Source organism: Homo sapiens, chromosome 11 (genome assembly GCF_000001405.40).
Source record: "Homo sapiens chromosome 11, GRCh38.p14 Primary Assembly".
NCBI lineage: Eukaryota > Metazoa > Chordata > Mammalia > Primates > Hominidae > Homo > Homo sapiens.
In genome coordinates, this window is record NC_000011.10 from 11231932 (window position 1) to 11806859 (window position 574928).

Consider the following 574928-nt stretch of genomic DNA (forward strand, 5'->3'; position numbering starts at 1 on the left):
GGAAGTTCCTGAACACTCCCAGGAAGCCTGCCCTTGCAAGATATCGCCCTTCATTCCTTAACTCAGATGCTCCACTGGGATTCTGAGAAGCTTCAATTCACTGATATACATCGGTGGGAGCTGCTGAGCCATTTAAGCTTTGACTATCTCTACTTGAAAGGCATGAGATAAAGTTTTCCACTGCTGGAGAGGAGAGCATTTAAGTGACTTAGGCTCTCAACCAATCACACTCCCCCAGCAACCCTGAGAGGGTCCTTGAATGTTAATTTCATGATTCAAAATAAATGGATCATCAACCTTTGGGAAATTCATTCATCAAACATACACTAAGTCCCTACTATGCACCAGGCACTAGGGAGGATAAATGAAGCTGCAGGAAATGCCAGAGGTTTCCTTTGCTTCTTTCACACATCACAAAGCACATCATCAGCTCACAGATGGGAGTGTGCTAGGCAAATCCAATGTCCCTATTCTATTTCCCCAATAGGCAAAGCACTCTGTGCACCTAGGCAGAGTTAGTGGCCAGAGCAGCTCAGGAGCTCCAGGAACCACCCCCTTCCTGGGTCTGCTTCCTCCATTTCCCTAAGGTAAATCTTCTTTGGCACCCAAAGTCTGTGGTTCCAAGAAGCCACAGGTCAAAACAAGCACTAGTGTGCCAGGTCACCTCTGTTATTCCCAGTGTCGGAGAACCATGCTCCCGCAAAGATCTTTAATATGGAACCCTCAGTGGCTTCTGCAGAACTTGGAAGTAGTAACTATGAGGGCTCAAATCAGCCACTCAGCCCAGACCAGACTTTGGCTTTGGGGATGGTATTGCAATTAATTATGCAATATGGTTCTTTGCTGATAATCCCCTTGCTGCTGCTGGGAGGCAGAGGCAAAGCTGCTTCTTACTAGAGAGCTTTCTTTTTAATTTAAAACTGGACTCTTAAAGGAGCAACTAACTCTTCTTGTATGTACTGAACATTTAGAAACTAACATTGTAAAGGACAGCTTTTCAACACAAAGGTCGAGTAGTTTCATCTTATAGAATCTTGGAATAGCCTGTCTGGCTAGGTGTGGATGTCGGGAGGGGGACTAGTGGGGAAGAATTGTTGAGAATCAAAGGGGAAATAGAGGGAGACTGAGGATGGGACAAGGAGGAGGCAAACTCAGGAAGGATTCTAATTGTCCTGAGGGCCAGCCTTGTCGATGGCAACTTCTCTGAAGGCACCCAGGGATGCTGAATGGCCTAATAAGAGGAATCTGCTGGCACCCTAGGTTAGAGTTAATGCTTGTAAGAGCTAATACTTAGGGTGCACTATTCTTAGTTCTTTGCCTGTTTTCATTAATTTAATCCTCATGACAACCCAGTGCGATTAATTTTATTATTAGTAGTACCATTTTCCAGATGAGGAAACAGAGGCAGAGAGAGGGTAAGTGATTTTCTCAAGTCTCGGAGCTGGTGAGTGCTGAAGCTGGGATTCAGAGTCAGGGAATCAGCTCAAAAGTCTGTGCTGATAACTATGGTACTAGGAAGAGGTCCAGGAATGGGTCCACCCAGATCCAGCTCGATGACCTGGGCCAGTTACTTGGACCCTGGATTTGTTTTCACCTATACACTGGGAGAGGGGTGGAGAAGAATGAGTTGTGGTGAAGGGTAAATGAGATAGTGTGAGGGAAGAGTGCCTTGTAGGCTGGAGGGCTCTGGACACGTGTTCATTGTGGTTATTTAGTTTTCTACTGGGAGAGGAGAGGAGGCAGAGAGATTAGCTTTTCCAAGGAGCACCCAGCTTGTACCCCAGAGACTCCAGGATCTTTGGAGAACCATTGAAGCTAGAGAGGAGATGAAGGAGGCGGGATAGAAGGACTCCAGGGAGGAGAGGGGAGCCTGGCATTCGACCCATTTCAGGGGTCTGTTTGGATGCAGAGATGGGGTTGATGTGCCCACTTCCATGCAAGGTCCCACCCATGGAGCTGTCTTGGGGCCTCTGGACATTGCACTGAAATCAGCCACAGGAGCTCCTATGCTGAGCTGGGCTCAGGCCTGCTATCCTCACCCCTGAGGTTTCCAGATACTGCCCTAGGGCCCTTTCTCTATCTCTGTTTGCTCCTCTCAACCCTCCTTCGCATTCATTTCCAAGACCAAAGGAAGCTCAGCCTGCAACAGGACTCACAGCACTGTGTGTTCCGCTGCGTCCTTCCCCTTGTCAGGCATATTTGCTGCATCGTCGCTCCCCCTCTGTCCTGAGAGCCCACCCAGCACAGGGAACTTGCTTATTCCCAGAATGAGGCCGGGCCTTTCCTTGAGCGAGCCCTGGACATGTGTTTGTTGAATGGAATTGAGGAGCAGTCTGGGAGGTGGCCAGAGCCCTCCTTCCAGCTCCACTGTGTGGCTGTGGGTAAGTCCAGGGATCTCTGTGAGCCACAGTCTCCTCCTGATACAGAGGGATGGATTGGACAACTCCGAGGGCCCCTTTAGCTCTGACTTTCCCAGGGTTCCAGGGATGGAAGGGCCCGAGGTGTCTAAGAGGCTGTACACGTCATTGCTGTGGCCTCAGTGGGCCAGACTGTGAGCCCAGCCCTTGTCGTTAATGCCTGTTGATTCCCACAGGTGGCTCTGAGGAGTCATTTAGGACCCCGAGTGGGCAGAATTAACACCAACTTTATTCATCTGGCAACAAGAGTTTGGTTGGCAATAAATTGCTTCTCCAATGAGAGCATAATCACTTCTCATCAGATTAGTCCTCGCCAGGAGCTGTTCTGAAATCCTTTCCGTGTCTGATGCATACAGCTCTGACTCCGAAGGAAAAAAATGAAAAACAAATGAGATGAAAGAATGATGAATTTGATAAAGGGCAATGATATCTGGGGGCTTTTCCTCCTGCAGAGAAGCTCGGAAGTGGGGGGCGGGTGACAGGTCATTCGAAGAAGTCTGAGGGGGTGCGATCAGCTGCTCCCCCATAGTCTCACTGCTAGGTTGCATGAAAGCGAGTCCCAGAGCCAGTTTCTCCACACACAGACATTTATGCCCTGGCAAAGCAGGCAGTCCAGCAGTTCCTACAGCCTGTTCTGTGAGTCCAGGGAAGTCCCAGCTGTCTGCCCTTTTACATCCAACCTCACCCTGCATGTGAGGATCACTTGAGGTAGACATAGCAAAATTCCAGACATGAGATTTCTGTGTTCTTGTCAACATCAGACAAGCAGAAAGCCTCCTAAACCAGTGGCCAGACCCAGAACCCTGCATCAGGGTCACAGGTACAGGCTTCCCTGAGTTCTTAGGTCCTACTCAAGCAAATGTCTCTGAAATATTTTCAGCCAGTCCCCAAATCCTGAGCGCCTTTTATTTCACCAATGAAAGCTTGCTGGGGTCTGAATGTTTGTGTCTCCACCAAATTCATGTGTCGAAATCCTAACCCCCAAGGTGATCATATTATGGGAAGTGGGGCCTTTGGGAGGTGATTAGGTCATGAGGGAAGAGCTTTCATCGATGGAATTAGCACCCTCATAAATAAGATATCAGAGAGCTCCCTTCCCCTTCTGTCATGTGAAGACACGGTGAGGAGAAGACCATCTCAGAACCAGGAAGCTGGACCTCACCAGGCACTGAACCTGCTGGTGCCTTGATCTTGGACTTCCCAGCCTCTAGGGTGTAAGAAATAAATTTCTGGGCCGGGCGCGGTGGCTCACGCCTGTAATCCCAGCACTTTGGGAGGCCGAGGCGGGCGGATCACGAGGTCAGGAGATCGAGACCATCCCGGCTAAAACGGTGAAACCCCGTCTCTACTAAAAATACAAAAAATTAGCCGGGCGTGGTGGCGGGCGCCTGTAGTCCCAGCTACTTGGGAGGCTGAGGCAGGAGAATGGCGTGAACCCGGGAGGCGGAGCTTGCAGTGAGCCGAGATCCCGCCACTGCACTCCAGCTTGGGCGACAGAGCGAGACTCCGTCTCAAAAAAAAAAAAAAAAAAAAAAAAAAAAAAAAGAAATAAATTTCTGTTGTTTGTTAGCTACTCTGGTTATGGTATTTTGTTACGGCAGCCCAAACAAAGACATCAGTGTCCACCTCCCTAGTCAATGGGGCCACTATTTTCACCAATAAAGCCCATTTTTGACATGCCTTACGCTAGCTTGTGGCCTTAGCTGTTGATTGAAAGACAAATAACAGTGAAGTACTTACAACTATTGCTTCTTGTGTGGGCTTCCTCCTGAGTGTGCACAAAAGCTGGTGGCCCTCGGACTGAGGATTCTTGATTAGGGCAACTGTCCCTAAAATTGAGTTCCTCTCTGTGCTGAAATATTTGAAAGTAAAAAAGAACATCATGATAAGACACCATAAATGGGAGACCTTGTGACCCTGCAAGTCGATGCCTTTGGAGAGAGAAAGTAACTTACTAAACCGTATCTCATACATAGCTTAGAGATTCTGTTACCAGCTGGATTCAAATCCCAACCATGGACCCTGACCTCATCACTAGCTAACCCTCTGACCCTGGCCACAGACAGAGCCACCAAACTCTCCAGAGACAGAACCCCAGGAACCAACCACTTCAGCCGCAGAGGAGCCCGGCACATATCTAAAACAGCGCGTGATCATAACTATTCAGCCACAAGACGAGCCTTCAAGCCAGCCTGAGCTCCCTTCATAAATTTACTTTGATTTGAATTTTATGTCAGTCATGTTCTTGAGAGAGAGGTGAATTTTCACCTCCTTAAAAGGCATACCACTAATTCAGGCCTCTGGGAGTTATCTGGTTAGAGGGTAGGAGGGGGGTGTTTACTTCCTGTAAATATACTGCCTAGATTTTTGGCACATTTGAGGATGCAGAGACAGTTTAGCATTTTAAAAAAGCTAAGCTAAAGAATATGTAAAGCATCCTAATAAAAATATAGTTAGAGCCCAGGCGGGAGGAATAATCATTATATTAATGCATTGGGCTTGAATTCCCACAGGCACTTTTTGCTTATGTAAAAATCCTTCCCTCTTGTTACTGGTCTCAGGAAACGGCAATGTATTTCCTTTTTTTTTTTTTTTTTCCGAGAACATTGGGATCTCTGAGTCTGGTTTTTGAAGTTCTATCACAGCTTTTATTTATGAAGCAAGGCATACTTGCTTCATAAATAAAACAAGGAACAATACTGAGTTTTGGAATCAGACACCCAGAGTTCCCATCACGGCTCTGCCACCAACTAACTATGTGACCTTGGGCTCTTTAACCTCTCTGAACCTCAGTTTCTAAATTTGTAAAGTTGGGCTGCTAAAATCTAACTTATAGGGGGTTATGGGATGATGACACCGATCAGTGTTTATAAAGTACTTGTCATTTGGCAAATGCTCAGTTAAGGGGCGTCACTAACAGTGCAAGGCCAACCCATCAGAGAGGCTGTATATGGAAAGAGCATTACGAATGCTTCCAGCTGGGTATCATTAGCAGTTCTATTCTGAAGAATAATTATTCGTGACCCTTGGTGGACCTAAGGCCTGGCTGAGTGTGGCTCAGATCTGGGGCACAGTGCTTATAATACTTGGTCATTTTGACCCCTCATTCTGGGTACTGTCACATAAATGCAGAGTTGCGGTCATGAAGTGGGAGCCAAAAGGAGAATGAAAGTAGCGCCCCTTGAGTGAAGGGATTGTTGCCTTTATTTCCCATGGTGCTTTCCAAACTTAAATATGCATGTGAATCACCTGGGGATCTTAAGCAGCTGATTCAGAGTCAATAGGTCTGGGATGGGGCCTCAGATTGTGCATTTCTAACAAGCTCTCAGGGGATATCAATGTTGTTGGCCCAATTGCAAAGTTCTAAAGCAGAAGTTCTCAGCCCAGGCTACCCATTATAATCACCTGAGGAGTGATTTTTGTTAAAAAGCACTTTAACAAAAATACTTATTCTCAGGGTCTATCTCAGAGAAATTAATTAGAACCTAGGGAAGGGGAATGGTAGGCAGGGTTTGGGTTGGTCAAAACAACTTTGAGTATTTTCCGTTTTAATTATTGACCAAGGACTGCTGATGGTCTGTGATATTGTTTGGCCATCTCCCCACCCGAATCTCATCTGGCAGTTCCCATAAATCCCCACGTGTCATGGGAGGCACCTGGTGAGAGGTAATTGGATCGTGGGGGCGGTTACCCCCATGCTGCTGTTCTCGTGATAGAGGGTGACTTCTCATGAGATCTGATGGTTTTATAAAAGGCTTTTCCCCCTTTTGCTCTGCACTTCTCCTTGCTGCTGCCCTGTGAAGAAAGATGTGTTTGCTTCTCCTTCCACCATGATTGTAAGTTTACTGAGACCTCCCCAGCCATGCTGAACTGTAAGTCAATTGAACCTCTTTCCTTTATAAGTTACCCAGTGTTAGGTACGTCTTTATTAGCAGCGTGAGAACAGACTAATACAGCCTGATTTTGCCCACATCTCTACATTCAGCCATAAGCATCTGGTATGGAGGCTTCCTTTGGCCCTGAAATGCCATGCTGCAGAGGGGACAGGTAATAGGGTGGCCATGGTCACAGCAGTAGTCACTCCAGCTCTACCCTGCAGCTGCTGCAGCCCCTTTCCCTTGGTCTGCAACCCCCTCCCATGTGCTGCTGCAGAGCCTGCAGAGCCAGATGGCCAACGATGGAGCTGGGCTTGGAGAATGACTTTACCACCTCACTGTCGTGGGGTGACTGCTCTCTCAAATCAAGAGTGCCTGGGCTTTCTGACCCCTAACCCAATGTGTGGAGCTCCTGGGACAACCAATGAGTCTCTTCTGTGCTGACTGTGCTCACTACAGCTGGGGCTGGTAGCAGCTATGCCTTCAAGGGTCCCAGCCCAGGGCTCAGTCAGGATGGGACAGGCCAGGCTAAGGGGTTGGAAGGCTACGATCTGAAACTAGATGAACTCACAAGCAAGCCAAGTGACTAGAAATGGGGTGGGCTGTAGACGGGTGGGGAGTCCAGGGTTAGCGGTGCCTGGGAGGAGGCAGCAGGACCCCAGTCACAGACTCTGGCAACCATGGCATGACTGTTGGAGGCTGCAAAAGGGGAGGCTGAGGAAAAATAATGCTGGACGGTAGTTCCAGCTCCTCTGGAACACTGGACAGGGAAGGAAAGCAGCAACTCCAGCGTGGGGGCCGGGAAAGAGACTCCATCCTTGGAACCAACTGCCTACCCTCTGCACAGGCACACGGCCAGGGTACAAGAGACAAGGGAGAAACTGGGTAAAGAAGAGGTGGCAGAAGGTCAGGAGGATGAGGTGCAAGCCTAGCGATGCTGAGTCCCACAGCCACCACCACCACCACCACTACTACTACTAATGGCCGGTGTACCTCCCTTCTGTGGGCTGAGCCAAAGGCAGTGGTGGTAGTGAGGCAGATGGTGCGGAGGAAATAAAGAGGCCCGTGTCTCATGCCTCCTTCCCTCAACCAGGGATCTTTGAATGACAATAATTTCTTGCCTGGGTCTATCACAAGCCACAGCCAACTTCAAAGCAGGACTCTTGATAGTATGTGGCTTCCTTGGCCTACAGGAGACCTTGTGAAGAAAGAGTGGGTCACACCTTCTGTATCAAGATTTCTCAGAGAAACAGAACTAATTTCTTCTCTAGTAAGCCTGTTTTTGCTCATAAGGCCTCCCAACTGATTAGATGGGGCCCACCCATATTGTCAAAGGCCCCTTTACTCAAAGCCAACTGATTTTGGATGCTAACCATATCCACAAAATTCCTTCACAGCAACATCTAATTTAGTGTTTGATGAAATGACTGGGTGATACAGCCTAGCCAAGCTGACACAGAACTAACCATCACATCCCCCACTAGGTCCACTCCTGTGGTTGCAGAATGCCAGTGCCTTCAAAGGGGTGTGTGTTTCCCTCTGTGTCTCTACACATAGATGTTCATTTGGTGTCCAGTGGGACCAGGAATAGACTCTCTCTCTCTTGCCTCTACCCTTGTTAAGGTCCTGATCAATCAATGACTGGACCATTGCCACAGTCTCCTAACTGTCCCTTCCAGCCTTTTTTTTTTTTTTTTTTTTAAACCACAGTTGTTTTTCTCTGCCACACCTACCCTTTAATAAAAAATAAGCTATCCAAACCTTTTATATTATGTTTAGGGGCCATTATCACCTTATTTACAGCAATCTCTGCTCTAACACAAAGTAAAACAGTCATAGCATTCTCCACCTCAAGCCAGCTGGGCCTTGTAATAGTCACAATTGGCATTAATCAACCACACCTGGCATTCCTTCACATCTGCACCCACGCCTTTTTTAAAGCTATACTATTAAAGCCAGAGAGCTTTGTAAAAGGCAAATCTAATAGATTACTCTCTGTCTCCCTGTTTAAAGTACTTTGGTTGCCTGTTTTAGCACAACTTCTACCTGTAGGAACTACTCATGCTTCCTGAAAGATCCAGGCTGTATGATGTGTCTGAGCCTTACTCATGCCTCAAATGCTTTCTGTTCATTCATGCCCACTATCCTATCTATCTTCTGTCCTGTTTGTCAACTACTGCCCACCCTACAAACATGCACATGTACACACACACACACTCAGTCCACATACAAGTGTGCCTGGCGTTAGATCTAGACTTCCTCTATGAAGTCCTTCCTTGCCCCTGTCTTTCCTTTTTTCTCTTTCCTCCCCTCTCCCCACTCACTTCTTCACTCTGGAGTCTGTACATCCTTTCACACAGTGCCTGGTACATTTACTACCTTCCTGATACTTTCCCTCTAATTCCCCTCAGACAATCTGAAACTTAAATTAGAATAGTGGATCACCCTTAGAATGGGTGGGTTCCCATTAGGGTTGATCAGCATCAGGGGATGAGAAAATCAAAGCAACTGCCTGCACTGATTGAGCACTTACTCCATGACAAGCTTTCTGTGACTATTTCGCTGAATCTTTGCAACTCTGAGAGGTCAGTACTTTTATTTTACCCATTTTGTAGGTGAGAAAACTGAGGCTCAGAAAGGGTAACACAGTGACACAGTAAGGGGTAGAGCCAGCACTTGAACTCAGGCCTCCTGACTCCTAGGCCCACTCTACCACCACAAGGTACACAGTGTGGTTGAACGGTTTGGCTGAAAGCACTTTGTTTAAATTAAATGGCTTCAAATCATAATTTGATTAAAAAGGAACATTTCCACTTTTATCATTTATATGTAATGTTGACACATGAGCTTTTCCTAATTTGTTTTTAACTGAGATATAATTTACATATCATAAATTCATCCTTTTAAAATGTACAACTCAGTGATTTTTAGTATATTCATAAAGCTGTGCAACTATCACTGTTATATAATTTTAGAACATTTCATCACCCCCAAAAGAAGCCTGTACACATTAGCAGTCATTCTCTCTTCTTTCCTTCCCTACTCCCTGGCAATCACCAATCTACTTTCTGTCTGTATGGATTTGCTTATTCTGGACATTTCATATAAATGGAATCATTCATTGTGTGGTCTTTTGTGTCACTTCTTTCACTCTGCATGATGTTTCAAGGTTTATCCAAGTTGTAGCATATATCAGCATGTCATTCCTTTTCATGGCTGAGTAATATTCCATTGTACACTATAGGCTGACTAACGGCCCTCAAAGATACCCACATCCTTATCCCTGGAACTTGTGACTGTTACCTTATAAGGCAAAAGGAACCTGTGACTGTTACCTTATAAGGCAAAAGGAACCTAACCTTGCATATGTGATCAAGTAAGAATTTTGAGACGGGTAGATTTGTCTGGAGTACTCAGGTGGGCCCTAATGTAATCACAAGTATAAGAAAAAGGCAGAAGATAATTTGACTACAGAAGAGAAGGCAATGTGATGATAGAAACAAAATTGGACTGATGTGCTTCAGAGATGAAGGAAGAGGCACCAGCCAAGAAATGCAGACAGTTACTAGAAGCTGAAAACGGCAAGGAAACAGAATCTCCCCTCTAAGCCTCCAGAAGGAACTAAGCCCTGCTGACACCTTGACTCGAGCCAGTGAAACCAATGAAGGACTTCCACCTTCAGAACTGTAAGAGAGTAAATGTGAGTTGTTTAAGCCACTATGTTTCTGGTAATTTGCTACAGTGTTAACAGGGAAGGAGTAATATGAACATCCCACATTTTGTTTATCCATTCATCCACTGATGGACATTTGAATTGCTTCCATTGTTTGGCTATAGTGAAGAATGCTGCTATGAACATTCATGTACAAGTTTTTGTGCAGATGTTTTCCATTCTCTTGGGTATAGATCTGTCTATACAGGAGTGGAATTACCAGGTAATACGGTAACTAACTTGATGAAGTTTTGTTCTGCAGACTTTTGTGGCATGAATTTCAAAGAGGGCGGGCTGATGCTTGGGCAGGATGAAGAGGTTTTTGTGCAGGAGCTCTGGGGATGGAAGGCAGCCTCAAAGTTCCAAAGAGCTTTTCGGGAATTTAAGCTGTCATTTTACACATATGCAGCACTTTCAGCGTGCCAAAGAAATTGGGGCTGCAATTACGTTTTTTTGTGTGTATTTGTTTGAAAATAGAAGCGGATGTGCTCTTTCCTAAAGCTGATACTGAAACAGTGTAGATATGAGTAATTAGGTAAAAATAAACTGATAGGAATTTCAAAGGACAGTCACAACAGAAACTGGTAACGGAAGTGTTCGTCAAACGGATTCAGACATAACAAATATGGCCTGAGTAATTTATGTGAGCTAGAGCCAGGCACTGGAATGGGCTCTTTCATGTAAGTTTTTAAATTTAATTCTTGCCAGAACCTTATTAGGGAAACATCGCTTTCCTGCATGTGTTAAAACCGAGGATGTCATGGTGGCTACAGAGTGTTTGCCGAAGTCACAGAGCTGTTATGAGATAGTCACAATTCTAACCAGATCTGTCTGAATGGGAATTACTTTTATTTCACTGAAAAAGAGAACATTTTCTTCAGGTTATTTGTTTGGGTTTAGTCATACATATACTGAGAGGTCTCTGGCAATTAACTTTGTCTAGAGCATCTCTGGTTCACTTTTTAGTGGGAAGTCCTTGTAAATGAAATGAGGTAGAGACAAAAGTCTTATACCTCTCCATAGAAACTAGGAGGACAGAGGCATGAAGTGTCTTGTGGTGGTTTTTGTTTTGTGGGCTTGTATTTTTGTTTCTTGAGTACCTGCCAGATGCCAGGCTTCTCACTTGGTCTTCGTAACATCCTGCTGAGGTAGTTATTATGATCTCCACTTTACAGATTAGGGGAAAGGTATTTGGAAAGGCTGTAACCCTAAAATGACATGACTGGTAAATATTAGAGCCAGGATCTGAGCCTGGGTTTTCTGATTTGAAGTCCCTTGTTATTTTCACCACACAATTATGTCCCTTTTTGGTTTGGAATCTAAAACACAGAAAGAAATAGGATTCTTCTCTCTGGAAAACATTAGGTAATGTTTGGGTAATGTCCATGGTGAGAGATTCAAGTGAACATCTCAGCAGCCTGCGTTGGGAGGCAGGATCTAGACGTGCCAGGCTGGGATGGATCCGAGAGGCTCATCTGGTCCAATAGTGAAGCTCAGGTCCAGGGAAGGAGCACAGCCCGGGGCCACTGTGGGGATGTGGAAACAGCATGAGGCTGGGACGAAATCCTGCTCCACCACTTACTGCCAGGAGACTTGGGCAAGCGGTTTAATCAGAGGCTTTTTCCCATTTCAAATGGGGATAAGCAGGGCCCTGTGGAAATGAGAAAGAAAAGAAAGTCACCCAGCAGTAGGGATTCTGCAGGCCCTGGCTTTCCCAGGCCACATATCTCTAGAGGGTGAAGCAGAGTGTCACCTCCTGGCCTGGGTACCCTCGGGCTGTTCTGAAGCTTATGAGGGTGTTCAGATGCTGGCACTCTCCTTCCAGTCACTGCTGAGGGCTGGGTCCCCACTGGTCAGGGTCACTCGCCCCTTAGGTCACTGACAGGGCCTTCAGGGGAGAGGACATTCGGTCAAAGAGCTTTGCAGAATCTGGAAATCCAGCTCAGCGTTTCCTCAGCCTGCAACCCCAGGAGACTCGAGCCACAACAATACTGCAGTCCCACTGGCGGCTGCTTCCTTGTTGCTAAGCAACCAAATATTTGCTATTAAGTTCCTGTTGATGAAGCTAATTGCAAAGGTTAATTGTCCTCTGAGATGAAAAACGCTCCAGGAATGTATTTAGGAGTTGTTCTCTGAACTTCTGAGAGGACATGATTTCTTGAAAAAGCCTATTTTTAAGATGGTGATGGCATCAGCACTGTTCTGCCTGCTTTGTTCATCCCTTAGTGTGGAAGTTTTTCAAATTTAGTTAGCAAAGGAAATTTTTGTTCAGAGGGATTCCTATATGGAACCTCACTCAGTGTATGGGCAGAGATGATGGATAGCTAACTTGGAGGGGTGGGTGGAGCCTGGAGCCCCGCCCACTCAGCCCTGCACACTCATAGTCCCGCCCACTGGGAGCCCCTTCATTCACTGGCTTAGGGATAGTGCTTGTTACTTCCTGTTATTAGACTGTGAGGTCCCTGAGAGGTAAAACTGCTTGGTCTACCCTGTGCATAGTATCCAGCATACAGCTGGATGCAGGGCAAGTAAACAGCTAATGCATTTCAAATAAGTGATACCTTATTTGTCATGAACCCAGCCAGGTCAGGTGGATACAGTTAAAATACTTTGATTCAAAGATCAAAAAATCAAGCTCCAACACTGTTCCAGTGACTGGTTTTGGGTCCCTGGTGAAGCAGGTCAGGGACGTGAGAAAAGAGGAAATAATGGGTTTCCATCTCACCTCCAGAATTTAACATGCTGTGTGACCTTGGGCAAGTGTCTACACCCCCAAGAGGCTCAGTTGCCTCATCTGTACATGGGAATGATAAAGCCTACCTTGCTTCTCAGAGTGAAGTACATGGCACAGTCCCTGGCACAGAGCAGGAGCTCCATTAATGGTAGCTATTTTCTTCATTGTTTTCCAACAAGAGGCTAAAGTGGTCATGGGACATCCTGCCTCAGGCAGAAAGGCAAATTCTGATTCAATGCATTGGAGATTCCAAGGAAAGCCATAGCAACAAGGCTGGGGTCAGGAAACGGCAAAAAAGGAGGTGGGAAAGGCCCTCTGAACCATCTCTAGCAACTTTTCCATTTCACAAGTGAGGATTTAAGAGGGGTTTTCTTATAAGATGATGATGGTCCTCTCTTTTAGGAGGCTGTGAGAGGTGCTAGGGTGATAATGTGGAGAGTTGATACTAGTTCTGTCTCAGAGTCACCTGTGGGGACCCCTACCCAATTGGCAGCATCATGGAGCTGAGGGGCTTCTAAGAATCTGGATGGAGCTCAAAACTCTGACACTTGGGCCCCTGAGGCAGTTGTTCCTTGAGAAGTGGCAACCATTCAAGTCTGCCACGTTTTCACTCATTTCTTTACTTGGGATTTATTTATTTATTTATTTTTGTGACAGGGTCTCACTCTTGTTGCCCAGGCTGGAGTGCAATGGCATGATCTCGGCTCATTGCAACCTCTGCCTCCAGGGTTCAACTGATTCTCCTGCCTCAGCCTCCCAAGTAGCTGGGATTACAGGTGCTTGCCACCATGCCTGGCTATTTTTTTTGTATTTTTAGTCTCAAAGTCTAATGCAGGGGTTGGCAGACTTTTTCTCTAAAGGGTCAGAGAGTCAGTATTTTTAGCTTTGTGAGCCATATAGTCTGTTGCAATTACTCGGCTCTGCCGCTGTAGCTTTAAATGGCCACGGCTGTGTTCCAATTTTTCTTTAAAAATCAAGTTTGGTCCAAAGGCTGTAGTTTGTCAACTACTAGTCTAATGGGAAGGAGAAAATAATAAAGTTCATTACAGTACAGTTCAGTAAGCATCATCATGGAGATGTTACACAGTGTGGCAGGGACCCAGATGAGGGAAAAAATATTTCTCACTTGAAAGAGTTCCTGGAGAAATCAGCTTGGGTGCCTTTGGTAGAGTCATTTTCTATATCTGTTTCTTTGTCTATAGAAAGAACATACTGTTACAGAGATCACAGCATAAATGTGAAGATGTATGCATTTAACATACTGTCTGGATTATAGTTACATCCATAAGCCAACACAAATGTTAGTAATAATGCGTGTTTCTAAGGGATTTTTATATGCAAGCACTCTCATGCACTGTATATATATTATCTCATTTAAAACTCATAATGATTCCATGAGAGATCTATACTCATTCTTTCCATTTTGTATATGAGGAAACTAAGGCACAAAGAGGTTGGATAGTTTGTCTAGTAAGGGCAGAGCCAGGATTCAAAGGCAAGCAATGACTTCAGAGCCAGAACTCCCTAACCACTATACGTATTGTAAGCACTAATGTTAAATATTTGGCCTCCATCAAATCAGGAAAGAAAATTGCAGGTCAGCAAGCCTGTTTCTGCAGGCAGCAGATCCTGGGCTCTACTGTTTACCCTCTGGTAGGAGAACCTAAGTTAGCTGGATCTGGCAGAGGATGAGTGATGCCCATACCCTGTTACTGTGACACCCAAGGGGTCATTTCAGGCCTGTCTGCCATGTCTTACAATCCTCTGTACCTTTCTGTAAAGGATGTCACTTTCTCTTTCTCTCTCTCTCTGTGTGTCTCTCTCTGTGTCTCTGTGTCTCTGTGTCTCTGTGTCTCTGTGTCTCTGTGTCTCTGTGTCTCTGTGTCTGTCTCTGTCTGTCTCTGTCTGTCTCTGTCTGTCTCTGTCTGTCTCTGTCTGTCTCTGTCTGTCTGTCTCTCTGTGTCTCTGTCTCTCTGTGTCTCTGTCTCTCTGTGTCTCTGTCTCTCTGTCTCTGTCTGTCTCTGTCTGTCTGTCTCTGTCTGTCTGTCTCTGTCTGTCTCTGTCTGTCTCTGTCTCTGTCTCTGTCTCTGTCTCTGTCTGTCTCTGTCTCTGTCTGTCTCTGACTGTCTCTCTGTGTCTCTCTGTGTCTCTGTGTCTCTCTGTCTCTGTCTCTCTGTCTCTCTGTCTGTCTCTCTGTCTGTCTCTCTGTCTGTCTCTCTGTCTGTCTCTCTGTCTCTCTCTGTCTGTCTCTCTCTGTCTGTCTCTCTCTGTCTCTCTCTCTCCGTGTCTCTCTCTCTCTCCGTGTGTCTCTCTCTCTCTCCGTGTGTCTCTCTCTCTCTCTCCGTGTGTCTCTCTCTCTCTCTCCGTGTGTCTCTCTCTCTCCGTGTGTCTCTCTCTCTCCGTGTGTCTCTCTCCCCGTGTGTCTCTCTCTCTCCCCGTGTGTCTCTCTCTCTCCCCGTGTGTCTCTCTCTCTCTCTCCGTGTGTCTCTCTCTCTCTCTCCGTGTGTGTGTGTCTCTCTCTCTCTCCTGTGTGCGTGTGTCTTTCTCTGTCTCTTTCTCTCACACATGCACACACATACACACACCCACCCTTGTCTTAACTGGAGCCAGAATGCCCCTGCAAAGTAGGTACTTAGTGTCAGGTGAAGTGCTGGGCTTTATAACTTATGTTTTCTCACAAACAGATGGCATTTCTGCTTTATTTTATAATTGAGGAAAGAATCCTCAGTGAGGTCAGGTAAGTAACTTGCCCATGGTCACAAAGCATGTAAAAGGCACAGCTGAAATTTCAATAAAAATGGTCTCATTTGAAGTCCAGTGTGCTTCTCATCACACCCAGCTTCACCATCCCCCATCCTTTCTCCTCTTAGCTCTCATTACCAGCTACCTGCAAGACACAATGAAAAAAAATACATGAAATCTTACAAGCGTGGGCACCAATATCCTTACCATTTTTGAGGCATCTTAGTTTTCATGCTGTGCCCACAATGGGGGCAAATGAGCCAACTGTTAAGGAACAAAGCCATTGGGGTGTGTTAGTCCAGGTAAGGCTATAAAAGACAGCTTTTACTCTGTCAGGTTATGTCTGGCATCAGAAATGTAAGTCCTCTGGAGAGTGCCTGAACTCTGGCCCAAGGTCAAACTTCAGAGCACCAGACTCCAGGGTAGAGGCCCATGTTCAAGAATATCTGTGCCTAGCTCATAATGATAATGAAAATAATAGCAATAGAAACCACTAAGTTTCTATGAATTAAACACCGCTTATGCACTACTTCTCAGTGTCACCTTTCTCTTATTGCAGCAACTGTTGCAATGACCAGTGCTGCATGGATGTCTTAGTCCGTTTCATACTGCTATAGCAGAATACCCAAGACTGGGTAATTTATAATAAACAGAATTTATTGGCTCATGGTTGTGGAGTCTGGAAAGCCCAAGATCAAAGTGCCAGCATCTGGTCAGGACCTTCTTGCTAGCATCACATGACAGGAAGTAAGGGGATGAGAGAGAGAAAGAGGGGGCTGAACTCACCCTTGTATAATGGTATAAACGACACCCCTGAGAGTGGAGCCTTTGTAGCCTAATCGCCTTTTAAGAATGTTACAATGACAATTAAATATCAACATGAGTTTTGGAAGGGACAAACATTCAGACCATAGCAATGGGCTTTAATCAATTTTACACAGGTACAACTTAACAGTTTCTCAACTGAGATATGTTCATGTACTGCTTGCCTTTTACCCTGGGACCTCTCCGTTGATGCCATTGTAAAACCCTACTCTGCATCACACAAGTGGAACATAGAAGTACAAGAATGTTAACATCCCGTAAAATAAAATACTGGCCAATGAAAGATAAAAGCCATTGAATACATCCTTCCCCCATTCTCTCCTCTGATAGTCCTGAGACACAGCTTGTGTGGTCCAAGAGCTCTCAGAGATGACACCATGATGAAGTATTATGGGATCACCTCAATTAGTTATAGCCGGAATTTGGTGACTACAGTGTGCTCAGGCTGGAGAGTGTCTGGGCATGGGTGAGGCTAGTCCCTGGATTAGGGTATCTATAGGACAAGAAGTCTCTACCAAAGTGTTGATGGCCTCAGTTTCAATAGTGATGATGAGCTGGATTATTAGGTTAAGCTGGGATCCAAGGTAAATTGCTTCAGTACCAAAAACATATTGGCCTACATTCTCTACTTTCTGAAGATATTGGACTATTAACTTTCATATATGTAAAACCAGCTGTGAACAGAACATGACCTAGGAATGCTACCTTCCTGCTCTGGGATATACTCCCTTTGGCTGGTCCCAGAGTTGAGCTGTTTAGCTAATCAAGAGCTTTCTAGTCCAATCAATGGCTAGTGGAATATCCGATCCAAAAGGTGTATTTTTGGATAATCTTATATCAGCACTTGAGCAAAAACTTCCACATAGCCTCTGAAATCCCAGGCAAAATCAAATCAGGATAGAACCTCACGTGTGATAACATTCATCCTCACCATGACTTTCATCCTGAGCCTGGACTTCATCGCTCGTGTTCAGAGGTGCTACATGCTAACATATGAATGACTGAGGAGTGGTCTAATCTAGGGTTTTTTTCTACCTGTGCTGACTGCAGGTCCTTCTCTCAACTTTAACTAGCAATGATTCTACCAAGTTGTTGCAAAGGGGCTGTGGCAGAGACAATGCTAGTGTGGGAACACAAGAATACTGAATGCTGCTTGGAGGTAGAGGAATCTGACCCATGTCAGGCTGTGAAGCACTGAGATCTGGGATTCTTTGTCACTTGAATTTAACTCACTAACACATGCATACATATACACATATGCACACATATACACCTATATGGTCGCTCTTCAGTATGGAGATTGGTTCCAGGAACTCCCAAGGGTATCAAAATCCACAGATGCTCAAGTTCCTGTACTAAGATGGCATAGTATTTGCATCCTCCTGTATATTTTACATCATCACAAGATTCTTAGAATACCCAATACAATGTAAATGCTATGTAAATAATTGTTATACTGTATTGTTTAGGGAATAATGACAAGAAAAAAGTCTTTACATGTTCAGTATAGATGCAACCATTGATTTCTTAAATATCTTTGGCCCAGCAGAGTGGCTCACACCAGTAATCTCAACACTTTGAGACGCCAAAGCAGGAGGGTCACTTGAGGCCAGGAATGTGGGACCAACCTGGGCAACATAGTGAGACCTCATCTCTGTTGAAGTATATATGTAATATATACATGATAAAGATATTTTTGACTCAAAGTTGGTTGAATCCACAGATGAGGACCCCACAGATATGGAGAGCTGACTGTACATACATCTATTTGTATGCATATATATACCTATATGTGTGTGTTTATCAACACTAGAGGGTAGATAACTTTATTCTCAAGCATGACACCCCAGGTACTTCCTCACCTTAGGGCCTTTGCACATGCTGCTTTGTCTGCGTGAACCCTCAGTCTGGCTTGCTACCTTTTTTCCTTCAGGTTGCTCAGAAGTCGTTCTCAGGAACATATCCCTTGAACACCCTATAAAATTGCTCGCCCCTGGCATCTCTATCCCCTTTCCCTACTTTATATAATTTCACAGCACTTCTAACATGCCATATGTATATAATACGTGTGTGTGTGTGTGTGTGTGTGTGTGTGTGTGTGTGTGTGTGTGTGTAACTTGTCTATTGTCTGTTTCCCCTAAACAACATGCAAGCCCCAAGAAAACAGGGGTGTTCATTTACGTAGTTCTGTCCTCCATCCCTGTACCATAAGCAATGCCTGGCACATGGTAGATGCTCAATACATATTTATTAAATGAATTCATGAACCCCTTTTACAGAGACAATCCCAGAGGGGGTAGTTAGACTCAGAGCTAGTGAGTGACAAGAAAGATTTCAATCCCAGGAATTTCTGCTTCAAAGCATTGCTATTTTCTGCTATTAGGCTTCAGGCATGTGCAGAGTAGCCACGGGGTTGTTGTAATGGATGATGCAACCCTGAGGAGAATATTTGCTGTCCGACACCAGGTACAAATGAGCTGACTCTGTCCCAGTGGCCATGCTCTGTTTGTGGTGTTTCTGTTCTGCCCTCAAAGGCATTTACATTGTCAGCAACATCTGTGGTCTTCAAAATTGCTTCACCTCTCTGTGGATCAAACACCTTCAGCTTCCTATCTGTAAATATTGCCTTTGAGGTTTTAAAGCTAAGCTTAAGTTCTGCCAGGCTGGAAGGGAGGTGGGTCAGGTGTTCCGTGACCTTGTTGGCAATAGTCACACACACTTCTCATTGGCCAGTTGATGGTGCCCCCTTTTCCCAGGTGGCTCCTGCCCCAAAGCAGAGAACCTGTGATGAGCTGCTAACATTTGGCCGATGGGGATCTCAACTGCCACATTCACCTTCACTTGGAGCCATAAAGCTTTCCACAGAAGGGATGGAGTCTTGCCTTTATTCAGTGGGGGCTTTAAATAATGTTGATGCCTGAATCCCATGCCTGAAAGTTCGGATTAAATTGGTGTGGGCGTCATGATTTTAAAAATATCCTCAGGAGACTGTAAGTGTGTAACCCAGGTTGAGAATGCTGCTTAGATCGTCTGTAGAATCTCTCAAAAAAAAGTCGCATCTTATTCCTGAATTTTCCTGCTTCCTCACCCTACGTCCTACTAGTACCTGAAGATGATATAGCCTTAGTTTTGTTGCAGAATTCCAGTAACTGTTTTCCAGCTGCCTTTCTTGCTGCAAACAATAGCAGTTCTGGGGAGAAGCAGGTTCTTTCCATTTACCGTGTGTGCCTCAGTTTTCTTATTACAAGTCCCAGGAGAGCCAAGTTGACATTGACTTTCTACTGGCAGCCACTTCCTTAGATGGTGGCTGAAGGCTTTCCCATGACAAACCTTTGTTTCACTACCCCATTCTGCACATGCAGAAACTGAGGACACCGTGTTTGTCACATGTTGAGCCTTGTGTGGCTGTCCTGGCCCGGTGCCTTTGAGGGCAGAAATTGTCATTTTGTTTACCTTGTAGTATCTCTAGGGCACAGTATGGCTTTAGTAGGTGCTCTAGAAGTACTTCTTGCATAAGTGAGTGAATGCATGAACTAATGAATGAATCCCAGTGTGGCACAATGGTGGGAATCCAGTAGGTGGTGCTCAAAAATCCACATGGCAGTTAGATGGCAGGTTGCAGGGGATAATGTTGCCAGCAAGGTATGCTGAGCCCTCAGCACTCGAAATTATTGGACTGTGAGTTTGCATTAGGGACCAATATAGGCACAGACACTGAGGCTAAAGAGGGTGTCTGGAATAGGGGCTTGCTGGAAGGAGCTGGGGTTCATGGTTCCAAGATATAGCTGCAGTCTGGCTATGGTCGGGAGCAACACATCCTGAGGGTGTCAGAGAAGGCTTCTTTTGGAGCCTTTAGTGGTTTGGGGCTGAGGCAGGGGAATTGATCAGGGACCTGGGGTAGTGCTGGCTTTAGAGTGAGAGATCCACGGGCCCAGCAGCTGGGAACTGCTGCCAACGGAGGCAGGGCAGATGCCGTAATGAAAAAGACATACAGTCCATTTAAGAGACAGCTAGTTAGTGAAGAAATTGCTCTGGAAGTAGAATATTTCTGAGGTGGATGCAGAATTTACAAGCTTTAACTATAGATCACATCATGTTTTCAAACACATTTTCCTGTGTTGACGATTTCACTTATTCTGCAGATTGTGCCTGATTCAAGAGCCATAATTCCTGCCATGGAGACTCAGGTGGTGTCATTTGGGTTCCCAAATTGGGTTTGTGTATTGCAGCTAAACGGCCATCTCTTAGTTTCAGAGAGATACCATTTGAAGATGTGCCATCAGCACTGCCACAGTGACAGATGAGAAGCCTCCCATCTGGTAAGGCCTTCCCCAGGCAGGGCTGGCTGCACACCTGGTAGGCCCCGTCTGCACCTGCTGGTGATGTCATCTTATGTGTGGTCTTCTGCTCTGGGGATGGCAGGCGAGTGCCTGCGGCAGCTGGTGTGCTGAGGACCCAGGCAGAAAGAGTCCAGAACGTGAGGGTCATATCTTATATCTAGGACAGCTGCCTCCAAGGTTCCCCTAACCAGAGCAAAGGGCAGAAGCACTGAGATACCCGCTGACACCCAGGCCGACCTCCCAGGGATCTTGGCTATCAGTGTGGGGCAGGGCACCCACAGGGATGGGGAGCCTGGATGGATCAGGCTTTGTGAGGTCACAAGAGGAGACAGGCACAAACAAGCTGCGGTGCAGGGTTATTATGAGTGTACATGTGAATATGGAGTAGCTTGGGATGTCTCTCCAACTGATACAACTTCCCTCTATCCCAGGGTTTCTGAGACTAGACTGAGCCACCAGATTCCTAGAGAACCCATAACTCAATGTCATTAGGCAGAGGACCTATTTTGGTTTTTTTGGTAATAATTTGTTAAATGGGACTCCACCCATTTTCTTGGAATTGGAAGAACCAAGGCTGAAATCTATAGGTGCTATATATCTGCATATTCCTAAATGGGACCGATGGATCCATTCTTTCAGGACATCACTCCAGCACTACCAGTCTGCAATAGCAGGAGATACAAGTTCTTTGGGGCTGTGAATTGCTAACATAGAGGCAGAGTACTGTGACTTCTCTTCCTTTTGGGAGAGGAGAGGAGGAGTGTTCTATACTCTTCCCCCAGTCAAATGAACGGGTCTCCAAGAAAACAGTGGGGCCCTAGGAAATGGGTGACTGCTGTCTCATGCCCTGAGTGGATTCCTACTAGGACACTGGGGCACCAGAGCCATCTATGTTGACAGGAGAAGGGGGGCGGGGAGTGGAGGGAGATGGTAGGCAGGGAGGAGGTAGAAGAGGTACAGCTCCTACTCCCCTGTTTGGTGTGGGAAAGAAGTGGACGTCCCGTGGGTCAAGAGGATCCTGAAAAGGCAGCTTGGCTGGTGCTACCTTCCCAACACCTCACCCAAGAGATTGTGGGGTGTGTCACTGCAGGCAGGAGAGGAAAGGGAGCAAACTTGGTCACATGCCTGCCTCTCAGAGGGTGCTGACTCCAGGAAGGTGCACAGCAGCACGAGTTGGCAAGAGACACTGGCCCCTTCCCCCAGTGTTTCTCCCAGCCCTGACTCAATGGGAAAGGAGGGTGGGGAGAAGGTGGAGGAGGAGTGGAAGAATGGCCACATACCCTTCTGCCTGCAGGTGTCCTGGGCCGGGGGCAGGTCTGAGCTAGGGAAGGGGAAGGATATGAGATGAATGCTTTAAACTAGACGCCCTAAGACTGGATTAAACAAAAATTATAACCCAAAGTGACCAGATGGCTCTAGTTTCTGCCCAAGATGTTGTTAAGAGATTGGAGAGGTAGATTCAAAAGGTTGAAGGCAGTGGTTGGAGAAAAACGAAACCCTTTCACTAAATTAAGAGCGTTTTCTGTATTGGTCTATGTGGGAGTTTTCCTACCGCGATCAGGAGGAAACTCTGAAACAAGAAAAGGGCCCTGCTTGCCTCTGGCCCAGGGGCCATTGCCCTCTGCTTGTGTACCCGTTGTCCCTTTCAATCCACTGTGGCCAGAGCTACAGGCTGACTTCACTGAAAACAGCCCCAACCCAGGGTCTCTTAGGAAGGAAAGCCCTGGTTCAGGCCCTTTATCTCAGAAGGGACACAGAGGCAGCCACAGGACTCCTCTGGCTGTCCATCCAGCATAGCACTCAGGTGGAGGCAGACAGGCATCTGCATAGATTCTAGTACAGGAAGGAGAGGTCAGTCAGACCCAGGGGAGACTGCGGAGGGAGGCTTGCCTTAGGAGTTCAGAGGGGCTTCCAGGTACCCTCTAGAAAAATGTATCCAGAACTGGAGACTAGGGGGCTGAGATGAGGCAAAATTGATGAGATTTTAGAGCCTTGGTCATGGCCCCAGCTTTTTCCCTGCCCCTTACCTCCTGCCAACTTCCTTCTAATCAGGAGCAATAATAGCCTTAAAGGGCAAGGACCTGTGGGCTTGTGTTTGGGGATGTAAGAAAGGAGGAGAGTACATGAACCCCTCTGCAGCTGGGCTTTCCAGGAGGGGCACCCAGCTTAGGGGTGGGTGGAGCCCCTCAGGCCTGAGATTTCTGGCCTGGGACTGGCCACGGATGGGAGTGGCACAGTCAGGTGCCCCTGGACTCTGGAATAACCACCATGACCTGATGATGACGATAACAAGTTTAACTATTGAGTGCCAGGTACGAATCATCACAGCTCTCTGCCGAGACTCCTACTGTTATCTCCATTTCATAGATGAAGAAAAACCTCAGAGAGGCTGCCACACGGTGCAAATCCAGAGTCCATGCTCTCTTCTTTTTCTTTTTGTTTACCTCTTTCTCACTCTCTCCTCCTCCTTACCCATATTACCCCACCCATCTTCCCCACAACCTTGATTAATGACCTGGGATAGATCCTTCTACATTTTTCTCCATACATATAGTCCACTCCATCAGAAATGGGTTGTACAGTATAGACATCTTTTCTTGCTCACAATATCTCACAGAAATTCTCCAACTGACCTCATAAAGTCCCTCCAAATCAATTAGATTGCTATTTTCAGAGGTCATCTGATATTTCACCGTAGGGGTATATCATAAATTCTTCCCCATCCCTCCATGATAGGTGGTCATTTTTTGTTTGTTTTTCTTTTACCACTACCAACAATGCAGCAATAAATATTGTTATATTTGTCTCAGTTGACCAGAATTTTTCTCTCTAGAGGATAGATTTCCAAATTTGAAGTTTTGGGTAGTTTTACTTGAAACAGATATTGCCAAATTGATTTCTAAAAAGGCTATGGCAATTCACACTTCCACCAGCAATGCATGAGTGCACCTCTTTCCCACATCTGCACCAGCCATTACACTTGCTTTCATTTTGTTAGTCTGGTGAGTGTGAAGTGGTATCTAATTGTTTATTTTGGTTTTCAATTTCTTGACCATGAAGGAGTTCTAACATCATTTTATATACTTGCCAGAATTTAGTTCATTTTCTGTTTTTTGCCTATTTATTTGCTTGTCCAGTTAATTTTGGGTTGCCTTTCTTCTTAAGAATATTTCTTTTATAGATGTTAATACTTTATGTGCTATTTGTATCACAAATACTTCCTTCCAAATCTGTTATTTTGTTTATGGGTTTCAATTATAATACTTTTTACCATATAAAAGTTACAAATTTTTGTATTTCAAAAATTTCTTTTTTGTATTAATGTCCTTTTTCTTAAGAAGGTCTACCCAACACCTCGATTCTATATGTAGTCTCTAAGAACTCTCTTCTATGGCTTTTATAATTATTGTTATTTTTTACATAAAAGTTTTCAACCAAGTATGAAATTTATTTTTGTACAGAGCATAAGGGCTCAACTTATTTATTTTCCAAATGGATAGACAGTTGTGCCAGTCTAAGTGCCAGGGAGAGCTGAGAAAGTCAACAAGAGCTGAGACCTGAATTCTCTTGCCGATGGTTCAAGAGAGAACTGGGGAGAACAGGTGAAAGGTGATTGAGACACACGAGAGCCCTTGCCTGTACCCCCACTGCCCTGCAAAGAGATGCTTGGTCCAGGACTCAGAGATGAGCGAGGCAAGGGATGTCTCTATTGGAGGAGAAGGGGACAATAAGTACATCCTACTAAAGTATCATCTTTGTCATATTTTTAAATTCTCATGGTAGGATCTGTTTCTGGATTCCCTATTCCGCTCCATTGGTTTATTAGTCCATTCCTACTCCACTGGCAGTGTGTGTATGTGTGTGTGTGTGTGTCACAAAAATTAGATCACTGTGGCTTTAAAGATTAATTCCAATGTCTTTAGTGTTTCCCAGTTAAGAAAAATGTTTCTCTTCCTCTTTCTCTTTCTTCTTTTTCTTTCTTTATGTCTTTATTGGGAATATCTCAAATTTTATTAAATGAGTTTTCAGCATCTACTTATATAATCCTATGGTTATCTTTTAATATTTTGGCATAGTGGACGACTTTAATAGATTTCCTCATATTGAAACAACTTTCCATTCCTCAAGTAATGCCGCCTTAGTCATTGTAACTTTTTTGGTTACATTGGTTTCTATTCATTAATATTTTATTGATAATTTCTGTATTTATATTCATCTGTAAGACTGGTCTCTAGTCTATCTTTTTGTGCTGTCATTATTAACTTTTAATACTAACCTTATATAAACTTCATGAGATAAATTGATTTTTTTCCCATTTTTAGTGTGGTTTGGAATATTTTTAACATCAGAAATTATCTGTTTTTCAAAGGTTAGATAGAATTCAGGTGTTAAACCACCTGGCCTTAGCTCTTTTTTAATGCAAGTTCTTCAAAGTCTTTCCAATTTTTTCTCATGGTCACCCAGGATTTTGATTTCTTCTTGGGTCAATTTAGGTAAATTTGTATTTTACTAAAAAATTGTGCACTTTCTCTAGGTTTTACAAAGTATTGTTATCTACTTGTACATGCTGTTCTCTTACAATTTTTTTTGATCCTTGCTCTTAACTACTGTCCAGACTGTTATCCTTCTGAAGCTTAAGAGAACCTAGCTATGCTCAGAGTGGTCAAATGTCTGAGATGAAACTGTTCAGACCCAGGGTTGAAACAAAGGGTCGACACAAGGAGTTTATACAAGGAATTATGGGGGGATGCTTTGGCTATTCATAGACGAAGGAATGTTTGATATCAGGGTAGCAGGGAGAGCTAACAAAGTCAAGAGCTGAGACCTGAATTCTCTTGCTGATGGTTCAAGAGAGAACTAGGGAGAAGAGGTGAAAGGTGATTCAGACAAATGAGAGCCCTTGCCTGTACCCCCACTGCCCTGCAAAGAGGTGCTTGGTCCAGGACTCAGAGATGAGCGAGGCAAGGGATGTCTCCATTGGAAGAGAAGGGGTCAATAGGTACATCTCCAACAAAGGCTTCTAAAACTTGAGTGGGTTTCATTACGGCCTTTGTTCCCATGAAGACCAACATGGGAGATAGAAAATGATACAAGTGTCAGCTCAAACACGTTTAGTTCTTTCTCAAATGGCAATTCTCAGCATGTCATAGAGGCACTGGTTAACTCAGTAGGGTAACAAAATGGGTCATAGGAGCTCAGTCATGCTTAAAATTTTATGAAGATCCATTAGCTCTAATATGAGGAAACCAGAGATGCTATTGGTATACTTTGGTGAGTTAAAAATAAATAAGACTTTTTATTCAGGTGATTAACCCTTGAGGCAGAACTTGGATTTTATACCTCTTCCTACCCCCGCAGGGCCTGCTCTATTAAGTACTTAGAACCAAGGCTATAAAGATATGAAACTTGTTTATTTTGGGGTATTGAACCCCTCAGTAAACTAGTTCTAATTGAACTTTCAGTGTGGGATGCCTCAAAGTAACAAAGGTTCATGGTGTGTTTTTGTTTGTTTGTGTGTTTTTCAAAATAATAGAGGCCTTCTCTCTCTCCTTCCTGGGCTCAGCTCCGTTAGCCGTCATCCTAAGCCCTTTGACCCAACATCTTCTAGGGTGGTGTCAGAAACTTCTGGCTTTACGTGCATTTGTCCCTGTTCTGTCTCACCCTACCCCTCCTCCGCAGAGCAGGCAACCTGTCCTTACCATGGAGCTGAGCTGAAGACCATTCTGACTGGCAAACACCAACTAAGGTTTTCTTACCGAACTAGCCTTGAGTGCTTGAATTTCTCTTCCCTTACCATCAGTTTTCTCCCAGGAAGCTTTTCAGCATTTTGTGTAAAAAGCCTTCTGTGTGGCTGGCCCCACTGTTCTAATAAATTGAATAAGAATATGAGCTGCTAACATTAATACATTAATCAAATACTTACTCTATTTCAGGTACAGTACTGTGTTAAGCACTTCATAGAATTTAATTGATTCAATTCTCAAAATAACTTCATCAGTCAGTGTTTTGTTTTTTTTTTTCTTTTTTTTTTTTTTTTTTTTTCTAGAAGGAGTCTCACTCTGTCACCCAGGCAGTCGCACTATCTTGGCACACTACAACATCTGCCTCCCGGGTTCAAGCAATTCTCCTGCTTCAGCCTCCAGAGTAGCTGGGACTATAGGCATGTGCCACCATGCCCGACTAATTTTTGCATTTTTAGTAGAGACGGGGTTTTGCCATGTTGGGCAGGGTGGTCTTGAACTCCTGACCTCAGGTGATCCGCCTGCCTCAGCCTCCCAAAGTGCTGGGATTACAGGTGTGAGCCACTGCAGCTGGCAAAGGTTCTTTTGATTGCAAATTACAGAAACTCCACCTAAAACCTGCTTAAGTATGCATTTGTCTGCACTAGACATTTACTATTTTCATAATCAGGAAAACATGACTTAAAAGGGGTTCATATAGCATTCACCACATTGTTTCTTATATTATAATCAGTGAAGACTCTTGTCCCATAGACTGATCTCCTTAAGGGCAGGGACTGTCTTATGTGCCTCCAAAGCCCCTTCCTTGCCTTTTCAATTTGTGCTTAAGGATATATGTAAAGTGGATTGAATTGACGTGTCTCGTAAGGGAGGCTTTTTGCAGTCCCAATTCTTCCAGAAGCAGATGATAATAAGAAAGTAGTTTACACTTGAGCCAATACATGATTTTTCAGGACAAGCCATGTAACCTCAAATGGATGTAATAATCCCAGGTTATTGTGAAGCTCAAATGAGTTAGAGCCCCTTGTGAGCTGTAAAACTCTGTACACCTGGTAGTTTGTAATGACTTGGGTTTATAGAGCCTTCTCATTTCCGAAGCCTCTATCCAAGGTGAGTCATGTCTATTTCTAAATTTTCTAAGAACCATCATTCTCTCTTGATGAAAAGAAATGGTGCAAGGGAGCAAGAAGCTGGGAACATCAATTTAGGACACGATTATTAATCGCCTGCCTTGTGCACACTCCAGACCCACATATCCTACTGTCAGATTCTTCTGACATTTCATCTGGACATCTCAAAGCGCTCCCAAACTCAATAGGTTTAAGACAATGAGTTCAGCCTCTTGCCTTCCAAACTGGTTCTCTTGAAGTGTTCTCTAGACCAGTGAATGTGCCTCTTTCTGTCCTCTACTCTTCTGTCTTGCTCAGGTTCCATATTCAAGCTCCTGCTATGATCTATCTACTCTACCTCCTAAATGCCTCTGAAATTTATTCTTCTCTCCATCTTCACTGCCATGAGCCTAGTCCAAGCTACCATCATTCCTACCTGCTATCTGGTCTACCCATGGATTGGGTTTGCCTTCATCCTATCAAATCTATTTAGCCATCAAATACAACTGATCCTGTCATCTGCCTGCTTACAACTTTTCAGTGGCTTCCCTCACTCGGAAGAGAAGGACTCTATATTTAACAAAGCATATAGAGGCCCTGCATGGGACAGTACCAGCCACCTTCCACCCCCATCTTTCCCATAGTGCCCCTTCACTCCTCTGGCTCCCCACAATGAGCTTTCCTACAGGTCCTCTCACTGCCACTCCATGGACTATTTATGCAGAATGGAAGGACATGCCTCTATCCTCCAGTCGTGCCTTCTCATGTGCACGTCAGCTTAAGTGTCATTTCCTCGGAATCCACCTCTCACTTCCCTGACTAGTTTAATCTGCCTTTTATACTCTGTCAGGATTCTGTGTGTCCCCCCCTTTTTTTGTGATGGGGTCTTGCTCTGTCACCAAGGCTGGAGTGCAGTGGTGCAATCTCAGGTCACTGCAGCCTCCGCCTCCCGGGTTCAAGCAATTCTCCCACCTCAGCCTCCTGAGTAGCTGAGATTACAGGCACATACCACCATGCCCAGCTAATTTTTGCATTTTTAGTCGAGGCAGGGTTTCACCATGTGGCCAGGCTGGTCTCGAACTCCTGACCTCAGGTGATCCACCCATCTTGGCCTCCGTATGTCCCTTTCTTAGTACTTTGTACAGTTGCACTTTTACATTATTTAATTATTTGATTAGTATTTGTCTTTTCCACTAGACTCTAAGCTCCATGAGGGCAGTGACTGTGTCTCTCTTCATGCATGGTTGTGTCCCCAACATACAGCACACAGTTAGAAGATGGATGCATATATGTTGAATGAAGGAATGAAAGAATGAACACATGCAGGCATGTCAGGCACTGTGCTAGAAGCTGCGGATACAAAGACAAATCACGTAATGTCTCTGCCTTCAGGGCTCTCATTGCCTAGCAGGAAGGACAGTATAGGTAAATAAATGGTTTCAAGAGATCTGTGGAGCCTCTGCAAAGAACAGTTGAATGCAGATAAAATAAACATAAAGGAAATAAAAACAAGCTCAATCATACCAATGTCAGAAAAACTACCTTGTGCATACACACATAAAAACCCCTGGCTGTATATACATGTATCACAGACAGAAACACTCATTCCACAGCACATTCTGAAATACCCGTAGGGATAACAACAGCACCCTTATGCACATATGCACATGTGCACAAGCCAGCATACCACCCTGCACTCACATGCTTCATGCCTGCCCTCCACACAGACACACACACACACGCACGCACACACACACTCTCACTCAGGGCAAAGCTGATATTGATCTTCTTTTATTTACAGAGGGGTGGGAGTCCCAAGATTTTAAGGATGGGTCGATGTGGGAGCAGAGTCCCAGGGAAGGATTATTCTGCAGCCAGACCAAGTGTTCAGTCCCAAGGGGAAGGGGCCTGGCAAGGCCAACAGGGATTCCAGGCCCAGGTCTAGCAAGGCTGTGGCCCCAGTAGAGATGCATTGTTAATCAGGAACTGCAGTGGATGATCCTCCCTATACTTACCTGGTTCCATGTCTGGAACTCTGCAAGTCAGGGTTACTCTGAAACTCAGAGGCTGAGTTTAGGGTAAGAAGAATTGGTCCAAATCCTCACGCGCTGGGAGGAAGGCAGCCAAGCATGGTCATGCCATTCCCTTCCTCCCTTCCTCCCTTCCTTTGGTTTACCTGCTCTCCTCTAGGTGCTGGAGTGGGTGCTAGAACACAGGAAGGAAGCAAAATCACTGCTGTCACAGAGCTCAGTCCGGCAGGGCAGATAACCAATTACAGAAGGGCACGGAGGGGGCCCCAGTCTCACCCTGGAGGCTCAGGGACACTTTCAGAGGAGGTATTTTAAGCTGAATCCCAAGGGACTAGAAAGCGTTAGCTGGGTGATCCTGATTGGGTAGATCTGCAGCAGGGGCTCCCAAATTTGCATCTTACAAACACCAGTGACCCCAGCTGCAGATGCAGGTAGGGGTGGATCACATGTTGAGAAACCCTGGAGTGGAGGGGATTAGGACCAGTCAGGGGAGACGGGAGGAGGCTGCATTGGTAACTGGGGTGTGTAGGAGGTGATCTTTTAAATTCTAGACATGTCGGTGGGAAGGAGAGCCACACCGTGTGTCTTCATACAGATTGCAGAAGGGGACACTCTCCCAGAGGGCAGGTCCGAGGACCAGAGACTCAGGCTCTGAGCTGAGCTTTGTCCATGAGGGGGTGGACACCCTGTGAAGGATTAACCTTCATATTTGTATATTTCCCCTTGAACTACGAGGAAGCTTTATAAAGCAAGCATGAATGGAAAACCTGGCCTGCTCCCACATCTGTGATTTGCCTTTGCTACCACTAACATGTCAGGGAGGTCTGGTCTACCTGACAGCCTTGTGTGGTGGAGGCATGGAGAATTAAAGTGAGGCAGCTGGCCTATTCTAGCCTCAGCTGGTGGATGAGGCAGCATCCTGGAGAGAGCTGAGGGAAGATCGGGGGCAGATGTGAGACAGATCCCCTCACTGCCAAGAGATACCAGGTGAAGGGAAGTGACCATGTTCTAAGTATATGCCTTTCTGTCTCTCACTCATCATAGCCAGTCATTCACCATGCTTGATAATTTATCTCCTCACCTTCCTTTACTATTACTTTAAGTCAGACCTAAGTCGTCTTTCTAACTGACATGTCATTCTCTTATCCTTTTCAGTTCAGAAAACTCCTATTCACCCATAAAAGCCCAGGTTATAATGACCACCCCTTCTCTGTGGCATTCTTGGACTATCCCAGCCCAGATTTCTCTCTCTCTCTCTCTGTCACTCACTCACTCACACACATACACGCACTCACACACACACAGAACATACCTATATTCTATATGAAAAACAACACTGGTCCTCGAGTCTGAAGACCTAGATACAAATTTGAATTATTTCACTTTCACTTAGTAGCTCTGAGAACTTGGGTAAGTTATTGATCTCATCTGAACCTCTTCCTTTCCTCATCTATAAAATGGGTAGTTAATATTTACCTCATGAGCTATATTGTAAGACTTGATAAACGTCAAAGCATGTAGAATATAAATGCACATCACAGACATTCAATTATGGAATTTCTTTTACTTCTCATCACATTGTACACTGAGGAGCTACCATTTTCCTAAGACATCCTTTCAGATAGTAAGCACCTTACAAGAGACACCCAGACTTCTGCTCTTTTCCTCTGTGCCCATACCCAGGGGTCTACAAAAGAACCAGTTGAATAAACAACTATGCAATTGCTGTGACCCCTGGAAAGAAGGTAAACACCTTTGTGAGTTTGGCCCATCCGGTGGATTTTGGTTGGAATCTTTGTGTGCAGCATCCCTGGTTGGCCAATTGGCCAAAGTTTCAAGTACAGGAAAGAGGAGTTTCTGCTCTTCCTCACGTGCTCATCACTCCTGGTGGTTTTCCTTGAACCATAAATCATGACACTGCATTCTGAGCCTCCCTGGCCACACTTCTTGGGTGTGGGCACTCAGGTCTCAGTGTGCATGGCATGCATCCAGAGCTCTGGGCATCCTGCCCTCTGCTCAGTCTTTCCTCAGACCTGCCTTTCCCCATCCTCATCCCCCAGCTCCCAGCCCTGGGTGTCTTGATGTTAACATCGAAGGACAAATGCAGTCCTATATTTCAAAGTCATCAGGCAGATGTGATTAATTTTGGAAATGAACAACAAGAAGATTAATCACAAACTTTCAGGTATGAGCAGCAATAAACAAAACCAGAGCATGGAGCGCTATTTATTAAAACAGTAAATTGAAGGGAAATGGGCTATTTATTTTGTACCATGTCTTCTACAGAAATAATTGGCTCATTAATCACCATGGTCACGTTTGGAAGGGCAGGCTCGCTAGGGAATTGAAGCAGGGGGCGGTGCTTACAGCTCTGGCAGCACATGGAGCTACAGGAAGTTGGTTCCCAGAGGGGTTTTCCTGTGGATTCTGCAGCGAGTGCATAGGCAGTGAGGTAGCTGGGAGGTAGCAGGTTATGGTGGTTAAGACCACAGATGATTGGCAGCAGGGGGCTTGAGTACAAGTTCTGGCTACTACTCCTCGCTAGCTGTGGGCAAACTATTTAACCTCTGTGTCTCAGTCTCTTCTTCTGTAAAATGATGTCAGTACTGGAACCATCTTGTAGGATAACATGCGTTTAAGTGAGTTGGTAGGGCACTGGTATATTACTGGGCCAGGTTTGGCACTTCTATAGGTGTTAGTTGTCATTGCTCCTTTGGTCCAGGTAGAACTTCAGGGTGGGACACTTTGGTATCAATGGCAGCTTCCAGCATAAAGTTATTGTGGAGTTCCCAGGGTCCAGAATGGAGGCAGAATAGTATAGAAGAGGATAAAAGGGAAGGCTCTACAGTCAGCCTCCCTGGGTTCAAATCCAGCCTTTGCTAGTTATATGTCCTTATCGAATGATTTGGCCTTTCTGTGCCTTAGTTTTCTCAACTGTAAAACAGGGTGCTAATAATAGCGCTACGTGATAAGGTTATATTGAATATTAAATGAGAAAATAGAAGTACTCACCTCAGTGCCTGGCCATCAAAGTCATCAATTAGTTGATGTTATTATCATTTTTAGGATCTTCTTACACACCACTCATAATCCAGTGAGCTCAGCAGGTGAGCAGATATACTGAGACTGGAGCCCCTTCCCTGATGGAAAGGGGAGGGAGCCAGAGTTCAAAGAGCGAGGGGCTGAGGAACCTGCATCCATAGCAAAGGCCAGCACCTCAAACGCATATGGAGGGTTCGCATGGTTTGGGCAGGTGACCATGACCAAGGGTTTGTGTCTTTGGAGCAGGGCATAGCACTTACGAGTAGGTGACCCCTTGGTGGTAGCACCCTAGCCAAGGTGGAGCTCCAGAGCACCAACCCAGTGGGCTGAGGTTTTTGGGGACATTCAGTTCCTGATGGGAGAAGGACCTCTTCAGCCAGCACAGCAGACGGGGTAGAAAGGGCAGGATGGAAAGGCCAAATATATAACACACACAGTTCACCCATCTCCTGCTCATCCTCTCTGATACTCCTGCCTATGGAAGCCAGACCCTCAGAATCCTCCCCAACACATCACTTCAGGCAGCCAGGACCAACTGAATGCCCTTAAACAGATGGAGTCTGTTTGCGATTCCAAGGCTACAAGATCAAAACTCACCCCAGACTCATCTAGGGCATCAAAACTGCAGGTCCCTGCATGCTGATGGGGCTGGGGCTGTTCATGACCACCTTCCTTAGAGATAAGGAGGAAGCAAGCCTATGAGAGGGGGTCTGGGTCTCAATGACCCCAGAGGAATTGGACAGAAGGATGCAGTGCCAATGATGTCTTCAGGTGGCTCATGCTGTAATTGGGGAGATCTCTCTCCTGTCTCCTCTCTCTTACCAATAAAAGGAATGGTTAAATGTCAAAGGAAGTGGTATGGTTAGTGTCCATGTAAGAGTATTCAGGGACTGGGAGAGGGATGCAAACTGGCAAGACAGGATGGGCAAGTGGCCTGTGACATCCAGACCAGGGCTAGGCTGAGGGTGGCATGTACTGGTGACTCATTCCCTGCTCTTCTTGGCCTGCTCTGTATTGACCCCTGTGGGCTGAATCAGTGGCTCCCCCGACCCCCACCCCCAGCTGGGTTTGGCCAGTGGGAGGCTTTGGTGGAATATCTGACAGCAGATGGAGAGGGGGGTTTCCCCCCCCTTCGTTTGGCTGTGGTTTTTCCCTCTTCGCTCAGCTGTGGTTTCTATAGTGGGGGTTCTTCTGCCTTTGGCTGTGGGGTCCTGCTGGCTGCAGCCTCCAGTGAGCCTGCTGGCACTCCTCCCTCTCCTTGCCCCTCTAGCTCTAAGGGTAGGAAGGGCTTCTGCTCTTGTCTCAGGGTTCGTCACCCTACCCTAGCCATGCTTTCGAAGAACTTCGGTTGTTAAACTCTCTTCATTTCATCTCCCCTTCCCCAGATCCGAGGCCCCGACTCATATCCTGAGTACAGAAGGGGCTTTTTTTCCCCTTGTTGGGGAAAGGGTCAGGTTCTACCAGGAGCATTTCCATGATTAGAAACCAAAGACAGACCAGGCCCGTGGAAAGGCGTGAGTAGAACAACTTAAGGGAACAGAAAGTACTGGGGAGAAATAACTCTCACGCCATCTCTTTGGTTTGAGGATCATTTCCTTGGAGTCCTCCTTTAGTAGTTCAGTTCCTTTTGGAAATCCTAGTGTACCTCACCTGGACTGTAAAGGAACCTGGGGGTGGGAGCACGAAGGGAGCACAGTGCCCCCTAGAGGCTGTGGCGAGGGTGGCAGCGGCAGGAGCCAGAAGGCAATGGGAGGGGCTCACGGGGAGGAAGAGATACTCAGAGGGTACAGATCTGGACAACTTGGCTCAATTGGACAGGGACATAGAGACATTATGTGGTGACAGTCTTTAAAACCTGGTTTCCACGATGTGGCTACACCATATAATTTTAAAAGACACCCACATTAGGGCTAATGTCTCTCCAGGCCCTTTCTGCCCAATCTTGTTTCCAAAACAACAAGGAAGGTTAAAATTCCTGACTGTGGGTAGAGAGGTTGGCTGAGGCAGAGGGCAGGGCAGTGGGACTTGAGGGTCTTATGGGGTCAGGTGCTAGATGTGGTCTAGGGTGTCTACCTCATTCCCCTCCCTCCTGTTTGGAGCTGAAGGCAGGAGAAGGAGCATGGCTGAGAGATGACACGTTTTTGGGTGACTATTCTGTTTGTTTTACTGGGTTTTAGAGAGTGGTGACCATGGCGATAAAATCTGAAGGGCAGAGAGTGAATGCTTCTGTCTTGCCTCAGAACCCCCTTACATCTCTTGCTTGTAATTAGAAATGGTAAGAATAAAAGAGCTCTGATTTCCAACAACCTTTGCTTCACAAGGGCCATGTCAAATGATGACAGCCCTATTCTTATAAAAGCAGATTCTGGGAGGAGCAGAAATCCCTTTTCTCTATGGAGTCAGTGTGTTTGCACTCATGCACGTTTGTGTATCTGAGTATGTACATGTATGTCTGCATGTGTCCAACCTGCTGCATGTGTGTGCATATGTGTATGTGTGTGGCTATGTTAACCTGTGCGTGGATGTGTACATAGATGGTGAAACATGTGTACCTCTGTTGCATGTGTGCACAGCCGTTGTAGGGATTGTGTGTGCATTCCCCCATGGGCGAGGGGCTGTGAGGGAGTAGGTCCTGGTATCTAAAATCTTTACATCCTGCTTCTATCAGTCTTGTTTGTTGTAAAGAGCAGGGAGCTGGTCAACCAGCTGAGGGAAAAGAAAAAACATCAGGGTGTGTATGGGTTGGGTCTGGGAGGAGGAAACCCAGGCAGCTCCAGGGCCAGTTTGCTGCCTTTTGCTCATCAGCTCCTTTCTTTTCTCTGCTTAGTTGTGGTTTTCCCCATGATCCCAGCCTGCACAGGGGTCTAGTTTCTTGGTCCTCTGAGGCTGGCTCTTCCCCAGGTACATCCTGTGCATGGCCATGGGTCCTGGCCTTCTTCAATTGGCTGAATATGGTGTGTCATGGTGCAAATTCACAGGCAAAATTTGATTGGCCCCAGCTGGTCATTTTTGTGCTTAGTCATTACCTACTCAGCAGCCAACAAAATACCTGTCCATGGGTCAGGCTGAATCAGCTATGGTCATGGCACAAACAGGGTCACACCTGGGACTGTGGTTGGGATAGTTTTCTTTAAAAGAGATGTGGACATGGAGGACAATGATGAATGCCTCAGATACTTATGCAAAAATTCCCTGTCACCTGTGAAGTGCCCACCCTTATCTCTGTGGAGGTCAGGACCATGGGGATGTCCCCCAACAAGGAAGGACTTGCCTGAGCAAGGCGGGATGAGCGTAGGCAGCCTCCTGGGGCCTGGCCTGGCCTGGCCCTCACCACCCCTCCCCTATGTCCCTGTTCCTTGAAGGAGGGAGCTTCGAGGCTGAATTGTGTCACCTGACCCCAAACTTGTCCTAACCCCCAGTACCTCAGAATGTGATCTTATTTGGAGATAGGGTCTTTACAGAGGGAATGAAGTTAGTATGAGGTCATTTGGGTAAGTCTTGATCCAATACGACTGGCGACCTTAGAAGAAGAAGAGATTTGGAAATAGAGACATGCATAGAAAGAAGAGGATGTGAAGAGACACAGGGAGAAGAGGCCAAGCACAAGCCAAGGAGAAGACCCAGAACTGATCCATGCCATCCTTCCCTCACAGCCCTCAGAAGGAGCTACCCCTGCCAACATCTTGATCTTGGCCTCCCAGCCTCCAGAGCAGTGAGCCAATACCTTTCTGTTGTTGAAGCTCCCCAGTTTGTCACACTTTGTAACAGCAGCCCTAGCAAACTAATATACCTCCCCCAAAACTTCCTCAAAATAGGGGAGAGGATGTGGGGCACTAACACCATGCCACCAGGTGTGTGTGGCAGCCAGGACACCGGGCTTCTGACACTCAGCCTCTGGATTCACCAAATGAGGAAGCTTCAAGGCTGGTGCCTGAGCTAGTCATTTAAAATTTTTGATGAGACCCACTGAAGATTTCAGGAAGGAAGGGATCTGATCATATTTGTATTTCAGGAAGACCCTTGTAGCTATCACAGTGTGGAGGATAGATGAGTTGGGGAGGCTGTCTGTGAGTGTTGAAGAGGCTTGGGGAAGATTTCAGAGCTGTTTCGGAGGCATCGCTGCCATAATATACTGAGGGCAAGAAGGGGTGGTGGAGGGTGAGGACAGGAAGAGCTCAGTCGCGAGGAGTGTCTGGTTCGAGCACCTGGTGGAGGTGGTGCTGGTCCTGGTCCCTGGGCCGGGCCTTATGGGGGCCCTCAGATCAGCATTGTCTGCATTATGGCCACACGCCTGCCCAGGGCCCATCAGCAGTGAGAGATCAAGCCTGGAACTTAGAGGAGAGCTCTGGGGTGCACACGTGGATCTGGGTATCACTGGTGTCCAGGTGCAGATGGGCCATGGGTGGGGACAATCCGAAGGAGTGGGCGTAAGCTGCTTCTCCCAGAAGCATACTCAGGGACAAGCATTTGGGAGGTGATTGGGGCAAGTGCAGAGGAGTGAGGGATATGAGACAGGAAAGGGAAGAAAGGCCAGGGGCATTCAGGAGCAACTGGGGCTGAGTCCCTCCAGGGCCTGTCTGAGACTACAGGATCAGGCCTCCAATTTGCACCCCTGAAGGGTGAGGAAGCCTATCCCTTATTGGCTGGGGGTTGTTCCTATGAACCAAGCTCTCTAATACTTCCTGTCTGCCCTGCATGGGCTAAGCAGGTGCCTATGGCCAGAGAAAGGCCTCAGGCAGTGATGCAGGCTGCTGGAGCTATATGGCTGTTGGCAGTGACTTTTTTTTTTTTTTTTTTTTGAGACAGAGTCTCACTCTGTTGCCCAGGCTGGAGTGTAGTGGCATGACCTTGGCTCACTGCAGCCTCAACCTCCTCAACTCCTGGGTTCAAGTGATTCTTGTGCCTCACCCTCCCAAGTAGCTCGGATTACAGGTGCCTGCCACCACACCCAGCTAATTTTTATATTTTTAGTAGAGACTGGGTTTCACCATGTTGGCCAGGCTGGTCTCAAACCCCTGACCTCAGGTGATCCACCCACCTCGGCCTCCCAAAGTGCTGGGATTACAGGCGTGAGCCACCGTGCTTGGCCAGCAGTGACTTGGAGTCTGGCCAGGATACAGTCAATGTACTCTGGCTTCTGCCATTGTTGCTGCTAACAATTGTGTCCATCTTCTTGGGGGGTGTGAGGAGCCCATTCTCTTCTTTCATTACTCATAACAGAGGGGACCATGGGCAGGAACTAGGCGAGGGCTGGGGGCTGAGTTAGGGAACTGGGTGGTGGGCCAGGCAGCAGGGCTGGCTGAATAGGAGGTCTTACAGCACAGGCTAAAAGAGTCCTTTCCAGTATCAGGGAAGGCAGTGGAAGCAGGAAACACAGGCGTTTAATGTGCAAATGTCCTGAGGCTGTCCCAGAGGGGCTGACCTGGAGCCCTGCGTGAGTGAGCCAGGTGCTAAGGGCTGAATTGAGTCCCCCAAAAGGATATGGTAAGGTCCTCACCCCCAGTACCTCAGAATGTGACCTTATTTGGAGATAATCTTTACAGAGGTAATCAAGTTAAATGAGGTTGTTAGGGTGGTCCATCATTCAACATGACTGCGGTCGTCCTAACGACAGGAAATTTGGGCCCCAGAGACAGACACATACAGAGGGAAGACAATGTAAAGACACAGGGGAGAAGATGGACATCGCCCCGCCAGGGAAGGCCTGAGACTACCAGGAGCCAGAAGAGAGGCCTGGAGCAGATTCCCCTCCCAGCCCACAGAAGGAACCAGCCCTGCCAACACCTTGATTTTGGACTCCTAGCCTCCCAGACTGTGAGACGATCATTTTCTGTTATGTGAGCCACGCAGTGTGTGGAGATCTGTTATGGCAGCTGAAGGAAACTGACAACCCCTGATTCATGGGAGGAGCCTGAGTGGTCTTGGCAAATGGACACAGGCAGTGTCCTGGCGAGGGGCTGGGCCGGGGGCAGCTCTAGGGGGTGAAGGTGGAGGTGAGTTGGCAACTTCAGGAGAGGGCAGGGTGGCCTGAAGCCCAGCAGATGACACTCCAGTGACCAGTGAGCAACTGTGGTCCCTCAGGAATGAAGGGCTGCAGGTATCTTCCAGAGGGGAACCTGCCATGGGAGAGGCAGAGGGGACCGTCCTCCTCTGGGTTGGAACCTGAGGTCACAGTGCCCTTCTTGCTGCCTTGGGTCTAATGAAGAGAGCTGGCAGCTTGTACAACAAGCTCCCACTGAGTGCTAGTCATTAAAGCCCCCTTTCTGAGGACGAGAAGCCAGAAAGGAGCACATAGGGACGCATCTTTGGCTACAGGAACTCCAAGTTCAAAGGAACCAGGCATGAATCTCCACAGAGCACCAAATGACTGCAAAACCCTTTTCTTAATAATATTTTATTGTCAGTTATAAATATTTTCCATCTGTCCCCTATTTACAACTGCAAAATAGTTTGATATCATACCATCACCTACCAATCAGCATCTTTCTATAAACTCCATGAAAATTGAATAGGAAATAAAAAGCTCTTCTTGGGGGCCCACTAACCTGGTTCCCCAGACTCCAAACAACCCCACGTGGACAGCAGGCAACGTTGCAGCAGGTGCTACACAGTAGCAAAGAGGCAGCCGGAAGTGGCCCCGGTGGGTCAGGACGCGAGGCTCCTCAGGACGTTGGTGATGCTCCAGTGCTGGCCCGAGCACTTCTGCAACACCAGCTGGAAGCCGAACTCCAGGTCGCTATTCTCCTGCAGCTCCAGACAGCGCTTAGACTTGCGGTTCTGGATGGGTCCTCCCTAGGGGCCAGGGCAGACAGTGGGGTCAGAGGGCATAGAGGCAACATGCAGAAATTCGGGAGCCTCAGGCCAAGTGGCTGGTGAGGGCTGACATTATCTGTGTGGCCAGATCCCAGGAGGTCAGCATTCCCATGAAACTGCAGGCTCCCCTATCACTCATATATTAGTCTCCTCTGGAAGACTGAATATGTGCCACAGCTGTCTTCACAGAGCCCTAGTTCTTCACTAGGAGAGAGGCCTCCCCACCCCTAGGTAGTTCTGTCTACCTAGCTGGGCTGTGGTACACCTGTTTGCACCTACAGCTCCTACCCCAGGGGCTGGGTCCTTTCTCTGAAAAGCCTAGTTTCTTGGGACGACCCATCATTGGCCTGCATTTGAGCATCACCAGAGGCCTGGGGCTTCCTGCTCCTAGGGTCCATGCCCCCAGTTGGACCTCTGGAGTCATCAATACTGGTTTCAACCAAAGTCAGCCTCCTGGTTACTGTCTCTTAGGCCACTGGGCCCCCTAAGTCCTGACATGCATGATTTTTCCCCATGCTACTGAGGTTCCAGAATGTTTGTAGCCATTCATACTCAGTTTATGACCCAAAGCCCCTTGATGTTCTGCTCCTCATATCAGCCCTATAGCAGCAAATAGGAAACCCCCAATTTTTGTAGTGAAATCTTTTCAGGGCTTGGACCCTTTGGGTTGCTGGCTGTGAGTCTGAGGTGGCAGCCTGGACTGTCTGAGCATCTCTGAGTTACCACCAAACTTGTGCTCAACTAGACTTTGGCCTCCCAAGCAGGCAGAATTGCTTTGGTGGGTGGAGGTTCTTATAATTGGACCCCTTGTAGCTTAATGGCACTTGAGTATATGGTCAAACTCACTTTTTCCCCCAGAACCTACTCCTGTATTTCTGTCTCAGGTATTTGTGTGAGAAACATGGACATTTTCATTTATCTATCCTTTCAGCATCCAAGTAAGCCTCAAGTCCTGGCAATTCTACCTCTCTTGTGTCATGTGACTGTCCCCTTATCCCTTTCCCATCACACTTGCCCTGGTTCAGGCCACCAACTTCTTTCTCTCACTGGGACAACTGTGTCAGCTCCCTAATGGATCTCCCTTCCAACCTCCAGAGGCAGGAGTAGTGATCTTTCTAAAATGCATGTTTGGCCTAAAGGACAAAGTCCAAGCTCCTCAGTGCAGCACTGAAGGCCTCCATGGCTCAGTGCTGCCTTTCTAGCCTCATCTCTGATCCTTCCCCAGCTCCATGACTTTTGCTGCAGCCACATCAAATCCCTTGTACTTTTCTGAACCCATTTACATTAACTCAGGGTTCCTGCACTTTAAGCAAGCTGTGCTCTCCGCTTGGGATTCTTCCCCATGCTCCCATGACAGGCTAAGCTGCAACCATGTATCAAAGCTCAACTCCTCCATTTCCTCCAGGAAGTCTCTACTGCCCACCCATGCCCCACCTCCACTTCCACCTCCTCAGTCTACAAGCTGGGCTGGTGCTCTTCACTTTGTGCCTTTTCCAGCTCACAGTGGGAAGTGCACTGAGAGAGGGAGAGGTGGCAAACTTCTTGAAGGATGTCATCCAAGTCTGCCATGACCATTCCCATAGCAACAACGGACATCTCAAGAGAGTGTTAAGACTTGGTTCTCTACACAATGGGGAAAGGACAGTCTTTTCAATAAATTGCCTGAGAAAATGCAAAAGAATGAAACTAGAGCCCTATCTCTCGCTATATATGAAAATCAAATCAAAATAGGTTAAAGACTTAAATCTAAGATTAGACTACAAAACTCCTAGAAGAAAACATTGGAGAAACACTCCAGAATGTGGGAAACACTCCAGGACATTGATCTGGGCAACAATTTCTTGAGACAGACCTCAAAAGCACAGGCAACCAAAGCAAAAATGGACAAATAGGATCACATCAAGTTAAAAAGCTTCTGCACAGCAAAGGAAACAATCAAAGTAAAGAGACAGCCCACAGAACTGGAGAAAATATTTGCAAACTACCCCTCTGACAAGGGATTAATAACCAAGATACATAAGAAGTTCAAATAACTCAATAGCAAGAAGGCAAAAAATCCAATTAAAAAATGGGCAAAAGATCTGAACAGACATTCCACAAAAGACTTATAAATGGCAAACAGGTTATGGAAAAATGCTCAACATCAGTAATTACCAGAGAAAAGTAAGCAAAAACTATAATGAATCATCTCACCCCAGTTAAAATGGCTTTAACCGAAAGACAGGCAATAATAAATGCTGGTGAGGATGTAGAGAAAAGGAAACCTTTGTACATTGTTGGTGGGAATGAAAATTATTACAGCTACTATGGAGAACAGTATGGAGGTTCCTCAAAAAACTGAAAATAAAACTACTGTATAATCTAGCAATCCCATTGTTGGGTATATACCCAAAAGAAAGGAAACCAGCATATTGAAGAGATATCTGCACTCCCATGTTTATTGCAGCACTATTCGCAATAGACAACATATGGAATCAACCTAAGTATCCATCAATAGGTTAATGAATAAGGAATATGTGGTATATACACAGGATGGAATAATATTTAACCATTAAAATAATGAGACTCTGGTTTCACTGTCAAGATGGCTGAATAGGAATAGCTCCGGTCTGCAGCTCTAAGAGAGATCCATGCAGAAGGCGGGTGATTTCTGCGTTTCCAACTGAGGGACCTGGTTCATCTCATTCGGACTGGTTGGACAGTGGGTGTAGCCCACGGAGGACAAGCTGAAGCAGGGTGGGTTATCGCCTCACCTGGGAAGTGCAAGGGGTTGGGGGATCTCCCTTCCCCAGCCAAGGAAAGCTGTGAGAGAGTGTACCGGGAGGAACAGTGCACTCCGGCTCAGATACTGTGCTTTTCCCACGGTCTTTGCAACTGGCAGACCAGGACCAGGTGTCTATACCACCATGGTTCTGGGTTTCAAGCACAAAACAGGGTGGCTGTTTGGGCAGACACTGAGCTAGCTGCAGGAGTTTTTGTTTTTGTTTTTTTCTCAATACCCCAGTGGCACCAGGAATGCCAGTGTGACAGAACCGTTCACTCTCCTGGAAAGGGGGCTGAAGCCAGGGAGCCAAGTGGTCTGGATCAGTGGGTCCCACTCCCACAGAGCCCAGCAAGCGAAAATCCACTGGCTTGAAATTCTCGCTGCTAGGACAGCAGTCTGAGGTTGACCTGGGATGCTCAAGCTTGGTTGGGTGAGGGACATCCGCCATTGCTGTGGCCTGAGTAGGTGGGTTTTTAAAATTTTTTATTATTGTACTTTAAGTTCTGAGGTACATGTGCAGAATGTGCAGTTTTGTTACATAGGTATATGCATGCCATGGTGGTTTGCTGCACCCATCAACCTGTCACCTACATTAGGTATTTCTCCTAATGTTATTCCTCCCCTAGCCCTCCACTCCCTGACAAGCCCCAGTGTGTGATGTTCCCCTCCCTGTGTCCATGTGTTCTCATTGTCCAACTCCCACTTATGAGTGAGAACACGTGGTGTTTGGTTTTCTGTTCTTTGCTGTTCTTATGATAGTTTGCTGAGGATGATGGTTTCCAGCTTCATCCATGGGACATGAACTCATTTTTTATGGCTGCATAGTGTTCCATGGTGTATATGTGACACATTTTGTTTATCCAGTCTAGTGTTGATGGATATTTGGGTTGGTTCCAAGTCTTTGCTATTGTGAATACTGCCACAATAAACATACATGTGCATGGGTCTTTATAGAATGATTTATGATACTTTGGGTACATACCCAGTGATGGGACCGCTAGGTCAAATAGTATTTCTAGTTCTAGATCCTTGAGAAATGGCCACACTGTCTTCCACAATGGTTGAACTAATTTACACTCCCACCAACAGTGTAAAAGTGTTCCTATTTCTCCACATCCTCTCTAGCATCTGTTGTTTCCTGACTTTTTAATGATCGCCATTCTAACTGGTGTGAGATGGTATCTCATTGCGGTTTTGATTTGCATTTCTCTAATGACCAGAGATAATGACCATTTTTTCATGTGTCTGTTGGCTGCATAAATGTCTTTTGAGAAGTGTCTGTTCATATCCTTTACCCACTTTTAGATGGGGTTGTTTGTTTCTTGTAAATTTGTTTGTTCTTTGTAGATTCTGGATATTAGCCCTTTGTCAGATGGACAGATTGCCAAAGTTTTCTCTCATTCTGTAGTTGCCTGTTCACTCTGATGATTTCTCTTGCTGTGCAGAAGCTCTTTAGTTTAATTAGATCCCATTTGTCAATTTTGGCTTTTGCTGCCATTGCTTTGTGTGTTTTAGTCATGAAGTCTTTGCCCATGCCGATGTCCCGAATGGTACTGCCCAGGTTTTCTTCTAGGATTTTTATGGTCCTAGGTCTTACATTTAAGTCTTTTATCCATCTTGAGTTGATTTTTGTAGAAGATGTAAGGAAGGGGTCCAGCTTCAGTTTTCTGCATATGGCTAGCCAGTTTCCCCAACACCATTTATTAAATAGGGAATCCTTTCCCCATTGCTTGTTTCAGTCAGGTTTGTCAAAGATCAGATTGTTGTAGATGTGTGGTGTTATTTCTGAGGGCTCTGTTCTGTTCCATTGGTCTATCTCTCTGTTTTGGTACCAGTACCATGCTGTTTTGGTTACTGTAGCCTTGTAGTATAGTTTGAAGTTAGGTAGCCTGATGCATCCAGCTTTGTTATTTTTCTTAAGATTGTCTTGGCTATGCAGGCTCTTTTTTGGTTCCATATGAACTTTAAAGTAGTTTTCTCTAACTCTGTGAAGAAAGTCAGTGGTAGCTTGATGGGGATAGCACTGAATCTACAAATTGCTTTGGGCAGTATGGCCATTTTCATGATATTGATTCTTCCCACCCATGAGCGTGGAATGTTTTTCCATTTGCTTGTGTCCTCTCTCATGTCCTTGAGCAGTGCTTTGTAGTTCTCCTTGAAGAGGTCCTTCACATCCCTTGTAAGTTGGATTCCTAGGTATTTTATTCTCTTTGTAGCAATTGTGAATGGGTGTTCACTCATGATTTGGCTGTTTGTCTTTTATTGGTGTATAGGAATGCTTGTGATTTTTGCACATTGATTTTGTATCCTGAGACTTTGCTGAAGTTGCTTATCAGCTTAAGGAGATTTGGGGCTGAGACAATGGGGTTTTCTAAATATACAATCATGTCATCTGCAAACAGAGGCAATTTGACTTCCTCTCTCTCTTCCTATTTGAATATCCTGTATTTCTTTCTCTTGCCTGACTTCCCTGGCCAGAACTTCCCATACTATGTTGAATAGGAGTGGTGAGAGAGGGCATCCCTGTCTTGTGCCAGTTTTCACCCATTCAGTATGATATTGGCTGTGGGTTTGTCATAAATAGCTCTTATTATTTTGAGATATGTTCCATCGATACCTAGTTTATTGAGAGTGTTTGGCATGAAGGGGTATTGAATTTTATGGAAGGCCTTTTCTGCATCTATTGAAATAATCATGTGGTTTTTGTCACTGGTTCTGTTTATGTGATGGATTATGTTGCTTGATTTGTGTATGTTGAACCAGCCTCGCAGCCCAGGGATGAAGCTGACTTGATCATGGTGGATAAGCTTTTTGATGTGCTGCTGGATTCAGTTTGCCAGTATTTCACTGATGATTTTCACATTGATGTTCATCAGGGATATTGGCCTGAAATTTTCTTTTTTTGTTGTGTCTCTGCCAGGTTTTGGTATCAGGATGCTGCTGGCCTCATAAAATGAGTTAGGGAGGATTCCCTCTTTTTCTATTGATTGGAATAGTTTCAGAAGGAATGGTACCAGCAACTCTTTGTGCCTCTGGTAGAATTTGGCTGTGAATCCGTCTGGTCCTGGACTTTTTTTGGTGGGTAGGCTAGTAATTATTGCCTCAATTTCAGAGCCTGTTATTGGTCTATTCAGAGATTCAACTTCTTCCTGGCTTAGTCTTGGGAGGGTGTATGTGTCCAGGAATTTATCCATTTCTTCTAGATTTTCTAGTTTTTTTGTGTAGAGGTGTTTACAGTATTCTGATGGTAGTTTGTATTTCTGTGGGATCAGTGGTAATATCCCCTTTATCATTTTTTATTGCATCTATTTGATTCTTCTCTTTTTTTTGTTAGTCTGGCTAGTGGTCTATTTTGTTGATCTTTTCAAAAAACCAGCCCCTGGATTCATTGATTGTTTGAAGGGTTTTTCATGTCTCTATCTCCTTCAGTTCTGCTCTGATCTTAGTTATTTCTTTCCTTCTGCCAGCTTTTGAATGTGTTTGCTGCTGCTTCTCTAGTTATTTTAATTTGATGTTAGGGTGTCAATTTTAGATCTTTCCTGCTTTCTCTTGTGGGCATTTAGTGCTATACATTTCCCTCTACAACACTGCTTTAAATGTGTCCCAGAGATTCTGGTATGTTGTGTCTTTGTTCTCATTGGTTTCAAAGAACATCTTTTATTCTGCCTTCATTTTGTTATTTACCCAGTAGTAACTTAGGAGCAAGTTGTTCAGTTTCCATGTAATTGTGCAGTTTTGAGGGAGTTTCTTAATCCTGAGTTCTAATTTGATTGCACTGTGGTCTGAGAGACTGTTTGCTATGATTTCCGTTCTTTTGCAATTGCTGAGGAGTGTTTTACTTCCAATTATGTGGTCAATTTTGGAATAAGTCCGATGAGGTGCTGAGAAGAATGTATATTCTGTTGATTTGGGTTGGAGAGTTCTGTAGATGTCTATTAAGTCCACTTGGTCCAGAGCTGAGTTCAAGTCCTGGATATCCCTGTTAACCTTTTGCCTCGTTGATCTGTCTAGTATTGACAGTAGGGTGTTAAAGTCTCCCACTATTATTGTGTGGGGGTCTAAGTCTCATTTTAGGTCTCTAAGAACTTGCTTTAATAATCTGGGTGCAGGACTTAGACTCCAACACCATAATGGTGGGAGACTTTAACACCCCACCTTTAATGTTAGACAGATCAATGAGACAGAAAATTAACAAGGATATCCAGGACTTGAACTCAGCTCTGGACCAAGTTGACCAACGAGAACACATGGACACGGCAGGGAAGGCATCACACAGTGGGGCCTGTTGGTGGGTGGGGGGCTGGGGGAGGGATAGCGTTAGGAGAAATACCTAATGTAGATGATGGGTTGATGGGTGCAGCAAACCACCATGGCACGTGTATACCTCTGTAAAAAACCTGCACATTCTGCACATGTACCCCAGAACTTATAGTATAAAAAAAAAAGGGAGATTGTTATTTGCAACAACATGGATAGAACGGGAGGTCATTATGTTAAGTGAAATAAACCAGGCACAGAAAGACAAATTTTAAGACAAATTTTGCATGTTCTTACTCACATATGGGAGTTAAAATTAAAAAAAAAATTGAATTCCTGGAGAGAGAATGATGGTTACCAGAGGCTAAGAAAGGTAGTAGGGAGGAGAGGAAAAAGCAGGGATGGTTAATAGGTACAAAAATACAGTTCGATAGAAGGAATAAGCTCTAATAGTAATGCAACAGGGTAACTATAATTAATAATAATTTATTGTATACTTTAAAATAACTAAAAGTAGAATTGGAATGTTTCTAACACAGAAATGATAAATGCTTGAGGTAAAAGATAACCCAATTATTCTGATTTGATCATTACACATTATATGCCTGTATGACAGCATTACATGTACCCCATAAATATATTCAACTATTATGTACCCATTGATGTAGTCTGGATATTTGTTGAATGTGATCCCCAGGGTTGCAGGTGGGGCCGGATCCCTCATGACGGGCTTGGGCCATCCCCTTGGTGAGAAGTGGGCTCTCTCCGCTCTGAGTCTACACGAGAGCTGGTCATTTAAAAGTGTGTGGCACCTCCTCTCACCACTCTCTCTCCTCCCTTCATCTTGTGACCTGCAAGCTCCCAATTCATCTTCTGCCATAAGCAAAAGCTTCCTGTACAGCCTGAAGAATCATGAGCCAATTATACCTCTTTTCTTTAATTTCTTTGTAGCAATGCAAGAATGGCCTAACACATCCATAATAATTAAAAATTTCTTAAAAAAATTTAAGACTAAAAAAAAACTTCAGTTCTTACAACTGTTGAAATGGGCAGTACCTACTATAGTTAACATATACAACCCTATGACCCAACACTTCTATCAGAAACGTTTATACCAAAAACATGCGCATGAATGCTTTCTAGAACACGATTTATAAAACTAACCTGGAGATAACTCAAACGTCCATCAATAGTACAGCAGACATATAACTCACGGTATATTCATATAATGGAAACCTATATAGCAACAAAAACTATAGCTATACTCGATAAATCTCACCAATACAATGTCGAGCAGAAGCAGCCAGACAAAATACAAACAAACATTATTCTATTTATATAAACCTCCCAAACAGGTAAAATAAAGCCATGATGTGAAAGTCAGGATGGTGGTCAGCTCTGGGAAGAAGGGACTGGGAAGGTGATGGGCAGGAAATCACAAGGGTGTTGCTAGCAGTCCTATTTCCTGAGCTGGGTGATGGAAACCTAGGGATTTGCTTTGTTTTAAACCATGGAGTTGAAAGTGTGTATTTTATACATGTTTCTGTATGTATCCATGTTCTTCAATTGAAAAATTGAAATAAAAAATCCAGCTCCCTGAGAAGGGACTTTGAGTCACAGATGAAGGAGGCAGGGACTGAGAAGCAGGGGGTGCGGGTGGAGGGGACTGTGTATGTGTGTGTTGGGAGGGGACATGGGATTACCGACTTCCTGTGTTGGGGAGATGGCCCAGCCGATCACACAAACCTATTCAGAAGCATTCACACAAATAAAGCAAGATTCCTCCTGCTGTGCCCCACACCCCAGGGCACCCCCCGCCCGGGGAGTGCAGTGATTCAGTGTACTCAACAGCACAGAGACCAAAGAATAAACAGGAAACTGAAACAGCAGCTGCTGGGGCCCACTGTTTGCCAGGGAGAAACCTGCAGGCTCGGCCTCTGAAAGGGGCCCTTGGACAAGCCTAGGAAGGGCCCTGGAATCCCCATGCTGAAAGAGACCTTGAAGGCCAGCCTCTCGCTCTCACATGCCTAATGGCCTCTGTGGCCATGGGACCCTTCAGCTCTGCTTGGCACCTCCAGGGAGAAGGATCTCACCCCCTCCCAAATATGCAGTCTTCCCCCAGCTGCCCACCCTTGGAGCATGCTCCTTCCACTGCGCTAAAATCCTTGTCTTGAGCTCCCCTGAGGCTTCCCCAGCGGCCTGCTGTTCCTCCACACCTTCCCTTCCGGCAGGAGAGGTGAGGCCTGCGTCTCCCAGTTTTTCCCAGCATTTCCAGGTTTAACTTTCCCAGTTCCTGGTGGGACAATTTTGTATAATTTTCCAAACTGGTTGCCCTCCTTTGAACAAGCTCTGGCTAATTTCTGCCCCTCAGGACTGACCACAGTGCCCAGGGTCACTGCCTCACTTATACTGGACAAGAGGCCCCTTCAATATAGCCAAGGAATTGGCACTTTGGGGCCACATGGTGCTCCTGATGGGTGTGAAGCACAGCCTCAAGTTGTCCTCTCAAACTGTGGTCCACCTTGGGTGCCCATCCTGTCCCTTAGAAGCTAGACTCTTAGGCCCAGAGGCATCCCCTGTGCCAGTTGCTCCAAACAAGGCCAGACCATTGCTCCATGGCCCACATTTCCTTAGCTTCTGTGTAAAACCCTGTGGCCTGGGCATATCTGCTGCCCACACCCAGGCTGGGCTGTGTTGCTGATGCTTCTTGAACAGATCTGTGGCCAGTTCCCTGGCCCCACCGCAGTCCTGCCAGCCCAGTGGTTTGTCTTCCCCACCATGCTGGGAGCAGCACGCAGGCAGGGGACCAAAACCAGCCCCGCTCTCTAATTTGCAAGATCTGTTGGCGTTTCCGGAGCCAGGTAGAAAGGGAAGAGTGCTGAGCTAGGATGCTGAGGACACAGCTGCTTTCCTGGCGGTTAGCTGTGTGGCCTGGGCAAGCCTCTCCCCACTTCTGGTTTCATTGTCTGCAGGCCCAAATGGTCATTTCTGTCCTGATTCCTGGAAGGATGAGCCAGAGGACTGATAGGAATCCGTTTATCAGCTATAAACCGTACGGATCGGAGGATCAGGGTGGGGGCTGTGACCAAAGCGCACAACAAACGGGCCCGGACCAAGTGCCGCTGCCCACTCAGCTGAAGATTCTGGCTGCTCAGCTCATCCTTGGGGCCGGCCCAGGCCTTGCCAACAGCGAGGTGCTGTGCAGACCCCAGACAACCAACTCTTGGAGAAACACGTCCCGCACAGAAGACACCACAGCCCTTTCTTTGCTTGCCTTTCAAGGGACACCTTGCCAAGGTCTAGAGAGGAAGGCAGGAGCAGAGGTTTCTGAGACATAAAGCATCCTTCAGAGACTCCCATCTGATGTTTCCCAAGCCCAGCCCAGCCACAGCCTCAGCACCCTAGAGACTAGAAGTGCGGTGACCCTGGGCATTGGCTGCCTGAAGGGATGTGGGAAGGATGGATCACGGCCAAGAGTGGGGTTGGGGGAGGCGGGTGGATGGGACACAACCTCCGTGAGAATATCTGAGCCTGTCAGGGAGGGTGGAGTATGAGGCCAGGAGAGCTCCCTCCCTGGAGGCTGGGAGGGGAGGGTGCTCTAGAACTGGTAGTAAGGCCATGGTGGGGCATCGCTGAGCAGAGCCCTGACCTGCTCCCTGGGAACACATCTGGGATATGGACAGAGGGACCAGGCCACCCTTTGATGCTGGAGCTCTTCAACAAAAATTATAAAAGGTTAAAGTTTAAAACTTGCTTAAACTTTTAAAACAGAGATAGCACTGGCCACCAGCACTGTCTTCCTCCTGTCCCCCTTCTTGACCTCAGCCTCTTTCACTGAACAGACTCTTTCTTCTTCTCTCGGAAAATTTCATTCACAAACATTGCAAAGAAGCCTTCCTTTCCCACACTCAGTGCCTTCCTGGGAAGCTCAGCACCGTGGGAGCAGCCTCCTGTTTTACCAACTGTACTTCTGCCTGCAGGTTCTGCAGCTGAGATGAGAGGAATAACAACTATCACTTATTTACCATTTGCCTAGTACTATGCCAAATACTTTACATGCCCAATTCCAGGTCTTCCTGACAAAAGCCCTGAGAGGTAGAGAGAATAATTATCCCCATTTTACAGGCTTGGAGACTGAGGCCCAGAGAGGCTGGGAGACTTGTCCAGGGTCACATGGTCAGTAAATGAGCAGTAAGTAGTGGCAGCCTGGGAACCCAGGGGGGTCTGCCCCCTTTATGTTCCTCGCTAGGATGGTGGCCAGCCCCAGCCCTTGCCTATCACAGTGGTGGTGAACTAGACTGAGGGAGCTGGTGGTGCCCCAATGCCTAGGGTGGAGAAGGATCACCTCAACGAGCTTCAAAATTAGGTCTGCTTCCTCTGAGGGCCCTCTGCAGAGACACTATTCATTAATCCTTCCATCCATTCAACACATATTTAATGAGCACCTACCATTCTAGGCCACTGAGATATATCAGTGACTAAACAGAAAAAGATCTTTGCTTTTGTAGAGACCATATTCTAGTAGGGAAAGCAGAAAAATAAATTCCAAAGCATGCGAGAAGGTGATAAGGTTGTATACAAAAATGTAGACAAGGAAAGAGGCTCGGGGTGGTGGAGAGCTGGAGGCAGACGGCAAGTGTAAGAGGTGGCCAGGGAAATCCTCAATCAAAATTGAGATCTCAGCAAGGGCAAGGAGGGGAGGAGGTGGCCCACGGCAGAAATGGCGGAGTCGTGGGCCCTGAGCTTGGGGTTAGTGGGAGGAGATGAGGTCCAAGAGGTGCGGGTAAGTGGATAGGGCCTTGTGGCCACTGAACAGACTTTGGCTTTTTATTTTTTTCTTGAGATGGAGTCTCACTCTGTCACACAGGCTGGAGTGCAGTAGCAGGATCTCGGCTCAATGCAATCCCAGGTTCAAGTGATTCTCCCGCCTCAGCTGCCCAAGTAGCTGGGATTACAGACATGCACCATCATGCCTGGCTAGTATTTGTATTTTTAGGAGAGATGGAGTTTTGCCATGTTGGCCAGGCTGGTCTCGAACTCCTGACCTCAGGTGATCTGCCTGCCTCAGCCTCCCAAAGTGCTGGAATTACAAGCAAGACTTTGACTTTTAATCTGAATGACAGGGCCAGCCATTGCAGAATCTGACTGACAGGCTAACCAGGTCACTCTGGGTGGTGCTGTGTTGGGCACAGAGCATTGGAGGAAGGAAGGAAGAAGGGACACATGTTAGCCGACTTCTGTCCTCACTCGCAGGGTCCAACCTGCAGCCTCCGGCCCAGTCTCATGGCTCTAGGCTGGGGCTTCGTGCAGAGACCTGGGCTGGCCCCTCCCTCTGTGGAGGGCACAGTCATTTGGTTCACCAGCCCTGTCATCTACATTATTTGTGTAATACTACAACTACATAATCTGGAAACACACAATACTTTTAATTAAAGAATTTAAGTAAGGGCAATTAAACCTGGCAGGAGAGAAGCCGTAGCACACAGAGAACTTAATTGGAATGAAAACCAAATTAAATATGGAAACATCAGCTAAAAGAAAAAAATCAAATTTGAATGTGTAGAATTTTGAAGGCTAATAATAATTCCTAGAGCCAGGTTCCCTTCTCCAAGCCTAATTCCTCCTCCTTCTGGGCCTTTCAGGAATAGGAACTGGAAAGGCATGAGCAGAAGCAAAGAACGTAGGACTCTGTGCCCCGCCTTGGCCACGTCACCTCAGGAAAATGGCTGAGCCACTCTGGGCTTCAGTCTTGTCACTTGCAAAAGGAGACAGAGCATGCTGAGGCACTCAATTTGTGTCTCAACATAGAGAACTGTGCGTAGACTGGGGCGTGTGGAAGCCACAGTCCATGAGTCTCTTGGGCACCGAGGAGCAGATCCCAGGTTATTACACAGCCAAGCATCTTTCTGCCTCAGTTTCCCAAGTGTGTCTGTGGTGCCTACGTGTGGTACAGACTGACTGGCCTGTTCCTCCTGGAATGTAAGAGTTAGAGTCACCTGTGGGCTTTTTAAACTATAGATCACTGCCCCTCTCACTTCTGATTCACTAGGTCTGAGATAAGGCCTGAAAATGTGCCTTTTAAAGTTCCCAGGTGCTGTTTCATTGGTGGTGGTGGTGGTCTGGGACCACACTTTGAGACCACAAGCTATGACCCCCTTTCAGGAAAGGGTTGGGCCCAGCTGGTCGCTTGCATCCTGAGGTGGAACGTCTGGAGTATTTGTGTTAAGCTCAGGCTGGTCTTACTTTTGCAATCAAGGAGTTCACAAGGACGCTGTGTGTGTACTAGCTCGTGTATTCCAAATACTTCTCTGCTTATTTTAGAATTCCCATTCCACTTTCTTTTTTAATTAATTTTCCATGGGCAAGCAGCCCAGTGGGTCTTTGGCTTTAAGCATGGTGAGCTCAGGAGTTTCTAGGTTAAGTAGTTAATGATTAGTAATCAAATACTTCAAAGCATGTGTGGGACATTACAGCTAGTTAAAGAAACCCTGAGATTAAGTCTTTTTTTGGTAGAGTTAAGTGGTCTTTTTGTATTATGAATACTCAACACCTGATTTACTAGTAAAGACTTTCGTGTTTTTTTTTTTTTTTTTTTTTTAACTACTTGGGCGTTCTCTTTCTTAGTCTCACCTTTGCCTGAGTGAGATTCTGCCCAGGGCTTGTTGTGTGAAGGGCCCCTTGGACTGAAGATGGGGTAACAGGAACATCAAGTGCAAAGCACAGGTAGAGAGGGGTTATGGAGACAGCAGGATGGCTGGAGGGAGTTTGCTGAGGAGGTAGGGATCCAGCCAGTCCACACATATTTGCGACAGGCTCAGCAGGGAGGCCCCAGCCCCAAACTCCCATTGCAGCGATCCACTGGTTTTCCAGAGGCAGGACAAGGGACCATGGTATGGTGGTTTAAAGCATGGACCCCAGAGGCAGGATTCCCAGATCTGATTTTTGACAAATGACTTAATCTCTCCATGCCTCAGTTTCCTCCTCTGTAAAACTGGGGATAATTATAGTAAGTACCTTATAGCGCTATCATAGGGATTAAGTAACATTTATAAAACAGAGTAGTGCAGGGCACATAGTAAACACCATATAAATGTTTGAGCAATACATTTTAAAATCTCACCCAGGTCTGGGTAGTGGGGAGCTGAGCCATCACACCTAGTCCCGGTCCCTGATATCTGTGGGATGAGGGAGAGGAGGGAAGTGCTGACTTCCATAAACCAAAAATAACTAATTGCACATCCAAGGCCTAAACGAAGCTTTGTCAGTCCCTCAAAACTGGACAGTTCTACACTTGTCCCTTCATATGACATGAAAGGCTGTTTTATTCTGGAGCCATCATTAAATACTCGATTATTGTCTTTTCAACACAAAAGGTTCTCAAAGTTGGACTTGCTGACAGCACTTGGGGATTGGAGCAGGAGAAAGTCAAGGACTCCTCCTCCTCCTCTAGCATGGGGAAATTCTTTGGCAGAATTAGTGGTGTTCCCTGGGAAATGTGCTCTGCAAATAGATTCGTCTTTGCGTGCGTTACTCATCTTGCATCAAATTATCAAATTAGACCTCACAAATCAGAGCCAATTGTCCCTTGACAGGCAACTTTGGCTAGGGGCTCAGTCTCTTCTGGGCAGTCTCATCTAGTCTTGAAAATTTCTCCTTTCCTGGCATTAACAGACATCTCTGTGGCTATCCGCAACGTTCCCCACTTGGAAAATGCATCAGCGCTGCTCTGAGAATGAAGCAAGCACAGGGGGCTGGGGTGTGGTGTCTGCCCTGCATACCCTTGAACTCTAAGCTCAGCCTTGCCAATGTTCCCGCCAAAGAACCCAGAGTCTGAGGGCAACATGAAATACAGTCTCAACACCCTGAGATTTCATCAGATCCTCCTGTTTTTAAAAATACTCATTTAAATTTGCACTCCATGCAATATGCATATCTGTTTTAGTATAAAATATTTCCACCTCTCTCCTCCAAATCTGAGGTGATCGGAAGAAGTGCGTGTTTATGCCGTAACTTTGAGTATCCTACATAATGAGTGTCTGTGTACCACAGGTGGGATGCGCTACCACCTAAAAGTGTTCACTGTAGGAACTGGGGATTTTCCAGCTAAGCAGGACCCTTGGACTATTAACATGAAATGTCTTTGAAATACTGTTAGATGACTTTTTTTTTTCTCCAGTGAGCATGCATGCATCCGAGGACGGTCATTGAGGTAGGATTTTGTTCATCTTTGGGGCTCCCACAAACCTAGCTCAAGACCTTGCACACAGGGGGGACTTTGGTTAAGATTTGTGAATTTTTTTAAAAAGACTCCTTCATTTGATCAACAGCATGCTGGGTGCTGCCTCTGTCTCTGGCTTTTCATTAGGTGCTGGAGATACTGAAGTGTGAGACACAGTCCTGCCCTCTAGTCTGTTGGCTGATGGAAGAAGAGAGGGACACGGGTTGAAATAAGGGGTAAATGATGCCATAAAGTGTGATTAAGAGTGTCATTCTCAAATTTGTGATGCTTTGTATTCAGGCTGGCCCAGTGAGAATTCTAGGTGGAAAAAACCCTTCTCAGGGTTTGCCATCTAACTTCGGGAGCTTAGAATTATAGAATTTCAGGGTCCATAAGCCCTTAAAATCACCCAGCCCAACTCCACTGACAGCTGTGGAGCCTTTGACAACCTGCTGATGGTCCCCTGAACTCACCACCTGCCCAAGCCATCAGCTTCATCACCAGCTCTATGAAGAAGCAGCTCAATAAATTGTTCCTAATTTCCCCCTGCTGGTCCTCCCTCAGGGCTACATAGGACAACCCTGCTGGGCCCTTGCACAAGGCAGCCCTTCAGAGATCTGCAGGTAGAACACTGACCTTTCTGAGCAATTTCTGGTCTTAAATAGTCCTCAATCCTTTAGCCATGAATTCAAACATATAGATGGACTTTCAGAAAGTGGGAGCTTGGAGGACCACATCATAACAACAGCCTTCCTAAAGCAAGAATCTCTTCAATAACATCTTTGAACAGAGGACTCCCTCTAACATTAGGCTATTACAAACCATTCAAAGGAATGATGGTAGTTGAAGGTGGAGAGGTGGCCTTGTTACTACCGAGAGTCAGTCCTCTGCTTTGCTTGACAAGTATCCTGCCACAAAGTTCTTCTCTGTAGTGACCTGATATTTGCCTCTTCCCTCTCCCTCCACTGGTCCAGGGGTCATTGACCAAATGCCTCTTTTTTCACAGAAATCCATCACTGAATCCCAGAATCCCCCAAATCTCAGTACGAAGGCTACTCTCAGAAGGTTGAAAGACATATACTTAATGCATATGAATTTATCATCCCAGTAGGTAGGTAGTTTTAGAAGTTCTTTAATCCTGGAGGAATCACAAACAGGAAAAAATCACTGAAGGCAACAACTGCCACTTCTAATATTATGAAGTTTTGTCATGTGCTGATGCGGGAGACATCAGCTGTTTAGGGAGGGTGTGTAGCTTGAGGGAGGCAATTCTGCCTGCCCACCAAATGTTCTCAAACACAGGGCTGGCAATGGTCCTGTATTGAGAACCACTCCACTGCCCGACTACCATCATCTAATCCATCATTGTGTAATAACCTGCTGAAATGTCTCTCAAAGTCCTCCCTGATAGCTGCATGTCCCCACACCCCTGTGGCAACCAAGTCCTCCTATCTCTTCCCGGGACAATGAAACAGTTTCCTCCTTAACTTGCTTCCCTGTTTCTAGCCTCTTTCCTTCTGATCCACCTGCTTTCAGCTGCCAGGGGGATTTTGCACACCCCACCATGGAAATCTACTACTTAAGAACCTTCCCCATTCCTTCCTTCTGCTTTTAATGTGAAGTCTACCTCCTTGGAATGGCTTTCAACAACCATCATTATCTGCTCTACATGACTCTAAGTCTTATCTCCTACTTGTCCCATCAAAAACTCTAAATTCTGCACACAACAGACAATGGATTCCTACTACTAAAATATGCTCAGCTATTTCATGCCTTTGCCCAAGTGAGCCTCTACTTGGGATGTTCTATGCTTGGAAACTGTCTCTACAACCTTTATGATATAAATCAAACAAGCCTCCTATGTGAAGCCATCTCTGAGTTCTGCAGACCAAGTCGGTCATCCCAGGCTCTCAGAACACAGCACACCCCTCGGTTTCTGTTCTCATCATTCGGTTCCATTGTGTTTACATGCCCATGAGCTCCTTGAGGGCAGAAGCTGTGTCTGATTTATATCTGCATTCCTCCTGTCCAACCCCCATGCTCAATAAATGTTTGATGAACGACTAAAGGAAAGACTGTTCATCATTGGAAAATTGCTCATCAGAGTCCTGCACATCAGCGTTGCCAAGAGATGTTTTCATCAAATGTGGTTTCTCAGTGTCAGTATCTAACGCTGTCCTGGTTCAGCCTGAAGTATTGGAAATTCAGAAGAGCTTGTGGGGGTTAGAGGAAATGTATTTTATTTGTTAAGCAGAAAATCAGGGTATGAGATGGAACACTAAGATATGCAAATGCCTATCTATCTTCTTGGTAGGAGAACCTGGGAAAACACACTAGATTATTTTAAAATTAATTCAGCCTGAGTGTCTGTGGAGCTTAAATGTGGTCCTCAGGAGAATAAATAGTGCATAATGTGAAACCAGAAAGGAGATTTGAAATGCACCCAGTAAAAGCTCCTTTCAGCCCAACTTGAGTACCAGAACGTTCTAGTTGGTAGGATCTGAATGCAATTTGCAAAGATTAAAACCTGTTGCAAGAAAATTAGCCCAAGCACAAGACTTTAATCATTTCAGAGGCTCCTGGCTTCTTCAGGCCTTGTCAACAGCGACTCCTCACCAATGAGGGCTCGAGGAGAGATTCCAGGTCACCTGATAAATATCGATCATTTTGCAGTAAGCAAAACTTCCACATATATTAATTATTAAATAGCAAGTGAGAGTGGCTGCTCTGGGTCTGAAAACTAGGAATTCAAAAATAGTATTTCCAAACAGTTCCCTTTTGTAGAAGGATCAAATATATGGTTGCCAAAGCACTCCGGGGAGTTTTAAGTAGACATATGCCAAAGTGGCTGAAAACTGCCCAGTCACCGAAGAGCCTTGTGCCACAGATGCCTGCTTTGTTGACTGCTATGTCTGTTTAAACAGGAATCGTGTGGGGCTGCCTTTTCAAGCCATGCCCTGGGATAAGGGAAGGAGGGAGCTGGAACTTGGGGTGACTTTGCCTCAAGGATGCCCATTTTACAACAGTGTTTCCTTCTCTGCCATAGCCAGGATGGACAGACAAGATGGGAGGAGTGGGGAGCGCTGGCCACAGCCCCAAGGCATCTAGGTGTGCACAGGAGATGAGACTGAGTTACTCCAGTGGGGACCTCAGAGCGTGGGTGGGAAGGATTCTGTGAGGGCTGGAAAGAGGGTAGAAGTGTCTGGGTGCAGGTCTTGGATGTCAAAGCAGCCTGGGCTTCAGATTCAGCCAGTGAATCTACCACTCTCAGGCCATGTGATCTTGGAGGGTGACTTCATCTCAATGTCTCATATTGGAGGTGGGCTTGCTGTGCTATTAACCTCAAACTGTATAAGGCTGAACACAGAAAGGCTGAGGCTCACAGGCAGAGGAGTCTGAAGAGGGCTGGAGGCTTACTTCAGTTCAGGAATACCCATGTCTGGATGACACCAAGTCCCCAGGGCTACAAGTGCCTGGCTGGGCTGTGGCCTCCAGGGGCTACTCCAAGACAGCCCAGAGGCCACTGCTCATCCTCCTCCTGCAGTAATCTGAAGCAGTACTCTTGTCGATTGAGGACTCCTGGTGATGCCTGTCAACATTTCCAGCCCACACCACCAAAGCTGAGTCCCTAGGATTGGCCTTAGAGCCTGTGCTAAGAGGAGACTTTGGGGGCTGACGCAGGCTATGAAGACCCCGGGGTCATGGAGGAGAGGGAGGAAGAAATGGCTAAATCTTCAAACTGCATCTCAATCTCCTGCTAACTCTTCATCCTGCTTCTTTCCTTTTCTAGAATCTCTCCTAATCTAGCTTCACAATCCCTGCCAGAGGGGGGCTTTCAAAATCCCAGACCTAAACATGACCTGGGGTTACATATCCTTATCTCCCACAGAATCAAATCCACCAGGCCCTGTGGCCTCCAGGCCTAGCCCAGTTGGCCTTCCAGACTCTTCAGCCGCTCCCCACTGTGCCCTCCAGGATCGGCCACCCCTGACTCCCGGCAGCTCCCTGAGCACAGCCTGCTTTCGATGTCACAACTTTCACACATGCTGTTTCCTCTCCCTGGAATGCCCTTCACTCCTTCCAAAGAGACCAGGCTCCCAGGTTCTTAACATTCATTCCCAATTAAGTACATTGTCTCCTGAGAAACCACCAGCCCTGCCCACCCCTAGCTGCACCACCACCAACTTCCTGCATGGTTCCATTCGTTCCATTCACAGACGGCAGGGCAAGCTGAACCCAGAGGCCCAGCAGGTCTGGCTGAGGGCAGTAGAAAATGGTCCCTTGTGACCTCCATAGACTCTGAAGACAGTCTGAGGCATGAAGACCATTTCGCCCCAGCAAAGTCAGCCCCACTCACCTCCACGGAGCCCGGAATATGCACTCAGGACCCTGTTGTCTTCAACCTACAAGCCTACTTTGCACCCAGCTCGACTTGAGAAACAACAGCCATCCTTCACTGGGCATATACCTAACTGTCCTTCCACACCACACACCCCAGGCCTCCCTCTGCCTCTCAACTTGAAGGAGGAAAGGAGGGAAATGTAGCCTCATCCTCTGGCCCCTGAGCTGGAAATCTGGCAGAGGAAAGTGATGAAGGCTTCTGCTAGGCACAGTGTCAAGTCAGCAGTAGCTCCCAGCTGGGGCATCTGGTGTTTCCACAGAGAGGGAGGTGGGAGGATGAACACCCTGTGTCTCAAGCCTCAGCCCTGACCTCTGGCCTTCTCCCACGTGGCCACTTCCGACATAGCTTCAGTGATGAGAAGTAAGAGAGAATTTGAACTATTTCATAAATAATGACCAACATGAGCACCTTGGGCATGTTCGTTAACTTCTCTGTGACTCAGTTTCCTCATCTATGAGGTCAGGTGGTACCTATCACATCTGGGTTTGGTGAGGATTAAATGAGTTAATATATGCCTGACACATAGTAAGTACTGTATGAATGTTAGCTGTTATTCCTATTGGGATAGAACTTCACAGTTTACAGCACATGTCAAAGGTTACATAGACAGGAAGGAGCAGGAGCCATGAGTCCTTTGCATGAGTTCCCTTTCATTGAACCCCCGACACTTTGCAGGGTGAGCTGGGACTCACAGAGCTGCCACCTGCATCCTCCACCTGCCCTCGGAAATGCTCCCATTTGGCTCCTGGGCTCCTCTCCACCATCTGCTTTCCTGTGTTCACAAAGCCCTGGTTTAGGCTCTTGGTTCTGCTTTCTAGCTAGCTCCTAAGTCCATGACCTTGTTTTGAACTTCCAGCTCAGTATTGACATTCACTGTTTATTTAGGACCTAAGAGTCTCTGTAAGTGCTCTAATTCTGCACACCCAGACCACAGTCAAAGGTGCCCTATGCCCATACAATATGATGTAGCTGGGACTCTCCTTACCATCACCCTTGCTACAGGGAGAGTAACTGGATGCCAGGATTGGAATCAAGGTATAGCCAGCTTCCAAAGCTCCTTGCAGTGCCCCCAGCAGCCTCCATCCTCACCAGGGGAGAAGCAGCTTGCCGGGAGGCTGGAGTCAGGGACTCCTGCCACTCAGTTCCATGAATACAGGTGTTCCCTCCCGAACTTCCCTGGGAGTGTCCACCATGTACAGCCCCCAGGCAGCCCTGAGGCTCCACAACCCCATGGGCTCCCTCACTTCCTGTTATTAACGCTTTACCTGCTCCACCTGGGAGGCAGGCATCCCTATCTGTGGCTGAAAATGGATCCTACCTTAGCAGATTCCCTGGTGACTAGGAGACCTCTGGGCAGAGGCAGAAGTTCTCCTCAAAGCTAGGCATCTAGATCCTTGGCAACATTCTATAATGGGAGCTACTAGGGGCCAGTGAAGAGCAGGAAGTCAAATATGGGCCCCTGAATTAACAGAGACTTAATAAAGGAATGTCCCACGGTCACTAGTGTGAGGACTGCCTTTCGCCAAATGGCCCCAAGATGCTGTCTGGCAAGGAAACCTCTTCTCCCAGAGTGACCCAATACTGCGTGGAAGGCAGAGGGGGTTGCAGATCAGAGACCCAGCACTGTCTACATCTGGGAGACTGGGGGCTCCATCTCGTGAGCAGAGGCTTGTATAGGAGAAACGTGAAGGTTTAAAGTCAGAAAGACCTGAGTTTATATCCCAGCCCTGCCCCAGCTGTGAGACTCTGGGCAGGGGACTCCCATCTCTGAGCCTCAGTTTCCTTATATCTAAAAAGTACAATAATAAAATCATTATAATAAAACAACAACAATAATAATAAACTCCCTCAGAGCCAATATCACAGGGGTCAATAGTCAACACATGAGACCCACAGCACATGGTAATTTGATCAGCAAATCCCTGAGAAGCAAAGCAGTCTGGAGCCACAGCCTCACTACTGCCAGTCTGTCTCTCCTTCCCCTTCCCCTCTCCTCCACCACCTCCCTGGCCCCTGAGGCCACTCTCCTGGTTTTCCACGATGGCTGCCACTGTGCCCGGGCTCTGGGGCTGTTACCTGAGAGAACTGCCAGTGAAGCTTCATCCTCTTGGCTTTGGCGTAGCTGCATTCGATGAGCCGGGGCCGGCTGTTGACGTCCACCAGGCATCGGTTGTCATCATCATCCACGGTGGGGCTCAGAATGCCCACATGGATCTGCTGACTGCTCGTGTAGTACACGTTCTGGGGGCGGAGGGAGGGAGAGAGTGTGGATAAATGCCAATGGCCACGGAGACAGGAGCATAGGTGGTGATTCTTCCAGGCAGCTGGCAGAGAGGCCACAGTTAGGGAAGACCCCGGAGTCTTCACATCCAGTGGCCTTCAGATTATTTTCTATTGCAATGGACAAGAAGAAACCCTTTTACATTATGATCCGGTATAGTGTCTGGTCCACCTGTATAACTACAAGAAATAAAACACCCTTACATATGTAATATACACTGATTTCTGTTCTAATCTTTCATTGGAAAACATTGGTCATAACCTTTTAAATTTATTTCTTCACCCAGTTTACAAACCCCTCTTTTTTTTTTTTTTTTTTTTTTTTGGAGACAGAGTCTTGCTCTGTTGCCCAGCCTGGAGTGCAGTGGCGCTATTTCGGCTCACTGCAACCTTCCACCTCCCAGGCTCAAGTGATTCTCCTGCCTCCGTCTCCTGAGTAGCTGGGATTACAGATGCGCACCACCATGCCCGGCTAATTTTTGTATTTTTAGTAGAAACGGGGTTTCACCATGTTGGTCAGGCTGGTTTCAAACTCCTGACCTCGTGATCTGCCTGCCTTGAATCCATTATTTACAGATTGCCTGATTTCCTCCCTTCATAAATATTTCATGTCAGATACTGTGCTTTGTCAGAGTAAAAAGCCTGGATTGCGCCTTCAGGGAGCGCAGAGTCTTGTGGGATGGGAGATGTATAACAATTTCCATGCACACTAAGACTGTGCAGAGCAGGAGGTGGCCAACTTTTTCTTAAAGGTCAGGATGACAAATGTTTGGTTTTCTGGGTGTGCTGGGGAGTCCCCAAGACCACCCTCAGCTAAATGATTTTCTATGGGGACTCATAGGACTCAGCACATAGCTGTACTCACTGCTATGATTTATGACAGCAAAAGGATACAAAACAAACCCAAAAGGAAAAAGGAGAAAGGCTCCTGGACAAATCCTGGGGAAACCAGGTCCAAGTTTCCAAGGGTTCCCTCCCAGGGGCGTTGCACAGGACATGCTCAATTCCTCTGAGCTGTGACAACACATGGGAAATGCTGTCTACCAGAGAATTACGTTAGAGACGCAGCACCAGGGTTTTTTACTGGGGGCTGTCACATAGGCAGCCTCTGCCTGGTATGCACCAAAATCCCAGGCTTCCAGAAGGAAAGTGGGTGGTAAACCTAGGCTGTTTTGTTTGTATAATCAGATTAAGCACAGAGAGCCACTCTTATCAGTTCTGCTGGGAATCCTGAGACCCAGGCTCTTAGATGCCAACCTCATAAGCAAGACTTTCAAAGGACAGCAGCCAGGCCAGCTCTGCAAACTCCTTTCTGCACAGAGGACCATACAGCCTCTGAAAACTCAACGCTCCTACTGTAGTGCAAACACATCCCAGAAAAAAAAAAAAAAAACATAAACAAATGGCTGTGTTTCATTAACACATCATTTACAAAAGTAGGAGTCTCCCATGGGCTGTAGTTTGGGTCTGGTCTAGGGGAAAGCCACGTGACTCTTGGCCTTCAATGTTTTCAGCAACTTCCCTCAGCCCTGAGCCATGGTTCCCAGTCAGGGCTCCGAGTGAAAAGTCTTAGGGTTCTGTGAACTCTTCTCCTCACATTGCCAAAGGCATTAACATGCTGCTACCCTCATCACTAGTGCTCCCCTGCCCCAGTGATTACGCCTCAGAAACAAACCAAGATACCACACTTTTCCACTTTAGGTTAGAATATTCAGGGTGTTCTCTCTGGTTATCTTGACATGTTCAAAAATTCTCATTGGCAAATATTTTTAATTCAAAATGGCAAAATTATGTATTTCTTGCTTTAGCAAAAGAGGGTGGTTGACAACTACTTTTTAAACCTGTGTGCTAGGCCATAAAAGGGACAGAAGTGGAAAGAAGGCAGTGCAGGTGAGGAGGGTGAGTAAGCGTGGTCCTTCACGGCAGATTCTTCCTGAAGCTCAGAAGTCTCTTTAGGCTCTTGGGAGGGGGTGAAGGGCAGGCAGGGTGTTCCCTTTCGCCAGTGTATCAGTCAATGCTTCAACAGGAAAGAGACGGCCCACTTTAGTAGGGGGAGACCCGAGGAGTATGTAATAAAGGCACCATTTTCAAAGGTGTGGGTAGGGTGTCAGGGAACCACAAGGGATAGGATGATTCCCTGAGGAAAGTAACATGAAGCAGTTAGTACCCCTACGCCCAGTGGAATGAGAGGACAGAGCTGTCACCAGAACGTGTAAGAGAAAAGTCATGGAGAGAAAGCTGAGAGGAGGGCTTTGGGGTCATGGCAAGTGATGCTGAATAAACACCCCAAGTTCACTCTTTCCTCCCCACTTCAATCTCATGCTAGGTCAGGCCACTGGCAGAACCCAACTGGAAACCAGAGATTTCCATTGAAATGTTCCATAACGTCAGCCTCTCAGGGTGGAGGGAGGTGGGTGGAGAGTGTGTCTGGAGGGAGGAGCAGAAGACGCTCATTACAGCTAAGATCTGCTCTCTGTGGTCACTTTACAAGTTATCAAGCTTGGCAAATCCATGGTAATTGATATCAAAATGACTAAAATGACTGAGTTTTTCTATAACAAAGGTGAAGGATTCACTGTGACCAAAGTTCTGAGCAGAGGCCAAATGTGGGATGTCCAGCTTTGATGTGGAAATGTAACCAGAACAAGAGGCAAGGGGAGCCTCTTCAAAGCTATCCTGGGCAAGAGGTGGTTTGCTCATCAGAATCCTGAGACTGTCCATTGTGTGGCCTGGATTTCCAGGTCACCACCGAAGAAAGCTGATGTCCTGTGGCTTCTAGTTTATTGGAGTTGAGGGAGAACTTGGCAACTGGTAGGATGGAGAAAATTAAACAGCCATAGAGTTAGACATCACACCCATACCTCTATTCAACTAACAAGTAATCTCTAAGTTGGGATCTAGGACTACAGAAATGAGAAAAGCCATGGTCCCTGTCCTGGAGAAGCCATGCCGCATTAGGGAAACCAACAACATATCAGGAAACAATGACCCCAATCACATGAATATGAGAAGTGCCCCTGCTTCTTGTACTCACCTACCCCAACTCTTACTACTTTGAAAATAGAAACGAGAACCCACCATATCCAGAAAGACTGCCCTGAATATTCAACTGTGTGGAGCCTCAGCCTGCCACCTGGGCCTCTCACCAAAAGGTGCACACCTGTTTATACCCCTGGGTTGAATGCACTGTGACCTCCTTAGGACACTGTAGCTCTTAATCTCCCTGCATGCCAGGACCCAGATTTCCTGAGGTTTGGGGATGTGGGCTGTGAGACAAGGACAGCCAGGGAGCCAGTCATTCCCATGTTTTTCTTCTTCTGTCATCAAAGCCTGGTTCTTGTCTCTGGAGCAGACTTGGCAGACACAAGTGGCTACTCAGGTAACAGCTGAAATCAGTTTTATCCACTTAGCTGCTCTGAAGAGTTTAGGGAGATGCTGGGAGAGACGTGTGCACTTACTATCTGGTACAGCTGTCATCAGAGCTGTTTATTGCTCCAGAGTCTGGGAAAATCATAATGGGGCAGACGATTGTTATTTAAAAACAAAACAACAAAGTGCCTCTTGACTGGCGTAATCACAAGGCTGGCAGATCACAGAGGGAGGTTCGGCAAAGAGGATTTTCTCAAGTCCTCACATGGACATCTCAGAAGCCCAGCCTAGCGGATTAAATAAACAAATTGCTCGAACACAAAAAAGGTGTTCAAGATGCCCTACCTTCAGTGCCTGCAGTCCCAGCAAGCATAGCTAAGCTTTCTGAGCAATGGGGACTCTGGAACGTTTAAGGCAAAAAGTGACTTAGAACGATGGTCCTCAGTGGAGGAATGTTATAAACCAGGGGCTATCTGGAATGCCTGGAGACATTTTTGGTTGTCATGATGGTGGGGGTGGTAGGAGGTGTCTAGTGGCTGGTCTGGGATCCCACTCAACATCCTAAGTGCACAGGACAGCCCCCCACAGCAAAGAATTATCTAGCCAAAATGTCAGTAGTGCCGCTGTTGAGATACCCCAACTTAAGGTATAATAAAAGCTAACATGTTTTTACCTCTTACACTGTGCCAGACATGAAATGACTTACATGCTTTATCTTGTTTAATCTTAGCAATAACTCATGAGGCAGGTACTAATATTATCCCTTACCTTACAGACGAGAAAGCTGAGGCACGGAGACCATAAGCAATGTTTCCAAAGTCGCACGGTTGGTGAGTAGCTGAGATTTACAGCGAGGCAGTTTAACTCCAGAGCCATATGTGCGACCACTCACCTCCCTTGCCCACCTCCCTGGGGTCACTCCAGCTCCAGCCTCCAGGCTGGGAGGGGCAGGGGGAGCCGGGAGAGGACTTCCACTGTGATCCCTTCCAACCATGATGGGGGCCTGGACTAAGACAGTACCAGAGAGCTGGAGGAGCCTAGAATAAAAGATGCTACAAAGTTCTGAGACAGCAGCATCCCTCCTGTAACTCTGGTCTGAGGCTGGGGTGAGCTGTTATCCTGCCTGTGGACGTCTTACAAACCCCCGGGGCAGAGAAACGTCATCCCCGCCCACTCAGCTCCTCCTCAGCTGCCAATGATTGATTTGGCTCATTCTCTACTCAGCTCTACACAGCTCAGCAGGGCTGCAAACCAGATCTCCAGCATTTCATTTTGATTCTTGCAGGAGGAAGAGCAAAATCACCTGCAAGGTAAAACAATCAACACATCCGTATCCTGGATCTTACGCTAGTGGCATTTTCCTCTCCTCCAGGCCAGGGGTAGGAGCCATGACTGAGAGCTAACAGCTGGCCAGGGAGACCACAGAACTCTGGTTGCACATTCCTGCCTTTAGAGCCACAGAGTCGAGGCTGGGTAACGTCCCCCAGGGCCGGAGGTTCTCCTGACTCTGTCCCTCACCTTGGGGCAAGGGCCCCCATCCTGCAGGATACCCTGGTCTCAGAGCCTGGCCTCTAGCCCTCCAAAGAAGCCACCCCTCACATGTGTCAAGCCTCACCTGGCTGATGGAAACTCTGCCACAGCTTCAGGAAGGGAAGGAAGAGAAGAAAACACACATAGTTTTGTGCGCCTAGCAGTCCTCTGCTAGGTGTTTTCCATGCCCGTGGCTACTGCCACTTTTAAGGATAAGGAAACTGAGGCTATGAGAGTTTTAAAAACTTGTGAAGACACTCAGGTAGGCAGTTGCTCTCTCCCCTCCTTGCCTAGGGAGAAGTCCTGAGCAAGGCTGAGTTCTGGCAGCTCAGGGCCTGTGGCCCCTTACCCATTCCTTGGAGGGGCTCTCCTCGGCTGCACTGATGGCCACTGCCTCCGCCCAGTCCCGAACCTCAGCTGCAGCTGCCCAGGCCCGGGAGCTTGGTCCCGAGGGCCACCATGAACTCACCCATGAACCAGCAATGGGACTACCAGGGCCGTTCCCACCAGGTTGTCACGCTGAGCTCTGGGGATTCCAAGAAGGGGTCTCAGGGGCCATTGTGGGTGGGGTTCTAGAGCCCCTCTCCCAGCCCCATCACAGCAGGTCTTCTTTTGTCTTTTGGATAACTGGCTTTCATATAACATTTTCTTTGAACAACAGGTTATGATGAATTTTAAGAAGTTTGAAAACCACTTCTCTGAAGCAGGAGGCTTCTGTCCAGGAGGAGGACGTTGCAGATGAGTAGGCCTTTGTTAGCTTCTACTCCACCAAAGAGCCTTTGCAAACATGCAGATGAGAATCTCAACCTCCTGCCTCCCGCCTCCAACCTCCACCAGGCCCCACTCCCTTGCATTCTTTGATATGGCCAATCTACGTATTTTTATTTTTAAATTATTATGTCAATAGTTTTTGGGGAACAAGTGGTGTTCGGTTGTATAAATTCTTTAGTAGTGCTTTCTGAGATTTTGGTGCACCCAGCACCCAAGCAGTGGATACTCTGCCTAATGTGTAGGGTTTTTATTTTTTAATTTTTTGACAGTCTCACTCTGTCGCTCAGTCTGGGGTGCAGTGGCATGATCTCAGCTCACTGCAACCTCCGCCTCCCAGGTTCAAGCAAGTCTCCTGACTCAGCCTCCCAAGTGGCTGGGATTACAGGCGTATACTACCACACCCAGCTAATTTTTTTTACTTTTAGTAGGGACAGGGTTTCAACATGTTGGCCAGGCTGGTCTCGAACTCCTGACCTCAGGTGAACTGCTCGCCTCGGCCTCTGAAAGTGCTGGGATTACAGGCACAGCCACTGTGCCTGGCCCCATTGTGTATCTTTTATCCCTCACTTCCCTCCCACCTCTTCCTCCAAGTCCCCAGAGTCCATTATATAATTTTTACACCTTTGCATCCTCATAGCATAGCTTGCACTTTAACTGAGAGCATAGGATGTTTGGTTTTCCATTCCTGAGTTACTTCATTTAGAATGGCCTGCAACTCCATCCAAGTTGCTGCAAATGCCATTATCTCATTCCTGTTCATGGCTGAGAAGTATTCTATGGTATATATACCACATTTTCTTTACTCATTGGTTAATGGGCATTTAGGCTGGTTCCATGTTTTTGCAATTGTGAATTGTGCTGCTATAAACACGCATGTGCCAGTGTCTTTTCCATAGAATGACTTCTTTTCCTTTCAGTAAACACCCAGGATTGGGATTGCTGGATCAAATGGTTTGGAGATTCCTTAAAGAACTAAAAGTGGAACTACAATTTATGTATTTTTCAATCATCCAATCCCCTCTTCTACCAACACCTCAATACCTATGTTATGCCTCTGCAGAAATTCTGGAGCCCTCACCAAGCTAAACAAAGACTGAGATGCAAAAATCATGGGATGGGCAGAGGGAGAGTCAAGGAGGGCCTCCCAGGCAAATCTAGAACATTGGGAAAATAGGGTTAGTTACATTACTTAATAATACACACATTTTCAAGGCACAACTGGAGTACGAGTTCTCTTCCAAATGATGGGCATGTAAATTTGGACTAGCTGTTTTTCCTCCATTAAATGAGCCTTCCTTGACAACTCTGCTGGCCTATCAAGTAGGTGCCCGTGAAAAATGAGGTATCTTTGGGGCATTTAGACTCTCCCTGCTGAGCCTCCTGCATGGGGCAGCAGTGATCGTCTTTGGCTGAAACTGTCCTGGGCCTAGAGAGTGGTGAGGGGTAGAAAGGGAGAGTTATATTGGGACACTGTTTACAAGAGGTTCTAGAACCCATCATAAGGGAGAAAACAACGGAATTGGCCAGGGACTTACATTGGAAAGGGATGAACCAGCATCCTTGCAGTCATTTCTTCAGATATTTATCCATATTTTTGTTGGTTGCAGCCCAACAAGGAATTAAGAGCCCAGCTCTCTGAGGGGCTGGGGGACATAACAGGGGAGTGTGACACTGTCTAGGGAGTTAAGAGTCACACATAATGGGGTGATTGCAAACTTTTACGATTGGACGGTTGGCAAAGGTCATTGAAGGCACAGTCAAGCTGTGGGCTGGATCTTGGAAGAGGAGGAATATCTGAGAGCAAATGAAATCACAAGAATCACAAGGACAAACTCCTGAATGCAATCAAGCTAAGGCAGGGGTCTCCACCTTGGCTGCAGAGCAGAATCACCTGGGGAGCTTTAAAACCTATAAACCACAGTCTCAGGGACTGGGGCCTGGGCACGGGGATTTATTCCAGGTGATTCTAATGTGCAACCAAGGTTGAAAACCAGCTGGGTTAAGGAGAGTTTGGGAAGCCTAGGAGTGAAATGTTGGCGCAACACACACCCTTCTGGATTCTAGCTTAAAAGCAATGCCCCTGCAGATCGGGATCTAGCTTGCCCCCACAATGAGAAGGGGGAACTTATCCCTATCTGCAGGGCAAGGACAAGGTAGGCAGGGACGAGGGTATCCATAGGAGGGCAAGAAAAGACCCAGGAGGGAGAGGGCTACCCGTCCAGCTGCAATGCCTCACCCTCTCATCTCTGTGCCCGTCTTGAGTCTGATCAATAGGTCTGCAGGTAGGAGTCATGGAAACAGGCAGGGTGCCAGACACAGAGGGCGGGAAGAAGGAAGGGAGCCTTGCTTTATTAAATTTCAATTTACAGAGTGCTGGCTTTGACATCCAGAATGTGTATTAGAAATGGGCTCTTTTCCCTCTTTTTCAAAGAACGAGCTGCAGGCCTCTCTGCAGACAGGCAGGCTGATTTAAGGGTTTGGTTATTGGTCATTAACCCCTTGACACAGAAGTTCGCTACAGTGCTGAGGGCCACAGTGCACTGATGCTAAATCAGAAATGAAGGAGAGTCATTTCCAGAATGATCTTATGTTCATCAACCACAGCACGAGGTCCACGTGAGGAATGGGAAGCATTTATAAGCACCATTCTCCATTAGTGTGACGACATACATGTGTAAGGCTGGGTTTCTAGCTCAGGGCTTCCTCTGTGAACCCATTTCCCTGGTGGAGCGGGAACAAGTGAGGCTGAGCACAGGCACACGAATCCCTCAGCTCTTTGGGGAGAAGTTTGTAGCTGGAACTCAGCCCATCAGTGAGGAGTCGATCCCATTCAATTCAACAAACACCCTCTTTGCCTCTCGGGTGCCAGGGCTGGCCTGGGCATTGGGAAAGCAGAGGGAAGAGCGGGAGCCCCTCCCTCAGGGACTATCAGCCTGGCGGAGAGACAGACATGCAGGAGGATGGGTAGAATATACTCATGGCCAGGCTTATAACAGATGAGTGGGCAGTGTGCTGGGGTGCCCCAGAGCTGGAGTAACAGTCTCTACCTGGGGCTGTCAGTGAGTAATGAGTCTAAAGACAACAGCCTAAAGAGAGAGTAGTTTGCCCAAATGTTTGTCAAGGACAAGGGACTTCTAGCAGAGGAAACAGGCAAACACAAGCCACAGACGCTTGACAGTACAATGCCATTTGAAAAATGATAGTGCCAATGGGATGAGGTGGGGAGGAGACTGGGTAGCACCCCGCTGGTCCCCAGGGAGCTGTGATTCAGATCAGTAAGTGCCCCCACTTGTTAGCACATCTGAGGGGCTCTAAGAGTCTTCTGACTCAAAAACGTCCAAGGAGCCTGGAAGCAAGCTTGGCCTGGAGGTGCCTTGGTGTGGTTGAGTACAAGACAAAGAATGGGTGCCCCATTTTACTGGGATTGCTGGTGAAGTCTCTCTTTTTCTGCAGCCTCTGGGTGTGTCTCTAGGGACCAGGGCTTGCAAACTCTCCTGATCTAGGCCTTAGCCCCTCATCCAGATTCTTCTGCCACTGCTCCTCCCTTTCCTCCTCCTGCCCTCTGCCTGCACCCCCCAGACCAGCCTGGCTGCCTGGGACAGGCTTCTGCATCAGTGGCTTTCTCCAGCAAAGTGCCTTGACACAGATGGGAGCTGCAAACAAAAGCCACATCAAGCAGAAACACGCTGCCATGGGACAGATCACAGAGGAGGCACAATCAATAGCAATGGCCAGGGTGGTAGGCCAGGCCTCAGCGGTTGAAGAATTGGGCTTGGCTCAGGGAAAGGATATGCGCAGGATGCGTGCTGCTGGCAGAACAAAATCAGAGACAGCAAAGAGCCGCAAAGGGCATGGGGAGCGACATCGCACTCGGATATCTCAAGTGCTCTGGAGACGCAGTCATTGCACTCAGCCTTAAAAGGCAGAGAGACTGACAGCCCTCAGTGGCTGTCCTTCAAAACACACCTGGCCCATCAGCAACCCTTGAGAAGACCATCATCAGATGTGGAACATAGCAAGGATGTGGTGACAATCCCCCTCGGGGCTCAGCCTCTCCTGGATATAGGACAAAGCTCGAGTGACTCCTGGAAAACCCATCCCATTCACTTTGACAGCATAACCTGGTGTCAGCCCTGTTTGTGGCTATAGCAGATACTGTTAGTGCCTCACCCATGCATCTGGGCACTCCCCAGCCCTGGCCATGTGAACAACCTCCTCTATTGGCCCCTGCTGCCCTCTGCCTGGGGGACTTTTCTGGCTGCAGGAGCTTGCCTTGCCTGTACCTAGCTCCAGGAGCAGCCCCCAACCAATGGTGGATGGAAGCTGGTGGACAAATAACACATCCTTCTTGCTTCTTGGGCTAATTTGGAGATATATTCCCTACAGGCCTCCAGAAATCCCCAGCAGCACTGGCACCAGCAGCCCCCCACTGCTAACCTGTGCATTCACATGACATGAATTGACCTTTCTTTCTCCCTTGGCTCATGTTTCCACTGCCTTACTAATGCTTCTAGAACTGCCTTTCAGATACATTACTTGTCACAAACCCTTGTCTCAGGATCTGCTTCTAGAGAAACCTGACTCAAGACAATGCTGGCCCATGGCTAGCTATACCTGTGGCCATTATGTCCAGGTCCTCAGCACTGATACTAGATAGAGGCTGAGCCCAAGCCTGTCACTGTACTTGGGCCCTAGCGCAACCTCAGTCAGCAGTGGGGCTCATACACACCAGACTTGGTGCTCCTGAGCCTTCTGGGGACTCCACATCTGACAGGCCACCTTTCAGTGCAGCAGCCATGATGACACCTGAGGTCCCTGCAAGGCAGACCTGGGGCTCTGAGGAACAGCTGCACCCTTCTGACCTGGGACTGTTTATGGGACACCATCACACAAACTTATCTTGCCAATCCTTCTCTGTAGGCCATGAGGTCATCCCGGAGACAAGGGACCTTTGGTGAAAAGCACATTTCATCCTCGCTTTGACCCTCAGGAAGTACCTGCCTCTGGTAATCTAGCACACACCCCTTGGAGGGGCTGCCTGGCTGACAGTGACCCATTTCCTCTGAAGATGGCTCTGTCCAGGGCTTGGCCCAAATGGTCTATGCTCTGGGACTCTGCCACCCTGACCATCAGTGAGAATGGAGCTGTTACAAAGAGCCAAGTAGACTTCTCCCAGGAATTTAAAACCTGAAAAGGAAAAGACACAGACAAAGTAGCCCTGAAGCTAAGACACATTTAGGGCAACTCTCTAGGGAAGACCCATAAACTTTTACTGCTGAGGCCCCTGGAGCTGTCCTAGTTCCTGCCTTTCCCGGTCAACCTTTCCTCTGAGTCTATAAAAAGGAATCACCCCAGGTTTTCTCTAATAACATTCACCCTTTGTCTTTACCTTAAGCTACCCAAATTTGTTTTATTTGTTGTTGATAATGACCCCCTCCCTTCAAATTAACAAATACAGTTAGCTTGTTCATTAGTAAGTTCTCTATGTTCAAGAAATCTCAAACACCAGATATCTGACTACTGGGCCCTATTTTGGAAGGTAATGCTCAAAACACTTCATAGCTGTGTCTGCTTGTCTGCTATAAGCTGTGCCTACTCAATCACAAACAGCAAAGAGGGTGCATATCCTATGCACTGAGGAATACTTCCCCTGACACTCTTCACAAACAACAGTCTGCCTACTCTGCATCAGCTTGTGACAGTCAATTCATACTTCTTAAATACAGATTGATTTGTTGTTCGAAATAGTCTCTGCCCTCTCCTATGATGCTTCTTCCTGTATTCCCCTCCCTACTGAGCTATCGTACATCACCAGATCATTAATGCCAGACATGGCCACGTTTCTAGCTGGAACGTGAGCGGGAGTGACAGACGTCATTCCCAATCAGAAGCTTCAGGAGCAATCATGTGATACACTGTCTTTTTGTTCTCTGCCACTGGACCTGCAGCATCCTGGAAAGGAGCTGCCCCTTTGGCCCTAGAAAAAGTTGAGATGACAGAGCTGAAGCTGAATGATGACAACCGAGGAGCATGAGTAAGAAATAAACACATCTTGTTGTAAGCCACTGAGATGTGCGGACATCAGCCTAAGATGACTGATAAAGAAACCGACACTAGAGGAGGGGTACTGCCAAGCCTTAAAATATGGGCACTGACTTTAAGGCCAGAGGTAGGTGATGAGTAAACCACCACTGGAGGCTGGAAAGATGGTGACCTCATCTATGCAACGAAGAGACGGTTGGTGAAATACCTTGGTAAGATACAAATATCTTAGTTGGCCTGCAATATCTTGGTAGACTGCTAATGTTGCAAGTGAGCCCATGCTTAGATGCAGAGTGTGCCTTTTTAGTATCAGCTGCTTTTGACAAGATTCTGCAAAAGAGAGATAAGGTCAGGGAAGAAACAGACACGCAGTAGGGCCCAGTAAGCCATTGAGATTTTGAGGTCATACATTACTGGAGCATAAGGAAGACTGAACTGATGGACAGGTTCCTCCCCAAATAATCACACCAAAATAGAACTTCTAAATGCAATGCATGCTCTTAAGGAAAAGTACAAGAAACTTTGAACATATATACCAATGAGACTTGATCCATTGTGGGTGGAGGGGAGGGGTGATTCAAGAAAGACTGAGTCGGGATCCAAACTGCCTCGACTCAAGTCTCTGCCCCCACTACCCACGAGCTATGTGACTAGAGACAGTTTACACAGCCATTCATCCCCTCAATTTACTCATCAGTGGAAACAGGCTAAAAATGCTGCCAACCTCCGAGGATGTTGGCAGAATTACATAGAAGGATTTGTGCTTGGTGTTAGCTGTCAGGGATGCGACTGTAACAGCAGTCACCCCCTTTAGATCCCAAGTTCCCTGAGGGCAGACACCATGTTTGTCTTACCCACCCTTATATCTCTATTAATGAACCTCTGCTTATTACATGATATACACTCAAAACATATTAATTGAATCAAGCAATGTGTTAATAAATTATTCCAGGGACATTTGGACTCCAGAAATTCATGCAGGTGCACTCCCTGGTGCCTGCCTCGTACCCCTTACTCCAAAACTCCTCTAAGCTGCTCTCTGGCCAGTTTTGGACCTTGGACATCACTCTCCATATAGCCCAGTGGATTAATGACTTGGATAGAATGGGGTCTCTCCCCAGGACATAGTCTATGCCATGTCTAGACCTTACCTGGTCCTCCTGAGAAATGAGGAGGCTCAATACCTTTTTAGCATACAACAGTTATTCTGCACAGCATTAAGCAGAGCTTAGAATATTCCCAGTGAGAGTGGTGGAATGTGTGTGTGTCTGTGTGTGCATGTGTGTGTGTATGTGTGTGTGTGTGCATGCATGTGCACGAGTATGCACAGATAACATATGGTCAATGTGGGATCTGGACTCACTAGCAATCTTGGTGATCAGAAGGATGTAGGAAAGAACACAGTAATAAAATATGCAGGTTAAGATCCAGTAGGAAGATGTTAGCCCAGAAAAAAAAATGGAGTTCATGTGGATAAAATAATGGTGGCTGATTTTAATCTGCAGATATAAGTCTCTCTATTTCACTTGCTCCAACACCATCTCCATCTCCATTTTCCTTGTCCCTGGGGAAAATATAACCTGCTTTCCTCCAGCTCATGTCTTTATTGGATGTTACAGACCTCAGATAGCAATGCCAGATGGATTGCACTATGACAGAGAAAGTGTTACAAAACTAAGGCCATTCATATTGGGGATCCCTTTTCTTGCCATACCACAGATGAGCACTCAATATTTTTGAATGAGTGAACAAATGAATAAAATAATACAAAGTGAACATGATGAGGCATTGTGACGTGTTATACAAATGGCCACAGATTTTTCCCATCCTCGCATACAAACTACTTTGCAATGTGACTGCGCAGCTCTTCCCTTCACTTCATTTCTCCCTTTATCCGAGTCTGGGCTGTGCTGTGTCTTACTTTGGGCCAATGAAATGTGCATCACCTATGTGACACAAGCATAGACCTGATGGGCACTCGTGCATTGGTGCTGGCCTTCTCTTGCTGCCCTGTGCCTGCCACCATGTGTAGAAGCCTGGCCTAGCCTGTGAGATGATAACACACACATGGCCCAGAAGCCTCTCACTCCAGCCGACTGTCAGCCAGTCTCCAGAAGCAGAGTCAACTAGCTGAGCAGCAGTTGACCACAGATGCCTGAGTCAGCCCAGCTGAGACTAGCAGAAGATAAGGCCAGTCTAGCCTAGCCCAAATTGCCTGCTCTCAGGAAAAAAAAATGGATGTGTCTCAGTCTACCAAATTTTGGGGTAGTTTGTTATATGGTAAATTGTTCTGATATGGGTACCTCATTTTTACAGGTGTTTGTAAAGTATATGGCACACAAGGGAGGTGTTCAGCAAATTACATTCATTTTATCCCCTCCTGATGGACAAAAATTATTATAATGATAATATTTCCAATTTAATGAGTTCACACTATATGTCAGGGATGCTAAATGCTTTATACATACTTATTTAAATAACCCTGGGGAAGAGATGAGGGCATGTCCATTTTTAGATGAGAAAAAAGAATGAAAGAGAGGTAAATTATTGGATAGCAACAATTTGCTATCAAACAGGAAAACTGGCAGAGCTGGGATCTGAACTCAAGTCATCTGGCCCTAAAGCCCACCTCAACCATCACAATGCCCTGCTTCTTCAAGAGGAAAGAAGGAAAGGTTCTGATGCTACCCCTTTCCACATGTGGCCTCCACTTTTGAAGTGTTCTTCTCTGCCTTTGCTGGTGCATATCCCACTCTTTCTTCCTTTAAGGTCCAGAAGCAGCTCTTCAGGAAGGCATCCTTGACCCCCCCAAGGTCACTACTCCCAGCCCTCTTTTCTTCATGGTAACTGGGATGCTGATTCCTTCCTTTGGCACAGTGGAAACTCCATACAGCCCTGATGGTCCTGGACGGAATGTAGCATGAAATACTGGAGCAATGTGATGGGAACGAAGTTCAGTTGCCACGAGGACAGACAGAGTTTTGGAAGTGGGCGCTTTGTCCTGAGCACAAAAGCTGGGGGCCAGGGGTGACCGCAGTGGCTGCAGCACAAGGAGATGTTGTTTCTCTCAGTCTGATTCTGATACCCACTTCCTCCAATCCTCCCAGTTCTCATGGAACTTCCTTATGGCTTTACCTTAGCCACAGGGAATTCCTTAGAGGAAACTCCAGTGGAAGATGGATCATGAAGACTCCCTGGAAGAAAAATCTTCAATGGTTCTATCTCCATATACGACTCTACTCACCACTTCCTGGCGTGGCAGGAAGAACCTCGCCGTGTAAGCGATGGTGGAAATCACATAGCACAGATTTCCTGGAGGAAACCAGTCTCAGATATTCATCTCATTGTCTATTTTCATGAAGATATGTTACTTTCAATAAAGGCAATTCACTAAATATGTCCCTACATGAGATTTAATTTTTGTCTTTGTGGGGGTTTCTTATCCTCACTCCACCCCTGATATGCTCTGTGCTTCGTCCCCAGTTGACCTTCCCTTCCTTGCCCTCCCTCCTAAGCCTTCTCTTGAGCCTTCTGAAGCCTCTTATCAAACCCCCAGTATCATTCCAGGATGGCCCTTTCCAACAAAACAAACCTTTCCTTTCCCACCAAACAAGGCTCTTCCTGGAGGATGCCTATTCATGTGTTTTTGAATCTGCTGAGTCTCTAATCAGGATTCAAGGTGGAGTTGACACTCTCCTCTCCCCTGGTGCCTCTTCTACACCTCCACTCTTCCACCCTAGTGTAAAAAACATCTCCTCTGTAAGAATCAGACATCAGACACCATTGCCCTCTGCCCATGTTGTTCTTCTCACTTAAGTGCCAGGCAGTCAGCTACATCCATCAAGGTCTTTGGCACCAGGCTCACAGCTTCCTCTACATCACACTGGGCAGCATTCACGTTGCACTGTGGCCTCAATTCTGGGGTGGTATGCTGTGTTCCACTTTAGCCCACCCACACCTAGACCCCAGCTCTTAGTGCCCCAAACTACTTTACCTCTGAAGTCTAATACTCCATTGCCCTACTTTTGCCCAATCACCTTGCTGTGGTTTGACTGTGTCCCCCAAAGTTCATGTGTTGAAAACTTGATCCTTAATGTGGTGGTGCTGGGAGGTAGGGCCTAATGGAAGGTGTTTGGATCACTGGAGCACTGCCCTCATGAATGGATTAGTGCCATCATCAAGGGAATGGGTTCCTTGTAAAAGGACAAGTTTAGTCCCCTCTCTAGCCCTTCTTTCTACACTTCCACCATGGGATGACACCACAAGAAGGCCCTCACCGGATGCTGGCCCCTTGATATTGGCCTTCCCAGCTTCCATAGCCATGAGCTGATGAATTTCTCTTCATTATAAATTTCTCAGCCTCAGGTTATAGCAACACAAAATGACACACCTATTAATCTTGATTACCCACTCTCTTACTTCCCAATGCCTGCTCATCAACCTAATTGAGGCCTTTGGAATAATAATTTTCTTTCTTTCCTTCTATACTTACCACTCTTTCCTGACCTCTCCCTAGAAATGCTGCGCCCAATTTTTAATAATGGCACTCTTGCTAGCAGCTTCAATTTTTAAATTCCTTACTTTTTCTGCCTTTTACACCCTGTAAACCCCACCTCTATAGCCTTGTTCACCTTCTCCACACCTGTTCCCTGGAGGCTAGCACCACCAGAGAAAATTCATGGAACTGGGTAAATTAAATCCACCACAAACTCATGATCTTTAACCTCAACCAGGTACTTCAACACAACCTAGTATTACTTCTTTGGGTACCTGCTCAGCAGCTGAGCCACTTTCACTCTGCAGGGTTTCTAAACCTTCTCCATTCTCTCACATACCCAGATCCCCTTATGCTTCAGTTGCAAGACAGCCTGCAAACTTGTTCCTCCTGGGCCTCAGCAGAAGTTCATTTCCTGTGCTCCAGGACCATCCCACCTCTCCTCACCCTGTCCCCACCCCCAGGGATATTGCTTTGTTAATTGCCCCCTTAAATAGATCTCTCTACTTATTTCTTCCCTTCAGTCTCAAAACATGTTCCCTTATTGCTTTCTTTAAAAAGCAAATCCAAATGCACACCTCCTTTCAACCCCACATCCCTTCTGATGGCCAGGGCCCCCATCCCTTCACAGAAAACTCTGAGCAAGAGAAGTCTACACTTGCTGACTCCACTTCCTCATTTGCTTCCTCAGATAGAGGTTTTCTCACTGCCATGTCCTCCCAGACATTCCACAACCAAGGCACGCATTATGAGGGATGAAATGCTCCCTTGGATTCAACTGTCCTCAGGTCCCAAGGACAGGGTGAACTTTGCCACCCAAGAAGCCCCCAGAGGGTGCGAGAAGGGGAACACTGGCTCATTCCATTTTGTAATCACCACTTAAAAAGCTTTAGTTAATTTTCCATTAATTTAGTTGTTCCTTTGTTCAACATGTATTTGTTAAACACCTGGAGTGCCCCAAGAAAATATGATTAGGTGACTTCTGAATGACCCAGCATATTCCAAGGATGCTAAAAATGCTGCGGAGATGTAAATCTATTCCGTAGCCCAGTTGTACAAGAAGCAAGACCAGCAAGTCCTTTTTCCTGCAGAAAAAATTGTTATAAAATTTTTCTTTTAAAAAGTGTCCTTCACCCAAGCCAACCTCCACTCCCATACGTGTTTCTGCATTTAATAGTGCACTTTTGAGCAAGAAAAAAACTAAAGCTGTTCTGGTGATTGATTTAGAGGGCCCAGCTCTGCTTAAATTCCCAGTATATTAAGACAGTGCTAACCTCAAGGACTCCACCAAAGCTCTACCCGGGCAGGGCTAATGCAGAGCAACAAACCGATTTCAGAAAAAGCATCTGGGACAAAGGCAATGTGGTAACAATTGGGTTACTTGGGAAAATCAAATATAAGAATCCATTTATGCCCGTGATATATTCTGAACACATCTCCTTAGGAACTGTCTTGCAATAGACAAGCATTTCCTTAAGTTGCCCTGATATAAACATTATTCAGATACCCACGCTCAATGCCGCCAGCCATTCCCAAATCCCAGAGCTTCTTTATTTACTCTCCCGTCTCAGATTCTCAGCCAGGAGTGGTACCACCTCCTCCAGAGGCCTTTTGGAGGTGTATGGGGATGTTTTGGTCTTGTAGGGACACTGCTGGTGTCAGGGTCAAAGAATGGTAAGCATCCTACATTGAATAGGACAGTCCCACGCAGTAAAGAACTGCCCCACCTAAAAAGTTGGTGATACCCTACTAAGAAACGGGACCAAAGAGCAGCAACTCAAGTACCCAACTTCTTGAAGGTCTACTTCTACACTTGGTGCAAGGGACATCATAGGAAAACCTCCCCACTTCCTGCTTCAAATGAAAGAGGAAGTGCCTTCGGGGAGGGCACGGTATACATGCCATTAGGGAGATGGAACTCTTGCAACTTATACTCTGTCACTGGCTTGCTGTTCATATCCTGGACTCTCCTGGGTGTGGTTTTGCAAGACCATTTTGAATGGGGGAATGAATTATAGAAAGCTGCAAGGGGAAGTGTTAGTGAAAGCAGCCCTGCCAAATCCTTGGGGTCTGAGGAGTTTACATGTTTCCTGCCTGGGGGTTGAGTCAAATGGAAAGGCAGGTCAGCTTCATGTGCTAGCATGACTTGGTGGCAGGAGAGACACTGATAGAAGGAGGTGTCCCCTGCTCCTTTCCAACCTATGCTCATAGCAACTGGCCCATCATTAAGAAAGATAACCAGGGGCTGGCTTCTATCCCAGTAGGGGAGGGCACATCTCTCAAGCTCCCATCCCAGGTCGCCATAAAAATATACTGAATGTGATAAACAGATACAGATTCTGCCAGCTCTTATCTTGACTAATAACAACTAATACTAATATTAGCAATAACAGTGATTACCTGGTTGATTGAGGGTTTCATGTTTGCCAGCCATGGTGCCAAGCATCCTATTTACTGCTGATCCTGAACAATGCAGGGGTTAGGGGTGCTGACTCCCCATGCCGTTGGAAATCCATGTGTAAGTTTCCTTTTTTTGAGACGGAGTCTCGCTCTGTTGCCCAGGCTGGAGTGCAGTGGCGCAATCTCGGCTCACTGCAAGCTCTACCTCCCGGGTTCACGCCGTTCTCCTGTCTCAGCCTCCTGAGTAGCTGGGACTACAGGTGCCTGCCACCATGCCTGGCTAATTTTTTGTATTTTTAGTAGAGACGGGGTCTCACTGTGTTAGCCAGAATGGTCTCCTGACTTCATGATCTGCCACCTCGGCCTCCCAAAGTGCTGGGATTACAGTCGTGAGCCACCACGCCCGGCCCATGTATAACTTTTGATTCCCCCAAAACTTAACTGCTAACAGCCTACTGTTGACCAGAAGCCTTATGGATAACATAAACAGTTAACACATATTTTGTGTTTTATGTGTATTATATACTGAATTCTTACAATAAAGTAAGCTAGAGAAAAGAAAATAGAAATAAGAAATCACAAAGATGAGAAAAATTTACTAAGCAGAAATGGACCATCATAAAGTTCTTCACTTTCCAAAGAATGGTGGGTGGAGGGCATCTTTGTGTTCAGCAGGCTGAGGAGGAGGAAGAGGAGGGGTTGTCTTGCTGTGGCAGAGGCAGAAGAAAATTTGTATCTAAGTGGATCCATGCAGTTCAAACCCATGTTGTTCAAGGGTCAATTGTATCCCTCCTCTTAATCTTCACAAAGCCTCTGTAAGGTAGATGGCCTTAACCCCATTTTACAGAAGAAAAAACAGGCTTCAGATTAAGGCTGGGAATTTTCAAAGGCTGCGTGTCTGCAGGCTGCTAGGAGGGCTCTGTGAGGAAGACTGGCTAAGCCTTCATTTACATAAAAAATCAACAACTTTCTTAACATTCATTTAGGAAACAGAGGTGCATTGAGTGGCTTCCCTGTGCCAGGCGGTGCACTAGGAACAAGGGGATACCTGGAGAATAAAACAAAGGCCTCTCCCTGGAGGAACTCACCATCTAGTGGTGGAGAAAGACCATCAGGTGTAACAATTCACAAAGAATCACCAAATCCAAGAGCTGTGAAAAAATCAGACAAGGTACAGAGATCTAAGAATAACAAGTAAGGACACCTTAGATAGGATGGTCAGGAAAGACTGCCCTAAAGAAGCAGGCTTTTGGCTGAGGCTTGAGGGATAAGAAAGGGGAGAAGGGAAGTGGGGGGCTTTGGCTCTAATGCTCGGGCCCTGGAATGCTGAGATTAGATATCTCCCAGTGGGGAGATGAGTACCCCAATTCCTCAGAGAAAGTGGAGAACCTTAAAGGCAGGAGGCATGTGCAGACAGCCCTCACAAGCCAGGAGGGAGCTGATGAGCCTGTGGCCTGTGTTCAAGCCCAGGGTGGATGGGGAAGGGTAGCGCTGATTGAGAGATATTTTCAAATCTCCTCCAACCATATCTTAGAAACCTGCCATCAGTACTGTCAGGGAGAAAACTGCAAATTAGATTCAGTTTTCCTTTAGATCCTAAGGAGAAGAGTATGCCTGGGTAGTTGACTAATCAGGAAGTCCATCCCATATTCTCATTGCAACCTTCACTCATGAGCAAGTGTGCACTGCATGTTGCCTGTGTGCCAAGCTGGCATTACACCACCCTGTGATGGCTTATTGTTCTGTCTCTGTCTAGAGAACTTCCTGAGAGCAGGGGCCACATGTTTAACTAAACTAGGGAGACAGTGCTGAGTCATGGCTCTGAGCATGGGGTCTGAAGTTAGGCAACCTGGGTTCCAAACCAGGTTCTACCACTCGGTAATTGTGTAACCTTGAGCAAGTTACATACCTGCCTTAAGCCCCAGTTTTCTCACCTGTAAAGAATAGCAGTGCCTACTTCAAAGGGCCATTGAGAGTTTTAACTGAGCTTAGATATACAAAGCACTTAGAAAGATGCCTAGAAACAGTAAGCAACAAATGCAAGCTACCTTTAATAATCATGAATGTTTGTTGAGAGATTACTCCAGTTTGAACGAGAGACCAATATTACTGAGCCCAGTTCTGTGCCCGATTTGGTGCTAGGCACATGCAGGTTTGTTACTTTATTTAATAGCACCCGCCCCCATTTTACTGATCAGGGAGGCTCAGTGAGGTAATGTGACTTGGCAGAGAGCACAGAGCCAAGGCGGGATCTAAAATTAGCTCCTCTGTCACTGGGTTTGGTGACCTGTCCCCAAGGCCAGAGAGGCCTGGGAAGCAAGACTGTCCAAAGAACGGTGGGTGGAGGGCAAGAGACTCAGCCCCTCTCTGGTTAGTGAGTCTGAACATTGGTCCACTGTGGAGCTGCTAATGACTGCTTCTCCCCAGCCTGCAGGAGTTTAATAAAAGTCATGCAAAACTCACTGTTTACAACTCTAATTGTGGAGTTTGGACATGAAGTGAAGAACATATCATGTGGAATGAATAACAAATCAAGCAGCTCCTTTTTTTTTTTTTAGCATGGAAGCTGCAGGAGCAGCCCAGAGTTCACCATCACTTGGTGCACAGAAGGTTAACACTGCAGCACTAACATCTGTGTGCCTATAACATCCGTTGGCTCCCTCCCTGTCTGCCTGCTCCCCTGACCCTGAGCTGATGTGTCCAGGCAGGAGATGGCTGGTCTGCCTCTCTTTTGCAACTACCAAAAGAGAAATGGAAATAAGGTTCTTTCTAAAAGCAGGGTGGGAAGCTGGCTGGGTGCTCACCTCACCCAGAGAATGGGCACCAGCTCTGGGTGGCCTGAGAATCAGGGATAACTGCAGGCAGGTTCCAGGGGGCAGCTGTGAAAGTCCTTTGGGCTATGCCCTGTGGAGGCTGTGGATTCTAAGGAGTCAGTGCTGGTAGAGAAAGCAGCGCTGCTGGGTGGTAGCCCTCCTCTTCCCAGCCTTCGCCGTGGGAGCAGTTGCTCCTGGCTGTGACATAGTAAAACCTACAATCATGTTCTAGGACTTATGGCCTACACACTCAACTATTGGTGGTGGGGCCTAGGGATATCTTTACATGTTTGAGCCAAATGAGGATAAGCTGGCAAGGTGGTTTTAAGATTACATCAACTGACATACTGAAAGTGTCTAGCAGAGATGGACACATACTAATTATATGTGTGTGTGTGTGTGTGTGTGTGTATGTGTGTATATATGTGTACATACAGAAGTAAATGCATAAACAGATATATAAATATTATATATTAAGACATAAAAACAATATAACCCACAGTTAAATGGTATTTCCTATGAACTAAGCTTTAAGTTACAGATACTTGAGGTCAAGAGAAATTATGTGTTCAGTTCCAGGTCACAAGCTAACCAGTGGTGGAGCTGAGATTCACAGCCAGGTGGACCTAGCAAGGTCCATTCACTTCCTTTCAGTGGTGCCATCAGGAAAGAGTGAGACTGCAGGCTGGATTAATGAAACAACTCACTCCATCATCACTTACCAATGAGGAGACAGACAGAATAGCACGTTCCTGAGCTCTGGAACACAGGCAAGGATACGTTAGGCATGGGTCTTCATGGATTCTCAAAGGGCTGCTGGAATGAAGGGAGCCACCCCAGCCCAGAGACTCTGGAGTGGGGATAACCGCAGGTTTTCAGCCCAACTCTTAGCCTCCGATGTCCCCTTTCTTCACCCGTGTAGAGTTTGCTCTTGGGTGAGGCATAGTAACACCTACCATCACCATCACATGTGGGGCACCGGGTCAGGCATCATGGCATACAGGCCATCACATCCCTCACAATCATTCAGTGATGTGCAAGTTACATCCCAACTTTACAGATTATGAACCTAACAGGTTAGAAAGATCAGATCACTTGCCCCCGTCATACATGTGGTACGGGCAGAACTGGGCCTGGACCCCCAGCCCTTATCTGACCTCATGTCCACACTCTTTCTACCACATTGCACATCCACCACTACCCTGCACCCCCTCAAACAACCATCCTGCACCGAGAAACTGAACGTGTGACAAACAGAAGCTGAGGGTGGCTGCCGAGAGTGAGCCTCACAGGGCCAGTCCCCGCATCACTCTGTACTGACATGAATGGTGGCCCCTGGAACCGTGCGAGGTGACAGCTCAGAGGACAATAAATACAGAGACCCAATTAACCCTAACTGGATTAGTCCCTAAATAATGCAGAGCTGGAGGTGACCAGAAAAAGCTGCAGGAGTGTACGAGGCTCCCCTGAACATTACCTGGTTGGGGTTCCCCAATACCATTCACTAGCAGACACCTGAGCAATGAAACCACACGCCACGGAGTCATGGAGGGCACAAGAAATCAACTCAGGGGTTTTTCCAAACTGCACAGCCACCCAGCGCCTGGTATTCTTATTTATTTATAGACAAAAATCATAGAAAACTGGAGAAATTTGCCAAAGGCCACAGAGAAGTGGCTAGACATTTAAATTCTTGGCACACAAAGGAAAACTTCTGCAATTGTCTCTGAGATGTGACGTGAAAGATATGGGGGTGCAAGCACGATCCATGAGAGGTCTTTAATGCCCCTGCGGACACTGGGGCCAATACCACACAGGGGAGAGGTGATGGCTTCGTGGAATTCATCTCCAGGTTAAAATAGAGTACTTCTTTCATCTCAACTCTAATCTTTAAACCTTGAGTCAAAGCACTTCCTGGAGCATAAATGTGGCAGCTTTAGTATTTCAAAAACGTCAGAAGGAATTAAAGTCGCTTTCATCTTTCTTCTCCTATAACCAACAATTTACCTTTCCATAGAAAAAGCACTCCCCCAAAAACCCTGTGTCTTTTACAGTCTAGTAAATTTAGGCAGAAAGAATGGGAGAAATCCCCAGACCTGGTTTTATTCCTGCTCTCTCTTTTTGTGGGCTAGTGGGAAAGGAGTGTGGAGCAGTAGGTTGTAAGATTTCATTGTATAAACTGTGATCATCTAAGTTCCTGCCTCCCTCTCCAGACAGGAAGTCCTCCAGGGCAGGGACTTGGGCAAAGCTGCCTTTTTGTCTTGTAATGCTTGACGTAAAATAATACTCAACGCATGTTTGTTGAATGAGCAAATGAATGAGTGATTGATTGAATAAAGACCTGGTGGGGAGACCCCACTATTGTATGTTTCCCACCAGAAGAAATTTTCCGGGCTGTTACACTAATCAGGGCTAATATTCTCAGTTATTTTGAGGATTGCTTGAAATTTGCTGCTAATTTAAACAAAATGGTTATGTTTATGCATTAATCAATTAGCATGGTTCTCAGCAGCTTCACCTCACTAATTTGATTAGTTACCCTCTGCTTTCTCCTATCCAAGGCCTTCTCTGAGACCTGGGAATATCACAACGACAACAGAGTGAACTTTTTAAATGGCACTGAAGCACAGTCTCTCAAAAGGTTTAAACACAGATGTGAAATGTGTCCCTTTGTCCAGCCCAAGCTGTCTTTGGGTCTCCAATATTTCTGGGCCCCACTGGGTCCCGTTATAAGTTGCTCTACAAAACTATTCCTATCGCTTTTTAATAACAGCCATTTTGACTGGTGTGAGATGGTATCTCATGGTGGTTTTGATTTGCATTTCTCTGATGATTAGTAATGATGAGCATTTTTTCATTGTTTGTTGGCTGCTTGTATGTCTTCCTTTGAGGAGTGTCTGTTCATGTCCTTTGCCCATTCTTAATGGGTTATTTGTTTTTGCTTGTTGAGTTGTTTAAGTTCCTTATAGATTCTGGATAGCAGATCTTTATCAGATGCATAGTTTGTGAATATTTTCTCCCATTCCGTAGGTTGTCTGTTTACTCTGTTAATAATTCCTTTTGCTATGCAGAAACTCTTTAGGTTCCACTTGTCAATTTTTGTTTTTTATTGCCAGACCAAGCTTCTTCTTCAAGGAAAATGAAACTTTCCAAAATATGAGGACTTCATAAAAGACAATCTATCATATGTTTGATGAATGAATGAAAGAAACAATGAAGGAGAAACTGGAAGTCAAAATACTGGCATCCTTCCTAGTCCCATCTTTGCCAGTAACTTGCAGTGTGACTTCAGGCAAGTCAATTCACATCCCAGATGCCATTTTCTTATTTTTTCTTATTTGTCAGAGATGACATTGACTTAGAAAATATCTAAGTTTTTGTGACAAAGACAAGATCTCCCGGACACACAGAAAACCACAACTTGCTACCCCTCTGAGTCAGGCAGGGCCATGTTACCATGTCTGGCCAGTGAAATGAGAGAGGAAGTGATGGGAGACCCTTTTTGGCCTAGAAAGTGAGAGTCAGGTTTCCATTTCCACTCTTCCCATTTGGAGGTGAACTGGGTTGGATTGTGTCACCCCAAAATTCATATGTTAAAGTCCTAACCCCCAGTACCTCATAATGTAATCTTATTTGGAAATAGAGTCATTGCAGATATAATTAAATTTGCATGAGGTCACACAGAAGTAGAATGGACCCTTAATCCAACATGAGTAGTGTCCTTATAAAAAGGGGCAATTTGGACACAGACGCACATACTGATAATGCCATGTGAAGGGTGATGTTAAGCTGCTACAAGCCAAGGGACCAGCAGAAGTTAGGAGAGTGCCTGGAGTAGAATCTTTCCTAGGCCTTCAGAGGGAGCTTGGCCCTGCTGAGACCGATCTCGAACTTCTAGGCTTCAGAATTGTGAGACAGTAATTTTCTGTCGTTTAAGTCTCGCAGCTTGTGGTACTTTGTTACGGAAGCCCTGGGAAACTTCTGCAGGGGAAAAGGTCAGATGGTCAGGCTGTGACCCATAAGAGTCACTGAGTCACTAGTGGCCTGGAGTGTCCCTCGACCTTCAACAAACTTTGTGAAAAGAGTAAGAAAAATACCTGAAACCTAGAAATAAGGCAAAAACAAAGAGGGGAAGTGGCCTGTCCTTTTAATATTATCCTGGGACATTAACGGGCCCATCCAAGAGTATGTAATTTTCCAAGAGAATGTACTCATGCTTGACTTTGCTATTTACCTTTTGATTCTCTCTCAGACACTATGAAGTTGTATGCTAACTCCTAGATTTCTGTCTGTGTAGAAAAGATCACATGAAAGGCTATAATTTTATTTCCCCATAGGACATGAACCACTTTTGCATTTAATCTCTCCATTTTATTTTGACGTTTTTCTTTAGAAAATGTCTACAGATACTCAGTTCCTCAAATGCACTCAGTACTTGCTTAACCGTCTTACTTAGAAAATGCCTACAGATACTCAGTTCCTCAAATGCACTCAGTACTTGCTTAACCGTCTTACAAAGTCAGCAAGATGAACGGGGCCAGCCTGCAGTCCTGCCTTCTTGCCCTTCTTACACCTTCACCATTCTTGGCCATTGCTGGCTGAAATCCAAGTCATGAAGCTCAAATGTTGCCCCATATGCAATGCTCAAGAGAGAAACAAGTTCAAATCTTGGCTGTGGTGAAGATTTGAAGATTAGAAAATAGAGAATAGTCTGTTGCTAGCACCAGAATATAGCTTCACAAGGACAGTCACTTTTTTTCTGGTTCATCCATTTCCCAGGGCCAAGAACAGTATCTGGCACATGAATGCTGTTCATAAAAAAGGAGCAATTTGGACACAGACACACACATGGAGAATGTCATGTGAAGGGTGGAGTTATGCTGCTACAAGCCGTTACCTTGATTTGGACAAGGTAATGAATTAAAAAGTCATAGAATTCCAGGGTGCAAGAGCCCTTAGGAATTTCTTAGCTTAAGAGCCTACATGGTATAAAAATCCTTCAGAATGTCCCTGGAGCCTGCCAAACATGGCTCAGTGCTGATGACGGAGATGTCAAAATAACCTGAGCCAATGATTGGGAAGAGTTTCCTCATGCTCAGCCAAAAATCTGCATCCTTATACTTTGGAAGGAGTTTTAACGTCCCCCTTAAATCTGTTCTCTTTTTAAGCTAAACAATTCCTACTCTATTAACTCAAGGACATGGTCTAGAGTGTCTTTACCAATCTGGTAATAGTAATAATAGCCAACATTTAGTAAGCGATGACTGTGTACCAGATTTTGTTCTCTAAACGCTTTATGTGCATTGATTTATTTAATCCTTATAACAACTCCACAAAGTTAGTACTACTATATTCTCTCTTATGCTGCTACAAGCCAAGGGACCACCAACCACCAGCCAATTTCATTACAGGCAATAAAATTGAGGCATGAGGAGACACTCACCTAAGAGACTCAGTTAGTAAGTGGCATGGCTGGGATTTGAACCCATATAGTCTGGTTCTTAATCACTATATATTGCCTCAGAAATTGTCTTTCAGCATTTTCAGGCTTCCTATCAAGTGTGATGCTTAGGGAGGAATATGTAAGTTTTCATAGAAGAGGTCAGAAATACCGTTACCCTGGCTTGGTCTATATTCCCTAGGCAACAATGTAAAGTGCCACCTCCATCTCCTGCAGTTGTACAGTGCACAACCTGCACAATGGCATGTGACAGTTCCATCCGTGCATACACGACCTTCCCAAAGCTCTCCTTGTCCTATGTGGCCATGGTAACAATAAAGATCTTGCTGAGAACTGCCAGTAGGAGGGGGTGACATCCCTGGAAATGCATGTTGAATGTTTGATTTGGACCAAGTCTGTAGGATTCAGAGGATCTTTGGGGTCCTCACCTGTCCACAGTCTCCTTCTGAGATGTACCCTGACTTCATTCTCAGGTAACACGTCCTAGAGTACCCCTTTTCTTACTCTTCCATGAGCAGTGAACTTCTTGCGGGCTGGAAGATGACTTTGGGAAGCCTTGCCAGACAGCAGCCCCTTACCTTTCACTCATCCCCTGCCCCTGCGTTCATCATGGGTGGATGTAGGAGCTCAGGCTGGGAATACCCAGCCCGTCCCCAGGATAACCTTGTCCTTTCCAGCTCTCCCAGCTCACTGGGCAGGCCACAGCCTCAACAGAGTCCTGCCACAGCAGCATCCCTACCCCTTCCTGGGAAATGTGTGTAATCTGAGGCTGGTCCCAAACCTCCCTACACAGCACTGCTAGTTGTGCATCTGAGCATGGCCTGGCGTGAAAGGTCACCAGGACACCAAGGGCTCCCTGTACAGCCCAGCTGCATGAGTGTTCTGTGGCTTTGGGGGATGAGGAAGGGAGACCCAACCCTTTGAGACTTGCTGCAGCTTCACATCAAGAAGCTTATTTACAAAGGCAGCTCCCAGCATTCCTGGCAAGCACAAATTCACAGTTTCCCACGCCAACTGAATTTCAAAACAAAGGAATTAGAGATAAGCAGATTGTCAGAGCTAGGAGTGTTGAGCCTAAAGAAGCCCAATCCAGCTTTATCATCTGCAGACAGAAATACAGGCTCAGATGAAACTCATCAATGGTGAGAGTGGTCAGAACCATCCTTACCTTTGGGTGGAGGTATGACCAAGAGGACAAATGAGGAAGCCTTCTGGAATGATGGGTTTGAACTTAATGGTGACTGTACAGTGTATACAAAGTTAAGAACTGTGCAGTTAAGATTCGTGTATTTTAGTATAAAATTCTACCTCAATAAAATAGTAAAACAAAATAAAGGCCCAGAGAAGATTAAGGTGATGTTGCAATTGTGTAGCAAGACAAACCCTTGAACTCAGGCATCCCAATGCCCACTTCACTGTCCTTTCCTAACTCCCTTACATTTTTGGTGCCATAGTAACTCAGTGATGCTCCAACAGTTTATGAGTAGGTTTTCTGTTTTGTTTTTTTGAGATGGAGTCTCACTCTGTCGCTCAGGCTGGAGGGCAGTGGCGCAGTCTCAGCTCACTGCAACCTCTGCCTCCCAGGTTCAAGTGATTCTCCAGCCTCAGCCTTCCGAGTAGCTGGAATTACAGGTGTGTGCCAACATGCCTGGCTAATTTTTTTATATTTTTAGTAGAGACAGGGTTTTGCCATGTTGGCTAGGCTGGTCTCGAACTCCTGACCTCAGGTGAACTGCCTGCCTCGGCCTCCCAAAGTGCTAGGATTACAGGCGTGAGCCACCACACCTGGCCTATGGGTAGGTTTTGACCAGGGCAGGCCCCCATGGCAGATGGCACCATGGGGTCAAGGAGAGTCAGTCCAGGGTTGGTTGCAGCTAGAACCTTGAGGGTATTTACACTGAACAGGAGTCAGGGTTAAAGTGGAGTAATAATGGTAACACCATCCTTATAGAAATACTAATAGATAACATTTATTGAGGACTTACTACATACCAGGTATGGTTTTAAATATTTTACATGTGTTAAATCCTCACAACAACCTTTTTGGTGTATCTACCATTGTTAGTCCACATTTTACAAACTAAAAAAATAGGCTTAGATTTTAAAACCTTGCCAAGATTTTACAACTAGAAAGGCTCAAAGCTGGTATTTAGATTCAGGCAATCTGGCTCCAGAATCCACACTGTAAGTATAACAGATACTGTCCCATATTGTATCATCTGCAGTTGGTAGAGAACTGGCAGCCTCTGCTCAGGCCAACATCTACCATCACACAGACAAAACATTCAACATTTGTCCAATGGTCCAGATAAGATCACAGGTGTCAGAAAGCAGAGCAAGAATTTACAGAAAGACCAACTACTTGTGACCTGGCTACCTTGGCCCACATTCAAGGATAACATGAAGACATTCTGTGCTGAAAACCCAGGTGCCCGACTTCATTAATAATCAGAGAACTGCAAATTAAAACCACAGAGTGATAGTACTATACACCCACTACAATGGCTATAATTAAAAATATGGGTAATACCAAATGTTGGCAAGGATGTAGAGCAACTAGAACTCTAATATAAAGCTGGGAGAAGTAAAAATTGGTACAACAATTTTGGAAAATTGTTTGGCAGTTTATTAGTTGGCTCAGGCTGTCACAAAGTGCCACAGACTAGGTGGCATAAATAACAAATTTATTTTCTCACAGTTCTGGAGGCTGGGAAGTCCAAGATCAAGATGCTGGTCAATTTAGTTTCTGCTTAGGAACTACTTCCTGGCTTGCAGACAGCTGCTGTATCACTGTGTCTTTCATGGCAGAGAGAAAAGAAAGCTAGTGATCAGGCTCTTTGATGTCTGCTCTTATAAGGACACTAATCCTATCAGATTAGGGCACCACCCTTATGACCTGACTTGACTTTAATTACTTCCTCACTTGAAATACTACCAGGGTCAGGGTTTCAACATATGATTTTCAAGGAGGGGCACAATGCAGTCCATAACATTCTGCCCCTGGCTTCCTCAAATGCATGTTTTTAAGGCATGCAAAATACATCATTCCATCCCAACAGCCCCAAAGGTCTTAACTCATTCTAACATCAACTCTAAAGTCCAAAGTCTCATCTAAATATCCTCTACAGCAGGTAAATGAGACTCCAAGTACAATTCATCCCAAGGCAAAATTTCTCTTCGAATGTGAGCCTGTGGAATTAGATAAGTCATGTGGTTCCAAAACACAACTGTGGGAAAGGCATAGAATAGATATTCTCATTCCAGAAGGAGAAATCAGAATGAAGGAGAGTGATGAGTCCCAAGCAAGTTCAAAATCTCAGCAAGTCAAATTCCATTAGCTCTTAAGGCTCAAGAATAACCCTCTTTGGCTCAATGCTCTGCCCTCCAGGTCCACTGGGGTGCCAGCATCACTACCGTGGCTGTGTGGGGTGGCCCTGGCCCTTAGGCTAGACAGGGCACCAGCCCTTCTCCTGGTCTTGTGGTGGGAGTGGCAGCCCTGATGATCCCTAAAAATGCCTTTTGCATCATTCTTCCTTTTCTTGAGGAATAGAGCACATTCACAGCCAAATAGCTCTATGGTCCCTATGGTCCTATGTACTCCAAGTCCAATAGCATTCTTTCATTCTATCCCACTTTCTCTGTCCCCTTTAGTTCAAACTGGCAGTCTCTCTACAGGTGTAATTTCATCTGTATTCCTGGCTTCTGTTGAAATGACTGGCAAAGTCCACCTAAGTCAAACTCATGTTCTCTTTATCATGAGCCACACCTTAGTGTTTTTTTCAGAAAGAGCTTTCTCAGTTTTTTGCAACATGGATAGGCTGATAATTCTTCAGATCTTTAAGTTAAGGTTAAGTGAGGTCACAGGGATACAGCCCTGACCTGATAGGATTAGCATCCTTATAAGAATAGACACCAGAGAGCTCATTGTTGTGTGCTGTCTGTCTTTCCCATGTGAGGACACAGCAAGAAGGTGGCCATCTTCAAGACAAGAAAGGAGCCCTCACCAGAAACTGAATAGGCCAGCACTCTGATCTTGGGCTTCCCAGCCTCCAGAACTGTGAGAAAATAAGTTTATGTGGTTTAAGGCCTGTGATATTTTGTTTTGGCAACCTGAGCAGACTAATGCAGGCAATGTCTACTAAACTGAACATATTTCAACCCTATGACTCAGGAATTCTGCTCCTGGGCATAAAACCAAAAGAAGTGAGCATATATGTACACCAAACGACATGATCAAGGTTGTTCATAGCAGCAGTATTCATGATACTTCCAAACTGGCCATAGTCCAAGTGTCCATCAGCAGTTGAATAGATCATGAATTATAGTATATTTGTAAAATGGAATACTACATAGTAGTAAAAATGAACAAATTACAACTACAGGTAATAGCAGGGATGTATCTCAGAAATGTAATGATGAAAGTGTTCCCTTTTCACCACATCCATGCCAACATCTATTGGTTTTTGACTTTTTAATTAGGCCATTCTTGAAGGAGTAAGGTGGTATCTCATTGTTGTTTTAATTTGCATTTCCCTGATGATTAGTGATGTAGAGCATTTTTTCATATGTTTGTTAGCTGTTTGTATATTTCTTTTGAGAATTGTCTATTCATGTCCTTTGGCTTTTTGATGAGAGTATGTGTTTTTTTTTTCTTGCTGATCTGTTGAGTTCCTTGTAGATTCTGGATATTTATCCTTTGTTGGATGCATAGTTTGTGAATATTTTCTCCCACACTGTGGGTTGTCTGTTTAATGATTTCTTTTGCTGTGTGGAACACTTTTACACTGCTGGTGGGAATATAAATTAGTACAACCACTATGGAAAACAGTATGGATATTCCTTCAAGAACTGAAAGTAGAACTACCATTTGATCCAGCAATCCCACTACTGGGTATCTACCCAAAGGAAAAGAAGTCATTATATGAAAAAGATGCATGCACATGCATGTTTATAGCAGCACAATTCACAATTGTAAAAATAGGGAACCAACCTGAGTGCCCATCAGCCAACGAGTGGATAAAGAAAATGTGGTATATATTCATCATGGAATACTAATCAGCCACAAAAAGAAATAAAATAATGTCTTTTGCAGTAACTTGGATGAAGCTGGAGGCCATTATTCTAAGTGAAGTAATCCAGGAATGAAAAACCAAATATCGTACGTTTTCACTTTCATATAAGTGGGAGCTAAGCTATGAGGATGCAAAGGCATAAGAATGACATAATGGATTTTGGGGACTTAGCAGGGAAGGTTGGGAGGAGGGGTGAGGAATAAAAGAGTACATACTGGGTACAGTGTACACGGCTTGGGTGACGGGTGTACTAAAATTTCAGCAATCACCACTAAAGAACTTATCCAAGTATCCATGTAACCAAAAACCACCTGAATCTCAAAAACCATTGAAATAAAAATAAAAATTAAAAAAATATAATTATGAAAGAAGTCAACATAAGAAAATATATATTATATAGTCCTATTTATGTAGAATTCAAAATCAGGCAGCAATACTCTTATTTTTGATCTGGGTGTATTCACTCTGGAAATTGATTAAGCTGTACACTTACAATTCATTTATTCCCTCTATATATGTTTTACTTCAATACAATGTTTAAAAAGATAGTCACTCATTAAAAATGCCACACCATTGTTAACAATGAGGAACGTGTTGCCATACTGGGTTGTGTGAGCACAACCTGATTTGCTGGCCTGCAATTAACCAGCCAGTAATGTCACAGCAACTCAGTCCCCAAAAAGGACAAGATGGTAGAGGTCGCAATGGACAATCCCTGGGAAGGCTCAGCATTCACACACAGAGTGACATACACGTCATGATGTCCTTCAGTTGTGTGTTTCGGTAGGCAATAGCTCTTTTAAACCCTCTTTTAATTGTAATTGCACACATAGGCATATCTTACATGCTAAATATCTTTTTTTTTTTTTTTTTTTTTGAGACGGAATCTCGCTCTGTCGCCCAGGCCGGACTGCAGTAGTGCGATCTCAGCTCACTGCAAGCTCTGCCTCCCGGGTTCACGCCATTCTCCTGCGTCAGCCTCCTGAGTAGCTGGGACTACAGGCGCCCGCCACCACACCTGGCTAATTTTTTGTATTTTTAGTAGAGATGGGGTTTCACCGTGTTAGCCAAGATGGTCTCGATCTCCTGAACTCGTGATCCACCCACCTTGGCCTCCCAAACTGCTGAGATTACAGGTGTGAGCCACCGTGCCTGGCCTAAAACATCTTTTTAAATCATTGTGTACTTCTGGAGATAAGTAAACTCTGGGAATGTTATCAATTCAGAACAGGTCAGCCTATGACATTCTTGGTCAAGGGTTGTCTGCTGTACTTTGTTCAACGAACCATTTATCTTGCCTGTGTCTTGGCATCCTCTTTGAGTATCTGAAGCTTAGACTATGAATGGGGAATTTGTAAGAATAACTTATTTTCCTGGTAGCTGCCCTTCATTCTCCACCAGAAGAAGGTCAGAAGAAGAGCTGGAAAGAAGGACCATGGCTATAAATTTTGGCCCCAGCTATGATCTACTAAAGGGCCGAGCTGAAGACCATGCCATGGTACTCTGAAGGGACTCTGACATTTCAGGGAGCTTGGGAGAACCTCCCACTCTTGCTAGGGAGCAGCTTGGTTGTCAGAGCCAGAACTGTGATGTACCCATAGTTTCCACAAAGGAAGCAGGTGTTTCTCTTTAGAAGTGTAACCCCTTTCCTCCTCATCATCCTGGAGGATCCTGGAGTCATAGCATCCACTCCCTCAGCTTCCTTCCAGGCAAGGCAGGTGTGACCCATCCTCTTCAGCTCATGAGGATGTGCCCTAATGAAAAGCCCCAGAGGCCCCTGGTCCCAGAGCTGCCATGACAGAGCCTAGCTCTCCTTCCCCATGACAGAGCCTAGCTCTCCTTCCCCATGCCAGGCACTCATATGCACACTCCTGGCACAGGAATCTCTTAGAGGACTCACCTGAGGCGTCATCCCATGGCAGATGTACATGATGGGGACATTCTCTGTATCTGGCCCCTGGTCAAGACACAAATCAGTCTTCAGAGAATTCTGCAGCTGAACATCAGAGAACAGATGGCCACACCAAAGAGAGAGGAACAGAGAGAGCAAATGAATTAACTCTGGAGAAACAAGTATTCTGCTGAGACAGATTTCATGTCCATAATCAGCCCAAGGCCCTTGAACACTATAGAACCAACAAGCACCAGCTTTTGCCTTGCGTAAAGGTGCTGAGGGGAGACCAGCCTCCTTTGCAGGAGAAACACTTACATGTCATTAAACAGTGAGCTGGGTTACAGGAGATGTGCATGCGTGTGCACACACAAGATGGTGCTTGTTCTTCAGCCCCTCCACTTCCTCAGGGGTGGGACAACAGCCTTCAAGTGTCCCTGAGAGAAATCTTTGCTCTTTAGTGTTGGGGGAAATGGGCAACATCTTAGCTATTTTCAGGCCTCAGAGGTCCCCTGGGACCAGACGCTCTCTGCCTCCTGCAGACCCAGCAGTGGCTTGGCCAGCCCCTTGGTGGCCCACTGCTTAGGGTCTTCCAGAGTGGGAGGTCGGATGGGAGAATAAGAGAGGAGGGGGCCAGGGTGGGAGCAGGAGAAGAGAGCAGCATCTCTTATCCTCACCTACAGGTGGATGGATCCAGTCTTGGCAATTAACACATGTCTGGGTAAGACAGCTTATATTCAATGTTACTTTCTTGCTTACAGCCACTCTCAGCCCTTGGAAGGGCAGCCCATAGACCTCATGGCCCTGCTCACCGGCCACAACTGAGTGGACCATGGTGGGCACCAACCCACGCTTCAGAATTAATCACTCTCTTTCTCTGCCTCTCTCTCCTCCCCATCTCATTACTCTCTTATCCTGTCTTAGGAACCTAAACAGAACCCAGAGACTGTGATCAGTGGGTGGTGGCCACTAGAATTGTAAGGCTGTTTAAACTGGGCATGGGGGGTTCTGTTGGCCATGGCCATGTGCAAGCAGAGAAAGTCAGTTGTGATCAAGGATATGATGATGCACGAGGCAGACAGAATGAGAGACAAAAGAGACCATCTTGCCCCTGCAGCGGCTTCAGTGGCTTCCCTGCTGGAGTACCCATGTCCAGCTGCATTTCACTTCCTACTCCTGTAAGAGTCTGTGGTACCTTTACCCCCCTCACCTTAACTTGAGCTGGCTTGACTAGGTTCTCTCCTTAGCAATCAAAACACTCTGCCTAGAACAGGGGACTGGAGATCAGAATCCAGGGAAGACAAGGAAAGAGGCCACAGGGAGGCTATCTATCTGCGGGGAGGCCAGAGACAGCAGCAGGGCCTTTGTACTCCTGATGGTTTGTGGCAGGAGCAAAATGAAGCCAATGAAGAGGCATGAGATGGAGCCGATAACCAGAGGCCCACGTGTGCTCCATGCATACCCTGTTCCTAACAGGGGACAAGGAACAGAGTTGAATTCTTTTCTTTTGAGCTTCCTTTCCTCTACTGGATGGTAGCACCTTAATCCCAAACTTGCAGTTCAGGGATTCTGAAGAAATATTGCATGAATGTGTGTCTCAGGCAGAGCCCCCAGTAGCATTTCTGCAGCAAATCCTCCATTATAAACCAATTCCTTGGTTTACCTTAGTGGGAAGAGCATATGTAAACACACTTTGTTCTTGTCCTACAGCCCATGAAGAGGTGGGTGTCATATCTAAAGCCAAGCACTGTAACCCACTAGGAAAATCTGCTAACTGCTGTTGCAAAGAGGAAGGCCTGGAGAGCCCTGATATTAGACTTGGCTTTCCCCTGGGTTCTTAATGCCAGTGCTTGGGTGAGAGGGTGGGTGTCTTTTGATAAAGTCCTCCCTGGCTCTGTGCCATTCCTTCCCCCACCCCCCACCATCCCTTAGGCAGGTAGTCCACTGAAGGAGCTAGAAGCAACAGGCTGGGATGGAAACCTGGCTCCAGCTGAGGGGTCTTGAATAAAGCAATGTAACTCCTTGTTTGTTTTCTTCCCTCTAAAATAGGAATAATAATAGTGCCTACCTCATAAGGCTGTTATGAGGATTAAGTGAAACAATGTCTACAAGTGCTTAGCATAAGGCCTGGCAAATAACAAATGTTGCAATAATTGTTGGCTGCTATTATTATTGCTGTAACCTTCCTCAAAGCCATTCAGGGAAACCAGCTTTTAGGAATGCATCTATGTGTCAGGTACCATGTGAAGTGCTTTCCACATATGTCTCACCTAATTCTCATAATGACTAGCCAGCCCAGAGATATTATCTCTTTTAAGGATGAAGGAACTGTGGTGTAGTAACAAGCTCCACTCTCCTCCCTGTCTATAGTGCTATTCAGCCTGTGTGGACACTTCCCCATATCGCCCTTGGTCTTGGCCTCCTCTTTGCCTCTTCCCTTGGCTCTCAGCTTATCTGCCACTCTGGAAGCCTTTCCCGACCCAAGTCTGGTATGAGACCACATTCCTGTGCTTCACTAGCACCCCATTTCTCAGGGTAGCACTTAGCAGGTTGCATTCTTGTTCCTTCTTCACTTGTCTGCCCTGTTAGTCATCAGACTGGGTCTCAGTCTCACTGTATATCATACAGGCCAGGCACAAAGGAGACAGTCAACACTCGTGGAGTGGGTGAGTGAGTGGGTACATGAAAAACATGCGTAAATGACTGGCATTCCCAAATGAATGGAATCATAGTCGGACAAGTGAAAGAGCTGGTCTGTCAGACTCCAAAACCCAAGCTCTTTCCGTAGTGCAAATGGCTATAATCCTGAGGCTGTAACATATGCCCTATGAAATGGCATTACTGTGACCACTAAGGTTTTGCACATTGTCAAGTTTACATAGCCTAGCCATTAAGGGGCAAAGCTAACATTCAGAAGCCAGGCATGTCTGTTTCCAGATGCCCCTCCATCTCTACTCTCAGCACCAGAGCTGTGATTAATCCAATGCTACCCCATCTCCTGGACATGAAGCTCAATGATCCAGGGGAAACTTATGCCCACACGATGGGGCCCACAGGTCCTTAGGCCTGCAGGAGTCATTAATGGGACCTATTAGTGGATTAATGGGCTGGGCTATAGACTTGATACTGGCTCGACTCAGAGTCCCAGAAGTCATTTGTCCTGAACAATGTCATTTGGGCATGAGTTGGAACAGAAAAAGGAAAAAGAAATTATGCCCCTGAAAAGACATCTGGTCTCTTCATTTTAGGATAAAAATAATTACCAGGAAGAATGATTCAGACCCAGCAAATACTCTTGCTATTGTGGCTGCATCCCACTTTGCCCATCTTCAGCCAGTTGCCCCCATTAAGAGTTCATTATGCTCTTTGACAAGCAGACGTGTCTCTGCTTATGTAGGGGCTTGTCCCGTGGAGAAGGCAGGAGGGAGGGGAGGCTGGCTGGGCCCTGAGCAGTGGTGGGCTGATGAATGTGTAGGGGGTCAGAGCCCTCTGCCAGCTGCAGGGATGGCTAACACAGCTCAGCCCTTTGGGATGGCAAGTGAATGGTTTTCAGTATGACAGTAAACACAGGCCCAGCTCTGGACTCAGACAGATCTAGATCACAACCCTGTATTTGCCACTTAGTATTTGACAAACCAAATGTTTCTGGGGATGGCATGGAGGGCCTACATGTTAAACCTGTTGCACACATGTATAAGATGAGATGCTTTTGCTTGGAGGATGAGAATGCCTTTGGCCAAGACCCAGAATTGCAGTGGCCACATGTACACACCTCTACTGTTACTGCTTCTCCTGCCTCTCTGGGTGAGTTTGGCTAATCCTGCTCAGCCACAGCTGACAGCCTGCTGAGAACATGAATCCAGAAGCTTGCCCTGGCTCACAGAGGCTTGGGGCCAATAGTTTCTCTGGAGCCACAGCAGCGTAACTCTCCTTTTAGGATTGGGTTCACCCATGGCCAAGCAGCATACATAGCTTGCTATGGGTGGAGTGTGGGGCATCAAAGGCAGCTGTGTCCTCAGGATGGTTCTGGGGAGGTGAATGGGACAGATAGGCACCTTACAGTGCAATGTGTTTCCATGGGGACAACAGGATCTGGAGACTCAGGTACTACCTGAGCAGCACTGGCTGAGGTGTTTGCAGAGATGTGAATTGCACCAGCCTGAGAGGTGGAGAGGTGAGAGGTCACTGCATGGTTCTCTTGGGATATGTCAACCATGCCATGGGGACACTCATGGGAGGATAACACTGTCTCCTACAATCTGGCCTTCTGGCTAACAGAGACCCTGGGGGTAGAGGGCATGGGTCTAGGATTCCAATTCTGTCTGCTTTGGAATCCTAGGATGTATATGATATAAGAGTTGGGGGGCACATAGGGAGCACTGAGCCCAATTTCTCAGCAGATTCTTCCCGCTTATAGGCAATTGTCCTGTTCACTACATTCCCATCTGGGGCAGGCTTTGAACTCAGCTTTAACCACAGCTAATCAAAAGAAGAGACTTCAGTTCTTCCTTCAAGTTTTCATCTTGAGATATCAAAAAAGGTCTGAGGGGACACTCTCCAAAGGGAGGAATCAGAGTGACACCAGAAGCTGGTTTTTTAGACTTGGTTTCACTGCTGATTATGTGAGCTTGTGAAAAATCACTCTTTGACTCTGTTTCCCCACCTGTGACATGGAGATAATATAGCTAATCCTACACAGAGTAGTCTTGGGGGTTTGTCATGGCAAAAGTTTATGTGTTTAGACTGTAAGTCAGCAAAAGCCAGGCGAGATAGCCAAAAATCAATCAAAATACCATTTAAAATACCTTACGGCATTTGACCTGTACGGTCCAGGGAATATTGAGAAAATGGGAGAGTTTATCATATTCGAAGTATTTTAACCTTAGACAGAAAATACATTTTCTGTCTAAGGTTACATATCTACAAATCTTAGATTTTCTTTTACTCTACGGGGATAGTATTGAATTACCCCCATTTAACAGGTGAAGAAACTGAGGCCCATGACATTAAGACACTTACCTGGGAAGCAGCCTGGTTAAGATTTGAACCAGGTCTGTCTAACTCCAAACCCTATGCTCTGCCCCCTCCATCTTTCTCCCTCCCATCAGGGAGAACTTCTCTGTGCCCATCAACAAGCAGTACTAAAAATACAGCAAATAAAATAAATTCAAGATGGCTCTGTCTCTAGAACTCTTCTCAGGGAGGCTCTGCATGCGAGTGGGAGGCATTAGCTCCTTGGTCAGGGAGGCACACAGGGTGACTCATAGACCCTCAGGCACCCCAGCTGGGAGAACAGCAGGTGTTTGTTACCTTACCTTTTAATCTTAAGCTAACTGCTTTATTATGTGTTTTATTAAGCGGAATATGCAGGTGTGGGGCCAGAGCTGAATTGCTTAGGACTATAAAGGAGAGACAAGTACCTCTCTCAAGGGACTGGAGGGGTTTGGGCTGTAAAAGTAAAGGCTGTCTTGCAGGTGCAGAACCCAGCGCCCGGTCCCCAGGCCTACTGCAGTTCTTCATGTGAGCAGCTGAGAGGCTCTTTCCCTCCTCTCCCTTTCTTCACTATGTTTCTTTCTGTCTGTGTCTGAATGAAACCCGGAGGAGGCCAGCTCCTTACCACTCCATAGGCAATGATGTCGGAGTACATCCTCATCTCTGGGTACACGCTGACCAGGTACCACCGGAAGGTCTTGCACTGCAGCTGTTTCCTGAGAGCCTTCCTTGCAGTGATGTCCCCAATGTCAATTCCTGAGTCCTGCACAGGGACGCAGAAGCAGAGATGAAGCCACTCCCAGGTTGCAGCTTCTCCCCAAACTCTACTTTGGCATGACCTTGTGCCCCCAACAAGATTCCTAGAGACTGGGGAAGGGACCATGTGGCACGTTAACTCTTGCATTTTCCCACGGGTACCTTAACCCCGTAACCATCCTCATTTAGACTACGAAACACGAGGTCAGCATTGCCGGGCCTTGTCATCAAGGGCCATTGAAAAAAAAGATGCCAAATCCTTAAAGAAAAAAAAAAAAAGCTATAGTCTGGGTGTAGATGAAAGAAATGGGAAGAATCCATCTGAATAAAGCTTTTCCCTACCTCAAGAGGCAAGATGAGAGATTCTGAGCTTTAAGGTGAGAGAGAGGGGGGAAGGAAAAAGCATTGAGATGAAATGATGCTAATTCTATAGTATTAATAATACTATTCCTAAGAATCGTAACAGCTAAGGTTTAAACATTTCCAAAGTGCTAGGCTGTATTCTGAATGAGACATGCAATATATATATTTATTTACTTCTATTTATACGTATGTATTTTGTCCCACTCATACTTATAAAGTAGCACTACATAATCCTCCTTTACGGATGATGAGTTGAGACAAAGAGAGGTTCAGTAACCTCCTTGGTAACTTGCCCAAGACTCCACAACTAATAAACGGTGGAGCTGAGATTTGAACCCAATTAACCTGGGTCTAGAGTTTCTGCTTTTAACGTTACTCTACGTGTTTGGAAGATCCCACCCTTCTGCCTCCTCGGACCAAGTCCTTGCAGGAGAAGCAGACTCTCTTTAAGCCTGGGAGTCTTGGCATCTAGAGTACTTGTTTCCCTCCTTTCTCAGGAGCATCAGAGAGGTGGCTCCTGAGCCACCACGGTGCAGCAGCCAGGGAGCAGAAGTGACACATGATTGTGTCCAGGAGTGAGAAGGCTAGAGAAGCCCCCTTCCTCATATTTCTTGTAGAGCAGAGTTGGGCAGCACTAAGAATTCCTTGGCCTGCATACCCGCTGTTGAATGGGGCACAGAATTGGCTGAGAAAAAGCTGATGCAAAAGCAGAGGCTGCCGAGGGGTCCATCCTCTGGGGATCTGAAGAAGACCCAGTGCATCTCAGAGGATGACACCATGGCAGGGATGAAGGCCAGCAAGCAGATGGGGCATGTGGCATCCCATAAGATGCCAGCCCAGAGTGGAGGGCAGATGAAGAAGTGGAACTCTCTCTCACCGACACTGTGGTCCATATGCTCTCTTTGTGAATCCCTGGTTCAAACATCAACTCCAGGGATTGAGTTACTGAGGTTGGGCAGATTTTGTCTAAAATATCTGAGAAAGATCACAAAAATGGCTGCATTTATCTGGACACAAACAGGGCAAATTTTTGACATCAGACAATGTGGGCTTGAGTGAAAACACAATTTAGGGGCCAGGCGCAGTGGCTCACACCTGTAATCCCAGCACTTTGGGAGGCCAAGTCAGGCGGATCACAAGGTCAGGAGTTTGAGACCATCCTGCCGAACATGGTGAAACCCCGTCTCTACTAAAAATACAAAAAAATTAGCCGGGCATGGTGGCGGGCGCCTGTAGTCCCAGCTACATGGGAGGCTGAGGCAGGAGAATGGTGTGAACCCAGGAGGTGGAGCTTGCAGTGAGCCGAGATCGCACCATTGCACTCCAGCCTGGGCGACAGAGCAAGACTCCGTCTCCAAAAAAAAAAAACCAAAAAACACAATTTAGATATAAAAGAGATAGATTCCTTTTTGCCCACAAGAGTTCAGGCAATATAAAAATTTGAACCTGCTACAGCCTGAAGGTTAAAGTTCTAGAACGACAAGGAGCTATTTCAGCTTCCTAGTACTTCTTAATGACCTCATCCGTGACTTGTCTGCTGCACACTCCTGCCCAGAGCCTTCTCTGCAACTGTTATCCTAGCCTTTCTCTGCTGGACTCCGGCTCCTTAAGGTCAGGAAACTTCCATCAGACTCACCTCTGTGCCCCCAGGCCTAGCACTGAGCATGAGCTACTCTGCTGGGTGAAGAAAATATTTATGAAGTGGTGAACACAGGAACTGGCAGTAGATGTAATCTACCTTCCACTCCGACCCTAAAGCATTCATTAAGTATTAACCCTTCACACTCCATGGTACTTTATCCTTATATCAGAAAACTGTGTCCCAGGACCCATTCATTCCTTCTCCCTTCATGTTATAATTGTCTTTATGTGACTAAATTTAACACTGTGTCTGTTTTATAGGGAGCCAGTAGAAGAACCTGTCTCACAAAGGCCTCTGTGTTTTCCTAAACTTCTGGGTTCCCACAGGAAAAGTTTCTTTCTGCACTTAGGAACAGGGCAAAGTTTGCCTCCCTCCATACGATCGAGTAAAAGATGAGAGAGGTACAATCCACCAGGTGGCCATCTCCTGCTAGGAAGCTCAAGAACTAGCCCTTTGTTCAGCTTATCTTTCTGAATATCAAGTCCCCTTCCCCTTCCTGTGTATTAATTGACTTTTGCCTTTCCATTTTAATAGTTCAGCATATCTGCCCTGTGTGTTTACTATAAATTTCATCAAACCCATCTTCAAAGCAGGAGGCATATATTGAGAAGAAAGTAAACCTTCTCTGAGAAGGTCACCTTGGCCCTTATTAGAAAACAATAAATGCATCTTCCTCTTTTGCCAAATACTTGGTGTAGTGAGTTGAATTGTGGCCTCCTCTAAAATTCATGTCTACCCAGAACCTCTAAATGGGACTTAATTTGGAACCAGGGTCTTTGCAGATATAATTAATTCAGGATCTCAAAATGAAATCATCCTGCGTTTGGGGCTTGCCTAAATTATGACTGTATGTGACTATATATGACTAAAATGACTGATATCTTTATAAGAGGAAAAAGAATGGTCTGGACACACATAGAGACAAAGAGGAGAAGGCCATGTGAAGACAGAGGCTGAGACTAAGGTGATACATCCACAACCAGGGACCCCCTCAGGGCCACCAGAAGCTGGCTGAGGCAAGGAAGGACTCTCCCCTCGAGATGCTGGAGGGAGCACAGCTCTGCTGGCACCTGAATGTTAGACTTCTGGCTTCCAGAACTGGGAGAGAATAAATTTCTGTTGTTTGAAGCCACCAAATTCATGGTAATTTGTTACCATAGCCCTAGGAAACAAATATATTAACTTAGCCACATAAAAAGTGCCCAGTATTGCAGCCACATAGTCACAAAATTCCTTGTAGCCAGACTTAAAGGAGGGCTATCACTGAAGCACATGACAAGCCATCCCTGGCACTCAGCCTGTCTTTGGGCAAGAGAAGCAGTCTAGAGCTCCTGAACCCTGCTTAAGAAAATATTGATGTTTTGCTGCAGACTGACTTTCTGTTTATTGATAAACAAACTGATTTTCAATTAAAGTAGCAGGATGCAAGAGGTGGAGGCTCTTCGACCTTTCAAAAGTTGGGGACTGGACCTGCTAAGGGAGCAGGTGAGAGGGCCAGTTCTGCTCAGTTCACAGTTCCGAGGAGGCCTCAGCTTAGAAGGCAACAAGCAGAGGATGTCTGTCCAGCATGAACATTTGAAAACTGTGGAAGGAAAGTACAGGGCATAAACGATCACATCACCGACAAGAGTTAACACTTACCTAGCGCTGTGTGCCAAGCACTGATCAAAGTCTTTACATGTATTAACTTATTTAATTCTCAAGGCAGCCACCTGGGAAGGGTTGAAGGGCTCCAGCTCCATATTTGCAGCTGGGATGCTGTAGACCAAAGGTTAAATTGGGAACAGATGTGCTTGCAGCTGAGGAAAAGGGATTGGGGCATAGCTATCTCAGAGGCAGGGGGTAAACCTCCTAGGGAAACTGTGTGAAGCATATAGCATCCATGCATCCTCCTTCTTTTCCAACTGACCTTTACCAAGCACCTGTTTATTATGTGTCAGACACTATCGTAAACACTGTGTATACAAATAGGAATATGTCACACTCTCGGCCTGAAACGAGAGTCTGGGAGTTTCAGACAAGTAAACATACTCTTTGTGAACAAGTGTGAGGCACGGAAAGAAGAGAAAGTGAAAGAGAGAATAGAAGAGGGGCCTCATTCTTCTTACATTGTGTGGAGGCCAGGATTGGGGGCAAAGGAGGAGGTAAACAGTCAAAGAGGGCTTCCTGGAGTAAGCAACACTTGTGGGTTTGAAAAAATGAGAAGGACTAGCTAAATGGGTGTTACACAAACCTGGCCACCCTAAACTCTCATCTGGAGGGCTTTTTGTAGATTCTGGCACCTACCGCTCAAAATCCTCTCTGAGGATGAGACCCAGATGAGTATTTTTTTAAAAGTTCTTCAAGCGATTCTGATGCAGTTGGTCTGAAGATCTGCTTTTAGGAGTCACTAACCAAGGGAGAGAGGGATTACTCACACTGCCAGCAAACTCACTCATTAATAAGCGTTAGCAAGGCGTCACCAAGCTCTTACCATGCGCCCTGCCTTGTGCTAGATATAATGACACAAAAATGAATAAAGCAGTCTGTCCTCAGAGAGCCCATGGTGTATTGTGGTGGTTCTCAGTGGTTCTGAAGAACTTTCCCAAAAAACAGATCCCAGAGGCCCCTTCCAAACCAGTTAAGTGGTAATCTGTGGGGGTGGAACCCAACTGATTTTGAAGTTCAGCCAGATTTGAAAGCCACTGTTCTAATGAGAGGGAGACTTTTAGATAACAGAACACTCTTTCACAGGCTGGTCATGCAATGACAGAGAGATATTTAGGAGGGGGAGCTCTTCCCCCAGTTGGAGCTGGCTTTCTAGAGGAGGGACCCCTGGAGCTGAGTCTCAAAGGATGGGGAAGATTTAGTAGGGGTGGTCATACAGGAAGAGGTAGAGGGTAGGGAATTCCAAGCAGGATGAACAAGCACCGAGGTGTGAGAAACAGCATGGCATGGACGGTATGTAATGGGCAGTTCCCATAGTCCACGCAACGTATGCAGACTTCAAAACAGGGAGTGGTAGGCAGTGGGATTAAAATACAGGCAGTGGGGTTAAAATACAGGCAGAGGAGAAAGCATGGGAACTTTTGATGCCATGCCAAACACTGGGCTTTGTGCTTGATTTTGTACATAGCAGGAGTCATTTAAAGATTTTTTTTTTTTTTTTTTTTTTGAGACAGTCTCGCTCTGTCACCCAGGCTGGAGTGAGTGCAGTGGCACGATCTCAGCTCACTGGGACCTCCGCCTCCCAGGTTAAAATGATTCTCTTGCCTCAGCCTCCTGAGTAGCTGGGATTACAGGCATGTGCCACCAAGCCTGGCTAATTTTTGTATTTTTAGTAGAGATGGGGTTTCACCATGTTGGCCAGGCTGTTCTTGAACTCCTGACCCCAAGTGATTCACCCACCTCAGCCTCCCAAAGTGCTGGCATTACAGGCATGAGCCACTGCGCCTGGCCTCATTTAAAGATTTTAAGCAGGGCGATGGCATGGTTGTTGTGAGTGTTTTAAAGATAACTTTGGGTATTGTAGAGGATAGATTTGAAGGAGATAAAGACTTGAGCCAGGAAAACCAGCTGAAGCTTGTGGCAGAGAAAAAAACAGGGCCTGAATGCAGACATGAGGGGAGGTCGGGGTGGGAAGGAGGGCTTGTGATTGACTGGGACAGGGCATTGAGAGAGAGGAAGATTGAAGGATGATGTCATTTTCAAACTCATATGTCTGGAAGATGGTGGCACCATGAACTGAGACAGGATGAGAACAGGAGCAGATCTGGAGGAAGAAGATGGGTTTGGCTGGTCAGAGTCATTCTGAGTGCCTGTGGGAATGGCCAAGAGGAGATGTCCAGCTGGCAGTTGGAGATGTGAGTCTGAAAGTGAAGGCAGAAATCAGGGGTAGAGATATTAATTAGGAAGGCAGCATATGGGTGGGAGTCCAATGCAAGAGTAGATGATATTACCCAGGGAGATGCGGAATAATGAGAGCAGTCTGCCAAGGATGGATCCCCCATGGAGCATGTAAGCACCCAGTGAAGGTAAGAGGAGCCCTTGAAGAGTTAGGAATAAATGGAGAGAGATAAGATTCCAGGGTGTGGAATCATGGACCCAAGGAGCTACAGAGATTCAAGGAAAAGGTGAAATCCTATAGGTTAAAGACCTTAAAATGTCCATTAAATTAAGCATTTGGGAGGCCTATGTTGACCTTGACAAAGCAGTCTTGATGAAGTATCAGGATATAGCTTGGGAGAAGGATTGGGAGATGAAGAAATATTGACTCTGTACAAGTTTGATAAGAGGAAGGAGAGGACATTTGGACACAGGGAACAGGAGAGGAAAGAGAATTATTTTCGGAAACACACTGATCCTTTCCTTCTCCACCTAAGGCTTTATCCTGGGCAATTCCACCTCTTACCTGTCTTGTGTTCACTTCCCCCTACCCATTTGATTTGAACTACCACCTTGAGGAGTCGCAGACAGACACTGAATTTCATCATTTTTCAATTATTTTCACTCACTCAGTTCTCTACCATTCATTGGGTTGCTGGGCATTTCAACACCTGTCAGCTGCAAGGGGGAGAGGGCTAGAAGTTTTGCAGCTCTGGGGTACAGAGAGAAGGCAGTAAGAGTATGCTCACTCACCAGTCCTAAGCAGAACCTGGGGACCTGCTATGCCTCACTGGTGAGCTCCTGGGGAGTTTCCAAGTGTTCTTAATATTTTGCCATCACAGGACACCTACCACAGGGCTTGGCACCCCGTGCAGAATACCGTGATTCAATCCTGACCATGAGTCCAGAAGGTAATGCAGTTCCCCAGAAACACTCTTACTGTCAGGAATGCAATCCCGGGCTGGTACATTAGAGTTGGCTGCACTCTGGCTGATATTTCTCCGCTCCTCATTCTTGCTCCCAACTGCTGAAACCTCACTGATTGTGGGAGTATGCAACCCAACTCAAGTTCCCCTCTCCTACGGTGGTGGTGTGGCTGGGAGGTGGGCTAAAAGCTCCCACCCATGAACCAGTCAACTTCCTCAATCATTTAACCAGAGCAACATTAGCTTGGTGTAGAGTTTAGGTAACAGGGCTTTCATATGATCACTTTGAGCGAAGATCAATCACTTCCCCATTAGAAGCTTCCTAAAGGACTCCAAAAGGGATTGCCATGGCCTTGGGAGGAAAGAATGAGGTCATGTAGTCAATAGCTCTGATAGCTCTGTCTCACACAGAATGCAACATAAGCAATGAACTCTAGGCAGACAGGCTGGTAAGTGGGTTGGAATCATGTGGCTGGCATCTCTCAGTAGTAGAGCTGGGTTCTCTCAACTCAGTAGTCCAAGGTCATTTCCACATGTTTCACCTTGACACATGGCAGGGCTAAACAAAACTACCAGAGAAGCATTGCTTTTCCTCTGGCATTTCTTAAGTACAGGTGACCAGAGGGATAGAGGACAGTGGCAGGCAATGATGAGGCTCTGTGAAGGTTAACTCCATCTCCTAGTGAAGGTCCCTGTAGGTGTGCCCCCATCCCCATACACGTGGCTCAAGAAACCTGAAAGGCATGTGGATCTTTATAACTCTGGTCAAAGGTTCAATGGAGAAGTTTGAACCTAATCTGTAGGAAGATTAAGATGCTTTTTGTAAATTTTTGTAGTTACTGGTATATTTGTAATCCAGGACCATGAAACATCTAATGTCAGAGAAGCTGAGGACCTGGGAGCATGAAGGAAACTTGAGCTACCTGTCCAACTTTCTCATTTAAAATTAGGACACTAAGATCCAGAGAGAAGTCCTCATCAAGCATGCTGACCAGGGATTAGGGTAGCAGGATAAGAAATGGCTTAGAGCCTCATGGCCCCTTTTCTTCAGCAAATAATATGTTTTGGGGTTGAGAGTCCATTCTTGCATGGCAAACAGGACTCTGGCTGACCCATAGGAAGAAGGGTTCGGTCCCATATCTTGTTTTGTTTGTTTTCCACCAATCCCCGAGAAACTCATCCCTACCGGAGATCCCTACCTCCTGCGGTATGTTCCATGCCATGTAGACGTGGCTTTTAAATTCATCCATCCAGACTTCAGCCACCCTGAGAGCGTTCCTGCGGACATGGGCGGTGAGGTCCTCTGTGTAGGGCTTGTGGGCTCGCTCAATGTGGGCAATCCGTGAGCAGGGCAGGACCTCCACACTCCCGCCACACTGCCACACCTGCAGAAGACATGGAGCCACTTGTCAGAGCCTGCCTGGCTCTGCCTTTCTACACCAGGCCTCAGGCAGCCACTTGACATGAGCAGGAAGAAAGTCAGCCCCTTCACCTTGACTCCCCAGATCACTCTCTGTGAAGGAGTAGGCCATACCTGATTTCTGCTCCTATAGCAGCAGGATGGCTATGGAGTCATTAATTCATATATTGGCTCTTATTGCTGTGGATTTACCAACAAAAAAAATGAATGCACTTTTTCCCTCCACCTGTGAGCCCTACCCCACCAAAAAAAGAGACCAGACATTTTGTTCCAAAGATCTGAATTCTCCTTGCACTTGGGGGAGAAGTTAACAAAACCCTTGATGATAGTCTGCAGCAGTGGTTGACATAAAGGAGAACCAGCAAGACTCCCAGCAGAGACTTCCTCTTCAAATGGACCACATGGGCCTGGACAAGAATTAGTGATCACCACAGAGAAGGGTGTCACCAGACACCCTTCTTCTAGTGCATCTTTCCGAGGCTCTGGGTTCTGACTGAATCTGAGGGAGAGCGCTGCAAAGAAGGAAATGATATTAAACTTCTTAGCAACCTTGGTGAATAGGAGATTGATCCGAATGCAATTAGATTTTGAAAGATAAACCTTTGCATTCTAAGTGTTAATGGGCAGCATCTCAAAGCTCTCGCTACAATCTTTCCAGCCATCCTGACCTTTCAATGTTCCTGAACTTGCACTCTTTTGTGCTTCTAGGCTTTGCTCCATTCTGCTGGTAATTTTAGAATGCCCCACTGCCCCCAACTCCTTCTTCAGCTGAAAAAATTCACCTCTCAAGACCTTGATCAGGCTGGGCACAGTGGCTCACACCTGTAATCTCAGCACTTTGGGAGGCTAAGGTGGGAGAATCGCTTGAGCCCAGGAGTGTGAGACAAGCCTGGGCAACATAGTGAGATCCTGTCTCTAAAACATTAAAATTTTTTTTTTTTTAAAAAGACCTTGACTATATGGCCCCAACATTGTGGAGTCTTTGCTCGATATTCAGAGTAGAGCCAATTTCTCCCTCCTCTGGCCCCCACAGCCCTTGATATCACAACTTACCTGCTTATAGGTCAGCCTCACTCACTGATCGTGTATTCCTGGAGGGCAAAACCTATATCTCACTCACTCACCTAACAAAAGGCCAAGTACGTAGAAGTACTTTATAAGTACTTGCTGAATAAATAAATGATAGATGCTTCATCAGTCAATCAATCAATGTATAAATGGCTGACATTTACTGAATTTCAGGTGAATCTGAAATACCTGGTTAGAGCTGATGAATGTGGCTTCTGAGGGAAAGTAATCAAGATCTCCTGGTGGACAGTAGATATTACTTGCCAGATACTGTCAACATCACCATGAACTTGGTAGATGAAGTTCAGATATATAACATGTACCCATCAACAACAATAAGTCTGGGATAAAGCCAGATTTGGATTTAGCTTGTTTTCCCTGTGTTAGTTAGGAAGGGAATGCCTTCCCTTTCACCCATCCATGTCACACCAGTTGGCCCCTATAGGCTCTAGGCTGTTGGAGTTGGAAGGTGGCTTACTGATTTATCACTCACTTAAGCTTGTTTTGCCTTGAGTTTATAACTTAGGACCAATAGAAAGGAAACTAACATCCTCATTGAGCGTCTCCTATGTGCCAGGCACTGGACTGTACATTCAGGAAGGCAGCAAAACATGGTGGGTGGGTTATGAACAGGGCTGGCCATGAGACTACTCAGGTTCACATCCTGGCTCTGCTCCATGCCTACTATGTGACCTTGGGCAAGCCACTTGATCTCACTGTGCTTCTGTTTCCTCCTCTCCATGGGGATCATGAGTACCTATCTATCTCAGAAGGTCACTGAGAAAATTAAAGCAATTACATGCAACGTGCTTAAAAAATGCCTGGTGCATAATAAGCATGTGGTCATTCTTAGCTATTACTATCAAGCTGAACAGCAGAATCTTTAGAATCACCCTGTGAGGCAGTTATTATGCCCAATTCCAAGTGAGGAAGTGGAAACTAAAGAACGTCCCTTGCCAGTTGCGGTGGCTCACGCATGTAATCCCAGCACTTTGGGAGGCTGAGGTGGGTGGATCACTTGAGCTTGGGAGTTTGAGACCAGCTTGGGTAACATGGTGAGACCTCATCTCTGCTGAAAATTTCAAAAAAAGTTACCCGGGCGTGGTGGCACGTGCCTGTAGTCCCAGCAACTTGGAGGGTTGAGGCAGGAGGATCGCTTGAGCCCAGGAGGTGGAAGCTGCAGTGAGCCCTGATGGTGTCACACTGCACTCCAGCCTAGGCAACAGAGTGAGACCCTGTCTCAAAAAATAAAAAAAATAAAAAATAATAATAAAAAAAAGGAAGGTCCCTTGCTCAAGAACACACAGCTGATACTTAAGACAAAAGGATCTGTCTGATCCCAAAGAAACTCAACGAAGAGCCAACACTTCCCCCACGATGATCAAGCTTTGAAAGGAGTTCCCACATCCAGGAATGGTTCTGAGGATCATGAGAAGGTGGCGGTGAAGGCCCCAGGCTGTGCACCTCCATTCCCAAGACCTGTACATTCTGGGGACAGTCCTGATTTCCAATTCACTTTGCTCAGGTTCTCTATGAAAGCCTGTGAATCCCATGAAGAAGTTATTGACAACACAAAGAGTCAGGGTAATGATTCTTTTTGCCACTGGAACAGTGGCTATTGCTTGACATATTTCAACAATACAACACAGAGCATGAGTCGTAGCAAAACTCTTTTATTACAAGACCTGCTTCTTAAAGAGTAGGTTCACCATTTCACCTTAGAGTGGGCACATCTGCCGTCATTCTAATCAGAATGGTGGTGCGGCTCCTCCCATCGTGCCTTTAGACACGGTACAAGGAGCGGCATGACTGTCCAGCACCTGAATTCACTCCCCTCTTCCCATCCCTGCAGCCACCTCCCTTGTCTAGGCCGTCGTCATCATCTCTCATTTGGACTCTGCCACAGACTCCAAACACCTGACCTCCCTCTTCCCATATTCCTTCTCCAAGCTCTTCTCCACTCAGCAACTGGAGTGATTGAAGGTGTAAGCTGGACCACTGCCTCTCCTGCACCATGCCCCTGGCACAGCCCCTGATCTGGGCTTGCCCCCCACCACCCCTCCAGCCCTGACCTTGTGCTCCCCAATACACTCTCTGCTACAGCCTCTATGCTGTAGCCACGCTATTTTTTTTACTTCCTCTCACATGGGTCTTTTTCCCCTCACCTCAGACTTCTGCACATGCAATGACGTACCCAACCCTGCCTGCCTCCCTGACTCATCCTCCAAGCCTCAGTTCACTGTCACTTTGCTGCACCCCCTTCCGCTAGGTTTACCTGGTGTGCTGTGTGGTCCTGCCTTGTTCCCTGAACTAACACCATTGCAATTGCTTGTTTAATCACCTCCTTCCCTCTTGCAAAATGTTCTCAAACTTGTCACCAAATTGTCCCTTAGACACGTGCTAAATGGTGCTCAAAAGAGATCCTGGGTTCCAGGGGAGGTGGGGCATCTGGGCCAGGTGGGAGTAGCATGTCGCACTTGAAAGCACAGCTTTGGAGTCTGTGGGAACTGGATTCACATTTGTCCTCTGTCACCTGCTGCTGTGTCACCTTTGGCAGGTTACTTCCCTCCCAAGCCTCATTTCCGCCCTGTGGGTGAGGGGATGCAGTGTGGGTAAGTGTTTAACACTGAGCCTACCTCAGTGTGAGCACTATGTGGATGGCGGTCAAGGAAGCAAAGACACCCTGAACATGGGGACAGGCCATCTGGGCCAGATCTGGCCTCACCGAGTGCTTGTGGAGTGGTGTCGGGCTATGTAACCTCTTGGCTAACAAACACCCATGACAATGGATACCACACCAGGCTGTGGGCTCAGGGAGCCCCTGCTGAAGTGCTCAGGATACTGGAAGCCCTCAGTCTGTGTGTGTGCCTATTATTATTTCATAATAATTTAATAATTATTACGTTGCTGCTATTTGGACGGTCCTGTACACCCACCTTTGGGGAGCAAACAGGCCACAGAAGACAGGGTTCTTCCCAAATGCCCAGCCCAGCAGAGGGGTACACAACGCTCCCTTCTCAGAGACAGGGAGCACTGGTCAACATTTCCAGTCTCCTCCCTTCTATGAAAGGGCACTCATCTATAGAGAAGGTAACAGCTTCTGCCTTGGCCATGGCATTTGGGTTCTTGGCAGCATCTGGGCTTTGCAGCCAGAAGATGTGGACTCAGCATGTTTACCCTGCCACTTCTGGACCCTGCCCAGTGGCACTGAAGCAAACAAGAGAAAGCCTGTGCTGGCTGACTCCTGGGAGATAAGTGGCTCCACTGACCAGTGGCTTGACCCAAGAGAGAATTTCAAAAGTCATACCCACAGCTCATCTCAGAGGCCCTCTGGGATGGTAGACAAAGGATAAGAAAGGAAGTCACTGGCATTTGGACCTCATGGTGAATGACATCATGGAGCTTCTGTGGAGGATTGGGAGGGGCAGGGGATAAGGAAGGGAGAGAAAGGGAGCTGGGCCTGGCACATTAAATGTCCAATTTGCAAATGGCACGATAGAGCAAGCCCCAAACCAGAGGGAGGATATACACAGGAAGGCCTGTGCTGGGGAAGCAGGGCAGCTGGACAGGGGATGAAGTGTGGGTACAGGGATGGCTTGGCATCCTGAGCTCTCGTAGACAGAGATGCCTAGGGAGAGACGGCAGGTAGCTGGGTACCAAAGGGGTGCCTGAGAAATGAACACCAAGGGTTGGAAACAGAGAAGGCAGGTGTGGTCGCAGGGAACAGGGCACAGGAAGAAACCACCAAGATGTAGACCCTAATTTACACATACGATGGTGAGGGCATGTGCTGAGTCCTGCAGGCACTGGGCATACTTGACGGCACATCAGCACAAGGCTGGGTCCTGAGGCTTCTGACGGGCACTGAGCAACACGTTCCTTGACTACACTAAGTTCTTTCTTCTCTCTGTGCCTTTGCACCTGCTATCGCACGTCCTGAATAATTTATCCCCCACTTACGACCCAGCTCAAATACGACCTCTTTTGATTTGCCCAGTGTAAATTAGATCCCCTCTGAATATCTTTAGTGCCCTGCCTTTTTCTTCATAACACTTACTCAAAATACTTTTACTTCTGTACTTATTCTTTAAATGTCTGTCTCCCTTCACTGGACTATAAGTGCCATGGAAACAGGATCGTGTCTGTGTGTTTACCACTGTATACATCAGCACCTGCCACTTAGTCTATATTCAATAACTATTATTTGAATGAGTGAATCTAGGAATCTGAGAGTCCTGGGCTTTCACTGACTATACAGGCATGGTTTTAACTAGCTCAGCGGGATGCCCTAATAAAGGTCATAAACATAAAATGTGGCTAGATTTTACTGAACACAATGACTTTCTTCAAACTCAAGTGGTTTTTCAGCAAAGCTCTGACATTTAAGCGCATACTGCTGCAATCAAAGAGAGTTACTTGGGCTGCAGAGCTTAAATTAATGTCGTAAAACCTAGGAAGTCATCAAATGAGCACAGGCGATAGCAGGCAGCTTCCTCTTGTGGAACCATGAACTCACTGGAGAGAAAGGCTCCAACCTCACAAAATGCTCAGATATGCCTACAGAGGAGCTGCTGGGACCACCTCCCACATGTGGCCAAGACCCTAAAGTGGATTGTAGAGAACAGTTACCTGGGGCAGAGCAAAATCACACTCACCACCGGCCCTTCCCAGAAAACCCTAGTACTGTTATCGCTTCTGAAGAGGCTTGAAACACCCACCCAGAAATACAAGAAAGCATGGAGGTCTTAGGGGCTGGTGGAAAGGGTTTAAATCCTGGCTCTGTCATATATTAGTCTTTGACTTGGACCTGTCTTTGGATGTCAGCTTTTTCTTGGGAATAATGATTCCCCAGGTTTAAAAGAGATGCTGTATATGACAAGCTCCCACGAGCAAAGGCGGGCATGTAGTGGGTTCTCAGGGAGGCTCAGATCACTTTCTTATCCCAGGCTGAGGAGCCACTGGTACAAGGTCAGGGTTACATCTTGTATTGGCCACTCACACAAACAAGCCTCCTGCTCCCAAGCCTCAATTTCCCCCAGCTGCCAAATGGGGGAGCTGGACTCAATGTTGTCTTAGGTCCCCTCTACTTTTTGTATTCTGTGATTTTGCATTTTCTAGCCAGTGCCTCAAATGATGCCCAGTACTTGAGACACAACTGAGAGTTGTAAATTGGGTTAAAATAGGGACACATAGTAGACAAAGCAATGGGATGTAGTTTGATAATCTCTTCTACTCCAAGACTCATGACTGCTCCATAGTCTATGACAGGGATGGCAAATGAGTTTACACTCCTGTGTGAAATCCATTTGCTTGTTAATATCCTTCTGAAGCACTGTGTTGGGAAGAATTCTGAGGCTCTGTCCAGTCTCAGTGGAGAAGTATGCCACAATTTATTCATTACGGTTACCATGGGTAAGGGACTGGGGTTGGTGGCACTTCAGCCTTGTACTTCATAGCCACATCCACAAGATCAGATCTCAGATACTGTGCAGCTTTCATCTTCTTATGACTTTTAATGAGCTCTTTGCTCTTGGCAAACTGTTCCCACTGTTCTCTTAGCCCAGAAAGCCTCCTTCCTGCTCTCCACATCCATCCAAAGCCGGCCTGGCCCAGCTCCTCCAAACTCTTGGAACTAATGACTTGTACGACTCATGTGGTCCTTATTTCTTGGCTCATGTGGTTAATTATCTTTTTACGTGTAACTGTCTCGCCTAACTTGGCTGCAAAAGCAGAGACAAGAGTGAAAAGCCAAAACCAGCAGGCTATGGGGAGGAAGACGAGGTGGATGCAGGCTGAGGCTGAGGGCTGGGGAGAGCTGGCAGAAGACCAGAAAGTCACTCGCAGAGTGGCTGAACGGTCAGAGATGTAGGCAAATAATAGGGGTGGGCAGGACACTGACACTCCAGGCATCCTCCAATTTTGTACCCTGGGCATTTCACTCACCTCATTCTATCCTGGCTCTGCATGGGAATAAGAAAGAGAAGAGAGGGCCGGGCATGGTGGCTAACGCCTGTAATCCCAGCACTTTGGGAGGCTGAGGCAGGTGGATTACCTGAGGTCAGGAGTTCGACACCAGCCTGGCCAACATGGTGAAACCCCATCTCTGCTAAAAATACAAAAATTAGCTGGGCATGGTGGCGGGTGCCTGTAATCCCAGCTACTCAGGAGGCTCAGGCAGGAGAATCGCTTGAACCCAGGAGGCGGAGATTGCAGTGAGCCAAGATCGCGCCATTGCACTCCAGCCTGGGTGGCAAGAGCAAGACTTCGTCTCAGGAAAAAAAAAAAAAAAAAAAAAAGGAAGAGAGGTCAAATCTGGACAAGGCCAACACAAAAGCCAGAGGCCATCAGCAAGTCAGGTTCAGGGCGTGCAACAGAGCAGCCAGGATGAAGACAATGTCAGTGTGGAGATAACCTCCCTCCAAAATATCTCACTCCCACACTGGTAACCTTTAGTCTCCAGATAACAGCACATTCCTTAACATGGTTTGCAAGACCTCTGAGAACTGGCCCTGTCTCTTTCCTGCAGCCTCATCTCTCATGCCATCTAGTTATGTCCAGTTATGCCATGGACATAGGTGGATCACATTCTTGGGTTTCTGTCCCCTCTTTCTGCCACTCTCTTTACTGGAAATTCCCATGCCCCTACCACGTATACACTTATTTCCCTTGCTAATTCCCACCTACCTTCCCTGGCTGCCCTAGTTTTGGCTCATGCCTTGGCTATGCATTCCTATATCACCTGTAAGTCCTCTTGCACAGTATGTGTGATAACTCTGTGTGTGTGTGCAGCTTAAAGACACATAGTACAAAGAACAACTGTTGATCTTCCACCCCCCTTAAGAAGCAATGCTTTGGCAGTACCTTAGAAACCTCTGAGTGCTTTTCCTTACCCCCAGAGGTAACCCATTATCCTGAATTTTTTTAATAATTTCCTTGCCATAAACCTACACTGCACATTGTTTAGTTTTGCCTGTTTGTGAACGCTATATAAATAGAACCAGATTGTACACATCCTGCAACTTGCTTCTTGCTTCATTTATTTTCATCACCATAGTGTTCCATTGTATAAATATGCAGTAATTTATTTATGCTCTCTTTAGTTGGTCGACAGTCTTGTTTCCGGTATTACGGATGGTGCTCCTCGGAACGCGCTTGTATGTGTCTCCTGGTGCACGAGAGTGGGCAGGCCTCCATGTATTTATCTCACTGAAATTTCTGGAGCATAGGTTATATACACATGTTCAACTTTCCTAGGAAAAGTGACACTGTTCCAAATAATGTGGATCACATTATACTCCCACCAGCATGGATGAGGCTCATATTGCTTCCTATCCTTGCCAACATTTGACATTGTCCAACTTTAAAATTTTTGCCAATCTGATGGGCAAGAAATTCTCCCTCACCGCAGTTTTAATTTGCAACCTCCCCTGATTACTAGTGAGAGAGAGGTTTTTTGTTGTTTATGTGCCCACAATACCGAACTCTGAGAGAAGGCTCATGTCAACTTTGTCCTCACCAAGACACTAAACAGGGCTGGCACATGAGCGGTGCTCAAAAAAATATAAATTGCACGAATGAAGGAACCAGAGCTAGGCTTTAGTTCTGCGTTATCCTCAGTGCACTTTACTTGGTGTTCTCCCAGGTTTCCTGGGGTACATATTTAGTTATTTTAATGTATTTTAGTGTAAGAGAACATTTAAAAAATCTGACAATGCTTATTCCTTTCATCAGAGCCTGCAGAAAAACACTCCCTGAGGATATGGTTTCCCAAGCCCTCTTCTTGCAATCAACACTTCCGAAGAGTCCTCTGTGTGGAATTGCTGCTTGGAAAAAAAAATGATGCTTTTTCTTGGAAGGTGTCCCTGAAGGGGTCTGAACATTTGGGTTAGCCCTAACAAACAGTTGAAGCAGTTCCTCTGTTTGAAAGGGATCCCTCATAACTATCAGAGGCAGCAGGATTCATTGGGCAGAATTCCAAGGAGAGACAAGCTGGGCTGGAATGTCTGGAAGCTTTCCATGAAGAAAAACTTAAAAGGCTGTTTTGCAGGAATCTGGGATTTGCTGAAACAGCTGCTTACCCACAGGAAACCCAGGGTCAAGTTAGAGGGGCAACAGTAATGTGTCATTCTCAGCAAACTGGCCCATCCCATACAGGGGGCCTGGCTTTTCCTTGGACCCAGTGCTCTGCCTATAATGACTGGGCCACAGGAGTTCAGGGAAGGACATTCCAGGAGGACTGCTTTGCAAATGTGTGGTCATTGAGACTAGAAGTTATCTTTAATGGTTCTGACCAAGAAGGGCTTATTCGTGGTTACCTCAAATCTCATATCAGCCAACAGGCCTGATTACTATTGTTCAAACTCAGGCCAGATGGGACTCAAGACAAGTTGGAAAAAGGAAGACGTCAGGCTCTGACATACAGGGGTTGGGAAACTGAGCCAGGAGTAGAGTGGTCTCCAAAGGTGTGGCAGAGACCCCTATTGCTCACTGACACCTGGGTGCTCCTCCATATTTCCCTGCACCCCTTGCAGTCAGGAGGGTGCAAATCGATGAGATGAGAGAGGACATGGCCTCTGCCACTTCCCGGGGAAGGCAGGTGACTATCCAGTGTGTCTCCTTAGGTGCACTTCTACTCCCCACCCCACCATCTGCTGGATGTTTAAGCCAGGGTGAACTTGAAGTTCAAAGATGCTGAACCCACAAGAGAAGCAATCAGAGTCCCCAAGTCACTACTTGGAGAAAAGCTGCACAGGAGAGCCTCCCAGCCAGCCTTCAGGGGACTGTGTGAGCAAAATAGGACATTTCCTGGGTAACCTCTATTTCCAGCAGTTCTGAGAGCTGCTGTTTCAGTCTGTGATGCTGCCAGTATGTAAAGAGGCAAGGTGACCAAAGAGGCATGGTCCCTGCAGGCACCAGTTTCCAGAGGTTCAATCTATTGTGTGGGGCTCATATGAGAAAGCTCCAGGTATAGGGACAGATGGAGTGTCTGGAAGGTGACCGCTTCCCAATTCCAGCTGATGAGTTCATTCAAAGCAGTACCCCACTAGAGGCTGAGGATGCAGGGAGCAGATCTAGCCCCAAGGGGTGAGAGAGGGAGCTGCAAGGGGCAGGCAGGACATTTGGACTCCTGCACATCGGGCTGCTGTGAGAGTTTGGTTCAAACTCAGAACCAGAGCAGAGGGCAGGAAACCAAGGGTGAAGCTAGCCAGGGTGGTAGAGGAAAGGTCCAGGTTTGAAGATGACATACAGCTCCAGGTTCCTTGGAAAGCCACAGACAGAAGCCCTGTGGCAACTCCACTTACGCAAGAGGGAGCCAGCTGGTGAGGCCAGGGCTGCAGCCAGACTCTTCCAACCCTTGTAAGGGGACACAAAATCTAGAAGGATCTGACCCTCACAGCTTCCCGATGCACAAGGCTGGGAAGGTAAGCTAGTTCAAGTCCAGGCATATCTATGGAACCAAAACCCTATAGAAGCCCCAAACTCAGAGACAGAAGTATTAGCAAGTTCCAAATCAGGGTCCCATTGACACCTGCGCTATCTACTGTAATCACTTCTTTGTTTTGAAATAGGATCTCTGGCCCCCATTACTGTCACTGGTGCTGCCAGAGAATGACAATGAGCTTAAATGTCATAGGGATTTGGGGAGCAATTTTCTTTTTTTTTTTTTTCAGCCTATTATAATTTTTTTTTATGACTGAACTACTATAAATCCACAAGCAACGGTTCAGACACGTTGCTTCTGAAGTGTTTCACCCCTCCCCGCCAGGCGCAAGCTGCATCAAGGAGGGGGTGGACTCCCCCACCTCTGCTCAGGCATCAGGAGACAGATAGGGCCGTTACTGCTGAGCGCCAGTGGCAGCTGGAACAGGCATCCCAAGGGGGTTGGCAGCAGCAATCACTGGTGAGCCTGCCAGAGGTCCAAGGGGTGAAGGAGTTGGCACTGAAGAAATCCCTGACATCACATTGGCGCTGCTGACGGGCGTACTGCCCCCTGGCATGCTAGATGAACCCATTCGAGCCTGGTCCTTCACAACAGTGTAGAAATAGGGGTGCTCCATGGCCTCTCTTGCAGTAAGCCGTGACTGGTGGTCATATCGCAGCAGTTTGTCCAGGAAATCCAAGGCCTCAGGGCTGACAAGGTGCTGATTTTCACTGTGGACAAAGCGTTCCCATCGCTTTCGAGAGTGTCTGCCCAAGATATCATTGAAACGTGGATCTAATTCAATGTTGTATTTGTCAATATAGCCATATAAATCTTCTGTCCCCAGAAACTTGGCTATCCTCACCAACTGATCATAATTGTCACGTCCATGGAAAAATGGCTCCTTCCGAAAGATCATACTTGCCAGCATACAACCCAATCTCCACATATCCAAACTATAATCGTACATCTGATAGTCTACAAGTAGCTCAGGACCTTTGAAGTATCGGGAAGCAACTCGGACATTATATTCTTGGCCAGGATGATAAAACTCAGCCAAACCCCAGTCTATTAGTCGTAGCTTTCTGTGCTCATGATCAATCATGACATTATGGGGCTTGACATCTCTGTGCATAATTCCCATGCTGTGACAATAATCCAGGGCCTTCAGAATCTCATACATGTAAAATCGAATATCATAGTCTGTTAACGTCTGGTACAATTGCTTGAAGTCTGTGTTGTTTACGTGTTCAAAAACCAAGGCGGGGGTTCGTGACACAGGGTCTTTTACAATGTCTGCCAGTGTGATGATGTTGGGACCTCCTCTCAAATTCTCCAAAATCTTTATTTCACGCTTAATTTTCTTCTTTTTTACTGGCTTGAGAATTTTAACAACAACTTTTTCATTATTTGTGATGTTGATGGCTTCAAATACTTCACTGTATTTACCTCGGCCTAATTTTCGAACCAGCTGGTAGTCATCTTGATTTCCCCATTCCACCACATGTGACTCGTAATCCCAGTATTCTCGAGGTCTGTGTGTATTAACATCTGTGTAAACTCTGGCCCTGCTTGGCACGGGTCCCGACATGTCAGACAGGTTGGCGGACAAAGCTGGACTTGATGTTTGGAGATCTGGCAGTCACTGTGTTCAGAAGCAGCTTGGGGGTAAGACCTTGTTTCAGACCTGTTTTCTTCACACTGTGGTGGAAGCGGCAGCGGCTGTGGCCGCTCTCCCTTCTGCTCACACAGACAATATGGCGGCGATGGAGTGGGGAGCAATTTTCTAAAATCCAAATAAAAACCTTCCCATCTCTAATCTGAGAGTCATTTTTATCAGCTAACTGGGCTCATCTATTTACTCAGCATATTCAGAGCCCTTTTTGGGGGTTAAGTCCCTTTCAATTGCTGTGAGGCACCGTCTCCTTGTGGACATGCTTGTGCTATCCAGCTGCTATTCAAAGCACATCTCCTGGACCATGTTTAATTTATACTTTCCTATATGAAGATGAACCACTTACTCACTTAAAGTATTTCTTTTTTTATGTCTCTAATCAGTGGCTGTTTCTTTCCTCTCTCTGAAGCTTAATCGAATCAGAAACAAATCCCACACATATGAATGGCTCATTAGCATGTCCCAGTCAGATTCAAATTGGCCGTCCATACCAGATGCCCCCAAAAGGATAACACTGGCCCAAAGAAGGACTCTTTAAACGAGTGTCCAAAGGGTGTTGCCATGATAAGCCAGGAGGGTTCTTTCTGAAATCCAGGGTAGATACACTCTGTCATTCCCAGCACCATAGAGCCAACTGATGGCAGGTAATGGATGTGTCATTGAGATGGGGTTGGTGGGAGGCAATGTGGCCAAGCCTGGGGAGCAGACATCAGAGGAATGTCTGGTGTCTATGTGTCTGGCTCAAGCATCATCCTCACACTTGGCTCAGTGGGGCCCTTTTATCAAATGATACAAATGAGGCTGAGATGCTGAACATTCTCTCGCTCAGAAATGATATTTGTTCTAAAGAGCTTCCCCTCTTAATCAAATGAAACTCAGATTATAAACACTGGTATGCTACATCTTCTCTTAAAGGATTTGCTCTTTTCATAGACATCAGAATGAATCGTCAGCATGGGCATCATCACTGGTGTCATCTCTGAAAGTCACCGATAGCAAACTCTCATTTAATACAGATTTACAAAAGAGATCAGCATACTGCAATAGAGTAGAACTGAAGGGAACCTAACCAGGACCTCCCTTCATTTCCCAGGTGAGCAAACTAAGGTTCAGGGTCACAGGATAATTTAGAAGCACAGTAAGATATGGATCCAAGAGCCTGCCTTTTGGAAGACAGGAAGTCATTATGGTTCAGAGCATAGCCTCTGGGGCCAAACAGTCTTGGTGTCAAGTCCTACATTTCCCATTTGCTGAACTGGTGACTTTAGGCAATTCACTTCACCTTCCAACACTCAGTTTCCTTGTCTATGAAATGGAGATAAAAGTGATAAATTCCAAAGATAGTTGCTGTGAGAATTAAATGAAGTAATACACAGAGACAGTTTATTTCATCACCTGGAAGAAGTTTAGAGGCCCCTAAGTATCAGCTATAATTATTATCACTATAATATTCCACTGATGATAAGATTCACTATTGCTATACCACAGCTTTTCGGGACAGGGGAAAACACACTACATTCCTCTGAGCTCAAGATTTATATACCCAAGTGCCTACGTCTCACCTTCACTCTCATGTGTCTCAGGCATCTCAACCTTACCATGTCCAAAACGAAGTTCCCGATTTTCTTCCCTGCCTCCCCATCTGTCCCTTAGTCTGCCCCTCATCCATCTAATAGCCGAAGCCTGTAACCTGTAATTCATCTGTAGCAATGTCTTCTTCCTCCCTCTCCACATCCAATACATCGGCAAAAGCAGACAGTTCTACCTCCTAAATATAGCTTGAATTTAATCACTTCTCTCCATCTGCACAGCCAACATCCTGGTCCAAGTCCCTATTATTTTTGTGTGGGCATCTCCATCCAGAGCCTCTTCCCTGGTCTTTCTGCGTTGTCGTGTTGCCCTTCAATCCGTATTGCCCTCCAATCCACTTTTTAAAATTATACATCAGAGCATGTCCCTCCTCTGCTTTAATGCAGTTCAGCAATTATTTACTGAGCACTTACTATGTGCCAGTCTTTGTTGTAGGAGATGGGAATCTTACCACAGAACAAAATATAAAAAATCCCTGACTTTCTGATACTTACACTGTGTTTTTTCTGTTACAGCACTCCCTATGGACTGAATTGTCTCCCCCTTCCTCAAATTCATATGCTGAGGCTGTAACTCCCCATGTGACTATATTGGAGATGGGGCATTTAAGGAGGTGATTAAACATGCACAAAAAATTCTCAGTAGAATGACCATATGTTCTGGTTTGCTGGGGACTATTCTGGTTTATACCTAGTGTTCCACTGTTATTAGTAGCACCCCCTTTCACTCGCAAAAGCTTCTAGTTTGGACAGTAAATTAAAATTTATTTACATATTTATTATTTATTTATATATGCCAAATGTATAAGGTCCAACCTGATTTTAGAAACACTGAAATCCCAAATAAGTATCTGTCTTAAAATCATGGTCTTACTAATCTTTTCCCTCCCCTAGTCCATGATTTCTCTATATTACTACAATCCTAGTGTGGTGAAAATTAAGCAAGTCATCAAGACCCTCACCTCCTGATGTGCAGCATTTGAAGCAGGCCTGAGGAATAAAACAGAGCACCCCACCATTCAGTGCTCCAGAGACCAGAGCCCTGTCTCTTGAACTTTCCCAAACTAGACAGACAGAAAGAGAGAGAGGCAAGACCTAAAGGAGTGAATGGTGTTCCTGGGCCATTTACACCAGGGGTTAACTCTTTATTTTCAGGACTGACTTTGTATACAGGTAGGCTTTGTTTTATAGAAAAACTTGTGTGCAGGGGTAATTTCTGGATACCAAACTTTATAGAAAAACTTGTGTGTAAGGGTAATTTCTGGATACCAGCACCTACAGCACTAGAAAAAAATGTGCTCACAGGTACCCTGCCCTTTGCATTGCTTTACAAAGCCAAGAACATTTGTATTTGGAGATGCCCCTGACCCCTCCTTCTGCAACTTCAGATTTATGAATATCGGATCTTGTCCAAGGAAAACCACAGCAGTGTCAGAGGAGGAGGAGAAGGAACCCTTGCTCAGTTTGTGGCAGTTCTTCTGAGGAAATGATTCTGGCCTTGCTTGGTGGTCTCTTCCAGGAAAACTAGAATAACAATGTAATGGTGGCCAAGAAGCTACCTTCCAGGGTCTGATACCGACCAGCATGCAGACTCAGCTAAAGAAGAACAAAGAACAAAAATGGAAACAAAAGGGAGACAGAAAATGACTCTGGGGAGCTTTAACATACATTGTGAGCTTCCAGGTTTCTTTGGCTTTTGTTTTTGCTTTTTTCCAAAATTCAGGAAATTAAACATTGATACATGACTATTATCAAATCCCCAGTCTATAATCAAAGTTCACCAATTGTCCCAATCAAAGCCTTTATAGCTATTTTTCCCCTTCATCCAAACTTTTTAAGAAGGTAAAAATTTCCTTCAGGTTGACTCCCCAAATCCTTCATCAATTGTTACCTCGTTTGTGCATGTTATTAATCTCTCTTTTATACAGCTCCCTCATTGAATGCAATTGAAAAAACCAAAGTGTGAAGACCATTCCTGAGTAAAATTGTTCTTGGGCACTCTCCTTCTGCTCCCCACCATTTCTAGCTAATCACTTCATTATGTACTTTTTAAATTGCTTTGTTCTGTAGGGATTAATTTTGCACTTATCTTCACTAACCATAAAACTTTTACAACGTACTTTTAAACTGCGTCTACTCAGCTGCTGGTTTGTAATTGCAAAGAGTCACTCCACGGCTGGCTGGTGTGCTAGGGGATAACACGCAATAGCCACGGAGCTTCCTGCTCCATGTTTTCAGATGCCTTCCTGGAGCCGCTGGGTATGGGGCAGACCAATTGGTTCTAGACTGGCTGCTTGGGGTACCGAAATGTCCTTGTATATGGAAATCACCAGCTAGGGAACACCCTCAAATCGCAGATGCTTTGGCCTCAGAGGCCTCAGGTTGCTCCGACCTCAAAGACCTTGGGAATTTCAGGCCCTACAGTTCCCAGGAGAAGGTCTGTCTACAGCTGACCACCTAGAAGGCAACAAAATTTCAACTACTCTCTCAAGGTCAAGTCTGTACTTTCTCAAGGCTCAGGCACTTGCCCTCTGCCTGCAAGCAGGCACTAGATTCCCAGTCTTCAAGGAGTCCCTCTGCCTCCCTTTCTGGTCAAATACAATCTCCAAGGAGTCCCTCTGCCTCCCTTTCTGGTCAAATACAATCTCTAAACTCTCCGCCTTCCATCAATCTCCACCCACTCCCTCCTTAGACCTTTGAAATCTGTCTTCTATCACTTCCCCTTGACTCCAACTATTCCCCCCAAAGCCTTCTTATGGCTGTGTCTAATGCCTTTTCTCCACTTGCTTTCTCAGAGCACAGGCTGTTGGTTCACAGGCTTTGGACAGAACTGTGTTTAAATCCAGGCTCCTCCACTTTTTCTCTTGGGACCAGGGCAAGTTCCTTAACTTCTCTGAGCCTCAGTGGCCTCATCTGTAAACCGGTGACAGTAATTCTGGTTTCCTGTGATTCTTGGGAGGGGTAAATGACATACAGCATAAAACTCACTAGAATATAAGTTCTATGAGGGCAAACCTAAGTTATCTCATTCATCACTGCATATCCAGTGCTTGGCCCAGCATCTAGAATGGTAGGTGCTTTATAAATATTTATTGAATAAATGCACTAAATACAAAATAAATGTTCAACAAATGGTAGCTATTATCATTAGTATTCATGTTTGCCTGCCTGTTTGAGTTCTGAAATGCTGCCTTTCCCTAACATCTGTGATTTTCCACCAATACAGCTCCTATCTTTCTGGCTGATTCTTCTCTGAGACTGTGGGATCACACTGTCCCTGCCTCCATCTCCTATGCCCATGTCCAATTTTAAAATCTCTTCTGTTTTCAGAAATGGTCACATAGAGGGCACCTGATCCCATTGTCTTACCTCAAAGTTTTTTCTTTCTTTTTACCTTAGTTTTATAGTTTTGGCTTTCTGTTGAATCCAGGTATTATATTTCTCTCTATCTTAACACCAACTACATGTTACAAGGAATATAATACATCTTCACTGTATGAATGAATAGACAGATGAATAATGCAAGCTTTTTGGTTATTTCCACTGTTATTTCTAATGCCAAACTTGCCACATTTTCCCCCTCAAACTATCTCAAATTCTTCTCTAGCCAATGGCACCCTGAAACCTTCCATCATCTGAGTTTGAAATATCAATGCCATCTTTGTTGGACATTTAATAACTCATTTATAAGAACTAGGAAAGACTAAGTCTTGACTTCTAATAATCATTGAAATTATTAAAATCCAAAACAATTCTAAGGGAACAGATGGACAATGACTCAGCTAAGGCTTTGGGTCATTGGGAAAATTCCCTTTGGAAGCACAAAGGCCTGCAAGCTTGAAATCTGTTTGGTGTCTTTTGAAATTCTTGGTCTCAGAAGACCACATAGAAAAACACTTACACCACCATACAACTGTCAGCCTTCTCTAGGTGTTACCCCACCACAGCAGCTGAAGGATAATGCTAAAGGGATTCCAATTCATGACACAATGATACAAAACAGTGGCAAAGCTAACAGCCCCAATCCACACAAAACACACACACACACACACACACACACACACACACACGCACAGACATGTTATCCCAAGCTCTCGGGTTATTCTGAACTCCAGCTGGCTTGAGCCAACCATAACATTTAGAAGCAACTAGAAACTACAATCCAATTTAAGGTGTTTAATTTTCTCTGTGTCCAGGGATGGGAAATAAAAGAATCTGCTTGCAGCTTTTCTGTGAGATGTTGCATCTGGTGGTTTTCTGAGACCTTTTCAGCAGAGGAAAAATGCTGGTCCCCAGACCCCCTTCTCCTCACATCTCTCTAACTGTGTGGGCAAAGACGAGGTTGCTTTACCCAAAACTGTGGTGTCCAATGTTTTTAATTAATTTCCTTATGGCTAGCTGAGAACGGCCATGATACTAACAGTGAGCTGAGATTACTCAGACCTCTAGGTCCAAGGCCTTTGGGGAGAACCACATACCCAGTCTATCATGTGCTTCAATAACACACATTAACCTGTACACATTAACCTGCCTGGACTGCCTTCACTGGTAATTTTAGCAAAGTTTCCAGCCCTTTAACCGTGGATACATATTTTTTAAAGTCTCAAATAGCAGTGATGCCTGTTCTAGGCAATTGCTAGGGACCCTTCCTTGCTTTCTCTTCCTCCTCTTTGTCTCTGCTCCCCTGAGCCCAGATTTCTGACTTCCTCTCTTTTCTGGCTCCTCTCATTTAGTAATCCCCCATCTGTCTCCTTCCTGACTCTGTGGACTCTGGCTCAGCCCTCCACTGTTACCCCTCCAGTTCTGAAGTCTCCTGCCATGTCCAGTGAGGACATTGTGTAGTATCATCTGATTTAGGCCCCAGCACTCCTGAGAGATGTGGCTGAATCACTGAGCACTGAAATGGTACGGTGGTCATTTTCCAAAGCAATGCTGGCTGGAGTTAACCCTTGAAATTAACCTTTATCCATCAGTGATTTTAAACCCCGAAGGTAGAGATGGAAAAACAACACAACCTAGTGATTAAGGCATTCATTTTAAAACCAGTCAGGCTGGTTCTAATCTTGAGTGGTCCTGGGTAAGGAGGGAGTTATTTATTCTAATTTCCTCCAGGTTTCTAATTTACAAAATGGGGATAACAGCATGGACCTCACAGGGATCGTACAACAATTAATAATACACACAAGTGATTGCCAAATAGCATACAATAAATGGAAGTTCCTTTTGGATGAAATTCTTGGCCTCAGAAGACCACCTAGATAAACATATATATTAAGACCACATAAACACTTACTCCACCGTACAACAATGGGTCTGCTTTATGGAATAAAGCACCTGCTTCTGTTGCCCAAGAGTGTACATCATTACACCAAATCTCAGACGTCCCAGACCTTGACAGGTCAATGTTGACAGGTCAAATCCCCATCTTCAGGATGCTCACTCCTTCCTCAGGAGTCTGCCTCAACGGCACCTCCTGTGTGAAGCCCCACCTAACTTCCGCAGGTGGAGTGGTTGCTCCCTTCTGCTGCTCTCGCAATGCATCAGGATCTTTCAGCCTTGCGTTTTGACCCTGAGCAGGTTGTGCCGTTTAGCACATTAACCTGAATTATGCTCAGTGATGAATTTTCACTCAGAAACTCTTTTTTGAGTAAATGTCACTAAGCCAATTTGATTCTCTTCATCGATTTTCTATAGACCAAATTAAAATATTTCCGTCTATACTAATTTTCTAGTTTTATTTTAGCAGAATTATTTTCACTGGGGTTAACACTTTTTTGCATTGATTTTACAACTAAGATAGGGTTCTTCTATCAGTATGCTTTTATCCATAACACATTTTATAATTATGGCCTCCATCACAGGGTTTTTCTTGGTGGTAATGATTTCCACCAAGTTTAGTTTTCCTGAATCAAATTTTGCAAATGTAAATCATGTTAATATTCATTTCTTCAGGAAACTTTTTAGCTTTTATAGTTTTTGCTATGCTCATTTTTATTTGTTGCTTTAGCTTGAGTTGATTGTCTTTACCATTACTCATTGATTGGAGAAAAAAAAGTAATTGTTTGCATTTTTTGATTTGTAAATAACAATTTCTAAAAAAATACCACATAAAAGGTGTAGCAGGTTGAGTTGTGTACTTGTTACTGTTGCCATTGGTAGATCAAAGAACACAGAAAGTCCTCAAAGTCAAAATGGAGGGAGGGGTCAAACATTCTGTTTAAGCTCATGACTTTTTCTACAATCTGAGATGAGTACTCAGAACATGGTAAGGTGGTTGTCTCTCCAGCTAGGCTGAGAGCCACTCAAAGGCAGGGGCTGTCATTCATCTCCAATTTCCCAGCAGGGGGAAAGTGAATGTTTGAAGGATGAATGAATGAATAAATAATGAACCCACCTGGAAGTGATGAGAAATTTTGTCAGATTTCTTACTGAAGACCACAACGCTATGCCTTCTTAGACCAGGCATAAATGGCTTCTGAAGCCACCTTTCTTGGGTTCAAATCGCATCTTTACCACTTACCAGTCATGTAACCTTGAGCAAGTTATATCACCTCTCTCTGTGCTTCAGTATATCCATCTGTAAGTGGAGATAGTAGTAGTACCTACATTTCAAGGTACTGCAAGGATTAAGTGAATTAATACATGTAAAGCACTTAGGACAGTATCTCACATATAATACCTGTCATATTACTATTAATCATTAGTATTACAGTCATAAAGTTTATCTATCTTTCTATCTATCTTTCTAGTGATATTTGAAGATGTCCTAACACAGGGAGCTCACTGTATCATTAGCATCTTTTTTATGGTTCTAATTTATGTTTCTGATATTGAGTAACTACATCTCTTACAGCTTATACTCACTGTTTATAGCTCTGACTTTCTGAGGCATACAGAATATATTTTCTTATATGTGACTGGTCTGTAAATTCAAAGCCTGCTCTTTCAGCACATACTAGGCTCCAAGCACATTATGAAAATTAAACAGCCATAAATCCTGACATCACGTGTTTTAAAGTCCAGCACGAAAGAAGAGGGAAAGATGATACTTGTGTCTTGCCTAGATCTTCCCCTCCTTTGAATCCAAGACCTTTATGCATTAGTTTGCTAGGCTAAATTCACCCTGTGGACTTACAAACATAAAGCCTATAAAAATGAAATTGTGTGATATTAGTACATAAATAGACCAACAGATCAATGAAACCAAAATAGAAAATCCAGAAACAGACCCAAAAGTATGTGGCAATTTATTGTACAATAAAGGTAGTTTTGCAAAACAGTGAGGAAAGATATTATTTTGAATAGAAGGTGTTACGATAACTGGTTGACCATATAGAAAAATAAGACATTGGATCCATTCCTCACACCAAACTGCAGGATCAATTCTGAATGAATCGGAGACTAAAATGTAAAAAATATAGTCATGTAAGTATTAGAAGAAAACATAAGTGAATTTCTTTATAACCTGAGAGTGGGTAAGATTTTCTATGATTAAAATCTGGAAGCAAGAAGAAAAAAAGTTTGCTTACATTAAACAGAAAAAACACGAAAAAAGCAGCCTTTGGATGGCAAAACAAACAAACAAACAAACACGAGAAGTAAAATCAAGACAAGTAATAAACTGGGAGAAAATACTTGCAATTTGTATGATGGGCAAAGTATTACCATCTCTAATGTGTAAAGATATTCTAAAAATAGAGAGAAGACTAACAACCCTATAGGAAAGTGGGCCAAAGATACGAACAGCTTACAGAAAAAAGAAATGCAAATAGCCTTAATCATATGAAAATCTCTTCAACCTAGTTCTTAATAAGAGAAATGCAAATTAAAACTACCCTGAAAGGCCTTTCTCATCGGTCAGATTGGTTAAAAAAAATATTCCACAACATACTTTGTTGGTATGGCTGTGAGAAGACAGGCACCTTCATCATTCCTGGTGGGAAAAATATTACCCCTCTGAAATACTACCCCTCTGGAGGGATATTTGATGATGTCTAGCAAAGTTACGTATGCATTTACCCTTTGACTTCGCAATTCCATTTCTAGGAATCTATCCAAAAGATAACCAATAAAAATATGAAAAAAGTATGCAAAAGACTATTAATTATAGCACTATGCTCTCAAAAGGAAATTGGTAGAACAAACTATAAAATGTTTACGCATTTGAGTAGTATGCAACCGTAAGAAAGGAATGAGGAATATCTCTATATACTGTTATAGAACAATCTTCAGAAAAAAGTGAGATAATAAAAATGTGCATAGTATACTACCATTTATCTAAGAAAGGGGACCTGCGAATATATATTCACATTTTCTTGCCTTTTTTCAAAGTATTAAGTAAAACAAACAAAAATAAATGTTTACATTGGAAATAGAAAACAGGATGAAGAGAACAACGCTGAAAGTTCCTTATTTTGTAGATTTGACTTTGGACTGTATATTTACCTCATTTTTATAAACTAAATAAAAATTTATATGACTATAAACATTTAAATATAAAAGTCAGAAGCAAAATGAAACAACTGATCATACTTCTTAGGTTGGTAGGACAACCGTACAGAGAGGAACACTTCTAGATAAGTGTGGATAATAGGAATTTGACTGTACATCCTAGTGGGATAAAATCTAAAGAAGAAATGCAAAATAAATTAAACCATTTATCATATCATTGGTGGTAGCATTGTCATTAATATGCTGAAACAGTCTTGAGCATTCTGGGGAATAAAATAAACAGGTACCTATGTTGTTGTCATTAAGAACCAGAAATTTTGTCATGAAAGAAAGGAAATATGGATGTAAAATTGATGAAGTAAAATTCTGTTGTCCTAAGTTTGAATGAGAAAGATCATCATGAATGCCTGAAATATTTTAGCTCTATAATAATAATAACAATAATAATTTCTAGCTCTGACTACTGAAAAGACCTAGAAACATGGACCAACCCAGTAGCAATGAGCATGCCCAGTGCCCAGATTGTGGTTTTAAATACCATTTCTCACTCACAGTAAGCTGGGTTCCTTAGGGAAGTAGCTAATTACAAGTCTGGAGCAGGAAATGTGTAAGATGAGCCTGGAACCCTCCTCATGGCAGGGAAGCCATTAAAGAGTCAAAAGGACCCATGGACAAATGTCAACAGGCTCCCAATGGACAAAGGTGGAAAATTTACAAGTCAATAAGGATATTAAATGTATGTAAGGATAATTAATTGAAATACATCAAATATGTTTAAACCCATAAGTTCACAGGGATAGTAAAAAACTAATTGGTCCCCTTTGGAGGGTGGTTGAGAATCAATTCATTATTTTGAAAGCTATTATAGAAAGAACTATTTATCCTGACTTTTCCAAATGAATTTATTTGTACTTCTGGGCAACCAAGGAATGGATTATTGTAAATGTCTCTACAAGAAGTATTTCAGTTAATAAATGAGGAAAGAGAAATAAAATTAAAATATTACTATTTGGTAACCCCTAAGGAATTACTGAATCTAGGCAATAATCAGCAATGATGGTTAGCATCACAAATGGGAACACAAGTAGACATCGTGTACCTCATGATGGAGGAACACACATACTGTCTATGAAATATTCTTGCTACAAAATTAAGCCTAAGTCTCTAGATTTAACTACCAATTTAGATGAAATGTATGGGACAGAAGGACCTGTTAAATGACATCAGGGGAATGTAATCAAGAAAATCTAGACTGTGAGAATCTCTGCAGGAAAAATGACCTGATCTCTTCAAAAACGAAATTACAAGAGGGGGGGAAAAAGAGATGGAGAAAGATATTCAGTAGATTATGGAGACTGGAAAGACAAATTAACCAACTGAATCTTGATTCAAGCAAAGAAATTGTATATCAAAACAAAAACTTATGAGAGAATTAGAAAAATGTGTATACTAGAATATTTGACAGTATTACAGTATTCTTTTCAACTCTTTTAGGACTGAAAATAGCATTGTGGCCATGGTTCTTTAAAAGTCCTTATCTATTTTGGATACATACTGAAATATTTTTGATGAAATGATATGATGTCTGGGATTTCCCTCAAAATAACTAGAGTTAGGTGGGGGATTAGGCAGAGGTAAAGATGAAACCAAATTGGCCATAAGTTGACAATACTGAAACAAGGTAACAACTGCAACGGGATTTATTTTACTATCTCACTGTTTTTGTATATATTCGATATTGTCCATAATAAAGAGTTTTTTCTCTTTTTTCCTTAATTTTTTTTTCATTATTTCTTCTAAAAATGGGATACGAGTGCAGAACATGCAGGTTTGTTCCATAGGTATACATGTGCCATGGTGGTTTGCTGCACCTATGGACCCATCCTTTAAGTTCCCTTCCCTCAACCCCCAACCCCCTACAGGCCTTCATGTGTGTTGTTCCCTTCTCTGTGTCCATGTGTTCTCAGTGTTCAACTTCCACTTATGGGTGAGAACATGTGGTGTTTGGTTTTCTGTTCCTGTGTTAGTTTGCTGAGGATGATGGCTTCCAGCTTCATCCATGTCCCCACAAAGGACGGGTTCTCATTCCTTTTTATGGCTGCATAGTATTCCATGGTGTATATGTACCACATTTTCTTTATCCAGGCTATCATTGACAGGCATTTGGGTTGGTTCCATGTCTTTGTTATTGTAAATAGTGCTGCAATAAACATACATGTACATGAGTCTTTATAGTAGAAAGATTTATATTCCTTTGGGTATATGCTCAGTAATGGGGTTGCTGGATCAAATGGTGTTTCTGGTTGTAAACCCTCAAGGAATCACCATACTGTCTTCCACAATGGTTGAACTAATTTACATTCCCAGTGTATAAGCATTCCTATTTCTCCACAGCCTCACAAGCATCTATTGTTTCCTGACTTTTTAATAATCACCATTCTGACTGGTGTGAGATGGTATCTCATTGTGGTTTTGATTTGCATTTCAATAGAGAGTTTTTTCAAGTCTCATTTATGATAAAGTATCTGGAATATGAAGAACAATACCTATATAGTATATTACTTGTTTTAGAGGACAGACAAACCCAGGTTCAAACTCCATTTCCCATAAGAGGAACTCTGTCATGTGTAATTCTTGGAACTGTAGAAACTGAAAAGAGCTATATGATCTGTCACTGTCCCCTCGAAGCAAAGGTATGTACATAAACCTAGATTTAGCTAATTGTGTGCTGTCACTCAGGACTTCCAATCTTTGTGAATGTCACCGAAACCCAAGCAACAGTGCCCAGTACCCAGTGGTAGGACCATCTAGTCATGGCAGTAGGGTCAGAGGTATTGTCCCAAATACGCTATTATGACCATGTGGCTCTGGCTGTAGTTTCTGCTGTTTAGCCTCTCTTGGCTTTTGCTTGTTTTCTGAATCAGCTTCTTTGAAAAGCAAATTAATTCTTTGAGATACCCATGTCCTTCCAATAAATTTCTTTTCTCTTTAAGTTAGGTTGAGTCAGTTTTCTTAGCTTGCAACACAGGTTCCTGAGTGTCATTTGAATAAAAAGTTAAGCACGACTATAATACATATAAATTAATGTGTGCCTTAAAAAATAAAGCACTACATAAAATGTGTGGTAGTATTTTTATGTACATATGCATCTACATGTATAATAGATATGATGATATGCTTGTATAGAGAACTGTATGAAGTAATTAATTTCTTCTTGTTATCTTTACTGTTAAAAATAATGATTAGAATAATGAGATAATAAGGCATAAGAATGAATTAACTCCTTGACCAACATAAACATTTTTAATCATATAACATCTATTAGGATAATACTATCTGGCTTGCCTTCAGCATTTGATTGCTGTGAGCAATAAATAGGATAATTGTAGGGAAAGAATTCGAAAATATAGATGAAAGGTACTGCCATTGTTATTTAGCTGATATAGAAGCAGCAGACAAAGCCAGTGTAGGGGGTAAGGGGATTTTTGATATCTAGTGACTTTGTAATTTGTGAAGTATACTCCTTCTATTGTGTCCACACCTTCTTTGCTTCTTTCATCCCTCATGCTCTGTAGAATAGCTATTGGTATTTTGCCAGGGCATGTATAGGTATTAGGTTCTCCATGATTGAGGAAAAAACCTAGGAGAGGGGATGAAAACTGGCAGACTAGGACAACAGAAAGATTTAATGAGTTTAGAATAAAGTCACTGTCCAAGGTACTGAGAAATCTCAGATCCATATTTCTGCTTTAATAAGCTATTCTCTAAGGCTAGCCAGATAAGGAAACCTTAAATGATCCTTGGTGCTCCCAAGGTCCAAAGTGGAGCCAGTCAGCTTCACTTCCTCCTGTCCTAGATGTAACTCAGCTACACAGGGAGAGGGACAGAATCACTCACAGCGAGGGATTCTACTCCCAATCAGATCTTGTGATGAGGCTTAGAAGAAGCAGTTAAAAGGGGCAAGCTGGCACTAGGGAATGAAGAATAACAACAATCATCCAGTCCTAGGAGCAGATAGTAAAAGGTCATCCTGGAGGATGAGATATCTGTGTAAGTGTCATTATAACAGTAGACCATATTCTAAAGAGGCAAATGATTACGAATATCCCAAGATATTCTAAAATGCCAGTAAGAAACCCCAAGTGGGTAAAGCTTAGATATTCAGAGAAGGAGTCAGTGACTTGCAGATATGTTCAAGTGGGTGTCTTTCCAACAGCAAGGCCTTTCTGGGAGACTCTCTTTTCTGTAATACATTTCTAACAGCTCAATCCAGTCAGGAGTGATTCACAGTTGGGGCAAGATGGAGAGGAGAGGGGTCTTTTCTCTGGTTGCCTGCTCTGGACACCACGGTGGGGCACTGGCTGTGGTTGTAGTGGCATTCTTCCTCACCACCCCCTACTTCTTTGGTTTCCATTCCAGAAAGGTGAAGACAGCCAAGATTCATATTAAAGAAGTGAATTGAATTTAAAGCATAATAAATAGGCTAGGCTTTCTAATCAGTTTCTCCATGTCCGTTCCATACAACTGAGAAGTTGCCTATTTCAGTATCAGAAATTTAACAAGTCTTACATTTTCCATAGAAATCTTTGCATACATGTATGTACTTTTTGTCTTATTGAATAAGCATACAGCATACAATGGAGGCCTTTTTTTATGACTTGGGACTGTTACTAAGATCATTAACAACTGTGCCATACTGTGTTGTGCTATAAACCTAGGATCTGCCTGAATGTTTAGCTCTAGAAGAAAGAGATACAAGCTGCTGTGCTGCTGGACACCTGTAACCTATTCCGTAGTCTTTAGGTTCAAATAGTTTTTGAAGGATGTTTTTATTGGGCATACACTTATAGGTTGACAATTATTTTCTCTCAGTGTATTGAAGACATTATATCATAATCTTCTGGGTCCCATTGTTACAGTTGAAAAGTCAGCTGTTATTCTAATTATTATTGACTTAGGTCATCTATCTTTTCTCTTTGACTGCTGTAAGATCTTTTATTTGTCTTTGATATTCTGTAGTTCCTCTATGGTATATCTAAATGGGGATATCTTTATATTTACCTCACTTTGGATGGCATGACTTCTTAAATCTGAGGATTGGTGTCTTTTATCAGTTTGGGAAAATTTTAAGCCATCATTTATTTAAATATGTTTTTTGCCTAACCCTCCATACTGTTTTCTCAGAAAATAGAAATCCTCTCTGGAGAAAGAGGATCATCTCCATTTGGAATTATAAGATACTAAATCCACAATCTCAATTCTACATGTCTTTCAACATTTTTTCACAATTTTTTCTGGGCCCTTTGGGCTGATTTTGAGTGATTTCTTTAGATCTATTTTCCAGTTTCTTAATTTTATTCCTTTAATAATGTTCATGTAGCCGTTCTGCCCATCTGTTGAGCTTTTGTCTTTCTTACATTTTTCATGTTTGAAATTCCATTTTTATCCTACTATGACTGATTATTTTTATAGTGTCTTGCTTCTTATTCATATTTTCAATCTCTTCTTTTTCTAAGTATATAATATAACCTACTTTATATTCCGTGTCTGATGGATTCAACAGCTGGAGACTTTGTGGGTCAGGTTTGCCTGTCCGCTGATTTTGCTGCTGTTTCCTCTTGTTGCTTTCTTTTTCCCTTGTCTGTTTTGTGATGTTTTTAAAACTGTGAATTCATATTCCTTAAAACTCTCCCTGTGGGAATTGTGTGGCCTGGGTTAAAAGGCTCTTTCTCCAGAGAGGATTTCTACTTTATACTGAGAAAACAGGCCTTTGGAGTCCCAGCTTTATGGGAAGTAAGGCAAGCCTTAGGCTTTCTGTTCTCTGTATTCTATGAAGTTGAGAAAACATAAACTTAAGTGTCACCAGATTCTCCATGTAGAATAGCCTCAACCTTTCTCCAGGTTCCAACTTTGGCTTACTTTTTTGGTCCCTGTGTAGGTTTCCCGGGCCTCTTATAACAAAGTATCACAATCTGGATCACCTAAAACAGCATAAATTTATTCTCTCACAGTTCTGGAGGCCAGAAGTCTGAAATCAACATATTGACTGGGCTATGTTCCCTCCCAACCCTCTAGGGAAGGATCCTTCTTTGCCTGTTCCAGCTTTCGATAGCCCCAGGTGTTCCTGAGCTTTTGACATCATAACTCCAATCTCTACCTCCACCTTCTCATGGCTGTCTTTCCTTTACGTCTTCCTGTGACCAAATTCTCCTCTTCTTATAAGGACATCAGTCTCGTTGGATTAGGGCCCACCCTAATCCAGCACAATTTTGTCTTAACTTGATTACATCTGCAAGGACCTCTGGTTTCAAATGAGATCACATTCACAAGAGGTTAGGACATATTGGGGCTGGGGGCACTCAATTCAAACCATAATAGTCTCCAACAATTTCAATCCCTTGCCAGCCCTTAAATGTTTTCTTATGCATTCTAGCACTTTCACAGTTATCATTTATATAATCTTTCTGTTTTCTATTCAGTGTCAGCTCTTATTTCTCACTCATTTCGTTGTGCTTGGCCATAGTAGCTCCTTCCTTTTTCTCATTGTGTTGCCGACTTACAAATCAGAAAAAAAAAAGAGCATGAAATAAGAAGAAGGCTTTAAATAGGGACTCAGTAGACATAATTGTGAATAAAGTAGAAGATAATTACTGCATGGCTGTTGCAATATCTTTTTTGAGACGGTGCTCAAAGTACTTTTATCCCTAGATCACTGTGATATATCTGTCTAGTCCTTGAATCATAAAGATCTGGGGCTGAATCCTTTCTCTACCTCTTACGAGGTACATGACCTTGAGATATATGTAAGCCCCTAATTTCACAGTATCTTATGGAAAAAAAAAACCACTATTACAATAATAGTCTTTTTAGGGTGTTTCGTGGATGGATGACATAAGTGCCAGTAAAACCCATGGCACAAAGCAGGCATTTAGTAATTGCGCAAACAACTTTCTTTCTGTGTTCCAGATAGGTAAGGACTTTGAATAATCTGCCTCTGCTTAAGAGAAGGGTGAAAAGTGATCTTTCATGTTGATACACAATCGTATGGTGTAATTAGGGCAAGTGTGCTGCTTTATAGAGGAAACTGAACCATTGAAAAGTTAACTCATCAAACACGAAAGAAAGACAAATACTAATAACCATACAAAAGGAGAAAATCTGTTTTGCTGACGATCAGTGGTTCCGTAACCCTTAAAGGGGGAACTGAAATTCAAATGAACTCATCCCTCCCATTTGTACTTAGTTTTGCAAGTTAACAGCTTGTTGGTTCTCTGTTTTAAATGCCACCCTTTCTTCAACTCCAATGACACTTCATTTCTGTCAACTGAGAGAGAAGAGATGGAGGAAAAAAAAAAAAACCAGATATCATTGCCAACTGTATTTCAAACTCTGTACACGAAACCACCCAGAGACATTTTAACTTGCATTTGAGAGCCTCACCCAGGCCCACACTCCAGAATAGCTTTATAACTTTATAATCTAAGGAAGGAAAAGCCAGAAATCTCCACTCTGTGACTGACTCACACACATGCTGGAAGCAGAGTTCACAAATCTAATTCCTTTCTCCATTCCTGCACATTTTTACCCAGAGAACACAAGCGAATGGAGGCGGTCCAACCCACTCAGACAATTCCTGACAGCAGCTCCTCGTGAAAAATATTATGTTTGGGGTGAGCATTTATCCAGGAGCAGTGCTGAAATGAGATGGTGAGGATACAAATGGGGAATAAATGGCCAATGTAGAGAGAGCTGCAGAAACGAGGGTGATTATGCAGGGGCTGTCCTCTATGAATACATTAGCTCCCCAATAAGCCCACGCATTTTGACTGCTTCCAAAGCAATTTCTCAGGGTTTCAATGAATACAGATGTCTGGAAGTGTTTTCTAAGCTCGGCTTCAGACAGACTGCTCATGTCGCCAGTCCTCAAAGCCCTAGCATTAAGTCTGGGTGGTGAGTCGGGCCCCACACAGTACCTGTCAGGTCATTGCAGGCATTGTGAGATGCTCACTGTGGGTGTCCAATCTCCCCTTTAGGTCAGGGGCAAGGGCCGTCCAGGGCCAGTTGCCTGCCTGGTGGGGTAGGAGATTGAAGGAGGTTAGAGGTGAGAGGAGGGTGCATCCAAGCTGCAATCCTTCAGTGGGAATTGAGTATCAGGAATTGGAGACATCAGATGCAGACACTAAGGCCAAAGATGCCAGAGTAGGGCCAGTAGGTGGGACCAGACAGATGAGGTCTGCATGGATGTGTGAATAGGCTGGCAGTGAGGTGGAGCATCTCAGATAATCCCTACGGACACCAGTAGGCACAGGGTTCTCTCCAAGCATCGGCAAGCCTGTAGAGTGTGGGGGTGGCTGGCTGCTGAGGGTTCCCCACGGAGAAGACAGTGGGGGCCATCGTGGGGAGGACATCCTGCAGCTCTAATACTGGGTCTGCCAAGGATACTCCCTGGTCCTAGAGGTGGGCAGGCTTCCTTCTAGGACAAGATCCTTTGTTGTATCCATCATCACATTCCTGCCTAACACCAGGGGACCTAACAGGAACCTCAGATAAGAAAGAGGGCTTCATCATAGATTTATGTTTTCACCGGCCAAGGGGGAAGAGCCAGAAAGCCTAGGAATTGTTCCTGTAGGATGAGAAATAACATAGAGCCTCTTGGGGATCCATGCCATGAGCTGATTGCTGGAAAAAACTCTGTACTTTGAGGCAGGAGAATGGCGTGAGGCAGGAATGGGCTGTGGGTCTGGCTAGCACCTGGGATCAGAAAGCAGCCTGCAGTGAGCCTGGCTGCATCTTGCTGTTTATACACCCTGAGTTTATTTCTCTGGGCTATCTCTTAACAAAGTCTTTGGGAATGTTCTATGGGCCACTGTGGAGAAGACAGAGACTGTCAAAGTGAGAAATCCCAAGGGGAGCTGACTCAGGGTCACTCTTGTCCAGCCACTCTCGATGCCTGTTATTGCTTCCTAGAGCACACCTTTGCTCACTCTGATGGGCCTCAGTTTGATTTTAAAAGAGGCTGTTCCCTTGAGTTGGCAGCTTAACCTCTCCCATGCTCCCTCCCCCAGCCAAGCTGGTTCTGAAGTCCTCTTCTTCCTGAAAAGTCAAGAGGCTCCACCCTGTGTCTTCCCAATCCCAATCACACACAGGATTCAGGACTGGACATTCAGAATCAGTCTGTGACCCTCAACCTTAAACCCCATTTCTCCACCCCCAGACTCATTCACCCTGGTGGGAGCTGAGCCGAGCAGTTTGAGTGAGAAACCCCACTCACCCTGATCCCAAGCTCCACATTCTCGCCCCCGTAGACTTCCATGCCTTCGTCCAGCAGGCCGATCTCCTGGAAGTACTGCCGGTCCACAATGAAGCAGCCAATGAGGGCAGGGCTCCTGCAGGGGCAGGGGAGAGCAGAAGGGCTGTCTGGTGCAGCTGTCCGAGGAGTAAGAGCAGTAAGGCCTTCCTATCAGGAGGGTCTGGTTCTCTTCCTTCCTTTGCTGCCAGAGCCAGTGTGAGCCTTGTTCTTGGAGTGGCCCCTGGGTCTGGCCTCACCCAACCACTCCAGAAAGGCTGTTTCATCCGGGCAGTGGGTAGACAGCTGCCATCCTGGGATCAGCTATTAGTGGGGTGGTGCTTGTGTGTGTGTTAGCTTTGAGAATTGGTGCTCAGCCTGCCAGTCTAGGTTGACTGTATCTCCCGCTGCCCTGACCCTGACCTCTGCACAGCCAGTCTCTGTTCCTGCTTGGGAATGCATACCAGCTTTCTTACCCTTCCCCAACTTGGAATCTGTATGTCATCCTTGGTCTACTTAGAAAGATTAGCTGGGACCAGGTTGCAAAGGGTTTTGGGTAGCAGGGTAAAAAATTTGAATTTTATCTTCAGGTAAATAGGTGTCCATGAGGAATTTTAAGCAGGACAGTGATGTCAGCAGATCTGTGTTTTTTTCAAAAGAATAGTTAGGCAGCTGTGGGTGAGTGACCAGAGGGTAAGGGGTGGGAATTGAGGGGCCCAGCTGGGAAGCTCATTGCTGTATCCAGGTGAAAAATGATGGAGAGCTGAGTCAGAGTATCAGGAACAGAGATAGGAATTTTTTAAAGACATATTTTGATGTAAAATCAGCCCAACTTCAAAATAGATGAACTACACAAGGGTGAGAAAGGGAGAGGAATCTGGATGCCATCTGGCTTTCTGGCTCAGGTGACAGTGGGTTGGAGACCACTCATCAATACAGGGGCACAGGAGAAGAAGCTGGTTTCAAAAGAAAGAAGCATTGGTGGTGGAAAAACTGACCTTAAGGTACCTGTGTGACACACGAGGAGATAGCCAACAGGCAGAGCTTAGGTACATGGCCTGGGTCTGGAATTCAACAGGGGTCTTAGGCTGGAACAACCTGCCAACAGCTATGGGGTCCAGGAGCTGGAAGGCTTTTCCTTCCTTGAGGGCTGTGAGCTTGGGTCTCACCAGCTCTGTGAAGACACCCAGTGCAGCACCTCACAGAGAATGATTCACATGAGGTGAGTTAGCGTGAGAGCACGGGGCTACTTCTCTGCTGAGAGCCCTGCTTATGCAGTGACGTTGAATTGTTCTACTGCTTATTGCTACCATTTCTAGCCCTTGCCTGGCTGGAGGACTTGGTGGCAGTGGGGGAATAAAAGGAGAAATGAAGGCTCCTCAGGGATGAGAAAACTGTCGGTCCATCACATGCAAATGAACCCATCTTTGAAAATGGAAACTTATCAAGGTGGAGAAAGGCGATTTTGCAGGTCATTTCCCTGGGGAATGCAGATACAGGAGACTTCTGGGGCAGAGACTGACACCCTGGAGCCACTGTTTCTCTTCCTTTCAAATCACTGCATTTTATTCTAAATGGCTTCACCCTCACAGACCTGCAGGCATCCTGGGAAGCTAATCCACCACTCCTAAAGCAGACTGAGACCCTGCTGTGGTGGAGGTAACTGAACCCAGGCCTTCGAGGTAGTCTCTCTGGGAAAAATCCCCCTTCCGGATGCATGTCTCTAAGAGAAGTTCCCTAGCCTCTCTGAGCCTCCGATTCCATATCTGTAACATAGGATCTATTCTAACCTCACACGGACTAAATTAAAGCACTTGAGAGCCTCTGGGACATAACTGGCACTCAAAAGGCCATTTAAAAAGGTAAAAAGATGCAATTGTGCACTAAGTCTAGAAGATCCTCTCTTTAAATACGTGATGATTCAGAAACATCAGGCTGGCAGAGTGGGGCCTTGGCATTTGCCTCTGCATTCCTAGTGTTGGACAGGGCAGGGCACGCTGGAAAAATGCTTTCAGGACACACAGGAAGGGACCTTCCTCAAACTGACAGTTCAAGCCAGGTAATGAACAGAATCTGAAACAGTTACTCTGAGATGAGCACAGGCCACCTCAGTGGTTTATTATTAACCGGCTAGGGTATTAAGTGGATTCTATCAGCATGAAAGAGTTATCGATTTACACCTTGCCTCATTCCTGAAAGGATTAGAAATAGCTTATGAGAAAATTTAAAATACATAGAGAACCATAAATAGATAAATGTCTGGACAGACCTAAAGATTGCAACAAATTGGAATGCATGTGCAGAACCAAGGTCCTCTCTCAATTGTTCTTAAAGCAGACATGAAAGCTTGCCTTTGAGTTTCCTGTTGGTCAAAGTGGAAATGAACACACATGGTCTTAGAAACAAAATGTACAGTTCTCATGTGAAAATGTCATATTAATTGATTCCCTGGGGATAGCAAGTCTTTCTTTGACTGGCAGTCAGTTTGAAAGAAATTTCTCACGTGGATTTTCTTAATGGGGTCACCTGGCGACTTAGGGAACAGCGATCACAAAGACATCCCTTTAGAATACACCAGAAGATATTGCTGGGCTCTTTTTATGACTTACACCATGTGTGGGCAAAGCACTCAAGTATAGCTTGAAAGAAAAGGGAGCTCGGATGGGCAAGATACATTTGTATAAATCACAGCTTTCTGTGGAGCTGTCTTCATCTGGGAATAAAACCAGGAATGTTCTTCCAAAAATCTTCCATAGAAGTTATTTCCCTCAACCAAGTTTTTGATAAAAATTGGGTGATAGAAAATTTGAGGTTGAGATGACATTGTCTGGCAAGGACCTGGAATGCAGGCTTGCTGATTGAGACTGGACCAGTACAGTTAGAGATGAGCAGAACAGAAACAGTTACTGTCAATGCAGTCTTCTGCAGGAATGCTCATTGCATGGGGGCATATTTCCTTCCAACAGCATTCATCAGGCCTGGGAGCAGAAAACAGCTACACCAGTTCTGAGCTCAACAGTGGACAATAAGAGGGGTGAAAACTAGCCACTGAGTCTAGCTTCTCTGGGTGGATCCTGGCTCTACCGCCCAGAGCCTTTGGCAGGGCCATTCACCTCTCTCAGTCTTGCTCTCCTCCTCTTGTAAAACAGGGATGAGACATGAGCGGTCAACAGGTTGCGATGATGATCAAATGAGCCAATGCGTGTAAAAGACCCTTGTACATAGCAGACTGTCAGCAAATGTTTAACAACACAAAATTGTGGCAGGGGCCGAGCAGAGTAGGTATCAGGTAACTTCAGGAAAGTTAGGTGGTTTTATCCCGTTTTAAGTATGAGTATACATTTTTTCTTCTGGCAAGGAAAAATGTGATCTTAAGTAATAATCCCTGACTTTCAATTAAATTTTTCATACCCTTTCTCCCTAATATAATATAAAACAACATGAGCTTCTAATCTCTTGCACTCCAAAAACTGTACCCTAGGCCACCTTCTGGTGCCTTCTGTTTTATAACGGGCAGGACTTCGCAGGGAACATAAAGACACCCACCGTATCATCAATATAGACAGAAATAGGCCAGGCGCAGTGGCTCATGCCTGTAATCCCAGCACTTTGGGAGGCCGAGGCGGGTAGATCACGAGGTCAGGAGTTCAAGACCAGCCTGGCCAACATGATGAAACCCTGTCCCTAGTAAAAAATACAAAAATCAGCCAGGTGCAGTGGCAGGTGCCTGTTATCCCACCTACTTGGGAGGCTGAGGCAGGAGAATCACTTGAACCCAGGGGCCAGAGGTTTCATTGAGCCGAGATCACGCCATTGCCCTCCAGCCTGGGTGACAGAGTGAGACTCCGTCTCAAAAACAAAAACAAACACAGACAGAAATAAAAACTAGTGGGGACAGCTTTTGGAGGAGTCCTGAACCTTAAAAGCCGAGACCACACAAGGGAGTCATTCATGAGTCTAGGAAGATGGCAGCAAAGGCAGGAAAGAACTTGGGACCTTTGAAATGCAGTATGAAGTCACTTTTGTCTGAGTCTTACAGAATAACACTCAAATATCATCAAGGTATACACTGTCCTGTGGGGTCCGATCTTGCCTCTCAGCCCCTCCACCCCTACTGCCGGGGGCTGCTGGCTCACTTCCCACTTCTAGTGACTTTGAACCTTCTCTGTGTTCATGAACTTTGCATATGGGTGTCCATTCCCCAACCTAGCCATCTTCTACTCGCCTTCAAAAACAAGTGAAAATGCTGCCCTCTGAAAAGCATTTCCCCGCTTTCAATGCAGTTTCTGCCTGCATGGTAGAATAATGTTCCTATTCCAATGATTTTGTCTGTCTTCACTAGACTCCAGGCTTTTGGCAGTGGGAACCAAATCTTCATCACTCCGGATCCCCAACCTGGAGCACAGTGGTTGGCGCCCAGCAGACGTCTCACAGTGATGTGTGAAAATGGGTCACTTTGAGGCTGTGAATGGATTCTGAGATCTTCAGAGCCTGTGGCAGTGACTGAAGATCAGACTGCAGTTCCTTTCGACCCTGCCCACCCCTGTCATCCCCACGATGGGGCTCAAGTTGGAGAATAAGCATTGGACCAGTAGGCGGTCCCTAGCCTGGAGGTCAAAGCGGAGAGACCCACAGGTAAAGGTTTGCTTTACCTGATTGGCGCTGTGGAGTTCTCCAGCTTCCACCAGGCCTTGGGGGGATTTAGGTAGCGGCACCACAGCTCCCAGTCAAAGCCCTGGGCAGCCAGCGGGTACTCTTCTATCTCAAAGTTGTCATATTTGATGTTATCAAAGGATGGCGAGATGATCCGCTTCCGGTTCTCCTTGATGCGGGTGAGTACAGGTTCAGCCCTGGGCAGAGAGGAGACAGCCAGAGAGGGTAACCATTTCCAAGGTGGAAAAATCCAGAGTAGCATCTCCTGAAGGTCCTTCCCCAGCAGAAAGAGGAAGGAAGGCCTGCCCATCTCCTCTGATGGAGAGGTGCACTGCCTTCTGGGAAGGAGCTCCTATTCAACTTCCCGCTCCCTGAGGATTGCCGGAATGGCAAGAGGCTGCACCACTCCATTGGCATATCCAGAGCTGAGCTGAGAGATTCTTATTCCAGCCAACCTTGTGCCTGCTCGCTTTCCCTTTCTCCATTAGAAAAAAAAAAAATCAAGACTCAAAAAAGAAGAAAAAGAAGAAAGAAACAGATCTGAGGCTCCAGAAAAAGCTTTCACCTTGGGCTTTGATTTTGCTAAAATTCTATGTGTCAACCTGGAGGAAAAGACAGATGAGGATGGCAGAGACTAGGAGCTGAGAACAAACCTACATCCACCAGCCATGCGATGTTGCCCTGGAATGCCAGCTGTGCCACATCCACCCCCCAAAGCGTTTCCCAACCACCCAAGGAGGGGTGGGGCATTTGGGCTTTCCCAGGGAGCTGGGAGACCCTTGAAGGCACCAGGCGAGTAAAGTGTTTGCAGGCAGGAATAAGCTTCTCATTAATAATACATTTGGTGCATAATTGTTTATTCAAATCAGCTTGAAATAGTAAGTGTCCCTCTCCTATCCTGGCCATAAATCCAAAGAAAATGCTGTTTAAATAGTCACAAGTGGCAAGCAGGGACTTCAACTATAAAAAATGGCTGTGTTGCAGCCTTCATTTGGGCCTGTTATGGCAGCATCCAGGCCAGGCTGTGTGCACGCCCTGCTGCTCCTTCCTGCTGAAGTGCCCTTGTCTCCCACTCCCCGGGGGCACAGGTTGGCACTGTGGAGTCTGGGGAGGAGAGCAGACCCCAGTGACAACAGGCATATTGATAAAAGGGTGGCCACCTACTTGCCCCAGCTACTTATGGTCATTGCCAGAGCCTGTGTCTCCCAGGCCCAGGCAAAGTTACACACAGCAGGTGGCCCTGTGCCCTCCAGCCCTGCAGGGAGGTCTGCATCCGCCACTCTATTCCTGGCTGGCTGCAGCCACTTGGGCCTTCTGTCTGGTCCCTTTCCCCCCAGCATCTGAGCAGCTCTGACCAGAGAAAGAAAGATGTTCTTAGACAGTTTCACCATAGGGAGAATCTGAGATTACGTGCTACCTCCAATCTGGCAGTGGGAAAGCCCAGGGCACCTGTGACAACATGGGGCAAGCTTCCCCCACCTTTGCCCACTTGCTGTTGGCCCTGGCTGTGAGGCTGGGCTTCTGCCTCACGTCTGGCCCAGCTCTCCTTTCCTAGGTGTGGGAACCCTGTCCTTAGCGGGACACTCTCTGCTTTGCCCTTGGCATGTACCCTTCTCCCTGATGACCCTGCCAGCCAGAGTCACATGTGATGTCACCATGCATATTAGGCACCGTGTGCTGACCTGTTGACCCCTGGCTACCCCCTCCCCTCTACCACACCTCGAACCCTAAAGGTCCAGCCTTGTTGCCTGGCTCACTCACACACCTACATCTCACCTATTCCCAGAATTACCTCTTTTCCCTTAGGCTATGACCAAGATCCTAGCATGCTTTGCACTATTGGAGCTGAAGCCCCAGATCCCACTGGGACTCCTCCTCCTCTCCCAAGGGGCACTTACCAGCCCACATTGAACTCCACGTGGGCATCAAAGAGTGCCACCACAGGGGCAGTGGCCGCCCTCCAGCCACTGACCCTGGAGCGGATGAGGCCTTCCTGCTTGCTGTGACGCACGACTTTGATGAAGCCTGGCTTCTGGCTGTTCACCTTGTCCACATATTCGGTCAGCTTCTCCTTCAGTTCCTCTGTCAGGGAGAAAATGCAGCCTTAGCATGGGAGGGAGGTCAGGAGGCAGAGGGGGCAATCACAACAGTCACTCTTTTAGTGATGACCCCCAGAGAAAGGCTGGGGGACCCATTCCCCTCCCTGGGTCTTCTTCAGTGGTCCCCACAGTGGCCAGCACAGGTCAGTTTTGAAGGGAAAAATAGAGGGGAATATTTCCTGTATTTTCAGTATTTTCTGAGGTCCAGCAATGCACAGGGTCATATACACCACAAACAAGGTCTATTTAATCTTCACAACAAGCCAATAGGAAAATGGTAGCTCAAAAGATTTTATCAAGTTCTCCAGCATCATGCAGCTTGTGAGTGGCACAGTCCACTTTCAAACCAGGCCTAGTGACCTGAAAAGCCATCATCAGCACGGCTACCTCCTTCCTATTGGTCTCCATCTCCATCGGTGCTCCTATAACCCCCAGGGGAAGATCCCTCTGCCAAGACCCCAGCCCAGGATCCGCTCTCTGCCTGGATCTCCATCTTTCCAGGAAGTGGATGGCCAGGAGCTGTGCCCATGTGAGTAGCTGGTGTTGGTTTGCTGCCTGTGGTCCTGGACCTGGCTAAGCATTTGATGCCTCTGCTTCTTCATAACTGTAAATGGGGCCTGCAGCAACAGAAACAGGCCTCAGCAGCAGCCCCCTGAACCCTCAGCAAGAGAGGGCACAGCCACTGCATTCATTACCTTTTTCATAGCAGCTAAGGCAAGAGCCCATGACAGCCCTCACAGTTGGTTGGACAGGATTCTAAAGTTCCTTTTGAACCAAGCATCCATCCCAAGGTGTGAATTCCCTCTGTCTGCCCTGATGAGTGATCATGCAGCCCCTGCAGTAAAAGGGAAATCCATGCAATCCATTCCTTAGAGGGCCTCTTCAACTATTAGATGTTCTTCCTTCTTCTGACCTCCAAATGCCAGGGTCCCTCAATCTTACATTCATGAGTCCAATGGGACCTATTTTGGAGCCATAGAAGACAGATCAAGTCCCACTTTCCACATAACAACTGAAGCCCATTCTTAAGTCCTTGCTAAGGACTTCTCTAGGTCAAATATCTTCAGTTCTTCCTTGTGTTTCCGCATATTTCATGATTTCAAATTCTCTAATCATGTTGAACTTCCCTCTAATTAAGTTAGTTTTTCTTGAACCCTTTCATATTATGCAGAAGTTGACCTAATACTTCTAAAGTAAACTGGGCTATACAGAATAGAAGAAATAAATCACCTCCCTTAATCTAGAATCTATGCTCCTATTAATATAATCTAAAGTCACAACAACTTTGATTGCTTTTGTCTCAAATTAAGCTTACTGCTAACATATACTTACAAATTATTTTTACATGGTGCTACTAAGTCAGGCCTCCTCCATCCCATCTCTGTGGATGCGGGTGCATGTGCAGGTGCTTGTGTGTGTGTGCACACATGGGTGCCTGCTCTGAGTCAAAACAAAGAATCTTATGTTTACTTTTATTTAATCAGCCTTTCTAAAGATTTCCACTATTTCTTTGGAGGTCAAAGTGTTTTTGTCCCCTGATTTCATTACCCAATGTCTTTCTTATCCAGCCCTTCTAGGTTTCCAGCTTCTGCAAAAGTGATGAGCATATGGCCTTTCTTGTCATTCAAGTGATCCTTTTAAACAGTGTGACCCCTGTCCTAAGCTAGGGCTGGTGGGGGCTGTCAGTGTCCTCATTCCAGCCTGGAGAAAACTCGACTGACTTCTGGGCTGCCACTGACATGCTGTATATCTCACTGCAGTCCATACGGAAATGACCTCAAGATCTCCAATTGCTGCAGCTGCCTGGGGAGGTCACTGTCCCACAAATGTCAGGACATTGGCCATGGAGCAGCATAACTCAATATGTCTCACACTTACAAGGTCTTCAAGCACCGTTGCCAGGAGGCTTCTTAAAACATTTACTGTTTTATCACTTCCAAGGTCCATTTCTCATATATCCTTTTTGAAAAATTTAAATAGAGCTCATAAAGTCTGATATCTGGGTTTTTGATGGTGGCAGTTAAGTGTTGAGTGCACAGAACTTGAAGTGAGAACTGGGCTAGTACCAAATGGCCTGATACAAATCCCCTCTCTTCCCCATGAAAGGGATACCTGTCCCCTTCTCTCCCTCCTCAACCCTCAGGTGAGACTCCTGCCAGTTGACTCCTGCCAATACCTACCATGACTAAGGTATTGATGGGAGGAGGCTGAGGATGATTGCTACCAAATGGTCTCCTATGAATTTCACCTCTCTGAATTCACATCTTTGTGTGGCTGCCTCACACACTGAGTCTGGGCTGGACCGTGACACAGCAGGACACAGCAAGAGGGACCCTGCGCAAGTTCCAGGCCTTTTGCATTTGCTGTCTTGCTGCCCTAACTAAGGAAGGTCTAGGCAGCCTCTTCCCCAGCCCAGTCATTAGGCCACCCCACAAAGGCCCCAGACAGGTGAGTGAGGCCCTCGTGGATCCTTCAGCCCCAGTCGGGCCACCAGCTGATTGCAAATGACAGGGAGAGCCATTGTGTAGAGCAGAGACAGGCTGCCCAGTGATCCCAGCCTTTATTGCAGGATTCTGGGCCAATGGATGGTTGCTGATTCACACCATAACTTCTGGAATGGTTTGTTATACACAATGGCTGTAATAAACATTTTCTATTGTTCTGGTCCGGTGCTGGGGTTAAAATAAGATTGTGAACTCCTGATGCACAGGAAATGCAATCAGAGGAAGAATGAGCTTTGAGGGGTGGCAGCAAGAGATGGAAAGCTTTGCTTCCTATAGGAGCTACTTGCCTCTTTGTACCTGCGAGCTCTGTTAACACTGAGCTAGAGTAAAGGCTTCTGGTGGACCAGATAGTAGAAAAATTCCATCCCCAGTTAGTTGCATCCCAAACATGTGCTGCTGATTAGAAGAGGGAATTCTCTTAGCCCCAACCAAACAACTGCTATCCAAAAAAGAAAATAAAGAAGAAACAAAATGCCTTGAAGTACCCTAGATGATACTGGCTCTGTCTTTGCAAAGTACCTTTACTTAATTAGGTTTTCATGTTTTCTTTCAATCTTTGTTAAGTGCCAAAGCAAGAAAGAACTATCCCAAAAATACTTCTGCGTTGGCTGGAAAATTGCTTTCCAAAACACTGTCCATTGTATATTATATATATTGACTATTAACTATTTTATATACACATAAACACACACACATACCTGTTCACATATAATATCTCTCAGAACTTCTTAGCTCCAAAGATTGTGTTTTTGGAGTTGAACTTGTGTTTTTTCTTACAGCCAAACACAAGTACCCAGCCCATCATATTTGCCTTCTTGCTAAGGCTGCCAGGAAGCTCAAAGACAAATATAATGACTAATCACAAAGATTTTATCAGGATTTTTGCTGCCCTATCTTTGCTAAACCTTTGATTTTCTGGTTCAAATTTAAAAGCTGATTGACTTTTACCTTTTATTCCCTATGCAAGCTATCTTTAATTAATTTTTTGAAATTTCTATAAATAACATTTAATAAAGTGTCTTGGTGGGTTAGGACAGTAGTATAATTGTGGAAGGAAAAGGGAAGGTATATTTTGTGCTTGTTTTAATGCGTTGGAGAAAGAGGAGGCAGGGAGTCTGCTTGCTGTGACTCTGCCAGATCTAGAGTCAATGTGCAGCTGTCGATAGCCCATGTTGACAGAGAAATACAATTTGCACCCTGCATGGGGCCAGGTGTCATCCTGCTTATGTTGCTACTTCAGCTCTCTCCTACTGTCCACAAATCCCTGATCTCCTGACATTGGAGGGACCTCTGTAAACCAGCACTACCAGAAGCAGTGATGAAACACCACTCACTCCTGGGAGGTCACAGGCCACTCTCCACATCCCCACGGGGAGCCTCCTCTCCGGGCCTGCTCAGGGCAGGCTGCTTGCCAGCTCTCATTTCTTCAGACTTAGACGCCAAGGAAACACAGGGGATTCACCAGCCTGGTCAAACAGAGCCCTTCTCCCTTCCTCATCTACCCCCTTCCACTGCTTCTATAAGAAGTTGTTGGCTCCACAACCACTAGCAGGCTGAGCCGGAAGGGTCTGGCATGGAGGCTGTTAATCTGATTTAAGTACTTAATGGGACACTCCAATCTCATGCATAAAGGAAACTAAAGGATCTGAAAGTTGATGCCTAATGGGGCTTTGCTCTTTGGAAGGCAGGTGCACAGGCATTTTGTAAAACTGCCTTCCTATAGGCTTGCTGTGGAGAACCGGGCAGAGTCCTCACCTCTCCCTCAAGGTTCAGATGAGCATTTCCCACATCTTCTCTAGGTTTTGGGGACATAGAAATGAAGTGAGAGTTCACCCATTCATTCATTCATTCATTCAACAAATATTGAACACTTACTGATATGATTTGACTCTGTGTCCCCACCCAAATCTCATCTTGAATTGTAATCCCCATGTGTTAAGGTGATTGCATCATGGGGGCAGTTTCCCACACGCTGTTCTCATGATAGTGAGTGAGTTCTCATGAGATCTGATGGTTTAAGTGTGGCACTTCCTCTCTCTCTCTCTCTCTCTCTCTGTCTCTCTCTCCCTCTCTCTCCTGCCACCTTGTGAAGAAGGTGACTGTTTCTCCTTCACCTTCTGCCATAATTGTAAGTTTCCTGAGGCCTCCGCAGCCATGTGGAACTGTGAGTCAATTAAACCTCTTTTCTTTATAAATTGCCCAGTCTCAGGTAGTTCTTTATAGCAGTGCGAGAATAGACTAATACACTTACTATTAGTCCATTCATGGAGTAATAATCTTTGGCATGACTTGATCATACCTCAACAAGGTACTAATCTAGTTGCTGTGATTATAACTGTAAACAAGACAGTCTGCAATGGACTGAGTGTTTATTTATTCCCCAAATTGATTATGTTGAAATCCTAACCCCCAGTGTGATGGTATTAGGAGGTAGGGCCTCTGGGAGATTAATTAGGTCATGAGGGTGGAGCTATTATATTAGCCTGTTTTTTACTGCTGCAACTAAGAATACCTGACACTGAGTACTTTGTAAAGAACAGAAATTTATTTCTTCACAGTTCTGGAGCCTGGGAAGCCCAAGAACAAGACGCTAGCATTTGGTGTCTGGTGAGGGCCTTCTTGCTATGTCCTCAAGTGGCAGCAGGGAGAAGGGCAAGGTAGCCTAAAGCTTCAAGAATCCTCTTTTTAAAGAGCCTTAATCTCATGAACAAGGAAGCAGCCCTCATGACTTACTCACCTCTGAAAAGGCCACACTTCTTAATGTTTTCACACTGGTAATACCTAAATTTTGCAGGGGAAATACTCAAACCACAGCAGCCCTCATAAATGGGATTAGTGCACTTATAAAAGGGGCTCCAGAGAGTGCTCTTTTCCTCTTTCTGCCATGTGAGGATGAGATGTGAGCAGTCTGTGACCTGGAAGAGGGCCCTCACCAGGACCCAACCATGCTGGCGCCCTGATCTCAGACCCCCAGCCTCTGGAACTGAGAGAAATAAACATCTGTTGTTTATAAGCCACTCAGTCCATGGGACTTTGTTATAGCAGCTCAAACTAAGACACAACCCTTATGGAATATCCATGCTACTGGATGTTTAAAAGGCGTGTGGTAGAAGAGACACAGGAAGAGCATATTGGTCCATTTGTGTAGCTGTAAACAAATACCTGAGGCTGGGTAATTTACAAAGAAAAGAGGTTTATTTGGCTCATGGTTCTGCAGGCTTTATAAGAAGTGCAGTGTCAGCAGTCGCTTCAGGTGAGGGCCTCAGGCTGCTTCCACTCATGGTGGAAGGGGAAGGGGAGCCAGGATGTACAGAGATCACATGGTGAGCAGGGAGGCAAGAGAGAGTGGGGAGGCACCAGGCTCTTTATATCAGCTGTCATGGGAACTAGTAGAGGGAAAACTCACTCATTCTCCCCACCACCCCAGGGAGGGCATTAATCTATTAATGAGGGATCCACTCCCATGACTCAAACGCCTCCCATTAGGCCCCACCTCCACTATTGGGGATCAAATTTTTTTTTTTTTTTGAGACAGAGTCTCGCTCTGTTGCCCAGGATGGAGTGCAGTGGTGCAATCTCGGCTCACTGCAAGCTCCGCCTCCCGGGTTCATGCCATTCTCCTGCCTCAGCCTCCCCAGCAGCTGGGACTACAGGCGCTCGCCACCACATCCGGCTAATTTTTTGTATTTTTAGTAGAGATGGGGTTTCACCATGTTAGCCAGGATGGTCTCGATCTCCTGACCTTGTGATCTGCCCGCCTCGGCCTCCCAAAGTGCTGGGATTACAGGTGTGAGCCACCATGCCCGGCCTATTGGGGATCAAATTTTAACATGAGATTTGGTGGGGACAAATATCCAAATTACAGCAGAGAGGGAGAGTAAGCAGGAAATGCTGTGGAGTTACCATCTACAGAAGTAGTTGTCAATTAGGGGGAGGAATTGGGGCATGAATACCCCATGGGTGAACTGAATTTTATCCCCTTAAATTCATATGCTGAAATCTGAAACCCTAATACCTCCGAATGAGACCTTATTTGGAAATAGGGTCATTGCAGATATAATTAGTTAAGATGAGATCATACTGGAGTGGGATAGGATCCTAATCCAGTATGACTGGTATTCTTAAAAAAAGAGTAGATCTGGATGCAGACTGAGGTAGGAAGTCATGTGAAGAGGAAGGCAGAGACTGGAGTGATGTATCTCTAAGCCAAGGCCTGTCAAAGATGGCCAGCAAAGCACCAGAAGCTAGGAGAGGGGCATGCAACAGATTCCCCCTCATAGTCCTGCTGGCACCTTGATTTCAGACTTCTAGCCTCCGGAAGTATGAAACAATGTCTGTTGGTTAAGCCACCCAGATGGTGGCACTTTCATTACAACAGACATAGGAAATGAGTATAACCCAGCTTCCTCACTTATCAGGTGGGATGACATTGCAGAGTCTCCAAGTCTCCTGGTGGTTCCCAGGATGATAGAGTCCAGGTCCCCACAGCAGTACCATGTTCATTGATGCCCATGGTATTAGCTTTCTTCTCTTCTGTCTCCCATCCCCACTCCCTCATCAGTTTTCTAGGATCATCTACCAGTTAAATTACTTGGCCCCAAATCTTGTCTCAGGATCTCCCTGGCTTCTGGGAAAGCTAAACTAAGACAGTTGTACATTCCAAGTCACCAAGGGCCCCACCAATTGCTTCACACTTGCCTGGTTCTTGAAAGCATTTAAATTTTCAACTCTTGACCTATACGCATAATGTGTATGGATGTGTGTTTGATGGCTTAAATTCAAAATATTGACCCTATTTCTCTCTTCTCTCAATCTCTGCATTAATTGGATAAAAGAAAAAATGGTAAATATAGTATACTATCCGTTATTCTAAGTATTTGGTATATGTTATCTCATTTAATCATTTCAACAACCCTAAGATATAGCTCCTATTATTATCGTTCTATTTTGAAGACAAGGAAATTAAGGCACAAAGTGATCCAGGTAGCAAGTGGTGAAGATAGGATTTAAGTCCAACTAGGCTGTCCCCAGAGTCCATACTGTCCACCTCTACACTCTATCCTGCCTCCCAAGAATAAGAAGCTGGCCTGCATAAGAATCAGCTTGTTGAAATCGCAGGCTCCAGAGTACCATCCCAGCAAAGAGTCTGATTCAATAGATCTGGGGTGGGACCAGAGAATCTGAATTTCAAACAAGACTCTCCAGGTGAGATTCTGACGGATGGGCCAAACTTGGTTACAACTGAAATACAAAGGTGGGCTTTATAACGGAGTACAAAAAGGCACCTCCTGCCAAATACGTGTGGTTCCAGCCCATAACACAAGGATGTAAATGCAGTCTGAAAACGGCTGCCTCACACCTGCCCAGGTAATTTTTCTCTTCATTCTTCCAAACCCACTGGCCCCATCTTGCTGCCCTCAGTTGCCGGTCCTTCCCTTTCCAGCTGCTTTTCGTTTCTCTACTTGGCCATCTTTGGGTCTGATGTTTTGGACTGTCCCCTGTCATTTCCCAGCTGCCTTCTGCAGAGGCCACGGCTTTTTGTCCCATTGTGGCCACACCCCTCCTTCCTGGCTCAATGCTGCTCCTCAAAGCCCGGCCTGGATTATACCTTTGCCACCCCATCCCTCCAGTTGCCCAGGAGGGGAGTGGGAACACCCCACCCACACCCCCACTAATCCACCTCCCACTGACAAGTGCAATTAATTGCTTGTCTCCAATGGTGCTAATTTAAAGATTAAAAGTGTGTTTATTCCTTTCCAAGTGAAAAGTGGCTTGTCTTCTTCAGATCAGAAGATTAACTGGCTTTTCTCTGAAGCCATTTAGGGCCATTGAAACACAAATGCTATGTCAACACATTTTAAAGGAGAGATTATTTATGAGGATGCAATGGTTGTCAAACCTAGCTGATCATCCACATCACATCACATGGGAAGCTAAAAATTAAATAAAGACAGATGTCACCGTCCGCACCTCCATGGAGAATCTGGAGTGGGGGCTCAGGACTCAGATGGTCCTGCTGATGAATGATGGTGAGCCTGGCTTGGGCAGCTGGGATCCCGGAGAGCTCCGGGCAGCATTGCTGCGTGTATTCCTCTGTCTTGAAGATCACTCCAGACAAGCTTTCAAACCCTGGGCAGTTTACAAATGCCTTCCCCGAGGTTCATTCTTATGTCTGCTACACTTAACAGCTGCACTTCTGTCCAGCTCATGTAATAGCTGCACTTCTTCAAAGTCGATTGATACTAAAGGAGATTTGGAATGGCCTTAAATAGTTCCCTTACTCAGGCTACAGGGTTCAGGCACACAGTGTTACAATCTTCCTGGGAAGCTGCAAACATTAATTCAGCCTTATCAAGTTACAGAAAGTCCCAGATTTACCACCTAATAGGCCCCACCCATCTGTTTTAAAGTCTACTCTTTGGTGTCACAGTAGGGCATTCGTGGCCACCAAAACCCACAAGGAATATGCACCCCATACTTAGCGGGGTCGCCAAAGCCAGGCTCTCAAAACCCACAAACACCTTCTTATCAGTGCCAAAATGGCTTATTCTCCCTAAGATGTTATATCTTGTAAAAAATGGTCAGAACTGGTTTCTGAAGATGACCGTGGCAGGTTATAGAAAAATGTTTACCTGACCAGTTAGGAATGTGTTGTGTTCTAACCAAAGTTTAACACAGTCTCCCTTTCTTCCTCTCTCTCTCAAATTAAGACAAAATAAAACAAACAAAAAACCTTGAGTTCTAATGTTTGCCACTGCCTGTGGTATAGATGCTTCCACCATTGCTGATTTCAGGCTACCAGCCTGACGCCACTGAGTCTGAGTTGGGAAGAGATGTGCAGAGTTGGGTGAGGATGTGCACGATGAGCTCGGCTAGTCCAGGTCAGCCCCAGCGCTGGTCTAACGCCCAGGGCTGGTCTAACGCTCTGTGACCCTTCCCCTACACCACATAATGTGCACTGTGCTCAGCACTTCAGATCAATCCATCCTTTATTCATTCACTCAACAATGATATATTATGCACATATGATGTGCACCACTTAAGAGCCTCACCTCGTTACCACCCTGCAAACAATATTTATAGCTAATGCTTATTTATTTATCAGGTGCTGGGGACTGTTCTAATCCTGCTTCATTTATTACTCATTCAGAACTCTCAGCAACCATAATGCTACTCAAGGTAGGTAGGTAGCATGACTATTTCTGTTCCATAGATGAGGAAACACAGCCCAGAGAGGCTAAAGGATTTGCCCAGTATCACAGAGCTAGAAGATGGCAGAGCTGAAAAGCAAACCCAGGCAACCTGAAGATAATAACCTCATTATTATCTTCAAACGGCAAATGGGAAAAATCAAGGATGAGAGACTTTAAAGAACATATTCCAAGTAACACAGAAGGTAAGGAAGGAGCAGGATTCGAACTCAGGCCTGCTTGCCTCTGAAGACTTGGCTCTTTTCCAGTCTGTCCAGCAGCCTTCCGAAGGAGTCAGCTTTGTAGGCTCAACAGAAGCTCTTCCCCTGGGACCATAACTCCGTGTCCTCTATTTGTCCACCTTGAGTAATTTAGCAAATGGGAATGAGAATAATGAACTAATAGAAGTCAGTGTCTTTGCTGACTAAATGACCTTGGCAAAGGGCCACCTCGCCTTTGTACTTCCTGGGGCTGTGTGAGGAGGAAAATCCTGTAAAGTAAAGGTGGGGCAATGGACCAAACACTGTGAAATTACTTACAGAGCAAGAACTACTCCTGCTACTCTGAGGAGGGTATGCAGCAGGAATCACAGGACTTACTAAAAATGCCATGATAGGTGACTGATGTCAGCTGTGTCCAGGCAGGAGTGGACGCTGCTCCAGCCCCAGCTCCTCCAGCTTAGGAGTACTGAGAAGAGTCCTCCCATGAGCTTCTAGGGAGGGCGTACCAAGAACTCAAAGCCTTGGGAATTGCTGGCAGATAGTGTTTAATAGCAGGTGATATCAGAGCTGAGAACAAGCTGTGTGGACGTCCCACTGTGCAAAGGGAATTCCAGGAGGCCCAGGTCCAGGTCCTCCTGCCCTATGTGTGAGCACTCAGGAAGGTCCAGTGCCCTTAGCAGTTAAGCCAGAGGCCAACTTGAATTTTGGTGCTGGCTTCTCCTTTTTTGCAAGGCTTAGAGTTTAGAGTGCTGCCGAACTCAAAAATTTGATGATCCTAAAATCTCATGACTGAGAGCCCAAGAGTTTATGATTCTGAATCCAAAATTTCAAAATTCTGAAATTTTTAGAGTCTCTGATTCTTAAATACTAACTCCCAGGATTCTGAGATCCCATGAGTCTAAGCTCCTGTAAATGCCAGAGTAATCACTCTAGGCTGTGCTCACCACCATCCTACCCCCAGTCCCCACCACCAGTTGTTCATGGCTTACAAGGTCAAACATCCTGGTCCAGCCTTCTCTGCAAGACTGTGTGCTCGTCATTTTCCCAAATGCACTAAGCTCGGTCATGCTAGAGTGCCCTTGCACTACCTGCTACCTCCACCTGGAACATTCTTCTCGCCTCCCCTGTCCCAGCTCAGCTTCTGTAGGAAGCTTTTCCTCACCTGCAGCTCTAGAAGGGGATGGGTTTTTCCTTGGGGCAAAGACACAGGGGACTAGAAAACATACACCAGGCAACCAGTGAGGGCCAACCTCAGGCCCTGAGCTCCATCTCCTTCCAGGGCAGCTCCGAGCATCCTCTGGGGGAAGAGTTAAGGCTCCCACAGGCTGTATGTCAGCTCCACACTCCTGCAAATCACTGCTGCTCAGGCTGTGTGACCAGGGGCCTCAGCCTGGCTGATTCATGACTCAGGAGACCCGGAGGGCTTCACACATGTACTTACACCTAGCCTGATCTTGTCAGTGGGGAGGTGGAAGGACCTTTTTCTCTGCTTCAGAACACCTTCCAGCAATGTATTCTCAAAGGGAGGGGTCCCATGAAGGACCAGTGAAAAAGCAGAACCCAAGTGTTCTCCTGGCCTTCCCGTTTTTCTTTCTTTATTGAAATATGTCAAGTAGAACAGTAGGAACAGAGGCTTAGGGAGAGACAGGCCTCAATTTAATCCCCAGCTCTGCCATTTACCTTGACTTTGGGCACAAGACTTAAACTCTCTGAGCCTCAGTTCTCTCTTCTACCTATTTGGGTCGCTGTGGAAATCCACAAGACAATGCCTGGCATGTTGTGAATGCTTCACAGCTGGTGCCATTACCTGCTCATCAGTCTGAACTCCTTTGCTCCCTTCCTCCTTTCCAAAGGAAGGTCCCTAGGCTGGGTGCAAGCTTTCACCCTCTGTCCTGCATTTCTGAGAAAGCCAGCCCTGCAGCAAACTGCCCTGGGACATCCCCAGGTGCAGGACACAGTTGCTGCTCTTCAAGGGCCACTTACCACCTAGCCACTCTGATTCAATTTCCAACCCCTTCCCATCTCAACCTGCATCTATTTATTTAACAACCCCTTAACAGTGATTTCTATGTGCAAGGTACTCCTAAGATCTTTATTTGTATTGCCACTTAGCCCTTATGATCACTCTATTAGGTAAGTACTACTAGTAACCCATTTTATAGATGAGAAAACTGAGGCATGGTTAAATAATTAGCAAGTGGTAGAGTCCACATTCTAAGTTCAGCACTTTGGCTCCAAATTCCATGCTCTTAATACATTTCCTGTCTATGGGACCAAGGGCAAGAGGGTGCATTTAATGGGCATCCACCCAGGCTTTGCACTAGGCCCTTTACAAATGTCCTGCCAGCCTCACTTTCTGATTTAAGGCAGATGAAAAAATAAAGGAAGGCTAATGCTATCTTTTTTTCTCATTCACTGCAATCTCCTGAGGCAGGAATCTTTATACTCTTAGGCCCGTCTTACAAATGCGCAAAATGAGGCTAGGAAGAGGGGGCCAGGGTATTTATATATCGATTCCAGCAGTCATTGGTTAAGGACTGCTCCAGGGGCAGGTTAAGTTCCAAAACATCCAGTCTGTCCTGTGCAAGGCACAGCAACCTTCCAGGGCTTTGAAGAAAGCCCCCAGATAAAGAGAAGCAGGCATCTGGGCAACTGGAAGCGCTGTGCACACCTAAGAGGTAAGGCCGGAGCCATACCCCAGCCCTGACAGATCTGCTACGCCGAGCCTGGCATGTGGCAGAGGTGCCACAGGCGTGTGTTTCGTTTTCATAAATATGCATTGCAAGAATGAATGAGTGCATGAGTCATGTCTTGGCTCAACGCTTTCTAATGACCAACATTTATACTCCTCCAGGAAGACTTTAGTACTGTTTTTCTTTGGTTTCCTCTGCCCTTTGGCCCTGTATCCCTCATTATGCATTGAATGTTCCACTGGACTGTGAGCTCCTTAAGGAGGGACCTATGGTTTTACCCTTCTCTGTATCCAGAGAGCCGGAGCCTGGCATTCAGTAGAGGTTTATTGACTACATGGATTCATGGCACATGGGACAGAAATCCTCATATAAAGGTTTTGAGGACCTCTCTGGAAAATACGCAGAAAAAAGCTGATGGGCCCACTGGTAAGCCTCAGAACTACCTTGGAGTTAAAAAGTCACCATTTAGCCTGTAATCCCAGCACTCTGGGAGGCCGAGGCAGGCAGATCACCCGAGGTCGGGAGTTCAAGACCAGCCTAACCAACACGGAGAAACCCTGTCTCTACTAAAAATACAAAACTAGCTGGGTGTGGTAGCGCATGCCTGTAATCCCAGCTACTCAGGAGGCTGAGGCAGGAGAATCGCTTGAACCCAGGAGGCGGAGGTCGTGGTGAGCAGAGATCGCGCCATCACACTCTAGCCTGGGCGACAAAAGCGAAACTCCTTCTCAAAAAGAAAAAAGAAAAAAAGTCACTGTTTATGTGGAACCTTCTTTCTGAAGTTTTTAGCACTTGGCACAGGTTCTGACACATGGTGAACATGGGCTCACCAAGTTTGTTTCACACACAATCCCCATTCAATCCTTTTGGGACTCTGCAAGTTCAACAGCATTACAGCCATCTTTTTAAATTTTATTTTTAATTATTATGGATACTATAGCCATTCTAACATAAGGAAATGGAGGCTCAGCAATGCTAAGATTTTTTCCTAAAGTCATATAGCTAAGGAACAGTAGGTTCCATCCCAGGGATCATGGGGCAGGTCAGTCAGACTTTGCCATCTTTCCTCCTAAAGGTCCATGCCGACCTTTCTTAGAACCTCTGCATGCTCAGTCTCCTGGAGGGGGTCACTGAAACCAACAGTAGAAAGTGTGGGAAGGCAGGGCAGGGCATGTCCAGACAATGGGAGCAGGCAGTCCAGCAGCGAAGTGGGTGGGGCTGACCCTCAGTTTGGGGATGCCCAGCCTCAGACTTGAAACAGCACCCATGGGGTCTGGGTGTGGGGTGGGCCAGCACTGCCCCCCAGGACAAAACCTTTCTTATCAGCCCTGGGGTTACTGATGGGACTGGAAGGGATTGGTATTGAGGGAGACTCTTAAATTCAGACTTTGGTCCCAGGTGGGCCACTGTCCATGTTCCCGGGCTCCTAAGTGGGCTGAGAGTTTACTAACTGCTTGAGTCTGGTTAGGCTGCTGCTAGATCCCAAATGTAGAAAAACAAATGACTTCTGGAAACCTTGTGTATTTTTCTGTTTGTTTGTTTGTTTGTTTGCTTTTAAGCACAGAGTCTAAGGCTAAAGGCATGCCCTTGTCAGCTTTCAGCATGAACTGCCAACATCAGCCTGTTTCTAGGCCCCGGCCCAGGCCATGTGGGCTTCCTTGCTCTCCTTGCATATGCTTTTCTCTTCCTTTAAAGCCACCAAAGGCAGAGACCCGTGTCCCTGAGATGCTATCAGAATGCCAGGCATGGGCTGCCAGTAGAGGAACATCAACAGCTAGCTCAGAGACATCAGGACAGGTGGGATGGACAACCTTGCCCAGGAGCTGCCCTCCAAAGACTGCCAAAGACTATCAGCCCATCTTCTCACTGCGCCTTTCAGCATTATTGATTTTTTCCAGATCCCTCTATTTCAGGAACATACATCGTCATAGTCCTCTCATGAGATTTACTTTAGAAAACTCAAGAAATATTACTTCCCTGGTAGACATGCCCCCAAATATCAAAAATATTGCTCCTTCTCACTTCATGTCCTGTTTGTGTTCCTTTCATTCATGTGTTCAACTGGCAGATATTTACTAAGCACTGGGTGTGCGGCAGCCCTGATGCCAAGCGGTGGAGACGGGGAGTAAGTCAGTATCCACCTCTTAAGAAACTCGCAGTTTAGTGGGAAGAAAGAATTAAACCAGTAACTTGAATGCACTGAAATATGTTCTAAAAGTGGTTGTCACAAGGTGCTATGAAAATACAGCGCAGGATGTGACAACCTCTGCAGGGGATTCAGGGCAAGTTTTACAGAATGTTATTTGCATTTGTCTCAATGGATGGATGAAGGGGCTTTCCTAGGAGGATAAAGGGGGCATTAAAAAACCATCACAGGTAGAAAAACAGAATGCATAAAGGCTAGAAGCATGAATGTGCATGGCATGCTTGAGAAGGAGTAACAGATGTGGGCTATGGCTGAGTGTAGGGATACAAATTCAATTTGGGAGAGGAGGTTGGATAAGTGAGTGGTAGAGAGATTGTGAGGGCCTTAGAAGATGAGCCAAAAAACATTAGGAAGTCATAAGGAAGCTTTGTTTGGATTCCTCCCACCTAAAGGTCTCCAAGAGATGAACTGAAATGTCAGGAAGAACTTTTCATCAATTTCTTAATTAAAAACTCTACTGTAGCAGCAGAAGGAACTGGCCCACTCTAGAAACCTAAGGAGGTGAGGTTTTTGTTTTATGTTGTTTCCCCCCAAATAACACAAGTCATGGGCTCCTCACTAAGCTCCACGCCTCAATCATGGCCTCACTAGGTCTCTAACAAGGGCCCTGGCCCATTGCTCGAGACAGCATCCAGGACAGGGATAGATATAATTAGAGGTGGTACCGACAGGCGGGGTCTGGTCCTCTGCCCTGATTCTTGATCCCTTCCTGACTACATCCTGGCTTTCCCTGGCACCGTAATGGGTTCCTCACTTCCCCTGAACATTCTGAGTTAGAGTAGCCAGGCCTGATGCTCTCACCATGGAAACGACTCATAGACCACCCAGGTGAGAGGCTGGGCTGGCCCAGCCAGGGAGCAGGGTCTGACATGCTGTTAGGGACCCAGTCTGAAGACAACTCAGCACACAGACTCAGCTCTGCGGTATAAGGCAAAGTTGATCTCCAGGTTCAGAACTGGGGTTATCATCTTTCCTGAATATTCATTCACTCATTCAGCAAAAATGTGGATGACACAGTGCCAGGCACCCATCTTTAAGTAAGGTTCAGGCCCTGTCAACCTGGGCCTTGTGAGGTCCCACAGTTGGAAGGTTGGGCATGGCTGGTGTCCCCATGCCTCTATGACAAGTTTACAATGCTGCTGGCCCAAGAGAGCCACAGAAGACAGCCTGGTGATTGGTAATGAAGTGATCGTGTCCAACCAGGAGCAGAGGAGCCAAGAGGAAACAGGAAGAAGGAAAGGGGACAGGTGGCCTTGGCCTGCTTCAGTGCCCACTGTGTGGCAGGGCCTGTGCTTCGTCTGCATCAGCTCATTTAATCTGCATATGTAGCAGGGCCTGTGCTAGGGGCTTCACCCACATTTGCTCATTTAGTCTTCACAATGATCCCATGAGATGGGGAAACTGAGACCCAGAGCCTATAAGGATGGTGAGGAGGCAACATCAGGGACCTCAGGGAGCTTTAGGTGTTCCTGCATGAGGCAAGGGCCAATTGATGTGTGGCAAATAGAAGTGGCCACTGCACTTGAAGGGGAGGTGAATGAACCTAAAAAACCACTTTCAACAAGGTATCTCCCTGCAGAGCGGAGGTAATGATGCAAAGAAAAGAGAGAAGGAAGGAGGCCCATTGGGAGAAAGACCAGCAGGACAGAAACAAGCAGCAGAGCCGAAATGAAGAAAGGGAACCTCACTCTGGATGAAGGAAGATGGCACGAAGGATGGAGAGCAGGCTCTGAAACGCTGGGGAAACAGGAGGGGAAAGCTAGACCTTCTGTAGGCAAAGCACACTGACCATGACCACGATGCAAATGTCAACTAATTAAAAAGAGACTCTCAGAACCAGTGGGCACAAGGACAGCTGTTCCTGGCTACTGCTAAGTGGTGGAGATGGGGAGGGGAGAGGGAGGGGGGACACAGCCAGGTGGGAGAGGTGCCATTTTCCTGGGGTACAGCTGAGCCTTACCCAGCAACAACCACTTCCCTCTGTTGCTGATCCCCATGGGGCTGAACAGTCCCAAAGAGTTAGAGAGAAAAGTCTTTAAAGTCTGGGCAGGAAACCGAGGAACTCGGATAGCTGTGTGATACATTCATTGCTTTTTTCTCACCGAATTTGAAAGAGCAAAGAACTGGCACGACAGCGGCTGGGTCTGTCAGTGGTGTTCGCAAACAGTGTTTGGCTTTCTCGATTCTGGCCTGGGATCCACAAGACATGGATCAAGAAGGGCAACATTTCGAGAGGTGAGGAAGAGAGAGTTTGCTTAGAGATTAAATGATGTCATCAGCAGTGGGGGGAGGAGAAACGCATGAAATGGGTTACTATGGAGAGCTGCAGGGATGATGGAGAAAGAATTCACGTGTGGGAGGTACCGATGAATCAGACGAGGAAACTATCCAGATGGGAGCTGAAAACAAAACTTCCCTCCTCAGAAGTCTACATAGCAACACGGACAGCTTGGTAACAAACAAAGAAAATGGAAGCCAAGCGTGGGGATGATCTCATGGCAATTGCAAAGATTTGCACGCGGGACTCCAGTCTGGGGCAATAGTGTGGTTGGGGGCAGTAGGGATTAACGCCACCTAATCTAAGGGTGAAAGTGTTTGGTGAGGTCAAAAGGGAAGAAGAACAGAGGTGAGAGCTCTGGATCTCTAATCTGCAGTTGATGCTCTGACCAGATGGAGGGAGAGAGAGGCTGTATTTCTGGCCCGCACTGCAGCATCAGTGGGGAGGAAAATAGGGAGGGTCTTGGCTGCCAAAGGAAAGGCTTTCATTCCAGTCAAAGCAGGGTGCTGGACAACTTGCTGAGCTAACAACTTCCTCTCCCAGTGGCTGGAGAGAATGATGCCATAGTTCTCTCCCCTGTGCATCTTGGGGGTCTCTGGGAGTCAGAGGAAACCTAGGAGTCTTTTCCTGTGAACAAATGCACCCCCATGGCAAATGTGTGCAGACACACACATATCTACATACACAGACCCCCTTTTGCCTTTTTCGGGGTATTTAGGAGGTCTCCAGAGACCACCCATGGTTCTCCTAGGACTCTGCAGGCAGGCTCTATTCAAAGCCTTTTGGTATTCTGGGCTTATCAACTCCTATCACCCACAAAGAATTGAGTGGTGAGGTGGAATGTTGGGAACTGTAAGGGAAATGCCCGTGTCTTTTCACAGTGCCTGCTTGAGAGAGAAGGGGAGGCCAGGTATTCACAGAGCCTGGGTTTTAGTAGACAGATATCAAAGAGTGTATGGGAAAGAAATCTGTGGATTGTAGGCTTTGGGAGGAGATTCTCAAAACCAAAATTCTGCTTGTATAACCAGTGATGATCCAAAGCAGGAAGAAAAAGGGAGGAAACCCAGAATAATTAGGACCTGGAGAACTCTTGAGGACTTTTATTTTTTGAGACAGGGTTCACTCTGTTGCCTAAGCTGGAGTGCAATGGCACCATCTCGGCTCACTGCAACTTCCACCTCCCCGGTTCAAGTGATTCTCATGCCTCAGCCTCCCAAGTAGCTGGGACTACAGCCGCCCACCTGCCACCATGCCCAGATAATTGTTTTTGTATTTTTAGTAGAGACAGGGTTTCACCATGTTGGCCAGGCTGTTCTTGAACTCCTGGGCTCAAGTGATCCACCTGCTTCAGCCTCCCAAAGTGCTGGGATCACAGGCATGAGGCACCACACCCGGCCCACAAGGGCTTATATTTTTAAAAGGGCATAGAAAGAAAATAGAAAGGAGATTCAAAATTGCAGTTGATTGGGCTCTGTTAGAACAGTTAAGAAGATGAGCAAGAAGGGGCCGCTGGCTGGGGCCAATGGCATACTGTATGAGATGCCGGAGAGAAAGTGCAGCCCCTCAGCTTCCATTCAGCCGCTTGCATCCATGCCTGGGAGACTAATGTGCAATTTGAAGGGAAGAGGAAGGAAATTAACATTTATTAAATAACTGCAATGTTCCCTCACTGAAGTGCTCCACACATTATAGGCATTATTTAATCTTCAAAACAACCCTGAGAGGAGCTTTTGGTATTTGCATTTTATAGATGAGAAAACTGGGATGTTAAGCAATGTGTTCAAGATTGCACACTTAATAAGTAGCAGAGGCTTGATTCAAATCTGTATATGTCTTTTTCCAAAGCGTGTTCCTTCTGTGTCCACTACCTCCCTGTCTAAATCTTAGAGGTCCTAGGATAAACCCATGCTCTGGGCATTACTACCTTGGCTAGCTCTGCCTGAGCTCACTGGGTAGCTGGTGAAATAGAGGAAAGGGCTAAATAGTCACCATAGGAAATATTGGCTGTGAGGCAGCAAGCACTTTCTAAGCACTTTTCACTAATTCATTTACTCCTCCCAACAAGCTTATAGGAAAGAGCCTTTAATCCCCACTCTTTTAAAGATGAGAAAACCAAATTCAGAGGCTTTATGGTAAGTCACCAGCTCATAAGTGGCAGAACCAGGATATGAACTCAGGCAGTCGGGCTTCAGCTCTGCGCAATTAACTACTCTGCTAAAAATGAACACATACACAGTGCCTGACTGATCCCAAGAAGCTCCAGTTTCCCAGCCCAGGTGACCACATCACAGGACATTGGGTTATCACTGAACTAATAGGAAGTTTTGATATGGAGAAGAAAAGGTTGGAAAACCAGATGGACGCATGGGATTTTAACCCAATGAGAGGAAAATGATTATTTATACTACAGACAATGGGACTTAACTCAAGCACAGGCAAGATTTCTTAAGAGTGGAAGAACAATGTCCCAGGCACATGAAAACAGCATGTACAAGTATCCTGAAAATGGACAGAGGGAGGTGCTTAAGAGAAGCTGAAGGAAGCCTCTGCAGCCAGGGCAGAGGATAGCAGGTGCACAGGAGTGAGAGGGAGCTGGAGCTGAAAGGAAGGTGGAGCCAACCCTAAAGAAAGGGCCTGATATGGACAAACATGCTTCCCCAAAATTCATCTGTTGAAAGTCTACTCTTGCAATGTGATAGTAATAGAAGGTGGGACCTTTGAGAGGTAGTTAGAATTCATGTGGTCATGAATGGGATTAGTGCCCTTATAAGAGTCATGAGAGAGCTTCTTCTCTCTCTCTTTCTCTCTCCATCATGTAAAGATATGAGAAGGGGCTTTCTGCAACAGGGAAGAGGACCCTCACCACACCCTGACTATGCTGGCACCCTGATCACAGAACCTCCAGTACTTTGAGAAACAGATGTCTGTTGTTAAGCCACCCAGTCTATTGAAGTTTGTTATAGTAGCCCAAAGTAAGGCCCTGAAAGCCATCTTTAAGAGGTTCACCTTTATTCAAAGAGCAAGGATCAAGATTGAAAAGGGGTGGGTTTTGAGTGCCTGTGTCAAAAAATGGCGATTCTTCAGCCCAGCATAGTTTTTTTTATCAGAACAAGTCAATAAATACATCACATTTCTTTAACAGGCTAGGGCTGCAGGTCAGGAACACATGTAAACAACAACAACAGCAAGAATGACTACAAACAGTAACGATATAAAACTTTGAGAGTCAGTGCAGTATAATGGTTAAATGGACAGATTTTGAGGGCTTCACTAACAGGGTTTAAATCCCAACCCCACTTACAACATATGCACTTGGGCAATTTGTTCTGCCTCACTGGGTGTATGATTTATGTTATAAATTAGGAACAATAACAGAACAACTCACAGAGTTGTTAAAGAGTTAATGCAGGTAAAGCTTTTAGAAGAGTGCCTGGCAGGTACTGAATACTCAATAGGTGCTAGCTCTTAGTATTGCAATTAACATTTATCGAGCACTTACTATGTGTTAAATATATAGCAATAAAGATTTTACATGCATTATCCAATTTAATGATTGTGGTGGTTATATACACAGGTTTTAAAAACATTTTTATCTTCAAAAATGAAGCTTTATTTCTATTTAATTGAGTGTGGGCTGGATTTAGTTGCCTGCTCCTAAAAAATAGAATATGGCAGCAGTGGAAGTGATGATGTGTCACTTCTGAGACTAAACCATAAAAACCATTCCAGCTTGGACACTCTCTCTTGGATCACTCACTATGGAGGAAGCCAACTGCCATGTCATGAGAAAAGATCCACACAGACCATCCAGGCCCAGTCAAACCTTCTGATGACTGCAGCCCTAACCAGCATCTTTACTACAACCTCATGATCCAAACCCACCCAGCTAAGACACTCCTGGATTCCTGACACTCAAAATTGTGTGCAGTAACATGCCTTTGTTGCTTTAACCTGTTAAGACTGGTATAATTTGTTACATGGCAATAGATAGTTAACGCAATGATCATTAGACAAAGTGTTCCTTCATATCCTTGAGGAAGGTTGCAAACTCAAAATGTGAGTAATCAAGGACTGCGGCAAACCAGAGAATGTATGCCCTGTCTAACGAAGGTGTCTTTCTTTGTTCTGGCTGCTACAACAGAATACCATGGACTGAGTGACTTAAGAACAACAGAAATTTATTTCTCACAGTTCTGAAGGCTGGGGAGTTCTAGATCAAGATGCCAGCAGATCCAGTGTCTGGTGAGGGCACTCTTCCTGGCTCATCAACCACTGTCTTCTTGCTGTGTCCTCACATGGCAAAAGGGGCAAAGGAGTTCTCTAGGATTCCTTTCACTTTGTTTCCATTCTTAAATATGCTTCTCACTCCCAGCTTTGATGTCACCAGGAAAATCTGTGCTGTCCCCAGGTTAATCTTGTCTCGACTCTAATTGGCTGGATGGTGATGGAGTAGGTGTCTAGCTCTTGTTCCATTTGCTGCCAATCTCTTTCTATTGGGACCGTGCCATGAGTATGCACCACTGAGTTACTGATCCAAAGAGTGTTAAATTTTCCCAACTGTGAAAATTGGTTCTAGTGCCAGGAGCGGGGCTAAGTGCCCACATCTTCAATGGCTGAGGGTCGGCCGGGGCAGGAACGTAGGCAGTGCTTGGATACGGGACACAGGAGGGCAGTAGTGAGACGAGATCAGGGGAAGACTGGATTCCAATCATGGAGGACACAAAACACCAGGCTAGAGTCTCTCAAAGGGTCTCCATCTGACCCACTGCAGGTCCCCAAACTCCATTCCGTCAGGAAAAAGGATGCTTCTGGATCCTTTGCAAACCCAGAAGAGAATCAGGAAATCATGATATGTTCAACCTCAGACATTCCAGATCTGAGAGCTCAGAGTACAGAAAATTTATCTCCTTTCCTAAATGGGGAATGAACAAATCAACACACAAACTCATGATCAACCTCCTGGAGGTAGCCAGTAAATGTGATCCTTCACAAGGACTTAGGCTATTGTGTGACTTCAGCTCTGATGAGCTCACTGCAAGGTTTGGTGCTGGGCAGCATGGTTGAGCTGGCCTGTTCCCAGCACTCGGTCCTAGAGGCTCAGGTCTTGGCCCCACTGCCCTGCCTCCTGTAACGCATGCAGATGCTGAGGGGGCCATTCCAAGTACCCCTTTGACATCCTGAGCATACACTCATCTTCTAGGAACAAGGATACTGGGATTCCTCTACTAGGGAATAGCCCCTTCTGTTGCTCTGATCAAACATTTCACTTTCGCATATTTAATATTATCATTCAAAGTCATAAATGAGAAGGGCCAGGTTGCTGTGTATACAGTACACAATGCACATTCAGCAAACTTTTACTTAGAACCTTAGATTGCCTGTGTGCCAGGCTCTGTTCTAAACATTAAAGAGACACAGTCCCTTGTCTCAAAGAGTTCCTAGCCAAAGGGAAGGCAGATACAACAATAGATCCATAAGCTCCGTTCTAAATGGTGAGTGCTACCATAGAGGTGTGTACAGATAGCTAAGGAAATTCCCAACAACTAACTCTTGTTGAGAGTAAGGAAGGGCTTTACAGAAGCACTGGCATTTTGGCTGGGCCTTAAGGAATAAAGAAAAGTTTGCCAAGTGGACAAAGGTGAGACAAATCCTTCTAGTTAGAGGAATAGTATGTACCAAAGCAAGAAGAGATGAAGTAGGCTTACATATTATTAGGTGAATTCAAGGTAATCACAGATGGCTGGCACAGAATTCTTCACATAAAGGCAGAAAGGCTAGAAAGCAAATAGGCACCAGAAGAATCATGCAATCATGGTTTATTTTCTGTCACCTTGGGAACGCTACCCTTCAGAGTGTTTATAGAACAGAGATTGTCTTAAACGATCCAGCCTGGTGGAATTAGATTTCTTTCCTCTTCATTTATGAAATGTAAGCAACTCATCCAATATTCTCAGAAAAAATAACTGTTGTCATTGTGGGCGTAGACATGTTTTAATCCATGATGACAGCTTGTCTTCAATCATAAACTGCTTTTATCTTATTGAACCAGGCTTTGATGGTGGGTGGCTTCCTCTGATCTGCTGCCATGCTGGGCAGAACTTTTCAGCAACAAAAAGCAAAATGATGAGCTTCTTTTGTCAAGGTGTCCATAGGCCTCTGCTCAGGGCATGGAGTTATGTGACACTGAGGACATCAGCCACAGCTCTTGGAGAGAAGGATTGCACATGGCATGGCTTTCTGTCCTCAAACTTCATTATCTCAAGGCATAAGTCCTCTTTTTCATGGATAGAGCCAGTGTCCCAAAAACTCTTTAAGGAACTATAAATCCCAGTCATTTTCCAAACCTAAAGTGTGGCATTTTAATGCACCTGCCTTGCAGCTGCGGGTAAGAACAGCGTCTGCAGGAGGGAAATAGGAAGATATAAAAATACAAATGGCTTCTTGTAGTGCTGTTGGCATCTGACAAGGAGCCTCAGGTGTCCCCACGGGCCCCGGAGATGGTGTAATGCTTGTTTCTCTTTGGAGTTAGCACAGCTCTAGAAAGTGGGTGCTTCTTTCTTCTCTGCCCCAGGCATTCCCCTGAGGAAAGTGAGCCTCAGAACTGGGAAAGAAAAGTGATCCTTTAGGAAGAATCATGCTCTCCCCAGGGCAGAAGGAATGACGCTCCAGCATGATGTGGAGGAGATGAGAGGACACAGACAGGGAACAAATCAGGGGTCTGTACAGCAGAGGGGTATGCAGAGAGCTAAGCAATGCCTGTAACCAAACACTTGACCTTGAACTTGCGGCATCCTTCTCAAAGCCTCCCACAGGAAGGGCCTTCCACAGTTAGTTTATCCAACCCTTCAGCACTGTGTGAATCCTCCACATCACATTTCCGATATGGGGTCCATGCCCTGCTTGATTATCTCCTGGCATGGGGAACTCACTACCTTATAAAGCAGCTAATTCTCCTGTTGAATGGCTGTGGGTGAGAGAAAAGTCTCTCTCAAGTATACAAGAAATCTACTCTGCAGTCACATCCACCCACTGGTTCCAAGTGTTTGCCCAGGGGAACTCTGCTACCAGCCAGTCCTGATTTGGGGAGCTGCTTTGGGCATCCCAAGTCTTCCCTTCTGGAAACTGAATACTGTACTTCTAGATCCTTTCACCATCCTCATGTGTCATTCTTTGTCTCTGAGAGGTCAGATCACATTTTCTTCCCTCTGGAACTTCTCCTTCTGAAAGTCCCCAAGGGGTCTTAGTCCAGGGCTATACTCTCTCCTCCCCTGTTATTCTGCCATGGGAGAGAGAGGCTTTGATCCAAGCCAGTGCCCACCACCTGGGGAGGACAGGTTGCTTGGTAGACAGTAGCCTTGCCTCACCCTCAACTGTGCTGTGAACTCTGCTAACTGCTGTGCCAACTCTCCCCCTGGCCAGGTACAGGAGAGAGTGCTGACGGTCTGTGGGCTGTAGGACACAGTGCTCCGTGATGCTGCAGAAGAGGGTGAGGTTGCTCCTTGTCCTTCAGTTTAATTGCTGTGGATGGTACAGAGGAAACCCAGCCCTGCTGCCAGCAGCTGTAACTGCTCCCCCTTAGATGGTCGGAGGATCCCTGTCCTCAATTCCTGGCCCCTATTCCAGAGGAGTCATGTGCAGTGGGCAGGATCCAGGCAGCCTGGCTCTTCTGAGGGAGCTGTGCCCAGAGATACCAGGCAAATGATGAGCGAATGCCCCGCCACTTGCTGGCAGCAGGAGGAGAGCATTCCCATGTCTCATGGGCTCCCCATGAAACGGGCTTTCTCTTCCGTAAAGGAGTGAGTGTCTAGGGGAGTTCATGCGTGCACGGCATGGAGCCAATTATCGCTGCTCCAGGAAATGGGGATGGCATTGATCACTGAATTCCCCAGGGGAGCCCTGGGCTTCAGTGCCAATGCCTCTGCCTCACCATCCATCTGTGAATAGGGGTAAGACAAGCGGGTATATTAGTTGGATTCAACTTCGGCTGCTTTTATTCTCTCACCCTCCCTAGGGAAAGCAAATGCCCATGAAATTTAGCAAGGCAAGAGGAGCAGGAGCAGGAGCTGAAGCACTCAAAGGCTGATGTAAGCCCTGGCCCGGAAGGAGTTAAGGATCAAACGGCGCCCAGGGAGTGAGCCAAACATTCCATGTTATAGAAGTAAGGAGAGTCACGTGGGAGGAAAATGTCTGAGTGTATCTGAACCACGGCTCCATCCAAACCTAAGCCCTCCGCCCCACCCTGCGTTCTGGAATTCCTCTCAAGCTTTACTGCCCGCAGCCATATTCTCATTCAAATGGGACTCTCTCTGTCTCAACTCTCATTTCAACCTAACTCTGACTTCATCTCAACCTTAACATCCTTTTGACCTCAACCTTCCTCCCGGCTCCAGCCCCGCACAGACCCTGACCATACCCTGGCGACTCCATCAGCTATGATTTCACCACCACCTGGCCTCAACTTGAACATGCCCCAGCCACACCTAACCCAGACCTCAGCAGACCCGGACTCCACTCCCAGCCCATGGCCACCCAGGCCAATCATGTTTCCTAGAGCAGAGCATGAAAGGGGTCCCGCCTGTCATGGGGGAACAGATGAAGCAACAGAGCTGCTTTGCTGTGCTCTGTGTTTCTCCTTCCTATTCTCCCACATAACTGTATGTCAGGTGGCCAGACACCTTCTTGTACCTTAGAGAAGTCAGACTCAGTTACCTGACACTTCTGTGCCTTGAGCCCCGGCCGTGGCAACCTGAGTCAATGGCCTCCACTCTTATTTCTCTCCACTCTGTGCTGGGTAATGGGAGGCAATGTGGGGTGTGGGTGGTCAGGGCAAGGTGGATACAGGAGACAGCTCCTCTTCCCTCCCTTAGTTTTAGATTTCTAGGCTGTGAAGGAGACTCATGAGAAAACCACGGCATCACTGTTAAAAATCATTTGGTTTTATTCCCACTACACTTATATTGTTTTTAAGACAAAATTAAGACCATGGTTATCTCCTCCACAGAGACGAGTTAAAATAATCCTTTTCAAAGTGAATTTGAAGTGGCTAGACTTTGGAAGGAATGAGATGGAGGTGGAAGGGTGTCGCAGATTTTCACTGACTTGGAGGAGGAGGGTACTTGTGCACATGAGTCTGGGGTTCAAGGTCTCTTCTTCCATGGGCTTTTGGATTTAGAGCAAAGAGAACCACATAGAAGCAAGAGGGCTCTTTGTCAGGGGCAAGTCTCAGAACACAGGAAAGGATCACATTTTCTCCTTAGGAAAGTTAGAGAGACGCGCCGAATGCAGACCACAAGTGGGGGCCCTCTGAGGGCGCCTTTTGTCCAATCTGCAAGCTGGGAGATATCTTTTCAATGCCTAGAAGCTATCAGATGGAAGAGAGCAAGTTCACGTTTCCTGAGAGTGAGAAAAGTCAAGATTACTCATGCAGCGATGGGTAAGAGTTCTATGTGGCAAGGAGGACATATGGGTGTGTGATCCTTCCATGCTATGCCTATATTCTGCATGTCTTTCTTGCTGCAGGCAGCCTTACTGCTGCACTAGTCCTAATTTGATTTTTAGCACCTTCAACATGGTCCTCTACAACAAGCAAGGTGTCGGCAGTCCTGCTGGACCAGAAGCCTCACATCTCATCTCACGGAGGTTCATAGCAGAGAGATCGGAGAGTCCCAAACAGCTACATGAGGATAAACATTCCCCCACAGTGTATCTCCCTATTGTGATTTTCTCCTTGTGAACTGTGTAACTTATATCATCATCTTAATAAAAATATATCTGTGAGAGCAATTGTATGTCATTGAATTTTAAAATAATAGCCATATTTTCCAAGCACCTACTATGGGCTAAGCATATAGCCTGGGTTAGTGGCTGCCAGGGCTGTTGTAGACAACCCTCCTTTGGTAGGTAGGAGGATAATCATCATAATGTCTGCAGTTTCTACAAGATAAGAGTCTGTTGTAATGACTCAGCTCAGCTGTTTATTGTACCTTTTCTGGTTTTCCACCTTGGTATCTGGTGACAACTATCAAATTACAGTTAAAGGTTGAAATATTCTGTCTCCATAGGGCTAACTTTTTATACTAAATGAACTGAAAGCTGGTAAGTATCACAAAACGCTGATATTTCCAGCCCCCTGTCCATCTCCAAAGTCGCTTGCAGAAATGGTTCGACATTTATGTACTATTTCAGCCATGTTGAAAGGAAGGGATGGTTCCCAGTTGCCATTGCAGTACAATAAAGGCAAAGTTGAACACCAGGGACCCAGAGGGTTAAAATGCCATACAAGTCGGGGCAGTATACCAAAATAATTTCAAAATGTGGCCAAAGCCATATTCTGGAATCACAGTCATCAAAACAAATATGATAATCAGAATACATGGGAGATGCCTGAGATAAAAGCCAGCAGAACAGAAAGGACATGGGAATTATCAAAGTCAAATATAGTCCAGGGTCATGTCCTTGGCCAGTGGATGTTCCCATCCCCGCCCTTTTGGAAGAAAGCCCAAGGCCTTGCCCCATAGGTGTGGGTCTTCAGGTTCTTTGCAAGAGGGTGAGGCCAGGAGGAATATTATCCCTGGAGGGTTTGCACTGAGGTGAGGGTCTCGGGGCCAGGTTGGACCAGGAGGAGGCCTTCCTTAGGACAGCTTAGAATAGCCTAAGTGGAGAAAGAACCTACTCAGTTCAGGGAGGAAGCAAGCTCATTGCCAAAGTACTGAGCCTAATGGATTTAAACCAGCAGATTGCCAAGCCCAGGACTTGGGAACAAGCTGGGATTTTACACGTCATAGGCAGAGACAATGTGTTCAGGCCAAGGCCGTAAAGGGGAGGAGTGCCTGAGGATGGCTGTGGATGGCAGGGGCTGGTTTTAAAGGTTGGCGTGTCCAGCTGACAGTCATCCTTCTTTGCAATCGTGTGGCTTTCTGACAGACCAGGCAAAAGGCTGGTGCTGAATCGCTGAAAGCACCCTCCAATCAGATTAGCAAACATTCCCTTGAGGAAACAGACCAGGCCACTTCTGCAATGAAGAGGCAATTAGGGAAGCTGCCTTCCCCTGAGAGAGCCACCACCGCTGAGACACAGCCTGTGCCACTTCAGCACACACGTCTCTGTTCTGCAGAGCCAGAGATAAATAGCAAAGGCCACTGGGCTTCAGCCCCATTTATTATTATTCAGAAACAGCACTGCGGAGTGTTCTCAAAGTCAGCTGCATGATGTAGCCAGCCAATGCTGCCAGATGATTTAGGGGACAGGAGAGGAGATATTCCCAGTAACCGTGTTATCCCAGACAGTCAGGAGGCACTGCAGGACAAGGGAGCTGCAAAACTTTATTTGGCCACTGAACTTAATAAACCTAAAAGGAGGGCAAAGGAGAAGAGGGAGCATGGCCAAACAAAGGTTTGGAAAGCTAAAGGAAAAGGGACCAGATCCCCTGGGATTACGAGCAGCAGGAGTAAAGAGCGGCAAGCCATGGCTGCTCCACAGAAGAGAGGGAGGGAGGCCAGGGCAGAGCTCCCAGCTGCCTGTTGGATGCACCGAGTGGAGGCCCCACCCGCAGTCATTCACTCCTTGAAGCAGTGTGTCCTGAGCGCCCTATAAGAAACATTGTGTCTAAGATGTAGCCCTCTCCCTGAGGAGTTTACAATAGAGCTGCCCAGAGAGAGAAATTATACAAAACAGTAATCAGAAAACCATACATTAAAAAGTATATACTACTGGCCAGGCGTGGTGGCTCACGCCTATAATCCAAGCACTTTGGAAGGCCAAGGCAGGCGGATCACTTGAGGTCAGGAGTTTGAACCAGCCTGGTCAACTCGGTGAAACTCCATTTCTACTAATAAATACAAAAATTAGCCGGGTTTGGGGTCGGGCGCCTGTACAATCCCAGCTACTTGGGAGGCTGAGGCCGGAAAATTGCTTGCCGGGAGGCAGAGGCTGCAGTGAGCCAAGATCGTGGCACAGCACTCCAGCCTGAGTGACAGAGCAAGACTTCATCTCAAAAAAAAAAAAAAAAAAAAAAAAAAGGAATATACCGCCATGTGGCCTAGGGGAATGTTCCTCTCAATGAACAGATCAGAGAGCACCCAAGATTTATGCAGAGAAGACTCTGGAAGAAGGTGAGTCGGGCAGAGGAGGCATATGCACACCAAGTCGCATTCCTGCCTTCCAAGAGTCGCCGTCTCTTTGGGGTCACCTGTTGTGACTCCTACTCTCCCACTTAAACAAATGTTTCTTATATAAAGGAAAAGAGGCTGCCCCCTCAGTCTCTGTGGGGAACTGGCAAGGCACCCACACCTGCATCGTAGGCAGGAGGGAAGGTCTATTTTTGCTAGGACCCAGTGCTGATCTGACATGCTAACAGCCCCTACTGGGCCCAAGTCAGTTTCCATGGCGTCTGGAGCCTCCACCCTCACCCCTGACCATAAGTTCCTTGAAGACACAGGATGAGTATATATGGCACAGGGCCAGGGTCAGAGCAGTGCTCTGCAAAGGAACCACTTGATTTGGGTCAGTGAAAAACTACATTCCTAGGCTGTTCTCAAGGCTGACACGTGAGCCCAGATGATCAGGCTCCAAAAGGCAAAACAGCAGCAACCCACAGACACATATGTGCGTCCTAATCACCAACTCCTCCAACTTTGACGTGGTGGTGAGGCATTGAGGTGTCACGATGTATTTTTCAAGGGAATGTGTCTTTAATTAAAAACAGCCCTGGTACCACAGGCTAGAGGTGAAACCAGCATTTCCTTCCAAATGCTACCAACAGATGCCACTCCCTGCTGAGGCGTGGGAGGCTGGTGGCTGGTGGCCTTCTGCCCACCTGCTTCTAGCTACTGGCTCATGGGGGCAGCCAGGATGCTCTTCTCCCCAGCTCCCTGCTCAGGGTCAGCAGCTCAAATCCTGGGAAGGAAACTCAGTCAGTGTCTGGGTTCCTAGTGCGTGAACTCCCTAAAGGCAGTCTGTATCCCTGTCCTCCCACAGGGCAGGCCCAGCAGGTCCCAGAATCAAAGCCGCCTCTGCTCTCTGCACAGTCTGGTCTGGCTAAAGGGCAAGGCCTGGAGAGAGTTTGGGACTCCACCCGGCCACAGTCCTGGGACTCGTCAGATCTCTATCTTCACCACAAGCCAGCCTTCCTGTGCTCAGCCAGGTCCTCTAGGGGACCCCGGTTCCCCAAAGTGAAGCCCCATGATACATCTGTACCCAGATAACTCCCCGTATCCTCTCTGCCCACCCCCACCCCAGCTCCATGCTCTCCCCAGTCACTAGAGGCAGCTCCATGCAGGAATCTCTGATCTCAGCCCTTTCTAAAGACAGTCATTGTGCCCTGCATTTTATTCAATGTTGTCCTTGGTTCTAGCTTTGTCCCCAAATTACTATGTGAGTTGGAACGGGGAACTAATAAGGGGACTGGACCAAGTCCTGAGTCCCCTCTGCTATGTGAGTCTCAGGTCTTCTTTCCTCTGTGGGCTGACTTCTGTCTGTCTTGTCTGAGGTCACCTCTATCCCTGCTATCTATGTAAACAAAGATTAATACACAGTGACAGGTCCATAGCTAAACCTTAAACTCCATTGGAGCAACTAGAAGTTAACTCAAAGCTCCCTGCACTACCAGGGTTACGCCCTGCAGCACTATCAGCCAAGACAACAGCATGGGCTGGGCACCCTCCGCCTCTCCCCACCCTTCTTTGTCTCTCTGGACGGGGCTCCCTGGCCCTCCCACAGGGGAGGATCAGAGACAGTGGGAAACTCAGAGAGAGGGTGTTTAATCTCCCAGCCTCTCCCTGTCAAGGACTCCCTGTGCTGGCTCCTGTTTCCCTGTGTCCTCTCTCCCTTCAGGCCTGGAGTAGGAGGGATTCCTGCTGTTTCTAGCCCCAGGGTCTTGTGCTGTCCCTCCTGGCAGCTTCCTTGCATCCTGCTCACACCTCTACACTCATCTCTTGATGAAACTGCTCAAATTACCCACTTTGAGAGTGCCACCTGCTCCTTGCCAGCACCCTGCCATCAGATCCTGCGGTCGGGGGATTGAAGATTGTGTGGAATATTGGGGGGAAGGGAAGTGAGTTCAGAAGCAAACCTAGGAAAAGCCCTAACACATTTTTATGTTCATTATACTCAAATAATAAAGACAGCAAATGAATTAAAGGGCACATCGGTGGTATTTTTACATGTCTTAAATGAGCAATCAGGGGCACTGTATAATTAATTTCCATTTACCATCCTTTGCTTGCTAAAACTTTCTCAAGATTTCTCACCCCTGCAGTTTTCAATGACACACCTGAAAGTCTGCTTTGCTTTGCTGCAGATAATATGCACACTAAGAGGCATTTTCCCCTGGGTCTGGAATTTTAGTTGAACGATGGCTGTCTAATTTTATGGCTCAGAACTGGTGGCTCCTGTCTCCTGTCTTACTGCGTCTCCAGAAATGCAGCAGCCCTTGGTGCTTCAAGTGAAAAGGCCTGGGTGACCCTTACTTAACCCAAGCTGTTAGCTGTCACTGAGACAACATCTCTCAAGCCCTCCCCAGTATACATAGGGAACTATACACTGGCACCCTCCAAGACAGCCTCCTGCTAGGACATGTTAGAGACAGTGGGGTCCTGGCTTGACTCTGTCAATGCCTCCTGGGTGCCACAGCCCTTGGCAGGTTCATAGAACTTAGTGGAGGCTGGGTGCAGTGGCTCATGCCTGTAATCCCAGCACTTTGGGAAGCTGAGGAGGGAGGATCACTTGAGCCCAGAAGTTAGAGATCATCCTGGGCAACACAGCAAGACCCTGTTTCTAAATAAACAAAAATAAATTAGCTGGGTGTGGTGGTGCATGCCTGCAATCCCAGCTACTCGGGAGGTTAAGGTGAGAGGACCACTTGAGCCCAGGAGATCTAGGTTGCAGTGAGCTGTGGTCACCACTGCCTTCCAGCCTGGACAACATTTTTTTCCCGCTGTCTACACACGAGGAGTGATCTGAATATACTAGAACTGAAATCCCCAGGACAGAGGGCAAGGTTTGCAGAAATAAGCCCTTGCTTATTATAAGCCTTGAATTTCATGAAAGACATGTTCTCCTGCTTCTTTTAGGCTCCCACAGAATCTAGTACAGCTCTGGGCTCCACGGGAGCTCAATGCATCCTGATTGAGATGCTGATACATAGGGTGACCCATCTTCTTGGTCTGCTCAGAACAGTGCCTGTTTTGGCACTGAAAGGCCAACTGGGGCAGACGGCCATCCTTCTACAGCAAATCTCTCACCTGCTCAGCCTGGAACTGCTCACATTATCTTGGCATGGGACAATATTAGAGATGCTCTCTCAAGGTGGAGCATGAGATGGAGATTCCTGATTCTTAAATAAACACTTTGCCGAGGAAGGGCCCTTGAGGAATCCTGGCCAGCAAGTGAGGGAAGCAAGTCAGGGCAGGGGAAGAGGCTGAGCAAACAGCTGCACCATTCAAGTCTAGCCTCGCTCTGACCCCACAGGGAGCCCTGGGGCATAAAGCGCATCTCAGAGTTGTCCCATCCGAGGCAAGGCTGGAATTTTTAGACACCCATATCGGTCAGCCACTGGTTCTGGGCCATATTGGGGAATGGGACCTCATATCCCGGGCATTTTGGGGTGAGGCATCCCTGGAAACAGAAATTTCAAAAAAGGTAGGGCTTGGAGCTTCTGGCCACCAACACTCATAGCACCTGGGGATAGGTGAACTGGCCAGCAAAACGGATCTGGATGGGACACCAAGAGCATCCACTATAGTAACGTGGCTCCAGCTGGTATGTGGGGTGCCAAGGGAGTGCCTTCAACACCGTTGCCAACCATGCTTCCATCCCACTTCCCCAAAGTGTACCTAGGCCTTATACGTGTGGCTCCACTGCAATTTAAGGTTTGCATTCTCTGGTCTGACCTGAAACCCTTGTTAGCTAGGGCCCTACTAGACCCCTACTAGAATTTGCCAAAGTGTTTCCCAGAGATGGAACCTTACCCTTGGTCCCCCAGACCTGGTTTGGACTATGCTTCAAAACTGCTGAAGCTTTGGATCCCCGATCCCTACCCCAGCCTGACTGAGTCTTATATAACCCAAGCCACCGCTTCACACAGGTGCTCTGTCCATCATCAGATGGCCCTACTCTGCACAGTCACAAAACTAAATGGAGCCCCAGGTTCTAAGCACTGTGGACAGGAGGTGCTCAAACCACAGTCTTGCTTAACAAGGTCTAACCCTGGTCTCTGCATGACCTGCAGAGGTTCCAGCATGCCTTGCAGTTGGCCTGTGTAGATTTGGACACAGTCAATATCCCAAGGCTTTTAGAAATGCAGTTTTTAAAAGTGTCAAAACATATGTGCATGGACCTTGTAGCAGATGCTGTTGATGCCCAACTGATATCCTTGGAGCCTCCTTTCTTCAAAGTGCTCCCTGCTAACCATCCTCCTTACTCCTATCTCACCACATTTAATTATCAGAACTTTTGTCCATGGGCTTCATTCAAATGCACAGAAGGCTGCTCTGCCCCAGCATGTGGAAGGCTGAAGTGCTAGAAATTAACACCCCCAGAAAGCAACTCTCAACCAATGATGGAAGGGAGCTAGTGGATAAATACCCCAGCTCCCTCCTCTCTCAAGGGGGATCATTCTAAGGCATGAATTTTACACCTATTTCCCAGAGTATCCCAAAAGGATTAAGATCTTCCCACAGTGGTGCCTGGCAGCTCTTATTGGTGGTCTCCCTTCCTTGTCTTATCTCCCTACCCCACTGGCATATCTTGAACTTCCTGAATAAACTGCATGCAGTTGAATCTGTGTCTCAGAGTCTGCTTCTGGGGGAACAGCCTCTCCAAGGAGAAGCTAGAGAAGCTGGGACAAGCCCTGCACCGTGTAGCTCAGGCCCTGTTTAGCTGGCTGCTGTGCATGCCTGAGGACCCCGGTGGGAAGCTCTTCTGCACTGAGTGGCCCTGGAGGGGAAGCAATAGTCTGGCCAAACATCCCTCTGGAGGTGCAGATGCCCCATTAGGACTCAGAGGCACTCTCTACTTTCTCTGGAGGCCATTTGATCTGGGGAGGTGATTTTAATCAGGGATTTGATCATCCTACGGACGATTCCTTATTCACGTTCATTCTTCTCCAGCTCCCTCAGGCCCCTTAACAACATTAGACTGCAATTTCAGGTTTATATAATTTGGTGCTTAATGCACCGTACCACTAGCCCAGAACAATTGAAGTAACTCACTGAGGTGTCAGCTTATATCAGAGCCACTCCTTCCCAGAAGCCTCCACTCTGGGTCTGTGGCTGCACCCGGGGCCCCAGCATGGAGCAGAGGGAGTCTGGGAAGTTGACTACTCCAGGGGTCCAGGCCCTGGTTCTTTGAAGCCTTGCTGTGTTATAACTAGGGTATTTCACCATTCTTCAAGAGGATGACTGTGGAGCTAGCTGTGCAGCCAAGCCAGGCTCAGCCTGTCCTGACCTCTTCCGAGAGCCTGGGTATCCGCTCTGTTCAGCAGTGCCCATCTATCCAAATGCCCCCTAAAGATCGTCCCTCAGCTGTTTCACAGGCAGGTCACATTTGGCACATTCAGGACTTCACACTGGATCTTACTCACCAAACCTGTTCTTCCTCTAATTCTGTCTGGCCCATCTTGCAAACTGCACTGTCCTTCACCCCGTCACTCAAGCTAGAAACCTGAGCTGCATCTTCCATTCCTTCCTTTCCTTCATCCCCTACATTCATCAGCAAGTCCAAATAGATCTCGGATGTACCCACTTTTCTCTCCCTACAGCCATTACAGCCTAGACAATTATCATGTCTTGCCTGAAGCATCGCAACAGCCTCCCAGATGATTTTCCTGTGGCTACTCTTACCCATTCCCAAATTATTCATTACACAGTAGCCAGAGAGAGCTTCAAAAATGCCCATTTGCATACTTTTGTTTGTTGAAAGCTCATCAGCATTGTGTATTGCACTGAAAGTAATATTCTAAAAAGTCCCACATGACAAGGCCACTGCCTAATTCTTCAATACCATCTCAAGCCATCCTCCCGCTTCCTTACCACCCTCCAGCCACACTGGACTTCTTGTGGCTCTGAGACCATGTTACCTCCTGCCTCAGGGCCTTTGCATGTGCTGTTCCCTCTGCCTGGAACACTTTTCCATGCTCTTCACATGGCTCTCTCCTTCCATCCTTTAAAGCTCAGAGGGGCCTTCTCCAATCATCTAACCTGAAGCATGCTCCCCACCCCACATTAGATTTATTTCATATCATTCTTTTTATGTCTTTTAAGGCATTTATTATGGCCTGTAATAATTTCATTTGTTTCTTGTCTGTCTCCCACACTACGCTGGGAGCTCTGTAAGAGCAGGGACTGGGTCAATCTCATATTCCCAGTGTACAGCACACTGGCCTTGCACACGGTTAGTGATGGATTCATTTTCTATTGATGCATAACAAAATACTGTAAACTGAGCAGCTTGAAACAACACAAATTTATTATCTCATAGTTTCTATAGGTCAGAAGTCCAGGTACAATGAGCCTGGATTCTCTGCTCAGGGTTTCATTGGGCTGAAATCAAGGTGTTGGCCAGCACTGTAGTTCTCAACTGGGGCTTAGGGTCCTCTTTGAGATTGACTCGTTGTTGGCACAATTCGTTTCCTCGCAGTTGTAGGACTGAGGTCCCTGCTTTCCTGCTGGCTGTCATCTGGGGAATGCTCTTGGCAACAAGAGGCTGCCCAATCTCCTTGCCGCATGGACAGTTCACAGCATGGGTCTCTTCTCAGGCCACCAGAGTACATCTCTGTGACTTCCCCTTCTGCCATCAGCTAGAGAACACTCTGCTTTCAGAAGGTTCATGTGATTATGTCAGGCCCAACCAACCGATTGGGGACCTTAATTACGTCAGCCAATTCCCCTCACAGCAGGACTCAGATTAGTATTTGCTTGAATAACTCGGCGAAGTGAATATACACCACTTCCCAGGAATCAGGGCTGGGAAGGGTGGGGGATGACTTAGAATTCTGCCCACACAGTGATCAATAAATAGTTGCCGAATGAGAAAATAACGTGTCCTTGTAGCCACCTACTTGTATAATAAGTAGGTCCTCCAAGTTCATGTGAGTCTGTCTCTAGGTACAAGGCAGTTAAAGAAATACATAAGTAAAAACAAAAAGAGTCTAGTGGGAAATATGAGAAAGGAGAGGAGAGCCATATTGAACCTGGAGCTGGGAAATGTGGGCACAAACCCTAGCTTGGCCACCATCTTGCAGTGAGAACTTTGGTGACTCAGCTCCTATGGTTCTCAATCCCTTCATCTAAAGTGGGCATAAAAACCCTAAAACATAGAACAGAAAAGACAGAATCTATCTCCCACCCACACCTATGCGTCTTCCCACCCATGCATCCATGCATCCATCCACCCATCTCATTTGCAAAGCAGGAGGGTGGGATTTGTTTTTCCTGCCACGTAGAATTCAGGAATTCAGCAAGCAGCAACGCTCTCCACTGTTGGACTCACATGTCATAGGAATATGGAGTACACAGGTCTAGAGGGCAGCAGCTGGGCACCTAAGACTGTGGGAACTCACTCCAGAAAGATTAAACAGCAACCTTGAATGTTCTTTTCGGAGAAAATAAAATCACTTCAGCCTCATGCTTGAGCAGCCCTGGTCAGGAACACTCAGCAAACAACTTTGTTTTCTTTGATTCTCTGCATTAGTTCTTATTTTTAAGCCAAATGAAATTTGACAACACAGACAAGCTCGCAGACACAGTCCAGAGGAAGTGGGCCTGTGAATTAGCCAGAGGCCTCGTCCAATGCAGACACATTCCTTTCTTCAATGTCTAAGCTCCTTAGGGAAATGTGGAGAGTCAGTGCTACCACTGGGTAGCCTGGCATTAAAATCGTCCCTGCATTGCTGGAATTTTCTGTTGTATCACTGAATGTCATTTGGTGACAAGTTAATTCCTTCCCACTGTCTGATGGAGAACCCGCTCTGCACCTCCTGATCTCATCAGCAGGATCCTTCAGTCAATTTCCTCCCGAGACCAGGGTCGGGACACCCTGCCAAGGATGCTGGGAACCTGACCTTCACCATTAACCCTGTTGGAGACACTCTTTTTAATTTCCATTTGGCATGGAGCTCATGTAAACTCTGAGCCCCTACTTAATTTCTAATTCATTTCTGTCACCCCATCAAATTCATCAGGTGAGGAAAGGTTTAAAGATTTGCTTTTGTAAAGCTCCAACTCACATTCCTTTCCCTGGATGAGAGAAGCACGGGGCCCAAGATCTATTCCTGAGTTTTGTTCAGCTCTGACGTGCTGTGGTTATTTACTCCCAGATGGCAGCCGCCACCACACCAACCACAGCCACCACAGACATACTCCACAACCATCCCCCAGGGTAGCAGGTCACAGGCAGTGCAGGAAGAGGAAGCCACACAGGGGAAGGGAATTAGGGAAGCTAGGGCAGCGTGGCGAGCCATGGCACCTCAAAATGATAGCAGCCCAAACCCTGAGCCAACCCATGAATAGGACTGAGCCCTGCCCCATCCCCTCCCCCAGCCCTTGCTCCTGGGCAGAGTCCTGCTGAGATGAGCCCCACCTGACTGACAAGCTGTCCTAAGTGACCCTTCCTCTATGTGACTCCTCTGCAGCCTGGTCGGCTTTCTCAGGCACTGGCCACATCTATTCCTACTCCTGACTTGGACCAGGGAACCTGATTCAAGTTCCTTCCAATGTCTCAAGATTCAGGGAAGTGACTCACCCAGGATGGCATCTGAGTCTACAACCCAGGGACAGAATCCACACCACCATTGCAAAACCATGCGCCTTTCTGAAACGGCTGCTCAGCTCAGAAGGGGCCTCCCTGAATCAGTGGAACTAAACCATATAGCCAACGATGATGCCCTCAAATTGTGCACACAGTGAAGGAAAGTTGCACAGAGGAGTGGCTAATTCAGCCTATCTGGAGTGGCTACTTTCTGAGAAGTGAAGAACAAGTAATTATGAGAGAGACGGAGAGAAAGGAGGAAAGAGTGCAAGAGGGGGTTTTCAACAGGGATGCCTGAGATAAAAAGCATTTCAAGAGAAGCTTCTGCTTCTCAAAGTGGGAGTCAATATGGCAGAAGCTGCAGACAGACAGACTAGGGCCATATCTGACCTGCCCATGTGTCTTGTTCAGCCCACCAAGCATAAAAGTGTGAATCTCCAACTTGAGAAAACTTGCCAGTCCTGCAGGCCAGCAATAGGCTGGAGACAGTGCTGGCTGCCCCTCTCAGGAGGGCTTGGGCTCATTCTTTTGTTCACCAGTTTCCACCACTCCTTATTGCCTTGCATCGGCCCACATCCCATATTCACACTGTCTAGCCTTGTTAGGCAACTGAGTTTAGGACCCCTGAGCATAGAACAAGGTTAAGGACTCAGTCTCTGCAGCTGGATCCAACTAGGGCTCAAATGCTGGGTCTGCCATTCCCAGCTGTGTAACCTGCAGCTTCTCTGAGCCTCAGCGTTCTCATCTGTGAAATGAACATGGTATTAATAATACTAAGATGTATCTCCTATGAATGTCCTTAGGGAAAAATGAGCTAACACATGAAAGATGCTTAGCTAAAACAAATAGCTCTTGTCTGTATTCACTTAGGTTAATATACCAGCCTGAAGGCGGGGTGTATATACCTGCGAGGAAGACATGTATTCTGATGATAGAACTACTAAATGGCTCTGTGCTCAGCCATGCATTGTTTAAGGAAGAGGAGTGCTGCCTTCCCCTATGACTTTGAAAACTCTTCTATCCCCATGTTTCTGTCTCTGTTTCCCTTCAGTCCTCAGAGTCATTCACTGAGCCCTCATGGGGCATACAGCATCGGGTGAGGCTTTGTAGGAAAGAGAGAAGAAGGAATCAAAGAAGTTGTCTCTATTTAGGATTAAGTTACTGCTGAATCTCAGTTTCCTCATCTATGAGATGGGGAGAAATACTGAAAAAATTAAAGAAGCCATGTGTAAATATGCCTGGCACAGTGCTTGGAACACAGCAGGTACCTAATAAATTATCATGTTGATTCCTTCCCTAATTAAGACGATTCAAAAACAAAGGCAGGTTCTGTCTTTTTCCATCATCATCTCCATTTACCCAAATCCATTCAATCACCAAGGCCCAGTTCAAATGCCAGCTTTTCCAGGAAGCCCTCCCAGAGTGACTGAGATCTCTCCTCTGGGCTTCTCCAGCACAGTTTCCCTTCACCTGTGGCTCATGGCACTCAGCACTTTGCTTTGTGTGCTTTGCTTATTTGAGTGTTATCATCTGCACTCGGCTGCCAGCTCGCTGGGGACAGAAACACTTTCTCATCGGTCTTTGGATTGGTGTGCTGAGCGTGATGGCTGACACTTGAGAATGCACTCTGTGAATGTCTGTTGAATGAATGAGTCCAGCTAGCAAAGCACTGGACCAGGGTTGGTCTCTAGGCATTGCCATGAATTAGGTGTGTGATGTTGGGAAACTCACTTAACTTCTCTGGATCGCAGTTTTCTCTCCAGTCAAATGAGGATGTTGGATTAGTTTTTAGGGCTGCCTGCCCCAAACTGCCCAATGCCCCTTAAGGGAAGCCCATTAGAGTGGGAGGGACCTACACAGTGAACCAGGTCACTACCCTAGTTGTAGGTCAGGTGCTCAGTGGAGAACCACCTGAGCCACTGGAGAAGGCCACTGGAAGTCACAGTATGGGCACCGGCGATGGAAAACACAAAGAGAATCACATATCTCTGCACGCAGGCCATGCCCTCTTTGGTTGGCTACAAATCAAGTCTCTACTCTAGCAGCACAGAAGGGGTCAGAGTCAGCCATGGGGCCATCCAGAAAAACTAGCCTTCTGTTAGTGGTTGCTGGTAAAAACCCTTCCTGCTCACTAGTCAGACATTTCTTTGTTTTGTGCTTTTTTTCTGTTTCAATCCTTTATTAGAAACCATGCAAAGTGGCCAGGCATGGTGGCTCACGCCTGTAATCTCAGCACTCTGGGAGGCCAAGGTGGGTGGATCACTTGAGGTCAGGAGTTCAAGACCAGCCTGGCCAACATGGCGAAACCTTGTCTCTACTAAAAATACAAAAATTAGCCAGGCATGGTAGCGCACGCCTGTAATCCCAGCTACTCAGGAGGCTGAGGCATGAGAATTGCTTGAACCCAGGAGGCAGAGGTTGCAGTGAGCTGAGATCATGCCACTGCACTCTAGCCTGGGCAACAAAGCAAGATCCTGTCTCAAAAAAAAAAAAAAAAAAAAAAAAAAGAAAGAAGGAAAAGAAACCATGCAAACTTTAACATAAAAAATACAAGTGCAGTAAGAATCTTTGTGTCAATATGATTATCAGGATTTCTCTCATGGCAGCCACCCCAAGACCAGGCCTAACTAGAACACCCTGCTGCAGGCTGCCTTTACGTCTCCTCCCTAAAATTCTACTTATGCCATAAGCTCTTGGGACATGAGCTCCTAAAATCAACCATAACCTGGGCACAGTCTGCATCTGTGCCAAATGAGGGCTGGAACACCTGTCTACTTGCCTGCTATCATTCTCTGACGGCAGGAACAACATCTGGTTCCCTGCTGCCTCCCTCTTGCAGAGCCTTGGGCCTGGTACTCAATTTGTTAAATGAATGCATGACTGTAAGAGCAGAAGGGGTGCAAGTCCCTGTGGGCTTGAGCAGAGAGGAGAGACAGTTCCTGAAAAAAATTGAATTGGTTTCCCAATTTAGGTCTCCTGAGAGTCGATTAGGACTCTCATTTTTGAAAGAAGAAAAAAAAAAACAGAACAAACAAACCTCCCTCACCAAAACTGGCTTCCCAGTCACCACGGGAGAGAGCAGATTTCTGTTGCTATGCAGCACAGGGGAGCCCATACCTGCTGTGGGACCCTCAGACCCAGTCATTTGCACCAGCTTCCCCAACTCCTAGTGCTGTCTCTAGCACCACCTCCCGCCCTCACCATCCAACAAGGAGGTGCTCATCTTCCGAAAGATAATTATGCAGGACAGATATGGGCAGCAGCTGGGGTGGCTACAGCACTTAACTCTCATCCGCATGCTCCACTTTTTGCCGAGCACTGAGACTCTGAAGCTACTGGAGGCCACTTGGGTCACTGCATGGTTTGGGGCAGCCTTTCAGGAAATCAATTCCACCAGAAGTTATTCCATACTCCAAAGATTTAATGTCAGTAGGGAGCATTTGATTTGTTGAGTTTTTAACTGTTTTAACTATTCAGGAAAGCAGAAGGAGGACCCTGGCATACAAGGAGTGCCCTGTGTTCAGCTGTAACTATTGTCTGCACCTGATTTTGTCTTTTCAAGCTGCTGAGAAAGATAGGCTGGGTGCCAAGAATGAACAAGGAGACCTTTCCTGCTGGCTGCACTGTGGCCCTAAGTAATGTTCCCTGGCCCTTTCTAGGGACAGCTTGATCCCAGTGGCTGGCAACAGGGCCCCTCAGAGGGCAGGAGAAACCCCTCCTGATTTACTCCCAACACTCAGCTCCAGTTTGGGGACTTTCCCTGTTGACAGATGATCACACAGCTGACCAGGGGAAGAAGGCCTTTTTTTTTTGTATTTGATTCCTGCCAGCTTCATTTATCAAAAACTGGTCACCTTGGCTAGTCCGTAAAGCAAAATGGTACAGAGCCCTCTTGCTGTAGATTGCTACAGGGAGCTCATGAGCAAAAAGAAGGAAGGTCCTTTGCCCTCCCAGGTGCTGTCCTTCGTCAGCAGGGTAGCATGCTGGGGAGTTCCTGATTCTCTAAGACAGTTTCCTGTATCGAGTAAAGGGGACAAGAGGAGTGATGAGCTACCCACACCACTGCCAGGCTCAGGCAGCTTCAGCGGTGCAGCATGTTGGGACCTCAGCAGAGAGGCCGGTGAGAGCAGAGAAGAGGCTGGCAACATGCAGGACTAGAGCTGGAGAAATGGATTGAGCCCTGGGGCTGGTCCACAAAGAGGCGGGTGACTCAAGAGCTGATATACTTAGGCATCACTAAGGATGCTCATTTCAGGAGGAGCTTATCGGTGGGAAGTCCCAGCCCCCATGATGTAGGAAGCCAGGTGGATCGAACCGTGGAAGCAGAGCCCCAGTTTGGTGTACAGGGAACAGAGTCTAGCCCCTCAAGGAAGAGGATTGACCAGGGCTAGCTGGGAAGCTGGGGCCCAGCTAAGGGGATGAGGCAGGCATCAGAGCAAGATTCCATTCCATCAGAGAACAGCAAGTTGACAGGAAACAGAGGCAGGCCAAACGCAGGACCAATGCAGAGAAGGTTGGGGAAAGCTGGGGTTGCTGGCCAGCAGGTACAGGGAAGTCATCCCAGGCTGCTGCACTGCTGTTAAGTCAAGGCCACCCACTGGGAAGAAACAATACTTCTCTGCAGAGTCTCTGCAGAGTCTCTGCAGAGGTCAGGACTGGCCACGCTGCTAGCACACAGCATCTTGATGTACTTGGCCAAAAGGTGCCTTCTCTGGACTATGCAGTTAGAAAAGGCACTTTGGAGACAGACTCACACCAGGATGCATAATTTAGCAAATAGACAGCACAGACTTTATTTTAGCCCCTACGTGCCCCTGGCCTGGGTGCCCTGGCATAGAATCATGCATGGCAGCTGAGAGGTAGGTTCAGAAATGGACACAGTTGAATCAGTTGAATCTGTCAGATATCTATATCATCTATATCTATATCATCTATATCTATATCTATATCTATGAGAGAAACTTTACTTCCATAGAAAGTGGCCAAAGCAGGGCCCAGGCCTGGGGTCAGGGCTTGAATCAACAGGGAGAGATGGGCATTCAATACTCAGAGTAGCCAGAAACTCAAGAGTCATATAAGTCATTACAGTAAGAGCTTGGGAAAGTGCTGCTGGACACCACCAGAGGAGATGTAGCAGTGGCCATGCCCAAGAGGAACTCTCAGGCCTGGTATAGGATGTGGCAGGCAGAGGCAACCTCAGGCAGCAAGGAGCAACAATAGGAGAACCCAGGACTCAGGTGGTACTGGGTGGTGTGCACCCCAAGGTTGCCAGGTATTTGCTGCCAGTCTTGAGGGTGAGCCAGCCTAGTTGCACTGGTCAAAGCCATAGAGGCAGGCAGTGGCAAAGAGCCTTTGGCTGAACGGGCTGACAGCCCATGTGCTTGGCTGTGTAAACACCTTTAAGCTGCCTGAGTCTTGGTTGTAATTTGATTAGCTACATGGGATTCTTTAAGCTCCATAAAGCACAATACTGTTGGACCATTCTTTTCCTCTGTTTTTTTTGTTGTTTTTTTTTTTTTAACTTTTGCAATTATTCCAGCTGCATGCAAAGCTGTTGGTAGTTTTACAGCCTGGAATGAGTATCTCTTGTGTAGGACAGAATCTTTGAAACATTAAACAATGATTAGGCAGACTCTGGGCCAAGGGATAATGGGGGTTCTGCAGGGGGTGGGGAAGGACCCAGCAGCTGGTGGCAAGCAATCTGGGGAGCTCTGTTTCTATTTCATCACTACATTGACTTTCTTACCAACAATTAAAAATAACAATGATTCACAGTTGTGCAATTATTTGTCATTCATCAGGATTTTGAAGGTGGCTCCAGGTAGCAGTGGGTGGTGAAAGAGGCTCAACCCATTGTTAGTGGGGACTGAAACACCACTGTTCACACAAGCACACACAAGCCCACGTGCCCATGTGCCTGTATATGCTGCTTATGCATGCACACTACTGCGTAAGTGCGCACACACAGGTCCGCATCCACCCACAAGCACACTCACACACAGACACACAATACACACACAAACACAGTGCTCACATGGATGCATTAACACATACATGTGTGCACACATGCACACACACACTTGTATGCATGAATATGAACACATGGATATGCATGCAAGGCATGCACACAAACACATGTGTTATATGTATGTAACACGATACACATGTACACAAACGTATGTGTGCATACATGAACAGAGTACTTGCATATACATGTATAAAGATGTGCAGACATACACATGCACATACATGCACACTCACACAGGCATGCCAATTTCTCCCTATTTCAGAGAGAATAGGAAGCTGCCTCCCTCTCACAAGGTGACCTAAAGCATGGCTGCCAACTGTTCAATTACCTCTCACCCAACAGAAGCCAGAAAGCCTCTATGCAACCCATCTCTCCTTCTTACTGAAACCCCAGGCAAAGCTCCAGGCAAAGCTTGAGGCTAGGACACAGACACACCCTTCTCTGAAGTTCCCTTTTTGTCTCCTACTTCACTGGTCCTGCTGCCCAACATCTCTCTCTCTCCAGAGGGAATGGAGAAAAGGGATAAGGACAAAATTCAAATAAGTTGTTTGGAATCAGAGACCCATGGTGTACCAGAGGCAAGCAGCCTGTTTAATGGTAAAGGGTGTAGACGCTGAAACCAAACAGTCAAATCGCACCTCTGTAACTCTGGACAAATTCCTTAACTTCGCTGGGTCTGCCTCCCTGTTACATCAGGTGACATTGGTAATGGTCCATACCACCATCATATGGCACTGATTAATTTATGGTGAAGTACTTAAAATAGCTCTGGCACATACTAAGCGCTCAATGAGCTGGGGGCGCCTGGTCAGGACTCTTTCTATCTAGGGGCACTGGGGGTCACTTGAGTCTCAGGCCCAGGCCTGGAGAAGTGGGGGTCAAACTCCAGCCCGGGCCAGTGGCAGCTAGCTGAGTGGTGCCCAGCTGGAAGCCTGAACACCAGCCTGGGAAACCCTTCCTGGCCAAGCCTGCCTGCTGCCCCCAACAAAGTAGATGCAGGACCCCAGCCATCACCTGCACCCAAGAAAGGACCAGGGAGGCTCACCTACGTTGGACCTGCCATTTTAGTGCATGTGGCGGCTGTCCTGGCTCTGGTCTGCCCTCCCTAAGAAGCAATGGGGTGGGCTGGCTGTCAGGAGAGAACCAGAGAGGAGGTGCCCAAGTTGATGCCTCCCAGGCTTCCAGGAGTGGGAGAGTAGAGGAGATACAAGGTCCAGGGCCAGCGGGCCTGGATTTGAATTCCTGTCCTAGCACTTCCTGGCTATGTGGCCTTGAGCCTGTCCCTTTTTTCTTTTTTAGACCCTCTGAGACTTAGCTGCCTCATCTATGAAGTGGAGATGGTGACCACATCTACCTCCCTGGGAGATCATGACTATTCTTTTGTCAACAAAATTGACAGAATGACTACGATGAGCGGCACACTGGGTTAGTTGTTGTTGGGGTCTGGAGATGACCAGGATCATGTTCCTGTCACACTGGTCACCTTGGCTAGTCTGACCTAAACTACTCACTGTAATTTAGTCAGTCAATAACCAGGTAAAACACAGCAGGATAAGGAGGAGCCAGGGTGCGTGGGAGCACTGAGGCCAACCTCCTAATCCAGCTGGGGCGGTGCTAGGGGCAGAACCATGGAGGAGTTTCTGGAAACAGTGGTAGTAACGCTGACTTTGGAAGTCTGGAGCTAAGCAAAGTGGGTGGGGTAGCGGAGGACATTCATTCCCAGCAAAGGAACAAACCAGGATGGTCTGGCTATGGGCCACCATGCCCACAGATAGTGCAGACAAGCAGGAAGAAGTGCATGCTGGACAAAGCGATGAGACTGCCTGTGCGGGAGGATGTGGTCTTCTGTGGGAGTCAGAAGACCCAGGGCCCTAGCTCAGCTCTGCCATGCAAAGAAGTGGCACACTGGCAGGTTTCTGCCCAATGTAGGTCCGCAGTTTCCTCCCAAGAGCCAGCTAGGATTAATTGGCTGACCTTGGGTTCTGCCCATCTGACACTGTTGTTGGGAGGGACAGTTTCCTTCTGCCCATCTCTTGAGGCCCGCTGAGTTGTATGCCTTCTCCTGGCAACAGATATGGGAGGTTTCTAGCAAACATGGCCAGCATGAAGACCGGGTCCGTGAGCAAAGGAGATCCCTGGTCTGGGAGAGACAGAAGATTCCATCCAGCCTTCAAGCACATGAAGGGCTGGGAACCAGCCATTGCCTTGCTTGAAAGCAGCAGCAGGAGACAAGTGATGGGCTGGATTCAGGTTGGGCAAGGCACTGCCAACCCAGAGCAGACAGACATCTCCAGGGTATGGGATTCTTAAAAGAATATTTGATATTACCATTGCTTTGATGTGCTTTTAATCACAAATTCAAATTAACTTTGAAATTTCAAGTGGCATGAAAGAAGGGTATGTGATTTTTATGTTTATCAAAAGAGGACAGGAGTTCAAAAAGGAAGCAGAAACTGACTACAGCAAAGAAAACTTTTTTTTTTTCCCCAGAAGTGGAAGTGGCTGAATTGTGGGATGGGGCGAGGGAACAGCTGGGACAGCTGGAGAGGGAACCTGAAAGAGTTCACGTTCACTGGGCACTTGCTCTGTGCCAGGTACTGGAATACCTGTGTCACATGAACAAGCCCCCAAAGTGCTTAGCCAGGCACTCAGCACAAAACACGTGGCCACCAAAAACCTGTTGAAGGACTGAAAGAACGAAGCAATGAATGCCAAGAGTCAAAGGCAGAGATGCCTCTATTGACTGAAAATCCTGTTGCTTCTCTCCCTCTGGAAGTCTGTAGAGGTTGAATCATGCAGTCCCAGCTAAAGACATTGGTCCATTGGGATTTGCTGAAAAGTCTGGTAACTGAAACCAGCAGGCTCAGAGCTGTGCTCCCACCATTTTCTTGATTTGACAAGGAAGATGAGGAGGGGAGGGGAAACATGGCCTTCGAGCTGCAGAGCAGGCAGAGCCTGGTCGCTACTGTCAGGAATGCTTGCAGAGGTTGGGTAACGTGGTCGCAGGGAGGCTCAGGGTTGATCATCTGACTCTGAGGATGGGAAGTGAGTTCAGGCCAGGAAAAGAAACTTACCTTCTCCTCTGCACTCCACCCCACATTCATGCCATATCCCTGGGATGCAACAGGGAAGCCCCAAGGACCCCGGCCCAGGAAGAAACACTCCACCCAGTGGTGCCTGCAGCCAGAGGCTAGCTCTGGGGGAGCTGAGGCGGAGGCAGCTGTCCCAGGCTCCTCAGCTGCAGCACAGATGGAGGACAACAATTAGAACAGTGACTCACAAAGAATCAGAGTGCCCTGGAGCCATGCTAAAATGCAGGTTTCAGGCCTTGCCCCAGATCTACAGATTCAAAATTCTTTCATTAAATCCATATTTATTGAACAACTACAAATACCAGGCACTATTCTAGGTGCTGGAGATGCTTCACGTGGCAAAATAAATGCCCCTGTCTTCATGGAGCTTACACACTGGGGGAGGGAAATGTGCAAATAATTAGGAGAGAGTAAATGAGTGAGCACAGTATGTCAGAAGGCAGTTGGAGATACAGAGGAAAAGAAACAAGGGGTGGGGTGAGGAGTGACAGGGAGGAGTGCTGCCCTTTAAACGGAGTGATTCACTGACCTCCCTAGTGGGAAGGAGGCATTTGAGTAAAGGCCTAAAGAGGAAAAGGAGCAAGCTGTGCAGATATGGAGCAGGGTAGAGGGGAGGGGGTAGAAAGAACATTCCAGGTGGAGAAAACAGCAAGGGCAAATGTCCTGAGGCAGTGGCATGCCTGGTATGAATCTCCATATTATTCAAAAAATAAAATTTTAATAATATACAGACGGGGTCTTGCTATGTTGTACAGGCTGGCCTTGAACTCCTGGGCTCAAGTGATCCTCCTGCCTTGGCCTACCAAAGTGCTGGGATTACAGGCATGAGCCACCACACACTGCCAAATGTCCATATTTTTAACCAAACTCAAATGCTAAAGTTTGAGACTGCTGCAGCAGAGTGACAGCATGATAGATCGGAGCCAGCCCCTGAAAAAGTGGAGCTTGTTGAGAAAGTTGCTAAGGAGACAGAGAACAGGGATTCAGGCTCCTACATAACGGCCACTTACAGAGCCTTCAGTCCCTGGCTTCTGAGCGAGAGCTAAAGGTCTAGAGAGGCTTGGAAGAAGAAAGCAGTGATTGACTGCCCTGTTCCTTTGCCCTGTTCCTCAGTTCCTGTGTTTGAGGAAGCACAGGCCTGACCCAAAGCAAAGGTGTGGCCAAAGAGAGCTTGGGGAGACACGAGGCGCCAGCATGCACGGAACCAGTAATAGAAGCCTGGGAAGGAAGGCTTAGTGAGGAAGACATTCCGACGGCTCTGCTCGGCTGAGTAATTTAGAGTTTTAAACACCAACATCCCTTCCATTGTGTTATCTCATTCAAGCCTCCCAACAACCCCTGAGGTGGGAATTATACATCTCAATTTTACAGATAAGGAAAATAGGGTTCGCAGAGGTTAAGAACACACAGGTAGCACAAAGTCAGAAAGAGCTGGAATGGAAAAGCTGGCCGAATGCCAAATTCTGCGCTCTTCCCACCAAAACAGCTGTCTTTCAACAGTGGCTACTTGTCAGCTGTTGTCATGATTATTGTTCCTGCTGTTATTTTTATCACTGTCATTTTAAGTCACCCTTGGCACCCAGAAGCTTACAGGGAACTTTCACTCCGATTCCCCCACCTCATCCCCAGTGCCTCTGTGAGGCAGACAGGGCAAGGCAGGGCCTGATGTCCCCATCGTGGCACATGAGAAAACCTAAGCCCAGAGACCCATGGCCAGAAAGCAGCAGAACCGAGCCTGGAAACCAAGTCCTAGAACATTTCATCCCCACTTTAGACTTATCTGCCAAACTCCCCATGGCAGGGACTAGGTCTGATCCATCACCCTCTTCCTTCCGTTAGCCCAGGCTGGTACTACAGAAATCTTAGTTGAACCGAGCTGAGTTGGCCTGATTTGAAAAACATGAAAGTCTTGCACTGAGAGGCCCAAGAGAAGCAGCTCCCCGCGTGGAGTCTGCACAGGGTCTGGCCATAGCCGCTTTCCTCCAAGTCAGGCTGAGATCCGAAGGGCCTTTAGCCATGTCCTAAGGCTAGAGAGGGGCCACGTCCTCCAGGAGCTCACTCTAGTGTCTCTTCTTCCCCTTTTGAGGGTTCAGCTCAGCCTGGGGTCAAGGAACCCCATTCCTGGTTACCTCCCTGTCCCATTCCACATGGGAACTCTAGCCAGGGCCAGGCCCCTTCCCACCATGTCTGGCCTCCGCTCTGGCCCTGTTGGCCATCAGGCCACTGAGCCTGCTGCTGCGCTTGACTCTGGGTACCCATCACCACAGCCACATTGCCTCCTGCTGCCTCCCTGTTCCCTCACAGGGCAGGAGAAAGACAAGTCCTTTATTTTCGGAGGCAACTCTTGCTTCTGTGCCCTGGATCCCATCTTCCTCCTCAGAGGCCCTGCTCCAAACTCTGGCCTCAGGTGCCCACCTCCCCAGACCCATTAAATCACTAGCAGTAAAACCTGGGCCCTGAATTTCTTTAAAGCCCTCCAAGTGATTCTAATATGCACTCAGGGTCTCAAGAACAACCTACCTTTAAGAAAAGAGAACTAGAACACAATAAAATACAATAGAATTGAATTGAACAGAATATAATAGAAAATAGCAGAGTGCTTTGCACATTGTGAGGGTAAGTATTGTTTCTTAAAAGTCGTGTTCCCATCGTGTGTGTATGGGTGTGAGTGGGTGTGTCATCCTGGGTCATGATGTAACTTTATTTCTTACTGTAGAGGATGGTAATTTTTAATTTTTATTTTTGGAAAACATTGCTCCAGTTCCTGCCTGAGCTTGTGATTCTCCTCTACAGTCAAGAATCCTCGAGGAAAAATCTCCCCTCACTGCCTGCTCTTTATCTTCATCTGGCTTCGACAGCCCCCATCTCCAACATTCCACTAAAGCTTCTCGCTGAGGTTTCCCAGGTCTGTCCCTTCCACACCCAGTGGCTTCTGCTCAGGTTCCTTGTCCTTCCACCTGTCTGTGGTTTCATGTGAATAGACAGTTCTCTTATTCCTGAAATTCTCTCTGCCCACGGAGACTGTGCTGTCTTCCAGATTCTCCCGAGCATTCCTCCTCTCTCACCTGCTAACGCTCTTCCTCCCGATGCCTACATATCTTACCCTCAGTATTCTCTCAAGCTTCTAACTTTCGGTTCTTTCCTCTGCCCTTTTGACCTCCTCTCCTTCCAGTCAATGGCTTTAATTACTCCACGCGTGAGACTCCAAATCCGTATTCCCACATTTCCCCTCTGGGGCTCCCGCCGTGCAGTTTGCTGGCTTATGTGCTTGCCTCCTGGAAATGGGGTAGAACTCAGGGAGGGTAATAGTGACAGGGATCAATTCACAGTCACACATGATGTGACCACTGCAGGCAGGTGAGGCAAGCAAAGGAGGATTTATCATCTCCATTTTCCAGAGAGAGAGAGAAAGAGACGCTGAGAGGCTGAGGGACTTTTCCGTGGTCAGTTATCATCCATGGTGGAGAGGGTTCCAGAATCTATGACTTCAGGCTTTAGTCCAGAGCTCTGGCCCTTCACACCATGCACTGGACACCAAATATGTTCAAAAGTGAAGCCACACGTTATTCCTGAAACTAAAGCTTCTCTAACAGAGCTGTGAATCATTAGGAATGCTTTTTAAGACCAGTCTCAGTGGCTCACACCTGTAATCCCAACAATTTGGGAGGGCGAGGCAGGAGGATTGCTTGAGTCCAGGAGTTTGAGACCTGGCTACCCAACGTAGTGAGACTCCATCTCTACAAAAATTACAAAACATTAGCCCGGCATGGTGGATGCACCTGTCGTCCCAGCTACTCGGGAGGCTAAGATGGGAGGATTGCTTGAGCCTGGGAGCCTGGGAGCTGTGATCGTGCCACTGCATTCCAGCCTGGGCAACAGAGCAAGACCCTGTCTCAAAAAAAACCAAAATAAAAAAAAGAATGCTTTTTAAAACAGCGATGTCTAGAACCCTCTTTGAACTCACTGAACCAGAATCTCCTAGGAGAGCTTTTTGTTTGTTTTAACTTAATATTTTGAAGTAATTATAGATTCACAAAAGTGTACAAGAAGGTTTCATATGCCCCTCACCCAGTATTCCCCAATGGTAACATTGTACACAACCACAGCACAATATCAAAACCAGGCCACTGACATGGCTACCATCCACAGAGCTTGTTCGGATCTCTCCTTACATAGGCAGGCACTGGTTTGGGTGTGCATATACAGCTCGATGCAGTTGTGATGACAAGTACAGCTTTGTGTAACCAACACCACAATCAAGATACTTTACTGAACCATCACCACAATGCTCTAGAGCTTTGGTTGTGAAAGGTCTAGGGTGCTGCTCGTCTGCATCCCTGATGACGGACTACTGCACCAGGGCATTGCTCCTGCTGCCTGCCTCTTCTGGGGCAATGCATTGCCATCCTCTGAATCACCCTGGCTTGAAACTCTGAGCCATCATTGACCTCCCCTCTGTTGGCCCGCCTGCCCATGGCTTCTCAGCCAAATGGTCCAACAGATTTTTCCTTCATAATACCTCTCAGGCCTATAACTTCTCCCTGACTCCAGGCCTCTTGACTTCTCTCTCTACTGCTGCAATAGCCTTCTCATCCATTTCCCTTCTTCAAGATGCCCTTTTCCCCCGCCAATATAATAAAGCATGACCAAATTCCTCCATTGCCCAACTCTGACCCCATCATTCCTCTGACCAAAAGCTTTAGATAGTTATTGCCATTTACAAAATAGAGTTCAAACTCTTTAAGTTCAAATAGGAAATCCTCTATATCTGATTCACTTTCCTTATCTAAATTTCTCAGACTCAATATCAGCTTTGTCCATATGACTTAGAGTCCAAATGGCATCCTTAAGGACATGAAAAGGTTCTCACTACAGGGAAGAAATGAAAGGCTCCGAGATTTCTTCCTCCTAGTGCTCCATACTCTTCTCTCTTATTATGTGAGGAGTTCAGCCTCTTGCTTGGGGAATGTTTTCATCCTTGAATGCTGGTTCTTCCATCCTGTGCCTCCTTACAATGTAAGACGTGAGGAGGATCAGCAGGCCTAGGTGAAGTCCAGGGATAGAGTGTGTGGGGCAGGCTAGTCAGGCTGTCTGGCATTAGTCACTAGGGAATGGGAGTTTTCTTAGGCGCCCGTTTTTTGGGTCCCAGGCTAGATGATGGTAGGCAGCCATCAGAGATGGGAGCTGAGCCCTTCCTGTCTCCCCCATGATAGACAATTACCTTTAAGACTATGTTGCCTATTTGCATCCTCGATGCCTTTTCCTTTCTTCATGTCCACGGAACAATGAAAGTCAAATGATTCTCCAGCAAAGCCCTTCAGAAATTTCTAAAATCCCCTTACAGCACTGCTCCCACACTTCTTACCACATGATGATAAAATGAAAATGAAGATTTGCTTTCTCAGATTAAATACATTTCAATTATCCAATGTATTTCAGCTTTAATTGACAACAAATCACAAATTGCCCATCTGAACTTCTCATTACAGCAACTGATTCACTAGGAAATTTATTACCTGACAGCAAAGAAAGCTCAAAAGATAAAACAAGCTTAGTGTTTCTATGATACAGTGACCCAGCAGTCTATTTTGAGAAATCATGCATTATCAGAAATACATTCATATAAATGGTCCTATCAAGAACACTGGTTTTTCAGCTGTCTCAAAATGTGGTCTTTCAGTCTGGAATGGTATATGATGGCATATGGGGGGGCAAAGAATCAGAGACCAAGAAATGTACACCAGGGAAAAGGGGTGGCTGGTAGTGCTGGAGAAAGAGAGTTAGTGATTTGATGGCTTCAACAAGGTGTTTGCAGGCCACCCAGGGTCTGGCTAGGGACAGATGGAACAGGGAACAGGGGATCCAGCAAAGAGGCTAGACATTCAACAAGTCTGTTGCTGTCATTGAGTTACGTGTCCACTGCCATCCCCATCATCACCACCACTACAACCTCCATCACCACCAGCACCATCATCACCACTGCCACTGCTAACATAACACCAGTGAACAATCTTCCAGGCAGAGGCTGTGGAACCCTACTAGGTGAAATGATGCATCATGGAAAAGAGTCACTGGACATGTTCACTGTGTACATGGTAGGGTAGGAGGTCAGGGCCTTCTATCTTATCTATTGCACTGGAATATGGGAGGGGAGAGTAGCCAGCCAGGAGAAAAAGCCTAAGGACCAGACCCCTCTGGGATGCAGAGGCCATGCTCAGACGGAGTGAACCTTCTGAAGCAGTGGCCACCATGAATTTCTCATCTATGCTCCAGAGAAAGAGCAGCCACAGACAGCCTTGAGCAAATGTGAACCACGACGCTGAACCATCAGCTTAGATGTCAGCCAGGAAGTAGGGCCTGGGCCCTGGGAAGCTCCGACACTCACCGTTACTGCTGTTGTCATCCACCAGAATGATCTCCTTGAGCAGATGTGGGGGCGTGCGTTCCATGGCCGAGTGGATGGAGCGCAGCAGCACTGAAAGCGCTTCATTGACGAAGATGAACACGATGCTCACCTCTGGCAGGCTGTCAGGAAATGAGAGGTTACGGCACCTGCAAAGAACAGCCAAGCGCTTAGATTTGTGACTCAGCTGGAGTCATCTCAGGAGCTGACCCAGCCCATGTCCTGGCTCCAGCTTTGCTGGAGGGCTCGGGAGTCCAGATTCTTCCAAGGGCCCCTTCTTTGATGCACTTAAGATGAGCCCTAAATGTCCAGCAGAAAGGCCCACAAGCATTGAAACCAGTTCACCCCACACCTGAGTTGAAGTTGTCAGTGACTATGCCAGCTGAACAGTAATGCCATGAGCACTTAGGACAGCACATGGCAGCTGGCAGGTAGTCCCTGATTGTTTACTGGAAGAATGATTCAATGTTTCTAAATCCAGTAGAATGGGGAATGCAACCAAAGTAAATTCGTAGTATTTCCAAAATGGTAACCAACACCTAGGTGAGGCCAGACCTCAGGCATCCAGCCTCAGGAGACAAAGACGCCTCCTCCCAGAGACTTCTGCCAAAATCTACTTCCCTTTACTCCAGAAGGCATACTGCCTGCAACTTCTCCTGCTTCTCACTCATCACAGAAATCCAGTTTCCAGAACAGGGTTGGAGCTAGAAACAGTCTCAACATGAGGAAAAGGTAGAAGGACCAGGTCCAGTCTCATTTCACAGACAGGGAGCATGAGGCTCAAAGAGGTTGAGTTCCCACCTATGGCTGCACTCTGAGTCAGCTACCATGACAGAATCCCAACTCTGGTCCTCTGACACCTGCACCAGGATCTCTCCTTGAAGCAGAAATGGCCATGAAAGAGAATGCCCCTAACTGGCCCATTTCCCCTTAGCTCTGCTGAAATCCTGAAGCCATTTGGTGGTCTCTTGAGGACTTGAGGTATTCCCCACATGAAGAGGAACACACAGTTCTGAAATCAGATCCCATGAGAGGCCAGACGATGAAAAGTGCCGTGTCTCCTGAGGGTAGTTCCCTCCTCTGCAAGCATAGTCTTTATGGGCAGGAGACCACTGCTGGTGCCCTTCCCTGCCTGATACTAAATGCTGTTCTAGAAGGCACTAAGCTCCCATTTTCTGTGTAGATGAATGAAAGAATGGGGCAGCAATCACAGCCCTGTCCCAGGCCCTGGGTTTGGAGAGGAGGGTTCCCACTGAAGGCTCCAGGGCGTTAGGGCTGGTGACCATGTTCCACTGCTCCAGAGTGGGAGGTGCAGCCAGGTCAGAACATGCAATAATGAGCATAATTGCACAGGGCTTCTGCTTGTTGGTAATTGCAGTTGCAGAAAAAAGTGTTGCAGAATAGGAATGGGCCTGCTCTTCCTTAATGAGGAAGGCTGCAGGATAACCAGCAATGAGCAATTTGGAGAAATCACCATGGGGCCCCAGCCTGCTTAAGAGCATGAGATTAATAAACTAAGATCAGCATCTCCATGGTTACCAGAAATTTACAGAAACTTTTCCCATTCTATTTCCAGCTCTCCTTCTCTCTCGCCAGAGAGGAATGGGGGAAAGAAGGAGTTGACCCTTTTCCTAAATCTACTTCGTACTTGTGATTTTAATAAAACCAAGTTAATAGATTGGTGTAGAATTCCTTTGTTCTTGCATTTAATGGAATAAATATTTATTGAGTATCTTCCACTAGGCAGGTAGTGCTACAGGCACTGAGGGTACAGCAGGAAGTGGACACAGTCCCACAGTCCCTGTCCTTATGGAGCTTATGCTTTGACAGAAAAACAGATACATACGGAAGAAAAAATACAATTTCATATAAGTGCTAAGATGAAAAGAAACTCTAGGCAAGAGAATGAGATGATGTCCTGGCAGCTGTTGTAGAAGGGGTGGTCAGGAAGGCCTCTCTGAGGAAGAGAGATTGGATCAGAAACTTAAATGGCATGCAAAAGTGAGTCGTGCAAGGGTTCTGTGGATCCAAGGAAACCAGTGCTGTGGCTGGAGAGGAGGGAACCAGCTGATTTAACCATGGTGAAAGAATGAAGGGAATAGGGAGGTGAGGGGAGGAACTTGAATGAAGGAGAAAGACTGGTATGCCTTCTGAAGCTCATCGGATCTTTTTCAATTTTTTGGAAAAGAAAAATGTGAATACAATTTTTAGAACAGCAATTAAAAGATTTATGGTTGACAGTCAAATAAGTCCTCTAGCTAGTATTTATTTATGGAGATCAAGACCAGCAGTTGGGTTTTCCCTAGGCATGGAAACTGACAGAGATGAGTATTAACACAAACACCACTTGCTAATTGCATTTAAAAAGTAATACCATCTGTGGCCAAACAAATAGTACATGAATTCTTCTTTTATATAAAGTATAATAGACAGCTCCCAAGAAGGCCAATGGATTGGCACAAGTTCACTGTCCTCCCTACTAAAACTCCACCAGCAATGAAGACTTTGCTTCTGTATCTCTCTGCACTTCCCCACGGGGTCTGCACTGCGTTCCCAGAGCCTCAGTATCCAAATTTCCAGGGTGTTCAGAGATGGGGGTTAACTACTTCCCCCTACTCTCTTCCCTTCTTACTTCTGAACGTGGTGCCCAGTCTCCCCCTTCTGAGGAGACCAATTTTAATTCCTCCCAGTAGCAGCCCTGATGGTTTGAGCTGCCAGTCTCTGGAAGCTGGTCTCCGGATGGTCTTTCTCCACGCAGAATGAAATGCTGTATTTGTATAATAAGCTAAGCCCTGCTGATCACGATTTTCACAAGAAAGACTTTTGAACATAAAGTTTTCATAAGAAAACTCATTTGAACATAGCTGAACACATTCTCTAGGGCATCACATTCGAACCTGTTTATTGTCTGCCCCTCTCTACTAGAATGAAGCCCCCTGAGAGCAGGAACTTTGCTTTTGGACTGTGCTGTCTCCCAACCTTGGACCACAGTCTGGCACTTAGTAGGCACTCCATGAATGTTTTTGGAATGAAACGAACCTAACAGCTTGCTTGTTTTATCTACGGCCTACATTTTGAGTGTCTGCCGCTGATGTCAGACTGCTCCTTTTTCTTACAAACCTCCTCCCTTGGAAGGAGAGTCAGGTCCCGGTCCTCCCGCCGACCAGCAGGCTCCTGTTCTCCCATCCTCCCTCCTCTTGCGTGAATGGCCCCAATTCCTCACATTCGCAGTCTCCAGAAGTGCTCAGTTTCTTTACACTGTAATCCCTTCAGGCCAAACGCCCTGACCTCCTTAAATCCTTCTTTTCTCTTCTCTCCTGGGACTGCTGGGGCCTCCTGGCGACAGCCATGCTGCCGCTGTGGCCTCTCTCTCGGCATCAGGAGACACCTTTCCTCAGCCTTCAGTTTCTCCACACCTGACCTAATGTGGCCCTGCGTGAGCAGAGAGGCGAGGGGTGGGCAGGGTAAGGAAGATGATATGGGGGGATCGTTTTTGGGAAAGCGTTTGAAGGGGATGAAGTCACCCAGGTGCTGTTCCCAGTTCTGCCCCACCTTGCTGTGTGACCATGAATGAGCCACCTTCCCTCTCTGCTCTATGTCTTGGTCACAGAATAAGGAAATGGGAAGAAAGGATCACTCAGATGGCTTCTCTCCACAAGATTGAGGCTCTTCTATCTTACGTTTTCCAACTTCCCCTCCCTCCCAACCCACAAATGCCACAGGACACATCCCCTTGCCACCATCGTGACTATGTAGGGTGACAAGCTCATCCCAGTTTGCCCAGGACCTTCCCAGTTTCAGCACTGAAAGTCCTAGGCACACCAGGTCAGGCGGTCCCCCATGCCTATACCACCAGCTCTGAGGGCACAGACTGGCCTTGCTCACAGCCTCCTGCCCACTGCCTCACACCATGATGCAAGCAGCAGGTCTTCCATTGGTGTTTGTTGAATAAATTCCCTTTCAGTTTCCACAAAACACACGTTCATGCCACATCATGACACGGTCTGTAGTTCGTATCTTCACCTCAACACTGAAGCAGAATGTACATTGCTGAAGGGCAGGGGCAAAAAGAGGGAAGAAGAGCATATCAAGCAAGACATCTACATCCTTCCTGGTCATGCCATCCTCATCACTGCAGACACTGAACTCAGGACAGAGGGCTTTGTGCTGTAGTCCAAGTCACCTTGAAAAGAACACGCCTCCAAGAGCTGCGTGGGAGAGGACTGCTCTGGACCCAAGCCCAGAGCTTTTGCTGCAGAGTCCAGCCACTTTCTCGGCCTGGCAACCCAGCACTGACCCAGTGGCCTTTGCTCCCAAATCTGTACTGCTAAGATGCCCTCCCAGAGCACCTGGATTTTCCAGAATTGGGCCACCCACACACTCTGCTCCAGTCCTGCCGCAGCCGGGACCCTGCCTACTCGCCCAGAGCCTCCCTCCCCTCTGCCCTGATGTCTGCCTCTGCACTTGCCTCTCTGCTCACCTCTGCAGAGAAGGGCTGAGGACACAGAGCTCTGGGAGTCACACTCTGGGACCAGCCCTTCCGTGTTTAAGCTCCTCGAGAACTCACAACTGCACGAGACCGAGCCCATGCTCATTTTGAGAACAGGCATATTCTCCTGTAAAATTAAGCCATAAAAACCTCCCTTTTTACTTTTATTCTTGTTGAAAGCTGAGCCATTTTCCACTAGAGATAAAAAAAACAAGGCATTTCTGAGAGGGGAGGGATATGGTTGTCTAATAAGCCGGAATTGATGGTCATGACAGACTCCATTCTATTGAGCTCTGCACACAGAAGGAGATGCAGGGATGGGGAGCAACAACTTAGGGGGCTTCTCTGCAGAGATCCCCCAGGACTGTTTGGAGATATGTATGAGGCAAATTTACAACAAGGGCTTCAGTGCTGTACGATCATGTGAGAGGCGGGGAAGCAGTGGAGGAATAAGTGAGGTAAAGCCCAGTTCTCGGCCACCAGATAAGACCTGGGGCGGTGGCCAAACCTCATGCGCTATAGCCAGACACCTCCGTCTTGGACTGGCAGACCCTCCCCTCTTTGACCTCAGCAAGTCTGCAAGGTCCTAGTCTATCAGAGTGAATTGTTCATAGAAGCTGCTTGACCTGGGGGTGGGGGGTGGGAAGAGTAAGCAGGCCCCTTCTAGAATGAAGATCAAAGTAGACTGTGAATTGGGGTCTGTCTGCCAAGACACACTAGGAACAGCATCCAGCTATGCCAGGGTTCTGGGAGTGGAGGTGGGGCCCACCTGACAAAGCAAGTGAGACGGTGGCACTCCAGGCAACCACTCCCCTCAGGGGATCTTCCTGGTCCTGCTTTCTCCCCAGGCTTTTCCTGGAGAGTCCCTCCTCTCTCGGCTGTAGTCAGCATACAAGGGTTCAGGCTCACTAACCCCCTGGGACATACACCCAGGGAGAGGGTCTGGCCCCAGGATCGGCACTGTCTTCTTGGCCCTCAAGGCCACCATGGCCTCACTCCAGCCTCTGTCTCCTACCTGTATGCATGGGACTAGCTTGATTATCCTCTGGCCTTACTCAGATACATCTAGCTTCTTCCAGATCTTTCCAGATTAGATTCCCAGGCCTGTCAGCTCCCAGATGGCAGGACATAATAAAACCAGAGGATGAAGGCAGTATGGAGGTTCCCATTGGCCAAGAGAACAATCAAGACTGTCCCTCCTTCTGGCTGGTATCTGTATCCCCATAGCCTCTGGGGCTAAGAGACTGCAGGGTGTTTGCTGCCCCACGCGGAATACTCAGAAATAATACTAAAAACTTCCATTTACTGTTTACCATATGCCAGAAACCATGCTGAAACTTGTTTAGATGTTTTTACTATTTTCCCCATTTTATTCCTTTCTACAATTCCGTACGGTAAACAGCATTATTATCCCCCATTTAACAGTTGAGGGAAATAGAGTCGAGATGGTAAGTTATCTTCCAGGGTTTAAACCTGGGCTCATTTGATTCCAAAGCTTGTCTTCATAACCCTGCTGAATGATGGTTTCTATATCTTCCTTTCCATACCCACCCAGAAGTGCTGACAGTGAGACAGTGGTGTTGTGTCATTGGCAACCCAGAGACCTTGAGCGAGGGGCGAAATGAAGGAGTTGTTCCCAGGCTGCCAAATCTGCATGAAGAATGAAGAGGCTGTATTCTGTCTAGCAGGACAACATGGACAAATACGATCAACACTACTGAGTCTTTGAAGCCCAACATGGTCTTCCTGTGACACTCCTGCCTCTGGGATGTACAATCCCGGTGACTCCTTGCACCGAGGCTGCTGTGTCTTCTGTTGTGTGGCATCTCCATTTGACTCACAATTAACAGGACCAGTGACTGATTTCCTGAGCCCCAAATAGCCATCAAAGAGCTAGCTGCAGGCCTATGAGGCAGCCTAGCACAGAAGCTCTGCGTAGCTGGATCTAGTAATTTTAAAGAATGACCAGTGGCCCTGTCCAGCCACTGGACAATGGAGGGGTTGAATGTAGGAGATCCTAAGAAGATGATAAGTGAGGCGCAGGGGAGCAGAAATGATGAATAGGAAGAAGGGCGTTGTCAGTGAGTGAACTGTAGACGTGGACATGAAGTCACTGTTAGAAACACAGCAGAAGTGGGGCAAAGAGGATGGCAGGCTGGAGCTGTCCAGGATGTCTTGAACCACGCTGCCTCCTCCAGAGCCTGCCTGTGTGGCTTCTCATTGTGTGATTGTGGGCCTTCATCAGCCTTCAAAAAATCCCAACCACCTGTGGTCACCTGCATAGGTTTGGTTCCTTGCTCCCTGAGAACACGTACATAACCCAGTAGAGAAAGACCAATTCCCTTCCTGGGCTGGAGTCCAGTCCCCTGTGAGACTCTCACAGATTCTGCTTTTCTTTCATGCCATGTACATGCTATTGCAACATGTTTTTATATGTGATCATTTAACAAACGTCAGTGTCTCCACTAGACTATAAGCTGTACAAGGTTAGGGCCGTGTCTGCTTTGCTCATCAGGTATCCCTAATACTGGGTATGAAGTTCAGCACAGAGTAGAAATTCAGAATGCACCTGGTGATGGGCTGAGTGAACACATGAATAAATGAACAGCAGAAAGAATTCAGGTCCATAAGGGCTCTGTGGATGGGAATTCTACCATGACCTGATGGGAATGGAATCACTGAGTTGTACATTTACTCCCTGCCTGACTGCAGCAATAAGACTAGATCATCCCACAAGCCAAAGGGGTGAAGAACAGGATGATGGAGGCAGGGTGGGGATACTAAATATATCCAGGACTTCAGAGATTTGGCAAGACACTACATCTGTCCCAGATATGGAAGAGACAATGGACATCTGCGAACTGGGAGTTCTGCAATGCAGGAGAAATCGGCCAGACCTGCATCTAAGAGCAGAATTTGGTGCAAGAATTGCTGATGAGTAAACTGCTAAGTATATGTGATCATCAAAACATCCAACTTTCATCCAGAGGCAGAAGTTCAACCATCATCCTTTCAGGTGAATTTATCAATTTAGAGAAAGGCTCTGCTATGTAAAATGTAGACGGAAAATAGGAAATCAGGAAAGAGAATCATTTACAACGTAAGCAACCAACAGGAAGCAGGGATACCATTTGTCCCTAAGACATCTTAGAAATCTGGGGAATGTGGGATCCCTGGGCTGAATGAACAGCCACCCAGGGAACAAAAGCCAGCTGGCTCTGATGGAAAAGCCACGTTAGGGACACTCTGTGTGGTGGGTTTGTCAGTGAGCAGGCCAGGCCCATAGCACCTACAGCTGAGGAAGGTGGGGCAGGGCAGATCTGCTGGGGCCGGGAAAGGCAGGTCCTGATAGATCCGCAGGGCAAGGGAAGGCGGATTCTAAGGAAGAATGGGGCAACTTTGCTCTCTAGCAAAGCCTGGCTCAGGGCTCGGCCTCTGACGCCCAGAATTCTGGGGCTGGAGAGAAATTACTCCCCCAGGGACTTCTGTGTAACCTGTCCTGCAGTGCCTGTCTGGCCCTGCTCTCATCTACTGCCAGGGCAGTGCCCTGTCCCATGTGCTCCTTGTCCACATAGCAGTCCTTCAGGTTGTTAAACTCATGAACATGTTCCCCCAAGTCTTCTTTTTTACAAATCAGAGACCCAGACAATAAAAGTGACTAAAAGTTAAATAGCAGTTCCTATGTGTCAGGCAGTGGCCCATGAGCTCTACAAACATTACACAAACTTTGCAGTACCATCCCTAATTTACAGATAGGAAAACCAAGGCACAGAGAGGCCAAGCAACTTGTTGGCGGTCACCCAGCTTATAAATGAGAGACCTGGCCTCGGAAAGTGGGGAACCAGGTTTTAACTACTACTCTATAATCTAAACAGAAATTTCACCTGTTTGTCATACTACCGAATTTCTCTTCTGGGTTGTCCTCCTGTAAATACTTCACTTTCTCAACATCTCTTAAAACCCAATTCTGCAGTTGTGATCTGAGCAGCAGAGTAGAACAAAGCTATCACCTCCCTCTTTTAAAACATTATACTTCTATTAATATAGCTCAAGATTACATTTCAAGAATAACATTATACTCTTGGCCCACAACGAAATTAATATTAACCAGAACCAGAGGTATTTTCCCAAAGTACTTTAGTTAAAGAGTAATTCCCCTTTGTTTGTACAGTTAGTGTGTTCAATTCAATGGCAAAATCATGATTAAGAATGTTTATTTTAACCCTTTGTCCTTAAGTTGCCTTCATGGAGAACACATTGTCCATAGACCTCTGGGTCTCCTCCACAGAGGCAAGATCCCAAACTAGGAAAGTTCACCTGGGCAGGGCTGGGCAGGGCAAGCTGATAAAATAGTGTCCTGGAATCATAAGACCCCAGTAAAAATACCGGCTCGGCCACATAGCGCCTGTGGGAATTTGAACAAATTTCCTAACCTTGTGAATGTTCGGTATTCCCCTTTATAAAATGGGAATAATAATAACAACCCCAGAGCCACATGAGGATAAAATTAAATAGGAAAGTGTATGTTAAGCATTTGTACAGAACCTGGCACACAGTAAGCGAGCAGGTGACGGCTCGTGAATCTTTCGCTCATGGTTAGCAACTCTGGGATGGTCCAGCAGTCATGGCCTACCTGCTCCTGCTGGAGCCATCTCCCTCCTCCTCCAGGGCCAGCTACAGAATTTGTGGGGCCCAGTGCAAAAGGAAAATGCAGTGCCCTGTTTAAAAATTATTGTTATGAACTTTAGTATAGTGACAGCAGAGCCTTAAACCAATCACAGAGCCTTTCTTCTTCCAGGATCCTGTGCAACAGGCTGTACACTGTCTTGTTTTCCTAATACTAATATTGTCACTGTAACAAATTATTACAAACTTGGTGGCTTACAACAACACAAATTTATCATCTCATCATGCTGGAGGTCAGAAGTCCAACACAGTTCTCGCTGGGCTGGAATCGGGGTGTGCAGCACTGCATTACTTTCTCAGGAAGACCTATTTTCTTGCTTTTTCCAGCAACTTGAGGCTGCTCACGTTCCTTCCCTCATAACTGTCTCCTATCTTCAAAGCCATCAGTGGCCGATGAAGTCTTTCTCACATTGTCATCTCTCAGGTTGATCTTTTGCCTCCCTCTTCCACTTTTAAGTGCCCTTGGGGTTAGATTGGGCCCAGCCAATGAATCCAGGAAAACTTCCTTAGTTTAAAGCCATCTGATCAGCAATCTTCGTTCCATCGGCAACCATAGATCCCCCTTGCTATGTAACATTACATACTCATAGGTATGGGGGATTAGGATGTGGACCTCTTTGGGAGGCCATTATTCTGTCTACCCATGAAACCAGGACCCCCAAAGTTCAAAGATGCCAGATGTCTCTCTAGAGTCTGGACTGTTAAAACAATCTTGCCCACCGAACACTCAGAGCCCCATGAAATGGTCCCTAACCTGCTCCCAGGAAGACCAGTGCCCCTGGCTCTGGGCTATATTCTTCCTCTGCTACTATCCTGTCCTGCTTCTTATCACTTTGGTGCTCACAAAGGATTACCTCCAGCTCCAGACCCAGGGCTCTGTTGTGAGCCTGTGTGTGGATCTGTCCCAATTATTCCCACCTAGGGCTGCAGAACATATTCTGACCACCTTTGCCAACGCCTCCTGTCCTAGCCCCACGCCCTAACCCACCTGTCAAACCCAAGAGCCAGTCCATCCTAACCCCTGGGAGGGAGGGACATGGGCCTCAGGGGACACTGGTGAGAAGGGCAAAGTCATTACTGATAAGGCTCAGGAGCCTCTGAAGATCTGCTGGCAAGAGGCAGGAGGCAGTGCGTGCCAGAGGCTCTGCCTTGAGCTGCCTTGGAGGGAGGCCATAGAGTTGCCATGGAAACACAACCCTGGAGCTTGAGACCAGAGCCCCCACTTCTATCCACACCCACGATCCCTTAGACTTTCCTGTGCCCCTTGTTTGGAAACAGCCACTTCTTGCAGAAAAGAATGTGACATGAGTCTGAGGCCGAAGCCGCAGAACTGGAGAGCACACATGTTCCACCTGCCTGGCCCGGCTGGGGTGAGAAGCCCACCTTCCCAAATCACCTCACACTGGCTGGCTCACTTCAACCCTGCGCCATCCTCCTTCTCCACAACTCACACCCATCTTTTCAGTGACCTCCCAAAAGATGTCCCCTCCTCCTACCTCTCCACCCCTTGGGCAAAGGACTTCTTCAGTCGCTTTCTCACATCTCCATTTTTCAAAAAGAAATGATGTTTCACTTACACACAGTAAAATGCACAGAGCTTCAGTGTATAGTTCAATGAGTTTTGGCATGTGTACGCCTCTGTAGTCCACACCCCAATTGAGACTTGATGTTTCCTTTTCCTCTTCTTGCCCCTCCTAGATTATTTTGGAGCCTACCAATAAGGAGAAAGAGGGTGGACACCGAGAGGCAGGAGGAAGCACACAGAGAGAGCCATAGGACATCTGGAGCCTGCGGCTGGGGCCATGGGGGATGGAGCCGGGTCCAGCCAGGCTGGGATGAAGACTTTCTGCCCTTCAACCCTGAGACTAGGTATCTTCCCAGACCAGGAAGGAAGCAAGTGAACCCCTGCCCAGTCCTGGCCAAGGCCCCACATGGATGAGGTCCAGGAGGCTTCACCAGAGGAGTCTGAAGTGTCCTGCCTCCCCCAGTTCTTCCCACCTGGATGGCTGAGGGGTCTGCCCTACTGCTGCTACAAAACTGCAAGGAGGATGAATGGCATTTTGATTTCCCCAGGAGCCAAGGGGCCTGGATCCTTGAGGAAGTTGGTCCCCTCTTTGTGCAGATGAGGTTGGAAAAACTGGCACACTTCCTATGCCTATTACATATTCATAGGTGTGGGGGATTAGGATGTGGACATCTTTGGGAGGCCATTATTCTGCCTATCCATGAAGCCAGGACCCCCCAAAGTTCAAAGATCCCAGATGTCTCTCTAGAGTCTGGACTGTTAAAACAACTCTCCCCAGGGAAGCCGGCACAGGGAGGTGCCTTGCAGATGCCACCCTCCAGGCCCCGCCTCCCTGCCACAGAGAGGTGCCTTGCAGATGCCACCCTCCAGGCCCCGCCTCCCTGCCACAGAGAGGTGCCTTGCAGATGCCACCCTCCAGGCCCTGCCTCCCTGCCACAGAGGCACCAGAGGGACAGTGCTTCTGTGACCATCACATCCAGGCCACTGCCTTACTAAAAGCCTGCGAGGACAAGTCCTCCCCGCCACGGAGCCTGGGAAATGGTCAGCAGACTCGCCCTCCCACCAACCTCTGTCTGGGTTCCCATCTCAGTGTAAACTCCAGGAGATATCCGTCCGACGCTTTGTTGGGTGCCGGGCACATCATGAGTGCTCAGTAAATGTTGGCTGGATAAAAAAATAAACGAGGCCTAGCAACTGGCTGGACCGATGTTTTTCCTTCTAGTTGTGTCCTGTCTTGTCTATAAGGCACTGGCACAGCATGGTCCTATCTCAGCCACATGACAAGCTGGGTCAGATTACATCTTTCAGTACCAAGAAAAAAAGGAGACAAAGTAAGTGACTAGCTAGAGGTGAGAGAAAGGAGGGTGGGCAGGATTCTGAACACTCACTTTCTGATCTAGGAATGAAGCCAAGAATAACATCAGGGTTAGAATTTGGAAGAAAAGAGCCAAGAATACCAAGAGCAAAGTGTGGAATACAAGCAGCAGGAACAGAAGTCCCGAAGAGCAAACTGGAATTCACAAGAGGCACAGGGGCTCCGGCTATGGCAAGAGCCACACAGCATGAATCTTCCAGAGACTGCAGTGACTGTGGGCTTCCTCTCCACATGCTGACCCACATCCTCTCAGTCCAAATCCCAACATTAGCCAGAGCCCAGGCATCATTCTGAGCCTTGGCAACAAGCCTTGGTTTCATGTGCACTAAAACAGTTTTTTCCAACATGTAGACGCCGACCTTCCTCCCTCCAAAACTGATCAGCAAATGCTCAGTGCTATATTGTTAAAGCGGGCCTGCCACTCCCATTAGAGTGACACAAATAGATGCCTCAAGGCAGTGTGAGGACAGTGGTTACATGCACAAATTCTATTGCCAGACCACCTGCCCCAGCTCTGCCACTAGTGACCTTGGGCAGGAGATATCATCTCCCCATGCCTCAGTTTCCTCTTCTGTAAGATGAAGGCTAATCATAGGACCTACCTCAGAAGGTTTTACTGTGAAGACTCAAGGAGTTCTTATAAATTAAGTGACAAACATATGCCTGAAAACATGGCTTATCCTATATAAATGTTTGCCAGTGTCGTTTGAAATAGGATGAGAGTAAAATTTTGAAAAGATGTTTCCAAAATGAATTAAGAAGGATGAGCCAAGCAATGGCCTTGTTACAAGGCAGGGATGTTTTTATGGAAATTAACAGACAAAAGGAGGCACTGTTTTACCTAAGCACATACTTGTTTTGTGTGGTCCACCAACAGCTCTCCAATCTTGGGCGTGCGTCTGGCACGTGAGCTGAAATAGAGCTAGACGGAGCCTTCCAAGTACATGTGCAAAGAGAACCCTCCACTGTTAAAGCCACTTTCACAGAGCCCTCCCTGAGGAGTGAGGAGGCTCTGCTCTGCCTTTTATCAGAGATTCTGTTTTTCTGTCTGGAAAAAGGGGCTGACAGAAGTTGCTTGGTGCCACGGGGGAGGTGTGGAAGCTCCACAGACTGTAAAGTTCTGTGCAGAGGGAAGGTCTCTCTGTAAGGACGATTGCTCCTCTCCAGCAGCTCAGAAGAAAACTGTAGAATTCTGCCCACCTAAAGTCCTTCAGAGTTCCTCCCTCTCTCAGGCAAATTCCTCCCACAGGTGAGAGTGGGTGGGGCGCTTCTCTCAGTCAAAGATCAAGGGCTCCCACATGCGCTCTCATTGTGCAGCATTGTGCACAGTCAAATAAACAATGGTGGGCCGATGTCAAAGCCACGATCCGGCATCTGAGACATGGGCTCAAGGCTCAGCTCAGTTGCTTATCTGACTGTGTGACCTCAGACAACACTCTTTCCGCTCTTCAGTTTCCTCAACTCAAACCGGAAGAATCTACCATTGCCTGGCGTACCTTCACTGCCCTGTTAATGTGGTCCAAATGGGAAGGGCATTATCGGCACGTCCAGCACTATGGGAATCCCAGTTGTTGTTATAACCAGGTTATAATCTGTAAAATCCACCCTTTCCTTGGCTTCCTTTCCATTTTCCCTTTAATTTTGAACAAATATGGATTGAGCTGTGCCTGTGTTTTGTAACAGATTGACTGAAAAGTCCATGGCTCTTCTTCTGGCCAAGGTCATGGCCAAGTCCCCTGCAGGAACTAGAGGGCCCTATTCCTGATGATCTCTTCTCCAGAGCCCCTGTGTGCTGCCCCCACCAGACCAGCTCCTCTCCAGACCCAGGAGTGGTCTCTGCAGCTCCTCTGTGGACTGAGGCCCCATGACACTTAGCTGAGGTCACTTTCAGGATATTTCCAGAATCCAACCCCATCTCAGCACCTCCCCTGCTGCCATCATGGTCCAGGCCACCACTGCCTCTCACCTGGAAGCCTCTTAATTGGTCTCCATGCTCCCAGCCTTGCCCCCTCGGTCTGTTCTCAGTATAGCAGCCACAGGCACCTTTGCAAGTGACAATTAGCATATTGCTAATCTGCTCAAGCCCTTCCCATGGATCTCTGTCTCACAGAGTAAATGCTGCACTCCTTGCAAAAGCCTATGAAGCCCTTCTCCTGGGATTCACCTTGACTGCACATCGGAATCACCCAGGAGCTCTAAACAATACTGAAGCTGAGTGCTGCCCCAGAAACACTTATCTAATTGGTCTGGGGTGTGGCCTTGGCATCAGGATTGTTTTTTAAGGCTCCCGTGATGTGTAGAATGGGCAGCAAGGTTGAGAACCACGGCCCTAATGATCTGCTTCCTGTTGCTCCTCTGGCCTCATCTCCAACTACTGCCCCCTTACACACCCCATTCCAGCCACAGGGGCCTCCTTCCTCTTCCTCAAACATGACGTGCCATGCGTGCTTCTGCCTCAGGGCCTTTGCACTTGCCACTTCCTCTGCCTGAAAGGTACTCCCCCCATCCTCCAACAGTACCCTCATGGCTTGCTTCCTCTTCTCCTCCAGGTCTTTGCTCAAATGTTACCTCTTACTGAGGTCTTCTCTGACCACGCAGGAAAAATTGCAGCTCCCCACTCTTGTCCCAGGTGTCTCTCTCTCTCTCCGACTTTATATTTCTCCATAGCACTCACCACCACCTAACATACTGCATATTTGACTTCTTTGTTTTGTTTACTCTCTGCCTCCACCCAACTAGAATGCCAGCTCTGTGAAGCAGGGGTTTCTGTATGTTTTGTTCACTGCTTTGTCCCTTGTATTAGTCCATTCTCATGCTGCTATGAAGAAATACCTGTGACTGGGTAATTTATAAAGGAAGGAGGTTCAATTGACTCACAGTTCTGCATGGCTGGGGAGGCCTCAGGAAACTTACAATCATGGTGGAAGGCACCTCCTCACAGGGTGGCAGGAGAGAGAATGAGAGCCAGCAGGGAAAATGCCAGACGCTTATAAAACCATCAGATCTCATGAGAACTTACTCACTATCAGGAGAACAGTATGGGGGAAACCACCCCCATGATTCAGTTACCTCCTACCTGGTCCCTCCCACAATATGTGGGGATTATGGGAACTACAATTCAAGATGAGACTTGGGTGGAGACACAGCCAAACCGTATCATCCCTGTGTCTAGACTATGCTGGCACAGAAGTGCTTAATAAATGACCTGCAAGTGAAAGCACATTCTTCTCTCCCTTTGGACATCCTCAGCTGCTCTTTCATCCTAGCCGAGCCAGGTTCTCCCTGAGCCACAAATAACCATACCCAATTATACAGTATACAGCAGGTGTTCAATGAATGTCTGTGGAGCTGAACTGAATCTTCTCCCTAAAAGAACACGGCCTCCAAACCCAGCAGCAAGATCTTTCTCAAAGACTCCAGATATAAGCTCACTGTGGTTTGCAGCTTTTAAAAAAATGTAAAAATGAGGAGAAAAGGGGGAAAACACTGTGGGGGGGAGCTCACAAAAATTAATGAGATTTTCTCAGCTGAGGTACATGCCCACATTTTCAATAATTGGGAGTAGTAAGAATTCTCACTGAACCTTAAAGGAACATCCTTCTGTAACAAAGAGAGAAGTCAAGACAGACTTCTCTGTCAGATGTAACGACTTGTTAGCCCCACAAGATAGATGTACTTTAAAAACTAATTTACAGAAAAAAGATTATGCATAAAATGCAACTAATTGGGTTAAAATGACGTATTAACAGGAATGTGAGATGATTGTAGTGTCCTTAACGAGTAAATTAAGTTGTTAATCCTCAAAATCTCTACTGGAAGAAAGCTTTGCCCCTACTCAGCTAATGGAGAAACTGAGGCTGAGGGAAGAGGAGAGTGACTTGCTGAACGCAAGCCGAGGGGACAGGCCCTGGCTGAAGCAGGAAAGGGACCCAAGAATCCAGGCGCCCAGTCCTGCTCTGTTCCCAGCACTCTGGGGACCCCATCTCCCCATAGGCAGGTCGACAAGGGCCCAGTCACTGACTCTGCTCACCCACTGGGTCTGAGGTCAGGCAGGGGCCGGTCCAGGGGCAGGCGGTCGCTGAGGTAGGCGTTGTAGCCGTAGTACTGGAATTGCTTCAGGGCCACGCGCCGGCCTTCGGGGCTGAGCTCCTGGCCCCAGTGTGCAAACAGAGAGGAGTCTGTGAAGGGCTCGGCCTCTGCCTCCTCAGGCTTGGCAGGAGCCTCTGGAGAAAGAAGGAACAGGAGACAGTGGGTCAGAGTGCACCCCTGCATGTGCCATGACAATCCCTTTCCCTTCCTCACAAACAGCCTTTGGTAAAACAATCTTAGCCCCTTCTTTCGGGGTCAGTGCTGACTTGGGTTTTCATGCTTCCCAAAGACCCATTCATCCATGAATCCATCCATTCATCTAACCCACAACCACCAGGCACAGGAGTTAGAGAAATACACCTGACAGGGTCTGCTGAGAAGCTAATGGATGTGACATTGATGCCCCATGGCTTCAAGTCAGGACCCCCTTTTTCCCCAGTCTGCCTCCCTGCCAGAGATGTTGGCCCCAGCCCTCAAACTGGGCATCTGCTTCTCTGTCCCTAGCCTGTACCCCCATTTCCTGCAATTCCCAAGCCCACCCCACATTGAGGCACCCAAGCTGGGAGTCTACTCCTCCACCCAGTTCTTGCCAGCCCTTCTCCCTCTTCACTGTCTGGTCCTCCAGTGAGTTGCCTGGTGCACCATGTGACATTCACCTGGCTGTCAGCACCCCGGCCAGACTGCCTCCTGCTGCTTCCAGACACTGCCCACCAGAATAGCAAATCCATGACACAGGTGACAGCCAAGCCACACCCAGCCTGCCCTGCGCTCTGGGCCCTGCTCATGGGAGCCCTTGTGGACTTGGTGGAGGCAGCTCAAGGCCAGCACATGGTTTCCCAGGAACTTCCCAGAAAAATGGAGGGGAATCACTAACTGTGAGAGCAGAGGCTTTGAAGTCACACAGTCGTGGATTCCAGTCAGTGCTCCACCACGTCCTGGCTACATGACCATAGCACAGTCAACCTCCCAAGGCCAAAATTCCCCAACCTAGAATGCAGAGATAATAATACCCAACCAGCCTCCAGAGATTGTGAGGATTCCATTAAATAAAGTGTATAAAGCATTTAGATCAGTTTATGTCTCAGAACAAGTGCACAGCCAATGGCAATTAGGGTTATTATAGCAAGGGAAGGTTATTGAAATCTCTCTTTGATGGGGGCTAAAAGATAGATCTTGCCAGGACATGGGCTGATAGTCCAGGACTTTGGAATTACTTCCCTGGGACAGGCCATCAGGTGAATCATTTGAGGTCAGAAATCAGAGAAATTGGACAGAACTGGCAAGCCCACTGGACAGGGTCGTCTATGCTCACAAATTCATGAGGGAAGTAAGAGATGGAGCCAGGAGCCTGGAATGAGACAGTGATCAGAAAAAACAGAAGCAGGTCAGGGACAGGAGAGGCAGGCTTGGGACACCTGCCCACATCCCCTTGTTGGCCTGTATGGAGTCAATGGGTGTATGACACACCTAGGTACAGGCTGGAGATGAGTAAGGAGCTAGGGTTCTGAAGTCTTCAAGGCTGGAGTGCTGGGGCTATGGACTGCCACCTCCTCATGCGATGCTCTCCTAAAAGCCCATCTGAGAGAGAGGAGACTGCCTGGGAACAAAAGAGGGAGGCTTCCAAAACATAGGCTCCCCCTACCATGGAAGGGGTGCTCCAGTGGCAGGAAGCCTCCATCACCAGAAGCAGGCAGAGGCTATCAAGAGTAGAAGGGGACTTAGCAAGCTCACGATCCTGAAAGCAGAGATGCCAGAGACCTCAGTGTGAGAGATGCAAAAAGATCTGTCAACAAACTCCCAGGTGCCGAACTCACTGGGTGCACATGCATTAAGGTACCTCTCCGGGCCACGTCCTCCAAATGGGACACCCCTGTAACTCTTGGGATAACCATCAGAGCTAACACTTGATGAGTGCTCACTCCTACCACGAGCCAGGCTCTGTCCTAAGCATTTTCTCTTATCAACTCATCTCACCCTATAAGGTAGGAATTGTTGTCATCTTCATTTTATATATAAAGAAAGTGAGGCATAGAGAGAATAAAAAACTTGTCCAGGTTCACACAGAAGAAAGTGCAGTAGCTGGATTTCAGTCCTGGGAAGGCTCTCCCCAGGCAGTGGTCCTCCCACTATGCTATACAGCCTCTATAAGGCAATGAGCTGCTAAAGTACGTGAAGTACAAAGACAAACATGGCATACCATCTCGGTGACTGATTTTCCTTAAAGACATAAAAGCAAAGTCGGAAAATTTAAACAGATTAGGATATACTGAAGAATAAAATGCAAACTATGCAAACTCTTCTAAGACACAGCATTGTCAGGATTGCAGTGGCTTGCCCAAATCTCCATCTCAGAACTTGCTCATTCTTCTCCCCTACTAGGCATGCTTGAAGGGTAGCACAAGCATGCATGATCTTGAAGGTCCTTGTTATCTCTAAAAAGATGTATGACTCATTCGTTTGGAATGGGGGGTAGTAAAAATCTAAATCAGTGAACCAACTGAATCATATAATATTTAAAAGAAATGTAGTTTTATTGCTCTCGAATACCTAAGTGGATATTACTAAGTAAAATGAGATCAGTTAATGGAAAATTATGATCCAAAATTAGGCCTGCATTGCATAATAATATATTATAAACATATTAAAGTCCTGGTGACACCACATGGTCCTACCTTTTCACTCAGTATGGGCACGAAGGATGACAAACTCAAAGCCAGTGAGTCCTGAAAGATGAGGTGGAGGGCCTACAGCAGGAAAGGTGTAATATTTGTTGAATTTCTGCCAAGAGTCAAGCACTGCGATAGGTCATTTCCTTATCGAATGTTGCCTCTCTTCCTCCTCACTGGTGCAACTCCACAGAGCAGGACCACATCTGACTTGACCCCTGCTGGACTGCCAGCTCCTAGCACAGTAACTGCTTCTTACAAGGGACTCAATCGATCATTTCAAAATACATCAGTTAATAAGTAACCCATAGTGGTTAGACAAGATGAAACCAAAAGTGAAAAGGTTAAATGTCTAATCCAAGGCCACCCAGTGTGTCAGTGACATCGAATAAAGGCCTGGCTCCTCCAAACTCCACATTCTTTTCTCTACACCAGGGGTGGCAAACCATGGTCCAAGGGCCACTACTTGTCTTTGTAAATAAAGTTTTATTAGAACACAGTCACATCCACTTGTTAACATATTCTCTTTGGAGCTGAAGAGCAGAGTTGAGTATGTATGACAGAGATGATATGACCCGAGAATCTGAAAACACTATCTGATTCTTTAAAAACAAAAAAAAGTGTGCCACCCCCAACATTTTCCCGAGCCCTGTCTGCCCTGTACCTTAGAGTTGACTCTCCTGAGGTAAGGAGGCCTTGCCTCTCTGAACTCTATTTAATTTTCTTTACTTCCAAAGAATTGGTTAAGAACACTGGCTGTGGAGTCAGAATCCTAGGGTTTATCCTCCAGCTCTACCATTTGCCAGTTTGGTCCACCTCACCCTGAGCCTCAGTTTCCTCTTCTGGAAAATGGGGTTGATAACAATAGTGCCTTCTTCATAGAACATGTGTGAGGATAAATGAGATGGTCAGGTAAGGAGCTTGGCACGGTGCCTGGCACATAGTAAGCTCTCCATAAACACTGCTGAAGCCCGCACAAAGCCCACAGCCCTATCGGGCCGCCGGAGTTGGGACAGGAAGGTGACCTTGCCAAGGTCCCCAGCTCTAGAAGATGCTGACGCCTTCCAGCCCCACATGAAGGCTTTCCATGTCCATAGACAAGTGGTCTATGCTTAACCAGACCTGGACTCCACTCCCGTCTCCAGTGAGAAAGCAGGCCTACATGGTCATCCAGCAAAGGGGACCACCTTTGACATAAGGGGGACAGGCAAAGAGGCCTCAGAGAAGTGTCTGGGCTGGGTCTTCTACAGGGGTCCTGGGGTGTTTGGCATATCTGGTGATACCCAGACCCTCTGATGTCTGGCATCTAGGGATGAGGCACCTTCCAGGATTGGACTCTGGCTGAAGCCCCTGCAGGCATTCAGACCTACCTGGGCATGTCTGACCAACTGATGAGGTGACTTAAGAGAAGCACATCTCCAGGGGCTGAGGACTCCCCAGGAGGGCCCATTCGAGGCAGAGATTGAGCAGGGCACAATGAACTCTGTGAGCTGCAAAGCCAGAGAGTGTGAAGGGGAGTATTTGGAGGATTCTGAGCACAACACAGAGGCTGTTACTCGCCCCCTGCCCTCACCCAGCCCTGAGTGCTTGTCTGGGTCCCAGGGAGAAATAGGATGAAAGGGAAAGTGAAGGGGCTGCTTCACCAGACAGCCATGCTTGGGGACCAAGCGGTGCTTGAGTCAGGGAAGGTGGAAGGAAAGGGATGATGTGATTAGGGCAGGTTGGGGAGCCCCAAGTACGGCCTGAGGAGACCCCTGGGCCAGGGGAAACATTACCATGCCACGTCCTTCTCTGATCAGAACCCTCCAAGGGCCTTCCGCCACCTTCTTGTTAAACACCTGCAAGGCCCAGCACTCACCTCCCATCTCTGCCCCTGGTTTTCTCCTCTCCAGCCACACCGGCCACTCATCAGACTCACCAGGCACATCTCACCTGAGTGCCTCAGCTCCAGCATTTCCCTGCACATCCTCCTGGTCAGTTCCCTCACTTCTATGTCTTTACTCAAAAGTCACTTTCTCAGCAAACCCTATCCTAAACATCCAGCCCTCTCCCCAGTTTTTACATATATAGTCTCTGATATGGTTTGGCTACGTCCCCACCCAAATCTCATGTTGAATTGTAGCTCCTATAATTCCCATGTGTTGTGGGAGGGACCCGGTGGAGGTAACTGAATCATGGGGGCAAGTCTTTCCCATGCTGTTCTCACGATAGTGAATAACCCTCAAGAGATCTGACGGTTTTATAAAGGGGAGCTTCCCTGCACACGCTCTCTTCCCTGCCACCACGTAAGGTGTGCTTTTGCTCCTCTTTCACCTTCCACCATGATTGTGAGGCCTCCCAGTCATGTGGAACTGTGAGTCCATTAAGCCTTCTTTTCTTTATAAATTACCCAGTCTCACTTACGTCTTTCTTAGCAGCATGAGAACAGACTAATATAGTCTCCATTCATTTTGCTTGTTGTTTGTTTCCCTGACTGGAACGTGGCTCTGTGAGGTCAGGCATTTGCTTTGTTCTCTGTTGAGTCCCTCAGACTCAGAACAGCATCTGGCGCCTAGTAGGTGCTTAACCAATACCAGTAAAATGAACGAATAGGGCATTAGCAGTGGGTCGTCGTGAGGTCAGAAAACTCCCTGCCTACTAGAGATTCCCCAAATCTTTCAGAGGGAGTAGAAAGGGGGCTGCAGTCCTGTGCCAGCAGGTAGGAGCACAAAGCCAGTGAAGGCATGGCCGGGGCAAATTCCAGCTGTGTGCAGTTAATTCCTCCCCAGTTCACTTAAGCAAATGATTGTGCACAGTTACGCAGACTGGCACGGCATGTTTAAGAGCTTCTCAGGTAGTTCCACAAAATACGGTCAGTGGTAAGCAATCTCCACTGCTCTCCCAGGACTCCTCTGTAAATCTCTTATACCAGAGAATTACCAGGCTTCTCTCCCAAGTATCCAGAATAGGACTGTGCATGGAGTAATTACCCCCAAAATATAGGGAGAAGGAAGATAAGGAGGGAGGCAGGGAGAGAAGGAGGCTGTGTCTTCTTCTTGCCTCTCTCTCTCTCTCTCTTTCAAATCTCACCAAGTAAGGCTCAGAATCAAAAAGATTCCACTGAAGGGTCCAAACATCCCTCTTCCCAGAAACCCAGGCACAAAGGGCAATGAGGTGGGAAGACCCAGAGACTCTAGAAAACTGGCCTAAGATGCCCTCAGGAAGTGTCCAGCTCAAACCACAGAACCACAGAGAGCCAGAGAGTCAGGCCAGGAGTGCTCTTCCTTCCTTGAAACCCAGCCTGCGGTGTCCTCAAAGCTCTGGCAGACACGTTGATACCCATCTTCCCTCCTGAGTCTCCTCAGTCTCCAAGGTGCTCATTACAGAAATCCTCACCATCAAGCCCTGAGGGGAGGATTCCCTCCAGAGGACACTAATCACTCCACCCTTGAAGAGAAAGGTACAGTTGATGGGTCTGTGCAAAGCATGACATTTCTGACATTAACAGGCAAACAGGCTGACTCCTTCCTCATTGTTGACATTGAAATTCTCCCTGAGGGAACCAGCAAGCAGTCATTCCTGCCCATCCCCAGGGTGCGGGGAGCTGCAGCTTGGCCAGCCCTATTCAGAGATGCTCCCTGATAGCTGTGCTTCCTTTGTTTGCTGGGCCTTGGAGCTCACTGTCAGCTTTGCCCACAAAGGGTGTTAATCCCTTTTATCATCTAAGCAACAAATATTTCAGCAAGTTTGTTCTATGCCAAGCTTATTGCTTGGGTATTGAAATATTAAGATTACTCAGATGTGTTCCCTATCCTCATATAGCATCCAACTTAGTGGGAAGAGCAAATATATAGAGAATGTAAACAATGCTCTGATCAAGGGTATATAAGATGCCATTGGGTCCCTGTAGGTGAGGGGAAATGGGGCAGAGGGAAGGCTTCCTAAAGGAAAGGATGCTTGAAGTGAGGGGAAATGGGGCAGAGGGAAGGCTTCCTAAAGGAAAAGATGCTTGAATTGAAGAATAAGTGCAATCCTCAAGCTCACTCCAGGGAAGTACACCCCAAAGTAGAGGCCAAGAAGAACCAGGATGCAGGAGGAGGAAAGAGCACTCTGTGGGGCTCAAAGCTGCTAGACAGGTGGCTGTACAGATCGGAAACCAAGAAGCCAGACCCAGAGCATCCAGAGCCTCAGCAGGCTGGGGGTAGCCCATGGAATGGGGGCAGGAAGAACCACAGTGAAGACTGCGAGTCTGAAAGCCTTGGGATTAGCGTTATTATTTGGAAATAGTTTCTGAACCTACAAGCAAGTATCCCAAAGCTCAGCATGGTAAGCATCACAAAAAGGTACTCTCTAAAGTGGCACTGGGCACAGTGACTCATGCCTGTAAACTCAGCACTTTGGGAGGCCAAGGTGGGCATATTGCTTCAGGCCTGGAGTTTAAGACCAGCCTGGGTAACATGCAGAAACCCCATCTCTACTAAAAATACAAAAATTAGCCAAGCATGGTGGTGTACATCTGTAGCCCCAGCTACTCAGGAGGTTGAGGTAGGAGGATCACTTCAGCCCAGGAGGTCGAGGCTGCAGTGAGCTTTGCCACCACACTCCAGCCCAACAGAGCAAGACCCTGTCTCAAACAAAAGAAACAAACCACAGAGTGGCAAAGTGCATTATTTGGGGTCCAACTGCAGGCTGATCTTGGGTGTCTAAAAGCTTTATCCCTGGAGCTGATTCCCTAGTACAGTGTACCCCAATTCCATTGCACTGCACCTACCTCTCCTAGAATGTAGGTTTAATCAATCCCATCATAGATAAGAGAAAACTGCAGCTGGAGACATTAAGGGGCTTATTGCTGAGCTCACAGTCCTGACTGCAGCCCTACCTGCAAATTATGCACCAAGACTTGTTGTCTGACTTGAGGACTGGAGATACTTCAGTCCCCAGGAGGCTACTCACTTGGTCTGTACTGGTTCAAACTAGTTGTTAAACTATTGAAATACCTTCCTAGCGGTGGCAAACAGCTGCCGCCTAAAATACCTCCAGGGCCCCCCTGCAACCCCAGGTGCTCTGGCCCTTTTCTTGGAATGCTCCAGTTCTTTTCACCAATCAGCAACTCAAAGGCCCAGCCAAGAACCCCAAGATCCTGCTCTAGGCTGTGTTGAGCATTCCTGTCAGTTGGTTAGTACTGTCCCTTGACAGTTGTTTGCCAAGTATATTTTGACTACCAGTTGCTTGAGTCCTTCCTAGGTGGGCCCCTGTGAATGAGAGTGATGGGTTTCTAGAGACCCACTCACTCAGGTCATTTGCTTCCCCATGATCATGCCCAGTCCTTATTGTGCATGACTGTTTTTCAAAAAGTTCTACCAATGATCACATAGGGCACCTGGGAAATGCCATAATGTGGTCTCAGTGATATGCCCACAGTGCCTGACACACAGCCCATTGATAAGAGTGGAGCTTACAGATACATCCTGACAGGTCCATGCTAATTCATGGAGACAAGTGGGAAGTGGGGCAGGAAATAGCTTGCAAAGCTTTGAGCAATGAATGCAACAAAAGCCACAGCTCTGAGCGTTGTGCATGGGCTAATTGGCCAAGCAAGAGGAGCACATCTGGAGGCCCTGCCAAGGCTTTTGAGGCTCCTGAAGCCAGTGATGCTGAAAGTAGGAATTCCTGCATGAAGGGTTCTGCTTCAGTGGGCAGTCCACACAAAGCACTGGCCCCACTGGCTCGTGCTCCAAGATTGTGGTGGTACTGAGACTGCACAATGGAGTGGGGAGGAAACGGGCTTCAGAGTGAAAGGGGTATTGTAATGCTGCCCAGCCCTGTCTAGGTCTGACTGCCTCACCTTCTAGGACCAGATCCCTGCAGATCCCCTTCTGCTGAAGCTGAGTCATTTTGCCAGCTCTTGCCATCGCTGGAGATAGAAATTCTGAGGTGCTGGTGGTTTTTTGGAGGAACTGCAGGAGAGGCTGTAGCCTGGACCTCTTCCTAGGCAAGAATCTAGCACTCATATCTGCTCCTTGGATTGGAGGACAAGGGAATCAGAGGAGTCAAATGGCATGGTTGCTGTTGGAGGTCAAAGTGGTTTAGGGCTCCCCCCTCAAGGTTGGGCCGCAGGAATGGTCAAGTCCTACCGAAGGGTCAGACAGAGCCACCCAGAACGCAGCTCACCTGGCTGAGGACCCCTGGCCCGCTGCCCAAGCTAGTCTGTGCACTCTCTGGGAGCGGCAGCTCTGCTTCTTGTCCCTCGGTTTGTGCACCTAGGGATGTGCTCCCAGGAAACCACTGGAGCCTTCTTGTTTCTTGTGGTTTACTCAGTTTACTGTGTCCCTCTCTCAGGCAGAGGGGATCACTGAGAAGGCTTTGAGGGTGGGTGGGGAGTGGGGGCTAGCTTTTGTCCTGCAGCCAGTTCTGTAGCCACTGCTATTTCTCTTTCTGCCCTCAGGCCATGCTTATAGCAAAGCTCTGGTTGTTTGGTGATAAGATCCAGAACCCAGTGAGAGGAGGCAGGAGAAACTAGGTCAGGCAGGTTGGGGTGCCAGGTATCTGTCTGCCATGGGCCCCGAGACCCTGAGTCTGAAGTACACTTGGGGTGCAGACCCAGATGGTCCTGTCTCCTGGTCCTCCTCCCAGAGTGCACTGGGGACCCCTTCCCTCCCCGCTTCTGGGTCTGCTATTCGCTCTCTTTGGGAAAGACCCAGAGTCCCTTCAAGCCTTCACTTTCTTCACTTGTGAGATGGAAACCGACTGTCAGAGGTCACTGTGAAGTCAGCTTTGGGAAAGATGAAAGCTAAGCATCAAATAATGCAGCAAGCATTGCTGAATATCCCAGATAAGAATTCATAAAGAAGGTTTTCCTTTTCTTCCACTCCTCATTTTAAAAGCGGCTTTATTGAGGTATAATTTATATACCATAAAATTCACCCATTTTAAATGTACAATTCAATGATTTTTTTAAAAAAACTTTTCTTCCACTCCTGCAGTGCATTGTTGCATGCTTTATTTTGGGTTAAAAAGAAGAGGGCTAATTGAATGTTCAGAAATGTACATTTCTCTTGTCGGCTTTCAGTAAACTCCTGCCCGCTGACTTCCAATGATGAGAAGTCACCATTATTCCCATTAAAAAGCTTGATGCTTGGGCCTTGCCCGAGAAGCCCAGACCATGTTTGCAGAGCATCAAAGCCCAGTTCACCCGAGCACTGCTAATGAGGGCAGGACTCACACCACCATGCAGAGGGATCACATCATAAACAGCCGGAACAGCAGCGTTCAGCCTCAGCTGCCTTCAGCTTGCCATCTGCTGTGTCGCCTTCACGGCCTGTGGGCCTGACCTCCCCTGTCTTCCAAACACCCAGCCTTGAGATCCAAATCCCAGCCTTTGTGCCTGGTCCCAGCCAAAGCCAGGCACTGAGACCCGTGGAAAGCTGGCTGGTCTGGGAGACAGGAAGCCTTGGCCTAACCTCATCTCCAACACTGGGCAAACCCCCAGCTCCCTGGGCCCTGCTTGTCTTCTGTAAGATGGAGCCAGTGTTTGCGTTTTACTTGAGCGAGAAGGGGGACTTCGGCACATCATAGCGGTACTCTTCTTATATCCAGCAAAGCAAGATGTTATGCCTCTGCTTGTGATTAGGCTCCCAAAGGACAATTTTCAGATTTTTGAAAACATCCTTGAATATGTCAAGTGCCCTAATAATGGTAAGTAAATGCACTATTCTGTTGATGGAGGGCTTCCCTTCTTCTCTGTTTCTAGAGTTGCATTCAAACATGAGCCGAAGGTCTTTTGCCAATGGTCCCCACAATTAGGCTTTCTCTTCCTGGAATCCTCAGAGCTGCCAAAAGAACGAAGTGGAATCTGACAGCAAAGAGCTTGGAACCAATCAGGAGGAAGGAGCCCTGACAGTCTCAGGTCCAACACCATTAAAATCCTCTGTGCGAGGACTTTATTCAGCATGGCAAAGGAAATCTAGGATGGCTTCCTCTGACACCTGAACAGTGTTGCAGGGAAGAAGAGAGGCTTCTTCAGGGTGCCTCAGCCCAAAGTAGGGTGGGGTCTGCCATCCAAGAGATGTCCCACTGCAAGGCCAAGTGCAGACTCCATTAGGGGCTGAGCCCACCAGACTGAGGAGCTCTGGAGGCACCTCTGCCCTGGATTGGCTGTGTGACCCTCATCAAGCTCTTAAACCTCTCTGAAGCTCAGCTTGCTGTCGAATGTGGATAATAATGTCTATGTCTAAGCTTGTTGCAAAGATTAAGTGAGATGATGGACACCCCGAAAGTGCTTAGCAAACCATCAGATAGGTGGTAAAGTGTATTAATAGTTTCCTATGGTGCTCTAGCAAAAACCACAAACTTAGTAGCTTGACAATGCAGACATGCTATCTTACAGTTCTGAAAGTAAGAAGTCTGACAGGCATCTCACCGGGCTAAAATCAAGGTGTTGGTAGGGCCATTCTCCTTTCTGGAAGCTCTGGAGGAGAGATTCTGTTTCCATGCTCTTCCCAGTTTCCAGAGGCTGCCTGCATTCCTTGGCTTATGGCCTCTTCCTCCGTCTTCAAAGCCCACCACAGTGGGTCAAGTCCATCCCACATCGCAGCACTCTGACCTTCTCTTCAGCCCCTTCTGCCACATTCAAGGACCCCTACGGTTGCGTTAGGCACACCTGGGCAATACAGGCTACTCTCCCTCTTTAAAAGTCAGCTGAATTCACAACCTTAATTCCCTATGCAACCTTAGTTCCCTTTTGCCATGTAAGGTAACATATTCACAGGTTCCAGGGATTAGGATGTGTACATCTTTGAGGGGCCATTACTCTGCTACCATAGCAAGAGTCCAATCATTGTGTGGCTTTTCCCATCTATTAAAAAGAGATTCTAATACTTCACTCACAGGGTTATAGTGAGGCAAAATACCAATAGCTGACATTTGCAAAGAGCCTACCATGTCCAACACTACTCTGAGCAAAATGGCTCTGTCCACCCCAACACTCACTGAGTGTGAACACACCCCGTACAATCTGGGCAGGGCTGTCATCCAAGTTCTCCAAAGGTGCAGCGCACCTGAGGGCTGCAGGTGGCCATGAGCTGTGAAGGAGCCTTATCTCTGCCCACTCCTCCCTGACCTTGAAGCCCTTTTGGCCTTTCCTCCCTCGTACACTCACTAACAAGGTAGAAAGGAGAGCCCTAGCTGGTGCAAAGCAGGGACTGAGGCAGTCGCCCTCCTGCCTCCCTGTTTCTTCCTGACCCACACAGACGGAATCATTATAGTGTCCAACTGGCTTCCTGCTACTGTTCTTTGGACTTCGGTGTTGGTATTTGGCTACTCTTAAGTGTGGCTTTCAAAACTCCCTAAAGCTGCAGTTCTATTGTTAGTTTGTTGTTGCTTTTATTTGGGGAGGGGGGATTCAGAACCCTCTGAGAAAAAATGTTAAAATTGTTTTTCTTTATAAACTACCCAGTCTCAAGTATTCTTTTATAGCAATGCAAAACAGATTAAGACAGCCAGGGATACAGGAATTTGGCCCTGCACTCTGGGAGGTACTGGCAAGAGTTAGGGAAGGCAACTCCAGCTAGGTGGGCTAGGACTCAGGAAGGGTGGTGGGTCCCAGCAAAAGACCAGAGTCAGTTCAGTCCGGGCTGACATGGCAGACAAAGGACAGGAAGACATCTGACTCTGCAAGCTTAGTCCAGATACTACAGGATGATCTCTCTCCGTCAGAAAAATCCCACTCCACTCCTGACGGGCTGGCACTGCTGGGTCTTTCCTCCCCTGCAAGGGGGACTTCTGGGCCTGGGTGTGTCTGAGTGTGCGGCTAGGATGGCTGGTGCAGGTAGGAGCAGCAGGGCTCAGCATGTGCACACACACTCACAGAAGTGGAAATAGCCTTGATTAGAAATTATGCAGAATGAAAGCTGCTATTAAAGGGTCAAGTTTTTACACTCCATGCCAACTATATAAAGTACATGTGAAAAAACTCATTTTAGAGAGTGACAAATGTCTGTATCTTAGGAATCAGAATTTATATGTGCCATTACTTGCTACTTTAAAGCAACCTTTAAAGCTAGAATTCTGCCTAGGAGAGATATAATAAACTCTGAAGCACATACCGTTATCCCCCCCGCTCCCGCCCGCCACCGAGCTGACAGCCCGGAGCTGACACCCGGACTTCTAAATATACACTACACTGTTCACACATAAAACAGTGTTCCCAGTGTTTCCACACATCAATCTATTGGAATGAACAAGCCGGACCAACCCTGCTAATGTTAAAGAGGCATGCTTCCCTGACACAGACACACGGATGGGAACAGCTGGGCTAGACAGGGAGAAAGCAGTGTGGCCCTTGCCAGTAGGACAGCCTGCAGCCCAGAACAATGCCAGACGCCATGACTCCTTTCAAGGCTCTGCTACAAGAGTCCTTGCTTTGGGAAACCTGCAGCCTGAATGAAGCTGCAAAAATCATATGTACCTTTCATCTGTAATATTACTCTATCATGTGCTCCCCTGTCTCAAACAGCCTCTCCCAGGAAGCCTGCCTGTTTCCAGTTTCTTTCTTCTGGTCTTAAAGGGAAGCGGGGTGCTGTAGGAACAGCAGCAAGCATCAGACTTCACCCAGAGGGCAGTCAGATTACAGATCGTGGGGTCCCACCCCAGAGTTTCTCATTCAGCAGTCTGAGGGGAGGCCTGAGATCGTGCATTTCTAGCAAGTTATGAGAGGATGCTAAGGCTGCCGGTCCACGGTCCCCACTCTGAGAATCTCAGCTGTAGAGGAGGAACTTCCTAGTCTTGGCTCTCAGTACATTCAGTGTGTGGCTGTGGCAAAGTCTTTTCTTTTTTTTTTTTTTTCCTTTGCGATGGAGTCTTGCTCTGTCGCCCAGGCTGGAGTGCAGTGGCATGATCTCAGCTCACTGCAACCTCCACTTCCTGGGTCCAAGGGATCCTCCCACCTCAGCCTCCCTTGTAGCTGCGGTTACAGGCTCCTGCCACCACACCCGGCTAATTTTTTATTTATTTATTTTTTATTTTTTTAGTAGTGGTGGGGTTTCACCATGTTGGCCAGGCTGGTCTCGAACTCTTAACCTCAAGTGATCCACCCGCCTCAGCCTCCCAAAGTGCTGGGATTTCAGGCATAAGCCACCGCACCCGGCCCTTCCTTTTCTTTAGGCTGCCCTTTTCTCATCAGTAAACACAAGGTGATCTCTAAGATCCCTTCATGCCCTAAAATGTCACAATTCTAAGGTGCTCAGATCACTGATTGTGGCTTACACAGGGCCTGGTGGCTTTCACTCAGAAGCAGAATGTTCAATGGAACCACCTGAAGTCACACAGCCAGGCAGCAGCTGATTCTAGGACCGGGAAGTAAAAAAGGGTCTTAATGCCCTCATTCCTGCTCAGTGCTCCCTCCACCACCCGGGAGGGGTCCTGCAAAATGGCTCTGGGGAAAGGCAATCTGCTCAAAGAACAAGTATTTGGGGTGTCAGCCAAACCCCAGAGCCTGAGCCCTGGGCACACCAGCAAACCTCCTCTCTCAGAGACCCCTTAACTGTGTTGGTGCCTGGGTCTAGATGTATAGCATGCACCTGCCCCTACAGGACAGGCAGGTGGGAGGGTAAGCAGTGCTCTGCAGTGTGGAGAGAGAGGATATCAATCACAAGACCCTGGAACTATTAGTACAGTCTCCCACAAGAGAACAGGGTTCCTGCTTCCCTCAGTTATCACTGGCTGTATCCTCACACATGGACATACACACTCAGACAGACAGACAGACACACACACACACACAGAGAGAGAGAGAGAGAGTTCCAGAAGCCCGCAGCAGCCTACAAAAGCTCATCCTGAAAACAGATTCTTCTAGTCCCAAGTGGTTGCTCACTGCTTATAGCAAGAGCATTAAAAATGTGTCATTTCAAAGATGAGAAAAGAACACTTACAAAAACAAACTTGTGAGAAGAAATATTATTCAGTTAACTAGCCCACATCTGATTCTTTAAATGTAGTGTACAGTGCAGAAGGATAAATACGAGCCAGGGCCCCAGCGAGGTTGAGGTCTGCTTACACGTCCCCTGGGAGCCCTAGCTGTTGTGGCCCCAGGGCTGAGCGTGCCATCACTCCCAGCAGCTGTCGGCTCACTGGACGTCTTTTCATTACTGTCCTAAGTCGTAAATCTCTCACCCCCAGCAGTCACAGCTGTATTTCATCAGGGAGAAGTGGATTTGTCCTTCGAAAAAACTGAACAAACAGGCCCTCCCAACCCCAGGCCCTGGCAGGATAGGGAAAGGCTTTGAATCCACGTCAAAGAAGCCATCAAAGGAAATAGGCCATTTTCAAACAAAATCCATTTCTTGAGCATGACGGTAAAAATATTTATCACATGAAAGATGTGAAACCTTTATGCTGTCTCGACGCTCTGTATTATGAATGCAGTATGTGTCCGGCGGAATGTGTGCAAAAACCGTCATGCTCATGATTTTGAAAGGGGGAAAAATTAGTCCTTTCCATCTGGCAAATTCTTAATTTACCAACCCAGTCTTGCTCTGTGAGCACCTGAAGCAGAGGAAGGAGGCAGTCCCGGCCTGCAGCCAGACAAAATAAGCAAAGGTTTTGGACAAAGAAACTGCACGTCCAAGATGTAGTGAATGGGGTCCCAAGCTTATCTATCTCTGTCAGCCATGGGCTTTGAAAAGCATCCATACTGATAGCTCCTGTACAAGGTCAGGCAAGGCTTCTTCAGTGGGTCCCAGGATTTTCCACAAAGTCTAAACTTTCTTCCATAATCATGAGTTTTTGCTCCACAAATGGATTTTTAAAGTGAACAAAAAAGCCTATGCCCAGAAAGATCTTGAGAGGCCAAGCCAGCCTTCCCGGGAGACTCGAGGTCTCCTAGGCTCAGATCTAAGGAGGACTCTGCTCAGAGGCCCTGCAGCCCTGAAGTTCCTCCTCCACACCATGCCTCAAAGTTGGTGGGCACCCAGAGATGGCACCCTGATGCACAGCCTGTCTTGGTCCCATGAACATCTCCTCTTCAGGAAGGAGGCATGGGCCCAGATCTAATGCCATTTCCTCCTGGTGGGTGGTTCAGAAAGAAGCTCCCTCGTGGGCCCTGGCACACTGAGAAAGACACATTGGCTTGCCCTACTTTTTTCTGAGTACCCACAGAAAAGTGAAAATTAAAGTCCATGAATTTGGCATTGTAAATAAAATGAAATTCATTTATTTGATTAATATGCATCAAGATACAGCAGTGCAGAGAGCAGCATAGCCTAGCGGGGAAGTGCCAACCCTCTGAGTCACACTGCCTGAGTTTGGAGCTTGGCTTCACTACTCACTAGCTGTGTGACCTTGTGCAAGTCACTTAACTTCTCTGTGCCTCCATTTACTAATGTTGAAAATTGGGGATAATCATATTACCTACTTCCTTGTGGGGTTATTGTGAGGACTGAATAAGTTAATAACAGAGCCTTTCACATTCTATGGGCAACATAAACACCGGCTGTTGTTACTATTATTGTTACTGGTCAGGTGCTGGGCTGGGAGCTGGGGATGGAATTACGAGCAGTGGGGAGTTGTTGGGGTGGCTGCTTATTATTTCTTGTCTTCCCCACCAGAGTCAAGTACACAGAGTAACTTAGAACATAAGGCAACTTCTCTATCCTCTCTACGAGGACAGAGAGAATACAGATCCCACTGGTAACCTGGGCGAGGTGCCTTGGGATGCCTGAGGAAGGTCTGTTCCCAGATCCTCAGCCCCATTCCTGCTGAGGTCAGGGGAGGAAGGGATGTCAAGGAGGCCACATTGGCACCGGGAGCTGAATGCCACAGTGGGAGGGTCTGTATTTAGACTGATTTCCCCTGAGACTGGGGAGTTGGGTGGGCAGGGTCATCCATCACACTGTGTAGCCCAGGGCTAGGAAGCAGAGATTCCCACCTTATGGAGCTGTCACTGTGCAGGAAAACACCAAGGATTACTCAAAGCTTGAGTGCTGCTCCTCCAGGCTGCACGGACGGTGTCACGCTGCCCTCTGATCCTGGGGCTCGTGATCCGTATCCATGGCAGCTCAGTAGCCACAGAAGCCAAAGCCACCTGGCCATGAGGTCAGGAAGCACAGCTTAGGAAGGGTCTTGAGAATGGCCTCCGGGAACCAGAGAGGCCTGGAGGTGACAAGCTTCTCTGCTGCTGGGGCTGATCAGGGGTAGAGAAATGGAGTGCCCAGACCACTTCATACACTTGCTTCACCCACCTGTATAAGACATACCACGGTTAGCTCCTGGACCATGGACCTGGGCAAGGTCAGCTGGCTCCATATTAACCTCTTCTCCTCTGCCAGGCCCCAGGAGGATGTGGAATTACTGCACGATATTTATGTAGGGTACTCAGCTATCTCTAGGGGAGGGGCTTGCACTGTCATACTGCTGAGTACTTCTGCCTTCTTCCCTGGCCTCACTGCATGGCTCACCAGTGCTCTGCTCAACATAGGGGGTAGGAAGGTCTCCCAGATGTGGATGTGAGCCAAAGTCAGGGCCCAAAGGAACCACAGGAGGCATCCATCCAGACCAGTGCTTCTCAGCTCTTCTCAATCATAACCTACAAAACTGTATTTTTTGCATTTCACCCATTATACGCAAACAGATATAAGGGAAACGAGGTTACAAAACAATCTTTAGCATGACCATGTGTGATTAACTCTGACACATTCTGTTTTATTCTGTAATATTCTATTAAGAAGGAATGCTGTTCATGACCTAGTAAATTGATTTCATGGCCTGCTGGGTGGGTTGTGACTGCATTTTGCAAAACACTGATGTAGATCAACGGACTGCAACCTTTATAAACCAGTGCCACCTTTACGTGAATATTGAAATCCCTACCCTCCTTTCATGTTACTTGAAATTTGAAAATAAATTAGGTATCACAAATGAAAACAAATAGAAACAATGGCCATTTTGAAATATGATTTTTCAAAGTACATGTGCCACTTGACTTTCCCAAGATTTTGATACGGACACCCAGGAAAGGAGGGATGATCCCCCATTGAAAATAACTTATTTACAACTGAGGTTTCCAAAAGAGTCTGTGGAGCCCCCTTGGGGACAGTGGACCCTGAGAGAGGGGTGAGGGGAGTCTGAGACCCCTCTTTCCTCCTTTGCCAGAATAGCTCTAATTCAGTCTGTTTACCTATTAGGATTTTGCATAAGAAACCCTTTAAAGAAAGGGTCTGTGGCCAAAGAAGGTGCTTTGAACCATGAAAGCTAATGAGTTCATCTGTCTCCTTTCTCAGGGGAAACGATGAGGCCAAGGCATTTTTTCTATCAGAGAGGTTGGAGGACTTGCTAAAGATGACACAGAGAGGTAAAGTTGGGGCAGGAATGAGCGGGAAGCAAGACAGAAGGGAGACCTGGGCAGGGTGTTCCTGAGCTCTTCAAACTGCTTCCAAAAGGCCTGGCAATAGGACACACGCAGATCAATGAAAGGACCCATTACTTGGCTTATGTGCAATTTCTAGAAGGCTCAGAGTAGAAAATCTTCTTACCTACTGGGAGTCAGAAGCCCTGATTAACAGCTACATGTGTCTTTGATTAATAAAAGATGGAAAATGAACTGCTCATCTCTGCACACAGGCAGTATGTGCGGAGGAGAACATCTTCCGAACCTGGGGCCCGGGAGGCAGGAGGCCCTTAATGGGGAGAAGATAGACATCACCGTGTGTGCCCACCGGCTGCATATGCTATGTGTGCCCACGGCAGGCAGGAGGGTTCTGCTGTCTCTCCACACTGACACGCAGAAGCCACACTGAGGATCAGGGCTCATAGCTCTATAGCAACTACTACATCAGGTGCTGCTGCCCCAACCTAGGTCACCCATGGCTCCATGGCCAGAAATCTTCCCAGTGCCACTGGTTCCGCTGCAGCTGCCACCCCTGCCCCTTCACAGAGCCCTTTCTTACCCAGAGCCAGATGAGAGAGGTGATATGGCAGAGGCTTTTCTCCCAGCTTCCAGCAACATCCTCTGAACACAGCACAGGCGCCATGCCAGTCTGATGGCCAGATGCAGGCATTTAAAGGGAACCACTCTGTTTGCCAGAGCAAGCCCAGGTCCCAGCCATAAATGTCCCCAAGGGTTGGAATCAGCCCAGGAGACACGCCCACACGCTCATGCATTGTGCACATTCAGGGCACAGACAGGCACCATGGCTGAGAACACAGTTTAACCCAAGTTCTCAACCCTGGCTACACATTAAGTCAACTGGGAATGAGATAATCACATCAAATTAAGAATGCTCAGGCCCAACCCTGGTTGAGTCAAAATCTCTGGAGGTGGGGTTTGGGGCATCTCTTTTGTAGTATTTCCTTTCATTGTTTTCTCAACTCTCCAGGTGATTCCAATATGCAGCCAAGATTTAGAACCACTGGATTAAGGATAGTGGTTTCCAAACTTCAGTGTGTATACAAGAATCCACCTGGTAAGTTTGTTAAGACTACAGATCACCCCGAGATGTTCCATCCTAAGAGATTCTAGGGAAGAAGGTCTGGGTCAGGATAATTACTAAGAAGTCTTAAGAAATTAGCCCCTCCCTAATCAGCAGAACTTCAGGTCAACTAGAAACATCTCAAATCTCAAATAACAAAGCAAGCCTTCCTGTCTTATCCTCTGAGAAAAATACTGTAATCCTTTTATATATCATAAATGTTGTGCTGGTAAAATACCATGCCTTCTTTCAGATGTAGTAATATGTTATCATTCTCCTCTGTCCCACAGCCTTTGGAAGTTTAATAACTTATGACTGCAAGGTCTGTTTTCCTCATCTGAACGTCATAATGTTTCATCTTCCCTGCCTGAGCATGGAAAGACCCACCTCCCCAAGGCAAGTTGTTGAGGGCTCCTGAATATACTCAGGTGTAGAAAGAGAAGTCTGTCAAGGACACAGGCTGTGGCGGTCCCCAGGCCCCCACTGGTGAGTGCTCGCCTCCTTCCTGCCTGCCATGCAGCTCTAAGAAACAGCCAAGTCTTGTTTTAAGATTCTGAGTCTTTTCTCCATACCACAAACTTCTCATGTGTTTCTGAAGCAGTGCTCCCCAGCATACACTTGGAGAAACAGATGGAAAAAAAAAAGCTTCCAACCAGCCCTTGCTCTAAGGGCAGGTGAGGCTGGGGCTGCAGGGAGGTTGCTGGGAGTCAAAGCCAGGCCAGGTTGCAGGACAGAGGATCTCAGGGACTCTTCATTGAGCCCCACTTTCCTGAGTCACTTGTAGTTAAGATTCTCGGGTCTGGGGGCTTTTTCAAACAGGATGCTCGCTAATGCTGGTCTACCACTCCACTTCAAGGATGACCAGCTTTGTAAGCAGCTGTCACTGAAGGGGGTGTGGCAGATTCTACAGGTGCTGGTGCTGGAGAAAATGTTATAAACCACCGAAAGAAGGATACAGGAGTCCAACAGGCTCCCTGCCTTCAGCGACCTTCGTTCTCCAGTGTGAGATGGATAGGTGAATGAGTATTGCTGGTGGACCATCATTGCACATGGGGCTGGCTGGCTGGCTGGACAGATGGACAGTCCTATAGACAGATGGCCATACAGCGGTTGCCAGGGTTTGGTAGGGACAGTGTGTTGGGCACAACCACTGCCTCTTGAGATGAGGCCACCAGGACACAGCACTCTTTAACCACGTCACTGTGAATCAGCCAGCTCTGATGATATTATTTTTTGGATCCCGGTAGCCAAGAAAAGCAGTCTGAGTTGCTATAAACATAAAGAAGCCCGTCTGCTTTCTTGCCTCTGTGAATGTCTCAGACAGTGCAGAACTAACGAAGGCCCCAAACCATGGTACCAGACTGTTCCCAGGGACTTCACAGAGGGAGCAGATGAAAGGCATGGAGACAGCGCTGAAAGCCTGCCCCTCATTATAAGCACTTCCAAGCTTCACAGCAATAGACAGTCCTCGTCAAGTTTGTTGTTATGGCTATGTCTTTTACAGGGTCCAGTACAGATCTCCATGGCAGAGACAGGCTGCTGCAGGGCTCAACAGAAGCCCCTGTCCTCTAGAGAGCAATCCCTGGTCCCCTGACCCCTAATTCACTTCTTCTCTAAACCTCACTGGATCTGCATCTTGGTGATCAACCTCTGACTTGTTTTCAGTTTGATCCATGAGGGCCATTTAGGGCTGCTCACATAGGCTGTGAGCTCTCTGAAAGCAAGGATCATCCATGCCCTTGTCAGCTGAGGGTCTCAGGGCTGGCTACATGGACGGTGTTAAGCAGATTTGCTAAAAGGTGGACTGTGAGTTGGTTGTTGGGGAATGAGTATAGGCTCCCTTAGGTGTTTTCAGCTTCCTCTTGCAGACTTTTCCAAAGGTATTTAGGGGCTCAGGTGGCAGTTAGACATGGGGCCTTTTCCAAGGACCCCCTCAGCCTGTCTTCCACTCAGCTCCATTGGAGAAGAGCATATTTAAGGACATAGTCATTCCATCAGGCCCCCAGAACAGGGTCCCTAGTCACAAGCTTTCCAAAACATCACTGGTCTCCAAGAGGATTTTGTTCTTTGAATGAATTGAAGTCCTGTTTGCTTGCCTTTGTAACTGCTTCCCATAGGAACCTTTAGAGAAAGACTGTCCCTCCAATCTGCTTCTGCCTCTCAGGTTACTTTTGCCAATTGACAGGGACACTTGGATGAGGATGGTTTTGAAGCTGTGACCAAGATGTTTCCCTGCCTTGAGAAGTCTCACAGCCAGCCCCCATCCATGCTTGACCACAGCTGTTACTTTCATTGTGTCACTAAGGGCAGAGACCCTGTACCACCAGGTTCAAGGCCAGGTCTTCAGTCCTCAGGCCCTAAGGTTAAGACCCAGGCACCAAGGGACATCCACATTCTGTCTCTACATAGTCCTGTGCAGGCATGGAGGAAATTGTACGGTCATGCCCTACATTCATATCTTGATCTATGGATGGGAATTTCCATCTTAGAAGACAAGAAGAAGCCCCCTATCCTTCTCCATTTATCTCACTTTCCCTCTGTCATCAGTGTGTGAGGAAGGCGCTATCCTCCACGCAGTCGGCTAGGCAAGTGAGCATGCTGTAGACCCCATTATTCCTATGCTAGAGGCTTGGGGATAGTGATAGGATGACTAATCGCTAGCTAATTTTGATCTTTTGATCTGTATATGATTCCTGTCTACTACTAAGCTAGCTGAGATATTGGCAGAGACAGGGGATTGACTGAAAGACCCCTTTCAGGCTCCACTAGCTGGGTCCCTTGGCAAATTCTCAGACCCCTTCCTTCCAGAGAGCTTCTTCCTGCCCCTGTGAGCCCTGTGCTGGGCAGCATCTCCCCAGACTACAGAACAGGAAGGACTGCCAGGAAGTCAGGTACCATGGTGTCTCCATGCTGCATTCTTAGCCTCTGACCATCTGTGGCCCCAGGACACTACTGTGCTCAGTGGGATGTTTTCCCCCTCCAGGTCCCCCTCCTAAAAACCTTTGCCTGAGAATCAAACGTCCTGCCAAATGGCTTCTTGATTTCTCCCCATTCATACTCAGGGGCCCGGGCACATCAATATCCCTCTTTCTCCTGTATCTTCCTTCCCTGCCTTTCCTCAGGACCATTTTCTTCCATCATCCTTGTGCTTCAGTCTCCCTCATCTAAGAAAACCTTTTCTGGGTCACTCTCATCCTAGCCTCTCATTTCCCCCACTTGCTTCCATTCCACTCCTTTTTTAAGAGGTCTACCCTGGCTTCCGCCTGTCCATCCGTCCTTCTGGTTGGCTTTCTACCTCTCTCATGGTTGCAGCAGTTCCCCAAGGGCAGGACTGTGCATTCAGAACATGGCGTCGGGCTCAGCACCTAATAGATGCACAAGAGAAGTTTGGTAAATAAATGAAAGAACAAATAAACCCACTCGATAAGTCATGCCCCACTTTAGGACTCAATTTGTTACCTATAAAGCAGTGAGTCATGTAGGACTGGTCCAGCCCTGACATAGTATTGTTCTGGGACTTCCATCTCCGTGGCATCATGATAGGTAGGTGGGGACTGGCTGCTAATCATGGTGCTGGTGGCAATGCAAATTGCAGGCAAGATTCTTCTTGCTGTGATTCCCCAGGTCTCTTTCAATGCTTCCCCCTTTCCTTGTGCTTTTTGGCATGCACCAGCTCCACCATGAAATTTTTAGCCTAATAGAGGTGATGTATATAAAGTCCATAGCACAGGACTTGGCACACAAAGTAAAAATAAGAACCCTTGTAGAAGCAAACTAAGCAAGGAAACTGAGGCTCAGATAAATTTTGTTACCTGCCTGGGGGTACTCAGCAAGAAAATAAGGTAGGCAGGATAGAAATTCTGTAGTACTTTTCTGATATCATCTCCTGACCAGTGGGGCCATAAGTCAGTCCCCTTGGCTCCTGCCCTGCCCAGGACCTGACTGGATGTCTGTTTGACAAATCAAACAGCTTTGCAGCCTGGCCCTCCCCATCAGCAGCACAGTTGTCTGGGGGCCATGAAGGGCCTGGCGAAGAGCTGGTCAGAGAGTGATGGGGACATGGCTGAGTCAAGGAGGACAGCAAGACCAGGCTCAGCAGAAAGCCACTTGCAGGAAACAATTTGGGTTTTATTTAGGGATTGCTTGCAAGATAAGTAGGTTTCTTTGGAGTGTGCAGAGTGTGCAGCCAGGAAAGATCAAATGATCTATCTCACACTAGGCACAGCTGATAGCAACCAATTCCCATGACAGGACAGGGGCTCCACTACCTGGATGGGGGCCATGTCTCCCACTGTTCTGCACTGCCTGGCTGGAGCAGAAAGAGGGATTTGCAGGGCCTGGTGCCAATGCCTGGCTATCAGGTTCCCTTGCTCAGGACAGGTCTGGGGCTGGAAGGGTAAGAGGGGTCACACGGGGACAGGGGTACCGCAGGGACAGTCATTTCCTCACTCTCTCACTGACTTCATGTATTTCTCAGAGCTTCCCTTTTCTGCCCCCAGTAAATCAAAGTCAATTCAAGATGGGTATATTCAGAGAGAGAGGGAGGCAGAGAATACACTAAAATGTTGGTAGTTCTTTCTGGGCTGTGCAACTGATGATGATTATTCATTCTGTAATAAGAAATCGGTAACAAATGACAAGTTAAGTGCTTATTGAGCCCCTTCTGAATGTGCAGAGTGAAACAAAGATAGACCAGACTCTTATACATTGAGTCTAGTTAGAGTAATAAAACTAATGATTACAATGTCTACCTACCTTGAAATCAGCTATGCTATGTTTATAAAAACACAAACTAAATGCCAGACAGTATGTTCAGTATTTCTATCTTCATTATATTATTTCATTTTCAGAATAAACCATGGGATAGGTATTACCATCCTCATTTTGTATACAAGGAAATAGAAACTCAAAGAAATGTCTTAGAAAGACTATATATGGGCCGGGTGCAGTGGCTCCCACCTGTAGTCCCAGCTACTCAGGAGGCTGAGGTGAGAAGATCACCTGAGCTGAGAAGGTTGAGGTTGCAGTGAGCCATGATCAAGCCATGGCACTCCAGCCTGGATGAAAGAGTGAGACCCTGTCTCAAAAAAATAAATAAATAAAAAAGATTCTACAGCAAGCAGGAGGCAGGGGTGCCATCCACAGCACCCACCTCACTCTGCCCTATCCCACTTACTGCTCTTACTACAGCCCCAAACCCACCTCCCTCTAAACAAGGCACTCTCAACCCATCCCTGGTACATACAGGCCCAGAAATACCCCGGAACTAAACAGCACATTATTAAGTAAAATTAAATAGAATTCAATAGGGCTACTGTCACTTATTTGACTTCTTCAGTGCAAAATACTTCAAGGCAAGAGCTTTGGATGAGTGAAAATGTATTTATTGAGCAATCAAATGAAAGCACTCCAGGCCCAGAATATGCTCTTCTATACAACTTATTTTATAAATACAAACCCAGTCTCATTCAAACATTCGAAATGAAAGATTTGCCTTTCAATGGAGAATCTGCATTTCAACATAAAGGTGTCTTAGTTATTCAATAGAGATGCAAGATCCGATTAATGCTGTATATTTAGCATTTAGAAAGCCTGAGGATTCCAGAAGGCTCGTTTTGGGCCTAAAGATGGCAGAGTGTGCAGACGGTGCAGAGTGAAATATGTGAGCTTCACTTTCAGCATCCTGAGTGCCTTCTCAGAAGGTAGGCTTGAGGGCAGCAGCAGGGCTGTCTTTTTTGCAAAGCCAAAGTGTGTATGCACACAGGGGGAGAGAGAAGCAAGTTCACTTCTAAGCCAGCAAGTTTGTTAAGCTAACTGAACACCTATTGCATGTCAGGCACCTGGCAGACATTGAGACTTTAATAAAATAGACCAAGGCCAGGTGCAGTGGCTCATGTCTGTAATCCCAGCACTTTGTGAGGCCGAAGTGGGAAGATTACTTGAGGTCAGGAGTTCAAGATCAGCCTGGCCAACATGGTGATACTCAGTCTCTACCAAAAATACAAAAATTAGCTGGGTATATTGGTGCATGCCTGTAATCCCAGCTACTTGGGAGGCTGGGGCAGGAGAATGGCTTGAACCTGGGAGGTAGAGGTTGTAGTGAGCCCAGATCCGACACTGCACTCCAGCCTGGGCGACAGAGTAAGACTCCATCTCAAAACAAAACAAAAAACAACAAAACCGATGTTAATAAAACAAACCAAGACATTAAGTAAAATAAACCAAGAACCCAGGTCATCACAGATTGTGAAATAGTAAGAGAAACTTGGAGGAGAGCTGCTGCTTTAGATAGAGTGGTCAACACAGGTCATAGGAAGGACCCATTTGAAGTGGTATCCAAAGATGAAAATGAGCCAGCCATAGAACTAAGGAGACAGCAAGTATAAAAGACTTGTGGCCAGAAAGAACTCAGGGGGCTCAAAGAACCAAAATGGCACGAGTGTGATTGGCTGAGAGTGGTAAAGATAGGTAAGGTATAAGGCTGGGGAAAGATCGTACAGGACCTGTGAGCCTTTGTGAGGAGTGTGGCTCTTGTTCTAATAGCAATGGGAAAACTTGGAAGGGTTTTCAGCAAAAGAGGAACAGAATCCGATTAACATAATTGAAAGTTCAAAAGAATGAATGGAAGGAGGCCAGTGCGTAACTATTGAGTAGTCCAGGAAAGAAGTGGCTTGGATGATGCTAGTAGTATTGGATATGGAGGGAAGTATTTAAAGTATATTTTGGAAGTAGAAACACTGGGCTTTAAAGTTAAGTAAAGGTGGATTCATTCATTCAACAATCATTGGAGATCAAGAAATCTGAAGGCCAAGGATTTATTCCTCACTGTATCAACAATGCTTTAGGAATGCAGAGGCTCCTAACCATGGGAAGAGTTGCTGCAGTGCAAACAGGGACGCCTCAAATTCACCATAGATGAGATAACATATATGTATACATTTAATCTATTCTAGAAAACATACTAGAGGACATGAGAGACAGTGTTGACTCCACAGCTGTCTAAAATGCCCTGACCTGCCTTTCCCCAGAGTGGGAATGTCAATATAAAAATGGGCACGTAGATGAGCAAAATGTCCCTGAGTCTGACAGCCTCCTGACACACCCAGGCCTCCTGCCTAGCACAGGGTAGGCATCTTTTAGGGGAAAATATCGTGCTCATTCCACAAATGAACAGAGAGGGACTACTGAATACCATGTAAATTTCAGTATGTAGATTTCAACTTTCTCCCATTTCAATTTTATCACAATAAAGTGAATAACCAAACAAGATCTCTTCTTTCTTTTTTCTTATAACTACTTCGTGCCATTTCTCTCCATGCTTTCTACCTGCACAACACATCTTGTTATCACATTACAGTGACTGCATCTCAAATAGCTGATAATTATCATATTTCTAGAGGCTGTTAACATCTACTTTCCACAGTGATATCCTTCCAAATCTCCATGTGAGTCATTTATTTCACTTTTTTATGAACATCACAGGTAGGTGCTCAGTGGAAAATAATCATTAATCTCATTAAAACAGCAGGGTGAGAAGCTTAAGAGCATGGCTCCTGACATCCTAGAAGTCTAGAATTGTGGCTCTTGAGACCCCAAATTGAGTTTTGTTCCTTTTAATAATCATGAATGTCAACATCTAAAAGCATACTTTAAAACAAAATCTTCAAAACTTGGCCAGAGGCTGTTGCATCTTGTTACTTATGCTCACTTAACAATGCTAAGTGCTTACGGTACCCAACAATACTGCTAGCCAGCCCTGGGAGGGGACTGCATGCACAGTTGTTGCACCTGCCCAACTGGTATTCGTTTTGTTTTCAGAAGAAAACTGCGGAGATGCCCCTAGAATCCCCCACCCCAACAGAGATCCTACAGGGAGCTGTTCATGAAACAAGTCCCCAAGGCCTTCTGGATTGTCACAGTTGGAGTCCACATCCATCTGCCACACAGCATCTTGGTTCCATAGAATTCCAACTGTGTAGACCCTGACTCCAGTCTACACAGGATGAAACAACAGGCACTGAATCCAGGAACAGAGCTGGGGGAGCCACGGTTTTCTTGACGCATCCCATTCTCTAAGCTCAAAACTTCCCTGCCTGTAAGGTGAGATGGCTCATGACGATAGAAATATGGACATGGCGAACGTGAAATTGCCCTTCCCTGTTCAGCCTTCCCTTCTGGTCCCCTGAAGGCTGTGATCTCTCAACTTATTAGTTCAAGAATGATATTTTTCCTTCATATCTTCCAGCCAGGTCCCCCTGGAAATCAGAAATCAATTAGTTCAGTCTTTCCCTGTACCAGCTGATAAGGTTCTTATGAGTAGCAGTGAAATTGGGAGACATCCAAACATTAATAACAGCATAGAGAAGTGACCCCTCGTCATCATGTCTCCCGGGATTCCAGACTCTTACCTTGCAATAGCTGACTTATCAGGGCCTGGAACTGTTCTCCTGTGGTTATTCAGGGATACCCAGAGCTGGGGAATGTGATTTCTCAGGTGAACAGAGCTAGTTGGACACATTCAGAAGGCAGAAATTTCTCCTATAGCCTATAAAATTAAAGGCAATAAATAAGCAAATGAAATGTGTTTCCTAGGACTCTGGAGGTGCTTTCTTTATTGACTCATAAAGCATTGCCCAGCACTCTTGTTCTGCTATGGACAGCTCCGGTGACAAGGATGAGCTATCAGCTCACTAATTGGAATGTCCTGTTCTCAGGAAACTCTTTTTCTGAAGGAATCAAATTTCCAGCCCCCACTGTCTCTTTTCAGGAGCGATTGCTCACAGGCATTTAGATATTTGAGATGGCTATTTCATAGCAACTTGGGCATGATGTGACAGGTGCAAGGAGAAGACAGATTCTGGGAGATGCCCACATAACAAGAAAGTTAAGCTGGGAATTTTCACTAAGGCACCAAGATGCAATGGATACCAGATGCCCAAGCAAGTTCTCAGACAAGTCAGTGCATGACACTTCAAAGAAGGTGACTGAAAATTAATTAGTGATTCACTTAGATTGAGGGACAAAGGACTGCATTGTTGAAGATTAAGAGGGTCTATGAAGAGGATTTCTGAGTTGGGGTCCACCCATCCCCGAGGGAAAGGCTGGATGACCGACCTCCCACCGCACACTTAGTGGGAGAGGCTTCAGTGGAACCACCTACAGAATAGATTTGGGTTCCCTGAAGTTGGAGAACACAGGCATCTGTGCCTGACTCATAGTGGAGAAAGCTAGAGAGGCCACTAACACCTCCTCCAATGGCAGGATGAAGGTGGCCAAACCCAGAACCCATGGAGGGAATGCCAGCCTGCAATTGTTTTAGTAGGCATCCTGCCCAGGAAGGCATCTTTCCAGGGCATGGGATCCCTCAATAAGCCACTATGAGGGACCAAAGGGGCAGGAACCATGTGAGGGTTGGGAGTAGCCAGTTGAAGCTGAGGCCCTGGCTCTATCAAAGAAGCTGCAGTCACCTGGCCCAGCAGGGGCATCTCCAGAGAACTCACACAATCACAATAGAAGAGTCATCTTAAATATCTGCCTGGGCCTGCAGGCACAAGGCCACTTCAAGACAGTATCAGTCAAGTGGGAAGCCTCCTGCCCTCCACACCTTTCCTCTCCCTCCTCCTTTCTAGAATGGTGAGAGATCACAGCTGGCAAATAGGGAGGAAGAGCTGGGAGAGACAAGCAGGAACCTATTCCCCTCCTTGGACTACAGATCCTCTAGTAGAATTAACAGCGAGTTTAAGTTTTGCTGATTAAATAGCACTGGACCCTCTTAAGACTGTGTTTTGGTATAAATTTATATACGACTTATGACAAAGAAAGTCATGGTCTTGTCTGAATTTTCACCCTATAGCAGAAGACTTACTCTTACTGAGCACATTTAAAAGGATAGTGATAACAAAGATACAGATGCTTCTGTAATTACACCCCAGGAGTCTTGTTTATTCAAAGTACCAGATGTACCAAGTCAGAGCATCAAGGAGAGGCTTTATTTGATCACCCATGGCTAATTTTGCCAGAAAGTCCTACAATTAGGAACTGATCCCTTTGGGACATCAGGCTTTATCTAAGATCAAAAGCTTCAAATCCACTGGGTCATAATATTTTCCTGACTGTGGAGGGAGGGGCTTTATGCTCTCAGCAAAACAAATCTATATTTGGGGTTGTTTGTCTAGATTTGCAAAGATAATTTGAGGATATAAGGAAGATTCTAAGAACATACAAAGAGAAAAGAAAACAAAACAGGTCACATAGAAAGGAGCAAAACCTGGATAGTATCAGACCACAGAAGCAACACTGGGAGCTGGAAGGCAATGAATCAGCACCTTCAAAATTCCAGAGAAACTTGTTTTCAACCTAGAGTTCTAAAGCTAGCTAACATGCCAATCAAATGTGAGCGTAGAATAAAGACATTTTCAGACATGCAAAGGCAAAATATTTATTTCCCATGGCCTCTTTCTTGGGAAGCTACTGGAAGACATGTTCCTATAAAAAGGGAGTAAACCAAGAAAAAGGAAGATAAGGAATTAACGCAGGGGTTCAGCCCAGGAGCAGGATAAGGGACTCCCTGAGATGAAGCCGTCCTCATGCCCCAAACGGCAGCACCGAGGCAGGCCTGAGCAAACAGCCCAGATGCAGCAGAAGGATGGAGCACTCCTGGAAACCAAATGAAATGAATGGATCACATTCATAAAACAGATTTGATAGAGCACATACAAAAAAATCAATGCTAAATGCTTATTTAATTTTCTTTATAAAAGGGCAAATATTAATATGACTGTGTCTGGGGTTGGCCTGTTTGACCTCATTTCCATTCCTTGCTCTTCTCTGGCCCGTTCTGTTTCATGGGAGTTGAAGCGAGCAGAGCAGGCTGACTCCTGCAAGCCGCGTTTCTCAATTGGCTTCTATGTGAATTTGGCCAACAGGAGGCACTGAAGAGAGATGGGGGCGGGGGAGGGGAGAAGCCTAGGTGTTTCTGCCCCTGGCTGTCTGTCTCTTGCGGCATCTCGGCATCTCCCGCGGAGGTGGCATCTCCCGCGGAGGTGGCACCTCCTCAGGGCTGACTCCTCTCAGAAAGGACTGCCCTGGTTCCACCTTCTGCCAATGGCCCTGCGTCTTGGGCTCTGGAAAAACTGTCCATGCCCTTGGCTCTCTAGCCCTAGGCCTGGTGGTGGCAGCTTCCTGCTGTGCCTAATTTCTGGTTGCCTTGACTGCCTCTGTTTGGCTTCCCAATTCTTCCATTACTTGTATAACCCATTCCTTAAATTCTGCCTAAAATGCTTACTGATTAATGTTTTCCTAATTGGACACCGATTCAACTAGGAAAAATAAAGTTTACATCATGGAAGTCTCCTTAACAGGGAACAATATTTTCACAGTACATAATGTTAATACTGTCTACCGTTTTAACCCAAAGTTTGAGGATTGAGGAAGAGGAGGTATGTGTTTTAAGGAGATAGAAAATATAAGGCAGCCAAATCCTTATCGACTATAATAAGAAATCAATACATAATGTCTAATACTATTGAATCAGAAAACAGTGGTGCCAGCAAATTATTTAGAAATATGGTAGCAAATATGAGTTGAAATAGCTAAGGGGTTCAATAGTGCTTCCCAGATCTGGGAAGATGACTGTGGTGAAGCAGGGAACTATTTTATTTTATTATAGATACTATTTGAGGTTTTTTAACTATGTAAAGGATTACTTTGATACAATTCAAAAAATAATCTAAAAATAATGATTTATTTCCGTGGTTTACTGAGGGATGACATTAAACTCACTAACCTACAGTTTGCAAAGCTGACCTGTGCCCCATGCGGAAGTCACGTCATTGATTCATCTGTAGCCTCTGGCCCCAGTCCTTCTCTATCCCACACTCTGAAGCTTGTGGACCAATGTTTTCTTCTGCAAATTCATCTTCTGGAAGCCTCATCTAGTAAAATCCAGGCCAGAAACATGAGCTCATTTAAAATAGCTATGCTCTCATCAATGTCCCTAAACTCAAATTGCACTGTGGAGAGGTAAGTTACCTAGATGCTCTACCTCCCGGGTCCAGGAGTGATAGAGAAGATGAGGAGAGAGGAGCAAGGCTGCTACCCCAAGCCCCACCAGGAGGCTAGAGAAGAGAGATGGGAGAGTTTGTAGATCTTGGAGCGGGGAGGGGGTACAGGAGGCAGAAAATACTGCTATTTGTCACCTTCCCTACCTTGAGCTTCAACTTCCTTTTATTCAATAACCTCCTATCTGAAACATCATCTCCCAGAACAAGCCATGGGTGGTAGCCACAAAATAAACTAAAAGAAGGGGTCAATCTTTCTTTATTTCTTTCTTTCTTCCTTCCTTCCTCTCTCTCTCTCTTTCTCTCTCTCTCGCCCCCCTCGCCCCAACCTCAGTCATATCCCAATAACTGACCCTCAGTCTCTGTTATTTGTTCTTTTGGGGCATCTCATTCTGAGTTCTACTCTGTCCCTTGGATAATGGTGAAATCTATTCATTCTCAGTTATCTGTCCATCTTCCTCTGGCCTAATGGTCTGAATTGGTTCCAGGTAGTGGTTTCTCTTATCTCTCACACTGCCTTCTGAGCTGCAGTGGTCCATGAAGCACGTTGTGAACGTATCAGACACTCTGCTTCTAGTGTCTGGTTAGAAAGAGGCTCTGAGCAGTCTCTGGTCACCACCTGGTCCCAGTACTGGTTTTGAGATCTGATTCTGTAATGCAGTGGCACCTTCCTACTGGGGATCACTGAGAGCAGAGAAGTGACATTGAGAGGCTGGCTTCAGCCTCCAGAGTCTTCCCTGACTCTCCAGATGAGTCCCTTCATCCCTGTATCAGCACTTCTCACAGCGTGCTCTACAGAACCCTAGTTCCGTGCAGAGTTATTAAGTGCTATGTGATAGAAGGTTCTGTGGTGAAATGGCTAAGGGAATTACTGCTTAATCCTGGTTAGGGGAAAATGATTCCTGACTCAGGACTTCTCAGGCCTTTCTTGGGAACCTCCAAGAGTGAAATGTACCTACAGCCCTGGGCAACCTCATGTGACTGGGGAGCCCTTCTTTGTGGACACATCCCAGGACTGATGTGCCATAGGAAATGCTGTCTTCCATCATCTTCTCCAAGTTCCTCAGCACCGACTTTCCAATCTAATGGAATTTGCTCAAACTGCTTCCAGAGGGAAACTCCAATGGAATCCTGGCAGGAGGTTTCTATGGGTCTGGGTGGCTGTGCATAGCTGGTGAGTAAGCTCAGGACTGAGAGAGCAGCTGAGCCACCCAAACAGCCCCCTGCACTCCACTAGGCAATTCATCTGCAAATTCCCATGAGAAGGCAGTCTGTGCTACCCCTTGCCCTGGCTACAGCTACACCTCTACATGCCCTGTGCTCCTCGCTGAGCATGAATCCCTCCTCGCTGGTCTTAGCTTAGGATCCCCCCAGAAGCTGACTCTTGGGCAAGCATTTGAGCTCAAGAAGGAGATGAAGAAAACCTGGTAAGGGGGAAACATGAGACAAGAAGGGAAGGCAGCGAGTAAAGGTGCTTTATGCAGCCAGCATGCTGGGAGATTAGGACCAAATCCTGATGGTGACACTCAGTGTAGAGCACATGCCTCAGAGCTGACTTTCCCAAGGGACAAGGGAACTAGGGTATTTATACACTATCTCCCGGCAGTCATCAGCTCATGCTGTGTGGAGGGCAGGACTGTGAGTTTCCCAGCACTCTGGCCTGCCCTAGTGTAGTAGACACCAATGGAAAGAGAAAGCACCCAGGCAAAGAAACTCAGGTGCTGGTGGTTGGAATTTGGATCAGTGTGCACTGAAGGAGTAGAATGGGGGGAAACGGGCAAAGCACAGATAGCACGACAGCACCTGCTGCACCTCTGAGGATGTCATCACCCCTCCTACCCTAACAGGCCCTTCAGGAGGCACAGACCTTGTTTGAATTATCACAGTTGTATCCCCAGAGCATAGCTCAGTGTCAGGCCCCATAGTATTGTTGAATGGCAGATCCTTCAAAGCATAGCTTAAATACATTTCTTTGAATTACCTACCCCATTCCACAGAATTAATCATCCCTGTCGAAGTCCCTACATCCCTCTTTGCTCCCCTCTAGCCACACTGAATTATGATTGCCGTCATCCTTGTCTGTTTCCCTACTGGGCTACGGGCCTCCTGAGCAGGATCCTTGTCTCCCAGGGCTGAGGCCCATAGCAGGAGCTTAACATGCAGCTCCTGGACTGCATGGAGCTAGTTCCACTGGGGCCTTTGGTGTGGAGTACTCAGGGTGAGAAAGAACATTCAGCTCCAGCCTGTCTGCTGGGAAGCCCATGTGCAGTCGGAGGGGCCTGCCATCCTCCCCCAGCTGTGCCAGCCCCGTGCAGTGGGCACGCCGTCACTGTGCATTTGGCTCTGCCCTAGAGCTGTGCTCTTCACACTGATCCCAAGGCCCCATTTATGAAAGCCCTCCACCCTGGCCCACAGACCCCTGGAGCCAGAAGGCAAGGGAATGAGGCCTCTGGGCAGATGGGTCAGCTTGGACTGTTCTGCAATGAGGGAAAATGTACAGAGGCAGAGAGAATGAGGGGTGGCATCCTGGGCTCACTGAGAGAGGGAGGCCATCCTCTCCCAGGAGCAAGACCCAGCCCTTTATGGTTACACAGAAGCCATGAGGACAGTCACACCAGCTTGGATTCCCATACACAGGATAGTCTGTCTTCCTCTTGGAGGCCCCTGCCCTGTGCCGGTGGGAAATCAGAAACATGGCTACTGATTGCAAACGTGTTAAGAAGAAGAAAAAAGCAAATCAGTATCCCAGGCACACTAAGGTGATGGGCTGGTACATCAGTTCTTCAGCAATCTTATGAAATTAGCTAAAGCCAAACTTCCAGGCACAGGGAAAACGGAAATAAACCCTCCAAGGTCAGATGCACAGGGCTTGTCCTGCCTGCTACAAAGCTATCCCTTGCTCTACAAAGTGTGTTCCATGGCCCAGCAGCATGGGCATCGCTGAGGAGCATGTCAGAAATGCAGGCTCTTGGACCCCAGCCCAGACCTACCTCATCATAATCTGCATTTGAACAAATCCCCAACTGATTCATATGGACATTAAAATCTGCGAAGTTCAGCCTTTGCTCAGATTCACTCCATTTGCTCAGGATTCTCCCCTTTAAACCATAAGAAGCTATGGGTTTGCCAGTCTGAAATCCTGAGCACCTTCCCCTTGGTCCAATCTGATGCCCACTGCTGTGCCTAAGAGAGGGACTGTCTTGCCTCCTTGCCTCTATGCCTGCTGCTCCCTTTGCCTAGACTGTCCTCCTTTGCCAGCTCTACTCTTAGCCTGCTAAAATTCAGCTCTAGGGCTCCCTTCTGGGCAGCTTCCCCTGATTCCCCCGGCTGTAAGAAGCCCTCCTCTGGTCTCCCATGAGTCTATGCTATGACTCTGTCCTCAGTCATAGCACAGCTTTCATCAGACTGTGCAGCTCTGAAGTCTCCTCATCACATGGGGAACTATGCGGTCAGCTCTATACAACCAACTGCTGCCACAGACACTTGAAACGTCTTGGTCGAAGAGGAAAGGATGTCCACTGGACATTATTCTGAGGGTAAAGGCCATTCATTCTGGAGAAGCCAATGGCAGATGGATCTGAAAATGTGCCCCCTACCCTGGCCCAGCCTGCTCCTGGCCATCCACACAGAGCTTCTGGGAGCTAAGGCCTGAGGAGGGTTCAGGAAAGGTCAGCACGCCAACTTCATAAGACCATTCTGAAATCCACACACTCTTTCTCTTCCGATTGAGGCAAGACCCTGAATGGCAGAAGGCTCTAAAGGCAGCCCTTGGTGACGCTAATGAGCTGTGGGAGGGCAGGTGATGGGGGCTGTGATGGGAGGTGTGCTTTCAGGATGCACAGACGTTACTTCAATAAATAATGAGCTCAATATCCGTGGGCGAGTTGGTATTTAGGCTCCTTTCCGTGTGTTTTTGGATGGATGATTAATGCAGCTGTAAAAGAGAAGCCGTGAGCTGTGTGTGGGCAGATGCAGACTGAAATGAAGGCCCCGAGCAAAGTTCCATCGTGGGACATGGGGGTCCAATGTGTAACCCCCTCCCCGGAAGGACACAGCACCTACTCTGTGCGGGGGACTTTCCATGCATTTCTCATTCACCTTGTCAAGAGCTCAGTGAGATTACTGTTATTACCTGCATTTTACAAATAAGGAAACAGAAGCTCTGAGCAATTAAAAAGAAAGGATTATCAAAATTCGCCTAGCTGCTGAGTGCTGGAGTCAGGCTGCTCATCCGAACCTGTTTGTAAGGCAGAGCTCTTGCAAAATGCAACAAGCCTACTGCTGACCACCAGAGACCTAAGCTAGTTCTGAGCAATTTGCTTCATTTCAAATATAGCCAGGTGAGGCCAGGCATGGTGGCTCACACCTGTAATCCCAGCAGTCTGGGAGGCCGAGGTGGGCGGATCACCTGAGGTCGGGAGTTTGAGACCAGCCTGACCAACATGGAGAAACCCCCACCTCTACTAAAAATACAAAATTAGCCAAGTATGGTAGCACACTCCTGTAATCCTAGCTACTTAGGAGGCTGAGGCAGGAGAATTGCTTGAACCCAGGAGGCGGAGGTTGTGGTGAGCCGAGATCACGCCATTGCACTCCAGCCTGGGCAAAAAGAGCAAAACTCCATCTCAAAAAAAAAAAAAAAAAAAAAAATACCCAAGTGAAATGTTAATAAAGCCCCCAGGGGTCTCTCTGCTGCCTTCAAATGATGGAATGGACACTAGATGGAGCGTGCAGAAAGTCACATGGGTTACAAAAACAAGAGTCCCAGGGACTAGAAGGACAGAACCCAAGTTATGGGGGGACCTTAGCAGCCCTGCCAAAGGTCCAAAGCAGGTGAGGAGAAACTGAACAGCTCTTCCAGGTCCCCAAGGAGTGGAGCCCACAAATCAGTGCACTGAGACTAAAAGAAGAGGCCCCAGGGCCTGTAGCTGGGAGCAGCCAGGGCCAGGCAGCCGCGACATGAGCTTCAGCATCTGCCATGCCCATGATTAATCCCAGCTCTGATTCTAGAGTCAGGGCTCTATGAGACCTTGGGCAAGTCACTCAACATTTCCAAGCCATCGGTGACATGTGATCATCATGCCAATCTGGAGGAGAACCTGTCAGAAGACAATGTAGGGACAACATGTTTATTAGGTTAATGGCTAAAGGGGAAAAAAGGGTTTCCTCCTGTTCTCACAAACCACCCAACACAACATTTTGACAATCAGTTCTCCAGCAGACACCACCTGCGTGTTCTCTAATTCAATTCCATTCCGACCCCATCTACCATTGGTTGAGGGCTAAGTCCCACAAGACTGCCTCCACTTCAGATGCTGCTTGCAAGTAGCAGGTGGTTACCTATCCTTTTGATGACCCACTATAAATCAGAGATTCCTATGACCCCCTCCTCGGTGTGATTAATCTGCTAGGGTGGCTCACAGAACTCAGGGAAACACATTACTTATGTTTACCAGTGTATTATAAAGGATATAGATAAACAGCCAGATGGAAGAAATGCATGGTGTAAGGCATGGCAGAAGGGTGCTCCACCTCCAAGAACTTTTTGCCAGAAATGGGGATGAAGACCAACTATGCATTTCATAATATCACAATGGCCAGACACAATTCCTTTTAGGGAGAAGTCTTTGCAAGACCAATTTCATGAGTGCTGGCTGGCAGGTGGGCATACAAACACACACATACACATACCCAGGACCAGGGCACCAACTGTATACCAACTGTGGACCAGACAGCAAAAGAGGGGAGGAGTTGACCTTCATGGGCCAGCATGAAGAACAGGGGGCTTGCTTCTGACAAAGAGAAGGGAGGACCACAAGTGGCAGGCCAGCAAGCTGACATGAGCCTAGGATGAACTGTGGGGCAGGGAAACCTTGTGTGGTAAAGGGGCCAGCAGATGCTTTCAGAACTTGGAGGCTTCTGGAGCCAGTAAAAGTTGCTGCCCTATGTAATCTTCTCTAGGGAGGCCTATTGTGATCCTGAACCTTGCACATGAGTGAATTCTCTTGGTGGAATCTGCAGACTATCAGCACAGTGAGAGCATCACAGAGATGGTTGGTGGGGAGATGGACACCCAGGAGGCAGAGGCCACCTTGAGTCCCTGGGAGTGCGTGGGAATCTACAAGAAGGACTCAGCATGCTGGAAGCTGTGAGATTATCTGAAATTATGCATATATCTTTGAGGAGCGAGTAGGCCTGCTGGCACCTGGGCCACCCTTGTCAGAGGCTTGGCACCATCCCAGGTCCTTGTACCTCCCGCCCTACTTGCCTTCTTCCCTGTATTCATTTCCTCAAACTTCTCTGCCTGTCACAATGTGCTCTGAAAGTCAGAAGCCCATGCTGCATCAGGACTATCCCCATCTTAGGAAATAAAACAAAAGGAATATTGGGTTTCTGTGAAATGAAGGGTGTGTAAGCCCCAAGGTCTTTGGGCACCCCAGGACACTTGCACCCCTGTCAAGAAGGGGCAGAGATGAGGAGTAGATCTGAAAGTTAAATCACTCCAAATGGGTTTTCTTCATCTTCTTCTACTTAAAAAATAATTCATAGTACTAGACAGGTTGACAACTTATTAAAAATGGTTCCTCACCTGGAAAGTGCTGATTACTTACAGTGTACTATCTTTATTACATCCATACTGACATTTAACACTCAATAAATCTCCACTCCCTCCATGAAGATATGTCTGACAGCCAACGGCAGTCCCTGCCTTTTCTCTGACTTCTAGCATGGGGTTTGGCTTCAGGCAGCTGAGCTGTGCTCTGCTACCAGGACCCTCAAAGCCAAGGTAAATCTTAGTGAAAAAGACCAGTCCCGGGATGGCTTTGTCCAAGCTGACGGCTCCTCCCCCAGCACAGCCAAGACCCCCATGTGCTAAAAGCAGCCAAAGCCCAAATGTAAAGGGAGATGGATAAGAGCTGTGTATGTGAGGGAAGGAATAAATGTTCCTGCCATCTCCCTCACCACTTGACCTGGTATGATGGCCAAGGCCCCTCACTGTGGTTTCCCCAGCCACCACAGTCCTCTCCAGGAATGACCACCCATCATCCTCCAATAAGTAAATATGCCCCCAAACTCTGGGCCTTTGCTCATTCTTCTTCAGCCTTCTTTCCTTTGCATCCATAAGCTACTCAATTAATGCTCTGAATCTTCCCCACTCATCTCCCCTCCCCCTTTATTTAACCATTCCACTTCCCTTTTTCTGTGAAAGGTTGTCTTCATGATATTATTATAAAAATCATTTTATGTTGCATCAAGGCATAAGAATGACACAGTGGACTTTGGGGGCTCAGGGAGAAAGGGTAGGAAGGGGTGAAGGATGAAAGACTACAAATTGGGTTCAGTATATCCTGCTTGGGTAATGGGTGCACCAAAACCTCGCAAATCACTATTAAAGAACTTACTCATGTAACCAAATACCACCTGTTCCCCAAAAAACTATGGAAATAAAAAATGTAAAAAATAAAATAAAAAATAGTTTTATATTGCATCCACATTATTTAGTATTAGGAAATGCTAGTACAAATAAAATATATCCAGTGAATATGTAAGTTTTGAGACCCACTGAAAATACTCATTCATCTGTGCATCCTTTCAGCTGTTTTATAAATCAAAATTATTTTTCTCTCCTCTCATTCGAGTCCCTGCACAGGTTTTCCTCAGCAGCTGAGCTTGAAGGTTTCCATACGTTGGCTTCTAATAAGAACAGTGGCAGCCCCAAGCATTGCTCAGAAACTCCATCCACAATATCTGAGGCAGTGCCATGCAAGAGCTCCAGGTATGACCAGAGCTAGCCAGTCCACACAGCACCTCCTGCAAGCTGGGACTCTGTCCTCCTTTCTACTGCACCTGAGCTCACTTTTCTGATGGAAAGACAGAGACAACCAAGAGCTGAATCCTGACTTCTTGAACACTGCCTGCCCCTAGTGCAAATTCCTGCAGGAAAAGTGCACAGTGAATAAGGTGATGAAAATAATGGCTTGAGTGAGGGAGCAGGACAAAGGTGGTTATAAGCCCAAGCTCCATAAATGAACAGCTGGGTATGGGTCCTAGGTCCAAGCCTTACTATCTATGACATTGTGCAAGCTATTTATTCTCCCTAAACTTCAGGGGATAATAGCTGTGCCTATTTTATAGAGTATATTACTTTCCTATTGTTGTGGTAACAAATTACTACAAACTTAGTGATGTAAATGACACAAATTTATTATTTTTCAGTTCTCAGGTTAAAAATCTGCAATGGGTTTCACTGGGCTAAAATCAAAGGGTCAGCAGGGCTGTACTCCTCCTGCAGGCTCTCGCGGAGAATCCATTTTCTTTCCTTTTTCAGCTTCTATAAGCTTCCCGCATTCCTTGACTCGGGGTCCTCTTCGTCTGTCTTCACAGTCAGCCCAGGTGGATCGAATCCTTCTCGCATTGAATCACTGTGACTCTCCAGCCTGCCTCTTTTGCTTGTTAAGACTCTTGTGGACGATCCAGGATAACCTTCCCAACTCAAGGTCAGCTGATTAGCAAACCAAATTCCCTCTTGCCATGGAATAAACTGTATTCAGATTATGGAGATTAGGATGTGGACCTCTTTGGGGGCCATCATCCTTCCTGCCACATAGGGTTGTTTGGAGAGTCAAGTGAACAATACTTGGCACATAAGTGCTCTTTAACTGTTGGAAATTTCTGTATTTGGTTCCAAATCCTTGTGTGAACTCCTGGCCCTTGGCAGCAAAGTACATGGGGGAGCCAGTCTGGTCTATCTGATCCAAGCTTCTTTTCTCCTGGGCCCTGTAAGAGTGAGAGGGCCACTTCCAAGTGGGTGATAACTATGGACCCAACTCACCACATGGATTCCTAAAAGGCCATGCTTACCAGAAGGATGAGTAAGGTCCAAAGATGGCCCACCTGAAAAGCCAAGAGCTTTAACCTCTTTGTTCTTCACAAGGAAAGCTCTACTGTAGACCCCAAGGCCCAAACATGACCTTGCCCTTGACCCACGTGGCCTTTAGTGATGGAATGAAGAATAAAAAGAAGGGCTTAGTCAGCCATAGAAATTAAGGAGCAACATTAGAGCCCACTGCTGTGGAGTATGATCCAGGCACAGTGAAGTGTGCCCCAAACATGGAAAGAAAGTGACTTGGTAATAATAATACCATCAGTAGCTAACATTTTTTGAGTACTTCCTACATGCCCAGACCTGAATGAAAAGCTTTATGGAGTTTATCTTATTCCATCCCCACAGGAGTATGAATGGGGGAGCATTATTATGACAGTGAAATGAGCAGGCACTCACACATGGGTGGAAATAGCTTGCTGTTAGCAAACTGATAGCTGAGAGATGTGGGATCCCTGAAGTTCCATCCTTTGACTTGGGCAGGTCTCAAGGATACGGTGCTAGGAGAGGACTAGTACACATTACATTGAAACCTATGCATCTGAGCTGAACCTCCCTGAGATAATAGTGTGAGCAGGAGCAGTGAGGCAAGGGCCTTTCACAAGGAGGAAAATGCCCACCTGTGCCCACCACTGTCCATGCCAGTCCACATGAAGATGGAATCTCCTTGGCAGGTCGCTCCCTAGAGAGAAGATAGAATCAGTTCCACCCAGTTTGGCAGGCAGAGCTTGGGAGTTGGGCCTGGTTTTAATGCCAGCTCTGCCATGAAAACACCTGTGACCTTAGGAATGTTCTTAATTTCTCTGTGCTTAGACTTCCCATCTATCAGATGATGATGATATTAATAATAGCAAACATTTATGTAGGTGTTTACCAAGTGCAAGGTCCTGGTCAACGAGCATATGTGTTAACTCTTATTCCTTGTAGCAACCCAATAAGGTAGGTATTAATGTTATCCTGTTTTACAAATAGGAAACTGAGACACAGAAAGTTTATATTAAACAATCTGCTGAAGGTCACAGAGCCAACGGTGGTCAGAGCTGGGATTTAAACACTTAGAGTCTGGCTCTAGCCTCAGGGGTCTGACCACTACTCTATACTGCCTCACAACATGGCTGCCATGGTTTGAATGTGTCCCCCAAAAAGCCTGCGTTGGAAACTTCATCTCCAATGTGACAGTGTTGGAACATGGTGCCTAATGATAGGTGTTTGCATCCTGGGGTCATTCACTTCATGAATGCATTAATGCCTTTATCATGGGAGAAGTTTCATTGTTGCAGGAGCAGGTCCATTATCATGGGAGTGGGTTTCTTATAAAAGGGCAAGTTTGGCCTCTTCTCCTTCACTCATTCTCTCTCTCTCTCTCTCTCTCTCTCTCTCTCTAACACACACACACACACACACACACACACACACACACTCCTTCCACCATGGGATAATACAGCAAAAAGGCCCTTACCAGATGTTGGCCCCTCCATCTTGGACTTCCCAGCCTTCAGAACTATGAGCCAATAAATCTCTGTGCATTATAAATTCTCCAGTGTCAAGTATTCTGTTACAGTGCACAAAATAGACTAAGAAAATGCCTTACCTCCTAAGGCTGTTAGGAATTAAATAAGATATCTATGTAATGTGTATGCAGTGTCTCACATGTATAATAACAGTATATAATACATGCCAAATATGATAAATATTAAACACATAAGAAATGAATGGAGGCTCAGTGATAGAGCACTCAGCCCAGTCCAGGGGCCTATAGGGACAGGTACTATTGTTTTCAAATGGCCAATGGTGTGACCAGAGTTACAAGGAAATGCAAGTCTTCCATGGAACCATCTCTGACTTGTGCGTCAGAGACAGCCCAGAAGGTCCAGAAGGTGTGCTCAGAAGGTCTGTCCTGGCAGATGTAACCAAGAAGCCCTGTGCTGCATTTGACTTGTGTTCTCTCCAAATCATGCAGGGCTGGGCCTGGGTCTCCCTAATGAAACTCCAACGCGGATTGTCAGAGGTTTGTCTGGCACATCTAGAACTGGATAATGCAACCTAAATGCACTATTATTCTGGCATAGCCACACTCCCAGACCTGAAAGTCCAGTACCCAAAGGTGGGCTCTGGAAGATAGTGGAGGTGTGGGTGGCAAGGTGACAGAGGCAGGGTGTGCACTGAAGCAGAGTGAGACAGCCACAGAGGCCAGATCTAGGTCTAGCAAGTGTCCAGAGAGAGGTGGTCATCTCTAGTCCAAATCACTTCTCTCCCTGGTCCAGGTGGGGTCGTTGTCACTAGGGAGTCAGAAGCCAGACAAGCAACATGAGGTGGCTCTTCATCACATGCCCTGGACATGCAAGGGCACCTCAACTCTCTGCCATTCCAGGAGCTCTGTGGCAGCTGCTCACTTATAAGACATGTCCTATGAATCATTTGCAAGAAACAGGTGTCAAAAAAGATATACTATCATCCAAGAGCCATGAGCAGTGACATTGACAGGCATGAACACCTTCCAGACTTTCTTCCCGGGTTCAGAGCACCAATCTAGTCACTGAAAGCAAAGAACAATTAGTCCTGCCAGATGGGGCATGTATCAAAAACCATCTCCCAGGGCATAACCAATTAAAGCCTGGGTTTTAAAAAGCCGATTGATTTGCTCAAAGGAGCAAACTCCTGGCTGCAGGGGCTCTTCCTGCTGAGCCATTTCTCTGCATTTCCTAAAGCAGATCTAAAACCTCCCTATGGATTTGGTTTTCATATGGCTATGCACAGAGTCCGTTGATAATCCCTATGCTTCAAAGCACTTGCCAGGCATTTTTCTGATGCATATTCATTTAATCATTCAACACAATTTCACTTCACCCTTTCACCCTGGAATCTGTACCCTGGGAAGGCCAGCAGCGAAGTGCTGGGGCAGCAGATTGGATGGACCAGGCCAAGTTGGCTGGCACAGTCTACACCACACCACAGAGGTGCGGACGGGGACCTCTGAGCCAGTCACTCCCCTCCAGAAGCAAGACAATCTCACTTGGCATCCACAGCCAAGCAGAGCCCAAGGAACAAAGAAAGCCTACCCATTACAGGAGATTCAGATGGACAAAATCAGTAATGAAAAGCTCATCTCTCATAGAAAGGAAGAGTACCTATGATTCATTTAGCATTGACTCAAATTTTGATTTTTAAATTCTAAAATGAAGAATGTGGGATGCTGTTTTATTGGCCCAATCAGAATTAATGAGTAAATGAAAACAGAAAGAAAAAAGGAAAAAAAACTTTCTTCGGGGCAGGGGAAATCACTCCAAATTGTATCCTCGTGTTTAAGTCACCCAGGCATCCTGGTATCAGGCAAAGGCCACCATTTCATCCAACAGTTACTCGTACTGCTGTGCTGCCAGCTTAGTGCCAGGCAATAGGCATACAGAAATGAGGAGACACCAGGTGCTGCCCTCTGGGTCACTTTTCTACTCATTGTGGCCTCACAAGGAACATCTCTGGTACCTGGCAGCTGCCTGTTTAGAAACCAACAATAACACTGCCATAGAAGCTGAGAATGCTGCTAACACAGGGAAGAACTGGCTCAAGCCACAACAGAGAAAAGCACAGGGTTAGAAATAGATCTGCATTCTGCACTATTTACAATAGCAAAGACTTGGAACCAATCCAAATGTCCATCAATGATAGACTGGATAAAGAAAATGTGGTACATATATGCCATGGAATATTGTGCAGCCATAAAAAAGAATGAGTTCATGTCCTTTGCAGGGACATGGATGAAGCTGGAAACCATCATTGTCAGCAAACTAAAACAGGAACAGGAAACCAAACACCGCATGTTCTCACTCACAGGTGGGAGTTGAACAATGAGAACACATGGACACAGAGAGGGGACATCACATACCGGGGCCTTTCGGGGGGTGGGGGGCAAGGGGAGGGAGAGTATTAGGACAAATACCTAACGTATCTGGGGCCTAAAACCTAGATGAGGGGTTGATAGCTCCAGAAAACCACCAAGGCACATGTATACCTATGTAACAAACCACGTTCTGCACATGTATCCCAGAACTTAAAGTAAATAAATAAATAAAAGAAATGGATCTGCATTCTGAAGTTCCAGAGCAGAAAGGCCATGACTTTAAAATTTCTTGGGCCGGGTGCAGTGGCTCACACCTGTAATCCCAGCACTTTGGGAGGCCGAGGCAGGCAGATCACAAGGTCAGGAGTTCAAGATCAACCTGGCCAGTATGGTGAAACCCTGTCTTTACTAAAAATACAAAAATTAGCCAGGCATGGTGGTGGGTGCCTGTAGTCCCAGCTACTCGGAAGGCTGAGGCAGGAGAATCGCTTCAACCTGGGAGGCGGAGGTTGAAGTGAGCCAAGATCGCGCCACTGCACTCCAGCCTGGGCGACAGAGTGAGACTCCATCCTTCATCTCAAAAAAAAAAAAAAAAAAAAAAAAAAAATTTCTTGGACCTCAGTAGGGCAGCTTTTCCTCTATTGGGTGGATCTTTTTGGGCAGCTTCTCTTCACAGCCTAAAGCCAGAGACTACTCAAGAAACAACATCTCCCATTCATGAAAACCTCCTGGTTTCGTGACCAGCTCAACCTTCCTACATAAGCCTGATACGTTCCTTGATCTCTAGAAGGCTCAGTTTTCCCATCTGTGAGTGGTAATAATATTAGCCAATATTGAGGAATTGTTAAGAGAATTACGGATAACATTGTGAGTGTGTAGTAAGTCTCCAGCACACAGTGATGCTCAGTAAGTGATTGTTGATTACAAAATAGAAATGATGTTATCTACGTCTCAAGATTTTTTGGAAAAAAAGCCATGAGGTACACCCACCACTGAGCCTCCCAGTTGGTGACTAGATAAGTAGGAGGCCCTGCTAAGGCCCAAGAAATTGGAAAGTCGTGTTTCTGCTCTGGAACTTCAGAACGGAGATTTATTTCCATCCCTGTGCTTTTGTCTGTTTGTGGCTTGAGCCAGTTGTCCCTTTGATCATAGGAATTTTCCCCCTTTCCTTCACCAACCCGCTCCTGTCCCAGCGTGTGGCAGCAGAGACCACAGCCATGGGGAGCTGTCACAGAGACCATGGCATAATGGTCCAGAACCTGGCTCTAGAATCAGACTGCCTAGGTTCAGATCCGAGGAGCACACATTACCTAAGCCATCGGTGCCTCTGTTTTCTCATCTATAAAATGGGATTGTAAAAGTAGCTCAGAGTGCTGCTGCAAGGATTTAGTGAAGCCATGCATATAAAGAACTTAGCACAGTACCTTGCATATAGGAAATCTTAATAAATGTTAGATATTAGAATTATTATCAACATCAGGAATAAGATAAGATGAAAGGAATACAGTCCCAGGAGTAGGAGCTAAACACAGGAGGATGAATTCAAGTCTCCAGCAGAAAACAAGCACTGCCAAGCAGCAGCATAAACAAGCCAGACACTAGAGCCTAAAAACTGGGTCCTTTCCCCAGTGCTTCCTGTCTAGGATCCCATGTGACCCTGAGAGCCTGCTTCCCCAGTCTATATTTGCCAGTGGCCATCTTGTCTGAGAATGACAACCTACTTCAAGGGGCCATGCCCAGGACTGCCACATCCAAGAGGTTTCACACCATCTTAGTGTCCTGCAAAGCTCAGCTCAAACTCGCCATCTCTTCCACAGCACTGACTGCCACCTAGACATGACTCAGCCATATGAAAGACCCCTTGTGGGTGAGCTGAAGGCAGAGTCATGCCTCACAATTCACTGCAGCTCCCCTTCTTTCCACCGCTATCTGCCACACATGAATTTCTACACAGCCTCAGCCTTTTTTGCTTTTAAGTGCAGAGGATTGGGGTGGATTTGACAGCAGTTCCTCTTCTATTCTGTCAGTACACACACTCCTCATCCTGGGGCATTTCCACTATAGCCAAATCAGAGAGATGAATCCGGCCCATCGTGCTATTATTCAAAGCTGGTGTAAGACTAATGTTCTCATTGGAGGGGAAGTATTTTAATCTTACAACTCCAACCATGATCATCTGGGAGTGTTGCAAATCAGATGCCAAATTCCACCAAAGGAAAATGCAATAACATGGAGTTATAAGCCAATCACATGCTCTGTGATTTGAGCATATAAATGTAGAAGCCCAGCATGAATCTTCAAGAGCATCCTGGTTTTGCCTAGGGAAGGGGAAGGTTGAGGAGTGTCTCAAAAAAAAAAAAAATCCGAAATTACATCTTAAATAAAAAATCCAATCCAGCCCATGAGATGTGAATCAAAAAGTATTTGAAATCAGGCCAGCATTTTGTCAGCAATTTGAAGTTCTGAGCTCAGGGCCTGGACTCGGGGTTTCGAACCGTAGGTTTCCAACTTTGTTTCCTACAGTCCACTCAACAAAGTAAGATGAAGAGCAGCATTTTTGCATGGTGTATACAGGAATGTTAGGTTAAACAAAGCTAAACATGTTTCTTTCCGAAGGTACTTCTCAGAGCCTTCACTACGCTAATAATGAATGTGAATCTCCAAGAGGGGGTTGGGTACGCAAACTTCCCCCAAAATGAATTGAACATTTAGAAAGGGATGACTTGTAGGACATATCAAGACCCATCAAATCAGGGGTTCAAGGAACCTGCAAAAACAGGGTTGTTGGTCCTCCAGAGGAAACCAAATGAGCTCCACTCTTAAGCAGCCATATTCATTTGCTCATTAGGAGCAAAGAGCCATAAGTGGAATCTAAGATGAAGTAGTTATGACAGAAAGTCACGTGTGGCAGCCTCCATTCAAGCAGACTTTAAAAACATCAGAGAGCAAGCAGTAACACCCAGAAAGAGAAGACCAGTGCCCAAAAGCACCAAAGCAAAAATTACATAGAAAACTTGAAGACCCACCAGGAACAAGCCAGAAAGCCCTTGTGAATCCTGAGTTGGGGCAATCCTCATTATAGAAGCGGTAGCAGAGGCTCTCAGAAGTCCCCTGGTACTGGGAACTTCTGCTAGAAACATGCCAGAGCAGAAAGGGTAGCACCATAAAAGGCTGTGACCAAGAGATGGGCAGGTCCTCCTCTCAAGGCAGTCCTCTGCCACCTTCTCTAAGACTCCCAACTTGATGATGCACCAGACCCTTTGCAAAGAGTATTACATCCATTCTTTCATTATAACTTCATAATCCTAATCCTAAAACATATGTGCTATCAGCATCCCTGTTACATGACTAAAGCAACTGAGGCTCAGGAAGAACAAGTAACTTGTCTAAGGACACACAGCAAAGAATAAGAGCCAGGAGCTTCTTGTGTGTTTGTTGAATGAATGAATGAATGAATGAACAAATATGGAGAAAGCGTCTCTTGCAAACACTTCTCCACTAACTTAAAGGGCTGGTTTAGAATATAGCAATAGAGTTTTGATGATCTGCTGACTTCATTTGATTGCAACCCTCTGCCTGAAAAATGACAGGCCCCTCTTCTGTGGTTCACCTATCACCAAAAACCCTAGCATCAGCAACACTCCACATGCTGCCATACTGCAAACTGGGTCCAATTACAGGGAAGGAGGGTCAGCTCTTGCCTGACTCAGTTGAACCCAACTAGCAGCCCCTCAAGTTTAGCCCAAACTTACCCAGCAGTACATTGCTATCAACTCCAATAATGGGGCATGCTGGAAAAATAAAACAGAAGATGGTTCTTAGGAAAAGATTTCCTCTTCATCAATTCTACTTTTCTAAAGAACAAGCAGCTTGCTATCTCTCAGTAGGTTCTAATCAACATCACAGAGAAGTAGATGAAGGGCTACCACACAGAGGGTGGGAAGAAGGAAAGACTGCACCAGGAAGGAAGGGCAGGACCTGCAGGGCAAGCTGATGGGAAACACTGAGCCTCGGTTTCCTTGTGAGGATCCCCCACTACTCTGAATCCACCCACCTGGCTGCTTCTGCTATCCCCACTGCAGTGGTCTGAACCCCCTCCATTTCTGGGTCTCTCCAATGGCCTCCCACCTAATCAACCACTTCTACGCCAGTTCCCTCACCCCCTGCCACCCATCAACCACAGTAACCAGAGTGAACTTCTAGAAACACAAATCAGATCACATCACACCTCACTTAAAATGCAGCAACTGCCTCCCTTCTCACCTGGTAGAGCACCCAAATACTCCACCGTGGTCTCCAAGGGCCTCATCGGTCCTGCTCATCCCATCCTTCTCTTGCTCACTCTGCTAGAGCCACATGGGCCTTCCTGCTTCCAGGCTCATTCCCACCTCAGGGCCTTTGCACCTGCTGTTTCTTCAGTATGGGATGCTGTGACCCAGGGCCAGACCCTTCTTGTCATGCAAGTCTCAGCTCAATCATTGCTTGCCACAGGACAACCTTCCCCAACCAGCCAACATCAGCACCCTCAACTGACCCTTGTCAGTCCCTCTACCAAAGCCTTGTGTCCTGTTTTCCTCATAGCATATACCATTACTTAAAATTATCCTACTTATTATTTATGTTTTACCTCCTGTCTCCAACACACACACACACACACACACACACACACACACACACACACACCCCTTAGAATGGGGCTCCTTAAGAGCAGGGACTTTATGGGTCTTATGGAGCAAGACTTTATGGGTCCCTGCTCTTATGCAGGGCCTGTTCACCTGCACCTCCAGAACCTGGAACAGTGTTAGGCACAAAATAGCTGATTAATAAATTTGTGCTGAATGAAAGAATACTCCAAAAGGTTCTCGTATGAATGAAATGAGATTATTATCTATAAAGAATTTTGTGGAGGCATGGCACCAAATAAGCACCAAACACACAGTATTTCCAGTAACAACTCTCTTATCTAACATGGTCAGGAGCAGCTAATAGGGTAAGCAAAAAGTTTAAAGCAGGAATCACTGAAATTGTGCAGATAAATGTGTATGTGCATATACATATTTTCTATATATATATATATATACACACACACACACATACACACAAACCATAAACACTATTTCAACTTAAAATATTTCATGCTAATATTTTGGTGTAAGGCCAAGGCTTCTATTTGAGCTGTGTCTCCAGATTGGAGTTCTACATCTTTGTTTTCCCTTTTTAAAAATTATAATTCATTTTTCAGGCCTTGTTCAGCTGGTAAAAAAAATAAAAAATAAAATTATAATTCATGACTTTTTATATCATCTATGATTTCCAAATTTGGCTTAAAATGAACTAAAAAACTGGAGAACTCGTCTTAAAAAATGGAGAAGGAATTTAAACTCATATGTGAAACCAATTGAGGGCAAAATTCTTCTAGGATTATGTACATATGTCTTCTAATCTTTATCAGCTGCCCTGCCTACAACTAATTTGACAGCCATCATTGCTAGTAATTGACTTTTATCAAGTCGTTCAATGCATGCAACTTGATTTTTTCTAAGAAGCAATTCTCTTTTCGCTCATATTTTACTGGGTCACTCAATATTTAATTAGATTATGTTAGTACAATAACAAGCTCAGCAAGCACAGGAAGGACTGGGAAGAAACCCAGCTCTGTGACCCTTGGTAAGCATTCACCCAAGTGCAGAGGAAATGGGGGCACTCAAAGAAATACTATGGGTTCCATGCCAGCTATGAATGCCCAGCAGGCTGTGGACTTCAGTCAGTGGCTTCTGTAGAAGAGTCGAGAAAACTCATGAATTTGTGACTTGGTTAAGAAGTGGGTTGGCCAGGCATGGTGGCTAATGCCTGTAATCCCAACACTTTGGGAGGCCAAGGTGGGCAGATTGCCTGAGCTCAGGAGTTCGCAACCAGCCTGGGCAACACGGTGAAACCTCATCTCTACTAAAATACAAAAAATCAGCCGGGCATGGTGCTGTGCACCTGTAGTCCCAGCTACTGGGGAGGCTGAGACAGGAGAATTGCTTGAACCCGGGAGGCAGAGGTTGCAATGAGCCAAGATCATGCCACTGCACTCCAGCCTGGGCAACAGAGTGAGACTCCATCTCAAAAAAATAAATAAATAAAAGAAGGGAAGTGGGTTAAGAGAGATTCTATGATGGTAGCAATGTAATTGTAGTTACAGTCAGAGAAGATTAAATGGAAATATGCCAAAATGTTTTCCCTGGAAGATTGTTATATTCTTAACACTTTCCTATGTCTTTCAAATTTTGACAATGTCCATAAATAATATTTCACAAAAACAGAGCAAATTGTGCTCTTGGCTGAGTCAAAGGATACAAACTGCTGACAGTTACTATCTCTAGAGCCTCTGCTTTATGCCAGCAACTTACATATGTTACCTCGAGTCCTCGTGGTCACTCAGCAAACTGATAATCAGCTTTATTATATGATCAGCCAGCCTTAGAACTGTATGACTGTGTTCACTTATGACGGTCAACATTTAAGACCAGTTCTCTATCCCAATACTGTATTCCCTCCTCTGGTCTAAAAGCCACCAAATGTAGTCAGTATTTCCATCAGCTGGCAGGACATCAAGTCAATGAGCCATCAGCGCTGACCAAATCCTCCTTTCTTTCACTGTCATGTCCTCTACTTTGTGAGTTGATTAGAAATAAAGTCTTTCCTCATCTGTTCTGGCCTTCCCCACTGCCCTCCCACCCCTGACTGCAGCCTGTTACCTCCCTCCCCCACCTGTGGGCTCAAGACTCCCAGACCTGGGACAGATGTAGCTGCATCAGCATTTGCCCTCTAGAGCCTGTGCCTGTATTGCCCTGTCTCACTTCCCTTCCTGGACTGTGGACTTCCTTCTTGCTCTGCCATCTGCTATCTGTGTCCCCGTCCCCTCTATCTGCCCACCTGTGCTTCTGCCCTGTTCCAGCCCTGACCTCCAGGAACCCCAGGCCTCTGCCTTGCCCTCCAAGAAGTACAACCCACAGCATGGCCTGGCCTCTGTTTACCCTGTGCTCTACATGGTGCCCTAGCTATACCTCTTCCTGGTGACTCAAGAAAGATTCAGACCTCTGCTGACCCAATTTAGTACTGACACAGCACAGGAAATTGTTGGGGTTGGGGTGGCTCACAGGTGATGGGTAATGTGGATGGGAAGAGGGTCTCCAACACCAGGTATCAGCAAAATTCTGGTGGCAGCTTCAGATAGACAAAACCCTACCAATGACCATAGAACTTAACTACCAATGACCCTTAAATTCAAAGGACTTACTGGTTCCAATTATCAAAGAGAAAGATGCAGTCCTAGAGACACAGAGAAAGAAAAAAGATCAAGAGAAAGGGAGCAAAATCAAAAAGAGAGGCCAAGCATTGTTGAAACATGGCATCTTCCCACATTTAATATTCTCATCCCATTTCCTTCTACGAAAAGACTTAATTAGCAACCTCAAATAGGATCTCAAAGCAAGTGATAAGGAAATAGGAGCCTATAGGGAGAAAGTCACAGCACAGGGTTCTAGAAAAGTATAGATCCAGACAGGTAGCGTTCACTGCCAAGAACCTGCAGGAGGCTGGCCTCCCGGGAGTCCCTAATACTGGCGGACAGAGATGGGTTTCAAATCCCAATTTCTTCACTTCTTTCTTGAGTGGCTTTAGGTACATGTCTGAACCTTTCTGAGGCTTCATTTCCTCACATGGAAAGTGGTGATGGTAACACCTACCTCACAGGATTGTGGAGGCTTAAATGAGTTCAGGCCAATACCCAGATCAGCAGCCATGTCTGGAGATGTTTTTGGTTGTCACATCGTGGTGGGTGGATGGAGATGCGCCATGGGCATCTCTCAGTAGAAGGCAGCAGGGATGCTGGCAAGCACCGGTCATCATCCTGCAGGATACAGGACACCTCCCATGACAAAGAAGGATCCAGTGCAAAATGGTGACAGTGCCGAGCTAGAGAAGCCCTTCCCATGCACAGCACAGAGTCAGCCTCAGCACGTTTTAGCACCCACAACCCCTCCTCTCCTTACTTCTCTTTATGGATAGTGAATTGCCTCAGGTAAGGAGTCAAGGATCTCCTTTTCATGTATTTTCTGTACAAATAAAGAAGGTAAAAAGGCCGGGCACAGCACCAGGCTCTCCCCAAACCTGGGAGTTCCTTTCCTTCCCTGTCTTTTTGCAGAGCCGTGCTGAGCGGGCAGCCAGGTGCACAGCAGGGATGCACCTCAGGCCGATTTGCTAGCTGACTAGCACAGGGGCCTTGGGGCAACACCTGTCGCAGACTGGAAACTGGGCAGAACAGCAACTCCAAGGAGGCTGACTGCAGAGAGACAGCCAAGCCTGGGCAGCACCTCTGAGACGCCCTCTCGTTTCCACTCACAGAGATAAAAAATGACCCTCCTATTGAACTGTTTAAGTGTGCCATTTTCCCCAGACTTGACAGCAATCCCATATTCAGAAGGTAAAAGTCAGAATTCATTTATTCAGTAATTCACTCAATTATTCAACAAACATTGGTTTCATGCTTTGGTGTGCACAGCACCCTCGTGGTTTGTGTTAGAAAAAAAAATTCAGTGTTATTACTTTTGAAACTCTGTAACTATTTAACCAAGACATCGATGGGAATGAATAAGTGACAGAGGGAAGGAAATGTTTAAATCTCACAGAATCTTGGATCTGACTAGCCTCATTTTAAATGGTGAAAATAGCTGATAAAGTGGTCAAAGTTAATATTATTCCATTATTCACTCTCTGTTTATTAAGGCATCAGAGGTGATTCATTGAGTTTCTGAAGCACAGTATTTTTAAAATCCTACTCTTTCGTGAGCAAACTATTCCAAGACACAATTTGCCTATATTATGTAATAATGTGTCTTCCCTAGAGATGGCCCAAGTAAAGCTACTTGGTTCTCATTCCTAAATTCAGTAAGGCCTGTTTCTACCTTGCCTGAGTTTGTGAGAAAATGCAAGGGAAAGTGCCTTGACAACCAGAAGACCTGGAACAAATGTTGGCCTCTATTACTCATATCAGCCATCATAATTTTCAAATTCCTGGGAGGTAGAAGGAATGAGGCTTGGCTTTGTGCTTCTGGGTGCCAGACTCCAAGTTGCGAAGATGCCTGTCCTTTTTCCATTTATTGACTGCCTCGCCTGGGAAGGTTCTGCCCTCTTAGCTGACACAGCACAGGAAGACACTTCCCTCTTGCAGCAAATGCAGCTTCAGAGAGGCCTGAGATCTTGCTTCTACGTTGCTTGCTCCTTTGCCCACTGCCTTGCAAGAAGATCTGTGGAGGCCTCTGAGGACGAGGCTCTCAGTTGGAAGAAGCCAAGAGCCAGCCTTCAATGTTGCCAAATGCCTGTCTGGCCCAAAGCAGGAAGTCTGCAAGAACACACCCACAGTGCTGAGTGTAGAGCTCGTTTGAGGATAAAGTGCCCACCTCTGAGCTCAGCTCAGCACCTCATAAAGCGAGGCTCAGACGGCATGAATAAGATGTATCTCTAAGGCGAAGTGAGGCTTGCAGAATTTATGCGCTCCTGGGGCCCCTTGCAAACAAGCTTAAACCAACAGTACCTGCCTCTCCTTCCCTTCTGTGTACCATCTGACGTGGCTCCTAAGACTGCCTCTTGTATTTGTCTGGGGTATGCCTAGGCTGAGCAGGCAGGCAGGAGCATGTGTGGCCTTTGAGAGGCCCTGGTTCCCTCTGGGGAAGGACTGCTCAGAAACACAGACAAGAGGCCTTCGCCATACTCTGTTGGCTTCTGCGCAAAGGAAAACAGGTAGAGAGAGCCAGGAAGCAAACAGAGAAGGAAAGTCATTTACAGGAACAGCCTGAGTGGAGAAACCAGATGTGGGCCAGTGTCAGCAGCAGAGATGGTCTGCTGCATAATTCATCCATTGTGGGTCTGTTTATGTGTCTGTTTTTAAGGTTAATCATTTGTTTGATTGAGGCCTCTTCCTCTGATCGCTTCTGTTAGCACATGAACAGCATGCCTGTATGAAATGCAAACATCCTCATTTGGCAGCCGCAGACTTTGCTAAATTATCCTTCCAGCTGCAGATAAGTTGTGACATTTGTAACAACTTGCCAGTCATGAGAGGCGTAGCGTATCCTCAGATAAATTCACGGCTGAATTCCTTCCCAGCTCCAGTCCTTAACGCTCTCCGAATGAAGGGCACTTTCCAGCCCAAGACACAAAATAGTTGAAAAGGAAGCACAGTCACTCATTTTCTTGGGATATTGGTCTGCCCCATACAGACACATTGGCCCAGATTGCAGTTCCCGTCAAAATGTTTGTAATATGTACACCAGGCAAGCATCTCATGGAAGAAGAGGGCTTCCTGCCCCACTCATACACACACTGACAGTCAGATCTCTACCCTTAGGACGGAGAAAAATAGATTCCTCTTCTCAAAAGCCACCCCTGAGGAAGTAGACGGATTTTAGTACAAAGAATCGTGAGTGGGGACCAGATAGTGAAGGCATCGGAGGTAATATGCTTTAGGAGGAACAGTGAGATTTTGGAGTCAGAGAAGCCTAATTCCCAGAGCCAGCTTTCCCACACTTATTAGCTGAGTGGTCTTGGATACATTATTTCACTTCTCTGAGCCTGTTTCCTCAGGGTTAATGTGGGCTGCTATGAAGCCTAGAAATGACGATCTGAAGGGCCTGGCTCACTGTTGTTGCTTGACAGAGAATAGCTATTGCTCTGATTATTATCAAAGACAGTCTAATCAGGTGCCCACCTCCACTGCAATTTCCAGTTTTACCTGTACCTGAATCCTTGCAGGGATGCTACAGCCTGCAGGTGTTCATCCATCCCATCATTTCACAAAGACTCCATGGTGCCTGCTCAGGCCAGGCCCTGCGCTAGGCACTATGTGTTCAGCCGCTAATAAAGTAAGCTCCCAAGAAGCTGAGTTCACTTGAGTGTGAGTTTGACAGTAAGAAAAGATTTCCTAATTTTGAGTCAAAACTACTACAGTGCCACAGTATTCCCTGCGGATTATGAGAAAGCTTCGCCACCTTCTGTGACCGTTCCAACTGTATATTCAGGCATCATCTTTTTTCCCCTTTTTGTTGACGTAAATGTACATACAGAAAAGTGCACCAAATACATGTGTACAATCCGATGAATTTTCTCAAGTTTAGCACCCCCATACAGCAATCTCCCTGGTCAAATCATTGCCAGCAGTGCAGAAACCCCTTGTTCTCCCTTCCACCACTACTCAACCAAGGGTAACCATGATACTGAATTCTAACAGCAAAGGTTCATTTAGTCTGTTTTACCATTTTGACATTATCTTTTAAAAAAATGATTTGTACTGGGTTCTTCTCTCTCTTGGCCTGAGCATATAAAAGCAAACACTGAATAGGTTTCCTTCTATATCATGAAGTTCTGCCTTTACACAGTTTTCTTTTCTGTTGAGCTCCTGAGGGCCAGGGCATGTGCCACAGAGCCTGCACATAGTAAGTGCTCAGTAAGTATGTGCTAAGTAAATGAATGATGGCAGGATCCCTCCATACACCCCAGCAAAGGCAGGATCAGAGCCAACAGCTGCAGGGCAGAGAGCACAGTGTACAAGATCTGAGAAGGAATTGCAGAGCAAAGTCCTCTTTTCCAGGTAATTCTGTCCCTCTGGACTGAATAGCCCTGGGCACACTCCTGACTCCCTGAAGTTCTAGTGAGTAACAAGCATTTTATTCTGCCCTCAAACATATTCATATTTTTCTTATTGAAAAGAAAAAAAAAACTTGATCACAAATAAATCAGGTCATCACCGGGCGTGATGGCTCATGTGTGTAATCCCTGCACTTTGGGAGGCTGAGGCAGGTGGATTGCTTGAGCTCAGGAGTTCCAGACCAGCCAGGGCAACATGGCAAAACCCCATTTCTATAAAAAATACAAAAAATTAGCCAGGCATGGTGGTATGCACCTGTAGTCCCAGCTACTCAGGAGGCTGAGGTAGGAGGATCACCTGAGCCTGGAAGGTGGAGGTTGCGGTGAACCATGATCATGCCACTGCACTTTGGCCTGGGTGACAGAGCAAGACCCCATCTCAAAATATATATATATATATTGGGTTATGGAACATTTAATGAGAGCCTATACTTGCTAGGCAAGAGGGGCAATTTACTGAGTGCCAATTATGTGCTGGGCATTCTGTTTGCCTTGGATGACTCAGAGATGAACCAAGTTCCTAAGATCCCTGTCCTTTTTCCATTTATTGACTGCCTCATCTGGGGAGGCACCCTTGCTGCTCACAAGTAGCTTCCCAGCTAAAGGAAGCTACAAGCACATAAACACACAACTGCAACATCAAAGTGTTGGAAGCGCTAGAACCCAGATATGTACAAAGTGCCATGGGAACATAGGAAAAGGAGCAAAGTTTAAAGAAAATGCCACCTTGAGGGGATGACATTTGAAGAGGGCTTGAAGAATGAGTGGAGTTCAGTAGATGAACACAGGGAAAGGATGTTCCAGGCAGAGTAAATGGCATGATATTTTGTAGTACACACACTCCAGGCAACTGGTTGTTTATAGCCAGTGTCTGCTATGATTAGTCATGGATTGGTTGTGAGATATTATGAATATCAACCTTAAGTAAAAACAAGAAGACAGGAAAGGACAGACCACACTAAGATAACAGTGTGAGTTACCAGATTCTTGAATCTCTATGAAGGATGGCAGGCAGATGGCATGCATACCAGCACTGACTCCTATGCCCACAGCAGATCCAAGTAATCAATCACAGCACTCTCTCCAGTGTCACCCAGAAACAACCTGCTCAGCAAAGAGCTCTAGGCCATCACCACAAAGTAATAGGAGCTGGCATCATCCTGGGTTGCATATTACAGCTTCCATTGCCTTACCACCTCCTCCCCCATCAATGCCACATCATCTGGATTCAGTCTCCGACATCCCAATGAAAGCATTCTCACTAAGATTTCCATTGCCTTCCTCCTCACCAGATTCAGAAGTCCCCATTCTGATTTAATACCACACTCGCTTCCTCCTGCAAACTCTTGCTGCTTCCTCCCTGAATCCAGTGTACCTGCTCTCTCTCCTTCATTTGCATGCCTTCAAGTTCTGTCTATGCTTTCTTCCCACTGTTTCACATCTGGACCCTTTCCACAGTAAATCCTCTAGCCCAGGCCTTACTGATCTAATCTCCGAGTCAGAGAAGCCAGCCATCCATCCTCACTCCTCTGAAAGGAAGTCATCCTCCCCTATGGCCTTCCTTATCAGTACAGGTTAGCAAGCATTTAAAGCTCAGCTCAGCTTTCAGGGACAAAATTATGTATTATTGAGGTTTCCTGCAGTCACCCTGCAGCAACTTGTAATGCCCAGAACCATCTGGCTGCTTTAGTCCTCGGGAGCCTCAGTGATGAAAGGCACAGCCAAGCAAGAGGGTGAAGCTACCAGTGAAAATAAAATTAAGAATTTATTTATCGATTTCAAACAATCTATGTCCCCAGAACTCCAGCATACAGCTCCTCTGGCAAGTGAATATAAAAAATGTACAACCAATACATGCATACACACCATAAAACCCCACATGGTTTTGCTAGGTCTAAGCTATTCATGTATTTTGCAAAAGAGAAACCACTACAAAATATTTAATATGTGTTCACTTCACAGGTGGCTTCTTTTTTCCTAAAGTGGGATGACTTCAGACCCAGGATAGTCAGGCAAGGATGTCAAATACACCATCTAGACCCTGTCCAGATGACTATACTTCCCCCAAATAGCTATGAGGGGGACAAGGAAAAGCAACTGGTGGTTCAAGCGTTTCGTGTGCAGGGCGACTTCCCAGAGTGCTTGCACTGAAGACAGTGCTCATCCCAGGCTCAGGCTTCCTGGAGTAGTGCTGGCCATGCATCAACCAGAACTATTGATTCCCGTCATTGCTATTTTCTGGTAGAAAGTGGGGTATTTGTCTTAGGTTAATTTTAAAAGGACTATGAGAAAGAACTGTGTTATTAGAAAAGTGAAGGCATGTGAAATAACTCTGAAGACTATGCTGCTTCCAGATACTGAGGGGACAAAACTTCCAGTCAATGGGCAAGAAAATAACTCCAAAGACCCAAGGAAGGTACAGCCCTGGTATCCTGGAAAATGTGCAGCTGCTGAGGAGGGTAGAGAGTTGGCCATGGAAAATGGCCAGCCTGTCCTCTCTCAGATAATCCTATGTCCCTTCCCAAACCACATTTTCACTTCTTCATCTTCCACAGTAGATGCCCCAGACAAGAAAAAGTACAGGACAAAACCCTTCAGGGTCGCTCCCAATAGAAAGAGCACCTGCAAGAAAGTTACTCTCTGGCAGAACACATTCCTTGTACACTGGGAACCTGAAAATGTGGGCAAACAAACAGAGGTGAAAGTGATCTGTGAGTTGGTTGGCTTCCTTGGCACTGTTATTCAGGATCATCACTTGGACACTACTGTTAAGTGAATAAGGAGTGAATTAATAAATGAATTTTTCTATTGTTAGAATTTCCACTTTTTAAGTCTCTCATTCATTCTAAACAAAAGGAGAAATCATTGAAACAAATATTGACTGAAGACTTACTTTATATCAGGAATATTTAATTATCATAAAAACCCACCAATGGAGATATGATTTTCCCTATCTTAGAAACATGGAAGCTGAGTCTCAGAGGAAAATTCTGAACTGAGTCAGTCTCCCAAACACAAGCCCCAGTGCATTTTCCTTTTTATTTTTCCTCCTCCTTCTCTTCTTCCTCCTCTCCCACCTCTTTCTTTTCCTCCTACTCTTCCTCTGCTTTAATCTCTTCCTTTTCCTTCTCCCCTTCCTCTTTCTTTTCTTCTTCCCCTTCCCTAACTTTTTAGTTCTTACATAGATCCAAGCTTTATATGCACAAAGATTAAAGTGTGAAATATTTCTACAAACCTTATAAAACATATATATTCCCTTTCTATAGGAGTATCCTGCTCCACCTCTGTGATGGTTAATATTTCATGTCAACTTGATTAGATTGAAGGATGCAAAGTGCTGATCCTGGCTGTGTCTGTGAGGGCATTGCCAAAGGAGATTAACATTTGAGTCAGTGGACTGGGAAAGGTAGACCCACCCTCAATCCGGGTGGGCCCCATCTAATCAGCTGCCAGTGTGGTCAGAATAAAAGCAGCAGAAGAACCTGGAAAGACTACACTGGCTTAGTCTCCCAGCCTACATCTTTCTCCCATGCTGGATGCTTCCTGCCCTTGAACATTGGACTCCAAGTTCTACCTTCGACCACAGACTGAAGGCTGCACTGTTAGCTTCTCTACTTTTGAGGTATGACGGCATTATTGTATATTACCATAATACCATATGATACCCAAGAAATTTAACATTGATAGACCTATTATCTAATATACATTCCATGTTTAAACTTTCCCAATTATCCAATCATGTCCTTTATAGCTCTTTGTTCATTTTCTGATTCATAATCCAATCTGAGCTCAAGCATTGCATTTGCTTGTTATATATCTTTTTGGTCTCCTTTGGTCTGGAACATTCCCTCTACACACATATACCCTTTTTTGTTTTTTAAATCATTGACATTTTTAGAGGATACGCTATTTGAGGTAGGAGATCTTATAATGTGAATGTGTCTGATTAATATCTCTTTATTAGATTCAGGTCAAAGATGTTTGGCAAATACTACATAAGTGATGTTGTGCTCATCCCACTGCACTCCATCAAAAGCCACATAATGTCAGTTTGCCCCATTATTGGTAATTCTAAGTGTGGTCACTTGATTAAGGTGGCATCTGCCATATTTCTCCATCGTAAAAGTACTTCATTCGTTTGTAATTAATAAGTAATGTGTGGGTGTTACTCCAAGGCCATGTGAATATCTGCTTCCCCAAATTGTTGTTGTTTTTTAGTCGCTGCAATTATTGTAATCCCTCCCTTACAGATTCAAGCAGTAATCAGAAGACAGAGGCATGGTCTTCATTCACTTCACTCTCTCTGCAAATCCCATTTGGCACTGGTTAATGATAATGAAGCCTTTGGCACTTTTTTCCTATAGATGCACTTACAGGATAGAACTCCATTTCTAAAATGCATTCCACCAAAGCACAGTGAAAGCAATTACCAATACTCAATTACTCCAGCTTCACTCCATCACTGTAGATACTCTTAAATGCTATGCAAGGGTGGTTTTGAATATCCTGAATGTGGAAATTGGTTTACAATAACAAAGAGAGGCTCAGAAATCTTTGATGGCTCCCAAGAACTACCCGATACAACCCAAACTCCTTATCTGGCACTCAGGCTCAACCAGATCTGGCCCCAGCTCCCACCCCTCTCCCATGACTTCCCTACCTCTCGGACCAAACTGAACTTTTCTCTTCTTCTTCTACACCCCCATGCTTTTCCCTTGCCCATTCTGAATCCTCTGTCTTGAATGCCCTGATTCTCATCTTTCACAAGTGTTTGCTAAAGAAAAGAAAAAAAAAAGCTTCCTCCTTTTCTGACTTCTCTTAATCTGTGACAATTAGGGCCCTTGGTATCTAAATGGCACACTGAGCTTGTTTTCAGAACATCAGTGAAGTTCTAATACCAAAATATTTTTGAAACAATTTGATATCCAAAGAAAGATTTTTTAAACATTTAAGTAGTTATCATGGGAACAATTAGAACTGCTGGAATTGTTTTTATATATTCATAATTTAATATATTTTTATTTTGCATTACATTCAGGAAAGAGGGGAAGGGAGCACTGTGATTCTTAGGACCCAATACATCTTAATCTAGCCTTGGGTGAAAACTCTAAGAACAGAATTGGTGTTATTTCTCCCCTAGCCCCAGGCCTAGCATCATGTGCTATGCATGGTAACTGCTCAATAAGTAGTTACTGAACAATGGAGAGAAAGCTTGGAGTCACATCAATTGTTTGTGCTCCTTTGAAGACGGAATGACTTTCCCCCCTCTCCATGCCTCCAGTCATTTCTCCCTCAGCACATCTCATCAGAAATAAATAGAGGCCTCAGCCCTTTGTGCCTAGCCACTGGCAGAGAGCAGAGGACTGGCCACAGGCCTTTGGCCACATGCTGGCATATCTGAATTCAAGACCTTCACTGCCCTGTGATTAACACATGCGCTACTCCATCCTCTGTGGGAAACTGAAAGATCCTGTTCATGGTGACAATTGGAGAGCAATCTCCCTTCTTTGGCTATATCTGGGGTCACTCCCAGCACCACGCAGAAAGAGTATTTGTATAAGACACAGCATCGGTGGTCACATCCTCTGAGAAGCCTTCTGAGGGCAGGACCTTCCAGCAGAGCACCCAAGGTCCCTGGTTACAGCATCAGAACACTCCAGACACTTCACTATGGCCCAGTGAGTACCAACTACATGCAGATGCTGGCCACAGCATGGAAAACTCAACACAAGGGAAGACTCAGCTGCAGCCCAAAAGGAGCATTACCACCAAGTCACAGAGACCACGCTGATGGATCTGAAGCACCCAAGATTCACACAAGGCAATGTGACATGAAGGGTGTGGAAAGCCTCACAATAGGAAAACCACCTTTAATGGGAGCCCATATTTTGCCTGGCACTAAAGTACACAAACTATTTTAACATCTGCTGTCTCAGTATACTCTCCCAGGGGCCCTGTGAGAAGGGCAGGTCAGAAGCATTAAATATGAAACCAGGTAAAGCTCCCTACCCTGGGTCGTCTCTGTGATAAGGCCTCACCATGTTCCAACCTCTATTCAGGTCACTTCTGCAAACCTTCCATGAGTACAGCTCATTTCCAGGCCTTGTACCAGGCACTGGGCATGCAGAAAGTCCCTTAGAACACAAACTATATGCAAGGCACTCATGCCTTTAGAGATGCATTCCCTGCATTGGTGGTATAGTGGTGAGCATAGCTGCCTTCCAGAGATGCATTTCCTGGGTCTAACCTGGGGCTCAGTGCAAGAAATAGAAATGAAGGTGCCTGCCTTTAAGGAGTTATCCAGCTACTGTGCCACTTTTCACACCACCTTGTGTGACCTGTTGGCCCATCTATCTTTTCTTCTAGGCTGTGATCTTCTCTAGAAAATGGGATCTCTGTGACTCCAGGGCAAATCTCAGGGCTGGGCACATTGCAACATCATTTCAAAGCCAGGCTTCTGTGATAGTGGACAGTCCCAGAGCTCAGCCCTATATATGCATTCGCTGAGCTCCATCCTCAGGCTTTCAGGCTGCAGGCCTTCCTGACCCAGACTTCTGTGTACCACCTCTACATGCCTCTCTGTAGCTCTAACATGAGGATGGTGCCCGGACAGACACAACCGGCACTCTTTCCTCTCGGCGGGGCGTGCAGCTGGTACCGCCTTCCACTTGACTCCTGACAAAGACATGCAGCCTGCCAGGTGATGCAAGAGAGGGCCAGGCTGCAGCTGAAGGCCTTCTCTCCCGGGGGTTGTAAAAACAGGCTGCCCCTCCTTTTGGACTGAATGAGGTTTCTCGCTGTGAATAATGGCATTGAAGTATTCAAGGGCTGCATTCAGGAGCTGAATCATGGAATCCCAGCCAAAGAATCTGCTGAAGACTGAAGGGACCGGCTGTCCAGCTTCACGCAGGGAGGGCTCCTTGAAGCTAATTACTGCCACCAGGCCCTGGTCTCAGACCTTACACACTGGTCTGCAAAGAGCTACAGCTCAAGGTTGCTGTGTCCCCGCAGCCAAGGCTGAAGCATGACCTAGCCAGTCCCCTACAGCTAACAGAGCGACCCCATACATGTGATCCCCAGAATAGGCCCCAGACAATCCTGAGGAGACCTGGCTAATGCAGTGGTTCTTTACTTCTGAGCCACTCACCCCTCAGAAAATCTGAGAAAAGGCTTGGACTATCTCTCCAGAAAATGCATACATGTGCACACTGTGTTATGGAATGAAAGCTTCTGTTTCCACTAAAATTGATAGGTTGGAACCTAATCCCCAGTGTGATGATGTTTGAAGGTAGGGCCTTTGGGAGGTGATTGGATCATAAGGGTGGAGCCCTCATCAATGGTATATTGGTGCCCTTCTAAGAAGAGGCCAGAGAGCTCTCCCAGTCTCTTTTTGCCATGTGAGGATACAATGAGAAGTTGGCAGTAAACAACCCAGAAGAGGGCCCTCACCAGACCCGGACCACACTGGTACCCTGATCTGGGACTTTCAGCCCCCAGAACTATGAAAAATCAATTTCTGTTGTTTGTAAGCCATCCACTCTATGGTGCTTTGTTACAGCAGCTCAAACTGATCAACACATATACATATGTATATGTATGCATACCATCATATGTATACACATGTCTACATATATACACACATACATATGTTTACATGTATACATATACATACACAGAGTTACTCCCATAATTTTTACACATTCACAGATTCCCTAAAGCCCATCCAGAAGTCTAAGTTAAGAATTCTTTATTAAAGTCACCAAAGACGAAAGCCAATTTTTCCATCTGAAACCGCCTGCCCCCATGGGTTCAGGGCTGAGCCGTGTCTCCTGGGCAGGAGTAAAGGGTGAATTTAGCCCTAGGTCCAAGTGGCATGTGACCTCACACACAGTGTGGAGAGCAGTCTGTCTCATGATGGCCTGGCACTCTTGACCCCATCTCACAGCTGTCAGACTCCGCCTGACCCAGATCCGCCAGGAGGACAGACTGTTTTTCCTTGTGGAAATAGTTCATGGTGCTTGTCATTTACAGATTCTCTCTGGATTTCACTCAGAGATGGAGGAAAGCATCCAATCCTGTGGAAATTCTTTATTCTGAGTGCGGCAAAGAATTAGGAACAAGATGTGAAAGGGGGTCTGACCCTTATTCTCACATATATGGGGACACACACAGGTACACACACATAGTTTCTTTCTGAGCCCAGTGCTGTGACAGTAAATCAGCCATATCTACATTATAGCTCAGCCCAGCTCAGACCTTATCCAACCTAATTTTAGTGACAGGTTCTTCATCCAAATTGGCAGTTTGCACAGGGACTGTGTTTAGAAGGTGCTACGGAGAGTCTGGCGGCACCTGAGGCCTGGGCTCGTTATGTGCCTTAACACAGTGGTATTACCATGCTCTGCTACTCTCCTAACCCATCTATCACATGGACACCAGGACACACGGGTGCTGCCTAGAAAAAGGATGCCTCTCGACAAAGTCCCATAATGACACTAACTCCTCTCATCACTCAGGTGGCCCGTGTGTGTGATCTGTGTGTGTGTCTGTGTGCGTGGTACCTGTGCGTGTGCATCTGTGTACTTACACATACAGGCATGAAAACAGAAAAGGCACTGGATATTAAGTACAGATGAGACTCCATGTAGATTTCCCAACAGACAGACCCAGAACAACAGGCACCCCTCCCTTCTGGACCACAGAAATACATCTAGGGGAGAAAAGGGCAGCTGGATGAAGATGAGCTTGTAGTGTGGAGTCACGGACACTCAGACCTGGGCTCAAGTCCAAACTTGAGTGCTCACTCCCTGTGTGACCTTAGGGAAGGCACTGCATGTCTCTGAGCCTCAGTTCTTCTTCTGTAATATGGGAATCATAAACCTCCCTCCAAAGGCTGGCAGCAACAGATACGAGGCTTGAAGAAAAGGAATTAGCACAGTGCTTGGCACATTGCAGAGGGTTGATAAACATCAGTTGACTTCCTGTCCCTTGCTCTGTTCTGAGCAACTCCTGATTGAATCATTTTGGGAGAATCTGACTCTGGTTTTTCAACCCTCCACTGGCCACAGGGTCTATCTCTTTCAAAGACGTGGGTTGTCCTTCCACATCCCACAAGAAGCTGAGATTGGCACATCTCAAAGAGGACTTAGGCAATAAAACTAATAAAGCTGTGCTTCCCAGAATGGAAAGCCTTGCCCCATACCTCTGCATTATGATTGAACTTTGTCTTCTCTGCCAAGCCTCAAGCTCCTGTTTTTCAAGTAATCCAATCTGTTTTGTTCAAGACAAAGGACAAGAGGATTTTATGGAATGAGAAGTCAGTTTATTTCCCGGGACGTTTACATAGGTCACAGTAAAACAGTTTTATGTCTCCAATGACATTTCTTCTGGGACTGTTCAGGGGGAACATAATTTATTTATTTATTTTTTTTGTAAAGCTTTAAAGGTGGTTGTTCTTTTGTTGTAAGTGGGACTGAAATGTGTTTCTAGGCAGCTACAGGGAACTCACTCTGATGGGACTTCTAGGAAAAAAGGCACAAGGCTTGAATGGGTCACGGGTGGAAAATGGGGCAAACTACTGGTGAGCAGCTCAGACCCTGAGTGCTGGTTCCCCCCAAGGGCCAGGAGAAGCCACTGGGAGTGAGGGGACCCTGTTGCTGTGAGATGCCTTGTGATTACAGAGGAGGAGGCTGGAACAGAGAAGGGGGCTTTCTAAAATACGCTCACTTAAAGAGAAACTTGGACCCAAACCCATCCAATGATTCCCACATCACAGAAGAGGAAACTGAGGCTCAGAAACATGAAGTCACTTATCTAAGTCACACAGGGAGTAAGTGTTGGGGCCTATGCTTAAACCATATCTAGGTACTGGAGCTCCAAAACCCATGCTTGCAATTGCCTGCCCCAGGCTGGCCCTGCAGGGAAATCCCCTCTGAGTTGCAGGCAGAGGCTCCCCATTTGGAATAGCAGAAATGCTTTCCTTTACACAGCAGAATTCCTGAAGCCACCTCCAAGGAAGCAGCCTCCCTGAGCACTCCCCTTGTAATGACAATGGATGGCAGGCCTCCCTTGTGGCCAAGGGTCACCAATCCTGGCATCTCTGAGCGTGAATAAGAACAGCTGTTACACAGAGGAATCAGTTTTCTAAATGTGAAATTTCACATTTCCCATTGCTTGTCACCCATCGGATTGCAGCCACAAGCCACTAGTCCTGCGACCCCTTCCTACTCTTGCCCTACAAATGGAAAACTCAAGGAAACCATCAGTAGTTCAAATAGACTTCTACTTTTGGCCTGCCAGCTGACCTGTGCTCCCAGCTGCTTCCATCTGGCTGCTGGTAGAGGGACTGGAGGTTACAGAAGAGGCTGATGGCACCAAGACAGACTCAACTGAGTGGCAGCAGAGGCAGGAGCAACCAGAGCAGAGCAGGCTGGAGCCCAGAGCCTAAGAAGGTCCCAAGAGTGAGGGCAAGTGAAGGATCTGGACCAGGAGGCAGAGGTTTGGTTGCTCATGGGAGGATGAAGGACCAGGAATCCAAAAGTGGACCGAAACCAAGAGACAATTTAGCCATGGGAAAAGACAGATCCTATGAAGGAGAACAGCCATTATTTATCAAGAGCCAACTGTGCACTACGCTTGTGTGGTCCAAATGAGAGGCATTACAGAGGCCAGATCCAGAGCCCGCATTCAAGTTTTGAATCTGCCACTTTCTAGCTGCGGGTCTTTGAGCAAGTCACTTCACTTTTCTGTTGGCTCAGCTATGCACTCTGTAAACTGAGAATAGGGGCCTCTCCTAAGATACCATGAGAATAATATGAGGTCACCCTGCAAAGGGCTTGGTACTAGGCACAGCAAATGACCCGTACTCAGTAAATGTGGGCTATTAGTATGAGTCTTCACAACCCAAGAGCCAGGAATTGATAGTCCCATTTTATAGACAAATAGATTAATACTCCTGTTTTACAAAAAAGGGCGGGGGGGATGGGGAATTCCTGGAGGTTCGGATACACCCTAGGTCACACACCTGTGACTGGCAGACACAGGTTGGAACCTAAGTCTCTGTGTGCCCCGATTCCCCCTGCTCTCTCTGTATGCTGCCCACCTGTCAGCCTCAATGAGCAAAACTACATACCCCCTGCCCTTGTGGGGCTTACGTTCTAGTGTGTGGGCAGAGAGGGACAACAAAACAAATAAACCCACAATGATGAGATGAGTCAGGTGGGCGATAAGTGACACAGAGAAATGGAGTTGGGTTGGGAGATAGAGAAGGATGGGCCACGGGCTCTCTGATGGCGGTGGCCAGGGAAGGCCTCTCTGACCAGATGAAACCTAACCAAAGACCTGAACACGGGAAAGGAAGGAAGCCTTGTGGCTGTCTGGGAGGAAGAGCATTCCCAGGAGCAGGAAGAGCAAATGCAGAGCCCCTCGTGGGAGCAGATCACTGGGCAGGAAGGAAGGGCCCTGAAAGGCCAGGTAGCACGGCCCCATGAGGGAGAGAGGTAGTGGGAGGAGAGGTGGGTCCCTCAACGGGAGAGAGGCAACTCAGCAAGGAGCCCATGCAGAGCTAGAGGATCATAGTTTCTGGGCGGGCCCAGTCACCTGCAGGATAAGTGACAGGTGAGGTCCCTGAGGAGCTGGGATAAACAGCAGGGAAGCAGTCTAGGAGTATATGGGGCTGGGCCCTGAGTGTGACAGGGACAGCAGTGAGATGGGCCGTCACCACAGCCGCCTTCTAGCCCCTGATCAGGCACAGGGCCCTCAGAGCTGCTAAGTGGGCCCAGCTGGAAGGGAAGGATGTGTAGGGACAGGGAGCACAGTCAACCTATACAATGTAAAACACTGAAGAGCAAACACCTTTAGACACCCTGAAAATCAAAGGAATTTCTCCCAAATAGCCCATCCCTGGAATGTTGGAGCAAAGAAGGCCTGGACTTAAATTCTCGTCTCAGCACTAAGTGGCCTTAGAAAATTCCTGGTTGGGCACAGTGGCTCACACCTGTAATCCCAGCACTTCAGGAGGCCTAAGTGGGAAAATCACCTGAGGTTGGGAGTTCGAGACCAGCCTGGCCAATATGGTGAAACCCCATCTCTACTAAAAATGCAAAATTAGCTGGATGTGGTGGAGCATATCTGTAGTCCCAGCTACTCAGGAGGCTGAGGCAGAAGAATCACTTGAACCTGGGAGGCAGAGGTTGCAGTGAGCCCAGATGACACCATTGAACTCTAGTCTGGGCAACACAGTGAAACTCCATCTCAAAACAAAAACAAAACAGAAAAAGAAAAGTCCTGTAACCCCTCAGAGTCTGCCTTTCCTCATCATTAATAAGACCCATGCTGCAGGGGCACTGTTGGGGCTAGACAGGGCCAAACACCCAGAATGTGCTGGCACATAGTAGGTTCTCTACTATTGGTTACTGTTCCCACTCCTATTAGGACATATGGATGTGCTAAAGCTAAGGGGTAAATCATGGCCACGGCTGACGCTAGCTGACTGAGCTGCAATATGTCCAGTGCAATGGACTGAATGTATATGAACCCACAAAGTTCATACGGTGAAATCCTAACCCCCAAGGTGGTGGTACTAGGAGGTGGGGGGTGATTAGGTTATGAGGGCAGAGCCCTCATCAATGAGATTATTGCCCTTATAAAAGGAATCCCAGAGAGCTCTCTTGTCCCTTCAGCCATGTGAGGACACGGTGAGAAGATGGCTGTCTATGAACCAGGAAGAGGACCCTCACCAGACACTGAACCTGCTGGGGCTTTGATCTTGGACTTCCAGCCTCCAGAACTATAAAAAACAAATTCTTTTGTTTATAAGCCACCCAGTCTACAGTGTCTTATTTATAGCAGCCTGAACAGACTAAGATACCCAGATAAGGTCAGCTGTGTAAAACAGGCCAGGTGGACACCATTATACTGCAAAGGCAATTAGACAGCTCAAGTGAGATCCGAGATTCAGCCTCCACCCACCCAAACCTACTGGGATTCTGAATCCTGTTAGGACTAAAATATCTTTTAATTGCCTGTAAGTACAAATACTTTCTTCCTCCTGGGAAAAAATAAAGAGGGGGAAGAAAGAGGATGCATAGCAATATATACATCCACACATGCACATATATGGACTTAATTTAATCAATTGAAATGCATATTTGTGGTGTGTTAGTTATCCCCAGAAAACTAAAGAGACCCTCACATTTAGCCCTGGCATCCCTGCTCTGGGGCTGTACAGATCTGGCCTGTTCTAAATAATATTTAAAAATGAGTGGTTACTCCCCTCCTTATCCCCTTGCGAGACTAGCTACATAGATGAGGCCGCAGAAACAGGGCCCCTGCCACAGTGCTCAGTCCCGGTGGCCTGTCCTTGCTGAGCCATCTAGGACCATCTCTTCTCACCCCCGTGGTCCCTACCCCAGCCCCCAAGCTTCAAAACCCACTCAGAAGAAGGCTTGACAAACTATTCTAACCAAAGTAAGAACACTGATAACCCTCCAAAATCATGTCCCTGAGAAAAGAAATCTGCAATTTCCCATTATTACCAGCTTCAGCTAAAGGAATGAAGCCATAATGGTGCATTGTAAGTCATCCTGGGAAAAGTAGGCTTTCTCTATGCGCCAGTGCCTACCCTGGCCTGGTTAAAACGTTCTGTCCCAAAGGTAGAGCTGTCATCCTCCAGCAGTCTCCAAGGTGGCAGAGCCCTAAAGATACCAGCAGAAGAGTGTCATCCTCAAACATAAAACCAGGCTGCAGAGAACTTCACAGGACACCAGGCTGACTTTGGGCTTGGCTGCACAAGACCTGCCTGTTCCTCAGCTGAGTTCCCTCTCACCAGCCAGCTGAAAGCCCTTTCTCTGGTGCCCAATACAGACACAAACTGCATTTCATGGCTGAAAAAGCCAGTGATGGGATAAGTAGTGTTTGTTATCTAACTAAATTGTAGAGGAAATGATGTGCAAATGAGAAAATTTTAACACAACCGTGGATCACTTCTGACAAGTTCGATTATGGTTTTGTTTAGTTAAGCACTTGTGCATTCTAATGAATTGTCCTATGGAATTATTAATTGGACCTGGGATTTCTAGGGCTTTCCCAGTGCTCTGAATCCTTCCTAGTAGAGATGATGTACCTTTAGGTGTCGTGGTTACCAGGGTTGGTTTTCTACTAAAAAATCTGAGGGTGGAGTGCAGGGCATGCCAGATCCTGGCATCTAAACCAAAACAGTGAGGGTTGCTCTTGGTCTTCCCAAAAGTTAGAAAGACACAAAGATGCAAATTCTTGAAAACACACGGACATAGAAAAAGACAGATTTGGGGCCCCTGTGGTCTCTGGCTTTTCATTAAGAAAGGATTCTAGTTGAGAAGTAAGTCAGAACCAGTAGATCAATTATCCAGGAGCAAAGTGTTAGTCATAGAAGATGGGGAGGGAGCACTGGACCCACCAGCTTCTCTAAGTACACAACAGAAAAAATAGGAAGAGGCCCCAGGGCCATGGTCCTCAGAACATCCTGGTACCTCCTCTCCTGGCTGTGGCTATGCCAGCACTGCCAGGCTTCTTCTGTCCCCTTTCCACTCTAAGGATGATGCTGTGGCAGCTAAAAGATCATGCCAGCCTCCTTGATGGAACCAAACCCAGATCTTCTCCGGCAATGGAGATGCCACACATAAAGAAGAAAGAGCACCCAGTCCACCCAGCAGTACTAGGTGCAATCGATAGACTGTGCCCTGCATCTGGGCACCTGGGGATGAGGGAGGCTGCAATCTAGCCCACACCCTGCTCGCCAGGCCATAAGCCCAGGGGATGCATCAGCCCAGAGGGGTGTGGATCTGTCAGGGCCCCAGCATGAAATTTCCAACTGAGTTTAATTTAAAAACTATTTACAAAGGCAGACAGTATTAAGGAAAGTCAACAGAGGTAGAGGCACCCTTGGCTAGCAAAAGGGGGGAGCCATTACCACATTAGGCCTGAAGGGGTCAAGGGAGAGAGTCCTTCCAGGAGCCCAGCAAGAGCTGTGGCTGGGAGCATTGTTCACGGAAGAGCACAGCCACTGCCAGATGCCTCCACGGCCACGCCCACCTGTGAGCCAGAGGCATGGAAGCCTGTTTGATGCAGTCCGTAGAGATCAGCCTTCTGGGACCAAAAGCAGTGTTGGGAAAGGTGAGGAATGGATGTGGAGGGCAAAGGGAATCCTCCTAGGCCAGGAACCCATTCTCCATATGGGCCAGCCAGGGAAAGCCTGATTTGCATCTTTCTTTCACTCCCCCATCAACTGCCTTATCTCCCCTCGGAGAGCTCTCGTGGTCCCACTGCTGCCACCACCTTCCAGGCACTCTCCCATTCCCCTGTCTCAGCCCCATCTCGCCCTGACTGCAGGAGCAACCAGGGGAAGGAGGGACTGGAGCCCATCCATGAGACTGCAAGCAGGAAAACCTGGAGGCCTGCTCTGGGAACCCACCCTCTCCTACTCTTGCTCCTAGCAGGTATATAAAGTCTGTGGGTAACGATGGGCCATGACCACAGTGTAAGCAGCCAGTGACTGTTCCCAGTGCCTGACAGAGGTGGGTTTTTATGTCCAAGGAGCGACACTGGATCAGGTCTGCCAGCCAAAGACCCGGAAGAGGTCACCAAAGGAGGGGTCCAAGAGCTAGAGGCAGCCAGGGTGCAAACAGCTGGCACTGGGGAGCAGGAGCACAACCGCCTTCCTCCCCTGTGGGTAGGCCCCTGGAGAGAGTCCCTGGCCAGTGCCCTTGGGCGATGTTTTTAACCAACAAGCTTGTAGCGCTTACTGCATGCCCTGCAGGCACTGTTCTGAAGGCTTTACAGAGATTTCCCCCATTTAATCCTCAAAAGAACACCATGAGGGAGGTCCAATTATTTTCTCCATTTTAAAGATGGGAAAACTGAGGCACAGAGGGCTTAAATAACCTGCCAGATCACCCAGGGAGCAAATGGTAGAGCAAGATTCAAGCGCAAGCAGCGAGGCGCCTGGGTGTGTTCTCTGGCCTGCTGAGCTAGTGTGAGCATGCCCACTGCACCCGTCAGCCACAGACACAGCCCCTGGGAAGCAGCCTGCTTCCCATTCCCCTGCCCCAGCATGTCAGACATCTCTGAAAAGATGTTCCATGCCACTCACCGAGCAGACCTGAACAGTCCCAGAGATGACCTAGGGCCTGTGTGGCGTGCAAGGGGATGTTGTGGGCTGGCTTCCTGTGAGGCAGCCTCTGAGGTAGAGAAGGGCAGCAGGACGCTGAGTAGGGAGAGCTCTGGGGACCCACACCTCTGGGAGCAGGAGAAAGCTAGATGGGGCAGAGGGAGAGCCAGGCTGCAGCACAGTGCTGACCACGATGGGAGGGTTAAAGATGGGGTGGCCTGCACAGCTGTCACAGGCTGGAGTGAAGGAACCCCTTCCTGGTCAGGCATTTCCTGTGGATCAGTCCGGGGAGGGGCGTGGGCCAGGCAAGGCAGTCCCCTCAGCAGGAGCACCCCATAGGCAGCTGAGGCTTCTGCAGGCCCTACACCAGCATGTGGGGAAACTAGTCCTGCATTCCTGGCAGGGATCGGGAAGCACATCGCAGGGTCCACCGTAGGGAGCCTTAGAGCCCCTGGCTGGCCTTCCACTGCTGTCTAGGAAGGCTCCCCGTGCCCTTGTTCCTGGCTACCTGGCTGTATCCTCCAGCACACATCTCTCACTGGGGCTGACAGCAGCCACGGGCTGGCAATTCCTCAGGGAGGAAAGCTTTAGGAATCTCGTATCCTCTTCCTTTCCACCCAAGGCCCACCACCTCCTGGCTCTCTTTTGTGCCCCATAATGAGCCCTGAATTAGTTGACACCTCCACCTCACTAGCGAGCTAGAAGTTCTCTAAGGATCTTAAAGATCACCACTATCTGGATACAAACAGGGGTACAAACTAGCAAACATTTTTAAATTACAAGAAAGGTAAAACCTTGGAAAGTCTGTCGGGAGCTCTGGTGACTTACGGTGTAAGCCCCACCTGCTAGAATGCTCAGCCCACTCTCTGGCCACCAGCTAGACTCACTCCTCATCCCTCATCCTTTAATCCAAGTCAGTGACTCTCTAAGTCCCTTCATAGTGACTTGCTCTCCAGTTCTCGGGACGCTGCAGGCCTTGTGAAGAGCCAAACAGATGCTCAGGAGGTCAGAGAGAGTTCTGATTACACCACGGAAGAAACTCGAGGCCAGGCAGCCACTTTCCTGAGCTCCAACTTCATTCCTGAACCGTTCAGTCCTCTTATTCACTATCAGAAAATGGCAGAGAAGATTACAGTGGCGGGAGAACAAAAATTGCTCAAAGCCACCTTCTTCCTAAACATAATTTACAGTACAATGACAGTCACTTCCGATGAAGCTTATGTGAAGGGAACGGAGGTGACTCAGGCGAGCCCACTCAGAAACCCAGCCCACACACCTTTGGCCAGGAAAGGAAGCCAACACGCACTTCACCATAGAGTCCCAGGGCAGCCAGAGCCAAATGGGTGGCTGCACCTGTTCCTGCAGTAATGTTGGCCCTACAGGGACTTTCTCGCTTTAACCCCATAAAGGAAGCACAGAGACCAGCTGACCCCAGAGAGGCCACTGTCAAGAACACTTTCCTGAGGCCCAAGAAAAGGGAAGAATCAAATATCAGACACAGCAAGTGACTTACAAATGGAGAAGACCCTAGAGCCATGTCAGCCACACTGGGGCGGGATGACTTCTACCCACCCTAGGAAGGAAGGAAGGAAGGAAGGCCCTAGGAGGCCCCAGGCCTCTTCTATCCCAAGAATCCTCCCCCTGAGGTGCTACTCTCCTCCTACCTCCACATGACCTCTCCTCATTCTGGGGAATAACCATCAGGTCAAACACACATCGGTCCCTGCCCTACAAACTCTATGCCCCATCTCTGAGAGACGGCTGCCCAAACTGGAAGCTCTTAAGCTTCCCTGCATCCCATCCCTCTTTCCACACAACTTCCAGTGGCCGACAGGACTTAAGGCTAAGAACGGGAATGGGGCCAGGCTTCAGGGTCCTCCCATCAGAGGGAAGGAGGGGATGAGAGTGTCCCTTGATTTTTTGTAGTTGTTTCTGACCCAAAGCCCTGCCACATAGCACAGACAAGAGATGAAGAATCATGCCCACAGAAACACGCAGCCCTGCGTCAGCTGTCCCACCACCACTCAGCTCAACAAGCAGAGGGAAGACCTCTGACTGGTCCATGCCACATGCCACGCTCCTTGGGACCACTGCAGAAGAGCTCAAAGCCTGCTAGAATCCTGACACAAGCTACTGTGACTGGATTTTTTTCTGGATGTTGAAACACAAAAACAAAACAGACAGTCCACTGTATCCACAGAACTCAAGATGTCTAACAGTCTCAGTGTGGCGGCTCCTTCTCCACCGACAAAGACACTTGTCACGCAGCTAGCTGTGCACAATCTGTGCCACTTGTTTCAGAAGTCTGGAGCACACATTTGCCACACAGACAGCATGGGTTAGACTAGCTTCCTATTCAAATCTGGGTTTACAGTCTCCCCACCCTTACTCTGAAATTCTCTTGGAGCACCAAACATGAAACTTCTTCCCCTGTCCTCAGATTAGGCAGATGAGAGTAAAGTAAGAGACTGAGCGCAGTGCAGTCCACTAACAATTCAGGCAGAGGCTCTCCCTTACAAACTGCTTGCCAAGAAAGTAGCAATTTACATGCTTTTTCTTATTACAAGCCCTTTCATTATGTCCGCAAGATCAATTCCATCTGAGTGAAGGTCTACAGTGCTATTTTGAGCCAGGAGGTCTGCCTTCCAGTTTTGCCACCCACAGACATTATGAACTTGAGAAAGTCATTTCACTTTCTTTCAAAGAACTGCAATCAGAATAGGTCCTGCATGCCCTCCAAGTACAGCATCTCTTTTAATACAACAGCTGTTTGAGGCAAATCTTGTCACTCTCACAGGTGAGGACAATGTCACAGGTGAGGAAATGGAGGCTCATGGAAGTTAAGTAGCTTGCTTGCTCTGTGCAGAGGTAACCGAGAGCTACCTCTAGAGGTCTTCAAACTCAAGAAGTCTGGTTTCAAAGCTAATGCTCTTAAAATTCTTACACCGTGCCACTTTGGGAGGCTGAGGCGGGTGGATCATGAGGTCAGGAGATCGAGACCATCTTGGCTAACACAGTGAAACCCCGTCTCTACTAAAAATACAAAAAATTAGCCAGGCGTGTTGGTGGGCTCCTGTAGTCCCAGCTACTCGGGAGGCTGAGGCAGGAGAATGGTGAGAACCCGGGAGGAAGAGGTTGCAGTGAGCCGAGATCGCACCACTGCACTCCAGCCTGGGCAACAGAGCGAGACTCCATCTCAAAAAAAAAAAAAAATATCGTACACCCTGCCTCCCTGGGAAAGGAGGTAGGACACACGGCTGCAAGCAACAGCAACAGCACTGGCTAACATGGGTCAGAAGTGAATTAATTAAAGGACACTGGGAAGCTCATGGAATTGCCAAGAGAGGTAGCGAACCAGGCTCTCAGGTCACCAAGAACATCACCCCAAATCTTATTACTTCAGTAGAGGACCCTCTGGGCACTGCCAATACTGTGGATACTGGGCACTGCATTGCAGCTACCAGCACCCCAAGAACTCAAGGCTCCTGGCACTTCAGCTAGTGCGAGGTACCAGCTCTTGATTCAAAGTCTTAAATCAAATACTTGTGACTGATGTAGCCCAAGTCATAGACCTGGCCCTAAATCCAAGAAAGGCTAGAAATCACTTATCTAGTAGAAGCCTGTTCTGATCAGCCTCTCTTCCTACCAAGACTCAAAAAGTAGGGAATTTCCCAAACATAAGAAGTGGGCTCAGATGCTAGGTGGCCCAAAATGACACATGTCTAACAAATGAGGAAATTGGAGTTCTTCAAGATCCTTTTCAGCAGCATGACTCTATTTAATTTCATGGATTTCAGCAGAGTATATTATAATTCTCATTTATCTGCCCTCCTTCTCTGTGAAATATTACACATAGTTATTTATTACCATTGCCTTGCAGTATCCCTCCATCCTATGGGAGAATGGTTTCTCAATAACACTGAGCTTGAACCTGTAACTTGCTGTGATCAATGGGATATGATATAAACTAGGCCCTAGCAGAAGCTTTAGGAGCCATTGCATATGGAGGCTCTCACTTTCGTTTTCTCTTCCAGGAAAATGGTGTGTTCCAAATAGGGATTGGTCCTTCAGCCTGTGCCTCAGAATGGGAAGACACGTGGAACAGAACCTAGCAGAGCTGTGGCAGCCACAACTGACTCACACAGTCTCCAACTTTAATGTGAGCATAGAAATAAGTGTTTCTTATTCTAAGTCACTGATTTGGGGGCGGGAAGCTGTTTGTTACAATAAAACAGACTGATACACATTTATGGAGAACCAGTCCATACCATTGTCTAGTGAACAAACGAAATGTATAAGTAAATAGGACTCAGTCTCTGCCTTCACGACATTTGTCTGTGTCATTCTTGAATCATAGCTGGCAGAGAGTGGAAGTGTTTTAAGGGAAGCATAAACACAAGCTCTGAGAAGCAATAGGAAAGGAGAGAGAGATTCTGTCTGGGGTTTCCAGGAGGCTCCCAGAGGATGCAAAACTCAGACTGGATCTTGAAGACTAAGTCCAGGGTTATCAGAGAAGGTTGAAGAGAAAGGAGGGGATTTCATGCAGAAAAACCAATATACAAATTCAGAGAGGTGCAAGAAAAAAAATACATATATATGCATGAATACATTCTGGTGTTGCCGGAATATAGACAGGGTGGGGAGGAGGAGAGGTAGGAAAAACAACGAAATGGAGGAGATTTCGAAAGGCCCAGAATGCCATCCTAGCAATTTAAACATCACTCTCAAGGAAACGCGAATGACTGAAAGTTTCCACTGGATCCTTACCTTCTAGGGTAATAGAAATATTACCCTAGAAGTGGTAGAATGGAGGTGAATGAGAAGCAGGGAGCTCAATGAATAAGAAAGACTGTTAGATGAAAACCAGTGCCAGATGATAAGGTCCTTATCTGAAACAGCGATAGTAAAAGCAAAAAAGTTCACGAAACATTTCAGTGGCGAAATCGGTAAGACTTGATTGGATGAGGTTGAGACAGGGAAGAATGAGTAATACACAGAATACAGGGCTACTGATTTTATCTAAATGGAGAATGGAGTCAGTTGTGGATATGGAGGAGGTAGGAAGGGGAACAGGTTTGAAGAAAGCTGATGATCTGGTGTTGTGCATATTACTTTTTTTTTTTTTTTTTTTGAGATGGAGTTTCGCTTTTGTTGCCCAGGCTGAAGTTCAATGACACTATCTCAGCTCACCACAACCTCCACCTGCTGGGTTCAAGCAATTCTCCTGCCTCAGCCTCCCGAGTAGCTGGGATTACAGGCGCCCGCCACCACGCCCAGCTAATTTTGTAATTTTAGTAGAGACAGGGTTTCTCCATGTTGGTCAGGCTGGTCTCGAACTCCCAACCTCAGGTGATCCGCCCGCCTCAGTCTCCTAAAGTGCTGGGATTACACTCATGAGCCACCGTGCCCGGCCACGCATATCACATTTGAGGTGTCACTGCAACATGCTAATGGGGGTGACCAGTTGGCAATTGGAAGACACGGAAGAAACTTCCATCTGCCTGGAGTGGGGGAAAGGTATGAGAAAGGCTCCAGAGGCAGTGTAGACATTTGCTGTAAGTATGCTAGGCGTTCTCAGGGACAGGATGTTGGAAGAAAAGAGAGCAATGGCATTTTAGGCAGGCAGTCAGGGATGTATAAAGCCATAAAGGCAGGATGTCATCAGGGAAGACCAGGAAGTTAGATGTGGGTGGAGGGAGGGAAGCCAGTATCGGCTTTTCCATGTAACAATTTCCCGCAAGCCATGGGCCCGGCCATGGATCAAACATTTCTGTGAGTGACAGACTGTTTGTGTGATGGTAGAATAGCACGACTTTGTGAATAAATTCATAGACTCTTACAAGTAGACTCCTGGAGTCTTTGATGTTCCTTTAAAAATGCAGCGCTGGTCCCTTTCTGGCATGTATAGTTACTTCTTTCATTGTCTTTCTGCTATAAAAACCAGAACATATGTAGTTATTCATGGAAGTAATAAATACATCATTCTTTCTTTTAAAAATATATTTCTTTTAAAAATATAGTGTATTTGTCAGGGGAGAGCTGGTTATATTGCAGTAACAAAAACACCCCAAATACCGGTAGCTTATATCACAAAGGCTACATCTCAGGCTACACGTCCATCAGGATCACCTAGGATCTCTGCTCCTGTGTCATCATTGTCACCCTTACATTGGGAAAAGAGCTGCTAGAATACCTGTACCATTGACCATTGAGCATATATTGGCTCTTAAATTTTCCACCTGAAAGTGACATGTCACTTCTGCTCACATTTATTTAGCCAAAATAAGTCACATGGCCAAGTGTGAAATCCAGGGAAAGTGGGGAATATTACTCTCCCGCAGGAGCACAGCAGCTGTCAGTGAACAGCAATCCAGTCGAGTCCACGCCACACTCTAAGATGGACAGGTTCCTCAATGTCTGTGGGAGTCTTGCACCTAGACTATGACAATTATCATCTGATGTGGGTACCCTCTCTTGAAGGAGCCCGACACAGGGAAGATGCTTTCTCATTTATAAATGCATTTCTCCAGGCCTTGACACCAGATTGCCAATGACCTTGGCATTCCTGGCCAGGAATGTTTCCTGTCTAGGTCTGTACTCCCTGCATAGTGATCCTTCCAAAAGTCTTCATTGTCTTGAAGGCACCCCCCAACCCCTGTCCCCTGCCAACTCTGCACTAAGGATGGAGACGAGCAGCATCTGCTTCTGCTTCTACAGTAGCTTTTCTCTGCATGAAGAAAATCTGGCACAGAACCTATGTTTCACTATCTAAGACACTTTTTTGATCAAATGTCCCCATGGTCTGCTGTTGGATTGGGGTGTTTCTTTTTACCCCTGCAGATACTTGTTTGCCTTTCGAGTCTCTGGGCTGATGCAGTCAGCTCATTCCGGTACAAAACAGGGACAATAATTATTATTCTTACGTGGTTCTGCAATTCACAGATTTTTCCTAAGTAAATGTCCACATGAGCTTTATTCTACAGAACTGTAAACAGATGCCACAAAGCAGTGTCTCTGCCACCAAGGTTCACCAATTAGAGGTACCAAGCCATGAGCAATGGCCCATGAAATATTTAAAATTCTTCAAGATTAAATATATATTATACATTTTTAAAACCCTAAGTCTAAATGTATTTATAAAGCCAGATTTTATTTTCCATGTTCTGCTTTCTAGAACAGAGCTCTCTGGGCATAACAAATTCCTCCCCTCAGTCTTGAAGAGCCCATCAAAGCCAGGCATCTGCAATGAGCTGTTTTCTATTCATTGCCTGATGGACATCAATTATTCTCTATTTTCTTAAACTGTGAATAGTAAGAGACTGTTAAACTCAGGCACCCTAGCAGGAGACAAACAGCAGAGGCCCTGCCACTGCCCAAACCACCAATACCTCTAGATGCCAGGCAGGCTGGCAGCTGGATATTTGCTGAGCATTTCTGATATACCAGATACTGTGCTAAGCACTTAGCATGGGTTATCTTATTTAATACTCATAACAACTCCATCACATAGGTGCTGTGATTACCCCCATTTTACAAAGGAGGAAACTGAGTCCTAGAGAATGTTACGGAAAGACAGCAGAGAGTAGGTGACATATGAATAGAGTCTTAGAGGATAATTGGAAATTATTCAGGAGTTCAAAAGAGGAAGGCCACCCAAGCAAACTGAATGACATGGATAAAGGCATGGAAATGCAGAATAATATTGTGTGTTTGTGGAAACGTATAGACTAGGAAGGCTAAAGCACAGAGTACTTAGGTAGAATTGCCTAAAATTCCAACTAGGAAGGTCAACTAAGGCCAAATTTTGACGGAACTCAAATGCGGTGTGGAAGAGTTTGGGCCTCTTACTTCAGAGACTAGACAAGTAACCAAGGAGAGAAGTGGGCAGGTGTAAGACAGTAAGGAGTTGTGAGGACTGTGGCAAACCAGAAGGTACACACCTTCAGCTGTAAAGGCAATCAGATTCTTTAAGTGTGAGCTGAATTTGGCCTTTAGGGAATCAGCTTGCAAACTCTACAAGGCAATGAGAAGCTGATAAGGGGAATTAATCAGAGACTGATACTGTCAGATCTTTTTGTTAACAAATCTCCCTGACAAGCATGTGGATGATGGGCTATGCGGGGCAAGACTGAGAACAAGGGAACCACCAAGGAGGTAGATGCAGGAAAGTAGAAAGACATGATGGGAGCTAGGACCTGGGTGATACCAATGGGTAGAGAGAGAAAAGTGATAGATTTGAGAATGGAATATTAAAAAGGAAGAAACTGGCAGGACTCAATTCAAAAAGGATATAGGGGAAGAGGGCATGGGAGTTTCAAAGATAATGCCCAAGCCTTTGGTGCAAACCATGGGGCAAAAATTTGCTGTTAAACCCAGGGAGTGGAGGAGTGAAAGATAAGAAGTGTCATTTCAGATAAGCTGATGGGCAGAGTTTTGACATTCTGCTACTATGAGAGGCCCTCAGGGCTAGTGTGGGTCTTGGCCAAGACACCTTGCTAGCTCCATGGTCGAATGACTAAAGGGTCCATCAAAGAGAACAGCCTCTTCTGTATTCCAGGGGTTTACCAAAAGTTCCAGGAGGTACTACTAGTGCCTTCCCTGTGTTTCACCAGGATACCCATTGATGCATGAGGTCACCAGGTACCAGATGTGATTTCATGTGTCAACTTGTCTGGGCCATGGGGTGCCCAGATATTTGGCCAAACATTATTCTGGATATGCTTGAGGGTGTTTTTGTATGAGATGAACATTTGAATCAGTAGACTGACTATATGTGGGTGGCCTTCATCCAATCTGTTGAAGACCTACCTGAATAGAACAAAAGGCTGACCCTTCTGTGAATGAGTGAACCCCTCCTACCTGACTGTTTGGGCTGGAACACTGGTCTCTTCCTGCTTTCAGACTCTAAATGAACATTTGTTCTTCTTGGGTCTCAAGCCTGCCAGCTTTTGGACTGGAACTTACACCATCTGCTCTCCTTATTCTCGGGTCTTCAGACTCAGAACTACACCATGGCCTCCCATAGACCTCCAGCTTACCAATTTCAGATCTTGGGGCTTCTCCGCCTCAATAATAGTGTAAGCCAATTCTTTATAATAATCTCCTTATATATATATATACACACACACACACACACAGAGACATATGTAGATCATGTTTGCCACATGTGTGCACGTGCATGTTAGAGGGGAGAAGGAGAGAGAGAGAGACTGTATATGAGTGTGTGCCTACGTATGCACATGTACCTATATGTGAATGTGTGTATGTCTGTGAGTGTCTTAGAGATTGACCACATATGTATGAGTGTGTATGTGTGTGAGTGTGTACATGACTGTATGTCTTTACCCAGGTTTAACTCTCCTTGGCTTTCATACTCAGTATGAATTATTCTACAGAAACATTCCTGCATCTTTCTGAAGTTCTTCAGAGTCTGGACCTCAGCACTGAAGGGTGCTTGAGCAAGGCAGCTGGAAGACAGCTCAAGTGTCACAGACATACTGACATCCCACCTAGCAGCTTTGCTTGAAGTCAAGGCCTTAATTGCACCCCAGGGCCAGGCCCTCCATCCCCTCCTCCCCAACACAGGCTCATTCACATGCACCGGCTTGTGATGCCTCTAGTAAGGAGGCCAGGCCAGCCAGAGAGGAGGGAAGGCTGGAGCGAGCAAATTCCAGCCCTAAAGCAACTCAGAGTGGGGAAGGGGCCCCTGGATTCCTGCCATCTTTAGCATGCACTTAATAACTTAAGGCAATTTTTTTTAAGTGAACAAATGCCCTCTGTCCACAGCAAACAGGAAGGCAGTCCTCTTCCCTGGGCTGCTGACGGGGCCCTGTCTCTGCCCCCAGGAGACACCTTCAAGCTGTGGGTGCTGTCAGCAGTCATTAGGGCAACATCAACTGGACCTGAATCCACACAGCACTCTGGGAAGACCCTGCTCAAAATGCCAGTGGGCAGGACAGGCCCGTGAGCTTTGTGATCTGGAGTGCATTTTTCAATTAACCCTTCTGGAAGTCCATCGGACCCAAACAGGCGTGCCATAGGCATCCTCTAGAGGAAAAGGAAAGGCAGGCAAAAGACTAAGGAGTTCTCCAGACCTCCCAGACCACATAGAGCTGGGACTGGAGGCCAAGCTCCTGACCTCCATTCTACCTGCCCAGCACTTGGACAAAGTCACCTGTGGAGCCCTTCAGTGTTCACGACCCAAAGCCATTCTGGTCAGCTGTGCTGCTGGTTGGAGAGCACAGAGTTCTCTTGTCAACCAGCACCACAAACGTACTGTCCACTGGGTGCCCCACAGAAGCTCAGCATGGAGCCATCAGCTCCCACTTCCTGGCAAAAGTCCTACTGAGACTAGCAGGATTGGAAAAGAGCAGAGCCAAGGAGGTAGGGTCAAGTGGGAGAGAGTCTACCAGAGCCTCTGGGGGCCTCAAGGAGACAAAGGCAAGAAAAAGGCACTCACTGAGGACAACACTGTGACGCCATGCCTTGCACCCCAGGCTGAGGCCTGCTCTGAGGACAAGCCCCCTGCCTGCAATAGGCCTTTGCCGGCTGCCTTCACTGTACCTCTCCCTCCTCCTGAGTGTGCTGCTGTAGTAGAAAGAGAAAGACACTACACGAGGATTTATTCTGAATATGTGTAAATCCATAGCTGCCTTCAGCAACAACCAGGCAGCGTAGAAGCCAATCATGGATTCTCATAAGCAACTGAGGCAGCACAGTATACAGGCTTTGAGAAAACCCTGCTGGAAGCCCTGTCCACAGCACAGGGCTAGGAACCCTGCTAGCATTGCAGACATGTGGGAGGGGCTTGGAAGTCTTGCCAGCTGTACCACCACTGCCTGTTCCCCTCATCCTTCCCCAGTCCTGAGTGCCCTGGAGGAAGAAGCTCAGACAATCTGTGCTTGCGTGTACATAAGTGTATGCGAGTGCATACGCATCGGGCTGGTTACTCTCCCCCTTTCTCTGCCAGGCTCTGTGCCCGGGAAGGAGGCCCCTGCCTATGCAGCACCCAGCCTCCTCAGTAAGGCTCAGCCAAGGGAAGCCATCCATAGGGGATCACAGGGTAGCAGAGTGGTCAGGGTATTTCTTCCCCTCCTGCAGTGCTTTGGGCCCACGTCTCCACAGGGACTGTATCTTGCACCAGGCAGCATCGCTTCCAAAGCTCTGGTTCCTACCCTACCCTGGTAACACTATTTCTCCCCTTGTCCAGCCAGCCCTAGGTGTAACAAGAGCTCCCTCCTGCTGTGAGTCTCTGGGTCTCTCACCCTCTCTTACTTGCTCCCTTAACTCTGCCTCGATCTCTTCATTGTGATCCTTTCAGGTAAACAATTTGGGTATATTCTGCTTCGGGCCAGGCCCCTTCTGATAGGTGAGGATGTGTATGTGTTTTATGTATGGATGCACGTGTGTGTGAGTGCAGGTACTATACACCGCAGTCTCTACACACCTGCAGCTGTGTATGCGTGTGTGTCATGAACATATGCATAGGATACACCTTTTTCCTGAACTTTCAAGGCTGACAGCAAGAAAGCTATCTTCGAGCATTCATCTCTGAATCCAAGTGCCCCATTTTCTCCCATTCTGACACCATTTTGAAATGATTAGCCTAGGTCTCTACCTGGCCCAACAGCTCAACACTAAGCCCCTGGAGGACAAGGTAAAAAAAACGCAGGAGAAAGCAGGGAAGAGGAAGGGAGCGGAGAGGAGAGAGGAACAACAGGAAAAGATGACTATCATTCATTGAGTACCTGAGCTGGAGCACGGATTTTACAACCATTTCTCCATTCTAAAAACCAAGTAGACCATCGTTCATCTCTTTTTACAAGTAAGAAACCAGGGCTCAGAGTCTTCGGATAACTATCCTGAAGGCACACAGCTAATGAGCAGTGAGAGGCGTTCAGCCACAGGTGAGTCCAAGCCCTGGCCCTTTCCACTCCCCTGTGCTATTTCTCAGTCTCCCTTACCCAGAACATAGTCATGGCCACACGGTGGGCACTCAATCAATGCTCATAAAACCGAACTGAAGCTAAGAAGAAAATCCAATGGCATTCTTAAATACAAAGACAAAGCTCACCAGTCATGAAGAGAGCCAAGCTGGTCAATGCCTGTGCTCAGATCATCTTGAACAACATAATGGAATATGTCTATGGCTGCAGTCCTGGAAAAACACAGAGGGCTTCCCGCTGAGCTGCTTCAAGGCTGACCCTTGGTCAAAGCCATGCATGATATTAAATTCCAGGACAAGTGCTTTCTGACTGACGCATGGTTGAGAATTGGAGCCTCAGAAAGACTGAGCTCATCCCTCAGCCTACTCTCTTGGCAAGGCCAGGGCAAGCACTCAACAGCAGATAATTTGCAGACAGTCTATGCTGCTGATGGAAACTAAAATGCCAGGTAATTAACTAGATGGCAATAAGGGTGCTACATAATTGCCATAATAATAATTACTGTCATAATTCTTTGGAAGGTCAGATGGCTCAAAGTTTGAGACCTGTTCAGAGCTCAAAGTGGGGTCTGGGCACACCTGCCCCCTCATAGTAACCAGTGCATTGCCCTGCCCACCCCCATCCATGTTACTCCCCAGCCCTTAGGTAATCTCCAGAACCCAGAAAATGTTACAGCTGTCTGGCCTCAGAGATACCTGCCCATTGTGCCAAAGCTGGCAATGAACTCCTGTTCTGTTGAACTGCTACCAGGAATGAGGTAGCTTCTTTAGCTTGTTTCATCCTCAGGGCGCCCTATTAGTGATCTGTCATCACCTGCAGGCTACAGAGAAGAAGCTGAGCTCAGCCAACTTGCCAGCAGTCTCACAGCTGGTCAATGAGGAAGCCAGGATCCAAACCCAGGTACCCAGGTCTGCCTTGTTCCAAATCCTACTGTTTTTGCCATACCTACTGATGCTAACGCCCTCCAAGCCTGTTCCAATGCCACAGTGCTCTTTATCCACATACGTCTCCCTAAGGAGCCACCAGGAGTGAGGCGACGTTCGCTCAGAGACAGACACATGTACCATCTCCAGATCAACAGGACCTGGGCCCCTACGGCACTGAGTCAGGGCTAACCATGGCACCCCACTCTCTCCACACTGCCTCCTACTTTACCTCCTCTCCACAACAGCTATTTATAATCCTTATTTGTACAAACGAAACAGTGTATTCTGGCTTTTTTTCCTGCACTTTAAATAACTAAGTTATGGATAAAAGAAACAGAATGAAAATGTTATCCAATCATTGGCCTGCCCTGGTGCATGTCTGTGTATCTGGTATTTTCTCCCAGTGCCATTCCGAGTAGATGCCTCGTTTCTCTGCCTCATTATCTCCTGCTCTCCTTTGTGCTTCTAAACAAAGGTGACGTGGCATGGGGCCATGACTTGCTTACTGCCTGCCTGGCAGATGGAGTAGGGCTGGGTCTGTCATGTACCCCAGCCCCTCGGGAATTATAGTACAAGACCTAACATGGATTGAGCTGTGTTGCTATGTGCCAGCACTATGCATCATCTCACGCAGCCTCATCACACCCCATGCTAGCACCCCTACGTCACAGATCAGGAAACTGAGGCTTATAGAGGTCGAGTGGCTTGCCCAAGGTCATGGAAAGTGATGAAGCCAAGACTTGAACTAGGGCAACCAGACTTTGGTGTCCAGGCCCTTAGCCATGGGTAATAGGTTCACGCCTTTGACCACAGCTGGTCAGAACTAACAAACTCCAATGGTGACTCCTATCGCCAACCTGATGGCCCCTGAGGGAGGCTGATATTCAAAGAGACACACAATGACCATGAGATCTGCCAGAACCCTCTGAAGGAGGAAGTATTAGCCCATGGTAGGCATAATATGAAAGGAGAATGAGCTACTCACCAGCCATTTTGTCTCACTCTTATCTTGAGTAATGGGTTTCAATTAGTCAGTCAACAGACATTTGCTCAATGCCAACTCCATGCCAGACCCTGTGCTGGATGCTGCTGATGCAAAAGTGAATATAACACAGTCTTGTCCTCAAGATGCTTAGCCAGCCAGGGAGACAGATGAGACAGCAATAGCTGAGCCAGAGCTACAGACATACACACTGAGATACAGGTCTATCCTTGCCCAAGACGTCAGATTACCACCCCTCCTGCCATTCTATGTGACTTGAAAACTTCCACCTTTTCCTCAATCCATTTTCCATTGGCACTTACTTCATTCTATTTAGCAGACAAATAGAACCTGTGCAGTTCTTGCTGGATTCTTGATATATTCTCCACGCTGTGTTTACAAATACAACTGCAGACACAAATTTCTCCTGCCACCTGTCCTGCGAGGTATGCTGGTGGCCTTTAAATGCTGGATTCTGTTGATGTTCCTGGTGCAGCAGCAGCAGTACATGCAGCATGCAGCAGTCTGCTCATGTCCCCTGCAGCACGGGAGGAAAACGGCACAATGCAGTGGGGACGCCATGGGGCAGGGAGCCAGCAGACCTTGTTCGGGTCCTGGCTCCACTACTGTCTTGCTGAGTGACCACAGGCAAAGCTGTTAGCCTCTCTGAACCACCATTTCCTTGTCTTTAAATTGAGGAAATTGAATAAGGAGCTTCATCAGATCCCTTCCAAAGTCCCGTGGAGTATCTGCATGGCTCTCAGCCCACAGTGCAGTGCTTTTTACATAATACAAAAAGAATGAGTGTGAACAGCTGCTGGTGAGGCAGACCCTGGCCCCCGGCCAGTTGGAGACCAGGGCACTCTGGTACCATGGGTAAAAGCGTGAGATACTGAATGAGCAGACATGGTGACCCCTGGTTCTGCCACTGAGCAGCTCTGCAACACAAGGCAAGTCAGTTAACTTAGATGAGCCTCAGTTTACACAGTAACATGGTGATAACATTTTCTGCATTGAGTTGGTGTGAAGATTATTTGAAATAATGTGATTTGAAGCACATAGCAAAGTAATAGATGCAACCTCCAGTATTATTCTTTTCTGTGCTGCCCTTATTGTCCATGGAGGCCAAGTTCTGATGTCCTAGGGCTGACTCCTGGTTCTCATGGGCTCCATTTTCCACAAAAGGGCTACTAAGCTCATGCCAGCTCCTTCCCAGGGAAGAGAACCCTGCCCTGTCCCCAGCCCACAGGCTGGGCTCAGATGCCGTTGGCCAGACCTTCTGACCACCCAGCCGGCCGAGCTTCCACAGCCAATCCCTGCTAGGTTTGCCCGCCTGCCTAGATCCTGTGACTTCCTCCAGGGAGTGATGGTGCTTTCAGCTGCAGCCTACCCAGTAAATGCATTTCCTGCCAGGCTCCCACCTTCCTCCTGCATCTGCCCTGGGGACTGTTGTATGCCATGTTTGTCCTGCTCCCTGGGGCCTCACAGTGGCCTGCTGGCTAGACGTGCTTTCCTGCCTGTTCCTCACTTCCTGTAACTGCCTCTGGAGCCCCCAGAGAAGCTGTGTGAAATCACAAGAGGGCCTTTCCCATGTAGAGGGTGGTCCCTATCCACGGAGGTCCAAGTCCTCCACCCATTTCCCATCCAAACACGTACACAGTAATTCATGGTTTAGTCTAAGCAAGCAGATCTTTCAACCTAGGTTCTCTCTCCAGCTATTCCTGACTATAGTTTTAAGGGGCCTGTACAGGAAATGACATGAAATTATCAAGACCTTGGGCTAAATTGGACACATGGAAAAGACCACTCAGCAATACTAATAATAAAATATTTCATTTATTGAGCTCCAGGCACTTTGTATACATTTCCTCACTGAACTCAATCCAACAGCTCAGTGACATAGGTACTAACATTATCTGTATTTTACAGAATAGGACTGGACTGGTTAGCAAACGAAGTTTCCAAGATCACACAACTGGTAGGTCCAGGGCCAGGCTGTTCAACTAGGTCTGTCTGCTCTAAAGCCCCAGTGCTAAGCCAGGTTTCTATCCTGCCTCCCAAGACAGTCAAGGTGGCTCTGGACCCTCAGAGGAAGGCAAGAGGGAGGAAACCAGGGCTTCCCCTCCTTACACCTCACTAGGATCTGATCAGATGCTGCTATTCTGGCCTCTGATAACTTCTCCCTTCCTGACATCAGCTTCTTCCTCTACAGCTCTGTAGTCGATGAAACCCGCCAAGACCTTTAGCAACTCCGTATCTTAGAAATGAAAATTGAGACAAAAAAAAAAAAACCTCCTGGTCCCTGCATGCCACTTACATAGATCACAGCCAGAATGAGTCTCTAAAGAGAAGGACTTACAGACTCTGCTAATTGCGTTTAGCAAAATGACGTTCAGCTTCACATGTGGTAGGTGCACACCACTGTTATGCCTTGTGCATTCCTGCTTTGCAAAAACAATGACCAGAGCTTCATAAAGTGGTGCTTCAAGGCAGAATGTTAAGGCAAAAAAGAACAGGGCTTGGCCAAAGCCAGGCAGCACCACTACCTAAGTTTCTTATTTAATTTCCTGAAGTATGTGTGGTGCTGGTTCTTCCTGGATTTGTCCAGGCCATCTCACGCAGTTACATTTTTACTCTGCACAGTGAGCAGAATGTTTTATGTTTTATATAAAAATGAATATACTGCTCACTATGGATCAGACACTGTTGCAAGTGCTTTATCCAGATCAACTCTGCTGATCTTCATAATAATTCTATGGGAGAGGCACTGCTGTTAGTCCTGTTCCAAACATGAGGGAACTGAGGCACTGAGAGGTCATCCAGCTTGCCTAAAGTCACACAGTTAATCGGGGTGGAGCTGTGAGTCAGTCTGCATTTTTAACCACTGTGCTACCCTACTCTGTATTTCCTAGGAATCTGTTCAATATACAAATAAAGATAAATATATTGCTTTACCTTTGTAAGGCTTTTAAGATGAATACACAAGTCAGGGAAAAAAAAATCCTTTAACCATAATTCTTTGGAGAATTTAGAAAATGTGGTCACCAGGATACAGGCAATCATGTTTTATAAGGAGAAAAGATTTTGTAGGTCTGCATGGTGTCTAGACAGGGAGCTGAGAAGAAAGGATATGTCCGTGTGTCTCCAGGGCTGCCCAGAGAACAGGAGCTTCACTGAAGACTACAGGCCCTAGTGATTAGACAGAAATAGCCCAGCCATGGAGAAAGTCATCCCTAAGCTGACTGGGTCTGGAGGAAGCAGGTTATAAAACACTGTTTCCCAAAACCCAGTCCTTGGACTTGCCACAACAGAACCATCTCAGGATTTTATTAAAAATGTTGATTTAGGACCTCACCCTGGACGCATGATCAGAATCTCTCAGGAAGGAATAAAAGGGAGCATAACCCAAAACCCTGAATTTTTAACAAGCTTCTCAGATATTTGGATTACAACGAAGTTTGGAATTCTCTGCCCTAAAAATCTGATGGCTCTATTTGCTGTGAGAATCTGTGCACTGTGCATCCTTGGGAAATATGACCTGGCCTCCGAATAAAGGATGAGTTACAGCCCAGCCCAGTTCCATGGCCAATTTTAATCTAATACAACTATAATATAATAACAACAATAATGATAACTACCAATTACCGAGCACTTACTACATGCCAGACACTGCTGAGTGTTTTACTAATCTTATTTATGTTAACTCTTATCACACCTCTGTGCTGGAGTTATCATCGACCTTGTTTTGCAGAGGGTGAAATTCAGGCTGGAAGAGTGGGTGACTAGCTAAGGATTACACAAAAAGCAAGCAGCAGAGACAGAATTCAAACCCAATCTGACACCTTGACCTTTCTGGTTCTGAGCTCAAGGTCAGTGTTGCGAACAGCCCGCCCTGCCACCACCATCCCCAGGGCTATGATGGGGCTGGGAAGGCCACTCACTAAGGCCAGGGTGTCCTTTACTTGGCAGGGAGCAGCTGGAGGAGGGCTGCTCTTTCTGCCGCATGTTCATTTCAGCTGAGCCACCCGGGGTGTCTGTCCCCAGACGTGGACACCAGCCAACATGCTGGGCTGACTCCAGCTCCCAGAGGCCTGGGCCTGCAGGGTGGGAGAGACCAGCATACCACAAGCACCCTGTGGCCTCAGCAACTAGTGTGAACTTTTCCCTGCTTGCACCAACAACCCGATAGCCCTGGAGCTCGCGGCACTCCTCTCAGGGGCCTCGTCAGCAGCTCCTATCTGGGGATGAAGCACAGGCTGACCTGATAGTGAGTCCTCCCTTCCTAGAGGTGCCTCCCGGAGCTCTGGTTTCCCAGTCAGTAAATGGGGACCTTAACAGGGCCTCACTGGGCCTTTGGAAGGATTAAGTGAGGCGCCATCTGGGAAGCACCTGGCCCCAGGGCCTGCACATCGCAGGCCCGCTGATCTCCTTACTCCTGCTGCTGCCTCCTTTAACTTCATGGCTGTGGTTCCCATCTGCACAGCACTGCCTGGCCTCCCACCCAAACCTTCAGAGATCCCAGTAAAAGATGCTTTGTCAACAGAGGTGCCCCCCAGATCCCTGGGTGCCGTGGGCCTCCCTTTTCACTCAGTCCCAGGATGTGGGCATATCCAGAGCAGGGACCTAACTATCTTGTTCTCTGTGACATCTTTGGGCTAGAGGAGTGCCTGGCAGGGAGCAGGCACTAATGTCTGCTGAATGAGTTAATTCAGTCGCTGAACAAATGGGAATGGTGCACCTGCTTTGTGCAGGTCCAGTGCTGAGGGCAAACGCATCTGGGGCACAGGGCTCTGCCCTCAGATCTGATATCCAAGGCTCCCTCTCAAGGGCCCGGTGCCAGTAAGGCGCCCTTCCCAGCACCCACACCTCTGCTGCCCCAAAGCATGGCTAGTAGCCTTGAAGCCACACTGCCTCCCCCACAGTCTTCCCTTCAGCCAAGCCTCCCAGAGACAGATGCTCAGACCACCCTCTCCTTCTGCAACTTTCTATGTGAGCCTAGGGCACAAGCCAAGCCCAGAGGCCTCTCCTGAAGAGTGAGCAGGTCGCTTTCCTTTGGCCTGGCCACCCTTCCAGAGAGCTGTCCTGAACACCTCGCTGCCCACAACCTCCTGCAGGAAAACCACAGGCAAGGCAACTATAGACACGAGCCAAACCCAGGAGGAGATTCACCCCTGCCCTTCAGAAGACCCCAGAGACCCCACTGTGAACATGAAAGAGCGAAACAATCATGATGTTGAATTGCTGGGAACACAGAGGGAAACTGCCCACTTGGGAGGCTGCGGAGGGTTCCATGCACCCCGCTTCTCACCTGCAAGCTAATGGGTCCATCTCAATCACTTAAGTTTATTTACTGGCCATGAAAGACTTTGCCCAAAGACTGGAAAAAAGGCTGTGGCTGCGTCTTAGAAAGCAAAGGAAAACAAAACAAAACCTTAGTACCAAAGTGTTGGAAACTGCTGTCAAAAGCAGATCGATCAGAAATAAAGAAGAAAGGGGCTCTCAGACAATAAAGGAACTCAAAGGCAAACTGGAATTTGCTTTACACAAGTGTGATATACAGTTTCCAGACACAGTGCCTTGCAGGGGTAAAGGGCACCTGGATTTCCAGTACCAATGGGAAATGAGGGGAGACGGAGCTGCACAGGGGACCCCGATGCCAGTCCGGCACTTGCAGCCTGGCCTCTGGGCTGGCACCCCAGCCCCACCCACCACCATCTCTCTGGGCCTCGGTTTCTTTTTCTAAAAACTTAAGGCATTGGACTGGATTATTCTAAACATATTTTGTGGTTCTAAAACCTCTTCTCACCTCCAAGTCAACATTTTCAAAACAGAGATAGTCAGTTCTGTCTCCTTAGCAAGCTATCTTCTCAAGGGCTTAGAAGGCGTCCTTGTAACTTTGTTGAAGGGCCCTGGAAGGTGCAGGATAAATGTTTTTCTTCGTCGTTGCCATGGAAACTTGTGACTCCTACATCCCTGATGCTAGGACAAGAGCATGCCAAGAGCCCTGGGTGGTTTGGGTTTGTTTTGTCCATACCCACACCGTGTGTACTGAAGGGCTGGCAGAGCTGCAGGTGATACCTTGCCAATAGGAGACACGGCTGTTCCTCATTTCATGACCAAGTTTCATTAGAAACTTTGGAATCACGGCAATCATATAAGTAATACTGAGGCTGCACTGAGGGGCTCCCAGAATTAGAGCACCCTTTGACCCTGAAAACTGATCCCTGATCTTGCCTCTGCGAGTTTCCCTTGGCCTGCCCTGCGATTTGGGGGTGATGCTTTGTGATTTTTCCTGCCACCTCTAATGAGATATGCACTTCAAAAAGGCACCCTCAACAAGCACTGAATGATACAACTTCATCCCTGTATGACTCTCTGATCACAGCAATACGTTAGACTCAGTGGAAATGTGTGTCAGACACCAGGTCTTCAAGGACCCAGACAGAAACAGGTAATTGGCAGGAAGGTAGATATGGTGGTGGTGCTGTCTATTCAGACACTGGGTTGTCAGAAGGAAAATGGGTTAGAAAATCCTCCCAGCCTATATTAACCCTGTAAACTGCATCCAAATTGCTAAAAGATTTGTGCAATGTTATGATTCTCTTTTCTTTGATGGTGGATACTTCGGAAAACAGAAATAGAATTACTTAAAGTGATGCTCCCTTGCTCCTGTTAAAACAGGGGCAAACAATACACTTCCCTGCATGTCCCACATCCACTTCTCAGACCATAGTGTTCCCCACTGGCTGAGATTAATGGGGATGACACTGTGGCTGCTGATGTTTCTCACTGCCCAACTCTGTACCTACAAGTTCTTTCACCCTCCCTCAGGAATCAGGGTCAGCCCAGTGCCATGCAAATAATCGCCTGTGTTTTTGTGAACACTTTAGACCCAAAATCATCCAAACTCCTCCACCTCTCTCCCCTCCCATAGCCAACTGGACACCAGGGCTTCCTCAAACTCCACCTAGATCACCACCGTTATGATGATGATCTCCGCCTTCAGTACCTCTCCCTGGCTCTTCAAGTGGTCTCCCAGCCAGTCTCCCTGCCTTCAGCCTCATTCCTCCCATCCACCTTCCACCTGTAGTTGGGGTGATCTTTCTAGACCACAAACCTCGTCATGCCACTTTCTACTTAAAATTCTTCCATGGCTCTCCAAGGCTTGCAGGATCCAGTCTTAATCCATTAGTCTGACATATAAAGCCTTCCTGGGCTGGCACCCCAGCCCCACCCACAAATGCATCTCTGCCTTCAGATCTGATATCCAAGGCTCCCTCTCAAGGGCCTCATGCTAGTAAGGCCCCCTTCCCAGCCCCCACACCTCTATTGCCCCAAAGCGTCGCTAGTAGCCTTGGGGATTCCTCCCTTCAGCCAAGCCTCCCAGAGAAAGATGCTCAGACTACCCTCTCCTGGAACTTTCCACGTGAGCCTAGGGCACAAGCCAAGCCCAGAAGCCTCTCCCGAAGAGTGAGCAGGTTGCTTTCCCTCAGCCTGGCCACCCTTCCAGAGAGCTGTCCTGACACACCTCGCTGGCCACAACCTCCTGCAGGAGAATCACAGGCAAGGCAACTATAGACACGAGCCAAACCCAGGAGGAGCTTCACCCCCACCCTTCAGAAGACCCCAGAGACCCCGCTGTAAATATGAAGGAGCCAACCAACCACGATGTTGGATTGCTGGGAACGCAGAGGGAAACTGCCCAGTGAGGAGGCTGCAGAGGGTTCCACGCACCCCGCTCCTCACCCACAAGCTAGTGGGTCCATCTCAATCACTTAAGCTTATTTACTGACCATTAAAGACTTTGCCCAAAGGCTGTGGCTGCGTCTTAGAAAGCAAAGCAAAACAAAACTGTGGGAACAGCCTGTCATCTCACTCAGAGCTCCCCTCCTTGTAGATCTAGCCTTTCCCTCAGCCTTTCTCCCTACCAGATAGAGCAAGCCATGGACAGACGCCTCCATGCTACCATAGCAACCTGGACCTCCTCTCCAGATCACTCCTACTTCCATGTTGTCTACATGTTTCTTTATATATCTGTCTCCACCCTGTACCACCCATTCCAGCAAAGGCCACAGTGCTGGCACATGCAATTCTTCAATGAATGAATGAAGAAATCATCACGTGCTTCTCACTTTTCACATGCAAAGAATAATTCCTACCATGTCCTTGTTCCGGAAAACAGTCATGCCAAGCTCAAAGAAGAAGGAACTAGGTGTCAAAAAGAGAATGTAGAGTAAAGAGGTCAAGAACATTGATTCTGGACTTAGGCAGCATGGGTTCAAATCTCTGCTACTTTCTAGTTGTGTAATCTTGGTCACCTCTCTGCGTGTATCACATTTGTGTAAAGCAAATTTCAGTTTGCCTTTGAGTTCCTTTATAGTCTAAGAGCCCCTTTCTTCATTATTTCTGATCGATCTGCTTTTGATAGCACTTTCCAACACTTTGGTGCTAAGGTTTTGTTTTGTTTTGCTTTGCTTTGCTTTGCTTTCTGAGACTCAGCCACAGCCTTTGGGCAAAGTGTTTAATGGTCAGTAACTAAGTTTCAGTGGTTGAGAAGGATCCATTAGTTCGTGGGTGAGGAGCAGGGTGCATGGAACCCCTGCAGCCTTTTCTACTGTGTGGAGAAAGAGTGAATGATATGACCTTCCTCAAGGTTGTTTCAGGCACTAAATGCACCAGTGTGTCTAAAGTATTTGGGAAGGATCTGGTGCATGGAAAGTGCTTGGTCAGTGTTAGTTACTATTATTAAGAAGCCGATGCCTTCTCTGGTCTTTCTACCTCTGCCACTTAGGGAGTAGAGCCTGCCAAATGGCTATAATGTCTTGGATGTTTCTAGAACCTCATTTTGGAAAGTTGTTAATTCCAGCCAGGCTGATCTGTGATCATTGCAAGTTGTTGCATCCTTGAGAGTAAGTAGAATTTGTGGCCTAGGTGTCCACTGTCTTAGCTTCATTCTCTCATGGCAGGAATCCTTAGTAGGCCACCTCAGCTGGAGTGACAGGGACGTGGTGAGGACAAAGGAGCCTCGATGGAGACCCACTCTGGAACTGGATATGCCACCCATTTTAGGTCGGGGATGTCCCTTCTCTGCTACCCTGTCCCCACCGTCCCCACCACCCACCAAGAGCCTGGCTTCTGCACAGGACACCATTCACCAAGTGCTGCTGGAGTCTTTCCCACAGCATGCCAGGGGCCAGGGGTGTGGGGAAGGGCAGGGCTGCATGGAACGGCAGAAAGGGCCTGGCTTCAGTGCCCAGCACATCAGAGCCTCTGTTCCTCCCCTCGCCACCCACTGACCTGATGCGAATCCCATCCATCCCTAGGACCTAGGCTTTTACAACTGCAAAGTGAGGGGCCAGCTGAGATCACTGACTCCTACATCCCATGGCTCTGTGATGTGACTGGGGCCCCGAATGTGCCACGGTGGGTGGGTGTGGTTATTGCTCCCATTTCTTCTTCTGGCGCTCTGGGCTCCAATGGCTTCTGGTAATATTTGCTCTTCCTCACACAGGAAAGGCCTTTCCTAAGTGACTTCCTCACTCCAGGCCCAAGCCAAGAAACATGAACAATAAAAAGCCAGTCCAGTCCTCTGTCACAATTGCCTACAAACTTAATAAAAATGGATTTTGGGGCCCTGCAATAGTGCGCACAAGGCTTCCTCGTCAGCACTGAAGGTCCCCAGGCTGTGCCAGCCCCTCTAGAGGCAAGAAACCAATGGCAGATGGGTCTAGCCAGGACCCCTGGATGCCATAGGTGTGGGAGATCTGGTCCCCTTTGTTCAAGAGGGTATAAATTAGGCCTAACTCTGGATGGTAGCCACAGTGGAAACCAAGCACATAGTAATGGACATTGAGGGGACCCAACCTTCAGTACACACAAGTGGGAGCAAATGTGCCCTGGAAGCCAGGACTGCTAGGTCCTGCTGACTTATATTCAGAAACAGGCCATCCCTATTATTAATAATGAAACACTCTGATACCTGCTAAGTTCCTTCTGTGCTAGTTCTGTGCCAGTCACTATGCTAAGCATTTTGGGTGCATTAAGTCATATAATTTGTTTATTCAAACAAAAATCAGTGAGCACTTGGTAGATGCCAGAAGCTATACTGTGCACTGGGGTACAGTGGGAAGCACACAGACATGACTCCTGCTCTTAAAAAGTGAACAGTCAAGCATCACAATTCCTTTTTATTTTTAAGTTCTAGGATACATGTGCAGAATGTGCAGGTTTGTTACATAGGTATACCTGTGCCATGGTGGTTGGCTGCACCCATCAACCCTTCCTCTAGGTTTTAAGCCTCGCATGCATTAGGTATTTGTCCTAAATGCATCACAATTCTTGAACTTGGGTGTGCCTGCTATGAAAATCACCTGGCCACACCCTCCAAACAGAATCTTCACTTTCCTTCAAGTGCCCCATCTCTAATTCACACTCAGAAACACTGGTCTGGTGCTATGGAAGAAATCTATTACTTTGCTCAGATGAGGAAACTGAAGTCCAGAGAGGCTAAGTAACTTGCACTAGACCACACGACTTGTAAGGGGCACAGTTGGGATAGGATCCCTGCTCTACCTGGTTCCGAGGCAAAGCTCTTAATTACTACACTACCCTGCCTTCCTGAACCTCACCCAAATAATTAGAGCAGTATTTACAGAGTATCAGATCATTCCATTGCTGTGCTATCTTTCCAACTACCAAACCACATGAGGTAGAAAGCATGACTGTCATCCCATTTTACAGATGATAAAAGGGAGCTCAGAGAGTTAAAGTAACTTGCTCAAGTTCACATGAATAGCAGGCCTCAATGCCAAGATTCCAAGTCAGACTTGACCAGTTGCACAGCTTCTGCTTTTTCCAACATTCCATGCTGCTTCTTTGAATGCGCTTTCATAAAAGTAAAGAACAATGAGATGGAAAAAGCAACAACCGAAACCAGTCTTAGCCTAAACAGAAGAAAAAAATGCAGATATCCTGCTAGCAGGCAAGGACTCAGGAAAGAGGGCTTCCTTCTCCCATGGGCTCTGGGTCACCTGTGCCCCCAGGAGCCAAACCCCATGATGGGAAATTCCAAGCTGTGTGTCCATGTGCAGCCATGTGGATATATATGCCAACCATGCCCACCTGTGGCAGGTATGCAGGCCACATTCAGATAAGCGCGTGCACAGTGTATCCAAGCCACACTCCTTGAAATCCTCACTCATGCCTCAGAAAAAAATCACCTTGTTGGCAAGTGGTCTTCCACCATCCCAGGCAGCAGTTGCCACAGGACCAAGAAAAACCACTAAAAAGCGTTTTCCCATCAAAAGAGGTTTTAGCAGCTGGAGTGCATGTGTAAAGGTCAGTCCTTCACTCAGGGGACAGCCAAGCCAGGGGAAGGAACAGAAGGGAAGGCTGAAGAAGCTCCCTGGGGGATGGTATTTGAAATTCTGCATTGTCCTGAGCTACCTGCATAAATGCAGTGCCCAAGGGAAGGCCTGGATCCCAGGGGGGATGTGGTCATTTGGCCTGCATCAAAATGACAAACACTTCTGTGCAGAGCATCAACTAGCATGCAAGGAAAAAGGTGGGGTGGGGAGCACATCACAGCACACCAGAAAAGAACAGAGCTAACTTCTCCAGGAGCTGAGACACCCTGGGGAGGTTCCCAGCTTTAGAACATTGGCAAACAAGCAGGATTAGGCCCCTCTTCTCCCCAGCCACTCAGCCAAGCTGCCACTATAATTCCTTTCCCAGGTGTCTGTGACACAATCTGAGCCCTGGTATCCCTGAGAAGGCTTACAAGCCCAAAGTGAGCCAGTTGTTTGAGCTACCCTTGAGCCACATCATAGTTGGAAGATAGGGTACACAGGGAGGAGACCCAACCATCCCATCTGCCTTCGTGGACACCCACTCCACCTCCACACCCCTGTCAACCCAGCCAGGACCTGAGGCCATCGGGACTCCCTGTCTTATCCTCCCCATGCACTAGATCCTGCCACTGCTGCCTCTTTATTCTCTCCATTTCTGCCTTCCGCTCTCTGTGCCAACCACACCAACCTGCTGCCTGAGGCTCTGTCACATCATCTCTTGCCTGTACTTGAGGACATCCCAGCGCTTATCATCTCAGAACCTACAATCCCGTCTCTATAGTCCTCTACAAATCAAATTCTGCCACTGCAATGCTGTAAAAGGTATCACGGCTCCCATTGCTCACTGGATAAACACAAAATCTTGACCGTGCCTTCGAAGCCTTTCCCAACCCAGATCCAGCCAACCTACCTAGTGTTATCTACTGTCCACATACTCTGACCTCTAACCATACAAATACACCTATTCCTCAAACAGGCCTTGGTATCTACTGCAGTAGATACCCCGAATGTTGATGATGTCTTCCAGGTTTCTCATCCTTCCATCTTATAAATTATCTGAGGACCTGGCATAGAGCAGGCACTCAGATCAATTTTCGGTCAGATGGATGGATGGGTGGGTTGGGTGTGTGGGTGGGCAGATGAGTAAGTGGGTGGGAGATGTGTATGGATGAATGGATAGATGGGTAGGTGGATGGATATGGAATCTTCTTTTTTTTTTTTTAACTCTTGTCATTTTCATCTGATGCCTCTCTGGGAGGCAGACAGCCTGACCAGACATTTTCAAACACAAAGGCAGCTTGGCTACTACTTTTAAACTGATTAATATGAAGGATGAAAATAATAATGCCTATGTTGAAGAGCTGCTGTGAGGATTAAATGAGAAACGTACAGAAAGTATTTAGCCTTGTGCATACACATAGTAGGTGCACAACAAATGACAGCCACTGCTGTTGGAACAAGGTCCTAATAACATGTGCATTCCTTTGCCTTCCAGTGGGCAGGACCCAGGTCCTCTAGCTTCTCCTAGTTCTGGGTGAGACAGATCTTTCCTGAAGGCTGGAGTGAAGGGTGGGGGTGGAGGCAGCCACAGAGGAGCTCCTGACCTACTTTGTGCAACTTCAGGCTCAGGTAAGGCCCCTAGACAGTGAATGATGCAAACAGCATTCAAAGCCAGCTACAGATAATAAGGCCTGTGGGACCAGGCACTCGGGGTGGCTTTCTTCAGCATGGTCTGCTCAGCCTCTGGCAATGCCCATGGCCTGGGCCTCTATGAAGTTGCCAGGCATGCGTCCCTCCCCACAAACAAAGGAAGGCAGCCCCGGTCATCCAGGCTGCAGGAAGCCCCTCTTTGATACCCATTCAGAAAGACAACGAGAGTTAAGACAAACCTGCTCCACAGGACCTGCTTGCTCAAGCAAGCCCCTGCTCGAGACCCTGCTACCATGAATCTTAGGGTTCTAAGCCATCTCCCTGAATCCATACATTCCCTTCTATCCCATCCTCTACGCTGCAATTGGGGTGAGCAATATTAACATAGATCTGATCCTATCCCTTCCCAGCCTAAAATTCATTCCATGCTTCCTTAGGAAGTCCAAATTCCTTAGCCTGGCATTCAAGGCAGCCCTTCCAGCCTCTCAGCCTGCCCTATATGTATGCTCTATCTACCATTCCTGGAACGTACCATGCTCCTTCAAACTGACAGGCCCTTGCATGTGCCATTCCCTCCGCCTGAAACTCCCAAGTTGCTCAGAGAGTAAATGGCTGAACCAGGACTCCAGGCCCTATCTTCTGACTCTGAATTCTAAACTCCTTTGGTGGAAAGGGCTTGGGGATTCCAGAACAGCCCTACCTCATGATGCAAGATGCCAGGACAGACCTTTACCATTTTTCATTTCCCAGATTTTCTAAATTTGCCATCATTTCATATCACTGTGTGACACTGTGAACAGCCAATGGTTGCATGAATAAAGCCAGCACAGGCTGCAATCTGCATCTCCAAAAGTTTGAATAGCTCAGCTGCAAAAGTGAGCACAGGCTGACATTTCCAATCAATCTTGTCCTTGCCTTCAGTTCCAGTGCACTGCATGGAACACCCTAGTGAGACTGCAGTAGGTAGAAAAAAGAGAGAGGCAGCCTCTGTCATCCCAAGCCACAAGGAAACATCTTTCCAACACCCATTCAGAAGGCACCAAGCACTAAGACAAAACTGCTCCATCCAACACAAAGACCTACTTGTCCCAGCTAGCTTCTGACCCCTGCCACTGTGCTCACAGGAACCTCTGCATGGCCTCCATGTCCTCTGACATCTGGACCTCCTGGGGTTCCTGAGCCAGACCCTCCCCATTTGCCAGAGGGAAGGCCTCTGAAAGCCTCCTGCCCATCTGCACAAAATCATTCACTCCTCTCCATCAATAATGACTTTGCCCATCTAAACAAGTTCTGAATGCAGTAAGCCTCAGGCACACAAAAATAAACACATGCACAATTTATCACTTTTCCCAGCTTGACCAACTCCACTTTTGCAGGCTAAAAGTTTCTTATCCAAGGCAGTACATGTAAATTCAATTAACAGATCTCTATGCTGATGGCAGAAAACTCAACACAAATACAAATCTTCTTTGCTAATCACAATAGATGTTTTCCTGGTGAACAATAGATGCTTCATCTACACTTTCACTCATACTAATGTACTTTATATTAGCTGTTGTGGCAGAGGCTACTAGTTAGAACACTCAAATTATGGCTGGACACATGGCTTCCCAGAAAGAAGACTACATTTCCCAGCTTCCCTTAAATTTTGGCGTGCCTATGTAACTACAGTATGGACAGTAGGGTATAAGAGAAAGTGGTATATGTAACTTCTCAGAACTGTCCTTAAAGAGAAGGGATATATGCTTCTCCATCCTCCTTCCTGCTGGCTAGAATGCACACATAATGACTGGAGCTGCAGCAGCCGTTTCAGACCACAAATCAGAAAGCTCAGGTTGAGGATGACAGCAACAAGCTAAAAAGGGCCCAGGCCTGTGATCCTGGAAGAGCTAGACCAGTCCCAGACTGCTTAACTCCAGCCTTCTTGAATTTGAGAGAGAAATACACTTCTATCTTGCTTAAGCCACCATTATACTGTCCCTGCTGCTAAATCTAATTCTAACTGATACGGCAGATGACCTAAAAAGGCTTGGTCTGCACTTCTAGGAATCTTCATCTATATCAGTGCCAAACACTGCTCATGAGACCATTCTGTCCCACATGTTTGGGCCTCTTTAAGGGGCTTCTTCCATCCAAATGGAATAATTGGCCCCAGTCCTTCATAAGAAGTTGGCACTGGCACAGGCCACCTTGGTCCTTAAGTGCTGCTCCACCCTTCTATCTGGCCTGACCTTCCAGTCTGATTTCCACTGGCTAGCTTTTCTGGCCTACAGCTCTTTCCCATTATCCCCATTTCCTCCCCAACATTGCATACAGGTGGTTTTTATTTCAAGTAGTGGTAACCTTCTTTGAACTGTTCTAGCTACAACCCTAGTGGCTGGGCTGGGACCCTAAGCATTGACCTCCCCTGCCCTGACACACTGGAGGAGAACCTAACCCACACAAATATCCTTGTAGACTTGCTCCCTTCCTTATTCAGCCTACACCTGAAGAAGGGTGGAGGAGGGGAGGAAGTCATGCTGGGGAAACAAAGTCAAGGGCCTGTCCTGGTTGATTTGCTTTCTCAAAAAGCCAAGCTGCCAGCCACCCAGCTCTGGCCACTGGAGCTTACTGGAGCTGAGGAAGGCTCACATTATACAGTGGCAGATGCCATTGAAAAGGCAGCCTGTGCCTCCAGGACAGGACTCTGATGGCAGCCCTAGAGAGCAGAGAATCAAGCAGCATTACAGGGTGTTACAAACCAATGCATCCAGTAGGCAAGACACAGGGGCAGGGACTGCTCAGCTCTGAGCTCCTGCAGAAAACAGGCACCAGTTGTCCCAGTCCAGGTGGAAACACAGGGTACAGTGTCTAGACCACAGTGATAGCTTCCAGCCCACCCTGGGATCTAGTCTCCTGGATCAGCAGGTTGCTAACACCTCTTCCCCAAAGGCTTCCATGCTTCGGACCTCTCAGAAAATGATGCAAGGGGATCTCAAGGCAGTCCCATTCCCACAGTTTTCCAACTGGACACATTGATTGTTTAGCACTCTGCAGTTGGGGAAACTTGGCCAATCCTTGTGCCATGTGAGGCCCAGAACTGTGTAACCCCCATCCTCATCCATTGTCACACAGGGCTCTTCTGAAAGCCTTTCTTTTCTCTCCTCACCACCTACCTCTTTCTCTCTAACTGGCCGTAATTTATAAATAAAGCATTTCCGAAGTTGTCCTAGATTCTCAGATTACAAGTGCATAGGATACTCATTGACACAGACAGGTAAGGACCACAGGAGTCCCATGCCATGGGAGTGTACCGTCTGGAGCAGCATTATCCAACAGAACTTTCCGCAATGGAAATGGTCTAGATCTGCGCTGTCCAAGGTGGTAGCCACCCAGCCATATGTGGCTCTTGAAATGTGGCTAGTGCAACAGAGCAGCTAAGTGTTAATTTTCTTTAATTTCACTTAATTTAAATGTAAACAGCCACATGTGACTAGTGGCTACCATCCTGAATATTGTAGTTCCAGGGGAGTTACACGAATAAGCCAATAGTTGTCTTAATAGAGATTTAATTGTTATTGCAGTAAGCAGCATGGAGAGGAAGAGCAACACACAGTGAGGTGTGCAATGGGGGAATTTCACCTTTCCTGGGGGAGAGGGAACATCACTCTGAAGCAGTCACATTTCAGTGGGTGATCCAACTTTGGATATAAAACTGAAACTCTATACGGTACCAAAAAAAAAAAAAAAAAGCCCAGAAGAAAATAACCAAAAACATTTTTCAGATACTCTATAACAAGTTCACTTTATTTATATAAAGAATAAACTTCTTTTAAGTGGGTCAGCTCAATACTCTACATTTCTCTCTGAGGAAAATAAACTAAATAAAGTTGCTACCCATTTATATGTGGGCCAAACCTGATTTTTTTTTTCTTATGCAACAGAGGTCTGTCATAGAACAAGGTGTTCTTCACCCTCCCCTGAAGGAAAACGGACAAGTTGGCGTTAAGACCACTGCCTTAGCCTGCGCTCTTCAAACCCCATGACTTCCCTTCCACCATTAGAACCTCTAGTGCTTGAGGTCATCTCTGAAGTCATGGAGCGGAAACAGATTCCCAAAGCCCAGAAATTTCCAAGAACTTTGGCATCTTTGAGCTTCCTTGAAATCAAGGGTGCAGTGGCCTTAATTTCAGACTGGGGGGCTGTGATAGCTTACTCCCATGGAGAGAACAAAGCAGGGTGAAGGCTTTGGGAAAGTTGATGAGAGCCAACTGGGAGAGCCACCAGGTAACTGCCCATTTTCTGGGCTGCAATAAGAACTTTAGAAAGGAAAATTGTCTCACGCTTCCATGTGAAGAGACCACCAAACAGGCTTTGTGTGGGCAACATGGCTGTTTATTTCACCAGGATGCAGGCGGGCTGAGTCCAAAAAGAGAGTCAGCAAAGGGTGGTGGATTATCATTAGTTCTTATAGGTTTTGGGATAGGCGGTGGAGTTAGGAGCAATGTTCTGCGAGCAGGGGGTGGATCTCACAAAGTACATTCTCCAGGGTGGGGAGAATTACAAAGAACCTTCTTAAGGGTGGGGGAGATTACAAAGTACATTGATCAGTTAAGGGTTGGGCAGAAACAAATCACAATGGCGGAATGTCATCAGTTAAGGCTATTTTCACTTCTTTTGTGGATCTTCAGTTGCTTCAGGCCATCTGGATATATACGTGAGGTCATAGAGGATATGATGGCTTAGCTTGGGCTCAGAGGCCTGACAAAATTGATAATGTATTCACTGAAAAGAAGGAAAAGGAGAAAGCAGCCATAGGCCCTCTGGAAATGCAGGTCTTCAACAAGAGGCAGGGTTTCCAGGCAATGAGCCATGCATGTGAGAATTGTGGTCACCCACCCCTCACCTGCCATGGCCAAAATCTGGAAAGGAGCCCAGGACCCCAAAAAAGCTAGAAACTCCTCCAGCTGTCCCCCTACCCCATTCTTTCAGACATCCACATTATCACTCATCATGTTGTATCAAAGTTATCTTTGAGCCTTTACCTTCTCAAAAAGACCAAGAGCTTCTGGAAGGCAGGCCCTGGTTTGATACCTCCCAGCACGGGGCCTGGGGGACAACAGTTGTGACAACTGGCTATTGAGTAAATGCAAACAGCATATGGGCAGCATAGTTTTCAAATCCCAGCCCAGCTTCCTAATGGCCATGAAACCCTGGGCAAGTTACTTAACCTCAGCCTCAGAGTTGGAATTAAGTATGAGAAAGCATTTCAGGGTCAGCCTAGAGCCCTTGTAAGGGCTCAACAGCAGGGGCATACTGTGGACAAAGCAGGGATATACTGTGACCCTGCTAAGAACAGAGTGATTCCCACAGACCCCACACCCTTATGCAAAGGACTTGTCTTTGACCAGAGGCTAAATCCAGCATTCTAGCTTCTGCATGGTTCTGTCAGCCTTTCTCAAGAAAGACAACAGCCTGGTTTATTAAATAACCAGGTCCCAGCCTCACCTCAGCTCCAGGTCTCTGCTCCACACCCAGCCCCTGACACCCCACCCACATTCCTGAGCCACTCCAGACTGAGATCAGCAGTTTGTCAGGAGCCACAGCTTCCCATGCAAGGGTCTCAGCCCTGGGCTTTGCTTACTTGGGTGAGTTTAATCTAGATCAGTAGTTTTCAAGTAGTTTTCAAGCTATTCACCCAGGACCAACAGAATTAGTGTCTCCTGGGAACCTGTGAGATATGCATTCTGGGGCCCAAATGATATACCCACTGAAGCAGAAACTCTGGGGTGTGGGAAAGCAAGCCCTCCAGGTGACTCCGACCTACTCTCAAGTTCGAGAACCACTCTGAAGTTTGGCCTAGTTTTCCTTTCTTTATCCCACCGCTTCCTGCTTCCAGATTAGTTATCTTCCCATGCCACCAGGGCGCTGAGGTCCTGAGTAAACCTTCCCACCTGCTGCAGGATTTCAGAAGACCCATCTATGTATACTTTGCCTTCCCAGTCAAGCACCTGGGGCCAGCCACGACTGGAACCAAGACACTGCCAGGCAGCAAGGCTGCCCCTCCAAAGCCCACCTCCACAGCTCCTGTCTTGTCCCAGGGCATGGACGGGACCCAGGCCTCTGTCACCCCCTCCCTGCCTGCCTCTCCCAGAGTTCCACAGGCCAGAAGGAATCCAAGATCTGGGTCCTGCCTCCATGGAGGGGAGAGGAGGGGTAGTCAGGGGAGGGAAAATGCCTTCAAAACTCACTGAAGGAGAAATGGGAAAGCCCCTGGGAAGGCCCTTTATGGAAAGGAGAAGTGTGGAGAGGACTGAGAAGCACCAAGCTCCCCCCCAGCACCCCCACAATTCCCACCCGATGGCAGACACTGCTAACCAGCTGCCCCCGGGAGCCCTTCCAAGTGGTCCTCTCTTTAAGTTTCACTTCCTGCTGAGCCAAGTCGCCCGCAGCTGGGTGCCAAGGTCGCCTGCCATGTCCCTGATTGCAAGTCCACAGTGTAGCTGAGAAATCCATTTAACTCTTAGAAAATGCATGGGCACATCCCTAAGGCAGCCCCGGAAAATTTGCCACAGAGGACACGAGCGGCTCGGGCTCTGCCTGCCTGATACTTCCGTAATTATACATTGATTACTGCTCCCCTTCTGCACTGCTGGCCCACCGCGCAGCACTTCGTAACTACAAAAGGGTTTGCCAGTTACAGGCAAGGGGAATCAATCTTCTGTTGAGTGATGCGTCCTCCCCGGTGGTCACCACTCCCTCCGCTGACTGGCGGCTTCTTCCCGACTCAGCTCAGCAGACCAGTTAGTACCAAGCACCCATGCACCTGTGAGGACAGCAATGTTTCTGGAGCCATGGCTGTGACCTCCTAGTCCTGCCAATGCCCTTCCTTACATCTCAGTGGGCTTGTTCCCCTTTGCCACAGCCTGGCCTTCTTTTCCAGGAGCCACTGGCTCTGGAAGAAGCATTATCACTGAGTGGAGAGGGGGCCACAGAGAGAAGTGGGGGACCACCGTGACGGGGAGGCACAGGTAGCCTCAGGGACACCTGTAATCTGTCTCCAGCATGTCTTTCAGCATGTCTTTCATGAAAGACATTACCTGTGCTTGTCAGCAAGTGTTACTTGAAAAAAAAAATGAGGGGGAGGGATGGGGAGCTAAACTTCTGAGATGAAATTCATTTAAGACACCCTGAAAGTTAACCAGGCTTTCTTACTATAAAGTGTCTCCAAGCCTTTAGTGTGATTAATGTATTTAGGTCATTCCTGATACAGATTTTCAAATGTATTTGTTCACAGAACTCCATTCCCCAGAGCCTGGAATGGAACTGATGTTCCATGGAACATCTTTTGGGAACTGATGCTATCTCACCGGCTATGTTGGAAGAAGTGTGGCTGATTCCCTCACATGGCTCACACACAGCCAGCTCTCCCCTAGACACTCTACTTATGGAAAGTGTCAGGGGAGAGGCAAGAGAATCCAGATTCCAGGACTGCAGGGCCTGTTTCTGACAGTGTCTGTCTGAGCCCAGGGTCTCTGAGCAGGGGTGAGGGTCCCGGAGGGAGCAGACAGGCAGAGTGGAACAACAGGGCTGGTCCTGCGCAGCCTCCTGGGAAGGAAACACAGAATCTCTGAACCTACTCTTGCAGGCACCTTCCTTGCACTTTGAGATTGTGGTCTCACTAAATCTTACCAACAACCCAATAAAGTGTCTATCATTTCTGCCATTCTACAGTTGTGGAAATTGACACTTAAAGAGGCTAAGAAATTCGGAGTCATCGGGACTTGAACTAAGGACTCTGAATGATGAGTCCTGCTCAGGATCCCTGATGGGCTGCTCAGGGCGGGGGTGCCTATCCCCACCCCACCATTCATGCCAGCCAAGCTGCCAAGGACCCAGCCCCTCTCTGACAGCCAACAGGCTGCAGGGTTCTCTGTTTTCAGGAGATCTAGCTAGAGAGCATTTTCCTGACACAGTGTAAACGTTTGCCAGAAACAGGCTTCTCATCTTCCCCAACCCCAGCTTAATCCACGCTCCAGTGCTTAGGAGCTCAGACTGCGACAGCATCAGCCCAGGAGTGGCCACGTGCCAGCAGGCGTGCAGCTTAAAACACAGGTCTGGCGTGAGTCTCCTGTGACAAAGCTCTCCTGGGCCCTGGCTACTGACTTTAACCTGGCTTTGAATGCCCTGGCTTTAGACTTCTAATCTCCAGAACTATGAGAGAATAAATTCCTGTTGTTTTAAGCCACCCACTTTATTACAGAACCCTAGGAAATTGAAACACCCACTAAAGACACGTCCTGCCAGACTTTCCTCATTTCCTTAACAGCATTACCAGGGAAGCAAGTAATGGTCAAGCCTTCCTGCAAGGGTGCACCTCCCTCAGCCAGAACCTCCTCAGATCAGGGGCCTCCTCAGGTAAGCCCATGACCAGGTGGAATAGCCTGGCTGGGGATGCATCTCTACCAGACCAAGTGGACTCTGTCTCAAAGACATGGAATCTTCTCCAAAGACCTCCAGCACATATCAGGAAAGAGGCTGGGGTCTCACGAGAATGCAGAGCAGGATCATCTGAACGTTGATCTGGTTTGCTTTCCCTTATTTCCTCTGAGTCCTCTAACCGAGATCAGACTTAAGTCAACACCAGAAATCAACAGACCATCAGTGCCAGGTCATGGATGAAGCAAAACAATCGCATGGAACTGGTGGGACCTTGTATAAACAATTCAGGTTTCATGGAGGAAACTAAGACCCAGAAAAGGGAGGCATTAGTTGCCCAAATATACTCCATGAGGTGGAAGCAGAAATGGGCTCAGGGTTCCCACTACGTGAAGTTGGGATAAACATAAGGAGCGAAGGTCAAACTCTATCGCTTGATTAAGGAGTCAGCCATCAGGACTGTGCAGCTTGGAAAACTCTATGGGGTACCATTCACATTGTAGTCTACCCCTAGAATTGTATAGAACACACCCTTTGCCCTATACCGGGCAGCCGTGACAGTAGCGTGAAGTGCCACGTCTAGGGATTGCAAAAATGTCACTGGGGTAAGTCGCCAACATGGCACCGGTAACTCAGGTTTCCAGGGGCAATTATGCAATAGATAAAACTCACAAAAAGTGAGTTCGTCTCACTTCTGTGCAAGATAGTGCCCTTGAGTAAAAGTAGAACTAAATACAAAAATCTAACTTCTCACTGGCTCCAGTTTCCTACCTCTGTTGAGTATTTTTGCGTTGCAAATGAAGTTGTGCCATGCAGCTACAGACCATGCAACTGCAAACCAAACTTGCATGATGCCAGCTGCTGGCTAAAATTCTGAAAACAGGAAAGCAGGATACAGCGCTATTTGCAGGGAACAAACATTTCACGATATGTCAATGTACACTACCATTATCTTTAGCTAACAGGAGTGGCTAATGCTATCCAATTATGAGCAATAGAAAAATGTGCAGTAAACTACAATCCCAAACAAGTTCAAATGTTATGCTCAGTGCATATGATAGCCTATAGAACATTTTTTAAAGGTGTACAGATCCTATTACTAGAAAATCCATTTTTCTATCTTCAACAAATAAATGTTGAAAATGTTGAACAAATATCTCAAGAATATTAGATAGAAGAGGTGCCATAACATTAGTCTGCCCAGGAGGCCCATGGGTCTCAGTGAGGCTCCCATGCCAGGCCTTGGGTCTTTCCTAGACAGTCTCAGGACACGGGACACTGGACACTGGATGGCCCTATGAGGTTTCTCAGTCTAGCTGTCTTTATGCTGTTTTAAGGAACTCCAGGGTGTCACAGAGGTGCCTCCAGATCCTTGCAGGTAGAAGAGTCTCTGAGTCTCATTCCTGTTTAACAGGAAGATTGCCATTTAATGTTTCAGTATTGGAGTTTTATGTTATATTCATTTTTAAATGGTTATGGTGGGTTTTTTATATGCAATAATTATTGCTCTAAGGTAGTACCCGCATTTTTAAAAGCATAAACCCTACAATTAGAGAGCTTGGATTCAACTTTTGTCTCAGCCACTTATTGGCTGTGTGACCTTGGGGAAATTACTCAATGTCTTAAATTACCTAATTTCTCTGGGTCCTGCCTATGGAAGAAGCCTCCTTCAGAGCTGTCAGGGAACTCAGCTGGAAGGGCCCTGTCCCCACACAGCTCTGGACCCAACACTGTGCCTCAGTTTCCTCATCTGAAAAATAGGGATAAAAATATCTCCCTCCTAGGGTTGTTGTGAGGATCAGATGAGTTGTACTTTAAAGACACACAGAACGCTGTGTGGCACACGCTGAGCACTCGGTAACTGTCAGCTTCTGTGGCTATCAGTTTGCATCCCTACTATATGGAAGGGGAATTGGGGACCCAGAGAAGCAAAGCAATGGCATCTGAGGTTGCTGGGATTACAGCCCAGTTCCTTTGACTCTGAGCAAGGTACTCTCATGCCACATGGCTGGCACTCATTACCATCTAGCCACCAAGAGGATGCTCCAACATACCTGGTGATCACAGCTGGTCCGTGTACATCCACTGAGTTGACATTTCCCCAGCTTGAAGCAGAAGCTGATTATTTGTCAAACTCAACTGAAGAACGAATTCAGCTGCGAGTGTTTTTGAGGTATTAGAAATGTCCCCAAAGTGGAACTGTATGATGGAAACTGAAGGCAGTGAGGCAGGGGTGGATGGGCACGCATCTCTGCCGCCTGCCTTCACCAGTGTCAGTCAGGGCCAACCTTCCTGGATAAGCTCCCCACACACATATCCTCCTTCTGCCACAAGATGTTTAGAAAATACCATCGCCCCTGGATTCTCAGATCCCCATTTCTTTTTTACATTGTAATGTTTTTGAAATGGTGATTGATGGTGAATCTTATGATCAAGGTGTACTCTTAATGTGGTAGGGTTTTTTTCTCCCCCTCTGAAAAATGATGATTAAATCAATGACAGGTCTTGCAATAGAGAAAAGGCAATACCTTGTAATAGATGCAATGGGATCCTTGATTTTCTCTAGAAAAAGACAAGTGAGGAAAAAAATGGCTAAAGTCCTACTGCTGAATGCTTGCAAATGCCTTAGTGTGTGTGCTTCACATTTGTGCAAGGTATCAGGCAGGGTGAGGCTGGGCTCTGCGGAGGGCACAGCGCTTGTCCCTGCAGGTGGAGCCTGGGTGTGCCCAAGGCCTGAGGCAAGCTGCACAGGAATAGCCCTGCTTCATGCTTGGAGTCAGGCAGCATTTCCACCCTTCTTTAGAAGCATCAGGGATGGAAAGTCCAGCCCAGGCTCAGAGTTTCCTGGCTGGGAGCCCCTGCAGCCAGAGGGCTGGGATAAAGCTCCCCTCTTCTGACGCACTGCTGGATTTCCACAGCTTCCCTGGCCAGGAAAGCACTTTGCAGGTGGGGGAAAGTGGCAACCCTTCCTGCCTCTTCATCTTGGGTCTCAGAGAGTAAGAGCTTAGCTCAAGGGACTTTGTTTATAGAGAAAATAATATCTGCACTCCAGGAGGAGTGGTTACTGGAGTCCCCACTTACTGTCCTGATGCTCAAGGGCAGCACCACTTCTCACCTCTAGTCCAGAGTTTCTCCCCACCTTGCCAGAGAGGCTGCACAGCACAGGAGTGAGCACCATAGCCTGCCAGAGCTCCAGCCCCAACTCAACCACTTCAGAAACGGTGTTTCACCATGCCTCTGCTTCCTCATTTGGAAAATGGAGGTAATAAATAACAGCACCTCCTTCACAGGCTGTTAAGAGGGAAGTAGATTAGTTAATATACGTGAAATTCTAGGAATGTGGCCCAGCACCTATCAAGCTGTATTTAAGTGCCAGTATGGAGATTTGCTGTTTGCCTGGCAAACTACTATCCACTCTTTGAAAATTCAATCCAATAGTCACCTCCAAGAAGCCTCTTCCGACCACCCCCTCCACTGTCACATTCTCCTCTAGCCACCTCTCTTCCCCAGGTAAATATGTGGGAGTGAGCTTGGGGGAAAGGGGAGAAGGGTGCCTAGTCTCTCCATCTACTGTTTCCATCACACCCCAACTGTCTGCTTCTTTCTCTTGTTAGACAGGGAGCTTTCTAATAGCAGGGCTGAGTCTTGGTCATCTCTGTTTCCCCAGTGCTTAGAAGAGGACCTGACACCATCTACAATCTCATGAGTGTTTAAGGCATGGAGAGGGATGGGATAGGATGGGATAGAATAGAATGGGATATGATGGGATGGGATGGGATAGGACAGAATAAAATGGGATAGGATGGGATAGGATGGGATGGGATGGAATAGAATGAGACATGATGGGATGGGATGCGATGGGATGGGATGAGATAGAATAGAATGGGATATGATGGGATGGAATGGAATAGAATGAGATATGATGAGATAGGATGGAATGGAATGGGGTATGATGGGATGGGATGGGATAGGATGGAACAGAATGGGATATGATGGGATAGGATGGAATAGAATGAGATATGATCAGGTGGAATAGAATGAGATATGATGGGATGGGGTGAAATAGAATGATATGATGGGATGGTGTGGAACAGAATGGGATATGATGGGATGGATGGGATGGAATAGAATGAGATACAATGTGATGGGATAGAATAGAATGGGATATGATGGGATGCGATGGAACAGAATGAGATATGATGGGATGGTGTGGAATAGAATGGGATATGATGGAATGGGATAGGATAGGATGGGATGGGATGGGATAGGATGGGATGGAATAGAATGGGATATGATGGGCGGGATGGAATGGAATAGAATAAGATACAATGGGATGGGATGGGATAGAATAGAATGGGATATGATGGGATGTATGGGATGGGATAGAATGAGATATGATGGGATGGGTGAGATAGAATAGAATGGAATATGAAGGGATGGGATGGAATAGAATGAGATATGATGGGATGGGATGGAATAAAATGAGATATGATGGGATAGGTTGGGATTCAATAGAACAGGATATGATAGGATGGGGTGGGATGAGATGGGAGGTGATGGAATGAAACAGAGTAGTTGTGACAAAATCTCTTCAAATCACAATAGAGACACTTGCTCAAAGCAGATTCAGAAAGACAAAAATATCCTTAATGTGGAAGGCAATTCACCCATTGGTGCCCAATGTCTGTAAGGCTGGGAACGTGCAGATCTCCTTGGTGACATCAGACCAGTGTAAGCTCTCTGAGTCCTGCCTATGGAAGAAGCCTCCTTCAGAGCTGTCAAGGAGTTCAGCTGGAAGGGCGCTGTCCCCACACAGCTCTAGACACAGCCCCTCTGGCTACAGGCATCATGGCAGGTGTGGTTGTGCAGGATAAGGAGGGCAGCTGACCACACAGGGTACTGACCCCAGCCCAGCAGTCATGGGTAGCTCTGTATGCCTGCCTGCCTTACCAGGGCTGAAACAGTCCATTTTCTTGGGCCCTCAGACCCCACTGGGCCTCCAGGGAGCAGAATTACTGAGATTCCTGCCAGACCCTTTTTGAGGAATCGCTCTTCTAGCCCTCTTTCTGGGAGAAAGGTGTTGTTTGGCAGAATTGCCACAACTCTGCCACTGGGGAGTGGCAAAGCCTACTGCTTGGCTGCCCCAGGGTCTTGTCCTGCAGAGGCCCCTTGGTTCACACTTCTGCCATGGAAAACTCATTTTATTTAACCTTTTCTTTCTTTGATGGCATTTTAACGAAAAAGTCACTTAAGACCTGCAGTGAAAACTATATTTTACTAGAACAATGAATAACCCAAATACCATTTGCCTTTTCTTATCAATTCTTGGTTCATTAATCATCTTTATTAAAAATCCATGAGAAACAGCAGCAGCAGAAACTGCGAGGCGCCTTTTTCAGGGAGCTGAGAAGGGAGGGGAGGGAAAAGGGAAATAAACTCCCTCTGAGCCTAGCCACCTTCTCTTAATAGAAATCCAGGAGGCCTTTCCCTACCTTCCACTCGCAACGCCACCCAGGCAAATCCATATTCCAGAACAGAAAACCAACACTTCTCCAAATGAAGCACTGTGCTGTAGGGAAAGGAAGGGATGTGAAATCATATAATTTTGGATTCAAATGCTGAATTACCATGTATAAGCCAGGTGACCTGGGGAAGTCACTTAAGCATTGTGACACTCAGTTTCCCAGTCTGCAAAATGGGTATAATAATGCCTGCTTCAAAGGATTGTGGTAAGGATTGAGTGAGAAAGCAAATGTGAAAATGCCTAGCAGAGTCAGCTAAAAAACAGATGTCAAGGAAAGGCTCGTTGACCTCATTAATTCATCCCAAAAGTATACAGCTGAGGAAACACTTTCTGGTCCAGCTTTAGTGCAGAACTGTGCCCAGCGATCTTCCCCAAAGTCTTGCAGGTGTCATGGGTGTGGTTTCCCAGGGAAACAGGTCCTGCTTCCAGAAATCCTGGGTTCCCAAGCAGTGAGGCAGGGAGTGGCCCATTGGGCAGAGCCAACAAGGGGCAGGCTGCCTACTTGGAAAGCAAAGACGAGAACCGGGCAGGGGAATTAATAGTAATGACCACCACACACCCTCCCATTTCACCTCACCACAGATCCACAGGAGAACAGGTATTATTACCTCTGCACCCTGACCAAGTAGCAGTGGCTCACAGGGGTGAAGGGACCTGCCCACTGTCACACAGCGAGTGAATGCAGGGCAGGGCTCTAGCCAGGCCTTCCGAGCACTCCATAAACCACACTCCTAACCCTTTCTCTTTACTAAAGGTGTGGGATTGCTCCCTGCATTAGTTTGCTAGTGCTGTCCTAACTAAGTAGCACAGACTGGGTGCCTTCAACAACAGATATTCATTCTCTCACAGTTCTGGGAGCTAGACGTCCGCAATCAAGGTGCCAGCAAGATTGGTTCCTTCTGTGGGCTGTGAGGAAGGATCTGTTCCAGGCTCTCTCTTTGGCTTCTGGCTGGCTGTCTTCTTGTGTCTCTTCACTTCATATGCCCCTAGTGTGTGTCTGTCTGCGTGTCCATGTTTCCCCTTTAGATGTGCACACCCGTCATATTGGATTGGGGCCCACCCCAATGACCTCATTTTCACTTGATTTGTTCTATAAAGTTTCTATCTCCAAATAAGGTTACATTCTGAGGTATTAGGGGTGAGGACTCCAAAATATTGTTTTAGGGGAGACATGATTCAACCCATAATACTCCCCTAGACCCTGGACCTTCAAGTACACAGAACTGGGGCTTCAGGAGTTGTCCTAGCAACACCCACCACCATCACCATCAAACCTGCCTCCTACCCCAGCAACCCCATGGCACAGCACAATTTCAAGGCCCCACATGGACGTCTGCAAATAGCAAAGCAAGTCAGCAGAGGAGCAAACAAAGTATTACATATTATGAAATTCCGTAGGGAGAAAGGCTCAACCACGCATTAAGTTCCTCCAAACACAAAGTGCTCTGCCTTCAATCCCCATTTTAATGATGCTAACTCAAGGCTGAGAGAGGCTATTTAACCCAGGTCACGTGGAGGAAAGTGGCAAAAAAGACTTGAACTGGGGTCTGCCTAGCTCGAGGCCTGGGCTTTCCCTTCCCATCACCCTGCCTCAGGCTTCATTCAGCACCCCCACAGCCCTCAAGTTCACAGATCGGAAGAGACTCCCAGGAACTACATGCTTCCAACATGTGCTCTTTCTCTCCGTGCCTTCTACAATTTGCCAACTTGGTCCTGACGTTTTGTGCTTCATGGCTTCCCTATATACTTCCACCCCCACCCTGCAAACAAGACTCCTCCAGCCCAGGAGGTGACCCCCCACCACACCCCACAGAGTGCCCTCAAACAGTGGAGGAGCAGCTGCTTGCAGTGGGCCCAGCTGCCTGGCGCAGTCCAAATGTGTCCTCCCCAAGCCATAATGTGGCTGTTCACCTTGCACCTCCCCGGATCAAGAGACTTGGCTCTTCCTGGCTTTGTTCTCATAGGGCAATTTCAGCTCCATCTGCAGTCTTTTCTTTCCGGAAGCTTTGCTCCAGTCATCTAAGTAAGGCTTGTTGGTAGAGGAACAGCCGAGATCTGGACAGACAGGGTCTGCTGCCTTTAACTGCATTACTCTGAAGGTGGCTTCTGGATGCCTTCCAGCTGGGAGTCTCACCATGAAGGGCCCCACAAGTAGTTTCCAACTTGTGAGTTTGAACACTTAAGCTGAAAAAGGATTTAAATGCTCACATTTAACTGACATTCACAGTGTCTTCTAGGTGCAAACAGAGGGCTGTATCATCTCATCTGACTATCACTCCATCCTCATGTCACAAGTGAGGAAACTAAGGCTCAAAGCCTAAGGCTAGCTTGTGGTTGCTGGTGGGGGCCCCACAGCCGGCAAGTGGGATTCAAACCCAGGCTTCCCAACGCCAAGTCTAACACTCTCTCCTCCCAGCCCTGCCTCCCTAGCACCACACTTTTGTGGAAACTATTCTGAGAAATCAAAGCAGCTCTTTTCTATCCAGAACTATAAATATCCAGAGAGAGGGAGACGAGATGAGAAAACAGATATCCTTTCCCAGGATTTGGGAGCAAATTTTTGCAAAGCTCCCCAAAGCATTTTGAGTTCTGAAAGCAAGAAACTGTTGATAGAGGAAAAAATGCAGAGAGAAGGATATAAAGAGCTATGCTGATCTGACATGATGGCTTGCTCCAACGCCCTAAAAACCAGCAACGATCAACTAGATGCTGATTACTAGTGAGGCACCATGCTAAATGAATGTCAGCTTGTTTAACTCTTACAAGAGCCCAGTGAGTTACGTACTGATCTTAACCCCATTTTACAGTTGAAGGAACTTGAGCATAGAGAGGTAGAACAACTTTCCCAAGGCCAGAGAGTTTATAAGCTTCCACGCTAGAACGTGTGACTGCAAGTCCCGGGTCCATAACCACTGTGCTATACTGCCTTCACCTGAAGGCTCATCTTAAGAGATATGCACCTGACTCTCTGTCAAGCCTCCCCTTCAGGTCCTAGAATGACAGGCACATACATCCCTGGGAGTCTACATTCTGCTGGCAACTCCAGCTGAGAACCCAAATCCCCGGAAGGATTCCAGGCAAGTGCTCACTCAGAAGAGCAGAACTAGAATGCACATAAAATAGCTCCATCACATGAGACCCCCCTGGGTCTTCTCATCCATGCCTCCCTTCTTTTCTTCCCCACGGCCCTATGCATTTTATCTGCCTTATTTGAGGGCTGAAAGAGTCATTTGCCTCAAAGGCAAACCTGAAAACTGTCAGAGCTCATCAGCACGGTGGCAATGCAGGCAGCCCCCAATTCCAGAACAAATTGGTAGCTAATGATGTTGGTTGGAATTTAATACCAACTTATCTATGAAAACCCTGCTAACCCAAGAAGTATCCAGCCAGTCAACCCACACAGCACATTTGCCTAGACTATCCCTGGTCAACCTTTACTCTAGGTTGTGCTGTTGGTAGGCACTAGCCACACATGGCTATTTAAATTAAATATGTTAATTACAATTAAATAAGTCAAACTAGCTACATTTCAAGTGTTCATAAGTGGCCTGTGTCTGCTCGATACCATAGTGAACAGAATAGGTCTAGAACATCTCCCTCCCCACAGAATGCTTGCTCTATTGGACAGCCCTGATCTAGACCCTAACCCCAAACTCCAGCACTGCAGAAGATAATATATTCCTTCACAGGTTAAACTCGGGGTGCCAGGGATACACCACTGCTCCCAAGGGAAATTAGTGAACACTGCAAGTGACTGGAAAGGGGCTGTGGAACCACCAGCTCCCAGTATGTACACTGGTTCTGACACTTCCTAACCATAAGACCATCACTGTTTGCCTCCACTGCCTCATCTGGAGCATGGGGACAGTGCCCTGTTCCCAGAGGTCTATAAGGGTCAAGTGAGATGATGCTCAGCACACTCAGTGCTCCTTCTGTCGCCTGCTAATGCTACCTGCCACATAGGGGTGGCTGGGATCCCCAACTCTAAGCAATCACCAAATGATTACCACAGTCTGGAAAAGAGTGGTGAAGGGCTGGAACAGGACTGGCGGTGGCAGAGGAGCAGTGGTGGGAAGGGTTCTGGTATGCCTGTGGCTTCAGTAGTCCACCCTGCTTTCTTCCATCTCTCATTTTGGTTCCTGCATTAGATTGATCTAAGGCCTCTAAGCATGAGGGTAAGTGCCCCAAATGCAAGCACTGGGAAAGGAAGGAGCAGAAGAAAAAGGAGGCTGGAAATTCCACAAGATGGTCCTAAGAATAGGAGAGGAGCCCCTGCACCATGGAGGAATCCATTCATTCATTCAGTAAACAATGGCTGAGCATTTTAGGACCTTATATTAGGCACCAAGGAGACACAGATGAATAAAACATGGACCCTGCCCTCAAGGCCTCCACAAACTAGTGGGTGAGACTAACAGAAAATAGATCAATGCACTTGTGTGGTCAGTGCTACAACATCAGAAAATCCAGTCGGTCTTGGGAGCTTAGACAACCAGATGGTGGGTAAAGGGGTCTTGAGAACAGGAAGTTAAAAAGGTTTTGGAGGTTTCCAAGAGATGGTGCTTGCACTAAATCTTTAAGACAGTGTAGAGAAGTGTTTTGAGCAAAGGAAACCGCAGGAACAAAGAACAAGGATATGGCACCTAAATACTCATGTCACTAGGTAGTTCCATAGAGCTGGGACCTTACAGGGAATTGATGAGAGATATGGATGGAGCATGCAGAACATAGGAAACCTGTTGTCATTTGTATGTAAAGAATGTTCATAAGTTAGGGATCACATATATTTTTTTAAATTAAAAACATATGCAAAGCATGAGCCTTGATTAGATACTGGATTACACAAACGTTAATGCACAGGTTGGGAAACTTTTTCTTAAAGAGTCAAATAGTAAAATATTTTAGACTTTGAGGAATATACAGCCTTTCTCCCAAATATTCAACTCTGCAGCTGTAGTGCAGAAGCAACCAGAGACAATATGTAAATCAATGAGTGGGACTGTGCTCCAATAAAACTTTATTTATGAAAACAAGCAGTGAGCAGGATTTGGCCCAAGTAGCCAAGCCTCACTATGAAGAACATCCTTGGGACCAGCAGGCAACTCTGACTGAGGATTGTAAGTAACACTATTGTATTGACATTAATTCCCCTGAGTGTGATAAATACATTGTGGTTCTGCAGGAGAATATCTCTGCTCTTGGGAGATGTCTTTCTTGAGAGGTGTCTTCGATCTGCAGAAGTGCTTAGAGGGCTTAATGGCTGTAACTAATTCTCAAATGGTTCAGGGAGATAACAAGTATATATAGAAAGAAAGATAAGAGAAATATGGCAAAATGTTAACAATGGTGAGTCTAGGTGAAGGATATACAGATGTTCCTTGCATTATTCTTGCAACTTTTTTGTAAACTTGAAATCTTTTGAAATAAAAAGTTTGGAAAAAATAGAAATTTGAGAAAATTCAGAGGAACAAAAGGTCCTGATGAACAGACCACTTTGAACCCCTTCCATTCTTCAGACCCCTCTGAAGTGACCTAGCACCGGCTTGTTTTTCTGCAGAGTGGATGTGAGTACATTTTGATTACGTGTTCCACCTTCCGTGATTAGTTGTGCACTACCAGAGAAGGTCATTTGAATGGGAAAATGAGTGCAGCTTCCTGGATCCTGCTTAGGCCTCTTTTTGCCTGAATTCCTGCTCTCCTTACCCAACAGCCTGGAGGACAGCTTCCTTTTGACATTCGGGCCTCAGAAGCTATGGAAGAACAAGCAGCCAGCCAGTATGGAATTTCCTGCAGGAGGTAGACTCAAGAGCAGCCAGGAGCAAAAGCAAGTCCTTAAGTGGCATTTGTCTGATCAAAGGCCACCTGGAAGCCTATAGGTGATTTATGTGAAGGTTTCTGCTGAGCCAGGAGCTGCTGACAAAGGTTAGCAGCAACACTTTTCCTAGTAACCTAGATCCAAATCTCTAATGATCCCATAGAGTGGGATTTCCTGATTCTTGACTTATTAGAAATCAATACCATCAAAAATACTAACACCTCCATTAAAGAAGGCATCCATTGATTTCCACTGGGAAGGTGGAGGCATTTGGAGGCTCGGTATCTTAAGGAGATTCAGTTTTGATTTTTCATCTGTCAAAGTAATACCATAATGTACAAAACATACAATTTCTGGCAAGTGGTGAGGGGAGGGTAGTAGGAATGACCATTCCAGCTCTCCTACCCTCCTGCTTCCCTGAAAAGCATAGTCTTAAAGCATTGTTCGTCAGCGGTGCTTCTTGGGCCCCTCTGGGCCCCAAACCCAGCCAGCCCCACCAGGAGATGCCCATCACTGCCTCTGCAAGCCAGCTCAGGTGCATATCCTCTTATGGAGGAGAAAAATGCAAACAGAAGTTACCCACAAGGGATACATGGCATTGTTTGGGAATCAAGGATCTGACTTTCTCAATGTCTCCAAGACTTAGGATCCAGAATTCTTAAAAAGTCTTTCTGTCTCCAAAGACTATGTCCTAGGGAGATAAACATCCTATATACCTAGGGAGATAAACATCCTATATATCTTCCACCAATCACCCCAAAACACCCATTCTGGTACAATGCATTCGTTAACAGTTACCACCCTCACCCTGTCTTTAAGAGAACTATATAACCCATCTCCCTTGCCTTGTGACTCACAAAGGCCTGGCCCCACTGCCAGGCATTGCCACGTGACTGATTTTGGCCAACAGAGTGTGAGCAGACATGAAGGATGCCAGGTCTGAACAGAAGTTGTAAATGTGACTATACAATTTGGCTCAGCCTCTTGCTGTTCTCAACCACAATAAAACAGGCAGATCACAAAACGAGAAAGTATGTGGAGCAGAACCACAGCCAACGCACAGCCCAGGTGACATAAGGAAGAAAGAAACTGTTGCTTTGTAAGCCACTGAGAGTTGAGGTTGTTTGTTATGCAGCCAGACTTCGCGACAACTGACTAATTACCCTTCAATACAGGAGTAGCAGGTAGCTCTGGGGAGTTGGCCAGCTCTTTGCACCTATGTCCTGTGGCTCCTATCACCCACCTAACAAAGCCCAGGCCTAGTTCCAATTTCACCATAACTCATTTTCCATCCATTTATACCCTAGGCTCCTTAAGAAGTGAATCTTCCCGGCAACACCCTTAGTTCATGACTCATCCTGCCAGTGACTCTGGTTAAGGGGGGAAAAAGGTAGGTTTAATGTTTCAGCAACGCCACTGGAGATCTCAGAGTAAAAATCACCCCCTTTTCCTCTCCTGGGGAGGCTCCACACCAAGAGCCAATGGAGACTCACTGTCTAAGATAGAGAGCAAGATGTACAGGAGAGGGCACTGGACTAGGAGTCTGGAGTTCTGGATTTGGATTCAGGCTAAGTCACTGGGCCATGTGACCCCCTTAAAACCACGGAGTCTCTAAGGGCCTGGGTGACCTAGTACAAGTCATTCCCTCTGTCTAAACTGATCAGTGGTTTTCAAACCCAGCATTGGTTTCCTTGGAGATGTCTTAGCCGATAGCTGAGATGAGAAGAAGCCTGTGGCCAATATAACCTCATCCCCTGCTTCTGCCAGATGGGCTCTGTTTTGATCTACTGTACAAATTCGGTTTCTAGGTAAGATGTTGCTTAGCCAAGAATCCCATAGCTAAATGCATTTCAAAATCACTGATCAGGTGATCTCTGAGGGCCTTTCCAGATCTGACACATGCTGATCCTCCCTGATGCCTGACTTCTTGTATATTCTGTGGCCACCCACTTCCTTGCCATTGTAGTCAAGGATTTACTAACACCCAGAGGGCACCCAGTAGTGAATGACTGACAAGCAAGAATGTAACAAGGTAGATTCACAACAACTCAACCAAGAGTTATAAAACAGCTTCCTCTATTTCTCCAAGGTGATTATTAGATTTTGGAAGGCTGAAGGGAAAAAAAAAAAAAAAAGCAGTTCAGAGACACCATCAAGGAAGTGAGCTCAATGTTTTAGCTTTCTACTTGTGGTTTATCTTCTGCCTTGAGTATCTGGGTAAGACCACCACTTGCCCCCACCCCAATACCCCAAGCTGGAAAAAGGTTCTTTGGAGTGAGATTCACACTTTTAGATCACTAAATACAGCCAACATGTCCTGGAAACCATCTCATGTTTATCACATCCTCTGGGAATTCTAAGAAATTCTGATCTCAGAGGGCTTGCAGACCATGGAACCTCTGCCCAAGGGGCTGGGAGCTTTTGGTTTCCCAAAGCCTCGTTTGAGTGGACCCATATTCTATCATAGGAGAACAAGGCCAAGTTCACTAAACCAAGGGCTATGTCCCATCTGCCTGGGCAAACTGTCCTTCCTGAAATGGCTGAACAATACCCAATGTGACAGGAATCCATCCATTCTTCCACCCAGCACTAACCATGGGACCCCAGAGCAGGACTAGGGTTGACTATGACCTACGTCCAAGTTGCTGGTAAGTAGGCAAGCAGTGAAGAGATGAGACATGGAGATCACAAAACAGGGCATGAGGTCTTTGGGGTAGCCATAGGAGAAAGGGAACTGAAACAGAGAGAGAGGCCAGTCCATGGAGACAGGAAAAGCTCAGGAAAGAGAAGAACTTTGGTTCGGGGACATTTATAAAGAGGGACAGAAGCAGAGCAGGCCACTCAGGAAGTGAGGGAGTGTGGCTTGGACTTTTCCTGGCTGGGAAAACACACAGAAAGAGCCTGTTTCCTCTGCAAGCAGAGACGTGAGGGAGCTCAGCCAGGCTGGGAGTGTCCAGAAGGCGGAGCCCCGGACTGGCTGGAAAAGAGAACTCCATCTCAGGAACCATGGTTTGCCCTGGAGAGCTTAGCACTGGGCTGAGCACACCGTGTGGGATTCAACGTGCTAAAGTGAGTCACCATGGGCCACCCCAAGAGCCTCCCAATTTGTCGCCTGCTTCCTTTCTTGCCCTCCACCCGCTCTGTTCTCCATGCCGTGGCCAGAACAACCTGATAGCACTGCAGACCTGTGTCTCCTCCCTTCTTAGACGCCCTGGCTGGGCTTGCACTGTGCATATCTGCTTCCCTCTCCTTACAGCTAGCCCACCAGCCCTCACATGATCTAGCCTCTGCGCACGACCCAAGCCTCATCCGGCCGTCCGGCCCCTGCCCTGCCCTTAACTGGCCTCCCTAGGTTTCTTGAACACACCATAACATACTTTCTTTTCCTCCTGGGGGACCCTGCCCTCTGCCTAGAAAGCTTTTTTCCACAATTCACCAAACCAGCTCTTCTTCCTTTCAGATCACAGTCTCAAAGCTCCCCCTGGCCACCCCAGCTCAGGAAGGATTTATTTCCCTACTTACACCTTGTTTCTCTCACACGCTCCATTTTTTGCCTTGACTGCACTTCTTGCAATGTGTACTGACCCATTTAATATCAGGCTTCAGCCCAAGTGTTGTGAAAAGGCAATGATCTCAGGTCTCCATTGCATCCCCAGCACGAGCAGAGTCCCTGGCACATTCAGGGCTCAGCACACTGTTGAACAATGGAATGAACAGGTAATTTACTTGCCTGTAAAGAGTTACTCTCCAAATTATCCCCACATCTTCCCTCTTACCAACCAGTTAAACCCATGCTATATTAAAGACATGAGGTATTAGTAACAGTTAACATCCACTGAGTGTTTTTCATGGGCCCCAAGTTTTCCTGGGTTGAGCACACTGTGTGTGATTCAACATGCTAAACTGAGTCACCATGGGCCACCCTAAGAACCTCCTAATTTGTTGCCTGCTTCCTTTCTTGCCTTCATTTAACCCTCACAGCAACCTAATGAGGTCAGTCTTATTCTTTCCATTTTACAGATGAAAAAAATCAAGGCTTAAGATTAACTTAGCAGTTTATCCAACAGCTCCTGGCTAGTCAGTGTCAGGACCAGGATTTCAATCCAGGCAGCCTGACCCTTGGGCTGTGTGTATAGCTACCTTCAGACACAAAAGGAAAAGGTCCCAAGGGCATGTCTTTGGAGAATCAACCCCTGACTTTGTGTGGTGGAAACAGAAAACCAATGAGTCTGCAATAGGTGTCTCAGCAGGCTGGGAAATGAGGTTATTTGGTGATAAATCTAACTCTTCAAAATTAGCTCTGCTCTCTGAGTCCGGGTGCCTGTGCTTCCAGAAGCCCCCCAAGGCTCTAGTCCTCTAATGACTAGGTCAGATCAAAGTCAGAGTTCCCAGTGAACACCAGCTTTCTGGTGGGACATGCCTCTTCCTGGGCAGTGAGGCCCACTGTGCAGATCAACCGCATGTCCAGGAGCCCTTGCAATGGGCTGAGCTGGCTTTGGCCACCTCTTGTCAATTAGCCATGTCCAGGCTAATTGACAAGAATATTTTGACAAAGGATGTTTCAATCCTATTTAAATAGACTTTCTCCACAAATCCCATAACACGTAATGAGGTTATTTTATCTAGAAAGATATCCAATGACCTGGAAAAAAAAATTGGTGTGTGTTAAAGTGACCCTATGTCTGCATTTCCACAAGCTTCTCTAAAACTTACTGACGACAGTATCTGCCTGGCTACAGACTGTGAAGGTGTTTATTCATTCCAGAGTCCCTTTCCTGTCCCTCTGCCCTGGGGAAACACAGTGAGCTGTATGCCCAGCAGTGTAGACCACAGACCCCACACTAACTGGGCATAGGAATTCCCTGGGAAGCACTTTACAAATACAGATTTCCAGGCTCCCCCACTGAAGAGCATGATTCAGCAGATCTGAGGTGTGGCACAGGACTCTGTATTTTCCTGGTTCTCCAGCTCTCCCTGTGCAAGCAGGCCTGTGCCGCAGGGCGTGGGCATCATCGAGTAGTGGTGTGGATGCTGTTGGCATGTAGTGTCTTGCCGGGATCCAGGCCTAGCCACTCCTTTCTGTGGGATCCTTGACCACGTAACCACTCGGCCTCAGTTTCTTTATCTAGAAGAGGGGTACACAAATACACGGCCTGCTTGCTCCTTGGGTGGCTTTCAGGGATCAAGGGAGGTGGTATGAGTAAAATAATAACAAGAATTAACATTTATCAACTGTCAGCACCAGATGAAGCACTTTGCCTGAATAACTTAGTCTTCATGAAAATTGTATGAGTGTGTTACTGTTGCTATTTCTGTTTTAAAGGTAAATAACCGAGACAGAGTTTAGGCAGCTAATCCAAAGACACCCAGCTTGGGATGTGAACTTGGGCATGAGTCAGGGCCCTGGCTCCGCTACAGTCGCTCCTGGCCAGTGCTGTGTCTGTGTGAGAAGCTGTCTTAGATTCAGCTTTCCTGCTATGTCCCTCTCTGACAGCATTGGGATGTGAAGTTCTACACAGAGCAATGGTGCAGGAGGACCCCTGAACATTCAACATGGCTGCCCGGTGCCCTTCTGAGGAAGACAAGGAACAGATGGCCCTCGCAACCCTCGCCTTCCTGCCAACTATTAGGATGCAGAAGCAGGCGCCAGCTTCTGCTCACAGGAAAGAAGAAAAACACAATGGCAGTAACAACTCCAACTGGGGCATGAGTTGCCATTTTGAATTGCCAAGGCTGGAGACCAAAAATATTGAGAAGTCTTAAAACAATGGCCCCTTAAATTTGTACATTTGACAAAGAGGAGAGGGTGCTACCATTTACTGAGCACCTACTCTGTGCAAAACTCTTTCAAGTGGTCACTTCTCTTAGTCCTCACAGTAGTCCCATGAAGGAGGACGTTATCTTAGCCCATTTTACAGATGAGAAACCTGGGTCTCAGAGATACTAATGAAAGTAACCCAGGGCCAGCAAGGAGTGGACACTGGGTCTGAATTCACATTGAACTGGTTCCAAAACCCTGCCTTTCTGAACTACAGCGCCCCTCCAGAGAGCATGTTCATGTTCATTATGGTGGGCGGCCTTGACTCATACTTGACATGGATGTCCCAGAGATTCCCTACACACAGCTTTCAATACTGAAGATGGAGCTCTCTGTCCCCGGGTGGGGCCGCAGCATCACAGTGCCTGTGGGAAGGCTGGGCAGACTGAAATAAAAGGGATTTCTGCCTGCTCCTTCTCTTACACTAAGGTACATGTGCCCACCTAAGTATCAGCCAAGCCAAGGAGAAAAGCCACAATTAACTGAGCACTTACTTGGTGCCAGGAACTTGCTCACAAACGATATTAAAATTTTACAGCAACCATGCCAGACTAGGTCTTATTTTCCTTATTTTACAGATGCAGAACCTGATGCCCAGCAAAGGGGAAAGGATAGCAGGAGCCTTGATCCACCCAGGAAGAGGTGCCAGCTGGATCAGCAAGAGGCTGGTGGAGAACAAGAAGCTGCTATGAACCAATCTTTAGAAAACAGCAGGATCTCCGAGGAGAGAAAGAATTTCTCTCCAGCCAAAAGCTTCATGAGATGGAAGGGGATATCCTATCTCCTATATTGTATCCTCATCATGGTCTCAATAAACCCACTTGGAAGATGCCCATGCATGAGCGTCGACGGTGACTTCCCGAGGCTGGACGGCGATCCTTCCCACTGCAGAAGGCGGGGTGCTGAGCACTGTGCTGGGGCTTTCTGTGCACCATCTTCATTTGGTGCATTTTGAGGGGTCATTCATTCTATCAACATCTCATTATAGAAGGCAGAGTTCAGAGAAATTAGGATGGCTGCCCAAGGTCACCTAACTACTCTGAGAAAGAGCTGACATTCAAATCTAGGCCCCTGAGCCTGAGCTTTCCACATGACACTGTAGCATCTTTCAACAATCAGAGGACAATCTAGGCAAGTCAATTATTGTAGGTATGTGGCTCCCCATGCCCCATGGGAGAGGAAGGGTACATACTGCCTCATAAGAAGTTCTATCAGTACATGAGTGATAGAGAGGTTACCATTCCCTGAGGTTGCCTATAGGACAACTGCACACTAGGTCAGACCCAAAAAACTGGAACTACACTTTATAGATGGCACTGGAGAAAGTAGATGGCTTCTGAAGGCTACAAATGAATCCCAGCCCTGCTCAGACCAGAAATCTGGTCAAATCTGCTCCCTAGACTGGGGGAGTAGAGAACCTGAGGGCTGGATAGGTACCATGGGTGAACCATCTCCCTGGTCTGGACTTAAAGGTCTGATTTTGATATCAAAACATAAGAACCTCCCTCAATTCTTAACTACATCCAAATTCTGGCTATGCCACATGATGTCCTATCTTCCAGGAAGAAGCATCACACCTGGCTTCTAGCTTGGGCTTTCATCCACTTAAAGGAATCCACAGCATCATGGCCATCATGACGTCACATGAGGTTTATTTAGGTTTGAGGCCTGTCTCCTATCATGAAAGTCCATCTACCAGCACCTACCAGATGGCTAAAAGGAAGCAAAAGACACTCTGGGTGCAGGCAGGAGCTGATGTCAAGGGGAATCCCTTCTGCAGGACAGCTAAGAGATCCACACAAAACAGATGGAGCCAATTTAATATCTCTCCCAGCAAAGGAGTCGTATTAGGAAAGCAAGGACAGAGCAGAAGCATTAGTATAAATTACTCTGAGCGTTCATAAAGGTTTGCTGCTCAACACTCCCCGGAGGCTAAAGAATTGTTTGCTCCAGCCTCTCAGACCCAAAGCATGCAAATTAATAGTCATGATTTATCAAGAGGTATTTTTCATTGGTGTTCTTGGACCAGGTTTCTTTAAGTATTTGGGTTCATCTATCTAGCATGTGCCTGGCTGAGTACTGCTACTATTATGCAAAATGCATCATAAATCCAACATTTAAGAGAGGTTTATTTAAGCCAGTCTAGAGCTTCCAGGGTCCAAGCTCATTACCATGAACACAACTAATTCCTGGCAGGGTATGGGGCAGTGGAAGCCAGTCCATTGCATCTGTAAGCCACTGAACGGTCACAGTCTCTGTGGGTGGGGTGTGGGGCTGGGAGGAGGACCAAGGCACCTTTGTCCCACTCCAGAGCCTGCCATCCCTGGTTCAGCCTCTGCTTTGAGGCTGCCACATCTTTGATCAAGCTATTACTTCCTCCTGGCACCCCCTTCCTAACCCCTACATCTTTCTCTTCTCAAACTAAACAGCTGTAGGCCCACTAAAGCTTTTCCTGATCATCCAAGGCAAGGCCCACCCTCTGACCTCTCAGGAGGAGAGAGCCTACAAAGGAAGCCTGTGAAGGAGGGTAGGCAAGGAGGCTGGATGTGAGCCTGCAGGTTCTGGGCCCAGGCCCTCCTCCCTTTGAAACCTCAGTCTCTTCATTTGGATAAGATGACTTCAAAATTCCTTTCGGGCAAACGTTGAATTGAGTTCTCATGCCTTGGAACTCCTGCTCTCTGTTTTCTGTTATATGAGGCCATGAGTTCCATGAGGATGTAAGCTGCTCCCCTTCCTCACATCCTCCCCAGAACCCAGCACAGTGTGTCTGAAAAACAGCAAATGCTGTGAAAAGATGAAAGGGAGGAGAAAGGAGAGAAGAGGAAAAGAAGGGAGGAAGGAGGGGAGCCACTCAGCTAAGTGAGGACCTCACTGATAAGTCATCAACCATTCTAGACAAAACAAATTATCATCATGGCCACTCCTTTGAGGACGAAATGCGACATCTGCTTTAAATATTGAAAATAATAACCATATATATGGAAGACTTACAATAGTCACAATCTCACTGCTGGGGAGGGGAGGTGACCTGATCCCCAATTTCGCAGAAGAAACTGGTTCAGAGAGGTGCAGCAACAAACTCAAGGTCACATAGAAAGAGACAGAGCCAGGGTTTCAGGCACTTCCACTGAACCACTGGGCTACCTATTGTACATTTGTTTCCAGAAGGCAGAAGCAGCCTGGCATGTGTGAAATCCCTAGGGCATAAGGGAGCCCAGGCTGCCCTTCTCTAGCCAGAGTCCTGCTCCTGCACCAACTGCACCTGACCAGGTTCCCAAGCACTGACTCCAGGGCAGGACCTTGGTCAGACCCTCATCGCTGCTCACCAGGCTGTGGCTCCAGGCAGAGCCATCTTGGTTTCACAGCCTGGGTTTAGGCTGATTAAAAGAAACATCTAAATGACAGAGTATCATATCATTCCAGCTATAGTAATTGCCCCAAAGAGATCAGCCACAAGATGTGGGTTTAACCAGGTGCAGATATAAGAGAGGACAGTGGGGTTGGAGCAGGGGTAAGGAGGTATTAACATTTGTTGAAATGTTCACCTACAACATGCAGGCATGTACTCTAGGTCATCCCAGGCACTCTGAATGTGCAACTTTTGTGTAACTTTCATAATGACCATAGGAGGAAAGATGATTATCCCGTTCCACAGATTAGGAAATTGAGGCCACACAGCTGGAAGGAAATGAAGCTAGGACTCGACCCTAGACCCACCCAACTCTGAAGCTTGGGCTAGGGGCTGGGCCTGTTCCCTTAGCCGGGTTAGTGCATGGCACTAATGAGATCGGGGTCTGCGTGTGGGGCCCACATTATCTGACATGAGAATGTGCTTTTATAAACTGAACTCTAAACAATCACTTTTTTGTTTTTGCCCTCGCACAGAACAAATTTCTCTCCTTTGGCCATGGCCTGAGGGCCAGTTTCATGGTGTGAACGCACACCTTTAGTGCCACAGAGACAGAGCAGATGGGGTGGCTGGCTGAAGGCAGGCCTTCACGACTGTTCAGGACAAGATGGAGGCCAAAACTCAGACTTCAGCAGTTGTTTAACTCTTTTTCCTGCCTTTGAGACTGTCAGACTGTCACCTCGATGCAGGCTCACGTATCTGCAGCGCTGGCTGGCTGTGTGCCCTGAGCTCAGTTTCCTCATCTGTGAAAGGGGGATGATGATACTTACCTCACACATCTGCAGTGCGGATGAAATGAAATAACGTATGTGCTGCATTCAGCAAGTACCTGGCCCATTCCAGGGGCTCAGTAATGGTAGCCATTATTCTGATTATTGTCATCATCTTTCAACTTCACACCCACCAGACCCTGGTGGACTCAGCAGATGAGCGGAGACGACCACTGTGGGAGCCACTGAATTGCCCCAGGCCCCAGAATGGAACCTGGCACCAGCTGGAGCAGCCCTGCTGTCCAGCCCTGCTCCTGGGCAGGTCAGCTCTGAACCTTCTCCGTCCACTCTCTGAAAACTGCCTAGTATATCAGCAGCTGAGTCACCACTGTGTGCCAGAAAGGAAGCCACTCACACACTGCATAGTGCAAAAACCCCACCCCTCCAATTTCCGTTTTGTTAGAGAGAATGTCACTGGTGAGGGCCTGCATCCATTCTCTCACCCCTAAACAAGGGGGCCTAAGTAAAGCCCAGAGAAGCTGGGCTGGAGCTTTTGAAGAAGCACAGAATCCTAGGCTCAACACCCCAAATCGATTCAGAAGGGCTGGAGGATTCGGGACCATGCCCTAGGAAAGAGGGAAGCTCTCATCTTCTTGTCAAGAGGAGGCAGACAAGCTCCCGGCTGGCACTTTGAGGGAGAGAGCATCTTCATTAGGAAGATCATTGGTTTGGGAAGTGATTAAATAGAATTAAGAAGACAGGGCGTGGGTGGTTATTGGTGTGGCCAAGGCTTCCAGGAAGAAGAAACTGTTTCATATAATGAGAGGGAGGAATACAGATTGGCAGGGGCATTTGGCAGGAAAAGGGCAAGAAGCAATTTGATAGGAGAAGGAGAAAGCCAGCCTCAGCTCCAAAATGTGACTGTCCCCAGGACCCTTCCCTAAAATGAAAGTGCTCTGAATGTCTCATCCAGAACTGCGAGAGGGAATGGTTTTCTTGCCAGCATTGACCTGGGGCAAAACATGGCCCACAGGCACACGAGCCTCAGCCAGACACAGAGGAGACTGTGACACATGTCCCAGAAGGTGCTGAACTCCCACGAAGGCTGACAATGTCCCATGGCATAAGGGCAGGGAGGAGGTGAGTCAGGAGAACCCCAGCAGCCATCAGGTTTGTACAAGGATCTGGGGCTGACGCTCCTGCAGGTCACTGGCTAGCAAAAGACAGCCAGTCATGAGAAGGAGCCGAAAAACATAAAAAGAACCAAAAAAAAAAAAAAAAAACTCAATAAGCCAAATAATCCCCACACTTTCTCCTTTTAACTGGTCCCCAAAACACCCTTTTCAAGTAAGAGAACACTGGCCCAATGTTCAGCTTTCCTGCAGGTAAAAAGAATTTTAATTAAAAAGTAAATTGCAGTTTGAGTGCACCTGGTAATGTGTGCAATGGCCTTAAGCCAATTAAGAAGAGGTTTCCCTTTTATCCTTTCCTTCACCAGGTTGAATGTATTGCTTGGCTTTTACAGAAAGAAGAAAGAGAAAAAGCAAAAAGCGACAAGGCATCTTCATAAGAGACCCCACCTCCCGGGTCAGGAGATGAGGCGGGATGTCAAGGTTGTGCGTCGCAGCAGCCGGGCCTCCTGTGCGCAGGACAAATGGGCAACGTGATCCCCTTGCAGGCTGCTGCCTTCCTTCGGGACTCCTGCTGCATTAGCAAAATCAATGAAGGGGAGAAGAAAGGGAGGTGCAATCCCAGCCAACCTTTCCCTAACAGCTCTTTCCTAAAAACCACCTTCTGATGCCTTGTGCCTTGTTAGAAATGGAAAGGGCTATGTCAGCAGCGAAGAACTTGAGGCTTGGACCAGCTGGCTCCCTGGAAACCCAAAAGGGATGGGGTGGCCTCTCTTGCCCCCTGGCTTCAGGAAGGAAGGAAGGAAAGAAGGAAGGGCAGCATCACAGGGCAGCCAGGGAAAAAACAAAGACAGCCAAGAGGGCGGCTCGGGTTTCCCAGCCAGCAGCACCCCAGCAGACACATAGGTTTGGCTGGGAACTGGCTGTGGGCAGACACAATCCCACTGGAGAAAAATGTGAATCTGGACATTTGTTTAGCTGAGTGGCGGTGATGGCAAAGGAAGGCTCCAGTCCTGCAGCCGTGGCATGGCGCCAGCTCTCAGGAACTTACTGAGCCACCCTGGTCTGCTGGATCTAGGGAGCCCTGAGTCGAGCCCCACCTGTCACCATACTCTAGGTTTGACCAGGACTAGAAGATGACAGACAGCAGGCTACTCGGCTGGGCTATATGGCTTGCTCACTGGCTTGCTCACTTCAGGTAGTGATTTTCAAATTCCGTCATTTAATGTGTGTCCAAATAAACTCCTATGCAAACCTCAATATATAATACAGATGGAATGGAGCTGCTCGGATTAGGTGGGGGTTGAGGTGGGAGTTTCTATCCCTGTCCTACCCATCAGGCCTCTAGCCTCTGGAACCCCGCCAGGGTACCCCATGGGCATCGCAGGCCATCATCAGAAACCGTGAAGATTAGACCTGGGCTTTGGGACTGACACCTGGAGCTCCTTGTGAGGAGGGGCAGTGAAAGAGCAGGTACGATTAAGATTAATTGATAACCTGTCTCTTTCTGAATAAATGATTAAGCCCATTCCTGTGTGCTCTAAGGCCATGCCAACAGACAATTGTATAAATCAATGTGCTAAGCCCTGGAATGCTCAAGAGCTAATTTCCACATTTTCACTCTGTTTCAGTGAGGAGAGAGCCCTGGGAGCAGGGGTTGTGAAGAATGTGGCTTGAACATTCTGTAGTCAACCTCTGAGTTGTGACTCAGTGAGTTCTCCTATAAAATGCCTTCAGAAAACCTGAAAACTCAACAAAAGATGTGCCCCAACCCCTCAGTGTGGTGGCTTCCTAGAGGATGAGAGGAAGGCCAGGTGGAGGGAGTCTGGACGGTGGAAAGTTCTGTATTATTCAACTTCAGACAAAAAAGCAAAATGGAAATTGAGTTAAAGAGACAGACAGATATCTCTGTGAAACAGACTCTCTTTCACAATCATTTTGACCCTGGGGTTGCCACTAACTCACCATTGTGACCTTTGGCCTGTCACATTCCATGTTTGGGTCCAGGTTTCCCAGTTTGTTCCCAAGATGCAAACCCCTTGGTGAAATACCTCGGCAGACTCAGGGCAAACCTCATGTGTTCTCAATCCGACAGCAAGGAAGGTGCCATCTTATTCCTTCTCCCTCCCGCCACCCCCAAAGACTAGCCCTGGGTCCTCCTCATCAAATTTGCTTTCCTAAGACCGTCCCTGAGATGTAGCCATGAACATCCCAGGCTTCTCATGTTTCCCGGCTTTTGCCCAGACTGTTCCTCCACTTAAAATCCCTCCCTTCCGCATCCTGCTACTGAACTCTTCTTCCTCATTTTTCCAGTGCAAATGTCTACAGTTCTGTGGCCAGGTAGCTCAGCCACTGGAGTTGTAGATTAATGAGACCTCCGCACAGAAATACTATTCAAAATACTTAACAACTGGAACAGATGGGCACTGCCCATGCAGAACACCCAACCAATCTGAACAGATGTTGGTCAAGACAGCCCATATGGCCATGCCAGCATGTTCCAGTGACCATTGGCCCTGCCCACACCAAGGGTCATCACACCATAGCAGGGCTGCCTCCATCCCTAACTCACTCCTGGGCTCAGCAGGGATTAGGGCAGAGGATGGACAGCTCTTTACCAGCTGTGAAGCATCTCCAAGGGCAGTTCTGTAGCCACAGGATCCAGGGTTATTTCTAACCTACCCTGGACTAGGCAGTGGCATTGTGACTTTTGTAATCTCCACCGTCCTCCGGCACAAGGCACTTTAGTGAAAGGTTGCCAAAGACTGTGTCATCCTCCACGGTGCCACCCTGAAGCCTGCTTCACAGCTCCCTGCGGCCGTTGGAAAGAGGGAGACAGTGTGTGTTGATAAGGACAATTTATGTGCTGCATGTGTTTTGTCTATTTGCTGGTGTCCCGAGAGAAGCCGGCTTGCTGAGCCAAGGCTGCGGCAGCCAGAGAGACTTCCAAAGACATGAGACAAAAGTGCCCTGAGGCCTGAGGTGGGGCAGGGCTGGAGTAGGGGCCCCGACAGCACTGTCCATGCTGGTGTTGATGAGTATAAGTACAGAGCAGAAGAGAAGGCCAGTACAACAGGCAGGCCTCACAGAATCACCAAGGAGCACTGGCTGTGGCCAATGTGACAGATTCATTTTCATCCGGGTACACAAAGACTCTAAACAGAGCCAGGTGCTGGTCATGTGTGATTCCTGCCTTCTGGGGATGCCTGCCAGGATTTTCTGCTTCCCTCGCCCACCTGTAATAGCTGCTGCATTTCCTGCTATTTTTGAGGTAAACACTGATCCAAGCAAGGACAGGGGCACGCTACAGTGAGACCCCAGCTGACCTCCCCTCCTCCTCCCCTGCCCCCTCCCCATGACACCCCCAGCCCTTGGCAGGACTTGGTCACCTGCTGCACTCACAGAGCAGGGCTCCTGAAGGGTGCAGCTTGTTATTAATTCAACAGGGGCTGCCGAGTGGGCACTTTATCCCGCCTGGCTCCTGCTACCCACTCCTGGCTAAGCTCACAGACGAAGAGAAATTCTCCATCCAGGGGCCTAAAAAGAATGCATGTGGCTGCTGCATCTTTAGCAGGATAGAAGCAGCCAGGCAGGGAGAGGTTGTGCTTATTCCTAAAAGGGTGGTCACTCTCCACATGCTGGGAGCCTCTTTTCTTTGAGACCCACAGGTGACCAGCCATTCACATTCAACATCTAATTATTGAAAGTCCACCAGATGTCAGGCATCTGGTATACCAGATAGGGGGCTAAAGAGGACAAAGTCCCTGCCCCCAGGATGTTTACAGTTTACTGGAAGAGAAAGACAACAAATGAGTAATCTAGTATTTCCTAGTATACATGAGGTTCCATGTATACTGTGTATTAGGAAAAACCAAGCAGAGGCAGTGGGAAAGAGTAGAATGGGCTGCTAGGGAAAGCCTCCCTGGAGAGGTGACATATGGGGAAGAGGGCTGAACAAAGTGAAGAGGGCATTCCCGAAAGAGGAAAGAGCAGGCAAAGGCTCTGAAGCAGGAACAAAGCTGATGTGTTTGAGAACAGCACAAGCTGATGGGTCAGAGCAGAATGAGAGGCTTCAGAGAGTGGAGGGAGAAAAGGGCAGGGAGCTGGGCATGGCCAGGAGGCAAAGGGCCTTTGTTCCCAATCATTCACTGCCCCTCCCTATAAGAGGGCTATGCATGCCTGTCCGTTGCCCCGTGGCTTGCAGTGCTATCCAGTGGGGGATTCTGTGTCCCATCCCACAGTGACAATGAGTGACTGTCTCACTTGCTTGGACCACTGGAATAGGAGCAGAAGTGATAAACATGCACCAATTTGAGAAGAAGCTTTAAGAGCCATTATGACTTACAGCTATTGTTCTCTTTTCCTCTGCCACAAGATGGAAACAATAGCTGCTCCCTCAGCCCAGTTCCTGGATTGTAGATATCGTGTGAAGCAGCGCAGACTTTCAGTATGCAGTAGAAATACACATTGAGGGCTAAAAGCCTTTGTGATGTTGCTCCAGCATAACCCAGTGGAAACTAACCAACACAGCCTTTCAGCCCTCATCAAAGGTGATGCAACTTATTCTTCCTACAATTAATAATCATTACAGGGCTTTAGGAAGTAAGCATTTTTAAAAGATTACTCTAGTTGTTGAGTGAAGAACGGACCCACATCAGCTGCACCTCTTTCTCCAACTCCTCACCACAGCCACAGAGCACAGCCACTGCCACACACACCCCACAGAAGTGGTTGTCATGGTCCTGCAGAGAGGAAGATCTAAGATTTCCCTGAACCATCCTATTATCCCCCATGCTATTTTTATATCCCAAAATGAGAGGCATGGGACTCTAAGTCCTGCCAACACTCAACTCAGGAAGGTCGTTCATGTGCTCTTCCATAAAAACCAGGAGGGCCAGCAAAGCCTGGTGCTTTCCAGCTCTTTCCTGAGAAGTTACACTCAATTTGTCCCTTTAATGAGGTTTTTCCACAGCAGCACAGAACCAGTCTCCTGCTGAGTTATTGGTCAGGGAACACAAAGCCAATTCCACCCTGGTCTCCTATTTCTGGCAAGACCATCCTGGGGCTATTTCTCAAAGCAGCTGGTCCTTCTAGATGCTAGCCCTCTGTGTGCACACTTATATCTCATAATGGATGGTGACCTATCAGATGCCTTTGGGTCCTCCAGAGCAGCTGACCAGTGCCAAGTACATAGGAGGAGCTCAATTCATACATTCTGAATGAATGAAGAAATGTAGACTATCTGAATCCATAGGTGAAAATAAAATCCACGGGGTAAAAAGGTTTCTAGCTCTGTTTCTGGCTGGAAAGTGCACGAAAGCTGAGTTTAATCAATAAATAAGAGTTGTAGCTACTAAATTCCTCTCCACCTGGCCCCAGCAAAGGATACATTTACATCTCATTCCCCAAATGTAGGACATCCAAAGACCAGAGGTCCCATGAGACGCCACTTCTTCAAATGCCGACATTTTGAAGAACACACACCAAGATATTTCCAAAGCCCTGACCACATACGTGGTCAGGGAAAATGCTTAAAGCTTCAGCTCCTTTCAGAAAAGCAAAAATCAAACCAGACTTATAGCACTATCGGCCAGTAATGGTTAAGCTCACATGATGTGCAAGGCATTCACTGGGCTAGGAGGGAGAAATAAAGAAATAGCCCTGTCTGCAAGGAGCAGATGATCTCAATATCATTATAAGGCCCAAATAAATGAATTATGGTCTTAGACAAGTCAACGGCTCCCCACAAGATGAAAGCACAAGGTCACACTCAATGAAATAGAGATGAACTGAATTCTTGTGAGGACATAGGAATTCGAAAAGGAATGGCATCATGAGCTGGGCTGGCTGGAGACAGATTTAAGCTTTGAAAACTGTGGTCAAGCAGAAAAGAGATAAGAGGACATACGGAGAGAAGTAAAAAGGGGAAGTAGAAGAAGCGGCCCCTGAGATTCCAGGGAACTTGGTTCCAAATGGTAGGACAAGTGGGCCAGCGGCAATAAAATTAGAGCAAAGTGTCCTTCCAGCAGCTGGGGACAGGAAGCTCGAGGATAGACACTGACCTATGCCAGGAAAGGCCTGGAAGTTATGTCCAGGGAAGAAGAAAAATAAATAAATAACACCTTGCAAACACAAGGGGACAGTTTGTATTTTAAAGTCTTGGAAAAGTAAATCAAAGTAAACAGGAACCTTGGAGCCATCAGGTTACTGTTGGAAAGCTGATGGGAGATGCCGTAAGAGAAATGGGTTCCTATTCTCCAGTGCATTTCAACTGGCCATATTCTCAGCAGTGAATGATGGAGGCAGAGCTCAGAGAAGCACGTCTGAACACGTAAGGACCGAGAGGCGAGTCTTCAGTGAAACACCCACAGAGAGCCGTTTGCCCCTTGAGATTCCTGAGGAGTGTGGAGAGCAAAGAAGCAAACCCAATGAGTCACAGTGTAAATTATTCCTATTAGTCAGTGCTATCTTATAAGCACACATACACATAAAGCACTTCTGCTGCAGACTGAAGTATGAAGGTTGTCTCAAGAGAAAGAGCTTATACAATCGAGGTGGACAATGAACTACGTACTTTTTTCATGAAACACTATTTTCACTTAAAAGAACAACTGATGAACAAATCATAATTATTCATACTTGGGAATTTGGTGAACTTTTCTCAAAGTCTTGTCACTCCAAGGAAAATAAGTGATAATATTTTTCCCCAGTGATAAAATCCAAGCTTTTAAGGAAAATTTATAATTATGGAAAACTTGCCTCCACCACTATGAGCTTGACGGCTTCCCAACACCTAAAGACTTCTGATGATATAAATGGTAATATTAATGGAAGTGATTTTTCACACTGTATAATAAAATATGTCCACATTTAGAAGATCTGCCTAACTCTGTGAGCTTATCCTTTCCAAATGACTAATGTATAATATTACAAAATCATGCTTGGATAAAAGATATAAGCAAAGTACAAGGCAGACCACAGATTTTGATGTAACAGAATATAAAACATTTACTGATGTGGTTTCAGATTTCACTCCAACTTCTAGAAACTTATCACTTGTCCAGTTTGGGTGTAGTATCAAAGAAGAATATCCATAATTATCTGAAAATATTAAAATACTCCTTCTTTTCCCATCTACATATATCTGTGAAGAAAAATCTTTTTTTTTTTTTTTTCCGAGATGGAGTTTTGCTCTTATTGCCCAGGCTGGAGTACAATGGCGTGATCTTGGCTCACCACAGCCTCTGTCTCCCAGGTTCAAACGATTTTCCTGCCTCAGCCTCCGGAGTAGCTGGGATTACAGGCATGCGCCACCACGCCTGGCTAATTTTGCACTTTTTGTAGAGATGGGGTTTCTTCCATGTTGGTCAGGCTGGTCTCGAACTCCCGACCTCAGGTGATCCGCCCACCTTGGCCTCCCAAAGTGCTGGGATTACAGGCATGAGCCACCGCGCCCGGCCGAAAAATCTTTTTCATACTTCAACCAAAACAACATATCACAACAGGCTGAATGCAGAAGTAAATGTGAGACTCCATTTTTCTTCTATCAAACCAGGTATCAAAAAGATTTGTGAAAATAGAAAACAAGGCCACTCTTCTCAATAAGTTTTTTTTTTTTTTTTTTTTTGGCTGTTGCTTTGGAAACTGCAATAGACTGAATGTTTGTGGCCCCCCACCCACACACAAAAGAAGTCACATGCTAAAATCCTAACCCAGGGAGGTGGGGCCTTCGGGAGGTGATTTGGTCATGAGGGTAGAGCCCTCATGGGTGGGATTTGTATCCTTACGAAAGAGAGCCCAGAGAGCTTTCTTATCTCTTCCACCATGTTAGGATGGAACAAGAACGTGGTGGTCTGTGAACCCGGCAGTGGGCCCTTACCAAATGCTGAATCTGCTGGCCCCTTGATCTTGGACTTTCCGGCCTCCAGAACTGTGAAAAATAAATTTCTATTGTTTATAAGCCATGCCATCTAGGGTATTTTATTATAGCAGTCTGAATGGACTAAAACAAATTGTACCAAGAGTCTGTAGTTCTTTTTCACAAAAAGTGTGCTACTTATGTTAATTTATGTAATTGGGTTTATTATTGCCATTGTTAAATAAAATAATTATTTTGAAATTTTCTCAGTTTAAATTTCTATTGTGGCAAATATTAACTGATACAACCTATAGCAACAAAACTCCCTTGGGGTTTTCAATAATTTTTACAAGCATAAAGGAGTCCTAAGACCAAAAAGTTTGAAAACTTCTGGCTTAAACTATAGCTAAAAGATAGGAAATTCTACCTGTTCAGGGCCCAGCATCCATAACTAGCCCCAGTTTCAGCCTCTGTGAAGTGAGATCTTCCCTGTTGACAGGCAGAAACCACCAGGAACCCTTTTGCTTAGGCTGTAGTCAGGACATAGTTGATCTTTTAAAAAAAATAAAACGTTTCAGCATTTATATTTAGCTGGTATGCACTGGTTCCACCATATCAGTTCTTAAAATACTGAAATAGGCCGGGCTTGGTAGCTCATGCCTGTAATCACAGCCCTTTGGGACGCCGAGGCGGGCAGATCACCTGAGGTCAGGAGTTTGAGACCAGCCTGGCCAACATGGTTAAACACCATCTCTACTAAAAACACACACACACACACACAAAAAAAAGCCAGGTGTGGTGGCGGGCGTCTGTAATCCCAGCTACTCAGGAGGCTGAGGCAGGAGAATCACTTGAACCCAGGAGGCGGAGGGTGCAGTGAGCCGAGATCGTGTCAAAGCACTCCAGCCTGGGGAACAAGAGTGAAACCCCATCTCCAAATAAATAAATAAATAAATAAATAAACTCAAATTTCCTCCCATTTTAGAAAAAGCTGCTTTCCCAAGTTACTTGAGAGATGCTTCCAGCACCCATTATCCTGACCCCTCCCCCAGTATCCAAACCTTCCCCAAGAGCCAGCCACAAAACAGTTACTGCCTGGCACAGCAATTTGCTCTAGCACTATATGACTGGTTCTGATTGGACACTGCCAAATGCCACATTAGCTGTTTATATATTTGAATATCAACCTTCACTGGCTCACTTTCTCAGAAATGAGGAAACTTGGAGGCAATTTGAGACTTGGGCTGAAAGGGGAAGCATTCCACAGAGTTGAGCACTGGCTGGAAATGCCATGATTCCCATGTCAGTACGCCACGTATGCTGACCCCATCAGCAAAGCAGGCTTCCCTTCAAGGAATCCGTTACACACCAAATCAGTGAAGACTGCATCCCAGCTTTTCTGCAGGTTGCTAATGAGCAGTGAGCATATCCAAAGCCTCGATCTAGGAGGAAGCACTCTGGAGCTCAGCCTAGGATTTGAATACAGGAGCTTTGCAAGACCATCAGTAGTCAAGCACGGAAAATACCCTACAACAGAAAAGCTGAAGTTGATGTTTTACATGGAATGCCCTCACCAATGCTGTTTCCAAAGTTATATCCTAGAGAAGTAATACCAGTCATCAACATCAAAACCAACCTATAACAAGGAAAATTAACAGGCAACATTTCCCCTTGACTTCCCCTGGTAGGTGATCAAACTTAAAGAAGAGGGAAAAGTCAATGGTTGGTAAAGCCCACCCCATCTCTAGCCCCCACCCTTTCATTTCATGAACCTCTTCTATGGTCCAAAGAATAATAAGAACACAAAATATAGAAATCCGAAAGGAAAGAGAGAGGCAGGGGGAGAAAGGAAGCCTTTCTACTAATTCACTAAGAGTGGCATGTCTCTACCAATAAATTACAAAATAGGCATGCTGTTTCCAGCTTCCACACTTTTATACACACAAGTCCTTCTGCTTGAGGCTCCTAACCCTTTCCCCAACTTTCTGCAGTTGAAATCTACCCCATCTTTCAGTGCTCAGTTCAAATACTTCTTTCTCCATGAAAACTTCCCCAAACCTACACACCCATCTGCTCAGCTGGAAGTGAGCCATACCCCCTTCCTGGTTTCATCCCCACCAACCTTCCCTCACACTTTCTTGTCCTTTTCTTATGGCACTAGTCACTTTTCACCTTGGGAATGGATTACTTCTGTCCATGTCTCCACTCCCCTATTGGACTGTGAGCTTTTTGTAGGCAGAACTACATCTCCCCCTTTGCATGCCTCCAGTCACCTAGCAAAGAATCTGGCATTTAGTGAGTACTGTTTAAATGTCTGTTGACTAAACCAATGGATGCACGGACAAATGGAAAGAAGAAAGGAAGAGTAGGAGGGAGGGAAGGAATAATGTTACACCTTGATTCCTGTGAAGCGAGTCAATTCTGGCCTCTGTCTACTAGTCATGAATTCTCTCCCTAGATCAGACAGGTGCTGGGCTCCACAGTATCCTTTTCTTCCTTATCACTCAGCATGCTAACCAACCTCATCCTCTTCCCAAATCTGGATGAAGACTCAGGGGTGCTGTTAAGCAAGAAGAGGCTTATCCAGGTCAGCTCCAGGCTCAGAGGAAATGTTTAGCTCTGTTTCCTCTATCCATAGAGGAGTACTGCAAACAGGTAATCTGGCTTCACTGTGGATCTCAAACGCCAGCTCCTGCATTTATTGAGAGTGACTTGTGATTTGTACTTTGCCACTCTACCTTTTGATGAGAACAGATGTTATTTGTTTCTAACTCCCAGACATCTGGAACTGAGGAAATTCCCAATACCCAGTTAATTACCATCGAACAAGCAGTGCCCATTAGAACTCTACTAAAAGGGCCTGTTTTTGCCCAGGCCTGATGAAGCAGGGTCAGTTGCATCAGCAAGCAGAGTGACTGAAGTCAAAGCTGGCACAATACACTAAGCCCTATCTTGGGAAAGATTCCATACAAGGAATCCCTATGCATAGAATCACCTTCCCAACTGATGGAAGAAAATAAACTGACTCTGAAACCCAGACAAAAGAGATAATGTGTTTGGACTCTGCTGGTTAGCTCTCTGCCCCTCCCCCTGATGACCCCCATAGGAGTGGAGGGAGAAGCCAGGAAGGAAAGGGGGCTGCGTTAGTTTGCAACTTGAGTCTCCTGCCACAGACCAGTGAGGAAGTGGGGGGAGAAGTGGCTAACTCTAGCATTTTTTCAAGAATAGAAGCACATTTATGAAACCAACAGATCCTTCTTGCTTCTCTGAATAAACAAGATCAAGAGCTGTAAAGAAAAAAACCAAAACAGACAAACAAAAATACAAGCAATCTCCTTTGTCAAAGGTAACAAATGCCCACATTCCAAGAGCATCTTCACATTTTGCCGTATTGCTAAAAATGACTCCAAATATGAATCAAAAGGAAAACACTACACCATGGCTCCCCTTTTGCTGTTCAGCAGTCGTGGGAAACTGTTAGCTCCATACTCATAAGAGCTTCAACCACGAGAGGCATTCAGCAGTTTTAGGGGTTTTTTTTTTTAAGGCCTTTAAACAGCTGATTTGTACAACAAGACTCACAGCCTTGCTGAATGCTAATGACAGCCCAGCCCTCCTGGGGAGAGTGACACAGTTTGTCTATCGCCCCTCACTCCCAAGAGAGCCACTGAGCACCACATAAGCCAGGAGCTTCACAGACCTGATCCTGAGTTGGCTGCTCACAAAAATTCCCAACAACCTACTCTCAAATTTGTAGCCCAGATAGTCCATGGAAGGGAAAGGGAGAGCAGTCACATGTTTTATAGAATTGTTGGTGCCTGGAAAGAGAGTCCACATAGGCAATCACAACACCCACTGCATCCAGAGGTGCAGAACCTGAGCCAGCCATTAAAGGAGTATGAGAGGCCCTGCAAAGAATCCAGATCTGAGGTTACACAGACCTAGGTCCTACTCCTGGCTCTGCCACTTGCTACCTTTGTGACTTTACCTAGGGGTGATATTCAAATATGTAATAACCAATGCAGCATGGTCATGTGGCAGACACTGCTGTGTGTTCACTAAAACCACCTTCCTTTCTTCCAGGGAAACCAGGTAGACTACATTTCCCAGCTTCCCTTGCAGTCAGCGGCTGCTACATGGCTGATTCTGTGAATAAAATGTGGTGGAAATTAGGTGCTCCATGCGAGTCCTGGCTCATGGGCACCTCCATGCTCTTTCCATGTTCTCTCTCCCCGTATCTGCCGATTGCATGCAAGGGGTCACGCAGAAAGCGACAGGGCCCAAGCCTATGTCCTTGGATGGAAGGAAGGCTGCAGGCCCACAAGGAACTTCCACATTGCTTGTTGGGTAAGTGAGGGATATTTTCATTGTACTGGTTAAAGCCACTGGTTTGGAAGTTGACATTAAAATTAACTTTCCTTACTCTACCTATATTAGGCACCAACCAATCAGAAGGACACTGGCTGTTCTGCTGCATCAGTGCAACAGGGATATACTAGTGAGATATCACTCCCAACTTGCTTTTGAATCTGTTTCCTCATTGATAAAATGAGCATGTTACTGTCTGCTCAACAAGGATGCTGTGAAGATTGACTTGAATCTTGTACAGTCACCCACCGCATGACGTTCGCTCAATGACAGAACACATATACAATGGTGGTCCCGTAAGATTACAATGGAGCCCAAAAATTCCTATTGCCTAGTAACATCACAGCCATCCTTATGTCACAGCACAATGCATTCCTCAGGTGTTTGTGGTGATGCTTATGTAAACAAACCTACCGCACTACCGGTCATATAAAAGTATAGAACATACAATTATGTACAGTACATAATCATTGATAATGATGATCAACAACTATGTTACTGGTTTATGTATTTACTATATTATATTTTTACTATTATTTTAGAATATATTCCTTCTACTTAATTTTTTTTAAGTTAACTGTAAGACAGTCTCAGGTAGGTCCTTCCTGAGATATTCCAGAAGAAGGCATTATCATCATAGCAGATGACAGCTCTATGCATGTTATTGCCCAATGGGACAAGATGTGGAGGTGGAAGACAGTGACATTGATGATGCTGACTCTGTAGGCCTAGGCTACCGTGTGTGTGTGTGTGTGTGTGTGTGTTAGTTTTTAAGCCTTTTTAAGGCCTTTTTAAGGCTTTGTAAGGCTTAAAAGCTAAGACACACATACACACATTATTAGGCAATATTATCGTTGTGCAAACTTTATGAAGTTTGCACACTGATAATACTGTGTTAACAATGCATTTCTCAGAACATATCCCCATCATTATGTGATACATGACTGTATAGATAAAGCATCTAACACGGTCCTTGGCTCATGGTTGACTTTACTGGATGAGCCTCACTGCGTTCCTTCTCATCCATGTTTCTCAGGCTCCTCATTTGTAAATGCAAATTATTCCAATCACATCCTTCCAATTTTATAGGCAAGTGGGGAGGGAGACCATAACAGCCTCCATTTCTCTTCCTACTTTACATCTCCAACTACAGTCATTCTGCCCACAAGGAAAGCAGCCCCCCCAGTGAGTCCTGCTGTCATTTTAAAACAACTTTATGGAAATGCTCCCTCCTGGGTGAATGTATGTGGTTAAAGGAGGCTGAGATAGTAATAGAAGTGCATTTTCTTTAGTGCCAGATGGAAATACAATGAGCCCAGCCATACAGATGTGCTCCCATACCCTTTGAAGGGACAAAAATACACACATTATCAGATTTGGGTCCTGAGAACACACCTATAATCTTGAAAGCCAATACCCAGCTGTGATTAGATGTTATGAAGATTTAAGGGTTTTGAGTTTGATGTAACACAGTCCTCAAGATCAGACCACATAGAGTCAATTCCTATCCCAACACATGCTGACTGAGTGACCTCAGATACATGATTTAATGTTTCTGTGCCTCAATTTTATAATAGAAAAAGGGGATAATAATAGCATATCTCAGTTTGTTGCTGTGAAGATAAAGTGAGATAATTTGTGCATAGCATTTAGCATGGTACCTGGCATGTAATAAAACTCAATAAATGCTAGCTATTTGGCACAAACCAGAAAAACTTTTCAGCAAGTTAAGGAGATTCCTATTTCTCTAAGCAAGTCCCTAGAAACATCATCAATCTGTCTCTGGCAGGCGTTTTTCTATTTAATGACTCTAAAGAGACAGAAAAGCTTTAATCAATGCCCGGAAGTGAAATGCTAAGAAATTATATGCACGGTTACGAAAAAAAATCAAAGATGTTTCCCACACATTGTCCAGCAGACAAAAACATATTGACATGCTGTTCCTGCAAGGAAGTGGACTGAGTTTTCTAGATAATGTTTGAGCAATTCATCCTTCCCGCAACTGTCCTCCACTTTCCAGGCAAATAATACCTCCAGCCAAATAAGGGGTTCACTCCCTCAAGTTCCTACCATGGCTCCCTGGCAGAACCATGCTCCCTCACCTTACCCCCACACACAGCACACGCCCTGGGTCTGGCACAAGCTCAAAACAACTTTCAGTTACGAAAAAGGGTATAAACCGCCATTCCTTCTTAGAAAACCAGAAAGATGGTGAGAAACAGTGGGAACATCCTTCATGTAAAAATCCCACCACTCCCCAAAGCACATTTGGGAGTTCCAACTCTTTGAAAAGCCAAAAAACAGGAAAGGGGCTGATTTATTAGGCAGTCTGGGGCCCATACTGAAAATTTTTTGACATATCTTCAAAGTATAAAGAGAAGGCAAGATATTCTGTCAATTTAACCAAGTCATTTCCTTCTTAAGGCCTCTGGTTACCTTTCTTGTAGATAAAATGCTAAGGGTCAGACCAGAACAGAGGACGCCCATGCTTCGCGTTGTTTTTTTCTGTTTGTTTTTTGTTTTTGTCTCTGTCTCCCAGGCTGGAGTGCAGTGGCGCAATCTCAGCTCACTGCAAGCTGCGCCTCTCGGGTTCACGCCATTCTCCTGCCTCAGCCTCCTGAGTAGCTGGGACTACAGGCACCCCCCAACGCTCGGCTAATTTTTTGTATTTTTAGTGGAGACGGGGTTTCACCGTGTTAGCCAGGATGGTCTCGATATCCTGACCTCGTGATCCGCCCGCCTCGGCCTCCCGCTTCGTTTTAAGTCTGTCCAATGCAGCTCCCTTTAGGCAAGACGTACAGTCTTTACTTCTCTACAGGTTATAACTGTGCCCTGTTCTATCATAACAAACCCATACCACCCATTTACGTTGCCTGCCTAGCATTTCAGTTTGCGGACCCTGGAATAGAGGGTCTCAAGCCATTCTTGGTACTTTGTCAGCTCATGAGTCTAAAAAAATCTATGAGGTGAGAAGCCCATACTAAATCCTTTCCTCAGTTTTCCCAGTTTCTGAAAGGTACTATGAAGCTTGGCCTTCCTTCTCTGCAAACAGACACTGATGTTAACAAAGGGGCTATAAGATGCGTGAGGAACTTTGTTCCTTTTTGTCCACGTGTCCAAATGTTAGCAAGATGCTTTATAGCCAGACCACATCTAATTTTTTTTTCTACCATTTCCAGAGGCTTCTTATAAGTGATTGTCACCCTTTAAAAATTTCCAGGCTTTAGTCCAATATGGTGGCTCATGCCCCTAACCCCAGTGCTGTGTGAGGCAGAGGCAGGAGAATGGCTTGAGGCCAGGAGTTTGAGACCAGCCTGGGTAACACAGCAAGACCCCATTTCTAACAAAACAATAAAATAAAGTAAAATAAAATAAAAATTTCCAGCCTTTCTCAATTGCACTGTCAAGTTCCAAGATGACCCTTGGAACATAAAATTTTCATATGAGCCTCATGCTCATTGGAATATGATTCCCCTGCCTTGCATTTGGCTTTTCAAAGAATTGGTCTTCATGTTTGTACTTTGTGGATTCATAGAGATTTAGATGAAGGATGCTTTTCTCTTGCTTCTCAGCTCCTTTCTGCTTTGCTAGGCTACATAGTAGATTCTCCGTTTTGGAATTGAAGGTAGTTTTCACTCTGTGCCAGACTCTGTGTATGTGCATTTGTGTATCTATACATGAGAGAGAGGAGAAAGCACAGTATTTTTTTAGAAGAATGTCAGGTCCAGGTGGCCACAGTTCATTGGTATCTGTGCTTCCTGTCCAGAGGGACCTCATTCCAGAAGTCTTAAATGCAGAAATGCTTTCCTCCATCCACTAAAGTTGGAAAAGCTCTAGCCTGAGTCAGTTCTTCACATTAACAACCACACATTATTTTTTAAGCTTTATTGATATACAACTTTCATACCATAACAGCGACGCACTTAAAAGGTACAATTCAATGGTTTTTAGTTGATTCACAGAGCTGTGCACTCATTACCACAATCTAATTTTAGAACATTTTCATCACTCCCAAAAGAAACCCTGTACCCACTAGCAGTCATTCCCTATTTCCCATCCCCACACTCAGACCCAGCCCTAGGCAACCTCTAATCTACTTTCTGTCTCTATAGACTTCTCTGTTCATACAAATCAAATGATACAACATTTTGTGTCTGACTTCTTTCACTTAGTATAATGTTTTCAAGATTTATCCATGTTGTAGCATGTGCCAGTATTTTGTTCCTTTTTATGGCTGAATAAATATATCATTCCATAGATATACCATATTTGTTTATCCATTCATCAGTTGATAGACATTTGGATTATTTTCACTTTTTGCCATTATAAATAATATTGCTATAACCATTTGTGTACAAGTTTTTGTGTAGATATGTGTTTTCAATTATCTTGGGCATATATATATATATATATATATATACACATATACATACATACACACACATAAATATATATATATAAAAAATCTACATATACACACAGATACAAAATATGCGTGTGTGTATATATATATATAATCTCCAAGAATGTATATGTGTATATATACACAAAATATACATATGTGTGTGTGTGTGTGTGTATATATATCTATATAAAATCTCCAAGAATGAATATATACATATATATTCATTCCTAGAATTGAAATTACCTGGTCACATAAACTTTATGCTTAAAATTTTGAGGAACTCCCAAAATGTTTTCCAAAGTGATGGTACCATTTTATATTTTGCTATGATCTGAATGTTTATTTTGCCCCAAAATTCATATGTTGAAATCTAATCACCAAGGTGATGTCTTTAGAAGGTGGGGCCCTAGGGAGGTGGATAGGTAATGAGGCCTTTGTCCTCATGAATGGAATTAGAGCCTTTTTATAAAGAGGGCTCAGGGAGCTAGTTAGCCCCTTTTACCATGTGAGGACACAGCAAGAAGTCAGGAGGCTGCAACCCAGAAGAGAGACTTCACCAGACAGAACCCCATCAAGCTGGCACCCTGATCTTGGACTTCTCACCCTCCAAAACTGTGAGAAATTTCTGTCGTTTAAAAGCTACCCAGTTTTGTTTATTTTGTTATGGCAGCCGAGATGAACTAAGACACATTCTCTTCAATAGTGTATGAGGATTCCAACTTCTCCACATCCTCACCAACACTCATTATCCTAGTGGGTGTGAAGCCATATCTCATTGTGGTTTTGATTTACATTTCCCAAATGGCTAATTATGTCCAGCATCCTTTCATGTGGTTACTGAACATTTGTATATCTTCTTCAGAGAATTTGTCTATTGAGATGTTTTGCCTATTTTTTAATTGTGTCATTTATCACCTTTACTATTGCATTATGAGTTTTTGTAAATTCTGGATATTAACCCCTTACCAGATAAATGACTCCCAAATATTTTCCCCAATTCATTGGATTATCATTTCAAGAGAATACTCGTTGAATAGTATTCTTTGATATACAAAGTTTTAAATTTGATCAAATCCAATTTATCCATTTTTTTTTGTCACTGTGCTTTTGATGTCATACCTAAGTGGCCTTTGCCTAATCTAAAGTCACAAAGATTTAGGTTTGTCTTCTTCTAAGAGTTCTATGATTTTATCTCTTATATTTAGTTCTATGATCCATTTTGAGTTAGTTTTTGTGGATAGAGTGAGATGGGGGACAACTTTATTCTTAACATGTAGATATCCAGTTGTTCCAGCACCATGTGTTAAAAGACTATTCTTTCCCCCCTTTAAATTGTTTGAGCATCCTTATCAAAATAAAATTGACCATAAATTTAAGCACTTAATTCTGGACTGTCAATTCTATTCTGTTGATCAGTGTGTCTGTCCTCATGCCTGTATCACACTGCCTTAATTACTGTAGCTTCACAGTACATTTTCAGATCAAAAAAATGTGAGTTGTCCATTTTGTTTTTGTTTTTCAAGATTATTTGGCTAGCCTGTATACCTTAAATTTCCATCAGAATTTTAAGATAAGCCTGTCAATTTCTGTGTAAAAGCCAGCTGGGATTTTGATAAAGATATCTGAAGTATTGCCATCTTAACAATATTAAGTCTTGCAGTCCATGAACATGAGATGTCTTCCCATTTATTTAGGTCTTCTTTAACTTTTTCAACAATGTTTTGTAGTTTTCAGAGTATGAGTTTCTGCACTTTTTTCTTAATTTCTTCCTAAGCATTTTATTCTTTTTGATTCCATTATACATGATTTTTTATAGTTTGTTTTCAGATCGCCCACTGATAGTGATAGAAATACAATTTGTTTTTTTATATTGATCTTATATCCTGTAACCTCACTGAACTCACTTACTAGTTCTAACTGATTTTTAGTGGATTCCCTAGGATACATGATTATGTCATCTGCAAACAGAGATAGTTTTACTTTCTTTAAAACATCTGGTATAATATTAAATAGGCGTGATGACAGCAGATATGCTTCTGTTGTTCCTGATACTGAATGATCTTAATGGTCATTCAGTCTTTGACCATTAAGTATGATGTTAGTTGTGGGATTTTTTGTAGATGTTCTTCATCAGGTTGTTGAAATTATCTTCAATTCCTAGTTTATTGAGTGTTTTCATCCAGAAAGGGTAGATTTTGTCAAATGCTTTTTCTGCATCTTTTGAGATGATCATGCGGTTTTTATACTTCATCAATATTTTATGTGTAACACTAATTTTTAGATGTTAAACCAACCAGGAATTCTTGGAATAAATCTCACTCATTATGGTGCATGGTCCTGATTATATGTTGCTGAATTCAGTTTGCTACTGCTTTGTTGTAGATTCTTGTTTCTATATTCATAGGAGATATGGTCTGAGGTTTTCTTTCATTATGACATTTTTGTCTGGTTTTGATATCAGGGTTACACTGGCTTCATAAAATGAGTTGACAAGTGTTCCTTTTCTATTTTTCAGAAGAGTTTATGAAGAACTGGTATTGATTATTCCTTAAATGTTTAGTAGAAGTTACCCAGTAAAGCCATTTGGACCTGGACTTTTCTTTGGGAGAATTTTTTAAATCACTAATCAATCTCTTTACTTGTTAAGAGGCCTATTTATATGTTCTATTTCTTCTGTTGTTCACTTTGGTAGTTTGCATCAGTCTAAGAATTGGTCCATTTTATTTAAGTTGCCTAATAATTTTTTTGGTATATCATTTTATTATAATCCTTCTTTATTTCTAAGGTCAGTTGCAATGTCCTCCCTTTCATCCCTAATTTTAATAATTTGAGTATTCTTTTTTTTTTTTTTTGAGACAGAATCTCACTCTGTCATCCAGGCTAGAGTGCAGTGGAGCGATCTGGGCTCACTGCAAGCTCCACCTCCCAGGTTCATAGCATTCTCCTGCCTCAGCCTCCTGAGTAGCTGGGACTACAGGCGCCTGCCACCACGCCCGGCTAATTTTTTGTATTTTTAGTAGAAATGGGGTTTCACCGTGTTAGCCAGGATGGTCTCGATCTCCTGATCTCATGATCCACCCGTCTCGGCCTCCCAAAGTGCTGGGATTACAGGCGTGAGCCACCGCGCCTGACCAATAATTTGAGTATTCTTTTTGCCTTTGTCAGTCTATCTAAAGTTCTGTCCATTTTATTGACCTTTTCAAAGAACCAACTTTTGGTTTTATTGATCTTCTCTATTGGCTTTCTATTCTCCATTTATTTCAGTGCTAATCCTTACCTTTCTTCCACTTGCTTTAGGTTTAGTTTGCTCTTCTTTTTGCAGTTTCTTAAGGTTGCAGTAATCTATAACAAATTACTATAATCTATAATAAATTACTATAATCTATAATAATCTATAACAAATTATAACTGTAATCTATAACAAATTATTATAAACCCAATGGCTTAAAACAACAGAAACTTATTCTCTAACAATTCTGGAGGCCAGAAGTCCAAAATTAGTCTTACTCGAGGCAAAATCAAGGTGTCAGCAGGGCTATACTTCTTTGCAGGCTCTAGAGGAGAATCTGTTCCTTGCTTCTTCCAGCTCCTGGTAGCTGCCAGCATTCCTTGATTTGTGATTGCATCACTCCAAAATCAGCCTTCATTTTCATGTGTGTGTAACCTTCCTCTGCTTCTCTCTTAGGAGGTTACTGATTATCAAATTTAGGGCTCATCTGAATAATCCAGGATAAACCCATCATCTCAAAACCTTAACTAATTCACATTTGCAAAGAGTCTTTTTTCAAATAAAATATTTACCAGTCCCAGGGATTGGAACATGGATATCTTTTGGAGAAACTTTTGTCAACCTATCACAGCTAGGTAATTAAGATATTTTTTCTTTTTCAATATAGACATTTATAGTTATACATTTCCCTTTAAATACTACTTTATCTGCATAAGTTTTGTATGTTGTGTTTTCATTTTCATTCACCTCAAAATAGTGTGCAATTTCCCTTTTCTTCTTCTATCCCTTGGTTATTTAGGAGTATGTTATCTAATATCCATGTATTTTTTAATTTTCTAGATTTCCTGCTGTTATTGGTTCAATTACATTTCACGTGGCCAGAGAATGTACTTTGTTCATTTTAAAGGATGAGTTCAATCCTTTGAAATTTATTCAGGCTTGTTTTATGGCCTAGTGTATGGTGTATTCTGGATAATTTTCCATATATGCTTGAAAAAAATGTGTATTCTGCTGTTATTAAATGGAGTGAATTATAAGTGTCTATTAGGTCTAATTGGTTTATACTTTTGTTCAAGTCTTCTATATCATCATTAGTACATCTGCCTAATTGTTCTACCCATTATTTAAAGAAAGTATGGAAGTCTCCAACTATTAATGTTGAATTGTATATTTCTCTGTCAAGTTTTTCCATTTTTTGCTTCATGTATTTTAGTGGTCTGTGGTTAAGGTGCATATGTGTTTATAATTTCTATATCCTCCTTATGGATTGATCCTTTTATCATTATAAAATTTTGCTCTTTATCTCTAGTAACTTTTTGGTGTTTTAACGTCAATTTTGTCTGATATTAAATATAGCCCCTCCAGATTTCTTACAATTACTGTTTGCATTGTGTATCTTTCTTCATCCTTTCTCTTTCAAATTATTTATATCTTTGAATCAAAAGTGTGTCTCCTGTAGACAGTGTGTAGTTGCATCTTGTGTTTTCATCCAATCTGACAATCTCAACATTCTAATTGGATCATTTAATCCATTCATATTTAATGTTAATATTAATATAGTTGGGTTTATATCTGAAATTTTACTTTTTGTTTTCTATATCTCATATATTTTTTGTTCCTCCTTTCCTTAGTTTCTTGTGCACTAAGTCAATATTTTCTTGTACATTTTAATTTCCTTAATAATTTTTAACATTTCTTTTTTCCCAGCTTTACTAAAGTAGAATTTACCAATAAAAATTATATATATTTACAGTGTATGATGTGATGCTTTGATATATGAATACATTGTAAAGTGATTCAATCAAGTTAACATACTCATCACCTCACATACTTATCTTTTTTGTGATAAGAACATTTAGAATATCTTTAACTCTACTTCTTGAGTTATTTTCTTAGTGGTTGGTCTGAAGCTTACAATATACCTCTTGACTCATCCAAGTCCATTAACTTAATTCTAGTGAAATATAGAAAATTTAGTCCTATATAATTCTATTCCCTCCTCCATATTTTTGTGCTTCCTGTTAATATATATTACATTTCTATATAAGCTCAGCAGTACAATAATTTGCATTTTTATGCAATTCCTTTCTAAATCAGTTAAGAGAAGAAAGGAGGAGAAATATACAAATACGTTGTTTTTTATAATGGCTTATATAATTACCTTTAGTGGTGCTCTTTGTCTCTTCTGTGAATTTGAATTACTGTCCTGTGTGACTCACATTCAGCCTGAAGAACAATCTGTAGTATTTCTTGTAAGATGGACCTGATAACAACAAATTCTGTTTTTGTTTTTCTGGTAATGACTTTATTTTGTATTCATTTTGTCTTCAACTATTCTTTTGAAGAATAGTTTTGCTGTGTAATGATTCTTGGTTAACTTTTTTTTCTTTCAGCACTTTGAATATATCATCCCACTGCCTTTTATCCTCCATTGTTTCTGATGAGAATTCAGCTGCTAATCTTATCAGTATTCTCTTGTAGGTGATAAGTGGTCTTTCTGTTACTGCTTCCAAGATTTTCTCTCTCTTTAGCTTTCAAAATTTCAACTATGATGTGTCTGGATGTGGCTTTGTTTTTATCCTATATGAACCTTGTTGAGCTTCTTGGATATAAAGATTAATATTCTTTCTCAAATTTGGGGAGTATTTGGCTATTATTTCTTCATATATTTTTTGGCTTCTTTCTTCTTTCATTCAAGTATTCCCATTAAACTTAACATTGCTGTATTTAATGGTGTTCCATGTTTTTCTAAAGCTCTGCATATTTTTATTCATTCTCTTTTTCTCTTTTTTTCAGATGTGGTAATCTCTATTGATCTATCTTCAAATTTGCTGATACTTTCTTCTGCCAACTCAAATATATTTTTAAGTGCCCCAGTGATTTTTTCTTTTCATTTCTTAAACATTTCAAGTCCCAAATTTCCACTTAACTATTTTCATAACTTATATCTTTTTATTGGTATTACCTATTGGTAAGACATTTTCATGATGCCTTTAATTTTTTCAGCATAGTTTCCTTTAGTTCTTTGAACAAATATATAATAGCTACTTTGCTGTCTTTTTCTGGTAAGTCTCACATCCAGGTCCCCTGAAAGACAATTTCTATGATCTGCTTTGATGTCTCTTAAATTTCTGTTGAAAACCAGACATTTTAGATACTATATTTTAGACACTTTGAATACTGATTAATCCCCCACCCAAGGACTTCTTGTTGTTGCACTATATACTTGTTTACTTGTTTACCGCATTGGATGGGCTACTTCAGTGAAGTCCTTTTCCCCCAACAGTGTGTAGTCTCTAATACTACTTCTTGAAGGTGAAACCTTAGGCATGTGCACAGTGTCCTGATTCTCCCTATCGAACCCCCTAGGATGACAGTGATTTTAGCAGAGCTCCTTTTAACTGTCTCTATTGCTTATCTCCCTGTTACATTTCTGGCTGGACTGCCCGATTGGTTTCACCTCCAGCTGTTAGCCTCCACTAGTTGCTACCTGATTGCTCTATTATTTTCAACGGTGCCTTTAGGCATAAATTGCTCCACAGTCTGATCCAATTAAATTTGGGTTTGGGGGTTCTTTTGGCAGGGATTTTCTTTGAGGCCAGTTTTTGAGGCTTTCTTTGACCATAGGAAATGTCTCTTTCTTTGATTATGTCTGTTAAACTACAGTAAGTCCTCACTTAACATCATCAATAGATTCTTGGAAACTGTGACTTTAAGCAAAATATAACATATAACAAAACCTGTTTTTTTCTCATCAATGTTATAACAAAACAACATTGAAGGAAATGACGTTATTTGAGGACCTGCCTGATTTGCTTAAAGTCACAATTTCTAAGAACCTATCAACAGCATTACTGTGTTGATAGGAGAACTTACTGTGCTAGGTCGTCTAGCTGGCCTACTCTGTTTGTTTTGTTGCTATTATGGAGCTACTAACCTCCTCTTAAATGCTCGGAAATTGCTTTTATGCTTGGACCTCCTCATACTCCATTCCAAATAAAGTCAAAAGCTACAAATCTCTGTGTTCCTACAGCCTGCCCCTATCCCTGGGCAGAATATCTATACCACTGCTCTGGAGTTGTAAGTAGGAATAGCAGCCTAATTCTTTCTCCCAGAGTGACATCCCTGCTGTATGAGTAGGGTGCTGGGTGGAGATGGTAGTCACTGATCTTCTTGAATTGTCTCTCCTGTTATGAAACCTCCACCCTACATGTGAGCCAGGGATAGGGGCAATCAGGGCCTAGTATTCTCAACACAGGGTAAAGCTTCCACCCTGTAAGTAGGGGCAGCCCCAGACCACTCAACCATGCTCTGCAACACAGAGCTGGGAGACATGAGAAATCCTGGTGGCCTGGCCCTTCTGGGAGAGAAATATAGCCCTAGAGTGGAAGTTGTGGGAAAGCAGCACCCCGTCTTCTTGTCCATATCTGTCCAGAGGAGAGCTTCTGTTTTATTGAGCTGGAATTGGGGGAGGAAGGGCAATTATGGCTCAAATGTCCCAGACTCTTGTTATTACTAAAATTTAGTAGATTTTCTTGAATAAGTGTTTCTTCATTTTATGTATCTCATCAGGGCAATTTCCAGGGACTTTAGATGGGTGTTGTTTAATAATTTTTACCAGTTATGTTGTTTCACTGGGCAAAGGACCCACAGAGCTCCTCACACTGCCATTCCAGTTCTTCCCTAACCCCCTGTGATTTGCACTGCAAAAAAAGAGAGAATCATTTAGAGAACAGCTGGCTCTATTGATCAGTGCTCTGTTTACTTCACTTTGACCATATTTTCTGAATTAAAAATAAGGGTGTATGGTCTGGCAAGAGCTTTGTGCTGCTTCCAGGTACAGGAGTCAAAATGGGTGGTAAACTTGGGAAATACTAGAATTTATGATTCATTTACATGGTTTCTAGGGAAAATAGATCAGAATATTTAAAATTGGGTTGTCCCATATAACCTGAGAATATTAAATTGCTAAAAACTCTGGTTATCCTGAAAAGTTCAAAGGGACTATTGGCTGGTACAAAGTCTTCTTTGAAAGGAGGCAATTCTAAGTTATGTCTTCCCATCAACTACTTCAATTTGTGTTTGGTGCTTCTCCCAAGACAATTTATTTCTAATGAGAATTCAACATGGAGAAAACTGGGCTGTAAACAAATAATACCCAACAGCCAAGACTAAGTGTTGCCACATAAGAACCGTCCTCCAAGGCTGTAAACAGATTGTTTTGCTCCAACACTGGCTCAGTTACCACCTCAGCGTTCAGAATCTAGAGAGTTTTCTAGATCTGAGCAGATTTCTCAGCTAAAGCCTAACTGTATGTATGTGGCCAAAGGGAGTGTGGCCTGCCAAAGGTGGGGGAATGTATAGGGCTTTCTCTGAGACTTCATTCCCATATTTTCCTAAAATCAAACTTTGAAGTCTGCAAGGAAATCCAGTTTTGAAATGATACACAGCACCCACCCCCTCAACCATCAGAGCAACATACCCTCCCTGGAAATATGCATCTGCCTAATTGCTTGAGATTGTGTCCAAACTGAATATTCATAATCTTCATGTTGCCACAAAGGCTATATTTTTAAATGTTTCCATTCCATATTTAAAACTCATTTTCTCTCCCTAAAAAGATCTATGGATTTTATTGGATCCAGTGTTATTTGAGACATCTGGCTAGCTGGGGACTGCATGGACTAAGGTCTCCCAAGAGGGGAAAAGGGGGACAGAAATTACTGAAATCAGAGTTATTACAAAGCATAACATTTGCTATCATAAATAAATGTGTCTTATGCATATATGTGTAACCACTTGCCATGATCTAAATGTCTGTATCCCTTCCCCAAATCCATATGTTGAAATCCTAACCCCTAAGTTGATGGAATTAGGAGGTAGGGCCTTTGGGAGGTGATAAGGCCATGAGGGTGGACCCTCATGAATGGGATTACTGTTCTTATGAAAGGAACCTCAGAAAGCTGTTTTGTCTATTCTACCATGTGAAACACAAAGGTGCCATCTACGAGCAAGAAATTGGGCCCTCACCAAACACAGAATCCGCTATGCCTTAATTTTGGACTTCCCAGCCTCCAGAACTGTGAGGAAATAAGTGTCTGTTATTAATACACCACACAGTTTATGGTATTTTGTTATAGCAGCCCAAATAGACTAAGATACCACTTTTCAAAGATTGTGTTGGTTTGGTTAGTAAGTTAAAAATCCATTAAGAGCATTATTGAATGTCTTATTCTCCTTCATTGTGCATGGTCTCCATCAGTGGCACTGTGCTGACCACGCCATCCACACAGCTGGGTCTCAGTTTCAGAATCAGTGAAGTGAGGCAGGCTCACTATTCAGGTAGCCCATTCCTGATCCCACACTGCTGGAGAGTGGGGAAGGACAGGGTGGACAAGCGATCTACATCCAGCCCTAGACACCCAGGCAGCTTCTGGCAACACCAGTAAGAGGCAGCACCAGGATTTGAGGCAAGTCCAAGTGACTCCAGACCCCGCCTGGCACCAAGTCTGCATGGCGGAGAGAAGGGTGATGTGGATCAGAATGCAGCCTTAGCAACCAGAATGCAGAGCACCATTTCAGAGCTTTGAGAAGCTTCCTGGATTTTGCTCCTGTTTTCTCAAACTGGCAAAACCCAAAAGGCAAAGAGAAAGGGATAAGGAATTTGGGAAGCTTTTCTGCCCCAGGGAAGAATCAGCCTCAATGACAGTTTGGTATTAACTAGCTCAGCCATGCAGGGAGGCATAATTAGTTTCCCGGCCCATAGCTTCATTCCACTGGTCCCCCACACCCCAAAGGCTACACAATCTGTTTGAAATGAAAAGGAAAATAAAATCACTGCTCTCCTCGGTTGACCCACTGGCTATTGCTCCTGGCCGTGAGTCTGCGGAGGTAAAAAAAAAGAATGGAATAGTCCTTTTTAAATGACATTTTCAATTTTTCCCCTATGTCTACTATGCCCTCTTCCACGCTACTGCCTAAATGACTCTTCTCAAATTGAAAATATCAGAGAATAATAGGAAAAGAAAAATCATAGTTGTCTGAGGCTCCGGCTAATGGGCTGTGCTGTCCCGACAGGCAGAGTCTGAGGAGGAACTTTTACTGTGTCCGTTTCCTGTCTGGGGAAAGTGGAGAAGGGTCTGTGGTGCCAAACTCAGACCCACACTCATGGGTGGGTGATTCCCCAGGTGGCCAGCAGATAACTTGGAGTTCCAGGCTGCCCACCTTGACACCTGGGCCATCTCCTCAAGGGATTTCCACAGGCAAGCAAGAAACACCCTCTTCTGATCTCCGGGTTGCCCTCTCTCAGCTCCCTCTCCTCACTGCAGACCTTTCCCGACACCTGTCTCCTGAGTGCGAAACAGCAAGTCCTAACTTGCCAGGCCGCCAGTCACCGCCACCCTGAAGACACAGGTGGTGGAGTCCATTCTGAGGTTCTCACAGACCTCGGGGTGAACAGGAGGCCCTCTGTTTCTGCTTCAGAGGGAAAGCCAGAGGCCAACTTCCCTTTACCTCTGGGGTCCCAAGCACTCTGTTTCCTTTCTTGAAAATGAAGCTATGCTTTCTCCTTTCTAGTGACTCTTCAGGTGTCAATTAAAATGACTTCAATGCTGTCTCTCCTCTTGAAGCAGAAATGCCCTGCTTACCTGCATCTTTTCTGGCATTATTCTCTGCTTTTCGTGCAGTTTACTTTTTACCTTCTGCACCCACTAGATTGTTTTAGTTTGAAAGTGACCACAAGTGACAGCTTTATTAAAATGAAGATGTCGAGGGTCCCTTGAAGGCTTCAGGCTTCTCTCACCAGCTGATCCCTGGGAGAGCTCAGTGTGGAAAGCACACTGCACACACGCTCATGCGCACACACACACACCACTGAGCTTCAGCTTCCCTTTGATTAAATCTTGACACAGTAATGTCAGCTGTGAGGGGCTATGAGAGAGACCCCAGAAGCATGAGCGTTCCTGTCCCTGACCCAAAAGCATAGCATAGAACAGCCTCTCAGAAGCCATCCCCAAAGCCAGAATGAAAACCAGCTCTTCTGTCCCTGGGCTTCCCTTCCAGGCAGTCTTAAAGCCAGAGGTCTGGATGTGAATCCTAGCACCACCTCTTACTGAGAGGTTTTAGGCAGCTGGTTTATTTATTCATGTGTTTACTCAGCAAACTCCTACCTAGCCCCTACTGTATACCTGGCACTGTGTGACAAACTGGAAAACAGGAAAAACCGGACCCAGTCTCCACCTTTAAGTAACCCACAGTCTAATGAGAAAAGCAGACTAATAATTACAGGACAGTATGATTTTCTCATCTGTAAAATGGGGCTAATTATCTCACAGCCTTATTTTAAGGATTAAATAATATGAAGTGGATTAAACAGTGCTAAACATCTGGTACATGGCTGATAAATGTGAATTTTCTCTCTTTTTTCCTCTCCTTGACATAAAATATCTGCCCCTCCTCTATCCGAATCATCACTCTGGTTTGAGGGGCTGAGAAGAAGCTCTGTTCCCAGATACGGAGGCAGCATCACTAGGAGCTGTTGGACCCGAAGTCAGGCTCTGGTCAGCAGGCCAGGGAGAGGAGATCCCATCCAAGGGAGACCCTGAAAAGCTGCCCACCTCTTTGTCCCATAAGCACCTGGTTTCATCTGAGGACAAACAAGTAAGGATTTTCCTTCCTGGTGCACACGTTTCTCCTGAAGTTGAGGGAAGTAACTGGATGTAGAGGAAAATTGTCTAGACTTCAAATCAGGATCCCTAGACCCTATCCAGGGCCTCCAGGACCCAGTAGAGGCTCCTCAGGGTAGTCCTCAAGTTGCATTGGGTCTTGGATCCTTCAGCAAACAGTTTGAGGGTGAGGATGCTGATGTTATTTGCAACTCTAACATGGTCTGATTTTAACTAGAGAGCCTTCAGACAAGAGCCTTCACCAGTGGGATATGATGTGAGAACTGCAAAAGTAGGAAGGTTTACCCTTCTTTGTTGATATGTGAGGAAAGAGAAAGCAACTGCACTGAGCTGCGCAACACAATACTAGAAGTTTCCACTATTGACCAGAGTGAAAGAAGACATTTAATTTTCTGTTTACAAAAATCAATGCATACTTTCTGTGCTTCTAAAGTAATTACAAACTCGAAAATACTTATGCCTATTTTGCTAAAAACAGCTGGCTCTTGTTGAAAAATAAGCAAAACTCACAATTGCTCCATTTTGGTAAATGAAATAATTATTTTTATTGTTTCATTAAAGACGAGTATCTTAACAAGTGACCAAAATAACCCCTGTTAATCAAGAAATGGTTTATTGCCTGGGAAGTTTCAGAATGATTTGCTACAATTCTCTCTAGTAAAGAAGCAAAACCATCCCTCAGTTTTCTGCTATCATTAGAAAGAAATCTTTTTTAAAAACACTTTAAATAGATAAGTGCTATAAAAAAGTATGGAATGTACCTTCCCAGTGTGAACTACATCTATCTCTGAATTGTAAAGAATGTATATCAAAATTATATCATGCAACAAAATGCACATTTTGTAGAGGGGGAAGAAAGAAAAGATTAAATTGAATCTTCCTGACAATTGTCTTAAATCACACCTTCCTGCCTGCAATTGAAATTATAAGTCACATTGCTCTGAGTTAAATCAAATTCATCCTGGCAGGAAGATAGGCTGATGTGGCTTCAATTTGGTTTGAAAGTTGAGTTAGAAGAGAGGGAAAAATCTGTCCTCAAGAAGACACTCTCCACCAAGGAGCTAGGAAATGAGACTAACCCACCAGGTAACCAGACACCCTGCATGACTCTTCCACCAGCCAAGGTTTCAACCAACATAGCACATTCCTGGCATTGTCTGCTGCCCACTGCAATGCCAAGTTTCTACAAAAGATTTTACAAAACAAATCTGTAAAGGTTTTACAAAACAAATATTTCTCCACAAACAAGGGCAGGTCCCCAGTCTGGAGGGCTCAGAACTTCAGAGCAGCGGTCAGTGACACCAAGATGCCCTGGAGCAGAACTTCCAACATGTCTCAGCTGAGATGTGACCAGCATTAGTCTGGGCTCCCCTGGAGCCTAACTTATGACCATCTGAGGCTTGACTTACGTGGGAAAGTCCCAACTAATTGCAATGAAATGGGGCTAAATCTGATATACTAGGTGTTACAACCAGAAAATATATTCCTGACCGTATTTTCTATGTGAGCTTCAACAAGGATGAAGGAAAGAGGGAATGAAGGAAGACTGAAAAAGGGAACTTGTTGTCCCCGGTAGCTCCTACCTGATACACAGGGTGGGGGTGCTCGCCTGTCTTTTTTGTTTTTTGGTTTTTTTTTGAGACAGAGTCTTGCTCTGTCACCCAGGCTTGAGTACAATGGTGCAATCTCGGCTCACTGCAACCTCCGCCTCCCAGGTTCAAGCAATTCTCCTGCCTCAGTCTCCTGAGTAGCCAGGATTACAGGCACCTGCCACCAGGCCCAGCTAATTTTTGTATTTTTTTTAGTAGAGACAGGATTTCATCATGTTGGTCAGGTTGGTCTCAAACTCCTGACCTCATGATCCACCCGTCTCGGCCTCCCAAAGTACTGGGATTACAGGCGTGAGCCACAGCACCTGGCCGATTGTCTTCATTTCTATGCTTGGGGAAACTGAGGCCCTGCAAGTGAAGAGACTTGCCCAAGGTCACCCAAACTGTAAATAGCAGCACTGATTCTCATGACTGCCTGCACACTCTCTTCCACCACACTCACTGAGACGCTCAGGCTTCCCTCTTGAAGGTAATTTTTGGTTTTATTTCATAACTAAACTTGCCCTCTCCAAATCTTTCTTACTCCACTCCCTTAAATCCTCCTCATTCTTCAAAGATGTGTCATTAGTCCCTATTCCTCCATGAAGTCTATTCTGACAATTCGCTCTTCTGGAATTCAATTTTAACCCTCATTACATGAGTTAGCTTGCAAAAGATCCTTAACTGTTTCTTGTTTTGTCTTCTCAGCCCAATTATGAGCTCTTCAAAGAAAAGGAGCATGTCACATGTTTTCTATCATTTTCCACCATACCTGGCACAATGCCAAGCCCAAGAGAAGTACCCAGGAAGCAGCCACAGAACAGCCTGCACTGATGCCTCTCTGCTCACCCCCTCTGGTAGCTCCCCAGTCCTTCCAGAGCATTCCATCTGCAGTGGCCTTTGAGGCTGCACAACCAGCTTCCCAACCCGCCCCTCTCTGGCTTCTTCCCCTACCCCCTTTTCCCACCATCACCCTGCTCTAGCCGCACTGGCCACTGTTTCTCAAACACTTCAGGCACACTCCTGCCACAGGGGCTTTGCACTGGCTGTTCCCTCCGCCTGGCACTCTCTTCCTCTAAGATACACAAGGCGCACACCTCACCTTCCTCAAGTCTTTGCTTATAGCAGAGCCCCTGACCACCTCCTCATGTAATTGCAGTCCCTCGTATTTTTGCTCTGATTCCACTGATACATCCCCAGCACAGGTGCTCAATAAACGCTTGTTCAGTGAAGGAGGGGAAGAATCTGAGCACATACCAAAAGAAGGCAGCGGTACACCCCAGGTCACTGTCAAACTTCCAGCCAACACTGAGGAGAGTGGGAACTTGGAAGCACATCTGCAATTTCTCCCAACTCCTTATGGTGGTTTTATTTCCTCCCATTCCCACACCACAATAAACAATGCCAGCCTTGGTGTCCACCTCCTATAACTGCCCAATAGCTAGGGGCCCACCATTTCATACGTTTAACTCCAAATATTCCATTCCCTCAATTAAATGGGAAGTTCCTGGAAGGGCTGGCCATGTCTGCTATTGACTTTGTGTAGACCAGTCCCCCTTTTATGGTCCCCTACCCCACCCCATGCCCTGAGCCTAGAGGACCCCCAAAATAAAGCTGTGGCCTGAGTGAGTGGAGGAGATGATCTTGTTGATGCTAAGCCTGCTCCTGGGGGAAAAAATGATGCAGCTGGCTGCAAAATGCCATACCTAGAGTTTCTCTCAGTCTTCCAGAGAGCTGAGCCCAGGTCAGCTCCTGGCATAGTCTTCCTGCCTCTCCAGGAAAGGAGGCTGCCAAAATAATCACTTGGTAACCCACCTCAGGGCTTCACAACTCTCAAAAAGTTTTCTTCCAGTCTCAACGTTTCTGCTAAAAGAAAGGATTGAGCCTATTTTCTCTTGATCAACATTACTGGAGCAGAAAAACAAGAGGGCCCTTAGCCCCTTGCTAAGGAGCTTAACAGTGGTAATGGGCTTTTATCTGTTACTAGCAGCTGAACCTGGGATAAGCTCATTACAGTCACTAAGCCTCAATTTCTTCATCTGTGAAATGGGGATAATAACACCATCCCACAGGCCTGCTTATGCGGTTAAGGTGAGGTGACAGGTGTAAAGTATTTAGCACATCACAGGTGCTCAGCAAACATTAATTCTCTTCCTCTTCCCATTTCTTCTCCAGATGAATTCAGACCTATTTTTCTATAGTCCTTCCTCACTGGTTTTTTTTCCCATTCTTGATTGATTGATCTCTTCTATGCACTTTCCATTGGATTCTTCTTCTAATATAAATCCCCAGGTTCTCATAAAATAAAATAAAAGGCCTGGCCCAGTTATCGAGTTGGACATTCTATGTCATAATTCCCACGTTATACCTTCCTCCATTTACTCTTAGAAACTAATGCAAATCAGAGGATCCATTTATTATTAAAAATGAGATTTAGAAGTGGAAGAAACCAAAATGTTAAAAGACTCACTTCTCCAAGCCCATGAACTGACAGGTCTGAAGCCTTCTCAAGACCCTCCCTTCCTCTGCAGCTCCTTCTCTCCCATCAGGGAAATATGATGATTAATTAGACAAAGCCTGTCCCGCTTGTTGAAATCCTTTGAGGCATGAACCATATAAACACAAAGCATTATAACTGCAATAGAGAAACCAGAAAACCCCTCTGCCTTGGGATGCTAACCAAGGCACAGCTAAATAAATCTGTAATGGAAGATCAAAAAGGATCTTCCACTTGGATAATAGAAAATGTCACCAGCATAAACAGAAAGAGAGATTAGTTCAATAAAGGAATAAAGTTACATTTGTGGGTCTCAAGTAAGATTTTTGCTTACTTTTAACTTCCCAGCATATAACTCACAAGGTTATTAATATGGACTCCTACTGTTTTGGGCAAATAAACAGCTGCTGATGTTTTGTGCCCAAACCACTTTATTAGAGCTTTCCTTTACAGCAATTGTTTCTTCCTTTCCAAATCCTGAGAGGCTCAGACAGTTGAAAACCAGAGAATGCCAAAGCGGAAGGAATAACAAAAAAGAGAGGAGGCAGCCTGTGTGGGCAAGGAAAATGGGGAAGGGGCTGTGGACCCTCACCTTCTTCTTTGTAACCTTCAAGCAAGTCAGCGTTCAAGAGCAGAGAGCAAAGACCGGATGCGGCACCATCAGAAAGGCTATTTTTACCCCGTTGCTAGGAGTTATCATGGAACAGAGAATTCACCACTGTGAGAAGCCTCAGATGACCAACCATCCAGGCTTGCCCAGGGAATTGGGTGCTTCCCTGGACCTGGGACTTTCAGTTTTAAAACAGGGAAAGTGTAAGGCACATCAGGATAAGCTGGTCACCCTGAAAGACACGTGACTATGCCAGGGCACAGGAAAGCACTCAGCCCGGTGCCTGGGACATTTTGGGTGCTCAGAAGTCACAATGAATCTGAAAGAGCTCTAGTCTGCAGCTGGAACACTCCGCTTTTTTGACAAGGACCAGTTCCTGGAGGCCCCACAGTGACCTAGGAGAAAAGGCTGTCCACAGCTTTGTGGTGGCTGCTCCCTCACCCTTCCAGACCAGGGCCTTCTACTGCTGCCCACCCTACCCTCCAGGTTCCTTGTAGACACAAATGTAAACCAAGCCCCTGCCTGGCCTCCCATTTGACCTGAGGCCTCTGAGCTTACACTCAAACACCATGTTTGATAAGATGATCTCCCATTCCTCTCTACGAGAAACATTCATCCTCCTTCCTATTCTGTAGAGAGCATTGGTTTTGTAGCCAGTTTCCCTTCTTGGCTCTACCACCCATCAGCCCTGTGACCTACCTTGAACAAACTCTAAGTCTTCATTTTCTTACCTCTAAAAAGGTAAGAAAAAAGGTAATCTTACCATGTTGTGAAGATGAAAAGGAATCACTAATTTTAAAAATTACAATTTTATTTGTTCATTGAAATAAATAAATAAGTAATCATGCCTGGGCAGCACCTGGGCCAGTCCCTGACCTGCTAGCATACTGTAGCTCTCTTCCTCCATTCCCTTGATACAATCAATCTTTAATTCTCTATATGCCTGTTGCTCTTAAAATAAATCAAGGGTTTAGCTAGGATTCTCATTTGTCGCTTCAAATCTCTCCTTAGCTTTCTAACTCTCATATCCATTGGCCTAAGCAATTTTGGTACTGTTCTCCTAAATCCCCAGATGCCGCTAGCACAACATTTATTAAGCCAAGCTTCGAATCCTGTCTTGCCAGAGTCCCTGAATTACCTTCCTGCTCCTCTGGGATCTCAATGGCCTTTAACTCCAAGTTCCCAGGGGACAGAGATGGATGCACAAGTCAGACTGGCGAAGCCCAACAAAGCACCAGAGCTTGTTAAGATGCAGCACTCAACAATCTTAATCAGGGAACTCTGCTCTGAGACTTAAACTCAGTGCATTTGTAGAATGAACCTATTCACGCTAAAGAACTGGCCACAAGCCTCCTTGTAGGCATCATTTTTCATTGTTCTCACCTGTCCCAAGGTGAAGAGTGCAGATGCCACTTCTCTGGATCTTCCCAAACACTGTATTTCTGTGAGCTCTTAAAGGATGGTGGCAATGGAAAGTAGCCCAGCAAAGTATGCCTGTTGGTTCTAAAACCATTTTAGCAGTGGCTCCATAAGGGAAGCCACTGAATGTTTATGGTGGCTGGACACTCAGGGGTTTCCACTAGCATCATTAAGGACAGCTTCATCTCCCAAAAATAAACCTTCCAAAAACTGAAATTGAATGTCAGGCAGTGAAAGAGAACTACATCTCAGTACTGCATCCCCACTGGGACGAACTGTCTAGCAACATATTTTAATCCATAATCGTGTAGTCAGAAAAACCACCAAAGCTTAAGTGTTCATATAACAAGGAATCCTCTTGCTTAAAGTTCCAGTTGGCTGCACTGGAACTACAGGGGATCTATAAAAGGTATACAGATCCACAGAGAAGATTCCAGAACAGCAGTCATTCCCAATCACTGCCACAACATACTGTGCTGTGGAGCAGTTGTGAGGTAATTAGTGAGTAACAATAATTTAAGTACCAAAGCTTATGAATGATTAGCTTTAACTCTAATAAATTAAAGGGATTTCAAGGTTGTTACATTCCCTTGCATACTAATATGCCTTCTCAAGTAGGAAAATAAAGGGTGGAGTAAGAATGAATGCAATGTGTTAGGAGGTGCATCCTCCTAGCCCTGCCCTAGGGCACATGCCTTGTATGTAGGCCTATGTGTGAGGAAGGGGGAAACATCAAGGACCCCTGGGCTCAAGCATTGCATTACAGATGGAGCTGACTCTAACCCCAAAGGCAAGTGAGATTCAATAACAATTGTAGGAGCCATGAAATGACCACATCCCTGCCAAATCCAAGGCAGAAGCTCCACCCTTCAAGAGACATTCCAGGCCAGCATAAACAGCATGGTCCACCATTCATTGATGGTGGCTTAGCCACCAGTGGACCTCAGTCACTCTGCCTCTTGCTCCTGACTTGAGTGTCATCCAACTTGTATGGCTTCTGCCCTTCCGCTTCATGCATAATTCCATCTCTCCCCAAAGCCCACCATGCTGCCTTCTGGTTACATTTATCACTCACATTCAGCCGGGTTTTCCCTCCAGGAACTTTCTGTGTAACATCACCTCCAGCTGTACTGCTTGGCAATGTGCTTCTCCACAGGGCAGCCTGTCTGTCCCCATCTCCCAGATAGAACCCAGCTAACAAAAAGCCAAGCTTGGCTTTCTGCCACAAACCAAAGGAGACCCTCAAGACCCAAATCAAGACAATAGCTTTGTATTAGTCCATTTTGCATTGCTATAAAGGAGTACCTGAGGCTTGGTAATTTATAAAATTATAAATTTATAATTTGGCTCATAGTTCTGCAAGCTGTTCGAAGTCCAGCATCTGCTAGGCTCCTGGGGAGACTCCAGGAAGCTTACAATCACAGCAGAAGGTAACAGGGAAGCAGGTATGTCACATAGTGAGAGAGGGGTGAGAGAGAGAGGCAAGAGAGTGAGGAGAAGAAGAAGAAGAGGAGGAGGAGGAGGAGGAGGAGGAGGAGGAGGGAGGAGGAGCAGCAAGGCTCTTTAAACAACCAGCTCTTGAATGAACAAATACAGCAAGAACTCATTCATTACCAGGAAGACAGCACCAAGCCATTCATACAAACACCTCCCACTAGGCCCCACCTCAAACACTGGGGACCACATTTCAACATGAGATTTGGAGGGTACAAACATTCAAGCATATCAAGCACATTCAGCTATTCAAGTGAAGTGAGGTCAGAAATCCTATACGATGGTAATGAAGACGCTCCAGTAACCCTGTTTGTGACTCTGAATCCCATAAATACCTTTGGGAAAACATAGGCCAGCCTAACCCAAGTGACTAAAGCTGAACTTCAAGGCCCTCATAAATGACAAAACCAGACGTGGCTCTCTGACACTTTTCATTCTGAATTCTCCTTGAGATTCTCCACCAACCTACTTATCAAGGGAAAATAACAATTTATGTCAAGTGAGTGGGAAAGAATGTGGAATTCATTTATTTTACAGCCTACACACTTCTGGCTAAAAATGAAGATTCTTTGGTCACGGGGAAAAGTTGTGTCCTTTGGCAAGGCTTTTCTTCTTCATAAAGCTGTGGTTCTGAACTAGTAACAAAGGTAATTAGGCTCAACTCCTAAGTCCTGCTATTGAACTCTCTCAAAATGTCAATCACTGTTACTAATATAATTTCACATGCAACAGTTCATTCCAGAGGACAAATAGCTTTACTATTTAAATGACACTCTTTCCTCAAATAAACTCCATGCACTCAGCAAACATCATATCCTCTTCTTCACAAACGCTGCCAAGTCAAAGCTCAGATGAGAAGAACACGAGCCAATTCTAAGTAACATCCATAAGCTATAGGAGACAGAAAAACATCCAAGCTCAGGACATCTGCTGATTCTTAGCAACCATAAATGATTTGTAGTCATGGCGAACAACCTGCTGTTACTGACCTGGTATACATTAATATGCACATAATATGACTAACAAACTTTCAGGAAACAAAATGCAGTTAATAACCCATTTCTCCATTGTTGGGATGATCTTGACTCAATGAAGTAAGATAACGGATTTAGAAATTAGTCACATAATGTAATACATTATTAATCATGGTATTCAGAAGGGTAAATAGATGTTACAAGAACACCACCCAGAAATTCAATTTCCTTTTAGATTTATTTACTCTCCTGAATTTGTTTATACCACCATCATCCCTCACAAAAATGTAACAGTCTGATCTTTCCTCTTTTCCTGAAACAGTTATTTTCAACTTTTTTTTTAAAGAAGTACAACTTTTTATAAAATGAAATATTTTATAGAATGCCAAATAGAAAACAGAAGACAGTGGAGTTTTGTTGTTTGCAGGGAGGGGAGGGAGCACCTACAGGCAGAGTCTGGGAGACCCCACTTAACCCTTTTAATTCTCAGGCCCCAGATCAAACCTTCTACAAGTTTAGGTCTCCTGGGTACACAGTTTGAAAACCACTGCCCTAAGGCATCTATGTAAAATTAAAATTATGTATGTAACATATAATACAGGCAAAATATTTATGTATCAAAAAAATTTGTAAAATACACAAATCACAAACACTGAGTCTTTTTTTCTTCTTCTTCTTCTTCTTTTTTTCTTTGTAGAGATGGGGGTCTCACCATGTTGTCCAGGTTGGTCTTGAACTCCTGGGCTCAAGTGATCCTCCCACCTTGGCCTCCTAAAGTGCTGGGATTATAGGTATAAGCCACCACGCCTGGCCAAACACTGATAGTCTTAGAGAACAATAAGCAAGGACACAAATAGTCCCACAAGATAAAACAAATACCAGGGGTGGGGGAGGATATTAAGTTCTAGAGTAATCAAAGGAGTACAAATCAAAAGAATAGAGCATTTGACAGGGATTACATTTACTCGGAAAAATTTGAATGATAACACCCAATGCTGGCCAGGCTCCATGACTTTGGTACAATAAGACACTGTTGGTGGCTGTAAAGAAAGCCTTTCCTTCTGAAAAAACAATCTTTCATAAAAATGTTCAGACTCTTTGAGTCAGTACTAATCCCACTTCTGGAAAGACATCCTTAAACATAATTCAAAAAACAGTGAGGTGAAGATGTTCATTTCTGCTCTAATTATAATAGCAAAACAAATGTCCAATAATAGGAAAGTGGTTGAATCAATAATAGTATACTGATGACAGAATACTATGCAGTCATTAAAAATACAGTAAAAGTTCTCTTTAGAAACTCTCCATTTAATCAATTCTCCAGATTAACTATGCTTGCCATTCCCTCTGTAACAAACCCTATTTGTCTCTAGTACCACTGCCCACAGCTCCTGCAAATAGTTGAGTTTTACACTTACCAGTGGTCCACTGGGTTTGTTCTCAAACGTGTTTACACTATTTGTACTTGTCACTGTAACGGCATAACCTAATCACGTATTATATAAACCAATGAAATATGACGGCTAAAAAGATGAGTGTTGTTTCTAAGAAAATTACTTTAAGTTCTAAGTGCTTTGCAAAGGTTTTATAAACGGTAGTCAGTTAAAGAATAGCAATCAAATTACATGTGAGCAAAATCATTGCAAAAGATCAGACAAAAATCGTAACAATTTAGGCTACTACACTGAGACTGCTTCATAAGCACCTTTAAGTTTCCAATGAATTTTAAAGAAAACAGAACTATGGGATATTATGGGAGTGGTTTGTGCAAGGAAGATGAACAGGACGCCAATTGGCAGATGCATCCCAAAGACAGAACTTTGGCCTGATATCAAAAGTCTAGCAAATGAATGTACATTTTGGAAAACATTAAAATAAAAATATTTAATTGTATGTATGTAATACTTTGTTGTACTCTCCTCTTTAACCAATTTTTCTATTAACTAACTCAAGCCCTGACCACGTTGACTAAAAGGGATTCTTTGTCCTTTGAAAACAAGTCCGCTATGACAAGGACCAAGAGTGCCCATACTCCTGTAGAGTGTCTCTAGTATACAGTTCACCACTGTAATCACTTTCTCAGTGCAGTGTCTGGCACACATTAGGTCTCCAACAGATAAATGTTAAACCAATAAACTATGTAGCAAATATGGAAAAAATAGTGCTTCGTTAACAAAAAGAAAGTGAACAAAGCAGAATATAAAATTACATGTAAATCATGACTACACCTTCATTTTGAAATATGGAGGCAAATGAACAAATCCAGAAGGAAATGCTCAAAATGCAAACTGATTTTTAGGGTAGAATGAATTATGGGCAATTTTATGCATTTTTAAATATTTTCTTAAACATTGGCACATTCTTTTCCATATTCAGAAAGCTACTAAGAAAAGAAGAAAGCTATCTTTATTTTTACTGAATTTCCAAAATAAGAACTGAATCAACATTTCCATTTCCTGCACTCTCCAACACTGAGAACTCCTTTAGCAGATTCTTGCTTCATCCGCCTCACCGTGTCAAGCCATCAGATCTTTCTACTCCTAAGATGGAGAGAACCTGACCCTTACTAACATTTACTTTGTGTTTCTAAACCCCCAGGATGCTTTTTTTAAAAACTCATAAGTTATCCACCCTCTCATTTAACGTCTATTTGGTCAAAAAACTTCCCAAAACTGCAATTTACATTCCCAAGAGATTCCCAAACACCATCTAATTAAATCATTCAATCAGAAAACAAATTAAAATGAAATATCACTGCAACTCCCAAGACGAAAATAAACTTTTCAGTCATGACTAGAACAGACCTCTGGGGTGATGCTCCAAAGCCTCTTCTAATTGCAAGTCCTATGGAACATCCTGCAGAACATTTTGTGACATTTGCAGCTTCAAGGAGACTTTCCTTCTAACAAAAAGAGGAGCCTGGACAAGACTCCAAAGCAAAACACCTTTTTTGGAGAGTGGTAACACTTTCATTAATAACCAACGTGGCCATAGGCATCAGCACTCATCCATTCATCCACGCTTCCACCCCACAGCTACTTTCTGCAGAATGTGCCAGGGACTGTCCTGCATGTTCAGTAAACATTAGTTAAAGGACTGGAACCTCTGCCTCTTGGCATGAAACAAAGCAAAACCTGAGTTTATCTATGGAGTTTCCAAGTGGGAAGGCTGCTGACTCCCTCACCCCTCAGCCATCCTCTGACACCCACTTCCACCACTGTCAACAGACTCCAAGGGACCCTGGGGCCCTCCTGGGAGACAGTTTAGTACGTGGGTAAGAACTTAGACTTCTGAAGCCACACTAGCTGAGCTTACATCCCTATACTATCATATACCAGTGTGTGACCCTGGACAAATCATATACCCTCTCCCTGCCTCAGTTTCCATATCTGTAAAATGGAGCAAATATTACCTACTTCATAAGGTTGTGAAGATTAAATAAGTCAATATATGTAAAGTGTTTAGAATAGGGCCTGACATATCCTAGGTGCTATGTTATTTTAGCTCTTATTATTATTACCGCTTATTCCCTCCAGTTCAGCAAAGTAAACTGGATTGTTCAAAGGGCTATGCTGACTAGAGGGAACTTGACAGTGGGTTACACATAAACAGCTTGTACCATCAAGCACAAGAGCTTGATCTTATTGTCCTTTACCACCCTCTGCCTTCAGAGAGCTGCACTTGACCAGCCCCAAATTTTATAGGCCCTTTACCTCTGTTTCCTAAATCCCAGCTCAGGATGGCCCCAGCATGGCAAAGGGAACTGTTGGTCATTGCTACACCATCATGGCACAGCCAACCTGGTAACCTCTGCCCCTGCCTGCCTCATTTCCAGTCTTTCCAAGTCACTGACCCTTCCCTACCTTCCTATAGGTGGCAGCTTTGGCCCTCTGTCGAGATTGTGGTTATTTCTGAATACCCACAGGGGTCATTGCACGTGTACAAGTGGAACAACACGTGTTTTAGGGACCCTGTCTCCTATTTTTTTAACCTATCTTCTCCAATTTTTCAGGTATAGATTTGAAAGTGCTGAACAACACATAGTTATAAAGTTTCCGGGGAGAAAAATCACAATGCTTCCTTTCAACTTCAACATCATGCTTTTCCATGTGGAACCTTAGAAATCATGTGACATGGTCCACATTCCACATGACTGGCACCCACTCCGTTACAGGCTCAGGGGTTAATGGCATCCCCTGAAAGCATCCCCAAAGCAGTACCTTGCTCACCTCCTGCCTGACCAGAAAGAAAAGCACAAGAGAATCATTTTCCAGGAACACACACACACACAGAATCTGTGAATGAAAATCTCAAAATCTGTCGGCAAACTAGAAATGTCAAAGTAAGGCATGGCTTTGTGTCTCCTGGGGAACATTCTGAATCACCCTGGGGGAAACACTGTACTTCTATTGCTGATTAATAGTCAATCAAGACCTATGGGATGGAAAAGGACACGTAAGAAATAACAGCAACTGGCACCCACAGATAGGTAAATTGGTTTTCAAGCCCAGTGCCAGGTTGAGAGGCAGAGGCAGGTCTGAAGAAGAAGCTGTCAATGTCCCTCTTTTCTGGGAAGGTGCCGAAGCCATGGGCTTGTTTTGAAGTCATTAGTCAGGAAGCACTATGGATGTGGATGCCTCTCCTGCACTCACCTGAACCTCCCTGAACCTTCCCCTCCTGGAAAGGAACTATTCTGGACACCTGGGGAAACACCAAATTCAGACGGAGGAGCCATCTCTACTCTGGCAAGAGCAGCAGGTGCAAGGATTGGAATTCAGACATCCACGTGTAAACAAAAGGGAGTGCTCCTGGCGGGGGGGTGGGGGGTAAGCCTTCAGTTCAATTCGATTTTGCCAAGGTCTGCCATGCACTGGCCCCTGAGCCTGGTGGGCCTGCTAGGTTTACAGGGGAACCAAGCTCGGCCCTGCCCTTAAGAAGCTCACACACCTGGAAGAAAGCAGGGGGCGCGGGGAGGGGAGGAAGTGTGGACGTGAGCGCGCGCGCGCGCGCGTGTGTGTGTGTGTGTGCACACCCGGCACCAGTGCTCCTGGCGCCCGGAACTCCATTCCCTCCCATGACAGCTCATTGACCAGGTCGCCTCGGGAGAGCGCCCTGCAACCCCCACCCTCCCTTTGGACCCCCGCGCTGGTCTGGAGCGCACCCAACCAGCGTAACCTTACACTTCAGACCCAACCCAGGTCTGCTCAGCCCCGGCTGCTCCCAGGGCCTGAGAGTGGAGCTACAGTAGGGATCGGCCTTCACCCGGTCCCGGGCGGCTCCGCGGGGAAGGCGCAGCCCAGGGCGTGTTCTTCCAGTCTTGGGCGGAGTCATCACCACAGTGGACAGAGACTCCAGCGCTACTTCCCGGCGTTGACACCTGCTCCTGGAGAGGGTCCTGGACCCGCGGGCTGTGGTGGGGGTAGGGACTGCTATAGGTTCAAGCGGCTTTTCAACCACAGAGGGCTCCTTGCATTCCCTATCGCCTACCAACGGGATCACAGCAAGACTGGGGCTGGGGCTGATACAACGCAATTTTCCTAGCCTCGCTTGTCCGGCAGCCTGCGGGTCTTAACTGCCAATAGTCAGGGCCGCCGCGCGGGCATCTCGCCTGACGCCTACAGTGGCCAAAAAAGCTCGTTTGCCCGCGCGTTCCCTCTTGTACACACACAGACATTCACATGCACACACACTCTGAGCCGGACTTGTGTGCGATCCCGAGAGCCCGCGAGCAACCAGCCCAGAGTCACACGCACATTTGGACACGTGCGCAGCGCGCCCCCATACCGCCAGCTAGCTGCACACATCCGCTCGTGCAGCCCTGCGCACACACGTGTGCCCCGGGGAAGAGCGCACGGCCGCAGACAGAAGGTCCCGAACGCAGGCAGGAGCTCACACGCAGGCCCCACGACTACCACGCATCTGCGGCCCCAGAGCCCCGCCGTGGCTGAGTTGATGCGCACCAGCCCCAGCGCACCCCGCGCCGCGCGGGGCACTCCCGGGCCTCATGGGCGACCCAAGTTTCCGGGGCGCCCGTACCTTGAATGTGCTGCTTGATGACATTCTCCAGGTGGTCCAGCCGCTCAATAATCTTCAGAGTGTCCCCTTTGTCTTCCTCCAGCTTCTTGTCGGGCGCCGGCTCCTGCCCCCGCACATACACGCTGGCGATGTAGTTGGTGACCCAGCCCACGTAGAGCAGGCAGATGATGTTAGTCATGCCGCTCAGGATCACGCAAGTGGACACCAAAGTTTTGGTCTTCCTGGTGCACACCATTCTGGGCTCCTTCCTCCATATAGAGCTCCCGGGGGCCCTTCCTTGTCGTGCGCCCCGAACTCCCCCGCGCTCGCACCCCGTAGCACGTCCGGAGCCGCTGGGCACCTCAGCACCTGAGTCCCGAGGTTCTCCAAAGCCCGGTCCGCTGCCGGTGTAGCCGCCGTGCCCAAGTTTGCAGCTCCTGCCGCTGGCCACCCGGAGAGACCTTGACAAAGGAAACCAGGTGGATTTTTTTCCAAATTAAAAATCCCTGAACCCTTCCTAGAGGGGTCACGGGTAGCCGGCAGCCGCGCGTCCAGATGTGTACGTCTGGGAAACTTTGCCACTGCCTGTGTCGGCGGCCACGCCGCTTCCCATCGCCAGCGCCGGCTGCCTTGGCGGTCCGACCGGCCCGCGCTGCTAGGAGAACAGCGGCAGCGGCAGCGGCGGCGGGGAGAGCCGCGAAGCAGAGCGGCCCGGCCCCCTCCGAGCGACAAGCGCTGCCACCAATCGCGCTCCGGCTCGGGAGAGGGGCCGGTGCTGAGCGGCAGCGGACCAACGGGGAGGGAGCGGGGGGCGGAGTCCAGCTCCCAGGCCCCACCTGCTGGCCGCCCCTGGCTCCCGCCCCCAGGGACGCGCCCGGGCCTCCACCCGCGCCTGCACAGGCTGCCCCAGACCTGAAGCTCCCGGAGAGGGCGCGCTGCCAGTCCCAGCCCTTAGGTCGGCAGCTTCCTCCGTTAGGGGAATTCCATCTCTTGCTCTTGGGCAGGAATCTCCTGGTTTTGTGGAGGGGGTGGGGGGTTCGCACGGGTCAGCTTCTTTCATCCGCCCGGGGCTTCTCGCATTGGTGCCACCAGTCGACTCCTGGAATCTTTTCTTGGTTGCCAGGACGCTGAGAAGCCAAGGAAGTGCCAGCCCCAGCGGCATCCACTCCTTCCTTGGCCTCACTTGGGCCTCCACCCTGCCCTCTGCCCTTCAGCCACCGGCCTCCTGAGTGTGTCCAGACCTGGCCCTAAACCTGGCTGAAAGGAGCCAACCCTCCGGCAACCTCCCAGAAGCAACATTGGTGACCTATTAGATGACTCTCTCGACCACTTCTTCCCCCCCCCCACCCCCCACCCCCCACCCCCACCGCCTGCCCCAATTTTTGCCCCTATCTAGGTTTTTCTTTAAGTCTGTACAGCTCCCAGGACATGGATGTGTCCTTTAAGCCCAGTTTTCATTTATGTGGAACCAGGGTCATCCAGTGCATAAAGAAACCCTGCAAGGAAGTGCCGCTGAGGGGAACTGAGGTCTGTGAACTGTAAAGCCCTTCTACATGTTGTTTATGATTGCTATCATAGAGGGCGGTGGGAGAGACCTGTGACTGAGCACAGGAGGAGGCCAGACGCAGACAGTGATACTGCTGTGTTTGTTCTTACTGCCAATGTTTACTCATATTATCCTCTTCTGCTGAACACCCCGTTCTCAGCACCTGAACGGAATTCCTTTAAACAAAGACTTTTTACAACATAGATTTCCTGCCTCTTCTCCATCTCTGAGTTGCTTTATTTTTTTGGCCTAAGCCAGGGAGGCAGCCTGCTGCATGCCCACTTTGTTGTGTGCCAGCCTTCCAACCAGCCACAGAAATACTCAGGGCAGCTCCATCCTGGGATATCTTCTGGATTCAAATGACTGGCCCCACAAGAGAGGGAGAGCACAAAACCAAAGAAAGGGCACTTTATGGCCCCATCAGCCAAGGGCCCTTCTACCAATGCTTTGTTTACAAAACCTCCCCAAAGATGCTATGAAAACAGATACCAACTAGGGACCCGGGAAGATTTCCCTTGATCCATAGCTGGAAGAGAGAACAGTGGGTGTGGGTTGGCGTGGGCTGGGGTATAGAAGGGGGAGAAGAATCGTGTGTATGGTATGTAGGAGATACATACATGAGAGGAGAGAATGTACACAATTTCTGAAAAAATCAAGGTAGAGAAATCTGCCTCCAGGAGGGAGTAAAACTTGTCTCTCCCTTTTTTCTCTTCCAGAGGTATAATCCAGCTCACAAATAAAGGATCTGAACTTTCTTCTGGTTGGACAGACTTACAAGCAATGCCCTTGAGTACAGGCTAAGGTGTAATCTTTCCTTCTGTTCTGCCCCCTCTCCCAGGAGGAGCCCTGGAAGTTCAGCCCTTCTTGGGATCTTCCTAAACCACCACAGGACTAGAAAGAGAAGGCAATACTCATTCTTTTCACATTCTTAATGGAAAAAAATTAAATCCCAAGTTTAAAAAAATGAGGGTCAAGAAGAAAACAAAGTGAATTGTGTGATCTTAAATTTTGTACAGCTGATCCTCTAAGATAATGTGTAACTGTAGAGGGGATGAATACAACAAAAGAAGAATGCTGAACAGGTTCTCCTCTCTGAAAAGTCACAGGTTTGAGTTGACCTGTTCAAAGAATTTTCTCTGGAGGTGCAGGCAGACTCCAGGGTTCTAATCCCAGATCCACCATGTATTAGTTATGAGAGCCTGGACACATTTCAAAAAGTCAGTAGGGCTCAATTTCTCCCATGTATCAAATGTAGGTAGACAATACCTTACTGAGGACAGGCTGTGAAAATTAACTGAGAGAATGTTCCAGAAAGGGCTTTAATTAGTGCAGGACACATAGTGAGTGGTTAGGATCATGTGAGTTTCCTTCCAGATATGGTCACTCCCTTTCCAGGCCAGAGCTCAGCTCCGTGACCTCCATCCTGCTGTTTAGCAATACTTGGTTTCTCTACCTACCAGTATCAGCCCTCTCTCCCCTAATGGAAGCTAACAGGAACTAAAGCTATGAGCACCAAGGGGCTCATCTCATCGTCGCTAGCTGGGCTCCAGCACATTGGCTTTCTATTCATAATGTCTGTCTTCACCATCAGTAGTACAATGATCTGCATAGGTTGATAAAATATTCAAAATGAAAGGCTGGTTTCTTCAAGGTACTGGTCACCCCCAGTACCTTCAACTTTTCCACTCAAGACCCCTAATCCCTTGGTTGCAAACAAAGGAAGTGGGAGGGGGCATAAAGGCTTTGCTCACAAAGATTTTGCAGTCACAGGTCAGAAAAAAGTCTCTTTGCAAGCTCCCTCGTAAACAATACCTGGGTAGCAATTCATACCTTTAGTCCTGAATTCAGTTACCATACATCCAATCCTACAAGTAATGGTTGTGCTCCTGAGGTTTTGTGTAAATGACCAGTTGTCCTAGCCTCTGCCCATTTTGCTCCAGATAGGTAGATCCAGTCTGAGTTTCATTGTGTCAATACGGGCCTCTTTTCTGAGCTCAGGAAGCTGCTAAAAATCATCCTTGGATTGTAAGGATGTTTCTGATTCCCAAGTTCGGTCATTTATCTAACTCCTAAGTGTTTCCTCTCCTTTACTTTAAATAAATCCTGCCTCCTGCTGGGGATCATTGTGAGGAGTTAATCAGATAATAGGTGTAAGCAGGCCTAGCAGAGACTCCAGTACAACGTAGTTCTTCAAACTTATCCTGAGAGTTAGAATCTAGGGTCTCCTTTAACTCCTGCCACAAGAGGAGAGTGAGTGCCTTGAGGCATATACAATGGGGCTGAAGATTCTTGATAAAGCTTATCTACTACAGCCTCTGGATTTCACCCATCTTTTACATTGGGTAGGCAGCTCTTCTCTTGATGTGACTGAGGGCGAGCTGAATAGGACTTCCTACGCATAAGTACCACCACACTGTGACTCCCCCAACACTAAGCCTTCATTCAAAATACCTTTGATACTAGAGTTAGAGAAGGCCAGTCACTAATGGAATTCAGCCACCAACTGATTACATTCTGCATAGGGTACCCTGACCTGAGGTTTAAAGACGAACAGTGAACCAGTCTTGGCCAATGGCCATTCACTCTTCAGAGAGGGTTGTCAGTGGTCATCTGTACCTTCCAGATGGCAGCACCATGCAAAGCCTTGGGGCCAGAGTGTCAGGATTTGGGGGTGCTAAAGGATAAAAACAGGCCTGGATCATGGAAAGCCTCAATCCCTGTGCTGGCTGCATGGGAATTGGGGTTGCCAGGTTCCTAGGAGAACAGGGATTGTTGGCACTTCCAGCAAGGATGGATGTATGGTTCAGAGACAAAAGCTACAGAGGAAAAGTAGGGCCAAGATTGGATTTTGCCAAGCTACAGGTCTGAGATATCATTAACAAAAAAGGCACACTTCTTGGGGAGGGATGGTAAATGAAGAGAGAAACGTTTGTTTAGTGCCTACGTTGTACCAGGCCTAGTGTTTTTCATGTTCTCTCTTGAGCACAGATTACGGAGCCAGACAGCTGGGTTCATATCTCAGTTCTGCCGTTTATTAGCAGTATGATCTTGGGAAAATTCCTTAACCACACTGTGCCTCAGTTTATTCATCTGTACATGGAGATAATACTGATACTGCTTACCTCACGGAGAAGTTGTGAGAATTCAATGAATTAATGTGTACAAAGCACACTAAAGGCACTACATGTATTGGCTATTGTCATTATTGCTGTCTCTGAGCACCAGAGTATCTAACATGCAAATGAATGGAGGGAAGACAAGCCACCCAGAGGGCACTTTCCTCTAACTAGGGGCAAAGGGTCCTCTTGCTCCTCTTCTGTCACCCTATTTAAGGATCCAAAACAACTCCTAGCTGAGTTACAGGGCAAACCCTGGCCGGAATCCAGCAACAAGACCCATCTAACCCTCTGTCCATTGATTCATCCACTAAATATTTTCTGAGTGCCTGCTCTGTGCTAGACCCAAAGCTGGGTACTGGCAATACAGAGGTGACTCACAGACCCTCATCCCTGCCCTCAAAGAGATCACTGTTGAATGGATGAGGCCAAAAAATAAACAACCATAATACAGTAGGATAAGCTCTTTTCTGAGATATTCTATTAATATGAGAAAGAAGGCACAAAAAGTCAAGGGAGGTACCAAATTCCTCCCTAGCAAGTGGTTATGCAACTTCTGAACAGCTTCACTTCCATTCAGTCACTGGACAATGCTGCTGGGTAAAAATTTCTTCTTTAGACCCGGAGGAAAATATTTGCAAGATAGTTAACAGACCAAAGATTGAAAACCAAAATATATAAAGAATTCATATAAGCCACTAAAACAGAGGGGCAAGAATATCCAAATGGAAAAATGAGTCAAGAATATGAACAGACAAGTAGAGAATGTATAAATAACCAATGAACATATAAAAGAGTGAAAAAACTTGTTAAAAAATAAAAATACATTTTAAAACCATAGATATCACAGTTCACCTATCAAATTGAGAAAAACAAATTAATAGGGAAATTTCCAAGTGTTGGAGAAAACGTGGGAAATAAGTACTACTCCCATATTCTGTTGGTAATTGATACAATTGCTTCAGAATGTAATTTGGCAGTAACAGTGAAAATAAAAATGCACATTGCCCTGTGACCTTGTACTCATAGCATGGTCCATGGACCACTGGCATCAGCATCACTTGAGTGCTTATTAGAGAGTCAGTAGATCAGGCCCATCACACACCTACTGAGTCAGAATCTGCATTTTAACAAAATGTCCAGGTGATTTAAATATACATTATAATCTGAGAAGCGATACATATGCAATTGTTAACCATAGCCTTTCCTTGGAAAAAGAACCAGGATTAGAGGTAGTGACCAACTTCTGAACTTTTTATCATGTTTAACTGTAATTCTGAATTTTTACAACAAATATTTCTTAATGTAATGCTTTTGAAATTAGAATTTGTTTTTATTTCAAAAGCGATTCTTCTGGTTGTAGTGAAATCTGCTTTGCATTGCTTGCAATCCTGCTTTGTGACTTGAGCTAGTCTTGTACTATTTTAAGCCTGTTTCTTCACCTGCAAAATAGGGATAATAATCCACACCTAGCAAATAAACCAGTCCAGCCTTACACACCAATGGGCTTTGAGCACATCACACCAAGCACAACTCAACATTTGACATTCGTAATGACTATTCTCATTGGCAGGAAAATGGCCATTCTTTATGCTTTATGGCCATAGAGAAGAGAAAAATACTGTGGGAAGAAGATTTCACCAAAGGGAACAGATACACATGCACACATACACACACAACATACAAGATTCTTGAGCTACTTATGCTGCCCAGAGAAGTGTTTCCCATTGAAACATAAAATAAATCATCAAGGTATATAACCCTGTAGTGAGAACAGGGATGTTATCAGCCACCACTTTATTCCTCACTCGGAGCCATTGTTTGGTTTCATGTATTTGTACATAACTTTTTTTCTTTTCTAGACAGGATTTCAATCTGTTGCCCAGGCTGGAGTGCAATGGTGCCATCATATCTCACTGCAGCCTGAAAGCAATCCTCCCGCCTCACCCCCACAAGTAGCTGGGACTACAGGCACACACCACCATGCCCTGCTAATCTTTTAAAATCTTCTGTAGAGGTGAAGTCTTGCTATATTGCCCAGACTGGTCATGAACTCCTGGATTCAAGTGATCCTCCCACCTCGGCCTCCCAAAGTACTGGGATGACAGGCATGAGCCACCATGCCTGGCCTTACATAGTATTTTTATAGGGTTGTCTGCTTATTCAGATGCAGTGAAACATTTTATAAGAGTTTGGCTTCCTTCTCTTTAAAAGGATGTTGTGTAGGAGATAAGACATGTTGAGGAGGAAAGCAGTAGAGTCCTCAGGTTGCACACATGTAACCAAAAAGACTTGGGTTCAAATTCTGGATCTGCTATTTACTGATTCTGTGAGTCTGGGCAAGTTAGTTAAGTTCTTGGATCTCAATTTCCTCATTTGTACAGTGTAGCGTCTTCCTTATAGGGTTGTTGTGACGATTATGAAATGAAATTTGTAGAGCTTGGCACTAAGTTGTGGTAAGCATTCAACAAATGTTAGTTTTAATAGGACTTAACATATAGCATTTTTTTATTCTCAATCCACAATTATATATATTATAGAGCATATATATGTGGCCTAGGGGTTACATATGTATTTTTAAATGTTTTATTACTTAAAGGATTATCAGTTTCCTATACAATAGAAACTGGGCATGCCGGTACACAGGCAATCCATGAAGCACTGTTCACACGTCTTGATTTTCAAAATAACCTTACAAGGTAAATTAGTAATATGCCCAATTGATAGATGAGCAAACTGTATCTAGTGGCAAAGCATTGATGAATAAAAAGAATAGAGCACTCCTAAGTCCAGTACTCTTTCTATTTACCGCCTCCCTCCTGAGTAGCTGTTAAGGGACATCTATCTTCAATGAGGGAATTAAAATGCAAAAAGGGAGAGGCCTCTTGGAATTATTTGCACCTGCAAAGGAGATTGTTAAAAACAGAAGCACTTTCAAGCCCTAATTAGCTATTGTCCTCCGAACAAGGAAAAGTGCTATTAAATTCCTCCCTTTCAAAAGAGAGAATCTGGTTGGTGAAGTAGGGGCAAAGGAATGGCGATTTCTTTAGCCCCTACTGATGGCAGAAATAGTCACAGATTTCCTCAGACTCATGGAAGGTGCTTCCCTAAAAACTCGTATGTGAGTTTCAGGAAGGCACGAGAAGGAGCTGGATGCTGAAATGCCCCTCTTCTTAGGAAAACACCTGGTGACCACCTTGATGCCTGGGTAAAAAGGGCAGAAAGCTCCCTCCACTGCCTTACATCTCCCATTCCTAGAGCCTCAAATAAATAGCAAGGACCCTGTGTGAGGGACTGCGGGTGCCTGCCAGGCATGGGGAGAAGCAAGTGACCTTTTCAGGGTTAGTATACACTGGTCCAGGACATTATTGGCCCATAAGTATGTTCTCCGCGCATCACGACCAGCCAGATGGTAAATAAAATATTCAGCAGACACACAAACCTCTCACAATAGTGAGGTGACTGGCTTGTTCAGAACAGAGTGATTTCTGTAGAAAGCACAAATTGCAAGTGGCAAGAAGCAGCTGGGAGATGGTCGACAATCTGCTTCTTCTGACAGAGCCAGAGACCAAAGCTTGGGACAGCTTGCATTTGCAGCGGGCCCAGAGCCCATCCTCAGAGAGCAGTGGAATTTGTCATCAAAGGACTTGTATAAACTTAGTTTCAAGACAAACGGCAGATGCACAAAAGTACAAAGCACTCAAATGATTCCAGATAAAACAGCTTCAGCAGGTGCCAATGAATAGGCTGATGTCGCACGATGTATTTCCAGAGACCAATATAATCACCCTCCTAACATGGCCCAAACCCACTGTGTCTAGGTATTTGCTAATAATTCTCCACTGTGCATAGGCTCTCTTATCTAGGCATCTGCAAGCATGATGAGAGAGGTGACAGACTTCAGAATAGAGCGTTTAAGACTCCATGTCCCCAAGTAGTTTGACAGACATGCCAAATCCTCGCCATCCCACCCTAACTTCATTGCAGGGTCTCCAGCAACTACTAAATAGGTTGATCCAGCATTTTAAGGTTGTGCTCAATGAAACTTACCATAAGCCTTAGTAACATTCTTATTTGTGATGTGTATTCTAAAACCAAAATACAATACAGATTCATTTATTTCCTAATACATTTTCAAAACATTTCTCACTTCCCACTCACTCTTCAACCATAATAATCCTCTCCAAAATAGCTCTCAATAATGTTGCCAATTACCACAATGTAGTTGAATCCAATGATATTTCTCAGTCCTCACGTTATGTAACCTTCCAGCAGCTTTGAACATTAACTTTCTCTCCTTTCTCAAAACTTTCAATTATTTTACCTTCTAGGACAGTATGCTCTCCTGGATCCTTCCTCTTGCCTCTTCCCACTACCAACCTATACTCTTCTACCTGGCCAATCAGAATTGAAGCTCAAGATTCCATCCAACTCTCTCTCCTCTTCTTAATCTGCTCTCCCCAGGCCTAGCCAATTTCATCTATATCCAAACCATCAATTACTCTGTATAAACAGATGATTCCAATCAGGTTTCTCCTCCAAAGTCCAGACCAGTATATCCAATTGCCTGCTACTATCCCTCCTCATATGACTCAAAAGCATCTCAAAATCAAAATAGCAAAACCAAAGTCATTCCTTTCCTTCCTACCCCTCCAAATCTGATCCTTTTTCAATGTTCCAGTCTCGATAAATGACAACATCTCCCTTCAGTTGTGCAAACCAGAAGTCCAGAAGTTATTCTTGACAGTTCCTTCTCCTTTGTGCCTCATTTCCAATCCATGACCAGGCTGTACTGGTTTTAACTACTAATTACATCACAAATATATCCACATCTCTACTACAACCTGCCTTCATCTCTCACCTGACTACTAAGTGGAAAACAACCTTAGTCTATTGACTCTTGGAGGGCAGAGATGGATCCCTGAGTTTTACTCACAATAAAAACCTCAGAGCCTACTATAGTACCATATAATTATTTAATAAATTAATGAATAACATACTTAAGAATTGGGAGACGAAGGCAAGAGGATCACTTGAGGCCTGAAGCTGGAGAACATTCTTGGCAACACAGTGAGACCCTATCTCTACACAAAAGTTTTAAAAACTAGAGGACGTGGAGGCATGTAGCTACTCGGGAGGGTGAAGTGGGAGGATCCCTTGTGCCCAGGAGTTCAAGGCTGCAGTGAGCTATGATCGTACCACCACACTCCAGCCTGGGTAGAAGAATGAAATCCTTTCTCTAAAAAATAATAATGATGATTTATTTTACTTAAATTACATATTATCTAATAATGTCAGAGAACAATAAATTCTACATATAAGAAGAATTTCCAGATAATTTAAACTCAATTTCTTTTTCTGCTCCTTTTTATTTCAGTTTGGACAACAATCTTCCTTGAATATACTTTAAAAAAAAAAAAAAGATAAAATCAAACTGTCAGCTGGGCGCAGTAGCTTACACCTGTAATCCCAGCACTTTGGGAGGCCGAGGTGGGCGGATCACCTGAGGTCAGGAGTTCGAGACCAGCCTGGCCAAAATGGTGAAACCCCCATCTCTACTAAAAATACAAAAATTAGCTGGGCGTGGTGGCAGGAGCCTGTAATCCCAGCTACTCGGGAGGCTGAGGCAGGAGAATTGCTTGAACTCAGGAGGCGAAGGTTGCAGTGAGCCGAGATCGCACCATTGCACTCCAGCCTGGGGGACAAGAGCGAGACTTCATCTCAAAAAAAAAAAAAAAAATCAAACTGTCATTATGATTAGATGATATTTAGAGAACTCCAAATAAGTGTCAATTTATTATAATTGACAAGATAGTTTAACAAATTGCTGGTTATATTATTAATCATATATGAAAAATCAATTGCTTTTACACTCCAACAAACAATTTGAAAACAATTAAAAAATATATTTACACAGCAACAAAAAATATACTTAAAACTCAAGTTAGAAAAAGTTGTGCAAGAGACATCATGGCTTCAGCAGTTATCCTTCCAATGGTCATAGTTCCCAACTGGAATGGTATAACTGGGTAACAAGCCTCTCAGACCTTCTCAGTTGTCTTCTATTGAAGATTTTCATCTTAATTGGCTTCCCAGGTGGAATTCTAATGTCTGGGGTAAATCAGTGGAGACTGACATTCCAGGATTGTTGGAGGAGGCAATAAATACATCTAAATCTGTACAGAATTGACACCCCAGAAGCCTCCCCACTCTTCAGACAGTATTTTGTTTTCCTACTTCAGCTTCCTAGATCTTAACCAAATAACACAAAAACTTTACTTTTTAGTCTGTTTACTATACTTACAAAAGCAACAAAATAAGGCCCCTGAAATAGAAGAAGTTGCACGGGCGTCTTCCATTGGCCCAATTCCTGATCACACTTGTAACCATCCCAATCAGATAACTGAGGAAACCAGATGCAGCCTGGGGCTGGGGCCCGACGCCCCCAGCTGTGAAGGATCGAGGATGTCTCTGAGGGGGGCTGGTTCGTGCCTGCATGTCTGATTGCATGGGTGCCGAGGGTGTCAGGCTGGGAGTCCAGCACGCTCCAGCCTATGAGAGCCCCTGCAGATTTTTTGACTGGAAATTGACATTCATTTATTTATTCATTTAGCAGGGAGGAGCTGGGGGAGCTGGCAGCTGAAGTCTGCGGTGGCAGGCCAAGGTTGGGTGGTTCCCACAGCCCGAAATCCTGCCCTGGGCTGGCTGCAGGTAGGTACAGTTAGACCCCTACCTGCACACGAGAGCAACGGTTCCTCCACAGGAAATAAGTGAACCAATAAATGTGTCAACCCCTTGAATACTTTATTCATAAGACAGTCCCTCAGCCCCTTGCCCAAAGCCTTTTTTTCCCTCATTTACATCCAATTCTAATAATACAGGTGCTTGTTTTCCCAATTTATAACAGACTAACAATTTAGAAAAGAATTTGGGAATGCAGTGAGTGTTCAAGGCGGAAAGACACTGGCAATTACAGTTTGATTTCAAGGAAAGACACACACAAAAAACAACAGCAAGGGAGGACACCAGGGAAGGGGACTGCGCCAACCCTCGGATGGTCAGATCCAGAGTCCCGCACAGAAAGATTTACTCTTGCAGTTCCCAACATTTTTGGGACTGGTTTGGGGGCGGGATAGAGAGAAGATGGTTTGGGGATGAAACTGTTCCACCTCAGATCATCAGGCATTAGATTCTCATAAGGAGTGCACAACCTAGATCCCTGGCAGACGCAGTTCACAATAGACTTCGCACTCCTACGAGAATCTAACGCTGCAGCTGATCTGACAGGAGGCAGAGCTCAGGCGGTCATGCTCACTCATGGCAGCTCACCTCCTGCCCTGCAGCCCGGTTCCTAAAAGGTACTAGGTTTGGGGACCCTGGTTTACTCCCTCTGCTTCTCTTTGGAAGCCCTCTAGCAGCAGGGACCTTTCTAAATCCCTAAAAGCCTGCAGTGGCCTACAGAATTTTCCAGCCCAGCTTCCGAAGGAGGCCCAGAGCTGCCATGGTTGCTGTGGTGGTTTTGCCTCAGCTCATGTTCCGGGCTCACTGATGAGGGGCTGGAGATTTTGACCAAGCTCCATTCCCCCCACTTCAGCAACCCCTCATGCAGGGGGAGACAGCTGGCCTTGGAGACTGAAAGGGAAACGCACGGTTCCAGGCCTCACGGCCATCTTGGGTTCATTCCCACTCACACCCTGAAGGGCCACTGGAAATGTGGAGTCGCTCTTTTTCGTTCCTGTCTTTTTAAACAGAGGTTATTGAACATCACATTTTGTCATTGTTGACTCATTTTTTTGTTGTTGTCTCAAATTAATCACTGAAGATATCAAATATTAGCCTGAAATGGGAGGATGACATTGGATAGGGTCATTTGCCTTTCCACTGAATAGTCCCACCCTGCTGTGCAGTTGGTTTGTTTTAATATTTTAAATGTTTTTCATGTCTGTCTTTCCTTAAAATCAAACTGTCACTTTTCATAATTGCCAGTGTCTTTCCCCCTTCAACACTCACTGCATTCCCAAATTCTTTTCTAAATTGTGACTCTTAATCTGCTATAAATTGGGAAAACAAGCACCTGAATTATTAGAATTGGATGTAAATGAGGGAAAAAAGGCTTTGAGCGAGGGGCTGAGGAACCCTCTTATAAATACTCAAGAGGTTGACGCGTTTATTGGTTTACTTATTTCCTGCTTCTCAACTTCCTCACTGTTCCAGCAGCTTGCACTTCTGGCCCCACCAATCAATTCTCCACAAAGCAGCCAGAGCAATCTTTTAAAAATGCAAAATCGACTCTGTCACACATACTCTCTTCATCCTTCCCCTCTTAGAACCCTTCAGTGGCTTCTCATTGCCATTGGGATGAAGTCTAGCCTCCTTGACAGACCTCCAAAGACCTGCCAGATCTCGCCTCTACCATCTTCCTCCCACTTCTGGGACCTTGTACAAGCCACTCTTACCCCACCACATCGCCCCAGCTCATCGGGTTTCATCTTAATTCCTTTCTCAGTAACATTTCCCTGGCCCCCTGAACAGTCAGTCATGTGTCCAACACTGGTCCACAGCCTCATATACTTTCCCATCCAAACATTTAGCCCAAATTATAACTGCATAATTGCAGGATAGAGTTCTAACTCTACCATTTACTAGTTGAATTCCCTTGGGAAAATTACTTACCCTCTTTAAGCCTCAGTTTCTTCATCTGTAAAATGGAGATAATTATTTCACCTACTTCCTAACCTTGTGGCAAAGAATAAGATGCAAGTCAAACACTCAGGAAAACAAATGTGGTGGCTATTTTTTGGTTATCTGTCTCCCTCACTAGAATATAAGTTCTTTGAGGCCAGAGACCTGTGTGCAGCGCCAGCACAGAATCTGGAACATAGCTATTCAATTATATGTTGAATACTTGCTGAATGAATGTCAATTTCCTGTCAAAAGATCTGCAGGAGCTCTCATTTCAGCTTCAACAAATTCCCATTCTTCTGCACAGTGTTCTTCAACCTGCACCCACCACCAGCCTTCTCAACTTCTCTCCTGCTACCCCTTAATAGCACATCTAATGAAATTCTCTCCACCTCATCTCCCTTCATCAAATCCTGGGTCCTCCCTTCTCCAAGAAGCTTTCCTGGGCCCACTGGTCAGGCCTTCTTGACACTCCTACTTAACAGCTCTCACTTCGTTCTTAACTTTCCCCAGTTCCTTTCTGGCTTCACCTGTCCTCCAGCTCAGATGGTGCAGCTCCAAGGCAAGCTCTGCTCTGCTTCTCCTTTTGTACCCCCTCCCCACCCCCAACCTCCTCATCAGACTCAGCCCACACCCAGCCAGGGTCCCTCTGCCTCCTGCTCTTTCCGAAGAGCCACTGCTTTTGATAATGTTCTCTCCAGAATTACATCCTCACAGTGTTTACCTCTGAGTTCTGAAGCTTCACCATGCCTCACTTAAGGTATTGACATTTCAATTCATGATAAATTATTCAGCAGCTCATTTTCAGCCAAATTCCTCTTTTCTTCAGGCCCCGTTCTCCTCCAGCCACCATCTCAGGGCAGCCTTTAAGTCTAATGATGTGTTTACAATTCACGCTCTGCCAGATATTAAAGCAACGCAATGCACTTGGGGATGATAAAGCATTACTTGGAATTGTCAGCAGAGGGACAGGCCCAAGAAGAGTTCCAGTCTGTTTTTATACAGAACAAAGATCACTGTCTCCACTACAAAGGATCCATGTGCAGATGGTGGCAGAGTGATTCCGGTTCAAAGGCAGGGCTTTTGCTGGAACTTTCCAAGCTTCGCTAAAGAGCAGCCTGACAGCTGATCAGCCAGCCCTGGTTCCAGTCAGCCCTAGACAGAATGAAAGGTGTGAGGATTTTCAGCCTCCATGATGGCATCAGGTTGTCTGTTGAAGAAAAAAAAAGAAAAAAAATGGAACCAGAAATATTTTGTGATTGGGGCATCTGAGAAAGTGAGCAAACAAGAAGCAGCAGAGAATGCTTACCCTTTGCATTGACACTTTTAGATGGTACCACCTCATCCTCCTCACGAGTCCCTGTCCCTGCCCTTTATGGCTAATGATCTTGCAGCCCCGCACAAGCTGCTCTCCCTTCTTCGTGTTCCTGCTTACAGTACTTCAGCTCCTCTCCTCCTCTACATTAACCCTGCACTTCCCAGGCCCCCAGTGGAGAACCCATTTCTACCACAGCCTCCTAAACTGCCTGTGTCAGATCAGAGGCCCTCCTGACATGACCGTCAATTCAGGGCCATCAGACACATTAAGGTGTGATTTACATAGTCAGTAATGGGGGTAAGAAGAGTTAGGGGATTCCACTATTGAGAGTCATAGGAAGGGAAGGAGAGTCCTCTTTGTCTTAGATGTTACTGACATCTATAACTTCACTTTCTTCAAGTATTTTTGATCAATTAAGCTCTGCTTTAAGGTTTATTCTGACTACCCTCAAGGGATTGATCCTGAGCAGACCAGAGTGGAGGGGGTGTACATACACAATAGGGCAAGTGACAGGACTTCCTTGGATCTCATCAAAACTGAGATGGTGCTCCTGGAGGCACCACAGAAGGAATTACAAACAGTCAAAACAATAACAAAACAAGGAAGGCAGCAGTGCAGTGGCCAGAAAAAACAAAAATTAAGCGAGTCAGCATGATGGCCACTTTTGCTCTGCCACCAAATCCTGTCTTTCTGTCTTTGTTCATCTCTCTTTCACTGAACACAGAAATAATACAAAGCCCGATGGACAGGACACTGTCCCAGAGACATTTGCTATCTCCTTCCTACCCACACTCTCCTCTTAGAGAAACTGTCAGCCCTGGCAGGGGCAGCGCTATGCATTTTGCCACCTGCTTCTCCCACCACCCTGAGTCTCGAGCCTGGCAAAGCTGATTGGACAGGAAATGGAAGCCTCTCAGCCAGAAGCTAGCCCAGGAATTTGTGACTGAGACACAAATGACTAAATCTGTTAGCAATGGGGAGGAAAGGAAGACAGTGGTACAGAGCAGGGAGGTAAGACCACCATTTTAGGGCAGCCATGGTGGACTATATACAAGTAGATGGGTAAACAGAGACGCCAAGAAACCAGTTGAAGAGAGAAGAAAAAAGGAGAAATGCTGAGGGAAGGCAGAAACAGAAAGCCATGTGAAAGAAAGAAAGAGAGACACACAGAGAGACAGAGAGTTCTCTACAGTCCTACAGTTGCATTTCATGAGATTCCCCTACCACAGTTAAGTTCCAGTGAATGGGCATCCTTGCCATCAGAAGATCCCTGACTTACATAGACTTTGAATCCCTACTTCCATGTTACTCACAAGCTCACTAAAGACATAATTCACCTTGCAATGCGAGCTCACTAACTAATGAGCAGCTACTAAGTGCCAGAGTGGTGGCAAGCTATGGATCAGAACACACCAGTTCTAAACACGCTTGGTGCTGCTGTCCTTGCAATAGTGAGTTCTCATGAGATCCATTTGTTTAAAAGCATGTGGCACTTCTCCCCCACTCTCTCTCTTGCTCCCACTCTTGCCATGTGATGTGCCTGCTCCCACTTTGCCTTCTGCCATGAGTAAAAACTCCCTGAGGACTCTCCAGAAGCTGAGCAGGCATCAGCACCACATTTGTACAGCCTGCTGAACTGTGAGTCAATTAAACCTCTTTTCTTTATAAATTAACCATTCTCAGGTATTTTCTTATAGCAACGCAAGAACTGCCTAACACAAAAGCCCTGTAACTAGAAAGTAGCAGAACCTGGGTGGGAACCTGGTGAGGCTGACTGCAAAGCCACATTCCTTCCAGTGCCTGTACTGCCCCTCCAGGGACATATAGAGATGTGTGTGTGTGTGTGTGTGTGTGTGTGTGTGTGTGTGTGTGTGTATGTGTTCACAATGAATGACAAAGAATGGAGCATGAGTGCAGAAACGTTACATATGGTGCTATATATGGGATAGACCTGCCCAATAAATTGTCTTGCTCTGAATGCCCATTGATAAACTCTAGAAGAAGAGAAACTTAGGAGTCAGTCTAGAAATTATTTTCTTTCATCATGACCCACCCCTCAACACACACATACTAATAGTCTCAAAGTCCTGTGGCTTTTTAGTCCTCCCTAGCACTACGTCCAGGTCTGACCATTTCTTCTTTTCACCATGTGCTATTTGTCTTCGGCTTCCTGGCACCTAACACTGTGCTTGGAGCAGAGTGGGTGATTGCTAATGTTTGTTGAAACCAATGGAACTGCTTAATCCTGTGGGATAAATGCTCCCTGTACAATGCCCTTGCCTTGAATGAAAACAGTTGATGCCCTCCTTACTTGTGATCTCAACATGAACATTTCCCCCAGGTCCCTGCAAAGTTGGTGATTGCTGCTTGGTTTCTTCACTCCATTAGGAGCACCACGCTTCATCATCAGTTGCTGTTCTCTTCAGAAACTCTTTATGTTGCCCAGCATCCTTTGGGTAATCAGAACAAATATAATGTCTTTACTGCATCTATTTGTCACTTGGAATGCATGGGGAGCCTTCACGGAAAATTTCCTCAGGTTCACATTTCCCTTCAGAACCAGTCTATTCTTCATCTACATTTAACTCTTGAGTCACCACTCTCTCTCTCTCTCTCTCTCTCTCTGTCTCTCTCTCTCTCTCTCTCTCCCTCTCTCTCACACACACACACACACACACACACACACCACATTCAGAGCAAAAATGGGAGGAGCCTTGGACTGAGAGCAAAGAAAACCTACATTCTGGCCTAGGTTTTGATATTATCTTACCTTAAGTAAGTAAATTGACCTCAGTTTTCTTCATTTATGAAATAAGGGAGCTAATTTAGTAGTTTCCAAATCAGTTTTCATGGAGCCTAAGAGTTCCTTGCAGGTACCTAGGGATAACACTGGGCATGAGTGAAAGCTCACACACACACACACACACACACACACACACACACACACACACAATGCTAGTCAACAGTGGTGTTCACTAAATATTTTCAGTAGGAAATAGCTTCTGGGCATATGGTAGGATTGCGCTTCTTGGCCTCTTTGTGGTTATGTAGGGCCATGTGACTGATGTTGACCAGGGCAACCTGGGTAGAAGTACTCTGTGTCACTTTTTTTAAACTGGAGCATTTAATTGCCAATGCAACATTTGTCAGAGTTGTACTTTTCTTTCATCATGGTAACCATCAGTGATCAAAATGGGAGCTGCTCCATCAGCTTGGGACCCGAAGCAGGGAACTGTAGAGTTGACCGAGTCCGTCCATGATAGACATACAGCATGAACTGGAAAAGTCTTTGTTGTTATAACAGCTGATAAAATGTTTGGATTGTTTGTTACTGCACATAACCTAGCCTATCCTAATTAACATGTTCTCTCTGTCTCTCTCTCATTCTCCCCAACCACAGCAACTCTGTATTTGTTTTACATGTTAGCTTTCTGCATAAGATTTTGTTTGATAGAAGAGTCCAAGAGCTTAAAAGAATTTGAAACTCTCCATCAATGTGATTTTTGAGGCCCCTTCCAGTCAGAAATCTATGGTTCTATACAGATCCTTCCAGCACTCCAGCTATCTTCCCTATCATCTTTACGTATTTTGACTTTATTTCCTCTCCATAAGCTTCTGTTAATTTGATAATTATCTCTCACAGAGATTTACCTTCACGTACAATTTTATGTCAATTTTTGGATCTCAAAATGATGACCCACTTTTTCTTCACCACATGTACTTTCACTTATCACAACCATCAGAACAGACTTACCTGCCAAAGTTGACGGCTCCACTCTGACAAGGTGGAGACTTTTTGTGAGCTGTCCCCATACTGTCTTTGTTTCCCTGAGATGCAAATGAAAATATGTGCCTTTACTTTAGAATTATAGCTAGTCTGAGTGTTTTAGTCAACTAGTATCCCCCACTGGGCCTACTCAGAAGTCTATGTAAGAAAGATTTCTAATAAACTTACTGATTTTTTAATATAGTGAATACACATAATATCAATGTTTCTTTAATAGTCTGGTGGCTTCTGAAATCTCCCTTTTTCAAGAACCACCTAGACCAGAGGGGTTGCTATGGATAGCTTAAATAAGATACCAACTGAAACCTGGGAGATAAATTAAATCAATAGTTATCAAATTTTCTGGTATCTAATAATCAATCTAATAATCTCCCCCTACAGCCCCCACCAAGTTTCTAATTCATTTGATCTGAGGTGATGGCCTGGAATCTATATTTTTAATAAGGGACTCTGATGGAGATGGTCACAGAACCACAATTTGAGAAATGTTTAGGCTTGATCTTTCAGCTGTTCTTAACCATAGGAGTCTGTGGTTAATTTCAAATTCCAGTGTATACAAGAGATTCAAAACATTCAGCTAAAAGTACCGCAGGAAAACCACTGGTCATTTCTAAATATTTCTTCCTTGGTAGTGGAACCAAGGCATGGGAATGAAGGAGCTGAGATTTCACCCAGTAAGTAAGGGATCTACTGGAGATGAGGGGGAGGTCTCTTATCTAATGGTACCAGTGATGCCAAATCAGAGCCCAGAGCTGGTAAGTTGCTATGGTGGGAGAACCAAGATGAGGAAGACAGCCAAAGCAGGTTCTGAAAGTGAAGCATAAAGACAGGAAGACGAGGAGGTGAACATAAGAGTGGCAGATGCAGGCAGTTTCTGGAGGAGAGCACTCAGTGAGTCCTAGAGACAGGCACAATGGCTTAGATGTAGAAAACTAAGGCAAGCCAATAGGAACAAGCCCACTCAAGTAATTCACTCCCTGGGGTAAAGAAAAGGAGTTTCTGGGGACCAGATCTCATGAAAATTGGCCTGGGTTTTAACCCAAAGTGACCAGGAGTGGGAGGAGCTGAAAGATAAGTATAATCCATCACTCAGGGAAGAACCAAGAGTTAAGCCAAATAAATCTGGTGGATAAGTTAAAGTATTAACTTGATGGAGCTAGGAATAGGAGACAAGCTTTTAGAAGCTAAAAATTTGGGGAGCTGGTAGAAACCAGATTGGGGTAGAGAGTACAACACCAGAGCGGGAGTGAAGAGAGAGGTCAAAGGCAATTGCCCTATTGCTGCTATGAGGCTGGCCTCTCGTTTTGGTCCCACGTGGTGTGGAGTGGGTTGGCCTGGTTTGAAGACAAATAAGCCAGGCAGTGACCTGTCCCCACTGGATCACAAAAAGCATGGGGCCCTTGTACCCAAGGCCTCTTTTCACAGCCAGAACTTGGCTGAGGTCTATTCATCCAGCTTGGCAATGCAACAGGCTGAGCTATCAGCTGCCAAGCTCAGTATTGAGGAGTCGGAGTAGATGGTCGGGATTACTTGGGGCATGCAATTTGCCAGGCTCATGTTTGGCAAACAAACACAGCCTAATAGAGAGACAAAAGGTTTGAGAACAAAGAAGGTCTGCATTCTCTCCTTCCTCATCTTCTTTTTCCTTCCCTTATAGGATGCCTTTGCTGAAACAATGGGCCATGGCCCAGTAATTCCACTGAGGCTGTGTTCATTGTTTCTCATCACAAATTTGGGCACATCCTTCCCCAATTAAAAATTCTTTGTGCTAAAGGAGAAAATAATTTAGGGCTCATTACAGTTTTGTTTCCAAAGCAGTTAATAGAATATGGTAGATAATGGAGGGAGAAGGCAGAACTGGGCTGGAAAACTGGAAAATTGACTCCAGTCCCAGTTCTGACATTCCCAGTTCAGCCATGTGATTTTAGGCAAATCACTTCATCTCTTTAGGCTTTTGTTTCCTTGTTTGTGAAAGGAAGGCTATTGAGTCATAGTTTCTAAATGTCCTTCCAACTCAGACATTCTCTGACGTCCATGATTTGAAAAGCCTGGATTGCACTTCCTTCCTACCTAACAGGAAAGCTTAGAAAGATGGAGCTGCCTCACCTTGCACAAATAGGTGCTTAATTGTTGGATGAATGAATGGAAGGATCAGAGAATAAGTGACACCCAATGACACACATTCTGGGACATCTTCATGAAAGGGTTGCCAAACCAAGATGAGAAAGACACCAAACAGGTAATGAACATGAAGCATAAAGTAAGTCAGGGAAATGGGGAGGTGGACACATGAGTGGTAGAAGTAGATCCACCTTTGACCTCCACAAGTGGGAGCTCCATTGATGCTAAGTCATAGAATCATAATTACAGAGGTTCAGAACTCAAATGAACCTGAAGACCACTGTCATGTCAAGCCAACCCATTTAACAGGTGGAGAAATAAGACTAGGAAAAGTGACTTGCCTGTGGTCCCAGAGCTAGCTCACAAAAGAGAGCTAGGAGCCAGCTCTTCTGCTTCTCTCCCCTGTGCTTTACCTCTGCACTGTGCTGCCTCACATTTTATGAAAGAGCAGCAAAAAAATGGAGCTGAAGCTTTAGGTAAGGGCCCAGAGTTGATAACCCAATGTGACTTTAATGGCAATACTGGAGAAAAAGACCTCCCAGAATGTTTCAAGAAAATACCTCTTATCCCAACCTATGTTCCTTCCTCCCATCCCTCAATTACAACTGAATAGGGACATAGAGCAGCAGGTTCTGCAAAATGCATACCCCATAAGAGAAGATGACCAGAAGTAAAGACAGAAAGAACTAATTTTAGTGGTATTCTGGGAATAATTCAAACAGATTTTGTTTTATTGAGAACAGTCATGAGCAGTGGCAAAAGTTAGAGCCTCCTTCTCTCTCCAGAACTGCGAAAAACCCCCTTACCATCTGGCCAGTGGCTTTGTCAGCTGACTTTCTCATGAGACATCCAACTCCCTAGACTTCAGGTTTTCCTTCTATGAAACAGAGAGGGACAGAGCCAGTAATATTCTAATGAGGTTCATAGATAACCAAACACCAGATTCATCCACTCAAAACTGCCTTTATTACATTCTCCCTGCTTAAAAAAATCTCTTGTGACTCCCTGTGGCCATGTTCATTCTACTCAAGAAACTTTGCTTATTCAGTTTCCTTGCTGTCTAAGTCCATTTTCTGTTGCTGTAACAGAATATCTAAGACTGGGTAATTTGTAAAGAAGAAAATATTATTTCTTACAGTTCTGGAGGCTGAGAAGTCCAAGGTTGAGGAGCTGCCTCTGGTCTGGTGAGTTCTGGTGAGGAACTCGTGCTGCATCATAACATGGCGAAAGGCATCACAGGACAAGAGGGGTGCGCTGAGAGTCAAACCGGCTTTTGTAACAGACCCACTATCGTGATAACTAACCTACTCCTATGATAGCCCATCAATCCATTAGCCCATTAATCCATGCATGAATTGATCCAGTCATGAGAGCAGAGGCCTCATGATCCAGTCACCTCTTAGAGGCCCCACCTGATAATACTGTTACAATGGGGATTAAGTTTCAATGTAAGTCTCAGAAGGAACAAATATTTAAACCATAGCACTTGTCTAATATGAAGAGTTTCTTGATCACTCAGAAGAGGACGTTCCTTCTTGCTTTCTGCATTTGTGGTCTATAATACTCATTTGGCACCACGTACATGATACCTCGAATTATAATCTTATTGTTATTTCCAGATGAGATCACTTACTATCTGTGGTAGACAGAATAATGAGCCCTTGAAGATGTCTACATTATAATCCCTAGAACCTGAAAACATATTATGTTACATGGTGAGGGGGAATTACAGTAGCAGAGGGAATTAAGGTTGCTAGCCAGCTAACCTTATGATAGGGAGATTATCCTGGGTTATCCAGGAAAGCCCAATATAATCAAAAGAGCCCTTAAATGAAGAAGAGCGGGGGCAGAAGAGCCATAACTAAAAATATAGCATTGTCATAAGGACTCAACCAGGTATTGCTGGGTTTGAAGATGAAAGAGATCACCTTCTTGGAGGTCTCTAGAAGCTGGGAGGGGGAAGAAAACAGATTCTTCCCTACAGCCTCCAGAAAGAAGACAGCCCTGCGAACATGTTGATTTTAGCCTAATGAGACTCTTCAAACTTCTGACCTCTAGAGCTACAAGATAATAAATTTGAGTTGTTCTAAGCTACTATATTTATGGCAATTTCTTACAGCAACAATAGGAAATTCATATGCTGCCTGTTATATCCTACACTTTTATGCTAAACTGTTCGATGTCATAGACTATAGTCAATATTTTTTTTTTCTAGCTACCAACTAGTACTGGACACAAATTAAGCAACCAGTGGATGTTTTTCTAAGCAAGTGAATAAATGAATGAATGAATGATTTGGAGTTAAAACAACTTGAATATTACTCAGTCAATCAAATAATAGATAGACCCCAAAGTATAAAAATCTCTTGAAAGCAGACTCAGATGTCTGGGTAAAATATGCTATTATTTCATGGGTATTTCTTATGTGGGTGATTTAAAAGTCTCATTATTGTTATTATTTTTCCAAAACCATATGATACTTTGGGAATAAGTTTGGTCTTGAAGTCAGAAGACCTGGAACAAAGACCTTCTGTTGACACATATTAGCTGCATGACCTTGCATAAGTCATGTAATTTACCGGGCCTCAATCACACCATCTGTAAAAGAAAGATGCTGTCCACTATCTTGAGAACCCCCCAGGGTTGTGGTGAGGACAAATGAGACAATGCAGAAAAACAGGGCTGTGAAAACTGTCAAATGCTGTGCAAATGGGTGGAGTTGTCATTTGCCACACTCCTCTTTAGACTAATTTTTTAGATAACAGGGATTTTTATTAGTGCCTCTTCTATGCTCACTTTGTTACATGAGTCCTTGTTGGAGAAATGTAAGAAATAAAAGCTTGGAAGAGTTCATGGTTCAAATGAGAGACTAGGAGGGAATAAGACAATTCATTCAGTTTGTACTCTGGTCTATAAGCCCACCTGCACCTGGTTTGGCCCTAGGCACTGAGGGACCAGGTACTGCTGAGAATGGGCAATGAGCCTCCTGGGACAAATCACAGTTCAGTGAGTTGACACCCAGAATCCAAAGTTAACCAACTAAAGAGAAGGACGTTTCTTCTGGGGGAAGCTTTATCAGGTAGCTGGTTCCATTCCTGATACAGAGTGTTTTAGTTCATTTTCTGTTGCTATAACAGAATACCACAGACCGGATAATTTATGAAGAAAATGAACTTATTTGGCTTACGGTTCTGGAGACTGAGAAGTCCAAGAGCATGGCACTAGCATCTGGTGAGGGCCTTCTTGCTGCATCATAACATGGTGGAGGGCATCACATGGCAAAAGGGTAACAGCAAGAGAGCAAGAGAGAACTCACTTTTATAAGACATCCACCACCAAAACAACAAACCCACTGTTGTGATAGTGACATTAATCCACTCATGAGAGAAAAGCCCTCATTAATCTATTAATCTATTCTCAAGGGCATAGGGATTAAGTTACCAACACATGAACTTTTGGGAAACACATTCAAACTATAGGACGGAGCACTCATGGAGCAACTTCTACCTGCTAGAAAAGCATTGCAAGCTTTTTCTTTATTATCTGGGATCTCCACATACCCATGGCTCAATGGGGCTGGAATATGGAAGAAGCAGAGGACTTGAGCACACCCAGACACAATCCCTGGAAGATATCTGGCCCTCAGAACTAATGCCTTTTATTTCCCAGGGAAAATTTTATTTCTTTGAGAAGTTAAGTCATTTAGGCTGACAACAGGGTCTGCCTCAGGCAAAAAGCTGAGGATGGAGAAGTTGCTCTTGTATAACACCTTACTTCTCAAAGAAAAGTGCTCTAGATGCCCTCCCCATCCCCCATTTGCTTAAAGAGTCAAAAGCATTTATAATCCCATCACTCTACAAATAATCTCATTTAAGAAATAAAAACATATGACACAAAGCTCTTCATCTCCATTCCCATTAGCCTCGAATTCTCCTTACAACTCTTCCCAGCTTCAGAAATGTGGGATAAAGTCTCCTTCTAACTATTTAAATCTAATTTCTTACTTGTGCTTTTGATCCTACACTAATCCATAAATGCAAAAGGAGAAAAATGCTACAGGCACAAAAAAGTGTTCATTATAGCAATATCAATAAAAATTATGTAACCTAGAATTCTGATTACAGATGGCAGTTTGCTAGCATGTGCTTATTGCTTCTTCATTCTGTGTTCCCACTAATATGATAAAAAGAATAATTTAAAACATACACACACACATAGAGAATGAGAAAGGAGACATCGGCATATAACAGATTTCAACAAATTTTTAGAAGATTGAAAGTTGTTGGAGGAACAGTTACTGATTTGGCAAGATGGAAGACACCAGAGGAGGAACATGAAAAAGAACCAGTTTGCTCCATGTAACCCTGGAAAGGCTAAGCATGCAGATAAATCAGAACACTAGAATCAGAAAGTATTTTGTACTCAACCCACTCACCTCTTCTCCAGGCAGGAGATCTGCATTTTCTTCTCTAGCAAAATTAACTAGAAAAACTCAGGGTTTTCAGAGGCAACAAAAGAGGTGACTTCAAGGAAAAGTCCAGTTTCCTTGAAGTGAAGCCATCAGTTGAAAAATACCACCACTTTCCACCTAAACCCACACACATTTTTACACACACACACACACACACACACACACACACACACACACATTTTGGCATCTTAAATATGAACAGACAACTAAGATTAAACAAATAATTGAGAAAAGCCCTAACATGAAAGGTTTTCATGTGAGAAATCAAAACAAACAGGAAATAAAGATCTTTATTTATCAGAGATAATGCAAGACAGAAGGAAATAGTTCCCCCTAATTATTATCCTCAGTTACATATGAAAAAATGCATATGTTAAGCAGCAGGAAACTAAGAAAGAAAAAACTCAGAGACTAAGAAAGAACTTTTGGAAATTGACATGCCTTAGAAACTTGAACTGGATGCCTGAAAAAGCAAGTCAAGAAAATCTGAAGGGAAAGAGAACAAAAAGACAAAAAGAGGACCAATGGGAAGGGAAAACAAACATTTAAATAGAAGGTAAACCCAAGAACTCTATCATACAAATTATAATGACTATAGAAAGAACAGAGAAAGTTGTGGAAATGGGACTAAAAGGAGGGTATTGTTATTTTCTCAAGACAAGTCTTCATATTGAAAGGACACACAGGATATCCAGCACAAAAGTGAAAAAAGAGCCACATTAAAAGTTCATGAATATTAAATGTCAGAAAACAAAGGATCAAGAAAGGATTATAAGATATTCTAAAATGAAAAAATAAAAAGTCACAAAGATGGAATAAGAATTAATATGACTTCAGGCTTTTTCTTAGTAACACTGGATGATAGAAGCCTATGGACCAAGGTCTTCAAAATTCTAATAGAAAACTTTTTTAACTTAAAATTTTACACATCATCAAACTATCCATCAAGTTTAACAGAAGAACTAAAATGTTTGAGGCATTTCAAATTTGAGGAATGACTCAAAAAAATTACCTCCATTTGTTAGGAAGCTATTTGAAGATACACTCCAGCAAAAAGAGAGAGTAAATCAAGAAAGATGAAGGCATGGGAAAGAGGAGGCAACGGATACAACTTAGGAAAGTTGTGTTGGGAGATTCCAGGGTAACAAATGTGTAACTTTCCAGCATCACAGAAGACCCCAGGAGGGCCACCTCTAATAAAAAGAAAGAGATGGGGTCTCCATAGAATCTCTTTAAAAGTAAAGTATTTGGAAAATATTAAGAACACATGAATGGCAAAGTATGCATTTTTTTTTAAATTAAGCAATTATAAATCCCAAGAATAATAAAAAACAGAATGAGAAATAAAATGAAATCATAGTATTTTATTAGGCTCTGAAATAAATAATATTTGCACAGTCATAATGATATACAGCTGATTATTTATCATGTAAAAATGGTGGTACAATTACATTAGGAAGGTGAAGGATGGAAAATTGGAAAGTGGTGTAAAAGAGCTAAATCCTTTTCTAACATAAAAGAAAATCAATAGATAATGTCAAAAACAAATAAATAGAAATTATCAGTAGAGGCATATGACAGTTGACCCTTGAACAACACAGGTTTAAACCATGTGGGTCCATTTATACATGGATTTTTTTCAATAAAACTTACACCAATGTGCCTGCCTCTCCTGCCTCCCCTTCTACCTCCTACATCTCTTCTGCCTCTGCCACCCCTGAGACAGCAAGACCAACCCCTCCTCCTCTTCTTCCTCCTCATCCTACTCAACATGAAGACAACAAACATGAAGACCTGTATGATTATCCACTTCTACTTAATGAATAGGAAATATGTTTCTCTTCCTTATGATTCTCATAACATTTTCTTTTCTCTAGCTTACTTTATTGTAATAATACAGGATACAATACATATAACATTCAAAATATGTGTTAATTGACTGTTTATGTGTCTGGTAAAGTTTCCAATCAACAGTAAGCTATTAGTTAAGTTTGGGGAGAGTCAGAAGCTATACACAGATTTGTGACTCCACAGGGGTTCAGCACCCCTAACCTCCATGTTGTCTGAAGATCAACTGTATTCGAAAATTTGGAATTAGCTACAAAAAAAAGCTAATTAATTAAAAAGGGGTTATTTCTACATAGTGGGGCTGAGGTGGAGAGGCCTGGAGTAAGGGAATGTTTTTTATTTTATCTTAAATCTCTTGGATATATTTAATGTTTCAAATTATACACATATATTATTTACTGGTGAAGTATATTTAATTAAAAATGATTATATAGAAAATTCACTTCCAGATATGATTCAGTCACAGGGATTGAATTTACCACCTAACTTTGAACACTATAACTTTGAACACTATAAAACCAGAAAAAAACATACGAAATAGCAATTTTCAGACATTGGACAAAAGGCAGCACAAGACCATGACCTCTGTGAGAAGAGAAACAAATATGCTGAGCCCCACAATTGCCCTAGCACACTGCCAAAGGCTGCTTCCAGGCTGCATGCAAAAACAAGGATCCCAAACAGAGCCTGGTGGCCTTGATTAGTGGCGAAGACAAAAATCAGAGTTCAGAAAGGCCACTTTGTCTAGAATTTGTCAGAGACAGTATCAGAGAGAAGGAAGTTGCTTAGACACTTTTCCAGAGATCTGCAGTGAAGGTCCCTTCTGTCTTTGGCTGGGTACTAAACTGCACATGCATAAGATGAAACTGCCTGATGCTGGTGAAAGAGCCACCAGAAAGCAGTAGGCTAACAACTCTCAAAGCTCACCCAGGGCTGAGAATAGTTCATGTTGCTACCAGCCGTAGTAGAAAGACCTCAAAATGCAAAAGACATCAGCTAGAGTCTTCAGAAGGCTATCACCTAAATTTACCCTATTCCAAAGGCTGCCCTGAATCTACCTTAACAGAGCTTAACATCAGACCTGGAAAGGATCTACTACCAAGGAATATAACTGCATGACAGAAAAAAGTAAGCCCAACATCATTTTTTAAAAATACAATGAAATCCTATACTCAATGATGTAGAAGTCACAATGTCTGTCATTCAATCAAAAATCACCAGATGTGAAGAGAAGTATGATAATATGGCCCATTACCAGAGAAAAATCAATGCCAATAAACCCAAGAATGACTGAGATGATAGAAATACCAAGCAAGGATATTAAAATGGCTATTCCAAACTGCTTTATATGTTCAGGAAGGTAGAAGAAAACATGACCATGACAGAGAGAGAACTAACAAATATATAAAAGATCCAAATGAAACTTCCAAATATAAAAAATTTAATTTTTAAAAAATATCATTGGGTGAGACTGAGAATAGATTAGACAATGCAGAAGAAAAAGACATAGCAATAGAAACTATCCACACTGAAGCACAGAGAGTAAAAATATTGGAAAAAAATGAGCAGTGTCTCTGTGACCTTTGGAACCATTTCTATCCATTCTATTGTGGTTTAACAATGTGTAATTGGCATTCTGGAAAAGGAAGGGGGATAGAAAAATATTTAAAGAAATAATGGTGAAAAACTTTCCAAATTTTATAACTATAAATTATAAGCATGTGTAAAATGACATCAAGGAGAATAAACTTTAAAAAATTCAACAGGCCACTTTATATCTTTATAATCATATTGCTATAAATGCTGATAAAAAATTCTTACAAATAGAGAAAAAAGACACATTATGTACACAGAAACAAATATATGAATGAAAGGAGATTTCACATCAGAAAGTGTACAAACCAGAAGACAATAAAACTCAAATAAATTTTTATGCCCAGCAAAAGTACATTTCAAAAATGAAAGATGAAATAGATACTTTCTCTGACAAACAACATCTGAAAAAAATGTGTTACCAGCAGAGCTTCACTATAAGAAATTGTAAAAAAAATTCTTCAGGCAGAAGGAACATGATACCAAATAGAAATCTGCGTCTAAATTTGGAATCAAGAGTGCCATTAATGAGAAATATGTGGGTTAATATAAAAACACTTTTTCATCATTGAATCTCTTCAAAAGAAAATTGGCTATTTAAAACAAAAATAATACTAGCATGTCATGGGATTTATATCATATATAGCAGTAAAATGTGACAATAGTATAAAATATGGGAGAAGGTTCTTGTACTATACATGAAGTGGTATAATATTATTTGAAGGCAGACTGTGATAAGTTAATGATATATATTATAAACTTTAGTGCAATTAATAGCAAAATAGAGGTATAGCTAATAAACTGACAAAAAAATGGAATCATGAAAATAATGTAAGAAAAGCAAAAAAGAAGGAATAAAAAATAGGTAGGAAATAGGAAAATAAATAACACAGTAGATTTAAACCCAGTCATATCAATAATTACATTAAATGTAAATTATTTAAACACCACAATTAAAAGCAGATTGTCAGATTGAATAAAATGGCAAGATGTATTAGGCAGGCCTCTTTGGTTGTAAGTAACAGAAACCTTATTCAAACATTGATACTCACACAGTTGAGAAGTCCAGTTCCAAGAAAATACAAGCATTCAACCAATGTAATTATATCCTTTCTCTATCTCTTGAGTCTGCTTTTATTTGCTTGTTGGCTTCACTCTCCCAGAATAAAGAAGGCTTCTCCAGGTGCTGAAGACAATGGCCACAAATGGGTGTGGTTTATACTATTATTACAGCTCCCAACCTCAGGCAAGAGAAAGAACCTTTCATTAATAAGAAGCTTATCTCAAAATTTAGAGAAGAATCTGTTTGTCCCACTTGCTCACCTTTCATCCAATCATGACCTTCGTGGGTGGAGTAATCTAGCCAGCCTGTGGTCAGGGAAACTGGACACCATGATGAACACTCTGGACATGGTGAACACCAATGGTAAAATGCAATACATTGCAAGTCAAAAACAGAAGGGATGTTTGATTGGCAAATGCAACAGATGCTCAACACACCTCCCTTCTGTTCTATTACCTCACCAAGTTTCCATCCCAACTCTCCTCTTCTCCTCTTTGTTAAACACCATCCAAAGCATGGATGCAACAGGCCTGTCTCTACTTCAACATCAGGCATGCATCTCCTTCAATTCGTTGTAAATATATGTTGTAAAATAAATGTTCCATACAGCCTTCCCTATCTACAGCTTCACATACATATCCCCTTCTAACCAACCTCCACCCAAAGAAATGTGCACACACACAGCTAGGGATGAATTGAAGTAGTGATGACCACCTGACCCAAAAGTAGCCAATGTCAGTTGACTAGAAATCTGATTTTGTGTGACCTTGCACCAAGAGATGAGCAGGGCTGAACAGATTCTATCCTAAGAACTTGATTTAAGACATGAGATTGCCAACAGTTGGTGGTGAGAAGGTCCTGTATATTGAAAGTAATGATAGCCATTTTCAAGTTGATGAGTAAAGGGAGGAAGCTATTCTTCTGAAAAAGGAAAGTGGAGCTGACAATAAGTAGAGCGGAGAGACGAGCCTGTGGCCCAGGAGAGGGAAATAGAGGTAGTAGCCAGCTGCTTCTGTTTCTCTCATCTCCCCTGGTGTTCAGCTGCCCTGATTTCTTGTCCTTTCATTCTGTGAGAGCTCTATATCCTTGCAATAAGCATACTTCCTTACTTGAGTAACTTTGAATGACTTCTGTTTTGTTGCAACCAAAGGAGCCATAACTTGAACAATTGCGAGTGTCTTCTTAATTGTCTCTCAATATTGCACAGTAACTTCTTTAAGGGTAAGCAGTGTGTTTTATTTCATCTGTGTAACCCAGCTCATGGTAACATGACTGAATTATACAAATGTTGATAGAGATAATAATGAATTAATTAATCTGGTTACTTATACCTCTACCACTACCAAAATAGCAAATAGTTTGTTTTGCCTCCTCTACATTAATTCCTTTGTGAAATGGCTTTTTCTCTACTCACTGTGGCTCTGATGGGATTAGGAATCCCAGGCTTCCACCCCCAGCCCAATGAAATAGGAATACAACCCACAATACAGGTCAGTCTCTCCCATGCAGGAATTTTTAATATAAGTCATTAGATAGTAGTTCCTTAAAAAAAGGTTGATAAGTTTCTGCAGCTGAGATCCTTGGAGCTCCCCTGGTTTCTAGCCTTCCAGGGGTCTGATTTCCAGCTCTTTCTTCAGTCCTAGGATTGTTGACTATCCTTTCAATAAATCTCCATTTCTTGTTTAAGTACTCATAGTCAATTTCTATTACTTCTAGACTTAGAATTCTCTCTGATGTAACTTGGTTCCCAGGGAGGCCAGTTTCTCCCCTGCCCATTTAGAATAACTAGAATAAATCCTTCTTTTTGGAAAGAACAAAAACATACTATCTTGGAAACAAATAAAATATTCCTTTATCGATCAGTTGCTCTACTCCTGATCCAACCTTCTGGGCTGCCTTTTATGCAAGAAGCACCATGGGTTCTGTCTTGTTTTTATATTCAACCTCATTCCCATCTTCTTAGGCTATCTCTGAGAGAAAGAGTCAGGAACATGATTCCTTAAAGAGGTATGTATATTTGGGAACCCAGGCAAACAGAAGCTACCTTCACTTAGCCAAAGAACCCTTTTTACAGCAATATAAAACAGACTTCATTCCTTGTGTAAGAAGGGCCTATATTCAACCTAACAGTGTATCTCCCAGGCTTATGCCTGGTGTCCCAGTTTCTAATGATGGACTTACTCTCTCCCCTTGGATCAGCACTCCTCTTCATAGAGAAGCCTTACTGAGGGTGTTGTTCTTGATTCTCCCAAGACCTTAAGTTCCAAGGCATTTATCTCCTCTCAACGCTCTGACTCATTATTCTATTTTACTGAAGTACTTAGAATGAGAGCTTTTGGGAAGAGCTCTATACAATTATATAAATGAATAGGCACATTTATTTGAAATGTTTTCAGATTTCTTAGAATAAAATTTTATGTTCTTTCCTTGGCACTAATTTCTTAAAGTGGGTAGCAGTCCTGGAGGATATCCTTGCCCAATTGAGGGGCATTTATAAGGCAATCTAAAGACAAACCAATAGATATCAGTTCATTTTGCCAATAGTTGTTAAGCACCTACTCCACACCGGGCATTGTGCTGAGAGCTGGGTACACAGTGGTGAGGAAAACAGACACAGTCCTACCTTCAAAGATGACACAATGTAGCAGAGAAGAGAGAAGAAAATAAGTCAATAAACTCAAAAATAACCATAAATGAGTGATTAGTGCTATGAAAGAAATGAACAGGAAACAATGATAGGCAATAATAGGAGGGAAACTTCTCAAATGAGAGAAGGCAGATGAGGCTCTCTGAGGCCTGAAGGATAAGGAGTGAGTGGTACAGGAACCAGCTGGATGGAATAGCATAGATGAGACCTGGAGGTAGGAAAGAGGTTCATGTGTTTAACGAACTAAGTGGAGCAGGGAAATGGAGAGGAGAGATGAGGGGGAAAAGAGAGTTGGGGCCATGTACAGAGTTTGGATTTTACATTAAACATAGTGAAAATATAGTAACTTTGGAAAACAATGTGACAGTTTCTTTAAAAGTTAAATATAAATTTACTACATAGCCCAGCAATTCCACTACTATTTACCCAAAAGAAATGAAAACATGTGTTTACACAGAGACTTATACATGAACATTCATAGCAGCATCATTTATAATAGTCCAAGATTGGAAAAAAAATTAATTGTCCATCAATAAGAGCATAGACAAATAAATAGTGGTATGTCCATAAAATGGATTACTGTTTGTTAGGCAAATAAAAAAGGAACAGACTACTATTACAAGACAGCCTTGTGTTCACTAGTGCCTACTTGGGTGTATATAATCATGAAAACTCACTGAATAGACAAAATAAGATTTGCACATTTTATAGTATATAAATTATATTTCAATATGAAAAGTGTAATGGGAAGTTGCTGAAGAGTTTTCAAAGTAAGGAAAAAATGTAATTTGATTTTTTTTTTACAGATTCCTCAGATCACTTTGTGAAAATAGATTTGAAGGGAGCTTAAGAACAAGTAGGGTGACCAGTAAAGGGGTTAATGCCATAGTCCAAGAAAAAGATTCTGAAGGCTTAGACTAGTGAGGAATAACAGAAGCCAACAGACAGACTTAAGATATACTTAGGAGATAGAAATGACAGGATTTATTGATTTTTTAAAAAGATGAGGTGTAAGAATCACTTGAACCCAGGAGTTTGAGACCAGCCTAGGCAACATAGCAAGAACCCCTCTCTACAAAAAAAAAAAAAACAAACCAAAAAGACATTGAATTAGCCAGGCAAGGCGGTGTGCATCTGTAGTCCAAGCTACTTAGCAGACTGAGGTGGGTGGATCTCTTGAGCCCAGGAGGTCAAGGTTGCAGTGAATTATGATAGCACCACTGCACTCCAGCCTGGACAACAGAGAGAGATTCTGTCTCAAAAAAAAAAAAAAAAAAAAAACAACAACAAAATGAAGAAATAAAGGATAAGACTTACATTTTTGGCTTGAGCAAGTGGGTGGAGAGTCTTGCCATTTACTAAAATGAATAGGTAAACTATGAGAGGAGCTGGTTGAAGATACTACAGGGGAAAGAAAATCAAGAGTTCTGTTCTGGCATTGAAAACACATGAATATAAAGATATGAACAACAGACATTGAGGACCACAAGAAGGAGGAGGGAGTGAGGGCAGCAAGGGCAGGTAGAAAGTTGGATATGTGTATCTAAAGGTCAAAGGAGAGATTGATCTGGATATATAAATTTAGACAACATCAGCATGCAGATGATATCTTGGGCCATGAAAATAAATCATTTAGGAAGAGAGTGCAGACAGAATAAGCACTGTAAAAAAAAAAAAAAAGCAATATGTAGACATTGGTACAGGAAGAGCACCTATAAAAGAGACTGGGATGAAATTGTCAGAGATCTAGAGAAAGGAAGAAAACCAAAGGTGGACTGTCAAATAAAGGAGTGGCCACTGGGATACAACTCAAGTGAGAAACTGAGCAAAATGAGAGTATAAATTGTCCATTGGACTTGGCAACCTGGAGATTGTTGGTAACCTTGACACAAGAAGTTTGGGTGAAGTGTTAAAGTCAGAGACCCAACTCGAGAGTCTGAAAACTAATTAAAGGCTTAAACCATGGAACAAGTATGTAAACAGCTATTTTGAGATGTTAAACTGTGAAGCGATGCAGAGAAATGGGCAGTAGCTGAAGAGGGATGAAGGAATCAAAAAAGGACTTTTAGGCTTAAGGGAATGTCAATCGTGTTTGTGAACTGAAGAGACTAGCCCTAGAGAAGAGGGTAGGATTGGTAATTTAGGATGAATAGGAGATAGCCAGAGGAGTAAAACCTTGAGAAGGTAAGAAAGGACAGGATCTAGAACTCCAGGAGTATCCAGCTCCAGGAACTGGGGTGGGAACAGCATATTTTCACCTTTATACCAGAAGGACCAGAAGCAGAAGACCCAAATGAACTCAGATGTAAGCTAGGGGCATTTATGGCTGATGGTTCTAATTTTTTTAATTAAATACAATTGAAACAGGATAATTAGATCAGAGTGAAGGGTGCAGGAATGGAGTAGGGAATTTGAGAAGATAGGCAAAGGTAGGAAATAGCATCCTAAATGATGGAAAAGCAAGTTTATTAACTACAGTTTGAATACCAAGTGGTGGGTTGAGATTATGCATTTAAAAAGAAGCTTCTCAGTTTGTGTGATTTTCTCCAGCAACATACAGTTGCTCAAATTCTGGCAGGTAATGGGTTGAGTACATTCAGCTTGGAGTTTTGCCAAGTGAGTATGACAGCTATAGAGAGAGACACAGAATGACTGAACAAGTGATGAAAACTGTGGACCATATAAAGAATGCTCGACAGAAGGAACATGTTGACAAAAGGGCAGGTTCTCACTCGATTTCCAGTCTCTGGATCTGGGCTTCCCTTCCCTTCCATCTCCCCACAACCACACACACTGCATTTGGATACATGTATGCCTCTCTCTATTCTAACTGGAGGTTGGAAGAGAGATTTAATCAGCTCCCAGCCCAGCTTCTGGAGTGAAGTCTTGGTCTCCTCTGACTTACAGATGCAGATTCAGCATACAGTACTGAGCACCTCTGAACCCATCCCCGTGCCCAGATTGAAACTTCATGTGGTACCCTGGTTCAAAGAACAGGGCTATCATCACCTAGAACCCCTTTCTCAGACCTATGCTTCCATAAAGTAGAGACCCTCAAACTAGTGGCTAGAGTTCTCCTGCCTGCCACCAACCTTCTCACATCAGGGCCTCCCCACCATGGTCCTTTTTCTGCCTCTCATGTCACCAGCTCTCTCTAAAGGAGAAAACACTGTAACATGATTGGTCAGAACCCAAACAATCAATGGACCATATTTTACTAATAGGCTTGATCAGTTTTGTAGGTGGTGTTTTGTTTCCTATTTGACCATTGTTCCTTGTGGGCACCTTCCTTAGAGAATAATCTAGTGGGAAGAAGGGTTGGCATCTAGGCAGGCCTGTGTTCCTGGCCATCATGTCATTATAGCAGAACCCAAAGCTCACTTTGACTCCTCAACCACCCAACAACCTACCAGGATTCCTGGTTAAATGCACCGTAAATTCCCCATGAATTAGCCCTACCCTCTTAATGATATCCCCAAACCTTCATTTTGACACCCACTACAACATTACTTATTATAAATCGAGTTGGGTCCCCAAAAAAGATATGTTGAAGTCCTAACCCCCAATACCTCAGAATGTGACCTTATTTGGAAATTGGGTCATTGCAGATGTAATTTCTTAAAACAAGTCATACTGGAGTAGGGTAGGCCCTTAGTCCAATATGGTTGGTGTCCTTGTGAGAAGAGAAGAGCTGCAGAGACTCAGGTACACAAGGGAAGAATACCATGTGACAACCGAGGCAGAGACTGAGGTATGCAGCTCCAAGCCAAGGAATGCCAAGGATTGCTGGCAAAGCACCAGAAGCTAGGAAGAGGCAAAGAAAGATTCTCTCCTACAGGATCAGAAGGAACATGATCCTGCTATCACCTCAATTTTGGATTTCTGCCTCCAGAACTATGAGACAGTAAATATCTGTTGGTTTAAGTCACCGAGTTTGTGTTGTGTTCCAGGAAGGGTCTACATGACATGTGGCCATGACATCTATCCAGCTCAGGAAACACGGAGTGCTCCAGCCAGCCCAGGAGGAAAGCACCTGTTTCCTTACTAGCAGCGCAAGAAAGAATTCTGAAAGAGAGCAAGAACGGCTCACATTGAGCCATCTGCATAGTGACCCAGGGAAGCCAGGGCCCCTGGGTGCCATGTCTCTGCACACTAGAGCAGAGACCACACTCCTCAGGCCACCCAGCATGTCAAGATGTGTGAGGGCGAGATGCCAGGACCCTAGAGGGACTAAACTGTCAGCAAAATGAAAGAAAGTCTGTTTAACTTCCTCTCAAAAATGAATGACTAAGCCAGGTCCAGTGGTGCCCACCTGTAATCTCAGCTACTCAGCAGGCTGAGGCAGGAAGATCTGGAGCCCAGGAGTTCAAGGCTGCAGTGAGCTATGATCACACCATTGCACTCCAGCCTGGGCAACAGAGTGAGACCCTGTCTCTAAAAAAATAGAAATAAATAAAAAGAAAAATCAAAATTATCTTCTTTAAAAAACTATTTACTATCAGAGACAGAATAAATTTTTAGAAGCCTGCTTGATGTTTGAATATCATGAAAGATTCTTGGTCTCTGTAAGGTAGACTAAAAGAATCACAAATAAAGACTCAGCTGAGTTAAAAATTGGAAAACAAAGGGAACTGGATGAAATTTAAAAGACATAAAGTTACAATGGAATAAAAATAAAGTAGCAAAACATTTTAAATAGCCCTAAAGGACAATAAATGACAATGATTAGCAAAATTGACCCTCCAAAAAATATCATCTGCAATATAGAGAGCACATTTAGGAAAATCTCCAAGATTAGTGATGAAAGAAAACAGGAGCTGAGAAGGATGAGCGAGGAGGCGATAACCATGGAAACAGATATTGAACATCAAATCACAAAAAGTACTCAGAAAGCAAGAAGCACATCCTGATCTAGCATCTAAGGGATTAGTCCAATGTACAAGGCCACTCTTAGGCCAGAGGGGTCCCTGCCCTGGCTCCCAGATTTTAGAGAGTCCTGCTTTGGCCCTTCCAGGCCATGCCCCTCTCCATGAAGCAAAGTCATGGAGCCAACACGATGAGCCCATCCCATTGTCCCTTCCCCCACACCCTCCATTCAAACTATACTCTAGGTATCCTGGATTAAATTCTTTGCCCAAACAGTTTGAGTCTGCTTCCCAGACTTGTGATGGCCTCTTCCCTGGACTTATCCTTCAAAAATTAGACCACTCCAATAGTGTGCACATGTCTAGGCTTGAAGTGGGCAAGAAGCAGCTGCTTGCAGGACCTACAGGCAAAGCTTCAACATGCAAGCTGAGATGTCTACCTGTGTGCATGCACTGGCCCCTTGCAAAGCCTCCATGGGTTGCAGCCAGGAGCAGGAAGAGAAAGTGAGGCAGTCTGGAGTCTGGGGACCATGCACTCGCTCTCTCTGCAATGCGTATTCTCAGAACTCAGAGGAGAATGAGGATTCTAAATTCAAACCAGCCTTCCAGGTGCTTATGCAGGTATATATGTCCAGGTAGGAGGACAGAACATATTTTATTCAACAGTATGTTAGCATGACTTATGATGCTTCAATATTTAAACATATGGTCTGTGGTCCTCCATTTGTGCTGTTTCCCTGGGCCCCACAATTGTGGGGGACAATCAGGGCTTGCCAGTTACATTCTCGTTTGTGACAATCTGCTCCTTCAGGTCACCTATATTAAGAAATGTGACATTTTACCACCGCCTGTGCAGAGAGCAGCAGCCAGCTTCTTTCATAGGCAAGGAGATAAAACACTTTCTGGAAGAGCACCTTGCTACAACTAGAACCAGGAGCTGAAGCATCAAAACCCAACAGTGCTCTCTCTTTGGAGTTGAGCCCATGAGAGCAGGACCCCATAGTGGAACCCAATGCCATGGATTGCTGACTGAGGTGGCAGCCAGGGTAGAGGTCCTCACTGCCACTGCTGCACTAGGTGTCACCTCAGGATTGTTTACCTGCTTTCTGCTGGTGAGGCTCAACTGTTTAATTCCTAAATGACATTGTACACAGCCAGTGACATTGTGCTTCTAGTTTCACAGGTATGCCATGGCAAAATTTACCTCCTTAGGCCTGGGAATTTTCAGATCTTTAATCCAAACAGCCCTGATCAGTTTGACCACGTACCCTCAACCCAAGCATAATGTTTGGGGAGAGCCACTACTGCTATTTACAGTGACATCTGTGTGTGGCCACTGGGGGAGCTTTTGTGCATTAGGCCATCCCTAATGCATCTCAAGGAGCTTTGGAGGGAACAGATTGGACTTCTGGACCGGCTGCTGCTAGTCACAGATGGGTACTTATGACAGTTAATTTTACATGTCAGCATGACTAGGCTATGGTACCTAGTTATTTGGTCAAATACCAGTCTAGATGTTGCAGTGAAGGGTGTTTGTTTTTCAATGTGATTTACATTTAAATCATAGACTTTGAGTGGAGCAGATTACCCTCCCTAATAGGGATGGGCCTCATCCAATCAGGTGAAGGCCTAAACAGCAAAGACTGGGGTTTCTCAAAGAAGGGATTCTCTTCAAGATTGCAACAGAGAAACCCTATCTGAGTTTCCAGCCTGCTGCCCTGTGGAATTCAGACTCATGACTGCAGCATCTACTCTAATCTGAGTCTCCAGGCTGCCAGCCTGCCCTACAGGCCTATAGATCTCTGATTTGTCAGCTCTTACAATCACGTGAGCCAATTCCTTCAAATAAATCAAACTCTGTGTGTGTGTGTGTGTGTGTGTGTGTATGCATATATATATGCATATCTCCTGAAGAAGCCTAACTAATACAGTATTGAAACACTGCATTCTGGAATGCAATGGGAATGGGTGAGCTGGGGATTTTGTTTGTATCCAACCTGTATAGACAGGCACCTTGCTTAACTAAGATACTTTCAAATCCAATCAAAGCTCCTGATCAAAGGCAGAGGCAGGGTCAGTCTCCAGGCCCGCTAAGCCCTAGTAATGTAGGAATTGAATTTCAGTGGTGTCCTGGAATCAGACCAGGCTGGCGGGGGAGTCAGGAAGGGAGGCTGCAGCTCAGTGCTCCTGCAGCCACCTCCTGCTCTGCTCACTGGTTCTGAACAACCTGGTCCCATGAGGCAGCAGGCCAGCCCCAGAAGTCACTCTCTGATGGGGAGGGAATTTACACTGTGACAGACCAGGCTCCCATGGGCACAGAGCCTAGGCAGGACTGAGCCCAACGGTGGCTAGTGCTGAAAGCTGCCAGCTGGGGAGGCCTGGAGACCATGGGCCGGCACAACTGGATGGGGTTCCCACTAACATCCACACATGGCAGACAGAGCCTGGAGTCAGCTTAACCCAGAGTGGCTGCCCTGTGAGTGACAACAAGCAGGATAGCTGTGGCCAGAATCATGACATGACTTCTGATGATTCTCTCTTTAAGACTTGGTTTCCTCATCTGGAAAAGGGGGCTAATAATACCTGGGAGCTGTGCAGTGAGAATTAGAAAGGGTAACATCGTGTGGAACCACCAGGCCCATAGCTTATGCCCAAAAGTGTTCGATTCCTTCTTCTTTTCTTAGGAAGAAATCAGAGATCCTATCATGAGGAGTGACTTCAGCAGGCACTGGAGCCATTTAACTCTGTGACCTTGGACAAGTGACTTTACATCCTCCATGCCTGCCCCTTCATCTATGAAATGAAATATCTACCATAGAATTATCGTGTAGACCAGTGGAGACAGCCCATGCAGGTAGAGCACTTAGCGGAGTAAGCTCTCGGTAAGTGTTAGAAAAAGAAGGCTGTCAACCTCCTGCTCTTCAGGAGGAAACAGCAACAACCAGGGCAGATTTAATCTGCTCTTATGATATGGTAGGACAGAGGAGAAGCAAATGGCAGTGCTATGATTTTCAGGGTGGTGCCGGCTCTTCCCCTGCCTGGTCAGCGTGAGTGTTGGCCTCCTGCTGAAGCCTTCAGCCTAGAATATTGCACTTCGCCACCTGTCACCCAGGCTCATTAGTCCGAGGCAGTGAGCGGATGTGCCTAATGACAGACGCAGCCCTGTGTGCAGAATGCGAGGCCCTGAGGCTGGTTCCAAACACATGGTGCACTCAAAGAATGGAGCCAGCCTGGCCAGTCCATTCTCCAGACTGGAAAGGGAGGCCTGGGGCTCTGGACAGATGGCTCTTACCTCTTTTGTCTCGCTCAGCTTGGGAGGAAGCATCTTCCTGTGATTGGAGCACATTTTCTTGCCCTTCTTCAACAAATGGGTTAAGGTTAAGAAATCCTCCTGGTTTGGAATATGTAGGGAGGGGAGGTGCAAGTTATAAGCACATCTGCCTCCCGAGGGGGATGGGTCCTTTTCAATGACAATCCTTCATGAATAATCAAAGGTATGCAAAGGTGGCCAGAAGGAGCTCCATTGAGAGGAGAGGCCACTAAAGAAAGCAGAGAGGGGAGAAAAAGGTTGAGAAGCAATACTCCCAGTTGATGAAAGAACTAATGAACATTCTAGGATCAGGACATCTAACACCCAATTTTAAGCTATGTATCTTTCTTATTTATTCAAGTCTTCGATAGAGTCTGCTATACACACAAATCAAATCCATATGTGAATTTGTGTGTGTGTACATTCAGAAAAGGGGTGAGTTCCACCTCTGAGTAAACATGGTGCAGACATAAAGCCACAAGGGATCACAGAAACCTTAGAGAGGAACTGGACCTTCCACAATCATGGAATCAAGTCTTTCTTATTCCAAGCTTAAGAGATAAGGAGATCCCAGCTGACATCTGGTACACCAAATATGTAAACCAGGTTTAGTCGGACGATCATCTAACAGAGCGCTGGTCCTGCAAACTCTGCTCCATCTATCAGAGAGATGAAGTTTTTTAGCAGCCACTCCCTTTGCTCAGCCTTGCCTCCTTCAGTTCTTGCTTTCCAAGGCAAACAGCTATGTCTAGAAATGAAAGCATTTGTGGGGAATGCCGTGCACCCTATATTTGCAGGTGAAAATCAGACTTGTCCCCTGCAACACTCCCAGGATTCCAAGGACAGAATGCCTGGAGTCAGTCGTACCAGGCTTTCTATACCCTCTAGCCTCGCCTTCCTCTTGCAACAAAAAGACTCACTTGGAATTGATCTACACTGTTGCCTTGCAAAGTAACTAGCAGCCCATAATGTTTTTGGAATTATCTCTGTGTGGCCCTTGCTTCTCCATCCATCCCCACCACCTCCACAAGTAACACCCTCCTGCCTGCTGTGATGTGGAGGGCTGGGACTTTCCTCAGCGGGTAGTCAATTCTTACTTCCTGGTTTTAAATTAACCACATTGTAAAAATCCCAAAGCCCAGAAAGCTAATAATTATAATAATAAAATAATAACAGCAAACAGATATTGGATACCCAGTCTATGACAAGCACTTTGCCAGGCTCTTTGCCCAAACTGTTAACACCTCATTCTAACAGCAACCCTATGCAGTAGGTGCTATATGACTATTCCTATTTTCCAGGTGAGGAAACTGATAAAATTCAGAATTTGGTAATATATTTTGACCTACTTGACATCAGCTTTCACTTTAATTATTTCTTTTTTTTTCAAAAATCATTTATTGAATACCCACTGTGTGCCAATATGGTAAATCTTATTATTCCTATGAGGAAACTGAGCTCAAGGTGGTGAACTGAAATCATCCAAGAGTGCTTAGCTAGTCCATGGCTGATCCCCATGACTGTGCCTCAGGACTGGATCTATGAGGAACTCTGAGTTATAAGCCTGCCCATGGTCCACTTTCATTAGAATTTCAAGCCTAGAGGCCAGGCACAGTGGCTCACGCCTGTAATCCCAGCACTTTGGGAAGTCAAGGGAGGTCAGGACTTTGAGACCAGCCTGATCCACGTGGAGAAACCCCGTGTCTACTAAAAATACAAAATTAACCAAGCATGGTGGCACATGCCTGTAATCCCTGCTAGGCAGGAAGGCTGAGGCAGGAGAATCGCTTGAACCCGGGAGGCGGAGGTTGTGGTGAGCTGAGATCGCATCATTGCGCTCCAGCCGGGGCAACAAGAGAGAAACTCAAAAGAATTTCAACCGTAGGAAAGACTTCCAGAATGTGGTACAAACAACATTGGCAGGAAAGAGGGGTGGAAATACACCAGACAATAAGAAAGTCAGGGGCTTCCCAAGTTCCACATATTCAGTTCAAGAGAATAAAGGAATCATTCAATTTCAAGGTTTAATTAAGTTTCTTTTTTTAGCAGATTTTCAGGACCATACCAAATCCCAGGCCAGATTTCACTCTTCCTATCACCAATCGCCCTGGAAGCCGACTCCTTAATAGCTGGAAACACAGTTTCTGCATGTCTGCATTTGATCTTTCCCCCATGGCAGAAAATCAAGGGCCCTGTGCGGCTGGTGCAGTAAGTCAGCAGCCCACCTGGGCCAGGTAGGAGGAGAGGGAGCAGTGGCCAGCCAAATAGGAATGGGGATCTCACTCTGCCCATGAGGCTGGCCAAAAAGGGGTGGCAAAAGGAGCTGAACAGTATCTCAAAGCTCAGCTATCTGAGGCTCGGCAATGCTTTCCAGATACAAGAAAGACGAGCTCTCTGCCTCTATTACAGGTGGGAGGGGCAGCCATCCCCTCACATTTCAGGACCACTCAGAGGTGCTAAAGGATTTGTGGTGAGATAAAGCCAGGAGACTTTACTGCGACCTCCCCCTCTGTGCCAACCCACAGCAATGTGAGCTCAAAAGTCACAGCAACAGATCAATGACAGCTAGTTCCATACTAGTGCCGCATGCTTCACACATGGTCCCTCATGAAAACCCCACCATGGCCCAAAGAGGGTGGCCGTGTCACTGGGATAGCCCCAGCCTCATCCAAGCAATTGGAAAAACTTTTAACAGATCTTCTTTAGCATCTTTATCTATAGACACAGCTGCTTAAAGAAATCAGATAGCCCAGATGCCACAAGAGTCTCGTGACCCCTTGCAGAATGCCAGGAGTTAAGACCCAAAAGAAACCGGTGCAAACCAGAACAGGTGACCTCCAGTTACATTTAGGTCATGAATATATCATTACAGCTCTAAACTCCCCTCCCCAAAAGAAGACTGCTGCCATTTGGTGTACATGTGCTAGATGAAGAAGCACATTCAGGGACTGTGCCTGTGCGTCTGGAGTTCCACCCTGTGCATCCCAACTTGCCCTCCCCCATCTACCTCTTCAAACTCCCTGGCTTTGCATCACTCAGGGGAGGTGCCTTTAGAGAATGGGCTCCTCTTCTCCATTCTTTGGCCATTGGAGTGGCAGACCCAGGATTGGAGGCATGGTCCATCTACTGGCAAATGTTTACCTATATGTGGCTTAGCCTCCTTCTGGGCTCTGATTCCACCTGCCACCCTCCAAATCACCCTAGACACAGGAATGTGTCCCCTCCCTTAACACTTCAGAGACCAGCTCTCCCACATGTACCAAGGAAACTGTAGCTTACTCTCCTTTTTGCCCAAGGTTAGGTGTTTCTCAGCCTCAACAACTGTGTCAAATACCTAGTTTTTACAGGCAACTTCTGGTGTCCTCCTCCATTATTGAGCATGAGGAAAACAAGATTTTTTTTTTTTTCATCTGGGGGCCCAGGAGGTAAGGCTTCTCTCAGTCTCAGCTTCTCTGCTCTGCAATGCCATCGGTCCCCAAATTCTGGCAAAATAAGTCCTGCTGGAAGAAGCCTCTGCTCCTTACCTCCAGCCAGGAACTGCCCCTGTGTGTGAGACCCATGGGTTGAAGAGACCCCTGGCAAATGGTCCTCCTGACCTTTCTCAGGAGTGAGAAGTGATACACTTCCAAGGTGAGCTCCTGGATAGTGAATTCACACCAAGGTGACAGGAAAAACTTCCCAGCTGTGGAAAAGAAAAATAATGCCTGTGGCTTGAGGGATGGGGAGGCAGTGATGGAAGCTCCCAGAATGCTGTCCTCACTGGGTAGACTTTTGCTCTAAGTGCTCCTTCAGTATGAAGGTGACACAGGAGGCAGGACTCTACTCTGGAGGCAGGGCTCGGACATGGGACCAAACTGAGGAATAGCTAAAACAGGATCAGGCTGAAAGCAGTTTTCCATAAGACACACCCACCAGTGTGCCATGTCAGATTACTATTGTCATGGCAACATCCATAAGTTACTGCCCCTTTCCACAGCAATGACCCAGTGACCTGGAAGTTACCACCCTCATCCTAGAAATTTCCACAAAACTACCCCTTGGTCTTCATATATTAAAAGTGGGTATAAATATGACTGCAAAACTGCCTCTGAGCTGCTATTCTTGGCACACTGCCTATGGAGTAGCACCACTCCACAAGGAGCAGTACCTCTGCTGCCATACACTGCTGCTTCAACAAAAGTTGCTGTCTAACACCACCCGCTGGCCCTTGAATTCTTTCCTGGGTGAAGCCAACAACCCTCCCAGGCTAAGTCCCAATTTTGGGGCTTGCCTGTCTTGCATCAAACAGATTTAGTATGCACTGCCAGAGATTGGGTGGTAATGAATTCCTTCTCCTAGCAGGTGGGCTACTGTTACACTGGCATTTTAGGCATTTCCATTAAAATGTTGCATCCACTAACAAATACTTCCCAAAATGTATCACTTGCAACCACGTGAGCTCAGGGGACAGAGCTGAGAAACCTGGAGCCTTACAGATGCCTGACTTAGTACAGCCACCAACTATCAGCCCAGAGCCAGACCCAAACTTCTCAGAGCGGCCAGCAGAAATTCAAGAGCAAAAGAACACACAAAAAAATTCTGAGATCTTTTTGAAGAAATGATTCTTCAGAATATAGGACAACCAAAAGCTGGATAAAGAAGGAAGGTAGTAAAGGAAGTTCCATTGTTGGGACAAAGAGGACGTCTCTGATGCACAAATAATGCTGCTGATATTTGTGTCCTAAACCAATGGAGAGCTACATTTTTATTTTTTGCACAGACTAACACGGGGGGTTTGGAGGGTTATTAAATATTTATGAATTTATTTTTTCACATTCAAAATGAAAATAGCTCTCTTGAATCCTATGGGAAAGAATATATATCTTCTCATTGTTGTGCAGAAATGTGTTAGTGTGAGAACTGTGCTTTCGACCATTCAAAAAATATAATATCTGGGCATATTTGAAAGGGAACAACAGAAACAGCCTTCATATTTGTTATGCCTTAGAATTGTTTAGGGCTGTAGAGTTCACATGGTGCATTCACTGCTCTTTCTCCGCATGGGTACCTACGGAGCCTAGGGAAAGCACAAGATTAAAGACGGAATTTTGCAGAGATGTGGAGGTGGGACTCCTTTTAAAATGCAAGGATCCTTGAGAAGGAACAAATGAACAAGTTCAGCAAGCTCTTCTCATATCCCGTAGGTGAAGCTTCCGGTCTTTAATGCCTTGAGCATGGAGGGATGGAGATGGGAAGTTTGAGGGAATGTTAGGAAAACACTGCCTACCTAAAACAATGGGTTTGAATTTTGAGTTACTCCCTTATACTTATCCCACCCCTAGGCATTGTAAATAAGGGGTCCAAGAACTTTTAAATGATGGTAGCCTTTAATCTGCAGATGTATACTGGTGATGCTCATGTATTCATTTTTTCATGTGTGTGGTTGTTGAAGTAAATTATCACAAACTCGGTAGCCCAAAAGAACAGAAATTTATGCTCTCGCAGTTCTGGAGGTTGCAAGTTCATAGTCAGCATCACTGGGCCAGAATCAGGGTGTTAGCAGAGCTCCCTCCAGAGGTCTAGGAGAAAATCTACTCCTTAGCTTCTCCTACTACTTCCTTGGCTGCTAGCATTCCTTGGCTGATGGCCACATCACTCCAATCTTGGGTTAACATCCCCAAATCTCTCTCTGCTCCGTCTTCCCATCTCCTTCACTTCTCCACCTTTGACACCAGAGGATGTCACATCTCCCTCTGCCTTCCTCTTGTAAGAATACATGTGATTGCATTTCAGACCCACCCAGATAATCTAGGATAATCCTCCATCCCCAAATCCTTAACTTAATCACACCTGCAAAGACATCCCCCTCCCCCGATTTTTGCCATATAACATTCTTAGGTCCTGGGGATTAGATATCTTTTGGGGGAGCTATTTTCAGCCAACCACACCCCAGTTGGTTGTGGTAGAAAACATTACTTTAAAAAAGGAGTTAAGATCCCTTTTCTACTCATGTTATGGAAGGGAGGAAGGAGAGACAGAAACTGGGGAATAGGCATGTGCTGGCAGTACAGTCAGAGGCCAGACTCTGTAAATAAGAGAACAGGAGAGCTGGATCCAGGGAGAAGATGGAGAATCAGACCTTCTAAGAGAGTTCCCATTCAGGAACCAGTATGTAAGAGGTAGATGGGAGGAGTTTGGATTCTTGGGGCTAGAGAAGCTTGGAGAGGAGGGTCAGTGGCCTCTATGCAATCAGGGAACAGGCCTGGGACACAGATAGAGAATGGATCCATTGCCATGACAGCTTGGGCTTAGATTAAAGATATATAAGAAAGAATTATATTCAACCCTTCTGAGCATTTGACACAGGTCGTCCTCACGCTTGAATCACTCCCTTCTGGCTCTCCCACTTCTCTGATTGTCCCCTCTAAGTCTCTGCCTTTAGCTCCAACTGTCCACAGCAGTAACCTGCTCCTAAGGTACCCACTGTGGGCTCTTTTTCCATCCTTGATTCACTTCCTGCACAATAAATAGGGTGAGACAGTAGGTGTTAAAAGCACTGGCACTGAAGTCCCACTGCCTGGATTTCAATTCTGGCTGTACCCACTCCTGTAGGTGTGGTCTCAGACAAGTTACTTATGGGCTGTACCACTGAGCTTTAGAATCTTCTCGTGTAAAATGAGGACAATAGGGTTGTCTGAGGAGCTAACAAGATAAAGCATGCAGTTAGCTGGCAGCTCGTGGATGGTGCCCACTGCTATTCTTGTTGGTTTTGCGTGCTGGCTTGCTTGTTTCAGCTCTCCAGCTTATCTCCCTTGTACATCTGAGCCCACAGAGGGTGCTGGCTGGCTATAGTGTGGAGATGGGCAGAACTGGAAACAAGAGGAAGGGGAGAAAAGCTGGGTGCCCAGGCTGTCATGAGATGGAAAATAAAAACATCTTTCTTCTTTTCACCTGTGGGCAGAAGAGCAAGGAGAAATGCTGGGACTGTGCCTGGTGTTGGTCAGGGGCAATAAATAGCTACTTGGGCAGCCCCCAGGCTGACTTTGCTCCAATCCTGCAGCCAGCAAGCGGCCTCTATAACTGTCTGACCCCTCAGCTTCCAAGTTCTCTGGGACCATGGGGAAGATGGAGGGGCTTCAACCAAGGCTGCACAGAGTGGAAAAACTGGACGCGTGGAGAAAAGCAGGAGCAAGAATTATTTAGTGGGAGAAGAGGCAGCTGAGGAGCAATTTAATAACAGCTTTTGAGGCTCCGAAGAGTTATTAGATAGAAATTGGTGACCAGCTGGTCCCTCTCTGCTCAGAGCACGGGGCCAAAGGAAATGAGTTTACATTCTGTAGGAGGAGATGCTCAGGTTAGATAAAAAGGAAAAATTCTTCCTGTCAAGGTGGAAATGGGCTGTTACAGGAACTGCAGCAAACACCTTGGGTGCATTCAGGCTGTTGCCAGGAAGACGGGTCTTCTGAGCCCCTAGGGATGCCTCTGTCCAGGCCAGGGCTCCTGGTAGTAGGTTCCCAGTTCCCCTAAATGAGAAAGTTCTCTTTCACTTTTCCTATGGCCAGAGAGTGCTTTTTCCCAGCCAGTGCAGTGACTGCTTCTTCTCCCCTACTCCTGACCCCATCCCACCTCCTACCCCCAGGAACAAAATCCTAGGAACTGTGTTGAGAATAATGGGCTCTCCTATTGGGAGTGTGATGGACGGTGAGTCATGCAGATATTTCCTCTTTTCTTTAATGACCAAAAGCAGAATGCCCCCAAACACCACATGAATGCACAAGAGACTTATGAGTAGCCCTATGCCTTCTCTGAGATGAGCTTTCTCTATTTATGAGAAAATGTGTTTTCTCTTCTGGAATACAGAATGACAAAATCAGCTGCAAGTGGCTGGACCTGGTCCCCTTGTCTCATTCATTAAACAGACATTTATGGAGTGCCTGGTCTGTGTTAGGCTCTGCTCTATGCACAGGCTCAGCATGGGAGCAGAAGGCAGCGGGATCAGCAGCTTGTAAAACAAATCAGCTCCGTGTAGCAGTGAGAATCAGAGAGCAGGATCGTCTCTTCTCACAAACAGAAGATGCTGGCCTTGTGCATTTTTCCCAGAGGTGCAGTCACCCACACGACCTAATATTTAGCTCTTACTCTGTGCCAGGCCACATGTTTACATAAATAGTGTCTCATTTAATCTTCAATCTTCATGAGCTCATATTGAGGTCACTGTTATTAATTCCCTGACAAAATAATATTATCAACCTCATAGGGTCATAGCAAGTTAAACAAGTTAATATAGTAAAGCTTGCCTGGCTCCTAGCAAGTCCCATATAAGTATTAGCTATTATCATTACCACTGCTGCTATTATTATTATTCAGAGACTAAATGGTCTCTCCAAGTTTGCACAGCTTGTAAGGCAGAGCCAAGTTTTGAACCTGTGCTTATCTGACACCAAAGCCCATGACCTTTCTGTCCACCTACCATACATGAAGATACCACACACAGCAGGCAAAAACACAGGCTCTGAGAGTCAGACAGACAGATCTAGATTTGAACCAGCTTTGTCATTTACTAGCTGTGTGACCTTGGGCAAATCACTTTGCCTCTCTGAACTTCAGTTCATGAATCTGTAAATGAGAATAATAATAGTACCTACGCCCAAGGTTAATTTTAAGAATTAAGTGAGGTAAGACATGAAAGCTCTCAGTAAGTGCTAAATACGTTTAATTATTATTGCTATCATCAGCCATTGAAAGGCCAGGCAAAGACATAATTCATCAAACAAAAACTCTACACTGGGAAAAAGGAGGTAGGCTGCTTTGAGCTTCAGGTCATCTAGAAACCTCTTCCAAACACATATTGATATACTGTCAAGGAACAGCTTTTTCGGGAGTTGAGAATTTTACCAAAGAGTGTATGCTTCTCTCTCTCTAAATCCACAAATGCTGGCCAGAAATTCCTGAGTGTCCAGGACACTTTAAGATCTCCAGGGAGATCAACAACAATATCAGAGGCTTCGACTCTAACGTGGCAGAGCAGCCAACACAGTTCTACGGTGGCAGCATTTCTATTTTTGAAGGCCAGAGGTGGGCTTTAATGCTGCTGCCTGCACACAGAGAGCAGAGGAAACTGCCTGGCACTACCGAGAGAGCCCCATGCCTGCGATATGTGCTTGACACATGCCTCCACTCCAGAAACTGGGAGACAGAAAGACAATATTGAGAGTCAGGAGTGCATGGGGGTGGGTTCAAAGACTTTGGCTGCTGCTGCAAGATGGCTCCTGTGTCTTTCAGCTGAGCTGCTCTGCTAAGACCCTTTCTTTGAGTAAGAAGTTATTTTAAAATATTTTTAGTTGTTTCGGGGAGTAAATACCAACAACCCACTAATTGAGTCCCTTGCAATAACCATCATCTTTTATTGAAAATGGCAGATCCCTTGCTCAAAGCACAGGTGAGAATCAAAGTGCAAAGCAGAGACCCCTTTAGTGCAGATTGTTTCTGCCTGGGCTAGAAAGCCAGTGACCACCTGCAGCCTTCTAACAGCAAATGCTTACATAGCACTTACCATGTTCTGGTACTATTTTAAGTGCTTTATGTATTGAATTCTCACAACAACTCTGAGGTTGGCATAATAATATTATCCTCCTTATGCTATATATGGGGAAACTGAGGCATGGAGCAGGTAATAACTAGCCCAAGGTCAAACAGCTAGTAATCTGCTGAGCCAGGATTTAAACATAACCATCCCAGCCCCAGAATGTTTTCTCTTGGCCTGTGAGCTGTACTCAGACCTCTCCTTCATGCCTGAGCACAGGTGTAGGCCTGAGCCCTTAGAACCTCTAAAGGAAATTGAAGCAGCACTTGGGTGGGAGGATGAGAGACGATGGGTGTGAGTGTTGCATTTGGAACTGGGCTCCGGAATCAGCTTTTTTTCCTTTCTTGTTCTTTTTTGAGTGACGGTATGGGGTTGTTGGTTGGTTGGTTGGTTATCACTTACTAGTTTCATCCTTCAAAAAGGGGATTTATTCCTGGATGCCAGTCTAAGTGTGACACTCAGAGCCATGTTTTCAGCCACACAGCAATGTGGCCTGCAAGTATCCCACAGGGCTAGGGTCAGGAGCAGCAGTCGGGGGACAAGTCCCTTGCCAAAAATGGGGTGTATGAAGGCTCATGAACTATGATATGAGGGTCTATGTGGCCCCGTAGGGGTGAGAGGCCATGTCATCCAGCCAAAGGTGACCAACCTCAAGCCCTGAGTAGGGTAAGAGCCTCAGTGGCAACTCCTCCCCTCCGCTGTAGCATGGCAACTTCAGGGCTCACACGGATGAAATGTTTTCAGAGGATTTGGAAAGATAGATAGGGGGAAGCAAAGGGTGTGTGTAGTGGGATGCATTGCTGGGGGAGACCCCAAAACTACACTGACGGACATCCCCAAGGCTGTGGTCTTGGCTCAGTCCATCTAGAACCTGGTTACCTTGGCCAGGAGTTGACCCATGGCCACTTTCAAGGACTCAAGTTCAATTCCAAGACTACCTTGGGCATCTGTGGAAGTTCCTGAAAGCCTCACTAAGGCCTACGGATATTATGGTAGCTATAGCCTAAGGCTATAACTTTGCATTCCTTGCATTCTTTGGTGACCTCACTTCTACCACCTAAGAAGCACAGCACCCACCTGCCCTCCATTTCTCTGCTCCCCATGCACCTCCGCCTTGCTCAATCAAGCTCCCTTAGCTCTCACTTCACCAGAGGAAGGACTGCAGGGCCTTTTGTTGCTTCTAGGTGGAGCCCACCACAGGCTTTTCCACAGGGTCATCTCCAGGAACACCGAGTCACGGAGATGCAGGGACAGACAGGATCTGTCCTCCACACAGATGTGACGTTGACTGGTGCCCCAGCTGGCAAGTGCAAAGTGGAGGAGAAAGAGAAAAAAGAGAAGTCAGCCCTTACACTGAGCCTTGAGGTGGAGTGGTTACACATGGGCACTGGCCGGTCAGATTGACACTAACCATAAGAACCAGGCTGTCCGTGCGGGCACATACCAGCCCGTGCCCGGAGCAGGGAGCCTTGGCAGTCACATCATTTCCAGTTTTCTTTTCTGATTGCTCTGTGCATGCGTGTTATCTTCCCCTACCACCCCCAACACATCCTTGAGCTTTTAGAGAACCTTGTCATAGGAGATGATATTTTAAACATTTATCTCAAAAAATAACAATTAGCTGAATTGACTGACGGCTTGGTTAATGAATAGGGAGAACTAGCTCGAGGGTGTCAGCGAACTCTGTGACTCATCATCTCCACCTATCAGCTACCCCGATCCAAAGCAAGAGCGCTGCGAGGGAGGAAGACAAGATTAGACTTCCAAGCACCAATTCTGAGCCAGGCCTATTGACGCATCATCTCTAATCTTCACAACACCCTTAAGAGGGAGCTTTTGCTTTTGAAAGAAACAGGATGCACGGAGCTTTGAAGTTTCTGGGGAGGCCTTCCTGGGGGACATGGCTCATCTGGGCAAATGCACCATGCCTCAGAGCCTGGCATCCTTAGCCTTGCAGGTTCAGAAAACTGCAGAGCAGAACAAAGAGCAGACCTATTTCTCAGGGATAGACTTATGTGAACCAAGCTCAAGACCAGATCTTTCCATGGCCATGGCAATGAGAAGTGCACCATCACATGGGCCTGAACAGTGCAGTATCTCTCTATCTGGATGCTGGAAGCCAAGTTGTTCAAAAACGGCTGCAGCTGAATATGGAATCAGAAGGGTTCAGTCAATGGAGAATCCACACTAGAGCTCAGAGAACTCTCTAATTCCAGTCCATTTATTGAGTCTCGACTCCAGAGTCACCTGTGGGAAGCATCCTTGGGGTCCCCACCCTCATCTCTGCTACCAAAACTATGCCCAGCACACCCCTTCTGTGCCCTCAACACACAGTCCCACACAGCTCTGACCACACTGCTTCAAGAGTCCACAGTCACACTTAGGAGTCTACCTGCCCTGCTAGACATTGCACTCCTTTGAGATATGGAGGGTGCCTTATTCCTGGTACATCCCCTTTGCCTGCCATAGAGAGGGTGCTCTGAAACTGTTTACTTAAGATGTAAAATATGTAAATTGCTGGACCAGGGCTCCATTCTCCCTGGGCAGTGCTGGGGTGGGCCTGCCAACTCAGGTTCTTTCTTTTTCAGGCTGTGTGCTGACATCAGCCTTCTATTGATTCTTTAAACAGTGTAGATACTGCTGTGAGTTAGTTTCCTACCTCTAAATTATAATGATACACCAGCGTTACCTTCCCAAGATCATACCCAAGCACCTTGACTGAAGGTTTGTGTATTCCCAGTCACACAGTCACAGTCCCACGGGATTCCCTGGGTCCCTGCATCTATGACTTCTGTTGTGCAGAGGTTAAGATTTAGCTCTTAGAGAACAACCAGAATGCCCAATGATTGGGAGTGGTTAAATAAACTATGCCTCTTTCCACTGGAATTTTGTGCAACCAAACACGATGATATACGCCAGGCAGTTTTAGTACAGCAGAGGAATGCTTATTCTATATGATGGGGGAAATAAGTCAGTGAAAAAATTGTGTATATCATGTGATTTTAACTATGTGAATAAAGGGCAAAGATAAAATGCTGGAAAAAAATATGACACTGTAAAAGTAGCTACTTCTATATGGTAAGATAATAAGTGGTTTTCCCCGGTTTTTCTTCATGCTTTTCTGTTCTTCCCAATCTAAAAATATTATGTTACTCTTATAATTAAGTAAAACAATAAACTTCAAGGAAAAAACTTATGAGTAGAATGTTTTCCATTTCTGTAAAAATATATTGCTATTTAATTACGTGTCCTCTGATTGATTTTTTTGGGGGGGAAGTGTAGGTCACAGAAAACCTGAGTTAAAAAATAGGTCTCCTCCCCACTCCCATATCTCAGGTGGAAGATCTGGATGTTGAGTCTAACTCTCTGGCCTGGGCTCTTCTCCCTTCCCCAGCACTTCTTCTCATTCACATCATTTTCCCGGCAGCCTTCCCAGAGGCTGCCTCCCCTCCTGCCAGCGAGGGAAATTTGCTGTCTGCTTGGAATGTGCAAGGATGGAAAAATACATATACTGTTTCCATTGAAGGGCAAAGTCATTGCTGGCATGGCTTAAGTGCTTTACAACTATTAAATGTTTTGAACAAATCTCTCCTTGTAGCACTTTTAAAAACTTGGCCTCACTTCAATTCCTCAAGGATCTAGAACTAGAAATACCATTTGACCCACCCATCCCATTACTGGGTATATAACCAAAGGATTATAAATCATGCTGCTATAAAGACACATGCACATGTATGTTTATTGTGGCACTATTCACAATAGCAAAGACTTGGAACCAACCCAAATGTCCAACAATGATAGATGGATTAAGAAAATGTGGCACATATATACCATGGAATACTATGCAGCCAAAAGAAAGGATGAGTTCATGTCCTTTGTAGGGACATGAACGAAGCTGGAAACCATCATTCTCAGCAAACTATCGCAAGGACAAAAAACCAAACACCGCATGTTCTCACTCATAGGTGGGAATTGAACAATGAGAACACTTGGACACAGGGTAGGGAACATCACACACCGGGGCTTGTCGTGGGGTGGGGGGAGGGGGTACGGATAGCACTAGGAGATATACCTAATGTAAATGACGAGTTGATGGGTGCAGCACACCAACATGGCACATGCATACCTATGTAACAAACCTGCACGTTGTGCACATGTACCCTAGAACTTAAAATATAATAAAAATAAGTAAATAAAATTTGGCCTCACTTGAGATTCGTATATGAAATTAACCATTTTAAAGTGAATGGTTCACTGGCATTTAGTACATTCACAATGTCATGCAGCCACAACCTTTATCTAGTTCCGAATATTTTCAAATACGCAATCAGCTATTCCCATTCCCTTCTACCCCAAGACCCTGCCAACTACCAATCTGCATTGTCTCTGTGGATTTACCTCTTCTGGCTACTTCGTATAAATGGAATCATACCATATGTGACTTTTCAGTCTAGCTTCTTAGCATACTTTCGGGGTTTATCCACATTGCAGCATGTGTCAGCACATCATTTCTCTTTGTGATAGAATAATGTTCTTTTATATGGACACACCACAGTGTATTTATCCATTTGTTCACTGATGAACATTTGGGTTGTTTCCACCTTTTTGTTATTGTAATAATGCTGTTGTGGACATGTGTCTACATGTCTGACTCCCACGTAATATTAATGAGCTTGCATTTGAATATCTGCGCTCACTCTCTCCAGGCCTCCATCTGTGGACCCCACTTTTAGGAGCCAACTTTCTGTGCTCCAAAATCTCAGCAAGTCAGCAACTTTCTGTGCTTGCAAAGTCTCAGCAAGTCAGCAAGAAGAAATGATTGCAGATTTGAAAATAACCAGTCATGATAGGGCTTGGGTTATAGGTGGGTTCCAGGATGAAAATAACCAGGAGAAAAAGGGCACATGACAGAGGAGTAACCCCTGCTACACATCCCTGCAAATTTTATTTAATTAAGCAAAATGATGGCAATAAAACCAGCCGCATCATATTTTCTCATGTTATTTATTATTTTTGCCTGAGAGTAAGTTCCGTTTGTGTCTCTAGCTTCTCATAGGGTGCAGCTCTGGCCAGGTCCCCAGACATCTGCAGAGACGGAGCGTCACACAGCTCAGCTGACCATGGGCTCCCAGGTGCTTTAAGGCTCATGAATCGGCTTCTCCAAACCGTCAAAGAATAGCAAAGTCAGTGAGCAAGACATCATCCAAATATAACGATCCACCACTACCCGTGTTCCAGTCACACTAGCCAGACAAGTAGAAATTAGGAAAAATAAGTCAGAGAAAGAGTTGAATATAATTGTTCAGAGCCAGACTCTGGAACCAGAGAGCTTCTGGCCCGCGGGTGAACTCTGGCTACACTTCTTTCTAGCTGTGTGATTTTGTACACGTCACTTAACCACTCAGGCTCAATTTCTCAAATGGTAAACTGGGAAAAGTAAAAAGTATCAACCTCATATAACTGCTGTGAAAATTAAGCAAGGAAGTTAAGACATTTCAGTGTAAATGCTCAGTAAGTGTTGGCTAGGATGGTATTAACAACGAATAGTTCCAGGACTGCAGTTACTGCCAGCAAAATCGCAAGAGCCCCAGTCCTCTATCCCTTCCGTTTGTTCAGGAAGTACCCAAGGAAGCAGATTTAAGTCTCATTGTTTCCCCAAAGAAACACTCCCTAGCTTGAGTCACACACAGCCCAAAGCCCCCCGCCTGGTTTAGGCTGATGCCACCAAAGCATAGAGCCCTCCATTCTGCAGGAGCGTGGATTATGTTGGACACCACCTGGCTGTCTGCAGCATCTAGAATGCCGCCCCAGCACAGCAAGCAGAGCCTGGAGGCCAACGTCTGGATGACTCCTGCAGGGAGACTGGGGCCAGGTGGGGGCAATACCTGTCTATACTTTTGGCTTGCTTTCTTCTTTTTAAGAATTATATCTCCATCGCTTGAACCCAGGAGATGGAGGTTATAGTGAGCCAAGATCGCACCACTGCACTCCAGCTGCGCAAAAGAGCAAGACTCCATCTCACATACATACATACATACATACATACATACAGAATTATATATCCATTTTTTTAACAGATGAGTTGACTTAAAAATATTGAGCTAATAACAGATAATACATGAATTGGTTTGGGGCAGGTTCCCAGTTGACAGTATTGAGAGGATTTGACCCCTAATCACTGAACTATTGGTTGCGTTTTGCATTTAAGGTATGTTTGAGATCTCCTCGTTGCCCTGCCTGTGCCTGTTTATATACACACAAGGCAATATTGTATTGCCTTATTGTATTGTTGTATTACAACAATATTGTATTGCTGTAATGCAACAATGTTGTATTGCTGTAATGCAACAATGTTGTATTGCTGTATTGCAACAATATTGTATTGCTGTATTGCAATACAGCAATGCATTGCAAAAAAGAATACAGAAATGAATAAACTCCAGAAAACATGGAGTCAAAGGTACCTTTTAGGCCTATGATTGTGTGATTTAAACAACAATCCCTCAAGGTCAGCTGACTTCTTTGGCTCGACCCCATATCCACTAAATAGACTTTTCCTTATTTATACTCACTCTGAGCCAGCCTCTCCCATATGTGCCGAGAGATACAAGGTGAGAAATAAATGCTCCCTGTCATCACCCCAGTGGAGGAACAGGCATACCTACAAACAGCACAAGGCTAGCAAAGGGAATTCCTTTCAATATTTATATCTGCAGAGTTTCTGAGCTGAGCTTAAAGCCCCTGAAACATCTGAACTCTGAGCCAATGAGATTCAATAAAGGAATTTGATCAAAACAGAGGCTATGGGGTTAGGACTTTGTAATATGCTAGTATATTCTCGGGGCATTGATATATTGTCGTATACAAGTGATGACATCATGATAAGGTGCAGTGGGGCTATTGCACTGCACTGTCATATTCTAATCTTACTGCTATGGTGTGGTGGTGTCATGCGGTGTTGTCTTTTGTAGAGCCAGGTTGTAACCTCACAGTATGGAGTTGTGTTGGTGTCAAGTCCCATTTTGTGGTGGTGAAGCCTCTGGTCATGTGCTGTTGCAGAGCTCTGTTTCTTTGTCTTGTAATTATGTCACAGCATCCCGATGCCCACTTGCCACAGCGGCTTAGGGCCATGGTGGCTTTGCTGTGTTCTGGCTTTGTAATCTTGCAACGTGACATTGTGGTGAGGTATGTGTGGCATTGTTTTTCTTGAGACACTGTGAATTTTCCCTAGTCCATTTCCTCCTAAAACCCCAAAGAGGGCACCAAACACATTACACACATTTCTCCTGGGGCATAAAAGTACATAGTGACAGTTACCTGGGAAGCTTAACAACTACAATCTCAGCTTTGTCTCAGATGTCTGCCTCCTGAAGCCTACCACCTAAAAGCCAGCTATCAGCCCGCCACAGAGGAGGCAGGCTGGGAGCAAAGGCGCAGCTCAACCCCTCAGCTAGGATTCACCTTTGCCTGGCATCAGTAGAGAAGGCTGGGTCCACCACCAAGGGCAGGGGCAGTATCACAGCATGGCTATGACCACCAGCTTTGTAGTTTGAGAGATCTTGAGAGTGACTGTGGAAAGTGACAAAGCATCACCATTCCTCCTTTTCAACATTGTAAAGGAGAGGTGATAACAGTGCCACCATGTAGGGGCTTAAGGCTTAACTGAGAAAAGTTCACATCAAAGACTTCGCACAGTACCTTGTATCAGAAAGAACTCAATAAGAAGCAGATAATTTTTCTTTCCACCTTTATTTCACAAGTATTAATTTCAGTGTTTGGAGCCCACCACCATCAATATTAAAGGTTCTTTGTGGTTTCTCACAGGAGTCCTAATACTTTCACATTCAAATAGGGCTTTTGGTGGTCTGCATAGAGTGCCTAAGCAACTACAGCAGGCATAGAATTTGACGTCTTTCCCCCCACCTCCAACATCGAATTTCCAAAGATGTTCGGCGGTTCTAGAAAGGTGGTAGCAATAATGATGTAATTTTTAATCTTTTTGAATCACCCAAGAAAATAGAGATTAAGACAGCAAAACCAAAATCTTGCAGACATCTATGGCAAAACAAGGAATTACCACCAGCCCTCAAATATGAGCAAGTGAGAAAAAATATCACCGTTATCATGAAGACCACCTGGTATCAGCAAGTATGCAGGAGGGAACCAAGGAGAGACAACAGGTTTTATGTTGAACTTGAGAGCCAATGCAAAATTGCCAATGGATGCTCCCAAGGGAAAGGAACACAAACTGGGGAAAATAGCCAAAATAAGCAGGGGCCTTGTAGACTTCAGTGTGTAAGTACAAGATCAGAGGGTGCTATAGCAATCTAGGTTCTATAAATGCTTAGAACTAAGCAGCTCTCCCTTCCAGGATGAAGGTCTGCACTGAATAGAAATTACTGGGAGTAAAATCAAATTTAAGCAGGATAGGACATTAAGGGCAAGGGAAAGAAAAGTTTCTGATAAAAATAAGGAAAGGTAACCCAGCTAGCAAATTTTAGAATACATAAGATATATTTTTGGACACTTTGTAATAACAACAGAATAGCTCTATGAATGGTACTAGATAGTTCTAGAACAGGATTCTATATAACAGAATTCCAGAATAGTTCTAGAACAGAATTCGAGTGCCATGAAGCCAGGGAAACAACCCTGGCCTACTCTCTCCTTCAAAGGGAATAGGAGAACTCATGCCCTTTAAGCAACAACAAAAAAGGATTGTGATTGAATCCTACACTAAGGTACTTTAAGAAAAAAAGAGAGCTGGGCGCAGTGGCTCACACTTGTAATCCTAGCACTTTGGGAGGCCAAGGCAGGTGAATTGCCTGAGCTCGGGAGTTCAAGACCAGCCTGGGCAACATGATGAAACCCTGTCTCTACTAAAATACAAAAAATTAGCCAGGTGTGGTGGCGTGCGTCTGTGGTCCCAGCTGCTTGGCAGGCTAAGACAGGAGAATCACTTGAACCCAGGAGGCGGAGGTTGCAGTTAACCAAAATCATGCCATTCCACTCCAGCCTGGGCAACAAGAGTGAAACTCCACCTCAAAAAAAAAAGAAAAGAAAAGAAAGAAAGAAAGAAAAAAAGAGAATCATGAGCAGATAAACTATGCCAGACATAAAGAATAAAAATGCAAAGAAAAAAACAAAGAAAATTCTAGACCCAAATGGTTTCCCCGAGTGAATTCTATCCAAAAAATTAAAATAAATAATGCCAATCTTTGAAAAACTCTTTTAGAAAATAGAAGATAGGGAACACTTTTTCAAACTTCGTTTATAAGACCAGAATAACACTGGTACCAAAACTCTACAAAGGCATTAGACATTACAGATTTATATCTTCTGTAATTACAGATATAAGCTCTTTAAAATACTAGCAAATAACATACAAAAATATATTGAAAAGATAAAACATCACGACCAAATAGGGCTTATCTGAGGAAGACAAGGTTATCATAATTTTTTTTTCTTTTTTGATACAGGGTCTCACTCAGTCACCCAGGCTGGAGTGCAGTGGTGTGATCATGGCAATCTCCCAGACTCAAGTGATCCTCCCACCTCAGCCTCCCCAGTAGCTGGGACCACAGGTGCATGCCACCATGCCTAGTTAGATTTGGTATTTTTTGTAGAGATGGGGTTTCACCATGTTGCTTAGGCTGGTCTGGAACTCCTGGGCTCAAGCAACCTGCCCACCTCAACCTCCCAAAGTGCTGGCATTACAGGCATGAGCCACGGCACCCAGCATAATGTAACTTTTGAAAAACAATCAATGTAACTGTACTAACAGAAAAAACATATGATCATTTCAGCGAATGCAGAAAAAAATCCTCTCATAAAATTCAATACTTGTTCATTAAAAAAAAAAAAAAAGGAGGGAGGAGCTGGGTACAGTGGCTAATGCCTGTAACCCCAGCACTGGGAGGCCGAGGCAGGTGGATCACCTGAGTTCAGGAGTTCGAGACCAACCTGACCAACATGGAGAAACCCCATCTCTACTAAAAATACAAAACTAGCTGGGCGTGGTGGCAGATGCCTGTAATCCCAGCTACTAGAGAGGCTGAGGCAGAAGAATCATTTGAACCCAGGGGGCAGAGGTTGCAGTGAGCTGAGGTCACACCATTGCACTCCAGCCTGGGCAACAAGAGTGAAACTCTGTCTAAAAAAAAAAACACTTCTCAACAACAGAAAAAATTCTTCAATCTCTTTGTTAGTAGGTGTCTTCTGAAAAGTAGACACCGAGATAGGATTAGGCTTGCAGAAGATTCATTAAAGGAGATGTTATGAAAAAAATGAAGAGAAGGCTTGAGGGAAGATGAGTTGTTAGATCATGATACAGATCTGAGTCCAGGTGAAAGAGAGAGAAGAAGGTAGTTGGTGCAGAAGCATCTGAACCTCAGTGCAGCTCCCAGAGAGTTAGTCAAGACCATCAGGGCATCCTCAAGCCAAAGTCACCCACCAGAGGAATCCCAAGTCTCCTAGGCATTGGCTGGGAGAAGTCTTTGGGAAGCATGACTGCAGTACAAATACAGTGATGGATTTCAGAATGCAGCTGCTAGGGCTGTCATCATTATGCCCCCAGAGTTGGAAATCTGAAAGGTGCATTTGCATAGCCACCTAGTTCTGTTACAGGGTGTTGATAAAATTTGAGGAAAAAAATACCAGTTACAACAGCCTCACAAAACAGGAAACATCTAGGGATACACCTAATAAAGTATATGCAAGTCCTCTACATTGAAAACTCTAAAATATCTCTGGAAAGTTAAAGAACACTTGGATATGTGAAGAGACAGACCATGCTCTTGGAATGGAAGGGTTAAGCTGTTAAGATATCAATTGTCTCAAAATTGACATAGATTCAATACCATCCTGTTATGGTGTGAATTAAGTCCCACTAAATTTTACATATTGAAGCCCTAACCCTCAGTACCTCAGAAAGTGACTATTTTTGGAGATGGGGTGATTAAACTCAAATGAAGCCTAAACTAAAAAGGAAGTCCTAATCCAGTCTGACTGTTGTCCTTATAGAGGAAGAAATTTAAACATAGAGACACCAAAGATAGACATTTACAGAGGAAAGAACATGGAGAACACAGTGAGAAGATAGCCATCTGCAAGACAATGAGGCCGCAAAAGAAACACTACCTGCCAATACCTTGATTTTGGACTTTAAGCTACAGAACTGTGAGACTATAAATTTCCATTGTTTAAACCACGCAGTCTGTGGTAGTTTGTTACGGCCACCCTGGCAAATTAATATAAATCCCAATCAAAATTGCAGAAGGCATTTTTTTAGAAGTCGACAGCCTGTTTTTAAAACTTAAATAGAATACACAAAGGTGCCAAGAACTTACAATGGGGAAAGGACAATCTCTTCAATAAGTGGTTGGGAAGGCTGGATATCCACATGCAGAAGACTAGAATCAGACCTTTATCTCACACCATACACAAAAATCAACTCAAAGTGGATTAAAGACTTAAACTTAAGACCTGGAACTGTAAACCTACTAGAAGAAAATATAGAGGATGAGCTCCAAGACATTGATCTGGGCAATAATGTTTTTGAATATGGCCCCAAAAGCACAAGCAACAACAGCAAAAATAGACAAATGGGATTACATCAAACTGAAAAGCTTCTGCACAGCAAAGGAAACAATTAATAGACTAAAGGCAATGGGAGAAAATATTTGCAAATCATATATTTGTTTAGGGGTTCATATCCAAAATATGTAAAGAACTCAATAGCAAAAAGAACAAATAACTTGATTTTAAAATGGGCAAGGTTGTCCTTGTTCTCCAAGTGATGACTATCACCATGAGATGCAATTCTGGTTCTTAAAATTAAATATTCCCTTTGAAAGATAATATCTGGAAGGGAGGTTAAGTCATCTTTCACTTAGTGTATAACTATCTGATATGGTTTTGCTGTGTCCTCACCCAAATCTCATCTTGAATTGTAGTTCCCATAATCCCCACATGTTGTGGAAGGAACCCAGTGAGAGGTAATTGAATCACGGGAGTGGTTACCTCCATGCTATTCTCGTGACAGTGAGTAAGCTCTCACATGATCAGATGGTTTTACAAAGGGCAGTTCTCCTGCACACTTTCTCTTGCCTGCCACCATGCCTTTGCTTCTCCTTTGCCTTCTGCCATGATTGTGAGGCCTCCTCAGCCATGTAGAACTGTGAGTCCCTTAAACCTCTTTTCTTTATAAATTACCCAGTCTTGGGTATGTCTTTATTGGTGGCATGAGAATGGACTAATACACCATCATCTTAGATTACCAACTAAGATACAAAATCACGTATTGTAAGTAGTCAATAAATGAACACTTGTTTCAAGCTGAAGATTTAAATAAATAATACAAATGGGCAAAGGACATAAATAGTTATTTCTCTAAAAATGACACACAAATAGCCAACAGACATATGAAAAAATGCTCAATATCACTTATCACCACAGAAACACAAATTAAGACTGCAATGAGATGTCACCTTACACTTGTTAGAATGGCTATTATAAAAAAGACAAACTATAACAAGTGTTGAAGAGGATGTGGAGAAAAGGGAACTCATATACTGTTGGTATGTATATAAACTGCTGCAGCCATTATGGAAAACAGTGTGGAAGTTCCTCAAAAAAATAAATGCAGAACTACTATATGACCCAGCAATCCCACTACTGGGTATACATCCAAAGGAAATGAAATCAATATGTCAAAGACATATCTGCACTCTCATGTTCACTGCAGTGTTATTCACAATAGCCAAGATAAGAAATCATCCTACATGTCCATCAATGGATGAATGAATAAAGAAAATGTGGTACATATAAACAATGGAAAACTATTCAGCCATTAAAAAAAGAATGAAAACATGTTATTGTGACAATAATCATCAACCAGGAGGACATTATGTTAAGTAAAATAAGCCAGGCACAGAAAAACAAATATCACATAATCTTATCTATAATGGAATCTTTAAAAGGCAAACTCATAGAAGCAGAGGGTAGAATAATGGTTACCTCTAGAGGCTGGAGGATTAGGGAGATATTGGTCAAAGAATACAAAATTTCAGTTAGATAGGAGGAATAAATTCAAGAGATCTACTGTATATCGTGGTGACTATGGTCAATAAAAATAAATATGATTCTAAAAAGTTGCGAAGAAAGTAGATTTTAAATGTTCTCTTCACAAAAATGATAAATATGCAAGGCAATGCATGCGTTAATTAGCTTGATGTAGCCATTCTACATGTATACATATATCAAAATCTATTATATACCATAAATATATACAATTTTAGTTTATCAACTAAATAAATAAAAATGGAAAGGCAAAGGGCGTAGAATAGCCACAAGTCTTATCAAAAAAAAGTTTTATATCATAGGGCTTAAATTATCTGATTTCAAGACTTATTATAAAGTTACAGTAATCAAGGCAGTATGGTACCAATGTAAGGATAGACAAAAAGATCAACGGAACCGTCTAAAAGAGATAGAAATAGACCTACATGGACTAGGAATAGTGGCTCACACCTGTAAACCCAGCACTTTGGAAGGCTGAGGCAGGTGGATCACTTGAGTCCAGGAATTCAAGACCAGCCTGGGCAACATGGCAAAACCCTGTCTCTACAAAAAATACAAAAAGAAAAAACTAGCCAGGCATGGTGGCATGTGCCTGTAGTCCCAGCTATGTGGGAGGCTGAGGTGGGAGGATCGCTTCAGCCCCAGTGGTCGAGGCTGTAGCGAGCCATGATCACACCAGTGCACTCTAAGCTGGGTGACAGCAAAATCCTGTGAAAGAAAGAAAAGAAAGAAAGAAAGGTAGAAAGAAAGAGAAATAAAGAAGGAAAAAGGGAGGGAAGGAAGGAAGGAGAGAGAAAGGAAGGAAGGAAGAAAAGAAGGAAGGAAGGAGAGAGAAAGGAAAGAAGGAAGGAAGAAAGGAGGGAGAGGGAGGGAGGACAGAGAAGGGAACAGGAAAGAAGAAAGGAAGGAAGGAAGGGAGGAAGGAAGGAAGGAAGGAAGGAAGGAAGGAAGGACCCACATATATATAGTCAGTTGATTTTCAACACAGGTATGAAAGCAGTTCAATGAGGAAAGAAAAGACTTTTCAATGAATGAAACAACTGTATAACCATTTAAAAAAACTACACCATATACAATGATTAATTCAAGATACAAACTAGAATTAAATGTAAAAGCTAAAATAATAAAACTACTAGAAGAAAACTTAAGAAAATATCTTTATGACCTAGGGACAGGCAAATTTTTCCTACATAGAACATAAAATGCACTATATACTTTTAAAAATCGACAAGTTGGACTCTGCCAAAACTAATATCTCCTGCTCATCATCAAAAGACACAACGAAGAAAGAGAAAAGGCAAGTCACAGACTGAGAGAAAATATTTGCAAAACATATCCGACAAAGCAATGGTTTCCAAATTACATAAAGAACTTCTACAAATCAATAGCAAAAAAGACTCAATAAAAAGAGTAAAATGCTTCAAAATAAACATTACAAAAGAACATATATAATTGGCTAATAAGCACATGAAAAGATGCACGACATCATTAGTCATTAGATAAATTAAAATTAAAACCATAATGAGATATCACTCCATACCCATTAGAATGACTAAAATTAAAAAGACATAATAACAATTGCTAGTGAGGATACAGAGCAACTGGACACAATTATGGAGCAAGTAATACATTGCTGGTGGATTCTTAATCATACAACGCTTTGGAAAAACAGTTGCTGATTTCTTATATTGTGAGCCAACTATTCTAATTCTAGGTATTCACCCACGTAAATGAAACCATCGTACAACAATGTTTATAGCAGCTTTGTGCAACAATAAACATTATAAAACAATATAGACAGTAGCTTTGTTCTTTATAGCTCCAAACTAGTATAATCCAAATCCATCAACAGATGAATAAATAAGCTATGGTATATCTATTATGGAATACAACTCAGAAATTAAAAGAAATTATGCACTCAAGAACACTTACGAATCTCAAAATGTATGCCAAATACAAGAAGTCAGATACAAAAGAGTACATTCCATATGATCCCAATGATATGGTATGGCTCTGTGTCCCCACCCAAATCTCATTTTGAATTATACTCCCATAATTCCCATATGTTGTAGGAGGGACCGATGGGAGATAATTTGAATCATGGGGGTGGTTCCCCCATATTGTTCTGATGGTAGTGAATAAGCCTCATGAGATCTGATGGGTTTATCAGGGGTTTCTGCTTTTGCATCTTCCTCATTTTCTCTTGCTGTCACCAGGTAAGAGTGCCTTTTGCCTCCCACCATGATTCTGAAGCCTCCCCGGCCACGTGGAACTGTAAGTGCAATTAAACTTCTTTTTCTTCCCAGTCTCAGGTATGTCTTTATCAGCAGCATGAAAATGGACAAATACAATAAATTGGTACTGGGAGTGGGCCATTGCTGAGAAGATACCTGAAAATGTGGAAGCGACATTGCAACTGGGTAACAGGCAGAGGTTGGAACAGTTTGGAGGGCTCAGAAGAAGACAGGAAAATGTGGGAAAGTTTGGAACTTCCTAAAGACTGGTTGAATGGCTTTAATACAAATGCTGATAGTGACATGAACAATTAGGTCCAGGCTGAGGTGTTTCAGATGGAGATGAGGAACTCATTGGGAACTGAAGCAAAGATGACTCTTGTTATATTTCAGGCCGGCAGCATTTTGCCCCTGCTCTAGAGATTTGTGGAACTTCAAACTTGAGAGAGATAATTTAGGGTATCTGGCAGAAAAAATTTCTAAACAGCAAAGCATTCAAGAGGTGACTTAGGTGCTGTTAAAAGCATTCACTTTTAAAAGGGAAACAGAGCATAAAAGTTTAGAAAATTTGCAGCCTGACAATGCGATAGAAAAGAAAAACCCATTTTCTGAGAAGAAATTAAAGCCGGCTGCAGGAAGTTGCATAAGTAATGGGGACCCAAATGTTAATCCCCAAGAAAGTGGGGAAAATGTCTCCAGGGCACGTCAGAGGTCTTCACGGCAGCCCCTCCCATCACAGGCCCAGAAGCCTAGGAGAAAATGGTTTCATGGGCTGGGCCCAGGGTCCCAGTGCTGTGTGCAGCCTAGGAACTTGCCCTGCATCCCAGCTGCACCAGCCGTGGCTGAAGGGGCCCAAATGTAGAGCTCAGGCTGTGGCTTCAGAGGGTGCATGCCCCCAAGCCTTGGCAGCTTCCACATGGTGTTGAGCCTGCAAGTATATAGGAGTAAAGAATTGAGGTTTGGGAACCTCCATCTAGATTTCAGAAGATGTATGGAAATGCCTGGATGCCCAGGCAGAAGTTTGCTACAGGGGCGGGATGCTCATGGAGAACTTCTGCTGGGGCAGTGTGGAAGGGAAATGTGGGGTTGGAGCCCCCACACAGAGTCCCTACTGGGGCACTGCCTAGTGGAGCTGTGAGAAGAGAACCACCATCCTCCAGACCCCAGAATGGTAGATCCACCTACAGGTTGCACCGTCCACCTGGAAAAGCCACAGATGCTCAATGCCAGCCCATGAAAGCAGCTGGGAGAGAGGCTATACCCTGCAAAGCCAAGAGGTAGAGCTTCCCAAGATCATGGGAACCCACCTCTTGCATCAGCGTGACCTGGATATGAGATCTAGAGTCAAAGGAAATCATTTTGGATCTTTAAAATTTGACTGCCCTGCTGTATTTCAGACTTGCATGGGCCCTGTAACCCCTTTGTTTTGGCCAATTTCTGCCATTTGGAACGGCTGTATTTACCCAATACCTGTATCCCCATTGTATCTAGGAAGTTACTAGCTTACTTTTGATTTTACAGGCTCACAGGTGGAAGGGACTTGCCTTGTCTCAGATAAGATTTTGGACTGTGGACTTTTGAGTTAATGCTGAAATGAGTTAAGACTTTAGGGAACTGTTGGGAAGGCATGACTGGTTTTGAAATATGAGTACATGAGATTTGGAGAGGCCAGGGGCAGAATGATATGGTTTGGCTCTGTGTCCCCACCCAAATCTCATCTTGAATTGTACTACCATAATTCCCATGTGTTGTGGGAGGGACCTGGTGGGAGATAATTTGAATCATGCGGGCGGTTTTCCCCATACTGTTCTGGTGGTAGTGAATAAGTCTCATGAGATCTGAAGGGTTTATCAGAGGTTTCCACTTTTGCATCTTCCTCATTTTCTCTTGCCGCCTGTCGCCTGTAAGAAGTGCCTTTTGCCTCCCACCATGATTCTGAGGCCTCCCCAGCCATGTGGAACTATAAATTAAACTTCATTTCATCCCAATCTCGGGTATGTCTCTATTGGCAGCATGAAAATGGACTAATACACCCATTTACACGATGTTTGAAACCGGCAAAACTAAGCTATGGTGATAGATACTAGAATGCTGTTTACCTGTGGGGTAGAGTAGCAGTCTGTCTGGAAAGGAGGATGAAAGAAATTTCTAGAGTGATAGAATTTTTTTCCAATCTTGATTAGTATTTTTTTGTACAGTATGAATTTGTCAAAATCTTCCAACTGTACACATAATATATTTTAGAGTAAGTAAATTATGCCTCAAGAAAGGTACTGCATTAGAAACAAAAAATAAAACTAATACATCTAAAAATTAATTATTTGAAAAAATGAACATAATAAACAGTGTACTAGCTAACATATTAATAATTGAGGAGACCTGGGGGAAACCATGCACATAAACTTAGAAATGACAAGAAGGAAATAATCATCAAAGCTTAGCAATTTTTTAAAAATCATAAGAGTCTACTTTGTAAAATTATTTGCAAATAAATTTGAAAAAGTAGGTGAAGTTAATAATTTTCTAGAAAAACATAACTTATCAAATTCAACCCCAGTAGAAACAGAGAGTCTAACATGTAAAATAAGAAAAAATAGAGGAAGTAGTATAGAACCTTCCCACAAAAATGCACAAGGCTCAGATTGTTTCTTGGAAAAATTTTATTTCTAAAAATCATTTTATAAAATGAGTGTGGCCAGGCACAGTAGCACACACCTGTATTCCCAGTGCTTTGGGAGGCTGAGGCAGGTGGATCACTTGACCCCAGGAGTTCAAGACAAGCCTGAGCAAAATAATAAAGCCATCTCTACAAAAAATACAAAAATTAGCCAGGTGGGGTGGCACACACCTGTACTCCCAGCTACTCAGGAGGCTGAGGTGGGAGGATCACTTGAACCTTGCAGGTCAAGCCTGCAGTGAGCAATGAATGTGCCACTGAACTGCAGCCTACGTGACAGAGTGAGACCCTATCTAAAAAAAAAAAGACTATTAAAAATATAAAATAACTGTAACATCAATCTCAATATGAAAATGATTGTATCAACAAAATGAAACTACAGATTAATATCACTTATAAATAAATACCATAATAAAAATACTAATTAATTATTATCAATCAGAATCCAATAGCACATTAGAAAATTCATCATGAGGAAGTAGTGTTTATTCCAAATCAAGGAAGAGCAATTCAGTATACTAAACTCCACTACTATTATTCATTACAGTAATAGAGCAAATTAATATAAGTATGTAACTAGAAGCTCCAAAAAGATTCAATGGAAAACTACTACAAACAAAAGAATTTAGTAAAGTAGTTTACAAAATCAATACACAAAAATCAGGAGTCTTCATATATACAAACAAAAATTTGTTTATGTTGGAAGAGAAGAACCCCTTGGTGAAAGCCAATAAAAATGAAATATCTAGGCATAAATTTAATAAGACATGTCCAAAACTTATATGAAGAAAAACTATAAAACAATTTAAAAACATACATGTGGAAAAATATACCATATTCTTGGACAGAAAGACTAATATCAAAGATTTCAGATCTCTCTAAATTAATTCATAAGCTTATAAAGTTTAATTTAATATAATTTTATATAATTCATAAACTTAATGTAATCCAATAAAAATATAACTAAGTTTCTATCTAGAGCTAGCTAAGTTTATTATAAAATTTATGTGGAAGAAGAGATAAGCAAGAAAAGTCAGTGGGGACAGGGAAGCTTAAAAAAATATCTTGGAGTTGTAGATATGTTAATTAGCTTGATATAACCACTCCACAAAGTATATATTCTCAGAACATCATATTGTATCCCATAAAGTCATACAACTATTATTTGTCAACAGTTTGAAAAAAAAGAGAGGAAAAAATGAGAGAAGAATAGCCCTGTCAGATACGAAAACATATAATGTCTCTGTAATTAAGAATGTAGTGTTGGCGCATGTATAGACCAATGGGAAAAAAATAAAAGATAATAATAAAATAAATAAAATAAAATAAAATAAATAAAAATAAAAGCTATCCTATACTAAATTTTGACATTTATATATTATATTATAAATATAATATTTATATATTATTTGGTATACTATAACTTTTATAATATATTAAACTAATATACTAATACTGTAACTATATTATAAAAGTAGAATCACTAATTAGTGGAGTAAATGGTGGTCTTTATAATCAAAGACATGGGGATAACTGAATAGCCAGACGTGAAAAGATAAAATTATATTCATTTCCCACACCATACAACAAGTTAAATTCCAAGTGAATGAGAAAATTACACATATTAAATGAGTCCATACAAGGATAGAAAAAAAACCAAGTCTGAATTATTCTGTAATTTGAGAGTGGGGAAAACTTTCCTACCTCTGTCTGACTCAATATCCACAAGCCACAAGAGGAAGATGGATGAATTTGCCTACATAAAAATAAGAACATAAAAAATAAACTTTTACCTACAAAAGTGCCATAAGGAAAGTAAAGGGACAAATGTCAAAATGGGGGAAATATTGCAACTTTTCCCATAGACAAAGAGTTAATATTTCTAATATACAAAGATTTTTTAAAAGATAAAGATCATTATAGAAGAAGGAAAAAAAGACTATGGGTATGCACAGACTTGACTGAAAACAAAATACAAATGTCCCTCATTTATATAAAAAGATCTCAAATCTGCACATAACAAGAAAATGGCAAATTAAAAATATAGTGATCTACCATTTTTCGCCAATCAATGATGAAAATTTAAAAGGTTGGCAATACACTCTTTTGACAAGGCTTTGAGCAACAGGCACTCCTGTCATTGCTGGAAGGAACAAGAAAGGTACAAGTCCTATGAAGGAGAATTTGGCAATACGTAGCAAAATAACATATGCACTGTGACCTTTTGATCCAGGAAGCCCACTTCCAGGAACCTGTCCTAAAGAAACACTGATAGAAAAGATAGGGATCAGTTCCAAGATGGCCAAATAGGAAGAGCTGCGGTCTGCAGCGCCCAGCTTGATCAACGCAGAAGACAGGTGATTTCTGCATTTCCATCTGAGGTACCTGGTTCATTTCATTGGGACTGGTTGGACAGGGGGTGCAGCCCACAGAGGGTGAGCTGAAGCAGGGCAGGGCATGGCCTTACCTGGGAAGCACAAGGGGTTGGGGGATTTCCCTTTCCTAGCCAAGGGATGCCATGATAGACTGTACCTGGAAAAACGGGACACTCCCACCCAAATACTACGCTTTTCCCAAGGTCTTAGCAACCGGCAGACAAGGAGATTCTCTCCCGTGCCTGGCTCTGCAGCTCTCACACCCACGGAGCCTTCCTCACTGCTAGCACAGCAGTCTGAGATTGAACTGTGAGGCGGCAGCCTGGCTGGGGGAGGGGCGTCCACCATTGTTGAGGCTTTAGTAGGTAAACAAAGCAGCTGGGAAGCTCAAACTGGGCAGAGCCTGCCACAGATCAACAAGGCCTACTGCCTCTAGACTCCATCTCTGTGGGCAGGGCTTAGCTGAACAAAAGGCAGCAGACAATTCTGCAGACTTAAACGTCCCTGTCTGACAGCTCTGAAGACAGCAGTGGCTATCCCAACACAGCGTGTGAGCTCTAAGAACAGACAGACTGCCTCCTCAAGTGGGTCCCTGACCCCATATAGCCTAACTGGGAGACACCTCCCAGTAGGGGCTGACTGACACCTCATATAGGCGGGTGCCCCTCTGGGACAAAGCTTCCAGAAGAAGGATCAGGCAGCAATATTTGCTGTTCTGCAATATTTGCTGTTCTGCAGCCTCTGCTGGTGACACCCAGGCAAACAGGGTCTGGTGTGGACCTCCAGCAAACTCCAACAGATGTGCAGCTGAGGGACCTGACTGTTAGAAGGAAAACTAACAAACAGAAAGGAATAGCATCAACATCAACAAAAAGGATATCTACACAAAACCCCATCTCTAGGTCACCAACATCAAAGACCAAAGGTAGAAAAAACCACAAAGATGGGGAGAAACCAGAGCAGAAAAGCTGAAAATTCTAAAAATCAGAGCATCTCTTCCCCTCCAAAGGATCGCAGCTCCTCAGTAGCAATGGAACAAAGCTGGATGGAGAATGACTTTGACGAGTTGACAGAAGTAGGCTTCAGAAGGTCGGAAATAACAAACTTCTCCAAGCTAAAGGAGCATGTTCGAACCCATTGCAAGGAAGCTAAAAACCTTGAAAAAAAGGTTAGACAAATGGCTAACTAGAATAAACAGTGTAGAGAAGACCTTAAATGGCCTGATGGAGCTGAAAACCATGGCACGAGAACTTCATGATGCATGCACAAGCTTCAATAGCCGATTCAATCAAGTGGAAGAAAGGATGTCAGTGACTGAAGATCAAATTAATGAAATAAAGCAAGAAGACAAGGTTAGAGAAAAAGATTAAAAAGAAATGAATAAAGCCTCCAAGAAATATGGGACTATGTGAAAAGACCAAATCTACATTTGATTAGTGTACCTGAAAGTGATGGGAAGAATGGAACCAAGTTGGAAAACGCTCTTCAGGATATTACCCAGGAAAACTTCCCCAACCTAGCAAGGTAGGCCAACATCCAAATTCAGGAAATACAGAGAACACCACAAAGATACTCCTTGAGAAGAGCAACCCCAAGACACATAATTGTCAGATTCACCAAGGTTGAAATGAAGGAAAAAATGTTAAGGGCAACCAGAGAGAAAGGTAGGGTTACACACAAAGGGAAGCCCATCAGACTAACAGCGGATCTCAGCAGAAACCCTACAAGCCCGAAGAGAGTGAGGGCCAATATTTAACATTCTTAAATAAAAGAATTTTCAACCCAGAATTTCATATCCAGCCAAACTAAGCTTCATAAGTGAAGGAGAAATAAAATCCTTTACAGACAAGCAAATGCTGAGAGATTTTGTTATCACCAGGCCTGCCTCACAAGAACTCCTGAAGGAGGCACTAATGGGAAGAAACAACCAGTACCAGCCACTGCAAACACATGCCAAATTGTAAAGACCATCGATGCTATGAAGAAACTGCATCAATTAACAGGCAAAATAACAAGCTAACATCATCATGACAGGATCAAATTCACACATATTTAACCTTAAATGTAAATGGGCTAAATAATATTCCAATTAAAACACACAGACTGGCAAATTGGATAAAGAGTCAAGACTCATCAGTGTTCTGTATTCAGGAGACCCATTTCACATGCAAAGACACACAGGCTCAAAATAAAGGGATGGATGAAGATCTAGCAAGCAAATAGAAAGCAAAAAAAAAAAAAAAAAAGTAGGGGTTGCAATTCTAGTCACTGATAAAACAGACTTTAAACCAACAAAGATCAAAAGAGACAAAGAAGGCTATTACCTAATGGTAAAGGGATCAATTCAACAAGAAGAGCTAACTATCCTAAATATATATACACCCAATACAGGAGCACCTAGCTTCATAAAGCAAGTCCTTAGAGACCTACAAAGAGACTTAGACTCCCAAACAATATTAATGGGAGACTTTAACATCCCACTGTCAATATTAAACAGATCAACAAGACAGAAGGTTAACAAGCATATCCAGGACTTGAACTCAGCTCTGCACCAACCAAACCTAATAGACATCTACAGAACTCTCTACCCCAAATCAACAAAATATACATTCTTTTCAGCACCACATTGCACTTATTCTAAAATTGACCACGTAATTGGAAGTAAAGCACTCCTCAGCAAATGTAAAAGAACAGAAATCACAACAAACTGTCTCTCAGACCACAGTGCAATCAAATTAGAATTCAGGATTAAGAAACTCACTCAAAACCACACAACTACATGGAGACTGAACAACTTGCTCCTGAATGACTACTGGGTAAACAATGAAATTAAGGCAGAAATAAAGATGTTCTTTGAAACCAATGAGAACAAAGACGCAACGTACCAGAATCTCTGGGACACATTTAAAGCAGTGTGTAGAGGGAAATTTATAGCACTAAATGCCCACAAGAGAAAGCAGGAAAGATCTAAAATCGACAACCTAACATCACAATTAAAAGAACTAGAGAGGGCCGGGCACAGTGGCTCACGCCTGTAATCCTAGCACTTTCAGAGGCTGAGGCGGGCAGATCACAAGGTCAGGAGATCAAGACCATCCTGGCTAACATGATGAAACCTCATCTCTACTAAAAATACAAAAAATTAGCTGGGCATGGTGGTGGCCACCTGTAGTCCCAGCTACCTGGGAAGCTGAGGCAGGAGAATGGCATGAACCCAGGAGACAGAGTTTGCAGTGAGCCGAGATCACACCACTGCACTCCAGCCTGGGAGACAGAGTGAGACTCCATCAAAAAAAAAAAAAAAAAAAAAAAAAAGAACTAGAGAAGCAAGAGCAAACAAATTCAAAAGCTAGCAGAAGGCAAGAAATAACTAAGATTAGAGCAGAACTAAAAGAGAGACACAAAAAACCCTTCAAAAAATCAATGAATCCAGGAGCTGGTTTTTTGAAAAGATCAACAAAATTGATAGACCGCTAGCAAGAATAATAAGGAAGAAAAGCGAGAGGAATCAAATAGATGCAGTAAAAAATGATAAAGGGATATCACCACCAATCCCACAGAAATACAAACTACCATCAGAGAATACTATAAACATCCCTACACAAATAAACTAGAAAATCTAGAAGAAATGGATAAATTCCTGGAAACCTACAACCTCCCAAGACTAAACCAGGAAGAAGTTGAATCTCTGAGTAGACCAATAACAGGCTCTGAAATTGAGGCAATAGTTAATAGCCTACCAACCAAAAAATGTCCAGGACCAGATGGATTCACAGCCAAATTCTACGAGAGGTAGAAAGAGGAGCTGGTACCATTCCTTCTGAAACTATTCCAATCAATAGAAAAAGAGGGAATCCTCCCTAACTCATTTTATGAAGCCAACATCATCCTGATACCAAAGCCTGGCAGAGACACAACAAAAAAAGAGAATTTTAGACCAATATCCCTGATGAACATTGATGCAAAAATCCTCAATAAAATACTGGCAAACCAAATCCAGCAGCACATCAAAAAGCTTATCCACCACAATCAGATCGGCTTCATCCCTGGGATGCAAGGCTGGTTCAACATACGCAAATCAATAAACACAATCCCTCACATACACAGAACCAATGACAAAAACCACATGATTATCTCAATAGATGCAGAAAAGGCCTTCAACAAAATTCAACAGCCCTTCATGTGAAAAACTCTTAATAAACTAGGTATTGATGGAACATGTCTCAAAATAATGAGCTATAATAAGAGCTCAAAATAATAAGTACAGCCAATATCATACTGAATGGGCAAAAACTGGAAGCATTCCCTTTGAAAACTGGCACAATACAAGGATGCCCTCTCTCACCACTCCTATTCAACATAGTGTTGGAAGTTCTGGCCAGTGCAGTCAAGCAAGAGAAAGAAATAAAGGGTATTCAATTAGGAAAAGAGGAAGTCAAATTGTCCCTCTTTGCAGATGGCACGATTGCATATTTAGAAAACCCCATCATCTCAGCCGAATATTTCTGTAAGCTGATAAGCAACTTCAGCAAAGTCTCAGGATACAAAATCAATGTGCAAAATTCACAAGCATTCCTATACACCAATAACAGACAGAGAGCCAAATCATGAGTGAACTCCCATCCACAATTGCTTCAAAGAGAATAAAATACCTAGGAATCCAACTTACAAGGGACATGAAGGACTTCTTCAAGAAGAACTACAAACCACTGCTCAATGAAATGAAAGAGGACACAAACAAATGGAAGAACATTCCATGCTCATGGATAGGAAGAATCAATATCGAGAAAATGGCCATACTGCCCAAGGTAATTTATAGATTCAATGCCATCCCCATCAAGCTACCAATGACTTTCTTCACAGAATTGGAAAAAACTACTTTAAAGTTCATATGGAACCAAAAAAGAGCCCACATTGCCAAGTCAGTCCTAAGCCAAAAGAACAAAGCTGGAGGCATCACGCTACCTGACTTCAAACTATACTACAAGGCTACAGTAACCAAAACAGCATGGTACTGGTACCAAAACAGAGAGATAGACCAATAGAACAGAACAGAGGCCTCAGAAACAACACCACGCATCTACAAGCATCTGATCTTTGACAAACCTGAAAAAAACAAGCAATGGGGAAAGGATTCCCTATTTAATAAATGGTGCTGGGAAAACTGGCTAGACAGATGTAGAAAGCTGAAACTGGGACCCTTCCTTACACCCTTATACAAGAATTATTTCAAGATGGATTAAAGACTTAAATGATATATCTGAAACCATAAAAACCCTAGAAGAAAACCTAGGCAATACCATTCAGGACATAGGCATGGGCAAGGACTTCATGACTAAAACACCAAAAGCAATGGCAACAAAAGCCAAAATTGACAAATGGGATCTAATTAAACTCAAGAGCTTCTGCACGGCAAAAGAAACTACCATCAGAGTGAACAGGCAACCTACAGAAGGGGAGAAAATTTTTGCAATCTACCCATCTGACAAAAGGCTAATATCCAAAATCTAGAAAGAACTCAAACAAATTTACAAGAAAAAACAAACAACCCCATCAAAAAGTGGGCAAAGGATATGAACAGACATTTCTCAAAAGAAGACATCTATGCAGCCAACAGACACATGAAAAAATGCTCATAATCACTGTTCATCAGAGAAATGCAAATCAAAACCACAATGAGATACCATCTCACACCAGTTAGAATGGCGATCATTAAAAACTCAGGAAACAACAGATGCTGGAGAGGATGTGGAGAAATAGGAACACTTTTACACTGTTGGTGGGAGTGTAAATTAGTTCAACCATTGTGGAAGACAGTGTGGCGATCCCTCAAGGATCTAGAACTAGAAATACCATTTGACCCAGCAATCCCAATTTATAATCCTTTGGGTATATAGAATAAATTAACCTAACTGTGCATTGAGTTGATTGTTTAATGATTCAGAAGTGTATTCTTTTAAATGCTTGGAAAATACAGTAACTCTATTGTAATCTCTAGTGAGATATACCTAAGAACTGCAAATAATAAAAATAGTAACTATTTTTAGTGATGATAGTATTGGTGTTGTTTCTAAATGCATACATATATAATAGAATAAAGCAAATAAGCAACTATGTTCTTGTCATTAAGAACCAAGATTCTCTGCATAAGAGGAAAAAATTCCAAATCAAATCAAAGTTAAGCAAAGTCTTGTAATCCTAAATTTGAATTAAAAATATCAGTATAAATTCATAATATATTTTATCTTTTAAAAGTATTTCTACAACCAAGCCTGGACATCTTTTCTTTCCAGAAAGCAGGAAACCTGTCAATGACTACCAGGGTCAGGGTCATGTCAGGACTCAGGAAGCAACTCAGGAAAGAGGCTCCCACTGGCCAGACATGGGAAAATCTGAGCATCAAAAAGGATAATAACTGCAACTGCAACACATCAAATACGTTCCCATTCATGAGTTCCTAATGATACCATAAAACAGAAAAATCTCAATTATCACTTCTGGAGGATGGAAGGGAACCAACCCACTAATCCAAATACTGGTAAATACAGGGAAAGAATCAAACATTTAACCTGTGTTTCCTGATTAAATTATATTATAAAGTAGCAGATGGTTGGTCAGATAAAAAAAGCATTTCTATAGAACTATTCTATACAATAAATGAAGAAGGGATGACAGAATTTATGGCTCTTGGCAATGATTATCAATGGCTGTTCCACTACAAAAACAGACAACCAGTCATTATAGGCTGGTGGATGGAAGTACATGATAATACTTGTAATGTAGACTTACAAGTAAATAAGTACAGCTGAATCAGACCGAGTCACTAGATCTAGCTACCATTATATAGGAAATATAGAGGACAAAGGAGCATGGTAAAGGGCACCATAGAGATGCAATCTTATCTAGAAAATAAAAAATGACCTGCTCTCCTCAACAAATGAATTACAAGGGGACAAAAACAGGGCTGAGGAAACTATACATTTAAGAGACTAAGAAATATCAACCAGTTACAGTGTGTGAATCTTATGTAAACCCTGATTCAAAGAAGCCAACTGAAAAAAATATGAAATATTGTAGAAATTTGAACACTGGACATTTAATGATATTAAAACATTATTGTCCTTTTTTTATTGTGATAATGTTATTATGATTTTTTTTAACATCCTTTTCTTTTAGAAATGCACACAAATATTCACAAGTGAAATGATATGACATTGTGGAGGTATTTCAATTAATCTGGTGGGGAGTGTAGATAAAACAAAAGTAGCTGTGAGTTTATTGTTTTGGCTGGGTTATGGGCACGTGGGGGTTAATTATACTATTTTCTTAAAATTTTGTGAATTTTTAAATTTATCTTTACAATTTCTAAAGCAAGAGATTCATAGAGTGAGTAATCATTATGCTTCGGGTATAAATAATGGTAGACCTTTGAAAGCAAATAAACGAGTGGGAAAATCCACTAAGCACGGATCACTCATCCCAAAATGTATCTTTTTCTTTAGTCACTTTGGGCAGCCTCACTTTTGCCAGGGGCCAGATTAGCTATTAAACATATGCCCCCCTCAGAGTGTGGCACATCAACAAACTCTCCTTCTGGAGAGGATGCTACTACACCTTTCCGCTGAACACTGATAGCCCAAGCTAAAATGGCTTTTCCTAAAGCTAGTCGAGGGCATTCTGCTAACTCCCAGTCATAATGGCTGGGTTGACGGTAGTGAGCACCCTGCCGACGTGTTCAATAACATCCCTCAAACACTCAGGCAGCTCAGTCACCTTTCCTTCCTCTTACCTGCCCCCTCTGACCTGGCCTATCTAGTCCATGGAGAGCTCTCCTTCTGTAGGTTTTAACACTGACTTTTTCACTGAACATTCCCTGCCTGTACTGCCTGAATCATCTCTGTTCTCCAGGCCTGTTTTTATCAAAATCACACACACACACACACACACACACACACACACACACACACACACCACAGAGTACCTAGTGGCATCTTGTAAGAATAGCCATCATATAATACTAATAATCCACTGTGTGTCAGGCACTGCTAAGGCCTTTGCATTCAAACCTCACAATAACCCTAAGAGGCTGTATTATTATCCCATTTTACAGATAAGGAAACGGAGGCAAATTTATAATCCTTTGGGTATATATTAATTAACTTAACTGAAGCCACACAGCTCATCAATGGAAGAGCTGGGATTTGAATCCAGGCCCATCTGCTTGCAAAGCATGTTCATTTAACCGCTACACTGAATTGCCTTCTTTGGCAGCAAAGTGGCTATTCATTCAGTGTTTGCTGGGAGATATATGCACATAACTGAGAAATTCGGGATCCTGCCTCATGCCTTCCCTTCCATATCTTCACTATATCCCAGTGTCTGCCATCCCCTCTGTTCCATGTAATGCAGGGGCAGAAGGATGCATTCCACTGGGCCTGTAAGAATATAAACACATCTGGAAGGAGGCTGCTGCCAAGCAAACCATATTCCCCCCCAGAGTGTGGACAGGGTGAGGTGTCTATAAATAATCATAAGAGTGTGAAGAGATTCTCTCCCCTGGGGCTCCCTTTGCAAAAGTTTGATGGTAATTGATGAGGCTACAGGGACATGCCAATCCTTCTGCTCTTAGAACCAGGTGTGGTTATTTACAGAAAGTGTCACTTTCCCAACCCTCCTCTTCTGTCTCTTCCAGAGGCTTGGAGACCAGCAAATATCAATTTACTGCTACCCTGGGGCACAAGGCAAGGAGCCACCTGTACACTCCACTGCCAACAAACCAGACTCAAGCTTCTACTCTGGCTGAGTTACTTCTTTGGAAATTTGGAGACAGCAAGAGGTTGACAACAGATTTGCTCCTTTTCTGGTGGAGGGAGGACAAGTGGCCTCTCTGGGACCATATCACAAACTACTAAATCAAAAAAATCTGGAATTCCCGCATTGCCCAGCTCACAGTGGAGAAATAAATAGACCACTGGATCAGAAGGCAGAACATATGGATTCTGGCCCAAAATGGACAGTCTGTTAGCCAATATCTGGGTTCCAGTGTCAACATTTGTAAAATAGGGGCTAATCTTTCACATGACAGACACGAAATGTTTTTGAAAAGAATGAATTAAGTGATGGAGTCAAGTGATCTGTATGGCATGAGAGAACATCATTCTTATAGTCATTATTACAACTCAGCCCTATAAGTCCTATTACAATTAATCCTGTAAGAACCATTAGGAGTACCCACCATAAGCCTCAGAAAATGCCTTATAACTGTACTGCCAGCACCCCCACAGCCTTGCTGGTCAGTGGCAACAGCAAAGTCGAAATGCAACATACACGTGTGATTTGTTGGGCATCTGAATTGTGGGTGAAGATCATTTTGTTATAACAAGGTTTACACCAAAAAACAATCAATTTCACAAATAAATAAAACATTTTTGAGAATCAGAAGGCAGAACTACATTTCAAGGTTGCTCTACTGAGCCTGAGACTCTACCCGGAGTTACTGGATCTCAGCCTGTAATGAATGAAAAATTGTCCTGCTCCTTCCTTGCTGAGGATGACGCTGAAAGACCACACCAAAGGATGCATGAGCTGATTCACGCAGAGCCAGAGGGAGGAGCAAATTATCCAGAAATAGCACTGCAGTCTGGTATGCCAGTTTTGCTCCAGGCTTCACATAGGCCGTTCTGTCCACAGTGCCCTCAGACAGTGGCTCTCCTCTGTGCTACCCACTCCTCTGCAGTGACCACAGCTCACCTTTCTCAGCCCTATAAAACTGGAACCTTGACCTGTAAATGGCAGAGCCAGGACTGGAATCCAGGTCCATCTACTTCCAAAGGATCATAACACCTTCCCAGTCTATAATTGGCTCCCGCTACAAGGGCCCAGACCCTCAGGGATCCAGTTAGAGTCAACAGGACTTTGTGTGCAAAAGGAACTATATCTTATTCTCTTTAATCAATCCTTGCCTTCAGCCACCTGGCCTTTCTGTGTTTCCAGAATGCGGGCTTGTACTTGGAAAGGGAAGCCCTAAGGCTGCCCCCAGTCTAAAGAGGGCATAAGGCTAGACTGGCCTGGGTAGTTTCACTCTTTCGTCAGGTGAAGAACCTTTTTCCTTTCCTCAGAAGTTCCAACTCCAAGAAAAAAAAATCGATTGAAAACACGTTCAAAAAAAAACTTAGTTTTATTTTTTTCGTCAGGAGATGTTTTCAAAAAAATTCTGCTTGTCTGATTTTGTATTAGAAAGTAGGAGCATAAACAATGATTTTTACAAGCCATAATAATCGGTAACGTTTATAAGCACTTTTTTAGTTCAGGTGCCATAATTTATGCTAAGTGATTTCCATAAATTGTCTCAAATAAATAAATAATCTGCATAACATTCTTCATCCCTATTTTACAGATGAGAGACTGAGGCTTAGAGTAATTTACCCAAGATCGCACAGTAGGGGGTGCAGCTGAAATTCCAAAGCCCCCATACCACTCACAGCCCCACACTGGCTATATAGGCTCCAGGATTCCTTCTCCAGAACCTACTAAATAGCCTTTTAAAAATTCCCTTTCTGAGATAAAAAAGAAATGTGGTATACACATACAATGGAATATTATTCAGTCATTGAAAGGAATGAAGTTTTGATACATGCTATAACGCAGATAAACCTTGAAGATATTATGCTAAGTAAGCCAGATACAAAAGAATAAATGTTGTATAATTCCACTTATATAAAATATCTAAAATAAGCAAATTCATAGAAAAAGTAGAATATAGGTTACCAGGGGATGAGGGTATGGGGGCATGGGAAATTACTTTTTAATTGGTACAGTTTCTGTTGGAGTAATAAAACACTTCTTGAAAATAGTATTGATGGTTGTACAACATTATGAATGTAATTAATGCCAATGAATTATACATTTAAAAATGGCTAAATTGCAAATTTTACGTTATGTGTATTTTACCACAATAAACAATATTTTAAAATCCCTTTTCTGTTTACATTAACCAAAATTTATTTCTGTTGCTTGCAACTAAGAACCTGACTGAGATGCTATCTAAGATGGATACTGTGCTCTAGGCCATGATGGTAGTGACCAGCCAAAATCACCCTGAAAAACACAAAAACCAAACAGATGAGTAAAACCTAGAATAACAGTCTGCCTACACAAAGACTAGATTTGGAGATTCTTTCGCATGGATTATAAAGGTACCTTTGCAGGATGAGAGGTTGAGTTTTAGAAGCATCCAGGAAGAATGTTTTAACAATATGGCTTTCAATTTTAAATAGAAAAATATAAGCCAGGTACAGTGGCTCATGTCTGTAATCCCAGCAATTTGGGAGGCCAAGGCTGGTGGATTGCTTGAGCTAAGGACTTTGAGACCAGCCTGGGCAACATAGCAAAATCCCATTTCTACAAAAAATTCAAAAATTAGCCAGGCTGGTGGCATACGCCTGTGGTCCCAGCCACTCAAGAGGCTGAGGTGGGAGGATCGCTTGAGCCTGGAAGGTTGAGGCTGCAGTGAGCTGCACTCCAGCCTAAGTGACACAGCGAGACCCTGTCTCAAAACATAATAATAATAATAATAAATAGATATGTCATAGAAAGAAATTCTGAATGTAGCTCTTCTAGCCTGCACTACAGCAAACTTAACAATTTCATTAGGTGGCTGCACCAGGGAGCCATAGTGCAACAGAGTTCACCAAGGGCAGGGTGGTACTTAACCCAGATTTCCTGGAAAAGATGCTCATCATGGAGCCAACAACTCCCTGGGCTAGGAACCTGAACACAGCATGGAAAATAAAGAATCTCAAGTCACCCAAGAGTCCTAACCTCTGTGCCTGGCTGATGAATTCTCTGTGCTTGGTACTGGGCTGAAGAAGTAAACCAATTTTAGCTGATATTCCAGCTGTGCTCCTCCACCCCAAGCCTTTCCTCCAAATTGTCTCAATATTGCTAACTCATCTCCATCCCTAGGCCACTGACCAAGTCAAAGCATCATCTCTCACCTGTTCCAGGGCAAGAGCGTCCTGACTTGTCTTATCCATTTGTCAAATATGTATTGAGTACTAACCATGAAAGCACTGTTCTAGACCCTGGGAATAAAGTAGTGAACAAAAGAGACAAATCCCCTGGTCCTCAGGACACCAATGTTCCTGTAAACTCCAGCATTTAATATCTTTTTTTTATAATCCATCCTCCATGTTAGCCAACAATAAAATCTTTCAAAAACACAGATCTGATCATCGTCCACCCATACCAGAAATCCTCTTCTGGCTCCTCATCTTCCAAGGATGAAGTTCAAGTTCCTAAGCATGGTCCACAAGACCCTCTACACCTAGCCTCGCCAACACATAGAGACTCATCTTCACCTTCTCCCCTGTCCTGCTGTCCCATTTGGGATGAGAAGAGAAAGACAAAGCAAGCAGCACTTGGTGCATCTGGAACTCACAGGAAAAAGAATCAACAGGTGTATCTGGCCTCTGGTTCTCTAGGCACCCTGCAGAGAGGGATGTTTGGGCTGCAACACAGCTGTGTCTATCTATATTTGTCATCAGAGGGCTCTACACCCCTTTTTGTTCTTTATTTATATGGAACAAATGTGAAAGTGGCTTTGCCCCAGAAAGTGGGGAAATAATAAACATTTAGAACTCAGGCACCAAGGGCTCTAGGCTGAAGTGGCGGGTGTATAGGGGATTGCTGATAAATGCCAGCTGACTAGCACCTAGAGGCCCTGGGAGCTGCCACTCCTTGGAAAATTAAATTCAGGCACAGTTAACTCTGACTGAGGAAGGATTGGAGCCTATCCAGGTCCCATGAGAATTGCAGCCTCTTTGGGGAGCAGAGAATTGTCCATCTGAGCTACTCCATTGCCAGGCAACCCAGAGAGAGCCCCTAGCGTCATTCATTTGTCAGTTCCACACTATCTCCAGCTACAGCCCCATCATAGTGCATGCCCCCATCTGAGGCCCCAGACACATGGAACTCTTTATCCCCCAAGCATGCCAAGCACTCTGATGCCTCCACACCTTTACACATGTGGTTCCTGGCAACTGTGGCACTTTCTCCACTGTCTACTTCCAGATGTCAAAGAGAGCATCTGTCATCATTCAAATTCTGAATCTCTGCAGAGGCCTCTGATCACCCCCTACATATACACCCTTTTATACACTGGGCAAAATTAAATTTGCTCCCTCGGGGGTCCTGCTAAACTTTGTTTGTTGCAATCTATTTCTTCATACACTATCTTTCCACTGAGCTATAAGTCCCTTAAATGTAGAGACCATGCCTTGTTCATCTGTCTTCTTATCCCGTAGCACACAGCCTGCCACAGAGTAGGCAGTCAGAGAATGTCTATGGAAGATGTTGAATTGGAGTGGAAACCTCAAGCATTTTCCTGTCATGGAGACTTAGCACATACCGTTCCCTCAGCCTAGGAATGTTCTTCCCATCATTCCAAGTGACTGGCTCCTTGTTATTCCACAGGTGTCAGCTTTTACCTCCTCATAAACCCAACATAAAACATGTTATTTTTTCATACGGCACCCTGTTCTTTTTCTCCATCGAACTTTTCATAATTTATAATATCATATTTATGGTCTATATCCCCTACTCGACTGTCAACTCCATGATACATGGAATTGTGTCTATTTTGTTCACACTGTATGGTCTACTCAGTGTCTTGAACAGCACCTAGCACATATTGCACGCTCAATAAGTATGGAAAGAAGGGAGGAAGGGAGGGAGGGAGGAAGGGAGGGAGGGAGGGAGAAAGGGAAGGAGGGAGGAAAGAATCAGCAATTAGCCGGAGCTCCTGCTGGAGTTTTGTTTAGATGTATCAGCTGCTCCCAGTCTCCCCTAAGAACAAGCACTCAACAGCTTGTGCTCAGACCCAGGGAGAGCAGGGAGCGAGGCTGCGTGGACCTACCCGTGCTACACCTGGGTTGGAGATTCACATTTGTTTCTGTTGCCCTCCTTGAGGAATCTTAGAATAATGGTACAAACCTCCTCTGATCCTAATTTTCTCACTGGAAAATGAGCGCCATGAACTGGTTTGGAGACCTCTACCCAGCAGACCCCATCATGTGATCCCTTGCTTATGAAACGATCTTGAAAAAAGGTTAAATTACCTATAGTCAGAGGGTAAACTTTCTGCGTGTCTGCCTACCTGGAGAGCGGGATGTAGGAATGGGAAAGTAGCTTAATCTGCAACCCTTCATTAAAAAGAAGCACGCCAGACCTAGAAGAAATACAGGTTTACTTCTTTCTCCCCATCCAGCCCAGCACCATGCCTAGCCCTGCAAGCAATGGCTGTCCACCTTGCTGCACACTGGAATTACCTGGACAGTTTTTAAAATTCCTGACCCTGGAGTCCCACCACCAGGCCTTTGGATTCAATTAGTCAGAGGTATTGCCTGCCATGGTCATGTTCAGGGCCTCCCCAGGGGATTCTAATGGACAGCTGGAACTGGGAGTGACTGCCCTACTCTGGGACTTGCTCATCCAGGTTTTTACTGGGAATGTGACTGCCAGCTCTGTCACCCGAGATCATTGTCACCTGACAGGGAGAAGAAGCCCACAGCTTCTCTGGCTGCCTGAGCACCAGTGCCTGAGCTACTAAGATCAGGTAACACCTGAGACATAATAAGTTCTGAGGCGCCTCCAGGAGGCTCCCCACAAGCACATGGGATTGAGTAGGCAAAGCTGATTCATCTCAGGGAGGAGCAAAGGCAGTCATTCCATTGGGAAGTGAGTGATCAAAGCAGGATGGCCGCCTAGCTGGGTCTTTGCTTCCCCTTCGTCTTAGTTTCTGTTTTTCTTCTGGCAACACTACCTTAGGCCACCTCGGTCAAAGCTTCCTCAGGGACAGCTCTCTACCCAGGTCCTCCCTGGTCCTGCAAGTTAAGAAATGAACCACAAGTCTTGTGGTTTATTCTGAATAAAATCCTCATTGTTTCAGAATAAATATTTTTGAGTAGGGAAAAGTTGTCATCAGATCCACACTTAGAAAGATAGCTCCGACAGTGGGGTTTTTATTAGTACTACAATATCTTCCAGTCCACAAACTTTTACTGCATTTCCTCTAAATACCAGTCACTGAGCTCAGGGCAGGACATTTTTTTAAATGAATAAAATGCAAGCTTTCCTCTCCAGGAGCCAGTGAGGGAAATAGGCTGGTCAACAGACCATTGTCCACAGAGGTGAAAATGTGAGGCCAAGGATGTTCCCAAGGTGTCGTGGGAGGCTGGAAGGATATATCTGGACTAAGCATCAGGGGATAGCTGGGAGCTGGCGAAATGGAGACAGGGAGGACTTGTGGGGCAGAGGGGTCAATGTGAACAGAGGCTGGTTTAACAAACAGGAGGGATGGCCTGACTGCAGAAGGAAACTGCATTGAGAGAAAAAACACAAGCTGTTGTGAAGCATAGTGTAGGGGAAAGGGCCAGCACAGCCAATGCTTATACAGGGTTTACTCTGTGGCTGGCACTGTTCTAAGTGTCTTCATTCATTCACTTATACATATATTCATTCACTTAGTTCTCATAGCAACCTAAGGGGATCAGATGATCAGCCCCATTTTACAGATGAGACAGCCAAGTCATAGGGAGAGTGACGGCCCAAAATTAGACAGCAAATGGCACAGCTAGGATTCATACAAAGGCAGCATGGCTCCAGAGAGTACACACTCTTTTTTACTTCTTCTTCTTCTTTTTTTTTTTTTTTTTTGAGATGGAGTCTCACTCTGTTACCCAGGCTGGAGTGCAGTGGCGCAATCTCAGCTCACTGCAACCTCCGCCTCCCTGGTTCAAGCAATTCTCCTGCCTCAGCTTCCTGAGTAGCTGGGACTATAGTCATGCACCACCATGCCCAGCTAATTTTTATACTTTCAGTAGAGATGGGGTTTCCTCATATTGTTGGCCAGGCTGGTCTTGAACTCCTGACCTCAGGTGATCCGCCCACCTCAGCCTCCCAAAGTGCTGGGATTACAGGTAGCCACCGCGCCCAGCAGAGGGTACGGTTTTAACCACCACGTTCCACTACTTTTTATGATGGATTACTGGAGGAAGCCATATTTTAAAAGATTGGATGTTATCAGGGAACCACTGAAGAATCTTATATCAGAGATTGTTCCCATCACATGCATATAAAGAAGGAATTGAGGTGAAAGATTTGAGAGGGCAGGAGTATCCACTGGAAGACCAGTAGTAGAACAAGAGAAAGAAAAATCTGAACCAGGGTCACTGGAGTGAAGGTGGAAAGGAAAAAACGGACTTGAGAAAAATTCTGGCATTTGAATTAGTGGGACTTGGTGCTTAGTTAGAATTGGGATCGTGAAGTCAAAAATGCCACCCAGAGTCTAATCTGGATGGAAAACAGCCTGGGAGGGGGAATGATAAAGTGAGTTTTGAACATGCTGAGTTTGGGGTGTCTGTGAGGCCCCCGGTGGGGATGCAGGACAGGCTATTGGACAGGTGGGCTTCCATGATGGCAGTGTGGTCAACAGTTTTGTGTGAGCATTATGGGGTAGAAGGGGAAGAATGAGTGCTGCAATAGGCCCCATTGCCTATCTCTCCCCATACTTCTAAGCACCTCTCCACAACATGGGTTATTAGTATCTACCATTTATCAAACTCTCCAAGGTACTGCAACATTCATTTTTAGCTGGCATTCAGCTATTTCTCTACAGATGGACAGAGTTAAATTTCCACTTATCGAACTCTATTTGTTATTCTAATTTAATTTCTCTGCAACCAGGGTTAGAAGCTTTTTTAAGATGTAAAGTTATTTTGATCTGAAAGACACAATTGCTTCATACCATCATGACAGGTCAACTTAAGAATGCAAGAGGCCAAAAGCATGACTTCCAGGCTCACTTTTGAGAGCTGCAACTAATTCTAGCAGATAGAACCCTCTCAGGCATGTTACTGAAGAAGCAAAACTCCTTTCACTGCTGCTATAGATTCAGGTCAGGACATCTTAGCCAAAATAACAGCCCCAGAATACCAACTGCTTCCTGGTGTTCTTTATAGCTTTCCCCACCTCAGTTAAAGACAGGAAAACCAGCTTTTCTGAATGTAGGAAATGCAGGGGTCCACTGGCTCCCTGCCCAAACCCTGCCCTAAGGAAGCCACTCCCTTCTACGTCAGCCTCCAAGTCAGTGCCGCTGTTCCACTTCATCTTCATCCTTCACCCGTTTAGTCCCCGCTCGTCCCACCAGGAACACAAATCAACATTAAGCATGTCATTGAATGTGCATGGCATCCCACCTTGGACCACAGAACTTCATTATTCACTCAGCCTAACATCTCCCTCATCCATTTATTTTTAAAGAGATGTCAGCAATCTCAAAGTGGTAGAAAAAGCTTAAGTTCTATTGAGTGGATGTTGCAATGACTCCTAGTTGTCTATCCAATAACCACCCTCCCTTCCTATTTTGTAGAAGGCAGAAAAGTGCCCAGCTAACAGACATGAGGGGTCTCCACAAGAGGTAAGTGGTCAGGGATTCTAGGAAAACACTTTAAAGAGGTCTGATTCAGCTGAGAGTGAACACCTTTCGTTCCTGTTGGCATGTCGATGTGACAGCTTCAGCTTCTCAGCCATAGATTGCTGACCTCTAGGCTTCTTTTTTTTTTTTTTCTTTTTTTTGAGACGTAGTCTTGCTCTGTTTCTTAGGCTGGAGTGTAGTGGCATGGTCTCGGTTCACTGCAACCTCTGCCTCCTGGGTTCAAGCAATTCTGCTGCCTCAGCCTCCAGGGATTACAGGCGTGCAATTGATAATGTGTTTAAACCACTGTATTTAAGTTTCAGTTCCTAATAGCTGTGCCACTGTGATTCCTCCCTGGGACAGTGGAAAATAAGAGACCTAGAACAGCCTTCCCCAGCCTTGGAAGATATTTCTTTGGGAACAGTCACCAGAGTGCTGCATTAAAATTACGTTTATGTGTGTGTGTCTTCTGCCCTGAATGGTGAGTTCCTTGAAGGCAAATTGACTCATTGACAGATGTAGCAGCACCTAGCACAGTCTGCCGTGGGTGAGAACTCTGCAAGTGTTTGTTCAATGAGCAAGCAGAAGCTGCACTGGGATCTGGTGCTAATGTCTGAGTCTCTGGAACTGGCTAATAGATAAGCTATACACCATCAGTCACTCTTTCTACCAAAACTCAAAATGCAGCAGGCCCCATTGTCTCCACGCAGTGGCTGTTGAGCGGTTGCCCCCTTGGGCTTGAAAGAAACCCTTCTTGGGCATTAAAATATTCTGCCCTGGTTAATCATTCACCAAAAAACCATTATATATCTTGGCAGACTAGTCCACTTTTTGCACTAAATTTTTATTGAGGATCTTCTAGCACTTGAATAATCTTAACATCTATCTGCCTTGTGAGTTAAATTTCCTCATTGCCCCCATTTACTAGTGAGAAGCCTGAGGTCCAAAGAGTGAAATGATTTGCCCAAGGTCATGTGTCATTCAGCAGTAAGGCACGGATCTGAATGCAGTTCAGCCCACACTATTCATACATTACCTTGCTGCCTTTATATTTCATAGCAGTTTTAGAACTGACACTGTGATCTTCTCAATTCCAAAAGAGAAAATACGGTGTGTTGAAGGAGGCCCACGCTTATCACCCATGATCTCTAGGTTTCTCCAATCCCAGGTAGAGAGCTGGGACTGAGGAGGAGAAGGACCGTGAGCCACTGGCAGTCTGAAGCCCCAGAGTGCCTCCGAAGACCTGCAAATCTGTGTAATTGCCTAAATTAAAATCAATATGCTGCTTCGCTGGAAGACTGCACAATTGTTTTTGAAGCTGGGTGTATTATGTTCTAAATGTTTAATCTGGCAGAGGCCATAAAAGACGAGTTCCAGGCCATTTAGAGCTTATATTGCAAACAAGATGGTCCGGGAGGCAGCTAAAACTAAAAAAAACAACAACAACAAAAAAACAAAAAACCAGAATGGCACAGACAAATTTATCTGGTTCTGACATGGATGCAAGGCAGCAATTCAGGGTGAAAGGGGCTTCTTCGTTGACAGGAGAAAGGCAGTGATAAAAGCAAAATGGTCAGCCATCAGCTCTTGCTTTTTAATGTTTGGGAGGTTTCCCTGAGATTTCAGGCAAAATCAGCATGTCTAAGGCAGACGTGTTGAATCGTGGCACCAGATGGCCAAGAAAGGCAATGCTCCCCTCTAGATGTTAAGAGATTACCATTTAGTGTGTACCGCAGCCCAAGCCTAATGCACTGTGTGCCCAAGAGGGCAGATCCTCCCACCCTGAAGCCTGAAGCTGGAAATAAGCACATAACTAGTCCTAGCAAGGAATCCTCCTATTGAAAGCTTCCCAACAGAAGGAGAAAGCATAACACAGTAACCACTTAATGTTCAGGTTTAAGTGTTTAAAAAGGTATGGACTCAAATCCTAGGTTTTCTACCTACTGACTACATGCTTCTTTTCAACCTCCCAAGGTTTTCATTTATTCATCTATTCTATGCCGCATAGGAATAGAAGGATTACTGATCAAGCAGCATTATGGTGAGAATTAAATGAGATAATTTGTCACAGTCTCTGGCATGGAGTAAGTGTTCAATAACTGTTAGCTGTTATTATTGAGGTTCTCAGCATGCAAAAGAGCACGGACGCAGTACAGCAATATTTATTTATTTATTTATTTATTTATTTTATTTATTTATTTTTATTATACTTTAAGTTTTAGGATACATGTGCACAACATGCAGGTTCGTATACATCTGCCATGTTGGTGTACTGCACCCATTAACTCGTCATTTACAGTAGGTATATCTCCTAATGATATCCCTCCCCCTTTCCCCCACCCCACAACAGGCCCCAGTGTGTGATGTTCCCCTTCCTGTGTCCAAGTGTTCTCATTGTTCAATTCCCACCTATGAGTGAGAACATATGGTATTTGGTTTTTTGTATTTGCGATAGTTTGCTGAGAATGATGGATGGTTTCCAGCTTCATCCATGTCCCTACAAAGGACAGGAACTCATCATTTTTTATGGCTGCATAGTATTCCATGGTGTATATGTGTCACATTTTCTTAATCCAGTCTATCATTGTTGGACATTTGGGTTGGTTCCAAGTCTTTGCTATTGTGAATAGCGCTGCAGGAAACATACGTGTGCATTTGTCTTTATAGCAGCATGATTTATAATCCTTTGGGTATACACCCAGTAATGAGATGGCTGGGTCAAATGGTATTTCTAGTTCTAGATCCCTGAGGAATCGCCACACTGATTTCCACAATGGTTGAACTAGTTTACAGTCCCACCAACAGTGTAAAAGTGTTCCTATTTCTCCACATCCTCTCCAACACCTGTTGTTTCCTGACTTTTTAATGATTCCCATTCTAACTGGTGTGAGATGGTATCTCATTGTGGTTTTGATTTGCATTTCTCTGATGGCCAGTGATGATGAGCATTTTTTCATGTGTTTTTTGGCTGCATAAATGTCTTCTTTTGAGAAGTGTCTGTTCATATCCTTCGCCCACTTGTTGATGGGGTTGTTTGTTTTTTTTTTGTAAATTTGTTTGAGTTCATTGTAGATTCTGGATATTAGCCCTTTGTCAGATGAATAGGTTGCAAAAATTTTCTCCCATTTTGTAGGTTGCCTGTTTACTCTGATGGTAGTTTCTTTTGCTGTGCAGAAGCTCTTGAGTTTAATTAGATCCCATTTGTCAATTTTGGCTTTTGTTGCCATTGCTTTTGGTGTTTTAGTCATGAAGTCATTGCCCATGCCTATGTCCTGAATGGTATTGCCTAGGTTTTCTTCTAGGGTTTTTATGGTTTTAGGTCTAACATTTAAGTCTTTAATCCATCTTGAATTAATTTTTGTATAAGGTGTAAGGAAGGGATCCAGTTTCAGCTTTCTACATATGGCTAGCCAGTTTTCCCAGCACCATTTATTAAATAGGGAATCCTTTCCCCATTGCTTCTTTTTTTCAGGTTTGTCAAAGATCAGATAGTTGTAGATGTGTGGCATTATTTCTGAGGGCTCTGTTGTGTTCCATTGGTCTATATCTCTGTTTTGGTACCAGTACCATGCTGTTTTGGTTACTGTAGACTTGTAGTATAGTTTGAAGTCAGGTAGCGTGATGCCTCCAGCTTTGTTCTTTTGGCTTAGGATTGACTTGGCAACGCGGGCTCCTTTTTGGTTCCATATGAACTTTAAAGTAGTTTTTTCCAATTCTGTGAAGAAAGTCATTGGTAGCTTGATGGGGATGGCATCGAATCTACAAATTACCTCTGGCAGTATGGCCATTTTCACAATATTGATTCTTCCTATCCATGAGCATGGAATGTTCTTCCATTTGTTTGTATCCTCTTTTATTTCATTGAGCAGTGGTTTGTAGTTCTCCTTGAAGAGGTCCTTCACATCCCTTGTAAGTTGGATTCCAAGGTATTTTATTCTCTTTGAAGTAATTGTGAATGGGAGTTCACTCATGATTTGGCTCTCTGTTTGTCTGTTATTGGTGTATAAGAATGCTTGTGATTTTTGCACATTGATTTTGTATCCTGAGACTTTGCTGAAGTTGCTTATCAGCTTAAGGGGATTTTGGGCTGAGACGATGGGGTTTTCTAGATATACAATCATGTCATCTGCAAACAGGGACAATTTGACTTCCTCTTTTCCTAATTGAATACCCTTTATTTCCTTCTCCTGCCTGATTGCCCTGGCCAGAACTTCCAACACTATGTTGAATAGGAGTGGTGAGAGAGGGCGTCCCTGTCTTGTGCCAGTTTTCAAAGGGAACGCTTCCAGTTTTTGCCCATTCGGTATGATATTGGCTGTGGGTTTGTCATAGGCAGCTCTTATTATTTTGAGATATGTCCCATCAATACCTAATTTATTGAGAGTTTTTAGCATGAAGTGCTGTTGAATTTTGTCAAAGGCCTTTTCTGCATCTATTGAGATAATCATGTGGTTTTTGTTGCTGGTTCTGCTTACATGCTGGATTACGTTTATTTATTTGTGTATGTTGAACCAGCCTTGCATCCCAGGGATAAAGCCCACTTGATCATCATGGATAAGCTTTTTGATGTGTTGCTGGATTCAGTTTGCCAGTATTTTATTGAGCATTTTTGCATTGATGTTCATCAGGGATATTGGTCTAAAATTCTCTTTTTTTGTTGTGTCTCTGCCAAGCTTTGGTATCAGGATGATGTTGGCCTCATAAAATGAGTTAGGGAGGATTCCCCATTTTTCTATTGATTGGAATACTTTCAGAAGGAATGGTACCAGCTCCTCCTTGTACCTGTAGTAGAACTCGGCTGTGAATCCATCTGGTCCTGCACTTTTTTTGGTTGGTAAGCTATTAATTATTGCCTCAATTTCAAAGCCTGTTATTGGTCTATTCAGAGATCCAACTTCTTCCTGGTTTAGTCTTGGGAGGGTGTATGTGACCAGGAATTTATCCATTTCTTCTAGATTTTCTAGTTTATTTGCGTAGAGGTGTTTATAGTATTCTCTGATGGTAGTTTGTATTTCTGTGGGATTGGTGGTGATATCCCCTTTATCATTTTTTATTGCATCTATTTGATTCTTCCCTCTTTTCTTCTTTATTAGTCTTGCTAGTGGTCTATCTATTTTGTTGATCTTTTCAAAAAACCAGCTCCTGGATTCATTGATTTTTTGAAGGGTTTTTTGTGTCTCTATCTCCTTCAATTCTGCTCTGATCTTAGTTATTTCTTGCCTTCTGCCAGCTTTTGAATGTGTTTGCTCTCACTTCTCTAGTTCTTTTAATTGTGATGTTAGGGTGTCAATTTTAGATCTTTCCTGCTTTCTCTTGTAGGCATTTAGTGCTATAAATTTCCCTCTACACACTGCTTTAAATATGTCCCAGAGATTCTGGTATGTTGTGTCTTTGTTCTCGTTGGTTTCAAAGAACATCTTTATTTCTGCCTTCATTTCGTTATGTACCCAGTAGTCATTCAGGAGCAGGTTGTTCAGTTTCCATGTAGTTGATCGGTTTTGAGTGAGTTTCTTAATCCTGAGTTCTAGTTTGATTGCACTGTGGTCTGAGAGACAGTTTGTTATAATTTCTGTTCTTTTACATTTACTGAGGAGTGCTTTACTTCCAACTATGTGGTCAATTTTGGAATAAGTGCAGTGTGGTGCTGAGAAGAATGTATATTCTGTTGATTTGGGGTGGAGAGTTCTGTAGATGTCTATTAAGTCCACTTGGTGCAGAGCTGAGTTCAATTCCTCGATATCCTTGTTAACTTTCTGTCTCATTGATCTGTCTAATGTTGACAGTGGGGTGTTAAAGTCTCCCATTATTATTGTGTGGGAGTCTAAGTCTCTTTGTATGTCTCTAAGGACTTGCTTTATGAATCTGGGTGCTCCTGTATTGGGTGCATATATATTTAGGATAGTTAGCTCTTATTGTTGAATTGATCTCTTTATCATTATGTAATGGCCTTGTCTCTTTTGATCTTTTTTGTCTTAAAGTCAGTTTTATCAGAGACTAGGATTGCAACCCCTGCCTTTTTTTGTTTTCCATTTGCTTGGTAGATCTTCCTCCATCCCTTTATTTTGAGCCTATGTGTGTCTCTGCATGTGAGATGGGTTTCCTGAATACAGCACACTGATGGGTCTTGACTCTTTATCCAATTTGCCAGTCTGTGTCTTTTAATTGGGGAATTTAGCCCATTTACATTTAAGTTTAATATTGTTATGTGTCAGTTTGATCCTGTCATTATGATGTTAGCTGGTTATTTTGCTCATTAGTTGATGCAGTTTCTTCCTAGCCTCGATGGTCTTTACAATTTGGAATGTTTTTGCAGTGGCTGGTACCAGTTGTTCCTTTCCATGTTTAGTGCTTCCTTCAGGAGCTCTTGTAGGGCAGACCTGGTGGTGACACAGTCTCTCCGTATTTGCTTGTCTGTAAAGTATTTTATTTCTCCTTCACTTATGAAGGTTAGTTTGGCTGGATATGAAATTCTGGGTTGAAAATTCTTTTCTTTAAGAATGTTGAATATTGGCCCCCACTCTCTTCTGGCTTGTAGAGTTTCTGCGGAGAGATCAGCTGTTTGTCTGATGGGCTTCCTTTTGTGGATAACCTGACCTTTCTCTCTGGCTGCCCTTAACATTTTTTCCTTCATTTCAACTTTGGTGAATCTGACAATTGTGTGTCTTGGAGCTGCTCTTCTTGAGGAGTATCTTTGTGGCGTTCTTCGTATTTCCTGAATTTGAATGTTGGCCTGTCTTGCTAGATTGGGGAAGTTCTCCTTAATAATATCCTGCAGAGTGTTTTCCAACTTGGTTCCATTCTCCCCGTCACTTTCAGGTACACCAATCAGACATAGATTTGGTCTTTTCACATAGTCCCATACTTCTTGCAGGCTTTGTTCGTTTCTTTTTATTCTTTTTTCTCTAAACTTCTCTTCTCACTTCACTTCATTCATTTGATTTTCCATCACTGATACCCTTTCTTCCAGATGATCACATCGGCTACTGAAGCTTGTGCATTTGTCATGTAGTTCTCCTGCCATGGTTTTCAGTTCCATCAGGTCCTTTAAGGACTTCTCTACACTAGTTATTCTAGTTAGCCATTCGTCTAATCTTTTTTCAAGGTTTTTAACTTATTTACCATGGGTTCAAACTTCCTCCTTTAGCTTGGAGAAGTTTGATCATCTGAAGCCTTCTTCTCTCAACTCGTCAAAGTCATTCTCTGTCCAGCTTTGTTCCATTGCTGGTGAGGAGCTGCGTTCCTTTGGAGGAGGAGAGGTGCTCTGATTTTTAGAATTTTCAGTTTTTCTGCTCTGTTTTTACCCCATCTTTGTGGTTTTATCTACTTTTGATCTTTGATGATGGTGAGGTACAGATGGGGTTTTGGTGTGGATGTCCTTTCTGTTTGTTAGTTTTCCTTCTAACAGTCAGGACCCTCAGCTGCAGGTCTGTTGGAGTTTGCCGGAGGTCCACTCCAGACCCTGTTTGCCTGGGTATCAGCAGCGGAGGCTGCAAAACAGCGAATATTGGTGAACAGCAAATGTTGCTGCCTGATCGTTCCTCTGGAAGTTTTGTCTCAGAGGGGTACCCAGCTGTGTGAGGTGTCAGTCTGCCCCTACTTTGGGGTGCCTCCCAGTTAGGCTACTCGGTGGTCCAGGACCCACTTGAGGAGGCAGTCTGTCCATTCTCAGATCTCAAGCTGCATGCTGGGAGAACCACTACTGTCTTCCAAGCTGTCAGACAAGGACATTTAAGTCTGCAGAGGTTTCTGCTGCCCTTTGTTTGGCTATGCCCTGCCCCCAAAGGTGGAGTCTATAGAGGCAGGCAGGTCTCCTTGAGCTATAGTGGGTGGGCTCCACCCAGTTCGAGCTTCCCGGCCGCTTCGTTTACCTGCTCAAGCCTCAGCAATGGTGGGCGCCCCTCCCCCAGCCTTGCTGCCGCCTTGCAGTTTGATCTCAAACTGCTGTGCTAGCAATGAGCGAGGCTCCATGGGCGTAGGACCCTCCAAGCCTTGCACGGGATATAATCTCCTGGTGTGCCATTTGCTAAGACCATCGGAAAAGCTCGTATTAGGGTGGGAGTGACCCAATTTTCAGGTGCCATCTGTCACCCCTTTCTTTGGCTAGGAAAGGGAATTCCCTGACCCCTTGCGATTCCCGGGTGAGGCAATGCCTCACCCTGCTTCGGCTCATGCTTGATGCACTGCACCCACTGTCCTGCACCCACTGTCCGGCACGCCCCAGTGAGATGAACCCAGTACCTCAATTAGAAATGCAGAAATCATCCGTCTTCTGCGTCACTCACGCTGGGAGCTATAGACTGGAGCTGTTCCTATTCAGCCATCTTGGAACTGCCCCAGTACACCAAAATTTAAATGCCAAGACATGTCATAACCTGTCCTCTCATTTCTGTATACCACAGGCATTACGTACATTCTTGGCAATGGATGGTTCTGGCATCTGTTGGTTACTATCAGGCCAAGGGAGTGGCATTAGGTGTGGCTTCAGAGCAAGGCAGAGCTTGAGCCATGAGGCAAGCTCACTGAAATGTACCCAGCGTTTATCAGATTGAACACTCTTTCTGGAAATATCCTCAGGAACAAGGACCATCACGGATTGCACCTTTACTACATACCAGGCACTGGGTCAAGTACCTCATGGTCATTCACACTGATTTCTCACAACTCTTGTGAACAAACTAGAGCATAGAGAAGGTAGGAAACTTGCCCACAGTCACACAGCAACCTTCCAAGAAGGCAGAAACCATGTTGGGTTTTTTTTCCCAAATTTGGATTTCTAAATCCAGTATTCTTTCTACTACATCACAGCTGTGCATTTATTTATAGAAACATAAATAAGATTGCAAAAGAAATGTTTAGCTTAAGAAAGCCAACAGTTTTAAAGAGTCTATAAAATTACTTTAATCTAACCCATCTGTCTACAGAAACTTACTGCATTAATTACGAATGTTGTTACCTGTTCACTTAACAGAGACAAATATGCATAATTGCTACTCACAAAGCTATGTAATGCCAATTGTTTGCATCACCTAGTTTTTCACTGAGAGACAACATTGTGTAGTAGAAAATATAGGAGCTTCGAAGTCAGAGAAATGGGTTCAAATCCTGGCTCTCCTGTGCACCAGCTCTGTTGTTTTGGACAAGCCATTTAACTTCACTGAACCTCAAATTCCTTATATAAAAAGCTGTTATTAACACCAATTTCTGGCTTATTGGAAAGATTAAATGAGGGAATGTATATAAGACACCTAGTACAGTGTCTGGTACCTAGCAGGTGCTAAATAATAGAAAGCTATCACTATTCCTAGGAAATAACCTCACTTCTTAAAAATATCCTCCAATTCAAATATTACTGATGAGCAAGTTCCGCTAAATACAGAAATCTGATAAGCCAGCAAGTCCACTTTCAGGAATCCAGCCTACAGAAACATTCACTTCTACAGACAAAGTTATAAGTGTGTACAATAATATTAATTACAGAATTGTTCATAATATTGGATAACGGAAAACAACTTACATATTCATCAAAAGAAGAATGGCTAAAGAAATTATGATTTATCCATATCAGGGCAAACTTTTTCTCTAAAGAGCCAGAGAGTAAATATTTTAAGGCTTTGTGGGCCATATGGTCTATGTCGTAGCTACTCAGCTCTGCTGTTGTAGCACTAAATCAGCCACATACAACATACAAAAAAATGCATATGACTGCATCTCAAAAAAATTTTTTTTTTTTTACAGAAACAGATGGAGGACCAGATCTGACCTCAGGGTTTCACATATATGGCTGAATACGATGCAACCATTTTTTTAAAAATCAAGTACACCTATAGTATCTAGACAGAAAGATATCCACAAGCACTTCTACAAATCATAAGAAAAAGACAAACAATGTGGTAAAAATTGGGGAAGGAATATGAACAAGCCACTCATAAAAGAGGAAATTCACATAAGCAGTTTGAAAAGTTGCTCATCTGTCTAATTGATAAACTTTCCAAAAGCAAACTAAAACAAAAAGATCCTATTTTCATTCATCATATCTGCAAAAACCAAAACACTGACAGAATCAAGTGTTGAGGATACTGTAGAGGAAAAAATACACTTATACACTGTTGGAAGAAATATAAATGAAGACAATCACTTCAGAAGGTTCTTTGGCAGAATCTATTAAACCTGCAAATGTGCTTATCCTGTGACCCAGCATTTCCTAGTCTAGATCCGTACCCAGGGAACCACTTTCACATGCATCCAAGAAGACTGGATAAGAAAGCTATCTGAAGCATTCAAATAGCAAGAAATTGAAAATGACCTAAAGGGACATCAATAATGGAATGGAAAAATATAATGTGGCAGAATGCAATTCAGTGACTAAGAGGACTAAACCAAATCTCTGTTCATAAGTGTAGTTAGATCTCAGAAATACAATGCCAAGTTTTAGAACAATTCTTATAGTATGATACAATGTATGTAAGAACATAGACATAAAAAATAAACAATGCTATCCATTTATTATGGGTGCATGTGTGCAAAGTAAGGTCTGGAAGGATATGCGCTATATTCAAAGAGTAGTTATCTCAAAGCATAGGGAAGACCAGGATTAAAGGTGGTGGTCAAAGGGGACTTTAGCTTTACCTACAATATTCTAACTTTTAAAAAAAATTCATCTATATAACTAAAGTAAATTTAACAAAAAATGTGTTTCTGATATATTATGTAAGCTTCAAAATGACATAATTATATTTATTTTATTTTTAAAATTATTATATGTTTTTTACACACACATGTATGTGTGAGCACATGCACATGTATACTTGTGTCTGGAAGGGTAAATACCAAATAGTTAATAGGATTGCTTGGTCATGGATTGGAATTGAGGGCTAGGAAAGGAGACTTTGCCTTTGTATTATGAGGAAGTATGGTATGGGAGCCCTGCTGGAGCTGAACCAGCTAGGTTCCAATGCCCCCTGTGTCACTTCAGAGCTGCATAGCCATGGGAAAGTCAACCTCCGTTTTCTCCTCTGAAAAATTGGGATATATAATATGGTACTTACTAAGTGCCAGGCACTCTTATAAGTATTTTAGATATATTACCTCATTTCATCCTCACTTCAGCCCTATGAGGTAAGATCATATCCCTATTTTAGAAATGAGGAAACTGAGATACAGAGAGATTAAGTGACTTGCCAAGGTCACCATACCTGAAAGGGGCAGAGCTGGCTCCAGAAACCACAGTCTTACATCATTATCACTACTCTAAGTGTAAGTTCTTGCTATTTCACTTTATGTAACATGTTCAAATATATGTAAGTTTCAAAATCTTTGAATTTTATAACTTAGAATATATATTACATATGTGTGTATGTATATGTAGCATTAGTTTCCTATAGCTGCTATAATAAATTGCCACAAATTTAGGGCTTGAAACAATAAAACTTTATTTTCCACAGTTATGGAGCTCTAAAGGAATCTAAAGCCAAAGTGTTGTCAGGGCTGCATCCCTTCTGGAGGCTTTAAGACAGCATTCATTTCCTTGCTCTTTCCAGCTTCTAGAAGCTGCTTGCATTCCTTGGCTCCTGGTCCCTTCCTCTATCTTCAAAGCACAGTTTCCAACATCTAGTTCAGTCACTATTTTTTCTTTTTCTGACTCAGTCTGCTCCCATTTCTCTCTTGTAAGGGCCTTGTATTATGTTGGGCCTACCCAGATACTCCAGGATAATCTCTCTGTCTCAGGATCCTTAAATTAATCACATTTGCAAATTTCCTTTTTCCATGTAGGGTGACATAGTCACAGATTCCAGGGATTAGGATGTGCACATCTTTGGGGGCCATTGTTCTGTTTACCATGCATGCATGTGTGTGTATGTATGTATGTATATACATACACACCACATATATACAAACACATACTTTAAATATACTTTTTTTTTTTTGAGATGGAGTCTTACTCTGTTGCCCAGGCTGGAGTGCAGTGGTGCGTTCTTAGCTGACTGCAACCTCCACCTCCCGGGTTCAAGTGATTCTTCTGCCTCAGCCTCCTGAGTAGCTGAGACTACAGGTGCCTGTCACCACGCCCAGCTAATTGTTGTATTTTTAGTAGAGATGGGGTTTTGCCATGTTAGCCAGGCTGGTCTTGAACTACTGATCTCAGGTGATCTGCCTGCCTCAGCCTCCCAAACTGTGGGGATTACAGCCATGAGCCACTGTGCCTGGCCTACCTTAAACATCTAATGGAGGAAATTAGATATTGTCCTCTTCCATTTTCTGCTGCTTTGACAGAATATCACAGATCAGGGAATTTATAAAGAAAGGTGATTTATTTGGTTCATGGTTCTGGAGGCTGAGAAGTTCAAAGGCATAGCAACAGCATCTGCTCAGCCATCTGGTGAGGAACTTCTTGCTGCCTCATAACATGGTGGAAGGTCATCACATGGCAAGAAAATGTGCACATGAGACAGAGAGAGGAAATTGGGCCAAACTCATCCTTTTATCGGGGCACACTTCTGAGACAAGTAACCCACTCCTGTGATAACAGCATTAATCCATTTATGAGGGCAGACCCCTCATGACCTAATCACCTTTTAAAGGTCCCACCTTTTAATACGGTCACAATGGCAATTAAATTTCAATATATTTTGAAGGGGACATTCAAGCCATAGCAGATATATTAATCATGACACACATACAAAATGCATACTGATCAATAGTGCATTAGATGAAACTGTATTTCTATACATATATATATATTTTTTGAGACAGAGTCTTACTCTGTCACCTAGCCTGGAGTGCAGTGGCTAAATCACATCTCACCGTAGCCTTGATCTCCTGGTCTCAACCTCCCACCTCAGCTTTCCAAATAGCTGAGACTACAGGCATGTGCCACTGTACCCAGCTAATTTTTGTATTTTTTTGTAGAGACAGGGTCTCACCATTTTGCCCAGGCTGGTGTCAAACTCCTGGGCTCAAGTGATCCCCCACCTCAGCCTCCCAAAATGCTGGGATTATGGGCGTGAGCCACCCACCCAGCCTACTTATACTTTTTTTAATGGCAGGAATCTGAGCTTAAGAAAAAGGAATTGACTGAGCCTCCTGCCCAGAAGATAAGGGGTCCAGGGAGCAGGAGGTTCAGGTGTCATGCCTGCCCACATGGTTGGGAATTACTGATCTAGCCTGATACAGCAGGGTTAGAAAATAAGCAGGGGCTCCGTAGACCGGCAGGTCCCATGGGCCCCCCAGCACAGCACAGTAGATACTTGATTTAAAACTGCAGGATGACTTAAAGAGCACCCTCTCCATATTCCATTGGATCAGACAAACAGATCCAGAGAGAATCAATGGGCTGTTTGTCCAAACTAGCCCCAGGGCTAGGTTTATATCAGTTATAACATGGCTCTCTGACACCTCCTTTCTCAGGCTTTGGCAATGTCTCCTGAAATAGCTGTATTCTAACTAACTAAGCACTAAACCCCTGCTTCTAGAAAGAAGAGAGGCTTGCGATTTTCTTTTAAAAAAATCCTTGCATCTGGTGTTCAGCTGTAAGAGCCTCAATGGTGCCACTAAGTTGATTCTGTTTCTTCTTGAAAACACTCCCTACACAATTCCATGCATTTTAATTTCCAATCAGCTATGCTTTGTCAAGGTAACCGCAGTGCTTTGAGTGACAAGTCTCAGTGGCTGCTGTACTGTACGGACCTTCAATTACCTTCCAGCTGAGCCTGTTTCAAGAGACCATCTATAGTTCCCTCCCTTGCTGTGTTGCCTCGCCTGACCCAGCCCCTGTCATGTTTGAGCCCCACCAGGATAGTCCTCTGCTCACACTTTCCATCTCTGCCAGACCCTTTTCCACTAAAGAGATAGATATGGTCACGTGGTAGATATATGGTCAACTCAATCTATCACTCTAGCTGCACTGGGGCAGGTGAACCTAGGTCGCCACCAGAGGGCACAGGGGAAAGGTCAGGAGCCAGAGAAGCCAAATTCCCTGTATACCCTGCTGCTGCCAATTGGTCAAGAGAGAGGCAGGTGACCCCGAAGTTCCATGTGGAGGGGAGCCTTGAGCAGACCAATACAATGTTCCTGTCACTAACTCTGTTGCCACACCTTAAGCAAGCTACTTCTACTCAATGAGTTCCTTTATCCAGACTAGTTTACAGGGACAACTACCATCCCTGATCAAGGCCCGTGGCACTGTCAGATATATTTATTACAGATGATTCTTAAGATTTCTGGCCAGGCGCGGTGGCTCACGCCTGTAATCCCAGCACTTTGGGAGGCCAAGGCGGGTGTATCACGAGGTCAGGAGACCGAGGGCATCCTGGCTAACACGATGAAACCCCTCTCTACTAAAAATACAAAAAATTAGCCGGGTGTGGTGGCAGGCACCTGCAGTCCCAGCTACTCGGGAAGCTGAGGCAGGAGAATGGCATGAACCTGGGAGGCGGAGCTTGCAGTGAGCCTCTCGAGATCATGCCACTGCACTCCAGCCTGGCTGACAGAGCGAGACTCTGTCTCAAAAAAAAAAAAAAAAAAAGATTTCTACAGCTGATATGGTGGTGCATGACTGTGGTCCCAGCTGGTTGGGAGGCTAAGGCAGGAGGATCACTTGAGCCCAGGAGTTTGAGGTTGCAGTGATCCATGATCTTGCTGCTATACTCATCCTGGGTATCAGAGGGAGAACCCAACTTTAAAAAAAAAAAAAAAGGTTATTCTAACTTAAAGAGCCTACAACACTTTATTGAGGTGGTTCTGAACTGTGTGTGGAAAAATGGTATCTATAACATGATTTTTTTAATCAAAATTATTCAAAATAAGAAGTTTGCATAACTGAACATTTTCAGGGTTGGTCAGTAATGGCGACTGTTTAAACATGTCTCCCGTTCCTACATCCCTACGCAAATCTTTAAAAGGAAATGGGTGTTGAAAACTGACAAAAGTTACCTTCTATCTGGAGTCAATGTAGAATTCCTTCTCATGAGATACAGCACACCTCCTGATACTATAAGCTACGTGACTACGGGTTTTTCTTCCTCATTTTAAATATGATTTAGATTCGTCAAGTGTAATAGATGTCCATGAAATCTAAGACATCACAGCATAGAAAAAAAGAAGAACTATGCATTAGGAAAAGGGAAACGGGAGTGGGGAATAGGAGAAAATAGGGAGATGTAGGGCAAAGGTGCACAGTAGCCGTTATGTAGACGATGAGTCTTGAGATCTAATATACAACATGAGAATGATAGTTAATATTGTATTGTACTTAGGATTTTTCTAAAAAATTAGATTTTAGGTGATTTTATCACAAAAAATGGGTAATTATGTGGGACATGTCAATTTGCTTGATTATAGCAACTATCTCTAGTCTATCTATTCTCTATCTCTGTCTACCTATGTAAACATCATGTTGTATGCCTTAAATATATACAATAAAATTTAAAGATGGAAATAAACATCATTGAGCACCTGTTATGTGTTAGACATCGTACCTGCCATTTTCTATGAGACAGATGTTTCCCTAAATTTTAAATGAGGAAACACACTCAGATATATTCTATAAGTGACCTCGGTCACACAGCTGATTAGGTGGGCATTGGGATTCATAATCTGCCTTTAAATTCCATGCTCATTTTTTTGCCTCATGCTATCTCCCCAGCACGTTGAAGCCATATACACTTTAAACAACTGCAAAGAAGAGGGGTTTGGATGTGACCATAAAATCTGAATAGAAAAGATTATGATAAATGAAGTAAGGCTTGGTTAATCACAAAACTGAGCTTCAGTTCTCCGAACATTTAACTGAACAACAATGAAAAATGGGTATATTACCCCAGAGAGAGAGTCCAAACTTGCAAGCATATTCTTGGAATTTGGCTGTGGAAACCAGGTTAAGATTCCATTTTTTTCCCCCAGAATGCCCAGAGGTGTTTAATGGCTCCCATAAATGTTTCTCATTCTCCACCCTCTTCCCATTTAAATTGCACAGGCTCAGCCTATGCCTTTCAGAGTCCTGACAGCCTGGAGGAACTGGGGGGATCACAAGGTGTCCAGGTGAGCTGGAGCTTTGTCTTGACTCATGACCAGGCAGCGTCATCCCCAGAAGGTACCAGGAGGTGGGAGAGGCAGAGTTTCTGCGGTTTATTGTTCATGGATATGTTTCATCACATCACCCACACTTCCCTGGCTGCCTCTCCAGGACTTACAGTATTACAAAGAATTCAGTATCACAAAGAAGGGCCCTGCTTTCTTTTCTACATTACTATGTCTTAAGCCCTGTCAAAAATGCTAACATTTGATAGATCTAGATCACATTTAAAATAAGGAAGCAAAAAACTTCGGTCAAATAGCTTAAAGTATCAAGAGACGTGCCATCTCTCACAAGACGGGAAATCCAAATTGACTCTAGGTCAAGGTTTCTGAACATCAGCACTGCCGACGTTTGGGGCCAAATAATTCTTTGTAAGAATCACAGGCGGAGTGGTCTGCATGCCTCAGTCCCAACCCCATTCCCCTGGCTAAATCCCAGTCATCTTTCAGGTTTTGTTGAATCATCATTTTGTCTGTCTGGTCTTCCCAGCTGTACTGAAGTGTGGGGTCCATGTCCTCTGGTGTGCTCCCCATGGACCCTGGATGTCCCCCACTGAGCACTGTATTGTAATCATCTGTTTACTTAGATGGTGAGGCAGGGAAGTTAGATTTAAATGCCCTGACCCATGGTCTATTCTATCTGTTGTTGTCACAGTCTAATCCCTCATTGAGTGCTGTTGTCCCCCTACATCATTCTCACCAAATTGTGACCCAGCCTCTATCTTCATACCTTAGACAATAAAGAACCTACTACCTTTCAAGACTGTCATCTTATTGCTGAATAATTGAAAGTGTATCCTAATAGTAATTCCCAATCTTTCTTCCTTTCTTGGCCCTGGTCTGCCTTTGGGGGCCACCACTTTCAGAATGACAGGTAGGTGCAAGCAGCTCACATCCCAGGCTGATGTCTCCTAACTACTCAGTCTCTTTTGGATTCATATCTTCTTGGCCAATGAGATGTGCACCTTCATAGAATATAGACCTCTTCCTTTCTGAATGAGAAATGTGTGATGAGAAAGGCAAATCCATGAGGGAAGAATAAATCTCTTCCAAGCCTAGCCTAGGAGGTTGGGTCTGGGTCTAGGACCCTGCCCCAACTCTGCAGGAATTAGGGTATTAACTATGTATTAATATCTGGAATCAGAAGGCCTCTGCTCCTGTCTAGGTTTTATGAAAGCTCCCAGAAACTAAGTGGAGGCAAACTCTGCATATACCTTTAAGAAGTCCAGGCTGGGTGTGGTGGCTCACGCCTGTAATCCCAGCACTTTGGGAGACTGAGGTGGGTGGATCACGGGGTCAAGAGAGCGAGACCATCCTGGCTAACACAGTGAAACCCCATCTCTACTAAAAATACAAAAAATTAGCCGAGCGTAGTGGTGGGCGCCTGTAGTCCCAGGTACTCGGGAGGCTGAAGTAAGAGAATGGCGTAAACCCGGGAGGTGGAGCTTGCAGTGAGCTGAGATCACGCCACTGCACCCCAGCCTGGGTGACTGAGCAAGACTCCATCTCAAAAAAAAAAAAAAAAAGTCCAAATGCTTGTACCAAGCCTCAAACCTAGCCATTTGCCCAAGGTAGGCAACCCAGAAAGAAGTTCTTGCACATGAAGGAAAGCAGCAAAGGTCAGTTGAGCAAATACATCTCTCTCTCCAAAAGATGGTTGCACCTTGGCTGGTACAGTGCCAGACTCTTTCGTCTCCCTGAGACCAACTTCAGAACTTCTAGCACCCTGTACCCCAAACATTCAACCACTTCTCAGAAAGGAGCAGTTCCATTTACCTCTGGCCAGCAGCACCTTTACTACTTGATATGGGACTTCAGGGTCTCTCACCCTCACCGAAAAAAAGTTTGTCCTCTTGAGGGACTCTCTATCTCCATTCTTATTCTCCCTAAATCATTCTTCACACTGCCATTAAAGGGACCTTTCTGGAACACAGATCTGATCCTGTTATTCCCCTACTTTTATAAAGCCCTTGCATGAGTGTTCACTACCTTCAGGGTAAAATCCAAACTCCTTGAACAAGCTCCTTTCTACCATCCCTGCCCTCTTTCTGGGGCCATGGCTGAGCCCGGGAAGAGGGCTCATGGAAAAGTAATACAGGGTACATGTGGAAGGGTACATGTGGAGAGTATGCCTTTCTACATGTACCCTGTACTACACACCCCACACATCTGGAAGTTCACCCAAAGGCCCATGCTGTCTGGGAGCATCATGCCCTCACCTGTGCCAGTCACTCTATGTGCAGCAATGCCCATCTTCGTTACCTGGGAGAACCTTTGCTGGCCATTTAAGAATGAACTGCAGAGCCACCTTGCTTGGGAAGCATGTGTCACCTACCCACCTGACTTCATATACCCCTGGGTTGAATAAGTTGCCCATGTCCATATTCCCACTATTCATATACTTACCCCAATATAAACAACACTTGTCACAAACTTTTACATCTACCTGTTAATCTGCTCCTTTCCCCCACTCATCTCTAAACCAGGACAATGACTAGTCTTCATTTGTATCTCTTGGCTCAGTACAGAGCCATTTAGTGGATGTTCAATATGTTGTTTGAATGAATGAAAGACTGGTGATAACTGAGATAATGAATAATATTCTCATTATGGCAAGTCCTGCACCCTGATTAACAATATATTAACAGCTCTTGTATATCCTCTTCCAATTTACAATAAGTTTTCAAATTGATGAACCATAGTCTAAGATTGCAATGTCCAATATGATGACTGCTAGCCACATGTGCTATTTAAGTTAATTAAAATTAAATAAATTAAAATTGTATTTCCTCAGTCGTATGAACCATTAGTGGCTTCCATATTGGATAGTGCTGATATAGAATATGCCCCTCTTCACAGAAAGTTCTATTAGACAGTGTTGGTCAAGGACAAGGCATCTGAATTGGGGATGCAAAGTAGAGAATGCATACATCTTTGCCCTTGGGAAGGCTAACCTAGCATTCCAAGAAATCTTGTCCCCAGTATTCCCTGGATCAACTGTCCTTTTGAAGGACAGCTGATTATGACTCATCAGATATTAGCCAAGCATGTCTATCTTACCTATGGTTCTAAATATTCATTTCTGAGTGTATGTAAATGAGCTCTCTGTTATGATAAACAATCATTTTTAAATTCCTTGCTCCTCAAAATTATTCTTTTTTTTTTTAAAAATAATTGCCATATGGCTCACTGATTAACAAGGATGTTAAGAGACTTAATTAATGCTTGTTTGGAGCTTTGCCTGTCAGGGTTGTTATTAGAGGATCCATTGAGATTCTGCTCATAATAAAAAGTTTGCTGGAAAACCCTACTTTATTCAAATAGGGGCACACAGACAACAAGAAGAATTCCCTAGTCCATTTTATTTTATCACTTAACTGTATTGGGTGTTTCTTGAGCATGCGCCATGTGTTTGCAGTGAATGGCAGAAGGAAAATGTGCTTCTGGAGGTTCCTGTGGGAGACTTGCCATTGCTTCCTAGTATGGAAGCCCTGGCATCCATCAAAATTGCTATCACTGGAAGTGAAGCTATAAGGAAATGAGATGGAGATGTGGATGGTATTGGCTGGTGGCTCAGACTGTTCTTATTTTGGTGCGTCAACTTAACCCTGGCTGTTAGCTGTATGGGTCCAGAACTGATTAAGCCCATATACCCAAAGGAGTTGAATCGTCATCATCATCATCACTATCATAATAATAATCATATTTCTAACACTTAGTATTACTATGTGCCAAGCACTGCTCTAAGTTCTTTATATATATTATCCCCATTAATTAATTTCTTGGGACGGACTCTTGCCAAATCAGAATTCCTAAGTATTCTCAAGTGTTATAGCATGTTCCTGTGACTAGTATTTGAATATGTTCTGGAATCGGATTACTTTGTAAACCTGATTTAGAAGCCCAGTGGTTGCTCAGTGGGCACTGCCGTAGTGGATATCCATGGAATATCTAATCTAGTACCCCTACCTCACCCTGTGCAATTTATATAGCTCCTCAGGGAGTTGCTGAATTCTTTCATTTGCTCCACCTTCTAGACACAGCTGATTGGTTCTGTGCAGACACTTAACCCAAATGGGCCAATAAGCCTCCTCCCCAGAATGATTAGCCTGGGACAGGAGAAAGGACTGTGAATCCTCCAGTGGTGCAGGTAACTCAGAAGCTATAGGTGTCTGTTTTCTCCACTATTTGAGAAAGTGTGTAGGAAGAGAGACAGAAGCCAGATGTGGCGAGAGGCAGGGAAAGTCCTAAATCATGTCCAAGCTGCTAATTCCCTAGTGTCCTGAGCCCAGCCTCATCTCTGGCCTTCTATCAGTGTGTGGTGTTCATCCCTTCCTTGGATTCCAGACAAATAAATTTCCCTTTTGACCTTAAGTTATTCAAACAGAGTTTCTTTCACTTGCAACCAAAAACATTCTGGTGAACACAGTTGTCTGCAGCATAGGTTCCAAACCCCTTAGCATACCATAAAGGCCCTAGGACCCACCTTCTTCATCAGTTTCATCCCCTATCACTCTCCCTCCCTCAATTCCTGTAACACACCATGCTCTCTCTCCTAGTGACTTTCTTGTATAACTCTATTTTCTGCTCAACTAAAAGCTTAATGAGGACAGGGCTGTATTTTGTTCATTGCTCTATTCCCAGTGACTAGCAAAGTGTCTATCATACAGTTGGTGCCCAATAAATATTTATGGAATGAATTAATGAGTCAGTACGTCAAAGGAAGTCGTATAGTCCTGAAGAACATTTCACCCAACCGTTGTGAGCCCCCGTGAAACACCCTTGCCTACAACGGGAGGATTTCTCTATGTCAAAAATACTCTGCCTAATTTTCAGGCCCTCTTCTCTGGACAATGCTGGGTACTCACTGACAAATCTGGCCATCAGGATCCACCTTGCAAGCTTATTGCAGGCCAGCTATCTCTATTGGCAAATCTCCGTCAGGCATAGACCATGGTTAGCTTTCAGCTACAGCCAAGTAAATGCACATAAAGATGTGAGATTCTCCAGCTTGACTGAGACTTGATAGACTTGGAACTCCTAAACTCCTTTTTACTGACTGCCTTTTACTAACTGCCCATTTTATTAACTCTTGGGACATTTCTATAGAGAGCTGATCTCATTCAATGACATTTTTATTCTTTCTAATTTCACTTGTAGAAGGTAATCTAGACTTAAAGCTGTAGGGTTTCAATGTCTGTTGTCACTCATCATTGAAATCCCCATCTTTGAAATAACTACAGCAGCAGCAGCAACTGCACCCACCACAGTGGGGCTAGAACCCATAACAGCCCTATGCTCACACCAGCAGTAGCAGCAGCAGACTCACAGTGGAATGGAGAAGAAAAGTTCATTGCAATCTTTGTTTTCTCTTCATTATTTAAACCTGTGCAGACTCCTCTTATCGACTCCCTTCCTCTGTGTTCTCTTTTCTTCCTGTGCTCTCAAGATCACTGCCATGATGGTAATTTTTCGTGTCAACTTAACTGGGCCATGGGATGCCCAGATAGCTAGTGAAACATTAACTCTGTCTCTGTGAAAGTCTTTCTGAAAGAGATTAACATTTGAATTGGTGGACTAAGTAAAGCAGATGGCCCTCCCCAGTGTGAGTGGGCATTATCAAGTCCACTGAGGGCCTGGATAGAATGAAAACACAGAGGAAGACTGAATTTGCTCTCTGCCTCACTGCTTGAGCTGGGACAACCATCTTCTCCTGCCCCCAGTACTCCTGGTTCTTCTCAGGCCTTCAAATGACACCACCAGCTTTTCTGGGTCTCCAGCTTGCAGATGGGAAATTGTGGGACTTTTCATCCCAAATCTTTCATTCTCTCTCTGATCTGTGTGTGTGTGTGTGTGTGTGTGTGTGTGTGTGTGTGTGTGTGTGTGTGTGTAATATAGATAGATTCTCCTATTGGTTCTGTTTCTCTGGAGAACCCTGGCTAATACATCTGCTAGGGTGGTATTGGAGGTTGTTGAGGATCAGAAGAGAGTAGAGGATGAGAAGAGGGAGAAAAGAGAGGTCACAAAGAAGGAAAAGTACCTGAATCTCTCCTCTTCTCTCCTTCACTCAAGTGCTCTCTTTCCCTGTTCCCAACTCCCTCCCCGAACTCCTGCCACCTTCCCTGAGCAGCTTGGCATGTGTCTTCTGGATTCCCTAGCCCAAGTCCACCTCCAGTGTCTTGCTTTGATGGCAGATTCCTAGGCTTTGCAGCTGATAGTTTGAAGGCCTTGGCCGGCTGCCAGGGTACTCCACTTCTCATTACTTTTCTCACTGTAATTCATTTCCCTGTGATTGGAGACAATTAGGATGCCAACAAATGACTGGCCCAGCCCTGTTCGGCAGTTACATAACCACAAACATGTGTGCACTGCCCATCGGAAGCAAGTGAGCTGCTAATGAGGAGGGTTAATTACAAAGTGAGGGTCACCCTAGGAACAACCCTCACCGCATTTCATCCACTGTTGGAGAGAAGCCAGGCACCAAAGCCTTGGCTGTAAGGTTCAAAATAATTAGCAGTGGCCCTTTTGGAGAGAGAACTGCTGAGCACTGCAATTCTCAGCATGGTTGGGGGCAGAGCTCTCTAACATGTCCTGTCCCTGCGGACCTTGTAAAACAATTCCCCAAAGTTACCCCAGAAGAATCACAGGCTTTCCTGTGCCTGCTTGCTGTACTCTTCCTCCTTAGAGCCTCCTGAGTGACTCATGGCTTTGAGTCACTACTTCTGTTTCTTGCTTCAAGATACTTCAATACATCCTAGGGATGTCTTAGATATTACTTAGTTCTCCCACACCTCTGAGAGGATCGTGCCCTGATGAACCACCAACTAGCCATACTTAATGTCCTAGGATAAAACAGTGTAGGGGAAGAGGCTCCATCCAAACACAATCTGTTGACTCCAGGCTAGACCATTTTCCACAAGACATATCTGTGCTAACTTAAAGTTTTCTGTTTTCACACTTTTCTATAAAAACCTAGGCAAAAGCAGCTTTCATGATACTTTACTTTCTGCCTCTTCAACATGCCACAGTTGTGCCAGGCATCACTTTGATATCATAAATGGGAAGACAAGTCCCAACATCAGAAGTTGAAAGAACTGGGAGAAAATATGTACTCAGAGCATGAGATGACTTGGGCACGCGGCTCAGTTAAGGCTATAAACAATGAGTCAACTGGAGGTCCACTTTGTGGTGTAAAAGCAATTCTGATTGTAGGAATCCATCAGAACTAGATTCTGCTGGCATTTCTTGAGGGTTTTCTCATATCGTATACATAGTAAAGGTCTTTTCCTCCAGTTTATTTTTGTCCATTTCTTTCTTACACATGGACAAAATGAGACTAATACCTATATAAAGTTTTATTCTTTCTCATCTTCCAAAGCTATTTCATCCTCCAAAGTGTTTGTTATGTACTTTTGAATGAATCACAATATACCAATACCAACACATATTTTCATTATTTCATATGACTATGTCTATTTTCATCAAATGCCAAGAAATCTATTTTTCTAAAATACTATAAATGCGACTTATTAGCGGTATTCTGATGGTCCCATCAAATTTCCCTTTCACTACTTATTTTCAGTTTACAAGATGAACTTATTGTCTTCTCCCACAAGGATAGGACCTCTGGCCTTGGAAGGAATGATTTACACATTTCAGTTATCTTTCCTCAAAACCCTTATCTGTGAGAAATTAAACCGCTACGAAATTGAGAGGAAAGGATCAGAGAGTATAAGGTACAAGGCCAGGAGTGGCAGAGAATGGGGCTGATGGGGTAAGCAGATGCCAGACAATGACAGCTAAAGGGTTCGTATCATATCTCACAGACAAGTGGCAATATTTAACATTTTTTCTTCAGACAAGTGATCATATTGTTCATATGCACACTGCCAAAGGAATACAGAGATTGACGCAAAATTCCCCTACTGCTAGCTCTAAATCCCCTCTTCTATCCCCCATCAAGAAGCAGCTCACCATACAAGTGATTTAGGATAATTTTATTATAGAAATAAAATGCATCCACCATAATAGTCAAATTATTCACGATCTTGAGGGCTTTAACTCTTGCTAGTATCAAGTTTCTGGCAATATGCAGAGATTTTTGTTTGTTTGTTTACTGGTGTACCCCCAAACACCTACAACAATAACTGACACAGAGTAGGCGTTCAATAAATAGTTGTTGAATGGGTGGATGGATGAATCTGCCTCAGAATTGATATGACAAACAAGTGTGTCATGACACCAGAGGCGGAGAACAACTGCGGTTAGAAAGCACATTGACACTGAAGGCTTTTCAGCGAAGGCTTGACAGGATCATATGCATGTTTCTGAAAGATCACTCTGCCTGCTGTGTGAAGGATGGAGCGGAGAGGAAGAGCTCAGCAGTGGGGAGACCCGTTAGGGGGCCGAGGCACTGATGCATGCAGGGGATGATGAGCCTCTGAACCATGACAGTGGTGACGGGGCTGGAGAGAAAGGAAGACATTCAAGAAATATTTAATAGAACTGAACAGAACTTAATCAAAGAATGTCTTTCCTATCAAACCTTTGAACTGGATCAATTATCAGTTCAGGACAGAACCAAAGACCAGGAATGCTCATTACAGAAATCATAGTGGCAAAGCCCAGCTGCCATTATATGTAGGCAGAGTAGAAAGTAACCTCCATATTATTATGTCAGGAGCACATAGAGGAGCCAAAATCCAAAAATATCTATGCCACCCACTGCCTGAAATTACACCATTAAAGCAGCACTTCTTGGTTTTAATCCTCACCCCTCCAGATGATTTTAAAACATGTTAATATGCTTGAGAAGGGGAAAAAAGAATGTTTATTGAGTTCAAAAGACACTCTGCATACATTTATTGAATCCTCACAATGACCTTGCAATTTTACTGCTAAGAGAAAAAATAAACGTCAGAGAGATACACAAGTAATAAGTGGGAAAGCTGCGATCTGAACGCAGGTTGTTGTGATTTCTTTTTTCCTGGGTGAATCCTGATGGATACCACCATTATTATTGTTACTACCACTTATTTCTATCTTGTTCTTTTTATAAATATGAGAGTAGTGGGCCTAAGGGAAGAGGAATTGGTGGAGGTTCTGAGAGTTGTGTATGTTGCAGACAAGATAGTGTAAGTTCATAGATAAGACACATGTTCAACTTCATAACTTTACCTAAGATTATGCTTATGCTGCAGGGATTAGGGGGTGGCCAGCAACAATCTGAGCCACAGACTCATGTGATCCATGGTTCTGAGCACTCTTACTCTCATGAGCCACAAGTTACCAGATCTCAGCAAACTCTCCCAGTAGAAGGTTCCTCTGGTGTTGGAATAATGACTCAACTCAGACCAGGGAACTTAAAATGGAGACCAGAAAGAGTAGCTTTCTCCATACTTTCCCAGAATAATGGAAGGAAACTAGTTGGCCCTGACCCTGAGAGGAAAACTCCCCACATTTAGAAGTTTACTTCCCTTTTGCAGACTTCTCATTGTGTTAACTATATCTTGTCCTTCTCTTCAAGAGATTAGTGTTCTTCCACATCTGGGAAGTCCTAAGTCCCAAGTCACAGGGCCCAGAATTTTGCTTCCTTCCTTTTTTATTTCCTGGACACTTACAGCACCCAGCAGAGCTGGGTTAGAATATCACACTTCAGCAGCAGGAGCTACCAATCAGCCCATAATCATGCCAAACCTAAACACGAGTTAATTTCTGTTTATTAATATAAAGATGTGCCCTGGCTTACTGGTTCTTAAGTTTGAAATCTATGCCCTGAGTTTACTATCTCAGGGTATTCAACAGGGAGAAGGGAGATGGTAGAAGTTAAGCTGAGGGGAAGAAGAGCCAAGGTCAGAAGGTAGTTAGGAGGGTAGACCAGAGCTGAGTACCTTAAGGGAGAGGACAATGAGAGCTGTGTCAGAGGCAGTTGGTCAACCACCAGGCTGAGCACCAGTGGGAGACAATGGTACATCAGACCCTCAGCTGATTCAATTTATCAGCTTTCTCAAAACTGATTGGGTCCAAGGGCTCTGCTTCATGCTAACCAAACTCAGAAGACACTGATTGATAAATCAAATGCTGAGCCTTTAATATCCAGAGAAAAATGTAAGCGCTAACTTGTCTGGAACCCAGGTCCTCCCCTGGGCAGTGCTAGAGACAAACTGACCATATCTTGGCCTTTGGCTCTCAATTTCTCTAGGCCCTTTGAAACACTTCTCTTTGTGAGTAATACCAACAACATACTACATGCCAATATAGCTGGTTAGGTTAAAGCTCTTTCTAGTTGTCAGAGTATAAGGAAACCTTCCTAAGACTACCCCGAATTTTCCCACAGCAGTTACATCCATCTATTCATTCTTTTAATCAATAAATACTTATTGCCTACTATATGCCCAGCAATGTGCTAGCAGCGGGGGAGGTAACTGGTAAATGAAAGAAATGTGGCCTCGGGTCTTATAAAACTTAGCTAGAGTAGGAAGACAAACTACCAACAAGGAAACAAACAAAATCACTGCAGAGTGAAGCCTGATCCCATGTGGGTGAAACCTGATTCCATGTGAATGAATCCTGGTTACCGTGAGTGAAGCCTAATTACCATGTGAGTGAAGCCTGATCCTACAGGGTGTCTGGGGGAGGGCGTGAAGGCATAGGACACTGTGAGAAAGGGTAGAGGACCTCCTTAGACAGGGTGGAAACATGACATTTAACCTCAGACCTGAAGAAGCCAATCTTACAAAGAGAGAGGGACCGTGGGGTTGGGGCAGGGATTCTGGCAGAGGTGAGGCATATGCAGGGCCTATGGGTTGGGAAACAATTCAACATGAAGATAATCAGTGTTGCTGGAGTATAATGTGCAAGAGGGAGTGTTGTGTGAGATGAAGTTGAAGAGGAGGTAGGGACAGATCATGCAGAGCCTTGTGTACTATCACAAGAAGTTTGGGTTGTATTTGAAGTGAAATGAGAGTTGTGGAAGAATTTTAAGAGGCAGAATTGTATGATATAAGTTGAGTTTTTGGAAGACCACCCTGGCTGCTGTGTGGAGAATGCATTGAGGCTCAGGCATGGAAGGTGTCAGTCTAGATAGAGAGAAGTACATTGACTTGAGAGACATTTAGGAAGAAGAATTATTTACAGACTTCCTTACTCACAGAATTATTACAGACTTACTGAAGGATTGTCTAATCCCATGAAAAACGTGGGAGAGAATTTCCTGTAGATTTGCATCTATGTACTACTAGAGATGCTCTCAACAAAGAATCTCTGGATCTGTTAACAACTGAAAAAGGCCAAATATCAGTTCAAACAACAATGTTAAAGACCAACTCTCTGCCATCTTAATGTTCTTCGTATGGTTGAGCAATGCAGCACATTTTAATTTATCCTCTCAAATCATAATATTAAGGTCACTCTTTAGACACTCAGGCACAACGTTATTAAATCCTATCCACTTATGATTATTATTGTTGCTCTTATTAAAACTTTATAGGTGTCTCCGGAGAGTATTTGAATGAACAGCAAATTTAGAGGAAATTAAATCTTACTTTCATGAAAATAAATTTTGCCTTCCAAGAACTATAATTGGATAAATTGACCATAAAGAACAATTTTCAATATTTTTTTTACTTAGCTATAATTTGTTGATTACCTACTATGTGCCAAACACTATTAAATCTTTACAATTACCCCACGAAGTGGGTGTTGCTGTTCTCACTTGAAGCCTGGGAAAATCAAGGCTCACAGAAGACGTGGCTGGGCTAAAGTCATGAGCAGTGATCGCCACTGGGGTACACTGGACACATAGTTGTGCTCCTTTTTGCTATGCTTTTCTGAATGTGCTTGTATTTATTATTTCCTAGGGGTTATCAGCAACCTCATGCATAAATGACTTCTTTATAGGCATCAGGAAAAAAGCCTATATCCCAGGAATGGCAAACTCAAATGCCTACTGGGCCCAGGCAGATGCTGTAAATTAATGTATCATCCTGTCAGAAGAAAATTAAGAGTCATAGCAACTGTGGGAAGCTGAAGGGCACAAGTCCCTTCCAAGGAGGTCAGCCCCTACTCAGCCCCACATGACTGCCACTGCTGGGAATGTGGCCCATGTGGCCAGATCTTCTGCCTTATCAAGGAAGCAGGAAATCCAGACAGATTTCCATGTAAGTTTTAAAATCTGCGACAAAACTCAAATATTCTTTAAAATACTGAGTGCCAACACCATGCAAGCTTAGCTAAATGGGTGTGTGGGCAGAATCCAGCCTACAGGCTGCCAACTGTTGACCTCTACTGTACAGATCATTGAAGCATTATTTATAATTTGGAAGAATTTTAACCAACCTTAATGTCCAGTGATGTGGGTTGGCTCCGATAACTGTGCTGCAACCATCTGATTAAATTTTTAAAGCTTTTAATAGTGAACAGTATGAATACCATGTAGCACACTAAAAAATTCTTAGGATACACAGCAGGGTAACATGCTGCTGAGATGACATTAAATTTAAAGAGCAAACTACCAAAATGATACCCAGGCAAATGTTTTATATCTTGAACTACAGGGTGGTTACAAGAGTGAACAACTGAAAAATAATCAAGTTGTATAGATTTGGGTACTTCCCAGCATGGAATGTCATACACCAGTAAAAATAATAATAATAATAATAATAATAATGATTCCCGGGCTATGATTACCATTCTGCACACTTTTGAATGAATATGAACAAGAAATTTCAAGGAAGCATGGGCAAAGAAAATAATTTGATTGTGTTGGTTGTAGGGTAATAGGAGATTCTTTTTTCCCCCTTTCCTATATGTTGGTTTCTATTACTGTTACTGCAGTACAGTATTTCTGCGGGAGAAAAAATATTCCTCAAAATATATTATCTAAGAAGAGCAAGAGTAAAATTTAAGCTGATTTTTAAAAAAAAATCAGTAGTAATTACCTTCCCATTTTAATGCAGATTGAAAGCTCAAAAGAAGGATTCACCATTTAATGTTTGTGTCACTTTCTGCCTTTTCCCAACTGAGGCCCCCACCTGCTGCCTCAGCTCCATCCTGAGCAGGTCAGAAGGGAACCTGGGAGCCCCAGTGCCCTACATGGTCACTGAGAAACATGATGCTGCCTGCCCATGGTCCCTGTGACTGGAGAGCCTCCTACAAGCCAGAGGCACTCCTGTGCCCACTGAAATACCACTGTCCCTCTTACATTAGTCAATATGATCTCTGCTGCAAGTGACAGAAAATTCAACAAAATGGCTTAAAATACTGGAAAAAGTTCATCTCATATATCCAGAATTCAAGGTATGGGGGATTCCAGAGCCCACTACAACCAGCAACTCAGTGATGTCAGCGAAGGCTCAGGTTCTTTCCACATCTCTGCCTTGATGTCCTTTCTGGGGCTGTCCCCCTCCAGCCTTGTGCCAGTAGTCATCAGAGATACAGTAATCAGACAGCAACTTCTGTATTCACATCCAGCAATGGCGTGATACTGTTTCCCTCCATGGTTCTCTCTGTGAGGGGGATTTCTTTTTCCCCAAAAGCCCCCATTAGACTTCTTCTCATATCTCAGACTAGAATATAATTGAGACAAATGATCATTTAAAATTAATCCCTATAAAATAGTATGATGAAATTAACATGAGTAACTTCGACTAATCATCTGGATTGAGACTGATGTGGGATACTAAACCCAATGTCCTTAACATCCTTAACAATTTTAACTCTTAAAAAATATCTTTAAATGTGTCTGCCTCACTGGTTTCTAGGTTATGATATGATAATCTCTTACCTGAACCACAGCAAGAACCTCCCAACTAATCTACCTAAAAAGGCCTGGCAGTTAGAGGTCATTTTACCACTAGCTCAATCAAACAGCCAGAGAGTTAAGTCAATCCACCAAATACAATGTTGGGAGTAAGGGGGCAGGATGAGAGAGAAAATGAGCTAAAAATGGAAGGGAACTTTCCTGTGAATGTTGAGCTGTGCTTCTTTGCATGTGATATTGCACCAAGACTAGACCATGTGGTACCTGGACTTATATGGGTTATAATGTGATCCTCAGAGCTCAGCAAGTTTATACTGGAAATGCCAAGTTTAAAATCTCGGAAAGAATGATGTTCACTCATCCCATATACTTTTTGAGGATGTATATTCCAGGCAATGTACTCAACACTGGATGTACAGCAATGAAGAAGGCTGATGCAGTCTCTGCTCTCTAGAGCCAACAGTATAGTGGGAAAGGTTGTCATTTTGCAACTAATTACAGACTCATTATTTAATTACAACTTTGACGAATGCTGTTAACCAAAAAATACAGGAGAATGAGCCCAGGTAATGATACAAGGTGGGAGGCGTGAAATCAGAAAATGCTTCCCCAAGGAAGTGGGGAAGTTCAGCCCAGAGAAAAGGTAAGGGGTTTAGCCCAGAGGAAAGATAAGGAAAGTGTATTCCAGGCAGAAGAAACTGTATATACAAAGACTCCGAGGCAGCAGAAACAAGGAAGGACTAAAGGAAGGTCACTGTGCTTACAATGTACAGAATGAAGAGAAGAACAATACAAGATGAGCTGGAGGGGGGCACGGTGGAGGCATGGTGGGGGCATGGAGAGCATGTGCAGGCAGGGTTAGATTCATTAGGACCTTTTGCACTAAAGGGATATAAGCAAGTGACGTTGATCAAAAGCCAGAAGATGACACCACAAGCAATTTGGAAAAGGTAGTCAGAAACAGAGGAAAAGTAAGCTGCTCCCAAAATTCTCGGAGAAAGGGGGGTACCCTTCCCTGTGAATGGAGCTCTGATTAATCTGGCTTCTTTGTGTCTAATTTACCCTTTCCCTAGTGTTACACCATGGCCACCACAAAGTCACACCACAAAGTCACATCTCAGTGAGTGGCATAACCTTCCCTTTCCAGAGCCTGTAGGGCTGATGTGGCCCATGTGCAGACTGGTGATGTTCCCAGATACCTGGGACATGGGCCTCCCCCTTCCTCTGATGCTGTCACCAGCCTCCTTCTTACCTGGAGAGTTTGCATTACATGCAGGAGCCCTGCCTATTCCTCCAGGCTAGCTGTGTGGAGGGTTAATTTGCCTGTTAATTTTCCACATGAGGGGATATGCACAATGAAGCACAAATAAGAAGCAGGACATCAACACTGCCTCCAGCTGAGAAATCAATTTATACTTTAAATTACTCTAGGTGACCCCAGTCGCCACTGGGTTCCTATTGCCATCTATCCTGATTTGTAGGAAGTTGTCCTCCTGGAGCATGAAGCCCCCAAAAATGCCCTGGGAGGCTTTGCTGCTGCACCCCAGTGACACACTAATGGCTCGGTGAGGAGGAGCGCCAGGATTGGAGGCAGAGCATCTCCAGGGCAGCCAGACAGCACTGCATGAGTGGAGAGGCCTGCTGGGCCCATGCTACTGCTCAGTGTCAGCAACCGCATGGGCCAGCCTCAGGGCTGGCAGGCTAATACCTGGGGTTCAGGGCCACTCCCTTCCCCGCTGCCACCGATAATTCAGCTGATTAATTGCTGGGATCATTCAACCATTTCACAACACATGCATGAGCGTCAGATACTCTGCTTGGTTCAGAGAAGAGAAGAACTTGAAAAAGAAGTGTTTTAAAACACTGGAGTTTTTTAAAAAATGAAGCAACATGGGCTTACACCCCAGTTCTTTGACTTAATGGATATGTGACCTTAGGCCAGCTCTATGACCCCTTTGTGCTTTAGGTTCCTTGCCTGTGAAATGGCTACAATATCCATTTTCTGAAGTGGTCGTCAGGGTTACATGGATATAAATAAAATTAAGTTTCCATGTACTTGTTTGTGCCTGCATCATACAAACTTGGCTGACTGGATCCTCACCAGATGTGGAGATTATAATTGGGCCAGACTCACATAAAATATAAGCCACATGAAAAAGCCACACATTGTATGATTCTATTCCTATGAAACATTCAGAATAGGCAAATTCACAGAGACAAAAAATAGATCTGTGATTGCCAGGGGCTGGGGGAGGGGAGAATGGGTACAAGATTTCTTTTTGGGCTGATGAAAATGTTCTGAAATTAGATGGTGGTGATGGTTGCACAACCTTCTCAATATACTAAAAACCACTGAATTGTACACTTCAAAAGGATGAGTTTTATGGTATGTAAATTATATCTCAATAAAGTTATTATCCTAAATATATATGTGAATATACACATATATCTGTGTGCCTGTCTGTGTGTCTATATGTACACCATATGGCATATTGAAATCACTATAGGGGTGTCTCAGGAATAGAGACATGCAATATGAATCAAGATGATGGAGATGGAGAAAACAAATGGGGGATGTAGACATGAGCCTAGAGCAAGAGTTTCCAAACCAAATAATGAGGCTTGCAGGTGTTCATATGCAATCATGATGCCTGTCACATAGTGTTAATAGCTACATGTGGCTAATGGCTAGCATATTGGACAGCACAATTCTAGAAGGAAAACTGGGAAAAAAAATAAAGGCAGGAAAGGCACACTAGCTAATCAAAACCCTGTGAGTAGGCCACGCTCTCCTATACTACCTTATCTATCCACCTCACCAATGCTCAGCAAGGTAGTTGACACTGTCCCCATTCTGACATCTGAGCAAAGCAAAGCTTAAAGAGGTCAAGCAAGGTTAAGGAAAACAGAGTTTTATTCATAAATTGAGAAAGAAGATGCCTGAAGAGAGAGGACAGCTAAAATATAAAAGAGGGAAAAGATGATGGGTGAAAGAGGTCCCAGAGGATGGACATGGAAGGTCATTTAAGACGGATAAACTCCCGCAGGGTAAAAGGTGTCTTTTACACATCATAGCTGACAGTGTCAGGTTAGGTTCACCTCATAGGATTCTCCTCTGCTGGAACCAGAAGGGTATGTAGAAGGCCATTCAATTTTTCAGCTGGGGACAACTTGAACGTGACCATCAATAGATGTGGGTGTCGGTTCAGCAGAAGCTGTGATCCCAAGTCCAGGGTTTGTAACCATGACAGACAGCAGCCTACATCATTCACTCGGCATCTCCCAGGCTGCCTTCTCCCCCGCCCTTACTGATGACCCCACCTGTACCCCAACAAACAGTAACAATAGCCCTTGCCTCTTTCTCTTCTCCCCCTCCCCAATCCCTTTCTCTCTTCTTTCCTTTTGCATCATCAGGTTCCTTTTCTCTACAGGTCTTTATTTGGAAGCCTCTTTCCTCTCCATCTTCATAAATAATCCAAAACAGGCACTTTCAGCAGCTCCTCTTTCATGCACGTAATTGAAGTGGGCCTCTCTGAGATAAGACATCTCTCTAAATCATTCATCAGATAAGGAAACACACAGAGAGGGGCACTATTCCTTCTCCTGCAATATTCTGCCATTAGACACAGTACAACCTCGCGTGTCCTGCAGATGTGGCAGGACTCCACTCAGGAGCAGGACTCCACTTGGGGGCTCCACTCTGTCCCAGTGACCGACTCAGCCAGATTCCCCGAATTGCAGGGAGGTACTGCCCTCCCCAGCTTCTTAAGATGTTTTTGACACCCTGAGGAATCAGAAGGATGGAATAAAGCTGAATGCTAGTTTAGCTACCAGGTCACAGTACACGCCAACCAGAGCAAGTTTGGCAGCAAGGTCCTGGGCTTCAGATATTCAGGCTTGGGTTTGAGTTCTGGCTCTGCCACTTCTTAGCTGTGTGACTTGGGAAAGTTACTTAACACTTTCTTCCCCCAACCTCGCCAAAGTCTGTTGTCTCATGTTTTAAAGTTAATTTTTTTTTTTTTTAAGAATGAGCGGATAAAAGAAACTACCTGTCCAGTTGCACTAAGGATTAAAAGGCATAGGGGCAAAAACAAGGACCAGCTGTTCAGCTTCTTGTGGCTATTACTTTCCTCCATTTCTTTCTCTGGGTATAGTATATCAGGCTAACTCTGCAGGCCAGGGCCAACAGGGGGTTACATGTTTGCAGGACTTGCCACGCTATGCACCACTCCATGCATGCCCCATGGGTCAAAGTCTCATTCACTTGTTCAGGGTAACAACCAAGCTGGTCCAATGTGACCCCAGCCTTTTCCCTGATCCTGCATCTTCCATTCGCAAGGCCAAAAGGCCAACCTCAGTCCTAAGTGTGCAGACAGGGTGGCCTCTGTGATTTGCTCTATTAATGAAGTCTTGGTTCTTTTGGAAACCCCAGCTTTAAAACTCTGATTAGTCACACATGAGAATCCTCCTGGGGGCAGCTATGAGGAAGCGGATGGAGAGGAGAAATCAAGGGATGCATTGATTTTGTGGTTCAGCCGACTTGGACATTTGGCTCTCTCTATGTTCACTACCTAGAACAGTGGCCAAAACACAGCTTGCTCTAAAAAAAGGGAAAAAAAGGAGTTAAATAAATAAATGAATTGACATTCTAGACAAATGAAATTAGATGTGAGATAGTCAAATGAAGAAAGATGTGAAACAATACAGAATGTTCAGGAAGGTGCATACTATTTGGTTTTGCAGAAATGTAGAGTGTAAGAGAGAGAGTGGGGAATGAGGAGATGAGAAAGCAAGATCTAGTTAAGAAGGGTCTTGATTGCCTTGCTGACTTTAAATTTCCTTCTCTAGGCAATAAGGAGCCTGCACACTGATTTTTAAGCAGGGAAGGCAAAGGGTCTGATTGGCATTTTAGAAATATCACTCTGTGAAAAAAATATATATATAAATCCAAGGTATAAAATGTTCAGAGATTGACTTTGATCAGAGGTAATGACAACAGGGGTGAAAATAAAAATAAAAAGACAAGAGAAACCAAACAGGTTGAAACAGCCTATTGTATATGGAGCAGGAGGGAGTGGGGAGGATCTGGGATAACTATCAGGTCTGCGGTGCTGGAGACTGAGCATATGGCATCAAGAAGCAGGTTTTAGGAGAAAGACATTTGGGCCTTCAGAAAGAATAATACTGTCATTGTCACCAACAGGAGAAACAGGCTCAGAGTCCACGACTGACAGTGTTCCAACAGCAAGGGCACGTGAAAGTTTGACCATCAAGTGCCCTAACTGTCATACAGTCTCCGAAGAATTACTCGTCTTTCTGTGGTTCATTTTTCTTAGTGCCAAAATGAATGTAAAATTAAATTTAATGAGCAAAAGATTTGAACAGCCACTTCACAAAAGAAGATACATAAATGGCCATAAGCACATAAAAACATGTTTAACTTCATTAGTCATCAGGGAAATACAAATCAAAACCATAACGAGAAACACTTTATATCCACTAGGATGGCTATAATTTTTAAAAACCACATAATAACAAGATAATAAGAGGATGTGGAGGAATTGGAATCCCCAGGCACTAATGATGGGGAAGGTAATGACTGATTATATTAGAATATATTAGAATGAATGAAATGTAAAAGATTGACAAAACCAAGGGTTGACAAGGGTGTGGACCAACTGGAACTCACACATGTGCTGGTGAGAGTGCAAAATGGTACAACCACTTGGAGCACAGTTTGGTAGTTTCTTATAATGCTCAACATACTCTACCATATAAGGTACCAATCCATTCCTAGACATTTATACAAGAAAAGTGAAAACATGTCATTACAAGATTTGTGCAGCCTTATTACTAGTAGTCAAAAGCTGGAAACAACCCAATTGTTCATAAATGGATAAACAGATATCAAACTATGATACATTCATACAATGAGATATTACTCAAAAATGAAAAGAATAAACAACTAATATACATAAAAACATAGATGAATCTCAAAAACATTATGCTGAGCAATGGAAATTACAAGATAATGAAATGCTTCATTAAAGTGCTGAATAAAATAATTGCCAGCCTAGATTCTATAAACAGCAAAAATATCTTCGAAAATTATAAGCGGAATTAATAAATTTTTAAATTAATAAAAACTGATTAGTCAGAAATCATAATGGAAAGTTTAAACACTTTAAACTAAATGAATGCATCTGACATAACAAAACCAGTGGGATGTAGCTAAAACTGTAGAGAGAAATTATAGCCTTACAATGCATATGTTAGAAAAATAAATTTGAATAATCTAAACATTTATTTCAAGAGTTGGGGGTTGGGGGGAACAACAACAAAATAAGTACCAAAAATAAAGAAGAAGGAAGAAAATTATTTAAAGATGATAACTAAAGAAATAAACATATAACTATGCAGCCATAAAAAAGGATGAGTTCATGTCCTTTGCAGGGACATGGATGAAGCTAGAAACCATCATTCTCAGCAAACTAACACAAGAACAGAAAACCAAACACCGCATGTGGGAGCTGAACAGTGAGAACACATGGACACAGGGAGGGGAACATCACACACCAGGGCCTGTTGGGCGATAGTGGGCTAGGGGAGGGATAGCATGAGGTGAAATACCTAATGTAGACGACGGGTTGATGGGTGCAGCAAACCACCATGGCACATGTATACCTATGTAACAAACCTGCACGTTCTGCACATGTATCTCAGAACTTAAAGTATAACAAAAATAGGAAAAAAAGAGAAATAAATAAACATAATAGGATCAATAGAGCCAAAAGTTGGTTCTTTCAAAAGGCTAACAAACTTGATAAATCCCTATTAAACTGACCAAAAAATAAGAAGAGGCTGGGTGCAGTGGCTCACGCCTGTAATCCCAGCACTTTGGGAGGCCGAGGCAGGCAGATTGCTTGAGCCCAGGAGTTTGAGACCAGCCTGGGCAACATGGTGACATCACATCTCAAAAAATACGAAAATTAGCCAAGAATGGTGGCACATACCTGTGGTCTCAGCTACTCGGGAGGCTGAGGTGGAAGCATCACCTGAGCCCAGGAGGTCAAAGCTGCAGTGAGCTGAGATCATGCCACTGCACTCCAGCCAGGATAACAGAGAGCAAGACCCTGTCTCCAAAAAAACCAAAAAGACAAAAAGAAGAAAAGAAAACACTAATAACTGAGAGCAGAAATAAATAAGGGACATCACTACAAATTATATAGCCATTAAAAACATTATAACTACCACAACTCACCTAATATGAAATAGACAATTTGAATAACCTTGTAACTATTAAAGAAAATGAATTTGTAATTTTACAATGCCCTCAAGAGAAACCTACAGGCCCAAATGATTTCACTGGATAATTCTACTGAACATTTGAAGAAATTTTAACACAATTCTACACAATCTTTGTAGAAAACAGAAGAGAAGGGACTACTTCTAAACTCTTTTTAAGAGGCCAAGATTACCCTGATGCCAAAACTAGACAAAAAAAATACAAAAAATAAAACTAAAAACCAATATTCCTCATAAAATAGACATAAAAATTACTAACAAAATATTAGGAAATAAAATTCAACATTTTAAAATTATATACCATGATCAAGAAAATTCATTCCAGGGATACAAAACTGGACAATATTCAAAAGAGTCAGAATCAAGCAGTGTCATCCATCATATTAACAGCCAAAGGAAAAAAAAAATCACGTGATCATAGCAATGGATTCAGAAAAAAAATCATGTGACAAAATTTAACATCCATGCATGATTTAAAAAAAAAACTCTTACATAACTAGGAATAGAAGGGAATTTCCACAAGTTGATTAAAAAACAGCTAAAAAACCTCTTACACTATTTATACTAAATGGTGAAAGACTGAATGCTTTCTCCCTAAAACTGGGAAGAAAGCAAGGATGTCCACTCTTACCATTCTTAACACGGTACTGGAAGTCCTATCCAGAACAATAAGGCAAGAAAAAGAGTTAAAAGGAAAAATAAATTAAAATATAAAGAATGGAAAGGAAGAAATGTATCCCTATTTTCAAATAACATGACGGTTTACATAGAAAATCTCAAGAAATCTAAACACAAAGAAAATTCTAGAACAGGTAAGAGGTCAATAAGGTCACAGGATACAAGACCAAAATACAAAAGTCAATTGTATTTCTATATACTAGCAGTAAAAATGTAGAAAATGAATTTAAAATAAAATGCCATTTACAATCACTAAAAAGTACAATAAAATACTTAGGTATAAAACATGTAAAGGACTTTTATGCTGAAGACTTAAAACTCTGAAAAGGAGACTAAATAAATGAGGAGACATACCGTACTCATGGATTAGAAAACTCAATGTAGTAAAGAAGTCAGTTCTCCCCAAAATGATACATAGGATTAATACAGTTTAAAATCCTCGAAAGGATTTGGAGGATATAAACAAGCTCATTCTAAAATTTATATGGAAAGCCAAAGGTATTAAAGTGGCTAGAAAGATTTTGAAAAATATGAATAAGGGAGAAATCACTCTACCCAATTTTAATACTTATTATACAGCAACAGTAATCAGGACTGCATGGTATTAGCAAAGGAATAGTCACATAGATCAATAGAACAGAACATAGAACCCAGAAATAGACCCGCAGAAATAAATACACCCAATTGATTTTGACAAAGGTATTTTCAACAAAATTCTAGAGCAATTGGATATTCATAGGCAAAGGAAGGAAAGAAGGAAGAAAGAAAGGGAGGGACAGAGGGAAGGAGGGAGGGAGGGAGGAAGGGAAGGAGGGAGGCAGGGAGGAAGGGAAGGAAGGAAGGAAGGAGGGAGGAGGGAGGGAGGGAGGGAAGGAAGGAAGGAAGGAAAGAATGAAGGGAGGAAGGAAGGAAGGGAAGGAAGTCCACCTAAAACCTCACACCTTATATAAAAATTAACTTAAAATGAATCATGAATTTAAATGTAAAACTCTAAAACTTTTAGAAGAAACAGGAGGAAATTTTCAGGACCTATTTTTTTTCTAAAAGTTTTATAGTTTTACACTTGATTGAATAACTGGGAAAATATAAGTAGAAAAATACTACACAGTGGCCATTGCCTTCCTTCTGTGCCCCAAATTTCATGAAGAATGTCCTTGGTAGTCCACCATAATTGGTGGGAGCATACCACAGAGGAAATTCTGGAGAATTATAGTTCAACCAAGCCAAGTTCACACATCAAAAGCCATCACAAATACATATGTGGAAAATTTTATGCTGACCACTATCTCACATCATACTCCCCCAAAACTAATTCTGAATGGATCGTACATCTAAAAGTAAAGGGTAGAGTAATAATTCTTCTAGAAGAGAACATAGAGAAATATCTTTATGACCTTGCGATTGCCAGTGAGTTCTTCAACAGGACACAAAAATTACTACTAACAAAGAAAATGATTGACAAATTAGACTACATTAAAATTAAGAGATTTTATTTATGAAAAGTTAGGACACAGACTTAGAGGTTTAGGAGCAGGCATGAAAGTCTGAGGTCCTTAGACTGATGAAATATGTTTGCAGTGTGTACAAATAACCCACAAAGAACCATACCAAGAATATAGAAAGAATGTCTAAAACACAGTAAGAAAGACAGATAATCCAATCAAAAAGGAGAATTTCCAAATCACTAATAAACATATGAAAAGATGTTCTTCAAGGAAATGCCAATTAAAAACCACCGTTAAATACCATTGCCCACCCAACATAATAGCTAAAATGAAAAACAAAAACAGTATCAATATTGGCAAGGAGGTGGGGCAACTGGAACTTTCGGATCTTGCTGTGTGGAGTGTAAATTTGTACAACCACTGTAGAAAGCTGTTTGGCAGTATCTACTAAAGTTAACTGTAGTACTCATCACTTAGCAATTTTACTCATCATAACTCATCACTTAGCAATCTTATAATTCATCACTTAGCAATTTTATCAAAAAATAGAAACCATCTAAATGTCCTCTGTATTAGCCAGGGTTCTCTAGAGGGACAGAACTAATAGGATAGATATATATATGAAGAGGATTTTATTAAGGAGTATTGACTCACACAATCACAAGGTGAAGACCCACAATAGGCTGTCTGCAAACTGAGGAATAAAGAAGCCAGTCTGAGTCCCAAAACCACAAAAGTAGGGAAGCTGACAGTTGGCAGCCTTCAGTCTGTGGCCGAAGGCCCAAGAGCCCCTGGCAAATCACTGGTGTAAGTCCAAGAGTCCAAAAGCTGCAGAACTTGAAGTCTGATGTTCGAGAGCAGGAAGCATCCAGCACAGGAGAAACATGATGGCTGGAAGACTCAGTAAGTCTGCTTTATTCCAGCAGTGCTGGCAGTTTATTAGATTTGCCATTACTTTTAATGGCAAAAACCGCAATTACCTTTGCCCCATCCTAATATGGGCAATATCATGGTTGACTCCACAACATAACATTGAGTCAAAGAAGCAAGGCACCAAAAACACTGAGTGATTTTATTTATACAGTTATAGAGTTCAAAACAAGTTTTTAAAAATCTGTGATGCTAAGGTTATGTTTACCTTAGAGAAGGAGAGTGGGGATAATGACTGAGAGGGGGTAATGGGTATCTGCAGGGGTGTTGCTAATGTTCTATTTCTCTACCTGGTTAGTAGTTACGTGGGTGTATTCCCTTGATGGAAATACACGGAGCACATTTATGATTTATGTGCTTTTCTATATGAATGTTATCTTCCAACAAAAACTCTATTTAAAAGTTAAATTTGAAAACTGATAATGATCAACAAATATAATACACAAAGGGGGCTGAAAATTTCAGGTATGGACTGCCTTAAGGAGAGCACCAGAAAATACCAACCACCCAAGGAGCAAGATGCCTGGAACTGAGGAACTTATTGGGAGTGACTGCCAGGAACCAAGAGCAGGTAGAGCCAGGGAAGAACGCCGAGATACCAGACCAAGAAGAGATGAAGCCAGAAGGTCCCTAAAATACAGTGACTGAAATATGAAATCAGAAGTTGAAATGCACTTAAAAATGAAGGAAGTGGTACCCATGTGTTCCAGGATAGGTACATCCAAGACAAGCATTATAAAGCGATGAGATAATCTGAAATAGTGGCTTGTTTTGACCATTTGTCCTAGTCATTCTTCAGTTGTGCTGTGCAGTACTTCTTGGTTCCCAACCAACTCAGGTCACCTTGCAATCTTAGACTATAGAACTTAACTTCTATTCAAGAATCCCCAAAGGATTTCAGTGGAGGAGATGGAAGGGAGTTGTCACTATGAATATGCTAAATATTCAAAACCACCCTTTCTCTCTTCTGCTTGGTCTTTGAAAAACCAAGAATGTTTATAATACAATAATGAAATAAAAATAAAGTCATTCATCAAGAAGCCTGTATTTATTTTCTTCATGTCTGAAGGTTGTTAAATCCTAATTATCCTGAACTATTTTCATACTGCTGAGCAGCCACCACTTATGAAGTCAGTAAATAATATTCAATTTGCCTAGAGCTTTCAGATTTGCATGTTAATTATTGATTTCTTAATCACCAGGATGGGTGTTTGAGAGCTCTAGAGAACACTGACATTTTGGTAAATGTTACAGAACAATCATTTCTATAGACTGGAGTTTTTAAGAAAATATTTCGCAATCTTTTATTTTCAGATTCCCTCTTCACCTGCAGCTCTGATTCCTTTCCTGAGGCATCTGCTCAGGTTTCAGACTGCTGTTATTGATAGAATTGTGAGTTTGAATATGGAAAGGGGCAATGTCATCCTTTATGGCCTCAGCCTGGGCATCCCTTCTTCCAGTGTCATTCCTCTGGCAGAGGGAGAGGAGGATGCATAAGGAACACTGGCAACACAAACAGAGTAAAGGCAGAGAATGGAGAGACTAGTTTGGCTAGGCATTGGAGAACTGACCTGGCTGTAATGGTTGGTCTAGTTGAAATATCTCAGTTACCCAAAACACAGAGCTCAAAGGGACGCTAGCTGGGGAATAAGAAAATTTATAGGAGAAAGTTCTGATGGCAGGTGACACTTGAAGCCCAGGTAGGCAACAGCATCAAAATCATGGTCAATCTAGTCTTTCACAACAAGACTCCAGCCAGTCATGGGAGGACACAAGGAATGTGGTCTGTCCAATTCCCAGGGAAAAGAAATTGACAAGAACTGAACGTGTTATGAATTTAGCTGACTGTGCTAACGATCAGATCAGAGCCTTCGATCGAGTTAGGAGCCTAAGTATCTTCTAACCACGGTCCTTCCATGGATGGAGTCAGAGAAGCAACACACAGATATGAGCACCCCCTCCCCACCCACCCCACACACATACAGGCACACATGCCTTACCAAGGACTCATTCTCATGGAGCAGTTCATGGAGTGTTTCATGAGTGAGGGTCCTAGAACAAAGGCCAAGATGCCAAGTTCATCTGAGCCATGCTTAAGTCAGTCAGGAGGAGACCAGCTGAGGGCCAGGAGAAACTGGGCGTGGCCACACTGGAAGAAATGGACTGGAAGGAAAAGATACTGCAGTGATGTGAGAGGTTGGAGAACAAGCATGGATATGGAGTAGGGCAGCTTAAAAATAACTTTTGAAAACAGAACTGCCAAATCCTTTTACTTGCTGTTTGACATCATACTGCCCAGCTCATGAACAGAGGCTTGAAATGAAAGGCTCCCACTAGACAAGTATTAAGATGGCCAGGGTAGGAAATGCTATGGCTCAGGTGCTCCCCATCAAGCTATCACCCTGGAATAGTAGTTCTGCCACAACAGGTTATTAATGAACTCTATCCAGAGTGGGGCCAGTGTACTTCCTGCTATCAGAATTGGCTAAGAAATGCAGTGGGCCTGAGTCCACAGAAAGTAGCAGCTTGAAGGAGTTGGAAATTAGAGGATGAAAAGAATGAGGCTTTACAGAAGGCTAAGGCTACTATGGAATTCCAGGCTCTTAATTTATGCTGACCACCGCATTGATTCTACTTAGTGAATTGATCCAAAGAGGACATATGGACATATCTCAGCAAGAAATATAGCCAATAAAAGAGCATCTAAATATAAATGGCTTATATATCTTTCAGTACCCAAAAGTACCTTAATGTGGCTTTCAATAGATTGGTTGATCATTCTTCTGCCATACAAGATAAATGGATTTGGAAAACTGAGTTACAGCTAGTATATTTTGAATTACCTAGGTTGGTAAACATGAATCCATTACTTAAGCAACTTTACGCAAGATTTTCAAACTTGGGGAATCATGTCAGCAGTTATCCCAAGGTATTAAGAAATTCAAGAGAAAGCCAGATGTGTGGCCATGTGTCCATCTGCCATCCCCTTCAAATTCTGCTCCACCCTTTTCCTGAAACATTTCTGCTCCATACTGAGCTCTAAGCCTGGCATCCAAGTAGTACATCATAGCTTTAACATGGCTCCTGCAATACCCAGTTTTGACCCTCTTCTCAGCTGCTGCGCTAGATGATATTAATAGCTCCAATTCTTCACCCTCGCTGGATCCATCCCCTTTTATTGTGACTTTCCTGTTCCTCCTGATGCAAACATACCCAAAAATTGGGGCTTAGCCCTAGAGGATTCTTGGCTTCACTCAGGAAAGAATTCAAGAGAAAGCCAACAGTGAAATAAAGCATGTTTATTAGAGCAAAAGCGTATGGCAAAATGGCTGCTCCATAGACAGAGGAGGGCTATCCCATATGCAGAGCTGCCCAGAGTGGAATTTTTGGATTGCTGGCTGGCTATATTAATACCCAATCTAAATTATATGCTAATTAATGGGCAGATTATTCATGAACTTTCTGGAAAAGGGGTGGGGCATTTCCAGTATCATATAAGTTAATCTCTAGATGTTGCCATGCCAGCATTTGTAAACAGTGGTGGCAGGTATGTCTTACAGCATGCAACTGCAAATGAGCAGTGAGGGTTACTGGAGGTCACTTTCATCACTACCTTTGTCCTAGCTGGTTTCAGCCGATTTCTTTACTGCATCCTCCTTTGACCAGATCTTGTTTGGGTTCACGCACAGAAAACAAGTCCTGCTGATCTCCTACTTTGCTCCTACTAAAAAAAGCAAAGAATACGCCTGTGCAAAGACCTTATTCTGCCCCAGCTTGGGTTCATCCATGCGACTTGCTTTGGCAAAATGGACATGAATGGGCATGAGTGAACAAAAGTATGCAAAGCACTTTTTCTGTCTTAGCTAAGAGGCACCCTCTGGGTCTCTGATACTCTTTTAGCCAACTCCCACTCCAGTCTCAGGACCACAAGTAAGCTCAAGTGCTCTCCCATTCTTCTTGGGGCAGCAGGAAAGCCAGTAGGTTGTCTAAGGTCCTGTCTGCCCCAATATTCATACAGTGATTTTCTTTCCCTGATCCCATACCACACAGCAGGAGAAGTGCTACAGAGCTGCTACCTCCCAGGATTCCATCGATTGGCAATCCCCTGTATTTTCTGGAGGATACACATTCTGCAGCCAGTTTAGAGCTAACACTGGAGAGCCCCTTCTCAGTGACCCTCACCTGCATACGCTGTCTTCCTTCACTCTCACCTCTTTTGTCTCTTCAAATTCTCTTTTGGTAGAAATAGGGAGGAGAGAGAACTGGTAAGCTAACTATTCTACCATACCAGTTTCTCACATCAGGATAATTACTTTTGTCTGATTTTCTTTCCATTCCTGCCATTCCCTGAAGTGGTGAAGGTCAAGGTCTAATTTGAATAGTAGGAATTAGGAATGGCAACAGAACAAATGAGAGAACTGAGGCAGCAACAAGAGCTGAGCTGACAGCAATTACTACCCCACTGGATATCAAAGGAATAAGTGCCAAATTTTAGAAGGTTCAGGTAAATATACAAGTCACCTGAAGTATCAAGCCAAAAACAGGAGCTTGGAAGGAGTATTAAGTTATGGACACCAAAGTAGGAGAATGCCATTGGTAGAAACACCAAGCCATAGTGATGTCGAAAGAGCCAAGTTAGAGAAGATACCATAGAAAGATCCGTGCTGTGGCCAGGGTGCAGGATGCAGGGAAATGCAAATCAAGATGTGGGTCATTGTGCATGGGCCAGGGCATGGCATGGCTTGCTATTTTGACAAGCTTATGCCTCAACTGTGCTGTAACCACACAATCCCTGTCTTAACGTAGCCACGCTCAGGAACCACTGCCTAAAGACCCTGAGAAGTCTGGAGAGGATCTGCTTTTCTCTCCCAGATGGAATATGGACCAGTGCTCACTGCTTTTTTGAGTCCTGCCACACTCACATGTCCTACGGATGCTTTGGTCATATCATTATAGATACAAACATTGCTACCCCACTACCCTCACCTGCTGTAAGTCCCCTCCACGAGGTGACTTCAGTCTTTAACACAGCCTGATATTTCAGGGTTCAAATGATTCAAACCAAAACATTTGAGGTGTTCATGTATTGATTTGTCTTCCGTCAAGATGGTAAAAGATGGAAGCAAAGCCACATCTGATCTCATAAGGTCCAAAACATTGAAGGATAAAATATGATCCCCTGCCCCTTCCAAGTCATCCTTCTACAAGTAGTAGAGATTCCTCCTTCTTTTTCTGCTGTCTCTGGATTTGTCCTTATTCACTATTCCTAACTTGGACCTAATGACCACCCATCCCCATTCAGGCAAGGCCAGGTGCCCCTTTCCAACGCTCCATGATGCATCAGGCATTTTTCTCTTACTATATTTCCAATTATTTTAAAGCTCCCTGTTTATAAACCTCATTGAATTGAGAACTCCTACAAAAAGGAATTAGTTCTTTAATTCCTTCTGTATCTCATTCATGTCTGTATTCCCATGATCAACCTAGCACAGGACCTGGTATGGATTGTACATCAGTAAACACATAACGATAGCCAAAGCACACTGGAAAGGAAAGGAAACATCTCTAATTCCAGTCCAAAAATCTAGACCATGACTTTGGTGACCTCCCTGGGCTATACAATCTATAGTCCCCTGTTAGAATCCTGGTGGTTTCTGGCCAGGCGCGGTGGCTCACGCCTGTAATCCCAGCACTTTGGGAGGCCGAGGCGGGCAGGTCACAAGGTCAGGAGATCGAGACCATCCTGGCTAGCACAGTGGAACCCGTCCCAGCTACTCGGGAGGCTGAGGCAGGAGAATGGCATGAACCCAGGAGGCGGAGCTTGCAGTGAGCCAAGATCGCACCACTGCACTCCAGCCTGGGTGACAGAGTGAGACTCCGTCTCAAAACAAACGAAAAAAAGAATCCTGGTGGTTTCCTGCTGTTGGCCTTTACCCATTACTCTGACCATGAACTAAACCATCTTTATACTCAAGTGGTTCTAATATTGACCTGGACTTGTCTCTACTCAGCCTGGAGTCACCAAACCTAGAGGAAGTATGTAAAGAAGAGGTAAAGGGAAGTATTTGAGTAAATACAGCCTGAACACCAATCAGAGATAGGCTTTGGAAGAAAAGACGTCCTCCCTCTAAAAATGATGTGCAAGCAGTCTGTGCTGCCTCAGCGGTGAGGCAAGTGCGAGCTGCTGTCTGAGTCAGGGACAATCATTATTTCTGCTGTCTGGACCACTGGAGACAGGATCCATGACCCCAGTGCCTCTTTTCCGTCTTTGACATCTATTATTCCATGAATTTTTGATGTTTCAATCTGCGTACTTTGGGGGCAATAGTGGTGATTACAAAAGAGTACTTCCCGTTCTCTCCTGGGCATGTGAGAAAGGGCTGGTTTCCGAGCATGTCTGCAGCAGGGAGAAGCCAGGGAGGCATTATGCTAGTTGTAGCAGTTCTTACATACACCACTTTTGAAAGGCAGGCAAAATCTTTTCAAGATAGAAAGCGGTGGGTTTGCCTCTTTCCCATTTCAGCAATTATCCTTAGGCTGCTCTGTTTCATACATTTATGGAGTGGTTATTTGGGATTAAAGGAGCAATTGAATCTATATCAAAAATAAGTTCGAGATTCCTCGCCTCCCCGACAAATGTGTTATTACTGCCTTTGCAAAGGGGCATTTACCTGTCTGTCAGAAAGATACTTTGTTTTCATTTTGTGTGAAATCCTCTTTTACTTCCAAAGACACATCTGTGGAATAAAATGAATGCTTCTGACAGACACTTCCCAAGAGAAAGCACGAGACTTTGCCCTGCCCATGGTGGGCCCTGGCCTTGAAGCAGCACCGTTTTGCTGATGAAATGCAGTCATGGACCTGTGTGCTCTAAAAATAGAACCCCATGGAGTTGCTTTATTTCCAAGGTCTGCTGCTGCTTCCCTCATTCATATGCTATTTAAGAGATTCCAATTTTCCTGAACATTCTCCCATTTTTTCCATAAATAAGTACTTTGCATCTAAAGGTGGACAGGGAGCAGACTAGCTCTGTGGCTATACAGTCCCTACCTAGTTAAGACCCTGGGACCTGGGTTCCCTCCTGTTTCTTAAATGCATTCAGATTCGGCAGTCCATCACCCTCTAAGGTGAGTCATGTCATTTCCAGGCTATCATTTCTTACACTTAATGAAAACCTTGACAGTGTGTTGTCAAGAGCCAGCTCTAATATTAGGGGAAATACCTGTCTAGAGCTTTAGATTTGCAGAACACTTCCCCGTTCACTACCTCTGTTGAGTCTTTCAATAATCCTAAGAGGCAGGTGTTTTCCCACTTAATAGATGAGAAAACAAAGCCTCGGTGAGAGTCTTGCCAAAATCAAAGAGCTCTATGGATGGCCTGACCCAGCTTTCCTAAGATCTCTCAGTTTCTTCTACTGGCAAATAAAAGCCATCACCAATTAAACCAAAAGTTCTGGACCTGGGTGTACGTTGGACATGCCCACAGCTTCCTAGGGGACTGTACTGTGCAGGCAGGATGGAGAACAGCTGTACTCCCAAGACAGCCCTCCGCCAGAGTCCAGACTTTTGTCCCACAATGACAATGGCAATAAGGGCTTTTCACTAGTAAGACGCCAAGGCAGATGGGTGTGCTTGGGGGAGGAAGTATCTAATCTGCATATGCACCTCACTCTGAGAAGTCAGGCTAGTCAGGGGCCCAGTTCCTTAGATATCTTATGCTCTCAGGGAGAAGTGGTGAAGGTGTTTTGGAGAAAGGTGGGCAGGCCATAGCCACAGATTTAAACCTATCTTTACATGTTATACATTTACTTTATTTTATAGTTTTCAACCGCTACACCATCCACATTTTGGGCCAGATAATTCCTTATTGTGAGGCCATCCTGTGTATTATGGGATGTTTAGCAGCATCTCCAGCTTCAATCCACTAAATGTCAGTAGCAACCCCCCCCCCGGCCCCCCCCCCCCCCCACACTACCAGTTGTGACAGCCAAAACTGTCTCCAGACATTTCCAAATGTCTCCAGAGGACAAAATGATCCACCTGCAGTTGAGAACTATGGCTTTATTTTATTGCATTTAATGTGTATTTATCTGTACCTCCCCCACTACCTGTCAGCTCCTTAAAGGCAAGGCCATGTTGTACTCGCCTCTATAATCCCCAAGCCTAGGGGCACACTGTAGAAACCTTTCAACTCACAATGGCCACTTAAATTGACCTGGTGTTCTCAGGAGGTTTGTCTTTCATAGCCGTGGTCCTCTTGTACCTATTACACAAACCAACAGCAAAGAAGACCAGTCTTCCAAGAAATAAGAATGAAAGAGATGTTCAAGCAGAGACTAGGGACCAGATGAGAGCACGTCTGGGTTCATGATGGTTTTTCAGAGACTGTCTGGTGATTTTTTCCAGTCCCTTCCTGAGGTTTGGCTCCATTCCTGTCCTTGGATTCTATGAAACACCCCTGCATCCTTATGACAAACTCCCTTATATGTAAAACAGTTTTGATTATATTTTGATAGGTACAATTAAAGAACCTGCACCAATGCATGGGACCTGGCACTGGGTAGATATTCAATAAATTTTGCTTAATTAATTGATTAATTAATGAGCCACCAGCCACAAACAAGAGGTTGTGAGAGCAGCAGGGCTCTGTGGATGCAGCAGCAGCAGCAGCAGCACTGCCAGTCACCTGGAGTCCACTGTGAACAAGAAGCAGCTCCTCCTCCTAGACAGTGACTAGCCCTGCCTAGAGACAGAGGCAGATTCAGCCACTGGGAGAGAAGGAACTGGGTACTAGAGTGGGATGTGCAGCCATAAAACAAGAGGCGGTGTTGACAAGAATCCAGTCCTCTGGGATTCTTATGAGTCTTTCCAAGCCAGGTCCAGCCTAGGGTAATCAGGCTCCGACCGGCCTGCAGAGAATCTGATTAGTCCCTCAGCCACAGCTGGTGCTCCTAAAAGCATCTCAAAGGAACTCCCATTTCTCACCCAGCTACAGCATCATGCAATTTTTTGGGAAGTGGGGGCTAAGAGCTTGTGTGAGGGGACAAAGGCCAGCATGACAGCACGGCAGATAAAGCGAGGTGGGAGCTGGCAGGAGCAAATCCCCTCGCTTCCTGGCACCCCTGTTCTGGCTCCCTGAGAGCCTCCCAGGATGAGCTGGATGCTTGCAGATGTGAGTCTGCAGCAGACTGGGCTTTGAGGGAAACTCTCCAGATTCTCCCCTGGGCACACCAGGATGGTGTTCAGTTCTAAAAGGCAAAGGGCTCATAGTGAGGGGACCAAGCTGAGATCCCTGTGGGGTGTCCTGGGTGAGGAGGTACCACCCGTGTGCAGCCAAGCAGAGAGGCGCAGAGGGTCCTTGGGCTTCGAAGAGATAAGTAGATGAGTCTGGATGAATTCCAGTTGTAACTAGGAGGCCTCTGTATCGTTAAGTAACAGCAGCAACTGACGTGGCATCAAACAAGTGAAATCAAAACCACAATGGCCAAGAGTGGCACCAACATACAAAAGCTACAGAAAGCAATGAACTTGTGCATTCACAGAGCAGAGAGCTCTGTGTGAACAGCTTGTAGCATCAGGTAAATAACCAACAACTCAGAGCTTCAAGCAAGGGATTTCTCTGCCTGGGTAGTTTCTCTTGGATGATATCTCCTGTAAAACCTCCAAGGTATTGGCAGAGCCTATTACTGGGTCTAATCTTGCCAGTCTATTGTACCATCTAGGGCTGTCTGGGGAAGCCATGATGCAAACATAACCGAAAAAGCATATGTAATCCTCTCTGTCAGCCTTGTCTCTACACACCAGAGGGTCGGCAGGGTTGGGGTTGCAGAGCAGAGAACAGATGGGTAAAAGAACTTGGACACGGTTAGTGCTGGAGACCACTGAGACACAGGGTATAGAGGCAGATGCTACCATTGCTGCATATTGGAGAGATCCATTTTGGTTGTGAAAGCAACCACTGGTGTCTTAAAAGAGTAAGCTGTAAGGAAGTGCATGGTCAGGAAGAAAATGCCTCCTTGGTAAGGACTCTCATTCAGACCCAAGATGGTGGACAGCCAGGGCATTAAGTCATCACCCACAGCCCCACTGAACACTAAACAGAAGGCTCCCTCTGCAAATCTGTCAATTCCTCCACTGCTCTGCCTTGCAGGGACACCACCACAAGAGCCAGCCCCTACTTCCCGGGGATCCCAGCTCTTCCAAATGCTTTCCGAGTTCTACTGCGCCTGGCTCGATCCTCAGGTGGTACTCCGGAGGGCAGCAGCAACAGGCACAAGCTCTGTACAAGTGTGCTGCAGGAACAATCCAGTGAGGAATGCCAGTCCTGACAGTGAGGGACAAGCCATGGGGGTCTCTGTCCCCTTCTCCAGCGGCCACAGAGGAGACTACTCCAATCCAAAGGCCAACAATGCAATTTTGAAAAAAGAATTTCTAGTGTGATAAGTGATGTATAAAATGTAGCATCTGCAGTCCCAGCATTGAAGGCTAGAGAATCAACTGTTAAACCATGCCTGGCACAGCAAGTCTCTGCTTTCCAAAAGAACTATGTCCCCAAATCTTTATTCATCAAATAATACATCCTACAATATTAAGTTTGAGACAGACATTGTGAGAGATGCAAGGAAACTGAGGGTTAAAAGGTAGAGATGGTCTTTGATGTCACAAAGCTTACCTTCCTAAGAGGGGAGGAGGGGAAAACATTCACCTATGGGTACATCAGAACACATTGTTCCACTAATATGTGACTGAATCTGGGACACAGATGCTCACCATCATTACACAGGGGGCTCACAATCCCCTCCATGACTTTGACTAATAAAATGGAACCTGAGCACCATGCCTTTCTATAAAGAGGGCTATAGCAGGCCCGTGTTTGAAGAATCAAGGGCTCCTGGTAAAAACATGAAGACCCTCCATCCCCTACCAAGGATCTATCTTTCCAATACAGCGTCCTATGAACCCTCCCGGGGAGAAAAGATGAGTCTCCCATCCGGATCCACAAGGAAGCTGGTCCTTTCATGAGACCAACCACAACAAGGCCATACGTCACATTGGCTCAAAGCAATGACCTTCAGAGTCAGACAGCTTGATTCCACTACTTACTGTGTGCCTCAGTTTCCCTTTGTACAAAATGAGGATAATAATCCCAATCTCCCTGAGTTTCTGAGTACATTGAAAGAAGTCCTGTATTTAAAGCACTTGCCCCCAGCCTGGCATAAGAGACTCTCATTAAATTTCAGAGCCTTGCCCTCCTTCTCTGGGCTGAGTTTTCTTCTCCCGCCGCCAACCCAGTACCCGTATATTCTTCTAGAGCACCTGCACAGCGTTTCTTCTCCTACTAGGCTAGTACTTGTCTCATCCAAACTCCCATTTCCCAGCTGCTGTCCTCCAGTAACAATCAGGACCTGAAGTACCCTTCAGATCACTGGTCTGTGAGTCCCCGTCACTCACCTGCGGACCCCATATGTAAGGAGGAATCACCTGAGGGAGAAGTCATGTGGTGTGGAACTCTGATAAGAAAATATTTGAGACAAGGAGATATTCAAGGGCCACCCCAACCACCACCGCCTCCCTCTCCACCCCCAGGTGACCTCCAGGACAGTCACCTATTCTATAAGCACATCAGGACAGCTTTTTTTGCAATTAGGCAACAATTCAAATTTTTTCTGCTCGCAGGGCAAAGTGATAAATTTTCCTTGAATTCCCCCCAACACCCTCACTTCCCTTCCTCCTTCTTCCAAGACAGCACTTGAGGGTGGATGAGTTGCTATTTGTACAGTAGTGCCTCTGGTTTTATTGCAAATTAAACATGCACACATTATAAACAAACAATAGATGTCTCTAGAGAAAATATACAGCTTTCAGGCCCCTCATAAATTCTTCAAGAAGAGCTCTTTGCAGTTTATAGCCTTAATACATTTTGAGTGAGTTACAGCCTTGTGTGTCAAGAAGGAAGCTTCTCACTTAGGGGGCTTCATAGCACAACTCTCCACTCTCCCGTTTTTCTGCAAACTCACTCGGGGTTGGAGTTTGATAATGATGTAGTCTCACACTGACCCACCCTCTCCTTTCCCCCATGCTTTTTGATTTTTTATAACATTCTCTTTTTCTAACAAGCTCAGAACTTCCCACTGCTCAATCACGGAATTCTGGAACAAGGGAGATTGTACCCATCCACTCACACTTTCTTCCTTAAAGTTTGATATAAAGAGACTAAGGCCTAGAGATGTTAAGTGGGAAACCCAAATCATTTCCTACTCTGGCACACTTCCTGCTGTCACACACTCAATGCTCAACACATCACAGAGCACTTCTGTGCCCAGATGTGTGGGATCTGTTCCACACACACTAATTCTCCAGCAGACACTGGGCATCCCGTAACTCAATTAAATTCTGATGCCATCTACCTGGAGATCACATCAGATCCCATCCCACAGGTTAAGGGCTCGGTCCCACAAGACTGCTATCCACATCAGAGGCCAGTCACAAGTCCCAGGTTTTGACCTCTACTTCTGATCCACCAGCTATAAACTGTGGGTTCCTATGACCCCCCTCCTCTGGTTTGATTAATTTGCTAAAACAGCTTACAGAACTCAAGGAAGTCTTAGATATGTTTACCACTTGTTATATTAATAAAGTATATGATAAAGGAGGTAGATGAACAGACAGATGAAGAGATGCAGAAAGCAAGGTATGTGGGAAGACCCCGGAGTTTCCATGCCCTCTCTGGGCACCACCTTCCAGAACCTCCACATATTGTGATCTAGCAGCTCTCTGAACCCTGTGCTTTAGGGATTTTTATGGAGGCTTCATTGGATAGGCTTGACTGATTATCAGCTCAGTCTCCAGCCCTTCTCCCCTTTTCTAAGGATAGTGGGATAGGGGGCTGAAAGTTTTCCAAGCTTCTAATCATATCTTGATCTTTCTGGTGAGCAGCCCCCATCCAGAAGCCCACTGACAGTCACCTCATTAGAACAAAAGACACTCCTTTTGCCCAGGACATTCTAAGAGATTAGGAACTCTATGTCAAGATCCAGGGTCAAAGACCAAGTATTAGAACAAAAGATTTCCTTGGCACCCCATCAGTTAGGAAATTACAAGAATTGTAGGAGCTCTATGCCAGGAACCAGGAGCAGAGACCAAACATATATTTATTATATCACAATATCACATTGAGAAACTTACCAGAGTAAGTGCCACAAGAACACAGGTCTTCTAACCTCCAGCTCAGGGTTCTTCCTAACACACTTTGGGCCCAAGGAACCTGACTTAAATTAAAGGACTCCTATGGGCTTGGAATACTCCAAACTCTGGGTAATTATGTGCTGTAAAGGGCAGGACATCAGAGAAAGAAGCTAAAGGGTAGTCGAAGTCCAAAACCAAAATCAGGTGCCAAATGGAAGGAGCAGAATGGGGCCAGTGTGTGATCAGATTCTCATTCCTGAGAAAGGACAGAGGAGACACACAAGCATGCAGGACAGGTCATAGTGGGGAGGTGGGCCAGAAGCACGGGGATTTCCAGGACTGAATCTGGGAACAAGTTTGCCTTAGAACACTCCTCTTTTCCATGGGGCAGGTTTAGTGAATGCCCCTTTAAAAGATCTGCCTCATACTGACTCTTTGTTCTATATATTAGGGCAAGTCAACAGGGTAACATTGAGCAGGTCCTGGGCTCTACTGGGTAATTGGCATGTCAGGAGACACTGGGAGAATATCCCACCCCACATAGCAAATGTCATCTCGGGGTCTCCTTGCAGGCTCCCTGTGGCCCTGGCAGGAGCTGTCTCGAACAGAAGTATGTGCTTGAATTTTAGCTCCTGCCCTGCCATATTCAGATGAAAAACTGAGGCTCAGAGAGGCTGGCTTCCAGAAATGACATGGGTGGTAACCAGAAGACACTTTATTTAACTCTGGCCTTCACTATCCCACTTCGGTGCTCCTGCCACCCCATCAAGCTCTCCCCTAAGCTACCTCCTGCTTTTCTAAACATAAGTATTATAGGTGATGATGTTTTGATTTGTTTTTTTAAATACTTGAGATAGGGTCTCGCTATGTTGCCCAGGCTGGTCTTGAACTCCTGGGCTCAAGCAGTCTTCCCACCTCAGCCTCCCAAAGTACCAGGATTACAGGTGTGAACCACCACGCCCAGCTAGCTATGATTTTGTTTAAATACTTTCAAAATTCTTGTGTTTTTTCATTTTTTGTATTTTATTGATATAGTTGTACATGTTTGGGGGTACATGTGATATTTTGATACATGTATATAATGTGTAATGGTCAAGGTGATTATGTTTTTTTAATTAATTACACTTTCTTTCTTTTTTTTTTTTTGCAAATGCTGTAGATGTCATGATACCCCCTGAGATATTTTCGAAACTCAAAGATCTCAAATCTGGAGTTGGGAATCAGAGTTAATTCAGATGGTTTGGCCCTTGAAGCTTGGCTAAATCTTTTCTAGGAAAAAAAACACATAATAGAAAATCTGTTTTTATTTTTAATTAGTGTAAAAATTTCCAGATGATGGACTATATATGCAATGAACTCTAATCCACTGAAATAAGTTCATCCTTTTTTGATCAAATTTTCACAGCTGGAACATAAATGACTTGCTACCAGGAGAGGAGGAATTCACCCTCCTTGCTTGAAAGGCAGGTGAGGAGGAGCTGTGGGTTCAGTCTGTGATGATCCAGCTGCCAATCCTCACTGCTTCTCCAAATGTGAGAGAACCCAACAAGCACCTGCCTCCACGGGGTATAGTCACTGCCCAGGAGAGATGACTAGCTGGTCTGTTTTCCTGCAAGCCCAGGAAAATGCGATACTCCTGAAATGGCCATGAGCCCTTTGGAGATGAGGACCTCTCATCCCTAGGAAAGAAGAGGAGGAGGATCTTTTCCCATAGATCCTCATATTCTCCCTCTCTAAGCTTCACACTCAGAGCCTGGGGAGGAGTAAGAGAAAGCGGTGGTGGTGAAGAGCAGCCTGTCAAGATGTGGGAGTGATGTTTCCATGCATGGTGATGGCAGGGCAAAGTCCCTAAGCCTGCCCCCACTCCTCATGGGATTATTTCTTGTGGAAAAAGGCAGTACCACGAAGATAATCTCCTTTTTCTCTCCTTGTCCCCTTCCTGGATATCCTCATTTAACTCTAGAAAGCCAAGAGTATCTTTCTTTTAAAAAAAGATCTGAAATACTGAAAAAAAGCAAGAAAGAAAAGATTCTAAATGTCCATCAAGAGAGGAAGAGTCAAGAAGATCATGTTGCATTCATTAGCTATGATAATATGTAGCAGTTATAAGTGACATTTATCATGTTTCTAAAATGGAGAAGTGCAGTCTGCGAGGTCTTCCCTAGAGAATTATCACAATCCTACGAAAACTCTGTATGAGGAAAATGCTTCATAGAAATGTAACTGAATATTAACCACAGATTGTCTGAAAAGTAAGACTATTGGTGATAATTTTTCTCTACTTTCTATGTTACTTGAGTTTTCAATTTTTTAATAATTCATATAAATTCCCCAAACAGAAAAAGTAAACTTTTTAAAAAAAATATTCTTCTCCAAACAGTGACAACTTTTAGAGAAAATAGTGTAGGGTAGCAGTGGTTGAGACTCAGGCTCAAATAGACTTGAGTTTGAATCCCAGCTTTGCTGTCTTACCAGCAGTGCAACAGGGTTAATTGTTTTATACCTCTGTGCCTCCATTTCTTCTTTTGTACAGTGTGAGTAATAATATCTACTTGACATTGTCATTGTGAGGATTCAGTGGGATAAAGTATAAAAAGTACTTTTCCTGGCTGGGCACAATGGCTCATGCCTGTAATCCCAGCACTTTGGGAGTCCAAGGCGGGCGGATCACGAGGTCAGGAGATCGAGACCATCCTGGCTAAAATGGTGAAACCCCATCTCTACTAAAAATACAAAAAACTAGCCAGGTGTGGTGGTGGGCACCTGTAGTCCCAGCTACTTGAGAGGCTGAGGCAGGAGAATGGCATGAACCCAGGAGGTGGAGTTTGCAGTGAGCCAGGATTGCACCACTGCACTCCAGCCTGGGCGAGAGTGAGACTCCGTCTCAAAAAAAAAAAAAAAAAAAGTACTTTTCCCAACACCTGGTACATAGAGGGTGCTTCATCAGTGTTAACTATTTTACTCTTGTCATTGCTGCTATTGTTGCTAAGTCACCTGAAGTCCACTGCATGAGCTGATGGTTAGGACTGCATACACATAGATTAACAACTTAAATGTAAGACTTAAAACTGTAAACTACTAGAAGAAAATATAGGGGGAGAAATCTTCACATTGGTCTTGGCAAAGATTTTTTGGGTATCACTCCCAAAGTACAAACAGAAAAAGCAAAAATGGGCAATGGGATTGCCTTGAAAAAAAATCAACAAGTGAAGAGAAAACCTACGGAATAGAAAAAAAAAGTTTGCAAACCATATGTCTCATAAGAAGCTAAATCCAAAACATATATAAGGAACTCGTACAACTCAACAGCTATAAAACAAATAACCTAATTTTATGTATTTATTTACACATTTATTTTGGGACAGGGTCTTACTCTGTCACCCAGGCTGGAGTGCTGTGGTGTGATCACAGCACACTGCAGCCTCAACCTCCAAGCTCAAGCAATCCTCTTGTTTCAGCCTCCCAAGTAGCTGGGACTACAAGAGTAAGCCGCCAAGCCCAGCTAAATTTTTATTTTTTATTTTTTGTAGAGACAGAGTCTCACTATGTTGCCCAGGCAGGTCTCTTACCCCTGGGCTCAAGCTATCAATTCTGCCTTGGCCTCCCAAAGTGCTGGGATTACAGGTGTGAGCCTCCATGCCTGACTGCCTGATTTTAAAACAGGCGAAAGACCTGAATAGACATTTATCAAAAGATGATATACAAAAGGCCAACAGGTATATGAAATGGTGCTCAACATTACTGACCATCAGTACAACATTACTGACCATTAATACCACAATGGGATATCACCTCATACCAGTAAGAATGGCTTTTACCAAAAAGAGAAAAGATAACAAACATTGGCAAGGATATGGAGAAAAGGAAACCCTTGTGTACTATTGATGGGAATGTAAATTAGTACAGCCAGTATGGAAAAAAGTAAGATCCCTAAAAAACTAAAAATAGAACTACCAAGTGATTCAGCAATCCCACTTCTGGGTATATACCCAAAGGAAGAGAAATCAGTATGTTGAAGAGATAACTGTATATCCACTTTCACTGTGGTATTATTCACAATAGCTAAAACATGGAATCAACCTACATGTCCACAAATGGATGAATGGATCAAGAAAATGTGGTATGTATACACAATGGAACACTACTCAGCCTTAAAAAAGAAGGAAATTCTGTCATTTATGGCAATATGGATTAACCTAGAGGACATGATGTTAAGTAAAATAAGCCAGGCACAGAAATACAAATACCACATGATCTCACTTATATGTGAAATCTAAAAAAGTCAAATTCAGAGAAGCAGAGAGTAGGATGATAATTACCACTGACTGGAGGGTGGGGGTTTGGGGAGATGCTGGTCAAAAAGTACAAGTTTCAGTTAAATAGGAGGAATAAGTTTTAGAGATCTGTTGTACAGCATGGTGACTATAGTTAATTATTGTTACTTGAAAATTGCTAGGAGAGTAGATTTTAAATATTCTCATTACAGGCTGGGCGCGGTGGCTCACGCCTGTAATCCCAGCACTTTGGGAGGCCGGGATGGGCGGATCACGAGATCAGGAGATTGAGACCATCCTGGCTAACACGGTGAAACCCCGTCTCTACTAAAAAAAAATACAAAAAAATTAGCTGGGCGTAGTGGCGGGCGCCTGTAGTCCCAGCTACTTGGGAGGCTGAGGCAGGAGAATGGCATGAACCTGGGAGGCGAAGCTTGCAGTGAGCCGAGATCGCGCCACCGCACTCCAGCCTGGGCAACAGAGCGAGACTCCGTCTCAAAAAAAAAAAAAAAAGAAAAAAATTCTCATTACACAAATGATAAGGATGTCAGGTGATGGATATGGTAATTAGCTTGATTTAGTCATTTCATAATAGATACCTATATCGAAATAGCATGTTGTATACCACAAACATACATACTTTTTATTTGTCAATTTTAAAAAGTTGTTTACGTAGATGGAATCAAACAGTCAAAAACAAAAACACAAGAATACATAGAGAACAGTCAAGGTCCTGCCTCTGGATGGGCTGGTCCCTAAGGATACTAAATGAAGATGGCAGTGCTGGAGGGAGTCTTGAGCTTTTCAGTTGCTGAAAAGCTACCGGCTGGTCTGCAGTGAAAGAAGTTCCTATGGAAAAGACCAGAAGAGTCACTGCAGCTGAATGAGCCACCATTTGGCTTCACTGTGAGATTTCCTGGCTCTAGACCTTCCCGAGACAGATCTACACTTTCTTGGGGGCTCACTGTGTATAAACTTTCCTGAGGAGAAAGACTCTAATTGGTTTCCAGACTCATATGTATTCTTTTGGTTGGAACCTAAATTCTTACATTACAAGGAATGTTTCTACTACCAAAAGCATTTATTAATACATGAGAGAGACTGAACAAGGTAACAATAGAATTCCAAATAGCAATCAAGTTTCTCTGAAAAATATGACTATTTTATGTCCAAGAAGTTCTGTTAGCTCCTTGGCATTGATGTGATTTGGAAAATATCACTAATTTTTCTGAAGTGACAGATTTCCTTAGCCAAATGAATGGATTCCTTTTATCCAGGTCCTTAGAATCCTATCTCAGCAGCTTCCAGTCCACCCCTCTGGCCTGAAAATTGTATTGTTCATTACAGACAGTCTTGGACTATCAGTTGCAGAGAAAATACTCCATACAGAAGCCCCTTACTGCTGCTTACAGACCTTAAATATGAAACTGGTATCCAGAGTGAAAATGAAATCAGAGGACTTCTACCAGTAAAGCACCTTAGCAATGCCTGCGGAGTCCTCTGGGACTGAAAGTTACTGTTTGCAAGCTATGTTGATGATATACTTTTGGTTTAAAATAACCTTGAGTCCACAGAGCCCAGTGTTTGCTGCCATTTTTTAAGCTTGATGGTGAAAGGATCTGTTCAAATTAGCATGCCTTCCTTCAGAGGTGTCCAGGACACTTTGTGTCTATGTCAACCAGTGGCATCTCTTACACATCATTAGCTTGGTCAATCCCTGTAGAGAAACTGAGGGATCTCAGTACAAAGAACAAGAACTGGATATATTAACTCCTTATTTTGTGTTACCATGTGGTAGCCTTTCCTAATACGTACTCCCCATCACTTTCAGCCATTCCCAGTGCTGATGGAATAAATGTTTTTGAAGAGTAGAATCAGTTTTATGGAGTGCATGTTTTAATGAATACAGTAATGTGTTTACCTCCCAATTTATCTTCTACATTTTGGCCATAAAATTTAACTGTATCTGAAGGATAATTTAATAGTTCTGTAAAGAAAGGCAGCTTATAGCATGAAAAGCTTATAGCTTTTCCAAGTAAGAGGAAAAATTTAAGCTGGAGGTGGTTTTAAAAATCTTTCTAATATCCCTTACAAGAAATACCATCCTATCCATGCCCAGGGTCTTTGAGATTTGTAGATGGGAAATACTCCTAGTATTGGATGATTCCATTTCCACAAGGACTGGAACGTGTCAGAAGCACAATGAATGCCCTTTTTTTTTCTTAACTTTCTTTCCAACTTTATCATTATCATTGTCATCACTGTTAGGTTACGCACTGGTTTTGCCTAAAGCAACAAACCATCAAAAATTCACAGCCTTCAAGGCCGTCCCTAAGTTATCGGCACACATAGAATAAATCTTATATTAACATTATTGCATATTTCTATCAGACTATGACTATCCAGTGATCTGACCAACTCCCTCCACCTTTGTAAGCAGAAAAGCTCCATCGATTTCCCCCAGACAAATGGAAATATTACTTGGAGAATTTCAACCCCAGTGTTGCTTCTGCCTGAACTAACAAGAAGATTTCATCCTACATTGCATTCAGTCTTGCCTCCAGCTGTGAGAAATTCTGCCACGCTGGAATACGGACTTAGATGTGATACACAGTGGGCCATGAGTGATGTGCACCAGCCAGCAGAGGGACATTTTTCTAGGCAATGCTGTGGACTCCTAGAAGTAGGAACTGAGGCATACTTGGCTCTCTGTCCCCTAGCACATAACAGAAGATCCATGAATGCTTATTGAATTTCAACTAGCTCAGCTGAAGAGGCTGGTTCCAGCAAAGACAACTGGATGGCTCAAGACACAAAGTCTGACAGGTACAGTTTGTTCTGCACTGATTTAGGCAAGGCAAGGCTACTGGTAGGGTGCAGTGGGTGGGAGACAGAAGACAGGTGATGATGGAGTACTGAAAAGGGAAGAGCTCAGGTATTTGGAGAGATGTATATACATACAGGCAGGTGATGCCAATTCAAGTGATGCATTCATTCTTAGCAGGACCTCAACCAGTAACTTGAGAGGACTGAGTTCAGGTAGTAGATTTCAGCACTTCCCCACCACCATCCCAGCATGGAAGAAAGAAACTGACCTGAGTGTAAGTCCCAACCACAGAGATAGAGTTCAAGTTAGAACCCATTCATAGAGAGAGAAAGTATAATGCAAGACATAATCAGCAGGCCACCACAGGGCAGAGATGGTAGCAAATGCCCAGTTTGGCAAAGTCTCATCCTGAGTCAGGAAGTCCCAGGACTGTGGGGCACTCAAATAGTCAGAGTTCATTCTTGTCATTAGAACATCAAGTCTGGGAGTGTGACTTCACTCCAGGCTGTCCAGGTTATGGGCACCAGGCTGCTGTTGTAAGCTATGTCCTGATCAGGAATGGCTGGAGGCTTTATGAGGTCCCAAATCTGCAGATAAGAGGAGCTGAGTGAGGCCAAAACAGGTAGCAAAGAGCCTACAGATTTTGCCCAGCCTGTTTCTACAGAAGGTTCAGAAACACAGTCGTTCAGGCTCCAATTGAACCAAGACAGTGTAGTCTGACAGAATAATTATTTAAAGATGATCTTAGCCTAAATTCGTTTCTTTGGTATGATTTGAAGGAAAGTAGCAGGTTATACAGTGTCTTTTTCTAGGCAGCAAATCCAAGTTCTTGGCTCCATAACTGTCTGGCAGAAGGTTTGGGAAGGTTGGTGAGTAAGCTAGATGTGTCTTGTTTTGGAGAATTTTGCCCAGTGTCAGCTCTACTCCCTTGATGTAACCAGGCAACTGGGTGATTTTATCAAGAATGAAAAAGCAGGAAAGGTGCCCAAGTTCCATAAATCAGTGCTCTGGGAAAAGGTACACTGGGGGCTTCTGGAAGATGGTGAAGACAAAATAAAGGAAAGAAACCACTCACAATGACCATGGCACAGGGAGTAAGAGAAAGAGATGACAGAAGTCTGATGGGAATAGGAAAAGAGTCTCATTTCCTCAAGATCCATGGTGTCCAGAGATTAAGAATGTTCCTCCTAAGGCCAACTGAAGCCTAGAAAAGGACACAAAGAAGCTCTTCCCTTCCTTCTCCTCACCATCATTCAACCCTGAGTTCTTAAAAATTATACTCTATACCCATTGAATTAGTTAGAGTTTAATCAGAAAAAGAGACCAGACCCCCTCCAGGTTTTCCAAACAGGAAAGATTTTAATATAAGGAATTACACACTTATACAACCATAACCATTGGAAAGACTTGGGTAGCAAAGATTAGGGCCAGAGGTGCTGCAAACTTCAGATATTGCAGGAAAGCTACAATCTCAGCTACCTGTAGCATTGAAGCAGATGATTCATAGGAACTAACCCGACAGCTCTGCAAGCCTCTCCTTTCTCCCGCTTCCCATCTGCCCACAATTGCTGTCAGAGAATAATGGCTTCTGCTTCAACTTTCACAAGAGTTTACAGAATCTAACAGGGAACCATCCAGTAAAGGAATTCTGGGTAATGTAATTGCAGATTTCTCTATAATGATGATGTAATGATGAAGATGATGTAGAAGGAGGTAGAGAAAATGCTGAGTCAACAGCAAACAATCTGGCACCCATTGAGAATGGAGGGTTCGTGATTTCTTTTATCCTTAATGTGTGATTTTTAGATTTGAAGTTTGTTATTGATTCTGTATTGAGTATGTCTCTTTTCACAGGCTTATCCTGAGTGTTTACAAAATGGCAAGAGATTGCTAGCTTATTTATTCATGCATTCTCTGAATACTTGCTGAGCTCTTTTTATGTGCCAGGTGCTGTTCTAGGTGCTGGGGACATATTGGTGAATAAAACAGACAAGATCCCTGCCATCATAGGCTTACATTCTAACCAGAATGTAAGACAGTAATAAAGAGGAAAATGAACAGGGTAATTTCTTTTTTTAACAGCTTTAGTAAGGTAAGTTTCACATATCATAAAATTCACTCATTTTCAGTGTACAATTCAATGACTTCTAGTAAATTTACTGAGTGGTACAACAATCACTATAGATAAGTTTTAGAACATTTTCATCCCCCTGGTAAAATCCCTCAGGTCCATTTACAGTTAATCCCTGTTCCCACCCCCAAGCCCAGGCCACCACTAATCTACTTTCAGTCTCTATAAATTTGCCTTTTCTGGGCACTTCATAGAAATGGAGTCATTCCAGTAACTTCAATTTGAGATAAATATGATTCCAGTGAATCAGAGAGATGTGACAGAGCTACTGGAGCAGCAGAAGGACTCCTGCTTATTTGGGACAGTGGAAGAAAACTTTCCGAGAAAGACCAACATTTGAGCTGAGATACACCTTGTCAGATATATGAGACATATATTGTCAGGACCATGAGGTAGAGAATGGGTTGCTCCATATTAAATACACTAAAATACACCAATACACAATACAAATCGTGGCTTGGAGATGATGGGAGAGTTTCCTTCCTTCTCACCAGTCACTGTGTTATGGCAACAGTCATGCCCAAGGAAGGCAGTCTCGGGAGACCTGTGGGCACCTGGAGGAGCACAGTCTTGTGGAGAGAACTCAAAAAGAGATGGAAGACTTGGAAGAAAGGGATAAAGGCCTCTGTCTTCCCTGTAAAGAACATAGTCCTCAGACTCTACTGACAAAGCCCAGTGCCCTACCAGAAGACCCAGCACAAGAAGAGATGGTACCAAACAAGAGCATCTACTTCAACTCCTCCCCTGGCCCAGAAGCTAGGCCAGAGCACAGCAAACTTTCAGCCATCAGAGCAGTATCAGGGAGGCAAGGGTTAAGACTTTGGGATCAGACAGTTTTTCAAATTCACTTCCTTGTTATGACCTGAGTTGCCATTTCTCCATCTGTGAAATGGGAATAAAAACTCATCTCACAGAACTATTTTGAGGATGAAATGTGGTAATATATGGAGGCAATTGATCCAGTGCTTACCACACCATAAGTCCTCAATATGTGACACTATTTGTTACTTTGAAGGAAGGAACAGCACACTCAAGAACTAGATAGGTAAAGGAGAACATGAGGTTATACCCTATTTGGTAGATCAGTGTTAACTACTCCAGCGGCCACATGCCTTCTAAAAAGAAGGCTACCAGGGCTGCTACCAGGCAAATAGAGTAAAATGACTTGTCTCTCAGAAGCAGCCAGGGACAGGTAAGACTGAACCAATTCTGCAAATGCAGGAGCTTAGAGTACAAGGTGACTATGAGGTTAAGAACCACCACCCCACCCAGGGAATGCACTAAAATCTTGGGGAGTCTATTGGCTATCTACTGAGATGCAATGTGGGCTAGGCCCAGTCTTATCATAAGGAGCAAGAAACTCAACAGAAATCAGAGTTAGGGCAGCTATGATTATTATCACCCACACAGCCCAATTTGACAGATGAGAAAACTAGCCATTAAAGAGCTAAGCAGATAAGGAGGATGAAGCTGTGGGCCTTCAAAAGCTAAAAACATGAAGTGAGGGAGGGGACAAAACCATGACCTGGGGACTCTGCAGTATTCTCATCACTATCTCTCCAAATTCCTTTTCCTGAAACCGAGACAAAAACCCTAAAAGGATTGTCTTTAGCTAGTAAAACCCATTAACAGGATGAAAGTAGCACCTGCAGTGTCTGCATGGGTCATTGCTTGCATAGAGTTTCATTTCAGAATTCAATTCAGTAAATAATTCAAATGAAATACAAGGAAATTCACCCCTTAGTCCTGGGGCTTTCAAAAGGTGATATTAATTAATACTGATGAAAGTCAGCCAGCAACCAACTATCTTTCTCTGCCATCTTCCAAGGGGACTGTTTTTACTTCTTTTCAAAATCTGTAATAAAAGACTTTTGAAGAGGCCTGCCATGTAAAATTTATTCAACTGAGCCCAGCCCTAAATGAAGATAGCATTGGCCTTCTCTGACAGAGGAGATAACTGAACAACACTCCATGATTAGAAGACAGAGAGGCGCATGTTACCACTTTCAAGAGCAAAGTCTCAGCAGTCATCAGAGCCAGATTAAATCCTGGCGCTGCCACTTAACCAAGTCATTTAATCTCTCTGTGCCTCAGTTTCTTTCTCTGTAAGAAAATGGGACAAATAATAGTTCCTACCTCATAGACTTGTTATGAGAATTAAAAGAGATAATTCATGCAATGCATTTTGTAGAGTACTTGTCAAGTTATTAGTGCAATAGATCATATATTCAAACATAAGTGGTTGCCATGGACCATGCTGGGAGCTGGGGCACGGGCATTCCTGGTGTAAAGGAACAGGTGTGGGGCTAGGAGAATGCATGCCTGAGTTTCAGTCCTGGCTCTTCCCTTGACTAGTTGTTCAGACGTAGTTGAGTCCCCTCACCTCCTTGAGCTTCAGTTTCCTCACCCAGAAAATGGGAGTGACAGTACATAGCCCAGGCTTATGATGAGGAACAAACAAAATCATGATTTTTGTAAAGCACTCTAAAAGTACAAAAGATATTATTACTGACTTGTGGATTACTTGGGCATTTTGTTTCTCTTCTTTTTCTCATTTGGTCTGCTCCTTTTGGGCCTATTTTCTTTTCTTCATGTTACCAAACCAGGAGTGACTGAAGGGAAGGAGGGCAGATTGCACATACCTCAGTCTATTTCATCAGAGATTGTTAAACTGTATTTTTGGTGAGAGAAGAAGTTGAAGATGTGATTGATTCATGGCAGAGATCCTGAAGAGGTGGTACATGTCCATTGTTCAGGGTAAATTGAGGTTAGTATGAAGAGATCATATTTGGGAATGAGATCTGTGTTTCAACTTTTAAAAAATTATTATTCCACTCCCTTTCTATCTGTGTGACCATAGATGAGTTACTTAACTTCTCTGAGTCTCAATTTCTTCATCTATAACACTGGCATAAATATACCTAATATGTAGAGTTGTCAGCTTTAAACATAAAGTAGGCAAGATACACTGTCTAGACATATTGGGTGTTCACAAGTGGTAGTTATTCTAAATTGAAATCTTTACATCAAGTCTTTCAAATCCTAACTATGGTAATGAATTTTTAGCACTACTTTATGAAATACAATAAAGTCCCAGCCGGCAGACTCAAGTGCCACTTCTTCATTATCCTCCTTTTCCCTTCAGACCCCTGCTTCTTGCCTCAAACATCACCTTATAATTCATCAAGTCACAGGATTTCACATAGTTCTTTGTGGTATCTCCGGAGCTTCTTCCTTTCAAACTAGTGTCTTTGTCCTTCACAGAGGCAAGAATCTATGGGATTAATCACTCTCCAGAACTGGTGTTCTATCAATAGAGGGATACTGAGTGCTACCATGTGCAAGTTAGTATTCTGCAAAGCCCCAGGGATAGGTAATCATGCAATGCACAGTCCCTGAGCCTCTAGAGAGAGAGGCCTGTCCAATCCACAGTGGCAGTGACATAGGGCCAGGGCTGTGACAGCACAAACCCAAAGCTCTGAGAGAACCAACACTACTGCTGGACAGCCAGAGATGACAATCCTTAGGCTGGGCCTCAGAGAATAGGCAAGAGTTTGACAGGTGGTCAATGGAGGTTAAGGACTCCAAGCAGAGGAACCATACGTGCAAAGGCACAGAGACTTGGGAATTCTGAGAAGTTGGGGTAGGCTGGAAGATGGTAGATTAGGAAGGTGGTAGAAGAAGAGATTGGAAAAGCAGTACAGGAAAAGTTGTTAAGGATATGAACTAGAACAGTGGTGCTGAAGAGGGAAAAATATATATAAAAGACATCTCTGAGGTTGCATCATCAGTTCTTGGCAACCAAAGACACTGGCAAAGGAATGAAGAGGAACATCTAAGATGACTCTCAGGTATGTGACTTGGAGGTGTGTGGAGTGGGTGGTGGCTCCATTGGCTGAGATGGGGTCCTCACAGGAAAAACAGGGAGGTGTGCATTTTGAGCTCTATCTAGTATCTGTTGAATTTCAGATGCATGTAAGTACCTTCCATGCCAGGTGGGTTCCCAGTCAAAATATGTCCAAACTGTAACTCTGTTTGAGCTCTGCCATCTGTGCTGGTTGAAGCATATATCCTTCTCCCTAAGTGGCCATGTCCACTTAAGGCAGTTAGATCTGCGAAAGTGTCTGGACTGAGCATAAGGCTTGAGCAGTCATCTTCATTAATGCAGTCACTGAAACTGTGAGGTAGAAAAGGCCCTTTTTTGAGCCCCAGATCATAGCTCCTGGAAGAGGGAGGAACTTGTGAAAGGAGCTTGATGAATTACTGCTACCTGGTTGATTCTTTTGACTCAGCTCTCCCCCTCCCTACATCATCTTTTCTATAGTTTTCACGTCTTTCTTCTTTTCATCTCCTCCTGCTTCTCCTTTGCAGCTCCCGGTGAATGCTTGATGAATCCTGGCTTAGCGAATAGGCTAAACCCTCCACTTAGAAAACAAGCCCTAGCTTTTATCTTCCTCTGCGGTTTTGGGTTTGCCAGAATCAAAGTAACATTAGCACGATTTGTTTGGATTAGCATGAAGACTTCTAGTCCACTCCTTTGCAATATTCCATATTTTAATAACTTTAATAATTACAGCTTCCTTTTTCTAATTAAGAGCTTAGAGAGAGACCTTGGAGAGGGACCAAAACAGTGGTGTTTGGTATGGTGGCAAATAGGAAGAAAAGTTCGCATAGCAGAATCAATATTCGGAGCTGGCTATGAAGCACTTGGATTTTAATTCTGTGAACATTTATTGTGCCCATGCTGTGAACAAGGGCTTGAATGCTGGAGATTACAGATGTGCAGAAGGTTCCTCTGCAAATCTGTTTGTTTGGGATCCAATTAGGATGCCTTGGGTTGCATTCTGACAATAGCATTAATTCTGTAACAATATTCTCCTGGTGATGTGGTCAGCAGGCCCTAGCATTTAGGGTAAAGTCCAGACCACCTTGACTCTATCTCACTGCTCTGACTTCAGAGATAGGCACTGATGGCTAAGCAGAAGTTCCCACAGGGGAGTTGCCTTCAAACTACAGAAGGTGCATCCTATCCTCTGCTCCAAGAACATCTATCACATTAGGATATGTTCTCTTCACCTGAAGCTAACCTAAAGGGCCCAGCAAACCCTCAGAACCCTCGCTGTAGCTTTTTCCATTGCCCAGCACTGCGTGAATGTGGAGTGAAGGCCACACGATGAAAGCACAGCCCTCTAGCATGGGATGAACCCAGAGCCTCAAGAGGGCAAAGTATCGTCCATGCTGGCAAAGCTGCCAGCCTGGAGATCAGAGCAGGAGGCGGATCTTCTGCTCCTAATTGACAACCCAGCCACAGCCTTTACACAGTGTGACTTTCTATTTGAAGCCCAGCTCAGGAATGAACTGTTCTGGGATCAGTTCTGGGATCTTCCACGTCACAGACCCAGAGTCACCATCCTCTTCCCTCCTGAAGCCTGTCTTCAAGAGCTGAAAAGCTTTTATTTTCAACTCTCACATGAGGGATTGTGGATCCCCCTTTTGTGTCAATCATACTACACCTACTCTTTTAACAAAATCTATCTTTAGTGCCTTTCGAAGGAAGACCCACCAACGGATTCGACTTCTATCTTTCTAAGGAATGCCAGTCTCGGATTCAGAGGTAGCTTTCTACATCTTCTCACTGAAGAGACAAAAATGCACAAATTCAGTCTCAAGTGGGCCACCCTTCTGGCAGAGACTCTAAACCCCAGAGATAAGTTTGGTGCCACCTCTGCCTCAGAGGAATCAGACAGACATGGGCAATACACTCTTACAAGGCAGAACTGACTACATGCAAAATACAGGCTCAAAAAAGCTCACATACTTCTGACATGGTGACATGGTAAGTTGGGAACAGTTTCACAGAGGAGGTATTCCATCTGGGACCTTGAGGATAAGAAAGATTTAATAGATGAATATTAAGGGAAATGGCATTCTGGGGTCAGGGTGCAGAATAAGCCAGTCAGGGGAGCTTGAAAATGCAAGCTCTATTTAGGGAATAATGATGGGTCTGGTATTGATAGAGTAGGATTCACACAGGGCTGAATGGGACAAGAAGCTGAAAATGTCTAATGACACCCAACCAGAAGACCTTTAGTGCTGTGATAAGAATTGGTTCTCTATGCTGTAGGGGATGGAAAACCACCTGCGCAGGTTTACAAAGAGAGGAGTGGTCCAGTCCGATCTTTCCTCAGCAAATGAACTTTAGGAGAACCACTGCTTATCCATGTGAGGGATGAAGAAATAAGCAGCAGGCCAGCAGCTTGAAAGCTATTGCTACCAGCCAGAAAATGAGAGACAAAACCAGGGTAAGGGCAGTAGGAAGCAAAAGGAGAGATGGTACAGAGTATTAGTCAGTTTCTGCAATTGACTAGCTGAGGTGTCATTGTCTGGGTAAACGTTTGGTCTGCCTCACTTGAGTATAAGTCCCTTGAAAACAGAAACCATGTCTTACTCATCGTTGTGCCTTTGGTGCTTTACAGGATACCTGGCAGACTGGTGACTGTCATTATAACAGATATTCTAAAATGGTGACCTTAGGTGGGCTTCAAGGGGGCGTGCAAATCCTCCCAAAACTATACACATTATTTTGTGTGTCTGTATATTGGGCATCTTCCTCTTGGAGAGGGTCTATAACTTTGATCAAGTCCTCAAAGAGCTCTGTGACCCAAAAAACGGTTGGGAGCAACTGCTCTAGAAATTTGTTGTCTTCATAAATGTTTCTGACTCTTAGTTTCTGTTTTTATCCCTTCTCTAAGTACCAACTTCCTACATAAAAAAGGACAAGGTCAACAACATTAAATGGACACTTTGAGCATTATTCATTTTATTTGTAGTAAAAGCCCAACATATAAATTCAGCTATGAGTCTAAGTTATGCTGAAACACTGAAAGACATTTTCCCTGCCCATAACTGACCTCATTCTCTGGTAACACATCCCATTTCAGAACCTACTCTCTAATAGCTGATGCTTCTATGAGAATGTAAATCAATTTTAATTTGGACTTTAGCTTCTGCAGCAAGTGCCTTTGAAGAAGCACCTTCCTAAGAATGCCAACTTGCACCTTTACAGCCTGATAATTGGGATAGAGGCTTGACTGCCACCCATTTCCTTTCTATGAGGATGTGGGGGGTAGCGTTTCTGGGAAACTGACACCTTCGCCAAACATTAAGAGATATTATATTGTTCAAACTTAGCCTAAAGAAGGAACTTGTGCCACTTCTGCATGCCAAAGCAGTCTGGGGGATGTGGTTTGGATGCCAAACTATTGGATTTTCTATGATATCCCGATGGTTTAGGGGGACTACATAAGTGATTGTTGGCTGGGCGCAATGGCTCATGCCTGTAATCCCAGCACTTTGGGAAGCCAAGGCAGGTGGATTGCTAGAGGTCAGGAGTTGGAGACCAGCCTGGCTAACATGCCAAATGCCGAAACCCCGTCTCTACTAAAAATACAAAAATTAGCTGGGTGTGGCGGCAAGTGCCTGTAGTTCCAGCTACTTGGGAGGCTGAGGCAGGAGAATCACTGGAACCTGAGAGGCGGAGGTTGCAGTGAGCCAGGATAGTGCCACTGCACTCCAGCCTGGGTGACAGAGCAAGACTCTGTCCAGAAAAAAAAAAAAAAAGAGAGAGAGAGAGAGATTGTTTAAAAATGGGACTATCCTGGAAAATCTGGAATATATGTGTCCTGGAGGAAGAAAATGTCTCCTGACCTCAAGAAAATGTGCAGTCTAGTTGGGTTGATAGTATGCACACACAAGAAAAAAATAAACCTACTTGACAAAGGAACAAGGCAGTGAATGTTCAGTGTAAGGTAAATTATTCAGATAAGGGGAAGGGAGGGTGAAGGAATTCAGAGAAAAAAGCTGCCACTAGGCAGGAAAGCGTTCACAGAAAAATATGCATAAATAAGGGGCAAAGACAAGGAATTAACATACTATGAACATCGTGCTCTCATATTTAACTTCATCCTTATGCCTCAAACATTTAGAGAGTGCCTACTATGTGCCAGATACAACATCAGGTGATTTTACGTATATTATCTGTTAATCCTCACAACTATATATGAGGTAGGGATTATTCTTCTCATTTCATGAATGAGAACTGAAGCTCAGAAAGGGTAAATAACTTTCCCAGAACACACAGCTAGTAAATGGCTGAGCCAGAATGAAAACCCAGGTCTCTCTGACTCCGAAGACTACATTCTTTCTATACCACAGTGTCCATAAAAAGCTACTAAGACAAAGTGGATGAACCTCAAAAACATTATGCTAAGTAGAAGAAGCCAGGCACAAAACGTCATGTATTGTATGATTCTATTTATATGAAATATCCAGAGTAGGTAAATCCATAGAGACAGAAAGCAGACCAGTGTTTGCCAGGGACCTGGGAAAGCGGTGAAAGGCAAATGACTGCTTAATGGGTACAGTTTCCTTTGAGGGTGATAAAAATGACTTGGAACTAGACAGAGATGATGGTTGCACAACTACTGAATTACTAAATGCCACTGAATTGTACACTTTAAATGGTTAACTGTTAATTTTATGTTATGCAAATTTTACCTGTATTTTTAAAAGCTATTAGAAAGGAGAGTTTGAGGAGACAAAACCAGGGAAATGGAACACTCATCATATTTGGGGAACAATGAGGAGACTGAGCCAAGTGGAGCAGCACGAAGAGCCAACATTTTCTTCTCAGCTCAGATGAAGAATTTGGGTAAAAGTGTGAGTAACTTTCCTTAGTTTAGAGTGAGAGAATTCCCAGGCACAGACACCTGCCTTCCTTAATCACAGAAAGAGCTGCCCTAGCTGGTCCAAAATGCCTCTGGTTGCATTTTGGTGTTAGGAGGGGTGAACGCCACCTCTCCTGTGGGTCTCCTAAATTCAGCAGACACAGTATTCTGCTTGAGCATTCCCAAGTGATTCCTCAATCTACGAAATGTGGTTATTTCTTGGTTACTGAGGGGCAACTCTAAATCTCTGTAAACCTGAAATACGTGGAATCATCTCTTTACTAATGAGGGTGCGCAACCGGCCATCCTGCATCTTATCTCCTGTGGGCTGGCTTTGATCTTGGCATTGAGGGTGCAGCAACTCTCAGGAAGGGTCTCAGGAGCCACTTGAGATATTTGATTGTCTTTACTGCCTCTTATGTGAGATGTAATAGGCACTAAAGCAACTCATGTGGATGGGAACTTCCGCAGGCCAAGGCACACCCCCAGTCAAGGGTCTGCCATCCAAGCTGCAGCAAGCCTGGCACAGACCTACCTCAGAGCATCACTTTCCTTCCAAGCTCTTTGGGAAATGTTTGCCTTCACTCCACACGCTCCTCTCAGATGTACACGCACCATTGACGGTGGCTTCTATTTACTCAGAGTTTCACTGTGCAAACGAATCTTTTCAAAGCCCTGCAGCCTTTCTGGCAGCAAGAAGGAGGCAGCATATGTGAGTGGGCTCTACTGCTTTCCCTCCCTTCCCCAGTGCCTGGGACGTGGCTGCCCTGGTCGGCCTGTAGCGCAGTTTCCTCCATAGAATAGGCTCTGCTCCTGGAAGGTGTCTACTGAGTGGGTCTGGGATACAAGAACTAGCCTCTTCAGCTGCCCGCTCATGCCCATTATTGGGGTAATGGTAGTGCCCAGAAAGGGTGCTTCCCACAGACCAGTTCAGAGTTTTGCATGGTGTCAACTATGATGCTGAAAGTCACATTCTGTGTAGGATCCAGTAAGAATTCTACAAGGTGTCCTGTGCAGTGGTGCACATAGGATTCCATCCAGTGCCTAATGCATTATCCACTCAAGTGCTCTATGCAGTGACCACCCTCAGCCCAGGGAGTTATAAGGTAGTGCTGCCTGGGCAATGACCAGTGAGATGACCTCAGCCATCCCAAACATACAATCTGGCCAAGAGTTCTATGCCATGCTCAGCTCAATTCCCCACAGAGTGCTCCAAGCTAAGCCCAGCATGAGGTCTGACACTGTGCTGAATATAATTCCTAGTGCCCAATGAGTGCCCACTGGATGCCCTTCAAGGTGGCCAATGAATGGACTTCACACCCCAGTGAGTGACACACCTGGGAAGTTCTCTCTTGCCCAAACCCCCCCTGCTAGGGAGAAGTAGGACCACCCCTCTGACCTCCTGATAAATCTCAACCTCACTGCCAGCCTCTCCACAGGCTCTTGGTGTCTTTAAAAAGCCACACAATATTATTTTATCTAAACAAGCAACTTGCTCTAAACCTGAAGCCAACCAAGAAAACATAAAACCCGAATACTAACATAACAAAGTTTTATTTTGAGATTCTTTTTTACATCTTTTAAAAGCAAGGTGTAGTACATGCTTATTATAACACAAAACATGACAAGCAAATAGTACAGGAACCTATTACATAGAAAGTGAAATTCCCTGTTTCCTTTCCTCTCTCTCCCATCTCCCATCAATCCCTCTTTCTAGAATTAACTACCATTTATTTGGTTTGCATCCTTTTGGGTCTGTTCCATGCATTACTCAGACATTTACATTACATGCATTTAACTCTTTTTTATACATATGAGCTGATACTGATGCATTCTTCTGAAACCTGCTTTTTTCATTTAATATAATGTGATAATGTGGTCACCTCTCCATGTCTATGCATACGTATTTACTTCCTCACCTTTAGTTAATGCATATTATTCCATAGTACAAAGGTACTTCCAGTTTTTTAACCAGTCCTCTGTTGATGGCATTTAGACCATTTCCACTTTTTCACTGCCACAAACAACATTGCAATTACCATCTTTTATGTACTGATAATTCTGCAAAATCACCCTCTGAAAAGATTGTAACAATTTACACTTCTTCATGATGAGCACAGTAGAAATCTTTCCCTTGCTTCTGGAAAGCCATTAATCGACTCCACTTTAAGAAATGCAGGAGGCAGAAGGTTGCCAACGCAAGCTGCATGTCCCTTCTGTCTATTCAGAATGGAACTGCCTGTTCTCACTGGGCTTGGGTGTGGTCCCTTTGTCTTGCAATATGCAAGCTGGAGCCCAGTCCTTGGCATGCTCTCCCAGCTGCCAGGTGTGAGGACCTGCCCTCAGTGCACAGGAGGCAGGCTCAGCTTACATGGTGATAAGGTCTCATTCACAGAGAAGCAGGCTTCACTCACATGGGATCAGGCTTCACCCACATGGAACCAGGCTTCACACACATGGAATCAGGCTTCATTCACATGGTAATCAGGCTTCACTCATATGGGATCAGGCTTCACTCACATGGAACCAGGCTTCACCCACATGGAACCAGTCTTCATTCACATGGTAATCAGGCTTCATCATGTGGGATCAGCCTTCATTCACATGGGATCAGCCTTCATTCACATGATGATCAGGCTTCACTCACATGGAGTCAGCCGTCAATCACATGGGATCAGGTTTCACTCACATGGAATCAGGCTTCACTCACATGATGATCAGGCTTCACTCACATGATGATCAGGCTTCACTCACATGGAGTCAGCCGTCAATCACATGGGATCAAGTTTCACTCACATGGAATCAGGCTTCACTCACATGATGATCAGGCTTCACTCACATGATGATCAGGCTTCACTCACATGGAATCAGGCCTCAGTCACATGGGAACCACTGTAGGATCAGGTTTCACCCACATGGGGTCAGGCGTGGCTCACATGGTGATCAGAGTTTGCAGTGTTTCTGCTTCTGCTGCCCCATGACTATCTCGAGAGATCCCTTGAGTGATGCAGGGATCCCTAAATGAGCACAGAGCCATTGGTCATCCCTAATTTCCATAGAACAGTCTTTCTGTCTATCTGACAGGCTCTAGGTCCCTGGCTTTCCCTTTAGTTCCCCACTTGGACTGGAGCCCAACTGACCAGGGCTCCGCCCTCTTCTCTTTGCTCCCTCCAGCTCAGCACCAGCCTTGGTGCCAGCACCCCCACTGACAATGATGGTGAGATTCTTGAGATTCATGCCACTCTCTCACTCCTCTACCTTCTGTTCTGGACTGGGTCAGAACTACCTCATTCTCCAGAATTGGGGATTTGGACAACTGAGCAGTCCCGCTTTTATCATAGCTGCCCAAGCATCTCTCTGCCAGCCTGTGCTTCCCACCTCGTGCAGTGCCAGGAACCAGGATGTCTCATGGCTGGCTTTATCTCACATTTCACTCATTCATTCAACAAATCTTTATGATATGCCACTGTACACCATGCACATTTTCTACCAAACTGTAAATGTCCTAAAATAACTACATACGTATCAAGTTCTGTGTTTCTTTTGTAATATGGATGGCAAGTTATTGAAATTTTATGAATTCATTACTATAAACCGGATACAGTTCAGTCCTCTTTCTGGAATAAATGCACTTCTAGACAGTTACCACTATAGCACTCTATCCCATCCCACTGATTGTATAATAAAAGTCAACATGTATTAAGTACTCTTCAAGTTTGGTCCAAGAGGCATACATGTGTTCGTTTAAATCCCCACCAGAACAACCCTATAAGTACCATTGTTATCACCATTTTACAGGTGATGATCTGAAGTTAAATGAGTCACCTGAGTTCACACAGACTGGAAGGAACAGAGCCAGGATCCAAATCCAGACATTTGACATCAGGGCTTACACTCTTTTTTTTTTTTTTTTTTTTTGAGATGGAGTCTCGCTCTGTCACCAGGCTGAAGTGCAGTGGTGCAATCTCGGCTCACTGCAACCTCCGCCTCCTGGGTTCAAGTGATTCTCCTGCCTCAGCCTCCTGAGTAGCTAGGACTACAGGCACCCACCACCATGCCTGGCTAATTTTTGTATTTTTAGTAGAAACTAGGTTTCACCGTGTTGGCCAGGATGGTCTCGATCTCTTGACCTCAGGTGATCCACCTGCCTTGGCCTCCCAAAGTGCTGGGATTACAGGCGTGAGCCACTGTGCCACTGCGGCCTCCCACACTGTTCATTGTTATGGCATTCTGCACCTCCATAGTGGTTCTCTACATGAGTTCCGTGGGCAGAAAACCAAAAAACTCATCAGGGGCAGCTTTGGGAAAGCCTGAAAGATAAAAGGGACAGAACCTAAAATGAGAGCAACAGTTCTGAGCTGTGACCAGTGAGATACCTTGGCGGGCTCAGTGATCTGCAGATGGCAGGGCAGGGCATTTTGTCCAGCATTTTCCAGTGATGCCATGTGGTAGATCCTCAGAGGCCACTGCAGAGGCATGGAGATTTCAGCTTCATCCTGCTGCCAAGAGTCCTACTGATGAGCAGTGGCCATCCAGACTTACTATTCCTTCAACTCCAGTCATCTCTAAGCTTGTCTGCATGGGGGCTACTAAGAGCTCACTGTGAGAACGAAGGTCAAGGACTCTGGGGTCAAAGTGTCTGGACCTATTCACCTCCTGGCTGTACCACTTCATAGATGTGAGATAAGTTACTAAACATATCTGTGCCTCAATTTTCTCAGGTATAAAATGGGGACAATAATAGTATCTTTCTCAGAGAGTTGTTGTGAGAGTTTATCTAATGAAATGTGTATAAAGTACTGAAAACGTCAATAAATACTATTTTTATGACTTCCCAAGGGCCTGCTGACCACTCTGGAACAGTTGAGGCAGTGAACATAGAGCCATGACCACAGACTTGCTAGGTGTTACAAGTTACTTAGTAGGTGTTACAAGGCACATCCAGAACAGGGGAAGGTGGCAACAGAATGGCATGAAAATAACTATATTAGTTTTCTAGGGCTGCTGAAACAAAGTCCAAAAACTGAGTGGTTTAAACCAGGGGTCCCCAACCCCCAGGCAACAGACCAGTACCACTCTAAGTTACATGCTCCTTATAAGAATCTAGGCCGGGTATGGTGGCTCACACCTATAATCTCAGCACTTTGGGGGGCAGAGGCAGGGGGATCACGAGGTCAGGAAATCGAGACCATCCTGGCCAACATGGTGAAACCCCATCTCTACTGAAAATACAAAATTTAGCTGGGCGTGGTGGTGCATGCCTGTAATCCCAGCTACTCGGGAGGCTGAAGCAGGAGAATCTCTTGAACCCGGGAGGCGGAGGTTGCGGTGAGCCAAGATCACGCCACTGTACTCCAGCCTCAGCGACAGAGTAAGACTCTGTCTCCCAAAAAAAAAAGAATCTAATGCCTGATGATCTGTCCCTGTCTCCTATCACCCTCAGATGGGACCACCTAGTTGCAGGAAAACAAGCTCAGGGCTCCCACTGATTCTACCTTATGGTGAGTTGTATAATTATATCATTATATATTAAACGTGATAATAATAGAAATAAAGTGCATAATAAATGTAATGTGCTTGAATCATCTTGAAACCATTCCCCTGCAACCCCCCAACCCTGGTGAAAAAATTATCTTTCATAAAACCAGCCCGTGGTGCCAAAGAGGTTGGGGACTGCTGGTTTAAACAACAGAAATTCATTGTCCATGGTTTGGAGGCTGAAAGTCTAACATTAGGGTATCAGTAGGTGAGTTCCTTTTCAGGGCTGTGCAGAAGGATCTGTTCTAGGCCTGTGTCCTTGGCACGGATGGCACCTTCTCCCTATGTCTCTCCACATTGTCTTCTCTTCACGCATGTCTCTGTGTCCAAATTTCTCCTTTTTATAAAAACACCAGTCATATTGGATTAGGCTCCACCAGAATGACCTCATTTTAACTTGATTACCTCTATAAAGATCCTATCTCCAAATAAAGTCACTCTCTAAGTAGGGCACTGGGGATGAGGACTTCAACATACGAATTGTCAGGTGATGCAATTCAACCCACAACAATGACTAATGAAAATTGTTACCATTCATTAGGCAGCTAACACATGTCAAGGATATAACTATGACTTTTTAGCACCCACAGCATATCTTCGGGTTATCTACTAAGAAAGTGGAGGTTCAGAGCATTTAAGTGACTTTCGAAGATTATTATACAGTTAGCAACTGGCAGAGCCAGGATTTGGATCACAACTGTCTGATCAAACCCATGTTCTCTAAATGTCATTTAACAGTGTCCTTTTAGTTGGTTCCAACTAGCCAGTGACAGGATCGTTCTTGTGAAGGTGCCCATCTCTGGATCTCCTCTGTTCACATGCAGATCCACTCGGACTCCAGAAGATCGTAGACTCTCAAAGCAGGCAGGACCCTTTGATGTCATCCTTTCCACCCCCTACTTTACGGATGAGGAAACAGAGTCCCTAGGAGACTAGTTACTTGCAGGAGGTCACATAGGAAGTGGGGATGTTCTGAATCTGCTCTCTACCCAACACTGCCTCTGCTGGAAGAAATTTTGAACTTTGCTGGTGGATCTAATTTATTTGGCAAATGGTTTCACAGATTTAAGCCATTTATACAAAATCATGAGATTAATCATTATTAATCAAACACAATCTGACACCGTATGAAATAGGCAAGGGATAGGTCTGTTATGCAAGCATCCTGCAGCCTTAATTACTGAATGGCTGGAATGATGGTCGGCCCCTCACATTTATCACAAGAAACATTCAGCTTCTTAGATAACTCATTTTCTATGCCAATGCTTTGAACAGTAAGAAATAAAGGAAACAGCAATCTGTGCTTGTCACAGGAGATGTTATCTAGAAAAGGAGGAACACATCAAATGTCCACATCCACTCTCAGACTGCACACGCAGCATTGCTCCATAATAGGATCAATCTTCTCTCAATTACCAGCTCTGGGGCACAGCCACCTTGTTGAGTGTCTAGAGCAAATGTCCCCTGCCATGTGATAGACATATGGCATTCTGCTTTCTCTGTCCCAGAACAGAGACCAAGTTTCTCAGGATCATTAGGCAAATGTTAACAGAACTGAGACAGCAACACGACCACACGACCACAAGGCTTGCAGCATCAGGTGTGATTCTGTGAAAAGACCAAAGCCCTACTTGCTGATTCAGCTCTGCTTCTCAGAAACTGTACTTCCTGGGATAGATTCCTTCAGCTTCTGGGACTCAATTTCCTCATCTTCACCATGGGGGAAAGGGTTGCCTACATCACAGGTTGTGAGGATTCAATAAGATGATGGCTGAGAAAGTGCACAGCGCAGTAGCTGGCGCTGAGTAGGGGCTTAAGTATTTTTTAATTAAAAATATATGGCAAATAATTTTCTTCCCTCTAAAGCTCATCTGCAGTAATCTATTCTTCCCTTATTCATACGCAAATAAGGAAGGACGGAGTTGTAAATATTATGGGCCTAACTTGGCCCATCTCTGTTCTAATGCTGCCACCTGCTGGACAGCCAACAACCCACACAGGTATTTCAAGGGGATGCCCTGATACTAATGGGAGACAATCTCAGATGCATCTAGGCAAATCCTTCCTTCCCTAACACACTCCCCCTGGCCTCCATCCTTCAGATCTAGACCTAGTGCACCCCTGACTTATCGGATCCTGGGGTTGACTCACAACCTAATTTCCTTGGCAGGAGGTATTTTTCAGACAGTGTGACGTCTGCCTAATAGATCACAGCTCCCAGCATTGGGAACATGAGGACAGCTATGGGCTGAGTTGCCCAGGGAGTTCGAAACGAGCATGCGGCCTGCAGACATGTTTTGTTCAAACTGCATCATATTGGCCCACACTGTGTTTAATAAAATTCAAATTACCCACCAGCACATAAATATCAGATTTCACCTAAAAACGTGGATATTTTCAGCATGTTGTAAAATCTAAAGATATAGCAACACAAGATCCACACTCCTTCATGACAGCAATTAGCCAGAGCAACTGCTCCCTTCAGCCTGAGCATGGCCTCACCAGTGTGACACACTCCCTACCACTCCCTTTCGGACCTTTCCCTTGACCTGCTTCACTTAGGTTACTCTGCCCTGGCCCTGGAGCCACAAAAATTGTTGTCTCCCTAAACCAAAGCACAAAGCATTGCATAGACTAGGATGGCTAAATAGAGCAGCAGGAGTGAATAAAAGAATGATTTACACCTTAAAGTAATAATGTTAATAATTAGTAATTACCAAGCACTTACTTAGCTTGTGCCAGGCACAGAGGAAAGCACTTTGACCCTAACTTTTTGACCCCAAATATATTTTCATTCCATGGTACATTTAAATCTCACATTTCTGCTCTTCTCATTTGCTTTGTTCTCTGTGCCAAGAAATATAAAATCCCTAACTCATCCAATTCTTAACAAATATTACCTGCAGAAAGAATCTGTTCGAAGTAAAACTAGCAATGGCAAAAGCTTCAAACAGTAAAATTTGTTACGACCAAAAAATAAAAATAAAAAAAGAATCCTACATCTTAGGTAATATTGAAAATAGAAAATTCGAACTAAAAATTTTCATATAAAAGAATAGAATTTTTAATCCCAGCACTTTGGGAGGCCGAGGCAGGTGGGTCACTTGAGCCCAGGAGTTTGAGACCAGCCTGGGGAACATGACGCGACCCTGTCTCTACTAAAAATACAAAAATTAGCCAGGTGTGGTAGTGCACACCTGTAGTACCAGCTATTTGGGAGGCTGAGTGAGCCAAGATCATACCACTGCATTCTAGCCTGGGCAACAGAGCAAGACCACGTCTAAAAAAAATAAAATTTTCTTTACAAATTTTTACCTGTCAATTTTACCCAGGAGAATTGTACTTGCTAACAACAATGGCCAAGAAGAAAACTCACAATAGTAAAAGTAATAATTAAACAAGATAAGAAAAAATGCTAATTACTGAGCCTTAAAAAAAATGTATGTGGAAAAAATTGACCTCAGTAGAAACAACTTCAGTAGAATAAAACTTTAAATTGGGAAAAATAAGAAATCACTTAAATGTATTGTATAGAAAATGGTTCAAGAAGTTATACTGGGTCTATAATTCTTCCCTTCCCCCCTATATCATAGAAAATCCATGTCAATAGCCTAGCATGTATCCTTCCATATATTTCTCCATATTTATTTAATCTCTCATACTCACATTCATATTGAGGGAGGCTTTTCATTGATTGTCTTACAAAAATCTAATCATACTATGCACATTTCCTGACATCTTGTTTTTCTCACTGAATAATATCTTACAGAAATCTCTTTCAATCAGACTGGGCTTATGCATAGAAAAGAAAGCCTATGAAAGGGATTGCTAGGTGGAAGGAATCCACCAGCACTTTTTATTTTTAAAAGAAGTTGTCAGATTACTTTCCAAAAGGACTGAAATAATTTACATTTCCTTGGTCAAAATTATGCAGGGGCCTTTTCCCTACATCTCACCAGCAGGCGGCATGACTGCTGCTTCCCACTAGTCTGACGGGGTAATAATCTCCGTATTACTTTACTCTGCATTCTCTAACTTCTAATAAATTTGAGCAACCTTTCCTATGTTTGTTGACAACTGAATTTGCTTTTCCACAAAGTGCCTATTTATAATACTTGGCCATTTTTTACTGGGATATTTGTCTTTTGCTTGCCATTTGTAAGAGTTTATAGTATATTTTCATTACACATATTCTACCTGTCACCTGCGGTACAGTTATTCTTTTCAAATCACTTGCTTGTCTATTGACTCTGCCTATGATATCTTTGCAATACAGGGGTGTGAATTTTTATGTGGTTAAATGTGATTAACCTCTTGTTAAAAGAGTCTTCCCCCATCATCTCGCATTCTTAGAAAATCTAGGAAAGTAGTCCCCCAGATTATCCTGCAAGATATTATTGGTTAATGTTTTATATTTAGTTTATATGTCTCTATTTAACCTATTTTTTAATATGCATAACATATGGGTCCAAAGTTTTCTTCCAAGTAGACAGCCAGTTGTGCTAGTATCATTTATTATAGAAACATACTTTCCCACTGAACTTAACTACCAAGATGCTTATATATTCCAGAATCTACTTCCAGAGTCTTTATTTTCTTCTACTGATCTAGTTACTTGTTCCAATGCCAATACAATATTTAATTTATTAGTATGCTCTGAAACCTTTTAAACTCTCACTAGTCTTTTTATCATGTTTTGGGGGGCCATCTGGGGGCATTTGTTCTTCTATATAAATTTTAAGATCATTTTATCAAATCCCCCCACACCAAAGCCACTGGGATCCTAATAGGAACAACATAAAACATATATATATATAAATTTTGGAAGAATTGACCATTTTTAATAATGTCTTCCTATCCAAAAATATAGTGTTTTTATTTGTTTATATCTTGTTTTAGGTCCTTCTATAAGCTATATAACTTCTAATGAATTATCTGCTTCATGTAAGTCCTATGCCTTTCTTGTTAAATTTCCTTCTGTTCTATAATTTTGTTGTTATTAATTGAATACTTGTTAACATTTCCATTTGCAGCTTTTTAAATACTAGGTAAAAATTAGTGATTTTTGTATATTTATCCTGCATCTATACACCTAGCTAAATTTTTTTTACCTCTAGGAGGTTTTTACTATAGTGTCCTGGATTTTCTATATATATAACCATATGGTCAGGAAAAAAAGATTATTTTTCTCCTCTTTTTCAGGATTTTGACCAGTTGGATTATTTATTTATTATATTTGCAAGGACTTCCAAGGAATGTTAACTAATAACAGCAAGAGCAGGCCTTCCTGTCAAGTTCTTAGTTGAACTTGGTTTTACCATTTCACCATTTGGGATATTTGTTATTAATTTTTGGTAAATAATATTTGTTTTATTGAGAGTTTTTATTATGAATAATTGCTACATTTAAGCAAATATCTGTTTTAATTTATATGTTGACTTTTCTCCTTTAACCTGTTTAACTTGTTGATTAATAAATTACGCTGGTCGAGGCCAGGTGCGGTGGCTCACGCCTGTAATCCCAGCATTTTGGGAGGCTGAGGTGGGCAGATCACTTGAGGCCAGGAGTTCAAAACCAACCTGGCCAACATGGTGAAACCCTGTCCCTGCTAAAAATACAAAAATTAGCCAGCCATGGTGGCACGTGCCTGGAATTCCAGCTATTCGGTAGGCTGAGGTACAAAAATGCCTTGAACCTGGAAGGCCAAGGTGGCGGTGAGCTGAGATGATCCCACTGCGCTCCAGCCGGGCAATACAGAGAGACTCTCTCAAAAACTAAATAAATAAATAAATAAAGTTGGTCAATTTCCTAATATTAAACTATGTTTGCATTCTTGAAGTAAACTATTTTTGTTTTAATACTCATTAGATACATTACTAGGATCTACTTGCTAATATTTAATTTAGAAATTTTACATTTATAATAACATGTGATCATTGTTTATGATCCAGATAGTGCATAAAACATTTGAATTACCTGTTCTTTAAAAATGAGATGAAACTCACTTGTATATCTGTCTAGTCCTATTGTTTTCTTCAATCATAGCTTTGTAATGACTTTTCTAACATCATGTGTGGTAATTAGTAGTCACATTTTTTACTTCAGCTTACTCCTTTTGAAGATGTATTTTTTGCTGAGAAATCAACTATTGTATCTGTTTTCAAATGTATAGCCATAAAGATGCATGTAATACCCCTTACAATTGTTTTTATCTCTATCACTTCTAATTTTATAGTTTTCTCTTTTTTCTTTAATCATAGAACCAGTGTTGGAAGTCTAGTCTTTCTGCTTCCAGCCCTAGTCCTCACACCACTGCTCCATACCACAACCTTGGAGGCTAATTAAGGCTGAATCAAAACAATTTTGACTGATATGATGTAAAAGACTTAGTCAATTGAAGAAATCAGATTTTTACACAGTTCAAATTATTCTTATTTTTACTTTTAAAAAAAGCTGTCTTGGCATAAGTAGAATCAACAATAAGACATATCCATGCTTGGCAAAATCTTGGGAAATTTGAGTTCTTATTTAACAAGCAGATTCACTGTTTTCTTGATCCTAAAACTGGTTTCTGACCAGCACTGATCATTTCCATGGAGGAAACAAAATCTATCTGAATCTGAATGTTATTTAATTCTTGAAAATGGTATTCAAACTAACATGAGATTTTATTCAGTTTAATAAAATACTACCTAATTAGGAAGAAGCTTTACTACTATCTCTAGGGATATATTAATATCATTAAGAAGAACATATGCTTGAAAATTATATGTACATTTATAATTTTGTTCCCTTCTGAATAGAAAAGACTATTTAATTAAGATTATTACTATCTTTAAAGTTTTTCTCAAGGGAAATGGTCTTCATGCTAAGCTACATATCTTCTATGGAAAAAAAATTGTCTAAAAAACCCTGAAATTCTACAAGTACATATGCTCTGGTTGTATCCTAAGGAGAACTCCCTTCCTCCCTCCCTCATTATATTTCTATTGTACAATATCAACCAGGGTTGCTTGCATGTGCTTGCTTGCTTGCTCTGTGATGATTTTTAACAATTTTTTTTATGAGCAAAGTGGAGAGATAAACCAATTCTTCATATAATTTATACCAAGAAAAAAAAAAGAAGAAGAAGAAGACAAAAGAATACGGAGCCTAACAGGAGGGTGCAGAAAAGTCCACCTGCTGCAATCCAGACAAGGATACAGATGACTGCTCATCCATCCATTTTGCTTTGTCCTCAGTCTGAACATCTTCTCTTCCCCTATGGTGAGTGTATTTCCGTTTGTCCCATGCTCTTCTATTTCCCTTCTATTTCAGGGTTCCACTTTCTTACTTCCCTTGCCCTGTGTATAATCTGGCCTCTGCTGATACTGTTCTCCCAAAGACCACCTTCCCTGTTATAGGTGAAACTGTGTCACAGTTGGAAATTATATCTGCACAGTTAAAAATTATATCTGTCTTAACTGATTACATAATTATTATATAATTACTATAGAACCAGCGCTGAACGCTAGTCTTTCTGCTTCCAGCCGTAGTCCTCATGCCACTGCTCCTATATCGCACCCCTGGAGGCTAATTAAGCCTGAATCTATAAATGGAAATCATTTTGACTGATTTAAAAGACTTAGTCCTGGAACTTAAAATTAAATTAAATTAAATTAATTTTTTTAAAAAGACAAAATGACAGGGGGACTCACATGATATCAATCTTCAATCTCTTCTAAGTACATTTAAAAGCACTCCAGAAGCATCAGTATACACATATCACAACATTCTTCATCCATTGTTGAGTCCAATTATTGTTGAATATTTTGTTTTTGCCAAATAGCTACCTTTGAGGAATTTACAACCTAGTAGCCACAAACTACAAATTTCCCTAGTTATAAATCATTCTGGTTATTGGATTTTTAATTATATCATACCGAGCATGTACAAAAGAAAGTTTTATATATATATAAATTATGAAACATAACAATGAAATAAATATCCTATGAATCTACCACCTAGCCTAAGAACTAGAATATTCCCAATGTCCATGAATTAACCTGCAAGCCCCTTTATTATCCCCACCAGAACTAACCACTCTCCTGAAATTTTGCGTGTATCTTTCCTTTGCTTTTCTTATAGTGTTATTCCATATATATGCATTTCTAAACACTAAATTAAGCTTTGCTTTTTTCAAACTTTTTTTAATGGCATTGTGCTGTATGGAGTCTTTTGTGATCTGCTTTTCTTTATTCAGTATTAAGTTTTAAGATTTGTTCATGCTATAGCTGTGTAGCTGTGATTTGTTCATCTTAACTACTGTATAATGCTTCATTTTATTTATCTAGTCTCATGATGATGGACATTTGGGATGTTCCCATTATTTTTCTATTACAAATAGCACTGCTAGGAACATTTTTGCACATGTGTGGTGTTTATAAACAAGAGTTTCTCTAGGATATACCTAGAAAGAGAAATGCTGGGTCCTGGAGCATATTCATTTCCAAAATGGCTATATCAATTTATAGTTCCCTCAGTAAGGTATAGTTTTCCATTGATCTATATTCACTCCAATAGTTAATATCAGCAGATTTATCTTTTAAATTTTGTGGATTTAGTGAATGTGTAATGTTATCGCTATTTTAATTTATGTTTCCTTGATTATCAATAAAATTTAGCACATTATCATAAAAAAGAAATAAAAAGACTTAGTCAATTGAAATCAGATTTTTACAAAAATCTGTGTATAATCTGACCACAGATCTGTGTATAATCTGACCCTAGGTAAAATTTGACCACAGATTATAATCTGTGTATAATATGATCTGCAAAGATGCCAGCAAACCACCAGAAGCCTGGTCTGCAAAGATGCCGGCAAACCACCAGAAGCAAGGTGAGGGGCATGGAACAGATCCTTCCCACCCAGTTCTTGAAATTGTCACCTAATGCTGCAAAACTATAGTTCATTGATCCTCTTCTGCTGTTTCTTCCCATCTTCTCTGACTTCTTTTCCTCCACCCCCCAAAAATGTCAGTGCCCTCAATTTTCTATCTAAAATCATTTTATATCTAAAATTATATAATAATATAAATATTATATAATTAGTTAAGACAAGGTCATACTGGAGCAGGGCGGGCTCCTAATCCAATATGACCCGTATCTTTACAAAGAGGGGAAATTTGAACAGAGACATCCACACAGCGAAAATGCCATGTGAACATGAAGACAGAGATTGAGACGATGCATCTATAAGCCAAAGATGCTGGCAAACCACCAGAAGTGAGGTGAGGGGCATGGAACAGATCCTTCCCTCACAGCCCTCACAAGGAACCAACCTTGGGACACCTTAATCTAAGACTTCCAGCCTTCAGAACTGGAAGACAATAAATGTTTGTTGTTTAAGCTGTCTCGTCTGTGGTACTTTGTTACAACAGCCCTAGCAAACTAATATATTCCCATTCCAAATTTAACAGTATTTTCTCTATATTCATCCACATTAACTTCTCACCTCAATTATAACAGTGGCTACCAAGTCCTTGAAATTCTCGCCTAATGCTGCAAAACTATAGTTCATTTCTCCTCTTCCACTATTTCTATCCTCTCTGACTTCTTTTCCTCCACCCTCCCAAAATGTCAGTGCCCTCAATTTTCTATCATTGTACTACTAATCATTTTCATTGTACTATTATCTACTAATAATCATTGTCATTATTAGTGGTAATAATTTTTAAAATGGTAGCTTTTATCAAGCAGTCATATGCTGGGCATCCTTCTAAATATTTTGCATATGTCATCTGATTTAATCCTCATAATCCCCTCCAAAGAAAAGGCTATATTACATCCCATCTTATAGATGAGAAAACTGAGGCTTAAAGAGGTTAAGTAACTTGTCTAAGGTCACACAAAGACTATGTGGCAGAGCTAGGATTCAAATTCAGGTCTGCCCTCTGAGCACAAAGCCACTTTCACATTGCCTCTCATTTTCTTCTGCACAGATAAGAGATCTCCCAACCTCCTCTGAAATCTTACCAAATTCTACCGGTTTATCTTTTTCTCAGTGGAACTGATCTCATATTCTATGTCTCAAAGCCATTTCCCTTCTGTACTCCAAGCCTGAATTTCTACCTGAACATTCTACAGATATCTCAAACTCCTCTTGACCAAAATGGAACACCTCCCATTTCCTTTCAAACATGCTTTGCCTCTGTACCTGCTATGGGTTCCACAATCTTCCCAGCCAACAGTGTTTGGAAATGTCATGGCATTTTAAAAATTCATCTCTGTCCATTGGCCCTTTTTACAATCAGTTGCCAAGTAATGTTGATAAGTGATGAAACACTTATTTAGGTTGCCCTCTCCTCTCCATTCCACCTGCCTGAACTATCCTAATAGTCACCTAATGTCTCTCCACATTTCATCCTTCCTTCCTCCCATCCATCCTATGTCCTATCACTGAATTCTCCTAAAACACTCTTCTCATCAGGTTATGCTCATTGCCTAAGAAATCAGATCCAAACTCCTTGCACAGATGATGAGGACCCAGTTGGATGTAGCCTCCGTCTATCTTTCCAGTCTCCATGCACCAAACAAAACTTCTGGCAGTTTCACACACACCCAGGCTTTCCTGCCATGGTTCCATCTGGGATGCCCTCTGCAACTCACATTCTTTTAGTTCAAATGCTCCCTGCTATAAAATTTTACTGTTGGATATATCTCCCTCTTCTGAACTCACTTACATTTTACTTCTACTTGAATCATTATCACTTTCCCCCCTCTAATTCAACTGTCTATGAGTCTTTTTTTGTTTCTCTTGTTTTCTTTTGTTTTTATTTTATTTTATTTTATTATACTTTAAGTTCTAGGGTACATGTGCACAACATGCAGGTTTGTTACATATATATACATGTGCCATGTTGGTGTGCTGCACCCATTAACTCGTCATTTACAGTAGGTATATCTCCCAGTGCTATCCCTCCCCCTGCCCCCTACCCAAAGACAGGCCCTGGTGTGTGATGTTCCCCACCCCGTGTCCAAGTGTTCTCATTGTTCAATTCCCACCTATGAGTGAGAACATGTGGTGTTTGGTTTTCTGTCCTTGTAATAGTTTGCTGAGAATGATGGTTTCCACCGTCATCCATGTCCCTACAAAGGACATGAACTCATCTTTTTTGTGGCTGCATAGTATTCCAGGGTGTATATGTGCCACATTTTCTTAATCCAGTCAATCACTGATGGACATTTGGGTTGGCTCCAAGTCTTTGCTATTGTGAATAGGGCCGCAATAAACATACATGTGCATGTGTCTTTATAGTAGCATGATTTATAATCCTTTGGGTGTATACCCAGTAATGGGATCGCTGGGTCAAATGGTATTTCTAGTTGTAGATCCTTGAGGAATCGCCACACTGTCTTCCACAATGGTTGAACTAGTTTACAGTCCCACCAACAGCATAAAAGTGTTCCTATTTCTCCACATCCTCTCCAGCACCTGTTGTTTCCTGACTTTTTAATGATCGCCATTCTAACTGGTGTGAGATGGTATCTCATGGTGGTTTTGATTTGCATTTCTCTGATGGCCAGTGACGATGAGCATTTTTTCATGTGTCTGTTGGCTGCATAGATGTCTTCTTTTGAGAAGTATCTGTTCATATCCTTTGCCCACTTTTTGATGGGGTTGTTTGATTTTTTTCTGGTAAATTTGTTTAAGTTCTTTGTAGATTCTGGATATTAGCCCTTTGTTAGATGGGTAGATTGCAAAAATTTTCTCCCATTCTGTAGGTTGCCTGTTCACTCTGATGGTAGTTTCTTTTGCTGTGCAGAAGCTCTTTAGTTTAATTAGATCCCATTTGTCTATTTTGGCTTTTGTTGTTATTGCTTTTCGTGTTTTAGTCATGAAGTCCTTGCCCATGCCTATGTCCTGAATGGTACTGCCTAGGTTTTCTTCTAGGGTTTTTATGGTTTTAGGTCTAACATTTAAGTCTTTAATCCATCTTGAATTAATTTTTGTGCAAGGTGTAAGGAAGGGATCCAGTTTCAGCTTTCTACATATGGCTAGCCAGTTTTCCCAGCACCATCTATTAAATAGGGAATCCTTTCCCCATTGCTTTTGTCAGGTTTGTCAAAGATGAGATGGTTGTAGATGTGTGGTATTATTTCTGAGGGCTCTGTTCTGTTCCATCGGTCTATATCTCAGTTTTGGTACAGTACCATGCTGTTTTGGTTACTGTAGCCTTGTAGTATAGTTTGAAGTCAGGTAGTGTGATGCCTCCAGCTTTGTTCTTTTTGCTTAGGATTGTCTCGTCAATGCGGGCTCTTTTTTGGTTCCATATGAACTTTAAAGTAGTTTTTTCCAATTATGTGGTGAAAGTCATTGGTAGCTTGATGGGGATGGCATTAAATCTATAAATTACCTCTGGCAGTATGGCCGTTTTCACGATATTGATTCTTCCTATCCAGGAGCATGGAATGTTCTTCCATTCAATTATTTGTCTATGAGTCTCATAATCCCCACCAGATTGTGAGTTTGTGGAAGGTGGGGGCAATGATTCATCTCAGAATTTGCCACAGCACTTGCCACAGCACTTAACACCTAGTATATGGTAGGTATTTATTGGCTTAATTTATTAAGTCTCTAAGTAAATGAATGTATTCGCCAAACTGACTGTTGGACTACTTGAAATTCACAGAGCTCAGAGCAGCTAAACCTTGAAAGTAGATAAAAATCACCAGGAGACCTGGCTCACCTGGGTCTCATTCTGATCCAGTCAAAGGTTGTCATTATGTACAGCAACCTTGCTTTTTGTCCCTGGGGAGCACTCCAGGCTAACCCATCCCACTGGCACCAAAGCCCTTTCCCATCATCCCCACCACACCCTGGAAGCTTAGAACATGTCATTATCCTCCCTCATATGTCAGTCCACAAGATGCCAAGTAGATCCCTAACACTCCTTGCAGTGATAACAAGATAACATAGTGACAAAGTACTTTGAACTTCACAGGTTCCATTCACCCTGCAGTTATGGCTATTACCGTGCCCAGAAGCCACCACCAGGGGGCTCCAGCATGTCTCTGAAACCTGGCTGTTCAGTAAGTCTATGAGAAAGACTGGAGGAAAACTCCGAAGTCTTAATTTCCATTCCCAAGACACAGAAATGCTGGACAATCCCAACTGACCCCCTCACCCGAGAGCACAGCCGGGGAGGGTCCCAGGGCCCAATGAGGAACAAGTGCTTGTCTTGTCCCTGCAGATTTGAGAATCCTTGGGTGAGAATTATGTGGATTTCAAGTTTTCTAGGAAGGACAGGGAAGGAGGACTGGAAAATCAGAGCTGGTAGTTCAAATTTTTAGTCAGATCTGGTTACTTTCTCCCAAGGCAAGTAACCCAAGAAAGTACCAGAAATCTTACACTAGCTCCACTATATTATGGTTTAGTAGTATTAGTGTCAACATTAACATTGTTGAAAAATACAATTGCAATTTTTTGAGCACATGCTATACAACAGGCATTGTACTTTTTTCTCTGTACATGATATCATTTGACCCTCACGTTGCCCCTGTGAAGAATTATGATTATTAGGAAACTAAGGTTCAGAAGAATAAGTGATATCCCAAGGTCACATGGCTTCTAAAGGCCAGACAGTCCAAGGCAGAGTGGAGCACATGAGCAAAGACACAGAAACAGGGAAAGCAAAGTATTCACAGTGCCCTACAAGCAGCTGGGTATTCTTGGAGAATAAAACAAGAAGGACATAGAGACAGAGACCACCTATCACAACACAGAATATACTGTTAGGCTAATGACTTTATCATGCAAATGACTGAAAGCCTTTGAAGAGTTTTAAACAGGAGAGTGACATGCCAGACTTATGTTTTAGGAACTGTGGCAGAGAATGGATCGGAGAAAATAAGACTGAAGGCAGGAAGACCAGATGGAAACTGTTGAAGTAATAAAGAAATGATGACAGCTTTGTGCCTTCTCCATCTCTTTTATATGGAGGGACAGCCCTGGAATAGAAAAATGTTTAGGAGGTAAAATCAGCAGGTCTTGGTGAAGTATTACATAAGGTGTCAGCCTACGGCATCTCCAGCCTATTCTCCCATGCCTTGGACTGACGTATACAATCATCTTGTAAATGACCCATGTCAAATTGTGCAGAGAATACATGAATGAACAAAGCAAAGTTTCTGATGACCTTCTAGTTGGAGCAGACAATACCAAATAAACAAGAAAAATATCCAACAGAGATAAGTGTTATGCAGACAATTAAAATATGGTGATGTGATAGGTGTCGGGCTCCTTTAGAATGAGTGGTCAGGGAAACCTCTCTGAGATGTCATTTAGACTTTCTAAGGCCATGTGAAAATCAGGGAAAGAAGTGGCTTACGAGGTTGAAAAAATCCAAAGCAGGCCAGTGAAGCTAGAATAGAATGGGCAAAGGAGAAAAGGGAATAAGGTAAGATTAGAGAGATCGGCCAGAGGCCAGATCACACAGGACTTTGGAAGTAAGGTTTGGGAACCTAGATTTTGAGTATCATGGGAAGCTTGTGGAAGGTTTTAATCAAGGGAATGACCTTATCTAATGTAAGTTGCTAAGTGATCTCCCTGGCTTCTGTATGAAAAATGAAGGCAGGGGAATAGCGAAAGCAGGGATAGTTGTTCCACTGAGAAATGATGGTGGTCTGGAGCAAAGTAAATGGATTACGGACCTCTTCTGATAGAGTAGAGTGGAAGGTAAGAGAGAGACGAATCAAGGGTGACTCTCTATTTTGGCTTGGGCAACAAGGATGGAGAAGCCATGAAGGAGCAATTTGACATGGAGAAATCAAGAGCTTTGTTTTGGACGTGTGGAGTTTGAGATGTCTACTAGAGACCCAAGGGAATATGCCAAGTAGGCAGCTGGAAATACAAGTCTGGAATTCAGGACAGAAAGTGCATATAGAAATGCACATTCCAGAATGATCAGCCTATAGTTGGCATTTAAAGTCAGAACACCAGCTGAGATTTCTTACTGAGTAAGAAAGAGCAGAGATGAGGCTGAGAAGTGAGCTCTGAGACATTCAAATATTTGGACGTCAGAAAAAAAAGAGGAGCTAGGGAAGAAGATAAGATGGAACAGCCAATGGGTGAAAAGAAGTCAAAGACTTCTGCAGTGTCCCCATAACCAAATGAAGAAAGTGGTCAAGAAAGGGAAAGGAACCAACTGTGTCAAATATCACTAAAAGTTCAAGTTGAAAGAGGACTGAGAACCAACCATCAGATTTTACAAGATGGATGCTATTAACGCATACGGAAAGAGATCTCAGGGGATTGGCAAGGACAAAGTTCAATAAGAGCAAATTAAAGGGAGAAAGGAAGTAAGGAAATGGCCTCAATGTCCCTAGGAGGAAAAACCACATGCCAGGGATGAGAACTCAGGGGTGGTATAGGGCTTGAGGAAGGTGGTGAAGGCTAAGGCAAGTAATGAGCTCTTGAAGGAGGAGCTAATCGCAGTGGCACAGTGTGTGTAATCTACACTTCTTCTAGCAGCAGGAGCAGCAGCCCAGAAGTAGGAGCTGAGAAGACAGAGGTCTCATACATCCAGAGTTAGTTTTCTGATGGATGAGTCCAGCCAAATGAGAGAAAGTGAGGGAACCCAGAGTTCTGACAAGGAAGTGGCTCAGATAATTAACCATGTGAGTTCACAAAGAAAAATGTGCAGGGCAGTACTTGTGGGATGGGACAAAAACAGGAGCCAAGGACTTGAGGACTCTTTGTGGAAGAAGAACAGGCAGGGGAGGAATGAGTACTAACAGAGCTGAATAAGAAGCTGGTCGGAAGGAGAGATTAAGGTAACAAGACCATGAGAAGGTCCTTAGCTAACTGGGAAATCAGTCCTGGAGTCACACTGGCAGCGGCTCCATCTTCGCGAAGAACAGGTTGGTACCAAGACTTGTCCCCAGAGCAGTCCTATTCCATTCATTGCATTTCCAGAGATTGACAATGCCAGGTGAGCTAACCATGCCTTTCACAACAGGTGGGTCCTGGGTTGGCTCTGCAGCAGTGTGCGTGCTCATTATAGGTAAGACCTGCCTGCAGGGCTGGAGGGGATTTGCTCCTGGCCTTCAGAACATCACGTTGTACATTCTTCCAAAGCAATGTCCCCTTGTGTTTTTGATGTTCCTAGAGACGCAAGCTTGGGTCCATGAACAATCTAAGAAAATCCTGGACTCAGAAATGCTTCTTCTTTTACACAGATGAGGTAGTGTTTTTGACCCAAATTATCTCCATTATGATAAACACCTTCCCTCAGACCTTAGCGCAAATAGATAAGCCCACTCCTCCACACATGCCCTGGCATACTTGGCCCGTAAATGGAAGATAGCTTTATTTCAAGGCAAAACCCTACTACACTGATATTTTTTTCTACTGTGTTGTGAGATATTGGGGAGAAATTGGGGATAAGAACAGTGCACCACTTCCACAGCACATAATAAGCACTCAGTAAATATTTTGTATTGGAATGAATGAATGGACACAATTTAGAAAACAGGGAAACAAAAGAGAAGAGAAAAGAAAGAGGTACCAAAACTTTTAGAAAAAAATTAAAACATCGTCTTTTTTTTTTTGAGACAGAGTCTCATTCTTGCCAGGCTGGAGTGCGGTGATGCGATCTCGGCTCACTGCAACCTCTGCCTCCCGGGTTCAAACGATTCTCCTGCCTCAGCCTCCCAATTAGTTGGGACTACAGGTGCATGCCACCATACCCAGCTATTTTTTTTTTTTTTTTTGGATTTTTAGCAGAGACAGGGTTTCACCATATTGGCCAGGATGGTCTCGATCTCCTGACCTCATGAACCGCCTGCCTCAGGCTCCCAAAGTGCTGGGATAACAGGTGTGGGCCACCATGCCCGGCCAAAACATAGTCATTTTTACATTTGCCAAAAATCCCTCTTTGTAAACTATCAAGGAACAATTTTTTTACTATTCACTCAACTATTTCCTATAAATAAACACAGCCACACTGAGGATTATTACTTTTTTAAAAAACTTTTTTTTTTTTTTCTGAGACAGAGTCTTGCTCTGTTGCCCAGGCTAGAGTGCACTGGTACAATCTCAGCTCACTGCAACCACCGCCTCCCAGGTTCAAGTGATTCTTGTGACAGCCTCCCAAGAAGCTGGGATTACAGGCATGTGCCACCCACCTAACTAATTTTTGTATTTTTAGTAGAGACAGGGTTTCGCCATGTTGTCCAGGCTGGTCTGAAACTCCTGGCCTCAAGCAATCTGCCCACCTGGATCTCCCAAAGTGCTGGGATTACAGGAGTGAGTCACCGTGCCTGGCCTTAGAAACTTCTTTTCTAGAAAAGTAGTCAACTAACATTAGTATTTTCTACTTTTACTCAAAACGGAGGTCAGCTACCATTGCTTTATCTATATTAGCTGACAATTCAGTGTTAACACCTCGAGAGATACAGAAACAATATAAATGTTCATCAATGGATACATAAGTAAAATGTAGTATATAAATATAAAGGAATACAATTCATCCTGAAAAAAGAAAGCGAGCCTGTTATTTGCTGCAACATGGGTGGATCTAGAGAACATTATGCTACATGAAACAAGCCAAATGCAGAAAGACAATCACTTATATGTGGAATCTAAAATAGTCAAACTCACAGAAGCAGGGAGTAGAATGGTGGCTGTCAGGGGCATGGTGGAAAGAGGAAAATGAGGAGGTGATGGCCAAAGGATACAAAGTTTCGGCTATGCAAGATAAATAAGTTCTGGAGATCTACTACATAGCATAGTGCATATAGTCAATAATACTGTATTATATACATACAATTTTCTTTTTTTTAAAATTTTTACAGAGTTGGGGGTAGAAGTGCAGTTTTGTTTCATGGATATATTGTTTTGAAGTTTGAGCTTTTAGTGTACCCATCACCCACATAGCGTACACTGTACCTAAAAGGTAATTTTTATCCCTCATCCCCTACATTCAACTCTATGGCCATGTGTACACATTGTTTAGTTTCCACTTATAAGTGAGAATGCATGGGTTTTTACTTTCTATTTCCATTCATGTTGCTGCAAAAGACATGATTTCATTCTTTTCATGGCTGAGTAGTATTCCATGGTGTGTGTATATGCTATATACATAGTATTCCATATTCCACATTTTATTTATCCAATCCTCTGTTGACGGACACTTTATGTTAATTCTATGACTTTGCTATCGTGAATAGTGCTGCAATAAACATATGATTGCAGGTGTCCTTTTATATAATGATTTCTTTTCCTTTGGGTAGATACTCTGTAGTGGAATTGCTAGAGCTAATGGTAGTTCTATTTTCAGCTCTTTGTGAAATCTCCATACTGTTTTCCACAGAGGGTGTACTAACTTACATTCTCACCAACGGTGAATAAGTGTTATATTTTCTCTGCATCCTTGCCAACATCTGTTGTTTTTTTACTTTTTAATAATAGCCATTCTGATTGATGTAAGATGGTATCTCATTGTGGTTTCACTAAAATGACCTTAAAGCAATCTACAGATTCAGTGTGATTCCTATCAAATTACCAATGTCATTTTTTGCAGAATTAGAAAAGACAGTTCTAAAATTCATATGGAGCCAAAAAAGAGCCCAAATAGCCAAGCAATTCTAAGCAAACAGAACAAAGCAGAGGTACCACATTACCTGACTTCAAATTATATTACAAGACTACAGTAAACAAAATAACATGCTACTGGTATAAAAATAGACACATACATCCATGGAACAGAATAAAGAACTCAGAAATGAAGACACATACCTACAATCAACTGATCTTTGACAAAGTCAACAAAAATATCCATAGGGGAAAGAACACCCTATTCAATAAATGGTGCTGAGAAAACTGAATAGCCACATGCAGAATAATGAAACTGGACCCATATCTTTCACCATACACAAAAATTAACTCAAGATGAATTAATTACTTAAATGTAAGACCTGAAATTATAAAAATCCTAGAAGAAAATGTAGAAAAAATGCTTCTGGACATTGGCCTAGGCAAAGAATTTATTTCTAAGACCTCAAAAGCAAATGCAACAAAAACAAAAATAAGCAAATGGGACTTAATTAAACTAAAAAGCTTCTGCACAGCAAAACAAATAATCAACAGAGTAAAGAAACAACATACAGAATGGGAGAAGAAATAATTATTTCATCAGCCATAACTACCTCCTTGCTTTTCAGAAAGAGAAGAAAACAAAAACAGGCAAATGGCCAAAAAAAAAAAAAAAAAAAAACAGGCAAAAAAAAAAATTAGGTAAATGGGACTTAATGCACAGCAAAAGAAATAATCAACAGAGTAAAGAGACAACCTACAGAATGGGAGAAAATATTTGCAAACTATGCATCTGACAAAGGACTAATATCCAAGCTCTATACAGAACCCAACCAACTCAACAGGAAGAAAACAACCCCAGCAAAAAATGAGCAAAGGACATGAACAGACAGTTTTCAAAAGAAGACAATCAAGCGCACAAAAAAACATGAAAAAATGCTCAACATCACTAATTATCAGAGAAATGCAAATATATACATATAATTTTCTAAGGAGGTAGATCTCATGTTGTGCTCTTACCACACAAAAAAATAATAATTACAAAGGGGGCTGGATAAAACTTTAGGAGGTAGATGAATATGTCTATGGCCTTGAAAGGTAATAGTTTCACAAGTGAATACTTATCTGCAAACTCATTGAGTTATATACCTTAAGTATATACAGCTTTTTACATGACAATCATACCTCTACAAAGTGATTTGAAAAAAATAATAAATTGATGTTTCTCCATTTCCTCAGCATATTTTCTAAATTTTATAACAAAAATACATGCTAAAATTCAAAGTTATGTATGTATGTGTATGCTTGTGTGTTTACATTGTGCTGTTTTATTTTCTTAATACAAAATAATACAACTATAAAAACTGAAAAACTCTGCTTTAAAATTTAGATTAGCTCATATTCCTGGGTAATTTCTATGATTAAACCCTGTCCTTCGTCTTGGTTTTTATTTTCGCTGAAGTCTCTTTAAAAATATTAGTATCACGTCCACTTTTTGAGAAAAAGGACGAATTCAATTTTGTCTGAATATATTTTATCTCATTTGTTTTTTGCGATTTGATAAAAACATATTTTTCCTCTAGCTATTATCACAAGAATGGTAGTCATTATACCTGAGTCTTCATTTTTGTCTTCTATAAGGCTCACAGTCTCCAAAACATTTTTAGGAGTCACGAGTTTCATCACCAGCATTCAGCATATTACAAAATACACTCTAAGCCCCTTTCAGCCATGACCTACTTCTTCCAGGCAAACTCTAACCCAGATGCTGTTCATCCAAATCTTCTCTTTCTGAAAAGCAAGGAGGTGGCTATGGCTGAAGAAATAAAGAAATCTTCTGCCTGACTGGCTTCCTCTTGGGTGCCCATATGGCTTCTGATTCTCTGAGAGGATCTGAAGTTGCTCTGAGGAAGATGGCTATACCGTCAAACTGTTTCTCCACTTAAGATCTCTGCCCAACTTCTGCAGAATCACTGAAATAGTGAATTCCTTCTCCACTTCCACCCCTGACATATTTGGGAGTTGCTAAAGACAAATAACTGCAGTGACTACTGTGACTATTGGTAACAAGCCCTGATTTTAGAGGGAAAAAAAGAGGGGCTTTTGAGTTAGAAAAATCTCTTGACTGTGATCAAAACTGCTGTCCATTTTTTTCAGGGCTTATCATGCCTATTTGAGAAGCTCTCTTATCTGTCAGACTCTCCACCCAAAATTCATCTTGCAAGTTACATGTTTTCAATTCAAGCACAGATGGACTGGATGACAAAGGAGGCTCTATGTTATGAGGACAGCTGTTTATTTCAGGGAGGGCA

The 574928-nt window shown here is 44.9% G+C and overlaps 2 protein-coding genes, 6 long non-coding RNA genes, 2 other non-coding genes and 1 pseudogene across 15 annotated transcripts, besides 32 other annotated features; 3 read left to right on the forward strand and 8 right to left on the reverse strand.

Annotated features, from left to right (window-relative positions):
• Positions 7924-8244, forward strand: MTND5P21 (MT-ND5 pseudogene 21; annotated as a pseudogene).
• Positions 10833-13300, reverse strand: LOC124902630 (uncharacterized). The gene is made up of 2 exons (XR_007062593.1): positions 12825-13300; positions 10833-11655 (listed from the first exon to the last, which is right to left on the reverse strand). It is a non-coding gene; the product is annotated as an uncharacterized LOC124902630 (long non-coding RNA).
• Positions 14616-15252: an enhancer, noted in NCBI's record as "H3K27ac-H3K4me1 hESC enhancer chr11:11268094-11268730 (GRCh37/hg19 assembly coordinates)". NCBI's record gives its function as "activates a minimal SCP1, AML or CMV promoter by ChIP-STARR-seq in primed H9 embryonic stem cells {active_cell/tissue: H9 hESC(primed)}" and the evidence as "EXISTENCE:reporter gene assay evidence [ECO:0000049][PMID:30033119]".
• On the reverse strand, positions 15408-29699 carry LOC124902631 (uncharacterized). The gene is made up of 2 exons (XR_007062594.1): positions 29511-29699; positions 15408-15625 (listed from the first exon to the last, which is right to left on the reverse strand). It is a non-coding gene; the product is annotated as an uncharacterized LOC124902631 (long non-coding RNA).
• Positions 25518-25684: a silencer, noted in NCBI's record as "fragment chr11:11278996-11279162 (GRCh37/hg19 assembly coordinates)". NCBI's record gives its function as "represses an EF-1alpha promoter that drives an FKBP-Casp9 reporter gene in an ReSE screen in K562 erythroleukemia cells {active_cell/tissue: K562}" and the evidence as "EXISTENCE:reporter gene assay evidence [ECO:0000049][PMID:32094911]".
• Positions 33205-33706: an enhancer, noted in NCBI's record as "H3K4me1 hESC enhancer chr11:11286683-11287184 (GRCh37/hg19 assembly coordinates)". NCBI's record gives its function as "activates a minimal SCP1, AML or CMV promoter by ChIP-STARR-seq in naive H9 embryonic stem cells {active_cell/tissue: H9 hESC(naive)}" and the evidence as "EXISTENCE:reporter gene assay evidence [ECO:0000049][PMID:30033119]".
• GALNT18 (polypeptide N-acetylgalactosaminyltransferase 18) lies at positions 38946-390074 on the reverse strand. 6 transcript variants are annotated; one of them, NM_198516.3, is made up of 11 exons: positions 389428-390074; positions 216813-217005; positions 200690-200856; positions 147150-147333; positions 145251-145448; positions 140584-140698; positions 108888-109073; positions 100763-100900; positions 95155-95250; positions 61098-61262; positions 38946-39359 (listed from the first exon to the last, which is right to left on the reverse strand). In NM_198516.3, the coding sequence occupies exons 1-11, from the start codon at positions 389660-389662 to the stop codon at positions 39213-39215; spliced, it is 1824 nt and encodes a 607-aa protein (NP_940918.2). In that variant the 5' UTR covers positions 389663-390074; the 3' UTR covers positions 38946-39212. The 6 variants fall into 6 exon arrangements, with proteins under 6 accessions (NP_940918.2, NP_001350393.1, XP_011518373.1 ...); NM_001363464.2 differs by lacking the exon at positions 108888-109073; XM_011520071.4 differs by lacking the exons at positions 38946-39359; positions 61098-61262; positions 95155-95250; positions 100763-100900; positions 108888-109073 and adding an exon at positions 119848-122577.
• Positions 47909-48884: an enhancer, noted in NCBI's record as "NANOG-H3K27ac-H3K4me1 hESC enhancer chr11:11301387-11302362 (GRCh37/hg19 assembly coordinates)". NCBI's record gives its function as "activates a minimal SCP1, AML or CMV promoter by ChIP-STARR-seq in naive H9 embryonic stem cells {active_cell/tissue: H9 hESC(naive)}" and the evidence as "EXISTENCE:reporter gene assay evidence [ECO:0000049][PMID:30033119]".
• Positions 58641-59140: an enhancer, noted in NCBI's record as "H3K4me1 hESC enhancer chr11:11312119-11312618 (GRCh37/hg19 assembly coordinates)". NCBI's record gives its function as "activates a minimal SCP1, AML or CMV promoter by ChIP-STARR-seq in naive H9 embryonic stem cells {active_cell/tissue: H9 hESC(naive)}" and the evidence as "EXISTENCE:reporter gene assay evidence [ECO:0000049][PMID:30033119]".
• LOC124902633 (uncharacterized) lies at positions 65449-66948 on the forward strand. The gene is made up of 3 exons (XR_007062596.1): positions 65449-65500; positions 65956-65980; positions 66862-66948. It is a non-coding gene; the product is annotated as an uncharacterized LOC124902633 (long non-coding RNA).
• CSNK2A3 (casein kinase 2 alpha 3) lies at positions 120011-121319 on the reverse strand. The gene has a single exon (NM_001256686.2). The coding sequence runs from the start codon at positions 121186-121188 to the stop codon at positions 120013-120015; it is 1176 nt and encodes a 391-aa protein (NP_001243615.1). The 5' UTR covers positions 121189-121319; the 3' UTR covers positions 120011-120012.
• Positions 146531-147030: an enhancer, noted in NCBI's record as "H3K4me1 hESC enhancer chr11:11400009-11400508 (GRCh37/hg19 assembly coordinates)". NCBI's record gives its function as "activates a minimal SCP1, AML or CMV promoter by ChIP-STARR-seq in primed H9 embryonic stem cells {active_cell/tissue: H9 hESC(primed)}" and the evidence as "EXISTENCE:reporter gene assay evidence [ECO:0000049][PMID:30033119]".
• Positions 171594-172506: an enhancer, noted in NCBI's record as "H3K27ac-H3K4me1 hESC enhancer chr11:11425072-11425984 (GRCh37/hg19 assembly coordinates)". NCBI's record gives its function as "activates a minimal SCP1, AML or CMV promoter by ChIP-STARR-seq in naive H9 embryonic stem cells {active_cell/tissue: H9 hESC(naive)}" and the evidence as "EXISTENCE:reporter gene assay evidence [ECO:0000049][PMID:30033119]".
• Positions 171594-173048: a biological region, named in NCBI's record as "CDK7 strongly-dependent group 2 enhancer GRCh37_chr11:11425327-11426526".
• Positions 171849-173048: an enhancer, noted in NCBI's record as "CDK7 strongly-dependent group 2 enhancer chr11:11425327-11426526 (GRCh37/hg19 assembly coordinates)". NCBI's record gives its function as "activates an origin of replication core promoter dependent on BRD2, BRD4, P300/CBP, MED14 and CDK7 cofactors, with strong dependence on CDK7, by STARR-seq in HCT116 cells {active_cell/tissue: HCT116}" and the evidence as "EXISTENCE:reporter gene assay evidence [ECO:0000049][PMID:35650434]".
• Positions 172471-172765: an enhancer, noted in NCBI's record as "tiled region #8932; HepG2 Activating non-DNase unmatched - State 21:Repr, and K562 Activating non-DNase unmatched - State 21:Repr". NCBI's record gives its function as "activates a minimal TATA promoter and a strong SV40 promoter by Sharpr-MPRA in HepG2 and K562 cells {active_cell/tissue: HepG2 | K562}" and the evidence as "EXISTENCE:reporter gene assay evidence [ECO:0000049][PMID:27701403]".
• Positions 176935-177436: an enhancer, noted in NCBI's record as "H3K4me1 hESC enhancer chr11:11430413-11430914 (GRCh37/hg19 assembly coordinates)". NCBI's record gives its function as "activates a minimal SCP1, AML or CMV promoter by ChIP-STARR-seq in naive and primed H9 embryonic stem cells {active_cell/tissue: H9 hESC(naive and primed)}" and the evidence as "EXISTENCE:reporter gene assay evidence [ECO:0000049][PMID:30033119]".
• On the reverse strand, positions 241345-252425 carry LOC107983976 (uncharacterized). Its single transcript, XR_931032.3, has 2 exons — positions 244385-252425; positions 241345-244231 (listed from the first exon to the last, which is right to left on the reverse strand). It is a non-coding gene; the product is annotated as an uncharacterized LOC107983976 (long non-coding RNA).
• Positions 242789-242958: an enhancer, noted in NCBI's record as "experimental_18862 CRE fragment used in MPRA reporter constructs". NCBI's record gives its function as "activates a minimal promoter by MPRAs in K562 erythroleukemia cells, with activity observed for the introgressed 11:11496352 or rs11021872 variant allele {active_cell/tissue: K562}" and the evidence as "EXISTENCE:reporter gene assay evidence [ECO:0000049][PMID:34662402]".
• Position 242874: a transcriptional cis regulatory region, noted in NCBI's record as "Neanderthal adaptively introgressed variant 11:11496352 (GRCh37/hg19 assembly coordinates) or rs11021872 in the experimental_18862 CRE". NCBI's record gives its function as "modulates activity of the experimental_18862 enhancer by MPRAs in K562 erythroleukemia cells {active_cell/tissue: K562}" and the evidence as "EXISTENCE:reporter gene assay evidence [ECO:0000049][PMID:34662402]".
• Positions 277404-277905: an enhancer, noted in NCBI's record as "NANOG hESC enhancer chr11:11530882-11531383 (GRCh37/hg19 assembly coordinates)". NCBI's record gives its function as "activates a minimal SCP1, AML or CMV promoter by ChIP-STARR-seq in naive H9 embryonic stem cells {active_cell/tissue: H9 hESC(naive)}" and the evidence as "EXISTENCE:reporter gene assay evidence [ECO:0000049][PMID:30033119]".
• Positions 306158-306986: an enhancer, noted in NCBI's record as "H3K27ac-H3K4me1 hESC enhancer chr11:11559636-11560464 (GRCh37/hg19 assembly coordinates)". NCBI's record gives its function as "activates a minimal SCP1, AML or CMV promoter by ChIP-STARR-seq in naive H9 embryonic stem cells {active_cell/tissue: H9 hESC(naive)}" and the evidence as "EXISTENCE:reporter gene assay evidence [ECO:0000049][PMID:30033119]".
• Positions 321650-321819: an enhancer, noted in NCBI's record as "experimental_18916 CRE fragment used in MPRA reporter constructs". NCBI's record gives its function as "activates a minimal promoter by MPRAs in K562 erythroleukemia cells, with activity observed for both the introgressed and non-introgressed 11:11575213 variant alleles {active_cell/tissue: K562}" and the evidence as "EXISTENCE:reporter gene assay evidence [ECO:0000049][PMID:34662402]".
• Positions 336071-336120: an enhancer, noted in NCBI's record as "active region_4454". NCBI's record gives its function as "activates an Ori minimal core promoter by ATAC-STARR-seq in GM12878 lymphoblastoid cells {active_cell/tissue: GM12878}" and the evidence as "EXISTENCE:reporter gene assay evidence [ECO:0000049][PMID:35858748]".
• Positions 338034-341846, forward strand: GALNT18-AS1 (GALNT18 antisense RNA 1). The gene is made up of 2 exons (XR_007062595.1): positions 338034-338266; positions 341594-341846. It is a non-coding gene; the product is annotated as a GALNT18 antisense RNA 1 (long non-coding RNA).
• Positions 338373-338872: an enhancer, noted in NCBI's record as "H3K4me1 hESC enhancer chr11:11591851-11592350 (GRCh37/hg19 assembly coordinates)". NCBI's record gives its function as "activates a minimal SCP1, AML or CMV promoter by ChIP-STARR-seq in primed H9 embryonic stem cells {active_cell/tissue: H9 hESC(primed)}" and the evidence as "EXISTENCE:reporter gene assay evidence [ECO:0000049][PMID:30033119]".
• Positions 381653-381822: an enhancer, noted in NCBI's record as "experimental_19011 CRE fragment used in MPRA reporter constructs". NCBI's record gives its function as "activates a minimal promoter by MPRAs in K562 erythroleukemia cells, with activity observed for both the introgressed and non-introgressed 11:11635216 variant alleles {active_cell/tissue: K562}" and the evidence as "EXISTENCE:reporter gene assay evidence [ECO:0000049][PMID:34662402]".
• Positions 387955-388924: an enhancer, noted in NCBI's record as "H3K4me1 hESC enhancer chr11:11641433-11642402 (GRCh37/hg19 assembly coordinates)". NCBI's record gives its function as "activates a minimal SCP1, AML or CMV promoter by ChIP-STARR-seq in naive H9 embryonic stem cells {active_cell/tissue: H9 hESC(naive)}" and the evidence as "EXISTENCE:reporter gene assay evidence [ECO:0000049][PMID:30033119]".
• Positions 388377-388516: an enhancer, noted in NCBI's record as "active region_4455". NCBI's record gives its function as "activates an Ori minimal core promoter by ATAC-STARR-seq in GM12878 lymphoblastoid cells {active_cell/tissue: GM12878}" and the evidence as "EXISTENCE:reporter gene assay evidence [ECO:0000049][PMID:35858748]".
• Positions 388587-388816: an enhancer, noted in NCBI's record as "active region_4456". NCBI's record gives its function as "activates an Ori minimal core promoter by ATAC-STARR-seq in GM12878 lymphoblastoid cells {active_cell/tissue: GM12878}" and the evidence as "EXISTENCE:reporter gene assay evidence [ECO:0000049][PMID:35858748]".
• Positions 389097-389166: a silencer, noted in NCBI's record as "silent region_3157". NCBI's record gives its function as "represses an Ori minimal core promoter by ATAC-STARR-seq in GM12878 lymphoblastoid cells {active_cell/tissue: GM12878}" and the evidence as "EXISTENCE:reporter gene assay evidence [ECO:0000049][PMID:35858748]".
• Positions 389187-389266: a silencer, noted in NCBI's record as "silent region_3158". NCBI's record gives its function as "represses an Ori minimal core promoter by ATAC-STARR-seq in GM12878 lymphoblastoid cells {active_cell/tissue: GM12878}" and the evidence as "EXISTENCE:reporter gene assay evidence [ECO:0000049][PMID:35858748]".
• Positions 389557-389606: an enhancer, noted in NCBI's record as "active region_4457". NCBI's record gives its function as "activates an Ori minimal core promoter by ATAC-STARR-seq in GM12878 lymphoblastoid cells {active_cell/tissue: GM12878}" and the evidence as "EXISTENCE:reporter gene assay evidence [ECO:0000049][PMID:35858748]".
• Positions 389817-389896: an enhancer, noted in NCBI's record as "active region_4458". NCBI's record gives its function as "activates an Ori minimal core promoter by ATAC-STARR-seq in GM12878 lymphoblastoid cells {active_cell/tissue: GM12878}" and the evidence as "EXISTENCE:reporter gene assay evidence [ECO:0000049][PMID:35858748]".
• Positions 390014-390514: an enhancer, noted in NCBI's record as "H3K4me1 hESC enhancer chr11:11643492-11643992 (GRCh37/hg19 assembly coordinates)". NCBI's record gives its function as "activates a minimal SCP1, AML or CMV promoter by ChIP-STARR-seq in primed H9 embryonic stem cells {active_cell/tissue: H9 hESC(primed)}" and the evidence as "EXISTENCE:reporter gene assay evidence [ECO:0000049][PMID:30033119]".
• Positions 390017-390376: a silencer, noted in NCBI's record as "silent region_3159". NCBI's record gives its function as "represses an Ori minimal core promoter by ATAC-STARR-seq in GM12878 lymphoblastoid cells {active_cell/tissue: GM12878}" and the evidence as "EXISTENCE:reporter gene assay evidence [ECO:0000049][PMID:35858748]".
• On the reverse strand, positions 403403-413222 carry LOC105376553 (uncharacterized). Its single transcript, XR_931034.3, has 4 exons — positions 413164-413222; positions 410783-410853; positions 407823-407896; positions 403403-403960 (listed from the first exon to the last, which is right to left on the reverse strand). It is a non-coding gene; the product is annotated as an uncharacterized LOC105376553 (long non-coding RNA).
• Positions 416580-416749: an enhancer, noted in NCBI's record as "experimental_19059 CRE fragment used in MPRA reporter constructs". NCBI's record gives its function as "activates a minimal promoter by MPRAs in K562 erythroleukemia cells, with activity observed for the non-introgressed 11:11670143 variant allele {active_cell/tissue: K562}" and the evidence as "EXISTENCE:reporter gene assay evidence [ECO:0000049][PMID:34662402]".
• MIR4299 (microRNA 4299) lies at positions 424720-424791 on the reverse strand. The gene has a single exon (NR_036184.1). It is a non-coding gene; the product is annotated as a microRNA 4299 (primary transcript).
• Positions 459392-459916: an enhancer, noted in NCBI's record as "H3K27ac-H3K4me1 hESC enhancer chr11:11712870-11713394 (GRCh37/hg19 assembly coordinates)". NCBI's record gives its function as "activates a minimal SCP1, AML or CMV promoter by ChIP-STARR-seq in primed H9 embryonic stem cells {active_cell/tissue: H9 hESC(primed)}" and the evidence as "EXISTENCE:reporter gene assay evidence [ECO:0000049][PMID:30033119]".
• Positions 459917-460440: an enhancer, noted in NCBI's record as "H3K27ac-H3K4me1 hESC enhancer chr11:11713395-11713918 (GRCh37/hg19 assembly coordinates)". NCBI's record gives its function as "activates a minimal SCP1, AML or CMV promoter by ChIP-STARR-seq in primed H9 embryonic stem cells {active_cell/tissue: H9 hESC(primed)}" and the evidence as "EXISTENCE:reporter gene assay evidence [ECO:0000049][PMID:30033119]".
• Positions 484852-486051: an enhancer, noted in NCBI's record as "MED14-independent group 3 enhancer chr11:11738330-11739529 (GRCh37/hg19 assembly coordinates)". NCBI's record gives its function as "activates an origin of replication core promoter dependent on BRD2, BRD4, P300/CBP and CDK7 cofactors, and independent of MED14, by STARR-seq in HCT116 cells {active_cell/tissue: HCT116}" and the evidence as "EXISTENCE:reporter gene assay evidence [ECO:0000049][PMID:35650434]".
• On the reverse strand, positions 551204-551291 carry MIR8070 (microRNA 8070). Its single transcript, NR_107037.1, has one exon. It is a non-coding gene; the product is annotated as a microRNA 8070 (primary transcript).
• Positions 551292-574928: the final 23637 nt, after the last annotated feature.

Bases quoted from the DNA above. Each gene is read 5' to 3' on its own strand.
- CSNK2A3 (NM_001256686.2), bottom strand. From the start codon at position 121,188: ATGTCGGGACCCGTGCCAAGCAGGGCCAGAGTTTACACAGATGTTAAT.
- GALNT18 (NM_198516.3), bottom strand. From the start codon at position 389,662: ATGGTGTGCACCAGGAAGACCAAAACTTTGGTGTCCACTTGCGTGATC. The intron at 140,699-145,250 runs GTAAAGCAAACC...CTGCCCCTGCAG, and splicing joins AACTCCACAGCGCCAATCAG to GAGCCCTGCCCTCATTGGCT. The intron at 109,074-140,583 runs GTGAGTGGGGTT...TGTCTTCTGCAG, and splicing joins ATGTGGAGCTTGGGATCAGG to GTGTGGCAGTGTGGCGGGAG.